The 576,716-nt window shown below is 38.8% G+C and overlaps 17 protein-coding genes and 5 pseudogenes across 40 annotated transcripts; 13 read left to right on the top strand and 9 right to left on the bottom strand.

The window, feature by feature from the left end:
* Positions 1 to 11,147: 11,147 nt before the first annotated feature.
* On the top strand, positions 11,148 to 31,856 carry LOC306871159 (active breakpoint cluster region-related protein). Its single transcript, XM_079418885.1, has 22 exons — positions 11,148 to 11,532; positions 11,722 to 11,834; positions 12,103 to 12,207; positions 12,974 to 13,231; positions 15,038 to 15,145; positions 15,237 to 15,291; positions 17,313 to 17,365; positions 17,458 to 17,595; positions 24,544 to 24,659; positions 25,764 to 25,920; positions 26,089 to 26,214; positions 26,870 to 26,945; positions 27,052 to 27,147; positions 27,253 to 27,324; positions 27,608 to 27,705; positions 27,823 to 27,927; positions 28,209 to 28,375; positions 28,921 to 29,060; positions 29,158 to 29,292; positions 29,440 to 29,545; positions 29,712 to 29,832; positions 31,375 to 31,856. Exons 1-22 carry the CDS (start codon positions 11,478 to 11,480, stop codon positions 31,462 to 31,464), a joined length of 2,490 nt encoding a protein of 829 aa, XP_079275011.1. The 5' UTR covers positions 11,148 to 11,477; the 3' UTR covers positions 31,465 to 31,856.
* Positions 31,857 to 40,906: 9,050 nt separating this feature from the next.
* ntn5 (netrin 5) lies at positions 40,907 to 52,012 on the bottom strand (the record flags this gene model as incomplete). The annotated part of the gene is made up of 6 exons (XM_079416677.1): positions 40,907 to 41,628; positions 43,497 to 43,577; positions 45,269 to 45,322; positions 48,931 to 49,080; positions 49,949 to 50,137; positions 50,671 to 52,012. The coding sequence occupies 6 exons, from the start codon at positions 52,010 to 52,012 to the stop codon at positions 40,907 to 40,909; spliced, it is 2,538 nt and encodes an 845-aa protein (XP_079272803.1).
* An 11,425-nt stretch (positions 52,013 to 63,437) lies between these two features.
* LOC306869783 (protein canopy 4-like) lies at positions 63,438 to 64,777 on the bottom strand (the record flags this gene model as incomplete). The annotated part of the gene is made up of 5 exons (XM_079416688.1): positions 63,438 to 63,541; positions 63,647 to 63,764; positions 64,027 to 64,149; positions 64,287 to 64,383; positions 64,521 to 64,777. 5 exons carry the CDS (start codon positions 64,775 to 64,777, stop codon positions 63,438 to 63,440), a joined length of 699 nt encoding a protein of 232 aa, XP_079272814.1.
* Positions 64,778 to 69,183: 4,406 nt separating this feature from the next.
* Positions 69,184 to 109,007, top strand: LOC306869791 (calpain-5-like; the record flags this gene model as incomplete). The annotated part of the gene is made up of 11 exons (XM_079416705.1): positions 69,184 to 69,357; positions 70,181 to 70,312; positions 70,741 to 70,952; positions 71,051 to 71,243; positions 71,424 to 71,617; positions 72,280 to 72,292; positions 72,630 to 72,878; positions 89,503 to 89,699; positions 89,934 to 90,052; positions 108,577 to 108,713; positions 108,843 to 109,007. Exons 1-11 carry the CDS (start codon positions 69,193 to 69,195, stop codon positions 109,005 to 109,007), a joined length of 1,776 nt encoding a protein of 591 aa, XP_079272831.1. The 5' UTR covers positions 69,184 to 69,192.
* A 30,823-nt stretch (positions 109,008 to 139,830) lies between these two features.
* Positions 139,831 to 145,909, top strand: LOC306882467 (transmembrane protein 272). Of its 5 annotated transcripts, none has more exons than XM_079437093.1 (6): positions 139,831 to 140,235; positions 140,809 to 140,986; positions 141,110 to 141,194; positions 141,348 to 141,398; positions 143,043 to 143,165; positions 143,979 to 145,900. In XM_079437093.1, exons 3-6 carry the CDS (start codon positions 141,152 to 141,154, stop codon positions 144,203 to 144,205), a joined length of 444 nt encoding a protein of 147 aa, XP_079293219.1. In that variant the 5' UTR covers positions 139,831 to 140,235; positions 140,809 to 140,986; positions 141,110 to 141,151; the 3' UTR covers positions 144,206 to 145,900. The 5 variants fall into 5 exon arrangements, 4 of the variants coding, with proteins under 4 accessions (XP_079293219.1, XP_079293220.1, XP_079293218.1 ...); XM_079437094.1 differs by having other exon boundaries at positions 140,809 to 140,972; positions 143,979 to 144,547; XM_079437092.1 differs by having other exon boundaries at positions 139,859 to 140,235; positions 142,953 to 143,165; positions 143,979 to 144,547.
* Positions 145,910 to 146,738: 829 nt separating this feature from the next.
* Positions 146,739 to 147,436, top strand: LOC306869799 (cytidine deaminase-like; annotated as a pseudogene). The gene is made up of 4 exons (XR_013785775.1): positions 146,739 to 146,812; positions 146,945 to 147,056; positions 147,146 to 147,203; positions 147,305 to 147,436. The product of XR_013785775.1 is annotated as a cytidine deaminase-like (transcript).
* A 474-nt stretch (positions 147,437 to 147,910) lies between these two features.
* LOC306869806 (amino acid transporter heavy chain SLC3A2-like) lies at positions 147,911 to 151,591 on the top strand (the record flags this gene model as incomplete). The annotated part of the gene is made up of 7 exons (XM_079416724.1): positions 147,911 to 147,947; positions 148,859 to 149,032; positions 149,649 to 149,737; positions 150,353 to 150,483; positions 150,654 to 150,966; positions 151,052 to 151,114; positions 151,214 to 151,591. 7 exons carry the CDS (start codon positions 147,911 to 147,913, stop codon positions 151,550 to 151,552), a joined length of 1,146 nt encoding a protein of 381 aa, XP_079272850.1. The 3' UTR covers positions 151,553 to 151,591.
* A 2,163-nt stretch (positions 151,592 to 153,754) lies between these two features.
* LOC306869816 (amino acid transporter heavy chain SLC3A2-like) lies at positions 153,755 to 158,835 on the top strand (the record flags this gene model as incomplete). Its single annotated transcript, XM_079416736.1, has 5 exons — positions 153,755 to 153,912; positions 153,993 to 154,155; positions 157,482 to 157,613; positions 158,314 to 158,376; positions 158,497 to 158,835. The coding sequence occupies 5 exons, from the start codon at positions 153,755 to 153,757 to the stop codon at positions 158,833 to 158,835; spliced, it is 855 nt and encodes a 284-aa protein (XP_079272862.1).
* A 3,937-nt stretch (positions 158,836 to 162,772) lies between these two features.
* LOC306862822 (uncharacterized protein) lies at positions 162,773 to 176,931 on the top strand. 2 transcript variants are annotated; one of them, XM_079405836.1, is made up of 12 exons: positions 162,773 to 163,002; positions 168,672 to 169,501; positions 169,609 to 169,727; positions 169,906 to 170,058; positions 171,542 to 171,765; positions 172,924 to 173,075; positions 173,154 to 173,257; positions 173,400 to 173,460; positions 173,541 to 173,629; positions 173,706 to 173,840; positions 175,815 to 175,915; positions 176,050 to 176,906. In XM_079405836.1, exons 2-12 carry the CDS (start codon positions 168,730 to 168,732, stop codon positions 176,525 to 176,527), a joined length of 2,388 nt encoding a protein of 795 aa, XP_079261962.1. In that variant the 5' UTR covers positions 162,773 to 163,002; positions 168,672 to 168,729; the 3' UTR covers positions 176,528 to 176,906. The 2 variants fall into 2 exon arrangements, with proteins under 2 accessions (XP_079261962.1, XP_079261961.1); XM_079405835.1 differs by lacking the exon at positions 162,773 to 163,002 and adding an exon at positions 168,078 to 168,369 and having other exon boundaries at positions 176,050 to 176,931.
* A 60-nt stretch (positions 176,932 to 176,991) lies between these two features.
* LOC306869825 lies at positions 176,992 to 181,720 on the bottom strand (annotated as a pseudogene). The gene is made up of 15 exons: positions 181,698 to 181,720; positions 181,544 to 181,626; positions 181,365 to 181,454; positions 181,174 to 181,301; positions 180,428 to 180,502; positions 180,281 to 180,343; positions 179,986 to 180,082; positions 179,673 to 179,893; positions 179,422 to 179,575; positions 179,133 to 179,342; positions 178,574 to 178,689; positions 178,222 to 178,427; positions 177,995 to 178,112; positions 177,526 to 177,665; positions 176,992 to 177,033 (listed from the first exon to the last, which is right to left on the bottom strand). The product of its transcript is annotated as an uncharacterized misc_RNA (transcript).
* Positions 181,721 to 185,401: 3,681 nt separating this feature from the next.
* Positions 185,402 to 189,535, top strand: LOC306869833 (uncharacterized protein; the record flags this gene model as incomplete). Its single annotated transcript, XM_079416759.1, has 7 exons — positions 185,402 to 185,413; positions 185,953 to 186,024; positions 186,241 to 186,416; positions 186,497 to 186,554; positions 187,014 to 187,185; positions 187,501 to 187,698; positions 188,017 to 189,535. The coding sequence occupies 7 exons, from the start codon at positions 185,402 to 185,404 to the stop codon at positions 188,121 to 188,123; spliced, it is 795 nt and encodes a 264-aa protein (XP_079272885.1). The 3' UTR covers positions 188,124 to 189,535.
* Positions 188,524 to 193,674, bottom strand: LOC306846755 (uncharacterized protein). The gene is made up of 3 exons (XM_079380347.1): positions 193,368 to 193,674; positions 190,565 to 191,257; positions 188,524 to 190,292 (listed from the first exon to the last, which is right to left on the bottom strand). The coding sequence occupies exons 1-3, from the start codon at positions 193,408 to 193,410 to the stop codon at positions 190,207 to 190,209; spliced, it is 822 nt and encodes a 273-aa protein (XP_079236473.1). The 5' UTR covers positions 193,411 to 193,674; the 3' UTR covers positions 188,524 to 190,206.
* A 59-nt stretch (positions 193,675 to 193,733) lies between these two features.
* Positions 193,734 to 205,622, top strand: LOC306869843 (thialysine N-epsilon-acetyltransferase-like; annotated as a pseudogene). The gene is made up of 4 exons: positions 193,734 to 193,794; positions 205,081 to 205,165; positions 205,260 to 205,300; positions 205,449 to 205,622. The product of its transcript is annotated as a thialysine N-epsilon-acetyltransferase-like (transcript).
* A 2,149-nt stretch (positions 205,623 to 207,771) lies between these two features.
* On the top strand, positions 207,772 to 217,018 carry tnfsf12 (TNF superfamily member 12). The gene is made up of 6 exons (XM_079406047.1): positions 207,772 to 208,781; positions 212,191 to 212,272; positions 213,812 to 213,859; positions 213,953 to 213,976; positions 214,069 to 214,196; positions 214,973 to 217,018. Exons 1-6 carry the CDS (start codon positions 208,566 to 208,568, stop codon positions 215,225 to 215,227), a joined length of 753 nt encoding a protein of 250 aa, XP_079262173.1. The 5' UTR covers positions 207,772 to 208,565; the 3' UTR covers positions 215,228 to 217,018.
* Positions 217,019 to 218,102: 1,084 nt separating this feature from the next.
* Positions 218,103 to 267,392, bottom strand: LOC306863022 (chromodomain-helicase-DNA-binding protein 3-like). 7 transcript variants are annotated; one of them, XM_079406167.1, is made up of 41 exons: positions 266,935 to 267,378; positions 264,948 to 265,090; positions 264,480 to 264,653; positions 262,529 to 262,577; positions 262,238 to 262,362; positions 261,921 to 262,159; positions 259,461 to 259,588; positions 259,248 to 259,377; positions 257,953 to 258,128; positions 257,473 to 257,730; positions 256,394 to 256,597; positions 256,092 to 256,309; positions 255,865 to 255,996; positions 255,650 to 255,740; positions 252,287 to 252,478; positions 251,952 to 252,152; positions 251,591 to 251,728; positions 250,647 to 250,768; positions 250,256 to 250,429; positions 249,944 to 250,085; positions 249,562 to 249,693; positions 248,871 to 248,988; positions 247,232 to 247,356; positions 246,817 to 247,048; positions 246,460 to 246,629; positions 245,343 to 245,520; positions 243,991 to 244,077; positions 241,448 to 241,533; positions 240,912 to 241,045; positions 240,642 to 240,786; positions 239,782 to 239,947; positions 239,546 to 239,691; positions 237,672 to 237,906; positions 237,443 to 237,577; positions 237,081 to 237,209; positions 234,707 to 234,815; positions 234,278 to 234,410; positions 232,999 to 233,194; positions 232,240 to 232,403; positions 229,662 to 229,788; positions 226,090 to 226,393 (listed from the first exon to the last, which is right to left on the bottom strand). In XM_079406167.1, exons 3-41 carry the CDS (start codon positions 264,584 to 264,586, stop codon positions 226,188 to 226,190), a joined length of 5,979 nt encoding a protein of 1,992 aa, XP_079262293.1. In that variant the 5' UTR covers positions 264,587 to 264,653; positions 264,948 to 265,090; positions 266,935 to 267,378; the 3' UTR covers positions 226,090 to 226,187. The 7 variants fall into 7 exon arrangements, with proteins under 7 accessions (XP_079262294.1, XP_079262292.1, XP_079262293.1 ...); XM_079406168.1 differs by lacking the exons at positions 226,090 to 226,393; positions 262,529 to 262,577 and adding an exon at positions 218,103 to 220,372 and having other exon boundaries at positions 246,460 to 246,626; positions 266,935 to 267,392; XM_079406166.1 differs by lacking the exons at positions 226,090 to 226,393; positions 262,529 to 262,577 and adding an exon at positions 218,103 to 220,372 and having other exon boundaries at positions 266,935 to 267,392.
* Positions 267,393 to 269,192: 1,800 nt separating this feature from the next.
* Positions 269,193 to 283,824, bottom strand: LOC306870609 (cytochrome b5 domain-containing protein 1-like; annotated as a pseudogene). Its single transcript has 4 exons — positions 283,707 to 283,824; positions 282,814 to 282,890; positions 270,006 to 270,222; positions 269,193 to 269,420 (listed from the first exon to the last, which is right to left on the bottom strand). The product of its transcript is annotated as a cytochrome b5 domain-containing protein 1-like (transcript).
* A 385-nt stretch (positions 283,825 to 284,209) lies between these two features.
* Positions 284,210 to 295,156, bottom strand: LOC306873642 (dnaJ homolog subfamily C member 3-like). Of its 3 annotated transcripts, none has more exons than XM_079423070.1 (12): positions 294,655 to 295,156; positions 293,526 to 293,636; positions 291,395 to 291,519; positions 291,232 to 291,306; positions 290,966 to 291,109; positions 288,567 to 288,748; positions 288,174 to 288,293; positions 287,283 to 287,388; positions 286,992 to 287,112; positions 286,784 to 286,916; positions 286,449 to 286,597; positions 284,210 to 285,652 (listed from the first exon to the last, which is right to left on the bottom strand). In XM_079423070.1, exons 1-12 carry the CDS (start codon positions 294,737 to 294,739, stop codon positions 285,507 to 285,509), a joined length of 1,497 nt encoding a protein of 498 aa, XP_079279196.1. In that variant the 5' UTR covers positions 294,740 to 295,156; the 3' UTR covers positions 284,210 to 285,506. The 3 variants fall into 3 exon arrangements, with proteins under 3 accessions (XP_079279196.1, XP_079279197.1, XP_079279198.1); XM_079423071.1 differs by having other exon boundaries at positions 293,530 to 293,636; positions 294,655 to 294,865; XM_079423072.1 differs by lacking the exons at positions 293,526 to 293,636; positions 294,655 to 295,156 and adding an exon at positions 292,097 to 292,727.
* Positions 295,157 to 297,404: 2,248 nt separating this feature from the next.
* Positions 297,405 to 299,582, bottom strand: LOC306869312 (claudin-15-like; the record flags this gene model as incomplete). Its single annotated transcript, XM_079416012.1, has 5 exons — positions 297,405 to 297,495; positions 298,036 to 298,143; positions 298,578 to 298,659; positions 298,791 to 298,955; positions 299,366 to 299,582. The coding sequence occupies 5 exons, from the start codon at positions 299,580 to 299,582 to the stop codon at positions 297,405 to 297,407; spliced, it is 663 nt and encodes a 220-aa protein (XP_079272138.1).
* Positions 299,583 to 306,203: 6,621 nt separating this feature from the next.
* On the bottom strand, positions 306,204 to 309,056 carry LOC306869319 (mitochondrial fission 1 protein-like). Its single transcript, XM_079416024.1, has 5 exons — positions 308,968 to 309,056; positions 308,438 to 308,570; positions 308,243 to 308,319; positions 307,623 to 307,728; positions 306,204 to 306,496 (listed from the first exon to the last, which is right to left on the bottom strand). Exons 1-5 carry the CDS (start codon positions 309,010 to 309,012, stop codon positions 306,396 to 306,398), a joined length of 462 nt encoding a protein of 153 aa, XP_079272150.1. The 5' UTR covers positions 309,013 to 309,056; the 3' UTR covers positions 306,204 to 306,395.
* A 1,974-nt stretch (positions 309,057 to 311,030) lies between these two features.
* LOC306870134 (GRB10-interacting GYF protein 1-like) lies at positions 311,031 to 354,093 on the top strand. Of its 6 annotated transcripts, none has more exons than XM_079417220.1 (27): positions 311,031 to 311,264; positions 319,134 to 319,626; positions 319,797 to 319,860; positions 327,738 to 327,867; positions 331,039 to 331,134; positions 331,365 to 331,479; positions 331,567 to 331,675; positions 331,916 to 332,103; positions 332,836 to 333,062; positions 333,147 to 333,264; positions 334,365 to 334,544; positions 337,748 to 337,893; positions 338,465 to 338,624; positions 338,728 to 338,942; positions 339,885 to 339,979; positions 340,089 to 340,189; positions 340,286 to 340,356; positions 340,434 to 340,559; positions 340,827 to 341,015; positions 341,097 to 341,269; positions 342,103 to 342,263; positions 342,441 to 342,604; positions 342,686 to 342,733; positions 342,847 to 342,991; positions 348,840 to 349,023; positions 352,272 to 352,370; positions 352,707 to 354,093. In XM_079417220.1, the coding sequence occupies exons 3-25, from the start codon at positions 319,826 to 319,828 to the stop codon at positions 348,905 to 348,907; spliced, it is 3,060 nt and encodes a 1,019-aa protein (XP_079273346.1). In that variant the 5' UTR covers positions 311,031 to 311,264; positions 319,134 to 319,626; positions 319,797 to 319,825; the 3' UTR covers positions 348,908 to 349,023; positions 352,272 to 352,370; positions 352,707 to 354,093. The 6 variants fall into 6 exon arrangements, with proteins under 6 accessions (XP_079273346.1, XP_079273347.1, XP_079273348.1 ...); XM_079417221.1 differs by having other exon boundaries at positions 340,830 to 341,015; XM_079417222.1 differs by having other exon boundaries at positions 338,728 to 338,936.
* A 13,281-nt stretch (positions 354,094 to 367,374) lies between these two features.
* On the top strand, positions 367,375 to 383,702 carry LOC306869854 (telomerase Cajal body protein 1-like; annotated as a pseudogene). Its single transcript has 8 exons — positions 367,375 to 367,412; positions 374,758 to 374,969; positions 376,301 to 376,512; positions 376,650 to 376,753; positions 376,846 to 376,979; positions 377,577 to 377,687; positions 383,093 to 383,237; positions 383,595 to 383,702. The product of its transcript is annotated as a telomerase Cajal body protein 1-like (transcript).
* An 18,208-nt stretch (positions 383,703 to 401,910) lies between these two features.
* On the top strand, positions 401,911 to 489,826 carry LOC306845255 (ephrin-B3-like). The gene is made up of 5 exons (XM_079377945.1): positions 401,911 to 403,005; positions 444,744 to 445,039; positions 475,755 to 475,847; positions 477,141 to 477,209; positions 488,037 to 489,826. The coding sequence occupies exons 1-5, from the start codon at positions 402,857 to 402,859 to the stop codon at positions 488,456 to 488,458; spliced, it is 1,029 nt and encodes a 342-aa protein (XP_079234071.1). The 5' UTR covers positions 401,911 to 402,856; the 3' UTR covers positions 488,459 to 489,826.
* Positions 489,827 to 576,716: the final 86,890 nt, after the last annotated feature.

Genomic DNA, 576,716 nt, shown 5'->3' on the forward strand with positions numbered 1-576,716 from the left:
TTCATTTTGTATGACTTATTACTTATATAGGCCTAATTAAAACAGGTACTTAAACTCAGACCAGTTAGACTGCACGACTAAAACTGCAAGGCCAATGGATTGAGGAAGTCTAGTATCTTAAGCATCACCATTCCTTGGCCAAAAAGCTCTATCTGATCCCAAAAAGCAAACAACAAATTGTGATAATATGCTCATTATGTGCTGTAGTACTGTTGAAAAAAAAAATCATGATCCTGACCTGATATAATAGTTGAATGGTGCATGGATGGTGTTTAAATCAGGCACTAGGCTGTGAGCCGGATGTGCTCATCACAGGTTTCAGAGGCCCAGCAGCAAAGCACACGTGGCTGAGGCTGTTGGTAATGGTGGAAGGGGTGGGTCTGTGGATTTGTGAGAAGAGGTGTGAGTGTGTGTGTGTGTGTTTTTGAGGTGTATGTGTGAGAGATTGCAACATTTGTCTTGTTGTTCGGATAGACAAGGCAGAATAAAAGCATTCTTAGGGTCTCCTTAGGGTACAGAAAGGGCAAAAATATAAAATAAGCACCAAAAGTATATGTGTTTGTTTTGCTGGTGAAAATGACAAATAAAACTCTTGACCAGTATGACTGATATAAAGCATGTTTTGGGTGCATTCATGCTAGTTTTGGATGTGTCCACAGCGTTGTACTAGTCTTTAAATAAATTTTAAAGTGCTCCACAGATCAAAATATAAAATAGAAAAATATTATAAACACGCACATACATAGCTAGCATTTTTCATACATGATATGCAGTTCATTTAAAAAGTGAAACATTTAAAAAGAAAAACAAAATGAGGAAATAAATGTACTTAACGTTTCCTCTTTCAAATCTCTTAATTTATTTCTCCATTATCATTCTCATCATTATGCCTTCATTCAAATCTCTGTATTGTCCTGCTGTATTACCCCCCCCCCCCCCATCTTAATTTTTAATTGTACGATAGAAATCGTTGCAAAGCAGCTCTACAGGAAATTAAGTTTCCAAAATATATTTATATATTGCAGAACCTTAATATATTTAACTTGTGGCAAAATTTGGTATTTCTGTATGTTGTCTGAGCTTTTGCATCCTCTGAGGTCCTCTGAGGGGTTGGCATTATCTTTTCTCAGGTGTTCGGTCATCTCAGATCATTTAAGGGTTGGATCCAGACTGAAGCTTCTATGTCCTAGTTACCACGGGATGTTAATCCTCTGGCAGAAACAGAGAAACAAATAGAGACATAAAAAGCGTAGCTACTGTTCCATCTAAGCAAAAATGATTTGTTCAACCCAAGCTAAAGAATAAAAATAATGTTCATTTGATCAGATATAACTGCAGTACAAGATTATAAAATGCATTATGTGAATGCTTGGCTAAAGAGATGTGTCTTTAATCTAGATTTAAACAGAGAAAGTGTATCTGAACACCGAACATTATCAGGAAGGCTATTCCAGAGTTTGGGAGCCAAATGTGAAAAAGCTCTACCTCCTTTAGTGGACTTTGCCATCCTAGGTACTACCAAAAGTCCAGAGTTTTGCGACCTTAGGGAGCGGGTTGGATTGTAGCGTGGTAGAAGACAAGTTAGGTACGCAGGAGCTAAACCATTTAGGGCCTTATAGGCAAGTAATAATATTTTGTAAATGATATGGAACTTAATAGGTAGCCAGTGCAGAGACTGTAAAATTGGGGTAATATGATCATATTTTCTTGACCTGGTAAGAACTCTAGCCGCTGCATTTTGGACTATCTGTAGCTTGTTTATTGAAGATGCAGGACAACCAGCTAGCAGTGCATTACAATAGTCCAGTCTAGAGGTCATGAATGCATGAACTAGCTTTTCTGCATCAGAAACAGGTAGCATGTTTCGAAGCTTGGCAATGTTTCTAAGATGTTTTTGTAACATGGGAAATATGATTTTCAAAGGACAAGTTGCTGTCTAATATAACACCCAGATTTTTTACTTTAGAGGACGTAACAGTGCATCTGTTGTAAAAAAGCCCATGTTCAGTTTATGTTCACTTATTATAAGGGCTGTGCAGCCATTATGTTGGTCATTGATTTGAATGTGTGGAGGCGTGGCTTACCTCAGCGCGCGCGCGAGAGCGGATGTTTTTTCGGTTTGGATCCTGAGGGAAAGTTGAAGTCCTGCAATCTTCCCTGAAAGGCAGTAAAATAAGACCGATTAAAATCTCTTTCTGCAGCGCCTTCACTTTGTGAACTGCAGGAAAGAAATTTTGTGGTCTTCATTGGCAACGGATGGTATTAAACTTTGTGCTGAAGTTTCCTTGGTGACGATTCTTGAATGTGAGTCATTGAAGATTGTGAGTTACATTTGAGTATTCATTATATTATTATTGTGTCACTTATTCACTGTTTAGCTTGATGTATGGCTGCTACATTATAATTTATGTTATATGAGAGTGTGGTTACCTGATTGTGTGTATGTTAATAATGGCATACCTAATCAACCATTATAGAGTTGTAACGTCTCAGCGGTTCTGCTGTGTTAATGGCATATCTATACAGTTTTCTGTTACTGATTACCTTATTTGTTTATTGTAGAACCACATTTGAGAGTCATACATCGAGTGATACACATCCTAGGTCTACTTGCATTTATTGTCACAGAGGATTCATCATTCATCGGAGGGTCTGAGACGACAGCTTCACATCACTGATAGGTTGCATTTCGAAGAGACTAACACGGACTTTTTAGAGCCTGTCTATAGCTGGACATACTGTTTTTCCACGCAATTCTAAAAACTTCCAAGTTAGTTTTTCTCCATTTGCGCTCAAGATTACGAGTTTCTTTCTTGAGAGAATGGCTATAACTGTTGTACCATGGCGCAGTACGTTTTTATTGAACTTTTTTCAATTTGTGGGGGGCAACAGCTTCTAATGTATTAGAGAAGATCGTGCCCATGTTGCTAGTCATTTAGTCTAGTTCATGTGTATTTATGGGTACACAGAGAAGTTGAGATAAATCAGGCAGGTTATTTGTGAATCTGTCTTTGGTGGCTGGAACAATAGTTCTGCCCGGATGATAACGCGGAGCCATATAATTAATATCAGTAATACGCAGCATGCACGATACAAGGAAATTATCAGTAACATCATCACTTTGAGGTACGATATCTATATCGGTAAGATCAATTCCATGCGATATAATTAAATCTAGCGTATGATTAAAACGATGAGTGGGCCCGGTGATGTTTTGCTTGACTCCAAAAGAGTTTATTAGGTCAGTAAACGCAAGTCCTAAACAGTAGCTTGGTGGAGTAGACTCATTTAGACCAAAATATTAATTTGGTTTAAGCCAAGTTTCAGTCAGGCAGAGTACATCAAAATTATTATCTGTGATAATTTCATTTACAATCACTGCTTTGGGTGCGAGTTATCTAATGTTTAGGAGCCCAAGCTTTAAAAATGGTTTTTGTTCATTTATTTTGCATTTTTCTGGTTTAATCACGATCCGATTTTTTTTAGATCCTGCATTAAATTTATATTTTGACCTTGCTATTCGGGGAACAGACACAGTCTGCATAGATTGGACAACGCAAGTACTTCTATCATTTAAGTGGGTAGAACAAAAGTCATCATAGTAGTTATTTGAGAATTGGCTTACTAGTCAGATGGAGTGTAGCGTCCTGGAGATGATGTCCGACAGGAGTTCTGCTCCGACTCTGCTGGGGTGCAGGCCATCAGCACGGAATAGCCTAGGACGCTCCCAGAAAAGATTCCAATTATTAACATAGAGCAGTTTCTGTTCTTTACACCATGACAATAACCATTCGTTTAAAGCAAACAGTCTACTGAACCTTTCGTGTCCTCGTCGATACGTGGGAAGCGGTCCTGACACGATGATCGTCAACGCGGGCGATGTGCTGTGTACCGTCCCGATCAGGCTCCTGAAGTCCCTCTTCAGTGTCTCCGTCTGCCGCAGCTTGGTGTCGTTAACCCCCGCATGCAGCACGACAGCACCGATGCTCTCGTCGCCCTTCAGGATCGCGGGTATCTGCGCAGAGACATCGAGAACACGAACACCGGGGAAACAGTGAGTGTGCACAGGGCCGGCGCTCCGCACACGCACATCACGCACTGCGCGTAGGGCACCAAGTGCTTGGGGGGGCACCAAAAAATCTGGGTCGTGAAAATATCATCACAATATAGGCTACTAGTATAAATAACAAATAAAATATTTCTAGCATGTTAATATACAAACGCAATACAAAAGTAATATAGGCCTAGACCAAATTAGTCGAGAAAAAGGTGAATCTCTGTGCCAGTCTCCCTCTGGTGCCCCCCCTTCCAGTGGTCTGTTCAATTATGCTTCAATCAATTTCAAATTTGGCCGACACCGACCTCAGACATGGCCTCGAAAAGGCACCAAGAGTCGGGGGCGGAAAAAAAAAAAAAGAAGAGACAGCGGGATGATGCTCGCGCGTCGCTTGCAGGTAAGACAATGTTTTAAATAAAAATGTTAGTTTTGTGCGTGTAGTATGCATGTCCAGGGGCGTCGGCGCGTCCGCGTCGCTAGTAGTGCAAAAGATCCGGGGCTTTAGCCCTGCATGTTGAGTCTTTTATTTTAACGGGGTCCGGGGGTTTCTCCCCCGGGAAATTTTGAAACTTGGGCTGTTAAAGATGCAGTTTGTTTGAGAAGGAAAGGAAGGCCAATCGTTGGGGTCCTCATCGTCATATTTGAATGACAAATAAAGCTAATTTTCCCCCTAGGTAGGCTATACGTTACAGATGTGTGTGCATATAGCTATTAGTGCAGAACGTTCCCTATTGTAATTTCTTCGCTTCAATATAATGCCTATCTGCCTCTTGGTAAGGTGAACTTTAGAAAAACCCTGCAACTGAACGTGATGTGATTTTGCCAAATTAGACCGCTTAGATAAAGTTTTTTCGTTGTTGTTCTATGCGGTCATTTTCAAGAGGTTCGGCCAAGGGCGACATCTGTTGGTGAAACTGAAATTAGAAAAAAAACCCCCACAATCTCAGTGTTTGTATATTTTCATATTCACAGAGTTGTCAAATTATTAGGGCTGGGAAAAGATTAATCTCGATTAATCGCATCCAAAATAAAAGTTTGTGTCTACATGATATATGTGCGTGTACTGTGTATAATTATTTTGTATATAGAAATTATATATACAAAATAATTATACAAAATTATATATACAAAATAATTATACAAATTATATAAATTATATATACAAAATAATTATACACAGTACACGTACATATATCATGTAGACACAAACTTTTATTTTGGATGCGATTAATCGCGATTAATCTTTTCCCAGCCCTACAAATTATGTACAGAATTATTATATTGTGCCTCATCAGACCTCTTTTAAAGGTAAAATAGAGTTTTGAATTTTAAATGTTTCAGTGACACATAGGCCTATATAAAAGACTAATGTGTGCAATATTTTTGTATGATGGTTGATGGTTCAATCAAAAATGCATTTCAGTAGAATCCCTGAATATTTTGTCTTGTATTTCTGAATGCAGGGTCAATGCTAAAATACATGCAAGGAGCAACTCAAGGCCAGGAGTATGTAGAAGTAAATTCTACTGTGCAGTTATGTATGGTTATTTGCAGTTTAAAATGTGCACTTTAAAATTCATACTTCATAAAATTCATACACTTATACTGTTATTTGCACTTTAAACTTTTTTTGCACTTTTAACTTTCTGTGTTTACATTGTTCTGTTCCAATTATTTATTTGCAGCAGTTATTTTGGAAGTAAAGAGAACCTAACTAAGAAATTCTGAATGGTAGTTATTTCTTTGGTGGTGGTGGGGGGGGCACCGCCAAGCGTTTGTGCTTAGGGCACCCAAATGGCTAGCGCCGGCCCTGAGTGTGCACTTTACCTTCAGCTAACGTAGCACGGACGTGCCGGACGATGGAGTCTCCGACGATCACAGCGTCGCGTTCCGTCTTGCGGAGGGGAGCGAAGCGGTTGCTCTCCCTCTCCATTCCTGCAAAAAATACTCATCAATCCCTTCCCTTACAATTCTCCATGCATTTTCCTTTGTCCTTTTTTCTTATCCCTATTAAATGCAATTTACAGAATATAATTGAATTTGGTGGTTTAAGTGGTACTTAGGAAGCTGCTCCACTATTAGAAATGGAAATGGGCATCCTCCATTTGAAATCGAAGCAGGAAAACCAGCCAGTCCCTGCGGTTATATGATGTTAGAAACACTGTTTTGAATTCGATCCTATCCCACATCATGTTGGAGAGTATGAAAATAAAATGAACATTCCACATACAAAGGCATTCAATTACTTTTGGTTCAAACTACAAACCACAGCTATTCATTCCCCAATGCCCTCTTTGAATTGCAAATAAATGGAGGTAACACTGCATAGTTTTGTGCACATCTTTATACAGTTGAAAACGTGTTTGGTTACAAACATTTTTTTAAATATCTTATTACACTGAACAAAATTATAAACGCAACACTTTTGCTTTTGCCCCCATTTTTCATGAGCTGAACTCAAAGATCTAAGACTTTTTCTATGTACACAAAAGGCCTATTTCTTTCAAATATTGTTCACAAATCTGTCTAAATCTGTGTTAGTGAGCATTTCTCCTTTGCCGAGATAATCCATCCACCTCACAGGTGTGGCATATCAAGATGCTGATTAGACAACATGATTATTGCCCAGGTGTGCCTTAGGCTGGCCACAATAAAAGGCCACTCTAAAATGTGCAGTTTTATCACACAGCACAATGCCACAGATGAATTGGCATGCTGACTGCAGGAATGTCCACCAGAGCTGTTACCCGTGAATTGAATGTACATTTCTCTACCATAAGCCGTCTCCAAAGTGGTTTCAGAGAATTTGGCAGTACATCCAACCGAACTCACAACCGCAGACTACATATAACCACACCAGCCTAGGACCTCCACATCCAGCATCTTCACCTCCAAGATCGTCTGAGACCAGCCACCCGGATAGCTGCTGCAGCAATCGGTTTGCATAACCAAAGAATTTAATGCACAAACTGTCAGAAACCGTCTCAGGGAAGCTCATCTGCATGCTCGTCCTCCTCATCGGGGTCTCGACCTGACTGCAGTTCGTCGTCGTAACCGACTTGAGTGGGCAAATGCTCACATTCGATGGCATCTGGTACTTTGGAGAGGTGTTCTCTTCACGGCTGAATCCCGGTTTTCACTGTACAGGGCAGATGGCAGACAGCGTGTATGGTGTTGTGTGGGTGAGTGGTTTGCTGATGTCAACGTTGTGGATCAAGTGGCCCATGGTGGCGGTGGGGTTATGTTGCAGCATGATAATGCACGGCCCCATGTTGCAAGGATCTGTACACAATTCCTGGAAGCTGAAAACATCCCAGTTCTTGCATGGCCAGCATACTGACCGGACATGTCACCCATTGAGCATGTTTGGGATGCTCTGGATTGGCGTATACGACAGCGTGTTCCAGTTCCTGCCAATATCCAGCAACTTCGCACAGCCATTGAAGAGGAGTGGACAACCTGATCAACTCTATGCGAAGGAGATGTGTTGCACTGCATGAGGAAAATGGTGGTCACACCAGATACTGACTGGTTTTCAGACCCCCCCCCCCCCCCCCCCCCCCCCCATACAGTAAAACTGCACATTTTTGAGTGGCCTTTTATTGTGGCCAGCCTAAGGCACACCTATGCAATTATCATGCTGTCTAATCAGCATCTTGATATGTCACACCTGTGATGTGGATGGATTATTTCGGCAAAGGAGATGTGCTCACTAACACAGATTTAGACAGATTTGTGAACAATTTCAGCTCATGAAAAATGGGGGCAAAAAAAAAGTTTTGCGTTTATAATTTTGTTCCGTGTATGTTCCACAGAAAACAGGAAGCCGCACAGATTTGGAACAACATGAGTGAATAAACTAAGTGAATTTTCATTTTGTATGACTTATTGCTTATATAGGCCTAATTAAAACAGGTACTTAAACTCAGACCAGTTAGACTGCAAGACTAAAACTGCAAGGCCAATGGATTGAGGAAGTCTAGTATCTTAAGCATCACCATTCCTTGGCCGAAAAGCTCTATCTGATCCCAAAAAGCAAACAACAAATTGTGATAATATGCTCACTGTGTGCTGTAGTACTGTTAAAAAAAAAAAAATCATGATCCTGACCTTCTATAAATCTTCTTGCTATAGTATTCTCAATTGAAACATATGCTTGTACCCAGAAACAATATTCGATACTTCACAAGTCAGGACTTTTTTTATGTGATGTTTTGTTGTATTCTGTATTTATCACTGTATGCTCATGTTTATCTTCTCTGTGCAGAAATATCATACTACCACACTAATCACGTTCTACTATTGCTGCAGGCCTACAGCTGTAAAAGCATTAGTGCTTTCTTAATACCTCTGTGCACTAGACTTTCAAACTAACCATGCAGCATGACAAGATCATCTGAAAAACGAAGTGAAGTCATGTGACAAAAACTACTGTTTAAAATGTTTAATAAGAATTATTATTTAAAAAAATCTTTGAAATGTTATTTATTTATTAGTACCTATTTTAATGCCAATGTGTGACAAACCAAACAATTAAAAAAATATATATATATTTTTTTTTAATCAGAGAAAGGACTGTGGATCATATTTTCCATTTCGAGAATGGGAGTCAGACCTGAATGGGATGTCAGCGCCCCCTCGTGGACTTTTCTTAGAAACACAGCTGAGTGTGCTGAGGGAAAACTGTTACAACAAACCCTTACAATGCTACAACGTTCAGCCAAGGAATTTCTTGTTACAACTGAGCACAGAAGCTTTACAGTGTGCAGATTTTGAAGAATTTCGGTAGCTGAGTTGACACACATGAACATTTCAGTATATAGGGCCTTCTGGTTTCTGATTTACTGATTTCTTAAATGGGCTTCAAACTGGCGTTTTGTGGGATGGTCCTTTCATATTTTTCGATCAGTAGGTGGCAATGTTAAACTGTGAGTGAACTCCACAGTATACAAACTTTTTTTGTGTACAAGAATTATGGACGTGTCCTGGGACCTGTTTCATAAAACAAGTTTATCAAATAAGCCAGGTTTATTTCAGTTAGTCTGATTTATTGAAATAAGCCTGGCTTATTTGGTAAACTTGTTTTATGAAACAGGCCCCTGCTAGTGAGATTGAAATATGAACCTTCCTCTCTTTGCTTTTTTTTTAATAATAATTAATATAATACCTTCGATTTACATAGTAGTTGTTGCTTTTGTCGTAAACTGACACTATATTTTCAGAAGTTTATTAAGATTTATTTATTTATTTAGAAATGAATACCTTTATTCAGCAAAATGCTGTTCTGTTCTTTTCTTCCTCCATCAAAAAACCCTGAAAAATCTAAAAATCTAAGTTTTTACAAATATATTAAGCATTATAAAAATATTGACATTAAATATTGTTTGTCAACATTGACAATAAAAAAACGTTTCTTGAGCACCAAATCAGCATATTAAAATATTTTCTGAAGGATCATGTGACACTGATTGCATGACCAAATTCCGGAAATGTTGGGGCGTTTTTTAAAATTTGAATAAAATGAAAACTAAAAGAATTTCAAATCACATGAGCCAATATTTTATTCACAATAGATCATAGAGAACATAACAAATGTATAAACTGAGAAATTTCATGCACAAAATGAGCTTATTTCAAATTTGGTTTCTGCTACAGGTCTCAAAATAGTTGGGACAGGGGCATGTTTACCATCGTGTAGCATCTCCTCTTCTTTTCAAAACAGTTTGAAGACGTCTGGGCATCGAGGTTATGAGTTTCTGGAGTTTAGGTGTTGTAATTTGGTTCCATTCTTGCCTGATATAGGTTTCCAGCTGCTGAAGAGTTTGTGGTCGTCTTTGACGTATTTTTCGTTTAATGATGTGCCAAATGTTCTCTATAGGTGATAGATCTGGACTGCAGGCAGGCCAATTCAATACCTGGACTCTTCTACTATGAAGCCAAGCTGTTGTAATAGCTGCAGTATGTGTTTTTGCATTGTCTTGCTGGAATAAATGTTGTCTGGAGGGGAGCATATGTTGCTCTAAAACCATTATATACCAATCAGCATTCATAGTGCCTTCCAAAACATGCAAGCTGCCCATACCGTATGCACTTATGCACCCCCATACCATCAGAAATGCTGGCTTTTGATCTATATGCTGATAACACGCTGGAAGGTCTCCCTCCTCTTTAGCCCAGAGGACACGGCGTCCGTGATTTCCAACAAGAATGTCAAATTTGGACTCATCTGACCATAGAACACTTTTCCACGTTGAAACAGTTAATTTTAAATGAGCCTTGGCCCACAGGACACGACGGCGCTTCTGGACCATGTTCACATATGGCTTCCTTTTTGCATGATAGAGCTTGAGTTGGTATCTGCAGATGGCACTGAGGATTGTGTTTACTGACAGTGGTTTCTGGATGTATTCTTGGGCCCATTTAGTAATGTCAATAACAGAATCAAGCCAATGAGTGATGCAGTGTCGTCTGAGGGTCCGAAGACCACGGGCGTCCAACAACGGTCTTCAGCCTTGTCCCTTACGCACAGAGATTTCTCCAGTTTCTCTGAATCTTTTGATGATGTTATGCACTGTAGATGATGAGATTTGCAAAGCCTTTGCAATTTGAGTTTAGGAACATTCTTTTCAGATTGAAGAGACTCTGCCTCCCTAAGACATCCCTTTTATAGCTAATCATGTTACAGACCTGATATCAATTAACTTAATTAGTTGCTAGATGTTCTCCCAGCTGAATCTTTTCCAAATTTCTTGCTTTTTCAGCCCTTTGTTGCCCCTGTGCCAACTTTTTTGAGACCTGTAGCAGGCATCAAATTTGAAATGAGCTCATTTAGTGAATAAAAATGTAAAATTTATCCATTTAAACATTTGTTATGTTATCTATGTTCTATTGTGAATAAAATATTGGCTCATGGGATTTGAAATGCTTTTAGTTGTCATTTTATAAAAAAAACAACAAAAAAAACGCCCCAACATTTCCGGAATTTGGGTTGTAACCCCAAACCTTTGAACTGTAGTGTAACCTATATATAAACTACCTCTTTGTCTAATAAATATATTTAAATATATTATGTTTGTATATGATATATTTAAATTCTGATTGCTGTCAAATGAATATATAACAGTTTCATCATTTGCCCAGGGTGCTTGGATATTAGATTACCATTTTTCCCTTTTTCAAAGCAGGTGAGCAGACATTACTTCTTCCTGTCTTAACTGTCATTGTGAATGTGACTATTGTTATTTTTTAATGAACATCTTACTTCCCCTGCCTATATCTTATTGCACTGTCTGAGAAGCAGGAAGAACATGAGCTTGGTAACCACAAACAACAGTCAGTGTGAGAGCGAGAGGATTCACTTCACAGACACTTCACAACTGTAGAGCTGCATGCCGTGACTCTGTACTGCTCTCGGCTGCTGATGGAGATCTACACAGAAGCAGTGGACTATCTGAAGGCCTATGACATCTCACCTGGTGAGACCATTCGACCCAAATTCACATTTCCTTAAAATATTTGTCTGGTTTGTTTACTTCTTCAAAGTTATTCATTTAAAAATGAATAACCATTTAAAAATGAATAACCAGTAATTAGTTTTGAACTGCTATTGGTCATCTAATACTCTCTTATGCAGTTCTATATATTATGTTATGTTTTTCTGGCAGTGACCGAAGATGAGACTATGGATTCTGACTTACTACAGGATGTGTTCACTGAGGATACAGAGTGGGTTTCTCACAGCTCTTTGCAAACTGAGCCACGTTTGCCATCTAATCCAGTAAGATTGCAGTGCACAGAATGTTTACAGAAAATGAATATTTAATACAAATCTGATCTGAATGATATGCAGTGAGTTCTTGCCTGTATGCTGTTATTGCTACTGTCACTGGGGTATGTCAGCATTATAAGATTAATAATGATTCACATGTTAACTTATAGTTAGTTGCTCAGATTTTATTCTCAGTGCTGGATTATTTGTGTAGTGTGAATCCTCAGCACGGTCACCATTCAGTTATATTCAGACAATGTTGTAATGTTTTTTACAGACGTCCGAGAGCCCAGATGACCTGCTTCAGAAGAGAACAGTGGTTCTGAAAGGGGTTCTGATCAGTGAGGAGATCTACCTGACAGAGCTTGAGACACTTCTTATGGTAATATGATTTTTAAACAGGACTTTCTCAGTGGACATTTATTAATAATATTTCCTGACCTAAGCACTTCCTCAGCATGGTATCAGAAGGCTCTTGCTTTACAGACTTTCTAAATTGCAAGTTAACAAGTAAAAATCGCTGTGGTTAAACAAAAGATATCAGAGAAAGATAAATGTTATGACTGAGCCTGCATATAAACTACTTCCTTTATAAAAAACAAAAGCCTCACTACGATGCCATTCATGGCGTTGGTTGCAATTTATTACTTTGTTTGCAAACAGCTGTTTTTCTGGTCCATACCTAATAAGAGTTTCTTCTCAAGCTCAAAACATCCTTCAGCACTTCTTTTTTTTTATAATTCTCGACCAATTTCCGATACGCGTTATTTAAATCAAACCTTCTTCGCATTTGCCACTTCCTGTAGGTCAACTTCTGTTTCTCTTAGTGAAGTATTGCTTCCCTTTCTAGTCAGAACATTAGTGCTTATCATTAAACTAGAGAGTTTCCAAAAAGTCCAGGATGACATGCAACATAATGTGGAAGTACAGAATGCATGAAAAGGATGAAAATGCATGAAAACTTCCTCACAGGAATTGTGTGCGGCATTTACCCATGAAGATGCTTTGTGTTCATTCTGTGATGTATTTATAAAGTGTCTTTCAGTTTCATTGGCTACTTTCAGCCTGAGTTTCATTTCAGTACCCAATCTTACTTTCATTCTTTGACATTTGTCCATTTTCTCTCTATAATGTCTCCTTCTCTGCAGCCTATGAAAGCTTTGAAGGCAGCAGCGGGAACCTCTCAACCTGTGTTGTCCACTGAGCAGGTTCAGACTGTGTTTTATCAAATCCCTGAGCTCAGAGATCTGCACAAGGACTTTTACACAAGCCTTCGGGCTAAACTGCAGCCTGATGAAGTGATGGACCCGGGGTCACAACAAGGCCTGGAGAGGGAGGAGGCCCCAGTGATGCAGCTTTGCCACAGGGAGCATCATTTATGTGTGGGAGACCTGTTTCATAAGTTTGTGAGTTGTTTTATATGCAGGCATGTGGCTGGTAATGCCATAAAACCGATCATCAGCAGACAGCATTGATAATAATTAAATATGGCTTATTCCTTCTTGACCTAATATTTGGTGTAATATGAAGCAACTGACACAATGTTGCATCAGTTCACTGAAATGTTCACATGTTCACACACACAAAAATACAATATAGCACATACACTATATTGCCAAAAGTATTGGGTCACCCCCTTCTAATGAACAATTTTGACTACTTTAGTAATTTCCATGAATACAAATCTTAATGTTTAAGCATATAATGATATTCTAGGGAATTGTGTGCTTCCAATTTTATTGCAACAGTTTGGACAGGGCCCTTTTCTATTCTAACATGACAGTGTCTCTGTGTATAAGGCAAGGTTCAAAAAAGATTCAGTCAGTGTGGAAGAACTTGACTGGTCTGCATAAAGCAAAGTCCTAATCTCAGCTGAACATCTCTGGTGTGACTTTAAATGCAGACCTTGAGCCGAAAACTCATCACTAAACACTAATGATTTGTACATGCACTTTATGGACAAAAGTGTTGGGACACCCCCTTCTTTAGAACAGAAGAAGGCACTTCCAAAACTGTGGCAAGAAAGATGGAAGCAAAATTCACGTATTTAAAAACTGTATTTCCATCTCTGTTGCAACAGTTTTGGTGAAGGAAACACGATGCATTAAGAGCCGGGGGGTGAAAACTTTTGAACAGGATGAAGATGTCCAAATTTTTCTTATTTTGTTGAAATATCATATTTTTCCATTTAGTACTGCCCTTCTGACGCGACAGAATATACTTGCATGTTTCCTGGAAGACAAATGAAGTACAATTTACCTTGATCTTCAAATTCAAAAAGTTTTCACCCCCGGCTCTTAATGCATCGTGTTTCCTTCATGAGCATCAGTGAATGTTTGAACCTTTTTTAATTGTTGTGTTTGAGTCCCTCAATCATCCTCAGTGTGAAAAGGTGGATCTCAAAATCATACAGTTACTGCTGGAAAGGGTTCAAATATGCAAAAGATGCTGGAAAACTGAAGATTCTGCAGGACCTGGAGGATTTTTCTGAAGAACAGTGCTCGGTTTAACTGTTCAGAACAAACAAGGGACTCATGAACAACCATCACAAAACAAAAAAACAGTCGTAGCTCATCCAGGTAACCACACACAGTATTAAGAACCAAGGGTTCCCAAACTTTTGAATGTGATTATTTTAATAATTTCAGCTATTTTTTTGTCTTGTGGACTATATGTAAACATCTTTTATGGAAAATATCTTACTCAGGACAGTACTAAATAAAAAATAACATGCATTTTGTATGATCTCTCTTATTTTGGTAAAATTATCCACATTTTCACAGATTCTGCAAGGGGTACCCAAACTTTCAATCCCCACTGTACAAGTCATTGGTGTTTGGTGATGAGTTTTCGGCTCAAGGTCTGCATTTAAAGTCACACCAGAGATGTTCAGCTGAGTTTAGCTTTATGCAGACCAGTCAAGTTCTTCCACACTGACTGAATCAATCATTTCTTTTTGAACCTTGCCTTATACACAGAGGCACTGTCATGTTAGAATAGGAAAGGGCCCTGTCCAAACTGTTGAAATAAAATTAGAAGCACACAATTCCCTAGAATATCATTATATGCGTAAACATTAAGATTTGTATTCATGGAAATTACTAAAGTAGTCAAACCTGATCATTAGAAGGGGGTGACCCAATACTTTTGGCAATATAGTGTATATATTAATTTGCTAGTATATTTTATAATTGCTTGATGTCATTTTGCAGGTCAACCAGTTAGGAGTGTATCGGGGCTTCATTGACAACTATGAGAATGCAGTGGTGATCGTGCAGAAGTGTATGCAGTCAGACCAGCGTTTCAGGACGCTTGCAGAGGTCTTAGTTATATATTTACCTTTTTGTTATCTTTATTATCTTTATTAAGGGGAAACTACACAAAAACCGTTGTCTCTTGTTATCTTTATAGAGTATGATGTCCTCCAAAGTGTCAGACAATGTCAAAACTAAGTACACCTTTGAAGGTAAACAGTTAATTTTTTGCTTCTCTGTATGGTTTTGAATGAATCTTTAAACATTGCTGTAAGGTCCACACGCTTGACGCAAGGAAGGTATCCAATGGTGCCTAAAGGTTCCTTTGCTTGTTTGGTCTTTTCGGTGCGCAAAGTTATTACATTTAAATTAAATTCTAATCTGAATCCTTTTTATGATCTAATCTGACTCCATTTATTATGACCCCAAATTTAGATTGAAATGCCAGTTGATTGTTTGTTCATCTCTAATTATTATTATTATGACATTTGATTATTCTAGTTAACTCTTTACTTTATATTTACTCGTTCATTACGAATCTATGTCGCTCAGGGTGCCTCACGTTGGCCGTTTTATGTGGGCCCCATGGTCACAAACCCTCCAGTCTGATCAGCAGTCAGAGGTTATGACTAACTATTTAATAGACCGCCCCATGCTTGTCATGTTTTAAATAGTGTTTCTGTTTAGCCCCTTACAGTCACCTATGTAACAACTTAGGTTATGCTAGTACTATTTGTCTAGCCCCCAATAGTTATATAACTACTTACAACTTAAATAAATCTGAGATAATAATCAACGGTTATGCTAGTACTATTAAATATTTCAATAGTATTTTTATCTAGCCCTGATAGTTAAAATAACTACTTACAACTTGAATAAAACTCAGATGATAATCAGAGGTTATGCTAGTATTATTTATCTAGCCTCCGATAATTAATATAACTACGTACAACTTGAATAAAGCTGAGACAATCAGAGGTTATGCCTTGTACTATGAAATATGCCCGAACCATGCTAGTACTTCAATAGTATTTTATCTAGCCCCCCATAGTTAATGCAACTGCTTAACAACTTAACTAAAGTCAAGGGTAACACTTTATTTCGATAGTCCACTTTAGACATTCTACTAACAGTAAGTAACTTTACAAATACAAGTCAACTAGCAGTCATTGGAGTATTAGTAGACTGTCTGCTTAATATCTTCTAACATTTTATTTTGATGGGTCCAGAACATACAACATACTGAATATGAGAAACTTTGCAAGTAAGTTATATGTCAACTTATTCTACTAACCCTAAACCTACCCTACTGAGAGTTAGTAGACATGTAGTTGCAAATTAATGAAAATTAGTTGACATGTAGTTACAAAGTTGCTTATCGTTAGAAGAATGTCTAAAGTGGACTATTGAAATAAAGTGTAACCAAGTCAAGCAGTTAGTCAGAAACTCACCTGATGTGCCCCATGCCACATCTAACCTGAGATCTAGTATGTACTTAACCCTGGACGCATAGTTGCGGTAACATACGCCTTCACTTAATCAACTTATTTCAGAATAAATCAGAATAAAATCAAATGTAACAATTTATTATCAGTCAGGTAAATATGTATTGTGCCAATTACAGCCAATTCAAAGATATCAAATCAATACAAGACATCAAAATCTCAAAGATGAATCTAAGAGTAAGATGCATACCTGACTTTAGAAAAATACATAGTATGAAGTGTGAGGCACTTCATGCCACAGGCTCATTCCGGCTACAGAAGGCCCTGATCTTCTTGCAAGATTTCCTTAAGTACTCAGCCTAAGACAAAACATCCCCCGAAATGGAGACAGGAACTAACAATTTGTATTTGTATTGATCAAGGTGAATTAACACCTTTTGGGACAGATGGTAATTTGCATAGTATGACACACCCTCTACAGTAATCAAAATATCTCTTAACTCTTAAGATCTGTATTATCTTTTAGTCTACTTTTGTAAAACTGGGACCATTGTACCACTGTACCAAGTGGAGGGAGGATGGGTGAGGGGCAGGAAGAGGATGAAAAGGAACTGATGCATATGTGAGCGAGGCATTTTCCCGCATTTTCTCTCAGAGGGATGTGGAAACAGATGTCTGTATGTTAATGCACTGTGTGTGTATTGTCCGTCTCAGAAGATAAAAGTCTCTTGAGGTTCTGTAAATCTTACACTGGGAACATTCAGTAATTCATACATTGGGCTCCACAGCTCTCCTGTATAAGCCATTAGACAGAGTGATGAAAACCACACTCGTGTTGCACGTGAGATTCTGTTTAAGATCACATCTTACATTTATTTATAAATATTCATTCATGCCTATGGATTTATTAACATTCTTCTCTGTCCTCCTCAGGACTTGTGGAAGCACACGCCCCCCGATCACCCCGACAGCATCACGCTGCAAGAAGCGCTTCGTCTCTCCAGCAGCTTCCTGGCTGGGGTCAATGAACGGTCGCAGTGCAAACGTTCTGTCAAGCTCAGCAGAGGAGAGGTACTCCCCACCTCACGTGTCATGGTTCCTCATGCAGATTTTTGTTCAAATTTATTATTAAACTTTAATATTCTTCATAAAAAAAAATTTCATTCATTAATTTCTTTATTTAACCAGGTTAAAAACTCATTGAGATTAAAATCTCTTTTGCAAGAGTGACCTGGCCAAGAAAGCAGCAACAAATAACGTAGCATATTGTAATGAGGACTGGAGCGTGACAACAGGGATAAGATCCAAACGCAAGCTTTATTATACAGATCGTGGTCAAGGCAGGCAGGGTCGATCACCAGCAAACAATAACATCCAGGGCAAGGCAAGAGAGTAAACAGAAACACAGGCAATGGTCAAGGCAGGCGGCAAACAATCAATAACCAAGAGAACAGTCCAGAGTCCAAAACACAGGCAAGGCAAAAACAAGATAATGACAATGCTCAGAAATGTCCAGATACAGCGGAACAAGACTTCGCAAAGGCCTGTTTGGCATGGCCCTCTTTATATGGCCGCCAAACAGGAAGTAACCATAGAAGCAGAGGGAGCAGTAACAGTCTGTACTAGGGCAAGAGCTCCCACTGCTGGTGTGGCGTTACAGAATCCCCCCCTCAAGGAGCGACTCCTGGTGCTCAAAAATAAACAGTCCAGGAGGGTGGTGGGAATGAAGTAGACCAGGGGGTGGGACGGAGGGCCAGGTCCATGCAGAGGGAGTGGACCTGGATCATGGAGCAATGGAGGACCTGGATCATGGAGCAAAGGCAAACTGTGGTACAGTGGAGCATGTGTCCATGGTGGAGTCGACAGGTTAAGCCATAGCAGAGCTGGTAGGGTAGGAAGCCATGGTGGAGACGATGGGACTGGAGCCCACCAGGGCGAAGCAGACGGGACCAAATCCCACCAGGGCGGATCAGACGGGGTCAAAGTCCACCAGGACGGAGCAGACGGGGTCAGAGCCCACCAGGGCTGAGCAGAAAACCACCATGGCGGAGCAGATGGCCTCTTTGGGGCGCACTGGAGGAGCGGGCTCTAGGGGGCGCTCTGGAGGAGCGGGCACTTGAGGGCACTCTTGCAGCGCGGACACTTGAGGGCGCTCTTGCAGCGCGGACACTTGAGGATCAGGAACGGCACTCCTGGCCGTGACTGGAGAACAGGATTCTCGGGAATCTGGATCGGCACTCCTGGCTGTGATTTGAGAACTTGATTCTCGGGATATGGGATCGGCACACCGGGCCATAGTTTGAGAACTGGATTCTCGGGATTCGGGATCAGCACTCCTGGCCGTGACATGAGAACTGGATTCTCGGGATTCGGGATCGGCACTCCTGGCCGTGACTTGAGAACTGGATTCTTGGGATACGGGTGTAGGTACCACCACTTCGGGAGGTTCTGCAGCCGAAGCCGCCACCTCTGGTGGCACTGGAACAGGCTCGTGGACCGGAGAGACCTCAGGAGCACAGTGTACAGCCCACACACTCAGAATGGCGACCGCCATAACGGGAAGCACTGAGGTCAGGGGAACAGTCTCGGTAACAGCCAGAGTTGAGACCTTGGGAATGCCTGCTTCTCGCACCGACATCAGTGGTGGGTCCATCACACTGGATATCAGAACTCGAAGGACTGACCTAGAATCTGTGGTAACAGCCTTTGTCAGTTCGGCGGAGGCGTGAAGAGACTCTGGCTGAGGAGCTGAGGCGTGAAGAGACTCTGGCTGAGGAGCTGAGGCGTGAAGAGACTCTGGCTGAGGAGCTGAGGCGTGAAGAGACTCTGGCTGAGGAGCTGAGGCGTGAAGTGACTCTGGCTGAGGAGCTGAGGCGTGAAGTGACTCTGGCTGAGGAGCTGAGGCGTGAAGTGACTCTGGCTGAGGAGCTGAGGCGTGAAGTGACTCTGGCTGAGGAGCTGAGGCGTGAAGTGACTCTGGCTGAGGAGCTGAGGCGTGAAGTGACTCTGGCTGAGGAGCTGAGGCGTGAAGTGACTCTGGCTGAGGAGCTGAGGCGTGAAGTGACTCTGGCTGAGGAGCTGAGGCGTGAAGTGACTCTGGCTGAGGAGCTGAGGCGTGAAGTGACTCTGGCTGAGGAGCTGAGGCGTGAAGTGACTCTGGCTGAGGAGCTGAGGCGTGAAGTGACTCTGGCTGAGGAGCTGAGGCGTGAAGTGACTCTGGCTGAGGAGCTGAGGCGTGAAGTGACTCTTGTATGGTGGCCATTTTGTACACAGTTTTTGCATTGACAGCCGTGACATGGCTGGGCACAGGCATGGTGGCCATCCTGGCAGAGGACTCAGGCATGGTGGCCATCTTGGCCAGGTATTCTGGCGTGATGGGAGTAGGCCCTGTAGACTCTGGCTGGGCAGGCATGCCGTGAGCAGGCATGACGCGAGCAGGCTCTGGCTGGGCAGGCATGACGGGAGCAGGCTCTGGCTGGGCAGGCATGACGGGAGCAGGCTCTGGCTGGGCAGGCATGACGGGAGCAGGCTCTGGCTGGGCAGGCATGACGGGAGCAGGCTCTGGCTGGGCAGGCATGACGGGAGCAGACTCTAAAACTGCGGCCATTTTCCCAGGAGACTCTTGTGTTGCAGCTATCTTAAGATGGAGCTCTTGAATAGCGGCCATGTTACGGATAATCTCCTGAGTAGCCAGCATAACGTGAGCAGGCCCTGGGGTAGCAGACATGACGTTATCAGACTCTGGGTTGGTAGATATGTAATCAGACGGTGACGTGTTAAACATGACAGGAGTAAACTGTGACTTAACTGGCATGACGTGAGTAGGTCCTGGTGTAGCAGACATGACATTAGCAAGCTGTGGCGTGGCAGGCGGGATGTTGGGAGGTTTCGGGTTAGCAGGCATGACGTTAGCAGGCTTTGGCATGGCAGGCATGACGTTAGCAGGCTTTGGCTTGACAGAGGTGACGTGAGTAAGTCCTGGCTTGGCAGGAATGACATGAGCAGGTTGTGTAGACTCTGACACAACGTGAATAATTCCAGACATGACATTCAAATACTCTGGTGCGGAGGATGCTGGAGGATAGCCGGGTTCCTCATCAGCAGTCCCCACAGTAAGTGCAGAGCCACTCAAACACAAAGCAAAGTCAATGTAACGAGTAAGAGTCCAGTGAGGGGTATTTCGTGGCATTAAGCGTGATATTTCCTTACTTAATCCAAACCGAAAAATGTCTTTCAAGAAGCTTTCCTTAAAGTCTGTCTGGTAGGAAAGTTCACAAAACTTAGCCACATAATCTTCAATGGGCAGCTCACCTTGACGGAGGCGCACGAGACAATCCTCAGGATTCATGGTTGATAGTAAAGCTGCTGGATCTGTGGTAGGCGAAGTCTTCTGTAATGAGGACTGGAGCATGACAACAGGGATAAGATCCAAACGCAAGCTTTATTATACAGATCGTGGTCAAGGCAGGCAGGGTCGATCACCAGCAAACAATAACATCCAGGGCAAGGCAAGAGAGTAAACAGAAACACAGGCAATGGTCAAGGCAGGCGGCAAACAATCAATAACCAAGAGAACAGTCCAGAGTCCAAAACACAGGCAAGGCAAAAACAAGATAATGACAATGCTCAGAAATGTCCAGATACAGCGGAACAAGACTTCGCAAAGGCCTGTTTGGCATGGCCCTCTTTATATGGCCGCCAAACAGGAAGTAACCATAGAAGCAGAGGGAGCAGTAACAGTCTGTACTAGGGCAAGAGCTCCCTCTGCTGGTGTGGCGTTACACATATACAAAATTTACATCATAACACAAAACACAAAGTCAAAGATCACAACAACAATTCACCAAAGGGTAAAACACACAACTTGTTAAAAGTATCTTAAATTCATGTAATGATGGAAGCACGGTCAGCTTTAGAATGCTTTGTAGATTATTCAAAGCCAGAGATGCATTATATCCAAAACCCTTTTTCCCTAGCTCTGTTCGAACCCGTGGGACTTTAAAATATAACTGATCATTAGAACGTAGATTGTAGCATATCTTTGATTTATAAAAGCTCAGCGACAAATAAGATGGAGTTAGCCCACAAATAGACTTATAAATAAAACAATACCAATTAAAACTTCTTTGAGTATACAACGATGATAATTCAGCCTTCTCATATAAAGTACAATGATGTGTTTGATAACTACAACCAATTATAAAACGTAAGGCGCTATGAAAAACAGAATCAAGTTTTTTTAGATAACATCCTGGGGCATTCATATACAGCAGATCACCATAATCCAAGAGTGGTAAGAAGAAAGATATTTCCTTGCTTTTAAAGAAAATACAGATCTATTTCTGTAGTAAAACCGCAATTTGAGCTTAAGTTTTGAAAGTAATTTATCAATATGTAACTTAAAATTTAACTGACTATCAAATAGGATGCCCAGGTACTTATAACTTACAAAATATTCTATTTTTGTTCCGTGGAAATATATAATGTCAGAGGCACAGCAGTAAATAGCAGTGTCATCTGCATACAGATGGTATTTAGCATTTGGAATGTTATCGCATAAATTATTTATATACAAGGAAAATAAAATAGGTCCCAGAACAGACCCCTGAGGGACACCTTTGGAGAGTGACAAAATAGATGAAGTACAATCTTTTAAACGCACGCACTGTGTTCTCTCTGAAAGATAGTTGGCAAATCATTTCATAGCATTTTCAGAGAGACCAACAACCGAGAGTCTATTTAAGAGTATGCCATGATCAACTGTGTCAAAAGCCTTTGATAAGTCAAGAAAAAGAGCTGAATTTTTTTTTTTTTACAATCTAAGGCATCAATAATGTCACTAAACACTTTCATAGCAGCAGTGACAGTACTATGCTGTTTTCTGAATCCTGATTGAAAAGGGGAAAGAATATTATTTATTTCCAGGAAAGTTTTTAATTGTTCATTTAATAATTTCGCCAAAAGCTTGGATAAAACACATAATTTAGATATTGGTCTATAATTGTTCAGCTGTAAAGGGTCCCCCCCTTTAAAAAGAGGAGAAACAAAAGCAGATTTCCAAATCTTAGGAATTTCACAATGGGATATAGAAAGATTAAATAAATAAGTTAATGGTTCAGCAATAAAATCTGCTGCTAACTTTAAATAAAATGGTTCCAGCTTGTCAGGCCCTGCAGTCTTATATGGGTCCGAAAAACTCAAAGCTTTATGGACCTCAGAGACAGAAAGCTGGTTAAAATCAATTTTTTGTGTAATTAATTTACATGAAATATCAGTTGAAGGTACAATAAGAGAATTTCAACCTAGAACTATTATGTGACTGAGCTTCAAATAGAGATCCAGAAGATATAAAATGTTAATTTAAACTATCGGATATAGCTGACTTCTCTGTAGTCAAATGATTATTTTTTGTAATAATTTTAGAAATCTCCATATTATCAACTCGAGACAACGACTTAACCATTTTCCAAAACTTAACTGGATTATTAATTTTTTTTGATGTTTCAGTTAAATAAAAATTTGATTTGGTATTTTTCATCTGTGAAGTACAAAGATTTATTAGCTTCCTAAAATGAAGCCAGTCCGATTTAGACTTAGTACTTCTAGCTTTGGCCCAAGCTAAGTCTCGGTCATGCAACAGCCTAGCTAACTCCGGTGTAAACCAAGGATTATTTTGGGCCTTAACTCTTATTTTACGCATCGGTGCATGCTTATTTACCAGGTGCATAAAACTACTATAAAAAAAGTTCCATACTAACTCAACATAATTTATTAAAGTAATACGACTCCAGTCAAATAAATACAAATCATGATGAAATGCTTGTTCTACGAAATGCTTTCTGTTTCTTAAAAACAGATTTTCAGTTAAAATCACCAACTAATAATTCGTTAAAATTAATATTAGATAATTACTGTTGTAATAAGACAAGAGAATCAGAAATTGCTGAGGGAGGCTTATAACAACCAGCCAAAGTCAGATAAAAATGTTTAGAAAGTTAAATTTTTAAAACTAAAAATTGAAACACTTTGCTAATTGATAATTATGTCAGCACCCTTGTTTGAAATTTATTTCTTACATATATTGCGATTCCACAACGTTTTTTACACGATCACATCTGAACAGCGAGAACCCACTAATATTTATTTCATTGTCTGGAATAGCTTTACTTAACCAAGTTTCAGAGAGTATAATAAAATCAGCATCTGTTGATTGAGGCCAGATTCTGACTGAGTAAATTTTTGGAAGCAAGCTGCGAATATTTAAATGAATAAAACCAATACCAGATCTAGATTTAAAATCCTCAGGTGTACTGAAATTGTCACACTTCACCTGGAAGCAAGGAACGAAGGAGCGAGGAGTAATTGAAAACACGATCTTTAATAGCGCGCGCACCACGGGAACACACATGGGAACACAGGGAATGACGTTTAGAACCGACAAACACTAACTGAAAGCACTGGGGCTTATAAACAAAGGATAATTGGGGAAGACGACAAGACACACCTGGAATCAAATTAACACAATCAACATGAGGGAGAAACTGGGTCACAGGAAACACTTGGGGAGCAAAACACACACAAGACAGTCCACAACGCTGACATAAATAGCCAGGACCGGGATTAGGGTGAACATTTCCCGATAGAAGTAATAGTAAATAAACAAAAATATGACGGTTACTTAAATTGCCTGAATTTGAACTAGGTAAATTTGCTTGGCGACATATATTATACATAAAAAAGGACACTTCTACGCCATCATGTATGTTAAGGAAGCATAATGAATGAGAAAAGTCTAAATTGAATGCTCTATTATTCCAATCATGATCACGATCGCACAACGTACTCCCAGCACACTGGAACGTCTGTACAAAATCAGTGTGACAATATCTATTACAGGCATCCTCAAAAAGAGTTAAGTCAATTAGTAAAAGAGTCAGAACTAAAAGATGCGCCATTGTCCTTTAACTTTCTTCTTTGCTGATGTGTAGACTAAAGCACTATGTGTGTGCATGTCCACAGAGACGTCAGCTGATGCGTGATGGGTTTGTGGTAGATGTGTGTGAGAACGGGCACAACCTGAGACACCTCTTCCTGTACACAGACATGCTGCTATGTGCCAGACTGACTAGTGCAGGGTGAGTCTCCACCAATCACAGGATACTTAAACATATGACATCATACTTTATATACCAGGGGTATTCAATTAAAGTTCCAAAAGGTCCGGTCTCTATATTTCCTTTCCAGCAGAGGTCCGGACAATACTTTTTTTGGGGATAGTTATACATTTCCATCTGGACAGCAGAAGTACTTTGTAAAAGAAAAAAATCCTAAACAAAGTAAAACAAAAAGTAAATGAAAATATTGAGCCAAAGCAGTAATGTTTGAGAATTTTACACCAAGAAATGAATCATGTTAAATGTAAATATTAAATATTAGCCAAAGTGGTGATGTCTGAGAATTTTTCTACTAAGAAATTAATGCAAAATGTAGATGGAAAAATGTTTTGTCACAAACCTTGTTTATTTGAACAGCTGGTGTGACAGTTTAAAAATAATTACATTTGCTGCATTCTTGTTTTCTGCAGTGTTTTAGAGAAAGTATCTGTTTTTCTGCTACTATTGTTAAAATAATGCTGTCATCTGCAGTTCTTAATGTGCCACTTTAGTGGAGGTGAGAAAGCAACACGCACAGGGCAGAAAGGGCTGGAATAAAGCGCATTTGGCTCTAGATAAAGTTATCAGAGGATATAGCGCTAAAAGATCATTACCATAAATGACCCTGAGCGCTTGTGGAGTTAACAGCATTGTTGTCTTGAAGCACTGGTAATTTTTAAACTGTAGAAATGTAAAATGGTGCTTCCATTGTTATTATGTCTTGCGGTCCAGTTGGAGGTCTGGTTTTGAGGTCCCCTGTTATATAGTTTATATACTTAAAAAAAAAAAAAAACGTAAAATCTGTCACTGATGCAAAAAAAGCTAAAAGGTACATCTTTGTATCTTATTTACGACTTAATGGTATATATTAATAACATAAAGGTGCATATTAGTAGTTTAAAAAGTACATATTAGTACCAAAAAATGTATATAGTAGTACCTTTTGAAGGGGCACCTTCATGTATATAGTAGTACCTTTTTTACTATACATTATAATTTGGATTTTATTTATTTATGTATTTATTTATTGAACATATTAGCATGACATGGATGCGTATGTAGGCTTATATGTGTTTTCATTTAAAGGAGGCAGGCACAGTACAGGTTTTGCTGGTACTTGCCGTTGGTTGGCCTGAAGCTGCACTGGGCAGCTGAACATCTGCCCTCATCAGAATACCAAGTGAAAATTAGTAAAACCAGAGCCAAAATGTACCAGCTCAAACAAGCACTCCAGCAACACACGGTAAGTCAGTTTACATGTGACTGAGTGAGATTTTCAGTCCTTAAACGATTTTTAAACGTATTTCTGACAGTTTTCAAGAGGAAAAATATTTCATAAAAATGTTTTTTAAAAAAAGTCAGTAGGAAGTCCCCTTTCAGATAGCAGCATGCTTGTTTGTGTTTTTTACAGAAAGGAGGCAAGGTGTCATTTTCTCGTGCTGTTGATCGCATGAGGCGCAAACTTGAAGAGTGTGAGATCTGGCTTCTAACAAACACGCCATCTTTTACTTTAGACCTACATAGCACCAGTGGAAAGGTAAAACCACAACAGTGTCACACGTGAACACACGAGCACATTCTTTCTATCCAACAAGCATTCAATTTTTTTTTTTTATTTGAATTGTGAAATTTTATATTAACATTTTTTAAAAGCAGTTTTCACAATATATATTGTTCCAATTCATACAGGTTAACAGAATAAGCTTTAATGCCCCAAATTAGTTGAATTGAACTTAAAGGTTACAGTAGCAAGTAAAAAAACCTCCCTAAGTTGTTTAGTTAGATGAGGAAGAAGCCTTGAGAGGAACCAATGTCTTATAGACCTACAGTAAGTATAACTAGATTAAAAGCCCTTTCACAACAAATGTGAATATTCAGAATACCTATTAAATTCTAATTCAAGTCAATTTCTGATTTGAAATTAGATAGCAAACATGACATAGTCAATTAAATTAATTAAATATTCATTAATTTAAAATAAAATATTATAAAATCATGTAACTGCCATTTTTAACCAGAAAATATTAACGTAGATAAAGCATTGTGTGAACGCTTTGAAAAAAAGTAAAATTTGTTGAGGTTTAAAGTTATAGGCTTGATAGATAGATGTAAATAAGATGTTTGCAGTTCATTTAGCCTTTACACTACACATCTGTCCAGTTATTGGTCAATAATGATTTTTCCTTCCACAGAACCACACCATCCGACTGTTTTCTTTGTATGACCTGACTGAGTGGAAAGAAGCCATTGAGAAACAGAGTGGAAACTGTGAGTGCATCTTCATCCAACTGTGTACTTTGTCCTGATGATTGATTGCCTAATTAAAACCCCATGCATTTGTGTGTGTGTGTGTGTGTGTGTGTGTGTTTCACAGGTATCGAGACAGTTCCTCCAGATCTGCTGTCTGTTACCGGTTCCTGTATCAAACTCAGAATGACTCAACAACCTCCCCTTCACTGCGTTCAGTCCAGTAAAGCTTCCTTTGTATCTTTCTTTCAGTAAATAGTGTTCTCACGATCATCTCAATCACACTTGTGCACAATGAACACTCTCGCTTCTATTGCATCTTTCACAGATGAAAGTGCACATATATGTGGGAGCTTATATGTGATGGTTCAGTCGGCGTGTGGTTTGCAAAACCCGAGCAGTAAGTGACAAAACACACGTCTGTACAAGAATGGAAGTTTCCGAGCCACACATCAAACCCACAAACTCATATATATTCTGCATTAAATATGAAGCACGTATTGCTTTCATCAAGCACTGTTGCTAAAGTAACACACCACAAAAATACAATGTGCCCAAATAAGCTTTAAAAAAATTAATAAACATGAAATACCATATATTTTTCAATTAAAATACTATAGTATGTATGCATTGAACAATATCTTCCAATAAGCTTCTTGTCTTTATTTCATTTGACCTTTAAGGTGCATATGTGTCTGTGGAGGTAGACGGCTTTGAGTTTTATGACAGACGAAAACAAACCTGCCTTTCAGCCTTCTGTGTTACACCACAATGGGATGAGGTGAGTGGGTAAAAGCCATTATGAATTTTTAGAAATTAGATCATGCATTTTGTGATTTGCCTTGTATATAATATACTGAATTGATTTGAATGTATCACTATGTGTTATTGTCTATAGGAGCTTGTGTTTCAACTGGAGGGAGCTCAGCAGCTGTTCCTGGTATTTGTGTCTCAGTATGAGAACGGCACACAGGATGACATTGTGGGCAGGGCGGTATTAAATGTGAGTTCATATACGTTTTGCTTCATTTTGTGTCCTTTTAAATTAGTTGTTTATCCAAACATAAACATCTTGTCATCATCTCTCCATCTTCATTTTAAACCGATATTATTTGTGTGAAAATAAACCTGATTTTTTAAATAACTGACTGGATTCATGTAAAACAGTCATAAGATTAAACCACATTTAGATTAAATTGCACAAATGTATACAGTTTTAGATCAGTCTGTACATTTAGTTATTAATGTGATGCATAAAAGAGCCATATATGTATGTGTTTGCAGCTGGACACTGACAACATGTTTAAGAAGTGGAAGAAAGTCACTTGTTCTTTGGGCCAAGTTGATGTGACCTTGTCAATCAAGTACATGCCCCACCCTCTCGAGCATCCTAGCACCACCCCTCTTGTACAGGAACCAGTGTTCTGTGTGCCGATTGAACAAGTGGCAATGTGAGTTCACAATCCAAAAAATAAATAAAAAAATCTTATCTTATCTAAATAAATGCATAAAAATGCCAAAAATAAATCTTAAAAAAAAAAAGTATGAATGCCATTTGAATACCAAGTATTTATTTATTTGAAAAAATCTTACTAACCCTAAGCTTTTGAATAGTATTGTGTGTGTGTGTGTGTGTGTGTGTTAATATATATATATATATATATATATATATATATATATATATAGTAGATTCTGGTTATCAAACATTAATAAAATGTCCATAATATGATGAACTCCATATGTGGTTATTCTGCTATACACCTGTGTGAAGTGTCTAAATAATCTTTAAATTAAGAGGAAAACTGTGTGTTACAATTCTAATAAGCTTTCCTTCATCATGAGGTTTTAATGTGCTGGTGTGCACGTTTGTGATTCTTGTGTTTTTAAGATGTGTAGAAATAGAGGTGTTTTGTCATAAAAAAGGAAGAGGAAAGTGAAAACGGAGTAAGAAGAAGTGTTTAAAGGCTTAATTGTGTCTATGTTTGTATGTTTACAGGCAAGAGAGTGTGCTGGTCCCTCACATTGTCCGTTCCTGTGTGGAGGAGATTGAGAGGAAGGGTCTGAAAGAAGAGGGGATCTACAGAATCTCAGGAGCCAGCACGGAGATACAAGCACTAAAGCATGCATTCAACACTAGTGAGTGTGTGAGTGTGTGTGTGTGTGAAACTGTCAACAGATTCTCACAGCACTTATCTCAAAAGTGTACTTCTCAAAAGTGTCTCTTTCTCTGTAGATTACCGTGAGGCTGTGAGTAAACTGAGGACTGTAGATGTGAATGCTATATCAGGCACTCTGAAACTGTACTTTAGAGAACTTCCTTTACCTCTTATTCCCTCTGAGCGATTCAAGGAGCTTGCAGATGCACTAGGTGAGGCCTTCACACACCTTAACACACAGTTGCACAGGTCTGTGCATAAACATGCAACGTGAGAACATTATACATGATGATGATGATGATGATGATGAAGCATTTAAAATGATAATACATATCTCTTTCTCTATCCGGTTATGGCAGACATTGCCGATCTGTATCTCAGGACTGACAGAATGCTGACTCTGCTGCAGGCTCTACCAGATGTAAACCGCAACACTCTCCTCTTCCTCTTACATCACCTGAGACGGTACACAACATCCTTTCAACTCGTAACTGTCAAAACACTGATTTAGTTTCACCCCCGACTGATCTGAATCACTTTCGGCATTGATGGATGTAAATAAGAAAAACGTTTCTCTGGTTTATTTTTTCCTCTCCTTCTCACACCTCTTTTTTCTTTTTGTGTTTCTCAGTGTTGCAGAGAGGAAGGAAGAGAATAAAATGTCTCTGAGTAATTTGGCCACAGTGTTTGGCCCCAGCCTCTTGCGCCCCCCAGTGGCTCGTGTCGACATTTCTCAAGAAGTGGAGGTTCAGGTGAGTTGATTCTTTTTTTTTACAAAATACATGTTTGATGTGTCCAGTGTGATACTGTGTTGTTATAAATAGTCCAGTGATAACATTTCCTTGAATCCTGGCCACTTACACATGCAGTTTTCTCTTCTGGGGTTTGTTTTAGAAGTGAAACAACAATTTTCTGCACTCAACGGATACTTGATTATCTTCTCTACAATGGTGTGGACTTATGAAATATGTGTTTGTTTAATCCAATGTATTTGGATTTGTAAAAATGTTACAATTCCATTTGTTATGGGATAATGGACTATTTAAATCTTAAATCAACAAGAAAATAAAATAATACATTATTTTTATATTCATATGAACACTTTATTAAAGCCAAGTTACAATAAAATAGCAGAAGGTTAATGCATTTTTTAATTTATGTTTTTCTTTTTCTTAAAAATAAACATTTCTTCGTAAGCTACATAATTTGGGGAAAATGTAAATGCTTGTTTATAGGGCTGCACAATTTGGCAAAAAATTGTGATTATATATATATATATATGCCAATTTAACTTGGCAATATTATTATAAAACAAAACAAAGAAATATTAAAGAAAATAAGAAATATTATTATTGTAATATTCCACTGGAAAATAAACTTTCAATATTTAAGAAAAGTTATATGTTAATAATTATTAATTATATAAATATATTAAGATATACATTTTTATTTCTTCAATTTCAGACGTTAAACCATCAAGCTTTAATTTTGCTTGTCTTTATAATCACTTCTCTTTACATTCACTCTGAAACACTTAGCGCATATATTTATTTTATTAAATCTACACTACATCTACATTAAATATATGCACTAAACTATATCCTGATTTCAGTTTTATTTAAGTTGATTATGCAGTCCTACTTAGAATTGTTGTTTGAATATTATTATTAATGGTCACCTTTTTGCAGTCTATTATTTACATTTTTGTCATGATGATCACAGGCAAGTAATTAATTTATACCAGTTTCATCAGTAGACCAGTTGTGAGTATCAGAGGAAAGGGGGGAAAGGAAAGTGGTGTGTGGCCAAGTATGGTGACCCATACTCAGAATTTGTGCTCTGCATTTAACCCATCCAAGTGTACACACAGTAGTGAACACACACACCGTGAACACACACCCGGAGCAGTGGGCAGCCAGTGCTGAGGCGCCCGGGGAGCAGTTGGGGGTTTGGTGTCTTGCTCAAGGGTCTCACCTCAGTCGTGGTATTGAGGGTGGAGAGAGTGTTGGTTATTCACTCCCCCCACCTACAATCCCTGCCGGACCTGAGACTCGAACTCATGACCTTCAGGTTACAAGTCCGACTCTCTATCCATTAGACCCATTAGGCCTCTATCCCCGACTGCCCTGAGCATTAAGAAATTGGCAGATTAATCAGCCAATCAAAGTGAAGAAAAGAATATGAAAGACGGGTCTTATTGCATTGACAGGGTAATGAGCCAGTCATAGCCTGAAAGGAGGCACTGTGTCCTCTCACATTATTTTTCACATGTGTGTTTTTTTTTCTCATCACAGGTTCAGGTGATTTTTCTCTATCTGCAGTGTCAGAACCTTCCAGAAGCTCTTCTCACAAAACATCTGGGCATTGATGATCTAGAGACATGAGCCGTCAATAACCAGACTCCTTTTCTGTCTTCGTATCCGTGGTCGTTTGTAAATTTGTAAAAAAAAAAAAAAAAGTTTAACTCACTGTATTGGCAAGATGTTTAATACTTTGAGATTTTTAATGTCATTAAAAAATGACATGACCACGGGTTGATTATGTTTTAGAGCTTCAGTTTTAAGGTCACATTTTTCTGCAAAATTTTGCACAGAGTTTTACCACATCTTTACACTTAAAAAGTATAACTGACTATTTACTATTAGTGAGAGAGAACTAGACAGATGTTATAAAAATAATAAAAAAAACTAATTGAACTAAATGAATTGAATTGAAAAAAAAACATACTTAACATTAAAATGAAAACTGAAAAAATAAAAACGAATCTAATATATTTATTAAACCTATAATAGTATTTTAATTATACTAAATTAACACTGGAGAAAACCTGTCACTCCTGTCCTTTGAGCCAGGACAGAAAAGTATTTTCTTGTACGTAAAGAGCTCTTCTGACTAGGACCTCATTGAGTCTCTGGGTGGGCCGAGAGGGCAATAGGGGGGAAAGGTGAAGTGAGACACTTGTAATATCCTACCACAGATGGCCAACTCTCTCACACACACACACACTTGTGGGGGTCACCAATAACTCTGCCGCTCTCCTGCCCCCTCACCCCACGTCCATGCAAATCAATCCGCTACGGTTCAGCTCCAACAAGACCAAGTTCTTCATGACATGCACCAGCACTTCAAAGAGATCCATGCTTCCTAACTTCACCCCCACCATCGCTGGGTGTTGCTTTTCACCTCAGCTTATGCCCCACCTGGCCGGGGTGGGATTCACTCTCGTTCCCCCTGCCTGATTTTGACTTTGATCCATAATCCAAACTTGGCGCTCCCATTCCCAGCGTTCCAGGCAGGAAAAGTGCAGCAATGTCAGATGTGTGCCATAATGCCATCCAGACATGCCCCGGTTACAACACAGCATCAAATGGGTTCTGAAAGAAGTCGGTGCTCCCTCACGAAAATGGCCACCAATAAAACAGGTTCCTGTGGTTAAGTGCTAACGCAGAAGGGATGATCAGAAAAGATCTTGCCATTAGAATAGAAGAACTGAATGATGGATTGAATGGGAAAAGCAGAATGAAAGACAGACATTATTAGTAACGGCTGTATCTCTGTAGCAGGTCAAACTGAAACTGAGATTTGAGGGCATAGTATGAAATGTACATCAGATGCTAACAGATGAAATATAGATCACTCTAGTAAGGGTTTTCAAACATTTTGATCCCATTATCCAAGCACCCCTAAATATGAGCCCCTTGCAAGGGAACACCTTCCTAAAATATAAATAGAGCTCTGTATTTTCACATATTATATAGATCAGCTCTATATATTTATGACCCGTTTATACTATGTTATAAATAGTAAAGACAAGTTGTTTTCAGCTTTGTATTGTCAGCTTTACATTATATTTATATATTAAAAATATAGAATACAAATTCTCTACTTCAGTAAGCAGTGAGCAAAAAAAGTTCTGTTAATGCAATTGATGTAAACACATTTTCAGTTCAATATAAAATATATTTCTAATATAATAATTCAGTATAAAAATATTTATAGCACTTTTAACAATAAATATTGCTGTGAAGCAGAGGTGCTTTTTAATAACAAAAAACTTTTTAATACGAAGGGCCAAAAATGTAATTAGATTGAGAGCTGTGAACAAATGTAAATGTTGCATTATATTCTACTATCCTATATTATATTAAAATGTTTTTTTTTACATTTAAAAAAATTACCAAATATTTAATGTTTAAATATGTTCAAATTATTTTTAAAATTCATTATTCAAATATTGTTTCTTACATTTTAGTAAGAGATATACACACAAAAACAAATGAAATTTTAATTGGTTAAAAGTTGTACAGTTTCTGGGGCTTAACCCATGTGTTCCTGCTTGCTAAAAAAAAAGCAAGATCTGCCTCTGGGAATAGCATCTCTGAAAGGCAGGTGTTTTCTTTCTTTTTTAGTTTAACCCCTCATTCAGCCGAATCAAGCTAAATCAGGAAGGTTGAAGTTCATTTTAATTTTAGCAACTAGAAGAGCATCATGATGACATACAGTCCACTATAAACCTAAAGGTGATTTGATAGATTGAGGTCACACCTGCCATTCTGTCATTGTTTGGATGTATATTTTACACATTACGTGTATGTATGTTGAGGTTTATCAGTGTGGTACAGTGAACCAGTATACTGCATGTATGTAACACAGATGGCACCAGTTTTATTAGAGCTAACAGGGAGCAGGAATCTTGTTGCCATGGACGCAATGTGTTCGTATGAGAGGCATGCATGCAAGGGACCAACTGGATTGACCTCTTCACTCTCGGGTTAACAGAAGCCGCGTGTGTATCTGGTTCCCTGTGCCTGTCTGTGTATGTGTGTGTGATCTCAACGAGAGCGTGTTAGCAACATGTTCGGGAAGGCTTATTAAACAGTGAGGTTCAATCAGCAGTATCATTACTCACACTGTGAGAAAGAACAGAAGAAAGTGAGTGAGTGTGGTAGAGCTTGTTGACCTCTGCCTCTGTAATGTACTATAGGCCTCGTGTCTCATAAAAATTCTTCTTGCCAGCCAGTAAACACACAGGGTCCAGAACTCAGCGTTTATCCCACATGTATTCAGTCTGTCTGTAGTCAGGTTAGACACCACAGTGAATTTTACGCGAAGGTAAAGGCTGTGAGGGATAGACTTACAGTCTTTACAAGGACATGCACTGTATAAAGGTGCCAGATCACAGTTTTAATAACTCACAACTTTAAAATATGTCTTGTGATGTTTTTGTTTACTGTTTTTTTTTTTTTTTTTTACCAAAAAGATGGTTTGTAAGCTCAACAATTGATATGTTGTTTTGATCCATTGAACTTCTATCCCTCACAGCCTCGTTTTCATTCCCGTCCAAAAGAGAGAAAAAAAGGCGTCACTCTGAAGATCTGTTCCGGTTGACCACATTTGTAGCATAATATTAATTTGCTCAAAATAAATAAATAAATTAATCAAAAATGAATAATAACAATAAATACATACAATCGAACTGACGCATTTACAATGGAAGTGAAGGGAGGCTTACATTTTTTAAGCTTATAATTAATTCTTCTATTAAAACCTGTGTATAATATGAGCTGCAAAGCTGTGTAATTTACACTATCAGTGGTAATTTATCATTTTACGCCGTTTCAGCGGTTTACGGCGCTGCGTTGTCATGGCGACGAAGCTGTTATAATTGTCACGGTCACAGACATGCTGCAAATTGGACAAACCTTTACACAGAGAAGGTTAGTAAATGATTTCTACAGTGGTGAATAACTTTGACAGAATAATAGAAAAGGTTAGTAAAAAATGTCTACAATGGGATGTAAGTTTACACGGAAAAGATTAGTGAGCGATTTCTTTTTATACTAAAACCGTGTTAACCACAGCTATGGTGTTAACATTGTTTACTTTCTAAACAGTAAGTTATTTGAACGTTTATGGTCTCCTTCACTCCCTTTCTTTTCTTAAGGAAAGAAGGGGTGAGAGGAAGTTTATTTTGTAATCAAGAATATTCCACAAGTGCTGTCGATTACTGAACCCAGAACTTCATGATTAAATGTACAGGTGAGCTTGGAACATTTTTAATGTGACCAAAATGTCACACATGCCATGTATTTAGGCACAACTGTGTGTCCACGGGGGTTCTGCTAGTGTTGGGAGTGTGTTATCTGATACACACACTTGGCTGCTAGACAAAATAGAGGACATGTGGATAGTAGGGCACGAGAGTTAGCGAGTAAGACTTCCTGCAATATTGTTCTCAAAACAAGGCAAGCGCGGGGCAGTTTGGCCATTCAAGCTGTGGGAGATTTTTTACACTAAATTAACTGTCGTCAGGCAGGAAGGCTGGGAACAGGTGTTTCCTGTGCAAACAAAGCAGGTGCATCATTGGCCGTCTCGCTCGCTTTTACGGTCTCTCTCCATTTGGCTTTCCCCTTTCAGTCTCATGTGCATGAACTTTCCTTCTTTATGACTTTTTTTTCAATAAATGAATCACATTTATATTATATTTTACTTCTTTTCGTACACTTTTTTTTTTACATTTTATTCTTTGAAATAGAAACATTAAATGTATTACAGTTTTTCTCAATTGTTTACACGCAATTTTGAAAATCGGGTTCATTTTTTCAAAATATAATCACAATTATCCAAACACCACACTCAATTTGCATAATTGCTAGATTGTTTGCAAAATGACACACTTCAGTCAAAACATATACACATTTGTGAAAATGCTATTAGTTTTCATTTAACCAACACAGTCCTCAATGATCAGACACTATTGCAGCCAGTTTCTCTCTGTAGACAAATAAAAATTACTGCATGCAGTACATACACTTTGACTCTGAAGAAAAACTACTGTAAAAGCAACAAGAATACTGTAACTATTCATCATCTCTCGGTCTGGCTGGATCAGGCCATAAGATTTCATCCACATCACAGGCTATGTCTTCATTGGCAAGGCACCGTTGGAAGAGTCGCCTCGTGTGACGAATCCAGCCCTGCACAGAAGCTGCTTCGATATGATCACAGGCCTGCTCCATGGCCTGAATGAGGGGCAAACGATCATAGGGCCGCAGGTCGTATACCTTCCACCGCCATGCTGAAAAAAACTCTTTTATTGGATTCAGGAAGGGGGAGTATGGGGGAAGGTATAAGACTTCAAATTCAGGATGCTCATGGAACCAATTCTGGACCAGAGCAGCCCGATGGAATGAGACATTGTCCCAAACGGCAATGTACCGCATCTGGTCCGCTTGGTTTAATGCTGTGACAATCTCGTGCAATCTGTCAAGAAATGCAGGTATTAGATTTGCATTATAGGGTCCCAGATTTGCATTTTGGTGGAGGACCCCATTTTGTGTAATAGCAGCGCAAAGGGTGATGTTACCCCCTCGCTGCCCTGGCACATTGGTGATTGCCCTGTGTCCAATTACATTTCTCCCTCTTCTTGATTTCGCAAGGTTAAATCCAGCCTCATCCACATATATAAATTCATGTTGAATTTCTGCAGCATCCATTAGCAAGACTCTCTGAAACACAGTAAAAGACAATAAGATGCTATTCAATATCTATTGCACAGTATTTCTTTGTGCCAGAACATTATGAGCAGTGCACAATACCACACCATAGTAAGATGAACAATACATTAGGGCTGCAACTAACGATTATTTTGATAATCGATTAGTTGGCCGATTATTCTTTCGATTAATCGATTAATCGGATTAAAAAAATATTGACCAAAAAAAACACTATTCCACATTCTGCCCAATGTCCTTCAAACAAACGTGACAACTGAATGCTATGAAAACATACAGTGCTTAATTTATTAGACCACTTAGCATAATAAAGAGAAAACATATTTTAGAAATTTGTCAAAAAAAAATTTAAATTTAAAAATGTTATTGTCATTTATTAGACATAATAATAAAAAATGGCCTCATAACAGCTTGCATTCTTGCTGGTATTGTTTATGTACTTTTTGACTGCAATTGGGTATCGCGAAAAAAAAATACTCAAATAAAAAATACAAGAAAAAATAAGTGCTCTGGTTTTCTTTCATAGATAACAGCAATAATGATATTATAGCATTAAAAATAGCCTACTACTGTTACTAAAGAGCTTACACATATTGGAGTACTAACCAGTACAGAAAGCCGAAAAATGATTTTGGTTATCACCAATACTGTTACTTTAGAGCAGCAGTGGCACAAACCTTACATAAACACATTGTTAAAAAACTTACATAAATTTGTTAAGCATTGTAAAAATTGAATATAGTTTAAACCTCTATTAAAAATGAAAATAATAAAGATAATAATAAAGACGAATAAAAACACAAACTCAGTGTTAACCAACAGGTCAGAGTAATGTTCTGCAGGAACTACTTTGATCACAGTCACCTCGTCATTTCTTTATCCTGTAAAAGGCCGTTATGGAGCGTCTCATGTTTATATTCAGACAGACAATTACACGCTGTTATCCCTTTAAAGTTCCTACTCTCATAAAATATTTTAATTTATTTTAAACCTTAAATTAACTTTCAACAACAGATAATTCAGCACAATGGATATGTTTGCGCTGAAAAGCCTATTAATTGTCTCCCTCTCTACTGTGTTCTGTTCGTCTGACGCGCGTGCGCGCTCCCGCCGCGCCGGCGCTCATTCGGTATTTTAAACTTAACACAGACTGTCAGGACGGACCTTTATGCAAAAATGGAAATGCTCGCGTGAATTTGTGGCATTTATAGATAAGGATATGACCGTAAACTGAACGTTTTTGCGCTGAGGACGCACACGCATCTGTCAAAGCGCCTGACAGGGCAAGCCATTACTCTTATGCATTAACTTAAAGCTTAAAATAAAGAATTATCTTGTTTTGGGCAGCTTGGATCACGTGCTTCTCCGGCAGAATCTCATTCTGTTTCCTCCACTATTTTTAGATGCATTTTGAGAAATGCATTATTCAGTGCCGTAATTTGACTAACCAGCTGAAGTTGGACGTGCACTGTGGGCAGACCCGATTAATCGATAATGAGAATCGTTGTCGATGATTTTCATAATCGATAATAATCGATTTTATCGATTAGTTGTTGCAGCCCTACAATACATACCTCCACATAGTCATTGCGCAGATGTTTCACTCTCTCTGAATTTCTGTCAAATGGTACCCGATACAGTTGCTTCATGAATATTTGATTTTTCTTGAGGATTCGACCTAATGTTGACAGAGAGACTCGTTGGATGTTATTGAAAATATGGTCATCATTGATGATATTGGCTTGGATTTCTCGCAGCCTGATACAATTATTGGTCAAAACCATGTTCACAATGGTGGCCTCTTGTGCACGAGTGAACATAGGGCCGCTTCCACCTTGGTGTCCTCGACCCTCAATCCTATGTAAAAAAAATACACATGCAGCCTACTGTCAAATGTCACAGTAAACAATATTGATAAGTACAGAAAGCTTCAGTTTAATTGTACTGTGTTGTTAGCTTACCTGTTTTCTCGATGAAATGTCAGAATTACTGACGCAACAGTATTTCTGCTGAGATTTGGTTGAACTCTTTGTCTAGCTTCCATCAGTGTCAGTCCATGGTTGATAACATGGTCAATAAGTGTTGCACGGATTTCTTGAGTCAAATTTGGTCCTCGTCTTCTTTGTTCAGGTTCTATCAACTCTTCAAGTCCTTCTCTACCTCTTCATCTACCTAGGCCTCTTCCTCTATCTCCTTCTTCTCTTCCTCTATCTAGGCCTCTTCCTCTATCTCCTTCTCCTCTTCCTCTATCTAGGCCTCTTCCTCTATCTCCTTCTCCTCTTCCTCTACCTCCTTCATCTCCTCTTTGAGCTCCCCCTCTCATTCTCACTCTTCTTCTTCTTCTTCTTCTAGCTCCTTACATTTTTGTTGAAGGTGTAGACAGGTGAACTCACCTGCTGCCTTTTATAGCACAGCTGAGTGCAGCGTTTTCAAATTAGCACATGTGTGCTTCCACACCTGGTGGATGTGATTTATCCAATTCGTTCATTAGTGTGGTCATTGGCAATCCGGGGCTTTGTAATGACAAGGAAGTAACCTCACAATCCTTATCTGTGTCTAAGGTGTGAAAATGTGTGTAGAGTTTTACAAATCACAGTGTGTAATGTTTTGCAAGAAGGGTGAAGCAGACAATGTGTGTAATGTTGTGCAAATCTGTGGAGGTGTTTTGCTCATTGGAGTAGAATTTTGCGAATTGTGTGGAAATTTTTATTTTAGTGTGTAAACAATCGTAAAAAACTGTAATAACTGAATAAACGACTTTACCAGGCTTGTTAACAATATTTATTATGAGGTAGAGCGTTAAGTTAAACAGAAAAAAGACGTGTCGTCACATTTTGATATGCAAATATTTATAACATTTACATATTATATGATAGCTTAAAATATTCACAAGTAATAAGACTTAAAAAGCACCATATTAAAGATCTGTTGTATACAGTCTGAATTCACTGTCAATGTGATTCATGATTCATATATATATATATATGTGTGTGTGTGTATGTGTATTTTTTTTCTAGCCACAAAAATGTATTAAAAACTATTTAAAAATGTATTACTGACTGATTTACTGTGGGCAGAAAATCTTTAGCCACACTTAACCTGTCTGTCGGTGATGGAGACCAGAATGGATAAGATTTGTCAGCTGCTGATCTGAAAACAATGTGCCTCTTACAATCCAGCAATAAGAGTCTTACATGTCTGACTGTCAGACTAAATACTGTGGACTGAACAGGATGCCATTCTTGTTGAGTAAAATATGGCAATTTTCAGTCTTTTAATATTTGGATTAGACTAATCCCTTCCTGGAGGGAAGGTGCAATTTTTTTTTCTCAGAGCATGTGACATGAAAAATACCTGCATGTTTCATCTGAATAGCAATAATAATAATAATACAAATGGCTCTGTAATCTGGTGATGAATATATAGCACATCATACAAAAATACTTAGATACTCACAGCAAAGTGTGTGAATATTCAGTGGATTGAGTGGCTCTGTATAGGAAACATACTAGATTAGAGTCATCCAAAATATCCCTTGCCATGCCATGTCTAAAGCCCACCGAAGGCATTTCTTAATGGAATCGTTCACAAAAATATATTCACCCCCAGGCCATCCAAGATGTAGATGAGTTTGTTTCTTCATCAGAACAGTTTGTAATAATTTAGCATTACATCTCCTGCTCACCAGTGAATGGGTGCCGTCAGAATGAGAGTCCAAACAGCTGATTAAAAACACCACAATAATCCACAAGTTGATCATTTAACATCTTGTGAAGTGAAGAGCTGTGTGTTTGTAAGAAATCCATTATTAAGGTGTTGTAACCAAATATGAATCCATAATCCATTTATGGCCAAAATCCATAATAATGCTTACTCCAGTGTATATTTCTCTCCTAGTTCAGACGAGACGACTCTTTCACTGTAGAAAGCAATATTATGAATAGAGGACTTTATTTTAGCCAAAAGCAATGGTTATAAACATCTTAATGATTAATTTTTTTATTACAAACATACATGTTTTCTCTTCACAAGACATTAATTGATGGACTGGAGTCGTGTGGATTGTATATGGATTATTGTGATGTTTTTATCAGCTGTTTGGATTCTCATTCTGATGGCACCCATTCACTGCAGAGGATGCATTGGTGAGCAAGCGATAATAATGCTACATTTCTCCAAATATGTTCTAATATAGAAACAAATTCATCCACATCTTGGATGATAGTGTGAGTATTTTTTAGCAAATTTTAATTTTTTGGTAAATTACTCCTTCAACTTTCTTTTGTATTGCTGCTCATAATAGCTCATTTTGTTAGACAGGTGGCCCAGGTGACCATGTTGGACATGCTGTTGGTTGGTACTGCTCATGCTCATTGGCTTGACTCATCTTTGAAGTTCCTGAGAGAGGATCCTGGGTGTGCTGCAACACATGATGTGTTTCCTGAGTGACGTTTTCAGCCTTACGTTCCTCCTCAAGGTGCGTTTCTGTGTCTTTTCCATGTACGCCCTGAGTTCCTCCTCTTTTGTATGTGTGCGTGAAGTCTGATCCTCCAGATTGTGTGGTTAAATGATGCTGCTTATGTGCCGTGTGTGTATGTTTATGTGGTCTGTGTGGCTCAGACTGCAGTTTCTTAAGATGTGGGGGGGTGTATTCTTCGTACAAGTTTGGGTGAGAGTGTTTCTGCATAGTGGTATTTCCCTGTTGGCACTTTCCCCGGGTGTCCTGCCCGCGGAAGCCTCTTAATTTGGGGCTCCAGTGTTCCCTCCATTGCAAAGCCATTGTGGTGCGGTCTGCGACTAATCGCCTCTCCTCGGGGACCCAACTCCGCCCGCTTTCCTCCGCTCCAATCAGGAGGAATGTCCGGCCCATCTGAAGCGCAGGGCAACCACAGCTCAGGTCCCGATCTGGAACCCAGAGGGCCTGAATGCCTCGCTTTACGTGTGAAGAGCCCATGCGAAAAACTGACTGCACCAATATGGAAAACTGCCACCAGGGACCAGAACGTTCCTTACTTTTGACCTGCACCTTCAGCACTGGGACAAAAGTATGACAGAAAACAGACAATAAGAATAAAGACTGGAATACATTACATGACTTTTGCATCACTTTGTAAGTCAACCATAGTTGCCAAAAGTCAAAGCATGTCTGCAGATTTTCAGCAGAGTTGACAGATTTCACAGAAAATTGCATACTGTAGTGTGTCATTGGCTAAGACTCTGACTTTTTTAGCTGCAGACTATGACTCTATCCAGTCAGAGGATAGCAAACATGTTTGATATGTTGAGCTGATTCTTAAACACATATTGTTTTAATTTGTCATGCAGCTTCCAGCAACAAGGCGCAGGTATCTGTGAAATTGTTGCGTTCAGAATGATTTGAAAGTCTGGCAATGTGTGATTATTAGTTGTTTTGTCTATGATGCCCAGTGTTTTGTGTGTGTGTGTGTGTCTGTGTGTGTGTGTCTGTGCTGTCTAACCATTTACAAAGTTGGCAGGTGCATGATGCATAGTTTTTTAAAATATGTTCCAATTTTAAGAGGGTAGTAGTGTGTTATTTTCTAGCCTTAAGGTTCTTCATCATGCTTCACATACTTCAGTGATTTTCAAAAGAAATGTAATTCTATGCATAGTACAGTACAGGTTTAAAATAATTAAGATTTTTTAATGTTCTTAAAATAAATATCTTATTCTCTTGAAGGCTGTATTTATATGATCAAAAATACAGAAAAACAGCAATATTGTGAAATATTATTACTATTTAAAATACTATAAAATTACTAAATAAATTTTGTTCACTGTATTTTCTATTCATCAAAGAATCCTGAAAAAAATGTATCATGGTTTCCACAACAATTTTAAGCAGCAAAAACTATTTTCAACGCTGATTACAATAAGAACCATTATTAATAAATTAGCAACAACAATAATTGAGCACCAGAACAGAACGATTGATTTCTGAAGGATCATGTGGCACTGAAGACTGGAGTAATAGCTGCTGGAAATTCAGCTTTACCATCACAGGAATAAATAACTTAAAAAAAATATATATATTAATCTATAAAATAGCCATATTAAAATGTAATAATATATCACAATATTACTGCTTCATTTTATTTTAGATTTAAAAAAAAAAAAAAGATGCTTTAGAGAGCAAAATAGACTTCTTTCACAAACTTCATTATTCCAAACTTTTGACTGGCAGTGTATTACTGTCATATTCCTATTTCTGTCAGAGCCACTGTTGTCAAGGATGATTGACAATTAGCATACAGTTTGGATTGGCGGCATGGTTCTGTTCTGGGCAAGAACTCCCTGCGCATCCATGCAGCCTAGCATAGATGAGAACAGGGAGAGCAGCGATAACCCCCCAGGGTAAACAGACAAGAACCAACATAAAGGTATTGCAGATATCATTTATGTTCAATAATTTAATTTACACATTTTAGAAATTAGTCTGAGTCAAAGGGAAATCAGAAGGTCGAATCCTGAATGGATGAGAGGAGGAGTTGGGGATGGAGGAGGGTAATTAGCTATTGAGCAACACAAAAGCTGCTGATAATACTGAAGGACTTTATTTATGGGTGCTGTGATAGGTGTCGTATCCCTATAGGGAGACGAGGATCAGCTGAGAGTCAGCTGACGCGAGCTTGACTAATGTGACCTACCAGAACTACACTCCGCTTGATTTTCACCTCCGCAAAAAAAAAAAAAAAAAGAGGGTAATTGTGACTTTTTATGTCTACATGTGATTTACATATCCCACAATTGCAACCTTGTTTCTCATAATTGTGACTTTATATCATTATATCACATGATGTGACTTTATTTCTTCATTTAACTTATAATTGCCTTTTTATGTTTTATTCTGAGGCATAAACAAAATTCGGTAGTTAAGGACTTACCATAGTCCTTGAGACAATATGTCTCTAAATTCATTTTGACTCTTGCTTGGGAAGGTGGACAGTAAGAAAGACATTCCTCGCCTGGAGTGAGAGAGAGAGAGAAACACTTACTGTAATTACACACGTTTAAAAAAAAAAACATTTCTATGTAAACTTTTTTTCCCATTACTAAAAAGCAACAATGGAAAGGTTAATCACACACATTCTGTAATCTATTTTAAATTATGCTTTGTACAAACTAGACCACCAGTATCAATCTCTCCAAGAAAGGAAAGCAAAGGGCTGTTCTATATCTCTATTCAAGTATTTAATAGAGCACGGGGGTCCAGGAATGTTTTTTCTATTAGTAAAAGGCAGTTCTTTAGTCTCCAGAGATCTAGCGTTGGCCTGTCTGCTCAGTGCAGATCACAGTAATGTGTGTGAAATCAATCAGCAGTAATGGACTGCACTACACTTTTTAGATATTATCGAAGCAGCTGCGGCAGGTATATATTACCATAATCATGGCAGACTGCACAATATGCTGTTGCTGTCAATGGAACAACATGTTTTATTCGGAAAGAAAATATCTGCTCTGGGTTTTTTACTGTCTGCTGGTCACCAGGCCAGATTTCAAGATAGTATCACCCTGGAAAATACTTAATTTAGTCAACCTGAGACTCATATGTGAGTCTCTTAAGAAAGGGTTATATATTTTTCGGTCTTATCTCTGTTTGGTATCAATACTTGGTTTAAGTAAGGAGTCAGCAGAGGCTTGTTGTCACAGTGGAATCAGAAGACAATAATACAGTTTTAAAATAAAACGTATAAGTCTGAGCCAGTGTCAATAAATGAACAGCAGGATGGAACTCTTTTGCAATTTCAAAACATGTGACTGGATATCATTAAAGCAACTTTTAAATAATTGCAGAGACAGTTCCAGGTTTTTTAAACAAGCCTGAAAGTGAACAAAGAGTAATTCTGATGTTGATTTGTGTAGAGAAAACATACATAGCAGTTACAAGGAATGATGCAGAAAATTTCTGTCTACATATAAATTCTGATTTATTTGTATTTAAAATAAAATAGGAAAGACATAAATTATTATAATTATACTCAAGTCAAATCACTTTATTTATATTGCAGTTTATACAATACAGATTTTTTCAAAGCAGCTTCACAGTAATAAACAGGAAAATAACAGAATCATTGATGCAAACTTCATCGAATCGATGATAAATTTAAATTCTGCTTCAAACATCTCTACAAAGACTAATAACAAATAATGATAAATTATACATAGGTTAATAATAAGTAAAATGTGGTGCATTACTTATCCCACACTATGAATTATAGGAACATGAATAATCCAATTGTGCAGCTTGTTAAAAGACATACTATTATCTTTCAACACTATATAATGCAGAACATTTTTAATGAGAGAAATTAATGTGACAAGAAAGCAATTGTGTTACACACCACAACAAAATGTTACAGCACAAAGTTGATCCACTAGGGGGCAGTAAATCACATTTAATTGCTTAATTATGTAGAATACGCGTCTTATTTTAATATTATTTCATTATTGTTGTTTCTTGTCATTGTTCTTTTTTGTGTGTATAAAGCTTTGGCAATGTTATACGTGAATAAAACATAACATTAACAAAATTAAATACTTTACATTGGAAAAAAAAGATGACAGTTCACAAATGAACAGTTCCCTAACCAGGAAGCTCAAAATAATATTATTGTGTGTGTGTGTGTGTGTTTATAAGGCAGAACCAATTGCTTACCAATGCTGTACTGAGGCTGGTAAACTGGGGTGGGTGGTGCAACCTCCTGAATACCTGAACGAACAACAGACATAGAGAAAGGGGGACGAGGGTCTCATTAAATTACAGCAAGCAGTGACAAGTTTATTTGTGTGCCTTTCATTTTGTCCTTCCTCTTTTTCACACCTCCGCTGTGGGTGACTCGTTCTAATCCCTGCGGTGGCTCATTAGGGCATACTTGCCATTTGTGAGCGTGTAAGGGGAAAAGGGGACGTGTGTGTTGTGACTGCAGTTTGCCCTGTTGTGTTTTAGTGCATGTGGAATGCTTGTGTTAAAAACAAGCGTACTTTTGTCACTGTGAGTGAGCCCAGACAATTTCGTGCATGTGTGTGGTCTTAAAGGTCAATAGGGACGCCTATCAGGACGCCCTCTGTCAAACACGCATACATACGGCCCATGATAGCTCTGCAACGCTGGGTCAACCATATATTACCCATGAGTTCTGTACTTCTGCCCACATCTCTGACACAACTGGGACACTGACACCTTATCCTCCTCCTCCAACCCCCCAAACTTGAAAGTCCCTCAGCAATAACTCATATCAAACGTCAAACAGCTTCAGATTCATTTTAGTGTTTTTAGCCCCAGAGGCATTTAGTAGGTCTCTGGGTGTAAGAGCTGGCAATGAAGAAATCCATTTGCTTTAAAGGATGTAGCATATAGTTAGTGTTTAACATGGATAACCTGAGACTTCCTGGTCCCTGTTATCCAAAATAAAAACCCCACAAATCTTCAAGTGCTAATAATATCTAATGTCTGGGTCACTTTCCCTGTGATAAACGACGGCTGCGTTTCCTGCTCCATGAGAGGTGGCAAACGGTTTGCTGGAGCCAGTCATGTTTTTAGCTGCGGCTCGCCTTTGGTGCAGAAAAGACGGGAGCTCACGCTATAAATATCCATGTTGAGACGATCCATGTAGAACAACAAACAAGCTCTTCTATCACTGAGCCGTAACCCGTGAAGAATTATGCGTCTGTCGTGCTGGGAGGGAAACGGGTCTGGTTGTGCACCACGACAGGTGCTGTTCGCCATACCATGTCATCCTTTTCCCTGAGGCTTGCGCTGTTATGTGAACTTTGAGAAATAAAAACGCAGCAATATTCATTGGATTATCACGTAATGAAAATGAAGCACCCAGAAATCCAGGAAAGCTGATTGTAATGTTGATGAAAGCCAAGTGGCACCACCTGAGAAGTTTCAGGACTTTGTATGGAACCATTTATTCACAGGAATGAGGGGAAGGCGTTAGAATTTCAGAGAGCGGCTTCTACTAAATCTTTCATAAACAAACAGTAGTTTGCCAAGGGACAATAATGCTGAGTTTGGAGTTTAAATAAATTAAGCCATTTAATTGGGTCAAGGGCAGTTGAGGTGAAAAATAAAACAGGAAAAAAAATAAAATAAATGACACTACCATTCAAATGTTTGATGTCGGTTAAGAGACTCACCAAGGCTTATTAAAAATACAGTTTAAACAATACTATTATGAAATGTTATAACTGTTTTCTATTTTAATATCTTCCATAAAGTAATTTATTCCATTATTATGATTATCAGTGCTGAACACAGTTGTGCTGCTTAATATTTGTGGAAATTGTGATGCATTTTTTTCTCAGATTTTTCTCAGGACTTTTTGTAGCATACAGGTGCATCTCAGAAATGGATGAAAAAGTTAATTTTTTCTTGTAACTTGTTTCAAAAAGTGAAATTTTCATATATTTTAGATTCATTACATGTCAAGTAAAACACTTCAAAAGTTTTTTTGTTCTAATTTTGATGATTAGAGCTTACAGCTTAGGAAAGTCAAAAATTAGTATCTCAAAATATTAGAATATTTCCTAAGATCCATCAAAAAAAGGATTTGCAAAACAGAAAAGTTCAAGTTCTTTAAAGTATGTTAATTTATGCACTCAATACTTGGTCGGGGCTCCTTTAGCACAAATTTCAGCATCAGTGAGGTGTGGCATGGAAGCGATCAGCCTGTGGCACTGCTGAGGCACTATTGAGCCTTCATCTCATCTGGATTGTTGGATTGACTGTTTCTCATCTTTCTCTTGAAAATATCCCATAGATTCTCTATGGGGTTCAGGTCAGGCATGTTGGCTGGCCAATCAAGCACAGTAATATCATGGTCAGCAAAGCACTTGGAAGTGGTTTTGGCAGTGTGTGCAGGTGCTAAAGTCCTGCTGGAAAAGGAAATCAGCATCTCCATAAAGCTTGTCAGCAGATGGAAGCATAAAGTGCTCTACAATCTCCTGGTAGATGGCTGCATTGACTTTGGACTTGATAAAACACAATGGACCAACACCAGCAGACGTCACGGCTTCCCAAATCATCACTGACTTCGGAAACTTCACACTGGACTTCAAGCAGCTTGGATTCTGTGCCTCTCCAGCCTTCCTCCAGACCTTGATTTCCAAATGAAAAGCAAAATGTACTTTCATCTGAAAAGAGGACTTTGGACCACTGAGCAACAGTCCAGTTCTTTTTCTCCACAGCCCAGGTAAGACGCATCTGACGTTGTCTCTGGTTCAGAAGTGGCTTGGTAGCCCTTTTCCTGAAGAGGTCTGAGCGTGGTGACTCTTGATGCACTGACTCCAGCTTCAGTCCACTCCTTGTGAAGCTCTCCCAAGGGTTTAAATCAGCTTTGCTTGACAGTATTCTTAAGCTTGTGGTCATCCCTGTTGCTTGTGCAACTTTTCCTACACAAATTCTTCCTTCCAGTCAACTTTGCATTTAATATGCTTTGATACAGCACAAAAAGTTTTGAAGTGTTTTACTTTACATGTAATGAATCTAAAATATTTGAAAGTTTCACTTTTTAAATAAGTTACAAGAAAAAATGAACTTTTTCACTATATTCTAATTTTCTGATATGCACCTGTAAATATCTTCACTGTCACTTTTGAAAAGTAGTGTATGGGTTGAAATGGCCGTTTCCCCAGACCACTGACTGTTATAGCCTATAATTTATACAGTTCAGTGATAGCAAGACACAAACTATGTTAAATGAATATAAGCTTGTTTTATAAATCATTTACTCAAATTCAGAATAATGAAAACAGAAATAGTTTACTATCAACTGAAAACTGCTAAGAGAATTTAAATTCACTGTAAGAATTCAAAAGTTGTACTAAAGCAGTAAATTATTATTATTTTTTTAAATCACTTACACACTTTATTCAGACACAAGCCGTACTAGTCTTATTTCGAAGTCAGACCTCAACATTGTCTGGTATGTATGTGTTTATTGGACTGTGTTGAGTGTATGATGCGAAAGAGAGTGTCCTTATTTGCAATATGTATTTTATCCATCAAATATTAAATTATGGATTGTGTCATGCACACTTGACAGACAAATTAGGCATGTAACATGTATATGCAAAAACACACTGTAGGTTAATTAAAGCTGCACATGTAATGACTAATTTGAAACTAGGTGGGGAGATGAAAATGTCTGTTCATCAAGAGAACATCATCAGTTGATGACCAGATATGGGCCAATTATTAATCCTGGCTAATATATCAGTATATCATTACTGTAAACAGAGCTTCTTATGGCCAGCAACTTTAGTTATCATACAGAATCCAATGAAATTAGTAATGCAAGGTGTGATACTTACGGATGCATGGCCGGATGGGGGAATGGCCTTGCTTGTACCCGGGAGCACAACGGTTACACCTCTGTCCTGTGACTCCTTCTCTACACAAACACTGCCCTGTGGACTGGTTACACCAACGGCCCACTGCACCCATGGGGTGGCACTGGCACGCTGAGGGAAACAAAATAACAAATGAAAGGATGAAAGTGAAGAAAAAAGATTAGGAACAAGAGCAATTTCGAAAGAAGAAGCAGGAAAAAATGGAAGGAAGAGAGAAGAGATTTCTCATGAGACTAAGGGTATTAGTGTGAGACTAGCAGGTTTAGACACATGAAGGGAAATGATGAGTAATACTACACAGAACAAGGCAGCTGTGGTTCATGTCTTCAGTTGTAATTCAAGTCTCATTGACCCCCTGAGCAAGATTTTCCCCATAAAACATATGTGTGATGGTTGGGAGACCACTGAGAGGAAAGATCTGCTTCTGCTCAACCTTTCTTCATCCAAACAAAACTCCAGCCATCCTACAAACATTTATATACGCTTAAAAAGTCAGGTCTGTTTTAACATGAACAAGTTCTAAATCTTTCAGTTTCCAAATTTATAAGATAATTCTATCATCTAATTCAAATATTTAGGTGTTAGCAGAGGTATTGGTATTGTCAAGACATAATTTAGATTTTGTATACATTTTACAAACTAAATTACAAATGAACATTAATGTATGAAATGCATGCACAAGCACGCAGTGTAAACTGATGTTATATTGGGACATTGACTAAAATGCTCTGTGAGCATGTCATAGATATGAGAGCAGTCAAAGGGCAAATGTCAGTGTGCATTCCTTCACTCATAGTGTAGCCATAACACAGACACAGACTATGCTGCCTTTCACACACCTCAGACCCCACAGATGGCAAAGCCAAAAAAACATGTTTTTCTTTTCACTTGTGGAACGGCAAGAATGATTCACTCACATATATACCAGCTTAAACGTGATTTCCACATAAAACACACAGACAAATCAATTGTTACTGACGCTGGCAGGCCTTGCGGTGGCTGAGCGGTTTGCTGTGGTCTCGTGTATATCCGTTCTGGCAGAACTGGCAGTGGCGTCCCGTTGTGTGGTGCCGGCACTTCAAACAAATACCTCCACTGACTCGACCAGACTGCTGATACACGGCCATACTGAACCTACACTTAGTAGAGTGACCATTACATTCACATGCTGGGAAAGAGAGAAACAGACAAAGATGAGCGCAGATAGTAGATTATAAAATAGCAGTGAAAGGAGTGAAAAACATTTTAGTATCAGTAAAGAAATGGAACTTCTTAATAAACAAAAAAATCTACTTAAATATGAAATAATGCTCAAATTTATTTGCAAAGCAACACTGCATAAGATTAAGATTACATTACATTTGTGGCTTTTGCCAAAAGAGAGTGGGTTTGATTTGTTTACTCGAATGAAATCATGAAATCAATTTAATCATCCAAAGGTGTTGGAGTCACAAAGTTTAATTGCTTATTGCATAAATTTAATTTGAGGTTTTTAGTGGTTTAAATTGGTAAATTAAACAAAAATACTCATTAAGAGTAAGTTTTTTTTACAGTGGATTGTAAATTTTATAATGATGTTTACATTTTATATGATATTATGTGAAAATACTATTTTTCTGCATGTAAGGAGCAGTGAATCCTATTTAAAAATAGACATTTGAGCACAGACAGACCACCAGACACACACAGGCTTAAACTCACGGACGCACGGGTGTGGTTGGCTGGGTGTGGCCCGTTGCCATGGTCGATCATAAAAAAATTGCTCACACACGTCACAATCCGGCCCAGATGTGTGATGCTCACACTGACACATGGCACGCCCCTGGTTGTCGCGACGACAGCGAGAGGCATGGCCATTGCACTTGCACCTGCCGCCGACCTGTAGGTCGGAAAGGGCGAGAGAGGGTTTTAGTGGGGCGTTAAGAGATGATGGGACGAGGTTGCGTGAGGAGTTTTTTCTCGATTTAGAATGGGACTTCCCCCTCCCTGCATTGTTTCTTCTTCTCCTCAGCTCTCGCCCTTTGGAGCCCTGCTGCGGGATATTTAGGGACCAATCACATGTGCCGTCCTGGCATGGCTTGTAGCTGTCTTTCTTACGGCCTCTTTCCACTCTACCTTGAGATCCCATCTCTTTTCGAGTGACATTGAGGCCACTTTGGTGCACAGTGCTTTTGTTTCTAGTTCTCTGTGTTGAAGTCTGTTTTTCTTGACTGTTTCTCCAAATTTCAATGCCAGTGTTTTTCTCGCCAAACCTCAGAACTTTGTCTCCCCTTTCCCTCCATCTAAATGTGCCTCCCACTTCGTTTAGTTTCTCTTCTTGCTTTTTCATTTTATCCAATGATTGATGAAATACTATCTTTATGTCTGTTGCAGTCACCCAATCTTGGAGCCCTGGACTGTAGTCAAAATCTGGTGAGGAAGGACGTCCATCCAAAGTCGAGAAGGCCAGCACGACGTTTCCACGATGCTTCTGCAGTGGTCTAGGATCTGAACACAGCGGCTCCGTCTCCTGGTGCTTTGTCAGAGCTATGGTCTGCGCAGGACGGCCAAATGTGCCCATGCAGTCGCTTGAATAAAACTGTAGGGGGCGCCAGCTCCGACCAAAGTCCATTGACTTCAAGATGGAGATGGGGTAGGAATCTACAGACTCCACCTGTTGACAGAACTGAAGACTAATGTAAGTGATTTCAAAGCGTCTGCCTAGAGGAACTGTTAAAGTCCAGTCCCCACCGCCTGAGCCTTCGGCAGCCGTCCAGCATGTCAGATTGTGAGGGTTATGAAGGTCTGTTAAATTGCTGATGTTTGTCTTGGGTCCTTGCTGGAGGTCCTCCATCATCACAGGCACTCCATAGGCCGTATTGATGAATTCAGATAGACAGTGGCGTGGACGCCCATCCAGATGGTAGCAGGGGTCATGAGGAGCGGTCCAGCTGAGAGGAGATTGAGAAAGGAGGGGAGAAAGAAGGGAGAGAGGGAAGAGGGTGAAGAGGAAAAGAGGGAGGAAGGAGAGTGTCTGGAAAGGAGGGGAGTGATATCTGGACATGATGTCATCAAGCCTGTAACAGTAGGGAAGAAGAAAAAGAAAGATTAAAAAATTTATAAGAGGTCATATAACAAAAAGTCAGGATACTGATGGATTTACATGACGGTTGAGTGAAGCTCAAAGAGGCGAGAGCATTGCAGTATGTTTTTTCTCAGACCACACCACCTGCGCCACAATTAAAAACATCCCAGCTCACAACTCACGACACTCATTCTAGCTTCTAAGTCGACCATTTAACACACATAATGCGGCCAATCAGAGGCCTATTTGTCAGTAGGAGGCCTCTCTTTATCTGGTCTGTGTCAAAGTGTCTGAAATAATACGGCTTTTAAATGTATATTCATTTTGACATTTTCAACTCTGTAAAGAAGGAACAGGGGCAATTGAGTGTAGAAACATGGAGAGATTGCAAGAGATAACATAGCATGTGGAGCAGCTGATCCAATATTCCAAGCCTTTTCTCATTTATCATATTTATGACTTTCCACTCTTTTAATCTAAACCTGTCTATTGCAGATGGGTAATTGTGAGTGGAGATGGGAAGAAGCAGTGTAGGAAGGAATAAGGTGACTTGATTATTGAGAGAAAAAGTGGGATGAAAAGATTCACATGACCCAAATAAACTAGAGAGCGAGAGAGAGAGAGAGACTTTAAACCATATGTAGCTTTAAATAAAGGGGGTCAAAAGGAACCGTATTAGATTTTGACATATTTGTTTATAACTATAAATTGTCCGTGAGAAATTTTAATTGCCGATAGATTTTGTAGATTATTTGGCCATGATTTTTTGCAGACAGGTCGAGCACATCACACAAACACATTTTCAGTTTTTTACACTGCTTCTTTTTGAGGGAATGAGACCAGTACTTATTTTAGAACATGAGAAACACGAATTCAAGTATGGCCAAACTTTGGCTGGTAGCACATGGATGAAATCAGATATTGATTAAAAAGGGACAATTCCTGTGGTGCATTGACCCCTTTACATACATTGAAATATAAAACTGTCATAAAACTAAAAATATGAAATTGACATCATTACAAACAAAAATGTTGGAAATAAATATTATTATTTACATCAATAATATATTGCTATTATATACTGAAAAATAATAATTTAATATAATATAATATAAAATTGATTTAAATATAAAAAATATAAAAAATATTATTTCTACAAAATAAAATACTATAGGAAATACATATATGACCACCTTTATAATAATTTGTAGTTGTAATCTTTTCTGTCTAAAAACAATAAATATGCAAATGGAATTTGTGAAGTTCATTTACAGAAGAGGTTCACATAAGCTATTTGAAGAATGCATGGATTATTATAAAATATTAAATGATTTATGGAATCTTTGTTAAAAAAAAAAAATTATGTCCTTTACGCATTCCAGGGTTAATAAGGTTCCAGGCTTTGTTCCAGGACCCAGTGCAACATTTGGTTGTACCCCATTCTGTACCCTTGAACCCTGATTCTAAGTTCCTTATTCCACATTTCTTAAGATTCTAAGAAATGTGGGGAACTAAGATTAGAAAATAAAATAGAGTGGCAGATTTATAGATTGAATGTGAGAAATGCATGTTCAAGCTGAGCCACTTCCTTTGGCAAGACCGCGTAAGCCTGTACCCGCCTGTCTGCAGGCCCTCAATAATGAATCTCTGTCTTCCACTTCTTGGCCTGATGGAGGAGTCTGTTTATTTATCTGTTGATAATCTACACCAGAGAAAGTTGCAAAATCTTGCCTGCAGACAAGAGAAACAATGCACTCACTCTTCCTTAGACAGAGTGATATAGAGCCCTGACAACTTGTGGGTTTAAAAAAGGCGGGCAGATGGGTTGCATTTGAGAGCTAACACTCTTCGCTTCTAGTAAAATCCTCGGTATTTGGTCTGTGCCTCAAATGATCAGTTGTTAACTGTTGGAAGTGCATCTAAACTAACAGATGAACACTTACGAACATTTGCTGTTCCCTGAGCTCTTCTCTCCCTCTCTTTTCTCAGTGTATCGCCTGCCTTCAAAGCTCTGATAATATTCTTAAGTGTTGATGATTGATGATGTCCTAACAAGCGTTTGACATTGACAGCAAAGTCAGCAGGGATGCATAAACGGCCCGGTAGGAGAGGGGAGCACTGAGAGATTCACTAGAGTCACTCTGCTCAATTATCTCGTAGGCTGAAATATGAGGACCCCTGAGGGACATGAAGGTCAAAGAAAGCTCACTGCGAGGTAAAACCACCCACTGTCTTACGTATTGTTCTTTGGGTTTCTATACATTTTAATATTTCTTTCAGATAATACGTGTTTGAAGCATTTTTCTCGATAACATCGCCAGGTGTCTGTCTCTACAACGGGAGGTGATGAGCGGCCAACTGCAGGACAGAGCAGCGTTCTTTCCCGCTGTGGCACATTCCCAGGGTCCGGTGTGCAGCTTGCAATCATTCCACACATGTTGCGACGTGCCCCAGGGGAAAACTGAGAACACTGAAAAACCCTTCCGTATTAATTGATCGCCTGATTAATTGAATCTCCGGTTTCGGAGAGGCGGCAGTGTATCTGAGGGCGATGTGTAAGACTGTAAGTTGGGAAAGTGATGAGAGCGTGTAGATATTCACGGCTGTCGTTGAGACAGAGAGGCGTGGGTCTTGAGCAGGGAGGGTTTGATCCACTCTCAGCATGATTTGCGATTGTCCCTGGCTTCATTGCAGTGCTAGCAAATTGAACATAGCTCATTACATACGCTTGATGGATTGAAGCTTAAGTAATATGTTGTTTATTGAGCTCTTAAGCCCCTTTCTAAAAGACGACCCTTACTTAAATTAACCATGGTTTTATTATAGTAAAAGTGTAACCATGGTTTTTGGGGCATTGATTACCATTTGTATAACCACAGTTTTACTACAATTACCATGGTTAAACTATGGTTAGTGTAGCAAGACCAATTGTAGACCAATTTGTGGTTACCATGGTTTAACTGTAGTAACCATGTTTTGTTTTTTTATTTTTGTAGTAAAACCAAGGTTAATTTCCATAAGGGAAATTCAAATTTGTTTAGTTGCTGGGCCTCAGTCTAGCAACACGTAGAACCTTGGATACAGTTTCAACAGTTTGTCTAGCTCTTTCCATAAATTCACACCCGTCGTAGTATGAAAGCTACAAAGCGTCCTTCCTGTTCACCAGAAGTTAGCTTTGAAAACGATCAGGGTTGCTTCTTCATTAGTTATCACAAAGTCAAAAGAAATGATCGGATGAGCGTTGTTTGTGCTGGAGCCAACAAGACGAGTCACGAGTCTTGACTAATAGCTATTGGGGGACAAGGACAAATAGACTATGCCTATGTTTTATATGTATTTTTTTTCTTATAGCTTATATATTTTAAAAAGTCTTAAGCTAGTTCACTTAATTACATATTACAACACATCTCGAATATTTTGCCAGCGTAGTATAGGCTGCTTCTACTGCATTCCAGTCTTAAATGGGAATTTGCTAATCCATTTGTTTTAGGAATACATTGGTTGAATACATGGTTGCGTTGAAGTAGCCTATGTAATATTTACGCGCGACCAAACAGCTTTTCGAAAAAGACAAACAAAACATCCAGTCAACCATTGAGCATAGGCTAAAGCCCCGGGCCTAATACGGGTCGTTCAAAACAAACAGGGGGATTTTTGTATCGCCACAGAAACAGAGAAACATTATTTTTTTCCTTTTTGAGAAAAGGATAAACTGTTTTAGTGTTTTATATGATATAAAATTAGAACAAAAATAGCATGCAAACTGTTGTTGTCTACGAGAGTTTCACAGGTCTCTGATAATAAACTGGGAAACTTGAAACCTTTCAAGTTTTTTTTTTTCAAGTTAAACAGAGATCAAAGCAAGTTGTCATAGCTAGAGGAATAAAATACACATAAAAAAATACATTTATTTTGTGGGGGGGAAAAAACAGCATTTTTATTTATTACAAATATATAAGCCTACAAACCACTATGATTGAAAAAAAAGGAAGTGATTTAGAATGTGATAGAACTTTTCCTCATTTCTCTCTGAAATATGTTTTTGCACACATTTGGCACATAACTCAGGTCTATTCTTAGGAGAGCTGGATACCTGTCAGTTTCCACGTACACAGTGCTGCTCTTCACGTCCTAAATCTTAACCCTGGGGTATGTTGTCGGACAGATGAGAAAGATTTGGCCTGCTTAACACATTTGAACATTCTTTGTCGTGGACGACAGCCAGCCAAGGTTGTACTGAATCTTTGACAAGTGATCCCAGTGATAGGCCTACACGTGGGATCCATGTTCTTGAAACGAATTGATTTAAAATTGAGTGATTTATTGCAGTTATGTCCCTGTCCATCATAAATTAATAAATCACTAACTGTCTGTTCGTTGTCCTCAGATGAATAGAACGTTGCGCTTTCAAAAACCTGTCGATTTCCCATATGTGTTGTACGTAAGACATGCACTGTTGCTCGCTGGCTCTCACTCACACACCTGTTTAACCATGTAGCAGCTGCCAATAACACCTCTCGTATCTTCCGGAGCCTAATTTCAAATAGTCTTAAAATTAAAGGCGAATATCTGCAAGGACATATTGGTCTTGAATTGACAGATTAGTTGTCATGCACGGCAGAGATTACTGTTTTCAGTGATAAATGTCGTAAACTGACATTCTTCAGCAGAAGCATAGCTATTAATAGCACTTTAGACACACATTTGTCAAACACACCTTTGTCAACCTGATGCACAACATTGGTACAAAACACGAAACGGAATGAAAGAAAATGAAGTGTTGAACATATTCCCCTTTGTTTAATATATTTGGCAGGCTGCAGTTCGTTCAGACAGTTGTGACATTGCAAACTAGACAATACTTTTTTTATGTTTTAGATTATTCTGACTTTGAATCATGCTCTATTCGCGTTTATGAAATCTTATTCAAGAAGCCAAGACAGATGTAACCTTCTGTGCTTTGAAGTTTATACAAGAATATTCATAGTGCGCCCGGTCGGCTTTAACATATGCCTATAAGTCCAAGCAAGGATACATGTTTGAATGGGAAAACACATGTAGTACAGTAGACAGCGGAACAGGGAGAGAAAGAAGGAAAAAAGAGAGGTCGATCACTCTTTCTCTCTCTCTCTCCCACGCTATGTGCCCTGGCAGTGAAATCATGAAATTTCCCTGCAGGTTTCGTCTCAATGTTGAAAAACAGATGCACATGAAATCGCCGTCCGTGATTCCGTGATTCCGTGCTCCAGTTATGCCAAGCACAACATTCCATGATGAACCTAGGGTGGAACAATTAGCAAGGGGGGTTTCATCCCATTTATCGTTAATTAAACGTTTAAAATGAAGGTTAACCATGTGTTTTAGAAGATACAACGAGAGAATGTATAATCCTGACAAGTATGCTGGCAGCTCGGCAATAGCTGGTCTTTCTATTCAAATACAGATCATCCTTTAAAAAATATATATATATATATATAACTGATCATTACAGGCCTGTCGAGATTCCTTCTCAATTCTATATTTCCACTGTAATCTGAGTTTGTATTGTGCAATGAGATTTAAATCACATGGGATGTGAACTAAGGCGAACCCTATAATGATCATTTAATGAAAAATTCTGTTTTATTGAGCTATAATTACAACCATTCGTGTTTATCAGTTGACCCGACATATGTCACAGAATAACGAGGCACGAAGTGCGCCCGCAGAACGGGGAACGGAAATTGCATTTTTTACTAAAATAATGGTTTCGCAGCTGGCCACCTACATGGCCTTATGCTGTTCTTTTCGGTCCTTTGTATACCCCGTTGTTGTATTGCATGGCCTTGATTGTGTCCCATTAATCCGATGGAAAGTATTTAAATAAATTATGGATTTTCTAAATTAGTTTTCATCATGACATTTGATAATTATGCACCTTATAAAACATTTAAAAAAAAAAACATAACTAAAAAAAACATGAATAGCATATCATCTTCACTGGCGTATTTACAAAATGCCATATTTGAAGCAGCTTCAACAGCGCGCGCTGTTCTGGAAAATATAAGTAAGTAATTTTATTTGTCACATACATAATCATACAGAGTATAACCAGCAGTGAAATTAAATATGTAATCTGCACTGCATCTTTATAATTAATCTATCGTGAAAATAGCATTATTCTTAAAATGCAGTGGAATGTGGACTATTATGTTCCTTAACCTATGTAATATTTCAGGATTGTTTGACAAGATTTGCGGTGTGTGCGTAGACTAATTATCTCATTATCCTTAAATTACGCATAGCCTTCCGGCAGAACAATTTTGTACAATTCACAGATCATCAGCCCATCCGCCACTGACAGGTACAGGTTCCTGATTATGACAATCATTCACGTATTATTCCTAGGGCTATGTTTAGGCTACTACAGTTTATTTATTTAAAAAAAAAAAAAATTCTAGTCATGGTTCGGATGCAAACCTGATAATATGCATTCATTTACAACTGCTTTATTAAATGTTGCTAGTTGCTTTATTAAATGTTAAAATATGTATTTCAATTAAGTGAAAGTTTTTTTTTATCTATTTGGCTTTTATTAATTTAGAAAAACCAAATGGATTATAGCGCTTATTTAAAATATTCTAGGTAAACAGCAAACTATTTTTTTTTTAATAAATCACGTTTTGTATTTGACAGTAAAAACAAATGAAAATATAAAATAAATTAATGATGTAAAATAGATTATCTAGTTGCAAAATATACTTTGATCTAAAACTAAAAACCCGATTCATGCAGAAATAAAAAGTGCTATACACATGCAAGAGCATGTATACAAAAATATATAGACTATAACAATAATGACTGTGTTACAATAATAGGCCTACAACAACAACAAAAAAAAAAAACACTTTGATCAAATCACATCTCCATGTGATTTGTTTAAAGAACATCTAGGGTTTCAGTGCGCGGGCTACTTTAGCACCATCACTAGTTAAGACTAATCAACAAGTTATTCTAAATTTAAATCTCTTGTCAGCAGTCCTGATCAAGCCTGTTCTGATCTAACGATAGAAGGTGGGACTGAAAAGGTGCGCAAGAGGAAAACTGAGTTTACATACCATGTGCGCTTCAATGCGTGTTGCCAGTGTAGCCGCGTCCTGGTTGATCAATAACAGCAAGACAAGTGGACAGATATTCTCAGGCTGAGCAGCGCAAGTTCCTGCTGCATTCAGTGCGCCGCGGCAGGGTTACGTATCACCCTGACGTCAACTCCTTCACTGGCATAGGACGTACACACACACACACACACACACACACACACACACACACACACAAATGCCTGTAAATGTATTAAGCACATTAGGATTTCATGTGCAGAGAAAGACAGGCATTTTTTTCGGTTTTCGGTCTCTTCAGCTGAGAAAATATCACCCAACGCAATTTTGGTTACGCACCGTGATCTTGAACTTGTACCCTCGCGGGCGTCAATTCAAAGTTCAATGTGCAATTGAAATAACACTTTGGGTAACCCCAGGAACGAGGCGCTCCCTCCTTGGAGAGGATCTAAAGCTGACACATATGGAAATAGTGAGTAAGGGTGAGGCAAGGGGAGCGAGTGAAAAAAGAACAACTGAACTGAAAGGGAAGCAAAATAAACTCTCCCAGAGCAGTCCCATGAAACTGATTGATGACTTCCCTGGAGGACTGTTTCCCAGGTGTATGCTTGTGTGTACCCATGCTATAGAGCATGTCGCTTTAAGGTTTGATGTTTTTGGCTGCTTGTCAAGTACAACAAACTTAATTGAGGGATGAACTGGTACAATTGAGCACATCACATATTCTTGGCATTCTTTCACTACACAGATCAGTTTGACTTGGGTGCTACAACACACGAAAGTGTCTGCTGGATCTATTACACCATGTGATATTGAAAGCAGGCTGGAGAAATTCCAGACATTGAACCAGACAAGGAGTGTGTTGGAGAGAAGTGAGCGGCAAGAGCGAATGCCACCAAATGGAGGTGAGAGCTAGAGTGGTCAGACTGCAAATAGTTTAGAAAATACACCTAAAGATTTTATAGTGGCACTTCATTTGTCAGCATTATCAAGTTATGAATTTAATTTATTGTTAAAAGAAAAAACCCACTACTGGAGTATTAGATTTTGACTGCAATTACATTCTGTAACCACTTAAATATTTTTCTCCTGCTTCTTTTGTTGTCTGAACTAGTCTCATTTCCACTCATTTCATCCTTAATTAGGTTTCAAGTATTTGATGATGCAAACAGTGCAAAACTGTTTGATTTTGAAACAGCTGCTAGTGAGAGCTTTGTTTTTCCTAGAGATGAAAGGAAGTCAGAATCTTGGCATAATTTCTGTTTTGATTTCAAATGAAACACATCATTATTAATTCCATGGATACACATTTCATAACTGTTTGGATCAATTATCACATAGAATAACATTCAGCATTTGAGGGGTAATCATGGCATACAAATACATAGTTTGATATGGCAGAAATTCAGGCTCAGGCAAGGACAAAGTTATCTTTATTTTTGTTTTTAAGATTTAAGATGTTACATATGAAACCACAGTCGCATTTGTATATGTTTCCTCTGTTATTTAGTCATATAACGAGAACATAAGAAGAGTAAATAATAAAAGAATGTTCAACTGACTGAAGATTTTTTTTCTACAAATATTTCTGCTATATCCTTTATTCTGTTTGAGAAGTAACATTTTGAGGCCTTAAGTTTCAGAGTCCTGTAGTGTAACTTGGTCTAGATCAATTCCCACTTTAAACTTCATGGTTCTTCTCAGTTTAAATGCATAACAGTGTCTGAAGGTCTTGTACAGGCACATGTTCACCAGATTATTAGATTCTAAATACTGTGGTCTGCAGAAATATTTTCTTTTCAAAAATATACTGTAGCATTGAGTGATACACTGGTTTGGTATTCAATGGATGCATTAAAAACAAATGTTCACACTGACAATTCTGTGATGTAGTTATAGAAATAAAAAAAAAAAAAACAAGGGAAAAGCATGATCTGTGCTATATAGAGCACAAATGACCCATACGGACAATAATTAATGACCAAGAACAAAAACACTGCACTGGTAGGAAGTCATACATGTGTGATTAATAATGTTTAAAAGAATGTGTAGTACAGTTAATGACTGTGATTGGTCATAGAAATCATAATCAGCTGGCCCTGCATTTTCTTTCATTTTAAATGTTTGTAAGTGGGAATTTAGGAAGTGTTTAAACAAACACTCATTAGGAAAAGAGAGAGTGAGAAATGAATGAAAAAGTGCACTATATGAAAGATTTAAATACACAATCAGTTTGCGTATCATTTTAGATGTAATAAAAACTTGACTCTATTAAAAAAAATATAAAACAAAGTTGCTGAAATGTAATATCACTTTCAAAGCATTCTTTGTCATTATATTCTAGAGGCCTGTATAATGAATTAGAGCACTTATCTATAAATGCAAGTCAGACATATTGAACAGGACATATTATTCATTAGTAGTCTATAGCCTACTGTGACAAGAAATCAGCATGACTAACGTTAGATCACTGAAATATAGTTTGTCTTGCTTGCGTGTCCCACAAGTACAACAATGAATCACTGCAAGTAACACACAATGCCTTTGTGTGATTTACCTTGATACAGAAAGGCCCTAAAACTGCTCCAGGTGAGGCTCGAACTCACAACCTCGGCATTGCTCTGCTTTGTACTGCTGTATAAGTACCGCGCGCTAACCGATTGCGCCACTGGAGCTTACGCTGTACGTCGGAACAATCACAATCTGTCCATCTAATAATTATCACAAGAGGATGAGATGAGATCCATGTTTCCTAAAGCTTGAAAAAGGAAACATAACGCGGATTTCTCGGTTCCTCACTGGTGACAATGTCACACATATATCTTTCAACTTAAGTTATCGGTTTATTATCCACAAGGACAGCTCGTCACCCTATCAGTGAACCAGTTTATGAATGGACATAGTTGTTTTTAGTTTATGTTTTAGGACTTTAGGACTATACTGCCCCCTAGTGGTATTCAAGTCCCCTTTTGGGCGCCATTGTGGCATTTTTTCTTAAAACCCCTGGTTAGTAATAAGTAGTCTGCTAATTATGGTTCTGTGCTACAATGAACGCTGTGGGCGTTATTATAAGTGTGTTATAAATACTGTTACTGACCTTTGACAGGCCTATAGGCATGAATTCACTTGTCATAACCACTAGGTGACAGTTCATGCACATCATATAGCTCCAGCCAACTGGGATCAACAAGAAGAGATCATCTTAAAAACTTTTTAAAAATTTGAATATTTTTTTGTTGGAATGTCAAGGTTACAACTTGCTACAACATCCGAAAATGCCCTTATGTAGGCCTACAATAAGCAAAAACAAAGACAAAAAAGGCGCCCTGCAAATTAATTGCTTACACAATTAAATATGTAGTTAGCATTATTATCTGTTCTGGTGACAGTGAGTTGCCACTTCAAAGTAACTGACACTTAATGCCACCATAAGTACTTAATATCTCTTAATTTAAGGATAGCTCATACTAATAATATCCCTAACTCATAAAGGTTTTTTATGTTTTAGAGATAAGCAATGTGTGGAGAATTTCACGTCGAGCTCCTGTTGACCAGAAGACATTAAATTTGCATGTTAAAATTGCTCCAGGTGAGGCTCGAACTCACAGCCTCGGCATCGCTTTGCTTTGTACTGCCTTATAAGTACCGCGCGCTAACCGATTGCGCCACTGGAGCCTTACATCGAGGCGCTATAGGCTCGTCAACGGACCTTAATAGTTAATTGGACAGGATCGTTCTTTTTGGAAAAGACTGGCGAATGACGAGCTACACCAAAAGAGCTCCTACTGGCACTTTGCCCCCCCACCCCCCCACACACAGACAAATTAAGACGCCTCACTTATGATTTATAGCAAGAATCCATTATTTAAAAACATTGCTGTACATGTTACATCAGAAGAAAATATATTTAAAGCACCTCGCAATACAAAATCCTAAAAGCATCTTTTTGGTTTGTGCATGGTTGTGCATTAATGATAAATATGTATACAATTCAGTAAAAAAAACTGTTTGTGAGATAATCCTTATACAATAATACACAATAAAAGGCACATTTCAGTGTCTTTCTTCATTATTGATAACACTGAGAAATTCAAGATATCAGGATGGAAAAAGAGACTGTTCACATACCATGATCTGTAAAAAGTAACAGACTTAGAACAAGTTGAAAACTGACAATTAGTGTTTGTTACTGTAAAGTCCTGTTCATGTAGATTTGAGGAAAAATACTTTGATGTTTCCTTGGTTCCTGTAGTTTTGTGCAAAGATGTCAAACAGGTCGTTTGCATTCATCAACCATTATGGCTCTGCTTTCACAGTTCTCCTGCGTCATGGGTCTGTCTTCTGCTCTCTCCCTCACCCTCCTCTTTGAATCCCTTTACACCCATGTCACCTTTCCATACCTCATTCAGGCACTCTGAAAGAGATCAAATAAGGCCTGAAAATAGTGGCTTATTTGTAAAGGAAGGATTATATTACGAGACTGTGTTCATGAATGCTAAGAGACCCAGTGTATTTCTACCTTGGTCTGAGTCACTGAGGACGTGGGTTGCACAGAAAAATCTGTCAAGTCTCTCCTCTTGATGATGAAAGTACCAGTTCTCCACAATCTCCTCAAACTCTTCCAACATGGTCTCACACTGTATTATAAACAAGAAAAAAAAATATATGTATGCATTTCAATATATAAATTTGACCATACTGTCCCAAAAGGTATATTTTTCATTTAGAAGACAGTATATTGATATTATTTTTTAACATTCTACAAACCGACAGTCCAGTTCATAAACACTATAAAATGGTATTAGTAATTTCAAACAATAACTACATATAATTTATGAAGATGAAAACATGCTACTACACCACCCCACGGCTCTTTCTTTGTTAGTGCATGAGTATTACCTGTCTCTTCAAGTCTGCAACCTCCACTGATGGTTCATCCCACAGTTCATAAGGGATACCCAGCTCTACCTTCACTCCCTTATCCACCAGGTGTTTCAGTGTGTTCATGGTTTGACTTGTGCCCTGAGAAACACAGCAGTATATAATTATTTATCATTTTGCAAACAAAATTCACACATTTAAAGTATCTTTTTAAATGAGAAATGACTGAATTTCTTGCAGCGGAGAGCTGGGAAAGAGTGCTAAGGTGAGCTCGATACCTTGGCATAGCGAAGGCTCCCTGGTCTCTCAGCATGGACTTTATACTGCAGAATTCTTTCACAGATGTTGTCCATGGCCTCAGTGAGTCGCGTCTCTCTGGAAACAAATAAATTGCAATAGCAAGAGGTGGGAGAACATTAGTACATTTAGGTTTTTTCCTAACCTTAAGGGTTTTGTTTTTAAGCTTTCTCATAGGGACAGAACTGACATATCAATATGTCATCAGTACTTATGAAGTGTTGTATTTGATTTTGCGCTTGCGCTTGCCAGTGTCCAAAACCTCTCCAAGCTCTAGAACCTCCTTCGAGAGGCCAGTTTTTTCCAGGGTGTCCTGCAACTCCACTGTCAGTAATTTACAAACTATTAAGGGGGGCGGGGGGGGGGGGGGGGGTGACCTCTGTTTACGAACTTGGAATCGATAGGAGTTTACATTAAAGCCACATCGACATTTTTGAGAGTGGTTCAGACTAGTGGAACGGAGCATGCGCATTGCCACAGCCGATGGTAAGAAATGGCAAACAGAAAACGCGTTATCGATTTAGGCATAGCTAATCGATAGTACACATCATTGAGTTTAGTACCAGAATCTCCGCAAAGATTAAAGCAGGCTACCATAAACGTTTACTGGTCAAAGTGAAAAAAGAGGTTCATTTATTAACATAAATTCTTAGGATAGACTGAAATTATGAAATAAGCGCTTCAGGCATCGCATTACAGACATAATGTAGCCTCATGTGGCAGGTTCAGTGTTTCTATGTTGACAAATCAACTGAGCAATATTAAAAATTAAATCTTTTACAAAATGTTGAACTGTGTGTGTGTGTGTGTACGATATTTCTCTTATAATTCTCTGAAAACATTAAGGCCAACCCACACCAATGCTCTAGCCAAAGGCCATTATTGATAACTATAGAGCATTAATCATATGACCTTTTGGCCGAAGACAGAAGCAGGATCTGTTTAATCTATTGTCCCACATGACTCTTTGTGTCCTTGAGTGAGTTGAACAGATTTAAAATTGAGTTGATGTGTACTTATAACAGAGACATGTAGATTGCATTAACTCAACTGGCTGGCACTCAGTTTACAAGTCATTCTGTCATCTGCAAAAGCCATTTGGAAAAGATACAAAACAGTGTTTCTTGGCAATAGTTTATTTGTATTCATATGTCTCAAGTAAGAGATTAGCTGTTGGTATTGAAGTTTGTGTGCCTTCAGAGGGGTGTCTGGGTGCATTACCCACCTCTGGGCCCTCTTGAGGATTCAGGTGTCAGTTCCACGTATTTATTGACAGCCGATATGGTATGATGAACCTTGTGGTGGGTGCCTGAGGGAGGGGGTTGAAAAGCGAAGGAGGGAGAATGATGAGAGGGATAACAAATCCAGACAGAGGACTGAGATAAGTACTACGTGAGAACCTTGGAATACCCAGAGTGAACAAGAAGGCCAGATCGTGAGTGAGACTGTGGGTGATTATGCACGTGTATGCGGGGGGAGCTGCATGCCTAATTAAGGGATTTGGAAAAGAGGGATAGCCCATGTGCTAATGTAAGAGTGAGAGACACAGGAAGACAGCGATGAGCGAGACAGGTGGCAGTGGGAAAAGAGTTTCGCTCACCATATTCATCTGAGGTTTCAGGGTCAGAGAGAGGGCATGACCAAATACACTTTTGGTCAAGAAAAAGAGGGAGAAAAGAGAAACCTTTAAAGAGGAAATATGCATAAAATTAGATGGAACAAAGCGAGATACCTGCACGTAATTGCCTTTGTTTTTATTGCACTGTTTACATGTTTTATTGTAAATATTTTATGCAAAAAAGTAGGCAAGTGTCCCTTCCTGGCTGTTGTGTGTCTTAATAGGAACCTTTTGTTTCATTGCAAGCTGATAGCTTGTTTTGGTGTGTGTGTGTGTGTGTGTGTGTGCGCATATACTCGTCTCAGTGTCAGTAATTGTTTGTTATGTCACTGTGTTTTCAGCTAGACTGGCTGCACGGATAGAGTTACATCCCCAAACAAACATCAGTCCTTGTGCAGGTAGACACGAACAGATGTAAAGGCACTTGACATACACAACATTACATGTTATGAGGATTAATTAAAGGTTATATTGAGAATGCAAATGAATGCTAGAGTATTTACCTATTTAGAAGACCCAAGGATACCCATACCTGGTCTACCGCACAAAACCTGGTTGTCACAGCGACGTCAAACAGAAAGAGAACACCTGCTACACTGATCCTGTTATATTAGACACATGGACACTACTACTGCAAAATGACTGATGACTGAAGTCTTATAAGTCTGTATAAAAACACTGCAAATAACAGCCTTACCTGAAAATACCTTAATCACTGGATACATTGCCACAAGGAACATTTTACTCCAAGGCAAAGCAAAAAAACAAAACAAAGGTGAGGTACGGGTAAGTGCTGCATCTATTTATTAGTGGGATTGAATTTAGTCTTCAATATAAATTTTTCATTGTTCATACAGTGGTTTGCTTTATTATATAGGCTTACTGGGATAATCAATGAGCATGGGTTGATTTTTTTTTTTTTGCCATATTAAAATGGTAATTTTTCTTAATTTTCTTAATTTTTAATATAAATTTTTATACAAATTTAAAAATAATTTAAAATGTTTTATGATCTTATTTTTAATTACTTTAACACTTATTATTTATTCCATCAAATTATATTACCATGTACAATTTAATTTCCAAGTGCTCAACTTATCAACTCAGACTGCACTTCGTGGAAATTTAAAATTATATTATGATTTTACATGCTAATATTATATGGAGGAAAGGCTTAGATGGTGTTGTGACTTTATATGGCTTCATGGCAACATTGTTTATATGGAGTATATGCACTAGAAAAGTATTCAGACCTTTAAGCGGTTTTCTTACAAATCCCACTGAAATTAGGTTCTTTGTGATATTTTAATATTTGAGAAAAATTCTAATTTTTTTAATAATATTTGAGAAAAATTGGTATTGTGAAAAAAGGTGTTTGCAAAAAGATTCAGTTCTGTTGTAGAAGTTCTGGAGTTACACAGATGAAAAACAATTGCTCTAACAAGGATACAATTGCCTTAAAATTGGTCTCCATATGTGAAACATTAAAATAACTACCATTTCCTGACAACTCCACTGTCAAGCACAATTATTCTGGTTCTGAGGTGAAAATGTGTCCAAAGAATTTTCTGGTCAAGTTGCTTTTTAGTCATAATTCAAAGACATATGTGTAAGTCAAGCCTTGCCCACTCTTCAAAAAGATAGAAAAACACCTATGGAAATGCAGGATAGATGCTGCTGCGGCTAATCACCAGAGACCAGGCATTTTGTTTAATAGAAGTGGGAATGAGTGGCGCAAATTTTACCAGGAGAATGATACCAAATGCAGACTCAAATTTACATCGAAATGGCTTGAGAACAAAAAGCTGAATGTTCAGCAAAGGGCCAGTCAAAACCCTGATCTCAGTCCAACTGATGATCTGTGACAAATTTCGAAAATTGCAGTGCATCAGTGTTATCTGACTAACCAGAACAACCTGTGGTGCAAATCTGCATAGACAAATAAGCCAAAATCAAGCCTGAACACTGTGTGCTGCAAGATGTTAATATTGTTAAATATTATAATTGTCAATATTGTTAATGATATAATTGTTTTTTATTTGCTATTAATGCAATTAATTTTAATATTTTCTAACAAAAAAGTGTTGCAATAGTAATAATAAGAAAAAGTGTCAGTATTTTATATTAATAGTTTCAGATTATCTCATTAAAATATCAAAGAGATATAAAACCGATTATGTTTATAATGTTCTGTGTTGGTGTGGTTTGTTTGCTAAACTGATTCATTCCCTCAGTGAGGTAAGTCAAGAGTGCAGTGCTAGTGTTGGCCTGTCCGGTATGTGCACACAACTTGGATCCAGACTACACACACATACACAAGCACTAACGCAAACTTACAAACACTCATAGGTGGCTATATGAGTAGTTGGCTATATGAGTAGTTGGCCTTAGTTGGCCCCTGGCCTCCCCGTGCCCCTTGCCAGAGCCCCAATAGCTAACATGTCCCCTAAATCATATCCCTTCCCACATACACACACTGTCTCTCATGGACACAAAAACTCATATAGTCTTGACTTTAATATGAGATATCCAATCACTCTTAAACCCTGATCCCAAAACCCCCTCAAAACACAACTTTCCCTCTAAACATATTTTATTTTGATGTTTTTACGTGCAAAGGGACTCCTGACACATTAACCTCTCCAGGGCATGTCTAACCCTTCTCCATTTCCAAGGGAAACTACACCGTCTGCAAATACACCGTTACCCAATCATCCCTGAAACTAAAGCTAAACTTGAGGTTACAGGATGACACTTAACATTGTGGTTTACAGATTCTGCCGGCTGTTATTGCTGTGGAACAAAGGCATCACTTTAACAGAAATAGGATATTAAAAATAACTTTTTTGTACTTAGGTATTTTTATTTTATTTTAATATTTTATTTATTATATACTGGAATAATCACTGAAAATGGTTTGATTTTAAATTAATCTCATGTAACTCAGATGTAGATTATTGTCTATTCTGTGAATTGTACAATGTCCAATGTCATTATCAGGCATCATTATTTTTATTTTATTATTCTTTATTATTTTAATATTTATTATGTGCATACATAAATTATATTATGTTCTCAACTCAGGTTGCACTATATGAAAAATCTATTTTATTCTCTCATATTTTACTGCGTTCTATTTAACTCTAAAACATTCATTTTCCTCAACTTTTCCCTTAGCATATTAATATTTCTCTTCCTTTGACCACAACTTTTCTTTCTTTTTTATTTTTCTTTTCTCTCATCTTCTTTCCGCTTCTCCCCTTTGCAGTATGCCAGAGAAAGTGTGCAAGTTTCAAGGTCAGTGTTATCATAAGCTGAAAAGATCATGTCTGAGGCGAGGGGCTCTGTTCCAAGACCCATTCTTTCCTCCTTCAGCTGAGTCACTGTTCTACAAAAGGACGCCCCCTCCAGGACTGACGTGGAAGAGACCTAGGGTAAGAGAAATTGACAGTGAACTGTCGCTTTCTATTTTAAATGTGTTTGTGTTAATAGTTAATTTTGTAAATTTTTAGGAGTATATCATCATGTAGATGGGCCTTAAAGATTTTGTTGCTGCTAAAAGTATAATCCACAGTAATGGAAAAATATATTAAAAGAAAGTATTTCCTTTCTTTAAAAGATTACAGTACAGTCTAATGTCACTGTACATATGGTCTGGTGGCAGGCCAGTAGTTTCTGACCCTCTCAGTGAGTGGATCTATCCTGGTGACTCTTGTGATTCTAAATGTGGCTGCACAGTCAGCAGAATAAGAGATATGTTTAATTAAAGGCCTTTCTGACGGCTGCAAGGCGTCGGTAACCTGATTCTTCAAAGAGCGTATGTGTTGTGTGTATGGCTTCAAATTAGGGAGATTACCAACATATTATGCTACATTTACATGTGATATGCTGACAAAACTAATAGACAGTTGAAGCAGCAATATTCTAAAATTTTAAGGAAAATACAAAAAGCCACATTTTGATTTGGAGTGCTACTTTCCTAGTTTGTGCAAAATCTTTTTAGTCAGGAAAATTGAATTAAAACGTTAATTAACATGTTAATTAACATTAGAGAAATTATGTCATTACAGCACTGTGTTTTGTATATGTTTGTTTGAATTGAAAATATTTATGTTTTTATTACTTATTCTGGTTTTTACTTATCTTGCAAAAAAAAAAAAAAAAGATTTATTATTCTGAAATGTTTATTTAATGAAATGGGTAGATGTAACCATATACATATACTAATTATTTAAGGGTCTTCTGTCTTACACCCAGGAACTGTGTAAAGATCCTCGACTATTTGTGGATGGAATCAGCACAAGGGATCTGCACCAGGGCAGTCTGGGTAACTGCTGGATGGTGGCAGCCACATCATGCTTGGCAGCAGAATCCTCACTCTGGAAGAAGGTCAGAAAATATTTGTATTTGTATGTGTGTGTGTGTGTGTGTGTGTATATGCATTATTATTATTTTTTTTAAAGAAGTACATTTTTTTATTCAGCAAGGATGCATTAAATTGATCAAAAGTGACATTAAAGACATGTAAAATGTTACAAAATGTTTCTTTTTCAAATAAATCCCATCACAGGAATAAATTACATTTTGAAATATATTAAAACGGTAGAAGAGCTCATTTAAATATAATAAGATCTATTCACAAATACTATTCTCAATATATCTGTTTTTTACTCTATTTTTGATCAAATAATTGCAGCAGCATTAAAAAATCTTACCAACCCCAAACATTTGAATGGTGGTATATATGGCTTGCTCTTTTATCAAGATTTCACTTCTCTTCACTCTTTCTCCTTACTTTTTCATTGTCTCTTATTCAGGTGATCCCAGGCCATGCTGAACAGGAGTGGCACCCAAAGCGCCCGGATCTGTATGCTGGAATTTTTCACTTCCGTTTCTGGCGACTGGGCCAGTGGACAGATGTTGTGGTCGATGACCGTTTACCAGTCAGTGAGGATGGAACGCTGCTCTTCTGCCGTTCTGCAACTCCACGGGAATTCTGGAGCGCTTTGTTGGAGAAAGCTTATGCCAAGTGAGATGCTTGTCACATAAGAGAGAATTGTTTCAATAAATTTAAATTCTTTTATTTAAAAAACAAATAATTGTGTCTCTGTCGCTTTGCCTTTTTAGGCTAAATGGGTGTTATGAGGCTTTAGAGGGAGGTAATACAGCCGAAGCCCTAGTTGATTTTACTGGTGGCGTCTCTGAACCATTGAGTTTGAACCAGGAGGAGCTGATCCAACATGCTGACCAGAGAAAAATGCTGTTCCAGACACTAGCACACGCACACAGCCATAAAGCTCTGATCACCTGTTCTATTCGGGTCAGAAAACATGAGAAAAAGCTTCTATTTTTTAGAAGTGTAAACTACCTGCAAATCAACTAACTAAAACAAATACCACATAACTGCTCTGTGTGTCCTGATTGTAATAATGACACATTCAAGTCACACATATCTGTTTACCTGTTTCTTTTGTACACAATTTGTCTTTTTGTTTTGCAGCCAGCAGAAGGAGAGCAGGTAGAATCAGTTCTGGACTGTGGACTGATAAAGGGTCATGCATACGGTGTGACTGCATTCAAAAAACTTCGTATGTCAGAGACTCTGAATGGCATGTGTAACGCAACTCGTTTGCACATGGTCCAGATGAGGAACCCTTGGGGCACAGCAGACTGGACAGGAGCGTGGAGTCTGGGGTGAGTTAATGGCTACCTATCTCTCTCAGAAGCACAAAATCAATTAATAATCATGGTTAGCAGACACCACAATTAGACAATTTAATTGAGTTCTTGGCACTTCCCATGGTGCTCTGTAAACAGTGCTGCAATCGATTGGTGCACGGTACAGTACAAAGAAGAGCAATGCCAAGGTTGTGCGTTTGAGCCTCACCTGGAACATGATTTTAGGAAGACATTCAAAAGGAAAATATATTGTTGAATACAGAAAATATATAGTTGGTCTAATATAGTTGGTCTTCTTTCATGTTAGACTCTATACTAGGATAGAGACATTTCAGTAAGTCAAGGGTTAACATAAAAATCAGGTCTAATATTGGCTGGCCATCTTCAAATGAGGTGGACACTCTGTAGGTGCTTATCTTCCAACAATGTGAAGTTGGAAGTTGAGACTTGTGTATTTAAGCTCAATATTCCATTTCTGTAATGGAACACCTTTAGATCACTTTTCCTATAGTGTTTGGTAATGAATCTTTGCCAATTGCCATCAAAGCTCCAATGGTGTAATTGGTTAGTGTGTGGTACTTATAAGGCAGTGCAAAGCAGAGCAATGCTGAGGTTGTGAGTTTGAGTCTCATGTGGAACATGGTTTTATGATTAGTAATACATCTTTGTCATTGCAGCTCCGATGGTGCAGTAAGTCAGCGTGTAGTACTTATAAGGCAGTATAAAGCTGAGTGATGCCAAGGTTGTGCGTTCGGAAATACGTGGAATGGCGGGAGTGGTGGAGAATCAGGAACATCTGAGGTAAGAAAAACACACAGGTAAGTACAATGGGTCTGGCTTGGTTCAGGTATGTGAACGGTAGACCGGACAAGGAGCATGTGTGAGGTGAGCACTGATATAGTGGAGCTTGATTGGCTGCAGCAGGTGCGGAGAATTAGAATGCAGGTGACTGATCTTGTGAACATCGGTGCTGATGACTGTGGTGACAGAAGTGACTGTGACTCTCTGACATTACCCCCTCCCCCAGGGGCGGCTCCTGACGCCCTACCACGACGATGGCCACGGCCTCTGCATGCAGGATGATTCAGGCAGTTGTGATGGAATTCCTCCAGGAGTAAGGGGTCTAGGATATTGTCCCGGGCCACCCAGGATCTTTCTTCTGGTCCACATCCCTCCCAGTCCACCAGGTACTCGAGCTGGCCGCCCCGTCGCCGGGAGTCCAGAATGTTATGGACCTGATAGACTGCTGCCTCTTCCAAAACCTCAGGGGAAGGAGGTGCGTCCAATTCAGTGCGTCCTGTAGTGGAAGGGGAGAAAGGCTTCAGGAGTGAGACGTGAAATGTAGGATGTATTCTGTACCTTGCCGGGAGTTGGAGCTGATACGTGACATCATGGATCTGCCTCTGTATCGGAAAGGGACCTATGAAGCGGGGACTCAGCTTCTTGCATGACAGGTGGAGGCGGAGGTCCCAGGTCAATAGCCAGCCCCGATCGCCTGGCTGGTATCGAGGGGGGTCTGATCGACGGATGTCTGCGAAGAATTTATGCCTCCGCACTGCACACTAGAGATGGATATGTGTTGAGTCCCATACCCTCTTGCTCTCTCTGAACCAGTAGTCCACAGCTGGAACCTCCTAGGGCTCTTCCGTACAGGGGAAGAGCGGGGGCTGGTAGCCTAGTATGCATTGAAATGGTGTGAGGCTGGTGGTGGATTGTCGGAGGGAGTTCTGGGCATACTCGGCCCAGGGGAGGAATCGGCTCCAGCTTTGCTGATCGTTCGAGCAGTATAACCGAAGGTAACGTCCGAGCTCTTGGACCTTATGCTCAGTCTGGCCGTTAGTCTGGGGATGGTATCCAGATGATAAGCTTACTGTTACCCCTAGGAGCCAAAAGAAGGCCTTCCATACACGCGAGATGAACTGGGGACCCCGGTCTGACACTCTGTCCTCAGGCAGACCGTAATTCCGGAACACATGGTGAAAGAGACTCTCTGACGTCTCGAGTGCCGTGGGTAGGCCTTTCAGGAGGATCAATTTGCACGCCTTGGAGAAACGGTCCATGACTACGAGCACACACGTGTGGCCCTTAGAGTTAGGAAGATCTGCGACAAAGTCTACTCCGATGTGCGACCAGGGTCTTTGGGGAACAGGCAGGGGTACCAGCTTGCCAGCTGGAAGATGGCGAGGGGATTGTGACATGGCACAGACTGAGCAGCTGCGGATGTACCTGATGACATCCTCGGCCATACTGGGCCACCAGTACTGAGCTTGAAGGAGCGAGAGGGTTCGCTGGCTGGCTGGGTGTCCAGAGCCCGGTACTTCGTAAACTGAGCCCAGGTCTTCCCTTCTGGGCCTCCCTGCGGAGCTGGCTCCGTGCGGGTAGGGTTGACAACGAGGGTTGGAGGGAGAATGGGTTCAGGTTCTGAGGGCTGATCGGGAGCCTGTAACCGGGAGAGTGCATCTGGCTTGGGGTTTTGGTTCCCGGGATGGTAGGTGATGGTAAAATGGAAACGTGTGAAGAACAGGTCCCAGCGGGCTTGACGGGGGTTGAGGCGTTTTGTGACGGTTGTGATGCAGTAGACTTTTGGCAGGGTCTACTGCGGGCGTGTTAAGGCCCAAAAAGGGGAAAAAAAGGATGGCTCAACTCACAAGTACTCTTTAGAGTATGGTGATGTTTATTTACAGTTGCACCAAAAGTCCAATAGTCCAACCGTGGAGAATCATTTACAAGTGAACAGTCCCAACAACAACAAAAAATTATCAAAGTACCAAAGCAACCCAAAAAATTTAAATAAATAAATAAACAAAATAAATCAAAGATATACAAGTATTCAAATATATACAAAAGTATCCACACTATACAAAATTGATTTTTCAGCTCACGGCACCACAGTAGCACGCTTGCTTTGACTTGGTGAACAAGCGACCAACTGGAGTCTCGGTAAGGCTTATAAAGGCCAGACTCTGCCCCCTTTTTGGGCACACCATAAAAAAGGTATGTTTTACCAGGTGCATTGTCTTCTACATTAAGCTAATTCACAATAATGTAACCTTGAAAAGAAACAAACATTATACAAACAAATTGCATTCAATATAACCATAATAAAACCAACCTCAATAACGCAATCTAACTCCTTTTGTAGGTTAGAATTCTGATACCTGCACATAAAGACAGGACATGGTTTCACCGGGTCCCTGTCCATTGCGCCTGCGCCGCGCAATTTGATGACGTCATAAGGGTTCGCCGCCATCCTCTCGTGTTTTCCGGCACAGCGCCCAGGAACCCGGTTTTACCAACAAATAACGCCGACAGCTCCACTCCTCTCTCGGCCACTGCCATGTTCGGGCCAGTCGCTCGAATCGTCGCAGATAGCTTTCAATGTCATTCCCCGGCTATAGGACAGGCATCGGCGTCTCTGTTCGATGAATGGGCGATCTTGGCTGCCTAGGCGAGCTGGTTGCTGCCGTGGATACTCTTTGAGGGGAGATCCATCTGTACGCTTCCGAGGTCACTCAGGGTCGTAACTGCTGATTGGACAGTCTGCTGGATGGATTCACGAATCCCCTGTAGCTCCCGCACATATCTTTCCTCCCTCGCTTGCTGTGCCTCGAGGAAGTCTCTCATCAGGTTCACTAGGCCCTTGCTGGCCACTGTGGAAGGGCCACTGGTCTGTGATGAGCTGGGTTTGCTTGACGCTCCAGGTTCAGTGTGCAGTGTGTATGTTTGGGCACAAAAAAGATCTACAAAGTTAGAAATCTCAAAGTCCACTCCAAAGCGAGATCTTTAGTTTTTAAAAATCCCTTTTCAAGAACTACAACGAATGGCTCGTTTGGACTACAGCATTGTTTTCCGGGTGTTGTAACATCACAAAGCGGTCCATTAGAATATCATTAAAATAAATCCTGCCTACGGAAATTCGAATGGTTGGGGAGTGGGGAGGGGCGAGGTCGTGGTTAGAACCAAAGAATGCATCAGGCAAGATGACGACAAGAAGAAGTGCTGCTGTAGCGTCAAGTTTTCTCAAGTTATTACACATGCACCTGAATAATTATGTATGTAAATGTGCGTTACAATTATAAAAACGTTTTTATAAATTGCTGACAGTACAATACTGGACAATGATGTAATCTGCAGAATTTACACTTCAATTATAAGACTACAGTGTTTCCTGTACATATATATATATATATATATATATATATATATATATTTGTGGTGCCCGCCACAATATCAAAACTGACTGCCACAACAAATACAGTAGATTTTCCAAAAGGCTTTGACTTCATTGAATAAACATGAGCACTGCACATTTCAAAATCGAAACCCGGTGCGGGTGTTTTTATATCACTGTATTTCTGAAGAAAATTTTGGATATCATTTTTATTTCATCTTGCATGTAATGTCTGATAAAGCAATTCATAACAATTCATGTTATAATCTTAGAATTAAAGAACAATAAACACAATACATATTACCATTGCACTTATCTGTACATAATAAATGCAGTTATTTTTAAGCGGTTGTTGACATCCCTTCTAAAATGTGATTTAGCCAAAACAAAAACAACAACAAGCATTTGCAGCGTTTCTTAATTTGCATGTGTTGTGAGCATTTGCAGCGTTTCTTAATTTGCATGTGTGGATTTACAGCGTTTCTTAATTTGCATGTGTTGTGAGCATTTGCAGCGTTTCTTAATTTGCATGTGTTGTGAGGATTTGCAGCGCATGTGCTGTCAAAATGATGATGTTTTCTTGATTTGCTGGTGTTTTTTCTATTTGCATGTGTTTTCTGAAGTTGCAGCGCGTTGAGGTCTCTCGGCCACCGTATTTAAATCCATTTAACACAAGCAAACTCAGAGATACTTTATTTTTGAAATCGCGATGTACAACAAATCGCATGTTTAGAAATATGTTGATGTATTCTGCTGTGTTGGCATAGGTTTGTAAATGATTTACATTACAAATCTACACACATAACACACACTGTTTTCCCAGATGAACGTTAAGCAACCCAAACTCCAGCATATACCGAGGAAGAGTTTGTGGACTGAGCTGCTGCGATGGAAACGCGATTCACGCTTGTAAAGGATAAAGGATAAAGCGCGCTAGACTTTATATGCGTTCCCAAATGAAACCCAAACGAACAGCACATGCAATAAAAGACCGAGCAATATAATTCAAGCACTATCAAAGATTTTACCATTAACTCAATTTAATACTGATATCGCAAGACCGCTTTTCACCTCAAGGTGAAATATCGCGTGATCTCGTGTGCTCCCAAAAGCCGGGAGAAATGGTAAGTAACACACGCAGCATTGTTAATTTTGCTTGAAAATATATCAAGTACTTTTCAAGTACCTTTTCATAAATATGGATTTTCTCAAGGGTTTTCCAGGACTTTCAAAAAGTCAAATTCAAGCACTTTAAGCACCTTGTACGAACCCTGTTATAATTACTTACATAATAAACTACTAAGTTGTTAAAAGGTTTTTCGCATTAGGTCATGTCTAATCTCAACCATGTTGCCAAGAGAGTTGGAACTGCCTCTGGGGCCACCTCAAAATAAATAGGTGCGTGCAGTGCTTAATTTGTAAATTTCGAGGTCCCGGAACAAAGCGGGTTGATGGATCCGGCATGTGATTAGAGGAGAGAGAGGTAACGGAGCATTCAGCTGATCACATTGGTGGACAAGTTTAATGATTAACAGCATGCATCATTTGGGTTTTATGGGTAGGCTACTAAAAAATAATGGAATTTTATTTCACAAATCTTGTGGGGAATAAAAAATTAATTTCGTGGGGGATTGTGTGTATATCACAGTTTTACTCATCCCCGCAGCTTTCAAGTTTATAATGAGGTAAATTCCTGCTAACATTTATTCAATATAGCAAGTATGGCAGGGCTCAAGTATGAAGCGCTTCAGGTGTAGAGCCTGCGAAGGTGCGCGCAGCGGACTGAGCGCAATGGGGAATTTGGTTTTCAAACTAAAGTAAAAGACCGCTTCTTAAACCAGAGAAGGTTAACATGTTGATATTCTTGTAGAAAAACCCCCCCCAAAAAAACATGCAAGTCCTGTCAGCGACAGCCAGTTTAGTTTTCCTTTTTTTTTTGCTTTCGTTTTGAAAAGCTTGTTATCTTTGCTGTTTACCTCACGTTATGCTATAGAGGCTTTCCTTATTTATTTTTTGTATTATTATTTATTTTGATTCCTCAGTGTTTGCTAAACATTCTGTAATTTAGGCTATTAGTCGGTAAATAATACACCATGTGATGTGTCCTATCGTCTTATTCCTTTTTGTTAATAAATGTTATGTAAGATAGTTTGTCATTGTAACCTAGTGTTTTATTGTTGTTCTGCTTTTTAATTAAGAATAACAATGAATCCATATTTGTTTTAGACTTAAAAAGTGTAAGGTGTATAGATAACTGAGAAAGTTAGTGGGGGCAGTCGTGGCCTAGTGGATAGAGAGTTGGACTTGTAACCCGAAGGTCATGAGTTCGAGTCTCAGGTCTGGCAGGGATTGTAGGTGGGGGTTGTGAATAACCAACGCTCTCTCCACCCTCACTGCCACAACTGAGGTGAGCAAGGCACCAAATCCCCAACTGCTCCCTGGGCGCTGCAGCAATGGCTGCCCACTGCTCTGGGTGTGTGTTCACTACTGTGTGTGCACACTTGGATGGGTTAAGTGCAGAGCACAAATTCTGAGTATGGGTCACCATGCTTGGCCACACACCACTTCCTTTTCCCCTTTCAAAAGTGGTAAGTCTAGAGCCCTGTATGGCTAAATAAATCCACACAAATTAGCAGATTAAATAAATCATTTGAAATCAGCATTCAGCATTCGTCTTCTCTCTTTCTCTCTCAAAGATTCAAGATTTTTATTCGTCACATACACAATTATACAGAGTATAACCAGCAGTGAAATGTAGGTCAGGTCCGCTCCAAGGACAGTGCAATTGTATAGAATGCAAATATTAAGAAAAAGAAAAGTAGAGAAAAAAACAAATAAATAAATAAAAAAAAGATTTAAATAAAATAAGAGATAAATATAAATATAAAAATATTTTCACATCAGCACATCTCGTCCGCAATACGAGCTGTTGCACGCTGTCACTGATCCAAGGCTTGTGCTCGCAATTTCAGGACAGATGTCAAAATTGTCACCTGCTTAATCGGGTCATTGTTGCATCGTCACAAAAATGTGTAATTTGCATGTCTTTTTAAGCCAATTGCGTTCCAGAGGCTGTTTCAAGGCTGAGCGCTCAGAGTCACATCCAAAGCCGCCTAGCGAGTATCATATTGAGTTTTTTCGTAGTTTGTTGTTGAGTTTAAGTGGCCAAATACATAGAATTGCGCAAAAATGGTCGTCCTGGCCAGTATCCAGGTGTTTTCTTAAGTAAATGTGAACAGCTGAGAAAGAAAACGCATGTGTATAGGCTATGGACCCGTGCATTATATCTTTTGCATGCTCAGGTTCTTTATTTCAAATGTAGATGTGCCGCAAGCGTGGCCATTATAGAGGATTTTTCATATTATGCACATTATAGGTCAGCACAAACGTCTTTCATTGGTACGTGAGGAGGGGGATCCTACAAAATGAGGTGCCGGATCGGATTTCGGAGGTGCCGGATCCGGATCCGGGTCCGGCTTGTTCCGGCAGAAATTAAGCCCAGGGTGCATGACACTTCAGCATACTTGTGTCCATAATCTGGACTCCTTGCGGTGGTGTGTGAGTGTGTGGATTGGGAGTTGGATAATACCCAGATAGCATGCGGATGTGGGCCACTTAATGCAATGATACGGCACCGCTGGCCTTCTTATGGCCCGTACAAAATGGATGTAAGCCTGAAGTGGCCCACATGTAAAATAGCAAATGGCCCAAATGTATCAAATCACATGTGGGCCTCTGTAGGCAAAGATGTGGTATTCACAGCTATGCGTAATCTGAATGTGACCCTAAAGTAGCCCATGTGCTAAATAGTAAATATGGCCCAAATAGTGCCAACAAAATGTTGTCCACCTTTGGCAAAAAATGTGGCACTATCGACAAAGTCTAATCAGGGTTTAAATCAAATGTGGTTATCCAAAAACCATATTTGGGCCAGTTTTGGCAAAGATATGGCATGGTAAGCACTGGCTAATGTGGCTGTGAGCTTAAAGTGGCCCTTATATGATACCACAAATGTGGCCCAGCTATCCTAAAACATATTTGGGCCGGTTTTGGCAAAGGTATGGCATAGGGAGCACTGGCTAATATGGCTGTGAGCCTAAAGGGGCCCGCATATGATGCCACAAATGTGGCCCAGTTATCCAAAACCATATCTGGGCCAGTTTTGGCAAAGATATGACATGGTAGGCACTGGCTAATGTGGCTGTGAGCTTAAAGAGGCCCTTAGATGATGCCACAAATGTGGCCCAGTTATCCTAAAACATATTTGGGCCAGTTTTGGCAAAGATATGGTACAAGGAGCACTGGCTAATATGGCTGTGAGTCTAAAGTGGCCCGCATATGATGGCACAAATGTGGCCCAGTTATCCTAAACCTTATCGGGGCCAGTTTTAGTAGGATGCAAGACAGTTAACTAATGTAGGATGATCTGGATATGAGTTTTAAGAAGGCTACATACCCACCCAGACAGCAACCAGTGTCGACTATTTGAATTTGAATTTATTTATTAGGATTAACCCCTTGAGATGTACCGTGTTGCTGGCAGTTTTTTTCTATGTGTACTGTGCAGCATAAAATCAGAAGTGCCGTATAATGATAGTTCTTACTGGCTACGTTTACATGCAACCAAATAATCCGTTTGTAATCGGATTGATGGCTCAGTCGGAATGAAAAGTCTTCATGTAAACACCTTAATACATCCAATTGAGCTCGATTGGATTGAGGAGGGTGGTTTATTCCGTTTCTAATCCGATTGAGCGTGCATGTAAACACTCGATCGGATTGAAAACCGGAATTGAAAGGACTGCACATGTGCAATGATGCAGAAATAGCGTAATGACGTATGACGCGCGGAATGAGCAATTTTTATTTGATGTCACGGCTGCCATGCGGCCTTCCTATGGCTTGCTTGCAGCCCAAATTTGACAAACAGGTGTGGAGGACCCAAATGCCATCATTCTACATAGTATGTTGGCCAGAGCAAGGTGTAAATGTGGCCCAGATTTGGGCCAGTTCTGGTTTATTTTAGTTATTTATTTTCATGGCTGACATGCGGCCTTCCTATGGCTTGCTTGTGGCCCAATTTTGCAAACAGGAACGGACCGCACAAGTGCCATCATTATTCACAGTATGTGGGCCAGAGCAAGGTGTTGGATCTGGGCCAGAATTAAAATCAATGTGTCCCAGATTTAAGCCTGCTTTATTTGGTTTATTCATGGCTGACATTGGGCCTTCCTTTGGCTTACTTGTGGCCCAAATCTGGCAAACAGGAGCGGACCGCCCAAGTGCCATCATTCCACACGGTATGTGGGCCAGTTGAAAGTGTCAGGTGTGGCCTGATCTGGGCCTCAGGAATTTTGCTGTCTGGGATTTAATCATAGTTCGTTACTGAGTACGCTGCCCACAATTTGAATTGATATTCAAACCTTTGATAGCACTTCAGTAGCCAATAAAAATATCTGATCGTAAACGAACCAATAAAAGCCCTGATATCTGAACCGCGAAAAACTGCCGCTGCAGCAGGGTTGAAGAGCTGATCGGACAGTGAGGGAGCTCAGTGTAATTTATTGACTCAAAGTCTGGAGAAACAAACTACATGGTAGTGTTATCATAAATATCTATATTTTTATACTGATACTGAAATATCTGGCATGGTTCCATTATTCATTTTCCACAGTATCTCCCGTATATACACCGATACACGCTGCGTCTCTCTCTCTCTACTCTCCGACAGCGAGTTTGACACGCATCCGCCTCCTGTCAATGACAGAGTCTGAATATCCGCACAGGATTGCAGGTATTCCACATAATTTTAATTATTCCTGGGCAAATGTGGCTAGCGCTTTATTGTAACATTAGAACACAGTCATGTAATTGAAGAAAACTGGATGCCAGCTCTCAAATAGGCCTAACTTATGCAAATGAACTGCCTGTCCTTTCACACCGATATTGCTTCTGTGCACTCAGACTGTGTGCAATCACGATCTCCCGTGCTAGAAATGATTTATCTTTGCTGCTGGATTAAATCACTGTCTGGCCATATGGCATTTCATTATGGAGATAAAGGTTATGGTTATAATTTTTCAGCATTACATGACATCGTGGGTGTATATTAGAACAGTTTGGTGTTTTCTTGGGGTGTCTGGTCTGGCAGAGCGTTAGGACCCAGAAGCGGTGAAGCGTGTTGTCAGATGTAGTAAACGGATATCCTTAACCACTCCTATCCAACCGTGAATCTGCTAAGAGCATGAGGTGGAGAGGAGAGGTGCACCACAATATCCCCCCGCCCTTTATTCAATATTCTGTTTCACTTGAAAATACATCACAACACTGAAGTTAGTTGCAACTTCCGGTTCACGGGTACTCTATTATTGATATTTTTCAAGGTATTGAAGTTAGAAATTCCTGTTTCATGACCACTAATTCACGTACTTTGTCAATAAGATAAAAGTGAGTTATGGATTAATATTTTTTGGTAATTCATTAAATATCGCCGGCTAAAAAGTAACTAGTACTCTGAGTAGTTTTTAAGAAGAGTACTTTGTACTTTTACTTAAGTACTGTTTTGCCACCAGTACTTTTACTTGTAATTGAGTATTATTTCAGCAATATAACATTACTTGTACTTAAGTACAAATTTTCAGTACTCTTTCCGCCACTGCTGTAAATGGTCTGTTGACTTCCTGGTTCCTGCCTCAGATATCCGCAATGGGCTCAGATTAGTTAGATTAGTGATTTGTAAACCGGCTAGTGCGCGTTGTCCACAAACATCATGCCCCTTTCCATTACGGATAGTTGCATGCGCTCCTGGTGTATTGTAAACAATGGCATCAATATTGCCTTATCAATTTGAGCCTGAGTCAGACCCAGAGAATATTATTGAAGAGAATCGAGCAGAACCTAATGCAAGCATGACTCTTTTAAAGGACATTTCAGAATGGTATGGTATGTTTTTTTTTGTCTCATATTTTTTAGATTAGCTGTTATTTGTAAATGCTACTGCTGTTTATGATATCTTTTGAAATACGTTTTTATCTGTACTAAAGCTTTATCCGTTCTACAACATTACTACTTTAACAAATTAATGATATAAACTATTAATGGAAAACACATTAACAAAGCATAAAACATACTTACCAGTTGTGGCCATAAACAATAGCTTCTGCTTTTAAAGTTTGAACTGCCCCATCTTTGAGGACAAGCTTTTGGGCGAATCTGGCATTGAACTCACGTATATTGAGAAGGCTGTCCTCCGTAAAATGTCCAGCAAAGAGAGCTATATTTGGATTATAATTCTCAGGATCTCCACCTCCTCTGTTGTGTGCTCTGGCGGGCAGGGTTTGTGTACATTTCAGGGTCTATGATGTCACTAACCCAGGAAGTAGCTCGTTGTAGTCCCTACCAACCATTTGTTGTAGGCTTTAAAAAGTGAAATCTGTAAAAAACAATCTTTGACCTTGGACCACAAAACCAGTCATAAGGGTCAAATTTGTAAAATTGAGATTTATACATAATCTGGAAGCTGAATAAATAAGCTTCCCATTGATATATGGTTTGTTTGGATAAGACAATATTTGGTTTATATACAACTATTTGAAAATCTGGAATCTGAGGGAGAAGAAAATTGCCTTTAAAATTTTCCAAATTAGGTTCTTAGCAATGCATATTACTAATCAAAAATTAAGTTTTGATACATTTACGGTAGGAAATTTACAAAATATCTTCATGGAATGTGATCTTTACTTAATATCTTAATGACTTTTGTCATAAAAAAAAAATCGATCATTTTGACCCAGACAATGTATTGTTGGCTATTGCTACAAATATACCTGTGCTAATTATGACTAGTTTTGTGGTCCAGGGTTACATTTCTCCCTTTGCATTGAACTTTGAGCATCGTAACTTTGCAGATGCTGTTCATGCTCAAAGCCACATTACACACTAAAGTTAAAAATATGAAATTGTAATCTATGACCCCTTTAAGATTCATAAGTCATTCAAGTTGGAAAACAAATTTAGGGCTAACGTAGCCTAATTGATCTTTTATGTGAGATTCTATACTTGAATAGAGGCATTACAGTTGGAAAAGAGGTTAGTGCACGGTAGGCCTACTTATAAGACAGTAGGCGAGAGCGGGGCACAAAGTAACACTTTTTGAATTTCTCAAATTGTGTAAATCCACATGGAGTATAATTTTTTTTTATCCACAGTAATTTCACGCTTGTCTAGTACAAATATGTCACTTTGTTTCATAATTACAGTGTATACGTTTTTCTTTATTTACCCTCAAAAATTGGAAGTGAAACGTCACAACATGCACCGCAGGTGGGGTACATTGTAAGGGGCACTGAGGGGCACGTTGTAACATGACCATAAGACAGCCTAAAATGTTATCTGATCTTATGAATAAAATATACAAGACAAATTTAAATATTTTGTCAATAAAATTAAATAATTATTTATTTTGAATAAAATAATGGCATTTTTTTAAGAATTAAAAGTAATTAGATTTTTGAGTTTGACAATTGACATATTGCAATATATGCCTGGGACGGCCCATATAAACGAGCCAAAATGCTTTACATGTCATGAAATAATCATTTCTGAACATTAAACATTGATTGTCAGTCTTTATTTACCTGTTTCTCGTCGTTTCTCATTAAAATGTATTAAAGTAAATAGTGTGAATTACATCGCTAATGTTATATAGCTCCGCAGGGCACATTGTAACGCAGTTTTACAACTTACCCCATCTGCGCAACTGAAATTTAAAACTGGTTAGTGTCTTTTGCTAGTTATCGAAGCATTAAAAAACTATATAAACTGATAAATAACAGATTGGAGATTAAAATAACAGCAGATTTGTCTCATTTTAAATTAGTAATAAAAACTGAGATGAAAAATTTACTTAAGCCAGCAATATAATTTTACTATGGTAAAATAAATATTCAGCGATATCTTAAAAAGACTTTTGAATTTTGGCACACTTTTTTTCTCTATATAATGTTGATATGGTAAGTAGTAAATACTGTAAATTTGGTCATGCTAGCATGTGTGGAAATATTTAAACCACGTGTGTTGCAACTAATCCTGCGTTACGCTCCCCTAATGCTGAGGTTGTGAGTTCGAGCTTCACCTGGAGCATGGTTTTAGGATCTAAGAAACGATTTTCAAAGTTGTCGAATCACCATTAGTCTTCACACTGCACAGCTATCTGGGGTAGCATTCAGTTGCTGCTGTGTTCACATTGCACGATGGATCAGCGACAGGTGTTTACACACTGCATGACTTTACAATAGGAAGAATCACAGACAACTATGTCTGTTCCACAAACTACGTTACATATAACTCCTCCCCGAACTTTCTGCTATCCTGTATCTTGGTCTCTCATTGGCTGTAGGTAATCACTGATGTATTTTTCAGTCAGACTCAGGATTCATTTCACAGAGCAGGGTTTTAAATTGATTCTCTTCAGATCTCGTCTTTGAAAATTCACACTGTGTGACTATCATTTCGGTGAACGAGCACAGATTTGCCTCCGATTTCGGGAGGTTTGTCGCCGATTTCGCCAAACCTGTCAGTAAGTGAAAATCAGAGCTAAAATCATGCAGTGTGAACAGAGGCGTCATGCCCATTGAAAGTGAGGGGGCACGTGCCCCCAAATGAGCCAAGTGGATTTTGAATGCAGCTTCCAAAAGACAAAAAATAGCCAAATAATATTTTCTATATTTGATACAATCAAACGATTTCACTGAAATCGTTCAGTGCGTCTATCATCAGCTGCTAAATTAAAATCTGTGTACCTGGCTGAGCCAGAGACAGACGCGTTTATACAGTGCTGCCTTATATAACCAATCGCACACCATGCTGTTGAGCTTATGAATGCAATGACCAATCAGAGGCGTTCAGATGAGTCATTGCTAAAATGTCCGTGTTCTCCTCACTAGCTCCACTGAAGACCTCTTTCGTTAGAAACAACAAAGTGCAGATGTGTGTATGAATCTGTAATGAAGATATTAATTTCACAGTGTAAACAGCTTCAGTGATTTTAATGAGATTTTTGAGAGTGCTTGAACTCTAGACTGTCAGTGAAAATGTTCTTTGGTAATGTAAATGTTGTTTGCTCTCTTTCTGTACAATGAAAGTGTTATGATAAGTCAAGTCAAGTCAAGTCTGCTTTATTGTCAATTCTTCCACATGTACGGCACATACATACAGAGAATTGAAATTGCGTTACTCTCAGACCCTTGGTGCATACAGTTAACATTTAAGACACTGAAAGTAGACGTTCAAATACGGATAAATACAGTTTAAACATATGTACATACAACTATACAGATATACAAATGAGGACATTGTAGAAAAATAAAGACATAGATAAAGTGGCATAAGGCACATGGCAGAAAAGATAGAGTGCAAACCAGTTAAATAAAACAAAACAGTGCAGATATACGTGTATATGTATAGAGTGTATATATATATTGCAAGAGGAGCTTATCAGTCTGAGGACATTGTAGAAAAATAAAAAAAGAGAATAAAGTGGCATAAGGCACATGGCAGAAAAGATAGAGTGCAAACCAGTTAAATAAAACAAAACTGTGCAGATATATGTGTAGTGCAAGAAGAGCTTATCAGTCTGTTAAAGTAACAAGAGAACAGTCTTTTTATCAGACTATCCGAAGAGGTAGTTTGCAGTCAATGCTGGATGCGGTGATCAGTCCAATGCTGCACAAGTGACAGGTGCTGGTCACAGTTTTTAAGTAGGTGGGGCGGGTGGAAGGGTCCTGGGGATGTGGGGAGCTGGGGGGGGGGGGGGGGGGGGACACGTACACTGAACACGTAGTATCAGTGTTCAGTGTTGCATTGGGTAAAAGAGGGGAGGGGGGGGGGGGCAAGGACGGGAGGGAGTTCAGCTTCCTGACAGCCTGATGTATGAAGCTGTCTTTCAGTCTGCTGGTCCTCGCCTGGAGACTCCGCAGTCTCCTCCCTGATGGCAGCAGACTGAAGAAGCTGTGTGTTGGGTGGGTGGGATCACCTGCAATGCGGAGGGCTTTGCGGGTGAGACGGGTGCTGTAGATGTCCTGGAGGGAGAAGATCTTCTTAGCTGCTCTCACTATGCGTTGAAGTGACTTGCAGCAGGATGCGTTGCAAGCGCCATACCACACAGTGATGCAGCTAGTCAGGATGATCTCGATGGTGCCTCTGTAGAAGGTGCACATGATGGGGGCCGGGGCTCTGGCTCTTCTAAGTTTGCGGAGGAAGTAGAGACGCTGCTGTGCTTTCTTGGCCAGTGCTACAGTGTTGTTAGTCCAGGAGAGGTCCTCTGTGATGTGCACACCCAGGAACTTGGTGCTGCTCACTCTCTCCACAGTCACACCGTTGATAGTCAGAGGGGCATGCTGAGTGTGTACTCTCCTGAAGTCAACAACAATCTCCTTCGTCTTCTCCACATTCAGAGAGAGATTGTTGTCACTGCACCACCCACCAGGCGGCTCACCTCACTCCTGTAGTTTGTCTCATCTCTGTTGCTAATGAGACCCACCACAGTCGTGTCATCCGCAAACTTAATGAAAAGGTTGGAGTTGTGTGACGGTGTGCAGTCGTGGGTCAGCAGAGTGAAGAGGAGGGGGCTCAGCACACATCCTTGGGGGCCCCCAGTGTTCAGTGTGATGGTGCTGGATGTATTAATGCCGACCCGTACTGCCTGAGGTCTCCCAGTCAGGAAGTCCAACAGCCGGTTGCACAGAGAGGTGTTGAGCCCCAGCTGGACCAGTTTGTGAGTGAGCTGTTGAGGTATGATTGTGTTGAATGCTGAACTGAAGTCTATGAACAGCATCCTGACATATGAGTCTTTTTTGTCCAGATGTGTGAGGGCTGGGTGGAGGGCAGTGGCGCTGGCATCATCGGTCGAGCGGTTGGACCTATATGCAAACTGGAAGGGGTCCAGGGAGGGGGGGAGGACAGACTAAATGTGGTGCATGACTAGCCGTTCAAAGCACTTCATGAGAATAGGAGTGAGTGCTATTGGACGGTACTCATTGAAGCAGGATGGAGATGACTTCTTCGGGACTGGAATGATGGTGGTAGCTTTGAAGCATGTGGGGACAACGGCCTGATTTAACGAGATGTTGAAAATGTCTGTAAAGACATCAGTGAGTTCCACTGCACAGTCTCTCAGTACACGCCCAGGAATGTTGTCAGGACCCGGAGCTGCTGAGGGATCTCCTCACACTGTCCAGGGACAGCATCATCACCTGGTCGCCAGGAGGAGGTGTAGTCTTCTGTGCAGTGGTGCTGTTTTGTGCCTCAAAGCGAGCAAAGAAGGCATTCAGCTCGTTCAGCAGGGGATAGTGCTGTCACAGGTCTGTGGTGGGGGTTTGTAGTCCGTAATGGTCTGTATCCTCTGCCACAGGCTCAGAGTGAAAGGCTTCAGTGTCGCTGAAACAATGGGCTAACCTCCTGGAGTACTGTCTCTTGGCCTCTCTGATGCCGCGGGAAAGGTTGGCCCTAGCTGTCTTCAGGCCCTCCTCATCTCCAGCTCTAAAGGCAGCGTTCCGAGCCTTCAGAAGTCTGTAGACCTCCCCTGTCATCCACGGCTTCTGGTTGGTCCTGACAGTGATGGACTTTGTGACCGTTACATCGTCAATGCACTTGGTGATGTAGGCAGTGACAGTCTCTGAGTACTCTTGGAGGTCTGTAGTGTTGTTGTATGTGGCAGCCTGTTTAAACATATTCCAGTCAGTGGTGTCAAAACAGTCTTGAAGTGCCTCTGACGACCCTTCCGGCCACACTTGTGTCTGTTTGTGTATTGGTTTGATGGCTTTAACGAGCGGTCTGTATGTAGGCATTAGCATGACAGTGATGTGGTCTGAGGCTCCGAGGTGGGGGAGGGGGAGGGCCTTGTAAGCTCCTCTCTGGGTTGTGTAAACAAAGTCCAGAGTATTTTTCCCCTTGTTGGAAAGTCTATGTGCTGATGTATTTTTTTTATTACTAATGATAACCGTTGAGACTGTGGTCCCAGCTCTCTTCAGGTCATTGACCAAGTCCTCCCGTGTAGTTCTAGGCTGATCCCTCACCTTTCTCAGGATCATTGATACTCCACAAGGCGAGATCTTGCATGGAGCCCCAGTCTGAGGGAGATTGACAGTCATCTTGAATTTCTTCCATTTTCTAATAATTGCGCCAACAGTTGTTGCCTTCTCACCAAGCTGTTTGCCTATTGTCCTGTAGCCCATCCCAGCCTTGTGCAGGTCTACAATTTTGTCCCTAGTGTCCTTAGACAGCTCTTTGGTCTTGCCCATAGTGGAGAGGTTGGAGTCTGATTGATTGAGTGTGTGAACAGGTGTCTTTTATACAGGTAACGAGTTCAAACAGGTGCAATTAATACAGGTAATGTGTGGAGGATAGGAGGGCTTCTTAAAGACAAACTAACAGGTCTGTGAGGGCCAGAATTCATACATCAAAATTCATAAATCATACAATGTGATTTTCTGGATTTTTTTTAATATCACAGTTGAGGTGTGCCTACGATGAAAATTACAGATCTCTACATTCTTTGTAAGTGGGAAAACTTGAAAAATCGGCAGTGTATCAAATACTTATATGCCCCACTGTAACTGTTATATAATTTAAAATAAATCATAGTAAATCATTAGATTCTAGCCTACATTTGCATTTATTTGGTCCTCATCAATGTTTCTTCTTTCTATCCCTCTATTTTTCCTTCCTTTAGGTGGAGGTGAATCGTGTTTGTCGTGTACAGTGTTTATGTGAGCAGGCTGCTAGCTCTGTGTATATGGACTCCCGTAGCGTTACTCTGCGAGTGACTCTTGGCCCTGGACGCTACGTCATCCTCCCCACTACTTTCCAGCCTGGTGCCACCGGTCGGTTCCTTCTGCGTTTTTTCTCACACTCGCATGTGCAACTCAGGTAGGCACAGAAGATTAGGCTACTCTACTCTGCTTTGCATTCAAATAAGCAGTAATTTAAACAGTAATCAAAATATAGATCTAGTTCTATATACTTACAGTTGAATGCAGTTATTTTTAATGTTGAATGTTTACTAAGGTGACTAAAGGAAGTGTCTTCAAAATTCATCCTGTTTTATTCTTTTCTTTTTTCTTTTGGTTTTCTCCTCTTCTTCAATTTATCTACCGTCTTCAGGGAGTTGAAGGAAGAGCTACCTACTCCTTCATTGTGGCAGTGTTGTTTTCCTGAGCTCAGCACTGTAACGACAGTCCATCTGCTCAAAGCCTCTGGCCTTACCCATCCCAAACAAACAGGTTAAAAATCACCACTAAACGTTATTGTAATACTTAAAGGGGTCCTATTATGCCCTTTTACAAAGTCTTGATTTTGTTTTGGGGGTGTGCTAGAACATGCTGTCCTGCTTGGTGGTTCGAAAATCCCATTATTTTTCATATATTTACATTATTACAATACCTTTCTCCCCAGCCTGGCACAAATGGCTTGATTAGTTTCCGGGTTTGATGAAGGCCCGCCTTTCCGAAAAACGAAATGTGTTGTGATTGGTTAGCTGTCCCAGTGCGTTGTGATTGCCGAACAGCTTAGATGGCATTTCTCAGTTGGCAGTTCTCAACTCCACAGGACCTCCAATCAACCACATCCACTGCTCTAACCCCCATCTTCTCCTTCTGTCCCCTCACCGAGGCAGAAGTATCCAAACTTCTCCTCTCCAGCCATCCTACAACATGTCCTCTCGACCCAGTCCCCTCACACCTTCTCCAAACAATCTCTCCCACACTCTTACCGGCACTCACACACATTATCAACACATCTCTCCTCACAGGCATCTTCGCCACAGCATTTAAGCAGGCTCGGGTAACCCCACTGCTCAAAAAACCTACATTAAACACTTCTCTTTTAGAAAACTACAGACCTGTCTCTCCTTCCATTCGTAGGGAAAACACTCGAACAAGTTGTCTTCAACCAGCTCTCACGGTTTCTTTCACAGTACAACAAACTGGATGCTAAACACTCAGGTTTCAGGAGTGGCCATTCAACAGAGACTGCGCTACTCTCAGTCACTGAAGCCCTGCGAATTGCAAAGGCCGATTCCAAATCATCAGTCCTCATTCTGCTGGATCTTTCTGCTGCTTTTGACACTGTCAATCATCAGATTCTCCTGCCTACCCTCTCATCACTGGGCATCACTGGGATGCCACTTCGCTGGTTTGAATCCTATCTCACCGGTAGATCTTTCAGGGTGGCCTGGGGAGGGGAGGTATCCAAACCACATCAACTGGTCACTGGAGTTCCTCAGGGATCGGTTCTTGGACCCCTCCTCTTCTCCACATACACTACATCACTGGGTCCCATCATACATGCACTTGGCTTCTCCTATCACTGCAACGCAGATGACACGCAGCTCTATCTCTCTTTTCAACCAGATGACACAACGGTAGCTGCACGGATCTCAGGCTGCCTGGCGGACATCTCGGCATGGATGAAAGAACATCACCTACAGCTCAACCTGGCAAAGACGGAACTTCTTGTCTTCCCTGCCACTCTGACTCTACAGCATGACTTCACGATTCAGTTAGGCTCATCAATGATTACCCCATCAACTTCGGTCAGAAATCTTGGTGTAATCTTTGATGACCAGCTGACCTTCAAAGAGCACATTGCAAAGACTGCTCGATCCTGCAGGTTTGCAGTACACAACATCAGAAAGATCAGGCCCTTTCTGACAAAGCATGCTGCACAACTTATTGTCCAGGCCCTTGTCATTTCTAGACTAGACTACTGCAATGCTCTTCTGGCTGGTCTGCCATCAAACACAATCAAACCTCTACAAATGATTCAGAATGCAGCGGCATGACTGATCTTCAACGAGCCCAAAAGAGCACATGTTACACCTCTCTTCTTCTCCTTGCACTGGCTACCAGTGGCAGCTCGCATCAAGTTCAAGACACTGATGCTTGCATACAGAACTACCACAGGCTCAGCACCCTCCTACTTCCACTCACTATTACGAACCTACATCCCCTCCAGAAGTCTGAGATCTGCTAGTGAGTGACGCCTTGTGGTACCATCACAGAGAGGCTCAAAATCACTCTCCAGAACATTCTCGTTCACCATTCCTGGCTGGTGGAATAATCTTCCCACCCCTATCCGGAATGCTGGATCCCTGTCAATCTTCAAGCAACAACTGAGAACTCATCTCTTTCGGCAGAACTTGACTTCATCCTAAACTCAAAAAAAAAAAAAAAAAAAAAAAAAAAAAAAACTCACTCTTTCCCTCTATCTTTCTCTCCCTCCCTTACTAGCTTGTACTTATTTGAACAATGACTGAGACTTGGTGTTACGAGCACTTCCTCTGTCTGATTGCCTCTTCAAGATGAATTGCTTTTTGTATTCCCCAATTGTAAGTCGCTTTGGATAAAAGCGTCTGCCAAATGACTAAATGTAAATGTAAATTTCAGTACTGCCCTTGCCAAAACAGCAAGTTTGTCAATATCACCATATCAATTCAGACCTCGAGAATATTGAACCAGAGGATCATGCAGAACCTTTGCATGCACGGATATTGCAAGATATATTGAAGTGGTAACGTTATTTATTTTATTTTTTTTTGTGCTTTTTTGGCTAAATCACGTTTTAGATAGGATGTCAACAACAGCTTAAAAATAACTTCATTTACTATGTACAGATTAGGGGTGTCCCCGGCTAAGGATTTTCATAGTCAAATTGGAATTTTCGAATCTTGCCAATAGTAGACTGTGTCACGTTCCCTCTCGGGACACAAGGAGCGAGGAGACGTAGGAGTACCAATAATCCTTTTATTTGGTGAGACGCACACAAGGAGACGAGGAGCTTGGGGAGAGACGAACATCAAATGACATTTAAGACCGGACACAGGGGCTAGGAAACACAGGGATTATAAACACAGGGAAATACGGAACAGGTGTGGACTAATCAGAACACAGGGCTAGGGACTAATTAAACTAATGGAGACAAACGAGGACAGGAACAGGAAGGCCAAATATGGGCACAGGAGGAGGGGAAACACAAGACAAGGACTGACATTACGCCCCCCTCCGGAAGGCGTGTCCTCACGCCTAACACCATCCAATGGGGAGGGGGGGTGGGCGCTCTGGAGGCCTCCAGGGCGGTGCCCGTTCCAGGGGCCATGGCGGGTCAGGGGACTCGGGAGGCCATGGCGGGTCAGGGGACTCGGGAGGCCATGGCGGGTCAGGGGACTCGGGAGGCCATGGCGGGTCAGGGGACTCGGGAGGCCAGGGCGGGTCAGGGGACTCGGGAGGCCAGGGCGGGTCAGGGGACTCGGGAAGCCACGGCCTATTTTTTTCGGGTCGTGTGGCCTTGGCCCTTGGCCCGGCCACACAGGCTGTGACCCTCTTACCCCCCCCCAAAATTTTCTTGGGGAAGCTCCCCCCTGGGAGCCACAGAGGAGCGGACTCTGTCGGGCGCTCTTGCAGCGCGGACTCTGTCGGGCGCTCTTGCAGCGCGGACTCTGTCGGGCGCTCTTGCAGCGCGGACTCTGTCGGGCGCTCTTGCAGCGCGGACTCTGTCGGGCGCTCTTGCAGCGCGGACTCTGTCGGGCGCTCTTGCAGCGCGGACTCTGTCGGGCGCTCTTGCAGCGCGGACTCTGTCGGGCGCTCTTGCAGCGCGGGGCTGGACAGAACCCGCGGGAACGTGCGTGGAGCCGGCACTGGAGGGCACGTGCGTGGAGCCGGCACTGGAGGGCACGTGCGTGGAGCCGGCACTGGAGGGCACGTGCGTGGAGCCGGCACTGGGGGGCGCTCTGGAAGCGCGGACACCCGGGGGCGCCCTGGAAGCGCGGACACCTGGGGGCGCTCTGGAAGCGCGGACACTTGGGGGCGCTCTGGAAGCGCGGACTCTGTCGGGCGCTCTTGCAGCGCGGGGCTGGACAGAACCCGCGGGAACGTGCGTGGAGCCGGCACTGGAGGGCACGTGCGTGGAGCCGGCACTGGAGGGCACGTGCGTGGAGCCGGCACTGGGGGGCACGTGCGTGGAGCCGGCACTGGGGGGCGCTCTGGAAGCGCGGACACTTGGGGGCGCTCTGGAAGCGCGGACACTTGGGGGCGCTCTGGAAGCGCGGACACTTGGGGGCGCTCTGGAAGCGCGGACACTTGGGGGCGCTCTGGAAGCGCGGACACTTGGGGGCGCTCTGGAAGCGCGGGGCTGGACGGAACCAGCGGGAACTCAGGAGGGCTGGACGGAACCAGCGGGAACTCAGGAGGGCTGGACGGAACCAGCGGGAACTCAGGAGGGCTGGACGGCACCAGCGGGAACTCAGGAGGGCTGGACGGCACCAGCGGGAACTCAGGAGGGCTGGACGGCACCAGCGGGAACTCAGGAGGGCTGGACGGAACCAGCGGGAACTCAGGAGGGCTGGACGGCACCAGCGGGAACTCAGGAGGGCTGGACGGCACCAGCGGGAACTCAGGAGGGCTGGACGGCACCAGCGGGAACTCAGGACGGCGCTCTTGAAGCGCGGGGTTGCGGGGGTGCTCTGGGCTGAGGACAGCAGCAGTGCTGGGAAGAGTTGGGTGGCCGGAACATTTGGCAGGGTATGTGGAGGGTCCTGGCGAGCGGTGAGCTGGTGAGGCCGGGTTGTTCTCGGGTTGGGTTGGACGAAGATCAGTTTGACATTCTTCGACTTCGAAATCAATGCCATGTACATTGAGGACATAATTTATCAGCCCGATAAGAGAAAAACTGGACGTGGGGATATCGCAGCTGATGACATCCTTGTCCAACCCAAACCGAAAACACACACCGAGTGAGGCGTCAATCCAGCTCACCTCGTTGGAAAGCTCAAGGAACTCCTCAACATACTCTACCAACTCCCGACCATCCTGCCGCAGACACCAAAGCCTGTCCTCAGCCATAGTGTTGTTGTGTGGTCCGGTCTTCTGTCACGTTCCCTCTCGGGACACAAGGAGCGAGGAGACGTAGGAGTACCAATAATCCTTTTATTTGGTGAGACGCACACAAGGAGACGAGGAGCTTGGGGAGAGACGAACATCAAATGACATTTAAGACCGGACACAGGGGCTAGGAAACACAGGGATTATAAACACAGGGAAATACGGAACAGGTGTGGACTAATCAGAACACAGGGCTAGGGACTAATTAAACTAATGGAGACAAACGAGGACAGGAACAGGAAGGCCAAATATGGGCACAGGAGGAGGGGAAACACAAGACAAGGACTGACAGACTGATAGTCGAATCATATGTTTGAGGGTGGGGCCAAAATACAATACCAAGATTCAAGTCAGACATTGGACAGTCATAATTACTGACGTTAAATCACAGGGACAAGGACCCCTTGCAGATACAAAAATAATGTTTTATGTTTTGATTAAAAGATAGTTAACATTAAACGTCAGCGAAACCCTAAGAATTCACAACATTTTTTCCATTAGGGCTCTCATGATAACGTTATGTATATGACAGTAGTTATTAATATTCTGCATTTGAGCTGCACTCGCTGAAGATGACCAGTAGAATGAAGCATTTGATAGCAGGTTTTTAATCAGTAGGATTTAACCAATTTATCTCATATAGAATACGATTCGTTATTTATACAACATAACGTCAATATTATGACTTGTAGGCAATCTGCTCAAAATGCCCCGAAAGCATGAATGTGTCTACATGGCTCTGAATTAACTCTGAATAAACTAACTTTTATGGACGCGTTCTTCATGCAACAACGTGCAGAAACATGGCAACTAAACTCTAAAAATTCACAATGTTTTATTATAATAGTGTTCTCATTATAATGTTATGTATATGACAGTCCCAGCCTTATTATTAATATTCTGCATTGTTATTTGTACTGCTCGCACTGCGAGCTGAAGAGATAATCACTGTTACTTCATAGTCCGACAGACTTACACTATTTGTGGTGGCATATACAGGTGCATCTCCAATTAGAATGACGTGGAAAAGTTCATTTATTTCAGTAATTCAACTCAAATTATGAAACTGGTGTATTAAATAAATTCAATGCACACAGACTGAAGTAGTTTAAGTCTTTGGTTCTTTTAATTGTGATGATTTAGGCTAACATTTAACAAAAAACCACCAATACACTATCTCAACAAATTAGAATACTTCATAAGACCAATAAAAAATATTTTTAGTGAATTGTTGGCCTTCTGGAAAGTATGTTCATTTACTGTATATTTACTCAATACTTGGTAGGGGCTCCTTTTGCTTTAATTACTGCCTCAATTCGGCGTGGCATAGATATGATCAGTTTGTGGCACTGCTCAGGTGTAATGGAAGCCCAGGTTGCTTTGATTGCAGCCTTCAGGTCATCTGCATTGTTGGGTCTGGTGTCTCTCATCTTCCTCTTGACAATACCCCATAGATTCTCTATGGGGTTCACGTCAGGCGAGTTTGCTGGCCAATCAAGCACAGTAACACCATGGTCATTGAACCAGCTTTTGGTACCTTTGGCAGTGTGGGCAGGTGCCAAGTCCTGCTGGAAAATGAAATCAGCATCTCCATAAAGCTTGTCAACAGAAGGAAGCATGAAGTGCTCTTAAAATTTCCTGGTAGATGGCTGCGTTGACTGTGGACCTCAGAAAACACAGTGGACCAACACCAGCAGATGACATGGCAGCCCAAATCATCACTGACTGTGGAAACTTCACACTGGACTTCAAGCAACATGGATTCTGTGCCTCTCCACTCTTCCTCCAGACTCTGGGACCTTGATTTCCAAATTAAATGCAAAATTTACTTTCATCTGAAAAGAGGACTTTGGACCACTGAGCAACAGTCCAGTTCTTTTTCTCCACAGCCCAGGTAAGATGCTTCTGACGTTGTCTCTGGTTCAGAAGTGGCTTGGTAGCCCTTTTCCTGAAGACGTCTGAGCGTGGTGACTCTTTATGCACTGACTCCAGCTTCAGTCCACTCCTTGTGAAGCTCTCCCAAGTCTTTGAATCAGCTTTGCTTGGCAGTATTCTCCAGCTTGCAGTCATCCCTGTTGCTTGTGCACCTTTTCCTACCCAAATTCTTCCTTCCAGTCAACTTTGCATTTAATATGCTTTGATACAGCACTCTGTAAACAGCCACACCTTTCAGTAATGACCCTCTGTGACTTACACTCTTTGTGGAGGGCGTCAATGATCGTCTTCTGGACCATTGCCATGTCAGCACTGTTCTCCATTATTGTGGTTTCAAAGAACAAGAGATACCTGGAATTTATACTGTAGGGATGGTAATTTATTGAAACTCAAATGTAAATATTCTAATATTTTGAGATACTGATTTTTGACTTTCATGAGCTGTAAGCTCTAATCATCAAAATTAAAACACAAACTTTTGAAATGTTTTACTTTACATGCAATGAATCTAAAATATATGAAAGTTTCACTTTTTGAAATAACTTACAAGAAAAAACCTTTTCACGACATTCTAATTTATTGAGATGCACCTGTATATGCAAATTTATTCTCTGCCAGTGGGAGGCACTGTTGGCATGGTAGGGATCGAGGTTTCCCAGGTGACGCTGTACACAAAGCAGTACTCCGCTCACAAAGGCTGCTTTATCAGACATTACATGCAAGCTGAAATTAAATTGACTTCCAAAATTTTCTGAAAACAGTCGGTTTCCATCATAAATACAGTGATATAAAAACACCCGCACCGGGTTTCGATTTTGAAACAGTGCTCAGCCAAGCGTTCTCCCCACCCCAAACATTTGAATTTCCGTAGGTGGGATTTATTTTTGTGATATCACAAATACAGGAAAACAACTTTGTATTCCAAATGAGCCGTTCCTTGTAGTTCTTGAAAATAGATTATTTTTTTTATTTTTTTTACGAAATATCTCCCTTTGGAGTGGACTTTGAGATTTGTAACTTTGTAGATGTTTTTATGCCCAAACATACACACTACACACGGACTAAAATTCAAAAAGTGAAAAAGCATAATAGGACCCCTTTAAATGACCAGAAAGCATGATTATGGTCTTATTAACCTTTACATTCAATTGGTTATATAAATTTAATTATATATATATATATATATATTGATTTGTGTTGGTCAACAAAGAATATATCATCCCTGATCTCCTCTTCCTAGCCTCTCTAATTGCACAGGTGATTGATATTCCCAGTCTTGCGAAACCCCATGACCCTCCACCATGATCATGTGGCATAAGCAAAACACTTTCATGTCTACATCATTTATAAGTACCACTGTGCTTAATATTCAAAGTTTCATTAATAGGAAAGTCACCCAAAAATTATAAATGCTGTCATTTATTCACCCTAAAGTTGTTCCAAACAGATATTTTGAATAAATTGACTTTCATAGAATAGAAAAAAAATACTACGGAATTCAATGGCTACCATCAAATGTTTGCTCACTCACTTTCTTCAAAACCTTCTTCTGTGCTCAACTGAACAAATAAATGTATACAGGTTTGGAACAACTTTAGGCCGAGTAAATGATGACATTATTTTCATTTTTGGGTGAACTATCCCTCTAAGCAGTGATGGGGGTAACGCATTGCAAGTAACATGAGTTACATAATCAGATTACTTTTTTCAAGTTACTAGTAAAGTAACACATTACTTTTTAATTTAAAAGAAAATATCTAGGTTAATTTTTCAAATAAGTAATGTCAGTTACTTTTTTCCCATTTATTGATTGATTGCAATAATTAATCTCACTTGCAAAAAAAAAAAACACATTCAGTATTCTTTAAAATAAATAAAAAACACAAAATGCAACTCAGAATATGACGCAAACCTGCAATAATTAAATGTTAACACAAATATCCTTTATGTATTGAATCCCATTTTATTAACCAATGTCTTTGCTACTGACCTTTGATTATCCAATTAAACCATACGAATAAGCAAAAATTACTCTAGATAAACATTTGAGCTTCTTTAGTTTTTTATTGCTGAAGTGTGCTGAACCGAGTGTCATTTTACTGACTCGGACCTTTGAGTCTCATTCAGCAAAATGAAATAATCTTTTTTTCTAGTCATTTTGTTAATTTTAGCAAAATATAATTAAAAATGTTATGTGCTACTTCCCAAACACATCTACTACTTATGCAAACGTTGATCACACTACAAACAATACAAAACTATAATAGTATAAGAAATTAATTAATTGTTTACCTGGTTGTTTAGTCTATGATTCGCTCACCTCACCTCTTATCTGACAAGTCGTTCGTTCATCACATGACAGCCTCATAAGCTAAACCTATGCAGTCAGAGCTGGAAAGAGAATTGATTAGTTCATCTCTCGAGTCTTTTGAGCCGTTCATTCTTTTGTCACGTGACGTGACAGAATTGGATAGAGAAAATAGTTCATTTACAACCTTCCTTACAAACGGCTGCATAGTTATTATTATTATTATTATTATTATTATTTACTCTTACAGTTACGTGATGCGTTTCTGGGGCCGTTTCAGAAAGGAGGTTAAGTGAAAACTCTGCAAAATGGGAGGTTTTTCAAACCCGAGAAAGCAGGGTAAGTCAAGCCCGTTTCTGAAAGCGAGGTAACTTATGTTCAGAGTCAGTTACCGTAGTAACTTACTCTGTGAACCTAACCTGGTCGGGAGCAGGTTTTCTTCTATATTGTCTATATTTAGTCTTTTTTCCTTGGGGATTTTCCTTTTAAGTGCCTTTTACATAAAACAAGTAAAATTGTCCACCATAGGGTAAGAAAAATAATCGTAATGCAAACGGAAACAAGAATAATTTTAATTTCTTACACCATTGGAAGATAATTTTCAAAATAAGAAAAATGCACTTTAAAACATCGGAGATGCAGAGCACATTATAAGTCCGCTGTATGCAGATTCTAAGGAAAGTGTGCATCCCTCTCACACTCATTCTGAGAATTCTTTTCCTGGGCACAAATCCGTCAAAGAGGAGTATCACAGGACTGTACGTCTGTGGTGTAAAAATCGGTTTAAATGAGGCTAATCTGATAAATGATGTTCACTTGATAACATCTTTCTGTGACCTGTGGAAGTAACCCAATAATCAGAATTTCCTTCAGGATTTCCACTGGTTGAATGCATTGTTGACAAGCATATCCCCACCATCGCCCCTTCTGAAAGTGAAACTGATTACTTTATGGAATGGAAGGATGCCAGATGGAAGGGTAGTACAGGCCGTAACCACCATTGTTAAATTATTATTGTTAAATAAACAAATTATTTAAAAAAATTTTTTGGTCATCTTTATTTCCTAAAGCAAAAGTTATTTTTTTTTTTTTTTACTTTTGGATTTTAGAAATATTCCAATACTTGACCATCTCCTTTTCATCTGTCAGTGGTGCTCGTGCAGGTTCTCCCTCTGCCTTCTTGCTGTCGACAAGTCAGTAGTTAATTTTATTACTCTAATTAAGAAATGTAACCGGTTGGATTAGAGAATATTTAATTATGTGAAAAGAGGGTTAGACTATGTGGAAAAAGCTGCAGCGCATTGAAATAAAGTCGTGACGTATTGTCAAGTATGGTGACCCATACTCGAAATTGGTGCTCTGCCTTTAACCCATCCAAGTGCACACACACACAGCAGTGAGTAGTGAACAAATCCACACACACACACACACACACACACACACACACACACACACACACACACACACACACACACACACACACACACACACACACACACACACACACACACACACACCGGAGCAGTGGGCAGCCATGCTGCGGCGCCCGGGGAGCAGTTGGGGGTTCGGTGCCTTGCTCAAGGGCACCTCAGTCGTGGTATTGAGGGTGGAGAGAGCGCTGGACGTTCCCTCCCCCCACCTACAATTCCTGCCGGCCGGGGGCTCGAACCCGCAACCTTTCGATTACGAGTCCGACTCTCTAACCATTAGGCCACGACTTCCCCCAAATATACATCGAATGATATTTAATGTCAAATGTTTGTAAAGTCATTTAGCCCACACCCATGAACCTTTCATGTTTAAAGCTTTACCTTGATTTAATTGTGCTTTTATACTTCATTTTTAGCTGCTGCCATGTTCTTGTTTCTCTTTTCTGTTTTTTTTTTTTTTTTTTTTTTTTGTGGCCATGGGATATCATTAAAATTAATATTAGTTCAATAATTTACAGTTTTCACCTGATATTATAAAAGTTATTAAGAATTAAAGTTACGCATTGACGGAAGTATGCGTGCTGACGTCGTTTTGGTGGGATCTGTTGCCATGGTGAATCATAATTTTGGCGCTCCGCTGATCATGACTTTTCATAGTCATGGTGCACGCGTTTAACTCAGAGTCAACCTACTTAGAGTTGAGTAAACTAACTCAGTTCAGCTGTTTTGTAACCGAAAACTGAGTTTCCCATCTCAGAGTAAGTCAACTCTGAGTTCAAGTTTAAACTCCGAGTTGGTTCAACCTCCTTATTGAAACGGGCCCCTGGTCTCAAATTGTAGCTTTTTATTTATTACAGTTTATAAATCTGTGAATTTCTGTCATGATGGTTCTTTTCCATAACACTGAATGTGGTAACAAAAGGTAATAAACTAAAGAGTTGGTTTATTAATAATAATAATAATAAGTCTTTTTCCCTCAGACTGCATAGCTTTAGCTTATGGGGCTGTCACATGATGAACGAATGACTCATACCCGAAGACTCGAAACAGGTGAACTAATTCAGTGCAGAACCTATAGGATGTTGCGCATTCGCGACTGAACGAATCACTCCCCGAGATGACTCGTTCTTCCCGAGTCACATTAAAGATTTGTTCAAAATGAATGAACCGTTCAAGAACGACCCATTACTAATATACAGACATGAATTTACTTTTTCTTCAGCCTGAGGCTAATTCATTTCACTTTTGGTGTGAACAGGCTTTTACGTTTGCCAAAAATATAACTTTTTTATTAAAACCAAACAAGCAAGTCCTGCCCAGATTTAAAAAGTATTTGGGTTTTGTTTCTTGTTCATTGTTTTAATTTATTTTATTTTGAAATTTTGCCTTTTCATATTCCTGTCATGTGATCCTATCATGTGGTACTCTTGTCTGTAGGTGCGTTCGACTTCATGCAGCACTTAGCAGACCGATCGGCGGCTGACTTGAAGCAGTGCATGCCGGTTAGAAATTTAGTCCGACTTGAACCGGCGCCGACCACACGTCACTGTCACGTGTGGCATCAAAGTACCGCGATAGCGTTTCGAGAGCAGCCGGCTGACACAGCCGGCGCAATTTCTCCAGAGCGACTGCGGGAGCGCTGATGACGACACAGCTGTTTCACGATTGGCCAAATTCACCACATGACAACAACGACCTGTATTTCGGGTTTATTCTGACAACTTCAGTCCCACTAATGCTCATATACGGACTTAATTAAATTAACTTTTCATGTCATCTTCATCGCATAAATCATGTTTATTAAAAGATTACAATTATTTTTACTGCAATCACTTTTTTGTTAATTCGTTTATATAGGTTTTGTGCATAGGTTTATTTTGGACCTTTTTCATACAGACCCTTTACAGTATTAAGCTGCATAACCTATTTAGATAATAATTTTGTTATGGAATAAATCAAATGTCAATCTTACAGACTTTTAATATAATGTGGTCATCATGGATTCTGATTGATACTAATTGTCTAGTTGCTGGGTTCATCCATCTTCACTTGCATGCGATTACTGCCAACAACTCTGGCTGGATGTCAACTTAATACAACATTCAGATCACTTTCATAAGATGGTATAAATCATAATAGAAAGGCAAATAAATTGGGCTTATCCGTAGGCCTGTTCATGGTGTTCACGTATGAATGTCTTACTAAAATGTGCTTACCTAACTGGAGAAATAGTAAAATAAGTAAACAAATATGTAACATCCCAATTCTTTTATCTGTAATGAAAACCACATTTAGTACATACAATCATTATCTTCATAGATTGTTTTTATTAAGTTGCAGTAGCAAAAACACACATAATGACTCATACTGCACAAGTCAAATTTTCAATATGTTCTGTTTATTTACTTAAAACTTGTTTCTGTCGTGATGACACCCTTTCAAAATATTACATACATCTTAAAGGTTTATTAAAACAATATTTATTACATTGAACCTTTACTCACTTTCGTTGCTCATTGTGCTCAATTTCATACAACAATAACGGCATTTCTATAGCTTCCAGTTCGTCTGCAATAAAGCAAGCAAACGCCACGTGATCTGCCATGACTGAGGTAGATGCAGCAAACTACGAGAGCCCCGAAGTGTCCGACTTGACGACTCCGTTTTCAACTCCGCCCCTGACTGCAAGCGGCTACTCTCGTTTACCACCGTCTGTAGCCGTGCTTCAAGTCGAACGCACCTTGTGTGTCATGTTCTGTTTGGTTGTCCTAGTCATGTGTCTTGGTTTTCATTGGTTAGTTTATAGGTGCGTTCGCCTTAACGCAGCGCTGCGCAGATCAATCAAATTCTGACTTGAAGCAGTGCATGTCGATTAGAAATTTTGTCCGACTTGAGACAGCGCCGACGCCACGTGACTGTCACATGTGGCATCAAAGTACCGTGATAGCGGGTCAAGAGCAGCTGGCTGACTCAGCCGCCACAGTTTCTCCAGAGCGAATGCAGGAGCGCTGATGACGACACAGCTGTTTCACGATTGGTCAGATTCACCGCATGACAACAATCACGTGTGTTTCTGGTTTATTCTAACCTTTTCAATTCCAATAATGGCCACAAATCTGTGTTTTTAGAACAGTAAAAGCTTTTTTACTGTAGTCGCAATGTTATATTGAGTCACATTTATCATAAAGCACTGATAAAAGCATATATACTCCCACTTCATTAGTATTTAAATCGTATATGATTATGTTGAACTTTATTCTTGAACAGATGGCACTGTATTAAGCAGTATATAAAAAGTGTTTCTGTTGCTCATGAAAACGTTTCTGAAATGTCAGTGTATTTGACAAATATTGCATTTTATTCACTTCATCTGTGATAGAGTATGCAAACACTGCACGACCGTCACTAACGGGAGCAGAAAGTGTCCGGCTTGACGGCTCTGTTTTCAACTCTGCCCCCGACTGCAAACGGCTACTCTCGTTGACCGCCGTCTGTAGCCATGGTTCAAGTCGAACTCACCTTATGTCAGAGTTTAGCCCCAACCCTAATCAAACACACCTGAAACAGCTAATCAAGGTCTTACTAGGTATACTTGAAACTTCCAGGCAGGTGTGCTTAGGCAAGTTGGAGTTAAACTCTGCAGGACACCGGCCCTCCTGGATCAAGTTTGATGGCTCTTGGTATGTCATGTGACACTTATTGTTTGATAGTCCTCATGTTGCCCTTGTTTTTTGTTGTGTATTGTCCCTGTAATCTGCTGCTGGTGAGTTCATGTTTCTGTCAGGTCAAGTCAAGTCAAGTCTGTTCAGGCCATGTCCAGTCTTGAAAATAAAGTATCGGGTAGGTGTAGGGAGAGCTTTATTGTACCAATAAGGTGGCATCAATTTGAATTAAAATTATAATTTACACTCAATACGTTCTTATTGCATACTGTTTTTGTTACTACAATACTGAGGTGCAGATAATTGCCACTATTTGCAACAAGTAGTATACATTGCACAAAATCCTGCTATTTTCACTTATGTAAATACGTTAGCTGCTATCGCTATTTGACAGAACTATGTCAAATTTACCGTCACTCCCATAGACACTGTATTAGAAACACCCTCGCATTAGCGGTAACAAGTTTTTTTTTGTATTCTGATTTTCAAAGGTAATAAAATACAGAGTACAGTGTTGTAAATGTACATGCATGTATACTTTTAGGCAGCAGCTATTTTCACTGTGTAAATAGAGGCTATTTAACTAAGTACAAAATAGCAATAGATGCTATTTACACTGTTAAAATAGCAGGATTTTGTGCTATTTATACTACTTGTTGCAAATAGTGGCAATTATCTGCACCTCAGTACTGAAGTAAAAAAAACAGTATGCAATAATAACGTACTGAGTGTAAATTATAATTTTAATTCAAATTATTAAATGGATGCCACCTTATTGGGACAATAAAGCCCTCCCTACTCCTACCCTAACCCTACCCGATACTTTATTTTCAACTTTTTGATTATTTCCTTAATTTTTATTGAAAATAAATGCCTCTCCGATGCGATACGAGATTTGAAAAGGGAGGGAAAAAAAGTTTGGCAAAAGGCAGGATCGAACCCGGATCGATCGCGTCAAAACAGACAATATCACGCGATTGACCATCTGCACCACTGGAGTTGATGCTTTAATTGACTCTGCTATTCTTCTTCTCGTTCTTCCTGTACACCTTGATTGACAAATGCCTCGTCCAGTCAGCGGTGAGTAATCTATTCCCAAACCAATGGCGCTGTCTCCAACTATACCTACCTCTTCCGGTTTGTCTGATTTGTAGTTGTGTTTTCTGAATTGTTATTTTGTTTTTTAGATTTGCATTTGCGTTTGTAATTTGTTATTTTGTTTTCAGAATCGTGATTTGTTTTGCACTTCTTGGCCACCGTAGTAGAGCCTGGTTTATACTCGCTGCGTCAGCACGAGCGCGAAGGTGCGTGCAGCGGATGGAGGATTGGTTTCAAACTAAAGTAAAAAGACCGCTTCTTAAAACAGAGAAGGTGAACATGTTGGTATTCTTGTAGAAAAAAAACACGCAAGTTCTGTCAGCTACAGCCAGTTTAGTTTTACTTTTGTTTTCGTTTTGAGAAGTTTGTTATCTTTGCTGTTTATCTCACGTTACGCTATGGAGGCTTTCCTTAATTTGTTTTTTTTATATTATTATTTATTTGATTCCTCAGTGTTTGCTAAACATTCTGTAATGTATTACTCGGTATATAAGACAGCATGTGAGGTGTCCTATGCCATGCCTCGTCTTATTAGTTTTTGTTAATAAAGGTTATGTAAGCTAGTTTGTCATTGTAAGGTACTGTTTTATTGTTGTTGTGCTTTTTAATTAAGAATAACAATGAATCCATCTTTTGTGTTAGTCTTAAAAAGTGAAAGGTGTATAGATATAAGCAAAACAGACAATTACCTTTTCTTGTAAAACGTGACACCAAAATCGCGAATTTGAAAGTGAAAGCGCACAAAAAAAGGAATTCCTGTTCACAAAATTTAAAATCACAAATAATACCGATGAAAAAGAATGGGTTGAATGTTGAATACTTCCGTTACCACATAACTATAAACTATGATAAAAGCTCATCAGCATGCATTGATTAATCAAATGTTGTAGCAAAAAAAAAACAAATTGCAACCAAATTATGAGAAAGTTAGTGCAAAAGTGGACCAGTGGGAAGAATGAGTCTAGAGCCCTGAATGAAAGACTGCTAATTCTCAAAGAAAAAGATGACTGAAAGGAGGAAAAACCAAAGTGAAGTATGGACTTACTCCACACAGTCATTCATGTACTTTATAACTAAATAAATATTGGTTATCAGGCACATAAACATGCAAATAATTGGTATCGGTATCGGTTATAAAAAAATCTATATCGGTCGATCACTATTATAGATCCCCTGAGGAACAATTCCACCCATTCTCTTCCATTGGAAATTAAGAATTGTATAAACTTGTGAAATCATCTAAACCAACAACCTGTATGTTAGACCCTGTTCCATTTAAGCTCCTAAAAGAGGTAATAGATCCTCCTCTGATTATTATTAACTCATCATTGTCATTAGGATATGTCCCAAAAACCTTCAAACTGGCTGTTATTAAGCCTCATTAAAAAACCACAACTTGACCCCAAATAATTAATTAATTACAGCCCGATCTCGAATCTCCCTTTTCTGTCAAAGATATTAGAAAAGGTAGTATCATCACAACTATGTTCCTTCTTAGAGAAAAATGATATATGTGAGGATTTCCAGTCAGGTTTTAGACCATATCATAGTACTGAGACTGCTCTCATTAGAGTTACAAATGACCTGCTTTTATCATCTGATCGTGGTTGTATCTCTGTATTAGTGCTACTGGATTTTAGCGCTGCGTTTGACACTATCGACAACCACAACATTCTTTTAAATAGACAAGAAAATTATGTTGGCATTAGAGGAAGTGCACTGGCATGGTTCAAATCGTACTTATCTGACCGCCATCAATTCGTGGCAGTAAATTAAGAGTTATCATACCAATCACAAGTGCAGTATGGAGTACCTCAAGGCTCAGTACTTGACCCCTTACTTTTCATGCTTTACATGTTACCCTTGGGAGATATCATTTGGAAACATGGTGTTATCTTTCACTGTTATGCTGATGATACTCAGCTCTATATTTCTTCGCGACCCGATGAAACTTACCAATTTGCAAAACTAACAAAATTTATAGTTGATATCAAAAACTGGATGACTAGCAATTTCTTACTGCTAAATTCTGAAAAAACAGAGGTGTTAATTATTGGACCAAAACCTTTTGCATGTAATAACCTAGATCACTGTCTAATACTTGATGGCCGCTCTGTAAATTCTTCGTTATCAGCTAGGAACCTAGGCGTACTTTTTGATAGCAATTTTTCCTTCGAAAAACATGTTTCTAGCATTTGTAAAACTGCATTTTTCCATCTTAAAAATATATCTAAATTACAACCTATGCTCTCAATGTCAAATGCAGAAATATTAATTCATGCGTTCATGACCGAGAGGCTAGATTATTGTAATGCTTTATTGGGTGGTTGCTCTGCACGTTTAATAAACAAACTCCAGCTGGTTCAAAATGCAGCAGCTAGAGTTCTTACTAGAACCAGGAAGTATGACCATATTAGCCCAGTTCTGTCAACACTGCACTGGCTCTCTATTTAACATTGTATACACTTTAAGATCTTGCTAATTACCTATAAGGCCCTGAATGGTTTGGCACCTCAGTATTTGAGTGAGCTCTTATCACACTATAGTCCTTCACGTCCGCTGCGATCTCCAAACTCTGGCCATTTGATAATACCTAGAATATCAAAATCAACTGCGGGCGGGAGATTGTTTTCCTATTTAGCGCCCAAACTCTGGAACAATCTGCCTAATGCTGTTCGGGAAGCAGACACACTCTGCCAGTTTAAATCTAGATTAAAGACCTATCTCTTTAACCTGGCTTACACATAATACACAATAGCATTTCTATAATTCAAATCCGTTAAAGTATTGTTAGGCTGCATTAATTACGTCAACCAGAACCGGGAACACCTCCCAAAACACCCGATGTACTTGTTACATCATTTAAAAGAATGGCATCTACGCTAATATTAGTCTCTTTCTTTCTTATTCCGAAGTTACCGTAGCGACCAGATCCAGTCTGTATCCAGATCAGATGGTCACTGCAGTCACCCAGATCCAGTCCGTATCCAGATCAGATGGTGGATCAGCACCTAGAGATGACCTCTACAGCCCTGAACGTCAGTGGAGACCAGGACAACTAGATGAGCCCCAGAGACTTATCCCCAGTGAAGACCCTGTCACGACCATCGGGACAAGACCACAGGAACCAGATGAGTCCTTTGCACAATCTGACTCTGCTTTAGCCTAGATTTAAACTGCTGATTTTGTCTGGCCAGAGGAAAATGACACTATTTCGACACACTATTTCCCTGTCTAAATACTGTAAAGCTGATATAAAGCCACCCAGCTTTATATCAAGCTGATGTAAAGCTGCTTTGACACAATTTGCATTGTTAAAAGCGCTATACAAATAATAGTGACTTGACTTGACTTCACTGTTAGCAGACAAGCATTTTATTTTTTTCAGCTGATTATGCCTTTAATTTTCTTCTTTCTTTCTGTATGTGTATATATCAGCTCCTGATGTATATGCTGTCATCCGTTGCGAGGAAGATTCTGTGAGGACAAACATTTTCAAAAAAGATACAAGTCCTGAATTCAACACCAAGGCCATCTTTTATAGCAGGACCCCAAAGTCCAAAATATCTATTGAGGTTAGAGGCTACTGCACTGTATTTTGTGAAGGCTGACTTTTGACTTTTGGTTTCTTTTTTATAAGTGAATTAATGAAAAAAAATTGTGCTGATGTTTTTTTATTATTATTTTTATTTGTGTTTATGCAGCTGTGGAAAAGAGGTTTGCTGTTGGACACGTTCCTGGGAGGAGCACAAATTCAGACAGGAGGACATGAACGCTGTCAAAACAGAGTGATTGACTTACAGGGTGGTAAATCGCGAGGCTGTGTTTTTATAGAGACTTCCTCCAGCCAGTGCCTGACAGACCTGTGACTGACTCAAGGTAATGACTGATGACTGAACATCAGAAACAGCAACATTTCTGCCATACTTCAGTATAGTATGACAAACTTCTGGAACAACTTGGGGTTATGTGCTTTGCTCAAGGCAACAATAGTGATGGATGAATTAATTACATCAGCTATTCATTTTGATGCTTTGACTCAGTGTTAATGGTTGGTACTGACACCTTGGGAAGCCTTTAAAGGGGTCATTGTATGCCCATTTTCCACAAGTTGATATGATTCTTTAGGGTCTTAATGAAAAGTCTATAACATACTTTGGTTAAAATTTCTAAATGGTAGTGTAAAACACCCTTTTTACTCTGTCAAAATCAGCTCTGTTTTCAGCAAGCCATGTTTTCAGCTAGTCCATGTTGCTTAGTTGCATAGTCCAATGCTAATGAGCTCTGCTCACCCTGCCCCTCTCTGCCGTGGGGTGACGAGAAGTCTGTAAACTTCAGCCATAAAACTAGCTAACTAGGATATATTAGGAAAGGTGATTTAGAAAGATTCATAAAAACTCTTATACTCACTTCTTCTGTAGATGAAGCTGGATCACGAATGATTCGCATGAACATAAACGCATTTAGGCAGATCGGGATCAGTGCATTCCCTTCAAAAATGAAAGTAATATTAATCCACTGTGTCTTCAGCGGCTCAGATGTCGTGAGAAAATTAAGACTGTCATGTTCATTATTACATCCAACAACAAAACACCTCAAATCGCTTAATCAGAGACATCTTGTCTTCCCCTGCACCGGAGACACAATGGCGGACAGCTCTCAGCTCACTCAGGTGCGGGTATAAGGTAAGACGGCCTTGTCAATCAACTATCATGGGAGCGGCCTGTACAGAACTACCTCATTCTGACAGGAATCTCAGAACTAAGACGGCCTTGTCAATCAACTATCATGGGAGCGGCCTGTACAGAACTACCTCATTCTGACAGGAATCTCAGAACAGCCTGATTTGAGAAAGGGGTTTTTAAAATACGGATTAAAAAAAAAAAACACTGGGTGGATTTTTATCATTATAGGGTGAATGTGTACAAACACTTCCAACACACATTTATGTTCAAACAACATGTAAAGTGAATTTTGCATCCGATTACCCCTTTAAGGGCTATGCTAAATTTTTAACTTAAATTCTACAAAACATATCTATTTAAAATAAACACACAAACTGTCAAAAAAAATATTAGGCTGATGATACACGGGGCAACTTTTTAGGGAATGTTGCTGTTAACAGGTAACCAGGTGAGACAAAGCTCACAACCGATCTAAACTATTTAGATTATTTAGCAAATTGCTCAATAAAAGTTCCCAGGCAACATTGCTCAAAAAGTTGCCCCATGTATCATCAGGCTGATGATGCAATGGACGAGTTTTTAAGCAATGTTGCTGGGCAAATTTGGGAAATGTTTCCATCAACGGGCAACCAGGTGAGACAAAGCCCACAACTGATCTAAAATATCCAAATAGAAATGTGTTACCCCTTCTCAATGGGAAAGTGCCCAAGCAACGTTACTCAAAAAAAAGTTGCCTGGCAAAATTGTTCAAAAAGTTGCCCCGTGTATCATCAGCCTTAAGGTCTCTGCACACTGAGTCCGAAATTTTCGCATGCGTTTTTTCGCATTCGCAATCTTAAAAATTCGTCACGCACAGAGACCTTGCACAATGAGTCCGATGCGTTTTAATTAATCCGTTGCGAAAAAAATCGCAAAACTATACAAAATGTCTTCAAGCAGTGAGGATGATTTTGTTGTCCTCTCTCTTTTTAAAAAAAGAAAAAGGAAATATTGGGTCCATCCATTCCTTAGATTGCGCAGAGAGGAAGGAGAGTTCCACCTCCTTATCAAAGAGCTGCGGGATTATCCCGAGAGATTCAAAGTTTATTTCAGGATGTCAGTGCCTCAGTTTGATACTTTGCTAGCGATACTGAATCTACATATTAAAAAGACGACCACCAATTTCCGTGAACCAATTTATCCTGAACAGAGACTGTCTGGATACACCCACAGACACACACACACACACCGAACTGCGGCATCGGAAAGGTGCGCGCCAGGCATAAAAAAAATAGGCTACAGCAGTTCTTTATATTCTGCATCTTTGTATTCCGCAATTTGTTTGTCATAAAGTGCTCTGTGCTGCAAGACGAAGTGTATTAATTTGTCTGACACTATTTTGGATTTTGGCTTTCGCTTGTACGGTGGCTCTGAATTGTCAAAACGCCTTCTCAAAGCATCTCAAAATGCTTTATACGGATGCGAAAAACGCAAAAAATCTAACCCGATCCAAATTCTTTTTTTGACGGACGAAAATTTCGGAGGCAGTGTGCAAACGTGATTGACAAAACGTGAGGTCGTATTTAGTTTTCAACGTGCGAAAATTTCGGACGAGAAATTCGGACTGTGTGCAATGGCCTTTAGAGTTTAATATTGATCAGAAGAGTAATAAATGTTCCAGTCTTTTTATATCTGTAGTGTTCTTAAACACACATACAAAAATGAAAACAAGAAGCAACAAATGTGCACAGCAAAAAAATCATGATTTTTATAATCTATATTTTATTAATTAAATTAAAAACGATTTACTTAAAGAATGAAAAGAGAGACAGGGGCCTGTTTCAATAAGGAGGTTCAACCAACTCTGAATTTAAACTTAAACTCTGAATTGACTTACCATGAGATGGGAAACCCAGAGTTTTCGGTTTCAGAACAGCTGAATTGTGTTAGCTCATTCAACTCCTAGTAGGCTGACTTTAAGTTTAGCTCCATCCATTTACAACCCTAGGATTTATATATTTCAATACTTTCTCTCGCAGTTATACCATTGAATAATTTTAACATGTAAATAAAATGTGGGCATCAGGGAGCCGCTATTAAAATGCGGGGCATATTGCTTTCAAATGCACGATCGCTTTTTAGTTTCACTTTTACTTTCGAGATTCACGATCGCATGTACTCTGTTTATACTATGGAGCGGCAGCATTTACCACACATTTTACAATATCACATGCTTGTCAGTGGTGCTCAGGATCTGTAAATCATTCGCCATCATCTCTCCTTACTCTGTTTATGTGGTAAGTGAAATCTTAGCTACCGCTAGCAAGGAGGTAACCATGTCCCTTTAGTAGCTCGCGTTATTAGTATATTAGAACGTGTTATTTGCTTTCCGTGCCTTTCTGAATACAGACACCAACCCATCCCTGCACATCACATTCCCTGCACAGCCTGGAACATAACATTTATTTCCGTGATCTGCCATTTTCGCTGTTGTCCTCGCTTGTTTCTTCACAATACCTGCAGAACTTCTGATGGTTCAGCAGGCATAGAACATGGGCGGGTACATACAAATGTTGGGGGCGTAACTATTAGTGATCCCGACTGTAACGTCACAGTCGGTGTTATGTTCTGACTCAACTGTTTTTCAGTGGTCTTTTGCATTCACGAGATTTACATAAGAAGAAGGAAACAATGGTGTTTGAGGCCCAAGGTATGTCATTCCCATGTACAGAACTCGTATTATTCAACTATGCCAAGGTTAATACAGTTTTCCATTCTATGGCACTTTTAAGATTTTACATTTACATGGCAATAGTATAAAACTGTAACATCTATCTGCAAAATATTTTTAATTTAATTTAAAATTTATTTTTTATTAATTCGCTAATGGGATACGCTCGTAGGCATACCCTGTACCAACTCACGAACCCCCTGCAATTCCCTCACAAACCGCGAACCCCACTTTGGGAAACGCTGCCATACAGTAATCAGTTTCATTTTCAAAAGGTGCACTGGTGGGGATATGCTTGTAATCACTGCATTCAACCACACTGGAAATCCTGAAGGAACTTCTGATTACTTCCAGAGATCACAGAAAGATGTTATCAAGTGAACGCCATTTATCAGATTAGCCTCATTTAAACCGATTGCTACACCACTGACCTACAGTCTGTGAAGCTCCTGTAAGAAAAAGTGAAGAGGACTTTGAAGATCTTGATGAAGAAGTTTATTGCAGCATAGTAGTGACAAAGTACATGTAGTACCTTGGGTTCAACGGAGTCGGAATGAACCCAGAACATCATAAGTTCAAACCTTTTATACATTTCCAGTTTACTACCCTTCATGTAAATGAAGTTGCTCATGTTGTAACAGCTGTAGTCTGTATGTTATTTAAGTTCTGACACCCCTATGTCTGAGGTGGTTCTCAGTGTCTCACACCCACTCCCATTCTACAATTGGTGGCCATTTCCTCAGGATGTGATCATCCCAAATGGTCTACAAGCAACACAACTACCGACCTCCCTATTCTCTATAATAATTAAGCCATTTTGGGAAATGAGCATGATCAAACATATTGCGGAGTGGAAGCTGGGTTGAGGCAGACTATAGATTCTTACACTCAGGGTGCGAACTACGGGGGAGCTAGGGGGAGCTCGGCTCCCCTTAATAAGACATGGGCTCCCCTGAAAACGTGATTTGTGAAATTTTGGGGGGTCTCAAAAAATACTGACAATGTGTTATTTTGATGTGCAATTTCAGTTTTGTGTAATGTGATCATCTTGGATTATTATGTGTAAAATTGCAAAAATATCATTCATTCTTGCATGACGGCGATTTGAAACTAATTAACTTCAATAAAGATAACTATACATGCTATTCTTGTCATGAGCATAAAGGTGTGGCCCTGCAGAGCAAATTCATTCCACTCATGTTTAGTGCATGTTAACTCAAAGATTCGTAGGAAAAATATAAACATTGGATTCAACATTGGCCGTAGATCTGTGCGCGCAGTCCTTGAAATCCATTCTGCAGTTAGCATCATATAACATCATATAGCCACCATGGCAAAAAGAACACAAGGCAGTTTAATGGCACGACCGAATCACCTGCTGCAAGCCCTGTTAGCACATCTCCCACCGGGATGACAACGCAAGAAGTCATTGTAGAGCCCTGCATTTCAGCACGGGCCCGACGGACCCTGACTTTTTTTATGCCTCTAGGGCCGGGCTTCGGGCCAATTTTCACGTCATAGTTCAGATGCGGGCCGGGCCACAGGCCTGTTTTGGGTTTCTCCTTATTTTTATATTGTAGACATCCATCGATTAGTGATGAAAAAAAATGCCGCGCTGGTGGAAACAACAGGAGAGCAGCTTGATGGTGTTTAGTGTCCCGCAGCAGCAGGTGCGCAAGTGACTTCAGTGCAGCTGAGTAGTTCTGCGTTCAAATGCACGCAATAGGCTAAAGCTTGCTGCAAAACCCCAGCAAACATAACCATGAATGTGTCTGCGGGAAATAGTAAGGAAATATTTTAATTATTTACTAATAAACTAATATTTTCTGAGTCTGTGTCGCAAGGATGAAGTTGCTGATCCTGACTCGCCGTCTCCTCATTAGACGCGCCTTTAGAGAGAAATGCATCTTTATTGATTATGATTAAGATTATAATAAGAGTTTTGTTTTCAAATTTTTTTTATTTAGTTAAGTGATAATTTAAAGCTTTCTATAGATATATGTATCATGTCTGTGAGGCATGATACATATATACACGAATGTTTGCTCAGCTTCGGTTCATTTTTGTGAAGTGCTCCTGTTAAAGACGGCAGAAAGCGTATCATGTTTGTTTTCTTTGTTTTATAAAAGAACTACCTTTTGTTGGTATTGTGAGTGCACACAAATAAAAGTACACCCTTTATAGGTCCGAATGATGTATTACTCTTACCTTTGATCAGGCTATGATCAGCTCATGCAAGATTCAAGATTCAAGAGTTTTATTTGTCACATACACAATTATACAGAGTATAACCAGCAGTGAAATATAGGTCAGGTCCGCTCCAAGGACAATGCAATTATAAAGTATACAAATATTAAGAGAAGAAAAGTAGAAAAAATAAAATAAAATAAAAGAATAAAATAAAAAGATAAGATAAAAAATATAAATATAAATGTGCAGGTCAGTATGTTGTTGACTTAAATAGTACTAAGAGGAATGTGCAAACTAATGTGCAAAAAAGTTGTACAGGGTATATAATAGCAGCAATATGAGGTAGAGAAAAATTATGAATAGCTTATTGATATGGTGATATTTACATGGAGTCAAGTGATGTTATGACACAGAGTTAGAGTTTAGGAGCCTGATGGCCTGGGGGAAGAAGCTCCTCCTAAGTCTCTCAGTTTTTGCCATCAGGCTACGGAAGCGCTTACCAGATGGAAGCAAAGTGAATAGACGGTTACCAGGGTGATTTGAGTCCTTGATTATTTTGACAGCTCTATTTTTGCAGCGTTTGAGGTAGATGTCCTGCAGAGAGGGGAGAGCAGACCCTGAGATGCGCTCAGCTAAGCGCACAACTCTCTGTAGTGCTTTGCAGTCCTGATTGGAGCTGTTTCCATACCACACTGAGATGCACTGAGTCAATACACTTTCTATGGTCCCTGAATAGAAAGTTTTCAGGATTGCTGGTGAGACCCTGAATTTCCTCAGCTGTCGCAGATGGTACAGTCTTTGCCTGGCTTTCTTAACCTGTGTTTGGATGTGTGTAGTCCAAGTCAGGTTCTCGGAGATGTTTACACCGAGGTACTTGAAGCTGCTCACCCTCTCCACAGGGGTCCCACTGATCATAAGAGGAGTGTAGGGCTGCTGCTGTCTCTTCCTAAAGTCCATGATCAGCTCTTTAGTTTTGCTCACATTCAGAGAGAGACAGTTGTCCTGGCACCATGATGTGAGTCTCTCTACCTCATCCAAGTATGCGGTCTCATCGTTGTTGGAGATGAGGCCCAGAACCACAGTATCATCAGCGAATTTGACAATAGATGTGGAGCTGTGAGAGGACACGCAGTCATGCGTGTAGAGAGAGTAAAGCAGGGGACTCAGGACACAGCCCTGTGGGGCTCCTATGTTCAGAGTGATGGAGTTTGAGGTGAACTGGCCAACTTTCACCACTTGAGGTCTGCCGGTGAGGAAGTCTTGAATCCAGTCACAGAGTGAGGAGTTTAGGCCGAGGTCTGTGAGTTTAGATGCCAGCTTGATGGGGACTATAGTGTTGAAAGCTGAGCTATAGTCAATGAATAGCAGCCTTACATAATTTCCATTGTTGCTATCCAAGTGTGTGAGGGAAGAGTGGAGAACGTGAGAAATGGCATCGTCCGTGGATCTGTTTGGGCGATAGGCAAACTGAAGAGGGTCCAGAGTATCAGGGATGGAGGAGCAAATGTGGCTCTTTACAAGTCTCTCAAAAACCTTCATGACTATAGATGTCATGCAGCTGGCCGCTTGGTCATTACTTTAAAAAAACAAAAACTTATAGGCTATTTAACAAACAAAAACGTTTTTCTAAATTAACTTGTTAAAAAAACGAAATGAAATATAATAATTTTGCCATTACACACAACTGAATTATTTTAATAGCCGAAACAGTAGTATAAACTGCTTTAGGAGAGGGGGGGTGTAACACTGCTTTCACTCCTCTTTGACGGATTTGTGCCCAGGAAAAAATTCTCAATGAATGTGAGAGTGACGCACACTTTCCTTATCGGTCTGCATACAGTGGCCTTACGACTGTGTTCTGCATCTCAGATTTTTTAAAGAAAACTACCATTTAAAATGGTACTCAAATAAATATTCATGTGAATATGGCAAAAACTAAATTATAAATAAATAAAATAAAAATAACATATTTAGTCTTTTTAGGGAAAAAAGAATTTAGTGCATTTTTCTTATTTTGCAAATTCTCTGCCAATGGGGTAAGAAATTAAAAATATTCTGGTTTCCGTTTGCATTAAGAATATTTTTCTTATGGCGGACAATTTTACATGTTTGCACTTAAAGGTGGGGTAAGCGATTTCTGGTAGCCAATGCTGACATTTGAAATCACTAAAACAAACACGCCCCTATCCCAAAAGGGTCTCACCCCTATTTTGATAGCTCCACCCCACACATACGTACAGCAACAATTAGTTATGTGAAACAAAGCAAAACTCATTATAATCAGGGATGCTGTCTACACTGGAAGCCGTGCCGTGCTGTGCCGTGACACGACAAATCCCCGACAGTAAACTGCTGCCGCGTTCAATTTATGACATATTGACATAAATTTCAAATGATTTTCAACGGTCGCTTTGTCGCGTCCAGTGTAGAAAGACCGCAACAGGACAACTGTCACGTCAGGTGTAGACACGGTGTGAGCCTTCTGTTGTTCTGTAGACGTTTTCCTCTTTTGTTTTTTATCCTCCATCTCTATCTTTCTGTCATTGCTCGGCTAATGTCCGTCATGTGCACTGAGCTCTTTCTCCTCTGCACTCGGTCCAGACTCGTTTTCTGAAGCGTTTTAGAAAAAATGCATACCACACTTTTAAAAGGAAAATCCCCCAGGAAACAAGACTAAATATCTTAGACTTATATATAAATACTGAATATCTTAAACACTAAATACAAAATATCTTAATATCTTTTCATATTGAAACATCGCTTGCGCTTTAAAACGGGGGAGGAGACCGAAAGAAACTCTGGGTTATCAAAGAATCCTGTTCTCGACCAGGTTAGGTTCAGAGAGGAAGTTACAACAGTAACTGACTCTGAGTATAAGTTACCTCTGTGTAAGAACCGGGCTTCAATTACCCTGCTTTCTCAGGTTTGACAAACCTCCCATTTTGAAATGGAAAACCCAGAGTTTCCCTCATTTCAGGGTTAACATACTCAGAGTTTTCACTTAACCTCCTTTCTTAAACGGGCCCCAGGAATATAAAATGTAAACACGTTTTTTTTTTCCCTTCTGATTTTCATCTCCGGGACAATACCTTCAGCCTACTGAATTCATTACAGCATAATGCATTTTTGTGATGTTGTTTGCACACAGCAAGGACTGGTTTATCTTGAAATGTTACTGTTTTGAAACCTTCTGAAACCAAGTGCACAATACTTTTCATGGGTGTTTTTGGTCCAGGAATGTGTCAGGTAAATACTTTCCATAACCGGACCTTAACACACAGGTGAAGATGATTTTACTATATCTCAGTTAGTGTATTCTAATACACTGATTTGAATATGGCACTTTTCCACTGCGTGGTACGACTCGGCTCGGCTCAGTACGGCACGGCTCGGCTCAGTTTGCGTCTCCACTGCAGTTTAGTATACAGCTTTAGAGTGGTTCACGTCATTATAGTTGTGCTGCCTCTACTGCCGTGACTCCTGAAAAACTTTTTCATTTCACGTTGCTCTATTAAGCTGTTGCTGGATCCGCTCCTCGGCTATCAACGAGAGGAACGTCTGTACTTCCTCAGACAATGAAAATGCCATTTTTTGGTTTTTAAAAAAGGTGCGCTCATTCAAAACAGTTGCATTCGATCCTTCACGGGCTTTGCTGATTTAAATCTAGCAGGTCTGTTGTGTCTCATTTTGCAAGTTCAGTGACGCAGGCAGTGACTATTTTCTCTGGCCAATCAGTGATCAGCAGAGTTTAAACGTCATGTTTTGGTAACGGTACGGTTCGCTTGGAACCTCAACCAAGGTGGTACTGAAAAAAGTACCAGGTACTGTACCCAGTGGAAAACCCCCCAAAAGTGAACCATAGCGCACCGTACCGCGCCGTACCATGCAGTGGAAAAGTGCCATTAGTCAACAGAATGCAAAAATCTGCATTTCAGTACTGTGACCTTTAATAAATGCGCAATAAATGCTTCTTTTGGAAACCGGTCATGTGTTTCCCGGAGTTGTAATATTGTTTGCTTTGTGTAGGCATCATGGATCTAAAGCAAATGTGGAATTATGTGAGATTTCCTCCAGTATCTAAAGCATCTTGCTCTAGTATTTATTGTGTAAACCATGGATTTTTACACTTTAATTTTGCACTTAGTGAACTTAACTGTATATTTTCTCAAAAGTAACCTTTTGGCTTTTTCTGTTTCAGTGATGGTTATTCCTATTGCTCACGTTACAATTGGTGTGTTGCAGTGAATCTGAAAGTGACTGTAACGAGTCTGAAGGCAAATTGAGATGAGCCCATGTGCAGTTTATTTAAAAGTAATCCCAAAATACAAACAAACAAAGACTTGACTTGAAACAGACTTGACATGGCATGGCATGAACAGACACAACTCACCGACAGCAGGTTACACAGCTTAAAGCTAGACAAAGAACAAAGGCAACACGAGGACTATTTATATCAAACTGTAACGAGGAGTCCACTGAACGGCGAGCGTAGGGAGAGTCCAAGTGTAGTTTATTTACAGACGTGATCCAAAATACAAACATAACCCGACTTGACTTGAACAGACTAGACTTAACTTGAACAGACTTGACTTGGCATGAACAGACTTGACATGAACAGACTAGACTCACCAACAGCAGGTTACAACATCAGTACACGACGAGAGACAATGGCAACATGGTGGCTAGTTAAAGCAAACAATACAGGTCACATGACAAGAACCAACCAATGAGGAACAAGACACATGACTAAGACAACCAATGAGAACATGACACATGAACCAAAGAACCAATAGCAGGAATACAAGATGGCATGGGAAGAATGACACTAACAGCATGAAACAATTGCAAAAAAAAAAAGACATGAAAACAAGAACATGAAACAGAACCCAAAACAGACCTTACACAAACAATGAGGGTCACATGACAAGAACCAACCAATGAGAAACAAGACACATGACAAGGACAACCAATCAGAACATGACACAATGAACAAGAGGACCGCATAGCATGATCACGTGACAGGGTAGGGAAGCACATTACAGGGACATGAAACAAGGTAAAATATCAAAATAAAAGACATGAAACCAAACCCCACATTACAGTGACAATAACTATTCCTCTGCTTTCATCTTCCATTATTTGAACTGCTCTTATGTTGCCTGCCAGTGGCAGACTGGCCATCTGGAGCACCGGGAGTTTTCCTGGTGGGCCGCTGTACAATGTGGGCCAGCCCTTTGCGCAATATATATAAAAAATGGATTGTAGTAAATATACGTATATCCTTCCATCAGCCCAGAGGAATGGCCTGGGCCGCGCGGCCCACTTCATTCAAAAATTCTAATTAATTTAGCGTGCTCTGGCTTAGTGCGCTCGTCAATGTCAAAATGTTTGAAATAGTCAAAGTGTAGAAGGCGGGATTTACGGTTCACAGATGCTGAGTTGCACGCGACTTGAATGCGAGCTGAGGTAAGATGTAATGTTGCGTTCCAGGCAGGTTTTTGAGCCCGTAAGTCACGACTTCAAACCACGACGCATGACTTAGCGTTCCAGGAGGAGGAGGAGGAGGAGGAGGAGGAGGAGGAAAAACTGGGCATAAGGCAAGAGAAGCTGTTATATCTTTTATTATGTTATATTGTTCTAAAGTCTATTTCTCACGGTGTACCACTTGCATAAACACTGCATCCGTAGGGGCTGCCATTGTTGTTTCACGTGCTATGTGACGTCAGAGCGCTGAACTGGGAGTACATCGATCTAGTAAGAGTTCACGGGTGGGAAGTCACGGGTTTGACTGCCGTTCCAGTGCACTTTCATGGGTAGAAGGTTGGAAAAACACGGGTTACGGGTTGCCTGGAATGGTCATAAGCAGCTGACCGTGACGAGAAAATTCAGCAATATTTGCCAACCGTTTACTTAAACTGCAGACATTAATTTTCAGGAATGCAAACTACTACTGTCCTTTTCAAATTTATCAGATTTTAATCAATGTAGGCTACATAATACGGTTTTCAGTAGACATGAGATAAGAGTTAATGTAAATCGGCTTTCTTCCGTGATTTCACGTGTCTAAGAAAATGTTTAAAAATCTATAAAAACATTCTTAATCTTACTCTAGAACATTGTAAATCTGAAGAATTTTGCTTTTGAGTGCTGTGCATAGGAAAGTGATTTATATTATAGGCCTAATAAAAATATAATGTGCTTATTAATTCACATACATTGGCCTATTTAATATACACACTGATGGTTAAACGTTTGAAATAATTAAGGCTTTTTATTTATTTATTTATTTATTTATTTATTTCAAAGAAGAATTAATTTATTTGATCAAAAATGCAGTAAAACAATAGCCTAATATTATAAAATATTACACTTAAAATAGTGGTTTTCTATTTAGGATGTTTTAAAATGTAATTTATTTCTGTGATCAAAGCTGAATTTTCAGCATCATTACTCCAGTCTTTAGTGTCCCTTCAGAAATCATTCTAATGCTGCCTAATTGGCTGCTTAATTATCAGTTATTATTTGTGATCAATTATTAATAATGGTTTTTATTATTGGTATAATGGTTCCCAGTTAAAGAACAGTGTTTATTTGAAATATACTTTGTAGTAAGTGTAAATATCTTTACTGTCACTTAAATCAATTTAATCAAAGTCCCTTTTTGTATTCTATAATCTTTGATTTAATGCAACATTGTTGAAGAAAAATATACATTTATATTTTTTAATCTTACCCAAGACTGAATGGTATCACATTTTCCACAAAAATATGAAGCAGCACAACAGTTTTCAACATTCATAATAATCAGAAATGTTTCTTGAGCAGCAAATCAGCATATTAGAATGATTTCTGAAGGATCATGTGACACTGAAGACTGAAGTAATGATGCTGAAAATTCAGCTTTGATCACAGCAATCAATTAGATTTTACTATATAGTCATATAGAAGACAGCTGTTAGTATCAAACGTAGGTGTTTTTGTTAATCCTGTCGTCATTTAGTTGTGAATGGGGCCTCCCACACTGCTTGATCCACACCCGGCATTTCTCGCATTCGGCATTACTGTGCCCCATCACTTTCCATCCTCCCTCCTCCTTATTGAACGCGATCGATTTTGAAAGCGAAAGTACTGATAAAGCAGCGCACATAACATTGTGCCGCCCCGCTCCCCCCTCCCCCCGGTTGGGACATTGAGACACAGGTCGTCCGTGGTTTTTTTCTCTCTCTCTCTTAATTGTATGTTGTTGTTTTTTTTGGATCAGTTCTGGTTTGATCATGTGATCTCCTAAATCATCATGTGATTTCTTAAATCAAGATGGCTCCCAGTTCCAACATTGTTAGCTTGGCATTAAAAATGGTCAACATGTGACCGAAACGTTTGTCTCGTTTTTTTTTTTTTTTCGGTAAATTGCTTTCACTGCTTTTATCTCGCTTGTGACTTTTTGATTTTTGAGAGTGTGCGGGATTTTTTCAAGTATTTTACTCTTTGGGAACCTTTTTTTGGTCTACACACGTCAATTGGATTTTCAAAAAAAAAAAGAACTAACAAGCAACCTTGTTATGATCACCAGTGAATGTCCAGCGCTCTCTCCACCCTCAATACCACAACTGAGGTGCCCTTGAGCAAGGCACCAAACCCCCAACTGCTCCCCGGGCGCCGCAGCATAAATGGCTGCCCACTGCTCCGGGTGTATGTTCACGGTGTGTGTGTGTGTTCATTGCTGTGTGTGTGCACTTTGGATGGGATAAATGCAGAGCATGAATTCCGAGTATGGGTCACCATACCTGACAGTATGTCACTTTCACTTTCACTTTCACTTTCAGAATGAGACAAAACAAGCTTACAGTAATAATGACTCCAGCCTATTACATTCATTGCAGCATAATGCGTGTTTGTACAGAGCCCCTTAGAGCTCATGGTGGTGGAAAGATTTCAGGGTGGGTGAAAACAATTTGGGGTGGGAGGAAAAAATATTTTTCAAATCTTTTGCGTTCTCACGCAAAACTTTTGCGTTCCCTCGAGAAACTTTGCGTTCTCTCGCAAAGATGTTTGCGTTCCCTCACAAAACTTTGCGAGAGAACGCAAAAGATTTGAAAAATATTTTTTCCTCCCACCCCGAATTTTTTTCACCACCATGAGCTCTAAGGGGCTCCATAGTTTGTGATATTGTTCACAGCAAGAACTGGTTTATCTTGAAATGCTATGGTCATGAGGGGAGTGACGCAGCCTTCTATAAAAGTGAGCGCACAACCCATGAAGAACCATTTCAGGTTGTTTCTGATCCCGTGGTGTGTAAAGACGTTCCAGGACTAGAACTACAGGTAAGCATGTTTGTGCAGATTAACGTATGGGAAGGCAATTTTACTCTGATATATCTGTAAGAGTATTATTATTCACAGATTTACATAGTAGAAGTTTTTGATTAAATTACATTTTCCTGGGTTGTGATGTTGCATGCTTTGCATAGGCACCATGGATCCAAAGAAAATGTGGAATTACGTGAAATCTCCTCCAATAACTAGAATATCTGACCTTGGTATGAGAGTTTTACACCTTAAAGGCGTAGTTCACCCAAAAATGAAAATTCTGTCATTAATTACTCACATGAATGACATGAGGGTGAGAAAATAATGACAGAATTTTCATTTTAGGATGAAATATCCCTATAACCATTGTTACTTTTGTACTTAATGAACAATATTGACTAAAGTAATTTTTTTTTTTTTGACTGATTTGTATTTCAGTTTTTACAAAACTGCTATTCCTGGCTCTTCCCGTTGCTCAGATTGCAATAGGTGCGTTAAAGTGAATGTATGTACTGTAGTTCTTCTTCTGCTTTTATATTCCATTATTTAAGTGCTCTTATGTTGCTTACATCACAGGTGCAGTATATATGCAAGACTGTCCCCAGCAGCACTATATACCAGTGTATGTGCTGGTGTGTGGAGTGTTTATTGTATTTCTGGACTTGCTGTCTTGTCTGCCCTGCGCCAGGGAGGCAAAGGAGGGAGGTCACACCTCGCTCTACCATACCTGCAATGTGTGGAATTTTCTACTTTCTACCTTCTTGTTCTGTTGGATGATCTGTGGTAAGATACCATGGTGTATGTGGGAGAAAGAGGTTATTTAATATGTTCATAGGTCTCTGACAGCTTCTGTGCATTGTTTGGTTAATCCATTACAGCAGTGGTTCTCAAACCTGTCCTGGAGTACCCCCAGCCCTGCACATTTTGTATGTCTCTCATCTATCACACCTTATTCAACTCATCAGCTCATTAGTGGAGACTGCAAGACCTGAGGTGGGTGTATAGGGAGACATACAAAATGTGCAGTGCTGGGGGTACTTCATGGAGAGGTTTGAAAACCACTGCATTACAAAATCACTTGCCAAACAAACATTTTCATTTTGGAATGCTTAGAATTCTAAGTTGTGAATGGAAAGCACTGTCGACATGTTTTTGTGTGTGGGTCGGCCTGACATTTGGGTGTGAATAAGCTTTTATGTGTGTTTAATATGGAACTAGAAAAACTACATTTCACAGTTTTCATTTAGAACTTTAATTTGGGGGGGGGGGGGGGGGTGTAGTTTTGTTTATTTGAAACATTTAAAAATATGCTATTTACTTCATGCTATTTAGTTCTTAAATTTTTTTATTTTTTAACAGCAGACTTTTAACAATTAATAAAAAATTAACTTCTTTTAATTAAACGAAGTAAATACAAATTAAATGTGAATGCATTTTCTTTTTAAATAATCAAGTCAAGACACTTATTAATTTAACACTTTATGTATTAGAGATATTTCAAAGCAGCTTTAGTGTAAAAGGGATAGTTCACCCAAAAATTAAAATTCTGTCATTAATTACTCACCCTCATGCCATTCCAAACCCTTAAGACCTTCGTTTATCTTCTGAACACAAATTAAGATATTTTGATAATCCGAGAGATTTCTGGCCCTCCCATAGACTGCAACACAACTGACACATTTAAGGCCAAGAAAGGTAGTAAGGACATTGTTAAAATAGTCTGTGACATTAGTGGTTCAACCATAATTTTATGAAGCTATGAGAATACTTTTTGTGTGCAAAGAAAACAAAAATAACGAGTTCAACTCTCTTTATTTGTTCTCTTCAATGTCAGTCTTTGACGCGTGTTCATGATAGTACCACAACACATTCTTGTGGTGCTGCTGACACACAGGAACTAGCGTTCAGTTGCGTTGCTGTCTATGCAGGGTCAGAAAACTTAACTTTCTTCAAAAATGTCTTAATTTGTGTTCCGGAGTTGAACGAAGGTCTTGCAGGTTTGGAACGACATGAGGGTGAGTAATTAATGACAGAATTTTCATTTCTGGGTGAACTGTCTCTTTAAACGGAAGTAACAAAATCACACTCTAAAAAATGCTGGGTTAAATACAGCCCAGCGCTGGGTTAAATATAGACAAACGCAGCAATTGGGTTGTTTTCAACCAACAGTTGAGTTAAATGTTTAACCAAACCTTCAGGGCAGTAACCCAAAAGCTGGGTCAAAACAACCCAATAGCTGGGTTTGTCCATACTATACCCAGCGCTGGGTTGTATTTAACCCAGCATTTTTTAGAGTGATGCCAACTTCATCAAATAACAATCTGAGTTAAATTCTATTTCTGAAATAAATTGTTTCATTTATTTATAGGCAGTGTGTGGATTTACTCTATTTATCCTCCTAACTACAACCAAACTGTGGCTGGAGATCCTTACTGCAATAAGACCCTCTACCTGTTTGCATTCTGGACCACCACACTGGGATACATTATAATAGGTCTAGTGCTGTTGGTTGTGTTTTTTTTAATCTGTGGTTTTTTCGTTTTTTGCGCCGTGACTAGGGAGGAGCCGCACCATGAAAGAGTACAAGTAGACGAAGTAGCTGTGGATAACAAATGAACAGGTTTAATGAGAACAATGGTTTAAACACTACAGTTAGGAGTATTTTAGCTTCAGGAACCGACAAGGCCAAAATAAACAAAAATTCAACAAATATTTATACCTCTAAATATAATATAATCAATAATAAAATTAAATTAAATACAAATTACTTCCCTAACTCCCTGTTCAAAAACAATCAATGAACAAGGTTCCAACAAAAATGGCGTTGGTCTCCTTACCTCCCCAGAATACTATTATCTACAATTATTTACAACAGAAAGCAAACAGGGGCCCGTCCTTCGTATGTCGCTAACTCAGTTAGCTGGTTTTGATTATTGACGATCTCTCTTGATCTTGGATTGTTTGATTCTTCGAAGCTCATCCTGGACTTGCTGTTATAGCAACAGGTCCGTAAGATTAAACCTGCTCGGGAGCAAGCTTATTTCATGTAAACAGGATTAGATTGCATATTTTTAAGCAGAATTGATACTTAAAATCTGTTCCAGCCACCGCTACTTAATTACAAGAGTACCCTACTGGTCCAGGGACAATCATTTAAAATAATAATAATTGTAAAAATAATTAGCAAATAATATAATAATGTTGTGTAGTCTATAATAATATAGACACAGCCAGTTTTACACATTGAAAGATTTATTAGTGATGAAATTGTATTATTTATTGTACTTTATAATCTTACACACATCATACAGTTAATCTGAGCCGTGCATTAATTTGAGTGGTGACAGCCATTGTGGGAGTGCCTTGATGGAGCACAGAAGATTTAGATAACATGATCTTGACCCTTAAGAAACTTCAATTAATACTGTCACATAACATATCTGCTTCAAAGATAAAAAATTTAATGAATGGCTTATTACAGCATTGAAAAAAAAAATGTAAAGCCTGTACAAATACTAGAAATCGTGAATATAAATAATTTGGAATAATGTAAAAAAAAAAAAATAATAATAATAATAATTAAAAACAGTGCACATTTCATACATTGATTATAACATTTATGTAGTTTTGTTCGCTTGGCTGTTTCCTTATAAAGGTCTAGAAATTTGTCAGTTTTTTTCCTCAGGTGTATTTTTATTTATTTATTTATATGTCATTACGTTGCTGTCTTGCCACCAGCCAATCGGTGCATTGCTGATCATGGTTTCGAGTATCAATACATCTGCCCTTTTCATGGAATACGAGAATGCCAGTAATCTTAGACAACTTAATCCAGATATTTTAATTAAATAGGCCTACTCAAAATTGTTTGAAGAACCAAATTAGCCAGATATTAGTTATCAGGATTAGAAGATCTGGCATCTTTCAAATCATCTCAGATGTAATAAGCGACATACGAAGAACGCGCCCCAAGTCCAAACAGGGGCAATCCAGAATCAAAGTAAAACTAACAAACCACAATCCATCTCTCACAGGAGAACACTCAACTAAACACACAAAAAGATACTCACTTTCTTATAAGGCAGCTGGTAACTAACTGGCAAAGCAGTGTTGCCAGATTGGAAATGTCCAAGTATGGTACCAGAAGCTCAAAATTATCATATTTGAAAGAAACTTATCATACACTAGTTAAATCTACAGAATACAGCTATTTATCTATTCTAGACCAACAGCTTTTTGACACAACCTTCAAATTACCACAGTAGATATAGGGCCCTATGAAATCAGTTTTATTTTTTCCCATATTCCGGATAAATTTTTTTCCAAATTCCATTTAAATTTTTCTGGACTCCTTTTTAAATGGTTAAATTAAATGTTATTACTCAAAAGCATGTCTAATTAATTTGATACATGAAACGTTTACAATTCAACATCAATCTATTAAAAAGGTTTTTTTTTTTTTAAATGACATGTTTAGGGTCTTATGAAGTGTTCTCTTATTTTTTTCTCACTTTGTTTTACTGTTATCAAATTCTGTTTTAGCATGTCTAATTATTTGAATGCATGAAAACTGTTCGATTCCAGCATCGATGTCCTTTGCTGATCCCACTCCCCTCTCTCTTCCCAATGCTTTCCTGTCATCTCTCTACTGTCCTGTCCATTAAAGGCATAAAAGCCGAAAATATAACTTTAAGAAAAAAAAAGAATGCATAAAAACTACTTTTATTTATAGCCTTATGAATTTTTTTTTTTTTTTTTTTTTTTCTGTGTTGTGTATTTTAATTTTTCGGGTTATCGAATGAAATCATAACACATTGATTTATTTGATCTTTCATTTAATGAAAATTAAACAAATTTTATTTTTGGGCAAGCAAAGGGGATTTACAATTAAAATTAAAACGTGAAGAAATATTGTGTGATTATTCCTTAAAAATAAAGTTTCAATAATTTTAGTAGTAGTAGTTGTATGTACATTCTACTGAACAGTAGTAACATATTTCTGCCAGAAACAGGGACAGATTAATGCACGGGCCTACCGGGCACGTGCCCAGGGCCCTGGACCAAAGGGGGGCCCAGCCGAAATACTGAGTTGTTCACTCAACTTCGCTGGCTGGCACGGAGCCAGAGACAGCTGCGTTTTTCTACAGCATTATGCATTATAACCAATCACACATGATTCTGTTGAGTTTATGAGTACAATGGCCAATAAGAGGCATCCAGATGAGTCATCGCTGAAACCACTGTTTTGTTCAGTGCGCGAGCTCCCTGAATGAATTCTCCTCTCTGCCGATTTCGCTCATCAGAAACAACAAAGTGCAGAAGTGTGTACGATGTAAGTAAGATATTCATTTCACAATGTAAGCAACTTCAGTGATTAATGGGAGTTTTTGAGATTGCTTTAATTCTGCCAATGATAATGTTCTTTGATAATGTAAATGGGGTGTCTATTTACACTTCGTGCAAATAGCCCACCTTCTGGCAGAGGCTATATACAATAACTCCACCCACCAACGTGTGATAGGGACTGTCAAGATTATTTAAAAAAAACCGACTTGGAATCGTGAGTTCCATTGGTGCAGATGGTAAAGCGAATGCTTTTTGACGCGATTGACAAGGTTTCGAACCCGCTTTTTGCTGAACTTTTTTTTTCTCCCTTTTCAAATCTCAAATCACATTGTAAAAGCATTTATTGTCAATAAAAATTAAATAACCAAAAAGTTGAAAATAAAGTATCGGGTAGGTGTTGGGAGGGCTTTATTGTCCCAATAAGGTGGCATCCATTTAATAATTTGAATTAAAATGATTAAAAATTTACACTCAATACGTTATTGCATACTGTTTTATAATGTAATACAATACTGAAGTGCAGACAATTGCCACTATTTTGCAAGTAGTATAAAGTATAAAGTAGTATAAATAGCAGAAAATCTTGCTAGTTTAACAGTGTAAATGTAATCTATAGCTATTTGCACTTAGTGTAAATAGCACATCACTAAAAATACTGCTATTTTCACTTAGTGTAGATCAAATCCATTACTATTTGAATTTAAGAAAACATTTGTGCAATTTCAACTGAGGGGGGCCTTTAATCAGTCCATGCCCAGGGCACCGGTGCGTCATAATCCAACCCTGGCCAGAAACTATATATTTCTGGCTCTCAGAGCAGTTCTGGGGATGCTGCTCATGTCCTGCTTAGTGAGAAGGCATTATTCTGGTCAATTGCAAACAAACAAACAAATAAATAAGACAGCCCGCTTGGAGAATAAAAGATTTAACACATGCACGTACGTTGTACTGTCTTCCTTTGTGTTTATTGTCCTTATAGACTGCACAACACTGTAAGAGCTAGAACAACAGATGAATAAACAATATTGTAATGAATTCACATTCATAAAAATAAAAGTTTACTGTTTAAAAAAAAGTTTAAAAGTTTACTCGTTCTGTATCGCGTATCTTGTCAGTGTCTGCACTTGCTTGGCCATTTGTTGTGAAAAAAATAAGGAAAGTGTGTCCAGCTAAATTCAATTAGTATTTTGTTAGACTGGCAGCCATCACGTGAAGGCCTCCTCATGTGAAGACCCGAAGAGTGTAAAGACCATCGACCACACCGGCAAAGGTTATAAGTATCACTTTTTATTTCTCCTCTTTTCTACTACTTGTTTCACTTCTGTTTCAGTTTTTATAACCATTTCTTACTATGTGTAAGTAAGTTGTGGTTTTTTATCATGTGAGTTTGGCAATGTTATTTTTAAGGATTACTGATAAACTACTGTCATTTGTGTAACAAATTAGCTCAAAGTGAGATGAACATAATTAATCATAACGGGTTGTTGTCAATTATATATTCATCTTCAGGAATTAACTGTAGCATTAATAGTACAATAAAATTATTTGTTTGTCCGCAGTACGGACAGTTTTAATCGTCTATTGACTCTAAGGAAAGTTATGTCCTTACTAAGACATCGCTCATTAGCATGTAACAAAACCGGAACGTTAAAGTGACCTCGTTTTTGTGAGCTGCAGACACAGACAACCAAGTGTGAATACATATGGATGTTTATTAAACTACACTATAGGGGAACATGTCACATTGAACTAAACAAACATACACACATTAAACATAGATGCCAACGCACGGAAGGCATGGAGAGAGAGAGAGAGAGCATAATGGCAGGATTTGCACATCAGCTAAACACAACCTGTTAGAACCATCAAAGAATTACATCACCTTAATTAAAAGGGGTCGAAGCCTAGAAGCGCATCTAAATAGTTAACAAGCGGTTACTTGCACTGGTTTGTTGATGCTGAGTAAAGAGTCCTGCTGCATGTATAATGCGTAGATTCTTGATGAATTCCTTTAGGAGTGAAAGCTTCATCATTCCAGCCACGGGTTGATTGGTCCGAAGTAAAATCGCCAAAGTTACTGAACTCAAAACTGCCAGAAGCTCGGACTCCCCCCGAAAGGGGAGTCGCGAGGTTTCCATGGTGCACCGAAGGTAAAGAGAAGAACTCGCCTTTTGGGTGTGGGAGCAGTTTTATCTGACCCTGTAACACCCATTTTTGGTCAGTTTGACCAATAACAAGGCACATAGTTTCAGCGGGAAAGTGTTTCTTTGTCTCACTTGACACCTCATTTGCATGTTTTATGACTGTTCTGCTCAATCGGTCTAATTCTTCCCACAGTACCTTAAGAATAGTATGATGCATTTCACGAGGTCACAGTGTACATCATTGTTTGAGAAATAAAGAGCAGATCATTTTGATATCAAGAAAGATACATCTAGAAGATATTAAACCAGAGATACATTCATACACCTGAATATGAGTGTTTAGAGCTTACTAATACAAATAACGAGTGGTCACTAGGCTAATATAATAAGGAAACATACAAACAACACATGCCTATACCAGATACCTTTGTAACTGATTATTTATGGTCTAAATAAAGGAAATGTCTCTATGCGTGTGTGTTATGTGTGTTGTACTCGTGGAGGTAGTCCACTGGTCAGCCAGGCTACTGGTGTCTGGTATCGAGGGTCATTTAGTTCTCTGGAATGTGTTTGAAGTCCCATGGAGAGAACACATCTGTCTAACGTCTTTTTGACAGTGGGGGCAACCATTGGCAATTTAGCACCCATATAAAGGTTGAATGTGGGGCCAGTCTGTGAATTATATGCAAATGTCAAAAGGCTAAAAGGGGTCTCTTAAGACAAAGTCCCAATGACCATCAAGGATCATAAGCAGATGTTACAGAATCCCCCCTTTTGGCTGAAGATGTTCACCTGGAGACATCTTCAGACAACAGTGGATCATGATGGTCGAATGGCAGGTGGATCATGAAGGTCAGATGGCAGGTAGATCAGACAGGACGGATGACAGGTGGTTTCTAATTTTCCTCAGCCTTTGGATCCCCAGCTTGGGTGTCAACCTTGGTCAGGTTCACCATTGTCGCTGCCTGGGTCTCTCTTCTCCGGAGGTTACATTTGAAGGTCCATGGAAGTGCAGCCATGCACCTGTTCATGGACCTTTGCACCACATTGACTCTCAGGACTGGATGTGGGTCTGAGGAGGTGTAACCTGTTTCTGTCAGGCGCGTGACCTTCCACTTCTGGATATCTTGGCCTTTTTTCACGTTCGGTCAAACTGGGTGATGTTTTAGCCAGTTTGTCAAGGTCTTTAAGAGTCGTCTCATGTGCAGTTTCGGGGTCTGCATGGAGGGCTTTCTTCTTTTGTTAGAAGGGAAGAGTTCTGTGGTGACGGCTGGCGATGCTTTGGTTTGCGGCCATGCACTTCTTCCATTGTGTGGCAATTCTTGGACGGGGGACTCCGTGATGGTGATGCTGATGAGCGCTCCGCTTTTCTTGGCTTTAATTCCTTTTCAGGTGGTCTTCTAGAGTATTTATTTTAGAGTCTTTGTTTTAAAGTCAGTTTTGACTTTCTCTAGTAGCTGTTGTGCAGATTGTAGAGGTCTTCTCATGTCTTTATGGGAAGACTTTACTTCTTGTCTGTCATGTTTAGCAACTGCAAGGGCTTCTTGGAGCTGTTCAATTTTTCCTTCGTTTCCTGCTTCACTCCGTCTAGTACCTCAAATTTATCCTGGGTTTTCACTTCGAGCTTGTCTGTGCAGCGTGAGATGTGCAATAGCTCTCTCAGGAACTCAGTGGTCTGATGCCTGAAATCATCCTGGACTTTCACTGCCAGCTTTCCTATGCGGCTTTGGGCATGTGTCAGCTCCTTCTGACGATGGGTGCCTTGCTCGTCGCTTTGTGTCAGCTGGGCTGTGAAGGCGTAGCTTAGGGAACTGATGGCCTTGTTTAGCTCCCCGTGGTGGTGATTCTGGCTTGAGTCATGTGTCAGGAGTCTCTTCCGAATCGTGACTATTACTCAGAATATTAAAAGTTCAATGGTCTTGTGAGTGAGACTATCTGTAATGCCTCTTAGCCAGGTGTTCATATCTCCCCCTTGGGCAATGGGGTTTGCTGTCTGTGATATGCTGGCAGACTGGAAAGTGAGGACTGACACAGATCTGTATGGTGTTACAGGCCCCTATGTGGTGAAACAGCCAAGTGTCATTTCAGTGATTGCAAACCCAAAGTGGAGTGTGTTGTAGTGGGGATTTGTGGTTCCAATGTGCTGTTCGGAATTGACAGCAACCTGACATGCTCTGACATATTCCACCACATCTTGCTGTATGCCAGTCCTGTATGCCACTTGTTTTAGGGTCTCAAAAGTGTCTCTGGTACTGTGGTGTCCAACACATGGTGTGTTGTGGGCATACATTAACCTGCCCCCCTTTGTCACCGTGGCACCACAAGCTTTGGCGCAGTGTGGTCATCGGGGACATATTATAGAATGTTGTTTAGCACACGCAGCATGGTTTGATGTCATGCAGCAGTTTGAGAGCTGGAGCAGCAGCCAGGTTAGCCAATGTGATAGGGTGTTAGAAGGGATCAGGGAGGTGGCAAAGAATAAGTGTCATTGATCAGTCAGAGGTGTGCATTTAGGAAATGCCACCCATGGATATTTATTAGTTTAATGCCAGGGCTGCGAGGTGGATACCATGGAAGTAAAAGTCAGTCTACTCTTGGTTACTGCTGCCATGTCATGGGTGGGTGGGTGGGTCTTGGTTAAGACCATAGCTCACCATGCAATGCACTTGTGATGTTGTTGCACGCCTGGGACAGGTGTTGGTGCTTGACTGGCTTCTTGTTCATTGTGGCAAACTCATCTTTTTCCTAGCCAAGGAGTTGGCGTGTGAAGCTGAGCTTGGCATAATTTGAGTCTGTGTAACTGAGGAGTTCTCTGATGCAGTTTTGTGAGCCGATGCGATTTAAAGGGTGATCAGGATGGCTGTCACTTGTACTGTGATGACTGGGAGTCCAGCTTGAAGTGTTGCTGTGGGAGGGGTTTGCGGTTAACCCACAAAACACCCGCTCTGGGCACACTGTACCTCAACATTGCATCCTTAAAAGGCCATTGACCATGTGGCTTTGGGTGTGTTGGTCTTCTGTACGGCTGCTTTGGCTGTTGAGGACAGTTACAGGTTGGCGGCACGTCTTTGTGATCACTTTCCATGTTCCATTGAACTGGAGAATCGCTGGGTGGTTCATGAAGTGCAGAGCAGGGCTCTCTTGTCATCTGAGTACTTGTTCTGCTGAAGTGGGCAACCCCCCCTTTAGCTCTGGCCATTTGTTGGTGTAGACCAGGACTAAGGCAGTAGTTGGTGAATCCAGCAGTCAGATGAAACTCCTTGGAATGAGAGTAAATCAGGCATGGTGTAGAGTGCAGATGCCATTTGAGTTTGATGTAATGTGGTCTTGAGTGAGTCCACATGGTTGACATTAGCTCTGCATCATTGCCTCTTGTGAGGAGCAGCTTAGGCACTAGCAGTTGTCGGCAGGTACAGGACGTCTCTTAGGAAAGGGGGTGTGGCTCAGAGTGGGGACAGGTTCCCTCCCTTCCTTTGAAGGTGTGTGGTTGAGGGTTTGGCCACGCTGTCTGTGTGTCACACTGTCGCTGTCTGTTCCCCTTTTGTGTATGCTGGTACTCATATTTTTACCAGAGTAAACGTCTGGCCGGAAGTTCGTGCACTTTACAGGGCTTCCCCAGGGGGTTGCAAAGTCTGCAAGAACCAAGGAGTAGAAGGTTGAGCATTGGTTATTTTACTTCAAGTTAAGATGCAGGTGTCTTTGGCAGTCACTATGGTTGACATCAGGACCTCATAGGAAACTTGTGCACTTGCTTGCGAAGGCCGGTCTGGTGTGTGCTCAGTGAGTGCCTTGAAGCGTGTGAGGCTTCAAGCCATGTCCTCATGGCTGGCTGTGAGATTTTCCCGTGACTTCGGTGACCTGACAGTCTCTCTAGGTGACCTGTCTGGCTGGAGTGGCAGGGGTTCTCTCACTTCAGTCCTGGGTTTCGGCTGTCTCAATTTTAGCAAAGGGTCAATGTGTGTCACAGAACGGCCAGGCTCTCCCGCCAGTCAATTACCACGATCCACGTCACCTGAGTTCTGATCACACGCACCTGCACCCCATCACCATCAGCACCCAGAACCAGATAAAAGCACTCACCTCCAGTCACTCAGTGTCCGATCTTGTTGCTACAACGTGGACTCTCCCCGACGATCTCCAAGACGTTGAGTATTACCTCTGCAATCCTTACCTGTTGAAACTTACCTCCTGTTCTCTTCCTCGTTGTCTTCCCCGTCTCCAGACCGTCCTGTGTGTCCTCGGATTCCCCGCTCTCCAGTGTGTCACATCACCGCTTCGACCAGCACCTGAAGACATGTTAAGACACTTTAAGAAGCACGAATCATCACCTGCAAAACTTCTCAAGTTCCGACTCGCCCTCACTATTCACAGAACCACTCATCCTGTTATAATAAACACGACTTGTTTTACACCTACCTCCGTGTTGCAAAGTGTTTGTTACAATGTGACCCAGCAGCTCTTTATCACTGAGAAGGTGGTATGCATGTATTGCTGCATGTTTAGTGCACACCTTTGGGCCTTAAATTCAGTTCTGTTTCTGAGCATCAGCTTGGGGTCTGCCAAAAAGTTGAAAGTGACATAAAAGTTGGATTTACTCCAGTGTCACCAGAGCTCTAAGTCTCGCCTTGTTTTCCAACATGCTGTTTCCTGGTTTCCCTTCTTTTTAATTGGGTTCCTCAGGAGACCTAGTACTGGGTTTGTGCGGTGACCAGTTTTGTTTCTGAGCATCAGCTTGGGGTCTGCCAAAAAGTTGAAAGTGACATAAAAGTTGGATTTACTCCAGTGTCACCAGAGCTCTAAGTCTCGCCTTGTTTTCCAACATGCTGTTTCCTGGTTTCCCTTCTTTTTAATTGGGTTCCTCAGGAGACCTAGTACCGGGTTTGTGCGGTGACCGGTATGCTGACAGGTATTGGATCATCCTGGATGTGCAGCCATCAGCTGAAGTCTGATATATCCCGTTTGCCCTGCTGGGGAGGCCACTCTCAGGATCAGTTTTTTTTATGTCCTCAAGATCTCTGTTGCTGGCCCGTGTGCTCTCCAGTGTCAGTTCTGGGTACTGTGTAGATATAGGCAGGATTTTAACAGTCTCTATGGAGGCAGCGCTGTGTCCTCTGTAGGCCATATGGGCTGCGTTCCGCAGATGTCAGGTGGTCACTGTGCAGGGGAAGGCCATGGCACTTGGGTGGTGACCCACAATGTGATGCGGATTTCGGGAGGAGGTAAGGTTCTGGAGTTGAAGCCCTCCTCCCTTGTGGCCTGTTCTGTCGTCTGCCGTAGACTCAGAGCTGGCTGTAGCAGGCTTCTTGTAGTCTTTGTTCTCCGCTTTGACAGTTTCAGACTGCTTGTGCAGCATGTTGTGTGCCTTAAGGCTAGAGGTGTTCCTTAGTTTCATATCGGATAGTTTCATGTGGTCACATTGGGCAGAGTTCAAGCATAACAGTTCATGATTTGCAGGCAGGCAAGTGTGGTGGCCTTCTGCAGTATTTAGATTGACAGTCGTATTGTGTCTGGCCAGCTTGTTGGGGTCTGTGGGGCCACGCGGTGTGTGTGCCTGCAGTGATCCTCTGGAAGGGTCCCTGCCCCCCCCCTGTGATTGCTGGCTGGTGAAGTGTGAACAGTGTGCTCTCGCCCCCCTTCGCAGGTTTGGACTCTTGGCTGGTGATAACCCAAAAACTGAGTGAGCACCTGAAAACTGAGTAACACTGTTGATGGGTGATAACCTAGGAGGTCATTTAATGACTTAGGCTATTCGGTTTATCAACGTTATTACCAAGTATTTTCTGATGGTTCAAACAGGTTAGGTCTCCAGGCCCACAAAAACATCCAAAACAAACAGAACCTGAAATTAATAAAACAAGTCAAAGTTCAAACCTAGAAAGGGATAGTTGGAAATCAAGGGTTTACTACCACCTCTAGGGGCTGTGACAAGGACTGCAGAGCGGGACTCTCCGGGGTTGTACTGCCTAGGGAGGTGATGAGCGAGATAGCTGGACAGAACAAGCACGCTAAAGCAGAGAGGCTCTCTAGTCCTCTTCAAGTTTCAAATTGAGTGAATGGCTATATCTTCGGTGTTGTTAGGCTTTGTGATGAGCTGAGGTCACCCGGGTGAATCCCAATGGTTGGGCCATCCCCCTTGACTCTCCCGAGCACGCAACTGCAGGGGCTCCTGATCACCCACACCCATGGCACCCGGTGGCAACCACTCAAACGGCAAATTACTTTTGGCACAATGTTGCGTCACTCAAGTGAGGGAGGGCCAACAACTAGCTGTCACAGCCAAAATTGGGTTTCGCCTGTGGGTCCCAAGTTACATGGACCCCCCTTTTGGGCCTTGAGCTATGGATGAGTTCACTCCTCTCAAGAGGGTGGACCATCGTGTAACTTCAAAGGGTAATTAACCAAAATTGCCATTATGTGTCAGTCAGTATGGTCGATACAACACTTGTGGTACCCCATTGCTGATGTCGTGCTGCGTGTTGCCTCCCGGAGTACAAGGTCTGAGGTATCTGAGGCGCCCCACCCCCCAGTACATGTCGGTGTAGGTCAGGCAGAGGAGTCCAGTCACAGAGAGCTCCCATGGATGATTCGTCAGCTCACTGCCCAAGCCCCAGGGGGCATGCTACCTAACAGGGAACATTGAGAGGGGACACCAGAAAGGTTAAGCATCTAGGATACATTAAGCAGCTTGATGCCGGTGGCGGTGGGCCACTAATAGATTTGAGGGCTCGTTGTGCACCACGGTGGCTAGTATTGCCTATGCTTATGCCTATGCCTATAGGGGAAGGAGAGGAAAAGGGTAACTAAGTAGAATTGAAAATTAGAAACCAAGTTAAAATGTCCTAATTGCTTAGGAAAGTAAATGGAAAATTGTTTTAAATAGATTTCAAATCCAAGTAAATTCAATTTTTCTCAATAGGTGTAGCTAGACTTAACTACAGACTGGAGTAGATTAAATAAAATAAGACCAAATAAAATAAATAAATAATTGCTGTAATTAACACAGTAAAACTAAAATACACAAATAAACAAAAGCATGTGGGGGAGACCAAAGTAACTGATAGCCCAACAGAAGATGGAACAGAAAGAAAGTGTAGAGGGAGGAAGGGAACTGTTACACTTTACACACACTGTCTCTCTAAGTGTTAGTCAGACGCTAACAGCTAACAGCTGAGGTAAGGTCTTTAGCTTCTATCCATGTAGGGTTGTTAGCGCGGTAGCTTCGGCTACATGCAGTGGTCTGTTTACATTAGTCTGTGACGTGTGCGCTATCTTGAGTTTGAACCGGAAAGGCCTCGCTATCGCCTTCCGGGGTCAGACATTGCTAAGAAACCGATGCACGCTTAACAGCTCGGAGCACGTGAGCCGGATGTAAACATGTATGGGAATCTCGCGCTCAGTCTGTCGTTCACACTTCATTCATAGCTTACATAGCGCGTTCACTTCACAGACAATGGCAAAGCATTACACCATTAAATCGACCATCAATTGCATCACATCAGTGGATTAATATGAATGCAATGATACGCGACAATAAACAGACAACGTACCAATAACTGTAGTGAGATTTTTTCTTCTCATCACACAGCTAAACTGAAGCCGCTATCCTGAAGAGATTTTATCTGTTCAGGAGAGACTTAAAACAAAACCCCAAAAGTGGGGATTTTCTTCGCCCAATATTAAATTGATTTAATCTAAAACTCTGTGTGCTGCCGATCTGAGAGGTACTAGTCAGATATGGGGCTTATGCTGTTCAAGACTGAAAGTGGGGATTTTTCGCCCAACATCAGTTAAACTTAATATAAAACTATTTATACGCTCTGTCGATCTGGGTTTTCTTCGCCAGATATATGGGACTTATGCTGTTCAAGTCTGAAAGTGGGGATTTTTCGCTCCAAGATCAGTTAAACTTAATATAAAACTATACGCGCTGCCGATCTGGGGTTTCTTCGCCAGATATATGGGACTTATGCGATTGTTGCAACAATTACTTGATCAAGATTTTGACTCCCAGTTATCATTAATCTGATACTGACCTGCAGTATTCTAAGATTAATTTTGCTCCGTGATTGGCGAGGGGGCATGCATTAGTTAGCTACGCTAATGATTAAACCCACGGGAGTAATAGTCTAGTTGTATGGCATTGGAACAATGGCATCAATCTAGCTATACATAATAAGGCCTTAATTTTAAGATAAGCGAGGAACATCGCTCGCTATCTTCTTCGCGCTAAAAGAGGTTTCTTCGCTCAGTTTAGGGTGGATAAAATAGCATTAAAACATGCTATAAAAGGTTTGGTTGTTTTATAGGGTCAAATTTATAAACTGCAGTTAACTTAAGTCATTAACAGTGACTGGTTTCTCAGTGAGAAACTCGAGAACTGTTAAGGCACGGAAAGTGGGCGTATAGCCTACACATTCATTCACAAAAAGACGCAGTTGGATAGTTTGAATAAACAAACATAAGAAACACATCATTGTTACTGAGTCTGCTCACAGAACCAGGTTTAAAACGTTGCCCGCGCGTTCTCCACCAAAACTGTAACAAATTAGCTCAAAAGGAGATGAACATAATTAATCATAACGGGTTGTTATCAATTATATATTCATCTTCAGGAATTAACTGTAGCATTAATAGTACAATAAAATGATTTGTTCGTCCGCAGTATGGACAGTTTTAATCGTCTATTGACTCTTAAGGAAAATTATTTCCTTACTAATACATCGCTCATTAGCATGTAACAAAACTGGAACGTTAAAGTGACCTCGTTTTTGTGACTATTGTAATGCATGGATATAATATAATGTTACACATCAGATTTTTCCCCAACCATTAACTAAATGTTCATGTCAGACAAAACATATAGTTTGCAATAATGTAGGGAGATCGCGCGCTTGCGGAAAGGTGCGTCTTATGCACGCTTTGCAGTCAGCGTGATCGTTTTGTATTCATCAGCATGGGTTTGAAAATCATATTTCACTGGTTTGGACTCATGTCATCGAGAATTCGATTATTCACAAAGCTGGAATGCTGCACTTTGCAACAACAGACCTACAACTTGCGGTAAGAAGTAGTAGACGTCCAGAAGTGAACAGAGAAAAGGTACTCCTCTCAGAAAACGTACAAATAAAGTAGACTGTAGACAGCTGTGAGTCACTATTGCATTAATAGAAAGCCAAATAATATAAAGATTTGTAATACAAAGTATTTTTCCAAAACTAAGTTTTATTAGTATTTTTGTGTCGTGACGGTCAGGGCGGGAACATATGTGACGTAGCCACATGCACTTACTAGACCGTCTTATTCTAGCATTTATATTGCTGAGGAGGACTCTGAAGGACTGAACTAGGAAGGACGAAGCCTCGATAGGATGCAGCCTTCCGTTTGAGAACCACCCGTTATTAAAATTGGAATTTCTCTGGATTTACAAATCCTTGGGAACTTTTGCAATAACATAAATGCACAACTACTTCAAATATATCAAGTAGTTTTTGGATATTTTATTACAAAAATCTTACATATTGTGCCTTTCCGAAGATGTTGAGTAAGGGTCATATAAGACAATATTGTGCAAGATGTAGACGTGCTTCCAGGCTGTAATGTCATTTCTGAGACAAACTGAGGAGAAAGCAGAAGAATAGACTTGCAAAAATTTTTTGCACAAGCTGGAAAAGCAGAACAAGGCCTACACTTCTGTTCAAAAGTTTGGTGTCATTAAGGTTTGTAATGTTTTTTTAAAGAAGTCTTTAATGCAAACCATTACAATAAAAGCAATATATTGTAAAATACTATTACAATTTACACAAACGTTTATTTTTATTATTATTATGAATTTCTTTTAAAATTGTATTCACGTAATGGCAAGTCTTATTTTTCAGCAGCCATTACTCAAGTCTCCTGTATCACATGATTCCTCAGAAATCATTAATCAAAGCCATTGAAAAAAAAAAAGTTTTTTGTGTTTTTAACGGTTCTGATTGTAATATAGGCTATATATTTTTTGTTGTTGTTGTTTCGTTCTTTTTTTTATTAAATAGGTCTAGAAAGTTCAAAAGAACCGCATTTATTTGAAAAATAAATCTTTTATTATCACTTTTGAGCATTTTAATATGTCCTCGTTTAATCATTTGATATTATTAAAAAAATAAATGCAAATTGTAAGCTGTGTAAATTGTAGAGATTCTCTTGAGGTCCTGTTACAATAAGACAATGATCTCATTTAAGTTTTGGTTAAGGTTAATCAGTAGCCTAATGAAATGTTTCTTTTCTCTTTAATATGACCGCTTCGAAAGGTGTGGCTCACCACGGAAGATGTTGCGCTGCTGTAACATAACGCTGGTTTGACTCAGAATTGTATCAGTTAGGAAATACTGGAAATTCTAACTACTGTCAATAAGACAGATAAGAGAAGAATTTTGTTATTTGCTTCATAAAGTTATGAGGTGAGGAATATGAGGTGAGATACATGAGGTGAGATACATTTAAGATCAATTAAATAAAACGTACTGGTCCTTAGATCCATGTTTTCCATTTTATGTAGCCTACTTGGTTAATGTCTAATGATATCTTATTTTTTCTCATTTTTGAATTTAGAAAATAACCGCACACATATTCAGCAACTATGATAACCTGAGAATGGACGATTCAAAGCCATCAGCATATTTGACATCACTGTTTGGTGAGAACTGTAGCCTATTAACAATCATGTTAAGAATACGTTGCTTTTGTAACCTGTTAAACTAAAAATTATTTCCAAATGTCCTAGTTTTAGCGAATACTTGCAATCTACGAATGTGACAGTATTCTTGTCTGAGCAATGTTTATTTTGTAGTGATACTGGCTGTTGTTGTACTGGGGGTTATAATTGCTGCCATTGGAATTGGTAAGCAATTGGAAATTTTTACCTCATTATTCACTATTCACAAATAATGTGGACTTAAAGGAACACTCACTTTTTTTGGAAATAGGCTCATTTTCCAACATCCCTAGAGTAATACAGATGTGTATTACCGTTTTTGAATCCATTCAGCCGATCGCGGGGTCTGGCGGTCCCAAAATTAGCATAGCTTAGCATAAATCATTGAATCCGATTAGACCATTTGCATCTCATTATAAAATGACTAAAGAGTTTCGATATTTTTCCTATTTAAAACTTGACTCTTCTGTAGTTGCATCGTGTACTAAGACTGGCGGAAAATGAAAAGTTGTGATTTTCTAGGCTGATATGGCTAGGAACTATGCTCTCATTCCGGCGTAATAATCAAGGAATTTTGCTGCCGTACCATGGGTGCAGCAGGCGCAATGATATTACGCAGCGCCTGAAAGAAGTCCCCATCTAGGTAACTTTCAAAGTCACCGGCACTATGTTTGTGTAGTAGAAATAGCACATCATGAATATAAGTTTGAAAATGCATACTGACAGTACGCATTCTATATCTTGCAGTCATGCATTGTAATGATTGCAGAAATCACTTACTCTAGCGACAGCTGTCCGTCAGGTCCACTCGGCATGGGACGTTTTTTCCAGTTTATTTTGTCAAACCGGAAAAAAAATTCGACCACTGCAGGATGCAGCATTACTAAGAGGTCCTCGGATGTTGCGATACATGCCACTTCCTCATCAGGTAGATCAACCCTTGCCATCGATGGCAACACCTGGTCCCACTCGCTACAGCACAGGCACTCACTTTCGGTCGGCATGGGCTGGCAAGCCCCACACTTGCACCACCAGTTCGAATCAGCTCTCCGCCTCTCTTCTGCCATAGACTGTTCAGCTACACTTTCCAAACTTTCCTGTCTTTCATGCTGTAAAATTCGTCTTCTGTGTATTCAGGTTCAAACAGATATGGTTCAGGTTCTGTACCAAAGGAAATGTTTTCTAAATCGTCTCTTACTAATGTCTCCATGGTTGCAAGGCACGCTCCCTGTGCAAACAGGTGGTCACGTTATACTATTAGCAGGCGCTGCGTAATATCATTGCGCCTGCTGCACCCATGGTACGGCAGCAAAATTCCTTGATTATTACGCCGGAATGACAGTATAGTTCCTAGACATATCAGCCTAGAAAATCACAACTTTGCATTTTCTGCCAGTCTTAGTACACGATGCAACTACAGAAGAGTCGAGTTTTAAATAGAAAAAATATCGAAACTCTTTAGTCATTTTATAATGAGATGCTAATGGTCTAATCGGATTCAATGATTTATGCTAAGCTATGCTAATTTTGGGACCGCCAGACCCCGCGATCGGCTGAATGGATTCAAAAACGGTAAAACACATCTGTATTACTCTAGGGATGTTGGAAAATGAGCCTATTTCCAAAAAAAGTGGAGTGTTCCTTTAATAACATATTCCAAACATTCACATTCTTTGTACATTGAGCCAACACACTCCTCTTTTCCAAAGACCGCTGAATTTTATTGTTTGATTTTTTTAGGGACCTACTTTCTGAGAGACTGCCCTGTCCAGCCCTACATCCCAGTCTACCTTTTAGTATTTGGTGTATTTGTTTTCCTTGTTCTGATAGTGAGCCTGGGCTTATTGTGTGGTACACGTGCAAAAGACACCTATGAATTGCTGCTGCTCTCTATGCTGATCATCTCCGTCAGTGCCATCCTCTACCTGTTTGTTGTCTGCTGGTTCATCACAGGTGAGTGAATTTGTCAAACAGGAGTTACAGGTGAAGATATTTTATAGAAAGAATAGTGGAGAAATACGCAAAAGAACGTTAAACATTCTCTGCAGATAAAAAATTAAAGGTGAAGTATAATGTTGTGACAGGCTGAAGAATGTGGGGCTGTAAAATCCTAATTCACCACTGTCAAGATGGTGCTTTAATAAAAGTTGTCTGTCTATGCAGTAGAAACACTTAAAAAAAATTGGTGTTACATTAGAGTAAAGGGCTGTAGTGAAAATAGGTACACTGAAAAAAATAAATCCGTAAAATAACAGAAAATGTACTGGCAGCTACACATGTACACATGTACTTACACATGACATTATTCCTTTTACGGTCATTTCTGTTAACACTAAAACACAATGAAGTGTAAAATTCAAAATACAGGTAAAACACCTGTTAAAATAAATACGGAAAAAATTCCTAAAAATAATACAGGATATTGTGCCCTATTTTTACATTTTTTTTAGAGCGTAGGAAAACTTCAGCATCCATAATGCACTGGGCTCGATCACGTGAGCAGGGAATGCAAAAATGCAGAAGTACGACCTGTAGTTTTGACAATCTCGGTGCAGACATCAGTAAAATAATGCACTTTGTCCATTTACTTATACTACATTGTAACAATACAAAGCTGGTTGAAATTTGATGAACTCACCTTTTAAAGCAAATGTGAAAATATTTGCAAAAAAAAAAATTAAGTTGAAAATTTCTAGTGTTGTTTAAATTTCATAGATATGAAAGGAATATTTAACTCATCTAAAATGTTTTCTCTGTGTATTGCAGGGAGTGTCTGGATATATTCTGTACATCCTCCCAGTTATGACCCAACAAATGAAGAGAACTACTGCAACAAAACTCTGTATCTCTTTGCATTCTGGTTGAATACAGTCTGTTATGGCTGTCTGGCTGTCTTGCTGCTTTGTAGTGGATTTTTAGTGCGTTATATATGTGTTCAAAATACTTGGCAAAGACCACAGCCATTGGCTTCAAACTCTCAGCAACAAGCATAGGATGTTTCACAATGTATCATGTTTTATGTTTAGCAGATGCTTTTATTCAAATCACAATGTAATCATATATTTTATCATATATGTTATGTTATGTTACATTATATATGTTCCCTAAGAATCAAATCCATGACCTTGACATTATATATCCTATTTTTTTACCAGTATAAGGTTACAGAAAAGCACCTTTTTAGGGTGAACTGATCTGATATGATCTGTATAGTGATATATTACATTCAGTTCAAAACCAAGGCCTGGACTTGAAGCTAATGTACAGATTAATTTGAAAAATATCAATATAAATAAAATATATATACTGTCACCACAGTGTATGAAAGTCATACTATTCAGATTTTGTTTACTGAAAAAGTTTATATAGAGGCAAAAAGCTGGTTGTTATTTTTCTGTTTGGGTTTGCAATAACAGTTTCTCAACATTTCACCAAAGGAAGTGTTTTAATGCTACTGGCTGAGTCTGATGGCCACAGAACTGTGAAAACATACTGGTTGACTCAGAGCAGCTCTATCCGGTTTAACTTGAATACCATATTCAAAATGAAGCTAATTTTGGGGGTCCTCCTCATATTTGAAAGTCTGTGAGGCAAATTAATAATAAATTAACTTTTTAAGAAATCGTTGAAGATGGAGACTACTGAGATGGCCTCCAGAAAATCTTTCATTGGTAAGAATATTAAGAAATCTTTTTTTTCCACAAATAACTATTAAACTACATTAAAAAGAACAGGCAAACTGTCGTCTTGTTTCTTTTTTTTCCAGTGATGATTAACATGATTGCATGGATGATTTTAATAACAGCTACTGGATTAGGTAAGGAGCCGTTTTTGTTTACAGTATAAAATATTGTTGAGATGCTTAGTGTTATCACAATCTGGAGCACTGTAAATGCTTTTAACTAAGAGTTGTATGTCAGGTAAAAACAACAAGAAGATGAGAAGCTTTATCACGCCACTGAAAGCCTGCTTTTTACTCTATGGCTGTTTGGCAAATGTTTCTGGGAATGATCCATTTTCATGAGTGCCCTGTCCAGCCAAACCTCCCCATCTATGTGACTGTGATTGGAGTGACTAGTCTGCTTTCACTGTTGGTCATGTACCTGAGGGACACTTTGGACGACTGTCTGCTGGCTTGGTTCTGCAGTGTTTTCAGCTATACACTCTACCTATTCATTGTGTGCTGGTTCATTGCTGGTGAGAGAAAGAGATGTCACATTACTGATAGTGAAGGACAAAGTTATTGTCAGTCCAGTGTCAGCACAACATCTTTTTATTAATATTTATTTACGTATAAATAATAGTGAAACTAAAATCAATGGTGGTCTCATGCTGTTCTTTCAGGTACCTATTGGATTTATATCCTCCCAACTATGTTCCCACCAGTACTGGAGACCACTGTCACAGAACCCTGTATCTGTTTGCATTTTGGATTAACAATCTAGGCTTTCTTTGTGTTCATACTGTCTCTTTTTGCTTTGTATATCACTTTGGCACGTAGGCCTATTGTTCACCAATAGAACCCCATATGTAAAAAATTTAGCTGCAGACCTAAATTTCCAGTAATGCTCTGAAAATGTGCTGTATTATTTATACTTGTATGAGTGATCTTATTATACATGTTTGTTATAAGAGGTGTTCTCAAAGTTTTCAGTGGTTGTTTCATCAATAAACGTCTTGATGTTTTTTAACTACTGAAGATAAATGTGCAATAATATACCTTCATTTATTCATCAGAACATATTCATTTATTAATGAAAGATTTGTGAGCGATAAAGCAATCAAAACAAAGATTAACAGCACCTTATTTTATTTTATTATTTATTTATTTAGTATTTTTTCAGTATATTGCTTAAATTGTTAAAAGTTGTAAATATCAAAATACATCAATTAAAAAAACGTGCTAAATTATTCAAAAGAAAAAAATGTGTTTTGAATTATTTATGGCAGGGTTTTTAGCATGGAGGTCTATAATAGGTTGTTAGGGTAGTTTGCCCCGCCCACAATACTTGAGCTAGGTCAGTTCAAAGCCCTTGTCCTGTCACAGCACTCGTCCCAGAAATGTCATTATTCCTGGCGAGGCAACAACGACTATTCACAAAACTGCGTTATATTTTGAAAATACGCCATCAGAAGGACTATATCTAGTCCAGCGTAACAAAACGACTAGTTGTTATGGCTGGCAGGTACACATTTAATCCAATACATGTAAAACAAACACTTTTATTTAATGCACGTTAGCTAGTTGATATGTTTGGCGCGTTCAGGTTACATGAGCTTGACCTAGAGCAGCCTACTTTTACGACTTTGCTATCTGAACTCCTTATACTTAATGCATAAACATAACCTCACAGTTTTGCAGTAAGAGATGCAATTCTGTAAATACAACAGCTTGCCTGTGGTATCATAATTGTGTATTGATGCGCTTTTTGTTTTGTCCTCTTTTTGACACCTTTTTTTTGCTTTGTCCTCAACTGTTGTGGTTAAGTTGCGGAACTAGTGACAAAAGGCCTGCAGGCAGGAGAAATGGCTTACTCGTCCATACAGTGGGTTTCCAGTCGGGGCTGCAATTTTGACAACAGGGGGCGCCATAATCACTGGTAGGAGGATGCAGTTGTTTATTCCATTTTGTTTGACTGAGGCAGCATGATTCCACAGCATTTTATCTGCCATATAGTCAGCTGTTTATCATCTTATGCTGTTAAAGTGTTCTTAACCATTATATGTTGTAGGCTGCAATGTTGAGAATGCCTCCTATGGCCTTACTGTGTGTGCGGAGAGAACTGCGATACAGAGAGCGGTCGCAGAAGGATACAGAAGATTTACAGCAATAGCTGTCACATGGTATATCATATATATTCCGAATGCAAACTGACTTACTGAACAGAAAACATATTCAGTATGTTAATCCTTCCTTTTCATTTCACCAACAGTGATATAAAAGATATTTCTGTGGAACCCTGTGGCGCTTGTCGACAGGTATTAATGGAGGTATGACTACACTCATATTTGATCACATATGTAAATTAGTATCTTTTCCTTTATCTCAGTTTTTTATATCCCTTTCTGTCACTTGCTCTTTTTTGTTTTAGTTTGGCACAGAATGGGACGTTTACCTCACTAAACCAGATGGAACCTATAGGAAGACCAGTCTCAGAGACCTCTTGCTCACCTGCAAAAGAACTGAATGCACTACTCTAAATTTTCTTTCTTTCTTTTTTTAAAATCTAAATATAGGATTGATACCACCGTGAACTGTGCTGTACATGAGGCCATTCCAGTCACAATATCCTCTCTATACACCCTGCAGTCTACAAAAATCCTTTTTCAAATGCCGTACATAAAAATGGTCAGAAATGTTTGAACAGGTTTAATTGAATATCAACTTTTTAATGCATTAAATACAGAATTATAAACAGATTGTTTGGCTTTTATTTAAAATTTAAAACAAAGATAATTTTTTAAGATATTTTTTCTTAAGTCTAAACCTTTTGTCCCTTGTTTATTTAGAATATATAGAGACAGAAAGAATGGTTTCTTGGAATCCACTTGATTGGCTCTATCTCTCTCTCCTCTGCACCTGTAGCTGGTGTGTGGTGAGCGCACTGGTGCCGTTGTCCTATGGCTGCTGTTGCGCTGCGCACTGGTGGTGGTTGAGGAGAGTCAACTATGAAAAAACTGTATTTTCAATTACTAGAATGGTGTCTGGAGGATCTTGTGACACTGAAGACTGGAGTAATAATTGCTGTAAATTGAGCTTTACTATAAGAATAAATTACATTTTAATTTGATAATTTTATTGTTTTTATATTTTTGTTCAAATAAATGCATCCTTAGTGGTTATAAGAGGCTTCTTTAAAAAACATCTTTGGATAGAACAAGCAGGATGCCTTAAAGCAGGGCTTGATGAAGACAGTTTCCCAGTAGCGAGAATTATTGGTAATCCCTGTGACCCTATTGAAAACATTAATGGGACTGTTTGAAATTCTCCTCACTATGAGGCAGAGGGGGCCAACATACTGTTCTGTCACATGGGAAAAACACTCACAAATTGTTCTCTTGGTAGGCTGAGAGAGAAAGTGAATATTAGTTGGTGGGAGAGAGCCACAACAGATCTTTGTCAGAAGTACTTTTGAGTATTTCATTTTTTCTTTTAACTTTTAACATCTCTCAACTTTTTACATACTTGATAGAATTTTCATACATTCACAACAATCTTAGGAAAACCCTAGGGAAAATATCAGACTGATGAGGAAGCTAAGCCAAAACTGACTGGATGTCCTGTGACTTGTTCATGTGAGGAAGCATGTGCTGATCTATGCAAGATTCTTCCCTCTCATCACATTTCTGCTCTTACCACAACTTTTGGCTGAGTTTGTAGAAGTACGATATTGCACAAGTGTTCGCACTCTCACACAAATACTGTAGACAATCAACATTATAGATTAAGATTATCAAGTACAGTGACCTTAAACCCGATATCTTCAGGTGTGCACGCACGCACAGTACTGTGGTTAAACAATCAAATCAGATTAATAATTAAAAGAAACTAACCCAGCTGGAGAAAAAGGAAGCACCTTAACTGATGGTGAGCTCTCATTCACTTCCTGTTCTTCTCAACCCTTTGTCTTTTATTCTGTTTGCAGGAGTGGAGGAAAAGCTGGACTATCTGAACCAGATGAAGGTGAAGGGGCTTGTTTTGGGCCCGATACACACTGTGCAAGCAGACCAGTCCAGCACACTTGAACTAACTTCTATTAACCCTGAATTTGGCTCTGAGAGTCAGCTGATTTCTCTGTTGGACCGAGCACATAGAAAAGGTGACCTTGCTTGGTTGTTTTTAAGGTTTTCAAAAGAAAACATCAACCCTGTCACTTATCCAGTAACCTCTTTTGAAATTACAGAATAGGTCACTGGATAGACCTTATAATTTAAGCTCCAGTTGCTCTGTTTTAGGGGAAGGCTGTCTGAAATTGCAGTGAGCTGTCAGTTTATCCTCTTGACCTCCTGCCTTTTCTCTTATAGTGAATACATGGCATTAATCGTTTTTAACTCTTTGTAACTATTTCTTTACATATAATTTAAAGTATATCAAAACAAACTAAAATATCCTAGAAAATAGTCACCCTCACAAACTATGTAATGGCACATATTGTATTCATTATACCATTTTAGCAACAATATATACGACTGGCTTGGAACTGATTCACTTGGAACTTAAACACAGTTGTGTTGGTGTAGCAGGAACATCCCTGTGATTTCTAGTAAATAAAGCCATATGCCTTCAAATAAAGGCTTCATACAAGGTTAACATTAGGCTTTTGGTTTTTTTCAGGAAAGATAAACTCTGGAAAGTTCATTTAACAGCCTTCTGGTTTGTTGACTCTACCCTCTGCCTTTTCCCCCTTTCTATATGTTTTCCTCTCTCCCTCTCAGGAATCTCCATAGTGCTGGATCTAACACCCAATTATGAGGGAGTTTCAGCCTGGTTCAACAATGCTGCGTCTGTTGTTGAGCGTCTCAATGTAAGTGCTGATATATTGACAGTCAGTTAGTGAGAGAAAAGACAAACAGATTTAGAGATGTACAGTATAAAGGGGCCAAAGTAAGAAAGAACTTATCTCCTGATATTAGAGTGAAAAACATACTTCTAATATTACCAATATCATTCTAAAGAATTTTTGAATGTAAGATTTTTTTTAGAGAATCGTATTCAGCATAGAAAACATGAAATTGATCAAAAGTGTCTGTAAAGACTTTTAAATTGTTTAAAAAATTATATTTCAAATAAAGGCTGTTCTTTTGACTTTGAACTTTATTCACAGTTTCCACAACAATATTAATCATCACAGGAATAAATTGCATTTTAAAATATTTTCAAATAGAAAACAGTTAACTTAAATTGTAATATTTTTCACAATATAATTGTTTTTACTCTATTTTTTACCAAATATACGTAGCCTTTTGAACAGTGATTCTTTTAAATAATTCTTAACAACCGCAAACTTTTGAATGATAGTGTAATAGGACATTTAAAGTATGTTTTACTATTATGAGTGATGTAATTATAACATTATTTTATTAATCAATGCTCAGCCATATAAACAGATTTATTTTTCCATTCTATGGTTTTATTGTAGGAAGCTTGTGTATACTGGCTCAATAAGGGGGTGGATGGCATCTTCTTAACTCATCTGAACGACATTGCAACTACAGAAGCCTGGCCGTCTGTTCAAGGCATATTCAACAAAACTGATGGGACCAAAAAAAGGTATGGTCTGGTAAATAGTGGAATTTGTTGGTAGGACATTTGTTTAGTAGAACAGAGACACCTGGTGGCCAGATTGGTGTACTGATCACAGCTAGTCAAAACATATGTTGGACAGAATTTGATTTCAGAACACTCAGATGTCTCAATCTCTTTCTCCTCATGGCTTTCAGAGCTCTGATGGGATCAGTCACCGATCTGCCCGCAGACCACGTCTCTCATCTGCTGAACCGCTCCAGCGTTGACCTGCTCCTGACTGGACTGCCTGATCCTGCTGAGCAAGGCGCAAGACAGGCCCAGGAGATACAGATACTCTACACTGATCACCTGCAGATGAGTCTGGGCTGGAGTCTGAGCGGACGGACTCGGGGTTCTCTGGCTTCCAGAACTCCAGCAGTGCCCGTAAGACTCTATCAAATGCTGCTGTTCACCCTGCCGGGCACACCAGTGTTCAGCGCAGGAGATGAGGTCGGACTGAAGGCTGGGGTGAGTACAGCATACTGTCTTGTAAATTAAAATGAAAATTAGGATGTCGATAAATTGGTAAGCTGACATAATTTCACCTATACAGGAGAAACTTGAAGCAATGTGGGACTTGGAAAGTCAAGCAGATGATGACAATGCAACAGCAAAGGTACATTTTCATTCTCATATATACATATGCACTCTAGTAATTGCACATTTTAAAAACAAACACACTCTGTTTCTTTCTTTCGTTCTTTTGACTGTACAGGAAGAACGTACAGCTGTGCGTGACTTCTTTAAAGCACTGAGTGATCTGAAAGGAAAAGAGCGATCGCTTCTGCATGGAGAATATATCAGCCTTCACAGTTCAGCCACTTCATTAGCATTTCTCCGCCTCTGGGACCAGAGCGAACGCTTCCTGGTGGCCTTAAACTGGGGAAATGACCCTGTTGCCATGACACTGACCAATAGCGACCTGCCGGCTGAGGCTCGGGTCTGTGCTTCCACAGATACAAAGAACCTAGATGTGGATAGTAAGGTGTCAGTAGAGAAGTTAGAACTTGGGCCCAAACAAGCTGTTCTGTTGTCGTACGCTTTCCCTGGCTAGACACATGGACACAGACAGTCCTTAATTTCTCTGATGATTTTCAACACTGTGCACAGGTTTGGAAATACTCTTCTTTGAGTTGAAGAGTTTATAGTTTTAATTATATTCTCTAATAGGGATACTTTTAGAAGCACTCACTTTAAAGCTATATGAAAGAGTTGTCATGGTTGGTGTAGGACAGAAGTTGATCTCCATATAAAGACATGTCGATCTAAAGCCCTTGATATAATAATAAATAAAATTGCTACTGAAGATGTTTTGTGTTTTTTGTGAAATTGTATCCACTTTATTGCACTGGCGTGGTTAATGCTTATAATATATCAGAAGAAAAATGTTTCATCTATCTATTTACTATTATTTAGAAAGTATTAAAATCAATGTGTTAAATCAATCAAAATTGATAGTAAAGACTTATATTGTTACAAAAAAAAATACAGTTTCTATTTTAAATAAATGTTCTTTTATAAGTTGTATTCATCAAACTATCACACAAATGGTCAGATCATTCACAAACTGCCACTAGAGGGCACTTAATGTCCTCAACAAGCTCAGCAAGCCCATAATTATATTTTGCACATTAATCAGCCAAATAAAAAAAGTCTATAAACGTTAATCCTGTTTTTTACAAATCAGCTCATTTTTTTAACAATGCAAAAATATTAATGGAATTTTGTATGCCTAAAACCCCCATAATTATTATACAACCATATTATATAAACCCAAATGCTTTTTTTTTTGTTTCAATAATTTACTGTACAGTACTTTCTAAGTAGCCTACATGTGTCTTTTGGGTGCAATATCTACATGGAAAACTTTATATCATACCGTATTTTTTCTGTCACTTAGCCTACATTATTTGTGTTTTTACACAGAGACTTGTTTTTGTTTTTTAGCCAATAAATGTATTAGATAAAATGGTTAAAAACAGATTTTCACTATGATATTGCATCACGATTCATACAACACTCATAAAAATAAAGGTTCTTTATTTTCATTGATGGTTCCATGAAGATCCCTTAACATCCATGGAACCTTTCCAATTCACAAAAGGCTCAGTTTTAAAGGACATTTCCAAATTTAAATGTTCTTCACACAATGAAAATGGTTATTTTTAAAAACTTGTTATTCAAGCACACACACCCACACTCACACACACAGTTCTTACAGCAGGCTACTTTACAAAAAACAACAGTAACAATAAACGCTTGGGGAAAAATAGATAAAGACCAGTTTAATCTGGTTGAGGATTATGAGGAAGGTCCACCCAGACCCCTGCAAAGCATTTGTGAACCCCAGGACCTCATGCAGAGCGCCGAAAAAACAAACCACTCTCCTCAGACTCTTCCTCTTCCCCTCATCTGGTATTGTTCATCTTAAACTGAGGGAAAGAGATCTTTGAGAAGATGTGTCTTTGAGATCGTTTTGAGAGCTTTACAGTTGTGTATAGGTTACACCTTCCTGTAATGAAAAAAAAACAGCTCTGTGTCTGGTTCTATCTTGGGTGTTGAGCGCATTGAAAGCAAGTGTTTGTGGGAAAAGGTTTGACTTTTGAAGTTATTCTGCAGTCATTGTTTTTGTTACAAAAGTGCCTTTCAAGGGTCATTTTGATTAAACATAGTCTACATACTCTATAAAGTATACACTGTATACAGTGTATACTTTATAAAGGACTATGTGCTGATTTATAAAAATATGAAATTTTCCTTCTGACCAAGGAAAATACTTTTTCTACACATGCATGAAAAGGTAACATTATAATTAAGCATGATGATTTATTTTATTTGGTTGCAGAAATCTATGACTTTCTCTACTGTTACACTTCCAGTACTGTTTTTACAGTATGTTGGCTGTTAGGGGCGGGAACAGATGAAGTCCTTTTCATAAAAGTGAACTGACCACCAAACTGTACTCTGTTTTCTGCTCGACAGCACAGAGGACGCCTCACCTCAACTCTGGACAACTGTGCGTTCTTTAGATATTTTTGTTTTTGAATTATTGATTTATTGGTCATTGAAGTTTTATTCTATACATGTTCTATGTTGCTTGTGGTCTCTTTATAACTAAAATTTTATGGCAATCTATACTGTAATCTTTTTAACCATAAACCATATTTTTCCAGATGTAATTAATCTGTTCACTATTTTTGCTGTTTTAATCTGTTTTAATCGAGTATTTTAAAAGGCCGTCTGTACATAAAGAGAAATGAAGGACGTAGAACTGAATGAGGTGGATCAGGAAAAACAGCTAATGACCCGAGAAACTCAAAAAAATGGCTGTGTGAATGTCACCGTCCCAGAGAACGCTGGAAGGAAGTATACTGGCCTCTACAAAGACGAGTTAATGACAATCAGTACTGCTGGGTAGGCAATCTACACGAGGATTATGAAATTAAAATGAAACATTTGACAGACTGTCTCATAGATTTGCATATTTTCTGCAGGTGGGTTCGGACTCGTTGGGCTTTGCTGGTTTTGTTCTGGCTCGGCTGGGTTGGCATGTTAGCTGGAGCAATAGTAATCATAGTACAGGCCCCACGCTGTAAACCCATTCCTGAGATGAACTGGTGGAACGAAGGTCCTCTGTATCAGATATCTATAAAGACAGCCTTCATATTTTCAATGTGGAACTAGCCACAGCTAGACAGACCTTCTTTTCAAACCTTATAAACAGTAACTTAAACAACACTCGCACTCTTTTTGCGACTGTTGAGAGACAACCCCCCCCCCAAGTCAGATTCCCAGTGAAATGCTCTCTGACAGCAAATGCAATGAGTTTGCTTCCTTCTTTTCTGAGAAGATCAATAATATCAGAAAGGAGATTGGCACATACTCAAGTTGTGCAGAGGTCACACAGATTCGACTGCAATTTCAAAAAGAAGTGACTGTGTGTTTTTAAAAAAATTGATAACAAAATTTTGGAAGAAATAGTACAGCACCTTAAACCTTCAACCTAATATCTTGACACACTTCCAACATCCTTTTTCAAAAATGTGCTTAACTGTTTGGAAGCTGATCTCTTAGAAGTGGTGAACGCCTCACTTCTTTCTGGGACTTTTCCAAACTCCCTTAAAACTGCAGTTGTTAAGCCCTTTCTGAAAAAGCGCAATCTTGATAACACCATGTTGAGCAACTATAGACCCATATCAAATCTTCCTTTCATAGGTAAGATTATTGAAAAGGTAGTTTTTAATCAGCTGAACAACTACTTAAACTCAAATGGATACCTGGACAATTTTCAGTCTGGTTTCCGAGCACATCACAGCACAGAGACAGCACTCATTAAGATAATAAATAATATTCGCTTCAATTCTGATTCTGGCAAAATATCAGTGCTGGTACTACTAGATCTTAGTGCTGCGTTTGACACTGTCGATCATAACATACTTCTAGAGAGACTGGAAAACTGGGTCGGGCTTTCTGGGATGGCACTCAAATGGTTCAGGTCATACTTAGAAGGGAGAGGTTATTATGTGAGTATAGGAGAGCATAAGTCTAAGTGGACGGCCATGACATGTGGAGTCCCACAAGGCTCAATTCTTGCACCGCTCTTGTTTAGCCTGTATATGCTCCCATTAAGTCAGATAATGAGGAAGAACCAAATTGCCTATCACAGCTATGCTGATGATACCAGATTTACCTAGCCTTATCTCCAAATGACTACAGCCCCATTGACTCCCTCTGCCAATGCATTGATGAAATTAACAGTTGGATGTGCCATAACTTTCTTCAGTTAAACAAGGAGAAAACTGAAGTCATTGCATTTGGAAACAAAGATGAAGTTCTCAAGGTGAATGCATACCTTGACTCTAGGGGTCAAACAACTAAAAATCAAGTCAGAAATCTTGGGGTGATTCTGGAGACAGACCTTAGTTTCAGTAGTCATGTCAAAGCAGTAACTAAATCAGCATACTATCATCTGAAAAACATTGCAAGAATTAGATGTTTTGTTTCCAGTCAAGACTTGGAGAAACTTGTTCATGCCTTTATCACCAGCAGGGTGGATTACTGTAATGGTCTCCTCACCGGCCTTCCCAAGAAGACCATTAGACAGCTGCAGCTCATCCAGAATGCTGCTGCCAGGATTCTGACTAGAACCAGAAAATCTGAGCATATCACACCAGTCCTCAGGTCCTTAGACTGGCTTCCAGTTACATTTAGGATTGATTTTAAAGTACTTTTACTTGTTTATAAGTCACTCAATGGCCCAGGACCTAAATATATTGCTGACATGCTCACTGAATATAAACCGAACAGACCACTCAGATCATTAGGATCGAGTCAGTTAGAAATACCAAGGGTTCACACAAAACAAGGGGAGTCTGCTTTTAGCTATTATGCGGCCCGCAGTTGGAACCAGCTTCCAGAAGAGATCAGATGTGCTAAAACATTAGCCACATTTAAATCAAGACTCAAAACTCATCTGTTTAACTGTGCATTTGTTGAATGAGCACTGTGCTATATGTCCGAACTGACTGCAATGAATTTTTATGTATAATCATTGTCTTTAAATTTATTTTAAATAATTTTCTATATCATTTTAAAATTCCTTGTTTTTATTATTTTTATTTCCATGTTTTTATTGATTTTTAATGTCTATTTCACTTTCTTTTATGTAAAGCACTTTGAATTACCACTGTGTATGAAATGTGCTATATAAATAAACTTGCCTTGCCTTGCCTTGCCTAGTTATTTATCTGTAACAGCTAATGAACCGGAAGTCTCACCCATAGGCTTACTTCGGCGTTGAAGAAAAAGGTGGATATAAAGGTACGAAAGAGGTGGTTTTTTAAAGAACCTTTGACTGAATGGTTCTTAGTGGAACCAAAAATGTTTTTTCTATGGCATCACTGGGAAGAAATTTAAGAGTGTACCTTATGAAATCTGGCTGCTAATGAAGACGTGCTAATATGTAAAAGGACTGAGTCATTAGTTTATTTGAAAGCTTTAGCGTAGTTGTTGCTGTGGGGTTTTTTTTAAAAGGGATTTCTTAAATGGAATTGAAATGAGGTTACAATACAAATATTAAGCATGTGCAAACTTAATTATAAAACATCTTTTTTTATTTCTCCAACCCTTCTTTTTCCATGCTCTCTCCTTCTGTCTTGGTATTTGTTGCTCTCCCTTTTGCAGGTATCTCAATAGTGCTGAATTTAACACCCAACAATGATGGGGCTTCAGTCTGGTTCAACAATGTTACCGCTGTTGCTGAGAAAATAAAAGCAAGTGCTGATAAAAAAAAGAGGACGTTGTAAAGGGAGGCCTGTTTTTGTGGAGAATGAATAGGCCTGTGGGTAGATGAAAAGATAGTAGACATACAGTATATATGAGAAATTAAGTATTAAAGAGCCAAACAAGATCATATCTCTTATCTTAGAAAACAGCAGATTTAAGATATTAGAATTACAACATGTATACAAATGGTATACCAATTGATATTTTTATTTATTAATTGATTGATTTTAGGACGCATGTACACACTGGTTGAAAAAAGGATTTGGTGGTATTTTCTTGCCTGACCTGAGAGACATCATGACAACAAATTCCTGGCAATCTATACAAGCTATATTCAACAAAACTGAGGAGACCAAAGAAGTGTCTGTGTCTGTAAATGTGTGCTACGACCTAGTGATTTATTTTTCTGCTGAATTGTTTAATGAAATAGTGACACCTACTGGCCAGATGGGGTAATGAGCACTGCTGCTTGCTCCCTCTAGTTAGGCCAAGTGTCTTTCTACGTTATCTGTTTGTTTTCTTTTGCTTTCAAGAGCCTCTGTATTTCTCCTCATGACTTTCAGAGCTCTGATGGGATCAGTCACAGGTCTCTCCGTGGATGAGGTCTCTCTCGTGCTGAACCGCTCAGGTGTTGACCTGCTCCTGACTGGACTGACTGATCCGGCTGAGACTGGGGTAATAAAGAAGCTCTGCTCCAGTCACCCGCAGACGAGTCTGGGCTGGAGTCTGGCTTCCAGAAGTTCAGCATTACCCTGTATCAAATGCTGCTGTTCACCCTGCCGGGCACACCTGTGTTCAGCGCTGGAGATGAGGTCGGACTGAAGGCTCGGGTGAGTACAGCATTAAATAAACGGGCAGCTAAATCAATGTTTGGATGCAAAATTCAGAATTGGCAACTGCACCCTATTTTTCTAACATGCATTTAGAAAAATAGGGTGAATTCTCATTTAATGCCAACTTAAAATATTTTTTAACATTCATTCTAGGCAAGTAAATATTCAGTTTTTTATTTTAATGCTTTCTTGTAAATTCACATTTTAAATTCATGAACTGAATTATAATTTAAAATCCATTTTTAATTAAACTCCAAATGGCACACAGCCTTGGTGAATAAAAGATATAAGGTTGCTTTCATTAGTATTTCTGTCATGCAAGTTTAATTATAATGTGTATTTAAGGATCTTAGACCAGGTCTTAGCACTTAAATACCTTCAAATGTCCCTGTCATTAAGCCAAATGTGATTATTATTCAGGTAGCTAACTATTAAAATAAATCTACAAAAAGTCATCAAACTATTGCTCTACCATCGCAGTAGTAATAAACTTCTTTTAGAAGACAGTTTATGCTAATATGCTATAGAGCCCCTTGAGTTGTGCTATGAATTGCCATCTGACACGTTTCTTAATGCATAAAATCGAGCTAAAAGCGTTAGAAGCGAGTACTTCTGAGATCTTAGTCTAATGTTTATGCTGAGCCAAGTTACTAGCGTATTGTTATAACACTGATGACTTAAAATTCCTCCTTTACAGGAAAAACCTCAAATAATGTGGGACTTGGAAATCCCAGTAGAAGAAAAGATTGCAACAGCAAAGGTACATTTTGATTATTCACATGACTATTCATAACAAGTAGATATGATCTCATCACTGTACTAATTACAAATTTAAAACCAGCACACTGCATCTTGCTCTTTCCGTCTTCCACTCATTCAGACTCTGCAGGAGGAGCGTATCGAAGTTTGCAACTTCTTCAAAACACTGAGGGGAAAAGAGCGATCGCTTCTGCATGGAGAATATATCAGCTTTTACAGTTCAGCTACTTCATTAGCATTTCTCCGCCTCTGGGATCAGAGCAGTCGTTTCCTTACTGCTATGAACTGGGGAAATGACCTTGTAACCATGATCCTCTCTAATAGCGGCCTACCAGCTCAAGCTCAGGTCCGCCTCAACACCGATGCTGCAAATCTAGCCATGGATAGCATGGTCTCCTTAGAGAAGCTACAGCTTGAGTCCACACAGGCTGTTCTGTTGTCTTATCCTTATGCTGGTTAGACACACATATGCATATCCTCACATATCGTCTCACAGCTGTTTGACTTTCTCTGAAGTCTAATAAAATAGGCCTAATGTCTTTCTGCTTCTTGAAGTTTAAGTGGACAAAGTCTAAATGATTTTGAATTTTAAAGTGATTTTTGATGAGTGACTTTTGTCAATCATTGTGTGAATTAAATTTGACCTCTTTTATCTACTAATAAAGTTGAATAAAAAGGTTTTTCAAGTCTACTTTCAGTGCACAGACGTGTTTGTACAAAACCACAAATAAATCAACTTAACTACAAAGCTGATAAATGTTTACTGCTGTATGTCTGTCCTTTTTTCTGTGTATTTTATAATGAAAAAAACTTTTTTTGTGTGTACGAAAATGTACCTTTGACATTATTTTTACCTTGTGATTTTCTGCACACAACACGATTGTTGTGCGCTTGTGTCTTGGCTCTATGCCATGTGTCGTTAATTCTCAGGGCAGGAAAAGGAAGAGTCTAAAGTCAACAGGTGTGTGTATGTGTGTCATGTGCGATTTTGATGTGTACTATATAAAACTCTATTACTTCCTGCACACTTTAGCTTCTTAAAAAGAAGTAACATTTCTTCCAGCACCTACATGCTGAATGGGTCAGCGTGACATGTCATAAATCCAGCTCTTTAGTTAAGAAATATATAACACGATGGCTCAGTATCACAATGTTTGATTTATACACAGTAATTCAATTTTGTTGTTGTTGTTGTTGTTGTTCTCAGGATGTGCTACTAGGAAAGTGCCTTTTTCTTAAGTTAAAACAACATGATTTGGTAATTTTGTATTTTACCTGATGCCCCATTTGTTATTTTTTTTTAAATGGCAGTCTAGGTTTGATTAACGCAAGGTCATAGGTCAAATCTGAAATTTCAATGGTGTATAATTCTCAGTTACTTACCTTTAGTTTCTGTGGGTCCCATATCATATTCTCTTGAGCAATAAGCTTATGCTGGCCTTGAATCTCTGTGTTAATGTGTATGAGACAGAAAGAGATCGATCTTGTAAGAAATCTAATTCTTATTGTGAACTTTCCCAGATATAAGTGGTGGTGAGGGCTGTTCGTTTGCATGTCCTCCCACAAACAGAATTTTTTTTTGTTGTTGTTGTACAGAAAAGTAAAAAATCTAGACAATCTACAATGGTAGAAAAAATTACATTATTGTATTAAGTTGTATAGTGATAAATCATCAGAATCTTTGAAATTAGAAATGTATTGTATTTTAGTAATATTTAGTATTTTAAGTAAAGTATCAATAAACATTAATAAAAACAACTATATTAATAAGAACAATTCATATTCATAAAATCTAAATCAAGTTGAGTGAAGTTTACAACATACATGGTAAAGAACTAGAAATAGATCACAAAAATGTTTGGTGAGAACTAAAAGGTGTTTGGTAAAAACTAAAATCAGAAGGGAAAAAACATCCAGGTCAGATGTTCAGATAAAGATTAAACAAAACAACGCAGTTTCTACATTGAACATATTTTACCTTCAGTGTTTTGTTGTTTAAACATTTAAACTAGATTAATGTGCACTGACTGAATCAAGTAAGCTTGTGCTTTCCAGTTTTATTACACTTAATCTAAACCTTAATCAAAAGAAACTCATTTTGGTGACATTTTTGTTGTAAATATTAAAGCTGTGGTTAAGTAACTGCAATGTATGTACAATATTAGGTATGAAACACTTATCTGTACAACTGTTTCAAACTATTATTTATTATTTTACTTCTCTATGACAATGTAAATATTTTATGCATTTTTGTATTATTTTACAAAATTGGTGCTGGATAACACTAATGATCCAAAGTTTTGTTGTTAGAAATGACATATTCTTAGCATTAGAACTGAAGGACTGAATTCTAAAATTATAAATCGAAATACAGCAAATTGTGTTCGGTCATTATATGTTTTGAAAAAAAAGTTTGAAGCAATATCTGTGCACATACTGTAAATAGTTGTGATACTTTGATTATGTCTCAGACAACGTTATAGCATCAGCTGTTTGTGCATGTGTGTTGATTTGAATGTCAGCGGGGGTACAGTGATATTTCAAAATCGACGGAGACAGCGACGTGTTTCTGGTAAAACACGACGTCGCACTCTTGAGATGACAGAGTGTGGCCACAAACCCGTGTGTGTGTTACATGTATTTGTCAGACGTGTCTTTGTGTGTGTGTGTGTGTACCTGTGTGATCGTGTGTTTCTTTTCTGTGGGGATGGGGGTTTCATTTTGACTCTGGGCAGCTTTTGACGGCAGTGAATCTGTTTTTTTGAAACTTTGAAAATGGAGCCAGATCACACAGCAGCTTATCTTATTCAACTTGTTAATCACTTGAAATGCCTTTAAAATCAGGAAACATATCTGGTAACTTTGAACCACACTTGTCTTCTTATGTGATTTGGGTTTTGTACAGGCTTGATCATCTGATTCTCTGTCTCCTTTTCCTCCCTCCTTCTCAATAAGAGAGACGAGAGAGAAAGACACAACGCCCCCTCTCGCCCTGTTGATGTGAAACTCTTCAGCGAACAATGCCCAGTCATGCCTGACTCTCGGTTTTACTGCTACAGCCTACTCACATCACTAAACTTCATTAAACCTTCTTATCTTGAACCCCCATCTTCATCGCAAACATTTCTTCATAAGCATCACCATCTCCATTATTACTATCATCATCATCATCACCAAACTCTATATTATTCTCAGCAAAAGTGTGACTTTCGATATCAAATATAGCGTTGTTTATCAAACTCTTCAAAACCTCTGCATGAAATAGTGATTCTCCCGAAAAGGAATGAGGGTGGCTGCGTTGCAATTTCAACAATCATTTTCATACCTCATCATTAATAATGGCCTACCAAAATATGTCACCTACACGTAGAGATGGTAGCCTGCAATTGCTGCAATCTTTAAAAATACAAATGCTGTCACTAATGACTTATTCTCATGTGCGTTCCAAACTGTACGACTTCTTATGTGGAACACAAAAGAAGATCATTTGAAAGAACCCCTTTAACTTTCATTGTATAAACATAAAAAGCCAAAACATGCTTTAAAATATCTTTGTGTTCAGCAGAAGAAAGAATGTTGATAGCTTTGGAACAACACGAAGATGAAGAAATGATTACTTTTTATTAAGGAATAGTTTGCCCCAAACTTTACATTTGGTCATCATTTACTCACCCTCATGTCCTTCCAAACATGTATGTTTCTTTCTTATGTGTAAGATATTTTGAAGAATGATGGTAATCGAACAGTTGTTGTGTTCAACATAAGAATCTCACACAGATATGGAACGACATGAGGGTGAGTAAAATATGACAAAATTTTAATTTTAGGGTGAACTATTCCTTTAAGGGCCATTTCTACCCAGTCATACTCTTCAAACTAGTTTTGTTGTAGTATCATAATGTATTTTGGTTGGTTAAGTGATGTTAAATAATATTTTGACTTCAATAAATCAGATATTTAGATTTTTTTGTGAACTTCTCTTAGCATGTTATATCCACAATCAATAGCTATTTCAATGAAAAACATTTCTGCTATTCTAACACTGTGTATTAATTTTACTATGCTTTTTTTATTATGATTATCAGCATGTTCTCCTTACTCAGTAAAGTACCTTCATGGACCCCTGTTTGAAGCCCCTGGAGGTGATAAAGGAGACCATGGAAATATAATAAAATTCAACATGGAACAAATAGGTTGTAGAATGGTTTTTCAGCATTTAATAGCAGTAAATAACAATCAAATACTAGATGGATAAGAAAGAGAGAGTGAAAAAAAGTAGAGGCAAGGACAGGCGCTTTGTCAAACTGAGAGCTACCTCTGAGGTCTGAGTCGGAGCAATACAGGTTTCTCTCTCTCTCTCTCTCTCTCTCTCTCTACGGTGTATGATGTTTTTTCTCACTCGTTTCCAGGATCACAATGATAAAGGCTTCAAAAGATCAGAGGAACCAAGAGAAGACTGCCGTACCGAAAGTTAACCATCACTAACGCCTCCACAGAGCCTGCATATCTTTCTCTCTGTCTATCTTACCTTAACAGTGCATCCCTCCTTCATTCACTCGTGTATACAGACGTTCATGTAACTCGCATAGTTCAACTGTCCTGCAGGCCTTGACTTCAAAACTGAGAGGTAAGTGACATCTTACTCTGTTTATGAACAAGACAACAAAAAACAGATAGTGAAGTGAGTTAGCGAGTGCTAAAACTGACTAATAGGCAGTGTTTTACATGTATGTTCATGTGTATTTCAGTTCTGCAAACAAAGTTATATAAGACACAGACATGGCTGTGCTGACACTCATCTTGTTTGTTTTTACATCTTGAATGTAAAGCAATACAGGTGCATTTTGCTTGTTTTTGGAAGATTGTGTATTGCACCAGACATTTGAAAAACAGTTTCATCTAAGCAACATGGATCTGCTTGTAGCATGAAAGATTTCATTGATGTTGAGGCCTAGTTTCGGAAAACGACTGGAGTACAGAGGACTTATTCGAAACTCAGTGTGGATTGAATGGGGTATCTTTTTGACTGTGATGTACTTATTTTTACATTTAACTGATTAACATCTTCTTTTATGAGATGAGTTTATGAGATGCGTAATTTGATCATACTTACCAGCATTTTCAACACTAATAATAGTTCGCTCCATTAGTATTTTGCAGTGGCTTCTATGACATTCTTTGCATTGCGAATGACAAAGTAGAATATTGATCATTTTCTGATAATCTGTGTCTACACGCGTCCCTGTGAATCATGAGAAACAGAATTGGATTGCGTGCAATCCTGTGAGAAAAAGCAGTTTGCAAACCTGTTCTTGGTTCTACACTCTGAATACAAAAACTCTATAATAAAACAAAGCTTCTATTTCTGGGAGTCATATTCAGAAAATATTTTGTAAGGGGTAAGGTTTTTTCTTTTTTCTTGTAGCTTCAAGGATCATTTCTGTTTTAACTTTTATGTGCAATTGTAGTTCCTTGAAGACCTGCGTCAATGATTATGGGACTGATGTTCCTAAACAACTTAGTGTGTGCAAGGTTCTTCCCTTTAACACAAACAGCAGTCAGTATTGACCTATTTTTGTTGATGGTGGACCCTGCAAATTATGAATAACTCAGGCTCTTAATCTTGTAGTGTCTGATTCTTCTGTCTTTTCCGTACATTTCATCTTTACACAACAGGGTCTAATAAGCGGACCTTTTCTGATGTTTTTTGATATTATTGCAAAGTATAATGTCATGTAGAGAAAAATTACTCCTAATTGTCATTTATGAAATTAAACTCACCTGACAGATAACGTCCTACAACCGCCTTCAGGTGCTGCAGACTAGTCCAAACGATGATGATGATTCCTGAAAATGTATATAATAAAAAATTATTCAATTATTCATTATACTTTATACTTGAAAAAAAAAGACTATTAGGATTTAACAAGAATCCTTCTACTAACAGAACTGCAATAGTTTCTGCATTGTACCTTTAACCTTTTGGGATATTTAAATGATGTCTATGCAAGAGTTCTGCATTTATTCTGTGAGGATGTTGGCATCCACCAAGGGCATATTTCCTGTATACTGATCATTGCAGCCACATTTAGCTTTAATATGCATCAGCAATACTTAAACAGTACAGTGTTAGGTCTTCTGTTATTCAGGTATTGAATGAGTGTTGGGCTTTTTGTAAGGCGCTAAGTTGATTTTAAAACTCAGATCTCCATTATTATGTACTGGGTCAAATTGAACATGAAGATGGTCACCAACAACAAATTAGCAATTTATTTGAATTTTTCTTTTTCTTTTTTTTTAATAATGGAATACGAAAAAGAAAAGGTAGAACTGGCTTTATGCAAACTGACTGATATTTTAGGTAAAACACATGAATCGCATCAGACAAATTAGTTTAAAAAATGTGTTAGCTGATTTAATCTATAGTAATTCTAACAATGTTTATATAAAAATAGTAGTCTATGGTATATCTTCATTTAGAAATAAATTGTGTTATTGTATGTAGGTTTGGATGCGAGGCTCTGGAAATCCTTAGAAGTTCATCTCTCAACAGTCGTTGCAGTTATTTAATTATGAAGATGTTTTACTATTTGACTATGAAAGGCAAGATAATCAGTCACTTGTTCATTATGAACAAAATATTTTAAAAACAACAGCAAGTCTGTATTTCATCAGATAATAACATATGATAATTTTTGCAAATTTTCTTATACATATATACACACAATTTAGAACATATTAAAAAACAGTAAGACACTCAGTTGAGAATTTGTTAAATTTGCTAATATTTCGTCGAGAGCACCGATATGAAAAAAAAACTAACTAATAAACAAACAAAACAATAATCATTATATGGATGAGACTGCTGTGACTCAGTGAGATACATACAGATGTTGTGCTGTCATTTTATATTTTATCATTCTCTCATTTGAAAACCTTTTGAACAAAACCACTCCAAAATATATTCATGTAATCATACAGAAGCATACATTCAAAAAGTTGTTTATTTAGTATCTCTTTTGTGCAACTTCTAGATTGATCTAATTTGCATATATAATATTCACTTACTGTTTTTTTTCCATTTTTACAGGTCTATCACTGATGAAATTGAATCAAAGATCGTCTCATAGACTTAATTTAAATAAGGTTCAATGGGATAATGCGTAACATTTGACTACTCATGAAAACAAATATTGGCAAAAAATCTATTTTCACGTAAATACAAAAATATAATAAATCTAAATTGCAGATTTTGCCTCTTTCAACGGACTTCAGGTCAGTTATCCACTAGCCAGTATGCGAACACTTTTATGTTTATATTTGATTTGGGTTAATATATTTTAGCATTACATTAAAGCTATTATAAAATGCCACCAGCAAAAAGTAAACAATTCCAAAACTAAAAATCTTTATTAATATTATTTAAAAGTTTTTATAATAGTATATGCTTTCAAAACTTAAAAAGATCACCGTCACAGAGCTGGGAAGACATGGACGGCCAGACATAAGTAGGCTATAAAGTCTGATACTTAACAATAAATGATTTAACAGACTATTTTATACAGTTTAACTGAAGAAGCTCACAATGCTAGCAATTCATGCTACAAGACCCAACAATAATGTGCACAAGATTAAAAGGGATTTTCATATCGCCATGTATTTCCAGCTATTCTCTTCTTTTCTATGATATGAAATTATGGCCACATGTTGTCAGTTGAAATTTTGACTACATAAATTTAGTGGAAGCTTGCTTAACACATTAGCCGTTTCTGAATTCACTGATGTTTTAAAAATGAATGAATTCTTACTCCTAAAATGCAACATCAGCACATTTCACTCATTAGAAACTACAGGTTTTGGGGGACGTAGCTCGCACCTGTAAAAAGCACATTAATTTATTTGCGTAACCTAAACTTCAGGGTTCATTCAACAAGAGTTTTAGGTTCAGCTTTCATTAGTCTCTCACTTCTTTCATTTTTCAACGCATTCGTCTGTGAACTCTCTACATGCACTTATGAACGTTGTCTCAAAGATAAGATAAATGGTTTGATAGAATGATAGGCAAAAAAAAGTCCAAACCACTCTGCTGCTTTCCCCCTCCTCTGTTCAGTCTTTCACACATATGACAGAAAACTAGAAAACAGCCTCCACACTCCTCTTTCCATCAATTATATCCTATGTTGTTTTTGTCCCTCCTTAACCCGCTCGCCCCGTTCTCCAGTATTATGTGATCACATATAGCTTTTAGGTATTCAATATTGATTTAAGAATGAACATTTCATGCAACAAAGCTTGTATTTTAAGTCCTAAATTCCCCCACTCTCTGTTCTTGATTATAAAAACTTGTACAAAGTAGATTTTTAAAGGCAAAAGCTAAAAAAGTAGGGCAGAGAGAGTGAAAAATCTACATTTCTCTGATCCAGGAATCCGTCTTCTCTCAGCGTATTGTCTTACACCTTTATTCTTTCACCCACATTATGCTAATGGTGAGGTTTGTGTAGGTGATTTCTGCAGGTACATTCATACTGTACTCACCACTGAATTAACATCAGCCTCATCAGCCAAACTGCCAAACCTACAACCTATGCGGGGGCCGTCCAGATTCACGGTTTCTCAAAGTTTAATGCTTCTGACCGAGATATGACGCACTGAAACAGAGTGGGTGGACCTGTAGTATAGACCTATCATTCAAAATAAAAATGCATGATTATGCCAAACTGCTGTCATTTAAGAATTATTTGTTAAAATGATGCAAATATGTTAGCACGAGAGAGAGAAAAGAGAGGGAAACACTATGTGTGGGTGGAAAAAGGGGTGCAGAGACAATGTATGTGGTATGGATTTTATATTGTGGGTATAAGAGGGATACACTTGCAGAAAGAGAGTGAGAGAGCGGAGGCGGGGTGTACGGAGGTTTCCCTTGTCCACTTCCTGTTCTGTCGTTGTTTCATGGTCAACTTCCCGTCACGTGACTTTGAGCAACCACAGATTCTCACTGGCGTAAACACAGTTTGTCTTTTCGCCCACACAAACACATGCACAGAAAAACACGCACATATATGCATGCACAAAATCTCAATAAAGCAATCAAGTTAATCATTTAACACACCACATAGCATTACCAAAAACACAACTGTTCACACACATACAAATACAAAAAAACACACAAACTTGTTCTTATGACCGACACACACAGACACACTGTTAACAGGAAGCTTTGCCTCTCACTCATGTCGTATGCACTTACACACACACCCACGCCTTACCTGCCAGTTTGACAACTCTTACGTTCTTTACACTCAAGTCACTTACCACAACAGATGCGAATCTCAAGATAACACTCTGAGCCGCAAGCACAATAAGCCCAAAAGGTCTCATAACGTGCCAGCATTATTGAAGACAACACACTTTCATCCTGCAGCTTTTGTTAGTTTAAAAAAAAAGTATTCTAAAGTAAGGTTAGCTTGGAATCAGCCCTTTTTGATCTACCGTCTGTCTGTTCACCATGAGTGAGACCCCCATTGGACCGAGAGAAGATGGTGATCTATGGGAGACTGTGAGTATGTGATGTGATGTAGGAGAATGGATAAAAATAGACTGAGAAGGAAAAGAGGTTAAGGAGGAGAGCAAGACAGAAGAGGGAGAGAGATATAGAAAAACAGAGCTAGAGGGAGATCCGTGACTGCTTCCTCAGGATGTGGTATTCGGTTCAGGGTTTTAAGGGAGGGGGTGACTCTATGACAACCGAAGACTTAGCTTTTGATCGGTGGCACCTGTGAAAGAAATATGTGTGAGAAAGAGTTTTCACATTTAAGTATGATAATGTGCACAAGCGAGGAAGAGATAGAGAGCGCGCCTGCTTTCACACGTGGCTGTATTTTAATTGTGTTAGCTGGAGAGAAGGGTCGCACACGGCAAACAACTCACAGGTCGACATGAACAGATAGCACACCAACAAAATCAACAGGTTATGGATAAAGAAAGCAAAGCACTGGTGAGTACTAGATAGACATTGTGAGAAAGAAGGATGAGAGAGAAAATAAAAAGTTGAACAAAGGCCGTTTGTTTTCTTTCGGTAGCTGTAGACGTTTCTCCCTTTTGTCTTTGCTGTAACTTTTCCACATTTCTGTATGAATATTTGTCTTTAAAACCAACTGTTACAGAGGAAGACAAAGACAAACCATTCAGCGGTTGGAAAAATGTCTCATTGCGTTTATTTGTGTGGTTTGGCTCACTAACGTTTGTGAGGTTGAAAGAGTTTTGATGACTTCTGATTGTCTTTGTGTGTCTTTTCAGTTTTCAGATGCGATGAGCGTCCTTTAACTTGAGGGTGCAGCCATTTGTAACAAGCCACATGGCTGACCATACATCTCCCGAGTCGCTCTCCTTCGCTCCCATGTTTCGACACCAAACAGAAGGTCAAAGGTCAAGCCACGACCTTTACCAGCAAGGTTCTATAAGTGGGCTCAGCCCGTTTGAGGTCCCGTGTGAAGCCACGGATGGCACCAGGAGTGCTCTGAATGGAATAGATCAAACGGAGAACGCTTCTTACTGGGGTAATACGTCCCCCGTGTCCTCTATGGGACTGAACAGGAACAAGGCACAAGCTGGAGCTTATGAGGCCGACTGGAGTTCTCACTGCCACCAACAAGAGGCATCAGAGAGTTATGAAATAACTGGGCGTCAGCAACAAAAACTGGATTCATTCACCGAGGCATTTTGCAGTCGTAGCGCCACCCGAATGCCGGGCGGAGAAGAGCAGAGCGGCTTTAACAGCTCTACTCCTCAGTCACATGCCCTCACTTTCCCTCTGGTTCTTAGCCCACCGCCAACGCCCCTGCCTGCTCCATCCTTTTCTCCTCCTAAACGACCTCAACACTTCTTTCCCAGCCAGATCTTGAGCCAATCACAGATACAAACTCAGACGGATGGATCGCTGCAGTTATTTCCCTCTTTACCTTCACCTTCCACTGGCAGGTTCAATCACCCCATTTGGCTCCAGCTGCAAGCTGACGACAGCGACGGCCTGGACTTAACGCAACACCTTCCACAAGATTTAAACTCCTCTCTGGTATATTCAGATCATGGAGGGGCTCATCTGAAACATATTAACTCCCTGCAGAAAGGTACGGGTAACATAACGCCATGTTTTGTGTATTAATCTGTCTTGGCATTCCGTTACCTTTAAACCTGAAGTGTGACTTTTAATAAAACAAGTGTTTTTCTTGCTTAGACTGTTCACTGCAAATGTCCCTCAACACTCCACTGCAACATCACCATCACCAGGACTGCGTGCAACAAGATCAGGGTCACGAGCCCGGGACATCCGAAGATCACATGACATGGCTTCAGGTTTGTCATTGCACATTCAGACAGATTGTTAGCCTGGTCAAGCATAATGGACTGATGTATCAATAGCTATAACGTCATAGCAGCCCATTTAATTTTAATGTTCTGTATTTTAAGCTGGTTATGCTAGCATGCAACATTCATTACACTGTATACAACCTTTTTGTTTGTTTTTTGACAGATGGGGCAATCATCTCATTCATTTGGACCTTCTCTACACCAGTCTAGTCTCCATGTGCAGGGGTCAGGGCCAGGAGAAGGCACACGATTTGGTTATGGACTAAACTTCGGTCCTGGGTCCTCAGACAAATCTCTGGGGTCCTTCACCACACAGGCAAGAGACCATTAATTTACTATATCATTTTGTACCATTGAAACGTTTGGGGTCAGTAAGATCTTCAAGACATTTTAGACAAATTAATACTTTTTTGATAAATTTAATGGATCCTTGCTGAATAAGTGACAGTAAAGATGTTTATAATGCTACAAAAAAAAAAAAATCTTTATTTTTCTTTTTAAACTTTCTATTCATCAAAGAATTCTGAACAATATTATTATGGCTTCCATGAAAAAAAATATGCAACATGCAAAGCGTGCAACATTGATAATAACAGGAACTGTTTCCTGAGAACCAAATAAGCACATTAGAATAATTTCTGAAGAAAAAAAATACATTTAAAGTATATTTAAATAGAAAACTGTTATAAATAAAACTGTAATAATATTTTACAATATTACCGTTTTTACAGTATTTCCTGATTAAATAAATACAGTGTTGGTGAGCATAAGACACGTCTTTCTAAAACATAAAAAAAAAAATACCAACCCCAAGCTTTTGAATGGTAGTAATATACAACATGTGAAATATATAGCAATTTATCAGACTACCCTGGCTGCTTTTTCTTCCAAAAGCGCCTGGCAACAAATTTAGCTATTTAAAAAAATTATTTGGCATCATTTAGCAACTTTTGATAAGTGACTCTTACTATAAAAAAAATAGCATTTTCCATCTAAATAACACAAAAAGAGGAAACCAAAGATGCCTAGTACACACATCATGTAAATTAAGTTAGCTGCTATTTGCAATTGTTCAATTTAATAATAATAATAATTTAATAGCTGAATAATTGTTCATTTACGAAACACCTTGTGAGTAGCTTGTACCTGCAACTGTTGATCAGTTAGTACACTGTAAGAAAAATATCTAGAACAATTGAAAATTTTCCAGTATTTCAATTCAAGTTTATTTGTATAGCACTTTTCACGATACAAATCATTGCAAAGCAGATTTTAATTTTCCAAGGCATTATCTGTTATCCATTTTCCATTATCCATTGTAACCCTGTAACCCCAAAACACAAAATACAATGTGTAATTTAAAATGCATGTTAAAAAAAACCTGTGAAAAATAATTACAGAAAAGTCCTTCATATTAACATAGTAGATTGTGCCTTAAATTATAATCATTCAAAAAGGTGTAAGTGTTAAATAATTCATTGTTGTGTTTAAAATTAGTTGTTTATATTTTAATATTGCATTATTCATTTATATTATTTTACGAACAAATCTAAATTAACATACAGTATATAAAATATATTTTTTGTTGAGAGTTGATGCAGTGAAACAATTTTGCATTGTGATTGCGTGATGTCATCGTGAAATGACATCACAATATCATTTAGCAACTTTTAGCAACAAATCAACCTTCCTTTAGCAACTTCCCCTGAAAATTAGTTGGCAACACTGAAGCTGTGGTTGGCTCGGGAGCATCATTTTAAGCAGAATCACTCACACGCAGCTTTATTTGCCTCATGTAGAATGTTCCCAGTTCCGTATATACTGGAGTCCCTTTCAACAGTGTGATCCAGATAAGTAGAGAGCTCATGGAGAACTGGGAAGAAACTACACCTCACTATATTCCACCTCCAATGCTGAACCCAACACGTAGTGGAACGGGACTCTTTTGCAACCTACTGTCTTCCCTAGCTGTAGAAAACAGAGCACTGTGGACAGACGAGAGGAAAGATGATGACTCACAAAGGTCAGCATTCAAATGTTTCTTTGTTTTTCTCAGTTTTGGTTGCTCATTTGTGTCATACACAAAGCATTTGTATTATTTCAGCTAATACAAATGTTTTTTTGTTTGGTTTTTTTATGAAGAGCATGTCTGAACAGCTAAAATAAATTGCTACTTATTTGACAACAATCATGTCAGGAGATAAATAATGCACAGTTTGGTGCCAAGTTTTTTCTTTTTTGATTTGGTGAGCATCTGCTTGCTTGTGTTGAATCTTCCTTATTTTAACCCTCTGGAGTTGTTCACATGGCGGTCAAAACTTCTTGTTGTTTTTTCAATTAAATGAATGTTCTATAATGTAGCTTGATAATTTTTTATTTAATATTTAATTTTTTAGAAAATGTTTGGTTCTAAATTATATTTATGGAATAGTTACGATCCACTTAATACCTGCAAACCACTTTGAGTATAGACCTGAAAATTTTATTTCCAACTTAAACTATCGTAAATCTCGAACTGGGACCTGTTTCATAAAAACAAGTTTACAAAATAAGCCAGGTTTATTTTAGTTAGTCTGACGCATTGTCAGTTGATTTGGTGAAAAAAATAAGTCAGACTAATTTAAATAAGCCTGGCTTATTTTGTAAACTTGTTTTATGAAACAGGCCCCTGGAGGACAGACTTAAGTTTGGTATCTTCTTAAAAAAGACACATGGCAGATTATTGATGAAGTTTAAGTGAAACAAAAGTTATTGAACTTTGTTATGAAAAGTGCACAAAATACCATTTTTTAAATGAAATATATATTTTCAAAACATCCTAATTTGAGGTTAATATCACAGTTAAACGAGGTCTCAGTAAGATTTTGTTTGGGTACAGTACCAAACATTTCTACCACAATTTGCTTCCCATTCATTTTCAATGACAGTGATCAATAAAAGTGTGACTATTAAACCTTTTCAGATCATGCCCATGATTTATTTTTGTGTGTGCGTGTGCATGTTCACATAGCAAGTGCCAAAATCTTTACCAAGTTTCGTACAATTCCAATAAAGTAAAAACATTTAACAATTAAAAAAAATAAACGAAATGTGAAATTTACCAAGAGGGTTAAGAAACTTGTGTCAATCTTTTCTGAGACAGATGATTTCATTAAATTTTAAAATCACATTCACACCCAAGGTGCATAAATATAGGCCCAGAGTTCCAAGCTGAGCTGCCAGATCTGATAATAGGAAGAGAGCATGAGGTGTGTCCAGAGGAACCAGTCAGGGAGGAGTTGCTATGGAAACCTTGGGCAGAGTTAGAGCAAAATGACACACTTTTACAGCACGGTAATCAAAATTAAATATTTTAAATATCATTGAACCACTCATTTGTTCTTCATTAATGAGTGTGATCTCGAACCTCAGTGGAGAATCTTCTTGATCTGAGTGCCTCCAGTGTTCTACCAGGAGGTGGCGCCAATCTGGAGCTTGCTCTTCATAGCCTGTCTCACTGCCAGGGAAACATTTTAGTAAGTGCGATATTGATTATGAATTCATGTTTGTAGATTTATGATATTTTGTGATTGCTTTTACAGTTACCTCTTCATAATGTCCTTGGTAATCATGACTTCTGATGACACAAAATAATAATTTCCTTTTCCCTGGTAACAGGCAGCGCTGGAGATGCTGTTGTTTAAAAAGTCCCCTCCATCGGAAAAATATCACTATTCTGGTAAATACTCATTTGTTGATTGTCAAAAACCTTTACAGTCAGCAGCATATAAGACTAATCCCGTTTCATTTTCCATTTAGGCATGGATATATGGAGTTTGAGTGAACAAAGACTGTTCCATAAAGCATTTGCAATTTATGGAAAAGATTTCTCCTTTATACACAAAATGGTAATGTATTGAAAATCTGCAACTCCAAACCACCAAATATCAGAGAGCCGAGTATTTACAGTTCTCATACTTTCAGGTGAGAACAAAGCAGGTGTCACAGTGTATTGAATTCTACTACAACTCCAAGAGGCTTTCAGAGAAACAAAAGAAGCAGAGGGAAAGAGAAAAAGAAAGTCTGGAGGAAGAGAGAATTGCAGCAGCCATCAGTCAAGTAAGTGACTGACTTCGATTACTGCACAAGTGTCAGTCTATACAAGCATGAGAGCTGAGACCCATGAATGGGTGTGTAATGGTTTTTATAATATAGGCTGATTTTTAATTAACTTAATACAAATGTGAATGATATTCAATTGCTTTTAACGGATATAGTTTGCTCAACCTAATAACACACACAAAAAAGCACTGCACATTGAACACAATTTTTAAATTAACCTTTATATTTAATGATATTTAATTTTTAAATTGATTTAATAGATTACACTTGGTTCGTAAAATGTCATACATGTTTTTGAGTTTTACTTGGATCAGCAGGTGACTCCAGCCTGTGGATTTCGAGCTCTTAGAAGAAAAACAATAATTGTGAAATCGGTTCAATTGATATTTTTGAAAAGTTTTGTTTCTCCCCTAACCAGATGTGTAAAGTATTGGAGTAAATGGAACTAATTACTGTACTTGAGTATCTTTTCGGATACTTTGTAGTTTTACTGAGTATCAAAGATATTAGCAACGTTTACGCTCTACTTCAATACATTTGAGTGAGTATCTGTACTCTTTACTCTACACTTGAAATGAGTGTTGCCGTTACACATTACATTTTGCATGGCACTTAGCTTTTCTGCAGCAATTTATTTCTGCTATAAAAGATGTTATATCGTCAACTACAAGGCACTGACAGTACTATATCTTGTGTGTTTTGCCCTTACTCACTCAAACTTGTCAACAAGGCTACTTCACGTGAATGTGAGCTCCTTAGCAAGTAGTTGTGAATCACAGGTGTTTTATATGACTGCAGCTGGCAATGAGGCTGAAACCAGCACATGAAGACTGACTTTTTAATTTCATTTTTATTTATTGCAGTTGAGGTGTTCGGTTTTAGAAAATAAATGTGATTGCTCTCCTCACAAATCAATTCCTTCTTGTTTGTTACATGTTCTCTGTGCCTTATGTCGCTTCCTGTAGTGTTTGTAGTCAGTTTGTATCTTATCTTGTTCAGCTTGTTAGCCTCCTGTACACACACCTGGTGTTTCTTTAGTTCTTTGAGAGTTGTTGAATGTAATGGTTGTCTGTTTGCCTGCCATTCTGTTCTTTGTTCCCTGTGGTTTTTGGCTTATTGTTTGTTCTAGTTTTTCCATGAAATGCCTGTACATAGATTCTTGCCTCTGCCCGTTTCCCCGGCTTCTCCACAACGTTACAGTTTTTGACTGGCATGTCTCTTTGGCTAGTGCATCTTTGAGCCTATATTTAGTAAATACTTAAAGTATCTGATTTTAACAGTACTTAAAGACTTTTACTCAAGTCGTTTTGGAATCGGTGACTTGTAACTCGTAGTGGAGTAATTTTCACTGTAAGGTATCTGTACTTTTACTCAAGTATGGTTTTCCAGTATTCTTTAAATCTCTGCCCCTAACTAAGGTTTACAGAAAAATGCATTATGTACAACGCATACAAATAGCCAAGGTCATGTAGTGGGCTACTTAGTAATATTGTACTCCCCAAGCAGTCCAAAACTTGAGAATGTTTTATATGCGTCAAAAACGCAAGAGCATATTTTTTAGCATGGCCTGCCCTGTCAGGTGCGTCGACAGGTGTTTGCCGTTTGAGAAATATTTTCACAGTGCAGGACTTACATTTTACAGTCATATCCTCTTCTGTAATTGTGAGAAATTCATGCAAGTAACTCATTTTAAAACACGGAGAAAAGGCTCACACCAGCAGTACGCAAGCCTACGGTAACGCTGCATGAACGCACATACGCGTCAAACAGGAGTACTCTATTAGAAACATGCTATTATGGTCAGCGGAGAAAACGCTTGTTTTAGCAGAACATTCTTACCAGTTACAAAAGTATAATGGCCTACAGCCTATGATTTGCATATTTCCCACGGGACAGCGTAATCATTTTTCAATACTTAGTTGCAGCCCTTTTTAGCAATTGTTACGAAACGTGGCATTTTCTCATCCACAGGTTCCTCCAGCCCCAAAGGTGTTGATTGACCAAGCCAGTATTGACCGACTGATTCATACCCCACCACTTCCCACAAGCTTTCCCTGTAAACAGTGTGGAAAGTAAGTATAGGCAAATTTTGCCTGTGTTAGTGCTTACGTTTGAAAGCCATGGTCTTTGTTTTTATAGCAAACAAATGCTTGTTTTGGACATTGGCATCTAGCCTTCCCTTTGACCTTACAAATTGTCCTTTCAGGATGTTCTATAAAATCAAAAGTAGAAATGCTCACATGAAGATCCATCGGCAGCAGCAAGAGGACTGGAGGGAAAAGCTACAGCTACACCCAAACCAGCACCACAACCTTAACCTGAACAGAGCACTGACTCATCCAAACCAGCAAATCCTAACCCAGACCCACCATCAGAATCACATCCTGACCCAAAGCCTGATTCAGAACTTGGTCCAGTCACAGACCCAGTTGGCTTTTCTTCAAAGCACAAAGACTCAGAGTATATGCCCAACCAGCAGTACAAGCTGTATGGCTCCCACCCAGAATCCACAGATTGTGCCCAAAGCACCTCCCTTGACACTCCACACTGTACCTCAGCAGACATGGGGCTCCCTGCACAGTGTAGACACAGGAGGCTTGTTCTATAACAGAGGCTCCATGGTAAATGGGCTCCATTTGAGCATACAGGACAGCATCAGTAAATCATGGCCTGATACCCAGTAACGGACTTGTACAGTTTAAAACATTACCATTTAAGTGTTTTAAGAGATTTCTCATTCAAGAACCCAGTGTGGAGAAAAGCAGTGCTTGAAAAAGTATTTAAATTTTACACAGCACAAGACAAACGCTTAAGATTAGAGTTTAATAAAAAGCAATCTAAAAGCCATTAGGACCTGGGGAAAAACAAATAGTATAAAATTATCCATTTCAGCTTAAACTTCAGTTGCTGGTTGCAAATAAAGATTAACTTGGTTATACAAGTTTATACTTCATTTAAAAATCACTCAGCTTATTCTGAGGATATAAAGTACTGTAAAAACAAATTGCCATGACTTGTAAACAGATGAAAAAGATAAATAAAGTACCACCTAATGACCACTGGGCATATTTGTCTAGGGGCTCGCTCCACTGGCCAACTCGTGCATAGTCAGCTGGTTTCCTTGCAACAGATCCCAGAAAAGAGGGCTTCATAACGGTTCGTTGCGTGGGCTTAAGCATTTGGGGAGGAACTGAAAAAATGCATGATCAAGATAAGATCTTACAAACACACCAAATGGTTCCAAATCAGATAATTACGCAGATTAACTTGCCCTTCACAAGGTCCTTGATCTGTCCAATTCCAGGTGTCTCCGCTCTAAACTTTCGGTCCACAAAAAGGCTTTCAAGGCCACGTACTGGGTAAATGCACCTTATGGTAAGTCTGATTAAGTCAGAAGATCTTGTAAACCATTTTGAAACGAGCCGAGTCACAGTTCCACAGCTTTAGCACCTGTGTTTTAGAACTCCATATTAAAAGTAGTGCTTACTGGGTGCTCAGACCCTCAATACCTGTATGCAGCATCTCTTGTGACGACTGGCCTGCTGTCCGTGGAATACAACATGAAATGTGACCTCATTTTCATAGGATCACAAACTGCCGATCAATCTGAAGAGAGTTGTATAGGCTAGATTTCACAATTTATAAAAAAAAAAAAAAAAAAAAAGCAGCCCAACAACCTTACCTGAAATCTAGTCCCACAAGTGTTCAGTCCAAAAGAGAAGAAAACTCTCGTCTCATCAGTTTCTTGGGGCCTGCAGCTTCGGTCCAACAGTGTGGTTCTGGCAGGATCGGCAGAAGGTACCACTTTAGTGATGTCAGCCACTACAGTCATCACACCCTCAACAGAACACACTGCAAAGATAAGTGCTCAGTTGCAAAAGGGAAAAAAAAAAAAAAAAAAAAAAAAGCTGCTATGCTTTGTGTGGGCTTTGCCTGGCTTGATCTAATACAGGTCTAGGGATGACGTGGTGTAAAGTGACGCATATAAAAAAATAAAATAAAATCCCTTTACACGCCACTTCATCCCTAGACCTGTATTAGATCAAGCCAGGCAAAGCAGCTTTTTTTTTTTTTTTTTTTTTTAAAAACAGTGCGCTTTCTGATGCCAACATCACAGATTAGGGGCAAGTCAATAACAGCCATTGCATTACCCAAAAGCTCAGTGGTTTGGAAGAGGCAGCGTTTGGCTGAGGACTGCTCAATCTCCAGCGTTTTAGCACTTCTGGTGAGAAGTTCAAAAGTGCCATAGAGCTGCTTCAGAGTAGTACCCTATAACACAGGGAGACGTCAGGTTAAATTTCAGCCACACCGTCACAACTCAAGGGGCAATTGAGATTAAAGCGGCTTCTGCAACTGGGTCCTTGTGGTTAAGTTTAACCTCATAAACGTATCCAATGGTAAATAGAGGCACAGCCAATATTAATGTGGTGCTGTCATTGGTCAGGATGTAGCCACGCTCAGATGTCAGTTGTGGGGTCAGGGTATAAGACCCAATGGCAATGTCCCACAAGTAGTCGTACTGCTGATGGTCCCTCATGAAGCTTATGCCATTGTCAGTACACATCCCGTCAAACACTGGAGGTACTGTGGAGACAAGATTAAAAACATCCCCTCAATGTATGGAAGACATTGAGTACTAAGTGTCAAGGTTTAGATGCATCGGGAAATAGTCTCATATCAGAGACCTAGAAACAAAACCTTAACTTAATGCTGACGTTAATGGTTCTTACAGGCATCAATGATTAAAGCAGACACAGAAGAAAAGTGGTTATAGGCCTCCATCTGTGGCCTGATGTTCAAAGTCCATTTAATTTCCAGGGAGTACTCAAAAGCCCGCCGAGATGTACTGCAAGAGAGACAAAACGCTGAAACCAAAGACAAACTATTGAACACATGGGTCTGAAGTTAGGGCTGCTTGGTCTTACAAGCATGCAGCAAATCCATAGAGCAGGGTTTTGTATTGCAAGATTCTCAAATATGGATATACACGCACAATTCACATTAAGCTGTACACCATAGCAAAATCTCAACTGCCTGCTAAAGTGGTTACAAAAGCATCTTAGCCAGCTCTTTTATTTAAATTTGGATACAAGGGTCTAATGTCATCAGTATACTACCTAAAGTGTATACCACCTATGCATCTCAATTGCTTAAGTGGTCACAAAGCCAGTGTTAAAAGATCACTGTACTTCAACCTGCTAACACATGAATGCATGAAACATCAACTGCTTTGACCGTTTTCCAGGTCAGGACTTTTTGTAATGCACTGTGAACACAAGTAAACCTCACCTGCTTCACAACAAATTGGTCCTCAAATGGCACCCTAATGATGTACGCAAAAGGTACGTTTGCCTTCTGAGACTCTGGTGATGGAGTACCCCATCTGTGCGGCAGCCAATACAGAGATCTCCTGCCCATTCAGCTCCACGGACACCAGTTCCACATCAAAAGGAATATTACCCAGGTAGACCTGGAAGACTTGCTCCTCAAGGGTTGTTTCTGGATGAGTCCATACAGTAGAAGTAAACCACCACCCAAAGAGAAGCAGTGATATGCCCAAACATTAGTTCCAACTCACGGTTAACTGAAACGGGAAGACGAGGACCTGGTGGAGTAGCCATCTGCCGGATTGCATTATGCTTTGTGACCACACCATGCTGGTCAACAAGTGTTTGCTGGTAGGTCAGCTGGACCATGTACATCTCATTATACACATTTCCCACCACAAAGCTCTGTAGACAAACGCAAACATGCGATTCATAATCTCCTAATCCACTTTAGGATGCTTTAAACATTCCAGGATCAGACATGATTAAAATGCCATCATACCTTTCGTATTCCTCCCTCAGCAGCAAAGGGGATGCTACTCTCTACAGCATCGTCACTGACTGTTAAAGAATAGCCTCGGTCTGTAGCAACCGGTTCATCTACAACCTCACCAACTCCCATGCCCATGTTCTTGCTCCTCAACTCAGAGGGTCCAACAACCAGAGTCGTCAATACTGCAGGGGCCCTCAGGTGAAGTCTGTAGCCATCAAAAGAACCTTCATCTGAAAGTAGTGTAAATACAGAACCTGAAGGCGACTCTTGCAAACCTGCAGTGTTAGTAAGAGATGGGGGATGGGGAGGAGAAGGTTCTTACCCAGTGAACAAGCAGCAACCAAGTCTACCATGACCACCATCCAGTTCTGTCTGAAAAACACTGTGGCTTGGATCACTTCAACCGCAACCCCATTGACCTGAAACAAGTTTGACGTGGCAATTGATTACAGGGAAATCTAACATGTGCAAGATGTCTCAGGTCACATGTCCCTATTCAAAATCAGTTAACCACCATACCATTTTTACAGAATCATGATGTTGTCCAAAGGTTGTTCGAAACACAAGTCTGCCAGGTGTGACCATTATGAAGTAGCAGCATCTTCAGCAGACATGACCTCAGACTGCTGGCCCTCTTGTTGTAGCATCACCTGCCAGGTCTCAACAGCTGAACTTTGGGCCTGGTGGCAAAAAAAAAAAAAAAAAAAAAAAAAGTACCAAAGACCACAATTTAAGTGAAACCTTAACAAGAACTAGCTGCTTACCACAACTAAAGCTGCAGAGAAGTCCTCTTTAATACTGCCAGCTGTAAGACAAGGTAGATCAGTTCTCACAGACACCTAGAGGGGAAAAACAAAAACAGTTACAAATAAAGCAGGGCAAACGGCATATGAATGTTACTCATACCTCCATGTAGTTCTCCTCACAAGTAACCACCCTCGGAGAGAAAGGAGGAACAAAGCAAGTCTTGGAGATGCTGAAAAATGATTATTTGCCACCCTCATCCATAATAAACACCAAACAAGGTGAAGACCTCATCATTCTGGAAAAAAAATAAAAAGTTTGGGGTAATAAGAACATTTATGAAAAACATTGCATACTAACAAAGGCTACATTTGATTAAAACATTTTGAAGGGTACAACACTACAGATACACTATTTTCTGAACTAGTTTAGAACAGTTGCGTTTGTGACAAAACTGAAGAGGTCAAACACTACCTCTCATCACAATCCCCCAAGAAAGCATTTATACATGCTGATTTGGTGCACAAATAATTTCTCAATGCTGAAAACAGTCATGATGCTTAAGTTGTGTAAACTGACACATTGCGGGATTCTTTGAACAACTTTTAAAGACCACTTCTATAAGAGAAGTGCTACATCTTCACTAAAAGCAGACTTTTCGAAACGGTTATGGAAATGTAATACTTAAATATGCATTAATTTGATCAAGTAACAAGAGACTTGGGCATAAATGGTTCTTTTGAACGGTCTATTTTGGATTCTATACCTGATTTCCAGTGTGGCAGGAGAAGTATGAAGCTCTGAGATAAGCAAGACCCAGCAAAGGCTGGACAGAGTAAGTGTAACCACACTTAGCCCCATAGCTCTCTGTGACAGGATATGCACCTGTGGCATCTAAGAGAATAGTTTAACACAAACTACAGAAGTAAACTGAAAAAAAATAAAATTCAAACGCACCAATGGCCTCAAAACGAGGCACACTGCCAGAAGATGGCATGTCAACCGAAATGAGCAGGGAAAAGGCCTTGCAGTCAACCACAATGGGAACTAGGAGCAAAACAAGACAAAAATGCAGTTTGAAACAAGAAAACACAGATCAAACTTATAATGAAGGCCATCTTTCTGCAAGCCCTTACCTTGTGGTAGTCTGGAGGACTGCTGCAATGTGTTTTTACAGTCACGCAGAGCACAAGTTACCACACACAGGAGAAGCAGCACTCTAATGAGAAACAAACAAAGTTGCAAGTGGATTCATGTTACATACAAAAAAAGGTCTTCGAAAACAATTACCCAGAAACAAATCCAAAGGCCATAGCCACTGATTAACTAAAGCGTCTGTAGTTTGGTAACCTAAAACCCTACCAAACCTACATTACCACTAAAACACAAGATCCTGAGCTAAACGCCTAAGAATGATAACGTGTGACTGATGGCTATATTTTAAATGTGCAATGTTGATTGACTTGTTAGTGCTTGGATGTGTTGATTGGCTACTTCAACAGCAACTGCTTATTAGGTCTAACATAAGTCATAATTAAGTAATTGATTGCAATCACTGGTCTTTTCCAGACTTACCTAGTTTGGCCAGCCCATTATCCAGAGCTGAAATAAAGGCCAATTATTGATCATTTAAAATACAATATTAATTAGCTTTATGATGATGATGATAATAATAATAATAATAATAATATAGGAATACTGAATTAGCATGTTGTGAGTTTGGCAATTGAACTTCATCTGTTCAGAGACAACAAAACAACCAATGAGAGAAGAAGAAAAAAGTCAAAGGCAGTATATATGGTTGTCATTGCTGTTGTCATAAACTGTTAAGGAGGAAAAGAAGAACACAGTTTAAATATATATTTGCAGGCTGATATGTGTTGGCTTATATAAAATACACAGTAGAAAGCAGGAATAAAATCACTGTGAAACAAGTAAAGGAGCAGCAATGTTAAGGTGTCATTTTAGTGTAGCCAACTAACCAAGCCATTCTGTCAGGATCAAATTGTTGCACTTTAAACAGATTCATACATACATAGGCTAATACTTCTTTTCTTCTAATCATTCATTTCTTTCAGCCTTTAAGTTATTCACTCATTTTAACCATTAATTTGTATTTGGTAGTTTGAAATAGAGCCTTTTTAGCTGTACAACAAATCATTCATTCTAAATTAATTTAATAAATTATTGAACCAATGTAGTGGTGTATCCACAAGGTGGGAGCAAAGATACATAAAACTGTGCCATACATTTTCGTAAGCGTCAACTGCTGAAATTACAGAATTTGACAATCCTAAAGGAAATATAGAGTGCCAAATAAAAGATATACTAAGCATATAACATATGGAGGCATGATACCAATAAATAAAGCTAAATAGAGGCTTTGCCTGTACTTCTTGTCATAATTACTTGCAATATATTTAATTAACTGTAAAATGTCACAGAAATACTATAACATTTTTATTTCTTGCCACTGACTCAATAATAATGAAGACATAATAAAATATCACAGTAACAAAGTTGAACCATATAAAAATGAAAATGTAATTGAATTTGCATTACATGAGAATGTGTGACTGTCACATCTACAGTGTCATCATGACATGCTTGCAGGAAATGCACCCAGCATTACAGGCCAGCTCTGTGTCACATCAGTCATAGTTATTTCTCTATTTTTTCCCTTCCATAAAGGGGAATAACAGAAATCACTAAGACTAGTCTAACATGATAAAACAATAAAAGTGAGTTTCAATTTTAGATTTATAAAAACAATGAAAGAGAGCTTGAGAATCGTACTGGCAGATTTCTATATGACCGATTCTATCCTAAAGTTCAAATGGGCTGCAAACCAGTCTTTTCCAAAAGGGGTGCTGAGGTCTGTTAATTCTTTTCCTCCCATTTGAATCTTATTCTGCACTCAGCATGGCCTTCGGCACACATCCACATATCAACATTCAAAATATGAGAGGTGGAAAGGAAACAGAATAAAGAGAGAAAGAGAAATAAAATAAAATGGACCAAAAAATTCACTCAAGGACTGAACATAAAGCACAAAGACAGCAGTGTTCAATGGAATCAAACGAATGAACTGACACAACCCGCACCACAGTCTCCAGCTTTTATGAATCAGGGCTAAAACAAAAAGAATATTCTGTGTAAGGCTAATGAATGTATATATTTCAGTGGACATTTGAAGGTTTGTGGAAAGAGCAAAATGAGTGAATGAAAAAAGCTTTTCAGTGTAATGCAATAGTGTAGACACATTGTACTTCTCTGTTATAAAGATTCTCACATTGAAGGTCCAGAAGTGAATTATTTGCATTGATTAATTAAATAAATAGTGGCTGAATATTGCACTCTTTTCAGGCTACGTAATCTTTACAGCTTTATACAGGAAGAGAACAAAATGCTGTCAGCTAAACTGTCAGACAGGAAGTGAGGTCAGTTTTTAAATGTAAACCATCCTATAGCATACCACTTAAATGAACAGATGTAACACTATAAAACTGAGTCATTTCATTTTTGAATTTCATATTTGAAATAGTTTTTAAAACTAAAATGTCAGAACCAAAGCTTTTGGCATACAATTTAAAAATGCAATTTTTATTTGAAAATAGAAGTAGCATTTAGGAATGATGGTCCCCTTGTAAAGAGGAATAAACTATCACAAACTAAAATGAGAAACAGTGATCTCATATCATACTTCTTTATTATATTCTGAGAAGTGACTAAAAGTGAAACAGTGACATCAGTACATTGGTACAGCATTTGGTTTTAAAGCAAAACGATTAATAAGATGACTGATTAAAACAGAAAGTTCATAATGTGTTCTGGCCCAGAGTGTTTTTGCAGCTAGTAGACAGCACACATTCCACTGAATCTCTTGGCAGTATTGTACGACTGCTATTGTGTTCACTTCCTGCTGTGGGCAAGAGGGTGGCTTGACATAATTTTGCTTGATATATGCAGTGAGTCATTTCTCTGTCTGCTGCTGATTTCTAGTCAATACAGAATTCACCAGCTACAGATTGTGTCCTTTTTGTGAACCTGAATTATATAAGAAGTAGGCCTATGTGTGATTGACTCATGTGCTGAAATTAAATACAAAGAAACTTTTGACCTTTTATGGTAATCAGATGAAAATCTTAAAGAACATGAAACAGAAATGTAGCCTACTGATGTGCAAGTCACCTGTTTATTGGCACAGGCGGTATTAGAAGTGGGAGACAGATGATTATTTGAAATGAGAAAACTTTGAAGTCTGGTTTCAGAGTGGTTTCGGGGCACTTGGCCGGGAGACCACCTTCTAAGACATCCAAACCACAGTTTCATAAGCATTAATACTACATAATTTCTTCATTTAATCAGTTAATTTTGGTTATTACGCAATAAGTGATGATCTGGCACTGTGGCTAAATGCAAATAATAACCTTGTTGCTAAATTACAGTGCCTGACGACATCACTATTATATTTAGCGACATAAACACTGAATAATTCTTAGCTGAATACAAAATTGCACTGTCATTTGGCTATAAAATCATATGACTATAAGTTCCAGATTTTATATAGCTCATAATTGATTAGACTTGATTCCTCAAATTTATCCTGTGATGTTGTTAAATGTTACTCTCCAAAAATGCATCAAAGTATTATACACACAGGTGATATTATTTCGTTTTTCTTTAAGAGCACAACACGCAGATGATCCCTTGTGAGCGACAGTCAGACGCATCTGCACAATGATCAGCCCGAGAAATACCAAATAAGACCTCAAATCCGAAACACCTAAAACCGTGGAGGAATCACATTTGGATAAGAGACTATTGCATGTATTATTAATTTAACAAAAAAAAGTGATACAATGCATTGCAGAGGGAAGACAAAGAAATGGATGTGGAAATAGGCGTGACAGTGTGCTTGCATTAATTTGCTCAATGTAAATGCATCTCATTTACAGCAAATTGGCTTGAGTGTCCATCCGTGCACGTGAAACATGAGTTCTGGTGTAAGTATATGAAAATGTATTTTGATTGCATATGCTTATTTATGCGCTTTATGCTCAAATTTCCAGTTATTTCGGTAACCAATTAGATTTTGGTTGGCAGCCATAAACGGTAGGCCCTATTGCAGAGGTCATTTCATGATGATGTGTTTGGTGAAAATATTAATTGTAATTTCGCATATTAAATGCAAAGGGTTTTATTTAGCTTGGTTGCCGTTGCCTAGTAACGAAGCGACCAGCTCTTAAAGATGTGTGCTTCATCAAATCTTGTTCATTCAACATTAAAAGCAATTTGTTGTTATATGAGTGTGTATTGTGTACGTTATAAGAACAACTAATTATATAAACCTTGTTGCTTTTGTGATAGATGCAGGAACATGAACAAGTGGCGAAACTTCAGCATTTCCTGTAGGAGCGTGCGATACTGGGTTCTTTACAGGTGGGCTTTTCCTGAAGCAATACTATTTACAGTTCCATATTTAATTAAAACTGCACGACTTTCTGAGGTAATTAGAGCTCATGTCTTTTATGTCTGTCTGTAGGGCTTCCATTATTTTCAGCCCTGGCTAAGAGGGAGAGAGGAACTTCTGCTGACTGTGGTCAATGATGACTTGGTGGGGTCTTTGTTTCTCTGTTCAGTCCTTCTTATTTTCTCTCTCAGACTTTTTTTTATATAAAAATGTGTTTGAGAATATGTTTGGAGATGTTAAGTCACAGAGGGGAGCTTCAAACATCTTTAAACATACAAGTTTATCTCTGGAAACATTAAACATAGTTCATCTCAAGCTCAAGTGCTAGTTTCTTATGGCAACGTGACTCTTTGCTCACAGAGATGGCGATCTCCTGGGTTTGCCTTGTCTGTGGCCTCCACCTTTACCAGCTCAACCTGCAGTAGCAGTTACAGTCTGGACAGCGACTACGCCAGCTCGCCTTTAGCAGGAGAAGGGCCACTTCCACAGTACAAACCAGAGACACCAGACGCCACACAGCAACAAACTCCCAGCAGGTGGAGGAAAAAATACCCTTGAACTGTAATAATTATAAACTAAGTACTGTATATCAATTATATTCATTACTCACTCACAGGAATGTTGATTCTCATCTTCTCCCAGCCTCACCCAGTGACAGAGAGATTGCTGTTCCTGTGAGTATCATTGCCAATGTCAAATTCGCATATTAAAAACATTACTAATCTTAAAATTGGCAATTAGTTTGGCGATAATAGGTTTGAAAAAATAATTTTAAAATTTAGGGTCTGCAAGATTTTATGTTTTTAAAAGAAATCTCTTATGCTAAACAACGCTGCATTTATTTGATCAGAAAAACAGTAATATCATGAAATATTATAACAATTTAAAATAACTGTAATTTAATATATTTAAATTTTTTTTTTAGTTAACCTAATGTTTGAACAGTAATGCATCAATTAAAGATATTAAAGATTACATACAATAGAAGTTGCATAATGCACTCTTGCTATATAATAGAATGTCGTATTTACAACTGTTTTCCTTTAATTTTTAGGTTTTCTGTAAGTTATCAAGATGAAATTTCTGATTGTATTGCAATGGTCAAGGTTCTTAAAATATTTTTTTCATTGCAGGAAATGAACTGCACCCTGTTCCTGTTAGCCGGCTATGCCAAGTATGGGCAACCTTATGCCTGGATTCGATCCAATCATGAGCGCTTAGTAAACGTCGGAGGAACTGATACGCTAGTCAAAGATACACCAATGAAGCTGAAGTCCATCACAGACTGGGTTTCAACATCCCAAGGTTTTAAGATCTTTAAACTTCTTTATTTCACCATCTTCAACTTTTATTTTCACAATTTTATTATATACAATATTTCTTTATGTTCCTGGATCAAAGTTTGGAAACGTTTACAATTTTTTTAATCAAGGTTAAAGCTTATGAATAAATATACATACAACTTACTTTAGTGGCTCTTGGTGGTTGTATATCCATATATTGCTGTGTTACCATAAAGCAAATCAACATCCAAGTGCACCAGAAGGATAGTAATCAAACATCTGTACTTTTCATTTTGCAAAGGACTTACATAACACAAATCTTTCATCTGCCCTGTAGGAAGTCATGTATGGGATGTAGTGAGTGAGTTGGTGGGACTGTGCACCATGCCGCCTCCCGACAACCCCTTCTCTTTGGACATGTGCTACCTCCAAACCCTGTCTCTCCCAGAATGCTTCCTGGTCACTGGGGCCCTCCTGAATTTCCTGGAGATGATTGTGGTTCAGGGAAGCCGAGAGGAACAGTTCTATGATCTGGGTGAGCACAGAGCTTGAGTTACTTTGAAAGATAGGAGTCCGGGAAATGTAGGATCCAAATATTTGGAACGTTCTTTTGTCATTGTGCTCATACGATAAGGGGTGTGAGCAAGAAAAACAATACAAAAATCTAAAAATAGCAAAGTCTTAGGCCTGCTTCATACATCCTATGTCTGTTGCATATATTCATTTTGCTGTGGCACAAAAGCACTTATTTTTCTGCATAGAGCCACAGCGGTTAGCGGTTTGTGTGAAACAGGCCTTTGGCTAGATTTTACCATCTTCCTCTAATACACGTTACCTCTACCTTATTTCTTAGTTGTGGAACAGTTGAAGCCACTGAGACGACTTCATTTCCAAAGCCTCTCTGAGCTCCAAAGGTTTCAAGGCGGAGACAGGACTCCAAGTCCTTTACCCGCCAAATGAAGATGGATACTTCAAAAAACACAACATCCAAGGGTATTAAACTCCAAAGGATCAACATTTTTACTATTTGGCCTAAAACTCCTAGAATCTAAAGTTGTAACAATCTGAACCATGAACTAACATGTTATGTTACTTATTTTTGATATCAAGGACCATTAATTTATGTACATAGAGGTTAAATAATGACAGCTTTAGCCCTGTGACTGTAAGCTTCTAAATGTCAGCCATGGCATGTTTTTGTGAACCACGTACGTCTTTGAAAAGTTACTAAATCAGACGAGAGAATTGGCTTACACAGGAACTGCTCCTTCTTAAAAGACCTAATCTGTCCTGAAATTCAAGCAACAACTGGCTTTTTAAAAGTTCTTGGTCTCTTTTGCGTTTAATAAATCGATAGAATACAAAACAAATGTAAAAAGTTTAATATTCCATAAAATACATTTAATATTTAAATATGTCCACAAAAATAGGTTAAAAATAAGGTACAAGAACATTCACAGAACATTAAACACCTCACAAAGCAGACAGAACAGATACAACAAGATCTCGAAGTCGTTGTAATGTGAGATACGGTTTAATACGACTTTAAAATCCATAAGGATAATTTGAAAAAATAAATTCTTTGATGTAATTGGCCTAACACATGAGGCAGAATTTCTAATACCGTGAGGCACCGACTGTATACTACTGTGATATATGATGCGATTCTTAATGAGCGTTTGTAACAGTGTTAGGGAAATAGCTACTTATGGTGCTGGACAATCTTTTGTACTAGGAAATGTTGATTGTTCCAGTCAATCGAAGCAGGGTGTCCTCCTTTAAAATATTTGGTTTATGCAATCAGGCCACTTAAAAATGCTTCCTTGCGATTTACAACTACATATAACTGCAGTGCAAAGATGCTGCTTTTTCAAGGACATTACTCTCTATGCAAGCATACTTTTAAATCAGTCAGTATTTTGATGTCATAAGCTTTTGCCTGGAGACAGTGATTTATTGGGCTTTTTTCTTCTCAAAGAAAAAGGGACTGATGTAGTAAAACAACGTGCATTTACATAAAAAATGGGGGGGGGGGTACATGGCCTCAAAAACTGCTGGAATGCAGGTGCGCAAAGAATATTCTAATTTTAGAACAGCAATACTGCATCAATACTGCTAACCATTCTTCGTTACTGTTTAAAATTAGAAAACTGAGGTAGGACCAGGCAAAGCAGGATATGGCTATGATAGACAACTAGAAACAAGAATCTCAGTACCAAAATGCCAAATTACAACCAGCCCTAATTGTCAAACCAGTACACAATTATGCAGTACATAATACACCATGAATGATGGTGTAATAATAATTCACACTGATGGTGTAATAATAATTCAATCATTGGTAATACTGAATGGAGGTTTTGGCCACATTTAAAAAAAAAAACATTAAAAAATTAAAAAAAAAGAGCATGCGAAAGCATACAGTAGTTTAGAATAAAACATCCATTTACAGCATAAAAAGCATTGCTTCCTTTGTGCATTTGGGATAGAAACACTTTTCCAAAGCGCTTGCTTTTATGTCCTGGTCCAGCTACTGTTTACCATCATGCATCCACCCAGTTCCCACACAGATCCTCACCTGCCACCTCTAATACAAACAAAGCCTGTCTGACTGCTCATCAGTCACATTAACAAACTACCCAGACATGTAGTGTACACACAGGAGGAGACTGACTAGAAAAACTCAATTCTGTTATACATATGTGGCTTTAAAATTAGATACCAGTTCAGCTCAGGTTAGCAGTTTTGGTTGTCTCTCATAGTCCTTAAGCAAACTAAGATTAAATTTAAACCAGCATGACTGAACCCATCAATCTCCTAAACCAAAAAAAGTGATCTCTGGAAACCTACATTTGATCACTTTGGTAAATCCGTAAACTGAAATGGAGTGGCTGTTTAGAATACAGACTCTGAACTTGAGTTTCAAGCTATCAAAGCTCAAAAGTTCCACCAGTTATAGGTGTGGTTGTCCTTTTCCTCACATTCCGTGCTGGAAAATCCAAAGCATCACAAAATTAATGTGATCAGGGTGGGACGGGGACCATCAATGCCAGTTGTCACTGGCAGAACCTCTTCTGGAAATGGCATGGAGAGGACTGCGGGACACCGACCCCCTCTTCTTCCAACGGACTGTTACCCAAAATCCAAAACAAAACAGCAACAACTTTGAAAAATAGAACACTGAGCAAATGCAATTTTTTTGGTTGCATTCATCATACTCTTCACATTAAGCATTTGGCAGATACTCCAAAGTTACTTTCATTACATTCAAGGTATACAGTTTTATCAGTTCATGCATTCCTTGGGAATCAAACCCATGACCTTGGCATTGCTAGCATCTTTTTGTTAAGCTACAAGAGTACAGCACTCATCTGTCTCCACTTTGTCCTGCTTTAACTCACCTTTTCCCAAACTAGCTGGCAATGTTGACCCTTTGGGTGCAGTGGGCGTACCAGAAATCTCTGGCTCTTTAGTGATCCCTTCGCCTTGCGGCAACGTGGCACATCCACCCTGCCAGTCATTTAGCGCTCTCTGAAACGACATTGCCAAGCAGGCTGTCATGTCCTTCGCCCTTTCTGCGCGACTGCACCAGAACACTCTGCATTGCAACTGCTGACCGGGCTGCCTGCAGATGTACAGAAACACATTGGGTCTGGCCGTGTGCGAGGCACAGTATGCGATATCCTGTAAGTAGGTCTTGGTGAGCTGCCTTCCAGTGCTCAGTTCTTTAACTTCGACGTATCGGGGTCGCACTACTAGCGCATGATCTTTAGAAAGCTTCCCAGGGGCTCCATCCAGGAGTCGATCGATGGCATCCTCCGCCTGCTCCAAGTCCAGGGAGAAGATCTTCTTGGTGCCGAGGTAGTGCACCTTGAAGAGGGGATCGCCGTGAGACAGGCTCTCTGTTCGGTCACGACGGAATCTTCGACGCAGAGCCGCCGGAGAGTTCTTTAGAGTTTGCATCAGATGGAAGGAGGCCAGAGCCATCGTGGGAGAAGATAGAAGCGGAGACACTTTTTCGGAGTCACAGGGATGCTTCTCCTGCTTATCCAGTAAGCCTCCCAGTGTGGCGCAACTCAGTATAGCCTTGAGATCTGAAATAAAGAGAAAGATGTTTTCATGCTCATAAGGTGAAAATCTCAACACAACACACTTTTTACACCAAAGAGATATTTACGCGTGTGGTCCAAGTGTTACTTTTCTTAACCATGTTTTTCACCTCTGATAATCGGCCACACACACTACCTTAATGTTTAAGCATAAAATTACCCAGAACATTATGTTCTTATGTGGCAATCCGATTGCAACGGTCTGTCAGCTCTTCATGGAAAAATGGCTACAAATAAACCCACACCAAAGATCTCAGGATAGGATTGGTTTCAATCAAGCATTAAGAGTCACTTATGCATTGTCTCCTCCTGCGTGCAGCACAGGAGCTTCAAATATTAAACGGGCCACATTTGCGTCTAGCAAGAGTGGAAGAACGTCTGTCGTCTGCGAGTCATCTGAGACACTGCTGGAAAAAGGACGATAACAAACGTGTGTGTGTGTGTGTGTGGACACTGAGAAGTAATTTTTTCACTTCAAATTAGCAATGTTTAACTTTACACCATTTTGAAGGAGCTTATTCATAAGATTTTGTTCATGTTTAAAAAAGGGATGGACTGACAATAATTCTATCAAAAATGAGCAAGCACATAAGTAAATATTCAATACTGATACTGAAAAATAAATATCTAATATCGGCTGATAGTCAGTATGGTACTAATATATCATGCATCCCGAGTTTCAAGCAACTGACCAAGAAACTGATGATCCTCATCTATGGCATATGACCTTGCCAAAAGTTCCTTTCTTACCCTGCTTCTCACAGCCCAGTTCAAGCATTCCCCTTAATTATATACTTAGTGTGTTGAAACATGCACATCACCATTTCAAACATATATTTGAACCCACCCGTGTTAACATGCCCTTGAGGGCCTCATTAGGTCAAGACTAAATGCACAGAGGGGTGTTGTAGTTCTGCCTTGCAGAAGTTACGTAACACTGGCAGCCGTTTTTTTTCTTGTCTCGTGTTCCCATAAACATCTCACTTTTATTCCCACATTGTGCTGGCCATGTGGCCGATACCATTGGGCTGCATTTAATTTTTTCCGCTATCTTTTTTTCTGGCCCATTATTTCAGCATCCTCAGATGCTTCTGATGTTGGTCACGACTCAGACTTCCAACTGCTTTTAGCCCCGATGCCTATTGTTGAGGAGAAACTTTCTACAGGAAACAGCTTTAGACGACATTCCACCACCTTCAAAATATTTCTTGTCCCAAAGACAATGGTGTGTAATACTGCGTGTAATGTGAGAAATGCAAACATGAAACAACATTGACTGATTTGATCTACTGGCAACAAGTAGACACACATACACAAGCACATCTGTAAGGAAATGACCATTCATTTAGAATTCCTTTGTGAACATCTGAACCACAATGCTAATCTCAGAAGTGGCAGATTTTTTTTTTTTTAACAGTTAGATAAAGCCAAAATTTGTCCAATTGCCTCATTTGCTGTAGAAAAAGACACTTAGATATAGTCACGATAAGAACATTGACATTCATAGTCAAAAACAGCTGCGTAAATGTAAAGTAGGCTAATCCTGATGGTTATCTCATGGTTGCAGACTAATAATAAATACAAGCTTTCAGTTAAAGCTGTGCAAAAAACATAGCTTTAACTGAAAGCTGACATCTTTAACTTTACTCAGAGGTCCTTACATGGTCATCCACAACTCTTCAAGAGTTAATTATTACAAACCAGTGCAATGACTTAATAGTGCTTGACTGATATTGCTTTTTTTAGTAACTGATGCAAATATTGATACTGCGTACTTAAATCAGTCTAAAATAGTATATGACATTATGAAATAAACACTTATTTTACACAATATTTCTTCAATTGACTAATGAACCTGGCAGACATCCATCACTAGTTCACAGTCCATTAAGGAAGTCTTATATACTGTACACATTTATAAAATATTCCAGCAAAAAAATTTAATCTGCTGAGACCAGTAGCCACTTTTCAGTTAGTCAGGCTGAAAGACAATCTTAAACTTGTAAAGCTTAATTCATTGGGGCGTCAGAACAAATAAATATTCTCGCGACTACTTCCTTTCCAAATCCAAAATTTGTCAGTTAAAGTCTCTCACCTTTCATGCAATCTTCGCTTTTGGTCGGGCACAGGTAAATCATGCGTCCTCCACAAACAGCTGAATGGAGAGTAGACGTCCAAACCGTCGTAGCTTTTGTCACCTCCTAAAACTTTTCTCACCTAAATCGGCAAAGGCGCTTCACGATACACTGGGACAAACGCGCTGTTTCTCAATGTCGGGAGTGGATATGGCTCGGGACAATCGCATGTTCCCCTCGGCGTGGGCAGCGCGGCTCTGCTTACTTCACTGTACGCTCTGACAAACCCAATGAGTCAGGCGCGAGTCTGCAGCGCTGTATTTGAACGGCGTGGGCACGCCTCCGCGGGGAGATGTGAGACAACCATGAGGACACGGCGTTAACGAATGCTGGAAGTGTATGAGGAGGGTGTGGGCAAAGTTCAGCCCTCAAAAAAGCGTCAGCGATGTACCCAAAAAAAGATTCACCAGGCACAAATACAGTGTATCTTTACGCACGGTCGGTGGAGAGAGAAAGTAAATGCCACTGGTAGTCAAGTGGATATGTAAATGCACATGTGCAGATAGCATCGAATGATGACGAGCTTGATGTAGGTACAGACTGATAAGGAAACAAAGCACCTGCGTGTGTTTGTTACTATATTTAGTCATTTTTTGCACGTTCACTGTGACTGGTGTTTGCTTCAAAAGCATCAAAGTATAATTTACCATTTGATCATTTCATCATGTTACATGAATTGGTATCATCAGTAGGTTCTGTTGTTAATTAAATGTTTAACATTAACACAAGCTTTTCATTCCATATGTTCAAAAAAAAAAATCTAGATGTATCACGTGTGTTTGACAGGCCATTCGGTTGTAACACTAATGCACTTCTACTGGACCTACAAAGATCACTCAATATGTGACGGTATAGACAAATGACACAACTGTGAGTGTGACTTGTTGGTGAGTGTGACTAACGGGTTTAGCAAATTAATTTAGCAAATTAACACCAATGCATAGCAAACAACCTTCAAAGAGTTAGTGGAGTGAGCAATCTAATGGTTAATAATCTGGGCTATTAATGCCAAAGTTGCTTGTTGACTCCCATTTGGAGGTGATGCATCACTTGGAGAATTGAATAAGGCATCCTATCCATTGCCATTGTGACAGAGCAAAGCACTTAACCTCAGTAAGGGCTGAAGAGACCAACTGTTTTTTAGTGAACTGTACAGTATGTCCCGCATCTTTCCCAATTGCTGATGCCCCCTCAAACTGCTACTCACTATTTTGCAAACTGACTGTATATTTATAATATTTTAAAAATATACTTTCTTATATTTTTGATGATTTTAACACTTTGATGTTATAATTAGTTTTCCTGGTTTTTCAGTAGAGGTAAAAGTGAATTGAGTTAATTCATACCATGTGTATGGACTGAGGAAGGAACACTGAGCCCCTGTGTAATCAGAAAATGGGAGACACACCCACCAAAGTAGCTCTGGTAGCACAGCAGTGCTATTATACAACTGCCAGTGACGCCACCAACCAAACCCCCCCAACAAAACATATACACTCACACACTATAAATACATAATGAGTCCAATATATTCAGTACAAACACACTGTCTTTCACGTAAACCCAACATGTGCCAGGTTCATTGCACAGTGCCAACGCAGGAATAACTGAACAATTGTCACGGGCAAAGCATTTGACGTAACCACGTCATGTTTTTGCCAGTAGGATAGCAATGAGCAAGTAAGGCATCATGTGTGCAAAAATTATTAATTTAACACCAACTGCTGTATAAAAATAAATACAACCATTTCTGGATAAAACGTTGTCATATCTGTGATCTTTTTGGTGATAACTCTGATCTTAATCTAGTGACCATTAAGGCGTGTTGTTTTTTTAGGGGTGGGGTTGCTTTCCAACAAAAACAAGAAAATCTCAAAAAGCAGACAGTGCCAACTCTAAATATAAGAAGTTTTTAATGGACCAAAATGTGATTGACGTAACTGCATGGACATTTTCTTTTCATCTCTCTAGTATGCAAGTAGCCATTTAAGTAGATGTTTGATCCAAAGTGCCACATATTATAAAGACAATAGTCTTGGAGCAACGTGATCGATGTTGCTTAAGGGTGTTATGATACTTCAGTTTACTCTGCTTGTGTTAAAGTGGTTTAACTTGTTTACATGAGCGTCTGTGTGGAACTTCGAGTTTCACAGTGAATATTCATTAACATGCACAAATACATTCTTCTAGTGCTAAGTCATCATGCTTAATCATAACGAAGCCAACAAATGTGATTCAAATGTAAGAGTGAAAGGTGTACAGTATGTCATTCACAAGTATATCACATGTTTTTCACTTGTGGTATTCAACTTGGAGAAGCTCCAAATTCTAACAGTTAATGTACATAATTTTAAAGTGATAATACACAATAACTGCTGTCTGTTTAATGAACTTTACTTCTTCAAAGGGCAAAATATACAAGGCTGAGAGCCATTAAGAAGAGATGTTGTGATATAAATATATTTCTGTTTTAATTTGGAACAATAAGACATTTATTAGTACTGGACTTTGTCTGCTGCAGCAGATTCAAAGACAGCTGTGCGCTGGAATATTTATGTGTGACCTCTGACAAAGCACTGCTGCTATTTAATATTAGATTACATGTGAAATTTCAGGATTCCCCCATTCATTAAGATTAAGAAGGCGTTGCAAATATGGCCGCCGAGTGAAGGGACTTTCCTCAAAAGGGAGTTTGTTTTAAAATTATTATTATTTTTTTTTTATGATTTAATTAATTGTCAGCTTTTCATTAAACACACTTCCCCCCTGCAGTTCATTTACGAACCCTAGTTTGGGAAACCTTGATGTAATATAATGTTTCATGCACTTCATGTTGTAAATTACAATGAATGGAACAAGTTTTCTTACTCTTTGCATTGTTTTACATCATTATGGTACAAGATAATGCTATTTAAATCAATGTGATTAATGAGTTAAATAAAAAGTAATCTAAAAGTAATCTGATTATATTACCTAAAATGTGTAATGTAATGGATTACGTTACTGACTACACTTTTTGTCATGTAATCTGGAATCAGTAACGGATTACAATTTGTAAGTAATCTACCCTGCTCTGATCCCACGTAATGTGCTTGGAGTTCACAACCTTACAGTAACCTGCAGGCATGGAGTTTTATGATTAGGATAACTTCAGTCTAATTGCCTAATATAGACCTACTGCTTAATTAGATGGGCTTCTATTAACTGGGTTGAAGTATGAGGTAGTAATCATCTAATGTTTTAGAACAGATACAGCACTCACATTATCTAAAATAAATCCCTCAATGTTCTTTCTTGTTGGCATGAGTAAGTGTGTGCACACTATGTCCATGAGTGCCTCTACTCATGTTTGTCTGGATGCGTAAATAACACATGTACTAGAAATGTACTTGTTTGTTTTGGCTGCAAACACACCCTGAAGGTCAGTGTTCATTTCTGGAGGTCACAATGTGGACAAGAGTTGTCCAAGACAGAATAAGTTTTTACCTATATGTACTAAATACAAATAGCAGATGTAGTTTAGGTGAGGAAAACTGAATTTCTGAATGGCTCACTCACTGACTGAAACAGTTAATGTCTAACAAAATATTAAGTCTCGTATTGGAAAGCCACAGCTTGACCAGCTCAACGCACTGTTAATGTCATATGACTAATGCTAACTTTGTCTGGACGCTGACAGGCAACATTTGCTCAGTCTATTTCCCCACTCAGATACGGCAGTGATGACAAACAGTTATTCTTCTCCTAATATGGGAAAGGGGGACGTTAGTACTGTACTGAATAAGAGATTTTTTTTCTTTTCCTCACTCTTGAATTTCTTGCGGCTCAGTTGCATCAGCTAGATTATGAGCTCATTTCTTTTTTTTATCTGATCTATATATACAGTAAATATATGTAAAGCCAACAACAAGCTGTCAGATAAGTTAATTAATTGAGCTTATTTGACAAAAAAAAGTGATTCAACTGTAATACTGTCCAGATAATAGTGATTTTACACAAATGTCCTTATCCAAATCAGACTTTCTAAAAATAATTTTTATGCTTTTTTCATTCTTTTTTTTTGTTGTTGTTAAGGGATATCTACATTAAAACCGTTATTCGGTTGCCTGAAGTTTCTTCATGTCAAATTTAAACTGATGAAAGCACCCCAAAAAAGATACTATAGTAGCAAAAAAAGAATGTCACCATATCATAGACTAAACAGGAAAGGAAGACTGTTTCCTGCCCTGCACAAGATCTAGAGGAGAATGCATTATATAGGCTACGAGTGGACCTTCAGCTGATGTTATTTTGGGTGTAGACTGTTGTTATTTGTGCACTGTTTACATTTACAATTAGCGTACATTTATGTTGTTTAACATTGACTGTTAAATACATGCTAAGATGCTTATTTTTCACTAATTTTTGGATGAATGAAATTCTGCATAAAGGTTCTCACATCCCATGTGCTGAGTGACTGTGCCTCTGTTCTTCCATCTGTTCTTTATGAGGTGTGTATAAAAGGGTCTTAGGCTACTGGTTGTGACGTCAGGGCCGCTATTTTTCCATAAATGCGTGAGTTTTCTAGGGGCTGTAGTTAGTGTTAATGTCAGTTATATAATGGTTCTTGGCGCTGTCCTGGTACTAATGAGCCTATACCGGGGCACCATGTTACGTAAAGAAAAAACTCCATTCTCTCCTTTCATTTTTATAAAACTGTTGTTCACTCTTAGGTCCTCTTTTGCGTCAGTGATGTTCTTGACATTTCAGGCACAAATACAGCTGTTTAGTTTGTAGTCCTAGAACCCAGAAGAGTATTTCCAGTCATGGGTTTGATCCTAAACCTAACTGTCTGAAATGTCAGTTTTGGAATTATGAGTAAATTAAACTCTGTGGTTAACATTACTTTAAGAGAGTTTTATCTTTTGTTCATTAAGTTCATACACTACACTTATCCAAATTTTGAAGCTGTTGTTTTTTTCACATTGGCCTACTTTTTTTTTAGGTTTTTTCGCACTAGTTCCCAAATAAGTTCAACAAGTACCACAAGAATGTGAGTTGACCAATCAGACAACAATTGTAGTCCTTACAAAGCAAATAGCAAAGAAAAAATACCATGCCAGCATCTACAGGTGCATCTCAATAAATTAGAATGTCGTGGAAAAGTTCATTTATTTCAGTAATTCAACTCAAATTGTGAAAATCGTGCATTAAATAAATCCAATGCACACAGACTGGAGTAGTTTAAGTCTTTGATTCTTTTAATTGTGATGATATAGGCTCACATTTAACAAAAACCCACCAATACACTATCTTAACAAATTAGAATACTTCATAAGACCAATAAAAAAAACATTTTTAGTTCATTGTTGGCCTTCTGGAAAGTATGTTCATTTACTGTATATGTACTCAATACTTGGTAGGGGCTCCTTTTGCTTTAATTACTGCCTCAATTCGGCGTGGCATAGATATGATCAGTTTGTGGCACTGCTCAGGTGTAATGGAAGCCCAGGTGGCTTTGGTAGCGGCCTTCAGGTCATCTGCATTGTTGGGTCTGGCGTCTCTCATCTTCCTCTTTGCAGTACCCCATAGATTCTCTATGGGGTTCAGGTCAGGCGAGTTTGCTGGCCAATCAAGCACAGTAACACCATGGTTATTGAACCAGCTTTTGGTACCTTTGGCAGTGTGGGCAGGTGCCAAGTCCTGCTGGAAAATGAAATCAGCATCTCCATAAAGCTTGTCAGTAGAAGGAAGCATGAAGTGCTCTAAAATTTCCTGGTAGATGGCTGCGTTGACTGTGGACTTCAGAAAACACAGTGGACCAACACCAGCAGATGACATGGCAGCCCAAATCATCACTGACTGTGGAAACTTCACACTGGACTTCAAGCAACATGGATTCTGTGCCTCTCCACTCTTCCTCCAGACTCTGGGACCTTGATTTCCAAATTAAATGCAAAATTTACTTTCATCTGAAAAGAGGACTTTGGAGCACTGAGCAACAATCCAGTTCTTTTTCTCCACAGCCCAGGTAAGACGCTTCTGACGTTGTCTCTGGTTCAGAAGTGGCTTGGTAGCCCTTTTCCTGAAGACAAAAATGGCAGATTCGGCATTATGATTGCTCAGATCGCCTGTCAATCAAACTCCCTGTGAAGGGTCAATTGATCCGCTCAGCTAGTGTTGTTAAACTCATCGCGGCGTTCAGCCCTTCGGAATGAAGGATTTCGAAGGGTGCAACTGATGGAAACTTCGGGCCCCCATGATTCATTGTGCTGTTTCTTTTCATGATGACAGCGCCTCCATATGGGCACGGGATGATGACGACGCAGAAGGCCACTTCAAGTCCCCTACACCTTTCAGCCCTTCAAGGCTCTAACTCCAGAGGGCAAACCCTTTGAAGGGTTTAGGGCATAGGGATGAGCCCTTCCGAATGGAACGGGGGGACTCTTTCATGAGATTTGAATTCTCCACTGTAATACAACCTCATGCGTAATACAGCACAGTGATTGGATTATAGGACTTCATTCTCATGAATAATACTGAGAAAAGCTCAGAAAACTGATGACGTAGACGCGTACTCTCCAGCCTCTCCAACCAATCACCACTCCAAATTAAAGCATATACGTCACTTTTCATGATGTTGGTTCAACTTTGCAAAAGTTGCAAGTCCAAAAAATGAAAAAAAATTACTGCTATTGTTGTTTTCACTGATGTGCAACCTGTACATATGTTAACGTCTCCAAAAATGTGTTTTAGGGTTTCATGACCTTATTAAGATGTATTTAGAAGTTGCTATTGTATGGTCTTTCTAGATTTTCTCGCACTCGTGTCTTTATTCAGCCTACTCAAGGATAAGAACACAATTAGCTATTTCTGTCTGAAAGCAACCTGCGCTCATCCCGCTGAATGGAAAGAAGCGCGCTTGCTCACAGGCACTGTTTCAGCACTTGCGGTTGGACCTTTTACACAGGGCCTGCATCATCTGAAGTTCATGCGTAGTTGATGGAAAACGGCAGCATTTTCCCCCTTGCTTGTGTTAGTCAGTCTCAGACAACGGGTCAGTCAGCAGCGTCCATTACTTCAACACTGGACCTGTTTTGAGTGGCTCAAGGCCAATTTCTGAGAGTGAAATCTGAATATAACTGTTCAAATGAAAGCATCCCCACCCTGTCTGTCTAACTAGTGCCTTAGCCCACGAATCTATATTTAGAAACATACAAAATCTGAAAATATAGTTTACACCCCTGAGTTGAACAGCGACTTTGTGGTGTGGAATGTGTGGCCTATTTATTGTAGGCCTTAAATTTAATGAACTAATGTCATACTGACAAGGGAAGCTATAGGATCATATTATCCGGTTACATCTGCAGTCTAAACACTGAATTTAGATAAAAAAGGATAGGCACTGTACAATGATTAGATGTATAAATACTTTTGGATTTGTTTTGGATATATCTAAACATGTTTATATCGTTACATAAAAACACCTCTTCTTTAACAACCTGAGAATAAAAGGCCTTAGAGTTTACTGTATCATTCAGTTTTAAAGGAACAGTATCATAAGCTACCAAATGGTAGCTTTATAAAAAGATATTGTGCTTAATAAAAAGAAACTCATACAAGTTTGGAACAACTTGAAGTTGAATAAATGATGACATCATTTTTGGGTGAACAACTTCTTAAAGTTAATGTAAACTTCAAAATTATCAACTTCAGTCTGTTATCTTAATATGTGTTTGGCCAGCTGACTTACATTTTTAAGACTTGAACTCTATAAAAACGTTTTGTGTGTTGAAGGTTATTCAGGTTTTATATTAATAATAGTCGAATAGGCCTACGTCATTTTTGAATGATTCAGGGAAGTAGCCACGGAATGTGAGAGGGAGAAATAGTTTAGTCACTTCATCGGCAAGTTAATATTAAACACCATAATGAACGTCATGTTACAACAAGTAATAATGAAAGTAACTGTTAAACCAGCTGTCATGAGTCAACCTTTGAATATATGTTTATGCAAATAATAATTCAAACGATGACGTGCGTATACCTAGATATGGATATGCAGGCTATAATAACAAGCGTCTAACATTAAACACATTTTAATCTACTATTTTAAAATGAATAAATCCATGCACAAAATATAAGAGCAATCTTAAACTGTAGAACAGTGTTTAAGAGGAGAAAAATAAATAAATCAAATAAAGTTCAAGTTCAAGTTCAAGTTGAGCTTTATTGTCATTTGACATGCAGTGGAACGAAATGTCGTGTCTCGCAGGACCACGGTGCTACATAAATACAGACATTGCAACAATGAAGTAAAAAAAACACTATAAACCTATACACAACTAACAGATTTAACTATAAGTATACTATATATAAGTATTTACCCTATACAAACTAAAAAGGATAAAAAATACAACTATACGAATGCTTCACATAAATATTACCCTATACAAACTAAAAAATAGAAGATAAAAAATACAAACTATACGAATGCTTCACAAATACTGTACATGTGCAAAGAGAGACATTTGAGTTAGCAGCTGGTTGGGGAACAGTGCAGGATGATTTGTAGTGCATGAGCATGTAAACATACATATATTGCTGAGTTTTTTGTGAGATTGTGCACACGCAGCAGTGTGTGTAAGTGTCCATAGTGCACATAGTGTAAAGTGTAAGTGTCCATAGTGCACATAGTGTAAAGTGTAAGTGTCCATAGTGCACATAGTGTAGAGTGTGAGTGTCCATAGTGAAAAAAACAAATAAATAAACAAAATAAACAAAAAAACCACATAGGAAAAAAACATAGAAACAACTAAACAATAGTTCAAGTGTTCTTTCTTTTTCCTTAGGACAATATTCAAAGATTGTAGTGGGGGAGCAATACCAGAAAAAAAAATTCTCCGTGAAATCTAACAATATCACATTCTTTTTGTTATTAATTTGCATTAGAGACTTTTTCAAAGCTTCCATTTCTGATAAAAATAGATTACACCTTGGTATGCATTTCGGAAATTTCTACAAATAACATTTTTTAAAGATAGCATATAATTAACATTTCTTTGCAGAAATAGAAAGGTACTAACATCAGACCAAAATCTAAGAGACAAATAAACATCAGGAACTTCGTTACGAGTCACGTAGCAATTATTAACTTGGCATTCGGGGTTGTTTTCAGCATGTTACATAGTATGACAGAAATATTAGCAAAAAAAGAACTGTTCACAGCATGAGAGTTAAATCCATAAATATTGCAAATTATAAATATGGCATTTTCTGATTTAACCTAACCGTTAGTGTAACCCATCTACCATCAGAGGAAGACTTGGAATGAACAATATCTCCTTTAAACTTATGAATCAGAACAAGAACATCAGTTGAATTATTTGACCCATGACTAAAATAAATCAACTTTCAAATGGGACTGACTTCTACGGTCAGATGAAACTAAAAAATGAGCTTTTTAGCAGCAAACAGTCAAGATGGGTTTGGTGAACACAGGGATAAAAAGTACCCCATGTGTACAATGAAATATACTGCTGTATTTCTGCTGGAGGTCCTGGACATCTTGTTTAGACACATGGCATCATGGATTCTATCAAATACCAGCAGATAAAAAAATCAATAAGTGACTGACTCTGTTAGAAATCTTATAATAGGCCATGCTTGGATCTTCCAACTGGAAAATAATCCAAACACAAACCTCAAAAACAACACAAAAATTGGTCACTGAGCACAAAACCAAGCTTCTGCTATGGTCATTCCAGTCCTCTGACCTGAACCCTGTAGAAAATGCGTGAGGTGAACTGAAGAGAAGAAGCACTAACATGGAGCTGTAAATCTGAAGGATCTGGAGTGATTCTGGGTGAAGGAATGGTCTCTGATCTCTTGTCAGGTGTTCTCTAACCTCATCAGGCATTATAGGAGAACATTTAGAGCTGTTAAACTGGCAAATGTTTCAAAAAGTATTGAATAAAAGGGTGTTGTTAATTGTGGCCAATGTGTATTAGAGAAAAACATTTATATCATAATGATATTTCCCCCCATTTTAAATTCTTATTATCCAATGAAAGGTTATATTTTTGTGAATTTTTTAAATAAAAGATCAAAAGGATTAACAATGCAGATTAATTTTCACAGCCTTCTTTGATCATATTTACCAAGGGTGCAGATATTTTTGGCCATGACTGTAAATTGTTGTGGCATTTATCCATAAATGACTAGTTTACCCAAAAAAAGGAAAATTTGACAATTTACTCACCCTGCAGGCCATCTAAGGTGTAGATGAGTTTATTTCGTCATCAGAGGAGATTTGGAGAAATTTAGCATTACATCACTTGCTCACCAATGGATCCTCTCCAGTGAATGAATGGGTGCTATCAGAATGAGAGTCCAAACAGCTGATAAAACATCACAATAATTCACACCACTCCAATCCATCAATTAAAGAATTATGATGTGAAAAGCTGCATGTTTGTAAGAAACAAATCCATTAAGACTTTTTCCAGTGAAAAAGTCCATCCCCTGTCCTCTTACAGTAAAATCCACCGACATATCTATTTAGAACTGTTTTGGGCTGGTTTTGCTTGTAAACAGTGCTTGATCTGTGCATATTTCTCTCCTGATTCAGATTCAGAGATTACTTTTTCACAGCAGAAAGCAAAATTATGGATAGAGGACATTAAAGCGAGACACTGCTGGTGAATAGGGTAAAAAAGAAAAGAAAACTAAGTTATCGCCTTACTTACCCAGCTGATTGATTACATTGATAATTGCAAAAAAATTTTGTATTACAAGTTTTTTTTAAATGTTAGGTTTAGATATGCAAATGAGTCATTATTTAATGAAATATGCGCTAATTTGAATACATTTTTAGTACAAAAATCTAAACACTGGATGATGTCAGTTTCAATATTCTTGTTTATATTTTTTGACATATTAGAGTCAACAGTTTTTACAGAGGGAGTTTTGGGTGTCTCATTTTTGTCACTCCATAATTCAGAAAATGCTTAGAACGGACAGAAAACACTATTTTCACAGTTTTATGGGGATTAAAATGATGTATATAATCAAGCAAATTATATATGAACAAATCCCTCTGTAAAAACTTTCAGGATATAGACAGGAAAAATATGTATTGTAATTGAAATCTATTGACACAAATAGAAAAAAGTGCTATAAAAGAAACAGTGTCTTTTGGATGTTTCCTTTCCACTAGTCTGAAAAAACACTTTATGAAAAACCAAAAAGCCCAAAATCTCAAACTTGACCGGTGCATGAAAAAATGCCTGCATTGTCTCCCCTTCATTGATGGAATGGAGTCTTGTGGATTACTTGTTTATTGTTGTGGTGTTTTTATCAGCTGTTTGGACTCTCACGGCACCCATTCACTGCAGAGAATCTATTAATCCAAGTGAGGCAATGCTACATTTCTCCAAATATGTTCCGATGAAGAAATAAACTCATCTCAATCTTTGATGGCCTGATTGTAAAATGTAATTTTTTTAGTGAACTATTCTTTTAAGTGCCTGGCTAAATGTGCTAACTGTGGTAACTGTATGTTTTACAACTTGATATTGTTTGCCTGGAGTATGTTTGAGTTTTGTGTTTACCTTGGTGTTAACATTAGTGTTATTTTTTTATTATAGCCATCAAGCTGCCAGAGATGATTCGTGTATGTATATCTCTTTACAGGTCATACCAAGGTTGGTTACTCTCTGTACTTCGAAAGGTTGGGCGGTGTACATGGAGGATCTGTATGTGATGCCAGAGTTCAGAGGTAAGGAAAACACACTGTGTGCTTTTGTTTATTTAAATTGAAAATAAATTGTAAGCCCTTTGACTGATTAATGATTTTCTGTGAGTATTTCCAGGGAAAGGCATTGGCAAGGCTCTGATGTCCAAAGTTTCCCAGGTGAGGGGTGTTTATTTATACTAGATAATAGCAGCATATGACACATGATCATAATACATTAGCAAGGAATCTGTTGTTAACAAATTGAAAATTAGATTATTGTTGATTGTGTATGATTTTACATGTTTGTGATTATGATCACCCTCAGCTTGGTCTGGCTGCTTGTTGCACCCAGCTGAATTTCACTGTGCTGGACTGGAACAAATCATCTCTTGACTTCTGCCTAAAGCAGGGCTGCTGGGATGTGACCTCCGACCTCGGCTATCACTGCATGCGCTGTGAGGGCGATGCCCTTGAACACTTGGCCCAGGGGGACCTTTAAATTTTGAAGCACATAGATTGACCACCCCTGACCCCTGACCAGAGCCACAAGTAACAAGTTGTTTGATAAGCACAGGAAGACAGCAAACTGCCAGTTAAAATGGGAAAAATGGACCATGCTCATATCCTATATACATTTTCTGCAACTTTATGAGGCGATATAGACAAGCATTATTGGAGAGAACAGACAGAAGATGCTGCTTATGTTGTCTCAAAAAGTGCATTACATATTGATTCATTCTACACATTTAAATTGTGAAGTCTGGCCTAACTAAAGATTCAGAAGTGCACTGTTGTGTTATTAGGACTCACATCTATATTGGGCATATTATGACATAATCGTGTTTCTACTAGTGGAAAGAGTGGAAGTGAAATTGTAACAGTTTGCATTTAGAACCGTTGTTCTTAGATGTTCTATTTAAACAGCCATTTTAGTATTTAGCCATATATTACATGTCATTTTACCTAGACGGTCTCAATAACAAAACCACTTGATCCAAAACTATACACAAGTACTGTTCCAAAACTATGTTGCAATATATGAAGAACTGCTTGGTACACAAGAGTCACAGCCACCTAGAAGATGAAGATGTGTCTGTTTATGCTGTACATGCACAGATATGAGCCACATACTTTTCTCAACTAACTTTTACTAATTGTTACCAGTCATAACGGAGAATAATCTCACTAAAAGTAGAAAAATGCACTACAATTGTAAATTAGCTAAATTATATGAGTTATTGGTTAGTGAAACCATGCTTGGATTGTGTACTTTGCCTTGTAGATTACTTGTGTGCAATTTTTAGTAACCAGATATTTTGTTTATTGCCAAAAGGTCTTTGGCAAGAAAATATTGTGCTGTTACTGAATACATCATAAACATGAACAACATACAACCCGTAAGTACCTCAGTCTCTAAATGTAGTTAGTAATTAGTAACATTTTATGACCTGTTAGGATGGAACTGTTATTTTGTAGCACTTTAGAGAAGATCTGTGTAGCCTCATTGTAAAGATGATGGCAAAAAAAGGTTACATTGTTACAAGCTGCTGTATCCAATGTACTGGGGAGTCTGTTGGTCTATCGGCCATTGATAAAAGTGCATTTGTCCATGGTTTCGCTACATGTGTTTTTACTTGACTAAAAGCTTTTTAAACATTGTGATCTAGATTATTGTTTAACAAAACTACGCACAAGTAATCATAAACTAAACACCATCAAAGCTCACTTCTGAATCAATGACCATAAGATTAATCGTAACTGGAAGCAGGATTCACATTTGGCCTGTAGATCACCACATTGTTGATACGCCAACATGTTGCACTTACCAAACCTTAGGCAACAGCGACATCAAGTGGTCACCCGGAGAAGACATGAACGATATACCTCATTTGGGACTTTTTCCAGCGCACTTCACTGAGCAATTTAAGTAGTAGTTCAATGTTACAAACAACAGTTGTGACGTGCATATGTTATTTCATTTAATCTTTAAATACTAAACCGATTAACAGGCCAACGTTTCGTAAAAAAAAAATTAATAAGCCAAAACGCTGTGATTCAGACCCAGGCTCATTTTCTGACTCATCAAACTCACTGCCAGGAAACCATCCAGTTGTTTGGGATTTTTGGAAGGGAAAAGGGAGAGCAAAATTAGACACATCTTCACAATATTGACATTTATGTTAGGAAATGATTAAGCAATGATTAGACTGCGCTGTTTGTCATTTTAGAAACCATAGAGGAGATTTTAAAAAAGACCAGGAAAAAGCCTATGCAAAATATTACATTAGGATTCAAAGATAAAAGCAAACAATTTACATGTCATTTGAAGGTAGTACAGGTTCATATTTGAATAATCCCTGCTAATAGCACGCACATAAAGTGTATTTATAGGCCTACTATATAAAATAAGCACATGGCTTTATGAGCTGATTCATGTTACAAAAAGAAAAATGTGTATTGCTGGAGTTTTTTGTTGTTGTTGTTGTTATGAAATAGTGCATGTGGTTGATTGCATAAATGCTTAGACTAGTGTTAGAAGTTAGTCCTCTTAGTTTTTTCAAGACTGGTAACAAGTCTTTTGTTGTGTTGTTGTTATGAAATAGTGCATGTGGTTGATTGCATAAATGCTTAGACTAGTGTTAGAAGTTAGTCCTCTTAGTTTTTTCAAGACTGGTAACAAGTCTTTATAACCGGTTACATAAAAACGTAGATTGGTCTAATTTGAATCGGAAAAGAGACGAATGGCTTTATGCAACAATTTTCTTTCTTTCTTTCTTTCAGCATTTCTGTGCGGTGATAATTTAATCAGCACTCTTTACTCTATTAATCCATGGTCAAACTTTGTAAAACCTTAAAGAACAACCAGTTGAACCAGCCTTCTAGAAGAAGACACGCGGACAAGCGCACTTGGTGATTTGAGGCAGGACAGAGCTGAATAGTATTTCGCTACAGAATAAGAACGCTTGGCACCGCACGAGGGGGGGGGAGGAAATCTGTTTTCCACTGCTGTGCAGGACTCACTTCCCTGCAGTGCATACTTTAGCACATGGACGCAGAAGTGCTTTGAAATGACACCTCTTATGGACTAGACCATGACCTATTTGTCTAAGAGAACACGAGGAAGTCATGCCAAAGAATTAGGTCTCCGTAAGATGCGAGTAAAATCCAAACCCCACAGTGTTGCTGCGCTACTGTCAACTCTGCACAGGAATGAGAGGAATATTGCTATTCCATTCGGGCCAGTTCATGCAATAAACGCAGACAGTTCTCCATATACCAAAGCATTGCCAGCGGCGACTGATTTGCTGGGTCAATCTCGCAACGATTTGCGTTGACCGCGCTGCAACAGCTGCATTTGCGCTCTGAGTTGGAGAAGCTTTCGCGCATGGGACCTACCAGAGAGACTCAGAGATGTTCTCGTGGAATATGGACCGAATGATTGATGCGGAAGCTCCAGAACGGTAAACGACCCGTGTGCGCAACAATGCAGCGAATTCTTCAGAGGAGACGGATCCGCACACAGCGCTTGGTTTGGTCGCTCATGGCCGTGCTCGCGCTGTCCCTGGCTGTGTGCAGTGCCATATTTACAGTGTGGACAATGCGACAAACACGGGACCTGTCGAGGTCTTTCCAAACTCTGCAGGAGCGCTTAGAGCAGGTAAACGCGATGTCTTTTGAGTGCACGTCAGATGCATGCATGCATTCTCATGCACATTTGTCAAAACAGTTCTCACTAATCACGCAGTGATTTCTTTCTTTTAATCACGAGGTAGGTCATTGTGGTCCTGAGCTTGAAAGCCCGTTGCAAGTCCTTTTTGGGGAGGTATAGGCTATCATGAAGAATGTAATAGTATAATTTCGAAGCACTTGATTATACAAACATACAGCTGCGGCACCGCTGGGGGTCTGCGGGACGCGTTTTTATGACCCTTCCAGACTTTGCGCGCAGGGTGCTGTGAGTTATGGCCTATTTCGTTTCTAAAGTCGCTGCCAAGTGTGATGGTTCTGTTGCCAATTTTGCTCCATGTTTAGGGCAATTTACTGGAAATCTTAGACTACTTGGCACCAGGGCGTTTCGAAGCCAATTGACATTGCCTTTTAAGCATCGTGTCTCGTAAAAGCGTTTGTGTAATTATGATTAAATGATTTGCAACTCGTAAGCTACCATTTAGAGTCTTAGCTTGCCCTCATTTACAGATGGGTAACTGTCATCATGAGTATTTTGTTGTCATTATGAGCATTGTTTTAATTACTGGAACAGGATTATTATTATTTCATAAGGTTCGGTTCTGTTGTGGACAGAACAAACACCGTATTAAAGTGTTCTGAGAGGGTTCCTGCACAGCTGTTCTCCGCTACTGAATACTGAATACTTCTGTCTGCGAATCCAGAACGAATGATTCTTATGATTCGGTTCTTTTTAGGGAATCAAACTATTCAGCGTGATCAGTGTAGACCGGTTCCCGAACTAATGACTCGTAAAATCCGGTTCTTTTTAGGGAATCAAATTATACAGCGTGATCAGTGTAGACCGGTTCCCGAACTAATGACTCGTAAGATCCGGTTCTTTTTAGGGAATCAAACTATTCAGCGTGATCAGTGTAGACCGGTTCCCGAACTAATGACTCGTAAGATCCGGTTCTTTTTAGGGAATCAAATTATACAGCGTGACTCTTGTGAGTCGGTTATCTTTAGCTTGGTTGCACTGCACTGAGGGTCCTGTAAAAAGACTATTTAAAAAAATTATAAAATGACTATAAAAGGTCATATATTCAATAAAAATTCATATTCCCGAAGTTTTGATACAGTATATCTATATATATATTACTGTGAATGTATTTGCAGCAAATTAGTATTTTTGATCGATTTATTTAGATTAAATATAGATTATACTCTGTATAATTATGTATGTGACAAATAAATAAAATTACTACTTAAAAATGACTTAATGTAATAATCACTCCACTGTTTACCTTCGATTTCAGCATGAGAAATGTTCAAAAAGTAAAAAAATAAATAAAGTTTTCAAGTCCACCAGCTCCATGCACAAGGGCTGCACATCACGCTTCAAAAGATGTGCCAAATGCATTTCAAGCTGTCAGTTAAGAAAATAATGATATTTATTCTTAATCAAGCTAACAACAAATTAATATTACACCATAAATTTACATAAATCCTAATTAAACATACTAATCATTGATGTAAATGTGATGTCAATATGACATCAATTGGATGTTTAAAACGTGACGTTGATTTGACATAAACTGAACATCAAACATATTGGCCTACATATATATTAAAACAATTTCTACGGTGGCCGAGAGAGCTCAACGCGCTGCAACTTCAGAAAACACATGCAAATAGACAAAACACCAGCAAATCAAGAAAACATCTTCATCATTTTGACAACACATGCGCTGCAAATGCTCACAACACATGCAAATTAATAAACGCTGCAAATGCTCACAACACATGCAAATTGAGAAACGCTGCAAATGCTCACAACACATGCAAATTGAGAAACGCTGCAAATCCTCACAACACATGCCAATTAAGAAACACTGCAAATCCTCACAACACATGCAGATGTCCTTTCTTTCATTAGCCTACTAAAAGAGCCTGAATAAATTTTTAAATATTATTCTTACTGACATTTTTATTTTGACCTGGTTTTAACAATTAATGAAGCATTGCAAATTTATTTTCATTAACCTTGAAATTATATTTAGTTGAGGATAAGTTAGCCATCTTACATAATAACGTTAATCGTGTTATTTGTCATTATTAATCTAATAATATCCAAAAGACAAAGAAATCATGCAATCAGGGTGTTAAAATAAACAACAACAACAAAAAAACACTCACCTTTCAGTTCACCAACAACTCAACCAATAGCCACTGCACAATAAGCAAATCCCAGCTGGTCCGTCACTTTTTTTGGGTCCCCTTGAAACATTTCCATTGTGGTCCATGCAGCACGTTTTTGTGAGGATTTGCAGCGTTTCTTAATTTGCCTGTGTTGTGAGGATTTGCAGCGTTTCTTAATTTGCCTGTGTTGTGAGGATTTGCAGTGTTTCTCAATTTGCATGTGTTGTGAGGATTTGCAGCATTTCTCAATTTGCATGTGTTGTGAGGATTTGCAGCGTTTCTCAATTTGCATGTTTTGTGAGCATTTGCAGCGTTTCTCAATTTGCATGTGTTGTGAGGATTTGCAGCGTTTCTCATTTGCAGCGCATGTGTTGTCAAAATGATGAAGATGTTTTCTTGATTTGCTGGTGTTTTGTCTATTTGCATGTGTTTTCTGAAGTTGCAGTGCGTTGAGCTCTCACGGCCACCGTAAATTTCAGTGTGGGATAGCTTCCTATTTTTACCTAATTAACCACAAAAAAGTGGTTACAACTCTGCATATGACTTTGTTTCTTTGCAGCATAGTACAGTTTTTGCACACACCATAACTGTATATGGTGAGTGTAGATCCAAATGCACTTTGCATGGAGTAGATTGAAAGTCCAGATGGACAAGGTACTCACTTCACTTATAGGCACAACCACGGCTTCTGTTGCCAGACATATGTTAAACTGCTGACAAAGCATTCACATGCTTGTCACATTGTTTGTCAGCATTAAACTTAAAGTTTCCTTTTAACAGAGAAGCATTCCCGGAATGTATTGCATTAAAGAAAAAAAAGAAAAAGAAAAATGTACAAGGTGTTGTTACCGGTTTTCATTTAGGGGAAGTGGTTGACCTATTAAAATCTGAGTGTCAGTGTTTGCCAGTCTTCTGGTGACTGTTTGTGTCTCACTTAGGAACGCCTCCAGCTTGGGTTTGATTATTTCAAAAGCTATGACTACTGCATGGGTTACCCGCAAAACGCCAGTTAATAGAAGCCAGCAGTATTTCTCCCCAGTGGTCTGCTCGTACTAACTTGACACACATATTTAGGTTCCATTCCTGGCCCAGTCACGCTGGTCACGTCTGTCTCCCATATCTGTCTGCAAAAGCTGTTGAGTGCGATGAAAAATGTTATTCTCTTTTCTTCTCTCGCTCGTTATTTCTCTCTCTTGCAGGTGAACATGCAGCGCAAGGCCATCTTCCAGCTCATCCTGGAAAAACGCGAACTGCTGGAGAGTCAGAGGTTCCGCAGAGATGGTACTGAAGGACATCATATGTCATAATGTCAGGCATGAAGCCAGTTATTGAAATCCATTCAAAGCACTTGACTAGTAAACACTGCACAAATGATTTGTGATTGTAACAGCTTCAAATGCAGACTATCCATTATAGCAATCACACGTTACTCTTTCAAGGAAATTGAATAAAACCATAGAGATTACAAAAATGCAGGAGATGTATAAAAACACTATTAAACACATAGCTGTAAAACTGACACACGCCAGCTGTTAGAAAGCCTTGGATCACCTGCAGTCTTTGCAGCTGCAGAAGGATGATCTTTGGTCATCGCATGCAATATTTACAGAGACCAAACCGTTTTGGACACCACGGCACCTTGGGTAAACCATTGGGCATATGTTTCCAAAAGCTGCAACAGGAAACAGTAGGCAGCAGGCTGAATGACAGCAGAAATTACAGGTTTGAGCTGGATGGACACGCACCCGGCAAAAACCAACTGGCATAAGGACCGCAAGGGCATAGTGGTTTTAGCAACCTTCTAAAACAAGTGACCCCTTGCACCGAAGCCTGAAATAGCTTTAATTAGCAATAGACTTCAGTTCTGCCTTGAATTCTCTTGCAATAAGGTATCTCGAGGTTGGTTGGTCTCTTGAGAACACGGAGGAAAAAAAAGTACCAACAGGGTAAAATCAACAAAAGGTAAGGAACTACGGCCAAACAGATCAACAAAATAAACATTAGTGTAGAAACAGATGGACCTTCAGAAGTCTAATGAGCAGCCGCAAGTCTTCAGCTGACACCTGACAGCTGTCTGATTTCAGAGCCAAAATGCTTATCCACAATAATTCCTCAAAATATACTGTTTTCCTAGCCCAGAATAGTGCCCCTTTGGGACAGTCACAGCTTCAAGTTGAAACGGTCAGCCAGAAATAACAGTTGTTTTAACCATTTCTATGAAGTTCCTTTTGAAGTCTGAGACTTAGGTGATCATTCAATGCACATTTTGACAGACTAGCGGGAGTTCAGGCAGCTCCCCTGAGGTGAGATTCGAGAGCCTCTGGAGAGGGGCAAAAAAAAATAAAAAATTTCTCAAGGTGGTTTGTTTGAGTTATTGCATTAAGTTGAACGGTAGCCATAGCTGTTAATCTATCTCATTTCATAGGATGATTATTTTCTGCATGAGAAAGGTTAAGAAAGAGCCACAAATTCATTTTTCTTGCTGTCTCTAATTTTTTTCTCCTAAATTTTGCCTCTTTGTTGACTGGAACCAGCTGGTGGGGTGAAAGTAGAAAATACTGTGCATAGTGCCTGTTAATGAAAACAAAGGCTAGGAGAAGTGTAGAACAGAGCTGAAAGGAAATATTTCACCATCTGCTTTGACAATCAAGACTTCAGCTGGTGTATAAATTATTCTAGATTAATCCATGATGTTTGCATCTGCACAGCTGTTTAATGCTGGAAGTTGCAGGAGCTCCACATGGATGACTCTTATCAGCATCCCAGAGAGTTTTGTCTCTTTTTCCAAAACATGCCTTTCTTTTGTCTTTATCTTGCAAGCGGGAGGTAGGAAAGGAAATGGACGAAAAGTGGCCTCTCATTTTGAGAGTAAGTGGACAGTATTGCAAATAATTTTTTTAATAATGAAAAACCCAACTGCGGTTTTCTCCCCCAGACTAATATATATCTAATTTTTAACAGTAACCAACGATTCCTTCCAAAAAGGTGAGTTATTTGGGAATATATATATGTAGAATATTCTCTAACTGTATGTGTCTTATGGAATATTCTCTAATAATGTTATGTGTCCATCCTAGTGGGGGATAAGGGAGTCATTAAAGGATGGACTGAAGAGCAGCTGAATATGAGCAGGGCAGTGCATTATAATCCAGAGACTGGCACCTTCAAAGTGGAGCGCAACGGTGTCTACTTCCTGTACTGTCAAGTGAGTTAAACCAGTTTTCTGCAAACTTTCCAGGCACATGAAGTGAAGTGAAGTGAAGTGACATACTGCCAAGTATGGTGACCCATACTCGGAATTCGTGCTCTGCATTTAACCCATCCAACATGCACACACACAGCAGTGAACACACACACACACACACACACACCGTGAACACACACCCGGAGCAGTGGGCAGCCATTTATGCTGCAGCGCCCGGGGAGCAGTTGGGGGTTCGGTGCCTTGCTCAAGGGCACCTCAGTCGTGGTATTGAGGGTGGAGAGAGCGCTGGACATTCACTCCCCCCACCTACAATTCCTGCCGGCCGGAGACTCGAACCCGCAACCTTTGGATTACGAGTCCGACTCTCTAACCATTAGGCCATATATATATATATAGTGTGTGTGTAATATATATATATTAATCTAAAGTTAAATTACTGTACTTAAACAGAATTTCAATTGAGGTAGCAAACCGGAAGCAGAATTACAATTTGAGTTTGAATATAAATATATAAAACAAACAGACAGACAGATAGACAGATAGATAGATAGATGGATGAAAACTTTCAAATCAAATTAAATTCCATTTAAACTTTCTGTGGTTCTTGTTAAATCTAATCAAAAGGCTTCTGGTTTAGTCATAACTTATTTCTTTTGTTCCCTGCTGAAAGCCTTTTACTACGTCCCCTGCTCTGAACTGGTCTCTCATAACATTCCTGATTCACTTGTTCTCTTTCTCCTGCCGTTTGGCACATCTGCATTTCCACCCCCCTCCAGGTACACTTCAACGAGAACCAGAGTCAGTACGTGAAGCTCGAGGTGTCCGTTCCTAAGGGCCCTTTGCTCCAGTGCATCGAGGGGTACGGAACCACACCAGCGTCTGGCTCTCACAGGTTTCACTTCCTAAAGCCTTGCCAGGTCTCCGGCCTCCTACGCCTTAACAAGGGAGCCGAGCTGAAGGCCGTCACCGGAGGTTCCTTCAGTCTGCAGATGTCGGGCAAACACTACTTTGGCCTCTTCAAAGTCAACTAGAGGCACAGACGATTTTCCAGACACCTCGGCTGTATGGACAAAATAGTTTTATAGTTTTCCACAGATCACTGGCCCAAAAGTACCTAACCTAAACCTGACTCTTTGAACCATGGCGTTGCCTTAAAAGAGAAAATTTTGACTCAGCGAGGAACGTTTCTATAACCAGCTGACTGTGGTCACAGATGACCCCTTTATGAACGCAACTGCCCTTCCATGGAGATGTCATCAGGATGTTAATGACAGCACATCTTGCCTTGCTGGACCAATTTATGGAGAATCATTTGGTACTCTTGTCGGTTTGGCTGCAAATGCCTTATTAAACGCAAACCAGCACAATTTCTACTATATAAATATAGCATTTAATTACAGCATACCAGAGACATTGCTCGCTGACAGCAGCGTGGTTGGCTTATATACTGGCATAACCAGTTTGACCAGAAGGACGATGAATTTTCAGCAGCGTTGCAGGCCACTACAAGCATGAGAGGTTTCACCACTGGTTACTTGGCTGGACCAAAACAGAGTTGCCCTAGTTCCTGAACTGCCTTACCACTGGATGGGTTCAGCGCAGAAAAATTAAGGTTTTGGTTGGTCGTTATGAAAACGCAGAGTGACTAAATATGCATCAGATAATACAAGAAACATTACTTTTGTTGTTGCATCGATTTGAAACAACACGCCACATGTTCCTTTCCAAATACACTGTCACTGTGACATATGAAACATATATTAATATTTATCGATGAAAAGGCCGTGACTTCAAAGCAGATGATGTATCTTGTGTACTGTACTGTCACTGAAAGTGGACTGTGTGTACATATGGCATGAAGGTTGATGGCATGGACGGCACAGACCTTTAAAAAAAAGAGTCTCAGTATGCCTTTAGTTTTTATATATTGTGCAATTTCATGTAATTTTTTTGAAAAGGTAGTTACAGATTTTTACACCATCGTAATTTCATTTAATCTCACTAATTAGAAATGTATGAAACCACTGGTGACTCGAATCTGTCAATGTCTACCTGACCTAACGCTCCTGAAGCCTTTCGTAAATCTTGTCAATACTGTCAATTAAATCTGAAATGGAAATTACAACCATGCACTTTGCCCCAAATGGGTTTCCTAATAATGCAGCTGGCTTCCTCTTTGTATTTCCTGAACCCTCATGTGGACCCCTGCAAACCTTCTCATTTCCACTTGCTTCTGGATTCTCACTTCCTGTATCTCAGTCTGCAACAAATAGTTGAAAACCTTTGAGGAAAAACATGTGCTTATTCCCCCCTGATCTCTAGCCCCATTCCTTCCCCCTTGTCTAATCAGTATTTTTTTTTTTTTCATGTGTTCATGGGTTCACTCCTCGCATAAAATCCACATTTGGCTAGCGGCACGGTTTCTCCTTTTAAAACATCCAAGATAAACCTGACTGGGTCGAGATGAAGTACTGTCAGTTTCTGTGAGAGTTTAATTCAGTGAATTTAAGGTGATGGAATCAGTTTCAATTTGAAAATATGCACAGGTGTTTCTTTTTCATGGGCATATTGTTTTTAGATCTTCTGAAAAATGTATTTTACCTGTAAATTGGGTTGACGATATGAGGTTCCTGCATTTATGGGTATTGAGAAGGTATCAAGACATGTAATCTCAGGTTTTCAAAGCCAAAAGACCTGTAAAACTGATAAAGAATTTACATTACAAGTCTGCAAAATGCAATTCAGCTGCCATAAATTATGTTGTAATATTAAATAATCAAAGTCAACTAGGACAAAATATTAAGACTTGATTTGAACATTTGAACATTGCTTGGCATGTTTTATTTAAACAAGCCTAAACGTTTTCCCTTTGGTGTGTCGAAATGCACTTTTTTGTGTAGTTTTGACTCGAGACAAAAACATGAACCTCAAGTAATCATCACAGTCACGGTTCCTGGACTCGTGGATCTGTGAGGGATTCAGTTGTGATTCTGAATTTATTAACGGTCCTAAATGATTCACTGACTGAATGATTCAAACCTCTAGCGAGTTTGAGCAAAGAAGATGAGAAGATGGCGGAATAGTCCCATCTTCTCAATTAAGCCAATTGGCAAATTCATCGCGTTACTGCAGCTGCCGTTAGAAGCTCCAGTTTGCAGCAAAGACAATAGAAATACATTCCTTCAAAAGGGACTTTGGTTGCAGTCAACGTACTACGCATGCGCGTTGGCTGCTCTAGCCTGAAAAATATTACAAAACTAAAATGTTCTCTCTATTTCAGCATAAGAAAGAACATTTATTAGACAGTTGTTATTCTATAGCAGGGGTTTTCAACCCTGGTCCTGGAGGGAGACTGTCCTGCAGAGTTTTGCTCCAACCTCCAAACTCACCTGCCTGTAGCTTACTAGTAATCCTGAACAGCTTAATTAGCTGGTTCAGGTGTGTTTGATTAAGGTTGGAGATAAAATTTACAAGACAGTGGCCCTCGAGGACCAGGGTTGAGAAAGCCTGTTCTATAGTCTTTGGTAGAAGACACTTTAACACAGGGCTGTCCAAACTCGGTCCTGGAGGGCCGGTGTCCTGCAGAGTTTAGCTCCAACTTGCCTCAACACAAGAGCTTGATTAGCTGCTTCAGTTGTGTTTAATTGGGGTTGGAGCTAAACTCTGCAGGACACCGGCCCTCCAGGACTGAGTTTGGACAGCCCTGCTTTAACAAGATGATTTCTGACGAAACCAAAATAGACAAAATAACATTCAATAGTGAGTAGATTTTAAATGACTGTTGCAAATGTATTTAATTTTTTTGTTTAGTAACAGTCTGGAGCCCTGCAATATACATTCCAATAAACCGATTAATTCTCCCAACCCTTTTTACTTCATAACAAGAACAACAAAACAGAAATTGTTCATTTGAATTTGTATTTTATTACAAACAAAACCAAACAAAACAAAAGAGAACGATGCATTATTAACATGTTCCGTTCGGTGAGCCGAATGTCGATCACAACAATGTCACTGACTGTCTGGAATCACAACGTACACAGTGACGCTTAGCAGGAAACAAACGAAAAGACAACAAAAAAAATATTAAAAGACAGAATGAAAAATGGACAGTAAGTGCTTGATTTGACAACTCTCCCGAATAATACCAAGCACTGAAACTAAAGATATTTCAGTTTCAACAAAGGATCTATACTGGGGACCAGGGCAAATAACTTAACATTTCAACTCTGATCTGTCGGAGTTAAGGCCTAGCTAGGAATAGTACAACTTCAGCCATATACAAGAGTTCGCATCTGTTGATTAACCCTTTACAGTTGTATTACCAGTTAAGGCAATTACATTACAAGGCTTGTGTTTGCAGGAGCCAAAGATCATAAAGAAACACTGCGGAAGGAATTTCATTTGCTGATTTGAATATATGCATTCATATGTTTTCAATTTCATGGTTAGACGTGATCCACTGCATACAAGTTATTCGTTTGCAAGGCCCAAATCTAGATATAAGTGATGTCCGTTAGATAGCAAGGATATCAATCCTTCCTTTTGACCTCTTTGGATAATATTATTACAAGAGGTCCGGTATAGAGAAATGTCATGGACCAAACATACAATGCATCAATGTTTCGACTGTTTTTTTTATTATTATTATTATTTTCATTTGGTAGAAGCTTCACAATCGTAACATCAAGGACAACATCAAAAGCAACAACAATAATCTTAGTTGTAATAAGTTTTAAAAACTGTAGAACACAATGAAACCGAGTTTAAATATGCAAACAATATCAAAGAGCTCGTAAAAACAAATAGAAATGTGAAGAAAGGATAGGACTGGGATGTGAGCGATGTGTTTGAATGAAAGAAGGTGAGGGTGAAGTGATGGGGGGGGGGGGGGGGGGGGGTGACAGAGAAAGAAGAGTTTGGGAAGTGTAGGACTGCCAAACGTGCTTCAGTAACAATCTTGAACTCTATTAGGGAGGTTTGAAGATGCTTTTGAACCCTCTACACCTCACCGTAACACAAGATTAAGGGTCAATACTTAAAAAGGCAGGAAACTCTACATATTAATGCTTGATGTCCCAATTTAAGGCTAAATAAACTTCATAACAAATTTGCCTTTTTATCCCAAGACAATACTGCAGCCAATACTGATTTAATCCAACATAATACATTACTTCCTTACTGTCGTGGTAGGATATAAACTTTACCTCGTGTTTTTTGGTTTTTTTTCTGAAAGATGAAGAAAATTGACCAGGGTACTGTTAATTATTTCCCTCTTTTTATGTAAAAATATGTGTATATGCTCCCAAACCAACCAAATCATCTTAAATGGATAGTTCACTCCCAAATGAAATATCTGCCATCATTTACTCTCCCAAACCTGTTTGACCTTCTTTCTTCTAAGAACAGAAGATATTCGGAAAAATGTGTTTTCTGACCATCCAATGAAACTCAAAGGGGTCCAGTGTTGTTTTGGACCCCATTGAGTTTTATTGTATGGAAAAAAAAAAAACAAAGTTCAAAATACCTTGTGTTTCACTGAAGAAAGTCATACAGGTTAGGAACGTAAATGACAGGATTTTCAATCCCTTTAAAGCATTAAGATTGAAGCTTGTTGATGGTACATGGCTGCTCCAAAACAGTCACGCTAGCTTACGATGAGGGTTTGCTTGAGAGATTGCACTAAGCTTGAAGCTATTCCACATACAAGCAGCTTCATGTCTGCGTCGAGGGGTGCTAGCGAGAGGATGAATGTGAGCGTGTGGATTGGTCTGAAATGCGAGGCTGATTTGGGACAGATAGTTATGAGAGGAAAGGAAATAAAATATTTGTGTGTGTGTGTATGTGTACATACAGTATGTGTACGGGAGGAAATGACCAAAGGCGAGCCTAAGCTCTGCTGAATTCTGAGTAGCTGTAACTCGAGGTGTCGTGAAAGTGCTGCCGTGATATAGAGGGTAGTCTGTTCATTCGTCAACTGCAGGTGCATGTGTGTGTTGAGGAATAGTTGTGTTTACGTTTGCATGCAGATGTCCTTCGACTGAGTCAGCGTGTTTGTGTGTGGGGCTGAATTCAGTCGTCGATGCAGATCACCTCCCCGCTGCGCTGTTCCCTCCGTGCCATAAGAAACTCTGCCTCCCTCTCTTTCTTTACCGACTTGGGGGGTCCGTTCAACACTGTAGGAAATCGTAAAGAAAGGGAAGTTAATGATCTGTACACTAATTATAATTAACTTTTTTTTTTATATCAAAACAGTTTAAAGTTGAATCTGACCTTCTAATCTTTATTGTATCACATTTTCCATTTCTCACTGGCTGACTTCTCCTTCCTCTTTTCCCTTTCTGTCTCATTAGGTTTCATTCGCTAACCGTGAATATACACATATTTGTGCGGGGGAAAAAAAAGTGTGTGTGAAATTTTTCACACAGAAAACATGATTCATCCATAAGCTTGTATTTTTTCTTCTAATTTTAGGATGTAGTTGTTCCTCAATTTTAAATTTGTTAAAAAAAATAAAAAAAAGTCATCATGATGATCAATGCTGTCATTGCAGGGTATCCTTCCCCATCATGTCTATTATACCATGCACACACTATTTAGGGACAAATATGTGTGTCTATTATGTACTTGAAGACTAACATTGTTTAGAAAGCAGGCATTTAGCTTCAATCCAAAGCGCTATGATCAAGAGCACAATGGAGATGGCTCACTGATTACCAGACAGGATTGGAATAAGAAAAGTTCTGGATTTCAGTCATTTAAAATGTTGCGAGTTTAAGGATCAACATTATAAAAGACAGATAATCGTTTTGTGATATTTAGAGATAAATTTCATTTCAATTTGGCATGAAATCAATTTTGTATATGCATGTTAGTGATCTTATTGTGAACCATTCATTTATCAACAACTAATAGAACCAAGTCACATCCTACCTTTTCTTTTTTCGCTCTCTTTTTTTTTCTCCCTTCGATACAAGTAACAATATGGAAGAAAAGATCTGTTGCTACTTACATTTCATAACTTTTAAGACAAATCTTAAGTGTTTTTAAAGATTAACTTGTAGTTGCCAGCATACTGTAGATGCATAGTTCACCCAAAATTAAAATTCTGTTATTAATTACTCACCCTCATGTCGTTCCAAGCCACAAAGACCTTCGTTCATCTTTGAAACACAAAGATATTTTTGATTGAATCCCGACAGCTTTCTGACCCTGCATAGACAGCAACGCAACAGACACATTCAAGGCCCAGAAACGTAGTAAGGACATTGTTAAAATAGTCCGTGTGACATCAGTGCTTCAACCATAATGTTATGAAGCTGTGAGAATACTTTTTGTGTGCAAAGAAAACAAAAATAACGAGACTTCAGTCTCCGCTGTGCATTCACAAGAGTACCATGACGTATGCGTGTGGTGCTGCTGACGCAGTAGCTGGCATTCTGACATAGAACCAGGGTGCGCTGTGCCTTGTTTACAAGCAGAGGAACGCACACATATGCATCATGGTACTATTGTGAATGTGCGTCAAAGACTGACATGAAAGAGAAGAAATTGTTGAATTAAGTTATTTTTGTTTTCAAAAGGTATTCTTGTAGCTTCATAAAATTATGGTTGAACAACTAATGTCACATGGATTATTTTAACGATGCCTTGAACGTGTCAGTTGTGTTACAGTCTATGGAGGGTCAGAAAGCTCTTGGATTTCATCAGAAATATCTTAATTTGTGTTCTGAAGATGAACAAAGGTGTTACGGGTTTGGAACAACATGAGGGTGAGTAATTAATGACAACGTTTTTGGGTGAAATATCCCTTTAAATGTAAAAATAGGGGAAATGAACGAGCACAATTCAATATCTAAATTAACCAATAAACATTAATTACTGCTATTAACTGATACAGTACCAATATATTGTGCATCCCTACCTAGCAACAGACAAAAAAAAAAATATATACAAAACCACATTGTGCTCCATTATGGACATCCTTTAATGGGTAAACTTGCATACAGTCAAGAGTATACTATATACCATACACAGTAATAATAATAATACAAAACCTTGTCTTCTATAAAGAAATGTATTCGAGGACAACAGTACTGAGCATTTTAGTTCACCACTCACAAGCACATTGTGAGTGTATAGTGTTTGAAATGCTTTAGCTTAATTTGCTGTACTTGTAGTTTTTTGTTTTTTTTTAGCAAACTCACAGTATGACTCAGACAGACGTGATAGCTGCCATCATTTGAGTCACATATAAACTTCTGAGTCACGTCTAACTGTCCTGCCGGGAACATCCTACAGTACCTTACGTGTTCTCGTGAACACGTGAAATGACTATAAATGGCCTACAATATAAAGTTACGGTTATATTTAACCTACCACTGCTCAGCAAAATTACATGGGCGAAATCCAGTCATTTCGACTGGAATCTGCATAACTGGGAGTTTTGCGCGAGATTTGCAAATTCACATTTGCAAAAGATGGTCACGCGAATATGTTGCGTTGACCAAAAGAAAGTTGCTTGGTTTGAAAGTGGCTTCTATTTGAGCAGTGCTACATGCATCGCTAAACTATTGACAATGGACCATTTTTGTCCATGAAATTTTTCCAAAATGTAGCTAATGTGACCTATTCTATTTTATTCTATAAATGGGGTTATAGCACTTAATTCCTTTGGTTTGAAGAACTGCATCTTTATTTCAAGCCATTTTTAAAAGTCCAAATTTAATTTATTGGTTGCACAATATCCTGAACAGGTGATTGACAGCCACCTTGACTGTGCACTCGGGGTACCTGTTTTGTCTCAGGCCTAAACATGCAGGGAACTGAGGAACAGTTGCAAGATCTTCGAAGGAACAATCCCTCTTGGCATGTGTTCCTCAATTACACAACCAAAGTTTTTCCAAGGACAAAAACGCTAGTCGTTTGTTGTGCTACAGGTTTTGGCTGAGATTAATGTTCTGGAGTATGCAAAAAAAGAAATGTGTGCACTGGAACAGGCTAATGATAACGCTTGAGTTCAATTATCTGATTAAGACTGGCACTGTTTCGTAAACATGCAATAAGAGAAGAAGAATGCATGGCCTTCAGATGGGAACGCGTCTGGAGAGAGCTTGGAATGCATTGGGGCTCCTTTACAAGGGGGAAATGCTGAGCTAGAAACCCACCAGGTGACTTTCAAATTTCTGAACGTTGTACTGCATACTCCTGCAATGCGAGCCAAGGAAAATAATTCATTACTCAGATTCAGATCTCGGAGTGCTTCTACAACCAACAATCTTGGAACTAACTGGCTTTCTCACTCAGACTGTCTCTCTCCCAGACTGTCTCACTGTCTTTCAGGCTTCTTTTTCCCAGACTGTCTCTCTCAGATTACCACTTTTAGTCAGACTTTCTCTCTATTCCAAAATGTCTCTCTCAGACCATGCATTTCTGTCAGACTTCCTTTCTGTCCCTCTCTGACTGATTCACCCTCAGACTGATTCTTTCTTTTAGATTCGTCTCTCTTCCCAGGCTGTCTGTCTCTCGTAATTAGAGCTGCAACGATTAATTGATAAAATCAATAATAATGAATAATGATAATAATCAACACAAATTAAACAACAACTGTCATTATCTATTAATTGGGCCTTGTTTTACCTAAAATACTTCACTTAGCGAGAAATTAACAGAGAAATGACGATCAATAATTCATTTTGATAAAATTAGTTGGATGTTAAATTTAGATTTTAAATGTCCCATTTAATTATTTAATTTAAATATATGCAACACCAGTAAAAATATATTTAACAGCAGTAACTGTAATTAGATATAAATATAAGAAGTCCTTTACAGGAAAACTTATTCAGGAAAAATGATATTAACACGTTACTACAGTACCGTTCAAAAGTTAGGGGTCAGTAAGAATTTTTTAAAGAATTGAATACCGTTGTTACTCAGCAAAAAATAAAAAAATTCAATAACAGCTTTTCTTTTCAACTTTCTGTTCAAAGAATCCTGAAAAATGTATCATGGTTTACACAAGAATATTAAGTGGCATAACTGTTGATACTGTTCAACATTGATAATAATAAGAACTGTTTCTTGAGCACCAAATCAGTATATTAGAATGATATATCAAATGAATGCAGTCTTGGTGAATATCAGAGACGTCTTGGGGTTGGTAGGAATTATAAACAATTCCTACCGACCCCAAACTCTATGTCTGGGAATGTTTGTGTTCCTGTAAACAACATTTCTAATTTATTGTATTTCATCTTTATTGGCCAGTGTTTAGTCAAGCCCACATTTATACCTCTATATTTGTTTTTACAGCCTTCAATTTGCACAGTGTTTGGAAGAGAACACTGGGCAACATGTTAATTAACTTGCTTTTATATAAAATACAGAAAATAAATTTGGATTTTTCATCCTAATTCATTAAAGAAATAATAAAAACATTAAATCACTTATCAAAATATCTGCTAGTCACCCATAAAACTGTTATTCCGATGTCTTTCTCAGACTGTCTCCCCTTTCCACCTTCTTTCTCTGTATGCCCCTTTCTCTGACCAAACATTATCTGAGGGCACCAAGTCTTGCTTCTGCACACCAGTCTGCCTCTACGTCTCGGTAAACCAGACAAACATGCAGAGATGGCAGCTGGCCTCGATGACCCAGCCTATTCAAACAACTAGCACACTCACACAATTAATCATTCACACAGAAGAACCCACACACCAGCAGCCCTGAATCTTCACTTGTACAGTATCAACCCCAACCGAACACAAACATACGCACAATTAGCTTCAGTTCATTGATACTGCATGCACACACACGCACAATCAGCCACTACAATAAAAGACACCATGTGGTGGAAAATACAGAGCTACTTATGTGGCTCTCAAGCGTGCGTGAGTGTGCACGCGTGGGTGTGTTTGTGCATTTTTGTAGAATGCAGGGAGTTCTCATACAACAGTCTTGTACTGTATAAACGTCCTGCTGGGGATTGAATCTAGCTCTTGCACAGCGCAGGAATTTGGTCGGACAGGTTGAATCGTGTGCATGCTCAGCATGAATGTCTTCTGACCCAGGATCAGCGCATTCCTTCAGTAAGTAAGCTCTGGAAAATCATACAACTGATCTCAGATCTGCATCAGCCCACTGGACAGGTTGCTGTGATGAAAAGTCAAGTCTTCATATATATGGAGCGATTTCATGCCATTTGGTTTAGGAACGCAGAGAGTCCGTGGCTGGAGAGTTTTTCAAAAGGTCCGCAGTTTCCAGGAAAAAAAGATAGTTCCACTCCACTGTGCCTCAGTTCCAAAACAGTTTTGATTGGGTAAGGGGTTTTAATGACAGAAAACAAACTTGTGGTATTTTGAAAAAACTGCAGTCTTTGGAATCCTTCACTTCTGACACTGTGAAGCTGCATGTGCGTATGAAAGAGAACGACAGAAGGAGAGGGATAGATGATAAAAGAAAGAGAGATACTGTAAAAAGGGATGCAGAGAAATAGTGATTTGAAATGGAATTAGGGAGGGAAGGTTTCGGGCACTTAAATGAGCGCCCTCGCTCCTTCGGCCAAATGAAAAATTAATCTGCTGGGACTTCTCTCGGACCGACAGATGAAAGAAAGGGAACAGAGGGGGCAAGGGGAGAGAGTGAGAGTGGAAGAGAGATAGAGAGAGAAAAAAGTCCTGGAAAGGGCAGAAGTGGAAGAGGTCTGTGTTTTCATCGTCCAAACAGCTCTCGTTTCAGCTCCCTTTCTCCTACTTAATTGTTCTTTTGCATTTGCTCGTTTTGTCTATCTGTTAATAACTATTTCGCCTGAAGAGTATCTTTTCTCAAAAAGTCCAGCAGCCTGCTACAATATTCGCTTGGCAACAGTATTTTCAGACATTCCCACCTCCAATCCTATCTAATTTATTAATCGTTTTTTCCTAGCCTTTCTGCCCCTCACATTATACAGTCACGTCATCCCTCCTGTCCTCCATCCATTGCTCTTTCAGGTCATGGTTTTTTGGGCCGTCCGTTGCGTGGCAGGTTTTCCACCGTGTTGCTGAGGCGGTACTTGACAATGATGCTGTGCACGGTGGATTTAGGCATGCGAAGCTCCTGCCCAATTGACCCTTCCGACTTGCCGTCCTTCCACAGGTCCACCACCCTCTGGCGCTGCAGCACGTCATGTTCCTTAGTCTTCAGGCAGGACGGAGCTTCTGTGGAGGCAGAAAGGGGGCAGACTGTAGACACTGGGGGGGTAGGGAGCGGTCAATCAGTGGCATAGCATCAGTCCTCAATATTAATAAAATCTCGCAGTTTGTGTCTCCCGCTCTTACAAATAATCTCGAGAGCCAGACTCAGGACATCCACTGGCTGCGAGAGCAGTGACGCACCGAACTTAAAAAAAATGTAGGTAAAAAAAATTTAGACGTTCGGGCATTTTTTGCCAAAGAAATCTGTGTTGACATAATGTGTCTAAAACCTATTGCTCCATAAAGTTCATGACATGTAAAACGCTAAGAGTTTAAATGGCAATGACTTAAAAAAGAAAACAATACATGCTCGCCAAGGTCTTTATTTCTGACAACTTTAAGAATGATTGAGAGAGATGTTACGGGGTCCACTAGGATTTTTACAGAGGCAAAGCAGAGCTCACACTCCATTTTGTCTCTCTCCTCCCTCTCACTTCTTCCTCTGTCTTTTAGAGAAATGTCTGACCGGGTCCAAAAAATTTCCTATTATGGAGTACGTTAAACAGATCAACAGTCTGGCCTTCATTTTTCTCTTTTCTTTTATATCTCTTTCTCTCTCTCGTTTTTTTTGTTTAGTCTGGCATGCTGTTTTCATCTCGTTCCCTGGCTTGGTTTAAACTGGGGTCACCGCAGTTGTCTTAATCTGGGACCAGTGGGTTCAAACGGGCCCCAATGGGGCATATTTTTAGCCAGACGAGGGTTCAGCGTGTACAGCCTCAACAAACCCAATCAGCCTCTATACCCACCAGGATCTGAAGTCTGGGGCTATTTCAGTGACAGACAGAGAATGAAAGAGAGAGACAGACAAAGAGAGAGCGAGCGAGAGTCTAGTTCTGCCTCCAGGGGGTTTTAAAAAACTGGCGTAAAAGGCACAAGCACATTTGTGTTTCTTTATGCTTTTTTCTCTCTCTTAAAAATATGAGTAGAAAAGCAAAAAAAATGTTCCCTCGGCTGAGCGATTCCTGGCACGGCTAAGGTTCTGGATAACTTTAATGACATTTTCAGAAAAAGCACCATGGCAAGAAAATATGCCTCCCTTAGACGCTGTAGAAAGATTGGTATCAGGACACTCAATCCACTCTGTATGGGTAAAAACAGTCAGGACGATGGACGGAGTTTGGCCTCTGATAGAATAAACAGAAAATGGCAAACAAAAACAACTACATTTGTTCTTCTCCGTGCTTCCTGCACACATATGCTGTTACAGAGCTAATAATGAAACAATAAACTTACTGGCAGGGCTAATCTTTTCTCTTGGACCAAAGATGGAGAACGTGAAATAATTTTGCCAAAATTCCACGGGGGCCCCCTTGAGTTAAAATGTAATTAAGTGTGCTAACCAGAATCATATTTTTGCAGAAATATGAATACATCAAGTGTGACTTGTGTCAGTGTAGTTTTTTTTTTTCACTTAGGACAGAACATGTGCTTGCATTTCTGAACAGTGACATATTAAGCAAGGATTAAATCTGTAACCGTTCTACAATCTAAGTATTAAATACTAAACTACTAAATACTGAAATCTGTGGAACACAAATAATTTCAGGTCCATCAAAAGTTTGATAACTGATTAAACCTTTTTCAAGAATCAGTGCTTTATAGAGAAACTACATACCAAAATTCAAATCCAGCCTCATACACTGACCTCACAAATTATTGTGAAAGAGCATTCGTACACAATAACAGAGAAAGAAAGAGAAAGAAAAAACAGGGAGAAAAACAGAGAAAAGTTGAATCGTATGGATTTTGCCACGTTAGTCATGAGACGGTAAAGTTATGGCCTAAAGCGCTGTCCATTTCTCATCTATTAAATCACTGCTTGCAAAAAACTAAAACTATTAAAAACACATTTGTTAATTCAAATGAAGCTGAAATAAAGTAAAATATCAATATTAGATTAAAAACAAACTGAAAAGTTATAAATATTAGAAATGCTGCCTTGGCAATTCACTGAAATAGGATGAATCACTAAGATTAGTAACTGGAAATCATTTAAAACTGAAATAAAAATAAATGAAACCTAAATTGTAATATTTAAAAACACTAATAAAATGACAAAAACATAAAATAACTAAATTATTCTAAAGTTAAAATGAAAATAAAAACTGAAAATATAAAAATAAAAACCATTTCAAAATATCTATAATAGTATATAAATAATACTAAATTAACTCTGATTTCTCAAATGACTCTTTTGAACTGATTCTTTTAATTAATCAATTAAAAGGACTCAAAGTATTGGTTTAAATCAGCTGAAGGACCAATTCAATTTGTGAAATAATTGCTATATGAACATTTCATTTGCTTACTGACTGGATGTTTGTAGGACAATGCTCAATGTGTAGGTAAAGATAGAGAGTGGTGTTGACTCACTGGTGTTTTACGTGTATGGCGCATTTATTTACAAATCTGCTTATATTTTACTAAATGCTACCAAGAATTCCTCAGCCCTTAAAGGTAAAGTGCATTCTACTCCACCGGTCACCAAAAGGAACTGAAAAAATAATTGTTTGCAAACAGGTTTTCAGAACACTCCCCTCTCCATCTGTCATTGGCCAGCCAAACAGGTGGCTCATGCTATTGGATCCTCAAACTTGTAGAGCAATGTTTTGATAGCACCACAGAGCCACAGTGTTTACATTTTTAGGCAGAATCAACCTATGAATGGCTTACTCATAGCTGTCTCTGCATATTAAGATGCGACAGGAGAATGTAACATCCAAAAAAAATAACTTAATTTCACCATCTAGCAGATGCTCTAATCCAGAGCTGCTTACAAGCACTTTGTTTTCACATTTTGAGACTGCCATGATCAACAGATGGCAAGCAAATCTGCCTTTCAAATTGAAACCAACCAAACAAACACATTACCTCCAGCTGGTCAAAACAGATTTCAATTAAACTTGTCATTTAAGAACTTTGTTTAGAAATCCACATCACTTCCAGCATTTTCCTTTCTATTTCATACATCATATATACACATAGACAGCACAACAATCACACACACCGTTTCTAAAAATCACAAAAATTCTAAATCAACAGGTTTACTACCTTGATGTGCTTTTGTGTACAAATATCCCTCGTTTAATATGAGCAGTTAACCAACGCTGATCTGCTTTTTCATCAGTGTAAATGAAATGCCTTTAAAATGGTTCAGAGTAACAAGAGTATGAGATCACTCAAGGCTGATTTGGGGTGCCTTCTTTCTGGGGGCGGATCGGCAAAAACTGACCTGATATGAAAGCGCCAGGGGGCATCTGGTTGTAGTTGGCCCCTGCCAGAGTGAGAGCCGCTGAAGCTGCAGGTGTGAAGGGAGGACCGAAGTTCTGTGGGGTGGCATACGGTCCTGGAGGAATAGGCTAGATAAAGAGAGAAAGAGATAGAGTGTGTCTTATAAACCTTAGAATGCAAAGGGAGAAAAAAAAATTCAAACTTAACTCAAAAGAGTCGTATAAGATTCATTCTGAAACGCTGCACATTTTATTGATGCCAAATGGCTGCAACAAATAAGAGCATATTACTGTCAGTCTGTGCCTCGTGTTTCCCCGCCTCTCGTGTCCATATTTGGCCTTCCTGTTCCTGTCCTCGTTCCCTGTTCATTAGTTTATTTGTCCCCAGCCCTGTGTTTAATTGCTCCACACCTGTTTCCGTTTTTCCCTGTTGAATTCCCCGTGTTCATAAGCCCTGTGTTTTCCTGCTTCTGTGTCCAGTCTGATCGTCATCTATATACGTCAACCTGTGTGTGGCTTTGCAAAAATAAAAGTCTAAGTATTCAAGACGTTCCTCGACTCCCTGTTCCTACGTGTGACGTGACAGAAGACTGGACCTAAAACATGACTAAGGCTGAAGACAGGCTTTGGTGTCTGCGGCAGGATGGTCGGAAATTGGTAAGATATGTGGAGGAATTCCTTGAGCTTTCCAACGAGGTGAGCTGGATTGATGCCTTGTTCTGTGTCTGTTTTCGGCTTGGGTTGGATGCTGACGTCATCAGCTGCGATCTCCCCACAGCTGGTTAATTATGTCCTCTGTGCTAATGGCATCGATCTCGAAGTAGAAGTTTGCCAGAACGATCGACGTCCAACCCCAGCCGAAAATCACCTGGCCCCCCCAGCTCACCCCTCGCCAGGACCCTCCACATACCCAACCAAATGTTCCGGCCACCCAACTCTTCCCAGCACCGCCTCTGTCCTCAGCCCAGAGCGCCCCCAAGAATCCGCGCTTCAAGAGCGCCCTCCTGTGCCTGCTCCTCGCAGGTGCTCTCCTACGTCTCCGCTGGTCCCGTCCAGCTCTCCTGCGTCTCCGCTGGTCCCGTCCAGCTCAGCTCCTCAAGAGCGCCCCCAAGTGTCTGCGCTTCAAGAGCGCCCCCCTAGTGTCTGCGCTTCAGGAGCGCCCCCCAGTGCCGGCTCCTTGCACGTGCCCTCCTGCGTCTCCGCTGGTTCCGTCCAGCTCTGCGCTGCAAGAGCGCCCCACAGAGTCCGCGTTGCAAAAGCGCCCCACAGAGTCCGAGCTGCAAGAGCGCCCCACAAGGTCCGCTCCTCAGTGGCTCCCAGGGGGAACTTCCCCAAGAAATTTTTTTTTGGGTTGGGTAATAGGGTCACAGCCTGTGTGGCCGGGCCAAGGGCCAAGGCCACAGAACCCCTCTGGCGGCCCGAAAAAATAAGGCCGTGGCCTCCCGAGTCCCCTGTCCCGCCATGGCCTCCTGATCCGCCATGGCCTCCCGTGTCTCCTGATCCCCCATGGCCTCCCGTGTCTCCCGTCCCGCCATGGCTCCCGGAACGGGGCCCCGCTCTGGAGGCCGGTAGCCCTGCCCCCTGAAGGCCTCCAGAGTGCCCACCCCCCCTCCCCAGTAGATGGAATAGGGCGTGAGGACACACCTTCCGGAGGGGGGCATCATGTCAGTCTGTGTCTAGTGTTTCCCCGCCTCTCGTGTCCATATTTGGCCTTCCTGTCCTTGTTCCCCGTTCATTAGTTGATTTGATCTGTGTTTAATTGCTCCACACCTGTTTCCGTTCTTCCCTGTTGATTTCCCCGAGTTCATAAGCCCTGTGTTTCCCTGCCTCTGTGTCCAGTCTGATCATCATCTATATACGTCAACCTGTGTGTGGCTTTGCAAAAATAAAAGTCTAAGTATTCAAGACGTTCCTCGTTTCCCTGTTCGTACGTGTGACGTGACAATTACTCTTTTATATTTATGAATTCCTTTCCGTGTCAGTCATTATAAATATATTTCAATGGCATGGAATATGTTTAGAAATTAAATATACAGATACAAATATATTAATAGTTAAATATTTACAAGCCTGAGCATTTACGACTTGTGAAGAGTGTATGTACACCATTGTTGGTCTGTGAGATTTTAAATGTTTTTTTGTTTTGTTTCATATGCTCACCAAGGCCACATTTATTGTTATGATCAAAAATACAGTAAAATTTTTTAAATATTATTAATTTCAAATGACCATTTTCTATTTTAGTAAAATTTCAAATGTAATTTATTCCTGTGATGGCAACGCTGAATTTACTGCAGTATTCAGTGTTGAATGATCCTTCAGAAATCATTCTAATATGCTGATTAGCCGCTCAAGAAACATTTCTTATTAACAATGCTGAAAACAGTAATACTTTTATGAAAACCAGGATATTTATTTTAGAATTCTTTGCTGACTAAAAAGTTCAAAAGCATTTATTTGATACATTTAATGCACCCTTACTGAAAAAATTCCTGCCCCCAACCTTTTGAGCAGTACTGTACTTTGTAATAATTTAATATCTGTATGAATATGTACACTCATATGTGCTTGTGTTTTTACCGGCGATGTGTGTGTCTCGTTGCCTTTGTTGGCCAGTCTGCTGAGGATGCTTCTCTCTGACATCTGCAGGCGGGCCGTTATCGGCGGGACTCTACAGAGTGTGGCTGGGAGCCGCATTACGTCTGCCTTCATGTCACTCAGAAGCTCCTCCAGTTGGTTAAGAACTACAAAAATGTCCATCATTACAACATGCCAGGTTGTAGAAACTAACAGAAGCAGTGGGATTTGGTTGTAGAGTTAAATATGTAATTGTTAATAGAATCTTTACTTGAAGATGAAGACTTCAGGAGCAGGAACATGTATTCAGAATGTCGACTTTAAAAACTAAAAGACCTTGAAGCATTATTATATATAATATACTAAATATTAAAAAGTGTATAAATAATACTAAATTAGCACTTGTTTTGAAGTATATCAAAGGATATTAAAGTTCAGAAGGCTAACTAAATGTGACAGTGAATTCTGATTGTCAAAAGTTACATTTATTGGCAGTTCTCTCAGCAATTTCAGACAATAATAAGAGTGACAAGCCAAGTGAACTGGTATCCAATAAATGGTTTATCGGCACAGATTAAACAACACGCTTGAGAAAACTGCAGGACGTTTAAAGTGCCTTGTGTTCTTGAACTGTTCCCATATCAGAGCTGGCAGGAGCACCGGTCCCACTGGATCTATCCAGACCCTCAAGATGCCAGCAAACTTTGTCTGAGTTACACAAACATATTCCCTCTCATTTTTCATTTAAAGATATTTCCTCACCCTTATGCAAGACGGCATTTGCAGGTTTGTTTCCTGCGAGTGACTCCTTGCTGAGATGTTGATGGGACTCGGCTAGACATTCAACCTCAGCGAAGCGAGCGTTCAGGGCCATGGCTGGGTGAGTCGGGTCCTGGGTCATGTTGAGGTACGCAGCCCGACGCAGCTGCTCCTCTATCACCAGGGCCTGCTCTAGCAACTGAGAGAGAGAGAGAGAGAGAGATCTTAGATCTAGAGATGCGTAAAACTAAATTAGTCCGCTAGTTGTTCAGGCAACCCACTAACTACTTGACGTGGCTCTCCAGCTAAAAATTGCCATCTAAATTTGTATGACTAAAACTATGGTGATTCAAAAGACATTCAATTCAAAAAGCTACCAGCATGCTAAATAAAGCACTATATATTCAAACTACAAGATTATTATCCTTATGATATTGTATATGTATTTTATGTTACTATTTTATTCCATTATAGATTAGTGAGATAAATGTAACGTAATGTAATTTATTCCTGTGTTGCAGCCATTACTCCAGTCTTCAGTTTCGCATGATCCTTCGGAAATCACTTCTTTGATTTTTTTCAATCAAAAGAACAGCAGAAACCCGCGACTGAGAACACAGAGCTGGATTGAGGGAGAGTGAAACAGGGAGAAAGATAGGCTGCAAAATAATAGGGAATTAAGAAATTTATTGAACAGAATTGACTGGAACGATAAACCGTTCCAGTGATTTATGAGCATGAGAAAGCACCAGCTTCTAATTAAAAGAAGTTTCACTGGAATAACGGCGGTTCTCAAGTTGCTCAACGCATTTGGAATTATGTAAGAGAAGAAGAGAAAGACAGAGAGAAAGAAAGAGAGCGAGGGAGGCTGAGAAAAGAAAAAGAGGATGTAGAGAAAAGGATATGAAACATGTGATGAAAAAAAAACAGGAAAAACAATGAGACAAGGCTGTTTCACAAGAACGCATGTCAGCATATTGAGGTTTGGGTTTGCGATTGTGACGTGTCAACATGTAGAGATAAAATCTCCAGGTGGGAGTGACACAAACAGCAGAACAAAAGGTAGAGTAAAAAGCATGCCAAAACAAGACACACAAGTATATAATTATGATACAAATGACAGAACAAAAGAAGCAGCTTTCAAACAATGACCTACGGCAACGCAAGACAAAAAGTGTAACATAACTACAAAAGCCACAATGAAACTCCACCACGCATATCACAACAAACAAAAAGAAAAGACTAAACGGAAAACGATTTATATTGTTTATTTACAACATACCTTAAACCGCCTGGCCAGGAACTTGTTTTTCATCTCTAAGAAGTTTCCCTTGTTGGCTTGAGTTTTGAAAGGTTCGTTAATGATGGTGAACTGCGGGTCGTTCTGAATGTCCTGCCACCGTGCGTAGCCATGGCTTCAACGGGTCAAGGATCAAAAGTTCAAACCTGTCAACCTACGCTAGACCATGATACGCGTTCAAATCTAAAGATCTTTATTTTCAATAAAAGAATAACAATTTTGCTGTCTGTAGTATTCGCTAAAGAAAACTGATGTATTTGTGGGAACTCAGTTTTTTCCATCTCATTTTATTTCCTTGTTCTTCTTGGCTTTGAGCTCCAAACAAACTGTTCATTTAGCAAACGCAGTATAAATATACATTAATGGAACTGGATTGTTTCTACAGCGACAGCAGCCTATCTCCAAGGATACCACACGATACCTGCCAGCAGCCAGAAGTCATGTCGCCGGTGCCAGATCTCATTGATCTTGCCTGATGAAACTGCCGCCCGTTCCTCGTTCTGCCAAAGAGTGTGGAGCTCTGTGCATAAAAGAAACAGATATCACTTACAATAAATTTATACCTGCTGACGAATAAATAAAAGGTAACAATCCTCCGACAACAAAACTAGCGAGCGTGTAAATCGAGTTATCGGGCTATAAACTACTTTAGAGTGTGGGCTGTATGCTTAGTGTTTGCTTGAAATTTTTTCTCAACGCTGGTGAAATGTTTATGAACGATAAGCATAAACCCCTTGATGTTTAGCTGTTCTCTTTTAAAGTTGTTAATTCAACTTATATACAGTGATTGGCTTCTGGAAACTGAAACTATTTATAGTGACTGGGGCTGGAAACTAAAAATCAAAGAAATAATAGACCGGACAAATGACCACCAGACTGCTAACAGAGGGCTGGTAAATATTAAGGGGTGAAAATGTTCAATCAGGGATGCACAGATAATAAAATTATGGCTGATACTTGTTTTGATAAGCCAATAAATTTTGTGTTAAGGCTAAAACTAATAAATTAATTAGAATATCACATTTTGATGCTGCTTTGACTATATTAATAATAATAATAATAAAATAATAAATTTTTTAAATGTAAAAAAAAAAATATTTTTATGAATTGGAAATTATAATGGACAGCATTTGATAAAGATTACATTAAAGAATGCCAATATTTAAATAAAAATGTCTTTAAATTATTTAATTATTATTATTGTGTTTTTAAGTGAGCATTAGATGATGGCAAATGTAAAAATGAGAAATGAGCATGCACACTTAAATATGCAATATTGACCTTGAAATCTTGTAATATCTGCTCGATAACCAATGCAACATGCATCGTTAATTAAAATATTTACTAATGAATTTTATGATTTAGCTAACCAATTGTGGCATATCTGAGTAGTTAACAGTTTGAAATGGAAGAAAAACAACTCAAATAATATTTTTTTTCAAGTGACCTGCACCTTGATGATATTTGTCAGGTGATGATTCCTAATAGATGAAAAATAATTTGGTGTTGGTCTACAATCATCTTCAAATAATTTTGCTGAATTTGTGATGAGAAAAATGGCACCCCTACTCTTGAACTCTCCTTTTATATTCCCAATACTCCCATTACAGTATCCACCCTTACCACATACCTATTATTCATAGTATTAGTCTCGCAGAGAAATATTGATGTATGCACTTATCCAGTATCTGCACACAAAACATAAACACACAAGTGTGCGTTTGCATACTGATTGCCCATGAATATAAGCAGAATGAATGAAATCATAGGTTTACGTATTTCAGCATTTTAGGAAATAATCAGTGGTGAACGATGGAAACTAATCAAAGGGAAGCCTTTGCAAACCACTGACAGATGAAATCACCGCTTGCCGTTCCTGGTAAAACCGCTCAACAGAAGCTGAACTTCTCTTCAGAATGTGACCACACTGTCATGTTACCTCGACAACACACTGTTCCATTGCGTTTTATCATAACAGTACATACTTCATTTTACATGAGCTAGCACCTTTACGTAATGTTGCAGAGTAGGTTGGCCAGCCACTTTTAAGCGACACAATTGTTACTTTAAGTTAATTGTCTATTGTCTAATCTATTGAACTAGCAATACAATTATTGACACCGCATCCTTAAAGCTGCAGGGTCTCATTTCTGTGCTATTAGCACCAAACAAAATTAAAAAATAATGTTTCTAAACATGGTTCAGTTAGCCCCTACTGGCAGATGCCATAATTACACCATTACTCCATTGACTGCCTTTCAAAAATTAGATGTGTGTGATGTGCATTTTGCCTAAAGCTCATGAAAGTGCTAAAGAAAGTCTTGCCAAACAGCAAAAAATATATATTTTCATATATATCTATATATATATATGAATATATATACTTAAATATATTTCAGAATAGACAAAGTAATGGTAATGGATATTGACAATGTAGGAAATATATGAAATATTTGGTAATTTTTTTTCCAATGTGGTGCATATATATATTAGGGATGTAACGATATCAAAATCTCACGATATGATAATATCTAGAAATGAAGTCCAATATATATATATTTGCTGCTTGGTAGAGCTGTTCAAGTTCTTGCGGTGTTAACAGCCATTAACAGCCATTCAGAACTGTCTTGATGTGATTGGTCAAATCTCAGCAGCTCAGGTGATTGACACTGAGCACCTCCCTGAGCAGATAAATGGGAACGCTTACAGACACCTTCAACATATTAAGTATTTCAACACAGACAAAACGGCACACAGCAGCTTTAAACATTTTAATTGCATTTACCTGTGAATCCTCCGTCTGCGATGTTGAACATAAACCGTGGGCGCTCTGTGGGTTTGCTGTTACCTTTGGGCACCTCCTCCCTCTGCACTCTGACCTCCTTTACAGCATCCTTTTCACCCTTCACTTCCTCTGTGACCCGATAGAAAAAAGAGAAACATATTTACATCATGTTTAGTTTCGTTATTTATTCCCTATATACAGTGATACTGAAGATTGCACCATCGACTTTAGGTGCTGTTTTTGTGAATGTATGTGATAGATTGCATAAAAAACTTTGGTCCAATAGTCTTTCATTCTTCACTATGCAACTATTTATAATATACAAAATGCGAAGAAAGAAAGAGTAGCATTGTAACATTCACCTTTTTTGACATCTGAGGGTTGATCTAATTTCTCTTTCTTTTCTGTTGTTTCTGTGAGAGGAAACGTCAGTTCGCTTTTCTCTTTTTCTTCTCCAGCCTTTTCTCTTTTCTCTCCCTTGTCCCCTTTCAAAGCCTCTGTAATGACAGACAACAATTAACCACAAATCACAATAAAATTACTGACTGGCACTACAGCCAATCAGATTTCCCCATGTGCTACCGCAGTTACCTCTGCTCTCATCTTTAACAGATGGAGAATCTGACGTTTTCTCTGGGGAGGCCTCTTTTTCAGTGCTCTCCTCTTCTTGTTTTTCTTTCTCACTCTTTTCTTTTGGAGAAGACTGAGAGATGGCAGGGCTTTCTTTTGTTTTTGAGTCATCAGAAGCTTTTGTTGGACTTTCGGATGTCTGAGCTTTTTCACTGGTTACAGGGTCTTTTTCACCCTCTTTCACTGTGGTGGAAGACTGGAAGAAGAGAAAGAAACACATTCTTTATTTGAGCGTCATATAGATGAAGTTACTGTTTACAAACAAATGCTTGCAGAGGCATTTCTAGCGTCTTCAGGCACTCCGGAATGGCCATTTAAGTTGTATCCAGACAAAATCATTTTGTATCAAGCAACAAATAAATCAAATAAAAATTATTTTATAACAGATGTTCATTATATTACATTTTAGCAGATGTTTAGCTAAGTAAAGTTGCTAATGAAGGGCTTGGGACTGTTTGCTTCCTGCTTTTCCAGGCATCCTGGAAGAGAGCTGGTTTGCATTACATGACCAAAAGAAGAAAAGGAAAAAAGAAAATGTCCAAAAAGTGCTTTGTATGGGGTTGAAAAACCCAGTTTGTTGAAGATTTGGGACTTTAGATTTCCATCGGGATATGCTGATTGAACGAAAGAATGCCTTTTATTCACATGTATTATTATATCATACACATGTACAATGAAATTATAAATATGGCTTATGACAATTTATTGTTTCATGCAATAAATTGAAGCGATATTTCACAAAAGGTCAATTCTGTTATAATGTACTCATCCTCATGTCATTACAAACTTGTATGAGTTTCTTTCTTCCGTGGAACACAAAAGATACTTTGAAGAATGTTGATGACCAAACCGTTTTGGTACCCATTAATGTCCACTGTATTGACAAAAACAACACATTTTTCAAATTATCTTCTTTTATGTTCCACAAGAGGGTGAGCTGATGAAGACCGAAGACAAAATTATTTTTGGGTCATCTATCGCTTTTAAGTACAATCAAAAGAAGTTGTTATTTTATGATGAATACCAAATGGCATTACTTAAGTCGTGTATATTTGAGAAACAAAAGGTTGCAATTGTTTTCAGTTTTATTTCAAATAAATGCTGTTCTTAACTGTTATTCAAAAAAACCATCACAGGAATACATTTTAAAAATTTTTAATTACATTTTAAAATACATTTAAAAAAGGTTATTTGAAATTGTAAGAATATGTCATATTACTGTATTTCCGATCAAATAAATGCAGCCTTGGGGGGCACAAGAGATAACAAATACATAAATACATATTTTACCAACCCCAAACCTCTGAACAGTAGTCTATGCCACACTCCAAATGTATTATAACTTAGTTATATATTACATTATATAATGTTTAACAGATCATTAGAGCCATCACTAAAAGCAGCTTGTCAGAAAAACCTAGACGCATGATTACTATGTGGTTTCAGAAATTTTATCTCCATGAAACACGCAAACAGACACACATGTTGCTCCACACTTTCTGAAACAACAGATTTAAACAGAAAGGTTCACATAGCGTTTTGCTACACCTACATAATAAAATAATCCCTGCCACACCCTGACACACACACACACACACACACACACACACACGTTTGTTTATTATGCTGGTTATGTTTTTCTATTGCTCTTACTTCTATTGTTGTTATATTAGGCATGATGCTCTTTTATAACCCCTAAGCCTAACCACTGCACAAACCTTTCATTTATTTTCATTAAGACATAATTTATTAAGCGGTTTTCCTTGTTGGATGTTCTCCACAATGCAGGTGATTTCAGGTTTTGCATTTGGTCCTCACAACACGCACACACTTACCTCTCCATGTTCTGTGCTTTCCACGCTCTCCCCCTCCTTTCCTTCTTTTGCTTTTTCCTTCTCTCTCTCTCTTTCTGGTTCTGTCAGGGATTCACACTCGTCTTTCTCCGCCTCTTTCAAGCTCTTTTCGGATGGAGAGGGAGTGGCTGTGGGAACAGGTTACGGCAGGTAAGGTCTCTTGTGTGTGAGAGATTCTCTCTTTGAGCGGAATATGAGGGTTTTGGGTGGGTTTGTACCTGGTTTGGAGGTACATGGTGTGTTGTTGCAGCTCATTTCTGGTGTGGGAGTGTCTGTCTTAATGGCAGGTGAAGAAGCTCTTGAAGATTTCTTGGAGTCCACAGTAATCTCTGGCTTCAGTTCAGGCATGCTCCATTTCCCATTAATGTGCTCAAACTCTTGCACCTGCACACAATGTAAAGCACACCTGCCTCTTCAATACAGTAACTCAAGTGTTTGTGTGCATCAATCTGTCAATCTGTCAATCAATCAATCTATTACAGCTAGGTAGAGCACAAAAAAAAGAATGCAGGGAGTTCAACACACATTATACAATTGAACTATTTTAACACTTAAAACCGGACAGGACTCTTAAAAAATGGCATGAGACATGATGCAATGGTCCGTGATGTCTGTCTGAATGTGCATGGCTGTAGCAGTAGTGCTTAAAACGTAGCCAAGATGATTTTATCAGGTGTATAAAAGATAAGGCGTAGCATGGTAAAGCATCATTAAAAGATTAATATTAAGAACTTATACTACCAGTTAAAAATTTGGGGTCAGTCAAATGTCAAAAATACAGTAAAAACTGTAAAATTGTGAAAAATATTTTCTATTTTAATGTATTTTAAAATGTAATTTATTCCTGAATTTTTTTTTAGCAGCCATTACTCCAAACTGGAATAACAGTTATGCTGCTCTATATTTTTGTGGAAACCATGACACATTTTTTTTCAGCATTTGTTGATGAATAGAAGCGAACACTTTTGAAATTGATTTTTTGTAAACTTTTGAATGGTAGTCTATATAATTATATATTTGATTTGATTTCGTCCCAAAACCCTGTTATCACTCTGAAATGTGGCAGATCCGCACTGACCTTCTTCTTTACCAGAGACATGACCCCGATCCGCGTGAGAACCGGCTGCCTGCAGAGCCCCTCACGTGGGACACCGTCAGCAAACGTCTCTGAACCGTCAGCCACCGGTTCACAGAGGTGCCTCATGAAGAGCGACACGTACGCCCTGCCAGAGAAACAAAGTCAATGGAAAAGAGAAAAGTTTCCTTAGCAGTGCCCAAGTCTGAAGTTTACACACTTCTGTATCAAATTACATTTTCCAAACACATTTACTGGTAAAGAAAGTCATACTTGAACTCTTTTTCACTCTTGCCGCGGAGGTCTCGCACGAGCCACTGGGAGGAAAAGGCGTCCTGAGCTGGCATCCCCCATCTCATGATGGCATTCAGGAAGGCTTTTCTCTGGCGCGTATTAAAGCCCAATACCTGACCAACACACACAGGCACACGATTAAGCAGAAGATGACAGATTGCATTTTTATGTAAATTGTTTTTTTCTAATCAGGCCTTATACAACAAACAGACATGCTTTTATTGACATTATGAAATGTTACTGGGCAATTCTCAAAACTGGAAAAATGCAGCCCTGTTATCTCCAGCTGTAAGTCAGTCAATTTAATAATAAGAGGCACACATCCAGAGACGCTGTATATACTGGACACGCAGGCAACCTCCAGATAAGCAAACACTTGGAAAATACACTATAAATCACATTAAACTGTGACCAATAGGCATGTGTTGATTTTACACTAAGCATGCATCTTTTAATAGCCATTTACAATAGTTGTGCCAACACAAACGAACAAGTAAAGAATAGCTGCACGATACCTCAATGCTGCCGCCCACTCTGGCCAACAGGGGTGGCAGTGGTTTATCCTTCTCGTTTCGGAGCTGCCTGCGTGACTGTCTGCGACCTGGACGAGGGGAGAGGAGAGTCAGCCAAGAGATCAGTTCAACATGTCCATCTCACAGCACAGGAAGTATACATTGTCCTGAACAGCTGCAATACATAAACTGTGAATGTGCCTCCAGAAGAATAGCAAAACCTGACAAAACCTCAAGATGTCCCAACAAGGTGCCAAAAGGAGCAAATAAATGTCTTACTTAAAGTCTAAAAGGGGCAAAAAGATGTGGGGCTTAGCAGTTATATTTGTACATTTGTGAGTGAAGCTTGCATGTGCAACACTTACTGTAAGTACAGTAATAGCATCTCTCCTCAATGAACTACATAATTTAAGTTGCAATGTCCATAGCACAAACGGTTTTTAATGTAATTTTAAATCATTTTAAATACTTAAACAATAGTATATTGATAATAGTATATAGTATATGCAGAAATTGTTTTAATAGTTTAATACTTTAGGGGGTTTATATATTTACACACACACACACACACATATACACTCACCGGCCACTTTATTAGGTACACCTGTTCAATTGCTTGGTAACATAAATTGCTAATCAGTCAATCACATGGCAGCAACTCAAGGCATTTAGGCATCTAGATGTGGTGAAGACGACTTGCTGAAGTTCAATGAATGGGGAAGAAAGGGGATTTAAGTGACTTTGAACGTGGAATGGTTGTTGGTGCCAGACGGGCTGGTCTGAGTATTTCAAAAACTGCTGATCTACTAGGATTTTCACGCACAACCATCTCTACGGTTTACAGAGAATGGTCCAAAAAAGAGAAAATATCCAGTGAGCAGCAGTTGTGTGACGAAAATGCCTTGTTGATGTCAGAGGTCAGATGAGAATGGGCAGACTGGTTAGAGATGATAGAAAGGCAACAGTAACTCAAATAACCACTCGTTACAACCAAGGTATGCAGAATACCATCTCTGAACGCACAACATGTCGAACGCTGAAGCAGATGGGCTACAGCAGCAGAAGACCACACCGGGTGCCGCTCCTGTCAGCTAAGAACAGGAAACGGTGACTACAGTTCACACAGGCTCACCAAAATTGTACAATAGAAGATTGGAAAAACGTTGCCTGGTCTGACGAGTCTCGATTTCTGCTGCGACATTCAGATGGTGGGGTCAGAATTTGGCGTAAAGAACATGAAAGCATGGATCCATCCTGCCTTGTCTCAACGGTTCAGGCTGGTGGTGGTGGTGTAATGGTGTGGGGGATATTTTCTTGGCACACTTGGGGCCCCTTAGTACCTATTGAGCATCCTTTAAACGCCACAGCCTACCTGAATATTGTTGCTGACCATGTCCATCCCTTTATGACGACAGTGTACCCATCTTCTGATGGCTACTTCCAGCAGGATATGAACCATGTCACAAAGCTCAAATCATCTCAGACTGGTTTCTTGACCATGACAATGAGTTCACTTTACTCAAATGGCCTCCACAGTCACCATATCTCAATCCAATAGAGCACCTTTGGGATGTGGTGGAATGAGGGATGTGGTGGAATTCTCATTATGGATGGGCAGCCGACAAATCTGCAGCAACTGCATGATATCATGTCAATATGGACCAAAATCTCTGAGGAATGTTTCTAACACCTTGTTGAATCTATGCCACGAAGAATTAAGGCAGTTCTGAAGGCAAAAGGGGGTCCAACCCGGTACTAGCAAGGTGTACCTAATAAAGTGGCCGGTGAGTGTGTGTGTGTGTGCATGTTTATGTGGTTTATGAGGACACAAATTTGTATAATGACATGGGTATGACAGAGGTATTACAATATGAAGGTGGTTTATGAGGACACTGCCTATGTCCCCGTAATTCAAAAGGCTTAAAAAAAAACATACTAAATGGTGTTTTTTTGAAAATCTAAAAATGCACAAAGTCTCCTGTGAGGGCTAAGTTTAGGTGTAGGGTTGGTGTAGGGCAATAGCACACACAGTTTGTTCAGTATAAAAACCATTACGCCTATGGAGAATCTCCATAAACCACAAAAACCAACGTGTGTGTGTGTGTGTATATATATATTTATATATATATTCCATTCCAACACAACAATGTTTTACAGCATAAATTAACATTAATATTAATTTAAGTGTAATAGTGTATAAATATATATATATATATAATGTATATATATATGTGTATAAAAATATAAAAATAATATTGTTCTTTTTCATTCATAATACATTAACTAATGTCAATTTATACAGCTTAAAAGGTTAAAATTGTATCATGTGTAGAAATAACAATAACCAAAACTAATTAACGCTGTAAACATATTGTTTATTTTTAGTTCAGTTGAACATTATTCCAACCTAATTATAAATAACTTAGAATAAGTTTGGTTGATTTATAATAATAATAATAATATTTAATTATAACATTGTATTATGTTTATTTTTATTAAGAACAATATGTGAATATTTATTGAGAGTGAGTCTGTTTGCTCCTCACCCTCAGGTCTCTCATCAAAGTCCTCATCTTCCTCCTCTGAGCCCACAGAGTATTCTGATTGGTTATCTGAAATGTCAGCATGCCACTCTGTAACAGCATATAGAAAAGAGCACTGACAGTAATAAACCACAGTACAGAATATGTTTAGCAGTGGTCAAACAATTTTCATTCACCAGAAACTTCAAATAAAGGCCAACCAAAATCTTATATATCAGTTTGGCAACCCTCTCCACCAGTGGAAAAAAGACAGATGTGATCGTTTCAAATTTGGCTCTTTTGTGACAAAATGTTCTGTATCTCCACGTATCTAACCCTGCATAAGCATTCTGTTCAAATTCAGCTGTCAGAGAGGGCTGTTTAAACCAAAATAAAAACCCACAAATGTCAATTATTGAAGCACAGGCTGCTGTCAAACGTTTAAAAAGGCCAGCAGACTGTTTTCTGTGCATATGTAATATATTATGCAGGAGATGCTGCAACATTATGACCCTGTAAGTCAGGCTGCTTGGATACACAAAGAAAAGTATGTGTACCTAGAGTTTATCTCAGTTATTACTGTAATTATGCAGCCGTAAGCGCCATCAGAAAACCAAAAATTCTATATTGTTCCTTTCTGGAGAAAACCTCCTTTTTCATTTCTGTTATATGTCTTTTCCTGACCATTTTGTTTTTCTCTTTTTTGACACATAAATGAAAAGCTGCCACACTTTGGCATCCCCTGGGTGTTGTGGATGTAGCCATTTTTGAGTCATTTTTGGTTCTAACCTGACCAAAACAGCAGTGTGTGGGATATAGTCTTTCTGTCCCACTCAATCAAAAGTAACGTAGTAAACCACATGCCAAAAATGAAGCTGCTACAAGATGTCATTTAGGAGATTCAACTGAGATCATATGCTGCATTTATATGACAAGCATAAATATGGTTTATTGTAATAAAAGGCGAGAAAAATGGGCTAATTAAAATACAGTGGGGTGCAAAAATCTGAGACCACACTGAAAATCTAGGATTCAAAATTCTTGACAAACTTAAAACAAAGAAGCATTTTGACAAAGTGGAGAAATACCCCAGATGACTCATTAATCAAATGATCGAATTTGTTACATAGATCATCCTTTGTACACAGTCAGATGATCTTCCGTTTAAGCATAAGATGCTCTTTGGACTGTTCTCAAATTATGCTGGACAACATAATCATCAGGTTTTACAAAAAAGTTCAGTTACCACAAAAAAAAACCTTGCAAAATTCATGGAGTTCAAGTGCTGTTGTTACTGAAATAAATAGCAACAAAGAAAGTACTCATATTCATTTGTTTAACCTTTCACTCAAATTCTTATGCTGAAAAAACTGTACCTTGGTCCTCCTGAGCCGCGTCATTGTAGTTAACCTGTTTGCGGACTCGCTTTCCTTTGCCGAGATTGCGGGCCAGATCTTCCTGCTGCTGTTCATAGTGATGCCTCAAGAGTTTCTCCCAGTAATCAGGATCCACATTCTCTTCCTGCTTAATGATTTCTCTCTCAATCTCCTCTATCTGGACACACAACAACAAATGAGATCTCCTTAATATCTCATTTGTTTCTCAAAGACACCAATAATATTCTATGGAGAGAAAATGGAGACCAAGTCTCTTGCTTTTAAGATGTTTCTCCTGAAAAACAACCCCGGTAATCTTCAGTATCCTCTAGAGTTTCAGAAAAGATCTATATGCAAATATAAATATAACTCAAATATTTGTAATTACATTCTTGCAAGACTAAATTATCGGAGACATGCTATACACGTTACATTTATAGCTCTATACTATTACTGTGCGTCAAAAATCTTTGTGTCTCTTTTTGCACTACTGTTCAAAGGTTTGCGGTCAGTATGCCTTTTTATGTCTCTAATGCTCACCAAGGCTAAATATATTTGATCAAAGATACAGTAAAACTAGTAATATTGTGAAATATTATTACTATTTAAATCTTTTCTATTTTAATGTATTTTATAATATTTTATAACTGTAATTTATTCCTGTTATGGCAAAACTGTATTTTCTGCAGCAATTACTGCAGTCTTCAGCGTCACATGATCCTTTAGACATTTACAAATTTTGCACTAATTTGGTACGCAAGAAACTTTTCTTATTATTATCAGTGCTAAAACCAGTTGTGCTGCTGAATAATTTTGTCTAAAGTTCAAAAGAACAGCATTTATTTGAATTATAAATATTTTGCAACATTATAAATGTATCTACTGTCACTTTTGATTTTAAAGCATCCTTGCAAATTATTTTAGGTTAAAGTTTTATTAATTATATCGGAGGCCTCCATTAAGTCTTAAAATAAAAAATAAAAAACGTGTTCCGATAGATGTTAAATCACAACATCCTTTATGGCTCATTTTTCAGAATTATTGTTGAGGCGATTAAATGTTGGACAGATTTCAAATTCCTTAAAAGCCTCACTCTTGGATATTCCACATCTCCCACCTTGTCATCTTCTCTGACAGTGTATTGGGCCACCTTGAAGGAGCTCAGATACTCGTTCATGTTCTGCATGTCAGAGTCGTCTGTGGCGTCCTGGCTGCGGTCTAGCAAACGCTCGATGGCAGCATTGTCGTAGTGAATTACGCTGCCGTCATCATCCTTATTGTCCCCTGCTGAAAACAAGAAACAAACTGGTGAACCTTCAGTATAATAAAGCATTGCAGAGACTTTGGGCACAATCATGCATTACAGAGCAAGTTTTTTTTTTTATTACATTTAAACAAAGACTCATTAGCTGACTAAATTATTTTCTGGTTTGTTTACTTTTATACATCAATCAATTTAATTTATCAATCCAACCCTCAATCTCATCCTTGAAAAGCTCCTCCGTGCCAAACTTGAGGATGTCGTCCAGCTCTTGTTTAGACATGGATCCAGCTTTTGAGCCCAGACCGGGCCGAACCACCAGGTGTGTGAGCATCATCTTTCTTTTGGCCACCTGAGTGATTCGTTCCTCCACCGAGGCCCGAGTCACAAAACGATATATCATCACTTTATTGGCCTGACCAATACGGTGAGCTCGGCTGAAGGCCTGAGAGAAAGACATAAGATTCAAAATCTCTTTAGCTTTGAAACCTCACAGATTCAGGAGTCTGTACTCAAACTGTCCACTAGGTGGCACATGACAAAGAAAATACCAGAACAAACCAAGCAGAGTGAATGTCTGTGAGCACTGGCGTGGACTGTATGAGACACTCCTCTTTTTTATATTTACCTGAATGTCATTGTGAGGATTCCAGTCAGAGTCAAAGATGACGACTGTGTCCGCAGTGGCCAAGTTGATTCCCAGACCGCCCGCTCGTGTAGAGAGAAGAAAACAAAACTGACACGCACCAGGAGCTGTGCGACCGACAGAGAGAGAAATTTGATTTAGATTTTTAATGAAAATATAATCTGGAAACAATGGGCTGTCCACCAGTAGAGATTTTGCTAAGCCGTTAATATGGTTTATCATAAATTGCAAATACCATTATGTAAATATATCTATGTGGCTATCAGTGAGCAAGATGACTCTATATATATGACAGCGATGAATAAGCATGCGGGATGTGTCCCAAACAAGTCAAGATGAGGAAAAACTTGGTGTTAAAATGGGTTCGACCATTGTCGTTTGGATTTTAAAAAATCCTTAAAGTTATATGAATATTGCTCACTGTGTGATTTAAGATTTGCTCATGCATTTTGGCCACCCAAAAAGTCATCAAGTCATTATAACAAATAACACAATGATTCAAATTATGAAAAAACTAAAAAAAAACAATCAATCAACCTCAACACCACAAAACAGCAAAATAAACTCTCCCACCAAAGCACAATGCAAAATATATATTTATAACACCACTGTTGTTCAAATGTTTATATATCTTTCAAAACTTTGTAACATTCAAATTCAACAATGATTCCAGACTTTTATAAATGCTTTAAACAGAAATATGACGTCCCAACCATGCCTGTTCTCAAGTAATTTTGCCCTTGTAACTGCAAGTTTTGCTTACCAAAACAATAAAATGAATCAAGATAAGATATTCGGCATTTGGCGTAGACCTTCCTCCACATCTGAAAACAACTGACTCAATAGCTCCAAGAATGGATTAAGTCTTACAAACAAAGAAAGATAGTCTCTCTAAATTCACATTTATCATCAACATTTAGACTGGGAAGAGAGAGGAGAGAGCAAATATGACACTGTGATGACATCTGAATAGCTATTAAAACCTAATCTCTATATGAGTGATTCTCAAACATTTTAGACCACCTTTTTTCAAATCAGACCATCTAAGTACCACCTAATGCTTAATGTAATAATATACTTTTTCACATATCATATGTGACCCTGGACCACAAAACCATAAGGGTCAATTTTTCGAAATTGAGATTTATACATCATCTGAAAGCTGAATAAATAATCTTTCCATTAATGTATGGTTTGTTAGGATAGGACAATATTTGGCCGAGATGCAACTATTTGAAAATATGGAATCTGATAAAAATCGAAATATTGAGAAAATCGCCTTTAAAGTTGTCCAAAATGAAGTTCTTAGCAATGCATATTACTAATCAAAAATTAAGTTTTGATATATTTACAATAAGAAATTTACAAAATATCTTCATGGAACAAGATCTTTACTTAATGTCCTAATGATTTTTGGCATAAAAGAAATATGAATAATTTTGACCCATATTGTTGGCTATTGCTTCAAATATATTTTGTGGTCCAGGGTCACAAATATCACCTGGAAGCACCACAGGATCACAACTCTAGCTAATTCTCTAGCTGTTTCCAAAACACACTACAGTAATATTACTTAGATAATTTATGTACAAAATATGTAGATCTGGTGCACTGCTCTTACCGTTGAATCTGTCGATGGCTTCCTGTCGGAGAGCTCCAGTGACGCCTCCATCAATTCGCTCATATTTATAACCCTCATAATCCAGGAAATCCTCCAGCAAATCCAACATCTTGGTCATCTGAGGGGGAAACAGAGCAAGTTTAAATAAGATATAGTAAGACGTGATGAAATCAAAATGAATGCAAAGTACCACATCTGATCAAATCAGACCATCCAAGTAACACCTAGCTTGCCATGAGCTCCAAATTAGATTGTAATGATACGAAACACAAAGCTATTCAAATTGAAAACAGAGCTGAAAATATGGTAAACTATTTTAAACCCTATGCTATATATTTTGGGTTACACTTTATTTTAAGGTGTCCTTGTTACAGTGCAATTATACATTTAAGAACTGAGCAATATTAATTAACTACATGTACTTACTATATGGTTAGGGTTTGGCTTAGGGTTACTTGCATGTAATTATGCGTAATTTATTGTTATTATAATAGTAAGTGCATGTAACTTTTGTAGCAAGGACACCTTAAAATAAAGTCTTACCATATTTTGCAATATTTTCGCATTTCCAAAGATGTGCTCTGCACCATCTGGGGGCACTAAACAACCACAATTTGGGAATCTGTGTGCAGTACAGCTTCTTATGTGTAAAACACAAGCCAAGTAAAAGTATTTACATGTGTGCTTGTACCTGAGAGAACACTAGCACTCGGTGGCCTTGCTCTTTCAGTTTTCTGAGCATTTTCTGCAGCAGCATTAGTTTCCCAGAAGCCTTAGTGAGACCTGCACCTTCATACGCTCCACTTGGTGTTTTAGGAGCTTCCTGTAACACAATAAGACAGCCTATGATACCCATGTGCACAATGAAAAAACCTTGTCAAACACTAAACACGACTATTAACTATTATCTTAAACATATGAACTATTATATTAAACATTTTGACAGCATTCGAATCAAATTTTCTGACAGCAGGTGGCAGTATTTCACACTACATAAGTTAGTTTAGCACCAATCTAAGAAAGCACCATAAAGAGTTTTTTGTTGCTGTCAAAAATACAGTGTGTGTTCTTACGGCAGAAGCGACGGGGAAGAGGTAGGGGTGGTTGCAGCACTTTTTTAGGTCCATCATAATGTTGAGCAGAGACACCTGGTTCCCTCCTCCCTTAGAATTCAGCGCCTCAAAATTACGCGTCAGAATGAACTTGTAGTATTTTCTGTTTATACACAGTGTGCACACAAAAGCATATGAAAAAGGCTAGCACGCATAGTAAGAAATTTATTTCAACAAATCAAATATTCGTATTACTTCCTACAGCTGATTATCTTGAGATAATAATAAATACGTCAACATATTTTGTTTGTGAAATCAATGTTGAGGACTTACTTCTGCATGGGGCTGAGCTCCACTCGGACAATCAGCTCAGTTTTGGCCGGCATGTTCTTAAACACATCAGCTTTGAGTCTCCGGAGCATGTGTGGGCCGAGCAGGTCGTGCAGTTTCTTAATCTGGTCCTCTTTTGAGATGTCCGCAAACTCCTCTAGAAAACCCTCTAGATTACTGAGGGACAGAATTAAAGCAATGTAGTAAAATTATTTTGATTATTAAAACGTGTATGTGTTGATGTGTACATACAGTGGCCTCAAAAATTATCTGGACACTTCAGCCACACAAAAAATTGATATCATTGCATTATATAATATTATACATCTAAATACTTCTTGGGACACTTTTATAGTCTAAGCATATAAATGTGCTTTTATGCGTATGGTCGTACTTGAAGCGGTTGGGCGTCAGGAAGTTCAGAAGGTGGAAAAGTTCTTCCAGATTGTTCTGAAGTGGAGTTCCTGTTAGCAGCAGCTTATGGTCTATCTTGTAGTCATTGAGTCTCCTGAAGAACTAACACACCACAACAACCATCTTCAGTTTTAATAAAACACACACAAAATCTGAATTTCACTTCATTGGAAATATACAAGGTGCTTACTATTGATTTATTATGAAACCATGATGAGCAGGACTTGCCAATCACAAACTATTTTATATCTTTTTGCATTTAGGAGTAAAATCAGTTGTGAATTTATTATTTTGAAATGGAATTTCTGAATGTGTAGATTACTCTTAATATAGATCATCCTACCACTTCAAAAGTTCGGGGTCAGTACGTTTTTTTTTCAAGTAATTAATATTGATTTTATGCAAGGGCTCTTGTATCACGGTTTTTACAATTTTATTAGACAACTGTTTTCAGTATTGATATTAATAAAAAAAATTATACTTGAGCAACAAATAAGCTTATTAGAATGACTTTTAACAGATCATGTGACACAGAAAGCTGGAGTAATGGCTGTTGAAAATTCAGCTTTTTAATCAAAATATATTAAAGTACAAAACAGATCATTCAAATAATTGTTATTGTATTACTGCATTTGATCAAATAAATGCAAGTAAATGTGTGCATAAGAGGTTTCTTCTTTTTATCAAATAACCCCAAACTCTTTCTTAGATAATGACTCACTGAATGAAAACATGTAGCCGCTTTATTACGATGGTTTATAAAATTGCTGGTTTATTTCTGTCTTCCTCAATCTACTGTGTTACAAAGAACCCAAGAAGTTATTTCCTGTCCTGTATTAAATTTGGATGAATCACCCAAACACACACACACACACACACTCTCTCAAACCAAACGAAACTTGGACAAAAAAAAAAGTTGTGTACCTTGGACTGGTTGTTTTTGAGGCGGTGGGCTTCATCCACTACAAGACAGGCCCAGTCAATGGACTTGAGAACGTTCTGGTCTATGGTCACAAGCTCATAGGACGTCAACAACACGTGGAACTTAATGGGCGCTTCTCTCTGGAGGGATGACAGGTAGAAAATGAAAATAATGGTTAGAGTAAAATCACTTCTTCCTATAGCACCAAAACGACATCCTTTCCCTCTTCTCTCATACTATGGCTCCTCTCTTTCTGCCACACTTCTCTTCATTTTCCTTCTCACATTGTCCATCTTTGCATTACACCTCTCCAATCAGCAGTCATTCCTTCCCCTTCCAGTGCTCATCTCCTCTCCTTCTCACCCGTAATTTGAAGGCTTTCTTTCCTCCCTTCACCGCCGTGTCGTCAAAGGTGAATTCGTTCTCACGGATGATGGCTCGGCTGTCCTTGTCTCCGGTGTACGTGACAACGTAGAAGTCAGGAGCCCACATCTCAAACTCCCTCTCCCAGTTAATGATTGTGGACAACGGTGCGCTCACCAGGAATGGCCCTTTAGTGTGTCCCTGGAGAGAGAAATGAACAGAGAGACATGGAAGGATACACAGAGAGGAACAGGGGGGGAGAGAGAAATTTAACATGAGGTTTAAAAGTTTACATGTCAATTAAAATACACTTTTGTAACCTGACCGTCACAGACCTCATTACATAACGAGTAGAGGAAAACAATAGTCTGGATGGTCTTGCCCAAGCCCATTTCATCAGCCAGGATGGTGTCTGTTCCCTGTGCCCAGGAGAACCGCAGCCAGTTCAGCCCCTCCAGTTGATAGAGATGCAGCGTCCCTCCTGTCTCGGTCACAAAGTCTGGCTGCTCCTCATACTTGATTGTGGGCTGAGAGAAGAGAGTTGGGTAGAGAACTTTTTTTAAACTAAAAGGGTGGTCCTACATGCCCTAAAAGCTTGAATGAACTGAGGACTTTGTGCTAGAAAGCAGAAGTGAAAAAAGTAACATAAGAGGTATTTAAAATACATTGCAAGACAAAAAGTTGGGAGGACCCAATTTTGTGGGCTATTGACAGGTAGATAGTATGAGAAAAAAAAATAGATAAAGAATAAAAATGAATCAACAGCATAAAACAGCGGCTCTCAAACTATGGTATGCTATACAAAACAATAGTTTTAAAATAGGGATGCACGATATTATCGGACTGATATCGGAATCGGCCGATAAAGGCTTTAAATGTAAATATCGGCATCGGCCTGATATGAAATATTACGCCGATATGTCTTGCCGATAAGAGGAATAGATTAACTCACATGTGCTCAGGGTGTGCTAGTGATTAGATCACGTCAGCAGTGTGGCTCATTCTTGAAGCAAAGTTTTGTCTGAATGATGATTAGATTCACTCTTTTGGATCGCTGCATTTAATCAGTGAAAGCACCTACAGAATGATGCGTTTGGTGCAACAGTAACAGCAGGTGCAGCGGCAGCCTCCCCCGGGTCTTAAAGCCCGTTCTCAAAGAGTTTTAATCTGTAGGGGCGCTGTTGGCCTACTTCTAATTAAATTAAAAGTAAAATAGCCTACACAAATAACATTTAGACTGTTTCTGATTAAATAAAGCAGTAATTTATGTCATAAAATAATTTGTATGTTTTGATTTAAAGGTCTGAAGCTAGCTTAGTTACATTAAAAAAAATTACAAACGTCACTTGTACATTAAATAATTTTATATATACTGAGTTATTCATTAATGTGTAATGTGTTTTCATTTTTAAACAAATCATGAGCTCTAAAAGATTTTCAGAATTTTTACAACTCTTGTTTTAGATCATCTACAAATGTTAAATCTTAAAATAAAATGTTAGGGTTAACACTGCAACATTCTGGGGGGAAAATGCAGCGATTTGATATAGTTTATGATAAAAAATTCATTTTTTATTTAATTCTAATAAATAAATTCTTGTTAAAAACTAACCAAAATTTTTAAATATTTTGCTTACAACTTCTGCACAGGACAGACTTGGTGTTTCCAAACAAAAGGAAATATATCTGTATCTGTATCAAAATATCGGCATATCGGATATCGACAAAAATCCAATATCGTGCATCCCTATTTTAAAATGATAAAACACAACTGAACCAGCTAATCAAAATCAATGGAAACATCCAGGCAGGTGTGTTGGACGATAGCCGTCCAGTAGCAGGATTGGCCACCCCGTCTTAAAATGCAGACATCAGATTAGCATACAAAATAATATTAACAATGAATTCCATTTGGAATTTTATATTTATTTTTTACAATCTATTTATGATTTTAATATAGATTTGTGTCTAAGGCTGTAATGAATAGCCTGCAATACAGGACATGAATATTTGAGATGCTGAGCACTGTCTGTATGCAGGCATAGCACCGCATGCCACAATTTATTATACAATTAATACTGAAAAGAAAGCAGCAGACAGCTGAAGCGATCACCAACCGGTGAGTTATTGTTATGTCAGGCCTCAAATTATGTAAGCAACTAGATGTTTGTTTTCATGAGGGCAGGTTTGAACTGAACTGCAGAATTTGCATATTAATGTGCTACATTGTGACAGTGTAATTCTATCTAAATATGATCATTCCGTTGTATGTTTCTTTTTAGATGCTTCTTTTTTTCCTGACAAACTGCCAGGAACCTTCATTCACAGGCCTCCCATTCCCCATACTGTATAAGATATTTATGGTGACATTATGAAAATTATTATTTTTTTTTTTTATTTTATTTTTTTTTTATTAACAGAAAATCTGAGTAATGATATATTAAATGAATTAGCCACAATTCATTTTGTGATTACATAAGTTTTGAAAACTTTGTTCTTCAATAAAATCAATAGTTATGGGGGGGGGGGTTATTAATGTTAAAAAAATTCCGTTTTTTAACATTAATAAACCATTAATTAATATTAATTTTATTTACTAAAATATGATATATTAAAATATTAATAATAATTAAATGAAACACTTCATCATATCCTCATACCCTGGCTGAGAAGCACTGGTTGAACAGCAGCATGATTTATCTTAACTACAGGGTATTACCAATATTATTTTAAAAATAACATTAACATTATACATTTAAATTGATGACCAGCTGCTGAAAAATTAGGGGAACACTATTCTGACTAGGCTGTACTTGTTTGACTTAACCACACATTTTAGTAAAAATGTTATTGGCCTTAAAGGAGTCATCGGATGCAAAATTCACTTTTACATGTTGTTTGAACATAAATGTGTGTTGGTAGCGTTTGAACACATCCACCCTATAATGATACAAATCTACCCAGTGTTTTTTTTAATCCCTAAATAATATCCCCTTTCTCAAATCAAGCCGTTCTCAGCTTCTTGGCTGCGTGACGTCACACAGACCCAGGCCCCTCCCACGACTGTTGATTGACACTGGTGTTTTACCTTAGACCTGCCCTGAGAGAGCTGTCAACAGTACACCATTGTTTCGATTGAGGTGTTTTGTTGTTGGATGTAATAATGAATATTGCAGTTGTCATTTACTCCAAACATCTTGCTGAATACGCAGTGGATTACGTTTGTTTTTGAAGGGAATGCACCCCCCGATCTACCTAAATGCGTCTATGTTCAAGCGAATCATTCGTGATCCAGCCTTACCTACAGAAGAAGTGAGTATAAGGTTCTTTTATGAATCTTTGCAAATCGTCTTTCCTATTAACGTGCTAGTTAGTAAGTTCCGCTGTTAAATGCAGCTAAAGTAAACAATATTATGAGAACGGCTTATCACCCCACAGAAGAGAGGGGCGGGGTGAGCAGAGCTCATTAGCATTTAAAGAGGCATGCAACAAAACGGGTTGCTGTGTGCAGAGCTGTTTTTGGAAAGGTGAAAAGGGTGTTATTTTACACTACCATTGAGAAATTTTAACCAAAGTACAGTATGTTATAGACTTTTCATTAAGACCCTAAATAAACATATCAACTTGTAAAAAATGGGCATCCGATGACTCCATGATATTCTTGAACCACTGGGATAAAAGAAAAGGGTGACACCAACATCATTAACAGGCGTGCTTGGAACGTCATCATTCTCCTCTCTCCTCCTCATCTTCCTTGGCTTCTCTGGGTCCTCCTTCATCACTTCTTCCCTGTGAGAAAAAAGAACAAAACACTGCTTATTCCATCCTTCAAAATGCATAGCTAGAAAACAAAGATTCTGTGAGAAATCAAACTCTTGTGACAGTTTTCTGAAACATCTCTGCATAACTGCACCTGTGTCTCCAGTACGCCGTTTTGAGCGCACCGAACTCAGGGATGTCCAGCTCATCTCTCTCCCAGGTGCACTGGTCATAGGTCAGATCTCTCCATTTAACCAGGTAGAGGTAGTTGCCCTTCTTATCCACGCTGTGCACACACATATAAATATATAAAATGTAATATTCTGACAGTACAAATTATTATTATATACAGTATGTAGTAGATTAACACAAAAAACACACCTGTGATTGATTATCCTGTGCACCATCATCCACTCAGGCTTGATGCCATATTGGTAGTACTTCTCCTCCAGAATGGCGTATTGAGGGTCTTTGGCCCTCCGCTTCTCACTCTTCCCAGAATCCTCTTCTCCCCCAGAGCCATAGTCCAGACTGGGCGGCTCGTCCATGTCCGTTTTCCTCTGATAGTTCCGGAACATCACAGAGTGAAAGATCTCGAGCTGAGGAAGGACAGATGTGGGTAAGGGAAAAGTCTGTACATCTTTTAACAGCTATGTCTGTCTCACACTGTCTTACACCCACACCTGTAGCTCTGTGATCCAGGTGCAGTGCCAGTAGGACTGTCCCGTGAGCTTCACAAAGAACTCTCTCTCTGGGCGACCCTTCATAGGTGGAGGGGGTAGTGCATCAGGGGGTGCGTCTGGGGGTGGTGGGACAGGAACAGGGGGTGGGGGATCACCCCATCGCCAGTGCAGAATTTTTTGCACTCGCCCTTTGATTGGTGGGCACTGAAAAACAAACAACAGAAGTTGCAGGTTATATGAAATATTTCCACAACACTGATCATTGATGGATTTGTAATGCATTAATTACGAATTAAAATTCGCAAGTCTATTTTCCTTAAGTAACCTAATAAATTACTTAGTCCGCTCAAAACAATCTCTAAAGCCAAAGGCAACCGCAATAATTTTGCATCAAACCAAAATCAGCACAAGTAAACTCAACTCACTTACCTCAACTGAGCTCATCTCAAATCAACACTTCTATTTATATACTTTATATATTGTTTTATTGTGTGTATTAAGATACATACATATATATATATATATATATATATATATATACACGTATATACACAGATATAATTTATTCCTACCATTTTATGTATTCTAAATACCCACAATAAAATAATATTTTCACACATTTTTGCATAATTTAACAAAATTCCAGCTTGAATAAAATAACATTACAAACATTTGTGATATACAAGTGATATTTACCTTGAATGTCTTTCTTTTCTTCACACATCACATATTTCTCATCTCATATTTCATCTCAAGCATGCTCTTCACTGACAGTGTTGTCTCCATGGTAACCAAGTACACTAACTTTTGGAAAAACTTTATTAGGGCCAAAACTGTTCGTTGTGGTGACTCCACAACTATGGGTCATTAAGTCATTTATTTCACAATAAATATTGATATGGTTTATGTTTTAATTAGCATAGTTTTAATTTTTAGTTCAAAATGTTTGGGTCTAAAATATGGGAAAAACAATAAACGCATAAAAGACACTTGAAAACTGCTGAATGCATTGTTTTTAAGAGACTTGCAATACAACAAAAAGAAATAAACATTAAGCCCTTTGACATTAAATGACTTACAGTGCAGCGTGGACAGAGCCACTCTCCGTTGGGGATCTCGGGCAGTGGGGGGTTCAGGCAGTGAATGTGATAGGATGACGGGCAGGAGTCACAGCACAGCAGCTCTCCTCCATCTTTACACACGCGACAGAACTCCATGTGATCATCTTCTTCTTCCTCTCCTCCCAGCCCTGCCTCCACATCCCGGACATCGTCACACTCTTCTTCAAAGTCCTCAAAGTCTTCTTCCTTTGCTTCCCACTGGATCCCTTCTTTCTCCTGAAAAAAAACATGCACTTTCATTACAATGCAGACCCTATGAAGAAATACAGGAACAACAAACTGAGACGTTCTGTTTCATGTCATATTATATCCAAGACAACAATTTATTATGTTTTTAATGACCTTCCCATCTAAACATTTGGAAAAAGTATCAGATGGTGTCTGGTTTCAGTTTAAAATCAGTCTGTAGTTCTGTAGGTTTGGGTGGATGTGACTCACACAGTGAGGGCAGCTCCACTTGCCCTCAGGGGCTTTCTCAAGCTCAGGCTCAAGGCACACCAGGTGGTACGCTCGAGGACAGGTATCGCACAGAATGATCTCTCCTCCCTGCTGACACACCTCGCAGTAGTCCTGATGGTCAGTCTCATAGCCATCACCATCTTCATCACCCAGCACTGAGAGAGAAACAGAGAGTGATTTAACAAAATTAATTTTAACCCTGTGATACATAATATCCACTACATTCAAAAGCGTTTTTTAACCATTAAAGACAGTAAAATACTTCAAACAAAATCTAAGAATGAACTGTCATTTTGAACAAAATCAGTCAAATCTGGTTTCTGGAGTTTGAAACAACTTGCCAAAGCAAACTTTCCAGAAAAATTTGCTCTGGCTGGGAAACACCTTCACTCTACCATTGGTTAGTGGGAATTACATAACAGGTAGGTGTGCATTGGGGCTCCGTCTTCTTTGACATGGACATCCATGAATTCTCACATCCATGAATAAAAACACATGGGAGAGAAGTTTTATAGAAGAAATTGAAATAGTAATTCTTACTGAAAGTGGCACTGACACGGTTTTTTATGTTTCAAAACTGTAAAGCTGCTTGTTTAAAGCAATCTATTGTATGAAGTGCTATATAAATAAACGTAATTTGACTTGACTAGAGCGCTGAATTACAGAACTGGTGCAAACATATCACATTGCTTTCTTAACTGCTGTTTTCTCACAACTGTCATTTTTGTTGTGCGTTTATTTTGTTTTTGAGAGGAAAGTGTGCAGCACATATTTACATATTCATATAAACATCACTCTCAGCAACATGGGCAGCATCGGTTTTCGGCTGCAAAGGTATTCAAACAACTTCTTGCCCCTAAGCAAAGAAAAAAAGAACTTCGCCATGAGTAGGGGCGTCGCTGGGAATTCTGAGCCCTGTGCACTGACTTTGCTAGGGGGCGAAGTTTTATCACGTTTAGTGGGGGGGGGGGGGGTCCCCTGTTACTCTGTTCCACTATTACACCCTGCCCAACGCCCCTGTGTGCATCCAAACCACTATAGGAAATTATCTTTTGTACTTACTCATAATTCTAATGGTGATGAACCAAGAAACTTTAACTGCAATGAACAATTTTGAATAATTATGAATAAATATTTCAGGAGAAAAGATCGGGTAAGATTACACTCTTGTTTTCATGTCAAAAGGAGTTTTGTTTTTTAATTCATACATCAGATGGTTAAAAATACATTTTTAAAGACAGATCCAATAAAATAAGGAAAAGTAAACGTCTTACCCTTTTTCTTCTTCTTTGCTGGGCGACCCCTTTTGTTCTTCTTGACCCGTCCCGAGCTGTCAGAGCGGACTGAAGAACTGTGAACGCTGGAATTCTCCTGCTCAGAATCGTCCTCATCCACCTCCTCACTCTGCATTACAACCACACACAAGATCAAACACAACTGCACCCAACACACATTTATGTGCACACGTATTACACACAAACTCTCACCGAACTGCTCTTCTTCCTCTTGTTAGCAAGCGCTCCCAGTTTAATGCGCAGAGGAGCCATTTTCTTGGGCTTTGGCTTCTTCTTATCTGAGACACGAGGACTCTTACTGCGTTTCTTGAAGCCAGGACCTGAGGAAAACCAATACATAGGCAATATTCAAATGAAACAGTATTTTGTCTAGACACTAAAAACTCAAATCAGTAGTTTAAATTGCTTTTAGGTGATTTTAGGTATTATGAATATACATTTTGAGATTTATATAAAATTACATAAAAAAAATCATTATTCAGTGTCAAATATTAACTTTAAATGAGTGCAAAGGCAACCTTAATGTAAAAATATGGGATATGAGCATGCAGGGCACTACTCTGCAGGTCTCTCTCTGATTTTTGTTTACTGGCCCGGTTCAAATTTGAACTTAACCTGACAAAATATTCACTTGCCCTTCCACAAATAAACAAATTAAATAATATTTATATATTATATATAATATGCAAATTAAAGTTATTGTTTTTTTGTTTCTAACCCATATAATTTTGTGTTACACCCAAATTTTAGGTACAATTTTCAGGATTTTTTTTTTTTTTGAAGAAGAAAACAAGAATTCTGAATGTGGCTTTATAAGATTTCATTAAGTTTAGATTTCAGTTTTTGAACTGTATGCAAATATGTGCATATTTAAAAAAGGGAGTTGCATATTTAAACATAGTATTTCAATAAACCTGCCCAATCCCATTTCTACCCCTTAGCCCTTTCCCCTCGATTTTCGAATCTCTTTTGGTTGGAGGCACAGGGGTAAGGGGCAACATGGCTGCCCGAGTAAACAAAAAGACACAAAAATGTAAGCATTATAAGTTTGCTGACGTCATATCATTACTGACTGCACGATAGTGCCACAACATATTTCCATGTCTGATCAGGGCGATAACCACCATAGACATTGAGGGAGGCTAGTCCCCCCAATAATTAAAAATCGGTAAACTTTTTTTCTCAAATATTGTCAATTCGAGAGAGAGAGAGAGAGAGAGAGAGAGAGAGAGAGAGAGAGAGAGAGAGAGAGAGAGAGAGAAGAAAGTTGTGTGTATGTGCATCTGTGCGTCTCTCTTTACAATGAGTGCGTTTACTTCAAAAATAGCGATTTTATCCTCTCGTTGCTGGGAAATATAATGTAGTGATTCAGTATTTAAACTGTTATTAATAAAAGTCGCGGGACAGCGTTCACAAGTTTCTTTGCTCCTGGATGTGAGCATTTTAAAATGTAATTTTTGGCTAAATTACATTTTAAAATATCCTAAATAGAACACCACTATTATAAGTGTAATATTTCATAATATTATTGTTTTTACTGTTTTTTGATCAAATAAATTCAATCTTCTTTCAAATAAATAAATAAATAAAAAGCCTTTATTATTTTACATTTTTAACCAGCAGTGTGTATATAAAATAATGCATGTGAATTAATAAACAAATTATATTTTTATTAGGCCTAAAATATAAATCACTTTCCTATGCAAAGCAATCGAAAGCAAAATTCTTCAGATTCAATGTTCTTGAGTAAGATTGAGAATGATTTTTATGGATTTTTAAACATTTTCTTAGACACGTGAAATCACGGAAGAAAGCCTATATAGAGATCTCATGTCTGCTGAAAACTGCTGTTATGTTCATTGTGACGAATAACGTAAATGGCATTAAAATCTGAGAAATTTGAAAAGGCCAGTAGTAGTTTGCATTCCTGAAAATTAATGTCTGTCGTTATAGTAAACGGTTGGCAAATATTGCTGAATTGTCTCCTCATGTTTAGCTGCTTACATCTTACCTCAGCTCGCATTCAAGTCGTGTGGCGCAGATCAGCGTCTGTGAACAATAAATCCCGCCTTCTACACTTTGATTGGCTATTTCAAACATTTTGACATTGACGAGCACTTTTGAGCCGCTGCACTAGGCCGCAGCATGCGTAAATTAATTATTCAATTTTTTAATTAAGTGGGAAAACTCCCGGTGCTCCAGATGGCCAGTCCACCACTGTGTGTGTGTGTCAGTAAGCGGCGCATTAATATAGAATGGTAACTAAAGACTCTAATGCACACTAGCACACCAGTATGGGTGTTTATTGTAGTAGCTAGATGACATATGATGACATGTAACGGTATAGTAGTGTCCAAATTCATAGAGGAATATTTTCACCCCTACCCCTTGACACTCTGTTTCAAGGGACAAAGGGAAGGGGTAGGCGTAGGGGAAGGTGAAGGGCTATAAAATAGAATTGGGATTGGGCCTTAATGTACTGTGATTAATAAACTAATATCATATAAATATAAATCACCATTAAATCTACCATCAGCTGTCATCAGTCCTATAAAAACACTAATTTTTGATGCTGTGTGTTTATACAACAAAGTGAATTAACAAGTCCTGTACTGAAACCCATACAGCTGCCCATGCTCTCTGACCTCTCACCTTTGCCCTCTTTGGTCTTGGCCTTGCGAAGTGGTGGTGGCTGAGGTGGAGGTTCAGGGGAGGCTGTTGCTACGGAGACCTGCTCAGCAACGGCTGCTGCGGCGGCGGCTGCAGCAGCAGCGACGGCAGCTGCCGAGCCTTTAAATGGATTATTGGAGCTGAACTCCCTCCATTTGGCCCCCAGAATAGTCATCATCTTGGACATGGGGATTTTAGGGTTCTTCTTAGCAATCATGGGTCTGCAGAGGATCATATGTTTACAGAAATGTTTCTGCAAAGGAACTGCAATGTATGAATCCTCTGGTGCAGGTAAGTACCTCATGAACTGGCTGAAGGCTTTGTAGTTAGTTAGTGTGCGGTAATCTTCTTCTGTGAATGTGTGATCAACATCCTCCAGTCCCCACTCCCTAGCCAGCTGGGCTGACGTTTTCATCTCTACCGGCTGGAAGAAAGGCTTCATCATATGGCTGCCACAGTGTGGATGACTGGAAACATCTGTGCCCTACTACATGTTAACTGGATCAGTAATTATGTGTGTTGTACATTATCGTGGACATGCAACAGCTAGAAACACCATGTCAATTTCTGGGTGCAAGTGCGAGAAGAACCTCTGATGATGTGCTTGAATATGTGTTGGGGAATGTGTGAAGTTTTTGTCTGCAAACACATTATATCGAGGGTAATTTCTTGCATATACAGTACTAACACCAGCTCAGCAAATAAAAGCGATTCATCTTTTGATACACTGTAAATACTAACAGCAATTTTTAATGTATTAAAGGGATAGTTCACCCGAAAAATAAATTTCTGTCATCATTTAATTTCTCTCAAGTTGCTCCAAACCTGTATGGTTTCTCTCTTCTATTGAATATATAAGAAGCTATTTTGAAGAATGTAAGTGACCAAACAATTATTGATCCCCACTGACTTTCACAGTATGAAAAACATAATGTGGAAGTCAATGAGGACCAGAAACTGTTTGGTTACATTCTTTAAAATATCTTCTTTTATGTTCAGCAGAAGAGAGAAATCATACAGGCTTGAAACAACTTAAGGGTGAGAAAATGATGACAGAAATTTCATTTTTGGGTGAATTATCCCTAATATTCTGCTATTCTTACTAGTTGTAATCATGATATTGTTTCCATGTAAATCCTAAAGTTGCCATTAACACACACACACACAAAAAAAATGGTTTAAAATCTATTAAATCCTAAGTATAAATAATTCAAAATGACTAAAACTGAGGCAGTGGGGAACACCCACTGGCCCTTGTACTTGAATAATTTAATTATGTATGCTTGGTCAAATCAAGGAAATTTATCATGGGTTTGAACTCTTTTGAACTCTGTTGTTATGCTGTAGCTGGTATTCGTGTTTTGTAATAAGTCAGTGTTAAAGTGATTAGTTTTCCTCTGGTGAACTTGGACCCTGTTGAATTTAAGCAAGTTCTTTCCATACAAATATATATATATATATATCTTAAATAATTCCATAACGAACTGATACTTTAATCCTAGATCTGGGTTAATGTGAATTAGCTCATTAAAGGAATCGTTCACCCAAAAATGAAAACTTACTGGACATGTTCTAACCCTCAGTTCGTCCAAGATGTAGATGAATTTGTTTCTTCTATTTTGATTCAACTTTTTCACTGGACAAAAGCAATATTAAGGCTAAAGGACTCCTATTTTATCAATGTTAAAAAAGAAATGATGAATTTATTACAAACAGATTTTCACTTCACAAGATGTTAACTGATGGACTGGAGTCGTGTGTATTATTTGCGGATTATTGTGATGTTTGCTTGTTTTTTTTTTTAATGGCACACCAATTTCTGTGGCTATTTTCATTGTAAGAAAATTTTAGATTAAAACTATATCAGTCTTTTACAATGTATTTTCACTAAAAACTATTTGCTAAAAGCTTTTCAGTAAAACTAAATTTTGTTTAATTTAAATTTCTTCAAAAGTGTTAACTGAGTAATAAATGTTTTCGCAGAGCACAATCTAATAAAACATGCTTCATGGGTAAGTGGTTATGAATATTGTGATGTTTTTCTCAGCTGTTTGGACTCTCATTCTGACGGCACCCATTCACTGCAGAGCATCCATTGCTGAGCAAGTGATGTAAAGCCAAATTTCAAGCCAATTTTCAGCACGTTTGGGTAAACTATTTCTTTAATGAATACACTTAATAAAATTACCTTGTACACATTAACTTATATTTAAGATTAACGTATCATTTTTATGTAGTTATTTAAAATACTGATTTGCACGGGAGAACTTGCTGAATTTTAACAGGGTGCAAGTTCACCAAAAGCTAAACCCCCTCTTACAAAGCACGAATACCAACTACTGCAAAAAAAACTACAGTTTTACCGCTCTAAGTTAGGTAAACTAATTCAGCTTTACACTTTATAATGAGCTGATCGTCTTTGATTTGGATACAGAGGAGAATAAGGAGAAGCACACAACCTGTATCAGCAAAGTGGATGGGAAATAGCGTTCAACTCTGCAGGCAGAGCAAGAAAAGGCATAGAAAGTGCAAAAGAATAACCTTTGTGGTCTCTTCGAGTGTGCTGTCTTCATCTTCTTTCTTCTTTTTCTTGGTTTTCTTCTCTTTTTTGTCCTTGTGTTTCTTCTTCTTTTTCTTCTCTCCTCCATAATCGCTGGCAGCACTGTCAGAGTTCATGGCATAGTCCGGCTCTGAGTCTCTTTCTACATCACTGTCCTGCAAGAGACAGAGAAATAAAACCGAACCCTCGGAACAAATAATTAGAACTGTCACTATAATGCATTCATTAAAAAAACTAACTATAAAAGTAATTGAATTAATTTAAATAAGTGCAATTATCTCCATTCACGAGGTTCTTTTCAGAAAATATAAACATATATGACTAATTGAAATTAAATTTGTAGCTTGATTAATAATCATTTGACAGTTTGCAAATTGCTGTTAAATAAAGGTTTAATTTAAAAAATGCACTTCAACATTAAGAGAGGAAAAAAAGCATCAACAACATACTATTTTTTTGCGTTTGCTTGCTTTGGCCATCTTCCCCTCTTTGTCCTTGTCTTTCTTTTTCGTCTCTTTCTTTTTTTTAGGGCCTCGTTTCTTTTTCCCCAGGTTGTCCCTGTCCGATGTCTCACCAATATCACCTCCATCATCTAAGTGAGAGAGATGCAGGGAAATGAGGGAACATGGGAGGACAGACGAAATGAAAGTGACCATAATTCTTTCCAAACCCTCTGAGGTATCCTTCAAATCATTTCCCACTTCAATTATTGAACAACACGAGCGTTCATTCCACTTCTCACTTGAACTAAGCTGTAGGACTAATCTCACAAACATGATTATCTACATGACCTAATTATGACTCTCCGAAAGCTATTTACGAAGTGAATTTTAAGACGATGATAAATATAGTATGCAGAATTTCAGATCACTGCGTGAGTTGAAGAAATTACTTTAAGTAAAAATATTTAAGGAATAATTAAATGAAGCAGCAACCCACTTTTCTTCTTTCACAAAATGTTCAAACAGACATCATCTTTCAGAGGGGCAAAGTGGAGTTAAACAGCTCCAGTCATGTGACTATTTACAGCAGCCATGTAAAATCGTTCAGATGAAACCAAACCAGTCTGTTCTTTCATTTAAAGCAAACAGCTTTGTGTAGAACACGTGAACAGCTCTTTGTAGCCTGTTTAAATTCAAAAGTACATTTTGGTCATAATATTACCCAGTTCCATATATAATTTAATATGACTAAATCAACTTGACTACATTAGTTGACACCAAATAAGTTATATTATAAGATAAAAATACTTAGTAGACCTTCTCACTTTTTACATTGTCCCATTCACCCTGATACAGCTTGTTTGTATAAATGCAGATATCAGCATGTCAATGCGCTGCGATAAACGCGTTAGATGTGATTGCGTCTTTGTTGCTGAGGCGCGCTCCACTGGCAGAGCCCTTTCCCCGCTCGCTGCAGCCAGGGGCGGCAGTAGCACGCACTCGGTGCTCGGTGATCGAGAGGCCGCGAGCCGAGCTGATGCTCCCCTCGTCGTGAACTCCTGCACCTGGGGAGCAGACCACCAGATGAACCGCAGCTGAAGGTCACGGCGGCGAGACTGGACGCGCGTGCTAATTGATTCACGCGCACTGTGGGAATGCGCGAGACAGCGGTTACGCACCAAACGAGGCCCCAAATATGACCACAAACATCAGCACAGTTGCTGTGTGTGACATAAAAAGTTAAATTAATAAGTTGTTTTAAAAGTAAAATCGTACAAAACAATGCAGCTGCATAATGACTAACTAATATGACAGAGCAACATGTTATTAACTCATCTTTAAGGCATTTCATGCTGTGTGGCGCATTAATCGACTAAATAGTGGAACTTTTGGCTCAATCTGTTGATGTTATGCCATATATGTACATAATAACGTAGCGCTTTATTGACATATTCCCACACTCAAAACAGCCAACAGCGTGCAAACTGGCGTTTTGCAAAGTGAAAGCATCGCGGCACACAGAGCTGTCTCTGTCCTGAATCAGGCGGCAGTGGGCCGGGTCAAGTTTATTTACATTGTCACAATCAAAGCGGTAGTCCTGACGCTCACGCCTCTTTAGATCAATGCATTGTCAAATTATTCTTTATCTTCTGCTCGAGTGCCAAATATGTAACCTTCAGGGCAAACAAAAACGACATAGTGGCGGCTTAATGATCCTTTGTCGGATCACAGCTGGAGATGAGAAAGCACCATCGTATGACAGACCTGATGAATGACACAGACGGGACAGAGAGAGGGGGGATCGGCCAACTTTAGCCAAACTCTGTTTAACTCTCTGCCGAAATGCACGCGGATAAATAAAGCAAACACCAATTTGGAGAAGCCAGACTTAAGTGTACATTAGCGCAGATGTCGCTGTGGCAGTTTTAAGAGTATTCGCGTTTGTTTCGATGTGTTTTTGCGCCCCACGCGCGCTCCGCGGACTGTACGGTACCTGGCGCGGCTCTTGCTGCAGTTTCTCTAGGCGCCGCCGGCGAGTTTATGTCGCTTGCGTTCTCGTCCAGGTCTCCGTCGTCTTCTTCTTCTTCATCAAAATCTCCTCCCTCGGAATTAACCGCCGTGCCCTCATCTTCCTCACAAGAACGGAGAAGAGAGGACATTATAATCCCGTCGGTGACCCCGTTCCGCGAGATCTAAAAGTGTATTCCTTCCGAATTATGATATTTATTTAATATTCAAATCGACACACAAAAAGTGGGGGGCGTTTTGGAATATATTACACTAGAAGGCAGGGAAACAAAGATGGCCGCCCTTATATTTATTTTTTAACAACCCCCCCTCTCCACCCCCCCCACAAGAAAAATCCCCTTACATAAAAATGGCTGGCTATATTATTTCATAACGCCCCCCCTCCTCCTCCTCCTCCTTTTTCTCTTTCTCTCTCTCTCTCTCTCTCTCTCTCTCTCTCCAGACTCCCCTCCCTCCTTAAAAATAATCAGATTGTTTCTGGAGGGGGGCGTATAGCTGATTGCAACTTGTATTTCAACTCGTCTTATTATGAGCTTTCGCTCTCTCTCTCGGTTTCAGACTTGCCTGGTAACTGTCTTGTTTTTCCCGAAAGTGCTCGTATAGTGCGCACTGTACGCAGCGAAACACGAATCTAACAAACATGGCCACCTTAATATTCTTTTAAGGCCCCCACCTTTGTAAAAACAAATAAAAAAACTGAGGAGCGAAGGGGCTGATGTGAGGTTGGCTAGAGGGGGGAGCGCTGCCGCAGCCATGCCCACACTTACATCATGTTGCATTGCTTAAAAATTAACTATTTGAGCTCAGGACAAAACAAAGCAAGTTATCTTAGCAGCCCAAAATATAATTAATTATTAGGAAAATTAAATGGAATGGATAATTTTATATTTTTAGCTGCAGAATTACAATAATATTTAGCAAATGCACATATTGGATTGTGAAGTCCGGTGTGCCCACAAGCAAACCATTAAGTGGTACTGATGCAAAAAGCCTTTTCTTATCCATTTCTTCCTGCTTTAAATACAGTTTTTCATATTTAGTTTTTCTTGTTTAGTCTAATTTAGGTTTTTAATGTTTGGCTAGTATAATCTAAATCAGCGGTCCTCAACCTGTGACTCTAAAGCCCCCAATTGTCAAAAACAATATTTGAAGTCACCTCAAGATATTTCTGGTACTCCCGCTGTGGAAAAAAGCTGCTCATTTCAAACTAAATTATATTTATAATAGTAACATTTCCTTAAAAATATTTAAATAATATATTATAAATAATTAATATAATAAAATTAAAGATGCAATAACTGAATGATCAATAGCTGAACGTTTATCAGGATTTGCATTACTAATGAATATACATGATTTTTGTAGTAATTTGTGATTTGTACATTTTTTTCTTATTATTATTTTTTACACACAAATAGTAATTTCTCAGCAGTTTCTACCCAATAAAATAGTTTTTGAGCTTGACAACTAGAAAAATATGTTTTGTTATAGAAATGTCCATGACTTTTCCAAGTCTTGAAATCACACTTTTAAAATTCCACATAAATCCAGGTTTCTCAACGTCATAGAAACAGGTGTTGAGGGAATGAATTAAAATGAGAAATATGATATCAGCTTACATCTTGTGTTTTAGCTGTTTGGTGCATATTTTGTCTTATTTTAAGCAATCTCAAGACCGCTGTTCTAGATGTTCTTTCCTGTGTACACAGAACAAAAAATCAAATCGATCCCAAAAAATTCATCAGACCAAGTACACGGTGCACAAGCAATTGACACTGCTTACCAAAAAGGTAAGTTAAGGTAAAAGCACGTTTGCAGATGTTAACGGCATGGTCTCATATAGCAGTGATTCAATTGAAATGTTGGCTGCATGAAATCATTTCTGTGTACATGCACACATATATAATGCTACTTAATTAGGGTTGAGAGCCCGCTGTGGCCTACAATACAGTAGCTGTTGCATTTCCTCTGAGCAATTACCATGGCAACCACCAGACTTTATGGTTCAGGGGTTTATTATATAGGCTGGCATTCATCTTTTTTATTCTGTTGCTCAGCATTTGATTGGATGAAGCACAGAGAACTGCAATAAGATAACCAAAGAGAGGAATCAATGAAACACTGAACACATGAATAGTTGATGTGGCGTTCATGCCTCTCGCTCAAATTGGCTCGCAGTGGTTGTGACATTCTAATGAATTATATGCCATTGTGCATGCGTTTTTAGAGTTCAGTGAGGTCGTCGTTGAGATACAGACATATGGATGGAGAGAAGAGGTCACAGTCTGGGCTTCCACAGTAAAACTCGTCCTCTTCAGGGATGCTGTTTTCACTCAGGGTCTTGCTCATGTCCAAATTTATGCCATTGTGCTTCCAGGTGTAGCTTGCTGCATGGGAGTTGTAGCGCAGGTATCGCTGAAGAATCTCATCCAGAGTCTCCTCAGAGAAAGCCTGCTTAGAAAATAGCAGCTTAGAACTATTTGGCTGCTCCAAATACATGTTTATTTTACGAATGCACATAAACATTCCTATAGAAAGACACAGGGCAGGAATTTGTCTACGATAGGGAAAGAAGCATGCAGGGGCTGCATCTTAAACTCTGGGCTGAATAACCATCTGGCAGTTTTCATTCAGCCCAGAGTTTAAGATGCAGCCTGGTGGCCAAGCTGAAGCAAGTGAATCAGCACGGTCAGTCTGAAAACGTTTGTAATGTCAGAGGCTTAACATTAGGTCCATTTCCTTCAAGCTGGAAAAGGATCAGATGCAAAGAGCGGGAGGGAGGACTAAATAAAAAGATGGAGAGAAGCTACAAAGGGATGAAGCAGTGCAAACCTGCCCTCTTCAGTATGCAACAGTGCAGTGCAAACGTGCAATTTGACACAAGCAATGTGCTCTGTGCAGGCATTTTATCTCAAGAATGCTTAAATAATTAATATGCACTTTTTGGGGCACAATCCTGAAATCATTTTGCAGATGAGTCAGCATCAACATTTTCTGCTCTCTACAAATCTATATGCCAGGTTAATATTGGCCTACCTCCAGCCTCTGCTCTTGGGAGGTTAGTGTTGATAACACGGATCCAACATGTTTTGGCAGACAGCAGCCCAACCTCATAGCGGTTATCCTTCCACCACGGTTTTCCGAAGTCATTGGCCCAGTCAGTGCGAGGACAGGGAGGGGGTATGTGTAAAAATCACCCCCTAGGGGTGTAGTATTTAATGCAGCCAGTCAATGGGTCAACATGGGTAAGAATCTAAAAAGGGAAAACACAACACTGTGAATTGACAAAAACCTTCAGCTCCATAATCATGTGAAAAATGTTTGATCGTTCAGAAGATTGTGCCCTTAAAGTCAGCATGAGATGAAAATGGTGATTTTCTTATCTTCCATTACTGTGAAGTATATCTGAGTACAACACCTCTTCGGATGAGAAAATAATTTAGAGCTAGACTGTTTTGTTTTGGGGAACTGACTGGAATGTTGTCATTTGCTAATTGCTGCATTTCTGCTTTATTAACATCTTATGCGAGTGACCGGTTGCTGGTCCACACCTTATCAGAGAAGAGATCATTGCAACTTGAGGGGAAATTAATGGGGTTTTTTTTATTAAAGGTTCTGTATGTAGGATTGACACTAGGTATTGCAGTCCAAATTCAAAATATTGGAGAGGGTTTTTCAGTAGCCCCTCACTGCAGAACAAAGATCCAGGGGGCGTGGTTGGATCCACATCTAGGGGGTGGAGATGGTAGGTTTAGGGGTGGAGATGGGTGGGTTTAGGGATCAGGGGGTGGAGACGGGTAGGTTTAGGGGTGGAGATCAGGGGGTGGAGACGGGTAGGTTTAGGGGTGGGTTTAGGGATCAGGGGGTGGAGACGGGTAGGTTTAGGTCTATGTAAGGTTGGAGGAGTTGGATCTAGATCCAACCACGCCCCCTGGATCTTGTGTTCTGCAGTGAGGACCATCTCAGGGTTTTTTCACCTGGCCCCTCCTCCTCAGACTAGACACGCAAGCAGGTTGCCAGATTAACGACACCAACAGGAACGAGCGCACATGACGATGAATGAAATCATATGCGCTGTGTTTTCCGTCAACTGGCAACCCGGCGTGCCGAAATACAATTGGGTAAACTGGTAGTGGGCGGGTTTCACAAACCAAAACAGAGACCGACATTGCGGGCCGGAACGCACATTTTCAAAGGAGAATAACTGACTGTAGCATTGTTTTTCAAATAAAAAAGTATGTTAACTTAGCATGTTTCTTAAATATCTGCAAATATGGTATTTTTATGCTTTAGTAGAGTCAAAAACTTACATACAGCACCTTTATTGTTTTCTTTTTTCTCGCTCCGTTTTCATTTCTCTCTCGCTCCGTTTTTCACAAGTTCATCAAACAGCAGTGGTAAGTGCTAAGTTAAGTTGGTATCATTCATCAGTCACGGTGAGTAATGGCTTCTTCTCCTGCTATTGTTGTTTGCACTTCATGTCACATGTATAGTTTATCTCTCTCTGTCGGCGATGAGGGATTCACATGTGATAAATGCAGGGAAATAGTTAGGCTGACAGAGAAGGTTTCAGAATTAGAGACACGCATCCAAACTTTAGTTGAGGATAGTAAGAATGTGAGGGCTGTAGATACTGCTTTGGATGCGACTAGCTCAGGGAGTCCTGTACATTGTTCGGTTCCGGTAGAGCCCGTGCAGCAGGGCAGCTGGGTGACTGTAAGGCGGAATAGTCACGGGTCAAAACACCGCTCTTCCGTTCTGATCAGAACATCAAACAGGTTCTCCCCACTCAGTGACGCACCCACTGAGAAACCTGATGAAAGTGCTCTAGTTATTGGCAATTCTATTGTACGGAACGTGAAAATAGAGACACCAGCCACCATAGTCCATTGTTTACCGGGAGCCAGAGCGCCTGACATCTTGGCAAATTTAAAAGTGCTGGCTAATGCTAAACGTAAATTCGGTAAGATTGTTATCTACGTCGGCGCTAATGATGTTCGACTTCGCCAGTCGGAGATAACTAAAAATAATGTTAAAGAGGTGTGTGAACTTGCAAGTACGATGTCAGACACTGTAATATGCTCTGGTCCGCTCCCTGCTTACCGTGGCGATGAGATTCATAGCAGACTGTCATCACTCAATGGCTGGATGTCTAAGTGCCCGCAGAATAACATAGGTTTCATAGACAATTGGATGAGTTTTTGGGACAGACCTGACCTGTTGAAAAGAGATGGTCTTTATCCTTCCTGGGGTGGTGCCGCACTTCTCTCTAGACATATGGCACATAGTCTTAGAGTTCATACTTGACTAACTGGGGCCCAGGTCAGGAAGCAGACAGACTGGCTAAACCGACTGTCTGTTTGCTGCCTTACATCACAGAAGTCAGTTAATTCTCAGCACATAGAGACTCCTTCACTCAGATATCACACTATAGAGACTATGTCTGTTCCCCGAACTAGAAAATACAGAAAACGTCCAAACCAAATTAAGAGTAACAATTTAATTGATGTTCAACAAATAAAAAATGTTTACAACACAGAGAAACGATAAAGCTTGGCTTACTGAATATCAGGTCCCTTTCTACAAAATCACTTTTTGTAAATGATTTGTTCAATGATAATAATCTAGATTTGCTCTGTTTGACAGAAACATGGCTAAAACCAGATGAATACATTACTTTAAACGAGTCCACCCCAAAAGATTACTGCTATAAAAATGAGCCACGTCCGAAAGGTAAAGGGGGAGGTGTTGGTACAATTTATAACATTATGTAGAGAAACACGTGTTAGTGATAAATCCCCTGTGATGTTTGTACTGGCTACTGTATACAGGCCACCAGGGCACCACACAGACTTTATTAAAAAATGTGCTGATTTTCTATCTGAGTTAGTACTGGCTGCAGATAAAGTCTTAATGAATGAATGAATGAATGAATGATGCATTTATATAGCGCTTTATTGTGTATTGCTGTACACCCAAAGCGCTTTACAATCATGTGGGGGGGGTCTCTCCTCAACCACCACCAGTGTGCAGCATCCACTTGGATGATGCGACGGCAGCCACAGGACAACGGCGCCAGTGCGCTCACCACACACCAGCTACAGGTGGAGAGGAGAGAGAGTCATTGAGCCAATCAAGTGTATAAATTAATTGTTGGCGATTTTAATATCCATGTTGATAATGAAAAAGATGCATTAGGATCAGCATTCATAGACATTCTGAACTCTATTGGGGTTAGACAACACATTTCCGGACCTACTCATTGTCGAAATCATACTCTAGATTTAATACTGTCACATGGAATTGATGTTAGTGGTGTTGAAATTCTGCAGCAAAGCGATGATATCTCAGATCATTATCTAGTCTTGTGTAAACTCCATATAGCTAAAACTGTAAATTCTACTCCTTGTTCTCAACTCCACAGGACCTCCAATCAACCACATCCACTGCTCTAACTCCCATCTTCTCCTTCTGTCCCCTCACCTAGGCAGAAGTATCCAAACTTCTCCTCTCCAGCCATCCTACAACATGTCCTCTCGACCCGATCCCCTCACACCTCCAAACAATCTCTCCCACACTCTTACCGGCACTCACACACATTATCAACACATCTCTCCTCACAGGCATCTTCCCCACAGCATTCAAGCAGGCTCAGGCAACCCCACTGATCAAAAAACCTACATTAAACGCTTCTCTTTTAGATAACTACAGACCTGTCTCTCTCCTTCCATTCGTAGGGAAAACACTCGAACGAGTTGTCTTCAACCAGCTCTCGCGGTTTCTTTCACAGTACAACAAACTGGATGCTAAACAGTCAGGCTTCAGGAGTGGCCATTCAACAGAGACTGCGCTACTCTCAGTCACTGAAGCCCTGCGAACTGCAAAGGCTGATTCCAAATCGTCAGTCCTCATTCTGCTGGATCTTTCTGCTGCTTTTGACACTGTCAATCATCAGATTCTCCTGTCTACACTCTCATCACTGGGCATCACTGGGATTCCTCTTCGCTGGTTTGAATCCTATCTCACCGGTAGATCCTTCAGGGTGGCCTAGGGAGGGGAGGTATCGAAACCACATCAACTGGTCACTGGAGTTCCTCAGGGATTGGTTCTTGGACCCCTCCTCTTCTCCACATACACTACATCGCTGGGTCCCATCATACATGCACATGGCTTCTCCTATCACTGCTATGCCGATGACACACAGCTCTATCTCTCTTTTCAACCAGATGACCCAACGGTAGCTGCACAGATCTCAGGCTGCCTGGCGGACATCTCGGCGTGGATGAAAGAACATCACCTACAGCTCAACCTGGCAAAGACGGAACTTCTGGTCTTCCCTGCCACTCCGACTCTACAGCATGATTTCACGATTTAGTTAGGCTCATCAATGATTCTGATTCGGTCAGAAATCTTGGTGTAATCTTTGATGACCAGCTGACCTTCAAAGAGCACATTGCAAAGACTGCTCGATCCTGCAGGTTTGCACTACACAACATCAGAAAGATCAGGCCCTTTCTGACAGAACATGCTGCGCAACTTCTTGTCCAGGCCCTTGTTGTTTCTAGACTGGACTACTGCAATGCTCTTCTGGCTGGTCTGCCATCAAACACAATCAAACCTCTACAAATGACTCAGAATGCAGCGGCACGACTGATCTTCAACGAGCCCAAAAGAGCGCATGTTACACCTCTCTTCATCTCCTTGCACTGGCTACCAGTGGCAGCTCGCATCCAGTTCAAGACACTGATGCTTGCGTACAGAACTACCACAGGCTCAGCACCCTCCTACTTCCACTCACTATTACGAACCTACATCCCCTCCAGAAGTTTGAGATCTGCTAGTGAGCGACGCCTTGTGGTACCATCACAGAGAGGCTCAAAATCACTCTCCAGAACATTCTCGTTCACCATTCCTGGCTGGTGGAATAATCTTCCCACCCCTATCCGTAACGCTGGATCCCTGGCAATCTTCAAGCAACAACTGAAAACTCATCTCTTTCGGCAGTACTTGACTTCATCCTAAACTCAAAAAAAAAAAAAAAAGACTCTTTCCCTCTATCTTTCTCTCCGCTTACTAGCTTGTACTTATTTGAACAATGACTGAGACTTGGTGTTACGAGCACTTCCTCTGTCTGATTGCCTCTTCAAGATTAATCGCTTTGTGTATTCCCCAATTGTAAGTTGCTTTGGATAAAAGCGTCTGCCAAATGACTAAATGTAAATGTAAGTATGGTAGAACCATCACCTCTACCACAAAAGACCGCTTTGTAAATAATATTCCTGATTTATCTCAATTCCTCAGCATATCCAACAGCGCAGAAAAACTTGATGATGTAACAGAAACTATGGACTCTCTCTTTTCTAGCACTTTAGATACAGTTGCTCCTTTACGCTTAAGGAAGATCAAAGAAAACAGTCCGACTCCGTGGTATAATGAGCACACTCGCACCTTAAAGAGAGCAGCCCGGAAAATAGAGCGCAGATGGAGGAAAACAAAACTAGAGGTCTTTCGTCGCCTTGCGGGAAAATACCCTATCCTACAGAAAAGCATTAAAAACTGCTAGATCTGATTACTTTTCATCTCTTCTAGAAGAAAACAAACATAACCAAACATGCTTTAAACGAATGGTTATTGTCATGGTGTAAAGAACAGAAACTGCTCTTTGTAAATAATTCGGAATCTTTTCTGGGAGCGTCCTAGGCTTTTCCGTGCTGATGGCCTGCACCCCAGCAGAGTCGGAGCGGAACTCCTGTCAGACAACATCTCCAGAACGCTACGCTCCATTTGACTAGTAAGACAATTCTCAAATGACTTTTGTTCTACCCACTTAAATGATAGAAGTACCCGCGTTGTCCAATCTATACAGACTGTGTCTGTTCCCCGAATAGCGAGGTCAAAATATAAATTTAATGCAGGATCTAGAAAAAATCTGATCGTGATTAAACCAGAAAAACACAAAATAAATGAACAAAAACAATTTTTGAAGCTTGGGCTCCTAAATATTAGATCACTCGCACCCAAAGCAGTTATTGTAAATTAAATGATCACAGATAATAATTTTGATGTACTCTGCCTGACTGAAACCTGGCTTAAACCAAATGAATATTTTGGTCTAAATGAGTCTACTCCACCAAGCTACTGTTATAAACATGAGCCCCGTCAGATTGGTCATGGCGGCGGTGTGGCAACAATATATAGTGATATTCTCAATGTTACTCAGAAAACAGGATACAGGAGGTTTAACTCATTCGAAATACTTCTGCTTAATGTCACACTGTTAGATATGCAAAATAAATCTCTCCCATCTCTTGCTTTGGCTACTGTGTATAGACCGCCAGGGCCATATACAGATTTCCTAAAAGAATTTGCAGATTTCCTCTCAGATCTATTGGTTAGTGTTGATAAACTGCTAATTGTTGGAGATTTTAACATTCCCGTTGATAATACAAATGATGTGCTAGGACTTGTGTTTACTGACCTAATAAACTCTTTTGGAGTCAAGCAAAACGTCACAGGGCCCACTCATCGTTTTAATCATACGCTAGATTTAATTATATCGCATGGAATTGATCTTACCGATATAGATATCGTACCTCAAAGTGATAATGTTACTGATCCTTTCCTTGTATCGTGCATGCTGCGTATTACTGATATTAATTATATGGCTCCGCGTTATCGTCCGGGCAGAACTATTGTTCCAGCCACCAAAGACAGATTCACAAATAACCTGCCTGATTTATCTCAACTGCTCTGTGTACCCATAAATACACATGAACTAGAAGAAATAACTAGCAACATGGGCACTATCTTCTCTAATACATTAGAAGCTGTTGCCCCCCTAAAATTGAAAAAGGTTAGAGAAAAACGTACTGCGCCATGGTACAACAGTTATACCCATTCTCTCAAGAAAGAAACTCGTAATCTTGAGCGCAAATGGAGAAAAACTAAATTGGAAGTTTTTAGAATTGCGTGGAAAAACAGTATGTCCAGCTATAGACAGGCTCTAAAAGCTGCCAGGGCAGAGCATATCCGCAAACTCATAGATAATAACCAAAACAATCCAAGGTTCTTATTTAGCACAGTGGCTAGATTAACAAATAAACAGACACCGCCCGATCTAAATATTCCCTCACAGTTTAATAGTAATGACTTTATGAATTTCTTTACTGATAAAATAGATAACATCAGAAATACAATAACAAATGTAAATTCTACTGCATCTAGTATTTCAGCTTCATTCATCGCACCCAAAGAAAAACTGCAGTGCTTTACAACTATAGGACAGGAAGAGCTAAATAAACTTATTAGTGCATCTAAACCAACAACATGTTTATTAGATCCTGTACCCACTAAACTACTGAAAGAGTTGTTACCTGTAGCAGAAGAACCGCTTCTCAATATTATTAACTCATCGTTAACTTTAGGTCACGTCCCAAAACCATTCAAGCTGGTGGTTATTAAGCCTCTTATTAAGAAACCACAACTAGATTTTAATGAACTGGCACATTACAGACCCATTTCAAATCTTCCGTTTATGTCAAAAATTTTAGAAAAAGTTGTGTCTGCTCAATTGTGCTCCTTCTTGCAAAAAAATGATCTCTATGAAGAATTTCAGTCAGGTTTCAGGCCTCACCATAGTACAGAAACTGCACTTGTTAAAATTACAAATGACTTACTTCTTGCTTCAGACCAAGGCTCCATCTCATTGCTAGTCTTACTTGACCTTAGTGCTGCGTTCGACACTATAGACCATGATATACTCATAGATCGACTACAAAACCATATTTGTATTCAAGGGCAGGCGTTAAGGTGGTTTAAATCATACCTGTCCGATCGCTACCACTTTGTTCATTTAAATGGGGAGTCATCTCAATTATCACCAGTAAAGTATGGAGTACCACAAGGATCAGTCCTAGGTCCTCTTCTGTTTTCAATATACATGCTGCCTCTTGGTAATATTATTAGAAAATACGGGATTAGTTTTCATTGTTATGCTGATGATACTCAACTATATATCTCAACAAAACCAGATGAAACTTCTAAACTATCTAAGGTAATAGGTTGTGTAAAAAATGTAAAAGATTGGATGACCAATAATTTCCTCCTATTAAATTCAGATAAGACAGAGATATTACTTATTGGACCAAAAAACAATACACAGAATCTCTTGGATTACAATTTGCAACTAGACGGATGCGCCGTCACATCCTCTAAAGTCAAAAATCTGGGTGTTATATTAGACAGCAACTTGTCCTTTAAAAATCATATTTCCCATGTTACAAAAACAGCATTCTTCCATCTTAGAAACATTGCCAAGCTTCGAAACATGCTACCTGTTTCTGATGCAGAAAAGCTAGTTCATGCATTCATGACCTCTAGACTGGACTATTGTAATGCACTGCTAGCTGGTTGTCCTGCATCTTCAATAAACAAGCTACAGATAGTCCAAAATGCAGCGGCTAGAGTTCTTACCAGGTCAAGAAAATATGATCATATTACCCCAATTTTACAGTCTCTGCACTGGCTACCTATTCAGTTCCGTAACATTTACAAAATATTATTACTTGCCTATAAGGCCCTAAATGGTTTAGCTCCTGCGTACCTAACTTGTCTTCTACCACGCTACAATCCAACCCGCTCCCTAAGGTCACAAAACTCTGGACTTTTGGTAGTACCTAGGATAGCAAAGTCCACTAAAGGAGGTAGAGCTTTTTCACATTTGGCTCCTAAACTTTGGAATAGCCTTCCTGATAACATTCGGGGTTCAGACACACTCTCTATGTTTAAATCTAGATTAAAGACACATCTCTTTAGCCAAGCATTCACATAATGCATCTTATAATCTTGTACTGTAGTATATCTGATCAAATGCACATTATTATTATTCTTTAGCTTGGGTTGAACAAATCATTTTTTGCTTAGATGGAACAGCAGCTACGCTAATTATGTCTCTATTTGTCTCTGTTTCTGCCACGGGATTAACATCCCGTGGTAACTAGGAATGACAGAAGCTTCAGTCTGGATCCAACCCCTAAATTATCTGAGATGACGAACACCTGAGAAAAGATAATGCTAACCCCTCAGAGGATTTCGGAGGATGCCAACGCTCAGACAACATACAGAATTACCAAATGACCACTGGAACCAGTTGAGACCTTACAATCTGACTTTGCTGCAGTTGGAATTGAACTGCTGGTTCGTTTGGCCAGAGGAGAACTGGCCCCCGACTGAGCCTGGTTTCTCCCAAGGTTTTTTTCTCCATTCTGTCTCTGATGGAGTTTTGGTTCCTTGCCTCTGTCGCCTCTGGCTTGCTTAGTTGGGGACAATTCATTTCCAGTGATATCGTCGACCTGATTGCAAGATCGATTACATCAGAGATAAAATTGTAACCATGCAGCCGTCAGCTACAATATCGCATCAGATAGTGCACTATAGATCCCCTGAGGAACAATTTCACTCATTCTCTAATATAGGAGAGGAAGAATTGTATAAATTTGTTAAATCATCTAAACCAACAACATGTATGTTAGACCCTATTTCATCTAAACTACTGCTTCCAGAAGTCATAGATCCTCTTTTGGTTATTATTAATTCATCACTGTCATTAGGATATGTCCCCAAAACCTTCAAATTGGCTGTTATTAAGCCTCTCATTAAAAAACCACAACTTGACCCCAAAGATTTAGTTAATTACAGACCGATCTCAAATCTCCCTTTTCTGTCAAAGATACTAGAAAAGGTAGTATCCTCACAATTATATTCCTTCTTAGAGAAAAATAGTATTTGTGAATTCCAGTCAGGATTTAGACCGTATCATAGTACTGAGACTGCTCTCATTAGAGTTACAAATGTCCTGCTTCTATCATCTGATCGTGGTTGTATCTCTTTATTAGTTCTACTGGATCTTAGCGCTGCGTTTCGACACTATCGACCACAACATTCTTTTAAATAGACTAGAACACTTTGTTGGCATTAGTGGAAGTGCATTAGCATGGTTCAAATCGTACTTATCTGAACGCCATCAGTTCGTAGCAGTGAATGAAGAGGTATCATATCGATCACAAGTGCAGTACAGAGTACCTTAAGGCTCAGTACTAGGGCCGTTACTTTTCATGCTTTACATGTTACCCTTGGGAGATATTATCAGGAGACATGGTGTTAGCTTTCACTGTTATGCTGATGATACTCAGCTCTATATTTCTTCGCGGGCCAGTAAACACACCAAATTGAGAAACTAACGGAATGCATAGTCGATATAAAAAGCTGGATGACGAGTAACTTCTTACTGCTAAATTCTGGAAAAACAGAGGAGTTAATTATCAGACCTAAAAACCCCACATGTAATAACCTAGAACGCTATCTAACACTTGATGGCTGCTCTGTCAATTCTTCTTCATCAGTTAGGAACCTAGGTGTGCTGTTTGATAGCAATCTTTCATTTGAAAGCCATGTTTCTAGCATCTGTAAAACTGTGTTTTTCCATCTCAAAAACATATCTAAATTGCAACCTATGCTCTCAATGTCAAATGCAGAAATACTAATTCACGCGTTTATGACCTCAAGGTTAGACTATTGTAATGCTTTACTGGGTGGTTGTTCTGCACGCTTGATCAACAAATTACAGTTGGTCCAAAATGCAGCAGCTAGAGTCCTTACTAGAACCAGGAAGTACGACCATATTAGCCCGGTTCTGTCAACACTGCATTGGCTCCCCATCAAACATCGTATAGATTTTAAAATCTTGTTAATTACTTATAAAGCCCTGAATGGCTTCGCTCCTCAGTACTTGAGCGAGCTCTTATCACATTATAGTCCTCCACGTCTGCTGCGTTCTCAAAACTCTGGCCATTTGATAATACCTAGAATATCAAAATCGACTGCGGGCGGCAGATCCTTTTGCTATTTAGCACTCAAACTCTGGAACAATCTACCTAATACTGTTCGGAAGGCAGACACACTCTGTCAGTTTAAATCTAGATTACAGACACATTTCTTTAACCTGGCTTACACATAACACACTAATACACTTCTATTATTCAAATCCGTTAAAAGGATTGTTATGCTGCATTAATTAGATCAACCGGAACCGGGAACACTCCCCATAACACATGATGTACTCGTTACATCATAAGAATGGCATCTACGCTAATATTTGTCTGTTTCTATTCTGTTTCTCAGTCATCAGATGGTGGATCGGCACCGGGAGATGATGTATGTGGCCCTGATCGTCGGCAGAGGCCGGACACCTGGATGAGCCCCGGGAACATATCCCCAGTCACCGTAGCCACCCGATCCGGTCCGTATCCAGCCCAGATGGTTACTGCAGTCACCAGATCCAGTCCGTATCCAGATCAGATGGTGGATCAGCACCCAAAGACGACCTCTACAGCCCTGAACGTCAGCGGAGACCAGGACACTGAGATGAGCGCCAGAGACAGATTCCCAGTGAGGACCCCGCCACTTAGACAGCTATCGGGGAAGACCACTGGAACCAGTTGAGCCCTTACAATCTGACTTTGCTGCAGTTGGAATTGAACTGCTGGTTCGTTTGGCCAGAGGAGAACTGGCCCCCCGACTGAGCCTAGTTTCTCCCAAGGTTTTTTTCTCCATTCTGTCACCGATGGAGTTTTGGTTCCTTGCCGCTGTCGCCTCTGGCTTGCTTAGTTGGGGACACTTCATTTCCAGCGATATCGTCGACCTGATTGCAAAGACACTATTTAAACTGAACTGAACTGGATGATGACATCACTGAATTCAATAATGAAATGCCATTAACTGAAAATCTTTTTTTTTATCTTTTCATTTTACATTATTGACACACTATTTTCCTTTTTTGATATTGTGCAGTTGCTTTGACACAATTTACATTGTTAAAAGCGCTATATAAATAAAGGTGACTTGAATGAATGAATGAATGAATGATGCATTTATATAGCGCTTTATTGTGTATTGCTGTACACCCAAAGCGCTTTACAATCATGGGGGGGGGTCTCTCCTCAACCACCACCAGTGTGCAGCATCCACTTGGATGATGCGACGGCAGCCACAGTACAACGGCACCAGTGCGCTCACCACACACCAGCTACAGGTGGAGAGGAGAGAGAGTCATTGAGCCATTCAAGTGTATGGGGATTATTAGAAGGCCATGATAGACAAGGGCCAGTAGAGAGAATTTGTCTAGGACACCGGCGTTACACCCCTACTCTTTACGAGAAGTGCCATGGGATTTTTAATGACCACAGAGAGTCAGGACTTGACTTTAAAGATTACAAGGGCACATAAAAAAATTAAATAAAGTGAAGTGAAGTGACATTCAGCCAAGTATGGTGACCCATACTCGGAATTCGTGCTCTGCATTTAACCCATCCAACGTGCACACACACAGCAGTGAACACACACACACCGTGAACACACACCCGGAGCAGTGCATAAGACATTGTAAATAAATACTGCAATGTTCCATAAAGTATTGTCGATTTTAATTTCATGCTGACTATAAAAAAACAAACAGATAGCAATGCAGTAGCCTAGTTTGGTTTTGGTTATATTCTCTGGGTGGGAGAAACATACTTTTTTGAAACTAAGAAATGTTTTCAAAAAGATGTAGATTTTACTGTGCGTTCTTATCTTTGAAATGATAATAAAAATATGAAAACAGACTATATAAAACAAAAATAAATAAAAGCAAATATTTTATTTTTAAAAATGACAAAAAAAAAAGCTAAATTACTTTTGTGTGTGTGTGTGTGTGTGTGTGTGTGTGTCCTATAGGAGTCCTTGGTTTTGCCAAATTACAGGAAAATATTAAAATATATATTTTCATAACGTTTTGTACATGGCTTACATCCTTTGTCTTTGGGTCAAACCAGTGATTGATGTCCTTTCCTGCACACTCTGTGACAGGTTTCAATAACACATCACCTAACGTTATAAGAAAAAATTAGTTTTTGTTATACAGGTCCTTCTCAAAAAATTTGCATATTGTGATAAAGTTCATTATTTTCTGTAATGTACTGATAAACATTAGACTTTCATATATTTTAGATTCATTACACACAACTGAAGTAGTTCAAGCCTTTTATTGTTTTAATATTGATGATTTTGGCATACAGCTCATGAAAACCCAAAATTCCTATCTCAAAAAATTAGCATATCATGAAAAGGTTCTCTAAACAAGCTATTAACCTAATCATCTGAATCAACTAATTAACTCTAAACACCTGCAAAAGATATTGTGAAGAGAAAGTTGAGAGATGCAAGACCCAACACTCTGGATGAGCTTAAGGCCGCTATCGAAGCATCCTGGGCCTCCATAACACCTCAGCAGTGCCACAGGCTGATTGCCTCCATGCCACGCCGCATTGAAGCAGTCATTTCTGCAAAAGGTTTTTCCGACCAAGTATTGAGTGCATAACTGAACATAATTATTTGAAGGTTGACTTTTTTTTTTTTGTATTAAAAACACTTTTCTTTTATTGGTCGGATGAAATATGCTAATTTTTTGAGATAGGAATTTTGGGTTTTCATGAGCTGTATGCCAAAATCATCAATATTAAAACAATAAAAGGCTTGAACTTACTTCAGTTGTGTGTAATGAATCTAAAATATATGAAAGTCTAATGTTTATCAGTACATTACAGAAAATGAACTTTATCACAATATGCAAATTTTTTGAGAAGGACCTGTAGTGCTCTTAAGTTTCTTCCTTTTCAGTGTTTTAATTATGTGGTTACTTGCCTTTATATTCCTCCAGCAGCGGTGCCAGCTCGTACACTTTGCCCAGGTACGACACCCATATATCTTCGAGGGTGTTGTGAACGGACACCTTCGGCGTGAAATACTTTGGGCGCCGCATTTGAACAATCTTCCTGTTTTAGAGAAATCAAACTGTTTATTCGCTTTATGATTATTCAGTCCCAGTACAACACGATTGTTGTTACGTCGGCCGCGGAAGCGCGCACAAGCTCACTGGTTGCTGTGGTAACCGAAGCTGAGGGGAGCGCGCAATTTACGGAAGCAAAAAGTGACGCTAGCTTTTTTTCATAATTAGTTTGGTAAAATTTCATAATGAGGCCAAGTTTGTTAATGTATTAGTAAGCTCAGGCCCATTAAATTATATTAATAGATACAATTTTAATTTGATTAATCTTCTAGTAAATGTTGAAATTAACATGAAGTATATAATTTAATTAAATACTTAAAAGTAATTTCATTTTCATGATAATAGATCCATATTAAGGCCAAAAAGATTTCCTCTTAAAAATATACTATTGTGCAATTGTGATATTTTTTCACCCTTTGGGTAAAAATACAAAATAAAAAAAAGAGAACCTCTAACCCTTAAATAAAAGTAATTGTGATGCTTGCCTTTACCTTTAAGTCCACACATTAATCCTAGAAAAAAGACACTTAACAAACAAGTCTTCAATACTCTCTTAAATACAGTATATCTTGGAGATTTTCATAAATTTGTTCAACTTAAAACAAATGAAAAACAAGCATAAAACATTAGGAAGACCCATGTCCTTAACATCAGTTAGGTCAAAGGAGATATTGCATTGGCATGTAAGCACAAACTAACAAGTATATACCCAAAAACCTGCAAACCTTTTAAATTACATTTGCCACACTTCATAAATCTTCAAATATAACTTTTTTCCCCATTTATTTTCCAATAGCTAGTGATCTCTTAAGTTGGTTGACCTTCAACTCGAAATTAAAATTCAAAAGTGCAAGGGTAGTTCACATAATAGTTTCAAAGCTTTGTTGTGGGACATTGACCTGTTTATATATTAGAAAAAAAAACCTTCAACCAAATAAAGACTGCTTCGTAGCCTGTCATCTGATTTATCATCTGCAACAGCTGTCGAATGATCGTAAACATTTTGTCATGTAAACTTTTAGCAAAGATTTCAGTTAAAAAACTATTGTGCAAACTGGTATCAAATCAAAGGTGTCAGGCTATGAAGCAGTTATAAAGCATGTTCATTTCTGGTGGTTTTATGCAGTTGGGTTAAAAAAAAAAATCAAAATGAGACAAAAATGAGAAAAAAAGCATGCAATACTGTTTTATCTACTTCAAGACTGCCAGCATGTCAGAGTTGAAGCTTTAAAAACGCAAATATGGCAAACTGGTGTCAGAAGTACATGGCACAGTCTAAAAGAAACCACGACCCTAAATTCTGGAGTGTTATCCTAAGAAAACAAACATAAGTAGCAGAAAAAAAAAAAAAGAAAAAAAAAAAGACAGTATGAGAAAGACAAAGTAATGTTAGAGATGGCACATGTGTCAAAGTGTCTAGACTTCATTTTTACGTATTGAAGGACAGGAAATAAAACACCAAACTAGTAGCGTTTGCCCGATGAAGTAATTTGCTCCTTGAGAAGTCCAAAACAGCCTGTGCACTCAAGTCTCAACAACAAAAAACTCCTGTTTGATAAGTTTCCTCCAAAGTTCAGTTTGGATAAAGCAGGTTCTCTAGCCAGGTTTCTTAGTCATAATCATTGTCCGTTTATGCTGCATCAGCCTCTCTGTTATCAGTTGTAGTGGAACTTGAAGTGAAAGTTTCCGCCCTCAAAGGGGTTGAAGCCAAAGGGCCATTCTCTACCTCCTCCACCTCCTCCACCCTGCTGATTCTCAGGGTCCAGAGGGTCCTCGCCGGAATCAAATTTCTGACGCATTTCTGTTCAGAAAAAGACAAAGAATGCATGAATCTGAAGTTAATGCATCAAATTAAAGACACTTAATAATTAGGATGTTCAATGTTTTTGAGAGAAGCCTCTTATTCTTACCAAAGCTGAATGTATTTGATCAAAATACACTAACAATATAAACATTGTGAAATATTACAATTTAAAATAACTGTTTGTTGCTCAGTTAATAATAATGATTCTTATTGTTATCAATTTTGAAGACCATGATGAATTTAAAAATAAAAAAAACAGCATTTATTTAAAATAAAAATCCTTTGCAATATTATAAATGTCTTTCCATTCGGTTTTGATCAATTTAATGCATCTTTAATGAATAGAAGTATTAATTAATGTCTCTTTTTTTTCCTAATCATAATTACTCCAAACTTTTGAACGGTACTCTATCACAGTTTGCACAAACATGTTAAGCAGCCCAACTGGTTTTAGTATTGATAATATAACAAATATCATATAAAAATGTTCTTTTAAATTATAATAATAATAATATTTCACATCATTACTGTATTTTTATTAAATAAATCCAGCCTTGGTAAGCATAAGACACTTCAGACAAAAAAAAAAAAAAAAAACATTAAAAATAAAAAATGTACAATTTTTTTCCAAACTTTTGACCATTAGTGTAAATTCAGCGATAAAACAAGCTGTAAAACAAGCTTCACCTGTTTGTAAAAAAAAAAAAAAATTCAATAACAGACTGATAAGGACTGAAAATCATTTGTATTCATGTTTAAATTTAGTTTTTGCTGTCATCTGACATTTTCCTACCTGGATCTGTGAGCACTTCCTTTGCTGATGCGATATCAATAAACTTTTTCTCTGCCTCTTTCTTGTCTGCTTCAGACTGGAAATTATCAGGATGCCACTGCTGAGCCAGCTTTCTATATGCTTTTATGATTTCCTGTTTGTTGGCACTCCTTAAAAACAAGTGAAAAGAGACAAGCATTTCAGTCAAACAATCTCCTTTCATTGTTACTACTGCAGGTGCCCCAGAGACAACCTTTAACCATATTTTCTGCATTATTATCATAAAACAGGACAGAAGGAAGTAACACTGTCTGCAACATTTTAAGGCAGATTTTGATCATCAGTCATTGCCTTACCTGCTGACCCCCAGGATCTTGTAATAGTCTCTCTTGCGAGACTGCTTGAGGAGCTTCTGTGCTCGGTCGAGACCCTCACGAATCTCCTGGTTTTCCTGATCAAACTCCCGTGCCTCCTGATAGTCTTCCACAGCTGAAAAGAGGAACAGAGGAAGAAACGTGAGTTTATGCAAACCAATTGAAAAGGTTTTATAGAGTGTTGAACTACCTTTCTCATATTCCTGCAGTAAGATGTAGGCCTCCGCTCGGTCCCGGAGGATGTGGATATTCTGAGGTTCTCTCTGGTGGGCTTCTGAACAAATGTCTACGGCCTCCTCAGCACTCTTCATCTGGAGGGAGGGTAAGAAAAACATAACCAGTGAGGCTAGACACCAGAACCAGATTCTTGATGTTCTTATTCTTATTAACCTCTAACTATATGGTGATTACGAGGACAGCTAGACTAGAAGGGTTTTCATCCCCTTAAAACAACTAAATTACATTTTGTAAAGGAGCATACTTTGATTAAGCAGAAGCAGATCCTCTCCTTTGCTTTATTAGTGTAGAATGCCACGTTCGGCTCTGTTCGCATCACAGATTCATACTTCTCAATGGCCTCCTGATACCTGTCATTCAAGAGCGGAAGTAAAAATAAAACAAAATTATCAACAAATCATTAGATGTTGAAAAAATGATGAACAATTTGACATACACTGGTGGAGATATAAAACCATTCAAAACCAAATTAAGATTTTTAAAATACATACATGATCATACACAAGCGCTCAAACGATTGGGGTCGGTAAGATTTTCTTTTTTCTTTTTTATATAAATACTTTTATTCAGCAAGTATGCATACAATTGACCAAATGTGACAGCAAAGACATTTCTATTTCAAATAAATGCTGTTCTTTTTTTAACTTTATATTCATCTTAAATCTTAAAAAAAAACGTTTGACAGTTTCCACTAAAATATTAAGCAGCACAACTGGTTATAAAAATTTATATTACTAATAAATGTTGCTAAAGCAGCAAATCAGCATATTCAAATGATTTCTGAAGGATCATGTGACACTGAATACTGGAGTAAAGATGCTGGAAATTCAGCTTTACCATCACAGATATTAATTACATTTTCATAAATGTAAAAAAAAGAAAAAAACGTAATAATACTTTAAAACATTACTGTTTTGTCTGATATTTTGATAAATCCTAAACCTTTCAACGGTAGTGTATATGATAAAATATATGATACAATAAATAATACAATAACATAAGATATAGCTAAAAATAAAATAAATTTTAATATAGCAAATCTCAAAGGCCAAAAATGAATTTGAGTGAGGTAAGCTAAGCCTAAACCTGAATTAAAAAGCAATTTTTCTAGAAGTGACAGGGATGTTTTCATCACCTTTGTTCTGAGATCAGCTCTTCTGCAGAGTCCAGCTGCTTGCTGAGCTTCTTCACCTGTTTGTAGTGAGAGAAACACTCCTTATCATCCTGATCCAGCTTTAGACACTCACGGACCTGACTGAGAACATAAACAAAGAGGGAAATACACAGTGAACAGCAGCAAAAAAGAGAGACAACTTTCCTTTTTAACATCACACGAGATTGGTGTATTATCATTACTACTCTATAACTACTGTACATGCACACGTCAGTGTGTGTGGGATTGAAAACTATTTACTAAAAGGTATGACTCTAGAATTGTCCTTGAAGCAGCTTAGAGGAGATGCTTAAATGCTGTCTGTATGATTTAACAACCAAAGAATGTGGCTGTCATTCATACTGAATGACATACTTAAGCGAGTCGTGATGATCGCCTAAACTGTAATGGAGTTGGCTGAGTTTGAGGAAGGCTGCTCGGTTGTCCGCACGGAGACGTGTTGCTGGTGTCAGGTCCATAATGGCCTTCCGTGGATCCCCGAGTCTGATGTAGCACTTGGCTCTTAGTTCTCGAGACTCTGGATCCCAAGGAGAGAGCTGAAAAACAAAGCAAAGATGACTACAGGAAAAATTTGGATGACAAAGCATACACACTGAGTTTTTGAATCCCCAGAGACATGCTAAGAATAAACTGCAACATTTGATTTTCTATTTCTTTTTGTATTTTATTTGTAGGGCCACTCATTTCAACAGCTCAAATTAGAGAAAGTGCAATAAAGAAAGTCATAATACAAGATAAAAGGTTAAATTCATAAAGAATACTTCACCTAAACACAATCCAAAACTTTCATATTGTCCGTGAATAATGACTTTATAACATTAAAATACTTTTATTCATAAAGAATGCATTAAATTGTTCAAAAGTTACAGAAAAGACATGTATAAAGTCACACTCCTGTTTTTAAATAAATGCAGTTCTTCTGAACTGTCTATTTATCAAAGAATCCTACCGAAAATATAAGTTTCCACAGAAAATATTACGTAGCACATCTGCATCCAACAGAATATGAGAAATGTTTCTTGAGCACCAAATCAGATTTCTAAAGGATAACATGACACTGAAGACTGGAGTAATGGCTGCTGAAAATGTTGATTTACCACAACAGAGATAAATTACATTAATAAAATATATATTAAATTAGAAAACAGTTTTAAATTGTAATATAATTTCACATATTACTGTTTTTACTAGGGTGTAAGAAAATATCGATACACGTGAGTATCGCGATATTTTGTTTGGCGATACTGTATCGATTCTCCAAAACGGAATATCGATTTAAAAAAAATATATAAAAATCATACAAGATTCATGGCAGTTGTTTCGTTTTGAGTTCATATCCCGACCGCTAGACATCAGTCTTCATCTCTGAACTTAAACAGTGACAGGAAATACTAACATCAGGGCACTCCACTAATGTTAGCGTTAAAGGATTAGTTCACTTTTAAAAAAACTTTTGCTGATAATTTACTCACCCCCATGTCATCCAAGATGTCCATGTCTTTCTTTCTTCAGTCGAAAAGAAATTAAGGTTTTTGATGAAAACATTTCTCCATATAATGGACTTCATTGGGACCCAAACGGTTCAAGGTTTCAGTGCAGCTTCAAAGGGCTTTAAACGACACCAGACGATGAATAAGGGTGTTATCTAGCGAAACGATCGGTCATTTCAAAAATAAATAAAAAAGTTTAAGTTTTATAAGCACAAATGCTCGCCATGCTCTGTTCTGTGATGCGTGTTCGTGACGTCACGTAATACGCAATTACGTGAAAAAGGTCACGGTTGAGGTAGGCGGAAGTACCGAGTCAGTAGGCTTTTTAATATTAAAACACCCAGGATACGCACAAATGGGCATTTTAAACGATAAACTGACACAAAGATATTTGAATATGTGTATATGGTCCTCCTTCCGCACATTTGTAAACACTGACTCGGTACTTCCGCCTAAGTCAACCGTGACCTTCTCCACGTAATTGCGTATTACGTGACGTCACGAACGCGCATCACAGAACAGAGCAAGGCGAGCATTTGTGCTTATAAAACTTAAACTTTTTTATTTATTTTTTAAATGACCGATCGTTTCGCTAGATAAGACCCTTATTCATCGTCTGGTATCGTTTAAAGCCCTTTGAAGCTGCTCTGAAACTGTCATTTGGACCTTGAAACCGTGTGGGTCCCAATGAAGTCCATTATATGGAGAAATGTTTTCATCAAAAACCTTAATTTCTTTTCGCCGGGACACGGCATCACAATATGGTAAGGGGCGTAACATTTCTGTCTCACGCTTGAGGTATTCGGCCAATCACAACGCACTGGATAGCTGGGCAATCAGAGCAGGCCTTGCTTCTCAGAACGATGAGCTTTGTAAAAATTGACGTGTTTCACAAAGGCGGAGCAACAATAATGTACAGTTTGTGGAAAATAATGTGTTTTTTTTACCTTAAACCTCAAACATTGCATTTCACCAAATACACAAAATAATGTTCTTTTTAGCAACGTCATATGACCCCTTTAACAGTATTCATTACATAACACTTCTGTTTTATGAAAAAGATTCTGGAATCTGAAAATAATCACATTTTGTGTTGGAAGGAAGGAAAAAAGCCAAATGGTTCTGGAAAAACATGAGGATGAATAAATAACAGCTTTTTAATTTTTTGGGTGAACAATCCCTTTAATATTACTATTAACACATGTAGCAATATATAAACAACACCTGTTGCTGCATGTGCATTTGATCTCCAGACTAACTCACCTCTATGACCTTCTCCAGCACCTGGACAGTAGTGACGTAGTCTCCACGGTGATGGGCCTTGTGTGCCTCTTCCTGGAATAACTCCAGATCCTCGGCCTTGCGGAGCTGATCATGTGCTTCCTCATGATTTGGGGAACGCTTAAGCTGCAAAGGAGAGGCGTTAACAGAGCAGGAGGCAGGAAATAGAAAAAAATGGAGCAAAATGTGATCTGGTTTGAGAAGGAAGTTGGCAGGTTTTAAAGGAATAAGGGATTTTTTTCACTCACTACTGCTTGGAAGTCTTCTCTAGCCTCTTGAGTACTTCCCTGTTTCAGTAGAATATTACCCCTCTGCAGTCTGGCCTGTAAACACATACAAACCATTAACATCTATACACGGTATTGTCACCTATAACTTAGCTTGATATCTCAACCACAAAAATAAACTCACAGCAAGGAAGTCTGGCTTGAGCTGTATGGCCTGGGTCAGGTCAGGCAGAGCTGATTTGGACTTTCCCATAGCCAGGAAAACGGCGGCCCGTTTGTAGTATGTCAGGTAGTTCTTAGAGTCACCCTCTGTTTAAAACATTTGTATTGGTTAATGAACTGCATCTTTTCTTTATTTTAAATTACCTACATAAACTGAATATAATTGCATTTTAATATTAATTAGCATCAAATAACAAAATGAAACTATTGTTTAACTGCCTGGTCTGTAAATGTTTTTTTTTTTTTAAAGTCTCTTACGCTGACCAAAGCTTTGAACAAAAATACAGCAAAAACTGTAATATGAAATATTATTACTATTTAAAAAAGTTTTATTTTAATACATTTAAACATTTAATTTATTCCTGAGATGGCAAAGTTGAATTTTCAGTATCATTTCTCCAGTCTTCAGTGTCATATGATTCTTCAGAAACCATTCTAACCATTCTGCTGATTTAGTGCTTAAAGTATTCTTATCACCAATAATTTTGTGCTGCTAAATATTTTTGAGAATTCTTTGAAATGTTTGAAAGATTCATCTTTGATTAATAATGTTCAAAAGAACAGCATTTGCTTGCAAAATAAATCTTGTGTAACAGTATAAATATCTCTAAACATCAATGTTATGCATCTTAAGTAAAGTATTCATGCGTTTAAAAATTCTTACTGACAGCAATCTATTGAACGGTACTGTAGCCTCCATATGTCACTGTGTTTGTGTATACAGTCAGGTCAATAAATATTGGGACATCGACACAATTCTAACATTTTTGGCTCTATACACCACCACAATGGATTTCAAAACGAACAAGATGTGCTTTAACTGCAGACTGTCAGCTTTAATTTGAGGGTATTTACATCCAAATCAGGTGAACGGTGTAGGAATTACAACAGTTTGCATATGTGCCTCCCACTTGTTAAGGGACCAAAAGTAATGGGACAATTGGCTTCTCAGCTGTTCCATGGCCAAAACAACTGTTTGGAACATTCTTAAAAAGAAGGAACGCACCGGTGAGCTCAGCAACACCAAAAGACCCGAAAGACCACGGAAAACACTGTGGTGGATGACCGAAGAATTCTTTCCCTGGTGAAGAAAACACCCTTCACAACAGTTGGCCAGATCAAGAACACTCTCCAGGAGGTAGGTGTATGTGTGTCAAAGTCAACAATCAAGAGAAGACTTCACCAGAGTGAATACAGAGGGTTCACCACAAGATGTAAACCATTGGTGAGCCTCAAAAACAGGAAGGCCAGATTAGAGTTTGCCAAACGACATCTAAAAAAGCCTTCACAGTTCTGGAACAACATCCTATGGACAGATGAGACCAAGATCAACTTGTACCAGAGTGATGGGAAGAGAAGAGTATGGAGAAGGAAAGGAACTGCTCATGATCCTAAGCATACCACCTCATCAGTGAAGCATGGTGGTGGTAGTGTCATGGCGTGGGCATGTATGGCTGCCAGTGGAACTGGTTCTCTTGTATTTATTGATGATGGGACTGCTGACAAAAGCAGCAGGATGAATTCTGAAGTGTTTCGGGCAATATTATCTGCTCATATTCAGCCAAATGCTTCAGAACTCACTGGACGGTGCTTCACAGTGCAGATGGACAATGACCCAAAGCATACTGCAAAAGCAACCAAAGAGTTTTTGAAGGGAAAGAAGTGGACTGTTATGCAATGGCCAAGTCAATCACCTGACCTGAATCCTATTGAGCATGCATTTCACTTGCTGAAAACAAAACTGAACGGAAAATGCCCCAAGAACAAGCAGGAACTGAAGACGGTTGCAGTAGAGGCCTGGCAGAGCATCACCAGGGATGAAACCCAGCGTCTGGTGATGTCTATGCGTTCCAGACTTCAGGCTGTAATTGACTGCAAAGGATTTGCAACCAAGTATTAAAAAGTGAAAGTTTGATTTATGATTATTATTCTGTCCCTCAAATTAAAGCTGACAGTCTGCAGTTAAAGCACATCTTGTTCGTTTCATTTGAAATCAATTGTGGTGGTGTATAGAGCCATTGAATGGCTCTATACACTATATTAGAATTGTGTCGATGTCCCAATATTTATGGACCTGACTGTATATGTCTTACCCACAGCTGAATGATAGTGAGACAGGGCCTCAGCCAGCTGTCCGGCTGCCAGCAGCTTACGGCCCATTTCCAGATGATGCTCAATCTCAACAGGTGTTGCTCCTAACACACCTGAAATAAAGAGACGGGTGACTAACACATGACAACTGCTGAATTTTATAATGATTCTGCTTTTTGAGGCAGCTTTGAAAACCCTCAATCTGCCTGATGGGATCGAGTTTACATACCTTAAACTTGCATACACAAAATAACAAGCATTTCTATAACGTCATAATAACAAAACTCCCTGAAAGGGAATTCAACATGGCATTCCACTGCATTTATGTTTCGATTAACACTGACAGCACAAAAACTGAAACCATGCAAATAGCACCCTGCCCTGTAGTTGTAATAGAAAACAAAACAAAATAAAACTAAAATGACTACCACCTCTACTTACCCTAGTATGGCTTCTGTTTCAACATGTATGATATTAACAACTCCAATGTCAAAGTAGATGGCCAGTATATGTTCACAATAACGCATACATAAAATTAAAAAAACTATCACCTCTAGATCTCATTAAGTACATCAAATATGTTCAAAACATGGTGTTACCATATTAAATGTCCAAATAATAACATGGTAGTGCTATGGTGCTTTTCTGTTTGACCAAAATCAGATTCTAAAGCGTGAGAAACTGGCAAAAAAACAAAATAAAACTCAATTCTACTGAGCTGTCACCCTAGACAGTATACTTTGGTATCAAAGGGCATCAAAATGCTGTCTATATAGGCATCTTACTAAGTTTTAAAAGTCAATATGATTTTATACTACTATGGTATTTGAAAGCCTTCTTCCTTGACACTTGCTGTTGAGCACCTGTGGAGGTCCCATGGTAGAATTACAGTGCCAGATGATGGAATCATGATATAGATAATATTCTGATATAGATTTCATTATTACCATATCCCTGTACCATGATTTTAAGTGATACTTCAAAGAATACCATATTATTAGCATGGTCCTTGTCCAAAAACATGGTAATACTACGGCTCTCCCCAGACAACTGAAAAAAAAAACTCGGAAAAAATGATTTCCTTTCAAAAATAAGTAAGATGTCATGTGTGAATGAAAAGTGAAATCTCACCGTCCAGCTGTAGGTCCAGGACCACGCAGAGCAGAGACAGGGAGGACAGGACACTGCTCAAACCTCTCCGCCGTCCCGACTCCATGATGACATTTATCACACCCCCGATATACAACCGTGTGTCTTTCCACTGGGATTCACAACGCGCAACAGGACAGAGAGAGTATTTACACTCAGATCATCCTAACAGCGACATACTTGACAGGAATGCGATGTCTCTGTTGTGCGGATTATAAATATGTCCGAGTGAAATAAAGGAATGCGAAACTCTAGTTCCGTGTGTCTCTCAATAATCAACACTCTGCCGACTGCTGCGGAGAAACATGTTGTAATTTATAGGGAGGTGTTTCTTAGCCCAGTGTTACAGTGACCGTGCACAACAGCTGTCGGACACGTACTTCTGGAAGTCTCCTCTTGGTGAACCACCTGGGTGTACAATTCAAATCGCCTTATATTTCAGCGCGGTGACTGGCTGCTCGCATCAGTGTTTGCCGACAAACGTGGTCCCGTCCCATTGGCCGAATTATTTTAGCGCACTGGACGAACACGCCCACATCCTGATAGCTGATGTCACCCATCATTAATTGGGAGGAAAAGTCTATTCTCGCCTGGCCTTTAGTAAAGGAACCCGTCGTTACCATGGTACATATTCTATTCTATTCTATTCTATTCTATTCTATTCTATTCTTACAGCATTATAAAACACAACAGAAAAGAATAGGACTTTATAAAATGTCCCATGTTAACCCTAAATACAACATACTTCAACAAACTAAATGGAAATGAAATTATATATATATTGAATTTATAAATGTGTGTATATATATATATATATATATATATATATATATATATGTGTATGCATGTGTGTGTGGTTGTATACGTGTATACATATACGTATATAGTTGTTGTTGTTTTTTTTTGGTGTTTGCCTTAGTGTTGTGTTAGAATCATTATTATACTCCTCTACATTTTGTTCTTTAATATTTTTTATTGTTTTTAGCTTTATTTTTTGTTTTTCATTTAACTGTTATGTTTTTAAATTTTGTTGTATGCATTTGTCATTTTTATTTAATTTCTTTATTTTTAAAATGTGTATAGTAATTAATAAAGTTTTAACTGTTAGTTTTGGATCTGTTGTTAGTTGTTTTAATACTAATTTTTAAAATTGAGATTTATACAGCATGTGAAAGCTGAATAAATAAGATTTCCATTGATGTATGGTTTGTTAGGATAGGACGATATTTGACTGAGATACAACTATTTGAAAATCTGGAATCTGAGGGTGCCAAAAAAAATCTAAATATTGAGAAAATCACCTTTAAAGTTGTCCAAATGAAGTTCTTAGCAATGCATATCACTAATCAAAAATGAAGTTTTGATATATTTACGGTAAGGAATTTACAAAATTCTTCATGAAACACGATCTTTACTTAATATCCTAATGATTTTTTGGCATAAAAGAAAAATCAATAATTTTGACCCATATAATGTATTTTTGGCTATTGCTACCCCAGCGACTTAAGACTGGTTTTGTGCTCCAGGGTCACATATTAATAATAAATATTTACTATGTTAAACATGGTTATTATTTGAGTTGTGGCTTTTTATGGTTTGTTTAATGTATTTGGTTTATTATACTGTTCTGTTATGAATATATGCTGATTTAAAGCATTATGGAAGAAGAATGCAGCTTAAAAGAACAGAACAGAATAGAAATGTAACAATGGTTTCAACCAAAATGCCATACTACTCTTTAAGTTATCATTATTACTGAAAAAAATAAAAAAAATAAAAATAATGTGACCTACTTCAAACTGAAAATGAAATAGAATTTAATAGAATAGACCTTTCCAAATATTTACCGTGGTTACTATTACTAAAATTAATTACTATTGTTAATATGTATAATTGGAATAAATTAATATAGGATTTGTTTTATTTTATTTGTTTTGTAAGAATAGAGAATAACATGAAATGTGATATATTGTATTGTTGTTATTGTATAAACTGTGTTGATAAAACATCCCCAAATACATAATGGCATTTTTTAATGTCATGTTCTTACTTTGTTTGTAATTAATACTTCAGTATAATTATACTAAAGTGTAAGAGTAAGAAGCTTTAAAATAGAATAGAGTAGAATAGACCCTTTCAAATATTTACCACGGTAACCAGGGCCTCCATGCTATTATTACTGATATGCAAAACCAGAATAAAATACTTTAGGTTTTTATTTAATAGTGTAAATTATAAAGTTTTGTAAGAATACAATAAAATATGAAATGTTGTATTATTGTAGTGTGAGTCGGGACAAACAATAAAATATCCCCAATAAATAATGCCCTTTCTAATGTCATATTTGTTTATTGTTTGTATAAAACATCATATAAAACAGGGTCATTTGTACAAATAAATGGAGACGAGATAATTAAAATATTATAAATCTTTTTTTTCAAATCTTGATTCATGTAACGGCAACAAAATTCTAAATTCTAAACAAAATTGATGTAATTTCAACTCTTTCATTCTGTATAATGTTCTCTGAGGTGTTTTTGCACAGCAAAACTGACATGGTAACATTTTACTTGATTAATGACTTATCCTTAGGTGGCCACAAAACCACCTGTGCATTTGGTACTGTATAAATATTTACATACTTGCACTGATAAAACATCACTAGACAGAATATTAGCAGTCAGTGTTATGTAATGTAATGCTGTCTGGCCATGAAATTGACCAGAATTGCTTCAGACATAGGCATTTCTTCCATAAGTGCTCTGAGCGTCTCTCCTGGATGCGGACGCTGAGTAAACTGTTTCACGTGTGGGCTGGTAGTAACTGCAAGAGAAGATGCAGAATGTAAGAAACATGCCCCCAAACACATGCACAAATTCATAAAATAGCAAGAAAGGGCAAAATGTTTTATATGAAAAAATGAGAAGTGAGAAAATATGTGAAAGAGAAGTTTAAGTAGCAAAGTGACCCATGGTGACCCATACTCGGAATTTGTGCTCTGCATTTAACCCATCCAACGTGCACACACACAGCAGTGAACACACACACACTGTGAACACACACACACACACACACAGCAGTGAACACACACACACACACACACACACCGTGAACATACACCCGGAGCAGTGGGCAGCCATTTATGCTGCGGCGCCCGGGGAGCAGTTGGGGGTTCGGTGCCTTGCTCAAGGGCACCTCAGTCGTGGCATTGAGGGTGGAGAGAGCGCTGGACATTCACTCCCCCCACCTACAATCCCTGCCGGCCCGAGACTCGAACCCGCAACCTTTGGATTACGAGTCCGACTCTCTAACCATTAGGCCACGACTTCCCACAGGAGAAGAGATTGTGACAAAGAAACTTACGTCTTCTCCTTTGTGCCAAATTTGCAGGAGAACATGAGACAAGCTCCACCACAGATGGCAAGGACACCAGAGGCCCAGCCGATGTATAAAGCCTCTCCAATCTCATACCTATAACACACCACAAAAATAACACGTTCAGTCTAACGTGTATAGGTTTCACTCAAACTACATTTAGTCAAACTTTACACAAAGTTTCTGTCATTCACTCTCAGAAAAAAAGGTACAAAAGCTGTCACCGGAATGGTACCCTTCCAAAAGGTACACATTTGTACCTTTATTTCCGCCTAAATCATGCATATTAGTAACTTAATGGTAAATATTCGTACCACCCTTGTGACAGCTTTTGTTGTTGTTTTTTCTGTGAGTGTTCAAGGCCCATAGTAAAGCACAGCTGAGGTAATTCCGTCATAGTACTTCAATACTTCATAAAACTGTGCGTGAGCACCACCAACAGGTGTTCGATGAGAGCAGTAGTCGATGAGCCTATTAAATGAAACAGTAGGAGGCAGCATTTCCCTTTTAACTTCCAGTAGAGCGCTTACTTTTGTCCAGGGTAAAGCGGGTTGAAGAACTCTTGAGTGATGTTGGCCGCGTACCAGGACACTGATATCATCGTGCACAAACCTTTGGATGGGATTAAAAAACATATTAACTGGTAATAGCAATGTGAATCTGATAAGAACTCTTTTAAAGATAGCACATTCACCAAGAGGAGATTTCAGCCATCGTTGAGTTTAATTAGTAATGTCCCTTACCCTGCAGCAGGAAAAATACGCCTCCAGTTCCGGCGATTCTGCCTTTCAGTACGTCGTTGTCACCGGCGGCCTTCGAGCACTGCATGCCGATGAGAGTGGCCACCACACCGAACGTGCCAGCCACCACTGCCGCGATCACTAGAGCGCGGGACGCCTGGATATAACCTGCGGAGAACAGAAAGATTTCATATCATATTACCATATTAACAAACCTACTATAAGATCTGAATGCAGTATTGAAAAAAAAAATTATATCAAATATATAGGATTATATATAAATCAATAACCACGCAAAATAAACAGCATAAAGTCAAATAGATATAAAAAAAATAATTATTTAGTAAATAAGTAAATAAAAGAATGACATGAATAATAAATAGCAGTAAACAAATAAATTAATAAAAATAAAATATTGAAAGAAAGAAAGATTTTAAATTATTTCAAAACACATAAGTTGTGAGGGAAAAAAAATAATAACCACATTTCCGCCCAAATGAAATGTATTTATAGTGGTGGCTGATATCACATTGCTACTACTGTGATAATCACACTATTAGTGGTGATTTTTGTCTTACCGGACAGGGCCAGCAGAGAGGGAAATTCGCGACAGTTGTGCACTCCCGTCGAGTCCGTGGCGCAGGACATCCACAGATTCTCGTAAAGGGTTGAGGTGGTGATCACTGTCCCGTCTAACGAGGACACTTTCCAGTAACGGTTCGGGATTGTGACGCCAACCATTATCCAACTCAAAAAGCCCAGAATTAAAGCAACGGCTTCAATAACCGGTTCCATGGCTGCTTTAGATTATACAGGTGCCAAAATTATCCACAATTTCTTACGAGTTTCTCTGCTTTGTGTAGTTGTTTTCAGAAATATCCAGGTTTTATTAATTTCTCGAGCTGTTTCGTGAGCTGAGCCAGTTTTTCCATGGAGAGCGAGATTGCAGTGTGATATAAAATGTGTTGTTAAAGGGAACATGGGTCATTTATAGGCTCTGTTTGCCCTCCCCTCTCGTGTGCATGTCTCGCTTTTGGATTTTACATCCCGAAACTCAACAGGTGGTTATCACTAAAGTCCAATGGTCGTTCCCTGACCTTCACTGGCAGTGCATCCGTTATGTTTCATGCACTCAAACACATTGCACACTGTAAAATGTGATTAGTTGACTTCACCTAAACAAAGTGAGAATATCCGGTGCCACAGAAAAAGTAGAGCTTCTCTCCAAATTCAAATTTGTGTTGGTTATCTCAAATAACTATCCATAGACTCTTCTAAAGTTTGGGGTTGTAAAAAGTTTATTCCTGTGATGGCAAAACTGAATTTTCAGCACCTTTTTCACCTTTCTGTCACACGATCCTTCAGAAATTATTCAAATTTGGTGCTCAAGAAACATTTATTATTATCACTGTTGAAAAAATGCTTATCATTTTGTGGAAACTTCATACGTTTCAGGATTTGTGGTGAATAAAAAACAGCATTTATTTGCTATACATTTTTGTGACAATTAAATGTTTTTACAGTCCTTCTGATGCATCCTTGTTGAATAAAAGTACCGTTAAAAAAAAAAAATTATAAGATTTCTTTAAAGTTAAAAAAATTACTGACCTCACACTTCTTAATGGTAACCATAAATTAATATAGAGACCAAAACAACTGGTATTGGGACAAATACGAACCAGATATAAAACCGAGAGCTTTAAACAAGCATTGACTAAACCAAATTTTTAAAAACCCTTTCAAACATTAATCTGGCCTATCAGACAGTTTTAGTGGATTTTAATATATAGGCTACTACTCAAGTTTAGCTAAATGTTTTGGAATTGTCTTCAGAGGACACTATCAGAAGGGAAAGGGGGAACTGCTGGGTGCAGTGATTAAATGAACAACTGAAGAAGCTGTTGACAGTGTTTATATATACTGCCTTTATACATTGTCTCACTATCTGTCTCACATTCTCATATATTCATCAGGTGGACTCTAGATCACTTTTACAGTCATCTAATGAAACCTCAAATTTGTTCAAATCATTTATTTGTCATTTACACCGTTTATTCAAGGTTCACTGAGCTAGTGAGAAGACTTAAACACTGTACAGACACATATAATAAAACATTTTGCATGTAAAGGTAAATTAAAATAAAGTGAAGATAAACTCTGACATGTAAATTGTGAACAAATTGTTCACTGCTCTGGTTTAAAAAAATTAAAATTGTGTTCAACTTAACGCACATGATAGGCCTATATTAAAACAATTTATTACAAAAAGATTACTATAACCGCAGACAATATTTTCAAACAAGTATTGCATTATATTCCTGCCACACACTTAGCCAATGTCTCAGTGTCAACATTAACAAGAAATAGAATTTAGTCACTGATGATATCACAGAAATGCCTACAAAGATCAAATATCTTTGACGAGTTTAAATAAAACGTCACATGACATGCAAATCTTTCATTAATGTTTAACGGCTTAATGAAAAATAGCCGTCTGTGAAGAAAAGATGTTGTTAACAAAATATGACAGACCAGAGGCTGGAGTTCATGTGGCAATAACTAAAACTTTCAGATTTGACAATAAGTATCCAGATAATTGTGAAATCCCTCTAAACAGCACAGAGCCTATTGATTTTAAGCATTAACACCATTAATAACCAGATAACTATCACTTATCCTGTATAAAGAGCTATAAGTGATTAACTTATTTTATTGACGTGAGACTAAGATATTTCAAGTGAATAGTACTAGAAATAGGTAAAATGGCAAACCGTATCTTGTAAGGTTAACATGCTGATTCTCAAATCGATTCCCAGTAAAAGGAAGTATGTTGCAATACGTGGCTTTTTAAAATTAGAATGAAAGGATCAAATGCAGTAAATTGATCTATATGCGTAGAGGCCACTGCCATTAGGAAACACCTGGTCTGCAATAATCTTTATGTAGGTGGTACATATCAAAGTAACATCCACATAAATGCTAGGATCCACGCTTACACAGGAGAATATTAGCCCCAGAGCAATCCACTGCATCCACCAATCTGCTTTCTTCTCATCCTGCTGCCATCTCCACCCCAGGTAAACGAAACATGATTCATCAGACCAGGCTACCTGCTTCCATTGCTTCAGATGCTGGTTTACCAGTGTTCTTCCTTGCACCTGTTTAGTAGGTACTAACTACAAACCCGATTCCAAAAAAGTTGGGACACTGTACAAATTGTGAATAAAAACAGAATGCAATGATGTGGAAGTTTCAGATTTCAATATTTTATTCAGAATATAACATAGATGGCATATCAAATGTTTAAACTGAGAAAATGTATAATTTTAAGGGAAAAATAAGTTTATTTTAAATTTTATGGCATCAACACATCTCAAAAAAGTTGGGACAAGGCCATGTTTACCACTGTGTGGCATCCCCTCTTCTTTTTATAACAGTCTGCAAACGTCTGGGGACTGAGGAGACAAGTTGCTCAAGTTTAGGAATAGGAATGTTGTCCCATTCTTGTCTAATACAGACTTCTAGTTGCTCAACTGTCTTAGGTCTTCTTTGTCGCATCTTCCTCTTTATGATGCGCCAAATGTTTTCTATGGGTGAAAGATCTGGACTGCAGGCTGGCCATTTCAGTACCCGGATCCTCCTTCTACGCAGCCATGATGTTGTAATTGATGCAGTATGTGGTCTGGCATTGTCATGTTGGAAAATGCAAGGTCTTCCCTGAAAGAGACGACGTCTGGATGGGAGCATATGTTGTTCTAGAACTTGGATATACCTTTCAGCATTGATGGTGCCTTTCCAGATGTGTAAGCTGCCCATGCCACACGCACTCATGCAACCCCATACCATCAGAGATGCAGGCTTCTGAACGGAGCGCTGATAACAACTTGGGTTGTCCTTGTCCTCTTTAGTCCGGATGACATGGCGTCCCAATTGTCCAAAAAGGACTTCAAATTTTGATTCGTCTGACCACAGAACAGTTTTCCACTTTGCCACAGTCCATTTTAAATAAGCCTTGGCCCAGAGAAAACACCTGCGCTTCTGGATCATGTTTAGATATGGCTTCTTTTTTGACCTATAGAGTTTTAGCCGGCAACGGCGAATGGCACGGTGGATTGTGTTCACCGACAATGTTTTCTGGAAGTATTCCTGAGCCCATGTTGTGATTTCCATTACAGTAGCATTCCTGTATGTGATGCAGTGCCGTCTAAGGGCCCGAAGATCACGGGCATCCAGTATGGTTTTCCGGCCTTGACCCTTACGCACAGAGAAATGTGTAGCTCTCATGAAATCCAAAATGAGCCAATATTTGGCATGACATTTCAAAATGTCTCACTTTCAATATTTGATATGTTATCTATATTCTATTGTGAATAAAATATAAGTTTATGAGATTTGTAAATTATTGCATTCCTTTTTATTTGTAATTTGTACAGTGTCCCAACTTTTTTGGAATCGGGTTTGTAACTAACTCACACCGACCGACCAGACCAGAAAAGCCTGAGCATTGGTATCGTTTGACTGATTGTAAAATGTTCAAAAATTTACACTATTGGATTATTTGGATTTGCTGTAATAAACAAATGCATCAATATAACTTTTTCTTCTCCATTTACAATATAAAACTCAATATGAAAAACACATGAAATACAAGAATTGACAGTTCACTTGCTGCCTAATATATCCCACCCCTTGACAGATGCCATTGTAAATCTATCTGTCTATCTACAAATACATACAAATGTTGATAACAATGAATGTTTAACTCTTTCACATGTAATGAGAGGACAAAAGTTAGACTAGGTGCTGCCGCTGTGTTGAATGTTTTGCGTGTGATAAGCAGATGATTGTTCTCGGTTTTAAAGGTCAGGTTTATGACTAGCTTGCTATAAGTCAACTTTAATTGTTCTTTAACGAACACAATAGTTTTCCCACATGGTTATGCATCTACTAAAACCGATCATGACACTTTCAATGATCTGATGTTAATGGGGACCATAAAAAGAGCTCATAAAATAGTTCTGTTAGAAAGCTGACTTTTTGCAGTGATGTTGAATTCTGCACGTGGAGATCTATCCTCAGTTCAAACCCTGCTCTAACACAAACAGCAAACTCAGCAGGGTTCATTCAGCTCTCACTCTCAGGAAAAAAAAGAAGTAAAAAAGCTGTCACTGGGGCAGTACCTTTTCAAAACGTACACCTTTGTACCTAGATGGTCCATGTTGGTAACTTAAAGGTAGATATTAGTACCTAAACGGAACAAAAGTATACCTTTTGAAAAGGTTCCGCCCCAATGACAGCTTTTGTAGCTTTTTTCTGAGTAGGATCCTTGTAGTTTGCTGAGTTTAAATAAGATTTCGTAATTTAGTGTCATTTAAATGACTCTTATATGTTTTGTAAAATCGAACACCTGATAAATATATGACGGGTGTCTCTGCAGGAAGGCCGATTTTCAGGAGCAGGATTGGGTGCAATTTGGGTAGGAACATGGTAGTGGACAAGACAAATATAATAGATGTGTGTAAACAAGAATAAACTGTGGGGATATTTAATTGCCTATTGTACACATAGTGTGTTGTGCAATTGCTTTAAGCAACTTTATGTGCAAACAAGGAAGACAATTATGATTGAGCTCTGAGCCCAGACTGTTGTAAACCTTTTTTATGATCTCTTTAACATCAAGAGGTGAGCCGAATTTAAAATTATTATAAAATAACAAGAAAAACCTGTGCATTGATATTGTTTGACTGATTCTAAAATGACCCTACACTTGCACTGCTGAATTGGGCTACTTGGATTTGCTGTAATAAACAAATGCATCAATAGAATTTTTATTCTATTCTCTATTTACTATATTAAAATCAACATGAGAAATGACAACCAATCAGATGTAATCTCACAACACAAATGCACTCTAAGAAAAAAAGGTACAAAGCTGTAACTGAGGCAGTATCCTAAGGTACAAAAGCTAAAACCTCCTTATTAACCCCGCCCAAAATGCTGAATATGCATACCTTAAAAGTACATATTAGCATCTAAAAGTGTACACATTATAACTTTTAAAAGAGTACCGTCTCAGTGACAGTTTTGCACATTTTTTTCTGAGTTTGGGAGCTTGACTTGAATCTTCTTTTTGACTTGAGCTAATCACAATCTGTCTCACAAACTTCAATAAAGTTTGGAAACATCCAATAGAACATAGCACCAGCAAAGTCAGACATAGGAGTCAGACAAAGAGGAGAGAGAATAGCTTGTGCATCAGACTTCATTTGCTTTACCGGTTAATTAATAACCTCAATACTGCGTTATAAAATGATGTTAGTAATGGCAACCATAAAGCCAGCATTGTAAAGCTGAGATGTCTTAACATGTGTGCAAGTCCTTTAGTTGAATAATGTGGGAAGTACGAATTGTACCCAACATTAAATTGAATGCCATTATCAGCTATTATCTTAAATAAACATGTTTTACAATGAATTTGTTACTTTCAAGGCCTGATAGTTGTTGACTTAAATCAATGTTGGAGATACTCCCACATCTGAGAGCGTCTGAGCTAACGAGGCACGGAGGACAACGACTTTGCGAGTGACTATTTAACCAGCAGCTTCAGACTGCATTCAAAATTAATGTTTTTCTCACCACGATTCCCAGATATTTTCACTAAAGAATTTTAAGGCTTTTTAATCATTTTATAGAATCACACTCATTAAGAGCAAACTCTACGCAATTATATTTATATTTAATCATTTATGCAAGATGACTTACATTATTAGGATTAAATATTATTATATATATTATTCTTATTAATATCCAAGCATGTGTTTCTCATAAACATGGGAACTTCAGACTTAAATACATTGTTTTGTTGAATGATGGACTTGACTCCAGGTTCTTGTTCATCTTAACAATGTGTGGAGGACAACGAGAACACTGAAAAAAGTGCTTTTTCTTTGTAGATGTTTCAGTATAAAATGAGCATACAAAAAGTCACAGAGAAACACACAAGGAAGGGAGATGAAACACTTGACAGCACACGTTAACCAATAGGTAATAAACATGGTGCTGACAACGATGACTTGTAAGAAAATGCATTACAAGGCTGGTCATGCATGACACTTCCAAAGCCAGCGTGCAACGCATGTAAACACACCTTGTAAGTTCAGTAAGCACAAATTTTAATTTATTAACAGATGTGAGATATTAATGTATTTTATCAAAAATGTTCCATAGTGATTATCAATAGTGTTAAGTACATTGATATATTTAATATATATATATATATATATATATATATAAAAAAAGAGAAAACCCCAAAAAAGTGCATGCTATTACAATAAATCATATTCTGTACTGCAAATCCTTGGCAAACCTCTGTAGTTGAATTTCCTTTGAAAAATTAAAAGTTTCAGAGGAAAAACATACAATTTATTACTTTATTCCAACCCCACATCTCTATACATACCAGAAAGAGCTGGAGAATCATAAAGCAAAAGAAATGTGGCAAAATAAAAAAGGACAGGCTTCCTCATGGTTTTATGTGATTATAAGAAATCATCAAGTCTCTCTTCTGGAGAGGAACGGAATCAAAGTACGCTCATTGGGAACTCCATATTAGGACTTTGCACCTTTGGCCACGGCCAAACCAATAAGACCAGCCAATCCGGCCACACCTAAACCGATACCGCCGACGATCGCCATGCCAACTAAGCCATCTGAAAAGGAACATGTAAAATGAATGTAAGATGAATCCACTACATGCACATCAAATTCCGTTTAAGGCCTATATTTATGTTTATACACATACAGACATTGTAATATTTCTACAAACGTGGTTGTTGCAGGTATGACAATATAACCAGGTCTATAATTTACTAAGAACTCCTCCACTTCTAGCCTTTAGAAAAGCCAGACAACACCATTATAAAATGGTAATAATCAGGCAATTGCCAAAGGCAGGTGCAGTCATGTGGTGGTAACTCAGCAAAAGAAGAAGAGAGGGTGAATGCAAGTTTGCAGCAAGTACTGGTGGACGAAAGCTGTGATGGCTTACAGATGTAGAATGGCGAGGCAATTTTAGAATGTTGAAACGCTCGTACCACAAACTATCTGCAATCACTAAGAATGTGATGAAATCAGCTGTAATTCATGTTGCCATCAAACTGGGAAGTTCTGAGGAGAATGCACATTTATTTCCTTGCAGTGGATTTTCTGCATACGTTACATGCATCAAGTTTCTGATTAAACTGGTTTATTCCTGGGGTGGGAATTGGAATTTGCGGAATCCAGAAATTGTCTCAGAATAGAAAAAGAGCAATATGATTGTGGCATTTACATGAGTGAATACTAATCACTAAATTCTGATTAATATCAGAATATTGATATACATGTAAAAGCAATCATCATCTCAAGCTTTCTTATTCTAAATGAATCTTGAACAATTATTCTTTGAGACAACTGAAAAGCGGTGAATATTTTAATATAATTAAAACAGAAATTATTCCTGTGATGGTAAATATTGAATATTCAGAAGCCATTACTTCAGTCTTTAGTGCCACGTGATCTTTCAAAAATCATTCTAATATGCAGATTATTTTATTATTTTTTTTGCTCCAGAAACATTTCTGAATATTATCAATGTTGAAAACAGTTGTGTTTATATATAAATTTCTTTTTAAACATCAATTAAACAATTAAATGAGTCCTTGCTAAATAAAAGTATTAATTTCTTTCAAAACAAAACCGCAGTGACCCAAACTTTTGAACAGTAGCGTGTCATAAAATCCTAATTAAAAAGACCATTGAATGTTTGTTTGTTTTTGAAAGGCTGTTGTGTCTCACCTTTTTTTAGTGCATTGTTGATGAGTTTCTCCAGTTCCAGGGCCTGTTTATTATCTGGTTCATTCTTCAGCAGAGTACGAATGTACTTCAGCGCTCTCTCGTACTCCTGAGAGGACGACGGTAGGGTGGTAAAGGGAGAGAGAATAAATGGAAACTAATGAAAAATTATCCAAGCATATCTAAGCCCAGTTTATACTATAATCTTGATCAAACAAATGCAACATTGGTGAGAATAAGAGAATTCTTTCAAAAACACTTTAAAAATGTTACTGACCAAAACTTTTGAAAGGTAATATATTTCAAATATGATTTAGGGGTAAAATATGACTTGGACATGTACATGTTTTGACAGATTCACCTCTGTACATTTACTTTATCTGGTATTCGTATCGGACCATTTACACATTACGCTTGTTTATATGGTGACGTGACTAAAGTTATTTAATTGATCTGATCAGATTTTGAAATGATGCAGTAAACTCCGATGTACCAGGGCTTCCAGGAAGAGAGTTGAGAAACACTCTTTAAACTAGATGCCACTGATGGCTTCATGAAATAAAGAATGTTTATTAGCAGTGACAAAATCATCACATATCAAAATAAGAAAACTGTAAAGCCACCTTAAGTCTGTAGTTTGCAACAGCAAGGTAAAAGAGGAAATCTCTCTGATCATCTTCTTTGCTTTTCTGAACCAGTACTGTTAAAAGAAATCGTTATCACTTTCAGAATTGTAAACCAAGAACAGGTCAAATAACAGCTGAAGCTCAGGAAGATTGTACCTGACCAAAAACTAAAAGACATGCTGAAAAACCGACCTTCTAATAGATGACTGCCTTTTACAATGTCATTTGAGTGCTTGCTTCTGATCAAACACCAGGCGTATTCAAAAGTCGTTTCTTTGGAAACGGGTCCTTTCACCAGCTCAGCGTTGTACTTCTTCTCAAACCTCTGAAAGACAAAAATTGATGTCAATGGATTGATGACAATCAGATTGATGTCAGGATCACGTGCTCCCCCTGGCCGACAACCACTGACTAACTTTAACAGCAGGAATCAAAGCACACAAACGTCTGAAAATAGTAGGATAACAAAAGGCTCATAAAGCAAATGCATTTTATCCAAAAAGCAGGTCTATGATAGCAGGTCTACTCTATAAGCCTATGAGTTACAACGATACGTCATAATCAATGTTGTTGTTGTTTTGATTAAGTAAGGTACAGTAGAAATACGTCCGTCTAAAATCCCGATTAAAACCCCATATGGGTCATTTCACCACATACATCAATACAACATCGATGTCATTTCGGATTTACAGTCATGAAAGTAAAGGATAAAAAAGCCTTACCTTTAGATCTTCTGGTGCCACAATATCTGACACAACCGCCTCCATGTTCGCGAAAAACCCCACGGCGGCGCGTTCTTCTTCTTCCTCGATTTTATGGCGGGTAGCACCAACATTGAGGTGCATTATCGCCACCTACTGTATTGGAGTGTGAACCAGAGTTTACCCTTTTTATGTAATTAAAAAAAAAAAACTAAATTCTCTTAATCAACTCTGTTCTCTTGAGATAAAGAAATAAACGTTCTAAATCATAAGTAACTATATTTTTAAGCTTTAATTAATCTATTCCCATCTTTCTAAGTTCATTTTCCATTACTTCTCGTTCATTAGTATACTTTTGACAAACACAAATAACATGTTCTACTGATTCTACAGTGCTCACATAATCCTGTTGGATGTTTATTTATTATTTTTAAGGTTTTATTCAGCATAGTATGTCCAACCCTTAATCTTGTTAGAATATTTTCCTCTTTGGTGCTTCTTTTAGTTATCCTCACTACTCCTACTTCTCGTTGTATTTCATAAAGATGACGTCCTGTATTTCCTGTGTCCCATTTATGTTGCCACTCCTTCGTGATATATGCTTTAATTACTGCTTTTGCTTAATATTTACTAAGTGAAATATTCATGACCTCCTCATTTTCCAAAGCCTGTTTTGCTAAACTATCAACCTTTTCATTACCTTTTATCCCCCTATGAGCTGGTATCCACATAAATATTATCATGATGTTCATATTCTTAAATCTGTAGAGATTTTCATATATCTCATTTACTATATCCTGTCGACTGTGAGATGTGAATGATTTCAATGATTTTAACGCCGAACATGAATCTGTACAAAGTATAACCTTTTTGATTTGAGTGTCTTCTATCCACTGTAGTGCTGTTGCTATTGCCATCATCTCTACTGTGTATAATGATTAATGATCTGTTGTTCTCCTATTAACAGAAATGTTTAAGGATGGAACACTGAAAGCAAAACCTGTTCTCCCTGTATTAGGATCTTTAGAGCCATCAGTATGTACTGGGACAAATCACAGCGGCGCGTTCACGAAGCTGTCAAAATAAAAGTCCCTGATTGTTACTTACTCAGTTCCAGTATTGTAATCGCAGCTGTTGCTCCCAAGGGCAAAGCAGCGGGTTTTCGTGTGTTTTTACTAAACAATACTGTGATGGAACCATGTTAAAATGATGGAGTCAAATACCATGGTATTTTGATATAGGCTACCAAGTAACTAAATAATAATCATGCTATATTTGGATTATTTTTATACGTTTGAATGGTTATATTTTTGTTTTTATAAATGAAGACCACATTTTAAAAAATTTAACTTTTAGCAATTTTCAAATACCATCTATACATTTATTGTTGTTGTTGTTATTTGAAACGCATAGGCCTGCATTTAAATGTTTACTGTGTGAACAACATTGATGTTTTTTTACACAAAATCTGAACCTAATTGTGATGTTTTTTCAATCATAATCAGTGTTGAGTTTCCATAATTGTACGTTTTACTGTTTATCTGCTTTGTCACAATTTGTCTACAATCTGTAAGATGTGAAATGCATAGAAACAATCTGTATAAATCTGTACAATCCATAGAAATAAAAGTTTTGACTTTTTTTTAAAGAAGTGTACCTGTTTACGTGTGCGTGAAGAGCTGATATGAACTGAAAAAAGAGTGTGAACATGTTAATTAACTATGTATTCAGGGTAAGCACAATGCAATAAGCCAGATAAAGGAATCAGCTATTTATTTAAAAAAATGTTTAAAATATTTAAATGTGACGCAATTTTGACATTTTGTAAAAATAAATAAATAACAGAATTGCCCACCGATGAACACTGTTAATTAAATAAAACAGCGAGATTTGTGAAAAGTGTCTAAAGGCTGATCCATAGTTGAACATTAATGTTCAGTGTGTTTTATTAATATAATTGTTTATGTATTTATTTATTTTTAATTATTCTTCGGTTCACACACACTTTAGTCATTGTGGCTTTTATTTTGGACAAATACGTTTCCAGCATATTTCGTTAGTGGGCGCTATCTTCACGCGCCTCTACTGTGGTCACGTGGTATGACGAAGTAGGACGGCCATCTTCCCTAAAACACAAACAACAAGAGCGTACTAGACATCAACACGCAACGACCGTTGGAGAGGGAGAGAGGGCAAAAAACTGAACGCGATTCTCGAGGAGGAGCACAGAACACAAACAACTACACATGCATCCAAAGATCGTCGAGTTTGACGGGGCGACTGGACAGTGAAATCGCATCGACGGCTCCAGAAATACGGTCAGCAACTGTGTGCCTCTCTCCTTGAATGTCTGAAGCGTGATGGGTGTTGCATTAAGTTTTATGCAAACTTGGAATGGGAAGGGCAGCGTGTGTGCGAACAGCGAGTGAATATTAGTGCATAAGGAGCTTTAAGTGGCCAGCGCTTGCGCGTGTGGGAATAAATCGTCCTGTTTTAAGTAGTGAGGCTTTTTGTATGTTTGCTAAGGCAGCTGTGGCCGTGAGTTGAAGGCCAAGGGAAGCAGCGGAGTGGAGTTTGGAGGGCGCCGCGTGCGCTGGGAGGGGGAGTGTGCAGGTAACGCAAGCACGCGCACACTGCCCCTGTGCACGCGACGCCCCTCAAGACTCCTCCAGTCAATATTAAAACGACACCGAGCTGCTTCAATGCTCATTTTCGTTCCACGCGATAAATATTAAACGCCAATATTTTGCGTCTGCTACAAAAATGTATGTTTTGAAGGCAATAGATTTAATCAGTGACTAACAGACTTGCTATTTGGCGTCTTCTCCACGACCTGCTACCTTTGGTGTTTTTACACAGGAAAAAAAGGTGAAAAAAAAATACTGTTTTCTCTCAGAACGATGATATGAGTTTCTATTGCAATTCTCGATGCAGCATGAATGACATACACTGGTGACATTTTTCACAATCACGACAAAAAAAATCAAATACTGCCCTAAACTCAATAACGGAAAGGCAGCGCTATCCTGTAAGTATGGCGGATAAACAAAACAGTCTCCCAGAGCTCAACGTGGCGTTACGTGACATTCTCATTCTCTATAAGCTTTCCATTGATGTATGGTTTAGGGATGCATCGATCCGATACTCAGTATCATTATCGGCTCCGATACGGTCATTTTCTGCTGGATCGGTTATCGGTCAGACAAGACTAATCCAAATCTGATACTATTCTGTGTTAAGTGTTCTGAAGCTGTTCCATAGATTAATCTGAGGTACAGATGAATATTTAAGTCGATAAATTCAAGTTCAAGTCAACTCTTCTCTCCACTGCGTCTGTCTGACATCCTCCATTCAGTATTCAAGCTGCGTGTCGCGTTCGGTTACTACAGTCAAACTCTCTTCAAGAGCGCACAGGAACTGCGGTTTAAAACTGTTAAAAGAAAAGGCTCAATAAACTAATGCACAGATTTAATACAATATGCATCAATATCCCTTCCCTTTGTACTTTTAACTTTTCTATGCGGACTCGGAGGGCTGCGCAGCGTGCACGCTGTGACTCCGTGTCCCTTCAAGCGCATCATTCTGCGCACGGGATGCGCATACGTGCTTTGTGCTGCTCTGTGTTAGAGCCTTTCGTATTATAATACTTTTGCGCAATGAAAGATTAATAGTTTTCCTTGTTCTGTCCTATCTATCATATGTTGCTGCCTTCGTTACTGTGCTATACATTTAAAAGAAATGTCTTTTTAATTTTATAGTATGTTTATATAAATTAATTTGCTTGTTTTGTCATGAATTAATTTTACAACAATACAAAGAGCAATGTGCAACATTTTACCAGATTTAGTCCTACACTTATTCACTTTTATTTGTTAATTAAATTGTTTCACTAGATTTTCTAAAATTATTGTCCACTAGGGTTGGGTACCGAACTTGGTACTTTTAAGGGTACGGACCTAATTGTGTCGGTACTACTGATTGCCGATTCACATTAAATCATTCGGTACCAAATTTAGGTACTTGAGAACGCATTTGGGCGCATGAGAGAGAGAGACAGAGATCTTATTTTATTTTTTATTTCTAGTTTATATACTTGCATACATTAGTAATTAATTTTGCACTACATGCTAAATACTTTTATACATTATTATTATTACAATTATTATTATTCTTTTTCTTTCTGCTAATACATATGTGCGCTATTTGTATGCAGCCCAGCTGCAATTGCTTTGGCAATACAAATGTATAGTTTTTGTCATGCCAATAAAGCACACTTGAATTGAATTGAGATGTCACCCCTGCAACTCTTTAAAACACAACACACAGGGCAAACCGAAATGTTCTGAAGTGTGCTTACATTTCTAGGGTTATATGGTTTCCATGAAAACGTGGACAGGATGGCGGAGTCCATTCATAAAAACGGAATTTACTCTATAGCGTGGAATGCAATGGAATTTGTAAATTTTTGGAAGAATAAAACCAAGGTCTGTCACTTAATTCGAATCGTGATATGAACTAGTGTATGTGAATATTAAAATGCAAAAAAGGTTTAAATATGAATCCTGCATGTTCCGCTAGCCTCGGTATGAATGGCGGAGACGCAGTGATTTTCGGTCTCTGGACTACATGAACTTACAGGCTGTGAGAGTCACTTCATGAGAATTTTACCGTTTCATTTTAGAAAACTAGCATCATATCATATACTGTATACACACAGAAACTTCACGGCAACCTGTCAAAATAAAAGTGCGGTTTAACATGTAACAGAAATATATTACTCTTGTATTACTTGTGTACAGTATAATGTATGTCTTTATATATTCCATTTACTGACAAATTTAAACAATTAAGCAATTAAATAATAAAAATAATTATTACAACCACATTAACCACTTAATTGTAGAAAAAATACAATTATTATTAACTTTTTTTAAAGGAATATTCACAAGTTTTCTACCATATATTAATTTCAACAGTAAACCTCTGTTTGTTTGCCAGAAGATAAAAGGGTTTCATTTTCATTTGATTAAAAATAATTAAAACACAGAATTTCTGGAAGGTAATTGTAATAATTGTAGGGCCCTATTGTTCAAAATGTTGAAATTGAGAGTTTTGGACTTATTTTTTCACTGAAATAAATGTTTTTGTTGTTGCACAGAGTAAAGTACTGAAAAAAATGTACCGTAACCGTACCGGTTGAACGGTACCCAAGCCTATTGTCCACTCATAATTTTTCTAGAGTAGCCTATCTTTTGCTGCTGAATTATCCACTAACCTAGTGTATAATAGTATTTTTGTCATAGATTGATTATATATCTTTTTTTCATTTGTTATTTTTCATTAAGATGAAGTTATCTATATGTAATAGATTGTGTTTAACCTGTTAACGTTTACCAGAGCGACGTCGCACTGAACGCTCTTTGTTTGCATGTTGCATTGTTTTCTAATAGAATAAATGAAACGGGACAAAGTTAATCTTGACAAACTATATATCATTCTGAGGGTCTAAGCCTCAAGCGTCGACGACAGATCGCTGTTTTTCGATGGAAAGCTTATAAGGAATGTATTTGCTACATTTGTGTAAGCAGTACACATCCAAACACGCAGAGTAAAAAAGCCGTACGTACCTTTATCATTGTAATAACGAGCCACAAACGCGTCCACTGCTGAAATCCCAGTTTAGTTAGAGAGGTAAGGGTCCACAGAACAACATCCAGCGAGCACTTTTAGTCCAGCGAAACAATAACGTTGTAATAAGGATGAATATTCCTTTGTTTACGTTTCATTTCTTCAGAGAGTTATTGTTCGTGTCCGTTATGGAATAAATTACGCTCAAAAACAGCGTCTTGGTGGTAAAAAAACAACACGGTGTTGCAGCATACAGTTTTACAAACAGAATGAGACCGTCCACGGAAAAAAAAAGTCTCAGAAAAGCGGAATATAGATTATTTGAATTTGGCGCTCCCTCCTGCCAGCCATGACGCGGGCTATGACGCTGTCATCTGAGCGGGGCGTAACTTAGCGATCTGCTTTAGCCATAAAAAACTGTTTTTTTTTTTTTTTTTCTTCTACATTTTTTATATATGTGTGTGTGTATTGTGTGGGGAATGTGGCCGTATCTGCATGATTATAATCTGTATGGACGGATATCAGCGTGTTTATTACCGACTCTATGATGGCTATCATTGTGATTCATTGATCAGCTATTATTGATTATATGGCCCATCTGTATGATTATCATCTGAATGGAAGCACATCAGCGTGTGATTACTGACTCTATGACCATGTCTGGCAATATCACTTCATGTCTGACAATCAGAATACTTCAGTATACATACTATATACAAAGCATTTTTTTTTCTATTTTTTTTTCCTTTTTTATTACTCTATTTTTGTATTTTTTAGTGCTCAAATAAATCTGTCTATTATTTTATAATTGAAAAACTATGCAGGAACATGTATAATGACTAAAATAGCTTGTATAATTCTGCAATCCATTTGGTGGTTATTTTTCCTCAAACGGGGGGGTGGGGGGACTATAAATAGTTTCAGAAAAAATATTGCAGGAATCTTATTTTTCATGGTATCTTCAAATTTGAAATATGAACTCATGAGACACATGGCGTTCAATCCATTACTTTTCTGGATTGCTCCAGGACTTATTTCATGTATTTGTATATGAAATAAAAAAACATTCAGTGTGGAAAAATATTTTTCAAGGCACGTCAGTGCCTATAACTTTTTATCTTTTTGAGCATTATCAACTCTGGATGATAGATAGTAAAGCCCAGAGTCTCTTCTTTCCAAAGATACCTAATTTGTTTGTGTAAGCACACTTTGTCACAAACTGTTACCATTTTAATTTAGGTAGGTTATTTTCACCTGCGAGGCCCCAAATGGGGGTGAAGGTTAACAGGTTAACAAATCGTCGTGGCCTAATGGTTAGAGAGTCAGACTCGTAATCCAAAGGTTGCGGGTTTGAGTCTCGGGCCGGCAGGGATTGTAGGTGGGGGGAGTGAATGTCCAGCGCTCTCTCCACCCTCAATACCACGACTGAGGTGCCCTTGAGCAAGGCACCGAACCACCAACTGCTCCCCGGGCGCTGCAGCATAAATGGCTGCCCACTGCTCCGGGTGTGTGTTCACGGTGTGTGTGCGCACTTTGGATGGGTTAAATGCAGAGCACGAATTCCGAGTATGGGTCACTATACTTGGCAGTATGTCACTTCACTCTCTTCACTCTTAACACAAAAATGAGTGATGATCAGGTCAACACAGAGAAGTATAGAAATTCTATATTGGTTAAAAAAAAACTGTGCTGGTATCGGATTGGATCGGTATCGGCAGATACTCTGAATTTTCGGTATTGGATCGGTTCTGAAAAAATGGTATCGTTGCATCCCTAGTATGGGTGTTAGAATAGGACAATATTTGGCAGAGATACAACTATTTGAATATCTGGAGTCTGAGGGTGCAGAAAAAATTCAAATGTTGAGAAAATCGCCTTTAAAGTTGTCCAAATTAAGTTCTTAGCAATGCATATCATTAATCGAAAATTAAGTTGAAATTTACTAAATATCTTAATGGAACATGATGTTTACTTAATATCCTAATGATTTTTTGCCTAAAAGAAAAAATGATCATTTTGACCCATACATTGTATTGTTGGCTATTGCTATAAATATACCCGTGCTACTTATGACTGGTTTTGTGGCCCAGGGTCACCTATATGCACTAGTCAAACCCTAATTAGTGGAACTTGCATATTAGTATCACTATTACTGAAGTAAATGTGCATTTGTGATCGTGTATGACAAAACAAATTGCTGAATAATTTTTTTAACCAGTTATTTGAACCATTTCATCTCTTCATACTTGAGCAGTTTGCTGTTATTTGGCAGCTGTTCACATGATGGCCATTGCAAATAGGGCTGGGTATCGTTCAAAAATGTTCGATACCGATACCTTGAGTTCGATACCGGTTCCTGAACGATACCAATTTTATGAAAACAGTTTTAACAAGATTACATTATCTCAAAAAACTTTGGTTTTATTTTTTTCAGCTTTGTTGACATGTATACAGACTCAAAGACTCATCTCCTGAGCCACTGCACAAAGGAACAAAATATAGCCAACACAATAAATCAGTACAAATAATTTTAATAAAGCTCAAATAGTTTTCAGTTTACACTAGTGCGTGCTCGTTTTAAAACGCATAGCTCAGACAGAATCATCATTTCTATTCATTTATTCTAGGTTGTTAAAGACTTCAAGAAATTTAAAATCTTTATCCACTTTCATAAGTGGATGTTTTATTTTCTTTCACAATATGTTTTATTGTTATTAAATTCTATGTTGTAGTATGTCTAATTATTTGAATGCATAAAAACTACTTAGTTTATTCAAATTTATTCTTAAAACAGCCTTATGAAATGTTTTCTTTTTCCTCAGAAATTCTGTGTTCTGTATCTGGTTTTCAAATGAAGGCATAAAACATTCATTTCATTTTTCTTTTAAATTATTGAAAATAAAACTTTTTTATTTATTTTGGCAAACACAATTTTACTATTAAAATTAAAACATGGAAGAAATGTTGTGTGATCATTAATTAAAAAATTTTAATAAGAGTTTTAATAATTTTAATAGTAGCCTAGTAGTAGCAGTATGTACACTCTGCTGAACAATATTAATATATTTCTGCCGCAATGTCTTCCAAGTTAATCCGAACTTTTATTTTGACGGGTTTCCGGGAATACCTTTACAGTTCTGTGTGTATATGATATGACGCAAGTTTTACTGAAATCAAACGGTAAAATGCTCATGAAGTGACTCTCAGAGCAGTTCTAGAGCTGTTGTTCATGTGTTTATGTCCTCATTTAGTGAGACGGCAGACGCTGAAATGTCACGCGAGCTTCAGTCTGTGTCAAGTAAGCGAAACTGCGCGATATAGAGAGCAGACTGCTCCGTACGCTTTCGAATTGCTCTCGCGGATGTCAAACACTGATCAATCAGCACCGCGTCACTTCTAGTCAAACACACCTAGTGCTGCAGGCTTATTGGTTCACTGACGTTAATGAGATTAACCCCTTAGATATCGAAATTTGGTACCGAACGACAAGACGTTTTTCGATACTCGGTGGTATCGAGGCAATTCGGTCGGTGCCTAAAAAGTATCGAACTCGATACCCAGCCCTAATTGCAAATGCTTAAGTCCCGTGATGAATTATGAGCTCTCTCAGTTATACTGATGCATCTCTAAGTGCTTTCGAAGCTACAGGTGTCTTTAATTGTTATTGAGATGACTTGAGATTCTAATGTAGTAATTTTTGTCAAAGAGTCAGGCTCCCCCAGTGAATACTATTTATTCTCAACGGTTTGTTCTGTTGCTTAGATATTTCTGTTGCTGTGACATCTGTGGGTGCTGTTGATTAAACCCCTGGGATGTTTTTTTTCCATCTCCATGCTATCCTGATTGCAATAACTCTTCTATTTGTGTAGTGCAGATGCCAATCTAGAAAGATTTTTGCTTAAATAGAACTTATCTGCAAAACACACGTTATGCAACTTGCCCTTTCCAAAATATAGTGTTCTGGTAAACTTTGCCACAAATGAACATTTTTTACTATGTGTTTCCAAAGGCACAGTTTGTTTGTGGTTTCGTTTCTTAAAGAAAATATCTTTCTGAATATTTTAAAAAGGAGAGAGGTTATTTTCATGTATGCTTGGCCTTTAAATTGTTAGGATACTATTACAGGAGCATGTCGGGCAATGTGCACTGCAGGGTTGTTATAGTTAACTAAAGCTAGAATTAAAACTTCATTGAAATAAAGCTAAAATCAAATAATCTTAAACTCATTCTGTTTAGTTGCCAAGGCAGCATTTCTAATTTTCATTTAAATTTGAAGCACTACAATTACTAATTGGCAGTAAAAAATATAAAATTAAACATGGTGATATTAAACAAAAAAAATTGAATCTAACTAAAGCACATAAAATTACTAAAAATGTAACTAAAATTAAATTGAAAACTGAAAGTATAAAAATAAAAGGTAATTCAGAATATTAATAAAATCTATTAAGGGCTATATATAATACTATTGCCCCCTTTTCTTGGTTTTGATGGTTTTAGTTATAGCACTTATAAATATTTTATGGTTTTATGTGGTCATTTCTTGTTTTCTCCTGCAGATAAAGGAGGGAGAGGGATTGTCAGCGTGAGGAGGGGGTCACCATCTGGGACCTGGTCCACACAGCGTTGCCAGTACAACAGAAAGAGTTAGAAAGACACAAAAAAATTGTGAAAGAGAGCAGCTTATTTGGGTCATAACTGCTTCTGGCAGCTGTATTATCAACATTTTTGTTTCCTGTAGTCGAGTGACTTTAGACGTCAGTATCAAAGCTCTGCAGTTTTTGCAGTTCAACAGGTATTACTCATTTTAGGGGGTTTTGATTTCTTTTTTGTTTTTATTTGTTTCTTTTCATCGGCTGTGAACAAGAGAGCTCTTACCGTGTCTGACCTTTTGTATTTCTGCTCTCCTGCACACAAGCCCTGAATAAGGCATCTATAACCCTATTCTGTCTTAAGTTGGCTACTTTGAAACACACACACACACACACCTTTCAGCCCTCTCACCCAGACCTTGTCCAGCCTAGTCTTGCCTGCGCCACTCCCCCGGACAGGGTAAGAATAACACATGAACTGCTGTATTTACATATATAGATATGTCTGTCAGTTTTGTGTGCATTACACTGCAATGTAATAAAAGAATCTGTATGTGCTAATGAACAGAAGTTTGCTTACAGCATGTTTCAGTATGTTGCATACTCTTATTCAACTATTTCTGTTTGTAGACTTTCACCTCTGTGAAGGAAGGAAGAATATGACTGCTGAAACACTTAACTTTGGCCCAGAATGGTAAAATCATTTCCTTTCAATTTCTGTGTATCCTTCTCTTGTCAGATCTCCCTTTTTTTTTCTTCTCTTTTCCTTGTATTTTTTTTTATTACTGTCCTTTGACTGATTTTCTCTGTTCCATTCTATGTCACTGTCAGAGAAATTAAATGCAAGACATAATGTTACTATCTCACTACCTTTTCCTGTAATAAGATACTTTAGGCAAAGGGGATAAGTGCTGTTATTTTTTGCCTTGTTGTTTTGCATGTGTAGCTCTGAGGCGATAGTCAAGCTCTCTTATAGAATGTCTTTTCGCTCAAAAGAGTGGGGTCAGTAAGATGTTTTTTTTTATTTGAAATAAATTAATACTTTTATTCAGCAAGGTAGCATTAAATTGATCAAAAGTGACCATTAAGACATTTGTAATGTTCTTTTTTTTTTTACTTTTTCAAAAAATCCTGAAAGAAAAATGAGTTTCCTCAAGTATTTAGCAGCACAGATGTTTTCAACACTAATAATATTAAATGTTTTCTTTAGCACCAGATCAGCATATTAGAATGATTTCTGAAAGATCATGTGACCCTGAAGACTGGAGTAATGGCTGCTGAAAATTACGGGAATAAATTACATTTTAAAATATATCAAAACAGAAAATAGTTACTTTAAATTGCAATAACATTTAACAATATTACAGTTTTTACTAGGGATGCTCCGATCGGGATTTTTGCAGCCGATACCGAGTACCGATTTCTTGTCATGGTGATCGCCCGATACCGATGCTGATTCTGATGCTTCAAGCTTTATATAACATACGTAATAATATTATATAAGTAATCACAAAAATTATTCCTTATACAGTGAACATTTTAATATACCTTTAAAATTGTTTATGCATAACATTATGTATATCAGGGATACTTAATATAAGACAAAAATAAATGCAAACAAAATGTGTCTGATGCAACCCAAGGCAGAGATGGGCTCGGACTCGAGTCGCATTTTTATAGCCTTCAGACTTGACTTGACCTGAAATGACTCCAGACTTTATTCGATTTGAGGAAAAGGACTTGTGAATATTTTAAAAGCAACTCGAGTCTTTTATCCTTAAATACTTCTATAAGTGCATCCGCACCCCGGCATCCATCCGGACTGCGAGCCGTAACAGCAGCACCATTTTAAGTGAGCGGCGCATCAAAACAGCGGAGCGGATCACATTACAAGCGCTCGTTTGTGGCAAACATTTTTCAGTGCTATATCCTCGTATTTTTATCTAAAGCTAAACACGCTTTATTCAAGCCCTTTCAGCTCCGTGGGCTTTCTCTCTCCCGATGCGCGCCGGTGCCAAGTTCAAGAGCTGCCGCGGTTATTTTATTTTTATTTTAACAACAACAGAAACACGGTGAGAGGCAAAATTATAGATTACCTTCACTAAAATACAGCAGGAAAAAACAATGCTGCAAATACAGTTATTTATCTTACTATCTATTTATCTATCTATAACTTATGACTCAAACCAGATGTAACAAGACGTTTCTGATCTACATTTAGCAATATTAATCTGTATGCTTATATATATATATATATACTGTAATTGTTGTTAGATAGCTAGGTTGGAATTTAAACTTTGAAACTGTTATTCTTTTCTGCTCAAGATGAGAACGTTTTGATTATCCAATGTTAGAGAGAGGACAAAACAAATAGAAACATTTAAACTTCAATATGGCGAAGTCTGATGTAACTCATAAGGTTTAATGCTGTCCAATATAAGACTGAAGAGGAAAAAAATGAAACATTTAAACTACTGAAAGAACAAAACGGAGTAGTTTCACGGTTATCCACGGGTGCTGCGGATAATCCGCGGGTCAGGTAATAAAAAAATGCATTGTGATTATTTGCGGTTGGGTCGCCGGTGGATAAAATAAATGATGCAATATTAACTAAATTTTTTCATTAGGCAGACGATTTAATTTGTGTGTGTGTGTTCGCCTGATCGGGAAGTTGCAGTGACAGAAACGGTGACATTCCAGATAAAGTTTAAAAGGAGTAAAGCCTCTGTTAATGCTATTGAGTAGGCTAATATGGCCAAAGAAGATATTTTGTTTTATTAATAAAGGGTCATAGAGCGGCCGCGATCAGCTCCGGTGCCCGTGCCGTAAAGCCTGCGCTCCGCAGACGCGTGCAGTGATGCGCAGATCAGCTCTAACGTCACTGAATCTGCTGTTAAAAATTAACCATACATTCATAGTATCATAATGCAAAACATAGGTGACATATAGCAAATTTTTCATTGTTTCTTGAAATGTCATAGGATTTCCACACTGGCGATGACTGCAGCATATGTCCCCATGCATCTCATACGTCGCCACGCATTGACGTCATCAAATTGCGATCGGTACATGAGATCGGCCAAATGTATGAGTCATAAAATGTGAATATCGGCCGATACCGATCGATCGGAGCATCCCTAGTTTTTACTGCGTTTTTGATCAAATAAATGCAGGTTTGGTAAGCATAAGAGACGTCTTTCAAATGTCAAAAACATAAAAAATATATATATCTTACTGAACCCAAACTTTAGGTCAGTAGTATGTGTTGTATTGGAAATCCTAGATATATATATTTTTAAAGAGTAAAATATTTTGTTTATTACTGCTACAAAATCCTAAAAAAAAAAAAAAAACAATATTATTTTTTGTCACATTGCCCAAAGCTCTGTTTTTGAAAATATATGAAGAGTTAATTTGCAAAAACAGATAACTCTGTTTTTAATAATTATCAGGAATCATTGTGCATTCCAATTAATCTGAATTCAACTGCACTTGGGTTATTTTGACTAGGTTAAAAAAATAACTTTAAAAAAACAGCTAACTAACACAATAAAAACATAACATAAAAAACATGATTTTTGAAAATTAAAAAAAGGGAGTTGTTTTTGCAAATAAACTATTCATATTTCTTAAATCCCTTCAATAATGTGAGCTTCAAAACAGCACCTTACCATTCAGTTTATTCAATTTAAAAGATTTTTTGCTCTGTACTGCTCTTTAATTTTACTGTTTCTGTAAGGTTCTCTCTCTCATCCTTCCCTTCTTCCCAACCCCTTCTCTCTCTGTATCTGCTCTTGGCACCCACTATGATTATGCAGAAATTAAACCGTTAGGTGTGGTCCTCTGCTGAATTAAGGCTCTTCTGTGCATAGTTGGTCCTCGGCCAACAAAAGTGAATTACTGAGTTTGACATGTACAATGCAGGGGTGGTATGTTTCCTCAAAGACTTCTTCATCAGGTTATCTTAGGCGGGGTAATATTTACATCTGCTCCGGGTGTGTGTTCACGGTGTGTGTGTGTTCACTGCTGTGTGTGTGCACGTTGGATGGGTTAAATGCAGAGCACGAATTCCGAGTATGGGTCACCATACTTGGCAGTATGTCACTTAAAAAAAAAATCAAAAAATATATATTTATGTAAAGTTTACAACACAGCTCTGAAACCCCTTTTCCACCAACAAGGTGCCTCAGCCAGTGCCGTTTCACATGTTTCCGCTGCTGAAAAGGAGTTTCAGTCAAGAAAAACAACTTTGCACTGGCTGCTGGGCTCGAACCAGGAACCACTAATGTCAGATGCCAGGGGCGAGACAATGTCAGCTCCAAGTAAAGTTGTCAAAACCACAAATAACTCTGGTGATTGTGACACCCTACAAAACCAGATCATTCCCAGTATAATCAGCAGAGTTATTTACACTAAGCAAATCAAATCACTTTTATTGTCACATCACCACAGCACATGTGCCTTCGTGAGTGAAATTCTTGAGAGCGTGCTCCAGACAGTGCAGAAACAATTTACATATAGACATTACCATACATACGTACAGACTTATACAGATGACAATGTGTAATATACACATACATATACTCAGTACACACAGTGTACTATTAGACAGACATACAGTTACCGATACACATTATACACAGTATGTAGTACACATTCTACGTTATATACACAGTAATATGCGAAGATGCAGCAGATTATATATAAACCGGATGTGCAAATGTCATGGATGTGCATTGGATGGTATCCAGTGCTGGCAAAAAGATTGTTGTATTTGTGCAGTAGTGTACTGGTAGTCCAGTTTGAACTGTATGGAATTAAAGTTCAGCGCGTGGTATATTGTAAAGTGGGAGTGTGCTGTAGGTTGTATTAGTTTTGACTGTTCATTAGCCTGATAGCCTGAGGAAAAAAGCTATCCCTCAGTCGGCTAGTGCGGGATCGGATGCTGCGGAGACGTTTTCCTGAGGGCAGCAGAGAGAGCAGTCTGTGGGACGGGTGGCTGGAGTCATTGATGATCCTCCGGGCTTTCTTTATACACCGCCTGGTGTAGATGTCCTGGAGGGAGGGAAGCTCACCTCCAACAATGTGACGGGCAGTTCGCACGACCCTTTGCAGAGCTTTGCGGTTGCCAGCAGTGCTGTTTCCAAACCAGGCGGTGATGCAGCCTGTCAGGATGCTCTCCACAGTGCAGGTGTAGAATGATCTGAGGATGCTGGGGCTCGTTCCAAACTTCCTCAGCCGTCTCAGGAAGAAGAGGCGTTGGTGTGTCTTCTTCAGCACTGCATCTGTGTGAGCGGACCATGTGAGATCCTCAGTGATGTGAACACCGAGGAATTTGAAGCTGTTTACTCGCTCCACAGGTGTCATGTCGATGGTGATGGGTGTGTGTTCTCTGCTCTGTCTCCTGAAATCCACCACCAGCTCCTTGGTCTTGTCGATGTTGAGTGAGAGGTGGTTCTCTTGACACCATTTAGTCAGGATTCTCACCTCCTCTCTGTAGGCCGTCTCATCGTTGTCAGTGATCAGGCCTATCACCGTTGTGTCGTCAGCAAATTTGATGATGACGTTGGAGCTGTGTGTTGCTGTACAGTCATGTGTGTACAGGGAGTACAGGAGTGGGCTGAGGACGCAGCCCTGAGGAGCACCAGTGTTGAGGGTCAGCGGGGATGAAGTGTTGTTGCCCATCTGCCTGTCAGGAAGTCCAGGATCCAGCTGCACAGAGATCCGTTTAGTCCCAGAGTCTGGAGCTTCTCAACCAGTGTGGCAGGCACTATGGTATTGAATGCTGAGCTGTAGTCCACAAACAGCATTCTCACATAGGTGTTCTTATTTTCCAGGTGGGAGAGAGCAGTGTGCAGGGTGAAGGCAATAGCATCGTCTGTGGAACGGTTTCTGCGATATGCAAATTGTAGGGGATCCAGTGAGTCAGGCAGCACAGAGCAGATGTAGTATCTGATGAGTTTCTCAAAGCACTTGCTGAAGATGGGTGTCAGAGCAATGGGCCTCCAGTCATTCAAGCATGTGATTTTATTTTTCTTTGGTATGGGCACAATGGTGGATTTTTTGAAGCATGCGGGAACCACAGACAGAGAGAGGGAAAGGTTAAAAATGTCTGAAAACCCCGGCCAGTTGGAATGCGCATGCTCGGAGCACACGGCCTGGGATGCCATCGGGACCCACAGCCTTGCGGATGTTCACCCGTCGGAAGGATCGGGTTACATCTGCGACAGAAAAGGAAAGTGCGCTCGCCTCTTCTGCTACAGCCACGGGAGCGCGCTCTGTGTGGGCGGTGTTGTGAGCCTCGAAACGAGCATAAAAGTGATTAAGTTCGTCCGGTACAGAGGCGGCAATGTTCACAGTAGCTGGTTTATTCCCTCTGAAATCTGTGATGTTATTGATACCCTGCCACATGCTTCTTGCGTTGTTGGTTTTGAATTGTTCTTCAACTTTGTTTTTATATTGTCGTTTGGCAGCTTTGATTGATTTCCTGAGATCGTAACTGGCTTGTTTGTGATCGTCAGAGTTTCCGGATTTAAAGGCAGATGTCCACGCTGACAAGGCTGCTCGAACATCGCTGTTAATCCACGGTTTTTGGTTGGGGTAGATGCGGATTGTTTTTGTTGGTACTACATCCTCTACACACTTCCTGATGAAACACGTTACAGTATCTGAGTACGCCTCTATGTCGTCATCAGACGCTGCCCGGAACATGTCCCAGTCCACGTGATCAAAACAGTCCTGTAGTATAGCGTCTGATTGGTCCGACCAGCATTGAATTGTCCTGAGGGCGGGTGCTTCTCGTTTCAGTTTCTGCCTATAGGCAGGCAGGAGCAGAACGGAAGAATGATCTGATTTGCCAAAAGGTGGGCGGGGGAGCGATTTGTAGGCGTCCCGGAATGGAGAGTAGCAGTGGTCAAGTACACGATCACCACGCGTGTTGATGGTGATGTGTTGAAAGTATTTTGGAGCTATTGTTCTGAAGTTGGCTTTGTTGAAGTCCCCCGTAACAATAAACGCCGCGTCTGGGTACGCGGTTTCCTGCTCGCTTATATTCCCATACAGTTCCTTGAGTGCCTGGTCTGTGTTGGCTTGAGGGGGAATGTAAACAGCTGTGATTATGATCGCTGTAAATTCCCTCGGTAGCCAGAATGGTCGACACAGAAGCATATGAAATTCCAGATCAGGGGAGCAGGTGGATTTAATAGAGTGTAGGTTCCTTTCATCACACCACGAGTTGTTGATAAAGAAACAGACGCCCCCACCTCTGCTTTTCCCTGTGAGCTCTTTCGTTCTGTCCGAGCGGTGCACGGAGAACCCCGTAAGCTCGATGGCTGAGTCTGGAACCACTGCAGACATCCAGGTTTCTGTGAGGCAAATAATGCAGCAGTCCCTTGTTTCCCGTTGGTATGAGATGCGTGCCCGCAGTTCACAGAGTTTGTTGTCCAGTGACTGAACGTTAGCCAGCAAAATAGTTGGGAGAGGAGGTCGGAGGGGACGGCGTCTGAGTCTGACAAGGACGCCGGCTCTCTTCCCCCTTTTCCGGCGGCGTTTCCTCGGTCGCGATCGTGCAGCCCAGACAAAGGGGTCTGATGCGGTGTCTGTAAACAAGGCGCCGGCGTTCAGGAACTCAAAGTCCGGTTTGCGTTGCGTGACGAAGGAACCAATGTTTAAAAGCGTGTGTCTATCGTAGACAGTTATACTGACAACATCTAACACGTGAAACAACAAAATAACAAATAAAACATAAGAAACATAAGAAAAACTGCAGAGTTTTCTTGGAGCTCGCATCACGGCTGCCATGCTCGGCGCCATCTTGTTGCCAAGATGGACAGATTCTATATACAGTATCTGACAGCAACACCAGCCCCTTGATTTTCCTGTTTACCTTTATACAAATTAAATATTGTATAAGTATATACACCACTGTTCCAAAGTTTGGAATCAGTAAGATTTGTTTTTGTTTTTTGATGAACTGTTCTTTTTTTTTTTTTTTTAGTAAAAGTAATTTCAAATGTATTCCTGTGATGGCATTACTCTAGTCTTCGGTGTCACATGATTCTTCAGAAATCATTCTAATATGCTGATGTGCTGCTTGAAAACATTTTGTAATATTATCAGTGTTAACAGTTTTGTGCTGCTAAATATTTTTGTGGAAAAGGACTTTTTTCAGGATTCTTTGATGAATAGAATGTTTAAAAGAACATTTATTTGAAATATTTTGTAACGTCCCAAAGGTCTTTGTTATTATTTTTGATCAATTTAATTCATCCTTGCTGAATAAAATTAATTTCTTTAAAACAAATTACTGTCCCAGCATTTTTTGAACAGTAGCGTGTATGTAAATTGATTGATATGGATTTATTGGGCATAACTTCTAGCTTTTTTAGTTCTTAAGAGTGTTTCCCCTACCCAAGTATAATTTCCTTGGAAAAGAGGAGTGAGAGATCCTAAATAAAGGAGGATGTAGAGTCGACATTGACAGGGCTGTTCTTGAATGGTAGCATTTCTCAATGAAGCTTTCACATTGTTGCTGCTGTATCTCTTTTGATCTGATTTTTTTGTCTCTCTCAGGCTCCGTGCACTTTCCAGTGGAGGCAGTGTGTCTTCCCCTCCTGCCTCTCCTGCTATGCCAAAGTACAAGTTGGCCGAGTACCGTTATGGCCGAGAGGAGATGCTAGCACTTTATATCAAAGACAACAAGGTGGGAAAATGCCTAAAAACAATTCTGGGCTGTGTTGGTCTATTTTTAAGTCTAGCTGAAATCTAAGCATTCAGTTTGCAATGATTGCACCTACACCTTTACTACTTGACAATAATATTAGAGGGATTGATTAGACAAAGTGCTTTATTTATTTTTTTTGTCTAAATGGTCTGCCTTTAATTGGGCATTTTTAGATTATTTGCATCAGTTGTTCATGTCTGCGTGGTCTATTTCAATCTACTGACAGCTGTTTTAGTTAATAAAAAGCTGTGTTAGTTAAGTTTTCATTAGAGGAATTTTGTCTTCATCTTAATTGCTGGTGGTAAATAATGTTATACATTGGCTGTCGGTTGCTCTGGTCTGTAGTATCTACATCAGCCTTTGGAAAAACCCATATTGGTCAGTCTTTTTTTATTATTTTTTGTTTTTGTTATAAGTCTATGTAAAACCTTATGTTGCTCAAAACAAGTTTTTGTTCTGTGGAACTCCCTACTGATTTATCATTTGTCTTTGTGCATACAGTGGAAGTGGTAACGATACATACAAGTATAGAATTAAAGATGTTCAATGACTTAAATTTAAGGTCAGTTTTTGACACAAAGCTTTGAAATGTAACTCACAAATAGTATGGGCTATTTCTCTGTTTATATCCACTAAAAGGAAAAGAGCAGCCTGGACATTTTGCAAAATAACTATTTTTGGCTGATTCCAAAGTACAAACATGAGTATTTTGAGTGATGATCACAGAATTTTAATTTTTGTTTAAATTTTTTTATTTTAATTATTAGATGTTTAGACAGGTAATCTATCTGTGATCCTTGTAGAATACAAACATTGTGTTTGTAAATGTCACTCTATATAAGTGTTTCATGTGCTCAGCGAGTGCTGAGGGACCTTTAGCAGGTCCCTTAATGGACGTCTTTTTTGGTGTTCACATGGCCTGAGGTTTAACACACCTATGTGTGTCTAGTACGTTTCCACTGGTTGACTTTAAAATGCAAATAAATTCTTACCAGTACTGGCACAAGTCATAAAGTTTTCCAAGGGCAGCGGCGGCAGAGCTCTGTTGCAACAAAAATAGACTATAGAAAATGTGCCTTAAGATAATGATTTACCGTGTTTTTTTATTGCAGAAGAAATATTCAGGGTGCCCTAATCAAGCATGAATATTTGTTGTAATTACAATTTCAGTGTGCAACCCTCTAAATTGTGAGTAAATCACTTGCATATGTGACTAAATCTTCACTCTGGGCAACTAAATGTCTAATATTAGCCACTAATAAATTCTCAGATTTTACTCGTCCAGTATGTGAGTTGGAGGCTAAGTATAAGTTTAGCACAGATATATTTTTACTCGCCGAAAACACTGAGCGCTTCAGAGTTTCATCTGTCAAGCGATCTGTGCTATTTTTCAGTTCATCTGAATGGATGCGCAGTGCACCTTTATTTGACTTCCTGTAAACTCCAGTGTAAAGCTGTACGACTCGCCGTCGCTTTGTCTCACACACGCGCAAAGAGAGCGAGAGAGTCTAACATACCATGCAGAATTGACGCGCTACATGTAAACAATATTCTTTGTTGTATTTTCCTGTCAAAACGGAGATCCTTTTGAAATTCTTCAGCTTTTAAGAACTGTCGGGTTCTCTGGTAGTAAGCGGAACTAATGCGCAAACGGCAATCTCATTGGCTGGCCCTCAATTATTATTGTCCCGGTTTTGATTTCAGCAAATCAGTTAGAGCGAATGCATACAACCTGATTAATATTCATGAATTCAGCAGCTCCTTAATCCTTAGTGTTTTATATTGTTCTTAGAATTCGTAGTATTATTATTATCTTATAAATATTAAGTCGCTCCCCATTTTTTTTACAGAAACACTGAATGACCAAAAAAAGCACCATGCATACATATGCATTCATACAAGTTTAAATTCTAATTACTAAAGTTCTATCATGAAATAATACTCGATAATCATAATATCGTGTTATAATTCTTGACTGACTGATGTTAAGAGTGTACTTTCAGATATTTTAAATATTAGGGCTGTCGCGATTCATCTATTTTAGTCGACTAACCGATTTTTAAAAATCATCGACTTCATTTTGCTCGCGTCGTTTATTATAACGTTAATCTGGGAACGCAACGTGTGCCATTTCATCAGATTTACTAGCCAATGGCGATTTAATTGCCAAAGTGTCCATAGAGGCTTGATGGGTGTTCAAGAAATCCAGGCACTAAAAGTCCCAATGTAGCACCAGTATTGTGGAAAAATACAAATCTAACACTGCTTTCAAAAGGGAAGCTGAGATGTTTAGATTTTTTCTGTGTAGGAAAGGTGATTTGATTGTTACTTCTAAAAAGTTGACCAGTTAATGTCTGTTGTAGGAAGCCACATCAGCACTGCGCAAACTTAACCCTTGAATAGTCAGTTCCTTAGGGCACTCGAAGGGTGATTTCCATTTGAAAGTGAGCATTACTTTTGAACATTTGACCATTTTATGTATACTTTTTTGTTTTTGTTGCAAAAAAATATTTAAAATATTGTTGTTCTTTTGAACTTTCTATTTATCAAAGAATCCTTTTCGGTTTTCACAAAAATATTAAGCAGCAACTGTTTTTAATATTGGTACTAATAAAAATGTTTCTTGAGCAGCAAATCAGCATATTAGAATGATTTCTGATAGATTGTGTGACACTGAAGACTATGGTAATGGCTGCTGAAAATTCCGCTTTGTCATCATAGGATAGAATAAATGAAATACAATAATATATTCAAATAGAAAAGTTCCTTTATAATGTTTCACAATATTACTGATTTTACTGTATTTTTGATCAGATTCAACCTGAGTGCGCAGACCTGAGAGTCTTCTTCAGAAACATAAAAAAAAAAAAGGATGGGACATTGGTAAAGGGATTAATTTGCTCAATTTGTGTAGCATCCCCTTTGATGCAGTGCCCTTATAAGGGTGCAAAAATGCCTTTTGGAATTTACCCAAAATGTGCTGTACAAAATATTTGAGAAGAATGTTGATTCGTTACACCTAACTCAGATCAGCACAGTCCAGACTTTTTGTATATTTAAAATGTTTCTCTGTCCAGATGTAAATTTCCTGATTTTGAGTCCCATCATTTGTAACAGTAGAGTGAGTCACAGTCTTGTGTGTGTTTTCAGGTCCCTGAAGAAATGCAGGATAAAGAGTTTGCTGCTATTCTGCAGGATGAGCCTCAACAGCCACTGGCACTGTTGCCTCTCACTGAAGAGGAGCAGGTGAGAGGCGCACACTTACATGTCTGGCATTCTCAGCCTGTGGCTGATTAGACATGCATCACACACACTATCCTGTGAAAGTAATCTGAGGTGGGGCAAGCACATTTTTCAGAAACCATAAACACTCTCTTACATAAAACGCCTTTGGCAGTACAACGATTTTTATCTCCACCGATATTGCGGTTTTTGGTGTGGTACTGGTTTTTCTCATGCGTTTTTTCTTTTTGCAGCGGAACTTCTCCATGTCTGTCAACAGTGTGGCTGTGCTGAGGCTTATGGGTAAGGGGGGCGGGGCTGCCCCTGCTGGGGTGAACCGAGGCAGAGGCAGTGTGAGAGGCGGTCGAGGCAAGTTGATCTATTTATGTGTACACGCGTGTAAATTATTAATGTATTGGCGGGGATGCTGAGGTTTATGTCACGCTGTGTGTTTAGGTCGAGGTAGAGGAGAGGGGGGTTTCTACCAAAGAAGCAGTGAGGAAGGAGAGGGCGGTTTTGGTCGAAGCGTTGGAGAGATCCATCGCAGTCAGAGCTGGGATGACAGGTATTCTCAATTTATAATTTTTTTTATTGTAAATTATTATGTAGTTTTGTAAGTCATTTAAAAAAATCATTTAATTTTATTTTTTTGTGGTATTTTCCCTATTGTGGTCTCAGTTTGTTGCTTTAACTCTCGTCTCAATAAATATAAAATCCTTTTATCAGCATACAGTCTAGATTTGGATGGCTGTTGAGGCAAATCAAAAGCTGTCTAAATAAGCCTTTGTCTCTTTTCATTCTGCAGAAGTGAGAGACGTTTTGAGAAACCTCTGCGGAGGGAAGGTGTGCGTCTGGGTTTCGAGGAGGGGGTTCCGGGTGCCAGAAAGGAGTTCATTCGCTCTGATAGCGACAACTGGCGCACGCTGAGAGAGGAGCAGGAGGAGACAGGAGAGCTTGGTGGCAGCTGGAGACTCACCGGCTCACGGAGAGATGGTAACACAGTACACATTTACATTTGGCACATAAAAGGAATAGTTCACCCTGTATGTATGTATGTATGTATGTATGTATGTATGTATGTATGTATGTATGTATGTATGTATGTATGTATGTATGTATGTATGTATGTATGTATGTATGTATGTATGTATGTATGTATGTATGTATGTATGTATGTATGTATGTATGTATGTATGTATGTATGTATGTAATTTTAATCTCTTTTTGGCTGAACACTTTTTTTAGTGGATTACTTGAGGTGTACCATGAGTAAATGGAGCTTGAGGTTTGTTAAATATACATTCAAAAGTTTGTGGTCAGTAAGAGAAAAACATATTCATCAAGGATGCATTACATTCATAAAAAGACATTATGATAGAGAAAAAAAATAAATATATATATTTAATTAATTAAATTAAATGCTGTTCTTTTAAATGTTCTATTCATCAAAGAATCCTGAACAAATTGTTTAGTTTCCTCAAAAATATTTAGCAGCTCAGCTGTTTTCAACACTGAGATGTTTTTTGAGCAGCAAATCAGCATATTAGTATGATTTCTGAAGGATCATGTGACACTGAAGACTGGCGTAATGACTGCAGAAAATAAAACTATATTAAAATAATTTAAACAAGAAAGGTTATAGTAAATAATATTTCTGATTTACTGTATTTTACCACCCTCAAACTTTTGAACATTAGTGTATAAACTTGTGCTGCTTTTTGCTAGATGGTGTTCCTCGCTCGGCCGGTTGGCGTGAACACTCTGGTCCGGGTGAAGTTCGCCGCAGAAAGTTTGACTTCGACTTCCGGGATGGAGGGAATGAGGGAGGCAGACAGAGAGTAGGCAGCGAAGGAGCAGAAGAGGAGAGAGATGGTCTGCCAGAGTGGTGCACAGATGAGGAAGATGGAGAAATGGGAACCTTTGATTCTTCTGGAGCGTTTATGTCTATTAAGGTGAGACCATAAGATCTAGTCTCTATTGATTTATAATCTAGAGTTTTCTTTTCTTAAAATTTTTCAACTCTTCTATTGTCTTAGAAGGGCCCGAAAGACCCCATTCCAGAAGAGGAGTTTGAGTTCCAGGGGTTGGAGGATGAGGAAGAGGACTATGCTAATCAAGAGAAGAATGGTGCTGGTGCTGAAAAAAGCGAGAAAGGTGGGATCAAAAATGGAAAATAGACACTTAAAGGAACACTCCACTTTTTTTGGAAATAGGCTCATTTTCCAACTCCCCAAGAGTTAAACAGTTGAGTTCTACCGTTTTCGAATCCATTCAGCCGATCTCTGGGTCTGGCAGTAGCACTTTTAGCTTAGTTTAGCATAGGTCATTGAATCGGATTAGACCATTAGCATCTCGCTCAAAAATTACCAAAGAGTTTTAATATTTTTCCTATTTAAAACTTCACTCTTCTGTAGTTACATTGTGTACTAAGAGTGATGGAAAACGAAAAGTTGTGATTTTCTTGGCCGAACTGGCTAGGAACTATACTCTCATTCCGGTGTAATAATCAAGGAACTTTGCGCAATGATATTACGCAGCGCCTCAAAGTATTCCCCAGCTAGGTATGGGGACTACTTTCAGGCGCTGCAAGGCAAGGCTAGTTTATTTATATAGCACATTTCATACACGGTGGTAATTCAAAGTGCTTTACATAAAAGAAAGTGAATAGTCATTAAAAATAATAATCACAGCAATAAAAACAGGGAATTAAAAAAATAATAATTAAAAACAAGGAATTTTAAAATGATGTAGATCTATGATCTATGCTGCGTAATATCATTGCTATGTATGGGGACTACTTTCAGGCATCTTAGTACAGGATGTAAGTTTTAAATAGGAAAAATATCGAAAATCTTGGGTCATTTTTGAGCGAGATGCTAATGGTCTAATCAGATTCAATGATCTATGCTAAGCTAAGCTAAAAGTGCTACCGCCAGACCCAGAGATCGGCTGAATGGATTCGAAAATGGTAAAACTCAACTGTTTAACTCCTTGGAGAGTTGGAAAATGAGCCAAAAAAAATTCCAAAAAAAGTGGAGTGTTCCTTTAAAGCACAGTTCTTGCAAAAATGTATATGAGTGCTTTGTGTGAGGAAAAATTAAATTATTTTGTACACAAATACAATTTAAACACTGCTGTGAAGTTGTCTGAGTTTTACAAAAATCTTTGAAGTGTTTAATTAAAATATGATATATTAAGGAAATCAAACTTGCTTCCTTTGATCTCATCACACTCTCGTTTTTCTCTTTCTATAGATGTCATTGACTCTGCTCCTGTGTCTGAAACTGAAGTGAAACCAGTTTCTCCTTCCCCTCCTTCTCCTCTCCCTCAATCTCTTCCTGCTCCGGTCCCTGAGGCTGTGCCCTCTGCTACCCCCTCTGGCTTGGAGGAGCCTCAGCCTGCCCCCTCCATTCCCAACAAACTACCAAGTGAAGGTACTTTTTTTTTCTTAATTGATTTTTCTATATATGAGAATGAGAATGAGCTTTATTGGCCAAGTATGTTTACACATACAAGGAATTTGTTGTAGTGACAGAAGCTCCACAGTGCAACAGAAAGACAGCAATAGGACAGCACACAGATAATAAAAACAAAATAACAACAAATAGCCAATAACCAATGTACAAAGCAGCAAAAAAAACAAAAAAAACTATATATAATATAGACAACTATGTATGTACAGGTCAAGTATGTACAAATTAGAAATTAGAAAAATATAATACGTGAGTGTGGTGAATGGATAATGTATTAGTTGTGTGTTCCACGTTTATTATTGAGTGTTCATGAGATGTATTGACTGAGGGAAGAAACTGTTTCTGTGTCTGGTTGTTCTGGTGCACAGAGCTCTGTAGCGTCGACCAGATGGTAACCGTTCAAAGAGGGAGTGTGCTGGGTGTGAGGGGTCCAGAGTGATTTTACCAGCCCTTTTGCTCACTCTGGATAAGTACAGTTCTTGGAGAGTGGGGAGGGTTGTACCAATGATTCGCTCAGCAGTCCGGACTACCCTCCGTAGTCTTCTGAGGTCAGATTTGGTAGCTGAGCTGAACCAGACAGTTATTGAGGTGCAGAGGATGGATTCAATGATGGCGGAGTAGAACTGTTTCAGCAGCTCCTGTGGCAGGTTGAACTTCCTCAGCTGGAGAAGAAAGCACAACCTCTGCTGGGCCTTCCTGACAATGGAGTCAATGTGAATGTCCCACTTCAGGTCCTGAGAGATGGCAAACAGGATCCTCGCATAAGTCCCTGGTCTGTCCAGATGCTGCAGGATGAAGTGCAGTCCCATGTTGACTGCATCATCCACAGACCTGTTTGCTCTGTAGGCAAACTGCAGGGGGTCCAGTAAGGGTCCGGTGATGTCCTTCAGATAAGCCAAAACCAGTCTTTCAAATGATTTCATGGCTACAGACGTTAGGGCCACAGGTCTATAGTCATTAAGTCCAGTAATTTTGGGTTTCTTTGGGATGGGGGATGATGGTGGAGCGTTTGAAGCATGAGGGGACTTCACACAGCTCCAGTGATCTATTGAAGATCTGTGTGAAGATGGGGGCCAGCTGATCAGCACAGATTTTTAGGCAGGCTGGTGACACACCGTCTGGACCAGGTGCTTTCCTCCTTTTGTTCTTCCTGAAGACCTGGCACACATCATCTTTGCTGATTTGAATTGTAGGTGTCCTGGGGTCGACAATATAAATGGCCCGGTGGCCCGGACGTACTTTTAAAACCGTCAGGGCCACCAGATCGCTCCAACCACTAGCCCGGTGGGGCCAGTAAAAATAATGCCTCGATTAAAAAAAGTCTCATTTCACATTAATTACCTGTGGTTCTGTGTTTTGATTTCTGTTAAATCGTCTCGGTAACCACCGCTAACACGTTACGTGATCCCGACAGCCTTACGCTCCGTCTGCACCACCTTGCTCGCTCCCGCGGTTACGCGCGCAAACTGCACACTGCTGCTCAGCACCTACCTATAGCTACTATTAAGCTAGGCTACATGTTTCTGAAACCCCCATCACCCGGCCAAACGCCGGGTAAAAAAAGAGAAGGCAAGGAAGAGAAAATCACCATAGGAATTGAGGGAAAGCGAAAGGGAATACGAAAAGAAAAGGCAGAGAAAGTTTCAGCCCCAGTGGCGAGACCGCTGGAATTGGCTGGGCTTAGGGGTGTGCGATATGACGATTTTTGATCGTGGACGATAAAAATGTCTCCACGATCTGCTTTTGAAGAAATATCGTAGTATCGTGCTACAGCACACATTGTCAAATACAGTTCTGGTGCCTCCGTCTCTATATACTGTACAACACGACATACAGCAGTAGAGTTACTCTGACAGGACACTGCACTTATTCGCGATCGCAAAAGTACATTATTTGCACACAAGCCTTGCTGGTTAAATGTTTAATTCACGCGCTGGTCTGTCGTGTGCTTTTTATGAGCGCATACACCTGAAGCACGCGCACTAAAACGCCTGTCTAACAGCGCCTGATTACTCAACTAACTTATTTTTTGCGCTAATACTGTCAAAACACACAAGGTTTACATACAGACTCAGTTGGTTATCTCTAAAATGAAAGTAAATAGTTAAGAGAGAAACGGATGCGTGCCTGTATATTAGATGCGTGCAGCTCTTAAAGGGACAGGACACTAAACATGCTGTCGACTGTCATTAAAGGGATAGTTCACCCTAAAATTTAATTTCTGGCATTATTTACTCACATGTTGTCCCAAACCTCTATTAATTTCTTGTGCTGAACACAAAATAAGATATTTTGAAGAATGAGGGTAACCAAACAGTTGCTGGTCCACATTGACTTTGATAGTAGGAAAGAAAATAGCATTTATGTTCAGCAGAAGAAAGAAACTCATTCAGGTTTAAAACAACTTTTGAGTAAATGATGGTATAAAAATAAAACATTATGACAGAATTGACAAACAGATGACAGAATATTTATTTTTGGGGGAACTATTAATTTAACGTTAACAAAACAACAAAACACAAAGAGAAAAATCACTCACTATTCTTGACTGAAAATCTTTAACACAGTTGCTTTAGGAATCAGTCTATCTAGTGTTTTATTTTTATATTTGTTCATTCAATTCATTGAATGCTCTGCTAAATACACCTATTGTACCTGAAAATAAAGCACTGTTTGTTTTATTTGTATATTATGTGTATTTGTAATGTGTATCTTTGTTCTTATTTTTTAATAAGAAAGATAGAATGAACAAAGATTTTTATCTTCGCCCACTTTGGCCTAAATATCTGCCATGTCTTTTTTTTGTAAGGGCCAGTGGCAAATTTCCCTTATTGTCTACCCCTGGGGAGAGAGGGGTTGCTGGAGGTGTTAATGGTTGTGTGAAGAGGTGTTCTGGGCGGGAGTGGGGTGATCGTTCAAAGCGACAAAAGAACTCGTTTAAGTCGTCTGCCAGGTGTTGATTCTCCAGAGTGCTGGGGGATGGTGTCTTGTAACTGGTGATATCCTTCATTCCTATCCACACTGAAGCAGGATCACAGGAAGAGAATTAGGAATTAGAAATATATATATGTATATGTGTGTATATATATATATGTGTGTGTATGTGTATATATGTATATATATGTATATGGATGATGCTTCACTGTTTATTGTCTTTTCTGTAGTGTTATCAGAGGCCATGTTAGATTTGAGCCCCAGTGCCTCCTCCAGTCTGCCTTCATCGCCTCCCTCTTCGTCCTCTGCTGCTACTGACCTCCCACCACCGGGGGGTGATATTGAGGATGATGAGGGCATGAAGCACCTGCAACAGGTACCACAGAAAATGAGTTCTGAGAGTAACAGATAAAATAACATTTGACTGAATATAAAAGATGAAAGGTTCAGCTGCTAAAAAAAATGGTCATTTTGAATGTGTTTTAGTTATCATCTGCATATATTGATTGTATTAGCAGTATCCACCAACGTAGTGATGTCATTGTTAACTCTTTTATATGTGCAAGGGTTAGTCAATCACAACAAGGTTATTTATATGTACAGTGTAGAATTGTAAAAACATTGCTTAATTCCTAGCCAGAAAGAAGGTGGGAAAATTCTAGTCCATTTATATTTTTTATTATAATTTATTTATAATTATTTGTTGTACTAGACACCTGGGTTAACAGTACATAGACTAAATTATTGTTGATCTTTTTTATTGTAATAGCTCATTTATAATACATTGTTATTGTTCTAGAAACTTGGATCTACAAGTATACTTTCCATTAAAAAAAATGCTATTAAAAGTGTAGAATATGTCTCCTCTTTAGATAAATTACATTGCTTATACCACACTTTAATTCTTTTAGTGGAAAATAGTTTTTGATGGTGATTTATGTGTGTAGGAGGCAGAGAAGATGGTGGCAGCGCTCCAGGACACATCTTTAGAGGAAGACTGTTTCACCCAGACTCTTCAGGAGAGCAGAAACACAGCCTCTGCTCTTCCTCTCTCCCATGACTCTGCCATGAAATGGTTTTACAAAGACCCGCAAGGAGAGATTCAGGGTACGCAAGCATTCTCTCATAGGAGGTCAACTCATGCATATGGAGCAGTGCTTTGAGTATAGTTCGTTAATACCGTCTCTTTTGTCTGTTCCGTCTCTCTCAGGTCCTTTCAGTACAGTGGAGATGTGTGAATGGTTTCAGGCAGGGTATTTCGCCATGAACCTGCTTGTTAAACGTGGTTGTGATGAAGGATTTCAGCCGCTGGGAGAAGTCATTAAGATGTGGGGGCGTGTGCCTTTCGCCCCTGGCCCCTCCCCTCCGCCCCTCCTGGTGAGGAAGCAAGCTGACCTTCGCCCTCACCCACCCCGAGGGGTAATTGTGAGTCTCTGGGTGGAAGGGTGAATGTTTGGGCATTAGTTACACAAGGGGTTATTTGCATTCTGGGGAGTTTGTCTCATCCATTAGTTTTTATATTCATTCAAAAGGGAATAAGCTGGTTTGTAAAGTTGTCTCTGTTTATCTCTGTGTGTATTTGTCTAAATTTGCATGTGCGTTCAACTGGAGTGTGTGCAGGGTGTCTTAAAGTACTAACATATTCAAATCTCCCTTTTCAAAATGTAAAACTATGAGCATTTTGTAATTGGTAAAACAAAAGTCTTTAATGTTTGTGTAGGTCCTAAATTTATTTACTGAAATGCTTTTATTATACTTTTACTCTGTTCTAACATTTGAAATCAAAGAAATTAGGATAGCCATGAAGATTAGTAATTTGTTTCTGTTAAAATAAAAATCTTTTTATTATTATGAAATATTTTATTTTATTATTTTACAGTACAATAATATTGCTACTTTGGAGCATTAACAAATGTAAAAGCTTCGAAATCATTCTGCATTGTTGTATATAACGTGAAATTTTGCAGTGTAAATCTTTGCTATAGACTGCATTTATACTGATTTATAAGTGAATACCATTAAGCTAAAAAATATTCTTTTAAGCCATCTTAGAGAACATTATTAAAAAAAAACCTGGTTCTTTTTGATGTTAGAATACCAGTATTCACTAAATATGAAAAATATAAGAAATATTTAGTTTAATTTGTTTAATTATATTGCTGTTTTTTACAGTTTGCGTAAACGTCTTGATACATATAAGTTCAAATAATTATAATGTATAATTACATATATTTCCTTAAACGTGGATATCATGTGTTTGTAAATGTGCTTATGTGTGTCTCTTATGAGTCTCTCTCATGAATAAATGCATGAGATAAATCAGTCTGTCATGGGTTAATGCGTGATATTGACCTCTCTGTTTTTCAGGGTAATATAGATCAGGAGCGGCTGAAGAAGCAGCAGGAATTAGCTGCTGCCACGGCTCTTTACCAGCAACAGCAGCTGTTCCAACTCATGAACAGGTGAGTTTGTGTGTCTTTTTGCAGTGTCGCGGAGTACACTTAATGTATTTAAGACTGTATTACAACCCTCTATGTGTGTTTTTTTTTTTTTTTTTTTTTTTTCTTGTAGGTGTGGAGAGCAGGGTATGATGCCGTCTTTGAACAGGTCGATGTCAGTGCCAGATACAGGGTCCATGTGGGACATGCATACCTCAGCCTCACAGCCAGCAGGTGCACACACAAAACGCTTAAAGTCATCCTTTCTTTACTCACACACTTGCTTCTGAAAATAAACTTTCTTTCACGCTCTCTCTTTTCTTTGAGCAGGCGGTGAGGCCAGTCTATGGGACTTAATGAATTCTTCAACTCAGGGTCCAATTCTAGAACAGCTTCAGAAGGTGAGAGTTGTCGCTGATGGCCTCTGCACTGGACTCAAACTCCTGTTCTTATTGCATTGCATTGTATTGTGTTCCAGCTACATGAGAGAAGAGAAGCTGAACTCAGGGCCAAGCGTGAGGAAGAGGAAAGAAAACGGAGGGATGAAAAAAGGCGAGAAGAGCAGAAAAGGAGAGCGGAGGAGGAGCTTTACAGGCGCAAACAGGTATTATAGCCATGTGTTAAAATGATATAAATTTTATATAATATAAATTCAAATACAAATTATTTAAAATTATATTAATATCAATATTCGTTAATCAAATAAATGCAGTTGCATTAGAGACGATTTTCAAAAACATACAAATCTTATCAACTCCAAACTTTTGAATGGTAGTGTAAAATTAATTTTGTTTTAGTAGTTATTTATTTGTGTACTTTTCTCTGTCACACTCCATCTCTTTCTTCATATCTTGGTTTTTCTTTTTCCCAGCAGCAGGATTTGCTGATGAAGTTGCTCCAGCAGGCTCCACGCCAGGGTTCCTCTGGCTCCGGGTCGAGCTGGAGCGGAGGACCCATCCCTGGGCTGGGAAAGCAGACCAAGCCCCTCAACCTCCTGGATGTCCAGCAGGAGGCTGAAAGAATGCACAAACAACAACACAGAGTCCAGCAGCAGCAGAGGGTAAGACACACACACACAAACATCACTGGTGTGCAGTCCTGAAAATCAAAATAAATACATTATGGGTGTCTCTCTCTACAGTGGGGTGATGCCTCTTCGTTGTGGGGAGCGGCTGGATCTTTGGATGGAAAGGTGGGTGGTGGTGGCAGCCCCTCTGGTGGAGGGATGGGCGTCTGGGACGAGGCCCTCAAGAACCAGAGCACACTTCGCAACAACATGGGGCTGAAGAACAGCAGCAGCAGTCCCTCACTGAGGTAAACACAAACCACTAACAGCTTTTCAGTGGCACATACTAATATCTAGAGCAATAGCTTGTTTGCAATCACATGATTCTGATGAGATGCGAAATTCAGATGGAGGGCAGGAAGTGAAAAGCTGAAGGGATGAAATGCAGGAAAGTCCATATTGTACTGGTTTAGACACTATTACAAGAGAAAATTATAAACAGAAAATCGCAACATGTTATAAAGAGCTAAATACTTGCCTGCCATCCAGATATAGGCTAAGCAACTAACCCTGATTGCAAACAAGCTATTTCGAAAGTGAATCCCACATTTATGAGGGATGCGGTATGTACAGGGTATGTGGCCATTGGTCCTGTCCTGTTAGCAGCACAAAAACCAAAACATTTATTCAAATTCTGAATTGATTATAGCCTAGAAAGCGAGCAAATAGCATTTCTATATAATCACTAAAAAGCTGTCACCCACTTTTAATTCCATTATAATCAATGAATTTCTCTAATCTGCAAATATAATGTCTTCTTTACATTGTGTCTACGAGTGGCATTTAGCATTGAGTGAATTCTGACTCTCACGCTGAATCCCTGTATCTATTTGTTTCTTTATTAATATCTTAATATATTATATCGTATATTAACCATTTGCACACATGAGCATTATTCGGCTCCCCCTGGCCACTATACATGCCACTATATCATAATCATTAATGACCAGAAAGATCTTGTTTATATATTAAAAAGTATATCAAACTGGTAATCAAACCCTTGACCTTGGCATTACTAGCACTACGCTCAAACAATCCAAAGTGTTAGTTCTAGCTTAACTGTTTGTATGTGTTTCTACAGTGAGCAGTACATGATGAGAGGCCGTAAACACACTGAGGAGGAGGAGCGGCTGTTGAAGCTCCTGCAGGGGATGAAGTCCCAGGACGGCTTCACCACCTGGTGTGAACAGATGCTGCATGCGCTCAACACCTCCGCCAATAACTCCTCCTCTTCCCAGGATGGTAAGACATCTCTCTTTTAGGATTTGCACACATATTGCAATAATCTGAAATACAAATTCTCTTTTGACAACATCTGTAAAAACAAACAGAAGATGTGTACAGTAAACACACACTTGTTAGCCTAGCAGGCCCGAGAGTTTCTAAAGCAAAAATGTGAGCGTGTGTTTGTGTTCACAGTGCCTACCATTGTGGCGTACCTGAAGGAGGTGGAGTCCCCGTATGAGGTGTTGAACTTTATCTGCTCCTACCTGGGCGACACTGTCGAAGCCAAAGAGTTCGCCAGACAGTTCCTGGAGCGCCGTGCCAAACAGAAAGCTAACCACCAGAGACAGCAGCAGCAGGTGTGTGTGACCGGAAGATATAGAGTCATTGTGCGGGGCTGTTTGCCTACTCCTAATAAAAATCTTGGTCCTCTCTTATAGCTCTCTAAAGAGATGGCTGGACTTAGCATGAACAACTTCCCTCTGCAGGTATGAGTAAAATTCTAAATTGACAGTGATTTATTTGACACAGAGGGCAGAACCAAGTCTTAGTTGTCGTTTATCAGATTTTGCCTCATTCTCACATTCTTTTTGTCTGTTAGGATACGGTTCGAGGAATGAATCCCAGTGCCCTGCAGTCAATGTTCCAGGCAGTGCATTCTGGGAAGGGGGGTTTGATCTATGATCAGGCAGCAAAGCTGAAGAAGAAACAGCCCATGATGCTACACTCTGACCCAAGCATCTTAGGTAACCTGTTTTCCTCTTATACAGCATGAGCAGAGTAGTCTGATTCCTGAACAAACGACTCCTGTCAGCTAGTTATTTTTATTGAATCAAAACAACCGTGTAGAACAATGGTTGTTTTTAGAAAACCTTTAAATTTTTAGTGAACTTTTGAAAAACAATTACATACTTTTTAGCGAATTAAACGCATACAATTTAGAACTTACTGTGTTATGTTGTGGGTAAGTCTTGTGGCACTTAAAGGGGTCCTATGACATTGCTAAAAATAACATTAGTGATAAAATAACAATATAACAATTGGTGAAATGCAGAAATGTTTATGCGGTTTAAAGGTGCCATAGAATGCTTTTGATACAGTATTTTAAATTGTTCTCTGATATCTACACAGAAGGTATGTGGCTTAGGTAAGGGCAAAAAATCTCCAGAAACGATTTTACATGTCCATTTACAACCCTAGGATTTCTGCCTAGAATGAAACGGTCTGTTATTGGTTTATTTGGCAGGGTCATGAATAATAATGAGCTCTGCTCTGATTGGCTGTTTCACAGTACGGCTCATCAGCAAGAAGGAAGCACAGGGAGGAAAATATATATTTAAATACTTTCTCTCGCAGTTATATCGTCGGGTAATTATACTGTATATAAAACGCGGGCATCAGGGAGCCGTTATTAATATGCGAGGCATTGAAACTGCTTTTGAACGATCCATCGATCGCGTTATAGTTCACTTTCAAGAGACGCGATCACACAAACTATGTTTACATTATGGAGCAACAGTACTTACCACACATTTCACAAGATCAGATGCTTGTCAGTGGTGCTCAGGATCTGTAAGTCATTCGCCATCATCCTCATCTCTCCTTACTGAGAGTGAAATCTTATGTACTGTAACAGGCTACCGCTAGCAAGGAGCTAACCATGTCCCTTTAGTGGCTCGCGTTATTTGCTTTCTGTGCCTTTCTGAATACAGACACCAACCCATCCCTGCACTTCACACCCCCTGCACGGCCTGGAACATAACATTTATTGTGTTATTTTCGCTGTTGTCCGCGCTTCTTTATTTACAATACCTGCAGAGCTTCTGATGGTTCGGCCGGCTTAGAACAAGGACGGGTTTATGCAAATGTTGGGGGCGTAGTGATCCTGACTGTTGCGTCACAGTCGGTGTTATGTTCTGATTCGCCTCAGTGGTCTTTTTTAATCACGAGATTTACATATGAAGGAGAAAACTATGGTGTTTGAGGCTCACTGTATGTCATTTCCATGTACAGAACTGTTATTATTTAAATATGCCAGGGTAAAGACAGTTTTTCATTCTATGGCACCTTTAAGGTTAAAAAAACACATTATTTTCCACATACTGTACATTATTGTTACTCCTCTGTGCCCCGCATTTCTGAAACGCGTCAATTTTTACAAGCGCTCATCGTTCTGAGAAGCGAGGCCTGCTCTGATTGGCCAGCTATCCAGTGTGTTGTGATTGGCCGAATACCTCAAGCGTGAGACGGAAATGTTACGCCCCCCCCCCCCCCCCCCCCCCTTACCGAATTGTGATGCCGTGTCCCGGCGAGGCGACACAAAAACAATAAAACCAGACCTGCCAACCTGTACGCATTTTGCGTAGCGGGCACGTATTTTGACCTCAAAGTACGCAGGTACAATTTGTCACTTTAAACTACGCAAAAACGCCTTTGTGCAGCACAAACCAATCAAGCAACAGCAAAGAAAGAGCACTTCGACCAATCAGAGCGCGGGGTTCATTCCCCATCTAGCAAGTGGGATAATTGAAAAATGCGTAGACCTATCAATAAAAAGAGACTACAAATAGACAGCAAAACAAAATCCCGCTCGGTCTCGTATCTCTTTTACTCCCGCCGTCTGATTTCTTAAAAGAGGACAGTACACACGGTACTTACAACTAAGGTAAACGGGTTGGGGTGGATGTGGAAAGTTAAAATATTGAGTTGAGTTAACTTAATCCTCTGGAGTCGATGTGATTGCATTGATATTCTAGACAAACTGAATAGAATAAAAGCACACATTCATATTCAGTCAGATCTGCTGCGGTTTATTTGTGTTCATATAGCTGCACTCACTGAACAGCGTCCTAATAATTAGGGCTTTTAGTCCAAAAAAGTGCACGCACTTGGATAAATACTGATATATTTGCACTAGAGCTTCGCCCGTGTCTAATAAACCTTTAAAAAAGTCTTACCGGACTATTCACATCTGCGTTCAGCTACTGACAGAGCAGACAGTTACCGTGTTTGAGTAACCGCTTCACAAACAGTCTTTTCAACTACACAGTATTATTTCTGTATTACAGTCATTCATAAGTTAATAGTTCAGATATAAACATTGATGTTTATGGTAGCGATCAAAATAGATCTTTTGAAAGTTAACTTGCTTCAAATAACGTTTGTGTCGATTTCATTGTTTCACCACTAGGTGCAGACAAGTGACTTAAAAATGTATTTGTGATTGAATCAAGAGATTCGTTTAAAAACGCTGATTCATCCGGTAAAGAAACAAGTGAAGTATTTGAGAGACATTAAATCATTCATTCAAACCACTTTTTCATCATTTTAATATGAACTAAATATATTATAAATACATATTAATTTAAATGCTTAATAATTCGTTCAAATTAAACACTTTTAAATAGACTGCAGCAATAATATTTTGTCACACATTATTTTGTTTCGTGGGAGAATCGTGAGCTCTGTTTGAGACAAAAAAAATCGTGATTCTCAATTTATCCAGAATCATGCAGCTGTCGTATGTGACTGAGTGCATACCTTTGGGAAATATCTAACATGAATAACGTTATCCTAACACTGCATCATTTTCAAGCTAGTTTGCCTATTCACCTGGCATTTAAGTTGGCAAAGTAGTGTAAAGTTATGTGCTCGGTGACAGAAAAGTGTGTGTGTGTTCATGACTTACAGCTAAAAAAACAAACAAAAAAAAAACATGACATCAGATGAGGCCACTGACAGGGAGAGAGGGAGCAGCAAACCTAAAAAGAAACCAAAAAGAGTCCATGCCCCACAGCAGTTCCTCACAAAATGAGGATATATCATATACCCCCCTGTTGCCATCACACAAGTGGTACTCAAAAAAAATTTCAAAGGTTGGCAGGTCTGTAAAACCCATTATAAACGAGGTATTTGTTGCATCCAGTGGGGACATAATTACTGATTTATAGTGACTTGTACTGTCTTTTTACATGTCGCGTTGCCTCGCGCTGCGTAAGCATTACCATGTCTCCATTTGTGAAACGTACTGAAAGGTTGCGAGTAAGAAGCGTCAGACTGTCCTTGCAAAGTTGGAATTGCCCCACTTTATAGAAATGGCCTTTGTGCAAGCCAGCATTGTAGGCTAATGTTACTCTTCCAGGTTCAGGAAATAATCCTCCGTAAAATGCGCTGCACAGTGCGCACACTATCATATTTGGGTTGAGCTGTTCTGGAACAGTGTTGTAAATGCAACTTAACTACTGATTTCTAGTTGTGTCCTCTTTTGGAAGCCCAAACAAAGTACTTTCACAACGAGAAACGGCGTCTCCAGGACATGGCGCCGACGGCAGCAACAATACTACAGCGAGAATAATAGTTCCGCCTTCTTTCATTGCGTATACATTTGGGCAGTGTTTTGCAAATCTTCCCAAACAGTGACATAGACGTGGGGGTGTTTGAATGAGCCGTTTTAGGAGGGCGTGGCAGGAATCTTAACTTTAATATAGAATATCTCTTTGGTTTTGAGACTTTAGTCTTTGCAACTTTAGGGATCTTATCTATGCATGAACAGCTTGTAACACTCCAAAGAGAAAGGAAAACTTGAAATCGCATCATACAACCCCTTTAAATGGCATCATTTAAAAGTGGAATTGCATTTTTCCAAATATTTCTTCCTAAAATGCTCTAAAAGAACATAAAGACGATTCAACTTTTTTTATGCTTTGTGCGCAAGGGTTGGAATTTTTCTGAAATGAAATTTTGCTCTGGAATGAAATGTTCTGTTTAACTGCGAGAAGCTATTCAATAGTTTGGGGTTAGTAAGGTTTTTTTTTTTTTTTTTTTTATAAAAATACTTTTATTTGGCAGATGCATTTAATTCAAAAGTGACAGTGAACACTTCAAATATGAAAGAAAAGATTTCAATTTCAATTAAATGCTGTTCTTTACTCTTCAAATCAACAAAGAATTCTGAAAGGCTGACACAAAATATTAAGCATCTCAACTGTTTTCAACTTTGATTATAAGAAATGTTTCTTGAGCACCAAATCAGCATATGATAATGATTTCTGAAGGCTCTTGTGACACTGAAGACTGGGGTAATTATGCTGAAAATTCAGCTTTGCCATCACAGGAATAAATTATATTTAGGGGCCAAGCACCGAAGATGCGATGGCACCTATTGTATCCGTTGGTGTTCTTTTCCGCCTCCTCCTGTTTCTTCCGCTTTTGAGTCTATAGCAGCCCATAGAACCGATTGCGGGAAAGTTGTAAAATTTGGCACACTGATAGAGGAGTCTAAATACTAACCACAGCAAGTTTGGAGTCTTTAACTCTCTAGCGCCACCTCTTGTCCAAAGTTTCACTCATGTTTATGCTAATAACTTTTGAACCATAAGGCACAAAATGAATTTTTTTTTTAGCTTTTTCCTCTGAATCCTTTGCTCAAGCCGAGTTGAATGAAGTCCAAAATTTAAAAATCGTAAGGTTTAGTTTTTCCGCTATTTTTAATTGTTCGTAAAACCTACTTTTTCGAACTCATCCTAGCCGGATTGTCCATTTTACCCCAAAATTGGCTCAGATCATCTTCAGACCATGCTGGCAAAAAGTTATGGAATTCAAGTTGATTCGTCCAACCGTTCTCGAATAACACCCTAACGAATCTGGCAAAATTAACGAAAAAATGGATCTGAGGTTACATAACCTCAACGGTTTGGCGTATTGAGACCAAACTTGGTGTGTGTTATAACAAGCATGACCTGAGGCTACCTGCTGTGTTTTGGTGCTGTGCCACGTAGTGGTCTGGAGATATGAAAAATGCATATTTTTGCTTGTAACTTTTGCTTATAACACTGGTTTGGCCAAAAATCACAAAACTGGTCTCTTTAGATTCGGTGCATCATGCCGAGTCATATCATCTCATCTCACATCATATCATATATCATCTTCAGACCATGCTGACAAAAAATTATGGATTCTGTGTTGATAAACCAAACTGTTTTCGCGTACCACAGCAAGGAATTTGAGGCATGATGCCAAAATGATACTTGAGGCTGTATCTCTGCAATGCTGTGGCATATTGACACCAAACTTTGTGTGTGTCATTGTCAACTCGCACAGAACACCACATCGTTTTGATAACAGAGCCACTTATTGGTCAAACGTTATGAGCCAATAAATCATATTACTAGAAGTTTATTTATGATTTTCTTAGCCATTTTGATTAAAATCATCATAAAATGGCTTCAATTACTTATTTCTGCAGTTGATCTGATGCTTGCTTCTGTAGTGCTTGGCCCCGTAATTGCTGCTTGCAGCTATATTTTAAAATGTATTTAAATAGAAAAGTTATTTTAAATTGTAGTAATATTTCACAATGTTACTTTTTTCCCCCTTGTGTTTTTGACCAAATAATTTCAGCCTTGGTGATCATAAGAAACTTCTTTCAAAAACAAATTCTTACCAACCCCAATCTTTTGAACGGTAGTGTAATTTTAATTCACTGTTGGCTGTTTTGTTTGATCATTTGGTATGCATCCGCTAAAGAACCTCTACAAAAATGTTACTACCTTTGAAATTGATTTTGTTTTCCTTTCTCTGTCTGTATCTCTTTAGGGTACTCATTCCATGGTGGCCCTGATCGGTATGGTCTAAATGAGATGGAGATGGTGGAAGAGTACTGAATCCACAGCAATAGCTACAAGAGGCCTTTAAACCCGCGGGTCCACCTAATCAGACTCCGCAAGTCGAATGTGCACTGCTTTGAGGGAGAGGGGTCTGGGGATAAGCCAGGAGTAAGGTATCAGTTTAGGGGTGGGTGGGTTTTGCGCTGGGAATAGAAGAATGTAATTCAACAGGGAAGGGAACAGGTGTGAATTTATTTTTGTGTGTTTTCGGGGGTTGGGGAGCGATAAAGTTCTGGCACTTACAGCACTAAGCACCTTACACTCAGACTAATGCACTTTATTAAGAGTTTTTTTCCCTTTTTTTCCGAGAAGATTTACTTGTATATTTATGTGGTATGCTTCAGAAATGTTACCATATATATATATATATATATATATATATATATATATATATATATATATATATATATATATATATATATATATATATATATATATATATACTGTGTGTGGAATCAGAACTGGAGTTTTTTGCTGGGAGGAAATGGTGGCGATTGGGGGACCATTGCGTGTTTCAGTTCAGACATTATCAGAAATACAAATCCTCTCTTTAAAGACAAACACTGTTGTTTTTATATACATATATATAAGTTTCTATTAAAAAAACGTAAAGCTATTATAAAAAAATTTTGATTATAAAACTTGAAGATTTGCACTCACATAAAATGCAAGTTAAAAAGAAAAAAAAAATGCGTTAGATTTAATAGAGATGAATATTTTTGTGATTGTGTGCCTGTGTTTGTATGTCTATACACGCATGTTTGATCGAGACGAATGAGTGCGTGTGCGCATGAGCGTTTAAAACATACCACTCTGCACAATGTATTTTTTTTTTAATCGCTTACTTAGACATACGATCAAAAGAGGCCATTTCATCGTTCAGAGTGATTTCTTTTTTATGAACCGAATGTGTGAATGTGAATGCTTTTGTACAAGAGGAACTGTGTGTATTACTCCTCTTGTAAATGTGCAGTATGTGAGCGAACGAATGAATTAATGAATGAAAGACAGACAGAGACAGAGAGAGGGGGGCAACGGCACAACACATCCTGTTTCACCAGCCCTTCAGTTCCCTGACAAAGACCTCTAGATTCAAACACAAAAGCTTTAGCCCATTTTACGCCAAACAGCATTCTTAGTTTTCATGGTGGGGAGTGCAAGAGACGTCTTTTCCTGCCTCCGCTGCCTCATCTTTGCCTCTGTGAGGTTTAAGAACATGTCATTAGCATCATTTTGTTTGTGTGTTGTTGAAGAGCTCAATCTTGTATACCTTTAGGAAATGGTTAATTGTGGTACGGATGTTGCATCGCGTGTGTGGTTTTTTTTCTGTCCCCACATGTGTGCCTAAGAACTAAAGGGCGAATGATTAGACTTCATTGCTGCCATTGAGACATTATTTTTTAGCAAAGGGGTGTGGTTTCCTTTGGAAGGCTCCGCCCCCACATGCCTCCCATGCTTATGAACCAAGAGCCTATCTCTGTACAGTTCTATTGTAGCCTGGGGATGCTTGGATGAAAAATGTTTGATATTTGGAGGATGTGACCTAACATTGCCTTTCTGTCCACTCTCTTGCTCTCAAGTGACTGAGGTTTTGACTATTTCTGGCTGGAAAAAAAAAAAAAAGATCGCAACAAACTGTGCAAGTGCACTCAGCGGTGCACAAAATGTCTGTATATTTTGTTACTTGTTCATTGTTGTTGTCGACGACAATGATGGTGATTTTATTTTTTTTTCTTTTAATGTTATATATGATTATATATATGAATCTATGAATATAAAACAAAGTATTGGACTACAAAGGAAGAGCACTTGGGGCTGCTACTTTTGTTTGTTTTGAAAATTTTCCTTGGATTTTTTTTAGTTGCCACCATGTGAAGTGCATTTGTGTACTTTTTTCTTTCCTTCTTAAAAAAAAAAAAAAAAAAAAAAAAAAAGTTGAATGTATTCCAAAAATGTAACTGTGTAGATGGAGTTGCTCAACACAGGATATCAAAGCGTAATTAGCAGGACGTCATCAGGAACGTAATCGAAAAGGCTACCACAAAAACACACTGCCTCTACAATCCTGTTCATACAGACTGACTACGAAAATGAGAACTTAAAAGATATTCTATTCCATACTGGAGTTTTGGTTGTTTACAAACCGCACAGACATTTGTGGGTGCTTTTCCCCCCTTTATTTTTGTGGTGATTGACGTTCTGCATTTGAGAATCATTTTGTCGGGAGGACTAATGGCATGATGTCAGACCCTCCCTTTGCATGTGGATATGAGCGCTGCCTATATAACTTGCTGACTGAAACAAACTTGGATCGCTGGAACACAATTTATGGAATTACATCAAAGATTTCTTCATGAACCTTTATCTTAAAGATAAAGGGTGTGCTTAGAAGAATCATAAAGGGAGACCATATTTGTTTACTGATCTTCTGTCCGTTTGTGTACCTTTGACTAATCTTTCTTTGTAATGGAGTCAAATTGATCATCAAGACGGAAGAAATGCTTTCTGTACCTGGACTGAAGGCAAAAATCAAGACTGCACAGATGACCTCTTGGTACTGTAAGATGCATATTGAATGCTTTAACATTTTTCCCTTTTACCCAGTAACTTTTTGGCTTGTGGATTATTTTGGATGGACATGTCTGATGGAATTGATGAGAACAACAACAAAAGAACACATGTATGACTTCAGATTTGCCAGATAATTCCTTGGACAGTGTGGTCATGTTTTATTATTTTTTGTTGTAAATTTTTAATTTTTCTCCTCTCTAAGGTGGGACGGGGTGTCATGGTCATCATCTTCATAAAGATAATAAAGGGACTAGCACTGCCCTGATACCCTCACTTTTCCTTTGCTTGAAAACTGAGGAACTTTCATTTGGGCTTGGAGAGCGCAGACAGAACGCCTGCTTTCTGTCAGCAGATGGACACTTCGAGAGATTTTGACGCCCTTGCATGAGACTCATTGTCCTTATGATGGTTGTTTCTCAGTCTGCTTCAGAACGCCATCACGCAAGCTTTACCGTAAATGGATAAGGGAAGTTTCAGACACATTGGGAGTTGTGGAAAAGTCCTTGGAATTTTCCCATGGATGATTTCTATTGAACAATGTTGATATAAAAGACTATACGTACAGTCTCCAAACTTGGTTACAATGTGGAGATTCAGAACAAATTCACGTTGTTCTCCGTTATGTAAAAAAGGATTAAAACTGCTCGGTCCAGGGTGCTAGCCAACGCAAAATTAATTTTTATTTTTTGGACTGGAATTGATTTTGTTGATGACTGAGAAATACTTTAAAAAAACAAAAAAAAAAAACTGTCTGACTTTTTTTTTTTTTTTTTTTGTATTGGCGATAAAGAACCAATAAGCTTCAACAGCTCTATCGCCACCTGCTGACTGCATGGCTGAAGTTCACCTTTGGCTTGAAGTTGTTACTGTGCTACAAGACGTCTGTTTGGTAATGAACGGTATTCATGTATTCATTCATTTGATTGGTTATATATGTTCATTCATTTAATGTTTCATCCATTTATTGATTTTCCTTCCCCTATTCCTTTCAAAAGTAATAACTGTTGAGCCATTTTAGGTTATGGTTTGTTCCGCTAACAAGGAAATACTTGGCAACCCCCAGAACATCCTATCCAAAAATAGTATTTTTTGAAGTTTTTACATAAAAAAAACACTTAAATCTACTCCTGATTTTAATTTTTTTTAAATGATGTGATGTTCTTCATATTGTTTATTTTAATTCTTCCTCCTTTTCTCTGTTTTGATTCGATCTTTGCTGTTCCAGATCTTCAGATGAAGACAGAGGCTCTCCAGTGCTTCGTGTTGCATCTCCACCTCCCCTTAATTCCTGTCCTCATCCTTCAGAGAAAGATCCCAAGGTCTGGAAGTTCAAACGGCACGTGAAATGATGACTGCATGACAAGAACTAAAACCCTGGAAGAAGTGGAGGCCTGCAGTTTCATTGCACCATATTCAGACTACTCAGAGGAACATGCTTCCTTGCTAGGAGGAGGGAGTGAACTGTGAATGCTGGAACAGTGAACTATGAGATCTCGAATCTGCACAGAATAGTTCTGCTCGGGTGCAGCCAGGGTCAAACACATTAATAACTGAAATACACCTGCATACACACACAAACCAAAAAACTGAATTGTTGATCACACACACACACACACACACTCACTGATATGGCTTAACACAGTTCCACTACACTTCATCTCTGGCTGCCATGTAAATAATGTATATAACCCTAACCCTTTTCCCTTTCTCTGTTGGGTTTTTGTTTGATTTTAGTTTCTTTTCTTTTTCTTCTCTTTTATGACATGCCTTAACAGTTCAGTTTTGCCTATTAAGGCACACTTAAGATGAGTGAAACAAAAAAAAAAAGTGTTAACAGTCAGCTCTGTGACACAATAGCGTGTGATTTTTTTTTTTTATTTAAGAAACCCTTGCAACATTATGAACCTCCGAAAGGATTTATATAACATTACAAATGATCCCCACAAAAGATGTGTAATTAATTCTTGGTTATAACTGGGCAAGTATGATACACCCTAATTTTAAAACAGTTTTTGCTTTGCGTTTTCAATACTTGAGGCAAAAACTTTTCCAGGTCAGAATTGTGTGTCAAATGTCATTTCTAAGCTCAAAATAGACGTGGCTGTGTAGAATTACTTTAACACATGCTTGAGTGTCAGCGTCAGCTGTTACTGAGCTAAAGATCAGAAAGGATGTGATTTGTTGGAGGAGGTGCTGCACGTGTCACTCTCTTTAAGATGATTAATTGTGTAATGTTGCAGGTCAGAGTAAACTAGAGATGCCTAATATCTTTACTGGTATGCAAAAATTAATGTTTTAAAATGTTAATGATGAAAAAATACACGTTTCTTATATTTCTTGATTCAGTGTGTGAAGCAACAATACTTTGATTGTCACAGAGCTGTGTTCATGTTAAAGGGATCAACTGAATAAGCGTGGCATTGGCTGATCCTAAATAAGATCTTCTACTAGTTATCCTTGCTATCACACGCATCTGAGGTGGATGGCTTTTGAAATTTCCAGAGATAAAATTCAAGAGAGGTCATAAGAAACCATTTTGACAATGTTTGAACATTATGTAAATAGTTTTTGGGGTTTCTGGTTTGTTTGAAGAAAAACAATAAATACTTCAGAATAAAAAACTTGTGTGGACTTTTCTCTCTATTTAGCATTTGACATTAAAATATAGGGGGTCAGTTGTGATGTTTATTTCACCTCCATAAAATATAAGAGTTTATAAAACAATTGATGGCATGTCTGCATCTCATGTAAGTGTAAACATTTTGCAAAGTACAATTTACAAAACATTTGAAATACTGATAAAAAAAAAATTGCAATATTGCGTTGCAATATATAAATGTACCCTTTGTTACAAAACATTGTCTTAGCTTATGTGGTTCCTGGGAGAGAGAGAAAAAAAAACAATCAATGCGTGAATTTTAAAAGTCAGTAGTAAAATACTGATTGTAAAACTTAAAATACTGATAGATTTTAAAATATTTGTGTTGAATGGTTTAGGCTACAGGGTTTGAAAAATGTACATGAAGAGTTCCAAACGCATCATTTCCAAGACAAGCATAGTGCAATATAGAGTTAAATATTCAGGGCAATTGCATAATATTCAAAATTAGCTTTATTTTTAAATATTGTAAAGGCAATAAAATGCTATGTAAATCAACAGTAAAAACAAAAAAGCACTGTAATACACACACACACACATATACATATAATATGAATATTTATTGTAAGGAATATTATTTAGAGAATCAAAAATCCAGTGAACTTCATAGTCTGCTGTGTTTACAAAGATAGGAAAAAGATTTTGCTGACAAGGTGTTATAGTGCAGGAAAACGAAATAGGTACCAACACATTGTAAATGAAATTAAATAAAACAATAAAACCAAAGTATGGAAGTTATTTAAAGTAGACAATGGGCATAATTACAATAATATGGATTTTGCAAAATTCCGTAGTTTTTACAAAATAATTCTGACAGCTGTGGTTGTCAGAATTATTTTGTAAAAAATACAGAAAAACTGTAAACACATTTACAGAACAAAACTGTACAATTTACAGTATTAAAGTGTAATTTACAAACAGGGACGGACATTTGAATGTAAACCACTAAATTCTCAAATGTAAATATTACTAATACAACCCAACAAAATCTCGAACCTTTTGTAAATGGTCTCTCAAACATTTGGATCCAATCCTCCATGTACGTCAACATTACTCGATCTCATTTCATGCCTTGGCATAGCATTTGGATATTACCATATCAATATGTTTTGCTAATAAAGTCAAATAAGTACTTTACTAAATTATTCACATATGTTATCCAGTAAATGCAGCTGTTATATTCATAGAGTTTGTGATAAAAGTACCTTTTGCAACGTATTACTTGAAGATATTGAACATTTATTTTTCTTTTGCCCATTTCCTATTTCATTTTGTGTTTACTTTAAAATACACATAACACATATAAACATTAAACATAAAGAAAGCCCTTAATTTAGAACATCATGATATTCTATTTTGTTTTCAAAACCATATTTCTCAGATTTTCTTATTAATGTAATGTTATTTTTTCTAGAAACGTTAGGGTTAGTTATGTCAAAATATATATATATTATACTATATATTACCTTTTGTAACACTGAATTCAAAATATATTTTTAATCTCTTTCTAATATGAAATCAGAAATTAAGAAGCTTATAAAAACTAAAATTGTAAAGCTTTTTTTATAATCTGATAAATTGGGTGTATAATAAGGAATAATAATTAGCATAATTTACAGATGTGCTGATACCTTTATCTCCATTAAGTGGGTACAGAATATAAAACATGAAAAATAAAGTTTCAGTACTGTATATAAAAATAATAATTACTTTGAAAAAAGAAAAATCCTTATGCATTATTTTTACAGTTGGTTTGATATCTTTATGTCAAATGGTGTCAGAGTTTAATGAATTTAAGATGGTACAGATGTATAAAACATATGAAAAACATGGATCCAGTACCATATATAAAAACAATAAAGCCATAATCTGAAAAACCAAGCCTTGTGCATTGTGGGAGATAATATTCTGAATATTTTACAGTTGTTTTGATATCTTTATCTCCAACGGTGTCAGAGTTTAATTCATTTGAGTAGGTACAGTACATAAAACATGAGAAATATGGATTCTATACTGTATATAAAAACAATAAAGACATAATCATAAAAAAAATAAGCCTTGTGCATTATAGGGAATAATATTTAGATATTTTTAACAGTTCGTAAGATACCTTCAAATCAGATGGTATTGTTGTTTAATGTATTTGTATTATTGCATACATTAAAAGTTGTAAAATTATTATAAAATGCATAACATGCTAATTCCAAAAACAGAGCCTTGTGCATAACAGGGATGTTTTTCAGAACATTTTAGTATTGGTTTTACGGTATAATGTAATGTAGTTAAATTGTTTAATGAATTTATATGGTTAATTTTTCATAATTATTTTTCTAAAAATTAAGCCTTGTGCAACGTAAAGGACAAATATTTATGTCTATCTGAGTTAGTTACGGCTCGAAACATAACAGGCGTTAAGAGTTTAATTGAAATGAAACCGAATGTCTAATGAATGTCAAACGTAAAACTAACTTTACCGCCGTCGAGGAATGTAGTTTCCGGAGGTGCTTCGACAGATTGGAGTCCCAGCTAACCAGTTACGTAACCGTTACGTAACGTATTGGTAATTTTTGGTAATTTCATGATTTACCAATAGGCAACGTAACCACGACGTCGTATGCATGTAATTACATTACCATCCCATTACCAACTCACAACGTCGTCAGTACGTCCTCCTAACGTAACAAGATAACCAAGAACGTCCCAGATTGGTACTCTAATCGTAATATGTTGGTAATTTAATGATTTACTGACAACGTAACTGCAACGTCGTATGCACGTAATGTATCTGTGTACATTCTTTATATGATTACCATAATCCTATTTAATTAAACTTCAGACACAAGATTAAACGTTCCTTAAAGATAAAATGTGTTTCTTTTCACAAAGTCAAATATGGACGACTGCTTTTAATATAGGAAATGAAGAAATAGATGTAGAAATAGTGTTATGTGCCACCGCACAACCTGCATATCCCATAGATTATTTGTTATTAATATTCGCAAACTATATGTAAATATACTGTATAGCCTATTTGGCATGGCAGAATCTGCCCCCTTTGGGTTATCTCGTTGAAAACGCTTGTGCTGTGTAGTACACCTGTTAACAATCATTTATATAATATGCCTATAATGCATCCTTAAAAACATATTAAACATCTCAGTAGTTCAAAAACCATAATAAACTACCTTTATATAGCCCTATTAATAAATTCACATTAATTACACCCATAGGAATGTAGAACTGTTAAATATATTGAAATATATTTTGAAAATATATTTAAAAAATACATAAAACAAAGTTTAAAAATTGTTCATGATGCATGTATTAATGTGTAATATATTCCTATTCATACGCCTTAGTTTTTAATCAATGTTTTTTCATTGTTATTTCTACACCACGTTTACCATTTCTAAAGCTATTATATTATATTATTATTATATTTACGTAAATTCTGCGTGACTTCTACGTGCTTTAACCCTCTGGTTGTGTTCGGGTCAAATTGCCCTGAATTTTTTTTTCTTTTTCCTGAAAATACTAGTTAACGTTATCGCATTGGACTCAAACTTACTGACTTTGCGCACATAGGGTACAAGTACTTCTCATAAATTTTTTTAGAATTTTCGTAATTTTTTGTGGGTTTTATTTCACCTAGTCACACTCGTTGTGTTCCCGGTCAAAAATGACCGGACTCCAAACAACTGCTTATAAATCTGTCATTATGCTATATTATCACTAAATATTGGATTCAATCTTTTTGTCAACTTGTTTTCTTTCATTTAGGACTGGTTTTGTGTTTCTATTTGCTTCTGATTAATCGTAAGCCTCATTTATCTGAGAGTAGGTACCTCATTTTTTGAGTGAAATTTTTTTTTTTTATGAATAATTTTCACAATATTAAACAAAAAATTAAAAAAAATTGCACTGTTTCTCACACTAGTGTACTTTAATGTTTAATCAGGAAGTTTGCTTTTAAATGCTTTTATTTTGTACAAAATTGCAAAAAGTCACACTCGTGGTGTTCCCGGTCAAAAATGACCGGACTCCAAACAACTGCTTATAAATCTGTCATTATGCTATATTATCACTAAATATTGGATTCAATCTTTTTGTCAACTTGTTTTCTTTCATTTAGGACTAGTTTTGTGTTTCTATTTGCTTCTGATTAATCGTAAGCCTCATTTATCTGAGAGTAGGTACCTCATTTTTTGAGTGAAATTTTTTTTTTTTATGAATAATTTTCACAATATTAAACAAAAAATAAAAAAAAATTGCACTGTTTCTCACACTAGTGTACTTTAATGTTTAATCAGGAAGTTTGCTTTTAAATGCTTTTATTTTGTACAAAATTGCAAAAAGTCACACTCGTGGTGTTCCCGGTCAAAAATGACCGGACTCCAAACAACTGCTTATAAATCTGTCAATATGCTATATTATCACTAAATATTGGATTCAATCTTTTTGTCAACTTGTTTTCTTTCATTTAGGACTGGTTTTGTGTTTCTATTTGCATCCGATTAATCGTAGGCCTCATTTATCTGAAAGTAGGCACCTCATTTTTTGAGTGAAAAAAGCATTTTTTATGAATAATTTTCACAATATGAGAGAAAAAATTATGAAAATTTGCACTGTTTCTCACACTAGTGTACTTTAATGTTTAATCAAGAAGTTTGCTTTTAAATGCTTTTATTTTGTACAAAATTGCACAAAGTAACACTTGTCAAAAATTGCCGGCCATTGAAAGTGAATGGGGAAGAATGAAAGAAACAACTAGTGTTCAGGAGCATGTTGTGCTTGCAAACAAAGACCTTGGACCATTGCATGTGTGGATGCATTTATACTCAAGCTATCACACACACACATGCGCACACACGCACGCGCACACACACACACACACACCCATCCATCCATGCATACAAACTATTTTATTACACCTATTTCATCCTACCCTGAACTGCATGCAATATCCTTTTATGAATAAAAAAGGATCTCTCTCTCTCTCTCACACACACACACACACACACACATGCTCAGACTGCCTTGTCTTTAGCCTGCATTGACTTCAAAAATAATCTTTTCTTTCACCACATATTCTAGACTACGGAGCCCCTTAGAGCTCATGGTGGTGGAAAGATTTCGGGGTGGGTGAAAAAAATTTGGGGTGGGAGGAAAAAATATTTTTCAAATCTTTTGCGTTCTCTCGCAAAGATGTTTGCGTTCTCTCGCAAAACTTTGTGTTCTCTCGCAAAGATGTTTGCGTTCTCTCGCGAAACTTTGTGTTCTCTCGCAAAGATGTTTGCTTTCTCTCGCAAAGATGTTTGCGTTCTCTCGCAAAGATGTTTGCGTTCTCTCGCAAAGATGTTTGCGTTCTCTCGCAAAACTTTGTGTTCTCTCGCAAAGATGTTTGCGTTCTCTCGCAAAACTTTGTGTTCTCTCGCAAAGATGTTTGCGTTCTCTCGCAAAACTTTGTGTTCTCTCGCAAAGATGTTTGCGTTCTCTCGCAAAACTTTGCGTTCTCTCGCAAAACTTTGTGTTCTCTCGCAAAGATGTTTGCGTTCTCTCGCAAAACTTTGTGTTCTCTCGCAAAGATGTTTGCGTTCTCTCGCAAAGATGTTTGCGTTCTCTCGCAAAGATGTTTGCGTTCTCTCGCAAAGATGTTTGTGTTCTCTCGCAAAGATGTTTGCGTTCTCTCGCAAAACTTTGTGTTCTCTCGCAAAGATGTTTGCGTTCTCTCGCAAAACTTTGTGTTCTCTCGCAAAGATGTTTGCGTTCTCTCGCAAAACTTTGTGTTCTCTCGCAAAGATGTTTGCGTTCTCTCGCAAAACTTTGTGTTCTCTCGCAAAGATGTTTGCGTTCTCTCGCAAAGATGTTTGCGTTCTCTCGCAAAGATGTTTGCGTTCTCTCGCAAAGATGTTTGTGTTCTCTCGCAAAGATGTTTGCGTTCTCTCGCAAAACTTTATGTTCTCTCGCAAAGATGTTTGCGTTCTCTCGCAAAACTTTGTGTTCTCTCGCAAAGATGTTTGCGTTCTCTCGCAAAACTTTGTGTTCTCTCGCAAAGATGTTTGCGTTCTCTCGCAAAACTTTGTGTTCTCTCGCAAAGATGTTTGCGTTCTCTCGCAAAGATGTTTGCGTTCTCTCGCAAAGATGTTTGCGTTCTCTCGCAAAGATGTTTGCGTTCTCTCGCAAAGATGTTTGCGTTCTCTCGCAAAACTTTATGTTCTCTCGCAAAGATGTTTGCGTTCTCTCGCAAAGATGTTTGCTTTCTCTCGCAAAGATGTTTGCGTTCTCTCGCAAAGAAGTTTGCTTTCTCTCGCAAAACTTTGTTCTCTCGCAAAACTTTGTGTTCTCTCGCAAAGATGTTTGCGTTCTCTCGCAAAAGTGTTTGCGTTCTCTCGCAAAGATGTTTGCGTTCTCTCGCAAAGATGTTTGCGTTCTCTCGCAAAACTTTGCGTTCTCTTGCAAATATGTACGCAAAGACATCTTTGCGAGAGAATGCAAAGTTTTGCGAGGGAACGCAAAAGATTTGAAAAATATTTTTTCCTCCCACCCCGATTTTTTTTCACCCACCCCGAAATCTTTCCACCACCATGAGCTCTAAGCGGCTCCGTACTAGACAAAACATTATGACAATATGTTTAGAGGCTTTCGTGTTCTCTCAGAGTAAACGAAAGTTTACAATTAAATGCTAGGGCATACAAATGCCTCACAGTGCCTTGCTTGTCATTTACACGAGGAAGAGACAACTGAAGAAGAATTTTACAGTGACGATGCATTGCAAGATATATTGGAAGATAAAAATATCACTGGACAAGCTGAAAACCTTGCAACAACTGAAAAGAAGCAATCTTCTGATCTTGAGGACCCAGCTGAAGTTGATGTAACGTTCTGGTCGAAGGATGAAAAAAAAAAAGATTATTTTGAAGTCAATGCAGGCCAAAGACAAGGCAGTTTGAGCATTTGTGTGCATTGTGTGTGTGTGTGTGAGAGAGAGAGTTATAATATGAGATTCATAAAAGCATATTGCATACAGTTCAGGGTAGGATGAAATAGGTGTAATACAATAGTTTGTATGCATAGATGTGTGTGTGTGTGATAGCGTGAGTATACATGCACGCACTGGTCCAAGGCATTTATGTTTGCAAGCACAACATGCTCCTGAACACTAGTTGTTTCTTTCATTCTTCCCCATTCACTTTCAATGGCTGGCCCTTTTTGACAAGTGTTACTTTGTGCAATTTTGTACAAAATAAAAGCATTTAAAAGCAAACTTCTTGATTAAACATTAAAGCACACTAGTGTGAGAAACAGTGCAAATTTTCATAATTTTTTCTCCCATATTGTGAAAATTATTCATAAAAAATAATTTTTTCACTCAAAAAATGAGGTGCCTACTTTCAGATAAATGAGGCCTACGATTAATCGGATGCAAATAGAAACACAAAACCAGTCCTAAATGAAAGAAAACAAGTTGACAAAAAGATTGAATCCAATATTTAGTGATAATATAGCATATTGACAGATTTATAAGCAGTTGTTCGGAGTCCGGTCATTTTTGACCGGGAACACCACGAGTGTGACTTTTTGCAATTTTGTACAAAATAAAAGCATTTAAAAGCAAACTTCCTGATTAAACATTAAAGTACACTAGTGTGAGAAACAGTGCAAATTTTTATAATTTTTTGTTTAATATTGTGAAAATTATTCCTAAAAAATGTTTTTTTCACTCAAAAAATGAGGTACCTACTCTCGGATAAATGAGGCTTACGATTAAACCGAAGCAAATAGAAACACAAAACCAGTCCTAAATGAAAGAAAACAAGTTGACAAAAAGATTGAATCCAATATTTGGTGATAATATAGCATAATGACAGATTTATAAGCAGTTGTTTGGAGTCCGGTCATTTTTGACCGGGAACACCACGAGTGTGACTTTTTGCAATTTTGTACAAAATAAAAGCATTTAAAAGCAAACTTCCTGATTAAACATTAAAGCACACTAGTGTGAGAAACAGTGCAAATTTTCATAATTTTTTCTCTCATATTGTGAAAATTATTCATAAAAAATAATTTTCTCACTCAAAAAATGTGGTGCCTACTTTCAGATAAATGAGGCCTACGATTAATCGGATGCAAATAGAAACACAAAACCAGTCCTAAATGAAAGAAAACAAGTTGACAAAAAGATTGAATCCAATATTTGGTGATAATATAGCATAATGGCAGATTTATAAGCAGTTGTTTGGAGTCCGGTCATTTTTGACCGGGAACACCACGAGTGTGACTTTTTGCAATTTTGTACAAAATAAAAGCATTTAAAAGCAAACTTCCTGATTAAACATTAAAGTACACTAGTGTGAGAAACAGTGCAAAATTTTATAATTTTTTGTTTAATATTGTGAAAATTATTCATAAAAAATGCTTTTTTCACTCAAAAAATTAGGTACCTACTCTCGGATAAATGAGGCCTACGATTAAACCGAAGCAAATAGAAACACAAAACCAGTCCTAAATGAAAGAAAACAAGTTGACAAAAAGATTGAATCCAATATTTGGTGATAATATAGCATAATGACAGATTTATAAGCAGTTGTTTGGAGTCCGGTCATTTTTGACCGGTAACACAAAAGGCGTGACCGGAGTCCGAACACTATGTGCGCGCGCGCTGAGCTGGAGCGGAGGAAGTCTCCATGGAAACGGGGGGGCAGCTCAACTGTCAAACAGCTAAACGCCGTCTCTCACTGCTGTTTTCACTCATTTCAGTTAGGTTTAGTCTCTAAAATTACACAAATAGTACATACAAATGTTCCTGACACTTTTTTTTCATGTAAATGGCACGCTTGTGTTGAATATTTACTTTATAGAAATGGTTTAGTGTCTTCGGAAAAAGTCCGTTAGCATCTCAACCGTGAGGCTATCCCAGGTGAAAAACAAGCACTTCCATAATGTAACTTAAAGTGCTCTATTTTCGCGCACTAATTTTGTACTTAATACACTAAAAATGATCCTTTAGTACTCCTTAAGATAAACTTAAGATCATCTAAGTGTACTCAACTGTGCTATTTTGAGACACCATGAATATGAATTAAAATGCACTTTTAGCATGCTACTATCTTTGTATTTAAAAAATGTATTTAGCTACCACTTGTAGTAACGTTACACTTGAACCCATCTGTCATACACTAGTACACTCAAGTGTACTACAAGTAGGGATGCAGCGATTAACCGGTTCCGCGATTAACTGCGCTTTAAAACGTCACGGTTAATTAATCGTAAAGGTTTCGCAAAACCGAGTGTTTCTGTTGCACGGAGCTGAACTGTTGCAGCCTGTGCAAAATGAAAACAAAGCCACGCTAGTGGTGCACCAGCTTCAAATGACGCGCTGCTTATCAGAGACACGGAGGCTACTACACTAATTACATTAGTGACAGAGGGACTAAACAGCAAAGCTTTTTTCCACCAGAGAAATGCCTGTCGATAGTAGTGTGCAGGGCTCCACAGTGCGAGCATTTCACTCGCATTTGCGACTAAAAATAGATGTGTGCGAACTGGAAAATGTATTTAGGAGCACAAGTGCGAATACAAAAAAATAAAAATACAAAACAGCCTAACTTATACAGTAGCCTATAACAAACATATTAATTTATTCTTCTTTATTTATGGAAAAATTGCGATGCAGCCTCATATGATTACTTTAGAACTTTAAAAAGGCAACGGTTTAATTTAAATGAGCACAGATGAGAAGAAAAGCGGAGCGAGTTAAAGTGAAGACGCGCTGAATGACGCACATTCGCCACTAGAGGGCGCTGCCGCTGCCGTTACCCCGGTAACCCAGCAAACAAATCAGCTGCGCTACTTTCCTAAAACTGTGTTAATAATGTTTCACACTCACAGTCATTTAGATATTTATATTCGCTTTAGTCTTCACAATAGCATCAAATAATTCTTACTTAAAGACTTAATGAGCTATTTATTTTCCAACATTGTTTCTAACCTAAAACATGGCCCATCCACTGATCTATAATAGAGAACAGTGGGCCTATCTATATATCAACGACTGATTCGTTATTATTGTTCAGTAACACAAGTTACATTAGTTAACATGAAAAAACAATGACTGCATTTATTAATAATGCTATCTTAATTTCAACTTTTAATAATACATTATAAAATCAAAAGTTGTCTTAATATAATTCAATGGAGCTAACATTAACTAACATAGTTGTATTTTTTATTAATCAACATTAACAAAGAATATTAACTACAATTAGCTATTGCACATTTTTAGTTAATGTTAACCTGCTTTAACTAATGTTAACAAATGGGACCTACCTATTGTTCTTTCGTTCATTATTTTCAAAAGAGAAATACTGTCATGGATGTTTACAGAGCAGCGGTCACCTTTTTTAATTCTAATGGGAGAGATGGACTTTTGTTTGTTGTTTGTTTATTATTATTTTGTGCTGTATTGTTGGTTACTGTGTTATTTCTATTTCAAAAGCCAGCAATAAATAACACTTTAACATCTAAAGAGTGTTCATGTGATTTTATACATTATTAATGTTGGGAAATGAATAAATGCCTAATAATCGTCATAATCGTAAAACCGTGATTATTCATCAGACAATAATCGTACCAGCAAAATCTATAATCGTTGCATCCCTAACTACAAGTGGTAGCTAAATACATTTTTTTAATACAAAGATGCTTCCTGGTTTTCACAGCTTTACTATCTATGCTCACTTTGTTCTCTTATAGGAAGTTCTGAAGCTCAAAACGTAAGAGATAATTCGCTACAAAATGACACGTGATAGATTTTAAAACACAAACCAATATTATATTTCAGCATAAACATACATCACTAGACAGGTAAGATATTTATATTTATAACAGCAAATATTTATTTATGACTGAAATCTTACACATGTAACAAAGTATTTATCGTAATGTGCTGAAAATAGCATTAAAGAAAATATATCAGTTTTACTGTTGTGCATAAATGTCAGTAATGATGTTGTACAATGAGGACGAAAATAGTCACCAGTGTGTAGTGAGCCACTGTCCTTACCAGTGCCTGAATTTGTGTACACAATATATTAATTTACAACCTAGCGAACTATGAAGCTGATTGAGATGCAACTTCTGTATGACAGTGGACCTTGAGGGCCAGAGTTGAGAACCCCTGACATACTGATTAGTTAATAATCACTCATTAAGAATGAGTACACTTTAATTTGTACAGAGATATGCAATATTTGCTATTATCTTTTTTCCCCTTTTGTTTGTGTGTCAATCACAGCTACATAAAAAAAAAGGCCATTTAGCCACAGGTCACTGCATCGTTTGCTGTGTAAGTTCTTTTTTTTTTTTTTTGAATGTCAAACACATTCTCAGTATTTATATTTGGTTTGGTTTTTATAACCATTTTAGAGTCACTGTTTTGGTGCGGTTCTTATGTACTATCCTTGTAACATTTCAGCAGCTGACTTTTTTTTTTTTTAGTACTTGCATAGTAATTTTAATTGTACCACATTTGCAATGCATATATAGCAGGGCTCCAGACTAACTTTTGAGAGCAGTGGCATATCTTCATTTGTGTTCTGCACAAAAGGTTCTTATGGGTTTGGAGCGACATGAGGGTAAGTAACAGAATTAAAATTTTTGTGTGAAATATGTTCACATGTGGTTATAATTGGTCATTGTTCTGTTTTACAAACATTTTCAATATTTTAAATATTTATTATTTCGAAAAATTATGTTTATACAGTCTACTTTAAGTTGTCACAGAATGGCCTGTCTCCAGCGTCATCACAATCACTTTAACCTGCACCTGCTTACTAATCACCCGCACCAGCACCTCATCACCACCATCATCAGTTCAACCACATAAAAGCACTCACCTCCATTCACCCAGTGTCTGATCTCGTTCCAGCAATGTGGACCCTCTCCCTACGCGTTATCGCAACGTGGACTCTTGCCCGGCAATCTCCAAGACGTTGATTATTACCTCTGCAATCCTTACCTGTTGAAACTTACCTCCTGTTCTCTTCCTCGTTGTCTTCCCCGTCTCCAGACCGTCCTGTGTGTCCTCGGATTACCCTGCTCTCCTGTGTTCCACATCACCGCCTCGGCCAGCACCTGAAGACACGATAAGACACTTTAGAAGCACGAATCATCACCTGCAAGACATCTCAAATTCACGACTCACCTCACCATTCACACTCCCCACTCATCCTGTAAAAATAAACATCACCTCTGTTACACCTACCTTCGTGTTGGGCGTTTAATGTTACATAAGTACTTTTGTTAATTTATACATCTGTGATTATGGTTTCTTTCCTTAATTATCTGAAATGTCTGCTAGCAAATATTATGCTATAGCATATCTGTTTATAATGATGCTGAGCACGGAACCTCCTGAATGCTTTCATTCATATTTCGCTGTATATCCTATGTTTTTATTAATAATTTGGGTGTATTTTACTGTTCATATGTGTGTGCTTTTCAAAATAAATGAATTAAATTCATTTCGAGTCTGTATTCATCATTCACAGCTGTTGAAACAGCCTTTTAATTTGGGCATATGAGGACATAAATTAGGTTAAACTACTGCATGTCCGCCCACAGAAAATAAATAATTATAAAAAATTACCAACTGATTACCAGCACACAACTATTGATCCGCAACGTTGCCACGACTTCGCATTTACGAACTGGCAACGTCACGAAGTTACGTTGTAGCAACGTATCCGGGAATTTCACTTTTCCGGTTGTCACAACGTAACTAGTTCGTAACTAGTTACAACGTAACAACGAAAGTTCGGTCGTCATATATAATTATAAGATATATCACTGTTTTTACTGATTCTAATATAAATGATATGGTTTACAACAAAGTAGAAAATACTGTATATCTTATTGCATATTGTTGTCAGAGACACTCATTGCTACTGAATGTGAAATCCATGACTGAAATGATATAAATTGTGCATGTTCTACAGGCCACTGAACACAGACATACCTCTGAAAACGGGATGTCTGGTGCAGCTCAGAGCAGTGATGGTGGTGCAGGACTGGATGCAGAAGCTGCCGGAGAACCTCTTCATGAGGCTTTTCATCAGGAAGAGGTGGAAGGAGAAGAGGAAGCACCACCAGCAGCAAAGCAGCCTCGACTGGAGCAGGAAGATATAGGTCTTGATTTACAAATGATATATACGCCTGTGGTTCCTTCAGCGGACACATGTGGGAGCCAAGGTGCAGCTGGGACTTTAGAGGAAGGTGAGGCCGTTGTCTTTTTTTTTTTTAAAAGCACTTTATAACGTCTGATTTACAGCGTCCTGTTGGCACACTTTCAATATGCCCCTCTGATGTCTTAATATGTGACATAAACTCCATATGTGGTACTCCTACTGCCATATTTAAAGAATTACATGGCTCTTGTCCTTTAGTATTTCATATGCATCCAATTTTATAGTTAGGCAGCTCTCTTAAAGTGAATTGCTGGTTCCTTCCAAAAATTTGGATGATGTTATTTTTCTTGGGATCTGAAATAAATTGAAATTGAGCAGTTCAGGATTCTTTATTTTTTTCATAGTTTGTCATGTGAATGCCATTGAATTTTGTTCATGTTTTCAGTATAACTGCCTTTAATCACAGATAGTCAGGTAACATTAAAGTAGAGAATAGTGCCTCAATTCCCTCCAGGGAACAAGCCATGGTCGATTGTAGCATAAATGTTTAAATATATGTATATAATTGGATTTGGTTGTGTAACTTTTAACCCCCAGAGGAAATCATTTTATTCAACTGGGTTTTTAGTAAAGATGGATCTTAAGTATCCTTCTTTTTTTTTTACAATGTACAATACGAGGTGACCTGCTTTATGTAAAACATAACAGATTTTATAAATCTACTAATATCACTGAGGTCTACATCATGTGAGTGGACATAATTTAATTTTTAAAGCAATTTCTGTTTTCAAAACAATAAAATTTAGGACATTACTTATACATTACATTAAAAATACTGGAAAAACGAATGTATCCATTCTTACAAAAAAGGGTATGTTTATTTCCTGGGATTCACTCAAAAAACTGACCCTATTACAAACATGCAAGTTCATATTTGGCTTATGTTTAATTAAATTAAACGAGTTGCATGTTAAGAAAAAAAAAAAAAAAAAAAAAAAAAATATATATATATATATCCTCCTGAGACCTTTCTTTTATTTTGAGAAAAATAAAATTTTATGAACATTTTATTCATATTTTCTTCTATGTCCTCTGTAGAGGACACTAGGACTAAGTTTTTCTAAAAATAAAATGGCATGAATAGACATCGAAAAGGCAAAAACAATGGGATTTTTTTTTTAAATCACCAATACATTTTTAGGTTTCAGGATTTTTTTTATACTCAACTATGTTATAAAATATATAACAAAATGATTTGAGATACCATTTTGTTTTATGCAGTATGTGTGTAAAAAATTCCATAAACTGGTTTTCCCATTAAACACAGTGTATCTATACTGTATCTAATTTGCATATTAATGTGTTGCTGTTGGGACAGCATGTTGAAAAAAGAATTGTCATAATGGGAGTAATAAATGACCAGATTTTCATAATAATATCTAATATTTCATAAGACAATTAATAAATAATTAATTTTCCTATTCAATTGTTATGTCTTCCAGAATGCACAATAAATATGCTTTTAGTCCTGGTGTCCATCAGTTAATCATCAAAAACTCCATAGCTGGGTCTCAGGAGGATATATATATATATATATATATACATACATACATATATACATTTTTTGGACAACAGATACTTGACACAAAAATGTGTTTTGTCACAATAAAATAAAAAAATTACAGCATTAAGTTCTGTATGTTCATACTACATTATGCACATTCAAGTTTTTTTTTAAGGAATAGTTCATGCAAAAACAAATGTCATTAAAAAAGTTATGAAATTTCAAACCTGTACTGAAATGTATTGGTCTCTCTTTTCCATGCCATCTCAATCAGTAGAGCTTTGCAGCTTCATAGAATTTTGTTGTAAAACTTCAAAAGAATTCACAAGTCATATTTTGTGATGCTTTTGAAGTTCAAAAAGCCTCATTCCTCATTTAGAATCAGAATCAGAATGAGCTTTATTGGCCAAGTAAGTTTACACATACAAGGCATTTGTTGTAGGGACAGAAGCTCCACAGTGAAACCGAAAGACAGCAACAGGACAGGACACAGGTAATAAAATAATAATTTACAAATATCCAAATAGGCAATGTACAAAGCAGCAAAAACACAATATATAATATAGACAACTATGTATGTACAGGTCAAGTATGTATGTGCAAATTTGAAATGAGAAAATAAAAATAAAATAAGTGAGGGTGGTGAATGGATAATTTATTATAGTTGTGTGTTCTACGTTTATTGTTGAGTGCTCATGAGATGGATATATATATATATATATATATGTATGTATGCAAGTGCATCTCAAAAAATTTGAATATCGTAAAAAAATAATTTAATAAACTTTCATATATTATAGATTCATTACATGTAAAGTAAAACATTTCAACAGTTGTTTTTTTGTTTTAATTTTGATGATTAGAGCTTACAGCTCATGAAAGTCAAAAATCCAGTATCACAAAATATTAGAATATTTACATTTGAGTTTCAATTAATGACCATCCCTACAGTATAAATTCCTTGTTCTTTGAAACCACAATAATGGAGAAGACTGCTGACTTGGCAATGATCCAGAAGACGAACACTGATGCCCTCCACAAAGAGTGTAAGTCACAGAGGGTCATTACTGAAAGGTGTGGCTGTTTACAGAGTGCTGTATCAAAGCATATTAAATGCAAAGTTGACTGGAAGGAAGAAATTGGGTAGGAAAAGGTGCACAAGCAACGGGGATGACCCCAAGCTTGAGAATACTGTCAAGCAAAGCTGATTCAAACACTTGGGAGAGTTTCACAAGGAGTGGACTGAAGCTGGAGTCAGTGCATCAAGAGTCACCACGCTCAGACATCTTCAGGAAAAGGGCTACCAAGCCACTTCTGAACCAGAGACAACGTCAGAAGCATCTTACCTGGGCTGTGGAGAAAAAGAACTGGACTGTTGCTCAGTGCTCCAAAGTCCTCGTTTCAGATGAAAGTAAATTTTGCTTTTCATTTGGAAATCAAGGTCCCAGAGTCTGGAGGAAGAGTGGAGAGGCACAGAATCCATGTTGCTTGAAGTCCAGTGTGAAGTTTCCGAAGTCAGTGATGATTTGGGAAGCCGTGACGTCTGCTGGTGTTGGTCCATTGTGTTTTATCAAGTCCAAAGTCAATGCAGCCATCTACCAGGAGATTGTAGAGCACTTTATGCTTCCATCTGCTGACAAGCTTTATGGAGATGCAGATTTCCTTTTCCAGCAGGACTTTAGCACCTGCACACACTGCCAAAACCACTTCCAAGTGCTTTGCTGACCATGATATTACTGTGCTTGATTGGCCAGCCAACATGCCTGACCTGAACCCCATAGAGAATCTATGGGATATTTTCAAGAGAAAGATGAGAAACAGTCAATCCAACAATCCAGATGAGATGAAGGCTCAATAGTGCCTCAGCAGTGCCACAGGCTGATCGCTTCCATGCCACACCTCACTGATGCTGGAGTTTGTGCTAAAGGAGCCCCGACCAAGTATTGAGTGCATAAATTAACATACTTTAAAGAACTTGAACTTTTCTGTTTTGCTAATCCTTTTTTTTAATTTTTTTTTTTTTTATTGATGTTAGGAAATATTCTAATATTTTGAGATACTGGATTTTTGACTTTCATGAGCTGTAAGCTCTAATCATCAAATTATAACAAAAAAACTTTTGAAATAATTTACTTTACATGTGATAAATCTAGAATATATGAAAGTTTCACTTTTTTTAAAGAATAAATTACAAAAAAAACTTTTTCACATACGTGTGTCTATATATATATATACACACACACACACCATTCAAAAGTGTGGGGTTGATTTTTTTTTTCTTTTGTATTTATCTCAATAGTTGTCTTAACTATTTATCTCAATAGTTGTTTTGAAAGCTAGCAGGCAAGGAAAAAAGCAAAACAAACTGCAGGCTATTATCTTTTCGGCAGTACTGCTAACAAAGTTGGACCTGTGTAACTGTGTCCAAATTGATATGCAACGTGTGAATGCTTTATTGTGTTTGTGCTGCAGAGAATAATTGTGTTTGGCTTCTCATTCAGCTCATAACAAAATAAAACAGGCTCTACATGCCAATGTTTGTGACCCCTGATCTAGAGGAAGATCAGAAGAAGCTCTTTCCAATATTTCTGGCGCTTTTCAATTTACAAAATGACACTTGATACTTTGTGAAGACTAATGCGATATTCATGGCTATCAGGAAAGGTTAGACAAAGGTTTTAAAGGAATAGTTCACCCAAAAGATTGACATTCTCTGATTAACCATGGTCAAGTTTCAATCACTGCTGATGTCCACACTCACATTTTTCACAATCTCCATTGCCTGGTTTACAAAGTGGCCCAGTTAATTCTTTCCAGAGACATGGCACGTCTTTAAAGAGATTGTGTTTTGTTTCATTAAGCTGCTATTGTTCTGGATCAGCATTGCTGTGTTTCCCTTCTGTTATGATCAGTGCTGATGAGCCTTGTCTCCTCCTCTTGCGGAGATTGTTGGATTCAACCCAGAATGTAAATTTCAAGGCTTGTATTTATTGAGGCTGCTCACATTTCCTGTACTTTCTGCGAAACCCTCTGGAGCGACTGAGTGGTTTTGATTGCATCTATTAATAAAACTGTTAGTTCTGGCTCTGAAATATGACTGATCTTTGCACTGTGCCTAACAACATCCATTTTGTGTGTATGCATATATATATATATATATATATATATATATAGTTGTTATAGTTAATATAAGTTAAAACATTTATTGTGAATTAACAGCACAACTGTAATTAAAAATCAAGCCTAAATGGCAAATTATCATGTTTTATTATTTATTAACATTTGCAGAAAATAAAACATTCATAACTTTTAAGTGATCTTAAAACAATATGGACATGAACCCATTATTATAAATGTTAACCTGGACCACAAAACCAGTAATAAGTGGTAGCACAGGTATATTTGTAGCAGTAGCCAAAAATACAATGTATGGGTCAAAATTAGCAATTTTTCTTTTATGCTAAAATCATTAGGAAATTAATTAAAGATCATGTTCCATGAAGATATTTTGTAAATTTCCTACAGTAAATATATCTAAACTTAATTTTTGATTAGTGATATGCATTGGTAAGAACTTCATTTGTACAACTTTAAAGACGTTTTCTCAAATATATATATTTTTTTGCACCCTCAGATTCCATATTTTCAAATAGTTGTATCTCCGCCAAATATTGTCCAATCATAGCAAACCATACATCAATGGAAAGTGTATTTGAAAAAAACCTGACACTTACGTCTCGTTTTGTGGTCCAGGGTCACAAATGCGCTGCCTCTGTCAGTGTTCGGTCAGCTCTCTGTCAGTAAATTTTTTTCCGTTCACTTATTTTGTGCATTTGTTTTTGCAATTAATACAATAAGTGTGATCATATACTGTTACTCTGGTGAAAGGTTATGAAAGGAAAAAGCATAGCTACTTCAGGTGGTGAAAATTGATTCAGTGCTAATAATTTCACTGAAATTAACGTTATTTTTCCCAGCTCTCTCTCTGTATATAACTCTGTGTGTGTTAGGGTTTACTAAATGTGGTGCTGGAATTCTTTAGGGAGGAAGTAAGTGGTCTCTTTCTTCCTCTCCAGTCCTCTGTCGCTTCAGTTCTCGTTTAATGTCCTCTTTGATGGCGATGTTTCTTGTGGGACAAAAGGCAAAGGAACCGAAATCAGTCCAAATCAATGCAAGTCGTCACTGCGGCAGGTTACTAACGAGGGCTCGTTATCTGTAGCATGTGCTGTTTCACCCACACGCAGCGTCAGTTCTGATCAAACGTTGTTTGGGATTACAGAATCCGCCCTGCAGCGACCGAAAATGACAAAGAAAAAACAGACAAAGTCGTGGGTCAAGGACAGAACTGTAAACTTCATAAAGAACTCATAAAGATGAAGAGGATGAGGTTAAAAAAGTCAGACGAGACCTGCTCAGTAATAATCTGTCATCTTGTGTCTGGTTGTAGTGATATTGTTTACAGGTATTTCTGAAGCATTATGAAACGCAGCAATTTCCAAGCAAAGCTCTTCCAGGCATTCGTAGCGTAATATTCTGACTGCTGCCATTGGCTGAAGAGCAGCTTGAATGTCCACAGGGGTTGATCATTATCTCTGACTTATGATTGGCCGTTCCCTCCAGGGGAGGTGCTTAGTATTCATGTCATTTACTTCCTCCATCTCGACTCAAGTCATTTTGGTGTAGTTTCTCATTATACACTTTTAAACTGTTGCCCTCCTGTTGAGACAGAACGACGGATCTGTACTTAAGGAAATGGTTCACCCAAAAATAGAAGTTCTTTCTTCATTTTTTCACCCTCGTGTCATTCCGAACCCTTTTGACATTATTCTGTGAAACACAAGTGGAGATAATTTAATAAATATCCGGTTGAGTAGACTGAATTCAATGGCACTATATGGTGACTGTAACGCTTAATAAAGTACCTAAAGGTGTAGTGACATTTACCAAGAATTTTCACACACAAAATCTAGTCATTTCAATAGGAATCCCTACGATTGGGAATACGAATGGACTTATTTTGCCTTTAAATGTGTGGCCACATTAACAAAATGTAGACATAAAAGGTTTGTCGTCTGTAACGTAGTGATGTATAAAGTGCAGCACACAGAAGTTACTTTCAAAACAAACAGCTTTCTGTTGATCGGCTTGGTCAATTTGCATGACAGACTTGAACATGAACAAAATCTGCACAAGGAACTTTCACCCTTATGCAAACCTATTGGAATATTTTTTTTCTGCAAAATTTCACAGAGCATTAATTAATGTGACCACACTGTAAGAATGTTAGCAAAAAAATTATTGTGACTTGCTGATAATTTTCTAAGTGTTTTGATAATTTGGAAAAAATCATTCCGATAATTTATCAGTTTTACAGTAAAATCGTAGCATCTACGTTTTCACATGAGAACTTGCAATGCTTTATTCTATCCCAAAGCACAGAGATGGTTTATAAACATAGGATTTTTGTAGTATTTTTCAATGTTCTGAAAACTTGAATTTAGGTAAAAACTGTTTTAATACATTGTATTGTCCCTTATCAATGCAAAGTCATCGCAAAATAATAAAGATTCATGCTGATATACCAAAACCTCTTGTATAGGGATTATCCAAACTTTTGAATGGCATGTACTCATATGCTTCCTTTTTTATCTATCAGTAGACGTTGTTTTTCACTTCAAATTTTTTAGCTCTTCATTTTAGATTATCTATTGTGAATGGGTCTTTTGTGTTTTGAGTTTGAAAGAAAGCCAGTCAGACTGTCAAGTCTGATGTTGCAATCTCTTGTTTTTCCCAAAACAATAGATTTCGTTGGGGAAAGTTGTAAGATTTTGCAACATATTCCAGTTTCCTTCTTTTCTTTTCCCTTCAGCATTGCCAGCAGTAGCCGAGACAACCCTGTCCACATATGGGATGCATTTTACGGGGACCTCCGGGCATCTTTTCGACCCTACAACCACTGACATCAGTGGTTCATCTGTTTCTCTCCTGACGGCTCTCAGCTCTACTGCGGCTTTGACAAAATTGTCAGGGTCTTCCACACCGACCGTCCTGGGAGAGACTGCGAGCAGAGGCCCACCATGGGCGAGGGTCCCTCTTGTAGAGGAATAACCGCTACATCAATCACTCTCACTCTTCAAACGCTTCTTAATCGGGGTCATTAAGACGGATGGCTGGCTGGCATGGGTGTGGAATGCCTGTAATCCCATTTCATTTCTTTTTGTTTGTTTGGGTGGATTCTTTCCAAACACATTGATGCGGGAAACATATTTGGCTTGATTAAGCTAACACAGCATGCATGCCTCTGATCTAGACAGTGGCTGTGGATGTAATTATCTTCGCATGTTTGTAGTGACTGACTCATTTATGGAGCTTCAACACTGCTATTGTAATTACTGGTCTGGATGTGACACAAAAGATCTTTGTTCAGACTGATAAAGGGTTGAAGGATGCCGCCTATTATACTATATTATATTATAGTTTTCAGTTAAAATTGGATGCAAATGAAAAGAGACTTTTTTCTTCAAATATCTGGCTTGATTATATAAAAACCTTTAAATTATGTAACATTTTATTTACAGAAAAAAAAGACTCAAAAATGATTTTGTAAAATTGATAATGTAGTTCCATGTTTATGTTCTGATTGGATGAGCCACATACCAAGTTGTTATGGAGCATCTGATATACATAATCTACCGGTCAAAAGTGTGGGGTCAGATGTTTTTTTTTTTTTTTTATAAATTAATACTGTACTTTATTCAATAAGGATGCTCTCGATTGATAAAAAGACATTTATAATGTTACAAATCATTTCCATTTCTAATAAATGCTGTTCTTTTGAACTTTCTATTCATCAAAAAATCTCAATCAAAAATTTTCCCAAAATATATAAGTAGCACAACTTTTTTTCATCAATGTTAGGATCATGTGACACTAAAGACTAGTTATAGCTTCTGAAAATTTAGCTTTGCCATAACTGGAATACACTACATTAAAATATATTCAAATAGAAAAAAGTGATTTAAATTGTAATAATATTTTACAGTATTCATGTTTTTACTGTTGTTTTTGTATCAAATAAATATAGGCTTGGTGAACACAAAAGGCTTCTTAAAACAACAACTCCAAACTTTTGAACAGTAGTGTGCACCTGTGATTGCACATCAGATGAATTCTATTTGAATTGTTCTATATTAATTATATATCCTATATTAATTATTTAATTAATAATTAATGAATTAGACTAAGTAAAGTCAGCTTTTTCCTTTTCTGGAAAAATTTCTTCCTCGTCTGGACACTTCGTTTTGTAGTTTCTCATTTTTCAATGATTTTTCTTGGTTTTCTAATATGAAACCAAACTAATTACAAGTAACTGTTCCTATTTTTCTTCCCGCTCATTTTATACCTTTTTTAAGTCAAGAAACAGAGTCAGACTGGCATTATCTCCTGTACTGCCTTCAGTTCGTGCCAGTCCATGTACGCCTGTGGGTCGTACTCTCGTTCGGCCGGGCCCTATTCCTGTGCGGACGGTTCTCTGCTGGCTCTGCTGCCTGCTCGACACCACGGAGGCCTTACACACCTGCTGTTCTCACCCAACGGCTATCACCTGTACACAGGCGGCCGCATGGTCAGTGCTGTACTTCTGTCTCTCACAGGTTTATATGACCAAATTCAGTATGACAGATACATCCTCCAATTAGAAACACTGTTATTTGTTTACATGTTTTAAACTCTCCAGCTAATGTTATGTGTCACTGCTTCCAGGATTCAGAGATCCTGTGCTGGGACCTCAGAGATCCAGGACAAGTTCTGTTCTCCATGCACAGAAACGTCAATACAAACCAGTGTATCTACTTTGACCTGGACCAGTAAGATAAAGATATACTAGTTTACTAAAAATGACAGCATAGTAATTAGATCCATTTATGTTTTGCTGTTGATATTTGTGTGTCTGAAATAGATCTGGCCGATATCTACTGAGTGGGGCCACAGATGGTGTGGTGTCAGTGTGGGACACCCTCACAGCGCCACCTGATGGGAACTACAACCTCTGCTGCAGTTTCAGGCGCACACTGATTGTACTAATGGCATCAGGTATAATTAACTGTATTTAAATAACATTTATAAAATGTATGAAATTAAAAACTTAGTGATATATAAAATGTTCAAACTCTTTAAAAATCATAGCTTTCATGGATAATCACTTCACCTTTTTTATTGTGGCTCTGTAATTCATTTTCAAGTTTGCCGCAGAATTTCCCTATTTTGGGTTTGTCCCCTACCCAACCTTTAGTCTCCTCTGAAATACATTTATTAAAATGAGAGAAATTATAATTTGTACTTTTTACTAAGAACTTAAAAAGCTTATTATCAATTCATGTGGTATTCATGCACTACTTTTAAAAAAAAGGGGTCAGTAAGGTTTTTGTAACATTTTTGAAAGAAAAATTATCATATGATCACAGAGGCTGCATTCATTTTGTGAAATATTATTTCAGTTTAAAAATAAGTGTTTTCCATTACTTCAAGATCCTTTAGAAATTACAATATGCTTATCTGATGCTCAAAAAATTCTTATTACTGTTGAAAACAGTAGTGCTGCTTAATATTTTGTGAAGAATAGAAAGTTAAAAAAAGAAGAGTTGCTAATTTTACGTACCCCCTTTTTTTCTTACTTTCTCATTTCTACAGCGTGCACCCTTTCATGCCATTGGTGGCTTCGTCCAGTGGTCAGCGTAAGTTCTGCTGGCCGTCTGACAGCGAGGACTCATCATGTCATCAAATGGCGTCCGACTTGTTTAGGTGAAAAGTGGTAAGATTGTAATTGTGCATCAATTTTAATTGTAGAATTGTCCCTTTTTAAAATCCTCCAGGCTTTTTGTTCTTTGCACGTTGAAGGGTTTGTAAACCTCAATCAATGAATGAGTAAAAGACAAGACTGAAATCCTCCAAAATCCATTGAATTTAAACCGGTTCTGACAGCGAATTATGATCACCCGGAACACTGATCTGAAATATGAATAATTCATTCATAGATTTCATTTTGTTTGGACGGGTACCTAAATTGATGTTTACGTTGTTTACCAGCAATGCTTTCAGGATGCCCTGTCGTCGCTGGAGTGCCTCTCAGGTTTCTGATGCAGCAGTGCAGCCTTTCCGATTTGCATTGGGTTTGTTTTCCTTTCACCATGTAAAGCCGGTTTTCAGGAAACACGTTGAGCCTTGTCTAGGACTTACTTTAAGGACTGTCAATGAATGCAGAGGAGTTATTTCAGGAGCAGGTTTAATCCCTGTATGTTATGATTTTGACTATGAGAAGGCTGTGTGTGATGGAGTGAGACAGTTATCTTATGTTAAATGTGCCATAGAGCTAGAGTGGGCAGCTGTGAATATATTTTTGTAAGCCAGTAATCTGCTTCATTGTGTGTGAAGGTGGTTGTTTTCCTGCCTCTCAGTGGGCCTCGTTGCTTTAGCTGAGGCTGCGCATTCCCTTTTATAATAACCTGTGTTTATGTTTGTTTGTGTATGTGTCAGAGAGAGAGCCTGTGCATATTCTAATGTTAGCTGTCATCTTGACACAATGGTGTGCATTTTTACAAATGTACACTTTTTACAGCTTTATCTTGTGTGTGTTTTGTGCCTGTAATTTACTCTTTAAAGCAGTGGGTTTTAATGTTTCAGCCTTGCCAAACATGCTCTAGTCAGAGTGCTGAATATCATATTACATTCACTGTTTGTACAAATGCATAATGCAAACCTTTTTTGTACAGTTTCTCTGGTTTGTAAGCCACATCATTCAGGTCTGCTTGTGGTTTCTTCTGCTCAGAGGAACCATTTGCAACAGGTAGATCACTGTGGCTGAAAAGATTATTAAACCTGTTTATATCAAAAATGTCACAGTTTTTCTGTAATTAATGGTTTTTAAAGACAGTAGTAATAACTATTACTATTGCTCATGCTTAGGTGGGTAATGTCCTGTATTTGTGCTGTTTACATTAGATATCATGTGGATTTTCAAAGCAATTATGGGCCTAATTCACAGAAGTCTTAAGAAAATTTTTTTTAATTCTAAGCAATTTGCAAGTATTTTCTTAAGAGCAACATGTTTTTTTACAGTATTGTATTACAACAAATTCAGAACAAATCTTAATGTTCATTTTCTTAATTTTTTTTATTATATTTTTTCAACTTTTGTGTGAAGAACATTTTTAAAAATCGAAAGATTAAAAAAGTTTTTAAATCTAAAAGTCTTGGTAAAATGGAAGTAACTAGATGTTTTCTTCTGTATTATGTACAATCTGATTGCAAGTAGATTATAGGAAAATAAAAAATATGTAGGGCAGGGACTTTGTGGTTTATTGGATTATATGGGGATTTCCTTCAATTTGGATAATCCCAATACAAGAGGTTTTGGTATATCAGCATGAATCTTTATCATTTTGTGATGACTTTGCATTGATAAGGGACAATACAATGTATTAAAACAGTTTTTACCTAAATTCAAGTTTTCAGAACATTTAAAAATACCAGAAAAATCATATGCTTATAAACCATCTCTGCTTTGGGATGGAATAAAGCATTGCAAGTTCTCATGTGAAAACTTAGATGCTCCGATTTTACTGTAAAACTGACATATGTATGCAAACTTGCAGTCGATTGTGAAGGAGCAGTGTTTAAGTGGACTTGGGGGGGGGGGGGGGGTACTTTTTATATATACATATATATAGATATATATAGATAATATGTTGACAATAAAATATTAATTTGCATGTCTAAGAAAAAGTCTGACTTGGTGGATGGATGTTCTGCTGGACAAATCTGATATTTCTGGTATGGCCATTGATCTTTACATAGGTCTTCACAGCTGAATTGAATTTGTTTAATAATGGATGGATTTTGCAGCATTGACAGTTTTTGAACTGAACTGAACTGAATCAACACTAAACTGACTTGCGCTCAATAATGACACAGTTTGTTTTAGAGCTGTTTTACAGCAGAATTTCTTTAATTCTTAAGTTTGTCATTGTTGTTTTGCTGTTTATTACTGTGAAGCTGCTTTGAAACTATTGTATAAAGCATAAATGTGACTTCACTTGTATGTGGGTGCAAATGACAGGCAGTTGTTTAGTGTAATAAGGTTCTTTGCTTTTTATGTGGGTGAAAAGAGACAATGATGAGGTCTTGGCAAAGCTTGTTCTTCACAGGGATGAACAGCATTTTTTGATAAATTCAGCTTCACATGATGGGCATTCATTCAGGCATTAATACTAACCAGAAATGCAGTGATTCATGAGGATACCTGGTTTTTAGAGGTGAGGATAAGTGATTTGATGTAAAGGGAGAAGGAAAGTGGGCTAAGTACCGAGCCCTGTGGCACTCCAGTGGGCATTTGCCATAGGGACAGCTAGCATCATGGCAGCAACTTTTGCATGGGCACGCAACAGTTATACGGTTAGAAAATTTAAAACTCATTTAATTCTATTTTAAATTATTATGATTATTATTAAAAATAATGTTTCTTTAATTGTACATTTTAGCTTTTCGGTTTATTTTTTAATTTGTTTCAGAATATTTCTGCTACATCTTCTCATATGTTTTGGATTCAAAATATCTGTGAGCTTCCATTTTGGGCATTATATTCCATTTTGGTCTCTTCATATTGCACAAAATGTGACTCACAAATGAGCATGAACCCTGAAGCAAAACCTCTCAAATGACTAGTGCAGTGGGAAGCTGCTCATAAAACATTTCCACACACACGCTGGCAGGCATCTTGTCTCAAATCTCTTGGATCAAATCATTCTTGAATGCTAAGCAGCACAGTCTGATGTTTTGTTGTCCATGTTGCTAAGCGACCATCAGCAAGTCAAAGGCTGAAAGAAAAGACAAATCCAAAAGAGAACAAGACGTGGTGGAGGGCAGGAAATTGTGAGTTTTTAAGAGCCAATCTCTGGTGCTGCTGTGTGGACCAAGGGTGCAGTGTTTGGGAAGACGACATGTGGGACAGGAGGTCTCTTGAGAAGATGGTGAACAGGACAAGTCTAAGCACACAGAGAGTGCTGCACACACACATTCTGGGTGAGTGTAGCCTTAATACTACACAAACATATGATCTCTTCATGCCTTCATTAGTACGTACCAGGTCACATCTAGGTTCTCCTCCAGTAGTGTAATCTGAATTTTCTGAAGGGCAGCACAGAACATTCTCTGCCTTGGACAACCATAGCAAAACACCGAGCAATCAGTGCCATCAACCTCCCCACGTTCCAGCCTAATGACTGGCATTTACAACCGCAGTGTCTTTTACTGGACTTCTGTCTAACAAAGACAGAAATGTAGAAAGAGAGGTCAAATTTATACTTGAGTTCATGCACAAGAAGAAAAATTATGTATTTTAGAGAAACAAAAACATATATATCACCCTAAGGAAAGTCTACTTGCTTAGAACTTGCTCTATCAGAACTCAAAAAGACATTTTACTCAAAGTCTTAAAGGAATATTTCACCCAAAATGAAAATTATATTCACCCTCAACTTGCATGACTTTGCTGTTCAAAAGCAAAACAACACTGGTCCCCACTGACTTTGTGTGGATGAAAAAAAAAGTTTTCAGAAATATTTATAATTTATGGAATACTTTAATATTCCACAGAAGAAATAAAATCATGCAGGTTTGGTACAACATGACATTATTTTTATTCCTGGGTGAACTAAATGTTTTGGTTATGTTTCATTTACAGTATGTATTAATCGTGTCTAATGCTTCTCCTGAAATTTCTTAAAATAAATAAAAAGTTGACAAATATGATAGTCGTTGGCATTACTTGTATAGAACTGTAAATGAATGTGGACAAAAAATTCTTACATACTTTAGTCTTGGAAGAATTTGATGAAAAATATTTCTAAAAATCTTGTTACATTGCTGACTTTGGTATCTTGGCAAATCTGAGAACAGTTTGAAACTTTTTTTTTTCTGAAACTCTAGGAGGAGACATGTGGGTCTTTTTCCACAGGAGAAACATGTGGAAAGACTTAAACCAAAGTTTTCATTTGTGCTCCATTAAATCTTGTCTTATTGATAAACGAGTGAGATATTAGACATAACATTTATGTTTTTTCTTTCCTATGTGCTTCTGAGACATTTCCTCATGAGGCATGCATAAGATCTTTCATTTATAACATATATTATTTAACAGCCATATGTATTTTTTAAGATTACGATCAGTTGCCACCTGTTTCAACCACTGATTTTCATGCTTAAAGGATTAGTTCACTTTTAAAAAAACTTTTGCTGATAATTTACTCACCCCATGTCATCCAAGATGTCCATGTCTTTCTTTCTTCAGTCGAAAAGAAATTAAGGTTTTTGATGAAAACATTTCTCAATACAATGGACTTCATTGGGACCCAAACGGTTCAAGGTCCAAATGACAGTTTCAGTGCAGCTTCAAAGGGCTTTAAACGATACCAGACGATGAATAAGGGTCTTATCTAGCGAAACGATCGGTCATTTCAAAAATAAATAAAAAAGTTTAAGTTTTATAAGCACAAATGCTCGCCTTGCTCTGTTCTGTGATGCGCGTTCGTGACGTCACGTAATACGCAATTACGTGGAAAAGGTCACGGTTGAGGTAGGCGGAAGTACCGAGTCAGTAGGCTTTTTAATATTAAAACACCCAGGATACGCACAAATGGGCATTTTAAACGATAAACTGACACAAAGACATTTGAATATGTGTATATGGTCCTCCTTCCGCACATTTGTAAACACTGACTCGGTACTTCCGCCTAAGTCATCCGTGACCTTTTCCACGTAATTGCGTATTACGTGACGTCACGAACGTGCATCACAGAACAGAGCAAGGCAAGCAATTGTGCTTATAAAACTTAAACTTTTTTATTTATTTTTGAAATGTCCGATCGTTTCGCTAGATAAGACCCTTATTCATCGTCTGGTATCGTTTAAAGCCCTTTGAAGCTGCTCTGAAACTGTCATTTGGACCTTGAACCGTTTGGGTCCCAATGAAGTCCATTATATTGAGAAATGTTTTCATCAAAAACCTTAATTTCTTTTCGACTGAAGAAAGAAAGACATGGACATCTTGACAACTCAGCAAAAGTTTTTTTAAAAGTGAACTACTCCTTTAAGCCACATCTTCTTTCAGAACTAGGAGAACAGTTATGTCCATGGTCATCTCCCAATGCTAGAACAGATGACCACCTAAAGTTGGCCTCAAACTTGGTCAATTTACGGCCTGCGATTGGACGGGAGCAGCCTGACGCCCCCGCCATGGAGGAATTTAAGCAGTTGGTTGAGAAGGAAAAACGCGCTGCCCTTAGACTCCAAGAAGAGGTGAATATTTGTAATCCTTAAGTGAACCATGTCAAAAAAGTAATTAATACAGACATATTAAACTGTAACACTCTGTCTCCTGGAATTTAAAAAGCCATATTTCAGTCTCCAGGGGAGCAGTCCGGAGAGATTTTATTAGGACTTGATTAAAACTTTCTGATAAAAAGAGTCAGCTTCTAATTCAACTTCTTTTTCCCTGTCCAGCAGCAGCAGCATAATCCTCAACTTCTTTCCTTGTTGCAGTGTCAGATTTAACGAATCTCCAACGCCAGTAGCAGTCAAAGCTTTGCCATTGTGTCAGAGAAATGAGAAGAGCTTTTGTAATAGGGTGTAATTGCTTGTGTAATTGCTCTCCAGGGAAAGCAAGCAGCAGCCAAACTCAGAGATGACTCTCCTTTTCAAAAGCCCAGTACAGTTGCCCTGCCAACACTGATCATCCATCCTTTTCATTCTCTCCCTCCCTAACGCCCGCTGTCTCCTTGTGTTCTCTCTACCTCTCCATCTCCCACTTTCCAGTTTCATCCCAATATCTTCATCATCTGTTCATCTATCCCTTTTTTTTAAAACATATTTTTATTGAACTTTTTCTGTTACAAAGCTTAAACCAGTATGTTTAATAACAAACAAATTATCCACTTCGCTCCAAAATGAAAAAATAGTAATAATTAAATAAATAAATAAATAAAAAAGAGAGAAATATATTACAAATAACAAATATTGGCAAGAACAATTACAAAGTATAAAATTAGGACAATTCCTTAGCCCATGCAAGGTCTAGCAGGCCCACTCTCAGTCTATCAGATTTGGGAGTCCCCAGATACTCAAAGAAAGGGTTCCATATCCTGTATAAAAGAAAAGGTTTGTCCTTCATGGCTGTCAAGAAGGCCTCAAGATAATAATATCCAATACTGTAAGCAGCCATTGATTTAACGTGGGAGGGTCCTCCTCAATCTGCCTGCACAGAATGCATTTCCGAGCCAAATATAGTAAAATGTGGAGGAGGTCTGCGGATCTAAGGGGATCCCATCGCTGAGGCTAAGGATACACATCTTTGCTCCCAACTGCAATGACTGTTTGAAAATTGAGTGTATCTGTGTAACAAGATCCCAAAAACGCTGTATATGTGGGCAGCTCCATAGGCAATGGTACAATGTCCCAACCTCGGATTTACATTTGCCACACAAATCAAAAAGCCTTGGGTTCATTTTATGTCTGACCTCCGGTGAGATATACAATCTATGCTAAATCTTAAATTGTCTTTCCCAAGCAGAGTTGGAGGCTAGAACCGGAATGGATTTGCCACAGATCTCCTTCCATGACTCCACATCAATTATGCTGCCCAAATCAGTTTCCCACTTTTTTTTAAGAGTATTCAACAAATCAGACTTAGGTTGACAGAGTATATTGTTTACACGTTTCGCAACAAATTTTGTCTGTTTGTCAATTGCTAATAAGGATTCAATAGGTGAGGTTCCAAAGCCACATGGGTATTCTCTTAATTTAGCCAAAATAAAATTCCGGGCATGCAAGTACTTAAAAAAGGCAGAATCAGATAACTCATATTTACTCTTCACCTGTTGGAACGGGAGAATAGAGTCATTCTGTATAATATCTCCCACTACTAAAATACCCTTATTCTTCCAGCCAGCAAGGCCGGAATGAAGGCCGGGGGGGGGAGTCAAGATTATCATGGAGAGGGGTTAACAATGAAAATCTGTTTACATATCCCTCACGCTTTCTAATCTGTCTCATTACATTCACCATGTTCCTTAGAATAACGTTGCCTCTAATTAGGCCTCTAATTTTAGCAGGTGGCATATATAACAAGTTAGATCCAATCCAAATAGAATCTGGATCGTTTATGAACCATTCCAAAAGAAATCTAGTCTAAGCAGCCAGCAGATACGTTGAAAAGCACGGAGCTGCTAGGCCACCTGCTTTGACAGGGTAACACAACACACTGTATCGTAGTCTGGGTCTTTTCTTTGCCCATATGAATGAAATTATTGAGCTATTTAAATCGGCTTAAAATTTTATAAAAAAATACTTACAATTTTTTCCCAACTCTGATAGGAAGCATTTGAAATACATAGAGAAGGCGTGGAAGAATATTCATTTTAATTAAATGAATACGATCTACCAACGATAAAGGTAGGCCGCACCATGTCTGCAGGTTATGTTTTACTGATTGTAAAAGGGGAACAAAGTTTAAACTATATAGCTCTGATAATCGAGGAGAGATCATTAAACCTAAATAAGAGAATCCTGTCGGGGACCAATGGAACGGTTGCGATATGTTGGGATCTGCTCTATACACACTATTAAGGGGCATAGCTTCACTTTTCAAAAAGTTTATCTTATATCCGGAGAACAAACAATACTCATTAATCAGGCTTATCAGCTTGGGAATGGATTGCTTAGTGGATTCCAAATATAACAATATATCATAATTTTATGATGATGGTCTTTTAGCATAACCCTTTTAATATTTACATTTTGCCTTATATCAATTGCAAGAGGCTCCATCGCAAGAACAAATATGGGGGACAGCCTCGCCTGACAGCCTTCCATTTAACGAAATCCTCGCTGCTTCCAAATTTCTTAAGTCTGAGAAATAGGAAGGTCCACTCCAAGCGATCAAATGCTTTTTCAGCGTTTAGAGAAACAACCAGAGCTTTAGAGTTATTCACAGACGAGAAATGTACGATGTTAAGAAGCCTTCTTACATTGTGCGAGGAGAACCTTCCCCCGAATAAAAGCCGTTTGGTCGTTGCTAACAATAGAGGGGAGAAGGGCCTCCAATCATGAGGCAAGGACCTTGGCGAGGAGCTTAAAATCTGCATTTAGGACCGATAAAGTCCGGTATGAGGAGCATTCCTCTGGAGGCTTCCCCTTTTTAAGAACTAAAGTTATATTCGCCTCCCTCTGCCTCAAATGAATGTAAGATCATTTCATACAATGGGACAGATAGAACGTGCTCAAACTTCTTTAAAAATTCTGCACTGAGGCCATCAGGACCCGGAGCGTTATTATTGGGAAGAGACTGAATGCTGTTCTTAATCTCAGTAAGTGTTATTGGATTGCCTAAGGCTGCTCTCTGCAACTCTGAAATTTGAGGTAGGGATAACCTTGCAAAGAACGCATTCATGTTGGGTTCCAAATCTGTACAAAATTGTGAAGAATATAACTTATAAAAGAATTTGAATCTGTTGTTTATTACTTTATCATCAAAATGTAAAGAACCACCTGAATCTCTTATACATGATATATTCTGCGACAGACTCCTACCTCGAATCAGATTGGCTAGATAACGGTTAGGCTTATTCGCGAACTCATACGTTCTTTGTTTCATAAAAAAAAAAAAATCCGCCTTTTTAGTTAGAATGGCTTCTAATGCTGTTTTGTTTGTCTGTATATCCTCCCTAAAATCGTCCGAAGGGGAAACATTATATCTGGTCTGCAGATTATGACGCTCTAGCTCCAATCTCCTCTGTTCTCTCATTCTGTCCTTCTTGAGCCTCGCCGTATACAATATAATTATATCGTAAATAATAAAATAAAATAAATAAATGTATAAAAAATATAATAAACATAATTGTAGGGAGAGCTTTGCACATTTTTGAACAAGAACCATGAACACAAATCCACCAAATAAAACCATACACAAAACAACATAAAGGGGTCAGACCTTGGTCTGTTACGCCCATAAGGGGCGTCAGCTAGCTTCCCTCAGAAAAAAGGGAAGATGCATGTCGTGGTCCTACTCCACCCGCTCCGAGCAGGATTCGAACCACGGTCTCCGGCATGGGAGGCGGGCGCTCTAACGAGGAGGCTAAAGGTCACGGCCTCTAGCGTCAGTCGCTAGAGCGCCTCTTGAGATCGGGGAGTGAGGTTTAACCTGCACAGCACTTACCCGCTGGCCTCTGCTACACTCACCCCCCTAAACCTCACTCCCATCCGGGTCACGGCACCAATCTGACTAGTCTTCATTTAGCTCTGCGTTGTGTGTAGATGAATGGAATCAGGCGATATGAATTACTCAGGACACATTTTATTCTGCATGAATAAAAGAACAGATCGTAACAAGCTTGAATCTGTGGCCTTCTTTCACATTTGTATCGTCAACCCATATGATACTTTTTAGACGGAGCTTCAGAGCAACCCACCTCTCCTCAATCGCGCTTGCCGCAAACTGAGGGAGAGCAGGCGGAACCGGAAAACAACACTTAAAGGAACCTTGTACCATAATCTCAATACACCAGCCACTTAAAACAAATGTAACTATGAAAACATGATATCTCAAATAAAATCAATTAAATTCAAAAGAATAACTTAGAGAATATAAAAATTAAATAAATATAAAACAATTGATAATTACAAGGAGAGAAATTTTGAGTGAAATTAATGTCACCCGTTACATGCAGGACCAATTATAATCCTGATCACCAACTACTATTGTTACCCAGTAACCAATGAATGACCACTTCCAATGGTCTGCAGCACTAAACAAAAATAACGACACAATTCAGCAGGCAGCATTCCGTTTAACCTGGCAACAAAGAGGAAAAAATTTAATAAAATAATAAATAAAATAATATAATATACAAATAAATAAAATAATATACATACATACATATACTGTATATGTGTATATATTATATATACACACTTCCCCTCCCTTATATACCTACATTCACTTACAAGCAGCCTTCTACAAAAATATCTATATTGAAAGGAGACTAGTCTCAGAAATCTTAGCTTGTAAACACACTAAAACTTGGAACTGAAGTATTTATATAGAGATACCAGGATCCACGCAGAGTCACTCAATTAGTAGAAGTATGTGACAGGGAGCGGTCTCGAGAATCCAAGAAGGCCACCACCTCCTTTGGGTCTTTTAAAGGACCTTTCTTGTCCGTCCACTTTAATCCTTAGAATGGCCGGGTAGAACATGGAAAAGGCGATTCCTTTCTCCCTGAGCTTTTGTTTAACTTGAAAAAACTCTTGCCTCTTTCTCACCACTACTGCGGAGAAATCCTCGAACAGCATGATGTGGGCTCCGTTGTACTCCAGGTAGCGCGCTTTCCTCGCAGCCTGCATAACCCGGACCATATCCTGATAATTATGGAATTTCACAATAACAGCACGAGGGTGTTGATCCATCGAGAAGTGGCGCAAGGGGACACCATGACATCGGTCGATTTGAACTAATCCCCCCTTGAAACTGAGTTGCAAGATCTCAGGCAACCAGGACTGGAAAAAACGTAGTCAGGTTGCTACTCTCGGAGCCCTCTGGGAGACCGATGATCCGCACGTTGCACCACCGATTCCTGTTCTCAAGATCGTCAATCTTCTCCAAAGCGGATTCTAGCTTGTTCTCCAGCTCAGTTATCCTCGCACCGTGCGCAGTCATATCGTCTTCAGCACTCGAAACTCGGCCCTCCATTTAAAAAAATCGCGTGTCCAGTCGCTCCAGTTTTGAAGAACAGGAGTCGAGCATCTGCACAACTCGATCTATTTTCTTGTCAAGGGAAGTTTCGGCCCCTCTAAGGACTTCCGTAATAATCCTTTCGACCAGATTGTCGATCTCAGTCTTCCCTAACAACATGGGAGGCTGGTCCGCTGGTTAGTTCGATCGCTCTGAGAGGAGCCCAACTCGACCAGTTTGGGAGCTTTCGCCGAGAGGGTGAACTTTTTCTGCGTACTAGGCATGCTCTAGAGCAGGGGTCGGCAAGTAAGTTTGGCATCGGGCAAAAAAGAAATTGCCACTAGATGGCGGGCCAGAACATAGTCAAAGGATAATTTAAGAAATTAACTGATGAAAAATGCAACTAGAATTGCCTGTGACAGACTGTTACAGTGTCTTTTGTAACTGGTAGTGAGCTGTTACATGTTAAATCCTGTAGGAGGACAGTCATAAACAAAAAGCCACATCTGTGTGGCGGTGTCCGGCAGAGTATATGAGCGGAGTGGAGCATCAACAATTTCTCCTCCACGATCCGCGCATTTAATAATCACTCCGCTCCGGGTTCACCATTTTCCACTCTGCACTCACTGATATCAGAAACACCGCTCCGCATCTAAAGTATTTCAGTATCTTTGAAATATCACAGTTCTGTTCATCACGTATATTAAAAAATGAATATAGGAGCGTTTCAAAGTGACTTATTGAAACACTAGTGTGCAAACATTTTTCCTACCACGTCCACATGACTAATAACATGGTTGTCAGCATTATAATAGCTGCTTTTTGTGGTGCAAATTTTGTTTATGATGAAAATAACTATGCTTTCGTCAGTTATTTTACCTACGGATTGATGCATTTCTTACAGATTTCTGCCGCCATTCGAAATCGGATACAGATGAAGTAACACTGTAAGATTGCATTTGTTTGAATATTGAGAGAGCGACTGCGTGTGAACAAGTGTTGTAGTACTTGTTTAAATCATGCTTTCAGCTGAAAATATTCAGTATCTAGACTGGATAAAAATAATGTTAAAGAGGTGTGTGAACTTGCAAGTACGATGTCAGACACTGTAATATGCTCTGGTCCGCTCCCTGCTTACCGTGGCGATGAGATTCATAGCAGACTGTCGTCACTCAATGGCTGGATGTCTAAGTGGTGCCCGCAGAATAACATAGGTTTGATAGACAATTGGAAGAATTTTTGGGGTAGACCTGGCCTGTTGAAAAGAGATGGTCTTCATCCCTGCTAGGGTGGTGCCGCTCTTCTCTCTAGAAATATGGCACATAGTCTTAGAGTTCGTACTTGACTAACTGGGGCCCAGGTCAGGAGGCAGACAGAATGGCTAAACCGACCGTCTGTTTGCCGCCTTACATCACAGAAGTCAGTTAATTCTCAGCATAAAGAGACTCCTTCACCTAGATGTCACACTATAGAGACTGTGTCTGTTCCCCGAACTAGAAAATACAGAAAACATCCAAATCAAAGCAAGAGTAACAATATAATTGATGTTCAACAAATAAAAAACAGATATAATACAGATAAACAAATGATAAAGCTTGGCTTATTGAATATTAGATCCCTTTCTACAAAAGCACTTTTTGCAAATGATATGATCACTGACCATAAACTAGATGTGCTTTGTTTGAAGAAACCTGGCTAAAACCAGGTGACTACATTACTTTAAACGAGTCTACCCCCCGAGATTACTGTTACAAACATGAACCGCGTCCAAAAGGTAAAGGGGGAGGTTTTGCTACAATTAATAGCAATATTTTCAGTATTTCTCAGAGGTCGGGTTTCAAGTATAATTCGTCCGAAGTAATGGTGCTTCATATAACGTTATCCAAAGAAACAAGTGTTAATGATAAATCCCCTGCGATGTTTGTACTGGCTATTGTATACAGACCACCAGGGCACCATACAGAAGAATTTAAGAATTTGCTGATTTTCTATCTGAGGTAGTGCTGGCAGCAGATAAAGTCTTAATTGCTGGTGATTTTAATATCATTGTTGATAATGAAAGAGATTCGTTGGGATCATAGACATTCTAAACTCCACTCATTGACGAAATCATACTCCAGATTTAATACTGTCATATGGAATTGATGTCAGTGGCGTTGAAATATTGCAGCAGAGCGATGATATCTCAGATTATTATCTAGTTTTATGTATATTCCATATAGCTAAAGCTGTAAAGCCAACTCCTTGTTACAAATATGGTAGAACCATCACTTCAATCATAAAAGACTACTTTATAAATAATCTTCCTGACTTATCTCAATTCCTCAGCATATCCAATAGCTCAGAACAACTTGATGATGTAACAGAAACTATTGACTCTCACTTTTGTAGCACTTTAGATACGGTTGCTCCTTTACGCTTAAGGAAGATTAAGGAAAAGAGTCCAACACCATGGTATAATGAGCACACTCGGGGCCTAAAGAGAGCAGCCTGAAAAAATGGAGCGCAGCTAGAGAAAAACAAAATTAGAGGTATTTCGTATTGCTTGGTGGGAAAGTACCCTATCCTAAAGAAAAGCATTAAAAACTGCAAGATCTGCTTACTTTACGTCTCTTTTAGAAGAAAACAAACACAACCCCAAGTATTTATTTAATACAGTGGCTAAATTAACAAAAAAAATAACATCAGCAGGTGCAGACATTACCCAGCAGCACAGTAGTAATGACTTTATGAACTACTTTACTTCCAAGATCGAAACTATTAGAGATAAAATTGTAACCATGCAGCTGTCAGCCACAGTATCGCATCAGATCTATACTATACACTATAGATCACCAGAAGAACAATTCCACTCATTCTCTTCTATAGGAAATGAATAATTGTATAAACTTGTTAAATCATCTAAAGCAGAAGTAATAGATCCTCTTCTGAATATTAACTCATCATTGTCATTAGGATATGTCCCAAAAACCTTCAAACTGGCTGTTATTAAGAGTCTCATAAAAAAAAAAAAAAAAACACAACTTGACCCCAAAGAATTAATTAATTACAGACCGATCTCAAATCTCCCTTTTCTGTCAAGATCATCACAACTATGTTCCTTCTTAGAGAAAAATTATATATGTGAGGATTTCCAGTCAGGTTTTAGACCATATCATAGTACTGACACTGCTCTCATTAGAGTTACAAATGACCTGCTTTTATCATCTGATCGTGGTTGTATCTCTCTATTAGTGCTACTGGATCTTAGCGCCACATTTGATACTATCCACCACAACATTCTTTTAAATAGACTAGAAAATTATGTTGGCATTAGAGGAAGTGCACTGGCATGGTTCAAATCGTACTTATCTGACCGTCATCAATTTGTGGCAGTAAATGAAGATGTATCATACCAATCACAAGTGCAGTGTGGAGTACCTCAAGGCTCAGTACTTGGCCCCTTACTTTTCACGCTTTACATGTTATCCTTGGGAGATATCATTAGGAAACATGGTATTAGCTTTCACTGTTATGCTGATGATACCCAGCTCTATATTTCTTCGCGACCTGATGAAACTTACCAATTTGCGGAACTAATTCCAACTAACGGAATGTATAGTTGATATCAAAAACTGGATGACTAGCAATTTCTTACTGCTAAATTCTGAAAAAACAGAGGTGTTAATTATTGGACAAAAACTTTTGCATGTAATAACCTAGATCACTGTCAATTACTTGATGGCTGCTCTGTAAATTCTTCGTCATCAGTTAGGAACCTAGGCGTACTTTTTGATAGCAATCTTTCCTTCGAAAAACATGTTTCTAGCATTTGTAAAACTGCATTTTTCCATCTTAAAAATCTAAATTACAACCTATGCTCTCAATGTCAAATGCAGAAATATTAATTAATGCGTTCATGACCGAGAGGCTAGATTATTGTAATGCTTTATTGGGTGGTTGCTCTGCACGTTTAATAAACAAACTCCAGCTGGTTCAAAATGCAGCAGCTAGAGTTCTTACTAGAACCAGGAAGTATGACCACATTAGCCTGGCTCCCTATTAAACATCATATACATTTTAAGATCATGCAAATCACCTATAAGGTCCTGAATGGTTTGGCACCTCAGTATTTGAGGGAGCTCTTATCGCATTATAGTCCTTCATGTCTGCTGCGATCTCAAAACTCTAAATCAAAATATCAAAGAATATCAAAATCAACTGCGGGCGGGAGATCGTTTTCCTATTTAGCGCCCAGACTCTGGAACAATCTACCTAACACTGTTCGGGAAGCAGACACACTCTGTCAGTTTAAATCTAGATTACAGACCCATCTCTTTAACTTGGCTTACACATAATACACAATCGCATTTCTATAATTCAAATCCATTAAAGGATTGTTAGGCTGCATTAATTAGGTCAACCAGAACCGGGAACACTTCCCAAAACACCCGATGTACTTGTTACATCGTTAGAAGAATGGCATCTACGCTAATATTAGTCTGTTTCTTTCTTATTCTGAGGTCACCGTAGCCACTCAGATCCAGACTGTATCCAGATCAGATGGTGGATCAGCACCTAGAGACGACCTCTACAGCCAGGACACCTAGATGAGCCCTAGAGACTGATCCCCAGTGAAGACCCTGTCTCCAAGACGGCCATCGGGGCAAGACCACAGGAACCAGATGAGTCCTTTGCACAATCTGACTGTGCTTTAGCCTAGATTTAAACTACTGATTTTGTCTGCCCAGAGGAGAATGACACTATTTCGATAAACTATTTCCCCGTCTAAATACTGTAAAGCTGATATAAAGCCACCCAGCTTTATATCAAGCTGATGTAAAGCTGCTTTGACACAATTTGCATTGTTAAAAGCGCTATACAATAATATTGACTAGAAGGAACGAACAAATTCCTTGAGAACTATAACTTACCGCTCATGTCCATTGCCGTCATCATATAGTCACATTCTTTCTGATTTGAGTGATCCTTCCCTATCAAGCTAGCTAAATATTAACATGTGAATTCTTGCTAAATATGCAGTTATATTACGGGTCGTTGGCATGAATTGTACTTGTGATGGTGGAGGAGCTCTTGGAGTGAGTGAAAACCATGATGCGATGAGTTTTAAAAAATCCGCTCCTCTGTCCATTCAAAATCACACCGTTCCACGCTCCGTTCACATACTCTGATTGTGAGTAACTGTTGCTGTCATGACAGATTTATTTCAGAACCAGCCACTATCAAAATAATCTGGCTGCGGGCGCGGGCCAGATATAATTGCTAGTGACCACTGCTCTAGAGACTCTTCCGTCTAATTTATAAAATAAAGTTGAAGTTCGTCGCAATTACAGTACTAAAATATCAACATGCTGCGGGAGATCGATCGACGTACTGTTACTCCGCCATTAGCGTCACACAAGGGTGTAGGTTTACTTTTGACATTGGTGGGGACACAACCCCCCCCGGGTTGTAATTCATATAGTTTACAGGTTTTTTTGTTTTTGCTTCTAATAATACGTTTAACAGACAATAATTACACAAATTTGATTTTGTGAACCAACAACATCAGCATCAGAGTGCTGGGTGTCTTAATCACACATTTTAATATTAATCGAATTGGACCCAGGATGATTCTGAAAGAATACTCTGCTGTTGCTGTAGTAACGAAACTCGTGTGCATCTGATTGACAGATGAACTGCACGCTCTTATATCAGGGTTGTTTTTTATTTTGTGGATATTTCAGCTAATAGTTTGATTTGTACATTCAGTTGAAAATCATTAATTTAAAGTAAAAGACTGTCCACAGCGACTCAGGACTCATGTTCCAAATCCTGCTGCACCACAGAGTGCCACTTCCATAGTTTACTACAAAAAAGAAAAAAAAAAGAATTCGCATTATATTTGTCCCGAATTATTGTTGATGTTCATGACTTTATCCTAGGCTGAAAGATTGTGTATCTTTACGCACAACATTTGTCTTTCTGTCTGTATGCTTTATATAGGGAGCTAATTGTTTGCTCTGTTTTGTCAAACAAACACCATACTTCAAACTCATCGATGCAACTTTGTTCATTCCTGAAATGGGCTTTTATATTAACTGTTTTGGACTGCTTTCTTGAATTGGGTGCAAAACCTGTGAGTTGCTCTAAACGCTGCTGCGCTTCTCGTCCGGTGTGTGACTACATTCTGCACATGGATTAAATGCACGTCCTTGAAAGCGTGCAATTTTCTAATGTATTTACTTTAACTTGCTAGGTAATATCAATGATATGACGTTTCAGATGCATCTGAAATGACAAAAACATATACATATATTTAATTGTTTGATCAAAATTATTGCTAGGGACAGTTTGGTAGTGGCTGGATATTGGTAGGGACACGTCCCTAGCGTCACCCCAAAATTCTACGCCCCTGGCGTCACGTGACCCCCCATCTCTCCCTTTTTTTAATCCATCCTTCTCAGTCCTCCCCATTCGCTTTTAATTCTCTTCCTTTTTGCTGTTCCGCTCTCTCTTTATTTCGTCTCCATCACTTCTTCCCCAGAGTCTGCAGGCCAGTTTTCAAGAGGCCCTGCGAGCAAGGGACAGGCTGGAGGATGAAATGAGGCTAGAGATCCAGGTCGAGCTGCAGGCCCAGTTCAGAGCTGATTGTGAAGGCCTGAGGACTCAGATGGAGGAAGAGAAGGTCCAGGCCGTTGGGGAGGCCTGCAGGAAGCTGCAAGAACAGCTGCACAAAGAAGCAGAGGAGACTAGAGAGAAAATAATACACACTGTACGAGAAGAGACACAGGTGTGTGCGTCTGTGGTCTTGTTTGTCTGTCATTATTATTGGACATTTGCTTCCCATAATAGTTAAATCAGATAAACCTACATTGGGATGGCCTACCTTAAGGTTAGCTTCATAAAGGCTGTGACACACTATAGCGGCAAAGAAAGCCGACTGTATTGTCGCTTCACATCTTCTGTGTCTGGGACAAATAGTTGTCTTTGAACACAATGCAAAGACTACTGCCAACAACGAACTGGCACTTACGCTCTGTGTCTTTATGAGAGGAAATAACAACCTATAGCAGCGGATGGCAGTAGTCTATATTCGTCATTCAAAAAGGGAATGGAAAACTTGGACTGCGGATATACAAACTATAAACAAAGAAGTGCTTGCTTACCAATTTGAATATGAATGATGCTGATAAGTTTTCACTGTTCATTCCACACAGCCACGTCGTTATGTAAATATTCATGTATTGGAAAGCGTAGATGTAAAATTAGTAGAGCCATGGGTGTACTCTTTTGACTTTATTGTTTGCTTGCGTTCAATTTAGTTTTACTTCTTGTGCAGTGATTCTCTAATGCCGGGTATCACTACAAAATTTTAGGCCTGATTTTCACTCGCCGACCGATTTCTGGAGATCACAGACAAAAGCCTGAAATCTCAGGCCAACTGGTGGCCATTCAAGTGAATGATGATCACATAGTCTCCATCACTGTATAATGTGTGACCCCCAGTTGCTGATCAGATGTGTGATGTGCATACAGCAGCTGATAACCAAAACTTTTGTGTCCTGTGCTGTGACATGTAGTACTTTGAAAATCGTGTAGTGTGAAAGGAGCAGCTATCTGACGACTTTGAAAATTGTGTAGTGTACTCTATGGTATAGACCTTATGTCCCAAAGAATGCCATCTTTGGAATTCTGTCTTTGCGGTAACTCTGTAGCACCACTGCTGAAGAGTAATTAGCTGATGAAGTGGATTTAAATATTGTAAAGTTAACGAAAGTTATCATGAGTATTGTAATGTTCAAGGCGGATGTCATAAATGTCAGCAGATCAGGACGTTTTTAAAAGAAGAGGTTCATTCATAAATTTGAAAAGGGAAAAGGGACAGAGCTACAAATTCACCTTTTTCTTATACCCCATGACACTTTGCGCAAATTATGGGAGTAACTTCCATTTACACTGTAAACAATCAGCAAAAGGTTAACTCTATGAACACAATAATAAGCATTTTCAAAACTGGGTACAATGAGGTGACATTATTTTACTCAACCTTAACCATTGATCATTAAAAGGAAATTTAAAAGTGTAAAAGCATTAACAAATTACTTTCGACATACCATGAATAATTCCTAAAGATCCTCCTTCTATCCACAGCAATATTACGGATGTGTTAAATATCTTTATAGTAATTTTATGTCTATTTTTCGTAACAATTACATTTTACAGCATCCGTGTGAAAACAAACCTGGAAAGAGATGAGGATTTGGGGAGAAAAATGAAAGATTCTTACTGCATTCCAGGGAATTATTCATATATCATAAATTAAATCGGGAGAGCAAGCCACAAATACCACAAAGTATAGTGTATGTTGTCTTTTTTCATTTACTTACACCGTGTCCTAACTACACGCGACGGCGACACACGATAAAAGGTATCTTTTCCATGTTAATCAGAGGTTTTGTCCTAACTAGCCGCGACGCGACACGCGATAAAAGGTATCTTTTCCATATTAATCAGAGGTTTTGTCCTAACTAGCCACAACGCGACACGCGATAAAAGGTATCTTTTCCATGTTAATCAGAGGTTTTGTCCTAACTAGCCGCGACGCGACACGCGATAAAAGGCATATTTTCCATGTTAATCAGAGGTTTTGTCCTAACTAGCCACGACGTGACACGCGATAAAAGGCATCTTTTCCATGTTAATCAGAGGTTTTGTCCTAACTAGCCGCGACGCGACACGCGATAAAAGGCATATTTTCCATGTTAATCAGAGGTTTTGTCCTAACTAGCCGCGACGTGACACGCGATAAAAGGTATCTTTTCCATGTTAATCAAAGGTTTTGTCCTAATTAGCCGCGACGCGACACACGATAAAAGGTATCTTTTCCATGTTAATCAGAGGTTTTGTCCTAATTAGCCACGATGCGACACGCGATAAGAGGTATCTTTTCCATGTTAATCACGCGACACGATAAAATTTATCTTTTCCATGTTAATCAGAGGTTTTGTCCTAACTAGCCGCGATGCGATAAAAGGTATCTTTTCCATGTTAATCAGAGGTTTTGTCCTAACTAGCCGCGATGGCGACACACAAAATTTCTAATTTAGAACTGGTTTCTATTTCCGCGACGTCACAGCTGCAACAACAACATACAAACTATATGACAGTAGATAATCTCAGATGATTGTGTGCTTTATTCAAAGTTAAAAGTGTCAAATCTGAGTTTATATATCATATTGCGTGACCTTATAGCCATACTGAAACCAACAACAGATAGTTTACCTCAGATCTTGAAAATAGTTTAAAGCAAAGATGACCATTAAAACTGTGGACTCACTGCGAACCAACGAGTGTATTCCATGACCAAGATGTTATCAGTCACTCAGTATGTACATTTAATGATAAAAGGTTTAATATTAGATTATAAACGTAACGTTATCCATTTCGTTGCGAGCGCAGAGCGCTTCCGAGAGCCCGCCCACACACGCCTCTGATTGGCTATGATATTTGATTGATTCTGTCGCGTAATACGCGGTAATAAGCTGAACAGCCAATCAGAGTGATTTCTCTCACCAGATGCCCAACTTTGATTCACCATGTTCTAAAAACACTAGCAACCACTCGAACCCTGGCAAAATTGAGTTGCGCATTGGCCACTATTCTAGACAATGTAAAAATGTAGGATGAAAGGCCCAATGTAGTTATAGAATACAGAATTTTTTTTGGATATGGTACCAGACGATTTATTTAGCAAAAATTACTGGCTGCTGACATTATATGGTAATGTGGCTACCATACAAATAAATAAATACGTGGATGTTCTTCAAAACAATCTGTTTCACAACACAATGAACACTGTAGCAATAATGTATGAATATTAAAATTTAATTTGGCTGCGGTAAGATGGTGGCACTTGCATTTAAATGAAACGAGAGAGCATTTTTCAGTGGAATAATGGCAGAAAGCGACAAAAACAGAAGCGCTGCTCATGAACTGATCATTAATCAAAGACTATTTCACTGAGTTAATATCGTAGGGCTGAAAATTGAGGAAACAATCCTTTTTCATTTCATTGGGTTTTTAGAATTGTATGCCCCCTTAAAAATCACATACAGACATTTCTGCAAAATCAGACCATGCATGACTTGGCTTGCCAGGTAAAACCAAGTGCAATATAGGCTATAGTTAACTAAATTATGTATGACATGGTAAACTATACTAGTCATACACCATACACAATAAAGACGCATATTTAATTTAATTCCCATGAAATTGTAAATAATGAATAGCATTGCATGGGTCATGATGTGCATAGTAAAAATCTGCATCAGGTTCTGTTGTATGCAAATCAGACAGACACAAATCAATAACAATCAAAAGTTACTACTGATTTGATTTACTTCATGTAAATAGTTTGCAAAGTTTAATCAGAATCAAGTAGAGTTGTGAGTCATTCACCTTGCTCATTGCTTTCCTCTGTTTCTCAGGAGTGTGTGAGGAGGTGTGTGCAGGATGCTGAGAGAAGTATTCGTGAGGAGTGTGACATGAAGGCAGAAAGAGAGAAACAGGCCCTACAGGACAGACATGAAGAGGAGATATCTGAGCTTCAAAACAGGTAAAAATACACATGAAACACTCCTCCTGCTCACCCCAGCTTCCTGTTGTGATGCATCTCAGCTATTTTCTTTCTTCTTCCCACCTTTTGTAAATTTCATCAGTTTCTCTCTTTGTATCTCCCTGCCCTCTCCCTTTTAGAATCCTAGAATATATAGATTTTGTAGTCTTCATCAACACGGCTTCTCCACCACTTTCTTTTTTTTATTTTTAATAATGTTCTGAAATGCATGTGTGTTCCAGGATACAGCAGCTGCAGGACAGTCTGGAGCAGGCCTGCAGGGAGCGCATTCAGTATGAAGCAGAGTTTAAGGTCAGTCCTTGTAATGAGGTCATCATGAATAAATGAACAGCTCTAAAAAGGGACCTGCTCAAATCCAGCGTTTGCAACACCCTGCAACAAAATGACGGAATAACAGAACTTTCTCTTTTCCCGTGCCAGCACGTCGTCTGACGTTTGGTTCTTATTAAGCTTAGTTTGTTTTCCCCCCATGAGTCTGCGTTCCTTAATAGACAACAGCATTGACATTTGACCTTTTGCTTGAAGACGTTTCCATCTTTGGTCAGTACGATGATCCACCTGTCTAACTAACTGCACCTGTCTAACTAAAATTCAATCAGCATGCTTGTGTGCTTCCATCGCTCTTCCTGTCTTTCAGAAGGTGCAGGCCAGCTACAGGCGGTTTGTGGACTTGACTGATTCCTCCCTCCACTCTGATTACCTCTTGAAGCTGCGCAGACTGGGGAGAGAGCCAGGTCTCATGGACACTGCGACACAGACTGATGAGATCACCTCCTAACCGTGATCTTGTGATGGCAGTGTTCTCACATCACAGCGTCTGGGTATTTGACATGATATGTCATAGCAGTCACAGCAGTGTCCTGCTTTACTTTGTCTAAAATAATTTGAAGCATTTGTCTAACATGTTCTAGAAACTATAGGAATGTGTGTCCTTTGAAAATATATTTGATGCACTGCAGAATTATTTAAGTGAACTGCAAAAGCTTGAAAGTGGTTAGAAATGATGAAAAACAGAGAAAATATACTTTCCTTCATACGTTTATCTTCCTCAGTCCCAAGAATGAAAACTTTACAACCTATTTTTTAGTTATGAAATATGTTGACAGTTACATAATAAATAGGGGAAAAATGCAACAATTAACGTATTTCCAGTATATAAAAAGTGTCCTTTATAATGAGATATCAAAATGCTAATTTTTGCAGTTCTGTAAGATAAAAGTGAGTGCAGCATATTTTCTCTGTCTGCATGTAAAACTATGTTGAACAAATATTTTTATCAGACAAAATTGTATTAAATAATTCTAAATATTTAATACCCTATTATTGTAGCGTAGTGATTGACACTACTGATGAACAACATATTAAATATGTCATAATGTCCTGGAGCAGCTTACAGATTGTTATTGTTAGGCCTATTTTAATTACATTAACATGCATTGTGTTTATTGTTACTCATTGATCCAAATGTACAGTATACTAGACATTTTCACTTGAAGTTGTTGTATGAAAAAATATATATTTGCCCTTTCACAGCACGACTCCTTAATGACAAATAGGCACACATAGTACAGGTAAAAAACCTAAACAATATATATATATTTTTAAAAAACATATATTAGTGCTGTTGCTAATTTGCTGCACGCCAAAATAATTTTCAAACAAAATTACCTAGTTTACTAGACGTTTGCTAGCCTAGCTATTTATCAGCTACCCTGCTTTAAATACCATTTTTAAAATGCCATTTAAAATCTTGATGAATTGGAACAGCAGTAGAATATAAAATAAATGTGTCTTGAATCGATGGATGGATGAAATTGATGGATTAATCGTTTATAATTGTTATATTAATATTACATCAAATTATATTAATATTAGATCAAATTGATATGGCTGTCTAAAAGGGCGTCCAAATTTGCAGTAGCGTTAGTGGGCTGTAGTAGCATTACTTCACCGCCGGGTGTCAGTGTAGGCAAGGTTTTACTCCTCCGCCTTAACGCCTTGGGTCCCATCAGCAGCGCTTAGTCCATTATACACTTTCTAATTGTAGTTTTCAGATGTAATAGACAGGCATACAAACACAATTAATTACAGCTTTTTCACATACGCAGAACGCTGAAAATCATTGCAGTTTCAATTGGACGGTAGAGATATTTATTAAACAAGCTCCTTATCTGCTGCATATATTTCTAAGCTTGTCATTAGTGTCGTTACCACCAGCATGAAATGTTATTACATGCACCGTTACCAGCGAATGCACTGGGGGCGCTGTAGCTCCGTAAGCCGTCGCTTCTGAATGCACAGCGTTGATCGGTGTGATCAGGTGCCAGGGATCACGATCATCATCATATCAAACGAAAAAAAGAAGCAGTCACAAAAAATTACGTGCTCTGAGACTGTTATTATTTATTTATGGATACAGAGAATCCTTTACATGCGTGTTGGGAAATATGTTTGCATGGTATATGGATGTGTTTGTGACTGACGTGATTTAATAGCACCTCTACATGCGGAAAAAACAAATCCCCCAAGGAAAAATCCGCTCCGTTAGTGCGCACTCCAGCCGGAAGATGGGATATTTCTTATTCGAGCGCGCACACCTCCCCTTTCCCCCTCTCTCCTGCTCTCTCTCTCTCAAGCAACTCAGTCTTGTCAGTGTGCGCAGAGCGTTAGGAACAAGTCTCACAAGTCGAATTTGCAGCCAGTGAGAGAGACACATCGAGAGAATCCAAGCAGGACAGACGAGAAATGATCTAATGACTTGCCACATCCGAGCACATTCTCAAATACCCTGCAACCGAGACCCATGATTAAGGATTGCAATATTTTTTCCACCCTGGAAAATCTGGCTATAATTTTGTCAGTCTCGGCACATTTGTAAATTTGTGTCCATTTGATATGCTTGTTTATAATTTGCATTGATTAGTTTTGTTTTGCGATCTTTGCGTAAATTATCCGGATTGCTTGCTGCCCAACATTTCAAGTGCATGCGGAATTATAGGAATCTCGCGGGCAAGCAGGAAAATCCAATTGGAGAACTAGAAGAGAGAAAGAGAAGCAGCGAGATCTGTCCAGCATCAACATGTTCTTCTGAAGAGGCGAGGAAAAAGCTCATTCCCAAACCATCATCCATCTACCATCACATTCCCGTTCTAATTCGTCGGGAAAACAGAATGAAGTGGGAGTGAAAAGGGAATGGGAAAGATAGGTTCAGTCTGAAAGCCGCGGAAAAAACAATAAGCATCACGAAATACTGGAAAAGTAAACTCTTGCAAGGAAAATTGCAACAAAACGGCTGTGGGAATTGAAATTGAAATTGCGGCGGAGTTTTGTCCACGAGCCACTTTTCCCTAAAGACGATTTTTGTGGAATTCTCTCCTTAAAATCTACACAGACTGCACCTTTGTTTAATCTGTCCTCCCGCGCGCGTGTGTGTGTGTTTTAGTAGCTAGATATCCATGCAGTCTCCCAAAACACGTTGTTCCTGATCACACTGACGGATTCACCTGAAGCACACACGCTTTGTTCCGAGTCCAGAGATCTCCAACCTCTGGGAGAGTATCCCACACAGCTTTGATGGGAGTAAATAGACGGAATTCAGGATTTCAAATGGCGAGTCGGGGCTGTGAAAATGGATTGGGAATTCTCCTGATATTCTTAGTGGATTTACTCGGGATCACGGCGTCTAACATGGAGCCCATCTACTGGAATTCCTTGAACAAAAGGTGAGAGCCGCAACTAAAGGCATTGGGCACGGCGTTTATTCCCCGTTTATTTAAGAAGAGCTTTGCGTTGGCGATAGTCAAACTCCTCGTGTTTTCGCACAAATCGTTGAAGGACAGCTTTGACTCTCGCAGGGGGGATAGAAAGCTGTTAAGCGCTATTACGCAGACAAGCCCCTTAGTGGATAATCACGAGTCTGCAGAAGTTACGAGCATCAAGGTCGCCAGACTAATAAATGCCACATTTCATTGACTGTGAGTTGAGGAATTTTACAACAGCAGCCTCCACAGTTACCGCTGTTTATTGACGCCGCCTGCACTGTTTCACTGCCTCTCCTTCAGATATGCTCCAGTTAGATTGGCATGAATTTTAGTTGCTCAACGCCAAGTATTTTTCCGTCTTAATGCCATTTAAACAATGTAACCATTGTAAAACGTTCTTGCTTAACTTGTGAGAACCTGTAGAAGCCCTCGGAGCTGCTTCAGTCACCAGCTTAACTTCTGTCATGACAGCAGTTAAACAAAAGAGATTGTCTGCCAAGGTGTAAACTTGAACATTTCGTTGACACCTATTTATACTAGTCATGCAAAAATTTTCACATGAATTCAAAACCATTTGCACTTTTATTTTATAGTGACAACGCTGTAAAATGCAACTCGAACTTTAAACGAAACTGAAAATGTAAACTTGTAGAACCGTTCTTAGGGACTACTATCAGTTAGCAACTTGCATGCATCTGCTGTCATGACAGTAGTTAAAACAAAAGAAGGTGTAAGCTTTCACTCTTAGTGGACACCTTCTACTGGACTAGTTAACGTGGAAACACCTAAAGTGAGAAGTTTTACACGCAGGTGTTAACTTTAGATGGTCAGTCAGTCCCATTTCACGCTGCAAAATGTATTACTGCAGTCACAGAGGTGACACGACTTTCCCTGCCGCAGGAAGGAATAATTTACAGCTAGATTTCTCATAGTATATATCTGTAAATAAGGGGGAGGTTTCTGCAACCCAGCAACTGTGAATTCATATAGTGGGGAGCGAAAGAAACCCATGCAAACGGCATGTCCGGCACATAAACAATGATTTATGGCCGAGCGGACCCCTTTCTTTCTTTCGCCCTTCTGTCATTACTGGGCTTGTTTAAATGGACACCCGGCATCGTGGGAGCACTTGTGTGCCCGGTCTAAATCGGTATGTGGGTTATGAGGGGCTATTAGTGGTGCCACGAGCTCTTGAAAGACGAATAGGTTTTTAATGTGTCCATGTGGTGCATATACCGGGCGCTCCGCTACAACAGATGCTGCTGGGGGGATGGAAGGGGTTTATTCTGTCCCAGTGGCCGCTGGCAGACGCTCTTAATGAGGGTTCTTGTCGGTATTGCTTGTGTTAATCTAGCTGGGGTTTGTAGGACCTAATCTGAAACGGGAGCGCGGGTGGGGGGCATGTCCGTGACCACACGTTTTCTGTTTGACCTTTACCTGAGAAGGAGAGGAGCACCGATGACGATGGTTTTTAACTGATTCAATCACTTGTTATCGATGTAAGTCGATCAGCAGTGGGCCCTGGTTTTCTCACGGATTCTTTGCACTTTAAATGATCCGACTTCGCTTCACTTCACAGTGGAAACGCTCAAAATGAAGGAAAACCCGCACTTTGCAAAACCATATATGTCACCAGGGCTTGACATTAACACCTACCAACCTGCCAAATGAGGGTAGATTTCAGCGTGGAGGGTAACAAGGTCACTCCCACTAGCCACTCTGGCAGGCTGAATTTTATATAGAGTAACAGAGCTCGACATTTATGCTTGTGTGGGACAAGTAGAGTTTTTGAAGGAGCAAGTGAAAGATAATTTTTCTTGCCTTACTGGACAACAAATGTGATTAAAACCTTTAATTAAGGAAGCATGGAAAGTTCAGCGAGAATGATTCTGATTTTATTACTTTTGGTGTAAACGGCAATTGATAATGGATAATATAGACACTAACAAGGACACGCCAGTTGAGGCTCACACAGCCTGTCTCTATTGAAACAATCTCGTGGAGAAATCAACTGCACAGCACAAGAAACATATTGCGGTAAAAAGGTAGTTTATATATTTATAATGTGTCCAGTGACCAAGAGCGTGCAGTTTTCCTTGAAAACCATGTAAATTTGACATTGATTTTATAAAGTTTATACGTTTGAACAGGCAGTTAAAGGGTTAGTTCACTCAAAAAGGAAAATTATGTCATTAATTACTCACCCTGATGTCGTTCCAAACCCGTAAAACCTCCGTTCATCGTCAGAACACAAATTAAGATAATTTTGTTTGAATCTGAGAGCTCTCAGACCCTCCATAGACAGCAACACAACTGAAATGTTCCCATGTCCAGAAACTTAGCAAGGAGATTGGCAAAATAATCCATGTAACATCAGGGGTTCAACTGTAATTTTACGAAGCCACAAGAATAGTTTTTGCGCAAAGAAAACAAAAATAAGGATTGTAGATGATGCAAGCGTGCGGTTGCATCATGTACTGTCATGAACGCACATCCACAAGAGCAACAGTAGGGACGAAAATGTGGAATACAATCGTTATTTTTGTTTTCTTTGCACAAAAACTATCCTTGTGGCTTCGTAAAATTACATTTCAGTTGTGTTGCTGTCATAATTTTAATTTTTGGGTGAACTAACCCTTTAATATAGGCCTACAGATACAATAATGTCAATGTTGACTGTTTTTTGCTCGATTTGGTTGACGAAAATAGTTCCAAACAAAGCAGAACAGTTGCGCATCTCTGAGCAACACTGCGGTGTTTCGTTACTGAACGATTCATCGTTTTTTAACTACTCATTTAAATCTGATTCAGTGGTCCAATCACAAAGACAGGCACTTGCTTTATTCTTGAATGAATCAGCCACAAATCGTTTGCCTCAATGACTAACTCATTAAGATAGTCACTCCCTGCCACCTACTGGCGGTACTCCCTGCCACCTACTGGCGGTACCTACTTCACTTATTATATTAAGTGAAATTATCAATAAAATGTAAGAATTTGATATGAAAGATGATGCATGCATTTAATAAGGTTTGAGAAAAATGCACTTTAAATAGACAAAAACAAACAAACAAAAAAAGACCCGGAAATCAATTTCAATTAATTTGAGTAACTTTAGTCATATAAAACGTAATTTCCCAACAACAAAATTATGGCCGGTGAAAATTCTGAGTGGCTAGTATTTTGGAAAACAACTAGCCACAGTGGCTGGTGAGCAAAAAAGTTCATGTCAAGCCCTGTATGTCACTCAACCAGTCATAAGGGTAATTTTTTAAAATTGAGATTTATACATAATCTGAAAGCTGAATAAATAAGCTTTCCATTGATGTGTATAGTTTGTTACATTTGGCTCAGATACAACTATTTGAAAATCTGGAATCTGAGGGTGCAAAAAAATCTAAATATTGCAAAAATCTCTTATAAAGCTGTCCAAATTAAGTTCTTAGCAATGCATATTACTAATAAAAAATTTAAGTTGTGATATATTTACAGTAGGAAATTTACAAAATATCTTAAAATATCGATAATTTTGACCCTTACAATGTATTGTTGGCTATTGCTAAATATATCCATGCTACTTATGACTGGTTTCGTGGTCCAGGGTCACATATTGCGGTCAGTGTTAATTTTACATATTTACATACTCACTTAGTAATACTTGAAAGTAACAAAAAAATGGAAACAAAAATGTGTTGTTTTTAATTGGCAGTCCTTTGAATTGGCAAATGAAGCATGCATGGTTAATGGCTCACAATATCAAAATGGCAAAATATCAGCAGATTAATTTGCCTGGACAATCTGCCTTACATGTTAAGCACCATAAATCGCATATTAATTCATGTTTGGTTGTATTAATCACTTATTATTGTCACATGGTAGCTTGAACACTGTAATGTAAAGTCTGGTTTCTTTACACAAACACAGCATCGCCATATTCGTATTTGATTTGAAAATATACTGTCCCGTGTAAATTTGGCTGCTCATGCAGACACGCACTTACAAGACATCTGCACCGTGTGGTTTTGCTCCAGGCAACAGGAGTCTGCACCGTTCTCTCTAAAAGCAGCTGTTGGCAGTGCTGTATATTTAATGGGGATCAGTGAACCTCTACTCCTCAGTGCTTTGAAGATGAGGTCCTGCACCTGTAGAATGTTTTATTCACCCGCTCTATCCCATCACTCTCTCCGTCACTACTACTACTCCATCTCACTCTCTCATGATGGCGCTGCCATTCTCCTCCTCGTGCGAAATTAGAAACATGTGTAGCCTTCAGAGGAGCAAAGAAACAGTTGAGAAGTGATGGGAGGAAAGAGGGATCGAGAGAAGAGGGAGGAACAGCGGGGCGCATCCTTAAATGTACAGAAATCAATATCTTCTAAGCCATGAATGTCAGTTTGAGTTAGGCTTAAGAAAATGCAAGTCCAGCACAAAGATCACTTTGAAATTGTCTGCTTAGGGTAAAGAATCTATAAAGCAAAAATTGTGTTTGTTCTTAGACACTGCTGTTTAATGTAATTCCGGAATGTATATTTAATTAAGGGGGCGTAGATGAAAAATGGTTTTTTGAGACTGAAAAGGCACGAAGCAGGACTTTGGGGGCTTTTTTTAGTAAACAGTAATGGTGTTTCTCAGTGAGCCAGCTTGTCTGGGAAGTGTCCTTCACCTTCTGACTTTCGCACCCCTTGATACATTGTTTACACAAAAGAAAGACAAAGTGTGCTTGTGTGTCCTTGGTACCCGGCCCTCTCTGGATGAGCAAACACATCTCTTGACTGATGATCTAAGGGGTCAGTTAGGGCTGTGTAATTCTTCCAATTGACTATGTTGAGATGCTGATTGGGTAATTTGATCCCAAACGGTTACTAACGGTTTAGAAGGTTTCCGTGTTCTTCTGTCTAAATCACTGTGTGTTTCGGTAATTGCGGTTCAGAGATTCAGATCCAGCTCAAACCTGTGGGAGGTTTTCCGATAATGAATTCAGACGAGCGATTGTGGGTAACTGTAAGGATTTGTGTGTTATCATAAATTTCACAGGGTCTGTGTGTGTAAGCGTGCTTGGCCTTTTGAATCAGCGCTCGCTCTCAAAGAAATATGTTGCCCCCACTGGATTTTTAATAATTAATTTATCGCAGGCTAATTGGGCTCGGATAAAAGCGCTAGTTAACCGATCTCAGGCAAAGTACGAGGGAAATTAGGGAGGGAGGTCGTTGGGAGAAGGGATTAGAATAAGACACGGTCTCTATAGGTCACTGACATACATGGTTGTGTTCAGAAAGTCCTAATGTGTAAGTCGCCTTGCATACACATCTGCTAAGTGAATGTAAATGTAGAAATAAACCTAGAAAGTTTTTTTTTATATGCGCACGAATGGATTAGAGGATTGAATCCGTGTTGATTTGCTAAACTGGGTAGATCCATTTAAGCTTCCTGACTGGATTCACCTCCTTTGGGCAAGGGAAATTTGGTTTTATTCAGAGAGTTTAAATGCTCGCCTGTGTGTGCAGCATCACTGTAGTCTAAAAAAGAAAGGAAGAGAGAGTGTGTGTGTGTGTGTTTGTGTGCCAGAAGTCTCTTATGCTCAACAAGGATGCATTTATTTGACCAAAATACAGTAATATTATGTAATATTATTACAGTTTTCAACAGTTTACAATCAGTGTTGCATGGTCCTTCAGAAATCATTTTAATATGTAGATTTGTGGATTCTTTGATTAGAAAGTAAAAGAGCTTAAAGTAGATTAATTTATTTCCTTATGTAAAAAGTTTTCTTTTAGGAGTTTTAGGGTTGAGTATTTGGTTAGTCAAAAAATATGAATATTCCTATCTCCTCTTTTAGTGTATATTAGATGAAGGGTTGTACTGCATGAATGTGTGTGAAACAGCAGTTGAGCTCTTATATAGCATCTTCTCAGTACCCTGGAGTGAGAAATAGTGAAAATTGTGAGTGTTTGTGTGTGTGGTGCAGGGTCTGCTGGAGGCTTTACGAGCTCTCAGCAACAGGAGCTGTGAAAATGGCTCTCAGCTGATGTGGCAGAATAACTGCAGCCTGCCTGCAGACCAGACACACACACAGAGGGCTATATAATGGGGAAACAAAGGCACCTTCCCTACAGAGACAGCCAGAAGTGTGTTCAGGGGCTGTGTGATGCAAATATAAGGAACACATGTTTACACAAACACACTTTTGTGTGCCGAAATACATTCAGACATTTGTGGGGTGTTAATTTAAACTATTTAGAAATAATTGAAAGGACGTTGATCGTCTCACACATGGTTTGATTATTAAACTCGTGCTGACGTGCGGGTAACGGTGTGTTCCTGAGAGCGGGCCCCCAGGGGGTCCGGGCCTCCTAAACCCCTGCAGCATGGTACGAGAGTGTGTGTGTGTGTGTGGTCTCGCTCTGAACATCTCTCATCACTCTGTGTTTGTTTGAATCTGTGTATTTGTGTGTGCAGGTATGTGATGACAGTTCTGGGAAACTGGGCCTCTTCACTTAAGCCATAATATTCGAACGCAGACCGAATATGAAACAGAGAATCAGTCTTCCATGTGTTTTTTTTTCTTTTCTTTTTTCTTTTAAGAGTAATAAAGCTGATCAGGGTCTGTGCCCACCTGCTGCTACAAATGTTAAGACCTTCACTTCTGTTTTCACTCTCTTTCTTTCTTGGCTAATTCCATTCACAGATTTAAAGGGTCACACGAGCGTTGGGCAGGAGGCTTTCCATCTGTGTGTTTGTGTGTGATTTGGTTAGTTCTCACATAGACCTCCTTTACTAATCAGGATCATCCTCTCCTGCTGCCGTAAGGTCCAGCATAGGTCAAAGACACACACGTACACATACCATCAGGTCTGGATTTGGCTAATGAGACTGGGAAGTTTTCTTTCTTTCTTTCTTTCTTGTTTAGTTTTGGTATGAATGACTGTTTTAATATTTTTTAAAGAAATTAATACTTTTATTCAGCCAGGATGCATTACATTTATTAAAAGAGTCTGTAAAGACAATTATAATGTTACAAATAACACCCATTTAAATAATTGCAGTTCTTTTGAACTTTCTATTCATAAAATAATCCTAAAAACATATCACAGTTTACACAAAAATATTAAGCAGCACTTTTTTTTTATAATAAGAAATGTTTCATGAATGCCAATTTAGCATATTAGAATGATTTCTGAAGGATCATATGAAACTGATGACTGGAGTGATGGTTGCTGAAAATTCAGCTTTGCCATCACAGAAAAAAATTGCATTTTAAAATATATTAAAATAGATAAACATTTGTTTTATGGATGGAATGGAATAACAGTTTACAGTATTACTTTTACTGTATTTCTGATCAAATAAATGCAGCCCTGGTGACCCCAAAATTACCAAACCCAATTTTTGAATAGTATAGCATACAAGCCGTATTTACAGACCAAAATGGGCATTTTTGACACTTTTTGGCCTGTAAGCAACACTCTGGCAACTACCGACAATGCCATTGCACGATTAGAGGAATTTTCTTGTTGTTCTCTTCAGGCTTCCTCTTTCCCCAGAGTTGATTAGATGAATCGTAAACGTAATTAGCCTGAGGAAAACTTCCATACTACTATAGATTAACCCATGTCACCTAGGCCTGCTTTTATTGACTTCCCCTACCTCTCTGTCTGCCTTCTGATCTGGGATCAGCTCTGATATGGGAAACAAAGGAAAGGCAAGTTTTACATTCCAGATCTAAAGGTCTGGGGGCTAAAATCTGTGTGAGATAGCACCGTTTGCTCTATACTTCAGCTTTGAAATGTTTCTCTAGTGGTCAAAATCATAGGCGGTCAATATTAATCAGAGGATACAGATGGTTGGAAGTCAGTTTGGCTATCAGTACACTGTGGTTAAGATCAGATATCTCTGTCTGTTCTCGGGTGGGTCTGTAATGGGGTCAGTGTTGCTGCTCGGGCCGAAGGTGACTGATCTTGGAGCTGTAAACGGAAGCTGCAGACAGACGCACGGAGCCAGACTTCATTTGCATCGTCGTCTCTACAGTTAAGAGAACACAGTGTCAGAACACAGGAGAGGAACAGCAGTTATCAACGGAAACTGGGACATCTGCGGTTGTATTCAAAGTGCACACAATGTGCAAACCTTTCCTGTCCTCCATGGCGTCTGACTGTGCTGTTGTAGTGATAAGTGTTGTCTGATTTTGACTGAGGCCCTATGATTTGTGTTAAGGCCTGTGCTAGAAATACAGCATGTGTGTGTGTGGGATAGGACATCTAAAGCCTTAATCTTTATGAAATCCTCCTGACCAGCTAAAATGAAATATATCAGGAACAAATACGAGTTTGTATGTTAGGAAAGGTCAGCATATTACTGTTCTAAAGTTTGATGTCAGTTCTTTTTTAAAAGAAATTAAATACTTTTATTTAGCAAGGATGAATTCAGTTGTTCAAAAGGGACAGTAGAGACATTTATAATGTTCAAAATATTTCTGTTATTTAAAATAAATGCTGTTCTTTTGAATTTGTTTTCATCAAAGAATCTTGAAAAATATATCACAGTTTTCACAAAAACAATATACAGCACAACTGTTTTCAGTACTGATAATAATAAGAAATGCTTCTTGAGCAGCATATTAAAGTAAAGTAAAAGTAAAGTAAAGTAAAGTCGTGACGTATTGTCAAGTATGGTGACCCATACTCGAAATTGGTGCTCTGCGTTTAACCCATCCAAGTGCACACACACACAGCAGTGAGTAGTGAACAAATGCGCGCACACACACACACACACACACACACACACACACACACACACACACACACACACACACACACACACACACACACACACACACACACACACACACACACACACACACACACACACACACACACACACACACACACACACACACACACGGAGCAGTGGGCAGCCATGCTGCAGCGCCCGGGGAGCAATTGGGGGTTCGGTGCCTTGCTCAAGGGCACCTCAGTCGTGGTATTGAGGGTGGAGAGAGCGCTGGACATTCCCTCCCCCCACCTACAATCCCTGCCGGCCGGGGGCTCGAACTCGCAACCTTTCGATTACGAGTCCGACTCTCTAACCATTAGGCCACGACTTTCCCCACAACTTCCGACATTAGAATGATTTCTGAAGGATCATGTGACACTTAAGACTGCTGAAAATTCAGCTTTGCCATCACAAGAATAAATTACTTTATACAATATATCAAAATACAAAACAGTTATTTTAAATTGTAATTTTTTTTCAAAATATAGTTTTTACTGTATTTATGGTCAAATAAATGCAGCTATGTTGATAAATGCAGAGATGATTTTCAATAACACAAAAATGTAACCTCAAATTTTGAACTATGTATAATTGTATTGTATTTTTATTGTACTAATATATTATTTCTTTTATAAATCGGGCACATGTAAATGGAACAAAATTTACAAAAATAGCGCAGATGTGCAACCCCCCCCGTCCACTCCTCTCGAGTAATCAGTTTATTTATCAGTGGAGTGCTTGAGTAGACAAAATGACTAGAATGTCCTAGCGTCCTAGCGTGTGTATATGTGTGACAGTTTGTAATTGTCAGTTAGGGGGCCTGGGGTTTGACGTGACCTACTTACAGAGTGTGAGAGATGGTCAATGGATCACGACCCTGAAGGCTTCCTGCCTCACACATACTCACACACACAGTCTTCCCTTATAGAAAGCAGAACGCAGTACTCACAGTTGGTGACAGCGCTAGGGCCGTGTTCCAGCCTAACGAGAACGCATGACCCTCCCACAACTCTGCACACTTCAGCTTGAAGAATCCGTCATGTTAGGAAACATAAACCAGTCCCACAAGCAGCGCTGTTTCCTGCTATTGTCATTGATTGCTTTTTACATGGACAAAACAAATGACGGAGACTACAATTACTACCATCAACAGTTGTAATCAGTGCTGAATCAGTTCCCTTAAAGAAATTGTTCATCCAAAAATGAACATTCTGTCATCAATTACTCACCCTCACGCCACTCAAAACACATGCGATTTTAGTTCTTCATGGAACACCCAAGAAGATTCAGTATATTACAGAATTTTGAGAGTGCGCTTTTTAAAGGGATGCATAATCAGTACTATGCAAGTTGTAACTTCGAAGTTTATCGGTATTGATCAATGTTGGATATATTCACTAGCTTTTAATACATTTTATTTTATTTTTTTTCTGTTTGTTTTTGCTAATTATATATAATAATTGTATTATTTGTTATTGTATTTTTAATATTTTTAATATTTAATTTTCAGCTTCTCATGGGTCAGAAGTTTAAAATTGGTGCATTCTTACTCTTTTCCATAATGAACTGTGAGGCTGTTGTATGGCATATTATGTATATATTGATATTATAAATATTCACTATACCTTTTAAAATGTTTCATTTCAGTTTTTAGTGTTTTATTTGTAATATTTTGTGTTTTTATGTTTCTTTTAAAATTGTTATATTTATTAATTTTATTATTTTAATATATTAATGCTATTCTTTTTTTTATATAAATGAATTGCTATGCTATGTTTTATTATTCAACTTTCTTATTATCAGCCAAAATTTTAATATACAACACAATTTCAACTTATTTCTTCTCTTTAACTCCAATTGTCATGACAAGTTTTAAAAAATTCAACTTAAAATAATCTTTTTTTTTACATATATTTGTGAGTGAAAATAAAAGATATCTTCAAGTTGAGTTAACTTAGGTTAAGTTGAGTTTACTCACATTTTTAAGGCAGTAGGTGAACTTTCATTTCTATATTTAACCAGCTGAAAATATTTTACAGGGTTCTTAATAACAGGCTTTTGTTTGGCAAAACCCCAAACAATGAGTCCACACAACTTGTGCCCTATATATTTTTTTAAAAAAGTTAAACAATATCTTTGAACTTACAAAAATGTAAGTCCTAATTTGCTGAAAATGTTCTGTTTCAGCTTTCAAATTCGATTCACTAACCATCTCAATATGGCACTAAAAAACGTATTACACCATGGGTTTACGTCATTAATGAGAACAAATGACATTTAATATCACTTACGTCAAACCTGATGCGATGTCTTGACACGCCAGATTTAAACTGAACGAGCGAGCGACTGAGATGGAAAGATTTTCAGCTGATTACAGTTGGATTTTAACACAAAATAATAGTGCACAACCGCTATGGTGCTTTTTGTCGTGTTTAAAGTTTGACAGCCCTTAATTGAATGGAAAAGTACGTTTTCAGCATTTTTCTTAACTTCTTTTGTGTTTCAAGGCAGAAAGAAAGTCACACGGGTTTTAAGTGACATTAGAGTGAGTACATTCATTTCATTTTTGAGTGAACTTCCTTTAAAGTTCAAATGTATGCATCCCTTAAGCATTCATTACATGAATATAATATCAGCTGACACCGCCATTGTTTTTGAGTTTCTAGGCATAGTTCAGAGCAGTGTTTTCCTCGACCGTGTGTTTGTTTGCGTGTGTTTGTAGAGACTGGCAGCACTGTAGGCAGGGTGGTGGGGCGGCAGGGTGAACCCTGTATTCATGAGCTGGATGGCAGCTCCAGTTTAGCCCCCCGGTGCTGATGCCATGCTTTAATATCGCTTCAGTATTTCAGCTGTGTTTCCTATAATTCAGCCCAGCCTTGAGATGCACTTCTGAGTGCAGTCAGCTTTGAGTTTCACCCCTTTTTTTCTCTCTCTTTTTTCTGTTTCTCTTTTTCTTTCCTTTCTGCAGAAAAGCTTTAACGCGTACGTCTGTTTAAAAAATGTTATAGCTCAGAGCGCTGGATCAAATCCAGCTTCGGGGTTAAATTTCCTAGGAGGCCGGACTCCCTCTCTCCCTCCTTCAGTAGCGTATCGCTCGCTTTTCTGGAGTCTCTCCTCCTCTGCCCCCTCTCCCTCTCCTCCCCTCAGAACAAAAGAGGTCTCCACTGCGCTTCGCTGAAAGACCTCAAAAACACACACACACACACACACACACACACACACACAAATGTCTTAACACATCTACTCCTGCTTAAACACTGAATCATTTGCCAAAAATTATGCCTTGCTCGATGAATCCCCCCTCTTTCCACCTTCCCCCTCATTCTTTTACTCTTTCTTTCTATTAGTTTTCCTGTCTCTTAATTCAGTCGCTCTCTCATATTACACATGTTTGGCCAGACTCGGTGTGTGTGTGCTGGGTTTAAATAGTTGCTTGTGTTTCTCCACTCTGTTGCCTGACCTTTCGAAGTGGGTGGTTTGACGGGTTTGTGCCAGTCCGAACATCTCAAATGCACTCTCATAAACACAGTTATTCTTTTGAATAATCTTGGTTTTTAAAGCCACAGGCCCATGTCAGAAAGTTTTATGTCTCATGCTCTTTGCATGTTTCACTGGTAAACAATTTGGCAAATTTGATTACGCTTTCAGTCAAAGTCCTTTAAAAGCAAGTTGGTTAACTTAGCAGATTTCAAGATTGTAAAATACAATATATCAGAACCATATTGATGATCAGCTAATATTAGACGCTCATTTAAAATTAATCTTTAAAAACATTATATGACTATAAACACTGACACTTTTTAGTTTAATTTAATTCATTTTTTATTTATTTTATTTTACCAAAATCAGAAGGGAAAAAACTGGAAAACTCCACAGATTGTGTCTGACCTGCCTCTCTGAGAGTATTCGAGTAAATTAGCTGAATTTGTGAGTGACCATGTGACTCACACCTTCTCAGTGGCGGTTCTCAGTTCTGGACCACTGGGCGACAAGAAAATCAATCCTCCTTTACCTTTCCTTTACCCCGTCCTTATGCACTTTTCTTTCTTTCTCTTTCTCTCTGCCTTTTTCCTCTTCTTTTTCAGTAGTGCGTTTCTCTCTCTCTCTCTGTTGGAGTCCGGCTGTAGTATAACTCCAAAGCCACGGGAGGGAGAACAGATGGAGAGGTTTTCTTTCTGTCCGTCCACTTAAAGAAAGGGGGGTTAAAAATGCCAGGCGGAAGGGTGTGGGGGTTTGTCGGGTGGCAGAAACAAAGACTCTCCAAGCTTTTTGCTGCACAGAAGTGATGGAGCTTTGTGTGAATGTGTGTAGAGTTGTGTATAGATTTTCTGAGTGTGTCTGAGCTGAATCCATGGTGAATAGTTGGACTTTTTTTTTAGCTGGATATATTTATAAGGTGAATGAAGGTAATTTTTGACAAATTCATATGTGTTTTCTGTCCATTTTTGTCTGTCTGAACAGCAACCACACTGAAATGTACTATTTAGTGTACTATATTGTCACAGGTATCCAAATGCTTGAATACTAAGAAGTGGCAACAATTTTCAATCATAAAAATGAAGAAATTGCGTTTTTTAAGCTGAAACGGTTTAGTTTTTAATTCTGTGATTGGTTACGCTAGGTTTTTGAGAGGTTCCATGTGTCTGATTTGTTAGTCAGGACAGCAACTGTAAACAAAGTATGTATATATATATATATATTGCGATTTAATGCACACAAACATTCAGTGATTTTTCAATTTTGTTTTTGCATTGTCTGGAAATTTGAGTATGGGTGGCCTCATCCTACATGACGCCACACACACACACACACACACACACACACACACATACAGAGACATACATGCTTTCAAACACACGATTAGCATGAGTGGGACAGTGTGTCTTGTTTCATATAGTGCAACACACACTATCAATTACTTTTTTGCCTGGCGTTCCAGAGTTTTCATTTGTGCATATATTCCTACCCACCTGGTTCATGTTAGTCTCTCTCTAAGTGCCCAGATCTGGGCTGAATGGAGTTTGATAGGCATCGTCAGGCAACAGCGTTCCCTGTATCTGTCTCTCGCACTCAGTAGGAGCCAGGATATTGAGTTTCGCTTGGGTTCGGAAGTGAAATGGGGTGCAGATGAAACTGGTCTGTCCTCACCCTGCGCACTCCCCTTCTCTTTCTCCCTCCCTCACATCTCAGGCCGCAGGGTGCTGCCGTCTCTCTTCTGAGGGAAATATCACATCATGAAGGAAAACATAACTGCGCTCTCCCCCAGTCCCTGCAGTGCAGATAATTTATTTATTCTTCACACTGGAATTGGAGCGCAGACAGGAACAGACAAGATCAGATTCATAAAGTCCTGTAAGATCTTGAAATGTGATCGTTTCTGTAACTATTTTTTGAAGTGTTTAATGTGATTTTATTTATTTTTTTGTCATTTTGGTGTCTTGAATTTTAAAACTAAATCCATTTAGATTTTGTGGCAATATCGGAAGATGGAATATTTATTTAATACAAATAAAAATGAGGCTGTGAGAGATATATTGCTGTTACTGTAATGTAATGTCTGAAAGGAACAGTTCACCCCAAAATTTGAACTTTTAAAAAATATTTTTCTTGTCAAGTTCCATGTTTCCATTCAGTGTAAGTGAAAGGTTACCAAAAAAGACAAAAACACAAACACACACAAAAAGTATCTTTCATAATTTCATTGTTTTGGACTTTTTGTTATTATATGCAAAAGCACGACATGCTGGATTCTTGTTCCTATCAAGTAGGCTAAATATTTGTCAACTTAAGCCCAAAGTATACATAAGTTTTGATGCAAATGCTAGCATGTACATATAGCTGAACACATATACATCCTCGTTCACTTGACTGCACTATAAAATGCGATAAATTGTCTTTGTACTTTATTTAAATGAGAGTTGCAGATTTTTAGACACCTACGCTGACATCGGTCAATAAATTAACATAAAAGTTTCGATATATATCGCTGTTATGTTGAAGTCATGTTGACACAGTTTCACAGCCGGCTAGACTGAGTGAATCTGTTTTTAAAAGCAAACATAATTATGTCAGCACACTGAAAGGACAGGGGTGGGAAGAGAGGGGGTGTTTTGATTTATCTGTCCATATTAAGGCGACATTTGCAAACCAAAACCATAAAACTATGGACGTGTGAAAGTGAGTGGGAAAACAAGAGCCAACGGCCTGTACCACTTGACCCTGTTTTAGGGGTGTATGAGCGATGGGTGGATAATCCCCCTATGCTCACACCCCTCTGAGACCCCCTCCAGGGCCGCCCCAGTGTAGCGCACTCAGCTGTCAATCACGCCACAAAGCTGTCTGTTAGGGGATTAGGACCTTCTCTTTCTTCCTCTAGACTTCTCTCTCTCTCTATTTCTTCTCTTGTGTGTCTCTATCTCATTCACTTATTCCCTTCGTTGGCAGCTGTCTTTAAATCCGGTTCATTTTCTGCTTTTCTGCTTCCACACGTCCTCTCGTTCTTTAACTCTCGCTCTCTTTTTCTCATTCATTTGCTCACCTCTTGGCTGTAATCTTCTCGCCGTACCTGCTTTTCCTCTCAAGCCTCTTTCTCGAACGATTCTTCGCGTCTGTCCACTGTATCTCTCTGTCCCATTCGTCCCTCTTCCCTCGTTTCTGCGGGAGAGATGGAGGGGTGTCTGGCAAGGATGCTGCTGCTCAGTTGTGCCAGGAGCCGCAGTGACAGACACACACACAGACTGCAAAAAGGGATGCCAAGCATCAACCTGAACTCGTCCGGACCAACAGCACCCACAGGAAAGAGAAATCACGAATGCGATCTCTTTAATAACTTCAATTGTGTCTCCCAGATCAGTGGTTCTCAAACTTTTGAACTCGAAGGCCCCCTGTTGTCCAGCATAATATTTGAAGGCTTTCCAAAATTAGCTATTTCCAGTATTTCTTCTGTAATTATGACAAAGCTGCTTGTTTTTAAACTTTTTAACTGGGAGTATTGATATTAAATTAATTAGCCAGATTCATTTTGTGATTTTAGAAGTTTCAAGAACTGCATGTTCTTTAATTAAAAACAGCAGTTTTTGACAAGGTTTTCATTGTTATTATTTTATTATATTATAGTATTATGTAAAAAATTAATTTCAGTTTACATCTTGATTTTGTGTTATTTTAGGCATCTTCATTTATAGTTAATTATTTTTAAACATTAATAATTATTTATTCATTTGAATCCACAAAATGGGAATACTGATATTAAAATAATTAACCTTCATTTTGTGACTGTAGAAGTTTCAATAATTATTCAATGTAAAACAACAGTTACTGACGTGAATTGTTTTTTTTACATTTTTTGCAATATAAGTTATAATGCTTTAGAAGAGATTTAAACTTCTTTTCCTCCTGTCCTTCACCTTTCTGTCTTTCTAATATCAGTAATGTGAACGAGGTTAACAAGATAATTAGCTAAAATACCAGGAATAATCACAGGCTTTAATCCCTCATGATTAAAGCTCAGAGAGAGAGAACATTTTCCTGTTATTGCAAAAACAGGGGTAGTGTGAGAGAGAGGAAGTGCAGGGTGATTTAACATGGTTGTCTGTAACGTTATCTCTGTCTTTAATTCATCTTCTGAATGATCTGGTGTAATTAGATTTGTTTTATATTCTCTTCCCCTCTGCTAGAGATTGATGCTCTGATTAAACCCACAGTCATAAGTGAGAGTTAGGCATGCTTGTTCGCTCTCTCTTTCTCTCTTTTCTAAATAAGCAAGGCTGTAAGTTCAACAGTGTCAAGAAACACACTGCAAGACAATTATGTTACCTTACTCATTAACCTAACGTTAAATTGATCCAGACTCAGAAGTATCTAACTGAATCTTCTCTGCCCATCTCTTCTCACATTTCAGTGGGCAGCTGAGGTGAATGTTATACTAATCTGAAAGTATTTTACAGTTCATTTAATTTGTATTTGTTTAATATACATGAAGATCTTATGAATTTATATTGTTTGAGACATATGGAATACATTCATGGAATATGACATACATAATTAACTGTTTTATAATTGTACTGTATAGAATTCTTTTTTGCATTTATGCATATCAGGGTTATCATAAACTAAAACTAAAACTTAAAACATTTTTATTACTTGACATAGAATAGACATTAACCGATAAAACGTTCAGCTATTTGCCAACCTCTCATTAATAAAAAAAATAGGTATGCTATATACTTAAATGTTGAAGTAATTTAAAGGGGTCATCTGATGCAAAATTCACTTTACAAGTTGTTTGAACATAAATGTGTGTTGGAAGTGTGTGTACACATCCATCCTATAATGATAAAAATACACCCAGTGTTTTTTTTTTTAAATCCCTATTTTAAAATCCCAGGCTGTTCTGAGAGTCTCCCCGCCTCCACGATAGTTGATTGACAAGGCCGTCTTACCTTAGACCCGCCCTGAGTGAACTAAGAGCTGTCCGGTGCAGGGGAAGACAAGATGTCTCCGATTAAGCGATTGAAGTGTTTAGTTGTTGGATGTAATAATGAATATAGCAGTCGTCATTTACTCCCGACATCTGAGCCGCTGAAGATGCAGAGGATTAACGTTACTTTCATTTTGAAGGGATTGCACCAATCCCCGATCTACATAAATGCGTCTATGTTCGCCCGAATCATTCGTGATCCAGCTTTATCTACAGAAGAAGTGAGTATAACAGTTTTTATGAATCTTTGCAAATTGCCTTTCCTAATAATGTGCTAGTTAGCCAGTTTCGCGTCTGAAGTTTAGTATGCTCCATAGATATATATACCTAGATGCCTCATTATCGACTGTTTCTATGGGCCGCAAAGCCATCCGCCATTTTTGGAACGGTCTGCGAATCTTTTGAGCGCATCGTCTACAACAGCAAGTTATACGCTTGTATATCTTTGAATATTCATTGATTATTATGGTGAATGCGAGATGGCTGATGCGTCAACGTATCTGGAGCGGTCGAATAGGGAATCTACACATATCTATGGTCTGCTCATCACTCCACGGAAGAGAGGGGCGGAGTCAGCAGAGCTCTCAAGCATTTATGGACTAGAACATTTTGATTTTGACAGGGTAAAGAAGGTGTTTTTTACACTACCATTGAGATATTTTAACCAAAGTATGTTATAGACTTTTCATTAAGACCCTAAAGAAACATATCAACTTGTGGAAAATGGGCATCCGATGACGGCTTTAAGGATGAGCTGAGATGATCACATGGCTTCTTCCCTCTCTTTCTAAAGCAAATATTCCATATGCATTCATGCACACACCCAGACAAAAGAGTGAGATGCCACATACATAATACACTCATAGTGGAATGTTTAAGCAAAAGAAGGAGAGATGGAGAGAAAGAAAAGGTAACATATAGGAGTCTAGAGCAGATGGATAAGCTTGCTTTATTAATTATGGTGAATGGCAGCTTCCTTTAAGCTCAGCTCCCTGCTGTTCCATAATGTAGCACAATCAGACAGAAGCCAATAAAGGAACGGGGGAGAGAGGAGGAGAGAGATAATCCATCCTGCCGTAAGCTGCGTCATTAAACATTTCATAGTGCCATGTCATGGCGAGCTTCTGGCTGCGTCTTTGTGTCAAATCATCACTCTTTTTCTCCTTCTCAAGGCTGGATTGTGGCGTGGCTTTTCTTTGGCGGCAGTGAAAACGTTGTGTGTGACTCTGGGAATGTCATTGTCATGTGTATCATAATTTCTTGGTGACTTGAGGGAACTTTTTCCTCAGGGGTTAACAGGTAAATAAATGCACATATTTTAAAAAGTAATATATGCGACAAATATATAATCTAGTTATCAGCAGACTAGAAAATGCTGTTTTATTCATAATAAGGGGCCCCACATTTGTCACATGACCAGCTGAATGCTATTTGCATATTCACTTTATCTTGGTTAACCATGTTATTCACCACTTTCATTTTGTGGAATAAATTAATCATTTGTGACAAATATGGCTGCCAAAAAATGAGCTCTGCATTTGCCTTAGCAAATAGTTTTGTGATTAGGTGTCCAAGACTGTTGTATATCTGCTATCAAAACTTGACACTGTAAAAATACATTTTCAAAGTTGTATATATATATATATATATATATATATATTACAAAGTTTCTTGGGATTTGTTTTTACAAGAAAATACTATTCAAAATAAAAATTTTATGTTTAATTCAATGTGCTACTTGCCGTTTCTTTTTGTAAAATTTACTAGCAAATAAATTTCGCCATCGGTTTTTTTTTTCTTTTTCAATTTAGCCCCGAAACATACTCTACACCAGGGCCGTGCAGAGACCTTTGGAGGGGCAGGTGCTCAAAGTATAAAAGGGGCACATGGAACACAGCTTTTAATAGAGTTGTGCTCCTTGCTGATATGTGCATCGAAATGGATGCTTCTGTATTGATACAGCAGCAAATGCCATGACGCAGGTTTGAAAAAGAAACACAGAACAGAAAAGACCATTTTAAGTTTAAATGTTAAAGACATTTTTTGCACCTCTTAATTACTCTGGAATTATGATTTTTGCTGTTGTAAACACTACTGTTGTTGTTGTAGAAAAAAAAATCCTGTCTTATTTAAAATAGAATTCTGTTCTAATCCTGCTCTGAATTTAATCATTTTTTGAATGATAATGATTATAAAAACAGAATTGATAAGGACGAGAAAATCAGTATAAGCCTGTTTTACCAGTGTTGTGATAATTATTTTTAAGGCACTCTACGTTTTTTAAATAAATACTGTAATAATAATAGTTCAAAGTATGAATAGTTTTTAGTCAGATAACATATTAAAAGACAAGACACCTCAACGTGCTTTAAACTTTTCCCAATTAAACAGGAAGAATGAAAGAGAATACTTTATTTTTATTGCTGTGTGTAGAACTACGCTAGCTTCATCAATATTTAATATTCATTTTAATAAAATGTAAATTCGTCCCCTGCACTTTATTCGAGCTCGAGCAGGTGTTTTCACGTAGAGGTTTCTAGATTTAAATCTAGATTTAAATTAAAAGAGACATGACCTGACGTTTTATTCGTATCCAAAATGAGGAGATGTGAATATCAGGAGAGCTGAACTCTCTCGTGCAGTGCATGTTTCATTCATACTCGAAGCCAGAGGGCGATCTCGCGCAGAAACTTTTGACATGCAGGAAATCCCTAATATGGACAAACGCACACTGCTATCGCTGTAGCAGAAATGCTTTTACTGATGAAACATGAAGACAATAGATGCGAAATGATGCGAAAATATATGGTTTATGTGTGTTTTTCAAGTTATCTTCAGGTAATAAATAAACTATATGAAAAATGTAGTACTAATTAACAGATCATTTAGTATAGAAACTATCAAATTTATTTCCTGAATTATTCTGTGATAAAAAATGGGGAAAGGGTCTTCGTAGTAGCCTTTATAAACCAATCATAAAATTGTCATTAGGAAAACATTGAACAAAAATATTGTATCCCCTTGCTGCAGCTAACCAGCTGTGCATGATCTCTTCACGCCGTTCTCGTAAAATAATAATAATAATTTAATAATATAAGTTTACAAGCACACCGCTTCGCTGAGAGCTCCACTTACCGGCAGCCGTGGACGTTATTGAAGCCATCCTAAAGGTGCCTGAACGGCTGAACTACTATTAATTAATTTTACTAATAGTTAGATTGGTGTAATAGTTAGATTGGCCTTCACAAAAGGGCGTTTAATTACAAAGAAAAAAAAATTGCTTTGACAAAAGGGCACTTTGGGCATCAAGGGGAAAATGGCCAACCCACCGCACCCCCCTCTGCACGTGCCTGTTCTACAGAACTACGCAAGCTTAATTTCATGCATTGCTTTTTGTTAGTGGTTATGAGTGTAGGCCTAATTGTCTTAATTTATGTTCAGTTTCCCCTTCACGTCAACTACTGAATTGTTCACATTAAGACCAAAAACGTGTTAACAATGTACGTCACATCTACGCTACAAATGAGTGACGTAACGCGACGAAACTGGACTGCTCTCATTATAATCTTCACACGTATGCGGTTTGGCTTCGTTGATTATAAAGGAAGTGATCTGCTTTTGTCACTCCGCTTGCTTGTGGCATAGACACGATGCAGGGATATTTCAGGATAATGTGTGAGTGTTAGTGCATGTGTGCTTGGATCCTGTTGGCAGGATGTTGCTGTGTCTGGCACAGCGAGAAGAGGATAAGGAGACCATCAGAGATGGGATTATGAAGAATTATTCACAAACACACACACATAAATTGAGACTGCCACACACAAACCTCCTAAAATGTACAATCACAGGCTCAGTTCTGATTGATTTTTATACAATCAAATACTACTTAAAACAGGACTAGCACATAAGAAGTTTCATAATTAGGACTATAAGGATATTAGGCTTTTTCAGATGTTTAATTTGTTTCGATTCCGATAAATTTGGGTATATTTTGGTTCATTACAATGTACATTTTTTTATATATGAATGAAATTCTCTTGACGTTTTAGACTTAATTTAGAATAGTAGGTCCGTTCGCACCATAACAATAACAAAAAATATAACGTTTTAATAGTGACTTCCACACAACCATCAAGACTAAAGACCACAACTAAAACGATAAAGAAATTATGATTGATATATATATTTTTTTTTCAGCAGAGGAACGATAAAAAGATGATAGCCAATCAAAATCCACCAGATTTTAGCGAGTTGGAGCAGTTAAAGCTACTTCATTACTAGGCTACTTCATTAAAAGAACTAATTCATGAGAGTTTTTCATTTATTTCGGGAATCGGACACTGGTTGCGCGGCATGTCACTGAAAAGAGTTGTTTATTCAAGAATAGTTCTACACTGGTTGTGTTGTATTTTTTTTCCTCTGTGAAATGCTGAGTGTAGTGCAAGAAGTACATTTATATGCTAACTGTAAAACCACTTATTGGAAGGAAGTTGAAGACATGAAAACAGCATTTTCCTTTATTTGCTATGTTTTCGTGGTATTAATAACCTGCAAACATGCGGCACCGACAGTAAGCAGCTTTTTACATGCCATTTCATTATTTACACCTTTTAACCCAGGTATGCTGTACCACTTTCTCTTACCCCCTTTTCATAATTCCGTGTATACAGTGGCAAATTTGACATGTTTGAACATGCTTCCCTCCAATAATAGACGCATGTGTATAAATGTGACTAGAGCCTGATGGAGTATTTCTGACTGAAAGCTGTGTGTGTGTGTGTGTGTGTGTCTGTGTGTGTGTGTGACCTGTCAAGCCTGTCATTCTTTCTGCAAACGCGCACGCACACACACACACACACACACATATATACACACACAGCGTGCTGCAGATGGAAAACCTAATTCTGTCTTTTCTGTCTTTCCTTTTCAAAAAGCCACCAATTACATCCACTTCTCTCTCTCTCTCCACCTCCCTCTCACATGCTCATTCTCTCTTTCTCTCGTTCATGTCCCCTTGCTTAAATGTTAAATCTTGTTAACGTCAGAGCCTCTCTTACTCTCGGTCTTTCTTCTTCTTTCGTTTTCTTACCCTCTGCTCTCTCCATCTTCCACTCTTTCTTTCTGTTTTTATTTCTCTCTTGTAGATAGAGGTGTACAACGAAAAGCTTTTGGCCCTGATGAGAGATAAAAAACGAGGGAAAGAGAGGAAAGTGCTCTTGCTTTCAGAATAGAGGGATGCGGTGAAAGAAATGGAAAGGGAGAGGTGAGGCTGAAGGGAAAAAAATGGATGGAAAGAGACTTGGAAAAGCAATAATAGGTGGACCAGTGACAGAGATTAGAGCCCTGCTAGACAGGGGAAGTAATTGCGTGGTGCACATGTTATGGGAGGGTGATATTTTACAACGCGCCCGCTTCTAAGGGATGCTTGTTGCCGTGGGGATTCTGGTCCTCATACAAAGAGATGGAAAATGTCATTTACAAAAATAATTTTGAAGATTTCTTTTAGTATAATGAATGAATCTTGTCTAGAATACGTTTCAGATCTCAAATGTTTCTTCTAGAAAGAGGGAGTCAATGTAGAGCAAATTATTTCTTTACTGATTTTCCCATGAGAAAAGACACCTTACATGTGTCTTCAGAAGAGGACAAACCGTTCTACTCCAAAGTCTGCAATCAAATAAAAGATTTCAAAGCAGATTCCAATTCGATTCAGTTCCAATTTACAAGCATTTGATTCAGTTCCAACTGTGATTCAATTTCAGTTCATTTGTGTATCTCTTTGTAATGTCCATTGTGTCTGCATTTAAAAGAAATTCACTCTCAGTTAATACTGTAAATCATAATTTTTTTTTATACATATACATAGGTTTTATACTGATTCAAACTAGTAACGTGTTTTTGAATTGTTCAGAAAAAGAATCAGCTCTTAAGAATCACTTGGTTTGGGTCACACACTCACCCTAGAGGTGCATGATTTGGGTTGAGATTGAGATTTTTTTTTAAAGGGATAGTTCACCCAAAAAATGAAAATTTCATGTTTGACTGGAACGGTTTGAGTTAAAAATATTTGTTTGTGTTCTACTGAAGAAACAAAGTCACCTACATCTTGGATGCCCTGGGGGAAAGCAGATAAACATCACATTTTCATTTTTGGGTGAACTATCCCTTTAAGTTCCAAGTTTACTGTGCTTGTTTGTCTGGTTGCACAATTCGGCCAAAATGGTTATTTTTATTAAAGAAATATATTACACAAAATAAGACGTATTACTGTTGTTCAAGTTCGGAAACACACAGTGCATATACAGTATTTATTTAATTAAAGTGCAGCCTTTGCGATTCACAAAGCCACATTACACTGTTTTTGATTCACTAAAAAGAATCAGCTTGTCAATTGTTCGTGAATCATCTACACTTTCTCTTGGCGAATGTCACATTGCATAGTTAATATTAATGAACAAAGCTGATAAATTTTGCATTATGTCCTCTCTTACATATGGAGACTGTGCTCCTGGCTATCCACATTAATTTTACAGCTCTGCGCTCTTTACTTAGTCAACCATTGTCTAATGTGCTTCTATTTTTATTTCTCTCAAGGAATTTCAGGAGAAACATTTGAGGCCAAGCTGATACTGAAAAGAAACCTATAACACTCAGATTCTTATTTGGAGTGTTTCCTTAGGAAAAAAACCTCCCTGCATCAGTAAAGACACATAAATAGAGAGGGCTGGAGAGAGAAAACATCACTTGACTTTCGAGACCAGTGAAAGATGTAAGTTGGGAGGTAGTGCGGAGGAAGGGGGCGTGCAGAGCTCCCACAAGTGGCGTTAGCTATGCCTGAATTGATGCGGTAATGAATGACCTCGCGCATAGATAATTAATAAGAACTCTTAATTAATTACACTGCGATGAGCTGCTATAGATGCAGGCGCAGAGGAGAGAGAAAGAAGGAGTGATATGAATGTGAAAGATTGTTTAGTTCTGACTGTTTACCAAGTGTGTGTGTGTGTTTGTGTGTTAGCGGGTGTATGACCTTCACAGAGAAGTTTAATGTTGTTTGGAGTTTATAGAAATGTAGAACTCCAGCTCTACTGACTGCATTTGTGGCTTTACCTCAGACAATTATTTCAACCCAGTGAGTTTGTGGTAATGGACATTATGCCACAAATGCCATTAAACCTGAAACGGTCCTTTTAAAGGTGTCTGAATGGAAGGGGAAGTTCGTGTGTATGTGTGCCAGCTGTGGTGCCCGTGCTTCATGAAACGGTCCCTTTAATACCAGTCCAGAGGCATCAGACCACAACCTCTGCAAAAACAAGACAAGACCTTTGGCTCCGGACCAAACACGCACACATGCTAGATCTGAGGATCAAATGACAAACTATTAAATGAAACCCGCGGGGACCTGTAGGTGAAGATGGAGGAGCTTCATGAAGTTACGTTTTCTAGAGTGAATGCCGCCGTTTATTTAGAGGCTGGAGGGGAAAAAAATCAGTCCTGAATATAAATGTGCACTTTTGTGCTTCAGAGGAAATGAAATTTTCAACAACAAAAAAAAAAATTATCGCTGATTCTAGTGTTGGGGAGTAACAGCTAAAACCCATGGACCAGGTATGATGAACAAAGACCAGGAATCAGATTGCGATTAATTAAAGAAATTTACTGAAGAAATAGTTGGCAGTTTCATCCGTAGAAGTCAGCTCGCAATGGAGTTCATAGGCCGACCTGCTTTACAATTAAAAAAACCCAGCAATTATACCATAACAAAGGTTGGTCATCAATGCACAAGTCGTCAAAATTCTGATTGGTTCTAAAACCTAGATAAACTTAGACAATTTCCACATATGGACGCAAGCTTGAAGCATATCTTCTGACGACTACTTTACTGACAAGTGATCAGAGGTCCGACGCAATACGTCTCTCGAAAGACGTATATCTGATACGCTGGACATCGGTAGCTGAGTGTTTGTCCTGGGACTGTCTGAGCTTCTCCCTGTACAGACAGATACTAACACACATACGCAGAGAAACACTTATCTTACTTCAAGGTTACCTCGGCCCTAAACCTTATCAAGCATAGTTACACACACAATGAGAGCAGCTTCTTAGAGAGTAGAAAAGCAGACTAAAGCCATATTCAACTTATTCTCTAACATGCATAAATGTAACTTTGATTAATAATTATTCAAGAAATATTATAATTAATATTATTATGAAGGCCATTGCAGATCTGCGATCCACTCCTTCACTAGTCATCTGTGATGACAGTGACCTTGAGGATTCTTTACGGCCATGTTCTTTAGAAACAGAATAAGCTGTAATTTTCGCATTACTTTTGTCGCTGTAAACATTTCTTTGTCTGTTAACTTAAAAATGTACTTCATGTTAAAATTTTGATTAGCTGGTTTTATTCAATCAAAGAAAGTATTTAATATAATTGAACAAACCTAATGAAAGCATTTTGTAAGGCTCACATGAAACAAATGGTTTTATCAGATAACCTTAATATAAAGTAGCACCTAAATGAACTAAGTCAAATATATTGTAATAGAATAAACCTGAGTACATTTGGATCAACTACTAAGAGGAATTGTAATGGTCAGACTATGTATGGTAGAAATTGAATTAGTCAGAAATGAGAACGAGATTGATGTTTTTGTTCAGACTGAGTTCATGTCTAATTTCAGCCATCCATAGTTTTAATTTGTTTCAAGTTAAAGATGAAGTGGGCATTTTTGATGTCGCCGTATTGCAAAAACGATGACTGGTGTGTTCAAACCGTTTTCTCTGGCAAACCGATAATGCTGACCCCAAACTCACACTATCGGTTGAACAAATTGCTATTTGGCTGTTGAGGATTCTCTAACAAATCTTAGAGCCATGGTATTTTCACTTTTCAGGAGACTTAAATGGGTGTTTCATTCAAAAATGAAAATTCTGCTATTATTTACTATCATTACCTGTATAACTTCTTCCTCTGCAGGAAGCAAAATATGCATCAAAATATTTTGAAGAATGCAGGCATTGACTACCCATTGATTTTAACGGTAAAAAACAGGCATTTTTCAGAATAGCTGCTTTTGTTGTTCCACAGAAGAAGTCAGACAGCTTTGGAACATGAGGGTGAGTAAATTATGACAGAATTTTCATTTTTGGGTGAACAGCCACCCAAAACCTTAGAATGATGTACTGTAGCCATCTCTTCATATAAAACTGAGATTGGAAGAAGTATTTTTTATTTTAACACCCCCCCCCTTGGCTTCTACCCTGTTTTAGGTCTTGATTCAACTTTTTAAGGTAACACCTTTTCTTTTTTTTTTACTTTGTACAGTGTAGAAATAGCTCAAGCACAGTATTTTACTAATCAGTGTACATATGCATTGAGTTCAGGCAGGCTTTCTGAAGGCAGATGCTGACAGGAAGTTCCATCATGTCACAATGAATCTCTGCGGTGTGTTTAGGTCACCAAAAACACCACTGAGCTGAACTGATGGATAGACAAATGCTCATTGTTGTCCAGAAGGGGCCAGGGTCATGCATTTATAGTGATTTCTCTCCCTCTCTGTCTCCTTTTGTCATCCATTCTTTTGTAAAATGATGACAAAGGGCATTTTTCAAGCTCTTTATCTTTCCCTAGCCCCTCCCTCATCTCCTCATTTCTCTTCTTTCATTCTTTCTTCTTTCCACCACTCACACTTTCAGACTCTCTGTCCATCCATAGTTGTCTCGCTTTTAGTCTCTTACCTCACCATTCTCTCCCTCTCTTTCTTTAACTTTCAGTCTCCTCGGCTGGAGGTCTGACTAATTATGCTCCTCTCTTTCTCTTCCCCTCTCTCCTCTCGTGACACTCTGCTGAAGACACCTGGCTTAACCCAGCAGGACATCTCTGCGTCCATTTTTTCTCCCTGTCTTTCCGTCCCTCGCTCCGCTCTGCCCCTGCTCTCCTGCTTTTGTTGTCTGATTTTACCAATGGAGGAGATCTATTTATTCTTTTCAGTCATTTCTTCCTTTTCCATTCTTTTTTTTTATCTCAGTCATCCATCTTTTTACAACACAACATTCTATACAGTATATACATTTTTAAATAATTTTATTAATCAAGGATGCATTTTGATCAAAAGTGACAGTAAAGACATTTATAATGTAACAAAAGATATCTGTTTGAAATAAATGTTGTTTTTTGAATTTTCTTTTCATCAAATAATCCTAAACTAAAGTATCATGGTTTCCATAAAAACAGTTACCAGAACAACAGTTTTCAGCATTGATAATAATAAATGTTTTTGATTTAGTAGAATGATTTCTGAATGATGAAGTGACGCTGAAAATTCAGCTTTGCCTTTACAGGAATGGATAAAATAATAAAATAACCCTGTTATTTTAATTGTTGAAAATGTTTCACACTATTCCCAAAAACGACTTGTTTTTCCTGTATTTTTGATCACATAAATGCAGGCTTAGTGAGCATAAGAGCCTTCTTTATATATATATGGTATCCATTAAGAAAAGAAAAAGGAAATCATAAATTTCCATTTATCCAAAAAGTTTGTATTTGATCTTTAAGGGATTCTTATTTGATCCCATTAGGATTTTTTAGTATTGGCTCTAAATTACGATAGTAATCCTGTAAAGGGTTTTTTTGACAAGTGAATTTTAACATCTTATCCATTTTCTTGATCGTCGCACGCACCCTTTCTTTTCTCTCTCTGTCACTCATCCTGTAGTCAGCAAGTTGGTGTAAACTTTCTTTCTCAGAGACTTTGAAAGGAATAATGATCAACCATTTTTTTCTCCCTCTCTCTTTCTCTAGAGAGACAGAGGGGCGCGAAGGGCTGAGAGAGAGAAAGAGAGTCAAGAAAGAGTCAATAGGGAATTTCTGCTTTTGTTTTTTTCCCAGCATTTTCATGTTCACTGTTTTTGTGAGTGGTCTCCTCAGAATTCCACGATACTAAGGAGAGAAATGTGGTATTTTTAAACCCTTTCATATTTAATTATCGTAATCATCAGGGATTTGCTGCATCTTTTCAGAATGAGTGTGCATATGGATCACATTCTGTTTGTAACAGTGTAGTTGTAGCGGATTGGAGTTGTTGTTTTTTCTCTGTGTGTGTGTGTGTGTGTGTGTGTGTGAACAGAGCGGTTGTTGTGGTATTCCTCTCACGGGACTCTAAATGTCGCCGCGTTCTCGAAAACGTGCCTCTACCCCGCTGGGATGCTCCTACTTCACTTCCAAAATTCATTCGCTCTCTTTATTTATCCAGCATCCCTCGTTCATGCAAATTAAAGGGATTGCCGGCAGAAAACTTTCCTGCGGACCACTGCGCAGCTCCAAAGCCTGCGAGTCTTCTCTCGCCAGAGGCCTGTCAATCATCTCCTCAGCTGTCAATCAACCCCCCCTCCCCCGACAGGAAGTGCTCTTGAGAACGCCGTTTGAGAGGCTGTTTCTAATTGGGTAGGGGGAGAGAAGAGTGTCATAAAGACCCCGTGACCCTGTATGAGTTTGAGATGAAAGTTTTGTGTCCTAAAAAACATGCCCTTCGGCACTCTGGAGGAGATGACATTCTTGTGGTACAGCGCACACACACACAATCGCAGCAGAGACTGGCATGACACACATCTTGACAGGATTGGAAGCAGAGGTGTTTGAAGCAGTAGTCAGCCTCAGCCGTCTTTCTCTTGCATCTGTAGCTGTTGATTTTACCACAGGGCTCCTTAACCTCGGGTCCTGCCGGGACCCCGGCCTGACCGCACTAGACCCACCAAGAAAGATAGAAATAGTGTGGAAGGAAGAGAGTGAAATGATTTTCAGATGCTGGGATGGTCGGTAAAGTTGATTTGTGAAGGCGTTGGACTGTTTTCGGTGTGGAGCGGAGCGCTAGGCCTCAGGGTGTGGAATAGCAGCCTGTCATCACGCCGCACTGGCCCTGATTCGCCCCACACACCACGCTGCCCCGTTAGGCCACAATTCAGAGACCTCCACACATTCGGCGCCCTACAGAAACAGGCTTGTGTTTGGTGAGGCACTCTGAAGAAAACTTTGAGGTAGATTGTACAGCTCACAAATTTGATAAAAGGATGAAAAAGGATGCCACATAATAGCAGGTACTTTATCAGCATAGTTAAATAGTCAAGCAGGTGTTTAATTACTATTATATATGGATATTATATTTGGCATAACAATGCTCTGAGATGTTTTAAGGCCTGTTCGCTCTTACAAATAACAGCTCTTAGCTGTTCCTTTGTTTTTTAAAGGTTTTTAAGTATAGATCTTTAAGGATGAATTGTTATTACATTGCTTTATAGTGTCTTGGAGTACCTTGAAAAGTACTCTATAAATTAAATTATTAAAATATTACTATTTTAAATTATTTATTTATTTTACTGTTATTAAAAAGCTGTTGATATTTCATTTTAGGTTTTCCGATCAGCATATTGATTTCATGTTGTTTGTGAAAATGGTCTCATGAAATTCCATATTTAAATAAACGATAAATAAATAAATTATCAATGTAGTCATTAAAAAATGTAATATTTTGATAAATTAATTTGATAAATAAATCACATTTAAAAGTCTTATTTAATTCACATTTAAAATTTACATTTTTATCAGCCTTTTGTCTTGTTTGCTGTAAAGATTTTTAAAACAACATTAATTTAATTGAGCAACACTGAATTAAACATTAAGACTTGTTTTTGTTAGTGTATATTGAACATGTTTTTACGAATTGTTTTAGTAGATTATACTTCAGTTATCTGCTTGTATTAAACAATTAGTAATATCTTATGCAGCTTTGCTTCTCAAGTATATTTATCTTGGTTATCTTGGATTTTTAGATATTTGAACTCAAATTATTCACAAATGTGAGGAGGGTTGATTTCAGTACTTTTAAATGCAAAAAAAAAAATAAAGTATTTTTAAAGCAATTTACAAATTGCTTTCAACTTTTTTACATCCACTTAAGTAAATGCTATTAATCAAAAAAGGATTTCAGTCAGAGTAAATGGGGATTTTCATACCAGAATGGATGTGAAACTTGAGTTTGCTAAACCAATAATTATTTGGCAATGGTGAATACTTTTTGTTTCTATCTGAAACCTTTAATTTTAAGCGCTTAGACGTTGAAAGCCGATAGCCCATTGTTTTATGTGTTCTGTGTCTTTTAAGAACCCTCAGGACTTTAAATCTGTTTCTCGTATTCATCGCTCCAGTTTATTCCTGTCAGGAATTGTGCGCAGTAGCTCATAATCTCTGCATGCACAGAGTCAGGTGAACCTTTGAGTAACAGTTTCTTGGGGCCCCAAAGACATCTGAGACACATGTTGGGTGTTTATAGGCCTTGCGGATATTCTAGACTCTGTGAGGTGGACAGTGGGGCAGTGCCGGGTCTGACACTGGTCTGCATGGGGCCCCTCAGTATGTGGCCCCTCTGTCTACCTCTGACCCCAGGTGACACGGTCTAATCAGACCGTTAAGTTTGAGAGGGTGAGTTTAACCTGGAGTCATCTCCCTCGAGGAAGGAGTCCGCACACTAATACACACACAGACCGCATTCATATGCACACATTTAAAAAAGGAACACACACTAATTTCACACAGAATAACACAGGCATTGACACAGAGACCCGTGGTCACACACCAGCTGGGCTGAAAGAATCATTTTACTCTTTGAAAACCCTTCACTCATCCACACCTACACTCTGCGTGTGTTCCTCTGATCCGGCATGAACGCTCACCTCTTTATACAGCATTATGATTCATTATGCCGTGAATCATATTCATGTGCACATACAGACTCACACATATGTTAATCTCTCTGAACAGGGGGGGCTTTGAGAACATAACGGCTGCATAAATATACAGGCCTGATCTGAGGATATGAAATACAGACAGTGAGAAAAGGAAAGCATATGTTCTCTCTTTTCTTTCTCTCTGTCAGTCGTGACGGATTTTGATTTTGTTTTTTTGGCCAGAAGGAGGGGGTTGGCCGTTCATTAGCATTTATTTCACATGTGATTAATGCTAAACTTTCCAGACTGCTTTCCCAGGGTGTGGAAAGATCATGCCGTTGAAAACAAGGGATTTTTGAATAAGAAACACAAGGAAAGCCAGTCTCTCTGCTGTCTGGTTTGAAAGCGCATGGCAGGGAGGGATATGACACTGGTGCTGTAGCGATGTAGACCGCCTCCTGTCAGGAAAGGGCATGACAGTAATGGTGACAAGGACAGACTTACCTTCACACACACAGATTTCCTGTTCACCTGCTTTGTGCCTGCAGAAACCCCAGGGATTTTGTTTTGCTTTCCAGTAAAACATCTTTACAAGATAAAACCATTTTTCCCTGCCAACTAAAAATTGTATAAACATAGTTTTTTGATAGTGGCACCAAATATAATTGAAAAAACTCAATATTTTTACTGGTTATTCTCGACACGCAAATAAACCGATTGCAATTTTGTTTGGTGCCACTAGTGGTGCAAATCTCACCCAATTTCACTGATATACAATTATAGTTTTTGTTAATCTTTTGATTTTCTATTTTAATTATTTAACTTAATTTTTATTTATTTAATTAATTAATTTTTTATTAGTTTTATTCATTTTAGTACTTCAAATTAAACTAAAAATGAGACTCTTGGCATCTTAGCTGGAATAAAATAAGTTGAAGCTTTATATACTATATATATATATATATATATATATATATACACACACACGCACACACACACACATATATTAGTGCTGTCAAATGATATCTCGATTAATTGCATTCAAAATAATATAAGTTTTTTATGTAATATGTGTGTGTTCTGTGTATATTTATTAAGTATATATAAATCCTCACACATACAGTGTATATTTTGAAAATATTTACATGTATATATTTATATAATTTCTATTATATATGAATATTTTTAATATACAAATAGTAAATATTTTTCTTAAATATATATATATATATATATATATATATGCATGTGTGTGTATTTATATATACATAATAAACATACACAGTACACACACATACTGTATATTATAACAAAAAAAAAAGCTTTTGTATAAACAAAAAGCTTTATTTTGGATGTAATTAATCGTGATTAATCGTTTGAAAGCACTAATATATATATATATATATATACACTCACCTAAAGGATTATTAGGAACACCTGTTCAATTTCTCATTAATGCAATTATCTAATCAACCAATCACATGGCAGTTGCTTCAATGCATTTAGGGGTGTGGTCCTGGTCAAGACAATCTCCTGAACTCCAAACTGAATGTCAGAATGGGAAAGAAAGGTGATTTAAGCAATTTTGAGCGTGGCATGGTTGTTGGTGCCAGACGGGCCGGTCTGAGTATTTCACAATCTGCTCAGTTACTGGGATTTTCACGCACAACCATTTCTAGGGTTTACAAAGAATGGTGTGAAAAGGGAAAAACATACAGTATGCGGCAGTCCTGTGGGCGAAAATGCCTTGTTGATGCTAGAGGTCAGAGGAGAATGGGCCGACTGATTCAAGCTGATAGAAGAGCAACTTTGACTGAAATAACCACTCGTTACAACCGAGGTATGCAGCAAAGCATTTGTGAAGCCACAACACGCACAACCTTGAGGCGGAAGGGCTACAACAGCAGAAGACCCCACCGGGTACCACTCATCTCCACTACAAATAGGAAAAAGAGGCTACAATTTGCACGAGCTCACCAAAATTGGACGGTTGAAGACTTGAAAAATGTTGCCTGGTCTGATGAGTCTCGATTTCTGTTGAGACATTCAGATGGTAGAGTCAGAATTTGGCGTAAACAGAATGAGAACATGGATCCATCATGCCTTGTTACCACTGTGCAGGCTGGTGGTGGTGGTGTAATGGTGTGGGGGATGTTTTCTTGGCACACTTTAGGCCCCTTAGTGCCAATTGGGCATTGTTTAAATGCCACGGCCTACCTGAGCATTGTTTCTGACCATGTCCATCCCTTTATGACCACCATGTACCCATCCTTTGATGGCTACTTCCAGCAGGATAATGCACCATGTCACAAAGCTTGAATCATTTCAAATTGGTTTCTTGAACATGACAATGAGTTCACTGTACTAAAATGGCCCCCACAGTCACCAGATCTCAACCCAATAGAGCATCTTTGGGATGTGTTGGAACGGGAGCTTCGTGCCCTGGATGTGCATCCCACAAATCTCCATCAACTGCAAGATGCTATCCTATCAATATGGGCCAACATTTCTAAAGAATGCTTTCAGCACCTTGTTGAATCAATGCCACGTAGAATTAAGGCAGTTCTGAAGGCGAAAGGGGGTCAAACACAGTATTAGTATGGTGTTCCTAATAATCCTTTAGGTGAGTGTATATATATATATATATATATATGTGTATATATATATATATATATATATATATATATATATATATGTGTATGTGGTTTCAGTTTAAGTTAACTATAATAATCCTACTTGAGTTGGCATGAAATGGAAATTCACCCCGTATGTATATTTAATTATCTTATTTTGAACGATTCATCTATGCATGTTTCATTTTTTACATTTAAAAATCTGAACACGCATCTTAAATAATATCTTATGTGTTGTGTCTCATGCTTCTGATGTACATTTATCTTGTTTTGAGTTTATTTGGATGTTTCTAGTGGAAAACAAGTCAAAAGTAAACTTAATATGTGACCCTGGACCACAAAACCAGTCTTAAGTGTCAATTTTTTCGAAATTGAGATTTATATATAATCTGAAAGCTGAATAAATAAGCTTTTCATTGTTGTATGGTTTGTTATGATAGGAAAATATTTGGCTGAGATACAACTATTTGAAAATCTGGAATCTGAGGGTGCAAACAAATCTAAATATTGAGAAAATCGCCTTTAAAGTTGTCCAAATGAAGTTTGAATTACTAATCAAAAATGAAGTTTGGATATATTTACGATAAGAAATTTACAAAATTCTTCATGGAACATGATCTTTACTTTATATCCTAAAGATTTTTGGCTTAAAAGAAAAATCTATAATTTTGACCCATACAATGTATTTTTGGCTATTGCTACAAATATACCCCAGCGACTTAAGACTGGTTTTGTGCTCCAGGGTCACATATGATTTTTTTGCAGTACAAGTCCTGTGTTCCATTTGCATCTTTTTCCAGTTTTCCCTTGCATCAAGCCTCTTTTTTCCTTAATGATAACTTAATTTTCGATCCTTTTCTTTTGTTTCTTTCTGTAATTCTCCTCGCTTTCACTCTCGCTTTCTCTCTCCCGCCAGGAGTGGCCATATGGAAGCCATTACGCCCGCTGTTCCTCTCACCACAAACATTCCAGCAGTGCCTCCAGCTCTCTCTTTCTTCACAGCAGCCTCTCGCTCCCTCCTTCTCTTTCCTTCTCCCCTTTTATCTTTCACCTGTTTTCGTTGTCCTCATTTCCATCTTTTCAGAGTTTGTCTGCAGAGGTCATGTGATAATTGGCCACATGTGATCTGCTCATTGTCAGACAATTCAGTTAGGTTGTACCAACATTTCAAAGTACTGTGCCGTATTTACATACTACCCTTTAGCTGTCATTAAATATCTGTAAACAATCACATATCATTTTCAAGACGTAATTGTTAGATGATAATCGGCTTAATATGACCTCATTACTCTACACATAGTCTCTACACATAGTTCTGTACTCCTTTTTTATTTTGTGTGTGGTGTTTGCACAAAGTTCATTTGAATAGAAAGGAAGATAGTTAAATGTTTGTGTGTTCTGATGGGACTGCGAATGCGACAGTCGCTCTGAATAAACACATCGTCGCAAAGGTTCTGTTTAGGTCTGAAATGTTTAGGCAAACTTGGACTACCGAATACTTGGGGGGGTCTGGGAGCAGATTTAGTGTGGCTCACTGTATAATTGATCAGAAAATGCGGGTGAAGACTGTGCAAACAAAAGAGCTGCATGTCATTGTATATCATTTTAGGCTCTTTTGTTGGTACACACACACTTAGTTATCTATCTATCTATCTATCTATCTATCTATCTATCTATCTATCTATCTATCTATCTATCTATCTATCTATCTGTCTATCTATCTGTCTATCTGTCTGTCTGTCTGTCTGTCTGTCTGTCTGTCTGTCTGTCTGTCTGTCTGTTTCTGTCTAGTCCAAGTTTTACATTTTCTAATACGTTGTTATTTTTAATAGCTAGATTCTCTCTCATTCTCACTTTTTCCTTCTCTGTTTTTGCTGGTCTCTTGGCAGTGTGATAAGAGCTCGGATGTCTAACTGGTAGGTGTTGTTTAGTCTGGTCACTCGAGACCCTGAACAGGGTTTAATCGGGCCCTGGAAGCTGACGATATAGCTGTGAAGAGAAAAGAGAGATGTAAGATTTACTCATCCTCTGAGAGGGCTGCTATCTCCGGCCCACTGCTGGTCTGCTGGACGACAGCCGTGATTCCAGCCCCTCCATGGCACTGCTCCTGATGAGATCAATGCATGCTTGGAGGTAAAATCAGCTTAGTGAGGTGGAATAGAAGCTGAAAATGAAGTGGAAATTGCAGAAGTCAAAAGTCATTCTCACGGTATATCAAAGTGATTTGAACTGAAGGATTTCAGCTGGTGTTAGCTTGATAGCTTGTTATCACATGTAATCACCGACTTAGATCTAATTCTTAAATCTGGAAAGCTTTTTTTGGCTGGTGGGATTGAAGTTGTTGAGCCTGCAGGAGAACATTTTAGTGGTGTTTGCTAAAGAAGGCATGGCTGTTGCTCATACTTAGAGATTGTAGCAAAGCATTACATGTCAAACATTCTGTGCCGTTTGGCCTCAAATTATGCAGCTTGGTGAGGAGAATATTTATTTTTTATTTTATTTTATTCTCATGCCTGGTGGAAGATAAAATAGGCAAAAAAAACATCCTTACACTGTGCGATAAAAATGAATGGGACCTCAAAATTATGCTGCACTTGTTTATTTATATATAGTTTTTTTTTAGATTTAGAGATTTTCAAAACATCCCAAAGGCTTACATCATGTAACAAACATGAATGAGACCTAAAATATGCTGCTTTTTTATGTTTTTATGTATTCTTTGTAAGCTTTTCACCTGGTGGATGGAAAAACAGGCAACAAATCCCATAGACTTATTATAGGACGTCATAGAGACTTATTAAGTGTTGGCCTCATTTGGCTTGTGCTAATAAGGAGCCACCTAGAATCTCCTAACAACTGCATATCAAAATGATAAAAACCACCCAAAACACTTTAGCAACTGTATAGCAACACCTTGGCTACCACCACTCATTTTCCTATGTGTAAACATCTAGTTTCCAGATTTATTTTGCAATATCTGATATTAATGTACTTGTAGACACACATATTCATGCCAGATCTGTGGCTGATGCCTCATCTAGGGTGTGTTGAAACCTCTGCATTTATAATGTGAAGGATTCTCGGCCATCTCAGGCATTCCATTTTTTATGCACACACACACACACACACACACAAAGGTCCACCTCACTGCACCTGTGCCCCGAGCTTGTTTTTGGACACAGCTCGAGTTTCTTGTGTGGAATCTTTGTAATGCAAGACTGAGGAACAAGAGGACGATGGAGGGTTTATGGACAAGAGAAGGTGGGTTCGGGTGGAGAGGTTGGGGGTTGAGGTTCAGTGCTGTTGGGGGGGTGAATCTAACACTTGGCTCTTTTCAAGAGCTGTCAGGTTCAGGGAAGGGCGTCGGCGGAGTTTGACAAAATGATGTTTCTGCCCTCATAAACGAGCCCGGCGCACACACCCCTGTCACCTATGCCCCCCTCCATCCCCCCACTCCTTGTTTCAATGTGTGACCATGAATGCCACCTTTGTTCCAGAGTGGGAGGGAAAGGGAGAGAAACCGAGGGAGGGTGGGAAAGAAAGAAAGAGCAAAACAGGAATGATGAGTGTTTGGGATGAGAAGCAATGGTTGGAGGAGTGTATTATCATGTTTATATTTAGATTAAACAGAGATGTCGATATAATTTCACTTTCATCTGTGCTTTGAAGGCCTGCCCGTGTTTGCGGTTAGCTTTTTCGAACTTGCAAACACAAACATTTCCATGAAAGCATTTCGGTGCATAGAACTCTGTTTTTTCCATCCTGTTTCAATTCCACACTCTCAAACTTGACTTTGTGGCCACATTTTTATACGTATCCCTTTTCCTTCAAGTTTTTTTTTTCTTCGAGCTTGACACACGGGTCAGAAATTCTTTGGCGAGGTTCTGCAAACGTTCTCTAATTATCTGCCGAGTGCTTGCTTAACCCTGAGTTTGCTCATTAGACATTTCTGCCTGACAGTTGTTCAATCACGAAGGCTAATGCGGTCCAGTGCTGAAACATATGTAATTACACAAGCTGTGCGAAAGGGTCTGGCGCACACACATGCTTTAAAAGGAGCGTTGATGGATCACAGCATTTGTTGTGTTGGACTGGTTTTTCAGTTTCGCTTTTTTACACTGTAAGCACACAAATCTAGAATGCTTTTATAATAAACAAAGCCATGTATGTGCATCTAAACAGTAGCACTAGGCTAGACACGTACCTTGTGCTAGTATGCAAACAAAGGTGTGAATACTTTGTCAATGCATTGCAAAATTGCAGGTTGCTAGCTATAGACATGTTGACTTTAAAATCTGCATGAAATAGAAATTCATCCTATCTATTTTCAAAATGCAGCTTATCGATCTTATTATAAACAATTCATCCATGTATGTATTTCTTTTTTGAGCTTATTTAGTTTGACATACCAGATTCTACTGTTGCTACTTCCATTACACAAACCATTATGATAGTTGCTGAAACTAGCTATTTAGGGAACTTTCAGGCAATTTACCTTGAATTATCCCTTGTAACAGCCCTCAACGAGGTAAAAGCACCTAACACATGGCCTCTCTTGGTATTGTCTTTAATAGGCCGCTTATAACGTGAGCAATCTAGCTTTTGCAGTGTGTACTTGCATGTTTGCTAGCAGCGAGTGTGAGTTTGACTAAATGCTGTTCTGTCACGCTGACACGAGGGCGTGAGAGGGAGGGAAAGAGAGAGAAAGTGTGAATGTGGTGATAAAGGACAGTATTCTTCTACTTGTGTGTCTGGGTCTCAGCAGAGAGTTCAGTGGGTTAGAGCAGACCAGCGTGACCATGTCATCAACATGGCCAGTACTGAGTGAGCGGCTCCCTTATCTCCTGCATCCTCTGCTTTCTTGCTTCTTTCTCTGTGTCCACCTGTTTTTGACCTCCCTCATTGTTTGCCTCTGTTTACTTTTTTCCTCTCGGTTTCGTAAGCTATTTTATCTCTCATTCAACCCTTTCATTCTCTCCTCTGATCCGCAACACCTCTCTCGCTCTCTCTCTCGCTCTCTCTCTCTCGCTCTTTCTCTCTGTCTCTCTCTTTCTGTCTGTTCTTTCTATTCTTCAAGCCAAGTCTACTGTGACGGTGTCTGCGATAACCCAACAGACAAAAATCTACCTAACAGAATGTATATGCAAAAAATGCCTTTTGCATCTGCAGGATGTTTTGATATGTGTATATATTGTCTACCTGAAAGAAAGAAAAAACACTTAGCAACGACATGTCTGTGTTTTGGTTTGGTTTGAAGGACATGTTAAAGAAAAGTCGTTACTGACAGCACAGAATTACCACAGAAAATTTTGTATTTTTTTTTTTTTTATCCTAAATTGCAGTTGCAGTAAAAAAAGCATATAATAAACATTAAAATACACATGGTTTTAAAAGTAACCACAAGACTTTTTATAAGTGTTGGCGTGCATTGGTTATAAGGAACGTGATGTAATGCTGCATTCAGGTCTTCCTGGGAAGTTCCTACTTATGAGTTTGGAAATGATAATTGCAGAACCACATGATGTACGTTCAAGTAATTTTAGTCGTAACAAAATGGACTAACAGGACAATTATCGTATTTTTCTCTCTCTTTTTCACTTTTTGACAACATAATGAAGAGCAAAGGATGCACATTACGTGTGTAATTGATGCTTTATCTGTGTGTTTTATCATTCTAGTTCGGCTGTAGAGAATGATGGGAAATGTAGTATGATGTGACAAGCATGTCTCCTAATAAACAAGCTAAATGAATATTTCCTGACTGCATTTAGCACACAAAATGAATACATATACACAGATTTTACTGCCAGCATTCACAATTATTGTGATCAGTGGCAATTTGCTTCCACCGTTATTCTTGAAATTAAACGTCATGATAACTCTAAAAGTATGAGCTTAAAGAAAGTCTTGAGTTTCCTACTAGTAATTTTGACTTGATGATTACGTCAAGGCTCACAGACTCAAAAAACCCACAGGAATTACATTGCTAATGTAAAACCAGGAGTTCATCCGCTTAGAAAATGAGTCCCACTTTAAAAGGGACATTTAGTCAACTTTACAGCTCAAATAACATATTTTATTGAATAATCATGTAAGTGCTTTAATAAAAATACAGCCCTTTCTGTTTTAAAACCCCCTGGAACCCTCTGGCCTGATTTACTTTCATTCACCATTCAAAAGTTTGGGGTCAGTTAGATTTCTTTTTGAAAGAAATTAATACTTGTATTCAGTAAGGATGTGTTGAACTATTTAAATATGACAGTAAAGACATTTATAATGTTACAAAAGATTTTGATTTCAAATAAATGCTGCTCTTTTGAACTTTCTGTTCATCAAATAGGCTATATTAGAATGCTATTAATAATAAGAAGAAATGTTTCTTTAGCAGAAAATCAGCATATTAGAATGATTTCTGAAGGATCATGTGACACTGAGGACTTTGAGCTTTGCTATCACAGAAATAAATTACATTTTAAATTATATTAAAATAGAAAGCAGCTTAAAAAAGTCTCACAAACCCCTAACTTGACTGGTAGTGTACTGTATGTTACTGTAAATACAAATATTGCCTGGGTGATAAGTCGGATGTTTTCTATGCCACAAATAATGAAGCTGTGTTGAACTCAAAAACATTCCTTTAAAGTCACGTGTGTGCGGGTATCGGTCAGTCTAATTGTAGTACGTGAAGTGTGTGTCAAGAGTCTGTTCTCTCCACTGTAAGAGCTACTGATAACCTTCCTAACCTGTGTGACATGGACAGGAAGCTCTTCTCCCATAGGAATGCCACACACACAGAAGCCTTTTTTCCTCACACACGATTCTGCTTTTGTTTCTCAAGAGCAAGAGCGACTAGCTTTAATAAAAATGCCCTAGGTTAGCATGCTATGGTAATTTATGCGATTTGTGAATGGATCCACCCATCATTACATGAATGTATTTCCGCATTTCTTTTCACATGGAAACATGAAGCCCGTAAAAAAAACTAAAGCCCAACTGCCTTTATTTGTTTACATGTAAATAGCCGTTGGTGTTGCTGGCTGTTTAGAGATGATGATAAAATGGTAATTAGCGTCTGTGAGTTGTTTAGCCATTTGTTTACATAGAAAAAATTCAAAGGAAACTCCCTGAGATTTCGCAACAGCCAAATTCTCCTGGAACTTGGAAGCTCTAGACACGTCCTCTGCTGTGCTTTGATCTGACAAGCTTTCCTTTGGAAACAAGCATTTCGGGGTGGGATTTGGATCCAGACTGGCCTATTCATTCTCATTAGAGACACTTGTTGAAGATAGAAGAACAAAATATCATATTTCTAGAAATTCAGTCATCAAAAACCTTGAAGTCTCAGCATCTTCAGATGATTTACACAGCGGAAGAGAGCACTTTCATTAGGGCGATGAATAAACAGGAAGAGAGACGAGCAGAGTAGATGAATGAAGTGTAAAAGAAGAGGATGAGTTTCTACTTGTAGAAGGTCATTTATTGAATAAAGAATCACAGTGAGAGTACAGAGTGTGGTTGGATCCACACCTGCGCCAGTAAATGCCGGCCTGCTCCCGAGGCAGCCAGCATACCCACAGAAATTTTCATGAGAAGTGTGGTTTTGTCAGTGAATGTCCTCAAGCGAGAGGTTATAGTGGCAGATTAAGCCAGTCATTCATATCCCATGATGCATCCGTGCCCCCTTTGCTGATCCGTATAATTGACAGATTTTTGCTGGTTTGCTCAGCCACATGGAAAGTTAAGAATATGAACATTTTTATTGTATAACATGTTTTTAACACCGGATGTGCATTTTGCTGATTAAATGGAAAATAAACTGATTAAAGTCAGTGCGACAAGCCATTTGCAACCTATTTTGTTTGTAGTGTGAAATATTTATGAATGAGACAGGATATTTAGTGAAAAAAATGAAGGAACTGATTTTGCATTGAATTTGTATTCAGCTGAATGATGAAGAGTTACAAACCAGAATGGAGCTAAATGGATTCTGGTTTTAAAATACTTATTGGTTTTTAGCTGTACCATTTTTTTAACTTATGTTTCTAATGCCATGACATTAAATTATCTTTCTTTCCCTCTCTGTTGTTCTCCAGGTTTAGCGATGATAAGGGTTATGTCCTGTACCCTCAAATTGGGGATCGCCTGGACCTCATTTGCCCAGCGTCTGAGCCGCCTGGTCCCCGTGCCCCCGCCGAATATGAGTACTATAAACTGTACCTGGTGTCGTCACGGGATCAGGCAGACAGGTGTGAAGTGACTGGAGCCCCCAACCTGCTTCTCACCTGCGATAAGCCCAACAGTGATATGCGTTTCACCATCAAGTTTCAGGAGTACTCGCCCAACCTGTGGGGTCACGAATTTAAAACCAATCAGGACTACTTCATCATCGGTGAGTGCGATTTCAATCGAAGCATGTCTGTTAACACACATCAAAACTTTCGATTATTTTGCCAAGCAACTTTTAATTGTGAAAAGGTTATCTGTATATAATAGACTTACTGTACACTTCATTCAGTCCATTCAGCATCTGCCCTTGTTTATTGTTTTAATCAGTGTTAGAAGGAATGGCATGATGGTGTTTCATCTCTGCGTTTATATTGGGTTTGTTTTTAGTTCAGGCTAGTCGGTTCTCAGCGAAGTCGCAATCTTCTGCTGGGATTTGGCTGGTTGTGACTTTATCAACTGAAACCATCTTGTGTTGGGTTGTGTTACTGGGGGTTGTTTTTAAAACAGTGCACAGTAGCATGGAGGGAATGAGGCCAATGTAAACGGAAGCCCGTCAATATCAACATTTCAGAAAGTAGATTTGACACAGGAAAGTGATGTCCTAATACGCTTAGACCCAAAACACGCAATGGGTGTGTTTTTAGCATCTATTGGCAGAATTCCTCCAGTCATAGAATACCTGGAAAAGTAAGTGAATTCTTAAAGATTTTCAGATCTGGCAAAGTCATGGAGGTGTAATAAAAAGTTAGGGAAAAGTCATAGAACTTTATAGTGATTATATGTTCGTTCACTCTAGTTTGGTGTCCCTAAATCCTCAGTTGAAGCACACTCATTTTTTTTTTGGTCATTTTTGACATTTGTATATGAAAAAGTATACTACTTGTCACAAAACCTGAAACTGCATTTGCAACCAACATTTTAATTCCATAATGTAATATGGTTCCAAAAAGGATATTCAGCTGGAAAAAATGTAAGTCTGGGCTCAATTTTATCCATCAGGAAATTATTTGCTCATGAAATTGGACATTAGTTCAACCCTGGTGTGTACAGATGAATTATGCAGAATAAAACCATGTGTATTAAGAAAGTAAACAGAGTAATTTTTTGAATGTACACTACTGTTCAAGAGTTTGAGGTCAGTGAGATTTTTGTTGTCGAAAGAAGTCTGCTATGCTCGCCAAGAGTTTATTTATTTTATCATAAATACAATAAAAACGGTAATATTGGCAAATATGATTACAATTTAAAACAACTCTTTTGTATTCTTTAAATATTTTGAAATGTAATTTATTCCTGTCATGGCAAAGCTGAATTTTTTCAGCAGGATTCCTCCAGTCTTCAGTGCCAAATGATTCGTGATCCAAAACATGATACATTTGAATTTTAAATAGAAAACTTTTGTAACAGTATATACACACATATATATATATATATATATATATATATATATATATGATCGGAGATGCTCAATTGATACTAAGGGGCCCAAAATGTGCCAAGAAAATATCCCCCACACCATTACACCACCACCACCAGCCTGAACCATTGAGACAAGGTGTCAGTCCTCTGTCGTGTGTGTCATGTGTTCCTGCCTTTTGTGTCCATATCTGGTTTGTTTCCGGTCCTTGTCTGATGTGATTATTAGTTCATTCTTGTCTAGCCGTGTTTGACTGATTATCCTGTGTATATTAGTCCTGTCTGTTCTGTTAGATTTTGTCTGGTCTACTCGTTACCCCCGGTGTTTCCTGTTTGTAAGCCTTGCCTTGTCCTGCCATGTCTTGTCTTTAGTCTTCAGTAAAGACTATTATTTGAGGTTATGTCCTCGTCTGCGTGTTCCTGTGTCCTCCTCTTGTGTGCACCGTGACAGAAGACCAGACCCAACAGTAAGCGGCGCCCCTTCACCTCGTTTTGTTTGTTAGTTTTTTCTAGTTTTTATTTTATTCCTGTGTCTGTCTGTCCCGCAGCTATTCCAAGCTAGCCGCTCACTCCAGTCTGCCGTTCGCGGGAGATCACGCCGCCGTCCGTGGGGAAAGCCAACCCACCATCGGCGGCTCCCCCAAGTCACGCTGCCGTTCGCGGGAGTCAAGCCCGCCGGATCGCCGCTGACTCAATGCCCGCCGGATCGCCGCTGACTCAGTGCCCGCCGTTTGCGGGAGGTGAGGGCGCCGTTTGCGGATCATCGAGCCCGGCGTTCGCGGGAGATGAGGCTGCCATTTGCGGATCATCGAGCCCGCCGCTCGCGGGAGATGAGGCCGCCGTTCGCAGATCACCAAGCCCGCCGTTTCGCGGGAGTCAAGCCCGCCGGATCGCCGCTGGGTCTAGACCCGGAGGGCTCCTGATACCCCCTAATTTCCCCAGGGAAATTTTGTGGGGGTAAAAGGGATCCGGCTGTAGGGGCTGGGCCGAGGGGTCCGAGGCCAAGGCCTCGAAGACCATCCACCTTGGCCTCCGATCTGTCTGTTCCGCTCTGGAGTTTCCCGTGCTGTGTTCCGGTCCGTGTCTGTCCTGAGGGGCCTCCAGAGCGCCCACCCTCCCTCCCCGATGGAACTGTTAAGGCTCGGGACGAGCCTTTTGGGAGGGGGGAGTTATGTCAGACTTCTGTCGTGTGTGTCATGTGTTCCTGCCTCGTGTCCATATTTTGTTTGTTTCCGGTCCTTGTCTGATGTGATTATTAGTTCATTCTTGTCTAGCCGTGTTTGTCTGATTATCCTGTGTATATTAGTCCTGTCTGTTCTGTTAGATTTTGTGTGTCTACTCGTTACCCCCGGTGTTTCCTGTTTGTAAGCCTTGCCTTGTCCTGCCATGTCTTGTCTTTAGTCTTCAGTAAAGACTATTGTTTGAGGTTACGTCCTCGTCTGCATGTTCCTGTGTCCTCCTCTTGTGTGCACCGTGACACAAGGCAGGATGGATCCATGCTTTCATGTTCTTTGTGCCAAATTCTGACCCTACCATCTGAATGTCTCAGCAGAAATCGAGACTCATCAGACCAGGCAACATTTTTCCAATCTTCTATTGTCCAATTTTGGTGAGCCCGCGTGAATTGTAGTCACCGTTTCCTGTTCTTAGCTGACTGGGGTGGCACCCGGTGTGGACTTCTGCTGCTGTAGCCCATCTGCTTCAGGGTTCGACATGTTGTGCGTTCAGAGATGGTATTCTGCATACCTTGGTTGTAACGAGTGGTTATTTGAGTTACTGTTGCTTTTCTATTATCTCTAACCAGTCTGCCCATTCTCCTCTGACCTCTGACATCAACAAGGCATTTTTGTCCACACAACTGCTGCTCGCTGGATATTTTCTCTTTTTCGGACCATTCTCTGTAAACCCTAAAGATGGTTGTGCGTGAAAATGTCAGTAGACCAGCAATTTTTGAAATACTCAGACCAGCCTGTCTGTCACCAACAACCATTCCACGTTCAAAGTCACTTAAATCCCCTTTCTTCTCCATTCTGATGCTCGGTTTGAACTTCAGCAAGTCGTCTTCACCATGTCTAGATGCCTAAATGCATTGAGTTGCTGCCATGTGATTGGCCGATTAGCAATTTGTATTACCAAGCAATTGAACAGGTGTACCTAATAAAGTGGCTGATGAGTGTATATAATCTGTGAAAATGTGAATCATTTGAACAAAATAAGAGAGATCATACAAAATGCATGTTATTTTTTATTTAGTACTGTCCTGACTCCTGAGTAAGATATTTTATATAAAAAATGTTTACATATAGTCCACAAGACAAAATAATTACGCAAATTATTAAAATAACCCCCTTCAAAAGTTTGGGAACCCTTGGTTCTTAATACTGTGTGTGTGCTTACCTGGATGATCTACGACTGTTTTTTTTTTTTGTGATGGTTGTTCACGAGCCACTTGTTTGTTCTGAACCGATAAACTGAGCACTGTTCTTCAGAAAAATCCTCAAAAATCAAACATTCACTGATGGTCCAGAAGGAAACACAATGCATTAAGAGCCAAGGGGTGAAAACTTTTGAACAGGATGAAGATGTCCAAATTTTTCTTATTTTGTTGAAATATCCCAGAAGACAAATTAAGTACAATTTATCTTGTGCTTCAAATTCCAAAAGTTTTCACCCCCTGGCTCTTAATAGTTGTGTTTGAGTCCCGCAATTGTCCTCAGTGTGAAATGATGGATCTCAAAATCATACAGTCACTGCTGGAAAGGGTTCAAATATGCAAAAGATGCTGGAAAACTGAAGAATCTGCAGGACATGGAGGATTTTTCTGAAGAACAGCAGGCAGTTTAACGGTTCAGAGCAAACAAGTGACTCGTGAACAACCATCACAAAATAAAAAAACAGTCGTAGATCATCCAGGTAACCACACACAGCACAGTATTAAGAACCAAGGGTTCCCAAACTTTTGAAGGGGGTTATTTTAATCATTTCCGCTATTTTTTTGTCTTGTGGACTATATGTAAACATCTTTTATGTAAAATATCTTACTCAGGAGTCAGGACAGTACTAAATAAAAAATAGCATGCATTTTGTATGATCTCTCTTATTTTGTTAAAATTATTCACATTTTCACAGATTCTGCAAGGGGTTCCCAAACGTTCGTATGCCACCAAATATATATACCACAAACTTTTGAACAGTATATATTTTTTAAATATATTACTTCCAGTGATTTGTACCTTTTTTATGGAAATCTCTCCTAGAAATTTATTTTAGAAAAATCATGGACTAGTCAAGTAATTTGATTGGCTAAAAGGTGTTTGAGCCCTTATTCATGAAACAGTGAAACAGAAAGGTTGGAAAAGAAAGAATGGATGACACCAAAAAGAGAGATGATGGCTGCATAGATGTGCCATATTTCCTTTCACCAGGGTTAGTTATCAGTCAAAATTTTATTCATACTTTTCAAAACCAGATAATGATCTGACCCGCATTTCAAAAAGAGGAGATAATAGCCGTTGGTGCATAGGAGCCTTAGGTTATATTTTGTGTTTGTTTTTATGACGTGCAAAGTGTGTGAAGGTGTGGTGGGTGTCTTGTGTCTAACGTTAGCAGTTCAGGTCTCACAGACACTGTGTCTCTGTGATAAGAATCAAACTCCTTCCACTAGCTTCTTAATGGGCAAACAAGTGTGAGTTTTCTGGTATGTGGGCGTCAGGAAGAATCCAGGGCTCTTCCGTGTTCTTTTAAGCCTTAACATAGGTGTCAGTGACACACACGCACACTCACACACACACACACACACACACACATGCTGCAGGCTTTATCGTTGCTCCAACAGGCCCAACGAATCGATCGACAGGCTGTGCTTCAAATGCAAGGTCAGAGGCACACACACACACACGCTGCGAGATGAAAAAAGATAGCGAGAGAAACCATCAAACAAGCGTCCACACGGAAAAAAGGAGAAAAGTGATTTTAAGGGTCATTGAACATTTAATTTAGTGTTTATGTGTGTGCATACGTTTTAAAAATAGTTGTGTGTGCGATTCGGGTGCATTTATACAGCATCTGTCATGACCGGTTGATGTTCTATTTTCCAAAAGAGTGCACATTTGATGGCTTCTGACATCTTCATGCCCATGTGTTGGCGCATATGTGTGTGTGTAAGGGTATGTGTACATTAGAGATTTAGACCTTAGGGAGAATGGTATTAATTAACCTACCTTAACATGCGCTAATTTATTCAGCCTAGCTCAAATGAGCTGGAACAGGAATGATTCATGAAATAGAGAGAGAAAGAGAGAGTGTGTGTGTGTGTGTTTATGTGGAAGAGAGCATTGACAGGTCATTATGGCTGCTCCAATCTCGTTGTCTAATTATCACATGGGTCATGAAGACACCCTTAGGTCACTAATAACAGTGTTTACACATTCTCAAACACGTGCATTTAAAGGGGGGGGGGGGGGGGGTACAATGCCCTTTCATGCATTCAGAGTTGTTTACACTGTTAAAGAGTTGGATTCTCATGCTAAGCATGGCCTAAGTTTAAAAACAACTATTTGGAACTATAACAGAGTATTTCTGTGCCAAAAATCTTAATTCTGGGTTCGTACAAGTTTCAGAGAGTTTTTTTCGATCGTGGCTCTTGCTGACGCAAACGACGGTGGAACTCCTTATATGGGCATTTCTCCCGGAAGAGCGCGCCCATGCACACATCGACCAGCGCGAGAGCACACCCATCAACGAGCTTCAGCACAGCTAGGGTGACCACCTTTTGCGGGACAGTCACGAAATTGGGAGCTTTGTCCTGCATCCTGCAAGACGTAAGCTGCGTCCCGCATTTCAATTATGTATTCTGTTTTTAATTTTTTTTATCCCAGAAATTGAAATACCAAAATAAGAAATACATTAAACACTGTGACTGGCATTTAAAAATTCATTTGCACAGCCGTCATGTTCTAGCTGTGAAAATAACCAACTGACGCAGTCGCAGAGAGGGATTTTTCCGGTGATGACGACTGCATGGACAGCGCAAAGGATGTGCAGACCTCAGTCATCATGTGCTCGAGCACCACAGATGGAAATGGTCGAGCAAACACGGAAAAACACGATATTCTCCTTTCATTAAAAAAAACAACAACAAAAAACGATTGCAGCTTTCAGACATGACTTCTCATTTTAATAGTTTGTTTGAGGTGGTTTCTATGGTGTTATTTTATTGACAAGTGTCCAGAGCGCATTATTGTAATGCGAGAGCGCAACAAATGTATCCGTTCGCAGGATTCTCTTCGCTCTCACACAAGACAGATGCGCTCTCTCTCTCTCGATCAGACATTAGGCCTACGTGTGTGCGCTCAAACCTTATTCTCTCCCCTGGATTTAATGTTGCCAGAAGCGCAACCTGGAGTGTGGGCAATGGGCATCCATCGGCAGAAACATAAATCGGCGCATAAGACAACGGATGTAATGTAAATCAGTATTTAAATCGCATAACAGTAGTAAATGTATCTGTCTCACATGTGTCCCACATTGCCCTGCAAAATCACATCTACTGTCCCGCAACAGATCTATTGGCAGGTGGTCACGGGACTCGCTCGGGAAGAATGTCTCTAAAGAAGTGTGTTTTTGGTTGTGAAGGAAAGATAACCCGTTCAGCTTCCCAAAAGAACCCAGCGTTACGTAAACAGTGGATGCAGTTTGTTTTTCGGGGCAGCAACGGAGTTTCTCAACTGTGTTTGTTGACGAACGTTTTATAAACAAGGCTCAGTTTGACGCTGGATTTGCACATAGTTTGATACTGAAATATGGAGCAGTCTCAGCTATAAAAGATCCTGATCATGATTCAGAACTGCAGACGGAAGTGAAACGGCATCAAATGTCTCTTTCTGCGTCCCAATGTGCCTACTTATACTACGCCCTTAAAGTATGTACTCTTTTGGTGAAGAAAAAGTACACACTTTTGAGTGTGTAGTAGAAGAGTAGGCAAGCTTTGGGAGATACTATCACGTCACACAACTGCGTCTTTAACGGACCGCTCTGTCGCACCTATTACATGCACCATGTCACTGTAAACTGGCCTGTCAATCATCTCGTCACAGTTAACATCCTCCACATTTAATTTCATTTAACTCCCTACCGTATTAGAGAGAAAAGAAGTAGCTGGATGATCTGCCAGTCGCGGGTCTTTCATGCGTAGAGCTCTGCTCATATTTTCTGCGTAATGATGCATTTAAAAGTTAACGACCAAATGGATGTTTATAAAAGTTTTTCTAACGCGTTTTATACGTGTTTGTAGTTCTGGACCGAATCTTTAGCCAAAGCGCAATGGATTGTGCGCAATTTTAGCCATTAGTGTGCACGGATCAACACTTCAAAAATGGCCATCCGGGGACTTTTGGCATACTACTACGATTGGCAACATACTATGATTTGGGACACACTTATTGTAATCTCACATACTATTTAAGATGGATAGTATGAACACTGGGACGCAGGGTCTGTTTTGTTGGCGATCGGCGCTCAAGTGCTCGTCACTCTTTAGCTCCGCCCACGGCGCGCCTCCAGGAGCTCGGCTTTTTTCGGAGACAATCGTAAAGCTGTATCTTTCTCTTACAAATATGATAAAACTAAAAACTTTTTGAAGATATGAAGGATGCAGTACTACTCTATAGGTACTCAAGATTAACATGAGTATGGGTGAAACTATGTGTTATGTTCCCTTTAAAGCAATAGTTCACCCCACAGCTTTAATTTATTTTGATTTCAGGTTTAGTTTGACTATTTTTAGTGCTTAAACATTTTATTTTATTTTATTTTTGTTTTTATTTCTAATTTCTAAGATTTTCATCTGGTATTTATATTTTATTTTATTTCAATTAATGAAAATTTGTAAAAATTTGAACTTTATTATCAGTTTTTAGTTTTAGTTACATAACAATAACAATAACACTGCATATCAGTTACCACTCAATATTTTAGTTTATTTTAGTTTAGTTTAATCTGTATTGGGCAGCATTGAATATTTTTAAAAGCTAATTTTAATAAATGCCTAAATTCACTTTTAAAACTGCTTATTTTATTTTTAGTGGGGTTTATTTTGTATTTTTATTTTATTATTTTATTATATATTTTTAAACTACAGAATTTTATTATCAGTCATTTACTGGCCATATTTTAATATCTATGCATAACTAATTATTTACAATTGACAAAGCTATCAGTAAAATTTGGAGAATTTAGAATTTACTATGAAAATTTGACCATTTGACAGCCCTATAGGTCACCGTGTGCTTTTGTTGTAAAGCATCTTCTTTTGTGTTCCATTAAAGAAAGTAAGTTTGGAATGACATGAGGAGGAGTACGATGACACAATTTTCCTGTTTGGCTTAGCTATTCCATTAAAGCATGATTTTCCTTGCTTTGCAGCCATTTCTGTATCTATCTTACAGCAGAGTTGCTCGTAAACACACGCACACACACACACACACACACACACATGTTGCTGTCGGTCAGCGTGAGGGATTTGAGGTACCTGACTGCGGAGCTGCTCTGGGCTTCTTATCACCGTGGCATTGCTGTGGCAGCAGACACAGACAGATGGCTAACTGTCACTCAAACTGAGAGAAGAGAACTCGAGAGGAAAAGAGGATGAGAGAGGAAGAAGAACAAGACGGACAGACGGGTCTTACCAGGGTTTGCCGTGTTTCTCCAAAGAACAGCAGCTCAGACACTCACGCAGATGCCAAAAATCTCTGTACGGTTCTTTTACGACTCTGTAAATCATCATCTTTGTGCATGTACGTGTGATGTCTTGAGTGTTTCATGAGTGTGCCATATTGTTTTGATCCGTATTAATTGCTTCTTTTATAGTGACTGTTTTAAGAAATGAGTGAACAGAACAACAACAGAGGGACAGAAATAGAAGGAGGGAAGGAGAAGAAAACACAAAGAAGAGGCGGTCGAAGAGCAAAGGGAGCGAGGGATTAAGAGAGATCTATATTTGATGAATATTTGAACGTTTTAAAGCCCCCAGACCGAAGTTTTCCCTTCTTACTGAGACAAAAGCTAACCACAAACACCAGGGAGAAGAGGAAGGTAAATGAGAGAAAGAGAGCGAGAGAGATTTTTTCACACTTAAATTCCCAGCAGCCTCTATCTTCTGCCAGCGTTTTTTGGCTGAGTTGTTTTTATCAGTGCACATCTGGCTCTTGCGATCCGATTGGATCAGAAGAAATTTATTTCGCGCCTTTAGCCAATCAGAACATTTTGGTGCAGACCGATGAGCACAACCATTCCCTGAGTGATGACAGTGATCAGAATAACAATGGCAGTAAGGATTCGAGGAACATCAAGGAAACATGCAAACACATATACAGATGAATATGTGAGCCATGCTGACCGACTGTGACGGAATGACTGATCAAATCATGCTGAACATAAGTAACATGACACACTGAAATGGATGGTGCTTAAAAATGTGTTTGTGGGTCAGGTTAGGCCTTAACTGTGATGACCCAATGTCACAAGGCATTTAAAACCCAAAGTCATGTACTAGAGATTTGATTCTGAATGTGAATCCATTCCAATTTCAATTTGGTTCAGTTTGATTCTGATTCATTTGGGCATACAGGGCACAGTTTTTGCTTACATGTGAAAGCACACCTTTTCCAAAAAATTAGAAGCAGTGCTGAAATCAGCACAACCAAAAGATGCTCTGTTTTATTTCTTTTGTACATTTGTTCTTTTTTCATAGCTATGTTTAAAACTATTATACAATCATTAATGTAATTTATAATTTCACTTATAAACTCCCATTGTAGAGTATAGGATGTTTGTGAGTCTTTTAGGGGTCATTTGCTTGAGATTGGGACTATGCTGGTTGTAGTGTTTTTGATTCACTAAAATAACTTGTTCATAAGAGTCAATTGTTTGTGAATTCAACCCTTGTTACTTTGACTGCTTTTGATTCACTAAAAGAATCGGTTCTTAAGAGTCATTTATTTGTGTAGCTGATTACTACTGCACCCTTTAACATAAAGATTTTTAAGCCATTACTTAATGAGACACGGCTTTCTATCTTTTCACATATAATTCAGACTGAAAAATCAGGTAAATTTTGCAGGTAAAAGCTTATTTTACTGATGGGCTGTAGAGGCAGCAGCAGGTACATCGGCATTGAAAAGCAGTGCAGAAAACACTGACAGAGTAATCTTGGGACTTCAAGAATGTTTGTCAGCGTCGCTCAAATAAAGATCGTGACCAGTGTTGGGTGTAACGCGTTACTAAGTAACGCGTTTCTGTAATTAAATTACTTATCCACTGAAAAAGTAAAGTAAGGGATTACTGTTCATTTTTAGGTAATTTAATTACAGTTACTTATAAAGTACTTGCGTTACATACAGTAAATAATTTCAACAGTTCTAAAAGCAATATTGAATTTGAAATGTAAATTTACCGTCTAAAGATATTGAATGCAGCGGCTTTAACCCTCCGCGTGCGGGTGCGTTCACTTTCAGATTTTCCTGATTCACAGAGAAACCTTAAATACTCAAATCAGGGCCGGCACCAAGAGGGGGCATTCGCGGGCAGAGTTACGGTGCCCCCCACTTTCCATCCTCTCCCCTTCTTGCTGAACGTGATCGTTTCGAAAGCGAAAGTGAAACCGGTAAAACAGCGCACATAAGAAAGCGAATGCACGCTTTAGCGAGCGTCAGAAACTGCACGCAATCACAGATGGAGGTGCCCTGGCGCCGGCTCTGACTCAGATACATATAAGGCTAAAATCAATAGAATCTAAAAATCTTGAAGTGTCTACTTGACACTTGAACGAATTCAAATTAAAAACTAATGTTTCTGATTATGCAATCCATATGAAACTAAAGCAAGGTACAGTCTTTCCCGTGTCTGAGCTCATTATATGCAGTCACCTGCGCGCATATGCCCTCACCTAGATACAAAAAAAAAGTAAAATATTAAGAAAAAAAAACATCTAATATTCATCATTTTTGAAAGAAGACCTGCTATGATAAATTTACCTCATAAGAACAGCGCGATCTGACATTATTCAGCAGAGAAGATCATTTCTGTAATTTATTCTTTCAGTTAACGTGTTATTTTGACATAAACCTGTACAGATTTTACTAGTTGGGCTTTTCCTGAACATCTTGCCAAACTGAAATGTATTGTTTAACTTTTAAGCCTTTTTGTTATTCAGATATTTTGCAGAGTATTTCTATTTGTTAACCAAAGGTGGTTACATTTTTTTCATAAAAATGTTTAAGTATTACAGTTGTTTTAAAGCTAAAAGGCTAAACTATTCTATGTTTGACTCGAATTGAAAGAATATAGAGTTTAATTTCTATTAAGGTTTATAGGGATTTTAAGATGTAGCCTAATTAGCGATTTGAATAATTAAGTTACTTATTGAGTAACTAAGTTACTTTTCAGATAGAGTAATTAGTAAAGTAATTTAAATACAATATTGATGAAGTAATTAGTAACTGTAATTAATTACTTTTTGAAAGTAACTTACCCAACACTGATCGTGACTAATCAGAAAATCGAAGTTTTTGCCCAGCTCTAGCACATTCTGTGGAACAGAAGGAAAAGGTTTGGGTTTAAAGAGTCTGTTTGTGGAAAGTGAGTAAGTGAATGTGTCGGGTCGCCTCACCAATTTAGGTCAAGAATCAGAGCAGAACTGCTTATGTGTCTGTGTGTACAGGTTTGGCTATACTTGTCAGGTGCAAATTTTTTGAAAAGATCCTAACAAATATAGTACAACATGATCAAAACCAACTTGTGAGGACATTTGAAGTCAACTTTTTAGGGGATAGTTTAACTAAAAATGCAAAATCAGTCATAATTTACTCACCCTCGTGTCCTCCCAAACCTGATTTACATTCTTCTGTGGAACAAAAACGAAGAATAGGATTCCATTTGTTAACGTTAGATAACTACGTTAGTTAAAAGTGAAAAAAACCCCCTAATGCATTTATTAACTTAGGTTAAGGTTAATTTAAAAAATAACGAATGTGTTATTTAAATAAGAAATTGTATCTGTTAATGTAATGGAACTGAGCTAACATGAACTAACAACAAAGAGTTGTATTTTTATTAAATAATGTTTACGTATTTACTTAAAGTTAGTCAAGGCATTAACTAAAGTTAACTAATTGGACCGTATTGTAAAGAATTACCATCTTCAACAGTGCAACAGTTTTTACAAATACAATGGCATTCAGCGGTCATCATGTTTGAAAATGTTTCTGTTTTGCGTGTTTTCTGCAGAAGAAAGTCAAAGTTTTGCAAAGACATGAGAGTGAGGGGAAAAAAAAAATTAAAATGTACTTTTTGTATAAACTACCCCTTTAATTTTTGAAAAAGGCTTGCTGATTTGTTTCTTCAAATTTACTAATATTGACAGATTTGTGTGAGGGCTAAGTTTAAAGCCAGGCTCACACTACAGGAGTTTTAAAATCCTAACCGATAATGAAATCTGGCTGCAGCACACACATAAGGAGAATCTTCGCAGATTTTCTTCCCTCAAATCTTAAAGATGCACACACTACAAGATATTATTAAGATTATCTTGTCAGACGGAGCGCCTCACGTGATCTCACGCAGCAGCTTGTCAGCAATATTTACCTATGTTAGCTAGCGTTCTAGCAGCTTTCTGCACTCACCCGGTACGTTCAAAACTGAGGCGATTTCACCCCAGCTCTTCTCTTTCTCCTCACGGTTGTGATATCTTTTTGACACATTATACAGACAGTGTTACTACAAAACTTCAAGAAGCCGTTTCCTCCGTCTCCACTATCAAACGGAGCCGTACAGCAGCTGTTTTGCAGTCGTGCATTGGCTATTGTGAAAGTACTGACATAATCATATAGCCGTCATCATCCTGATTTAAATCCGAAATATCAAACATGTTTGATATGATCGGGGTGGCCCCAATTTGTGTGCGAGCAGATCGGGAGGTGCAAGGTTCGATCTGTGAATGCCTCACATTACCAGATAATCCACGCCGAACATCGGGACCGATCGAGGTGCTCAACAAGATTTTTCCTCCGATTCTCGGGGAGAGGAAATCGGGGCTAAAAATCCTGTAGTGTGAGCCAGGCTTTAGGTTGCAGTTTAGCTAATTTCATCACTTCTGTTTAAATCCTTTGAGATATATTGAAACAAGTGTGTGTGTGTGTTTGTGTGTGTTTGGATAGATGGATTGGACAGATACTCCCCAAAGGTCAGACAGAAAAAAACCCCACACTAATTGGATTCCGACTAGTTAACATTGTGTGATTCATTTAACCTCAAATGCACACACACACACACACACACATAGCCTCCACTTTCTCTCTCTCTCTATGCAGTAGTAGACAAAGCCGGCATTGTGCCTGATTCTGCTGAGGAACCACTTGTGGAGGGATGTGTTTCCCGGGAACAGGGGGGGCACTTATCCAGCGATCACCATGCCATTGACCCTTGACATCGCCTCACTAGCCCGAATGCAGAAACACGACGACATGGCCGCAATTTAGTGTGCGAGATCACGCAAACATGACCCGTTAATAGCAATAATGAACAGAGAGCACACACATATGCAGACAGTGGCTTGTGTGTGTGTGTGAATGCACAGTGGAAAACAAATTATCACTTTGATATTAATTCACACGTGAAACACATAATAACCACACATACAAAATCACACACAAGCTCATGTTGTAAATCTCTTTAGATCATCTATTCATCAACCACACACTCGCATGACAAACACACTTTTTGGGTAAACAGACTTTAGGCAGAGAGGATGTTTACTGTGTGTGGAGGGAGATTAGAGTTGGTGTGGGATTGGGGGTTGACCAGCTGTCCACGGAAGAGACAGATATAGAGAGAAATAGTGAAATGTTTGCTGTGTGTGCTACTGAAAAAGCAAGAAAGTAATGAAAAATTCTGGTTCAGATTCTGATTCTACTTTTTAATTCTGGTTGAATAGTCAATGTGAAATCAAAGCTGACTCTATTTACTTTCTTAATGCGCGTTGACATGTTATTCCAAAGAAAGAAATGTTTGTCCTTGTAATATTTCATCAAAATGTGTTGACTTTCTCTGCTTCTGAAATGATTTGCCTTTTCAGTTGATGTCACTAGTCATTTTGTTTTCATATGTACACTACCATTCAATGTTTCATTAAAAAATATTACTTTGAATTTTTAAGTATGCAAACATTCATGCATTAAACTGAAGAAAAAAATCTCAAATAATAATTTCAAATAAATGCTGTTCTTCAGAAATTTCTGTTGATGAAATGATGAGAATTACACACAAATATTAAGCAGCACAACTGTTTTCAGCATTGATAATAATAAGAAATTTTCTTGAGAATCAGGTCAGCATATTAGAATGTTTGCTGAAGGATCATATGACACTGAAGACTGGAGTAATGATGCTGAAAATTCTGCTTTGACAAAAAATATAATTTAAAATATATTGAAAAAGAAAAGAGGTATTTTAAATTGAAAAAATATTTCTCAATGTTACTGTTTTTAGTGTATTTTTGATCAAACAATTGTTGCCTTGCACAAGATTACACATTTAAAAAAACAACAAAAAAACAATGTGGATCAAATAATCTACAGTTGTTTTTTTTGTTAAATATTCTGTTTTGCATGGAAATCTGACACATTATGGAAGTAAAATGGGTTGTAAATGCTTTCTGTTAATGATTACATATGATTCTGTTAATGAATTGGACTAGACTGATTGTGCTGCATTTTTGTCTATTTTCTGGTTGAATAAGAGTTCTTATTCCCAAGTTTATTTTCTTCATTCCCAATCCTAACTCCTCTGTGGATGCATTAATCTCACCGTTCATTTGGCTCTTTCCTCTCTGCTCTCATTTGTTGTTCCATCTCTTTCCAGATCTTCATCCACTCATCTGTCCCTTAGATAAATCTTTTAATCTTAGTTTACTTATTTTCTTTTAAGCTAGTGTATCTTACCAGCACAAAGTAGTTTCTTCCCCTTATCTGACCTCTTCTGTCGTCTTTCCTTCTTCCTACCCTGTTTTGGCCCCCATTTTTCTTTTTGGCAGATTTCTCATTCTGCCGTTCTTAATGCCAAAGCCATAATTCACCAAGCGCACTGGCTGGTGTGCCAAGATTTTAATAATCGTTAAAAATGCAAAGCCACACTGGCATTTTTGAGTGTGTGTGTGTTCAACTCGCCTCACAGTGCATATGAGCATTTCAGCAAAGCTCAAAACTCACTGATAGTAGAGTTCACTCACAGAGTTCTCTAGTAGCATTACACTGAGAGCGAGTGATGCGACACAACTATAACTTGTTATGATCATCAGAGATGTCTACCCTGAAAGTACATGAAGTTGCTTCTTTTTTTGCATTGTCTGATCCACTTTTATCTTATTTAGCGATGAACCAACCACAGTTGACTTTTTAGATGATTTTTAGTTGTGGGTTTATCTGAAATTGGGTATAACCAAACAAAAGTCTGTATCTTTGAAAGATTCAGTGTCATGAACCTTACCAGCTTTGGCAAATCTGGCCACGAGTTCTTTCTCACTTGTGCTCATTATGTTTTGTTTCACAGCAAACCTGTGCATGGCAACTCCCTGAAATTGCGTTAAGCCAGCTAATCAGATTTTAGGTTGCTAATTGAAGAAAACTCTGCCTACTTTTTTATGCAACATAGAGATTTGGTGTCTACACTTTAAAGGCTTAGTTTATCTAAAAATGTAATTCTGTCATTATTCTGTCACCCTCTTGTTCCAAACCTGTATGACTTTCTGTAAAATCAAATTTTGAAAAATGCCTTGTGTTTTTTGCTATAGACAGTAGTGTTGTTGTTTTTTTGTGTTTTTTTTTACAGTAATGTAGTTTTGGACCCCATTGACTTCTGTTGTATGGACAAAAACAGTACAAAAAAAACCTCTTCAAAATATCATCTTTTGTTGTCTGCAGAATGAAGTCATACAGGTTTTGAATGAAATAAACACGACAGAATGATGACAGAATTTTTGGATGATCTATTCATACTGCTCTTTGAATATCAGCATTAAGTCATCCATTTTGCTTTGCTTTTTTTGTTGTTGGCTACAAACCGACCACTTAGACAGGAAGAGACTTGTAAGTTTTGTAAACATGATGTTCCTGTGGGACAGATAAAACCTGAGTACCCTGACTTCCTAAAAATGCAGCTTGCCAGTTTGAGAAACTCTTGGCAATATGCATCCATCCGTGAATCCGGTCGGACCGTCTGAGGCTGGGATTATTCCTGTTATAATCAACGAATCTGTGAAGCTTGAAGCCGAATGCTGAAAATAGAATAGGACAGAACCCTAACATCACCACAGCCAAGGCAGATGAAATCAGGCGTCGTTTAAAAACAAGACATTACGTTCTGTGCTATGGGTTAATATGCTCTTCTGCTGACTAATGAGCTCTTTTGAGTGCTAATATTCCATCCATATATTTACAGCTGTGCGAACGAGTTTATTAATATGGAGTAGAAGATGCATGTCTCAGCTGGGTTTGTGCCACCGCACCTTCTGCTCAGTGTGTGGAGCCTGTTCCTCCCCTCTGAAACCAGAATTATAATGCATGCAATTAAGGAGTCTAATTAGGGTAATTAATTCTGTGGGAGAGAGGAACCCAACACTCCTCCATTCACGGTTATAGATCTGACTTAATCCCTGTGCCCTACACTCCAAACACAAAGCTGTCTCAGATAATGGGGGCCAGGGACTCTCTGTGTGTGTGTGTGTCTTCTCTCAAGCTAACAGACTGCTCTCAAACTCAAAGGCTCTGGAAACTCCTCAGGCATAGAAAATGAAGGAAATGGGGAAAGGTATGATATAGAAAATTGTGAACGACTCTTTTTGATGATTCATTTGAATCGATTCACAAAGCAAATGTAACAGAGAATTTTGAGTAGAACTGTGAGGTAATGAGGATCCAATACTACACTTTATTGGAGCATGTTGGTAATTTTATCGACCAAATGACTTAACCAAAGAAATAGATTGAACAGCAAACTAGATTAAATACCTTAATCAAAGTAGATTATAAAACGTTATCAAAAAACATTGTGATAAAAGCAATATTTAACCAAATAGACTTCTTAGAACTCTTTTGATTGATGCCTGCATTTTGTACATTTATTCTCTGAAAGATTAATTTATTTGAACAGATTTTGTTCAAATGAATCAGAATCTGCAATATTAAGTTGGTGTGAGAGAGATGTGTGTGAGAGAGATTTTAGATGATACCTCAGTGGGTCCTCAGTGAAATAAAACAAACTGGCGAATACATTTTTTGAACCAGTTTGTCAAAAGGATTTTTAAGTTAAGAATCTAGCTGCATCAGTTAGAACTGTTTGTGTGTTTGCTTAGATGTTGTATGTGTCTATATCTGTTTGTGACGTACACATACATAAGTACATTTTGAAATGTACGTGTGTGTTTGTACTGTATGCCCACAGTGGGAATTGTATTTTTCAAACGGTTCACTAAAATGAACTGTCCAAATTATTGATTCATTCAAATGAATTGGACAGATGGTTACATTTACGTCTTTTTTGTTTTTCTGTGTGTGAGGAATTGTAGCTTTTGTACATCTGTTTATGTCTGTCCTCAGTGGAAAATGAACAAATCTGTTTATGTGTCTAAATGAACTGAATCATTCAAATTAATTAGACGTCCCATATAACTTGTGTTTGTGTGTCTGGTTTTTCAAAAAGAAAAATATGTTTCAGAAAACTGTTCAGTCACAGACAGAAGAAAAGGCTGTGTTTGTGTCAGAAACTATAAACTATATTAATCTCTTTTTTAAATGCTGTCTATCTCTTGTTATATTTTTCTCTCTCTTGCACACACACACACACACACACACACACACACACACACACATACATTAAGATCCAAACCCCTTAAATATACTTACTCATCCTGTCATTTTAGCAAAACCAGCACGCTCTTGTTCACACAATGTGACTTTGGATAAGCTTTAATAACTCATTTAGTTCCTTTACATAAACACAGACCAACACTGCCTTTTTTCTTTCTGTCATTCTTTCTATCGCGCACTCAAACACATCCAAAAAATCTTCCTCCCAGCTGTCCAAGCCCTCATTCTTCTATTCCTGCTCCAGTCTGTGAATCCACAGAGGACAAACAGACAACAGAAAGTATGTCACATTCAGCAAATCAAACCACACAAACAAGCCTTAATCAAACATATTTCCTGTCACAGTAGAAACACACACACACACACACACACACACACAGATTTGCACACAAATAGTTATCCCTTTCATTCTCTTTCCCACAATCCATCATCTCTATTTCGACTTATTCTTTCTGTCTATCTCCCCCTTTTTCATTCGCTCTCTCTCTCTTTCCCTCGAGCCCTATGCAGGCACAGATGTCAGGATACATTATTCCAACTGGCTACCTCCCATGTTTCTCCTATTCCCTTATCTGTTACATTGGCTCTCTTTTCCCCTCTATCCTTTGCTCTCCTGGTGATGGTGATGTTTGGGTTTTTGTTTGTTTCGGATATACAAATGATAAAAGAAGAGCTAAAAACTCGATAGGCTCTCTCACAGAAGGCGAACATTTTGTCCCTAGTTGGTCTCTCAATCTGTCTGTCTCTCTCCACACACACACACACACACATGCATGGCCAGTGAATTATGGTTGGCTCTAGAATCTGTCAAGCCTTAAAGTACTCCAGATGTTGGACTGTGTGTGTGTGCGGTTCTGGCTGTTCTGTCAAAAAGAAGGGCCAAAGTGGCTTCAGGTTTTTTTTTTAACCTGTGTGTGTGTTTAGAGACTTTATTTCGTGTTTGGCTTCTAGGCACGCTCACACATACGAACACAGCTATAATCCCTGCTTTGCTCGTTTGGCAGTGTTCTGCGTGCTTTCATTAGAACCTGTAATTAAAACGACAGTGAAATGTGATTACAGTCTTTAAGATGTTCGACTGTGTTCTGCACACACTGAAATAGGGTTGGGGCGGCACGATTGTACATACTGTGCAATGGTAGAAATGTGTCAGGCGGTAGAGAACCTGCAGTACTGATTTGTGAGGTCGAATACTGTTTTTTGTATACATACAGTATGTAAATATGTACGTTCAAAAGTTTAAGGAATGAACACTTCTGTTCAACAAGGACACACTCAATTGATAAAAAGTGACAGTAAAGACATAATGGTACAAAAAAAAATCTGTTTCAAATAAATGCTGTCCTTTTGAACTTTCATCAAAGAATCCTGAAAAAAATGTATCGTGGTTTCCAAAAACTTTTATACGGCACAACTGTTCTCAACATTGATAATGGTTAGGAATGTTTCTTGAGCAGCAAGTCAGCATTTTTGAATGATTCAGAAGGATCATGTGACACTGAAGACTAGATGACGGCTGAAAATTCAGCTTTGCATCACAGGAATAAATTCCATTTTAAAATCTTTTAAAAACATTAAAATATCTTACCAGTCCCAGGATATGTATGCCTTTTTACAATGGCTCTCGTGATTCATCCAGTCATGTTTGTTTATTATTTATTGTTAATCTTTTGTTTTAAACTTTTTTATGATCATTTTTGCACTATTATAAATTATCTTATTAATTTGCGTCCATGAAGTTCTTATAAATAAATAAATAATCTGAAGTGTCTTATCCTATTAAACATTTTTGTGTGGTTTTCAGCAATTATTTTGCAATATATACCATAACAGTTATACAAAATGATTCATGATCCACCCACCTCTTCACTGAAACCACTTTAGCTGTCCCCCCGTTTGCCCGTGTGTTTGCCGTTTGGCTTTGATATGACCCAGAAACAAACAGTCCACCAGAATTTTCCGCCACACTCTCTGCTCTGTTACTCCTCTCCTGTTTTTTCAGTCTCATACTTGCCAGCATCTTTCTTAATATAGCAACCCCCTCCTTCTCTCTTTCTCTATCTCTTTATCTCTCTTTCTTTCTCCCTCTTGCTTTCTTTCACTGAATGCCATTTCCTTCCTCCCTTCAGACCATTGACCCACTTCCCTCTTTTCTTGCTCCTTTTCTTCCTCCACATTTTTGTCCTTCACCTCAACAACTTCTTCGTCTCCGCTCTTGAAGTGAAAGTTGTCCGGAGGGCAAACAAATGTTTTGCCTGTGTTGCGTCAGCGACGTGTTTCATGTGGCAAGGCTAATTTAACAAGTTGTTGAGTGTGAGGTGCAGCAGGTCAAGGTGGAGTCTAAGAATGGATAGATAGATAGATAGATAGATAGATAGATAGATAGATAGATAGATAGATAGATAGATAGATAGATAGATAGATAGATAGATAGATAGATAGATAGGTCATTAGAATGATAGATAGTACAGACAAACAAAATGATAGATAGATAGATACGCAAGTACGTACATACACACACAGGCAGACAAGCTTATGGACGGATGGATGGATGATATTACAGATATCTAGGTACCCATAAACAAATGTTAAGTGTCAAATGCATTGATCTCCCCCAGTCCTCTCTCACTCTTTCTTTCTCTTGTCTTTCTTTAATTAAAATGAATTGGATGTTTAGGCTCATGCAGACACAACTCATCCGGTTTGAATTGAACCCACACAGTGTAAGCAGATATATCCAGATTCCTGTTGCAGTACACAAGCACAATAGAGCCACACGCACGCTCTCCGCTGAGGTCTGCACTCAAGCGCTGTTGCCCACAGACATGACCCAGTTAGGTTGGATGTCCTTCCTCCTTTCTGACCCACATCCTCACTGTCAACCCGCCACTCTTCCAAGATTACGAAAGATCCGTGCCTGAACGCCGATGACGTTCGTTCTGTAACCCCACATAACCTAGGAGTCCTGCGGAGATATCCCATCATTCCTTGCCAGCATCTTTCTCTTGTGTTCTAAGATGAAGTGTTGCTTTCTAAAATGCTGCAGTCTGGAGAGACCTGTTGCTAGAACTTAGGCTAGTGTATGTTTGTATAATGCATTATGATATTCTTTATTCATTAAAGAAGAATGCATTATTTTATATGCAAGTCTTGCAAATAATGCACATTGTAATGCAGTACATATTTTGATAAAAATCTGAAACTACAGTTTACTAATTTACAATTGTTATATTTTGTTTAGTTATATTAACAGTTGCACAATTTGGTTCATCATCGTTAAGTTGGTGTAATATTTCTATATTATGTATATGTATATAAAAAATGTAAATATAATATAAATGTAGGGGGCAGTCGTGGCCTAATGGATAGAGAGTTTGACTTGTAACCCGAAGGTTGTGGGTTCGAGTCTCAGGTCTGGCAGGGATTGTAGGTGGGGGGAGTGAATAACCAACACTCTCTCCACCCTCAATACCACGACTGAGGTGAGACCCTTGAGCAAGGCACCGAACCCCCAACTGCTCCCCGGGCGCCGCAGCGTTGGCTGCCCACTGCTCCGGGTGTATGTTCACTACTGAGTGTACACTTGGATGGGTTAAATGCAGAGCACACATTTCACTGCTGGTTATACTCTGTATAATTGTGTATGTGACAAATAAAAACAAATTATTATTATTATAATTATTATAATTATAAATTATTATAATTATTATAAATGTGTATATATAATTACAAATTTTATATACATGTATATATATATATGTATATTTTTTAATTTTCTCTTTATTTAAAAGATAAAAAGGGAATAGGATGATGGCTCAATGTGTGTGCCATTGCATCATGGCTCTGTTGCACCAAGCATGTTCCATCAGCTTATTTAATTTGTTTTGTATTATGTATTATTATGTAATATATTTAGAGGCTTTATATGCCTTGATAGTGTTGATATTAATACAGTAGATTCCACAGCTGATTTACAGTCCAGCAGATTTTACAGTCTGAACAGGATTAGAGCTGTCTGATCTCATTACATGAGCCACCAAATGCTTTATTTGTTTACACGCTTATTTATAGACTCATTTAAACCTTATTTGGAGGAAAGGATAAGGGATTTTTCAGATCTGTCTCTGTCTCTCTTTCTCTGTGACCTCTGCCCTCGTAAGCTGCTTTGTTCTCTCGGACACTTGCTCTGCTGCAGTTTTTATTTGTGTTGTGTGTTTACTCATACAGGCTGATGGGCTGGCAGCTGGAGATAGAATGGTTAAGAGATCAGACGGGTTAAACTTAGTAGTGGTTCACGAGTCTGCCTGGCAGGCCTCCAGTACCAGCCTTCTCTTAGTACTGGACCACTGGAGCCTTTAACCTCATACTCGCTCTAACACACTACAACATCCATTTACAGCATGGAAATGCATGCGCTGGCAGTGCTTGTGGTGTCATGCTTGCTTTGGATTCAGCTTTGTGACTGTAAGAGTGTGTTTTCGTGTGTATATAAGAGGAATTATATGTGCTCCTTGCGTGTCTGTAGTTCGGTCCCCCTGAAGAAGCACATTATCAATGAAGGGCGCTGTGCTGCCCCGGGGGCCAATCGAGACAGGAATGACCATAATCTGTCTGGATGGGTACAAACGTGAATAACTGGTCACAAATGAAAATGTCATTAAGCATATAGGAAAGATTATGCAGGGTTGTAACCAATAGGGTCAAAGGTGGGAATGACTCTAGGGGTCCACAGGTGCAGAGGGGCCCACAACAGTGTATTTAATGCATTTTATGTCAGAATATGGGAAATATTGCAGGTTCAACTCAAGTTAGCCTCAACTGAGTTTTTCTGTGGCATAATGTTACCACATTATTACCTCTCTGTCCATTGGAGGGTGTGGCCTAATGGATAGAGAGTCGGACTTGTAACCTGATGGTCATGGGTTCGAGTCTCAGGTCCGGCAGGGATTGTAGGTGGTGGGAGTGAATAACCAACACTCTCTCCACCCTCAATACCACGACTGAGGTGAGACCCTTGAGCAAGACACCTAACCCCCAACTGCCCCCCGGGCGCCTCAGCATTGGCTGCCCACTGCTCCGGGTGTATGTTCACTACTGTGTGTACGCTTTGATGGGTTAAATGCAGAGCACAAATTCTGAGTATGGGTCACCATACTTGGCCACACACCACTTCCCTTTCCTTTTCCACAAAAATTAATAAAAAAAATTAAAAAATATAAAATCTTGATTACAAATGAAGCATTTACAATGCAAGTGACTAGGGCCAATCTCTAACTGCTAAAAATAAATTTCAATTTTTTTAATACTTTCAATAGAATAGCTACATAACAAACCCTAAAATAAAAATAAGAAAACGCTATAACTTAAATAATAAAGTATAGTTATAACAGAAGAAAGTAAGTGTTTTTTTTTTTAGAGCTACAGAATTATAAAATAATGCACTACCATTCAAATGTTTGGAGTTGGTAAGATTCATTTTAGTTTAATTTTGAAGGAAGTCTCTTATCTCACCATGGCTGCATTTATTTGATCAAAAGCGCAATTTAAACAGTAAGATTGTGGAATTGAACAAATTTTACATTTCTATTCAGTTTTCTCCAGTTTTACTCCAGTCTTTATTGTTACTTCAGATTTTATTCTAATGTGCTGTCTTTGTTGAATAGAAAATGGAAAAAAAGAAAAAAAGATATTTTTTTAAACAATAAAAGTCTTTACTGTTGCATTTGATAAATTTAATGTGGCCTTGTTGAATAAAAGTATTGATTTCTTTCATTCAAAAACATTATTACTGGCCCCAAACTTGTTAACAGTAGTGCACAATGCTTTAAAAACCCTCTAAATTCAAAAATAAACAACTGACAAGTCAATTTATTTTTTTGTTGTAATTATGCCACAAATGCTGTCGATTGAGCTTATCTTGTATTGAACCAGCAATATTCCCTAAAAATATTTAATTCACAAATTAATTAATATTTCAGTCTATGGTCTCCTGAGAGAAGTATTGAGAAATGTTCAGTTTTGTAGTACTTCAGTATAAGTGGGTATCAGAAAATGTATTGTCCTTACATTTTGTTAAAAAAGGCCAGCTCAATATACAGTCAGGAGGCCCAGAATTCCTAGCTTTGTGTGCGGGGAGGTGATTATATATACACTCTCGTATGTCATTTATGTTTTAAACATGTTTGCTTTTGACATCTGTATTCTAGTGTTACTGTGTGCGTATGATCATCTGGGAAATTATGAGCTGCAATTATGCACTATTGCCAAAACTGTCAGTGTGATATACTCGTGCCTACCTCAAGAGGCTCCTTAATCTGTCCTGCTCACACATACACACACACCATCTGATGCTAGCCTGTGCTGCTTTATCATTGACTCACACAGGGCCATTTATAATGACATTGCGGTCTTGTCAGACACGTCAGGGTGAAAGTCGTCTACAGCACATGTTGTCTCCGTCCTCTTGTGCCTCTTCTGTGGATGTCATAAACTGACCAATCAGAGCGTAGAACACTCCGCTCAGAAACATTAAGAGAAGTGGCATCAAAATCTGCATCCGTTTCGACATCAGCAGCCATTTTCCCTCATGAATTGCTATTGTTTTGTTAGATAACGGCATAAATTGTGCCTCGCAAGAACTTTGTGGCGTTTCTCCTACTTTTAAAGTTACTGGAAAACATTTTGATTTCGCGCCGGCGGTGAGCCTTACGTGGCACCTTTTTTTTTGGTGAATTTCTCCTATCCTTTCCTCTTTTTAGCTGTCAGCACTCTCTTAATTGCTTATGAAGCCTTCGTTAATGGCTTAAATCAACCATATGAATGTGTTGCTTCTGATTTATTGAGTCTTATTTAGTTTCAGGAAATATAAAGTGTGAGCCAAAGGTTGAAATAGTTGGCTGAAGACAGCAGTGCAAATCTCTCCTGGAACACATCATATTTCACACTCTCACGCTAACTTCATGTTTTGCTGCTCAATAATGAATATGTTTTGAGATTTGGGCATTTTTAATGGAATGTTGTGAGTTCTTTACAGCTCGTTGTCTATGAAGAGCATCTGTGGAATGTTGCAGATTATATAGAACATGAATTTTGACCTGTTCCTCAGTCTGTAACAAAGAGAAAACGCTTTTAGTGTTTACATATGCCGTTTGAATGAAAGCATAGCAGGAAAATGGGGCAGAGTGTTTGAAAACAGAAATGTGAGGCTTCTATATTATTAAAAGGTAATTTTCGTCAAAAATAAAAATTGAGAATGAATTACTCTCACGCATGTTGTTCTAAATGCTGTGGTTTTCTTTCTTCTGTAGACAAGAAAAGCAGATGTTCATGCTGCTCTTTTCCAAATGTGAATGTGGATTGTCTAGAAAGTAACAGAAGCTAAAGAAAAGTAGTCCCTGTAATAGTCTTCAGAAGCCTTGTGTGAAGAAAAGATCCTAATTTATGTGTTCACTAAAAACCCTACCCTCTGCCACTAGTCTCAAATTATTGTGATTTGAACATTCTCATATTCAAAATAATTCTAATCAATCGCTGATTTGAAGTGTTATTTTAGTATTATTTATACACTGATTTATACACTAATATTTTGAATTAGCTTTTATTTCTAATCATTTTAATTAAATTAAACTATATAAATATACATTTTTAAATTTTTTTTTAGATTTCTGTTTAGTTGTATTGAATTTTTTTATTTCAGATTTAGTTTTAGTAATTTAGTACATCAATTAGTTGGCAAGACAAAATTTGTAATTAAAAGTTTTTATTTTATTTAAACTGAAAACTATTTTTAATGGTTTTAGTTAATGATAATATCACTGGATTTGCTGCAATTAACAAATAAAATGTTTATATATTCAATGTTTATGTACTTCACACACACAAAACTATAAATTCAGAAGACATTTACAGTGTGATGCTGATATTGTACTTTTTGTCATTTTTAGAGTTTTTTACTCATTTATATATTTAGATATTTATGCATTCATGTAATGGCATATGGGTGATTAAATGATTACAAAATTTTCATACATTTGTGTCTATATGCTGTAAGGCAGGGGTGCCCAACCCTGTTCCTGGAGATCTACCTTCCTGCAGAGTTCAGCTCCAACCAGGAACAGGGTTGGGCACCCCTGCTTTAAGGGTTAAAATAGTTGTATATGGTAATCAATAGGTTACAAATATTCCACAATATTCCTTAAAGGGGTCATTGGATGCAAAATTCACTTTACAAGTTGTATGAACATAAATGTGTGTTGGAAGTGTGTGTACACATCCATCCTATAGACCTTTTTCCTGAGTAACCGATGAGCAGCGCCATGACGGATTCTAACTTCCGTTTGGGTGCTCTCGTGTTCCGGTCTCCATAGAAATCTGTTAAGACGGGGTAAAAAAAAGATTGAATTTAAAACTTTTTCAATATAACTTAATATAAAAATGTGCGGAGGGTTAAGCTGTACTGTTTTTGGCTGCCATAGTAACAGCAACAAGCTAATCAATTCCTTTAAAGTACTTGTTTTGCGTACCAGAAAATCTGTCATCTGTCATTTTTTTTTAAATCCCTATTTTAAAATCCCCTTTCTCAAATGAGGCTGTTCTGAGATTCCTGTCAGAATGACGTAGCTCTGTACAGGCTGCTCCCACGGAAGTTGATTGACAAGGCCATCTTACCTTAGACCCGTCCTGAGTGAGCTGTCATCAGTCCATCATTGTGTCAACTCCGGTGCAGGGGAAGACAAGATGTCTCCGATTAAGCGATTGAAGTGTTTAGTTGTTGGATGTAATAATGAATATAGCAGTCGTCATTTACTCCCGACATCTGAGCCGCTGAAGATGCAGAGGATTAACGTTACTTTCATTTTGAAGGGATTGCACCGATCCCCGATCTACATAAATGCGTCTATGTTCGCCCGAATCATTCGTGATCCAGCTTTATCTACAGAAGAAGTTAGTATAACAGTTTTTATGAATCTTTGCAAATCGCCTTTCCTAATAATGTGCTAGTTAGCCAGTTTCGCGGCTGAAGTTTAGTATGCTCCATATATATATATATATACCTAGATGCATCATTATCGACTGTTTCTATGGGCCGAGATAAGTAAGCCATCCGCCATTTTTGGAACTGTCTGTGAATCTTTGAGCGCATTGACTGTGTGCGTCTACAACAGCAAGTTATACGCTTGTATATCTTTGAATATTCATTGATTATTATGGTGAATGCGAGATGGCTGATGCGTCAACGTATCTGGAGCGGTCGAATAGGGAATCTACACATATCTATGGTCTGCTCGTCACTCCACGGAAGAGAGGGGCGGAGTCAGCAGAGCTCACTAGCATTTAAAGCAACATGGACTAGATCAGCGTGCTGAAAACAGAGCTGATTTTGACAGGGTAAAGAAGGTGTTTTTTACACTACCATTGAAAAATTTTAACCAAAGTATGCTATATACTTTTCATTAAGACCCTAAAGAATCTTATCAACTTGTGGAAAATGGGCATCCGATAACGGCTTTAAACAGACAGAATTTGAATATTTATGATGCCTTGATGGTCTGCCATTAAAATGTATCTAACATATATGCTACATAAATACATCAAATATGCACACATACAGTCTCAAACAGTTTGTAACTCTCATAAACACACTCGCACACAAATGTGCTTCCACAATAATAGCCATGGGATAACGCCCACGCACAACACACACGTCTGACTGACTTGCGCTTTATCACCATCATTAGTGCTACAAGAGGCATCCCAGAACCCCTTTACATAAACACATGCGTGGGAGATGCACACACTCTCTCTCACACTCACACACAGAGCCTGCTTGGCTTCATTTGTTTGTTGTTTTGTTCACTAAAACGCTCTTCTGGCCTTTACACTTCATTCTTTTTATCAGTTCTTCTGTCTTGAATCTTTGTGACACACAGCTGCTCCTGTCTTTACGCAAGTTTTTATTCTTATCCCGGAGAGAAATACACACACTGAGGTGAATAAAATACACATAGTGATTAGGAACGAATGACTGCAATGTGTCTTCATGACTTCTGCACTTTGTTTCTTTCTGTTTTTGTTATATGGGACTTGGAGACTTGGACTTGGATCACTGCTGATCATTGTCTCAATTACTCATCCTGTCCTATTCTTTCTCTCTCCCTCTCTATTCTTTGTGTTTTCATCTGTCTCTCATCCCATTTTTATCTCTTTATTTCTCTCTGCCGCTTTGTTTCTCTCTCTACTTCCCATGCATCTTTAAAGGAGAGCTGAAGCTACAGCTTTGCTACTTACAATAAACAGTATTGTTCTTGCTTGTCTTTTGTTTCTCCCTTTTTCTTTTTTTTCTGCACTAAGACCTTTCAGTACTTCAGCTTATAGGGAAGAGCCACATTCATACGTGTCATCAGACTCCCTCCCTCTCGCTCTTTCCACTCTTCCTTACACTCTTTTCTGTTGTCTGCTCACACATTTGATCTTTCCATCACCTCCCATCGGCTCGCTTCTCAATCACATATCTATCTATCTATCTATCTATCTATCTATCTATCTATCTATCTATCTATCTATCTATCTATCTATCTATCTATCTATCTATCTATCTATCTATCTATCTATCTATCTATCTATCTATCTATCTATCTATCTATCTATCTGTCTGTCTGTCTGTCTGTCTGTCTGTCTTTCTATCATCTGTCCGTCTTTTTATGCCCCTGTCCAAGCACGCTGTGCAGTCCTTCAGTGAGGCTGAGAGCATGAGTGAGGGAGAGATGAAGGTGTGAAGGTCTCTTTTTTTCACACCCTACATGGGTCATTGGTGAGAATGTTATTCAACTGCCCTGGGGTATTTTTTTCTGAAACAAACCAAAACGTTTAGAATGTCCACGTGAGACTGACAGAGAGTGATATATTTAAAAATAAATGAAGGAATCAGAATCAAGAGGCATAACATATTACACAGAGTCTGTCCTCCATTATTCTCTCTCTCACTCCATCCCTCAGTAAATAAGATCTGGCACTCTTACTTACATCAGATCATTATTTCTCTCTCATTCTTTCTGTCTCTCTCTCTCTCTCTCTCATTTAAGACGGCCATACCTTTTTACCAAGGACAAGCTGTCCTGTCCTGTCTTTGGCCTGTGTGTCTGGCCCACATGTAACCAGCCGTCGGCCGCTCTTAGCTCACCTCAACCCACATGCATTTCACATGACATCCACCTGTAGCCCACTTCACATTTGGAGCGGCCATCGCTGGCACACTTTGGTCCATGAAGCTCACCAATATAATTCCTCAAGAACCTGTCAGCATTAAGGAGGAGTCCTGGATTAAGCGAGTTTGTGTGTGTATGAGTGATGGATGCAGTTTGAGGCGTTTTAGAATGTTAAATTACCTCCTCTGGGACCGTAAATTAGGCCTCATTAGAGCTGCACCATGATGGAGTGACATTTGTGTGTGTTAATCTACATTAGATCAAATATCTGTGCAGAATGACTGTGTCTCAGTGGGAACTATTATTGGAAAAGTATCAGGTCTGTGTCTGTTTGTGACACCATATTACACATTTTTTCGTAGCATGCAGAATGTATGCTGTTCACATTGAGTACATTTTCTGTAAAAACTAGTTGACAATTTGCCAAGCAGAACCCATGTGAGATACTGTATCCCACAATGCAGCGCTCTTAACTCAAACTTTAATGTTGATAGTGACAAATCTCTATTGTTAACATCTGTCTTGACTCATGATTTGATAAGGCTGCCAGAAGTATAGACATTTCTACACAAACTTGGATTAACAATAACATTTTAAATGAAAAATAAAAGTAAAAAATATAACCCATTCATTCGCAAAATATTAACAGGATTGCTAAATTAAGTTTTTTTTTTATTTTTCAGGTTAAATCACTGAATGCACTGAAGATTTTGAATACAGTTTTTCATATTGTTTCACATACTTTTTTTTTCAATAGTAGGCAGGATTAATCTGTTTCAGTCTTTCTGTATTCTTCTGCTTTTGTCACATTTTCTTGATTTGCACATTTAGTGCATGCGCTAATTACTAGGATCTGATGCTGAATTATTTTATATATTAGGCTATATATGCAATATCTCTGGATATATTTGTGAAATTATAATTTTGAACTGAAAAAAACCCTATTCTGAAGAATTTTTGTCCTTGTCCATGACAAAAATGTACTTGAGAAGCAGCACTGCATAAGATATTAAGACTTGTGTTCAAAACAAGTGTATTTTGGCTGCACTGCCTGATTTTTTCACATGTAAAAGAATTTTAAACGAGTGAAAAATCTGCCAGTGAAATAAGACAAAATACCCTTGTATTAAGAATACCAGAATTCACTTACATTCAAAATATAATGTATGAAAAAAAACAAAGCTTAATGTTTTATGCAGTGTTGCTTTTCAAGTATAATTATCTTTTTTATATTTTTACATGTGAAAACAAGTCATAAAAGACAAAGTGATTGCGGTTGATTGTTTGCTGTGTGTGTGATACATGTATACTAATGTCATAAATCTCTTCTTTTCTTTCACAGCTACATCAGATGGGACGCGTCAGGGGCTGGAGAGCATGAGAGGAGGAGTTTGCGCTACACAGGGCATGAAGGTGGTGCTGAAAGTGGGACAGAGTGAGTAACACACACGCACGCACGCACACACACTCTTGGGAGCATATCGGTAGACAAAGCCAGAGGGTTGGTCACCTGAAACAGTTACGGATGCTGGATTTGCAGAAACTTAGGCTCAGTAAAGCATTTCTCTCAGTGGCACACATGACCACGCTCGTGACCAATAGCTTTTGTTTACACGCAAACACAAACTCTGTTGGCCCCTTGTTAGGTTTGATTATTAAACTCAGGAAAACAGCGGTAAGTGAATCCCAACAGACTGTGGACACAAGTCTCTGAGCCGTAACAGTACACCACAAACACTCGTGTCTGTTGTGTGTTTAGAGTTCTTTATCAGTCATGCCTATCACACTACACTGTTGAATAAGAGAGAATTAACACAGCTCAAAGACTATGAAACGTTTTTTTTTTTTTTTTTGGCCTCCATCTTTGGCTATGATTTTGTTTTAGTTTTTTTCAGAACATTTATTGACTTTACTTAAAAATCCATTTCGGTCTCTCTTTTACACTCTCGCTCTCACTGTAGTTGTTATCTGCTTCGTGGTTGAAAGGTCACGTCTGTTTTGTTTGTCATCTAAATAAAAGCCGTTTCGGTTGGAGATATCTGATGAGATGTGCCTGCACACACACAGACACACAGACTGTCATGGCATTTTGACAAGTGTGACAGCTCGCCATAAGCTCAGAGATGACTCTGTGTGTGTGTGTGCGCATGTATCAAATGTCTGTCTGCTGTCTAAAGTGTTTGTAACCTCAGCGGTAGCCCCTCAACAACAACATTATGGTGCGAAACATCTTAAAGGAAGCCTATTCTGCACTTTTGCATTTTATACTAATACATATCAGTTGTAATTGACCTTTTGTATCTGCTTGTAACAATTGCATACTGATTAGTATTGACTTGCTGATTACAGAATAGTTGATATTTATGTATGATATATAATATCGTATTTATATATAATATTTATATTTATAACGGTCAAAATGTTTGAGTGATTAAGATTTGAATAATGCTTTTGAAAATAGTCTTGTCTGCTCATCAAGGCTGCAATTGTTTGATAATATAGCAAAAACAGCAATATAATGAAATATTTGTAAAACTTTGTTTTCTCTTTTAATAAATTATCAAATGTAATTTATTCATGTGAAAATGCACAAAGTTGGATTTAAATCACAGTATCGTGCTTACAAGTTTTTGATATGGTAGCATATTTGTTTTTGTTACTGTATGTTGTGTGCAGGTTGACTGAACCATTATTATTACTAAACGGTTTCTCAATCATGTGTCCATAGGTCCATATGGTCTGCCTGCCAAATCTCCCAAACCTGACGCCGCGGACCGTATCAACAGCCTGAATCCAGGTAAACACAGCTGCCTTCAGGATCATCATGAGGACATGGCTCATCCCAAACAAACACAATATTAATAAAAGAACAGAACTAACTAAAGGAACAAGGGAAGGAAGCGACAGATGGATGGAGAGAAACAGGCGTCATGGCGCTCGGGTTCTTTTTGATATATTCCACCCTTCTGTTTGTTCTCTCCTCCTCACGTTCCCTCATTTTTTCCCCTCTTTTCCACCATTCGCCGTCTTCTACGGAGGCCCTGGAGCCACAAACTGGAGGCAGAATGCGGTGAGGGTAATTGCCACACGGGGAAAGATAAAGGATGAGAGGAGGAGTGAGCCGTCGTTTCGGAGACATATTAATGTCATTAGTTTATCGGCTTGGGTTTAGTTGGTCCTGGGAGGAAGAAAGACACAGAAAATGGGAGGGAGAGGAGGATGATTAGTGTAGGATGATAGAAAGAGAAAATTACTCACACTCTTTGTTTGCACAGGTTTGACATTTGGGAGCAAGAGACTGGTGCTTTGTGTCCTACTCTGTTTTTTCTTTGACACAGGTACATCTAAAAAAATTAGAATATCGTGAAAAAAGTCAATATTTCTTGTCACTCATTTCAGAAAGTGAAACCCATATATTATATAGATTCATTACACATAGAGTGAAATATTTCAAGCCTTTATTTGTTGAAATTTTGATGATTATAACTTACAGATAATGAAAACCCAAAATTCAGTGTCTCAGAAAATTAGAATATTACATAAGATCAATAAAAAAAGGATATTTTAAACAGAAATGTCAGACTTCTGAGAAGTATGTTCATTTCTATGCACTCAATACTTGGTTGGGCCTCCTTTTGCATGAATTACTGCATCAGTGCGGTGTGGCATGGAGGCAATCAGTTTGCTGCACTGCTCAGGTGGTATGGAAGCCCAGATTGCTTTGATAGCAGCCTTCAGCTCATCTGCATTGTTGGGTCTGGTGTCTCTCATCTTCCTCTTCAGGTCAGGCAAGTTTGCTGGCCAATCAAAGTGAAGTGACGTGACATACAGCCAAGTATAGTGACCCATACTCGGAATTTGTGCTCTGCATTTAACCCATCCAAAGTGAACACACACACCGTGAACACACACCCGGAGCAGTGGGCAGCCATTTATACTGCGGCGCCCAAGGAGCAGTTGGGGGTTCGGTGCCTTGCTCAAGGGCACCTCAGTCGTGGTATTGAGGGTGGAGAGAGCGCTGTACATACACTCCCCCCCCTACAATCCCTGCCGGCCCGAGACTCGAACCCGCAACCTTTGGGTTACGAATCCGACTCTTCAACCATTAGGGCACGACTTCAAGCACAGTAACACCATGGTCATTGAACCAGCTTTTGGTACCTTTGGCAGTGTGGGCAGGTGCCAAATCCTGCTGGAAAATGAAATCAGCATCTCCATAAAGCTTGTCTGCAGAAGGAAGCATGAAGTGCTCTAAAATTTCCTGGTAGATGGCTGTGTTGACTCTGGACTTCAGAAAACACAGTGGACCAACACCAGCAGATGACATGGCAGCCCAAATCATCACTGACTGTGGAAACTTCACACTGGACTTCAAGCAACATGGATTCTGTGCCTCTCCACTCTTCCTCCAGACTCTGGGACCTTGATTTCCAAATGAAATGCATAATTTACTTTCATCTGAAAAGAGGACTTTGGAGCACTGAGCAACAGTCCAGTTCTTTTTCTCCACAGCCCAGGTAAGACGCTTCTGACGTTGTCTCTGGTTCAGAAGTAGCTTGGTAGCTCTTTTCCTGAAGACGTCTGAGCATGGTGACTCTTGATGCACTGACTCCAGCTTCAGTCCACTCCTTGTGAAGCTCTCCCAAGTGTTTGAATCAGCTTTGCTTGACAGTATTCTCAAGCTTGCGGTCCCATGCAGCAGCCATATCACCCTGCAGCCCAAGACCGGTTGCCCACTGAAGCTAAGCAGGGTTGAGCCTGGTCAGTACCTGGATGGGAGACCTCCGGTGAAAAACTAGGTTGCTGTTGGAGGAGGTGTTAGTGAGGCCAGCAGGGGGTGCTCACCCTGTGGTCTGTGTGGGTCCTAACGCCCTGGTATAGTGACGGGGACACTATACTGTCAAAAAGCACCGTCTTTCAGATGAGACATTAAACCGAGGTCCTGACTCTCTGTGGTCATTAAAAATCCCATGGCACTTCTCGTAAAGAGTTGGGGTGTAACCCCGGTGTCCTGGCCAAATTCCCTCTACTGGCCCTTGTCTATCATGGCCTCCTAATAATCCCCATACACTTGAATGGCTCAATGACTCTCTCTCCTCTCCACCTGTAGCTGGTGTGTGGTGAGAGCACTGGCGCCGTTGTGCTGTGGCTGCCGTCGCATCATCCAGGTGGATGCTGCACACTGGTGGTGGTTGAGGAGAGACCTCCCCACATGATTGTGAAGCGCTTTGGGTGTACAGCAATACACAATAAAGCGCTATATAAATGCATTATTCATTCATTCATTCATTCATCCCTGTTGCTTGTGCACCTTTTCCTACCCAAATTCTTCCTTCCAGTCAACTTTGTATTTAATATGCTTTGATACAGCACTCTGTAAACAGCCACATCTTTCAGTAATGACCCTCTGTGACTTACCCTCTTTGTGGAGGGCGTCAATGTTCGTCTTCTGGATCATTTCCAAGTCAGCAGTCTTCTCCATTATTGTGGTTTCAAAGAACAAGGAATACCTGGAATTTATACTGTAGGGATGGTCATTAATTGAAACTCAAATGTAAATATTCTAATATTTTGAGATACTGATTTTTGACTTTCATGAGCTATAAGCTCTAATCATCAAAATTAAAACAAAAAAACTTTTGAAATGTTTTATTTTACATGTAATGAATCTAAAATATATGAAAGTTTCACTTTTTGAAATAATCTATCTATCTATCTATCTATCTGTCATGACTTGGAGTGGTGGAGGATGTAGGTGGGTTTGGGGGGCTGCAGGTAATTATGAGCACAATAGCACGGACAGTCATAGAGACACGGCGCGAAGGAGGAGGTGGAGGTAAGGAGTGAGGGATGGAGAGAGAAAACGTGAGGAATTGTGTCAAGAATAATGATGGGCCAATTGAGAGCGCCTGCAGTCAGATCCCTGTATTTCTGACTGCTCCCATGCTCGGCAGGGGCTCTCATTGTCTCCCGTAGAGATCACATCTGCACACTCACATATATACGTGCTGAAACATCAGCTATGTCCGGCTAAGTAAGCACAATGGTCATTTGTTCCATGTCTTGTATTTAATGTGTGTGTGTAATCAAACCTGTTGTACCTTTCCAATCTGTGTTTCCCATTGTCAGTGAGCTATAGCTTCCCTTCTTAAAGGAATAGTTCATTCAAAATCAACAATGTTTTATTCTGTCGAACACAAAATGAGAATATTTTGTTACTGCCAGTTTGCGAACTATAAAGTAGTCCATAAAACTCATATATTTCAGGTCTTCTGAAGGCTTGTGTGAACACCAAAATTTAAGTTTGATTCAGTTCAATTCAAATTTATATGTAAAGCACTTCCCTCAATACAGCTTTAAAGAAAATGTTTCATATGTTACAATCAACAAGCCAGAAGTGACTGTGTCAAGTTGTTTTTCTATGAAAATTCATTTCAGTTGGCATTTCAAGCAAATTTGATGTCACCAAACACCATTGGTTATTACATGTTGGAAGCAAAACATGCTCTAGCAACAGAGGGCAAGATTTACATTGTAAAAATCACTTAAATAGCAGTCCGTTGCTCACTCAAAGCTATCATATTGCTTTAGAAGACTCTAAATATATCACTCAAGTCATATAGACTATTTTATGTATCTTTGTCAAAACAGCAGCTTGGACATTGTGCATTGTGTTTTCCACACAAGAAAGAAAGTCCTACAAGTTAGATTTTCATTTTAGTTTGAAGTGCCCCTTTAATAACCTATAAAGTCTTTTATAGTAAGGCAGTCCACCTTTGAGAATGACCATGTGGTTGTTATCTAGCACATCTCCATTGTGTGGTTTTGTACTTCCTCAGGTTCCTCGTCTTAAAGAGCCCAATCAAGCCACAGCGTTTAGATTGGCTTTCATTTCCCCTGCAAAATGCCTCCCACACGCCATAATCCTGTTATGTAAAGATAAATGACTAATATAGCCTCATAGATCCCACATCTATTAACATGCTCTCTCAGCTGTTGTTCATAGAAGAGGCTAAATACACCATTCCAGTGTTTAAACCTGCAGCACATAAACCACAGCTCATTTTTGATGTGTAAAAAAATGTATTTATGATGTTTTTTTATTATAGAGGAGAACATTTAGAGCTGCTGCTCCCTGGTGTGTCTTCTGAGTGTTTAACAGCTTTTAGGGCAAAAAAGAAAGAATGATAAACAACTTCCAGCAGCAAAAAAGGATATGCTATATTAAGAATAATTCATGGCGTAGCCTCGTCTGCAAGTACTGTAAAGGCCAGTTCACACAGAGAGGAAAAATTCAGCACAGATATTCACTCAAAAGAGACTTTGAGTTAAAAAACAGAGCACTTCTATGAAACTATTCATACTGGAGATTACACTTTGACTGATTATGGAAGGATTTTCCAATTTACTCTCATTGTGAATAGACCTTTTGTCTGAGATTTGTCACTTTTACATTTCGTTCTTGTTGTGAACAGGTCTTAATGCTGAGTCCAAATACTCATCTCCTCATCTTTATTTTTCAACTCAACGGTCTGATGATCGCGGTTCACATCTCCATTGCCAGACCGCAGTGGCTGACCGCAGGTTTACACTGCATGTTTTACGCCCGTGCCAAGATATGCATGTTTGCGGAAACCCAATCCACCTTGACTCATTGTGATGTGAGTCACTGGTCAGTGAGTTCAGAGAAAAGTCTAGTACTTTACAACATCCTCCAAACTTTATTCAGATTTCTGACAGTTTGAGTGAACACAGAGGACTCTAATTGGTTCGGTTTGATCTGTTAAGGACATGAACAAGCCAATCAAAGGGTTAGATGACTGGCCATATTGAATTTGTTCCATTTGATTGGTTAAAGTCATTAACTAGCCCATCAAATGACGAGGTAGACGGAGGAAGGCGATGCTAGAGGGCAGGATGTGGCAGCGCTAATGAATCCGCTACATCAGACTAATACTCGTGTAAGTGTCAGAGGGCACTTCTCTGAGTCCGCGCTCCAATATGGTAACAAGTTAGAGGTGGTCATCTCACTAATGGGTGTCATCACCACATGCAATCCAGAAAGACTCGGAAAAGTTTCCCTGACAAAAACACTGAACTTTAGAAAACTACATGTTTAGCCAAGGGACGTCAATTTAGGGGACTTATGTGAACTAATCTAATGTCCAAGTTTGTTCCAAGAAGAAATATGTGAGACACTATATAATTTTAGCGGATATCACAGTAAGCTGTTTGTAGAAAAATGTGATTATAAGCAAGAAAAACTTGAATTTTGATGGATTTGTAGCTTTCATATTGCCCAGTGCCCAAACTTCAAACCATAAATTTTGTTTTGTCACTCTTTAATGAGGTGTGACAGATTGCTGCATTGCTAAAAGTCATTCAGTGTTCACAGGAATGTCCACAGTCACATATATGTGCGTATACATTATAGATAGATATTAGGGCTGCACGATTATGACAAAAATCATAATTGTTGATTATTCCTTTGAAATTGTAATTGCAATTAATTATCATTATCACAATTTACTTTGAATTATGTTTTCCATAGTTTTATACCATTGTTTGAAGCTACTGCATGTCATATTTTTAAATGAAAATAAACACGCTGAAAACACTCTTCCTGAAAAACAGTGATAAGATAACATGTAGAAAGAATAAACACATCTTAAGCATGGAGAATAATGTAAGTGGACCCTTTTTTGTAGTTACATCTTTGAACGATTACATAATTGTGGTATCCGTAACTTTAATCATGATTAGAAATTCAATTAATTGTGCAGCACTATATTGTCAAAAAATCAGTGACCCCAAACATTTGAATGGTAGTGTATATTAGGGATGCAACGGTACCACTTTTTCAGATCCGATCCGATACCAGCGCAGTTTTTTTTTTTTTTTAAATCAATGTAGAATTTCTATACTTCTCTGTCACTCTTTTGTGTGTTAAACACAATCTATTAGACAATTTCATTTTAATGAAAAATAACATGAAAAAATATATAGGGGCTGTTTACACCTGGTCACTTCATGTGTTTTGTAATATAAATCTGATCGCTCAAACCACTTCAGGAGGTGGTCTGGGCCGCATTCCAAACGAAACTGGACATGTGTAAACGCATCTGGTTGTTGAAACCACATATGTAAATTTTACTTGTCCCAAAATTAAAAAAATTAAAATAAACGTGTGAGACCGTGTTATAGGCTATATGACATTATAATCAGATATGACTGCGCTAATGCAACACGCATCGCAGCGGACGAGTAGCTGAGTATCTCTTCAGCAAGCAGACACGCAAACCGCCGCGAATGAAACTGAAAGTAAGACGCAGACGATCAACACAATACTCTTCATTAAAAGTACAAGACAAACTTATCTTTCCAGTGCTGATGCCACGTGCTCTCCTATTGCGATCTTTGATCTTGAAATGAGCTGATAATTAATAAAATGCAGCGCTTATCTTTTGATTTTGTTGACGTGAATTTCGTTACATTTAAATATAGCGCAGGAATTGAAGATCGGATTTGTATCTGTTTTGCGACTTTGTGGCCATGTGTAAATTGAAACGTTTTAACAAATCAGATAGATATCCGATCAGCGAAAACGCATGAAATGACCAGGTGTAAACAGGCCCATTCATAATCTATGACAAAAATATTATTATAAATTAGGATAGTGGATAATTTAGCAGCAAAATTTATTCTAGAAAAATCATGAGTGCACAATTTTATCAAATCTAAACATTTAGTGATAACATTATTTAGTGGGGAACAAATAAAAGTAAATATGCGAAGGACTATATCTGGTAAAATGTTACACATTGCTCTTTATATTGTTGTAAAATACATTAATGAAAACAAGTAAATGTATTTATTTATAAATATAAACTACAAAATTAAAAGACATTTCTTTTAAATGTATAGCACAATGAAGGCTGCGACATATGATAGATAATAATTTTAATAATTGGAAAATTTCTAATAATTAGACATTTACTCCTTTACCATCTCTGAGTATCAACAGCTCTTTTGAATCACATTCGGTTACTATTACCTACCCTCTAAAATCCATTTTGTAGTTGTTTATCGTCCTCCAGGATTACTAGGTAACTTTGTGGAAGAATTAGATTTATTGCTCTCAACCTTTCCTGAGGATGGTACTCCCTTTGTCTTACTTGGAGACTTCAACATCCACCTAGATAAACCTCAGGCTGCAGACTTCCACACTCTGCTTGCGTCTTTTGATCTCAAGAGAGTGCTAACTACGGCTACTCACAAATCAGGCAACCAACTGGACCTCATTTACACACGACACTGCTCCACTGATCATGTACTGGTTACTCCACTACACACCTCAGATCACTTCCTCCTCACTCTTAACCTCAACATGATTCCTGACTAATCAAATACCCCTCCACATGTCACTTTTCTACATAACTTACGTTCACTCTCACCCTCCAGGCTATCTGCTATGGTTTCTTCTTTACTTCCTCCCCATAAACAGTTATCCTCTCTTGATGCTAACAGTGCTACTGATACTTTCTGTTCCATTCTGACGTCTTGTTTAAATACTTTCTGCCCCTTATCTTCCAAGCCAGCCCGTACCACCCCTTCTGCCCCTTGGCTATCTGATGTTCTCCAAAAGCATTGTTCTAAACTCAGGGCTGCGGAAAGGATATGGTGCAAATCACGAAATCCTTCTGACCTTAATTTATATCGATCACTCCTCTCTGACTTCTCTGCTAATGTTTCCACTGCTAAAAGGACATACTATCATGACAAAATTAACAATTCGCCTAACTCTCGCATGCTCTTTAAAACATTTTCCTCCCTCCTTTGTCCTCCTCCTCCCCCTCCTTCATCATCTCTAACAGCTGACGACTTTGCCACATTCTTCATTAATAAAATTACAAACCTCACTGCACAATTTTCCACACCACAATCTATCAAACATATCTTACCAGCAAACATACACTCATTTACATCCTTCTCTCCACTCTCTGAGGCAGAGGTCTCTAAACTCATCCTTTCCAGTCATCCTACTACCTGTCCGCTTGATCCTATTCCATCTCATCTCCTTCAAGCCATTTCTCCTGCAGTTGTACCTGCACTCACTAACATCGTTAATGCATCCCTTCACACTGGAATTTTTCCCTCAGCATTTAAACAGGATCGTATAACTCCACTTCTTAAAAAACCCACTCTTAACCCAACTCTTTAAGGGAACTATAGACCGGTTTCCCTTCTTCCTTTCATTGCAAAAACACTTGAATGAGTTGTCTTCAACCAAGTCTCTGTCTTTCTCACACAGAACAACCTCCTGGAGAGTAACCAATCTGGCTTCAGAAGTGGACATTCGACCGAAACTGCCTTGCTTTCTGTTGTTGAAGCCCTAAGATTTGCAAGAGCGGCTTCCAAATCTTCATTACTTATCTTGCTGGATCTGTCTGCTGCTTTTGATACAGTCAACCATCAGATCCTCTTGTTAACCCTATTGAGAAAGGGCATCTCAGGAACCGCACTCCAGTGGTTTGAGTCTTACCTCTCTGATAGGTCCTTCAAAGTATCTTGGAGAGGTGAGGTATCCAAGTCGCAACATCTAGCTACTTTTCTGTCTACATGGCATCACTAGGTTCTGTCATTCAGAAACATGGCTTTTCATATCACTGCTATGCTGATGACACTCAACTCTACCTCTCATTCCATCCTGATGATCCGACGATAGCTGCTCGCATCTCAGCGTGTCTAACAGACATTTCTTGCTGGACCTTCAACTCAACCTAGCTAAGACAGAACTGCTTGTAGTTTCAGCTAACCCATCACTTCATCACAATCTCAACTTCCAGTTAGGCTCATCTACCATAACTCCTTCAAAAACAGCCAGAAACCTTGGAGTTGTGATTGATGATAAGCTGAATTTCTCAGACCACATTGCTAAACCTGCCCGGTCCTGCAGATTTGCATTATACAATATTAAGAAGATCAGGCCCTTTCTCTCGGAACATGCAGCACAACTCCTTGTTCAGGCACTTGTTCTGTCCAGACTTGACTATTGCAATGCTCTCTTGGCAGGTCTTCCAGCCAATTCTATTAAACCTCTACAATTAATCCAAAATGTCGCTGCAAGATTAATCTTTAATGAGCCGAAAAGAACGCACGTCACGCCTCTGTTCATCAATTTGCACTGGCTACCAATAGTTGCTCGCATTAAATTCAAGGCATTAATGTTTTCCTACAGAACCGCCACTGGCTCTGCATCCCTTTTCCTAAATTCATTACTTCAGACTTATATGCCCTCTAGAAGCTTGCGTTCTTCAAGTGAACGACGCATTATTGTACCATCCCAAAGACACACAAAAACACTTTCACTGACTTTTTCATTAACTGTTCCCATCTGGTGGAATGACCTGCCCAACTCAATCCGAGTTGCCGAATCCTTACCCATCTTCAAGAAACGGCTAAAAACTCATCTGTTCCATCTTTATTTGACCCTCTAACTCTAGCACTCTCTATTCTAATTTTATTTTATCTATATGTCTTTTTATTTAAAAAAAATAAATTAATTAATAATAATTATAATTATCTGTACTGCGTTAGGCTAACCAAGACTTGTAATAGCACTTGCACGTTGTTGCTCTTTTGTTGGTTTTGATTGCTTCTTATGTCCTCATTTGTAAGTCGCTTTGGATAAAAGCGTTTGCTAAATGACTAAATAAATGATAGAGGAGTCCCATCTATCATATATATAATAAATATATATGATAGATGTCTCCATTACTGTGCTATACATTAGATTATTAATAGCCTTGATAGGACAGAACAAGAAACGCTATAAATAATCTTTCATTGCGCAAAAGCATTATAATACGAAAAGCTCCAATAGAGAGTGGCACAAAGCTCTTATGGCTTCCGGTGCGCAGAATGATGCGCTTGAATCAGCACGGAGTCACAGCGCGCAGCTCCGCATAGAGAAATTCAAAGCACAAAGGAAAGCGATATTGGTGTGTAGCTTATTAAATCTGTGCATAGTTTATTGATCCTTTTCGTTTAACAGTTTTAACTCTTGATCGCTCTTGGAGAGAGTTTCATCGTCTTGACTGTCTTAACCGAATGTGACACAGTTTGAATGCTGAACGGAGGATGACAGACAGAAGCAGCGGAGAGAAGAATTTACGTGAACTTGAATTTAACGACTTAAATATTCATCTGTACCTCACATTAAACTATGGAAGGGCTTCAGAACACTTGGACTTTGACTTTATGGTGCTTTCTAATGTTTTTGTGCTTTCGTGGGCCTTAACAATAACACAGAATAGTATACGCACAATATCGGTAGAAATTCCAGTATCGGAGCCGATACCAATCCTGAGTATCGGATCGATGCATCCCTAGTGTATATTAGAATAAATCTCCTAAACTCCTAAAAAAAAGCCATATTCTCAAAAATTATTATTAATGATACTGAATTATGTATTGAATTACTACATATATAATTATATTATTTTCTTGAAATCTTGAAATAAAAATATTTAGGTCAAAAAGACTCAAAATGATGGAGAAGATCACATATATAGAGTGTCTTTATGTATCTGTTGAATTGATCAAATTCTTCTCTGTTTTGCAGGTGCTGGAAACAACACACATCCCAGAATTCCCCCTAGAGGTCCTGGTGGAGAAAATGGCCCCCTCCCCCCCTCCAACATTGCCGTTATCGCAGGTGCAGCCGGCGGTTCGGCTTTCCTACTGCTTGTAACAGCTGTGATCTGCGTGGTGTGCTACCGACGACGACATGCCAAGCATTCCGAATCGCACCACCCTCCGCTCTCCCTCTCCTCCCTGACCTCACCCAAACGGGGCTGTGGCGGTGGCGTAGGAGGTGGCAACAACAACGGCTCGGAGCCTAGCGACATCATCATCCCGCTGCGGACTTCTGACTCCGCCTACTGCCCGCACTACGAGAAAGTGAGCGGGGATTACGGCCATCCGGTCTACATCGTACAGGAGATGCCCCCTCAGAGTCCCGCCAACATCTACTATAAAGTATGAGAACCGGAGATGACCTTACGACAACATCTGCTAAGACCACACCCACCTTAAACAGCTACCTAAACCCTGCCCCAAGCCCCACAATCTGCATCCCCATAGATCAGATCCTTTTACCTTCACACGCATTTCTCCAACATGCTGACCACTCGAGGTCGAGTGTGTCTGTGTGTATGTGTGTGTGTGTGTGTGTTACCATTCCTCGCAACTCACCCAACTTCGGCCTTTTGTTAGAGAGAGACTGTCCTGATGTGAGGGCCCCCCTCTCTTTGACGTCCCACATGGGGAAAAGTTCTTAAAGCTAGAGAAGACCTCATGGAGTGATTCAGCCAACTGAAAAAACATTAACTCCTTTTTGGGGGGCCATTCTCGAGCACAAGCATCAAAACTTTTTCTGATGTGCTTGCAAAAAGACTATAAACACACAAAAAAGAAAACTCAACGTCCAAGCCTACAAAGACAACATGTTAACTTTGACTTTGAATGCTACATTTACTCGCAAATAGCAGTCTAGTTTGTGTTAAACTCCTTCCAAAGGGGGAGGGGCCATCGATTCAGCCAATCGTCACACAGTCACGTTATCTAGGACCCATGTGTTTGATTGGTGGAGTTGTAGTGGCGTGGAGAATCTTGTATATTTTAATAACGTGTGTATTTTGTGAGTTTGTAGGATAAATATTCCGACACTGCTGTCGCACGTTGCGACCGGCGTGCTTCAGTAAAACTCGCGAGTGTTTTTGCGTGCGGATGAGTGCGTGTTTGAGTACAGTGTTAGCGTGAGCATGGGAGCGTGTGTTTGTTAGACTGTTTCAAAACCAAAACACAAAAATATGAGCGAACATCAAAAAAAAATTTTTTATCGCTTTCAACACATAGATTATAATTATATATGAATACTCAGTAAAATAATTTTTAGATTTTTTTTCATGTAAAGTTACAGTTTGCTAGGCCTAATTTTTGTTTTCCTATTTTTTATGAAATGCTGACCTTGTTTCTTCCCTTTTTTGAGTTGTAAATTAATTTAATGCTTTCATTCCGTTGCAGAAACCGAGTTTGGTTCCCCTTCATTTTCCTCTTTCCCTGGAGTCTCCTCCGCTCTACACATATATTTTTATAGCTCCTTGTACTCTGATGTAGTTTTGAAGCTAGACCTCGTTTGTGAGTATGTTGAGGTAGAACAATCCGAGAAAGTTTTTTTATTATTATTTTTAAAGACGCTTGGAAAAAAAGGGGAAAAATCCAGAAAGGAGGGAAGAATTGTATGGGGGTGAAATAAAAAGAAAATAATGTGAACACCGCCTGTTGGAAAAGCAAACGCACGAGCGAGGAAACTTCTAGAAAGACTGTGAAACTATGGAAGAACCACACATTAAAAGAAAAAAAAAATAGGGGAGGGGGAGGTGGGGGGAGAGAAGGAAAGTTGAAAGATGATTGAAGGAGAAGAGAGCGAGAGTGGGAGAGAGAGGGATGGAAAGGTTTTTAATAAACTCATCTGAAGCGGTGGAAGAGGCAGATTTGGGCCTGATGGTCTTCTGAGGTACAAAGAGACAGATGAGGGGAAGAAAGAAACTCATTCTCTCATATGGACAACAGGATAGATGGACACACAGAATTACTCTTTTACAGACACACAGTGCTCTTTTTTGTTCACATGAAGTGAAGTGGAAATATTTCTAGACTCGTTTCAAATTCTTGAGTATCGGACACGTCTCAATTTAGTAGACATGTTTACACACACTCACACACACATACGGAGAAAGACTCGATGGCCATGGCACACAGAAAAGCTCTTGTAGAGATTTTCATCATACACACACACACACACACACACACATACACAGCTCCTAAACACAATCAAAAGCCATTCTGATTGGGCATATATATGCTGATTACCTCAACAAATGTCGTGATTAGCATTGTTCTTTCATATTCTCTTTCTCTCCTCTCTCTCTCTCTCTCTCTCACACACATACACACACACACGCACACAATCGTGCAGCTTTGTAACTAGCTGTGTGTATATCTCTGTTAGTGCCAATGAAAATCTCTCTTTTAGGTCTGAAATACACTCTACGCAAGTATGTGAACGCAAACGCTTCCAACTACACGACGTTGCTTTCTGAAATGTGTCAGAACTGAGTTGCATTCTCAGAACCATATTAGCATAAACTATGGTCAGCTTTCTCTGACATGGCAGATCAGCAGTTCGGCAAAGAATCTGACAAAACTAGTTAGCTTCTGTTAGTCAGTGGCTGAATTTGGAATATAATACTATTCTTATTTGTCATACAGTATGCTATTTTGAAATGTTAGCTAAGGTGATTCAAAGGCTGAATTCAAAATGGCATGCTTTGACTTTAGCTAATTAGCAGAGAAAAATGAGCTATATGGCAGTAATAGTAACTACAGAGCCCCATACATGCTGTGGGGGGAAAACAAAGTATTGTTGCCACAAATTAAGAATTCAATGACTATTAATTTACTTAATTTAATTTACAGGCCATGTTTCATTAATTAGCTCTGTTGTTTTAGAAAATAAAGTGAGGGAACATAGTAGTACAACATGGCCGCCAATATACTAAAACGAGGGAACTAATTAATAAATTATGAGAACAAATTCCTACTTTTTGGTCATTTTATCTTTTATTCCTGCATGTCATGTGCGAGGCTCCATTTTTATTAATTTGTTTCCTCTTTTTAACTTAAATTGTAACCAATTTGTACATTTTGTATTTCGAAAACGGCTGATATTCACATTCGTTCTTGCCCTTGCAATGTGTTAACCAAGCATCCGCATACTTGCGTAGAATGTTTCTGGCCTTAGGAGTACAAATTGTGTTCTGTTTCACTGCCATTGTCACAGTGTGTTTTGTATGCGTGTAAAAGAATGTTATTGCTAAGAAATACACCGCATACATGCACATAATAACAAGCCATTCATACCCAAATATGTTGGTGGTCTTATTTTGCCGATGTGATTTGTAACTGACGCTGAGACTCAAACAATCTGTTACTGTTTTCAATCTGCCTAGAAAGCTTCAATATTTGTCTCTCTAAAGCATTTAGTTTTGTATCACTCTGGTGCATCAAGACTGTGAGAAAAAAGAAACAACATGACATTGTTTTCCTGTCACATTGATGTTTTCTTCTTACACGACAATTTGGATTTTGTTACTTCAATATCAAGTTGCCTAAAATGTGGAGGTGTTACGTTTGTTCGGCGCTGTTGTATTCGTGGGCTGTTTCATACATATTTAAGCGTTCGATTTCTGTTCAAATTCTGTTGCATTTTCTAAAACAATCAGCGTAAGCCATGTCTCTGACCTTGTGCACATGGACTTGCATACGTGTGTGTGTGTGCAGGTGTGCGTATGTCCGAAACACACGTGGACATCGTTCGAAGACGGACCGACGTGTTGCGTTCAGATCACAGAGGACACACGAGGAGACACAAACTCTCTCTGCTCACCATCCTCCCTTTTTTTGGTCTCGTTTATCGAACACCTGGCCTCAGAAAGGTCCATCTTCTGTCTTTCACATCGAGTGGTTCTTTGTGCACTTGCTTTCGCCACGAACACTGGGACCAGTATTCTGTACGCAGACACAAGCGGGGACGAACCACAAAGTGTGTATTTTTTTAGAGAACGCTTCAGTTGTGTATACGTGTTTCTCTGTGCCAATAGCCAGCGGGTGGCGGCCACTTTAAAGACCTCCATTCCTCTTCAGTGATGTGTTCAGACGTTTGTAAAACACCATGTTTGTGTGTGCTGTTTTCTTTTCCGTGTCCATCCCTCCATCTTGCCCACTCACGATCCCTCTCTTGTTTTCCCTCCTGCATACATGCCTTTAAAAGGGTTAAACAACTAATACATTCCTTTGAAGAAATGTTGATTAAAAAACACACAAAAAAACTTTAGAATGCATTCTTGGGCTCTCTTTAGTGTGTGTGTGTGTGTATTTGTTTTCGAATGCATTGAGTTTTGTGGATTTCCACTGAACGTGCAACTGAATGAGATATAGAGAAACCATTTAATTTTCCTTATTTTTTCTTTCTACTCTACCATCAATCTCTTCTTCCTGGTATTTCATCTTCTCTAAAGTAAACAGTGGCTTTTACAGTCACCATCCGTAGCCAGTAGCGAAATGAATGTGTTCTTTAAGTGCACAGAAATACCTTTTCTTGCGTTAGTTATTTCGGACCGTATCTCTTTCTCTTTTATTCCTTTCCTTTAGATCCCTCTGTTTTCCGTAATGCCATTCAGTTGCCAAAGCAACCATTGCCTTCTGGCAAAAATTTTATTTTTTATGGAAAATCGCAAAATCTGGTACTGATTGCCCCCGTGAGGTTTCCACAAAGTTACAGGTGATATGCAGAGGCGAAGGCTGCATTATTGGCCTGGGAACGCTTATGTCGTGCTACAATCCTCTCATTGGTGTAATGTGATTTAGGTGTGAAGGGGAAGGTTCTGGAACACAAGGGAGATAAACAAAAACACATAAAAAATGGCCTCATAGGCTTCTGCGGTCACCTTTATTGCGTAATCATTTTTCTAAAATGTGCTTGTATGCCTTTAATGACCCAGAGGAGCATTTTTATCGCCCATGGTTTGCTCTTAGAATTTCTCAACTGCGTTTCAGCTTTTCTCCTACAGTTTCCTTGGCTAAAAATAAAAATGTCAGCAAATTAGACAATTGTTGATGTACAGTCAATAGAGTGATAAAATGAATGTGGATGGCATAGATAATTAGGTTTTGCAAGAATTTTGTGATAAATAGAATTAGTGATAAAATGAATGTGGATTGCACAGATAATTAGGTTTTGTAAGAATTTAATAAGAAATTTTTGAGCTCTCAAAATCTAAAGCAAAAGTCTCCTTTTAATCTCCATTTAAAATCATTGCTGTCTCAGAGTGGTTACCATTTCCCCCAGTTGAACTCATAGGACCTAAATTAATTATATGATTAACTTCAAAAAGAGCTAAAAATACATCCAATCTGCACTGAAAAATAATTTTACCCCAGAATTTTACATAACGCTAAACTTTAATTAAAAGGTAATAATGAACATCTTCACATTATTTGGAAAAAAAAACAATTGTTGATTATAAAATAGACATTTTATCCATTTTATTAAGTTAATGCACTGACATTTTATCATGAACCTGCGGCCTGCAGCTTGCCATCCACTTGGGGGAAAAAATGGTTTGAAATCTCACTAATTGAAATGTTTAACCTTGTATATCATATGTAATACATTTATAATTTATATTCCATTTATTTCATCAACTTTGCACATAGGCCAACTTTGTTGAATTTCCTTTCAAATTCCAATTCATTATTTGCGGGCACTGCCATTAGTCTAAATAAAAATGTCAACTCAATGAATTGAAAGGGAGGCAGAGGCAGCCCTTAAATTATACATTTTCCCAATTCTGGTTGAGCAGCTATAAGAAAGGCATTGCTATAAATGCATATCATACAGCCATTCAATATTCCTGTGTGGAAAAAAGCCCTTGGCTGAATGTCTGCTCCACCACTCACGTTAAAACAAGTCTATATTTCGCATCACGCATAGTCACAAAAATATGATAAACAACCGATCACATAATTTCACATTAAAAGCGAAAGCGCTCTTAGCATTCATTCGCATACACTCATATGCGAATGCATTTTCTCTGCAGCGTCACGGTTTAACTTCTGGCGCGTCTCACAGACTCGTGCAGTCTCACATTCATTAAACTGACACGCACTTTGAGGCGAGGTACAAGGATTTGATCTCGCAACAACATCATTGCCCCATTAATATGAGTAGGTTATTGCGGTGTGAGATAAATGTTATGTTAAGTGAAAGTGAAGTGACATACGGCCAAGTATGGTGACCCATACTCGGAATTCGTGCTCTGCATTTAACCCATCCAAAGTGCACACACACAGCAGTGAACACACACACACCGTGAACACACACACACACACACACACCGTGAACACACACACACCAGTGAACACACACACAGCAGTGAACACACACAGCGTGAACACACACCCGGAGCAGTGGGCAGCCATTTATGCTGCGGCGCCCGGGGAGCAGTTGGGGGTTCGGTGCCTTGCTCAAGGGCACCTCAGTTGTGGTATTGAGGGTGGAGAGAGCGCTGGACATTCACTCCCCCCACCTACAATCCCTGCCGGCCCGAGACTCGAACCCGCAACCTTTGGATTACGAGTCCGAATCTCTAACCATTAGGCCACGACATCCCATGTTAACCAAATAATAAAAGCCAATGTTTCAGATATGAATACTAATGTTGATACATAAGTCTTTTAACATTCTTTTTATATGGTCTGTGTGTGGGGGTGATTGTGTGATAATATTTACATATATTTACCACAATATATGCTTTAAGTATTTTTAATATACCATGAATACACACGTACTGCTTTCATCCTGACAACAGCTGTGCTTTTCTGTGAAGTAGAGCACAGTTTCTGTTGTGTTATTAAAAAAGAAAGAAAAAAACTCAAACTTGGCCTGGAGTGAAATCAATTAGGAGATAATCCTCTATAATCAGATTTGAACAGGTTTTGGCGGCAAGGCTAAAAATCCCAAAGACCGGTGCACTTGACTTGAATGTCGCCACAGGAGCCTTAAGACTGCGTTGCTATGGGAACCCTCCTGAAGGTCAGAGAGAGCGAGATATCGTTTCCTAGCCGCCTGCAATTTGGCCATTTGAAAAGCCGGTCAGTCATCTGCATATCAAATGTGCGAAATGAACGAGGGAGAGGAGAATGAAGTCCACCTCAGGCCACCTCCCTTGCATTTTCTTTTTAAAGGCCGAGGTGAGGAAAGGTGAGGGCTGAAAGTCAAGTGTCTCTCTCTCCGTCTCTGATTGCACCTGTAGGCAGCGTCGTCTGGAAGCAACTGATGAAAAGATGGGTCTTTAAGTCATCACCAGGAACCCCCTCTGCTTAATCTCTCATTCTTCTAGCAGCCACCACAGCTCTGAACTCTGACAGGGGCATTCTCCCTCACTCTTTCTTCTCCCTTTTTCAACATGTTCTCCTGCCTCGCCTTGCATTCTTTATGTTGTAGGAGAAAACAAACTGCTACAGTTAATAATGGGGCCGATGGCAAGTAGCTACAGCTGGGCTGGTAAAAATGAAGCTGATAAAGCAACAGAACTGGAGAGAGAGAGAGAGAGAGTCATTAGAGGGTGTTCATTTCAGATGATTCATTTATTAACATGACACCATACCAACCGAATATCCGATACAATACAGTTCATACACCCACACGGTCTCATGTTCTCTCTTCCACTTTATTCACAAACCACACGCTCTCACAAACCCTTAGAACTATATGATAGCATCCGAAAACATCGCCGTGAGTTATGGGTAATCGTTTGCCCTCGGATATTCACACAGAAAATTGCATGGTGGTCCCATGATCTCATCCATCATTCACATTATATCTAGAGAGCTTCTTTCATCTTTGATACTTCGGTTGCTTATGTTATTCGAGTCGAGGAGAAATCAAAATTGGCTTATTGCTTTCTTACCGCAAGTTTCTGGTGTTATTTTGAGGGATTCTGCACGTTGTGCCAAAGAAGTAAACGTTTGTTCTTCATAATCAAACTTTCTTCAAAAAACCTCCGCCTCTAAAGCAACTTTTCTTTTTGTCTGTCACCAAGGCCGCTATTTAGTCTGATAGCTGCTAGTTAGACATTGTTTGATGCTGCTGTTGTATATAATTCAGCCTTTTTGCTGCAATTTAAAACTAGTTACAACCTGAAGCTTTTCTGGAACTCAAACAGTAGAGCATGGTGCCAGCAAAACCAAAGTCATGAGTTTGAGTCCCAGAGAACACATGAACTGATAAAATGTGTACCTTCCAGTTGCTTAAATTTATGTAAATGTAAAGGTTACAGCAATAATAGCAAGTAAAGTGACATCAAGAAGCTCTCGAGGGTGAGCTTGACCTTCATTCTCCACTATCTTGGTTCCCAGTTGATATAATGGCTCAAATAAACATGGCCTGATGCCTGGGACAAAAATGTAATCCTCACAAAAATCTACTGCAAATTTGTACTTAACATTCTGCTATTAAACACCCACTTTTCAAGGTCCAATCAATTCTTGATGAACAGGATACATTTTTTCCTGTTGTACACTACTGTTCCAACACTTATGGTTAGCAGATTGTTTTTCTTTGAAAGAAATTGATACTTTTATTCAGCAGGGACACATTCAATTGATCAAATGTGACAGTAAAGTTATTTATAATGTTATAAAAGATTTATATTTCCAATAAATGTTGCTCTTTTTTAACTTCCTGTTCATCAAAGAGTTGTAAAATAAATGTATCACATTTTCCACAAAAAGTAGTTTTCAACTTTTTCAACAGTGATAACATTGTAAGGCAGTTCTTGAGCGTCATCTCACCTTTATTTGTATAGCACTTTTTACGATACAGATTGTGTCAAAGAAGCATATTAGGAACATGTGACACTGACGACTGAAGTATATTTTAGCTTTGTCATCACAGGAATAAATTATATTTTAAAATGTTTAAAAATAAAGCAGTGATTTTAAGTTTTAATACAATATTAATGATTTTTTTTTTGTATTTTTGATCTAATAAATGCAGCCTTAATGAGCATGAGAGACATCTTACCATCTCCAAACTTTTAAATAGAAGTGTACCGTATGTTTTGTTTTTGTTAGTTTTTTTCCAAAAATGCATCACATTATGGAAGTAAAATAGGTTGCAAATGCTGTTCCAAGTTGATTTTCACTTTTTTTCTCTCCTCACAAAGGATGTATCTGTAGTTTAGTGATGATAGGAAGTTAACAGGGGGTTGTGAAGCTAACAAAACAGCATCTGTCAGTCTGTATGTTCACAACTTTGAAAGTTGTCTGTGTCTAAACCCTTATTATTATATATCTTTCAGGTTGGATAGACAGGCTGTCTCTAGAGCGTCCACTCAGCATGTTGTTTCTGAACCAACCGTCCATCTCTCAGCTTCACAACCTGTTTTGATGCCCAGTGACCTGAGATCAGTCTCACCCTGCTTTAACACTTCAACACCCTGAGATAGCACAACAACAACAAAAACCAATACGGCCTTCGTCTGAAGGGATTTCTTCTTCTTTTTTTTCAAGTCCCAAAGGAAAAAAGTGTTCCGTTCTATGGTGTTCCATTAACACTGAAAAAGATGTCTCAAGAAAACTAGACAAAATTTTTAGCCTCGTGGACATGCGCAAAACACACATGGTCTCCCAAACAATGAGACAATAATGGACCCCCACAAAGCCTCAAAATTCAATTTGAAATGTTTTCTCAAAAATTCCCCAATTGACAAGAGTCCTTCAGCAGCAGAATAGCTGCTCTGCGTCTCCTTGTCTCCCCATCCTCTCTCACTCTTTCAGTCCAGAAAAGAGGAAAAAAGTAAAAATGAATCCGCCACCTCCCTCACTCCCCCCACTTACTCTCTTTTTAAGACTCGCACACACACTCCCGTTGCTTTATTGAGGTAGCTGCACCCTTTGACCTTTGTGCTTGTGGAATGTGTGTGTATGTGTGGGTGTGAGTGAGTGTGTGTGAGAGAGAGACAGAACGACGGGGGTCTTTTTTCTCCATACAACAAAGGCTGTCGGATCGACAATAGAGTGGCAGAATAGAGTGTGTCCAGAGGGGCAATGAGTCGTGCTAGCTTGCTAAACCGGCGAGGGGGATGGAGAGACAGTGAGAAAAGAGAGAAAAAGAGTTGAATTTAAAAGAAGAGGAGAAAAGAGATGAGGGATATTTGTTTTGTCTTGGCATACTCATAAATATATGACTTCCGATGCCAAGAGAAGCAAAAAGATGGGCCCATGATTGGTTCTAGACGTGTGTGTGTGTGTGTGTGTGAGGGGCCCAGTACACACAGCAGGAGTGTGGGCCCAATGACTCATTGCTGCAAATGACATCAGCAGTGTCAGCCTCAAATACTGCCAAATGCTGCATTCAGAGAAGGAATGTGTGTGTGTGTGTGTCCAGGTTGTGCAGCTGGGCTACAGACAGACAAAGGTGTTCCATCACGCTTTGCCTCAAAATGTGTGTTTTCGGAGATATGGGGGCAGTTTGGGGATTTTCTTTTCAGTCCTCTCACACACTTGGTTTTATCGATCTCTCTGGCGGAAGGCGGATGTATGTGTGTAGTCTAGGAGTGTTTGAAGTGATTTACTTTTTTAAGGTCCTGTGTTGGGCAAACCCTTAATCTCTTCAGCCTAGTTTAACTGAACCTAGCATTTCCTCCATATATGCTGCCGGCGGCCTTAAGGTCTCTGACCTCAACAGAATACATATGGATCTCAATTCTCACACATTTACACACAAAAACACTGACTAACAGAAAGCGCTGTCCAAAAGTTTGGAAACGCCTTAGTTCAAGTGGGGTTTTGGACAATAAAATAAATCCTGATCAGTTCTTGGCGTAGATCTAAAGTACAGTTCAAAAGTTTGGGCTCGACATTTATGTTATAAATTTCAAATAGCTGCTGTTTTTTTTATTTAAAAATTTGTTCATCAAAGAATGATGAAAAATAATGGATCACAGGTTTCACAAAAGTATTAAAGGGATAGTACACCCAACAATTTAAATTCTGTCAAGACCTTCGTTCATCTTGGGAACACAAATTAAGATATTTCCAATGAAATCTGAGAGTTTTCTGATCCTGCACAGATTGCAGCGCAACGGACACGTTCAAGGCCCAGAAAGATAGTAAGGACATTGTTAAAATAGACATTGTTAAAATCATTAATCATGAGTTTTCATTTTTGGGTTTTCATTTTCAATTTGTTTTCATTTTCAACATTGATGACAATAAGAAATGTTTCTTGAGCACCAAATCAGCATTTTAGAATAATTTCTGAAGGGTCATGTGTCACTGAAGACTGGACTCTCTCAACTTTGCTATCACAGGAATAAATTACATTTAAAAATATGTTTTGAACACTGATACTGCAACCCCCCCCCCCCCCCCCCCAGGGCCCCCCCACCCCCACCCACTTAAAAACTGTGACCAGCACCTGTCACTTGTGCAGCATTGGACTGATCACTACCTCACCCAGCATTGACTGCAAACTACCTCTTCGGATAGTCTGATAAAAAGACTGTTCTCTTGTCACTTTAACAGACTGATAAGCTCTTCTTGCACTACACATATATCTGCACAGTTTTGTTTTATTTAACTGGTTTGCACTCTATCTGCCATGTGCCTTATGCCACTTTATCTATCTCTTTCTTTATTTTTCTACAATGTCCTCATTTGTATATCTGTATAGTTGTATGTACATATGTTTAAACTGTATTTATCCGTATTTGAACGTCTACTGTCAGTGCTTAATGTTAACTGTATGCACCAAGGGTCTGAGAGTAACGCAATTTCAATTCTCTGTATGTATGTGCCGTACATGTGGAAGAATTGACAATAAAGCAGACTTGACTTGATGTTAAAAAAGAAAACAGTTCTTTTAAAATGTAGTAATATTTTCCTGTCTGTTACTGTATTTTTGGTCAGATACATGCAGCATGTAGTTTAAGTAAGTTCATGCAACCAGCCACTGGTGGTTTACTAGGGTATTCTGGGTGGTTGCCAGTACGTTGCTGCGTGGTTGTTAGGACATTTCTAGGTGATCGATTATGGTCAACAGAGCCCCCCCCCAAGGCCTTATTGCCAAATGCAAAGGTGGCACAGACGGTTTAATGCTGCTCAGGGTTGGCTTACAGTAAATGCATTTTACACAGCAATTTGTGCACTGTATACAGTTATACTAGAAGCTGAGGTGGGTCAGAGCAGGCATAAATGACCTTGTGTGTTCTAGCCTGTAAATATGATTCACATCCTTCTTGTGGTGTAAGTCTATGCGTTTGCTTGTTCCAAGTGAAAATCGTTAGTCAGATTGCTTATAAAAGTACTAGCATACCTCTCCTCAACACGCTGCATGTTTTGAGATATCACTCATGTCTGTAGCACAAATGGTACGGAATGAATTACACGCTAGAGTTTAATGCTTATACTCATAGATTTGTTCAAATCCCCAAGCATCACTAATAATAAATGATTTTTGGGAAATGTTTTTATATCATTCATCAGTTCAAAGCATGTTTTTGTTTGTTTCTCTAACAAAACAGGTGGTCTCTGTGTAACACCCCCTCCTTCCCTTTTCATTTGTGATTTCAGTCACTCCATCCCCTCCTCTGCTCTCTCCAAACAATGCTTGAAGGATGGTCTCTCTCGTCCAGCAGCACAAACTCACCCAAACTCTGCTTGGCTCCTCCCCCGACCCCCATCTACCCCAGCACCCCCTTCCTGCTCATGCAGCAGCTGCCAGGCTCCCTTGCAGGAAAAATGATGCGTGTCCAAAAACAACTGATCACCCCCCCCTTACACCTCCATCCACTCCTAATTTGTTAATTTTCAGCATTCCAGTCCACGAGGGTCTGGGGCTGTGCAGGGTCCCTGAACAGTATAATGTGTCTCTGTCTCCATCCTATATAGCTCTAATACTAAACTGGGCTTCAGTCCTGTGTGCTGACAGACGGAGAGATTTCAGAAGGGAGGCTGAGCATTTAAGCATACTGTTTATTGAATGTCCATTGAATTTAAAAGGGAGAGTTCACCCAAATATTCTGTCATCATTTACTCACCGTCATGTCATTCTAAACCTGTATGGCCTTATTTTTCTGTAGAACACAAAATTATTTTTTTTCCCCAAATGTCTCTGTGTTTGTTTGTCCATAAAATGAAAATCAATGGGGTCGATTTTTTTTTTCTTGTTTATGGAGCTGCAACATTTGCCCAAACATTTTGTGATTATTCATCAATAATCAATATGACTAAAAATAATAAAAAATAATAGCAACAACAAAAATAATAGTTGTTTATGTTATTATTATTATTATTAATAAACTAATAAAATATATAAATAATAAATATAATTGAATAATATTTCACTGTAAAATTAAATATCAAGAAAAAAATATATGTACACACACACATCACAGTACTAATACTAAAATACAATACTAATATTAAGGCTATCTTAATTATTTCTCAAAGGTTAACTTAAAAGCTTTTTTGGACAACAAATGGTTTATAAGCATTTGTCATTGCAATTTTGGCTTGATGGTTGAGGCGCATAAAAGAATGCATTGCTGCACATCACTAAAACACGCAGTGCATGTATTTATTTAAATTGTATACATTGCATAATTGGTATCTCTTTTATATCTATTACATAGCCATTGGCTTTCATTGTATAGACAAAAACAGAAGAGTAAAAAAACAATGACAGAATTTTCATTTTTGGGTGATCTATCACTTTCCATTCTTGTTTTGGTGCTGGTTGATTAGTACAGCCAAAGAAGCTCATTGACCTAAGCAGAATTGCTAGTTAAGCAGCCATATAGAAAAACTTGGTCGTTTCAGCAGTGAACAGACAGATGGAGATGGAGAGAGAGAGTTTGGATAGCTACTAAACACTCCAAGATGTTTGAATGCACTTCTGGAGACATAATATTCAGGGGTAAATACTTTCATAGTGTGTAGCTACACACACACTCACTCACACACACACACACACTGAGATTTGCCGCCACACAAGGGAATCCCCTTTGAGACCTCAGCTTCATTATGATCTGGCTTACCTCAGCATAGACTGTAGTGTGAGCTCTTTGTTGGCTCTGTCAGGGAGCAAGAAAAGGAGAGAGAGAGTGATAGAGAAAGCTCACAACCGTGTCAGTATTGAACACTCAGGCCTGTCTGTGAAACCTATCCCTCCCATTTTTCCCTGCACCCCTTTTCGAACCCCTCTTCTGCACTACTGGAGCTAAACTCTTTTTGTTTTTATTAATGAATGCCGTGCTGTCACCCGTCTGCTGACACATGTAATGCTCACATTCATCCATGCACTGGACTGGCAGGGAACACACACGTGCGCACACTCACTCACCCCCCCTCCCCCTCCCGTGTGGTTGTGACCTCACAACCTTGTTGTCATGCAGTATCCATCTGCCATCAGGACACAACAGGACAGAGGAAGAGTGTAAGACAGAGAGGAGACTGTCAAATGTCAGGCCGTCCCTCCATTCTTACTTGTGAAAAACACTAATGACTTTTCCTTTCTCTTCCCCAGCCAAAACTTTTCATTAGGACGGCCATTACTGACTCAAACTCAGTCATTACATGCGCGCTGCTTTCACGTTATTGGCATATTTATGTTTTGTTAAAGAGTGGATAAAAGTGTTTTTCAAATTCTACAAGAGCTGTCAGAGTAATTAGTTGGTTGCTGAAATGTGTTGTGGGATAACCCAGAAGAGCATGTAAAGGAATAGTTAACCCAGAAAACTATTTCTTAACTATTACTTAACCGCATTTTGGCCAAGTGTTCATTCAGTTTAAGTTTTGGTAATTTTATTATGAGGTTTTGTCGTTTTTATTATTTAAAAAAAATATTTATATTCTTTTATTTCATTTTTAGTCATTTTACTACTTCAACTTATTTCATTTAGTTAATTTATTTATAAAGCATTCTAACACTACAGAATAGCCTGAAAGTGGCTATATAAAATTAAAATAGTATAATATTAAAAGCATAAAAAGCACTAGACTTTAAATGACCTGTACACATATTAAGCAATATTTATTTAGTATAAATTTAAATTTATTTATTGAGTTTACATTTTCATATAGTATTTGTTTTATTTCAGCTTTTCTTCAGTAAATGTATTTTTTAAATTGTTTTAATTTTAGTTAAAGGTACACTATTTAACCTTTTTTGTACCAAATGTACAAAATTTAATGATTTAATGAGCAAGTACATCATGAATCCTACTGTACGCCTATAATAATTATTTATATTCTATTTTAGTCAGTTTTTTTCTATTTTAACCACTACGGAGTGGCTGAGAACTGTGTGACTCATAAATATATTCATAAAAAGAGAGAAGCAGCTACGGCTACCGTGTTGTTCCACAAGATGTATGCTCTTTTGTTTATTAACTTCTAGAGTGGCAAAAGTTACATGCATTTTGGTATAATTTTTCTTTGGTGACATTTCTCTTTTTAATATATCAAAAACAAACAATGCCACCATCAGCTGTATGAACTACTTTTATAGTGTTTTTGGCCCTTTTTAAAGCTTCCCAGTTCATGGTCACAATATGCTTTCATTGTATGGAAAAAAAAACATTGTTTAAAACAACTCCTTGTGTGTTCCACTGCAGAAAGAAAGTCATACAGATTTGGAAAAACATGTGCAAGGCTGGATTATGGATAGAGCCAGTAGGCCCAACGCCCCGGGACCTCGGATTGCCAGGGGCCTCCAAAGCCTCAGGCTGCGCACCCCAAGATTGCCAAAGTAAGCTGAACACCAGGGTCCTCTGTGCAAGGCCTGCAGACATTTCCTCATTTCAGTAGAATATGAAATGAGCTGGTGAGTAGCATGTGCCAAACACATCTCAGCTTGTTCTCACTTATGTCTGCAGCATAGTTTTCCCCTTAATTTAGTGTACATATTTATGTAGGCCTGCATCTTATATTTTACATCTTTTCAAAATGGTCCTAACTTAGGGTGGGAAAGCTATATTCAGCGCCTGATTAGAAAACCTAGAAAATAGACATTCTTGAAAATATCTTCTTTTATGTTTAACAGAAGAAAGAAACTCAAACAGGTTTGGAACAACTAGAGGGAGAGTAAATTACAGAATTTTAATTTTGGGATAAACAATTACCAATGCAAATTAAATGTTTTTATACACATTTTGTGTTTTTGTTTGGTCAGGTATTACACATATCTACTATGGGATCCAAGGTGGATTTCATTTACGACACCAGCACTGAACAGGAGGGTAAGTAAATTTAGTATGATCTGTTCCTTCAAAAGTGGATTTAAAACATGTTCTGAATTCCACAAGATTTGGGTTGAGCATCTGAGTAGCAGAGATAGTGAGCGTAAGACCTCAAATGTATTCTGCTAACCCAGAAGATCATTTAACTGCAAGGGCAGATGTGTCAGATAGTCTGACAGTTGTAGTACTAACCTAGAATCTCACAACATCGGATTTGGAGTTCCTCTGCGCAGTGTGCCAGTATTAGAGTTCATAAATATCTGCGCGTCCTTCCCGTGACACATTTATTTGTTGAAATTTGTATGATTCATAATGTGGAAACAGAGTGTTTGTAATGAACTGCCTTTTTGATAAATTTTAATTAAATCCCATTAAACCCGGCGCTTTGTCGCATGTAGAAAAGGCGGCTGACAGTAGTTAATTAGCCTGTTTAAGCACAGCTCGCTTTTATAATTCATTTTGCTTTGTCATCATCCTGCTTTTCCCTGTAATTAGATGTGACAGCACGAGAGCCGCAACGTGAGGGCCGGGAAGCGCAAGTGCTAGATGGAGACAGGTACGTGTGAGGAGAGCATGTGGGAACCAGAGGGTTTTTTTATATGGGCGCCAGGCGATTGCCTTACTGACTACATACTCGCATACCATGCATTATATTTCCTCCTCCAAGCATAACCCCCACCGCCTACCTAATCCTCCTGAACTCTGCTCCCCTCCTCTCTCTCCTTGCTCATCCCTCCCTCCTTTTCCCATCTTCCCTGCGCCTAGCAAAAAAAAAACTAATTTCCTCCCGCGCCCTCGAGCAATGTGTGCCGCGCTAATTGTGCAAAGGTGGAGTGACGCTTTGGTCTGTATTTGTGTGCAAAATGTATTATATTCGCTGCGTTGTTAAATGTGTGTATTTGCATGTGTCCGCTAGTCTAGGCATAGTTCCAGGGCTTCCTGTGCCACCTGGGCATCTTAAAGTCTGCCAGTCTGTCGGTACGGGAGACCCAGCTGGACCGAGAGCTGTGATGGTGTGTTGGTGGAATCAGTAATGAAGATTTAGTGCCAAGAACATTAGCCGTCTTGAGCCTCAAACCCACCCATGAACCCCCAGGGTGCTCAACCTTGAGCTTGTTGCCCTCTATGTGTTCATGTCTCCAATTGTTCATGGCAAGATACATTCGTGCTCATGTGGAGACTTGTTTTGTTATAGCAAATGTTTATGTAGGTCCTTGAAGTAAATGTGAGAGAGATTTGAATTGCCACGTCCTTTTTTAATTTTCTCTGAGCTGCAATTATCATCTAACACCTTCACGTTCATTAGTGACACATGTGTGCTTAATAAAGGTATGCGATGTGGTTACTGTGAAAGGTGTGAAGGAGCTCTGCAAACAAACTAAACCATTCCAGACTCACCGCCAGTGAAACTGTAGTGCCTGGCATGAAATGCAGTTTTCGGAACAGAATGTTGGTTTACTGCATAACATGCACTTTATTTTGTGTACTGCTTACCATTAAAAAATAGCATGCAAAACTCTGTATTATGTAACTACACTCACCTAAAGGATTATTAGGAACACCTGTTCAATTTCTCATTAATGCAATTATCTAATCAACCAATCACATGGCAGTTGCTTCAATGCATTTAGGGGTGTGGTCCTGGTCAAGACAATCTCCTGAACTCCAAACTGAATGTCAGAATGGGAAAGAAAGGTGATTTAAGCAATTTTGAGCGTGGCATGGTTGTTGGTGCCAGACGGGCCGGTCTGAGTATTTCACAATCTGCTCAGTTACTGGGATTTTCACGCACAACCATTTCTAGGGTTTACAAAGAATGGTGTGAAAAGGGAAAAGCATCCAGTATGCGGCAGTCCTGTGGGCGAAAATGCCTTGTTGATGCTAGAGGTCAGAGGAGAATGGGCCGACTGATTCAAGCTGATAGAAGAGCAACTTTGACTGAAATAACCACTCGTTACAACCGAGGTATGTAGCAAAGCATTTGTGAAGCCACAACACGCACAACCTTGAGGCGGATGGGCTACAACAGCAGAAGACCCCACCGGGTACCACTCATCTCCACTACAAATAGGAAAAAGAGGGTACAATTTGCACGAGCTCACCAAAATTGGACGGTTGAAGACTGGAAAAATGTTGCCTGGTCTGATGAGTCTCGATTTCTGTTGAGACATTCAGATGGTAGAGTCAGAATTTGGTGTAAACAGAATGAGAACATGGATCCATCATGCCTTGTTACCACTGTGCAGGCTGGTGGTGGTGGTGTAATGGTGTGGGGGATGTTTTCTTGGCACACTTTAGGCCCCTTAGTGCCAATTGGGCATCGTTTAAATGCCACGGCCTACCTGAGCATTGTTTATGCCATTGCTGGCTACTTCCAGCAGGATAATGCACCATGTCACAAAGCTCGAATCATTTCAAATTGGTTTCTTGAACATGACAATGAGTTCACTGTACTAAAATGGCCCCCACAGTCACCAGATCTCAACCCAATAGAGCATCTTTGGGATGTGGTGGAACGGGAGCTTCGTGCCCTGGATGTGCATCCCACAAATCTCCATCAACTGCAAGATGCTATCCTATCAATATGGGCCAACATTTCTAAAGAATGATTTCAGCACCTTGTTGAATCAATGCCACGTAGAATTAAGGCAGTTCTGAAGGCGAAAGGGGGTCAAACACAGTATTAGTATGGTGTTCCTAATAATCCTTTAGGTGAGTGTATAAATAGTGTGTGTCGCATTATTGTCACTTGACCTCATCATCTTGTTTCATTCAGCAAGTGGCATTCAGCTATCATCTTGCTAATTTGGTTGTTTTGCATTTTTAATTCAAGTCTGTGTATAAATACAGTGCAAACATACAGTGTATAAATACCATTTAGCATTCCGGTCATAATATAAGTCAAGAAAAAGATGTTGAAAATCACTGCTGATCAGATTAAGCAGCATAGGATATGGAAGGGCTTTGCATTGTGGTTTTCAGAACCCAGCATGGCTGTGCACTATTAGGAAATAATTTGAGAATGCCTTGTAAATGGTAATTCCACTTCTGAGTTTGAATTTGAATTGAAGCAGCAAAAATGTGTTGAATTGTAAAGGTTTTTTTTTTTAATAGTTCTGTTAGATCAGTGGTTTTTCAAACAGTTGTTCATGATTTTTGGATAAAGTAATAGTTACAATCCAGTAATACTGGACACAGTTTTTAAAGATTTAGATTTTTACTCTCTTTCTTTTTTGATAAAATATTTTAGAGCTCGGCACGACTATGAAAATATACTACATTTATTATAAAAATGTCCAAGATTTAATTTTTAAATTATAAGTGTTAAGTGTTGAGAACTGCTATGATCGATGGAGGTAAAAGAACTTTTAATTTCCCAGAATGCACAGCACATTTTGGATTTCCTTGTATTTCAATTCAATAGTTTTATCTTCCGTTCATTCCAATTCAAATTCCAGTTAAAATCAAAGTTCATGTGGAGTGTGGCCAATTCAGTTCGTATTTAGGGTAAACGTACCTATTAAGCTCACCAAAATCCACATTGAAACATTTTTAGTGCACAAGATATTGGTTTCAGTACAAAAAGTTATGTTAAAATAAAATATTAATCTCTCACACAAATATATTTAATTTTATTTTAAATGACAAAAGCATTTCAATTAAGATATACATTAAATTCAAAAAGTCTGGCTGTGCTTAATGGGTACATTTTTGTACCCTTTAAGCACACCCCTGTTCCCATTAAGCTCACATCATATTTTATAAAAAAATTCTTGCTTATTTTAAGGAAAATCTTTAAAGAATAATTGTAAAAATATATTTTTGAAGGTACTAAGTCAATCACAAAAAAAAGCAGAACACTAAAATCAAGCAACAAGGCATTCAAGTTGATCAGTTATATATTCATAATGAAGTGTCATCTAAGCACATATCAACATCTAGACTAGTCCACGTTCAGCTAAGTAACACATACTCAAAAATCAAATAAAACAAACCAATAAAACATTTCATTCATGGGGATGAACACAGAGATTAGCCTCATTATGAAACCTCTTTTTAAATGGATATCAATTTATCTAGAGTCTCTTAAGGATTAATGATTTTTGCCCTGATTTTCCACAGATTTACAAAAGATCAGATTTGCCAAAGATCAGAGCCAGTCTGCAGATTTGAGTCGACAGAATACATAGAAAATTGATTAACTTAACTTAAAGTGACAACCATCAGTTAATATGTAAAATCTGTTTATGAAGTATTTACATAGACGTTTAATGTGGAAGAGCTTAAAGAGAGCACACTGAGCTTAATTGTAGCAGCAACAATTTTTTTATAAATTTCATGTAATATTTATTAAAATGACAGGATTTTTGCTAAATAAATAGTCTAGGTCATGAATAAAGTTCATACATATTTTAATATGAACAACTATCATTAACAATATCTATGAAATTATACTTTTTCTTATTGATGTCACACTGAAGCTGTGTGATTTTCATAGTAGTGAACCCTTTAAGCTCACCTTAAAATAATATGAATTATTTCAAAATTACAGCACTGTAAAACGACAGACCAGCAATAAACTGTCAATTTATAATATTATGGATGTAAAAGTATAAGCCAGTAATGCCTGTGAAGTAATATGTTAGCGTAGCACACAATCTTATACAGCAGCTAGCGTGTCGGTTACATAGGTAACCCTCGTTCCCAGAAGGAGGGAACGGAGACGTACGTCGGACTGACCGACGAATAGGTATCTCGCTAGAGAGGCCAATCTGCTTCGAATGTAACTAAAACGAACCAATGCACATTGGCATGCAATCATATGCAGCAGCTGCTCACCTCGCAGCGCGGGTATATAATGAGCAGCAGGTGCATTGCATCTTCAGGTTTTTGCTGAGGAGCCGAACAGGTAAGGCGGCAGCATCAGCGGGGTCCAGCGCCTGTGGCGACGGGATGTACGTCTCCATTCCCTCCTTCAGGCAACGAGGGTTACCTATGTAACCGAGACGTTCCCATTCAGTCGGTCAAGTTCGAGGTACGTCGGACTGACCGACGAATAGGAATCCCTACCAAAGCACCACAGGAGCTGCCCCCTTCCAGTGCTCTGTAGCAAGCCTCCTGTACCCCCTTGCTTAAGGACGGTGGGACAGGGCAAACACAGAGAGTGTCGATCACTGCTGTTCACCAAAACCCATTCAGTGAGACTATTGGATAACACTGGGAAAGCGTACCCTTTCATTGGAAAGGACTGCTGCAGAAGCCACATCCTTCCCCGAAGGAGTTATGTGCAGAAGTACATATGGACTAACCCCATAGGGCTGTACTTCATATGGAAGTACTGGGGTGACTCCAACCTGACGAGAGGTGGGTTCTTCCAGAGGGAAAGACACAGGCTTTGTTTAGGAGTAACCCGTGGAATAACACATATGGGATCCCCGTAGGGTCATACATATGGAACCCAGCCTAAATCCAGTTCTCAAGGATACAATGGATTAAAGGCCTAGCGCCAAACGTGGCTGCCGAAAGGTGATCGGAGGACTCAACAGGGTCTGCCTTGTAGGGACTCTCTGGAGCAATAAGCACATGTAACGCAGCAAGCCGACACTAAGCCAGGACCTCTCCGTGCCTCTGACCTGAGGTGAGAACACGGGAGGAGACTGGCTCGACACGAAGGCTATAGAATTTAGCGAACGCGTTAGGTGTCGCCCAGCCCGCAGCTCTACAAATATCTGTCAGCGAGGCGCCACGAGCCAGCGCCCAGGAGGATGCCACGCCTCTCGTAGAGTGGGCATGCAACATGAGCGGGCAGGGCATTGGTAAGCTTGGTAAGCCAAGGCGATGGCGTCTACTATCCAGTGGGCCATCCTCTGCTTGGAGACAGCCTTTCCCTTCTGCTGGCCTTCGTAACAGACAAGGAGCTGGTCTGAGGTCCTGAGGCTTTGAGTTCTGTCTATGTACAGTCGCAAAGCACGAACTGGACAGAGCAAAGCCAGGGCTGGGTCTGCCTCCTCCGGGGGCAGCACTTGCAGGCTCACTACCCGGTCCCTGAAGGGAGTGGTAGGAACCTTGGGCACATAGCCAGGCCGGGGTCTTAGTACCACATTGCCGTCACCCGGCCCGAACTCTAGGCACGATTAGTCAACCGAAAATGCCTGCAGGTCCCCTACCCTCATGATGGAGGCCAATGCAACCAGCAACAAAGTCTTCATAGACAGAATCTTTAAGTCTGCTGACTGCAAAGGCTCAAAGGGAGCAATCTGGAGTGCTCGAATCACCAGAGCAAGGTCCCAAGAGGGTAAAGAGGGGGGTTGAGGAGGATTTAACCGTCTCACCCCCCTAAGGAACCTGATGACCAAGTTGTGCTTACCAACAGACTTACCATCGATGTGGTCGTGGCATGCGGAAATAACGGCAGCATGAACTTTGAGGGTGGAGGGAGACAGCCTACGCTCCAACCCTTGCTGCAAAAAAGAAAGCACGACACCGATCGAACATCTTTGGGGGTCTTCTCGGCGAGAAGAACACCACTTGACAAACAGGTTCCACTTCAAGGCGTAAGCACGTCTCGTAGACAGTGCATGTGCCGAAGCAATGGCGTTAAGTACCTCAGGGGGTAAGTCACCTAGAACCTCCGCGTCCCGTCCAGGGACCAGACATGGAGTTTCCAGAGGTCTGGACGCGGGTGCCAAAGGGTGCCCCGTCTCTGAGAAAGAAGATCCTTCCTCAGAGGAATTCGCCAGGGAGGGGCTGTCGAGAGGAGCGTAAGTTCCGGGAACCATGTCCGGCTGGGCCAATAGGGCGCAACTAGCAGGACCTGCTCCTCGTCCTCCCTGACTTTGCACATGGTCTGTGCAAGTAGACTCACTGGGGGAAATGCATATTTGTGAAGGCCCCGGGGCCAACTGTGCACCAGTGCATCTGTACCGAGTGTTCCCCCGGACAGGGAGTAGAACACCTGGCAGTGAGAGGTTTCTGGTGAGGCAAACAGGTCTACCTGAGCTTTGCCGAACTCTCCCCAAATCAGCTGGACCACCTGGGGGTGGAGTCGCCACTCTCCTGGTAGCGCAGCTCGTGAGAGCTCGTCGGCCACACGGTTGAGCACACCAGGGACATGAATGGCGCGAAGCGACCTCAGATGCTTCTGACTCCAAAGGAGGAGATGGTGGGCGAGTTGCGACATGCGACGGCAGCGCAGACCCCCTTGACGGTTGTACACCATGGTCGCAGTATTGTCTGTACGGACCAGCACATGCTTGCCCCGTAACGGCCCTTTCAGACGGCCCAGGTCAAGGTGTACTGCTAGCAACTCGAGGCAGTTGACGTGCCAATGCATTTGGGGGCCCGTACACACCCCTGACACTGCATGCCCGTTGTACGTGGCACCCCAGCCGGTGGCAGAGGCATCCGTGAAGACCACCGCATGCCGGGACACCTGCTCTAGGGGCACTCCTGCCCGAAGAAACAAGGGGTCTAACCACGGGCTGAAGGTTTGGCGGCATTCTGGAGTGATTGCCACTCGGTACGTGCCGCGTAGCCACACCCATCTCGGGACTCGGCTGTGAAGCCAGTGCTGAAGCGGTCTCATATGAAGCAAACCGAGCAGGGTCGCTGCGACTGCCATATGCCCTAGGAGCCTCTGAAAAAGTTTCAGTGGGACCACTGTCCTGCCCCTGAATGTATTCAGGCAGTTCAGTACCGATTGAACACGTTCCTCTGTGAGGTGTGCTGACTGTTCGACCAAATTTAACTCCATACCGAGAAAAGAGATCCTCTGCACTGGGGCGAGTTTGCTCTTTTCCCAGTTGACCTGAAGGGCCAACTGGCTGAGGTGACTGAGCACCAAATCCCTGTATTCGAATAAATGCTCCCGAGACTGAGCAAGAATGAGCCAGTCGTCGAGATAGTTGAGGATGCGAATGCCCTGTTCTCTCATGGGAACAAGGGCTCCCTCCACGACTTTCGTGAAGACGTGGGGAGACAGGGCCAGCCCGAAGGCTCTACCGCGTCCTTCGCAAGTAGGACTACGATCTCCGCACGGAAGACATGGGCATCGACAGCTTTCACTGAAGTGAAGTGGACACCTCTGAACTTGGGGAGACACCGGGCGAACTGAATCGCATAGCCAAGCCTGATGGTCTGAATGAGCCAGCGAGACAGACTGGGGAGCGCTAACCAGGCTCGCAGAGACCGCACAAGCGGGACCAAGGGGACCGTAGGCGTACCCGCAGTGGGGCAGCGAGGTGGAACCCTCTCTTTTGGAGGTGGCCCGTAGCCGGGTCTGTGTGTGCTGTGCAACACTTACCTGGTTCCACGGCCGGACAGGGGGTGCAGGAGAGGCTTGGGTGCCCATCTCGAACTGCACGCTGCTGTCCGCTGGCGATAGAAGAGGTGGACGAGAGTGGAGAGGTTTTGCTCCTCCCACTACTCTCCGAGCCCTCTTCGGACCCGGATTTGATAGAAACTGCTCTTTTATTGAAAATTTGGGTACCGCTGGGTGTTGGGCCTGCGGTGGAACAGAAAGAAAAGGGAACAATGGATTTACCACCCGGCCCTCCTCTGGGGGAAGGAGCGGTGCAGTCACCGTCTCCTGAAGAGCAGTCCCAACCATCTCCGGGTCGCCCGTCCTAGGGCCTCTTGCTCTTGGCTTTGCCGCCCCTCTTGGCAGGGGCCTGGATGGGCTGGGGACCCCGCTTACGACTGGCTCCACGGCGCCGCTTGGGTGGAGGCTGCTGCTGCGGCGCAGGAGCGGGGGCAGCCGCAGCAGCAGGGAGTCACCCTCGGCGATGAGCTGGCTGAGGTGCTGCCGGCGGTGGAGTGGATGCAACAGGGGACCGCCGTGGCAGGATGTGACTGATCGCCTCAGACTGCTTCTGTACAGCCGAGAACTGCTGGGTGAAGTTCTCGACCGCGTCGCCGAAGAGGCCGGTCTGGAACATGGGGGATTTAAGGAACCTGACTTTGTCGGTATCCCTCATGTCGCCAGACACAGCCAGAGATGGCGTTCCTGGACCACCAAAGTGGACATTGCGCAACCCACTGACCTCACTGTAACCTTTGTCGCCCGAAGCGTGAGGTCCATGACCACCCTTGTGCAGGCCCCTCAGTGCCTTGGCCTGATGGACCTGCAACAACGCCATAGCATGTACGGCGGAAGCGGCCTTCCCACAGGCCTGGCAAGCCCAGCCGGTAAGGTCCGATGAGTGCTTACAGGCCCGGGAAGGGAGAGACGGCTCCCCCCGCCAGGTGGAGTTAGGGCACAGCTGCATAGCAACAGCCCGCTCCACAGGGGGGATGCGCGTGTAACCCTTAGCCTCACCACCATCAAGGGTGGTGAGGGAGGAGGACCCACCGGCACGGTTTTGGGCAGTAAAAGGTGCCTTCCACGTACCGGTGAGCTCTTCATGCACCGCCGACGCATCATCTCTAGAAAAGTCTGACTCACCCTCCGATGCAGCTATCGACATCTGGTCATCGGGAGGAGCGCCGAAGGATACAGATGGTGCACACATTTGAGATGGCCCACCGCGCTCCCCCGGCAGCTCTACTGGCTGCGGAGTGCAGGAGGAATGAGGGTTCCTAGGGGGTTGGTTCCCCAAAGGAAGCTCAGATCACCAGTGCCACCACTTGGTGCAACCATCTGAGGAGGATTGGAACGAGGCAGCGGCACTGGGACTCCGCCCCTTTGCAGGAACTGGAGTCTCGACCGCAACTCCGAGATGGTCATCTTCCCACAATGGGTACATGACTCATCCACAAACGCTGCCTCAGCGTGCGCTAAGCCCAGACACGTGATGCAGCGCTCTTGACCATCCCCCGGTGCCAGGTAACGACCGCATCCAGAAACACACAAGTAGAATGTCATCTTTAAAAAGACGCAAGCTCTACTTGTGTAAGCTCTTTTAATCAGTGCTGAAGCACGCAGGGGAACGGCCACGGCAACACAGACCGAGATTGTGCAGCCTGTCGTGTGCTCTGTCTCGCAAAGATGCGCGCTCTCTTACCAGCTGTAAAAACAGCTTTTACGCGCTCTTTAAGTGCACCGTTTACCAGCCATGAGAACGGCTTTTCAGCTCATTTTGCTCAAAAAAGGCAAAAACAAAGAGAAGAAAGGGAAAAAGAGAGAACGCGACCCCACTGCTGTGCTGTACACCCACACAAGAGATCGTCCTGCAGAGACTCTTTTAGTTTTAACCACTTCCCGCAGAGAACAACTGTTCGGCTCGGAAGCGAAAAGCTGAAGATGCAACGCACCTGCTGCTCATTATATACCTGCGCTGCGAGGTGAGCAGCTGCTGCATATGATTGCATGCCAATCTGCATTGGCTCGTTTTAGTTACACTCTAAGCAGATTGGCCTCTCTAGCGAGATTCCTATTCGTCGGTCAGTCTGATGTACGTCGAACGTGAACGACTGAATGGGAACTGTGTTCTGTAGCATCTGCGCGATGTTGCTAAAACTATCTTTAGGATCTAATGTTATTATTTCCCACATCCATGTTCCAGGTTATAATATGCAAAAGTTTGAACATTAATCTCTTAATTTTACAATAAGTAGTGAAACTTACCCAAAATAAAGGCTTAAACATCTAAAAAAATCCACATTTAAGGGGCTCCTCTTTTGGTGAAAGTTTTTAGACAGCTTTCAAAACAGCCACCAGGCAGTGTGAACACATGGAGACCCATATCTCAGTGTGCAATGATCTGATTGACTTGAAATGATAGGAAGTACATAGTAACAAACACATCAATTGGTTAAGATAATAAATAGGATAATAAATAATTTTTTATTTATATAATCTGATCACAAAAATGGAAGTGTGCTTAATGGGTATGTGATCTTAATAGGTACGTTTACGCTACACTCTTCAATTGAAAGGGAGCGAATTCTTCAATTTTGAGATTTGAAAAACCCTGTGCTATAGTGCATATTGCACATTTTGCTAAATGTGCATCTGTTTTTTAGAATTCCTCACTTAATTCCAGAATTCAGCTGAAAGCAGCCTGAAACTCCACGGGAGAGTTTTAATGCTTCAGCTGGTCTGATGCAAGATTCTGGATGTTGTTGATGGCATGATTTGTACCCATTCTGCATGAATGTAGTGTTATCTATCCTGTTTACAGGGCCGTGTGTGTGTGTGTGTGTGTGTGTGCAGATACTAGAGACTGATTAGTAAACCCACCAAATGCCATTAGGGCAAAATGAATCTGACCACAATCCCTGTAATGTGTAATAAAGTGAATGGAGTGTAATGTTATTACAGTACAGACCAGACCGTGATATTAGTGGTCTTGGACTAATATCAGGACATACGCACACATGCACATGTCAGAGCATAATAGGCTCTCTATTCAAACACACTCTCTTTTAATAAGGACAATATAAAAGTAGTGACTAATGGTAATATTTCTGAGTTATAGTATTGGACACTGTGGGCTGGGTGAGGTGATGTTATGTCATATATGTGTAGTGAAGAATAAAATAAAACATTAAACCACAAAAAGAGGCCCATGAGACCTTTTGTCTGGCTTTAAAAGACCACAATTTTTCCATAATATTAGCAATCAAGACTGGAATAGCTTGGCTTATTCTGCAAAGATATGAAACTTTGTAGTCATAAATATTCTGCGCTATTGAATGAGAATACAATTCTGAACAATGGTAATTCAGATTTCCCTTCCTGCGTGGAGCTGACTGTTGGATGTGATTGCAGGAAACAAAGATTTATTTCTTTAACGTCACATATCAACGTTACGTCCCTGCGACGTACTGTCACTGCATCCCTCACACATGCATTTAATTAACAACTAAATTAATAATTCATAGTTGAGCCTCAGGGCAGTAGATAATTATAATGATGAGGGTTATTCTGTTTATTTTGCTTTTTATTGTGTTAAGATGTCAATTCCTCTCACTGCATCTCATGTATTTGAGAAGGAAAGTCATGCTCTGTTTTTAACCAAAGAAAAAAAAAAAAAGACTGTAAGAGGATGATTTGCCTCTCACACCTTATTTTCTGAATATAACTGATGTAAATAGGTTGATGAAGTGCGATCATGAAAAGAAGTAGAGAATCTATGTGCAGGTTCTTAATTAGTTCCCTTTAACACTGAGAAAAAAAAAAAAAAATGGCGCCGCTGTGTTCGGACGCCGTTCAGGCCGCTCCGCTGAGATTTTGCTTTAACTTACTTTTTAACTTACTTTTACTTTCTCTTTTTACACATTTCACGTCGGCACTGATCACCTACAACATAGAAACACTTTTGGACATTGGAAACCGCTACACCAACCTGTTTCAGGACACTTTATCCAGGAATCCTTCATGGCCTCTGGAGATTCTTCGGAACGCGGAGATGAACAATATCCCCCCGAGGCGACGGATCAAGAAACACCGCAAGAAACGCGCTGGAATTCGAGATAGACTCAGGAAAAGGGCTCACAGTCCTCCTCTCCCGAGCATTCTGCTCGCAAATGTCCAATCCTTGGAAAATAAGATGGACGATCTTAGAGCCAGGATTAGTTTCCAACGGGACATATGGGACTGCAACATCCTTTGTTTGTCAGAAACGTGGCTTTCGCCCATGATCCCAGACACTGCTGTAATGCCCAGTGATAACTTCTCTGTTTTTCGGACGGACAGAACAGCAGAGGCCGGTAAATCCAGGGGTGGAGTAGTGTGTTTCATGATTAACAAGAAATGGTGTGACCCCAGGAATATATCCATTCTGTCGCGTTCTTGCTCGCCTCATCTGGAACATCTTTCCATTATTTGCCGTCCATTTTATCTGCCCCGGGAGATTTCATCGATCATTGTCACTGCTGTGTACATTCCACCACAGGCAGACACCGGCTTGGCTTTGTCTAAACTTCACAATGTGCTCAGCGGCTACATCAACAAACATCCTGACGCTGCCTTCATCATCGCTGGGGACTTTAACAAAGCCAACCTCAAACAGGTCATGCCGAACTTTTATCAACACGTATCCTGTCCAACTAGAGGACCAAACACACTGGATCATTGCTACACTCAGTTCAAGAATGCCTACAAAGCCCGCTCACTACCGGCTTTTGGCAAATCGGACCATGCCGCCATTTTCCTAACACCGGAATACACACAAAGGCTCGTTCAGGTACCTCCGGTGCAGAGAGTAGTGACGTCAAATGAACGTTGAATGAACGTTAAATGAACGCTGGTCCTCCCACTCAGAGGCTATGCTGCAGGCGGCTCTTGATGACGTCGACTGGGACATGTTCCGGGCGAGTTCATTTGTCGTCAGCGAGTTCATGGATGTAGCATTAAGCTTTGTAAACACGCTAACCGAGCAAGCTACAGATACAATAACTATAAGGACATTCTCCAATCAGAAACCGTGGGTGGACAGATCAATCCGTGCTGCGGTTAACACACGCACTGCAGCTTATAATGAGGCTCATCTGACCGGGAATATGACCGAGTACAAAGCATCGTGCTATGCTCTCCGACGCGCAGTAAGAGCCGCTAAACACAGACACAGAGAGAGAATTGAGTCTCATTTCCAGCTCAATGACTCTCGGCGGATGTGGAAGGGACTGAGGACCATCTGTGCCTTCGGAAACAAATCCTCCGCGGAGGTGAGAGCAGATCCGCTGCTGGCCGATGAGTTAAACATCTTCTACGGCCGCTTCGATTGCAACGGCGGCAGCGCGCCTCAGCCATCCAGCGCATCAGGAAGCAGCAGGCAGAGCAGCGATGATCCTGTAATCACCGTGTCGGAGGATGAGGTTCGGAGGGCGCTAAAGAAAGTGAACGTCAGGAAAGCAGCCAGACCTGATGGGATAACCTGCCATGTTCTGAGGTCCTGCGCTGATCAGCTCGCTGGTTTGTTCACTTCCATCTTTAATGAATCCCTTGCTACCTCCGTGGTTCCCACCTCATTCAAAAAATCTGTCATTATCTCTGTGCCAAAGAATAATAAACCCTCTTGCCTGAATGACTATCGCCCAGTTGCCTTCACATCTATAGTCATGAAGGTTTTTGAGAGACTTGTAAAAAGCCACATCTGCTCCTCCATACCTGATACTTTGGACCCTCTTCAGTTTGCCTAAACTCCTCACTCTGTGACTGGATTCAAGACTTCCTCACCGGCAGACCTCAAGTGGTGAAAGTTGGCCAGTTCACCTCAAACCCCATCACACTGAACGTAGGAGCCCCACAGGGCTGTGTCCTGAGTCCCCTGCTTTACTCTCTCTACACGCATGACTGCGTGTCCTCTCACAGCTCCACATCTATTGTCAAATTCGCTGATGATACTGTGGTTCTGGGCCTCATCTCCAACAACGATGAGACCGCTTACTTGGACGAGGTAGAGAGACTCACATCATGGTGCCAGGACAACTGTCTCTCGCTGAATGTGAGCAAAACTAAAGAGCTGATCATGGACTTTAGGAAGAGACAGCAGCAGCCCTACACTCCTCTTATGATCAGTGGGACACCTGTGGAGAGGGTGAGTAACTTCAAGTACCTCGGTGTAAACATCTCCGAGAACCTGACTTGGACTACACACATCCAAACACAGGTTAAGAAAGCCAGGCAAAGACTGTACCATCTGCGACAGCTGAGGAAATTCAGGGTCTCACCAGCAATCCTGAAAACTTTCTATTCAGGGACCATAGAAAGTGTATTGACTCAGTGCATCTCAGTGTGGTATGGAAACAGCTCAAATCAGGACTGCAAAGCACTACAGAGAGTTGTACGCTTATTAGCTGAGCGCATCTCAGGGTCTGCTCTCCCCTCTCTGCAGGACATCTACCTCAAACGCTGCAAAAATAGAGCTGTCAAAATAATCAAGGACTCAAATCACCCTGGTAACCGTCTATTCACTTTGCTTCCATCTGGTAAGCGCTTCCGTAGCCTGATGGCAAAAACTGAGAGACTTAGGAGGAGCTTCTTCCCTCAGGCCATCAGGCTCCTAAACTCTAACTCCGTGTCATAACATCACATGACTCCATGTAAATATCACCATATCAATAGCTATTCATAATTTTCTCTACCTCATATTGCTGCTATTTAAATACTCTGTACAACTTTTTGCACATTCTTTTTATTACTATTTAAGTTAATAACATACTGACCTGCACATTTATATTTATATTTATATTTTTTATCTTTTATTTTATTTTATTCTCTTATTTTTTCTACTTTTCTTTTTCTTAATATCTGTATACTTTATAATTGCACTGTCCTTGGAGCGGACCTGACCTACATTTCACTGCTGGTTATACCCTGTATAATTGTGCATGTGTATTGGATATATTCATGTCTCGTATGCAGAGCTACAATATTCAGCTGCAGATATTCAATACCATTGAATATATGTTTATACAATTGATTTGGACCATTCACATGAGGATAAATGATGGTCATACACCAGTTTCCTGCACTGCTTTGAGCGCCGCTGCTGATGAATCGACAGCTCCACACCAAAATCACAGATGTGTTTGCAGTCTGCAATTGAATGTTGTGACATGAAAAGATGGTGTACTGAAAATAATGGCAAGAAAGCATCTTTCTACAATTCTCTTTGTGTGATGCATGCAAAAACACATCATGATTAGAGTAGTCTGATTTACAAGCAAATGATTCTCTTCTTGAGCTGGTTATTTTAATGAATTGTTAGGTGACTTGCAAACTCAGGAGTTGCAAACTGACTCGTTTAAGTGTCAAGTTATTATTCCTTTTTTTGTGTTCATTGTAATGTATTATTCATATAACAACTTGAAGATACACTCGCTCTTGCATTTTTTTTGTAATCCTATATTTTTTTATTTTAAAACATTACTTTTTTTTACATACAGATATTTATATGAATATAAATTTACATTTACATTTAGTAATTTTACAGACGCTTTTATCCAATTGGGGAATACATAAAGCGATTCATCTTGAAGAGGCAATCAGAGGAAGTGCTCATAACACCAAGTCTCAGGCATTGTTCAAATAAGTACAAGCTAGCAAGGGAAGGAATAAAGAAAGAGAAAGTTTTTTTTTTTTAAACTTAAGGATGAAGTCAAGTAATGTCGAAAGAGATGAGTTTTCAGTTGTTGCTTGAAGATTGACAAGGATCCAGTATTCCAGATAGGGGTGGGAAGATCATTCCACCAGCCAGGAATTATATGAAGAAGTTAGTAACAATCTATTGCATTAGTAATATAATCTGACTACATTAGTTTACTTTTGACCTAAGGAGGGGCTTCATAAATTCATAAAAAATTTAATTATGAATTAAATCTTCAAAATGTTAAACTAAAAAAAAAAATTAAATAAAAACGAATTAATGAATTAAATAATTAATTAATTTAATATAGCCACTCCACTAGTGACCAGTCTGACCATGCACACATATGCATATTACATCAGTATGACATCTTATGCATAACTACACAGTAATGGCTTGATAAATAATTTTGGTTGGCTTGCATAAAGCATAGACTGATCACTGATTGGCTGATAAATCTGTTTGTGACTGACATATATCGTGTGTATATGTCCATTAGACAATTCCAGCTGGGATCAGGGCAGAGAAAGACGATGGCTGATGTTGGCTCTGGGCTTTTTAACAGGCGATCAATATATGATTGATGGCTTAAGTAGTTGTTATGACTCCATGAGTGACCTTAGAGACCTTAGAGGAACTGGTAAAGCTGGGTAGAATACCCCTCATCGTCCTCTTCACCACGACTAGCTATTGATTAGTGGTTTTTACATCTGCTGATCAATGGTGCGAGACTGCTCTATAACTCATTTAAACAAGATGTCAATCAGTCTTGATCTATCTGCTGACAGGGGTGCAGAAGGGGATTTTTCCTGTCTGTGTGGCCTTGTGGCCGGAGTGAGAGCGGAGAGTGACAGGCATGGATGTTGTGGGCGTTAGGCTTGTCCAATCTAAACAGGAGTACCATGTCGGACATGGAGCCGTCCACCTACACACATATATACTGCCACTTAACGACAACATTCCACCAATCAGCGTGTCAACGAGCTCTATTGCTGCCCAGCGGTCTTTAACATGTCTGGGCCTGACCGCAACCTACACAGCTGTCTGTCAAAAACCGAGGCCCCGCCTCCATTTGCCCACTGTTTATAGAGTGGCGAAATGCAGACAGAAGTGTAACGCTATGCAGGGGGCGTATGTTTGCACAGAGTCACCCACTGCAACAGGGCCTGATGCATGCTGGGAGAACGTGGGCGTGGGAATGCCAGACGGACACGTGTCTGGCAGGATAGACTGAATGCAAGATGGTTTGAAGGAAAGGCAGGAATGCGCGATAGAACTGTGCAAAGTACAGTATGTCATGGCTTGAAGTGTATTCAGAGACGCAAGATGTTTATCTAAAGCAAGAGCTGAGATGTGAAGAGATGTACAGAACAGCTTTGTTTAGTACTGGCACTTCATGCTTCTCTGGGACTAGTCTCACAAAGCCGGATTTGTATTGGTTGTTGTAAAGTTTGGTCCAATTTTCAGTTTATTCTGGCCAACTAGCACCCACACTGTGTTTTTATCCATGTTATTCAACGTTCCATAAATTAATTATCAAAGTGCTGTGGTTTTTAAACTTTTTGATAATAAGAAACTTTAAAATGATAATCATTTTGTGAATTGTCCCCCTTAAAAACAAATGCAGCTATAATAAATAAAATAAATAAATAAATTTGTGTATTAATATATTTGAATTTTTGAACTACAATTTGATGTATATAAAATTCTAAATTAATGAATAAATAAACTGAACTGAACTTTGTGTTACAATTAAAAGACTTATCTTAAATCTTTAAGTCTTAAATGTTTAAATCTAAAGAGAAAGAATTTAATTCAATCAAAATTTATTTCTATAGAAGCATAAACTGTAATTACCGGTATAGGAGCAATATTGGTTATATAAATAAAATTATTTTTTTTTCAAATAATTACTTTTTCTAAGTGTTTCAAATAAAGCTGTAAATATCTTTAAAAGATTTAACATGAATAGTTAAACCGTCATACCTTTCAACAACAATGTACGGTAGTTTCTTGGTAGACTGATAAACATCTTTGTACCTTACTGTCCAGAGTGTGTAGCAATTAGGCAGTCTGATTGGAGCTGTGATTTTCCAGTGTGCAGTAGACGGGCAGTGAGGGGATTGTGGGTGAGACCACTCTAGGACCAGCTTTTGCTTTTCAAATCCCTCTCATCCACTCAGCCAAACCTCAGAAGGGTTAATAGTGGGCACATTCTGTCCCTTCTTAATTGTTTGGTCTGAGGGTGATAGTGCTGGTGAGATTCTGTCAGTTTACGTCCAGTAGGCACATGCTGTGAAAACTGGCTGTACACGAGAGCAACAGGTCTGCTGTGGCATGCGCACAACCCATATTTAAATCCCACCGCTGTCTCGAAAAGAGACAAACACACACAAGCATCACATTGAAAGATTTCCATCAATATGCCTCAGGTCCCTATACCAAGTGAAGTGCTCATAATGTTTAAAGACATTGAACTCACGCAAGTAAAATTGCACTGTGGCTGTTACCAGGGTTACAATGCCTTATGGAGTGAAACGAGAGCAGAACGCATTCACAAGTGCACGAGATCAACTTCTTTCCAGGGATACTTGCATATGTACATTTGAGTGTGTATGTGGTTGTTGAAGGGGAGGGGGCAAAGGAAGATGTGCAGCGAGACGGTTGTAATCTGCTGAGACAACGGGGTAACATTTTGTGCACCGCTACCAGACAAGATTGCTGAAAAAGGGTAACTGAGCCACTTAATACACACTTAGGCTCTGCTTCAAAACCTAGCAGCACTCTTGGCATCATAGAGCGTTTGGTTCAAATACTTTTTTTGATCATCATAGATGCATTTGAATCTTCAGTTCAACCTGCGGTTTTGGACATTGTAGTTCTTACATTCGATTGAAATAGAAGTTTTGGATATAATTGACAACAATTTTGTTATTTAACTTTTTTGGTACCTTAGGTATCTTAATTTTAATTTTTTTTGGACGTCCTTGTTTATATATACATTTATACATATATACATCTATATTTTAAATTCAGTTAGAGATGCGCAATATATCAGCTGTCATATTGGTGTTGGTAAGACAAGTAAAATAAGCCTATATCATATGATCAAGCCAATGAAGTCAAGCCAAATATGACCTCAGTTTTGTTCTCACCTATTGTTAATCACAAATGAATTCAAATGGTGACTCAGGACCTTTAACTTTTTTAAACCATGGCACATGGTATTTTTGTTAAGTGTTCATTCTAAGTGATAAGAATTGTGAGATAAGAAATATGTGCCTTTTCTTTAATTAAACAGTTTTCTGTTTTAACTTGATATCAATTAAAACATATAATGTAGATTGGGGCTTTTATGTTGTTACTTTTTTAATTACTCAAAATATTAATCAGTATCTAAAATTGGGCAATATGTCATTAATGTACGACTTCAAATTATAACTAATTATCATGCTTTCCATATAGTTGCATCGCAAATTAAAACCCAGCGTAATTTAATTATTTTAGTAAATATTTATAATTTTTGTTCAGATTTTAATTTAGCTTTTGTTTTTAGAATTTCAGATGTCATTTGAATTTTAGCTATTTTTTATTACTCTTTCTTTTTCAATATTTCTAATTAGCTTTAATCTATATTTATTTGAGTTATAGTTTTAGTCATTTTAATACTTGTTTTATTTCAGTTAGTTGCCAAGCTAATATTTTGTAATTTAATATAGGGTTTTTATTTGAAGTTTTTCAACAAATATTTATATTTAATTTGATTTCAGCTATATTTTAACTAACACGATTATAATTGTATTAGTTTTATTTGTAGTTAACAATAACAACACTAATTCAAAAAAAGTTCTGGTAGTTTCTATTTTCTTTTTCTTTCTTTTTTTTAGGTAAGTTTGACATGTATTTCTAATTCAAGTAGAATTCTAGACACATTAAGTCTATTTGAAAGATTGATTCAAACATAATTTTTGGGCATTTGGGCACATTCAAATGTTGCATTTTTGATCATTTTATGCATTTGGACATCATGGTTTGAATACACCTATATAGTTACCTGTTTCCAGACTGTCCTGTATCTTAAAGGTTAACACGCTTGCTACTAACTCAAGCGACCATTGCAAATATCTGTGACATAGTCCACACGGCTGTGTGGCTTTCGTTTTTCTGTGCCAGGGAAAAAACGTTTGATAAACAAGTGAATAAATTAAAAGGGGGGAGGAGGGGAAGGGATGACAAGTTTTTCATCAGAAAAATTTAATTTCTCACTTGATCACACACAACAGAGAGTGAGTGGTGTGTTTGTGGACGTACGTCTTTTCTCATTCTTTCTGTGTGTGTGTGTGTGCGAGCACCTGTGAGGGTGTGTGTGAGGGATTATTATCTGTGTTGTCTTTGAAGCATTCATCCTTGAATATGCGTGCATTAAAAAATATTTCTCTCCTCCATTTTCTTGTCTTTGTCTCTGCTTTACCATATTTTACTTTCTCTTTTTCTTCACTCTTCTTTTCTGCATCTCTTTCAAATACCCACACACACTGTTCTGTCTGTTTGAGCCTCCATAGTACTGTATGTACAGCTCTTATTGACTCTTCATTGGAGGAAAAACTATATAAGGAAGAACTAAAGTAAAGATTTTTGCTCCTCCTCAGTGTGACAATTGCTCTCTCTCTCTCTCGCTCTCTCTCTCGCCCTCTGGGAGCGATGCCCCTGGATCTCGTTTTAAAGGGCTTTAATTTTTAATTGAGCTCTATTCTCACCCCCCGTCTTCCCAGACACCCCCCATCATTCCTCTCTCCTCTCGTCTTCGCTCCAGGCTGGCTCTGAGGGCTACCAGATTTCACTCAGTCATAATAAATAATTCTAATATCTACACACACACACACACACGCATCGACAAACACACCCAGTTTCGACTTTTTTTCCCCTGGAAAAGCCCAGCTGTCAGTGTGGTGTGAGTGCAGTAGTTCAGATGGAGCTGCTCTTTCTCCTCTCAATAATAAAATATGCCAGTAAAATGTCATTCCCTCCCCTAAGAGCATGACAGAGGAAACTGATCGATTCACATTAGTTGTTCAATTGACTTTGGCTTTAACTTCCCTGCCCGTTTGCTCTCTTTCCTTCACTCTCTCCTCGGTCTCTCTCTTCTTACATTTTCGTTTATTTTAAGGAATGGTTCACCTGAAAAGAAATACTCTGTCTTCATTTACTCGCCCTCGTCCCAGACCTGTATGACTTTCTATACTGAAAATGTTTCTCTCTGCTGCACCTCTCAAATTGCAATCGCATGTCTCTATACAATACGTCACATGTGAGAACCAAAGTTGTTTGGCATGTCATATTTGGGAGGACACGTCATGTTTTGGTGTACATTATACAAAGGTATGAGTTTCAGCTAAAAAAAATAATTCTCTTGTGTGCAGATATTCAAGTGGTTTAGTTTTTAATTTGATTATTAATGAACAATTGTCCACTAATAACTCTTTTGATCATTTACAGAAGCATTATGTACTGTTTATTTTAGCAGGCTTTGTTGTTTTTGCCTTTTGATGGAAATATCTTTGAAATGTACTCATTTTTATTTTATACGTATTTATTAATTTTAGTCAATTTTACAAAATATACAGTAGTAAAAATACTATTATATACTTTACAAAATACCAAATATTGAAACATTATTTATTTTTAATACTTGTGTAAATAATACTGGTATTTGTTATGCTTATTTTTATTTTCATATTTATGTATATGTTGAGTATATTGACATTGTACATTTTTTTTATATTTATGTATAGGGTGAGGATATTGGCATTTATTTAGTCAACCAATGTTGGGAAAAAATGATCATTCCTTTTCCACAGGAAAAGAATGGCTAGATATTGATTTTGTGTTTAAAGTGAATGATCTGTGAAAGATGCAAATCAACCAACATTTATTTACCATCATCGGTTAATAAATAATTTTTAACAGCGGTTTTAAAAAAGACACATGATTCACTTCCTTTCAAACATTAATTTAGCACATTTTCATTTTTGGGTGAACTCTTCCTATAAAGGTGTTACAGATTTTTATTTTTTTCGCTTTCAAAGTCTGTTTGTTTCTCATGATTCATTCACTGTGGTTTCCTGTCTTTTCTTTTCTCTTTGTTCTCTGCCCTCCTGTCCCTTTCTTAAGAACAGTATAGCTCTGTCTTTCTCTCTCTCTCACTCTTTCTTTCTTTCTTTCTTTCTTTCTCTCATTTCTTCTCTCCTGTAGCGTTTTGATTTGATCTGGCTGCCAGTTCCAATTCTCACCTTCTTTACAGTGATTGCCGTCATTAAGTCCCTTTTTCGCTTTTTTCTTCCCTTTTTGCACACGCACACACAAACTCGCACACACTTGATCACTGTGCCACGCTGATGCGTTCGCCCGCTTTTTAAAGCACCCCACTTTTCCAGCTTAGCTTCTTTTTATCTGGTTAAAAACGTTTAGACCAGCAAGATTCTAGCTTGATGCCTTACATTTAAGCAAACGTTTGTCCGGTCTGCAATTGTTACCTTATCTCTACTAACGCTGCAGGCACCTGGCTATCTACAGTGTTGTATCGACGCTAAATCAATGCTGAATCAACGTAACTGCATCATTCAGGACCGATGCGCTTATCTGAGTAGCCTGTTTTTTCAGATGGAATCCCAATTTGGACTTTTGTTGTGGAGAAGAGAGAAACAGACGGATGGGGATGTGTGCGTGCACAGGGGGAAGGTGGAGAGCGAGGTCAGAGGTCATTGTAAGAGAAACTGACGGCATAAATTCATGGGGGGAGGTTTGCTGAGGTTAAAGGGGGGTTTGGTTAGTTGGGGTTTAGGGGTTAAGCCTCTATAGGATTGAGTCTAAAGTTAATATCCAGGCGGCCCACCAGCCCTAGGACACACAAAAACCACTCTCGCCCCAGTCTATGAATCAACAACAGGTCCTTTGACTCCGATCCCACCGCTAAAGCATATGTGAGTGTGTGTGTCTTCAGATTAAAACCTTAGCTGGGAGTTTCCCACTTCATTTTATATCCCTTTAAAAAAGTCTGTTGTTCCTTTTCTGTAAGGAGACATGCTGCAGCTTGATCCTGTCACCAATGTGAGTGGCATTCTGTGGGTATTTCTGTCCGGATGGCGGCATTTACCAGCCTTTGCGGTCGTACCCTTGATGTCACACCTCCTTGTTAGACGCACACACGCCTCATATGCAGCTCTTTAGAGCACATGGAAACATTTATCTTAAACCTTCATTTCTGTCTAATTAACAAAAACGAGATTTACAACTGGCTTAATTTAAACCACCGTTACACATGCTACACACATGTGTGCATTTATCTGCCGTCGCATGTGTGCATTTGTGTGTGCTGCTATGAAGACAGACATAAATTCTCACCGGTGTCACTGCAATCACGTTAATTAAAGCTCAGTGTTGAGTGCGAGTGTGTGTTTACGTGACTTTTGGGTCATCGTTAGCTTCATGTCAGTCTTCTTGTTCTTTTATGGGTGCTTTTGTTGTGTGTTGTTTTTTTTTATAAGTGTCACGGTGCACACAGCAGGGAGGAACAAGGACACGCAGACGAGGATGTAACTCAAAACAAAAGACTTTACTTAAGACATCACGGCAAGACAGGGCAGGACAAGGCAAGGCAGACATCAAACACAGGGGAGTAACGAGTAGACCAGACGAAATGGCACTACACAGACAGGACTTGAATACTAGGCTAATTAACTCAAACACACCTGGAAACGAATAAATGACATAATGACATAACGAGGACAGGAAACAAACCAAATATGGGCATGAAAACACAGGGAGCACACGGAAACACAAGACACACACAACAGAGATCTGACAATAAGGAGGCACCATTGGTAGTCCTGCACCACTTGTTGCAGTTCAGACGTAACCTAAAAAAATAGCATTTTAGGGACTTAGTAATTCATTCCATATCACCACGTACTAACCAACTGCGACGCAATGACATTTTAAACAAGTAATTTGTCTGTCCACCTCGAACATGAAAATTGTGCGTGACAAGACACAATCAGTCATAAAATGCACTCTACCAGTCAAAAAAGTGTGTAGATGGGTTGTTTGCATTCTGTTTGCACAGTCCTTGTATTTTCATGGCTTTTGTCTTGCTTCTCTAGATGGCATAATTTTCATGGTTTTTCTAATGAAACTTGAGGGATTTACCATTTATATGTATGTATACAGAGTTTCTTAACTGCCGTATTTTCTCCCTGTCCATTTTTCTTGCCCTTTGGTCCAGTGATATTTCAATACTTGTTTAGGATGACACAGTTGCAAAACTCTGCATTTATGTATTTGTTTAAAAAAAAAAAAGTTATTACTTTTATTTTTTTATATTTATGTTTGGGCTGATTATTTATTTGTTTGTTTGTTTATATGTTTAATATTCATGTATAGGTTTAGTATATTGGCATTTACATTTTAGTTAGTTGATTAATATATTTATTTAGGTTATAGGTTGAGTATATTGACATTTATGTTTGGATTAGTTAATTTATATTAATTTTGTTGTTTTTTAAAGTTTTTTATTTTTAGTATCTGTTTGGTACTGTATACTGAGTACTGTATATTGAGTATATTTTATATTAAGCTATTTCTATATATTTTTTTTTTTGTTATTTGCTTATTTTAGTTATTGATTTATATTATTCACCTATATTTGGGTTATTTTTTAATGTTTATAAGTTAATTGTTTATTTATGTATTTAGTCAAATAAATGACTCCTATTTTCTATCACAAGAAAAAAAATCTTAGTAGTTTTGAACGCCATTAGTGTGGCTAGATATTGATTTTGTGTTTAAAATAAATAATCTGCAGGAGGTTCAAATCAACCAGCTAAATTCTGTGAATGGTAAAAAATACTCCAAGAAGTATGTGTGTGATGCTTCAGCATGTAGATGTGTGTGTGAATTCTATATATAATTCTCTTGAAGCTTGTCGGGCCTCATTATGGCAGGAGGAAAAAGCAACAACTGACATGAGCTCTAATCTCCCATAAGACCTTATCGGCCATATACCACCACACAATCTGTGGCCTTTAAAAATACTCACCTCTATAAAATGAAGGGATGAGGAGTTTGACTGACTGAGAGAGCTAGCGATAGAGAGAGAGATTGTGTGTTATGGATTGAAAATCCAGGAAAGGAGGGAAAGAAAGATGGAGTGATAGAGTGAGACAGGAAAAGAGAGGAGAGGCGTGTGTGTGCTGACAGCTCCTGCAGTCTCTGTGGGGTTGGTATGTCATCCCTGACATTTGGAACAATATTGCGCTAGTATGAGTCTACAACACACACATACATATGCACATCCCCATCTCTCTTTGTCCTGCGGATGTGTATAAGGAGAGGTAGATTTCTCTCTGTAAACTATGGTTTGTTCTTCTTTACAGAGAAAGAATGGTATAAGGCTGTTTTTGTGCATTTGAGCAGGTATAATGTCTTTTTCTCTCTAGGTAAACTCTGTTCTGCTGTGTAGTTTTATTGAGTGTTATGTCCATATGGATACAATATATATGATGTGAAAATCACATGAGCTGGAAAAAGCATTGACACGCAGACTCTTACACAGTGTGTGTGGGTGTGTGTGTTTTACTCGTACAGTATTAAACTGGAAATATTTGATTGTTATTGCAGCTAAACACACAAGTGCGTTACTGTAAAAACAATGTCTGTTATGTAATAATGCAATAATTAGGGTAAACGTACCTATTAAGCTCACCAAAATCTACATTGAGACATTTTTAGTGCACAAGATATTGGTTTCAGTACAAAAAGTTATGTTAAAATAAAATATTAATCTCTCACACAAAAATATTACATTTTATTTTAAAGGACAAAAGCATTTAAATTAAGATTAAATTAAAAAAGACATCATTAAATTCAAAAAGTCTGGCTGTGCTTTAAGCACACTCCTGTTCCCATTAAGCTCACATCATGTTTTATTAAAAACTATTGTTTATTTTAAGGAAAATTTTTAAAGAATAATTGTACAATTTTTTTTTTGTTTTTTTTTGAAGGTACAAAGTCAATCACAAAAAACAGAACACTAGAATCAAGTCGATTAGTTATATATTCATAATGAAGTGTCATCTAAGCACATATCAACATCTAGACTAGTCCACGTTCAGCTAAATAACATACTCAAAAATCAAATAAAACAAACCTATAAAACATTTCATTCATGGGGATGAACACAGAGACTAGCCTCATTATGAAACCTCTTTTTAAATGGATGTCAATTTATCTAGAGTCTCTAAAGACTGGAATACACACATGATTCTTCCCCAGAATTTCCACAGATTTACAGTCTGGAGAAGTTGATGATAGTTGCCAAAGATCAGAGCCAGTCTGCAGATTGAGTCGACAGAATCCATAGAAAATTGATTAACTTACTTAAAGTGACAACCATCAGTTAATATTTAAAGTCTGTTTATGAAGTATTTACATAGACGCTTAATGTGGAAGAGCTTATCACCGTTGCACTCGCATCTCGCAAAAGAGAGTTGGATATTTAGAAAGCCATTTAAAATTATTCTAAATTCAACTTTGAAAAAACATGTCTCAACTTTTTGGCGGGACGGGTCTCTCCTCATTCCACTGCATCTCATGTTTTTAAATTAAAAATGTAATGTTACTCTTTGCGATTGGTTTTCCGTGCTTTGTATTAAATTAAATTGTATATACATGATGCTTTTCTGTTTCTAATTGTTTAAGCAGCTTAATTAATAATTATATATGGTTAAACATTACTTTAAACATTCTACACATTTTTCAAAGATAGTCGTGTTATTTTATGCTTTGAAGAACCGTGCATTAGTAATATTTTGCTCGATGCGTCCTCTTGTGTCCTCAGGAGAGAAGCCAAAAGCTTTTTTTCCACTCACTGAAATTATGCCTTTTAAATTCAAATATAATTCAAATTTTGATAATATTTCTGTACAAAATTCGAATTTAGTTTTTCAGACATTTGACAGCCCTAGTGTGCTTAATGGGTACGTTTACCCTATTTTATTGTCTGATGTTTTTATGCTTAAAGGAAATGTTAAAATATGTTCTCCTAGAACAGCTTAAATGATATAGTAGTCATTCCAAACCTGTAAGACAGAAATCAAGACATTTTTAATGAAACCTGAGAGGTTTTTGTCCTTTCTAACCAAAACTTAGAAAATCCAAAAATCATAAAGGCATTGTAAAACTGAGTCTTGTGAAGAGATCTGACTGCTTTATATGATGAACAGATTTGTTATTTATATCTAAACAATGATCAAAATGCATAGAGCACATAACATATGCAAATACAGAAGTCAGTGAGGTTTGTTATATCTTATGACACACATGAGCATCCGTGTTTACCATGATAATCTCTTTGTATGTGTAATATGAATAAAAGTCCATATTTCTGGTTGAACTACTCCTTCAATATGTGAAAATAACTAAGTAAGCATTTATTCAGTGTAAACAGTAAATTGGGGGTGTTCGGGAAACTTTTTAAAAAGTACGTAATTTGCAATTGTGTTTGGACCCTGTCCAAAATCACACCCTGGATGTGGATTTGTGACAATTTTGGGACTATTAGTGGTACAAAAATTAATTACACATCACTGGTGAAGAATAGGGTTGTTATAGTTAACTAAAACGAAAACTGAAATTAAAATTAAAACCATAAAAACATATTAAGTGTAAATGTTTGTACAAAACATGTAAAACAAATACAGTGGCATGCGAAAGTTTGGGAACCTCTTGCAGAATCTGTGAAAATGTGAATAATTAAAAAAGAAAAAGAGCTCATAAAAAATGCGTTATTTTTTTATTTAGTACTGTCCTATTTTACATAAAAGATGTTTACATATAGTCCATATAGGTCATACTTAGAAGGGAGAGGTTATTATGTGAGTATAGAGAGCATAAGTAAAAAGTAAAGTAAAGTAAAGTCGTGACGTATTGTCAAGTATGGTGACCCATACTCGAAATTGGTGCTCTGCGTTTAACCCATCCAAGTGCGCACGCACGCACGCACACGCACACACACGGAGCAGTGGGCAGCCATGCTGCGGCGCCCGGGGAGCAATTGGGGGTTCGGTGCCTTGCTCAAGGGCACCTCAGTCGTGGTATTGAGGGTGGAGAGAGCGCTGTACATTCACTCCCACCACCTACAATCCCTGCCGGCCGGGGACTCGAACCCGCAACCTTTCGATTACGAGTCCGACTCTCTAACCATTAGGCCACGACTTCCCCACTAAGTGGACGTCCATGACATGTGGAGTCCCACAAGGCTCAATTCTTGCACCGCTCTTGTTTAGCCTGTATATGCTCCCACTAAGTCAGATAATGAGGAAGAACCAAATTGCAAATCACAGCTATGTTGATGATACCCAGATTTACCTAGCCTTATCTCCAAATGACTACAGCCCCATTGACTCCCTCTGCCAATGCATTGATGAAATTAACAGTTGGATGTGCCAGAACTTTCTTCAGTTAAACAAGGAGAAAACTGAAATCATTGCATTTGGAAACAAAGATGAAGTTCTCAAGGTGAATGCATACCTTGACTCTAGGGGTCAAACAACTAAAAATCAAGTCAGAAATCTTGGTGTGATTCTGGACTCAGACCTTAGTTTCAGTAGTCATGTCAAAGCAGTAACTAAATCAGCATACTATCATCTCAAAAACATTGCAAGAATTAGATGTTTTGTTTCCAGTCAAGACTTGGAGAAACTTGTTCATGCCTTTATCACCAGCAGGGTGGATTACTGTAATGGTCTCCTCACTGGCCTTCCCAAGAAGACCATTAGACAGCTGCAGCTCATCCAGAATGCTGCTGCCAGGATTCTGACTAGAACCAGAAAATCTGAGCATATCACACCAGTCCTCAGGTCCTTACACTGGCTTCCAGTTACATTTAGGATTGATTTTAAAGTACTTTTACTTGTTTATAAGTCACTCAATGGCCCAGGACCTAAATATATTGCTGATATGCTCACTGAATATAAACCGAACAGACCACTCAGATCATTAGGATCGAGTCAGTTAGAAATACCAAGGGTTCACACAAAACAAGGGGAGTCTGCTTTTAGCTATTATGCGGCCCGCAGTTGGAACCAGCTTCCAGAAGAGATCAGATGTGCTAAAACATTAGCCACATTTAAATCAAGACTCAAAACTCATCTGTTTAACTGTGCATTTGTTGAATGAGCACTGTGCTATATGTCCGAACTGACTGCAATGAATTTTAAGTATAATCATTTTCTTTAAATTTATTTTAAATCAATTTCTATATCATTTTAAAATTCCTTGTTTTTATTATTTTTATTTCCATGTTTTTATTGATTTTTAATGTCTATTTCACTTTCTTTTATGTAAAGCACTTTGAATTACCACTGTGTATGAAATGTGCTATATAAATAAACTTGCCTTGCCTTGCCTTGCCATATGACAAAAAAATAGCTGAAATTATTAAAATAACCCCATTCAAAAGTTTGGGAACCCTTGGTTCTTAATATTGTGTGTGGTTACCTGGATAATCCACAACAGTTATTTTTGCTTTGTGATGATTCTTCAGGAGTCCCTTGTTTGTTCTGAACAGTTAATCAAACAGAATCAAGGCAGATTCTTCAGTTTTCCAGCATCTTTTGCATATTTGAACCCTTTCCAGCAGTGACTGTATGATTTTGAAACCCATCTTTTCACACTGAGGACAATTGAGGGACTCAAACACAATTATTAAAAAAGGTTCAAACATTCACTGAAGCTCCAGAAGAAAGAGAAAGAGCCGGGGGGTGAAAACTTTTGGAATTTAAAGTTCAAGGTAAATTGTACTTAATTTGCCTTCCAGGAAACATGCAAGTATCTTCTGCTGCTTCCAAAGGGCAGTACCAAATGAAAAACAAATATTTCAACAAAATAAGAAAAATTTGGACAAGTTTTCTTAATGCATCGTGGTGGTGATGGCGCAGTGGATAAGACACATGCCTTTGGTGTGAGAGACCCGGGTTCGAATCCACTGTGAGACACCAATGTGTCCCTGAGCAAGACACTTAACCCCTAGTTGCTCCAGAGGCGTGCGACCTCTGACATATATAGCAATTGTAAGTCGCTTTGGATAAAAGCGTCAGCTAAATGAATAAATGTAAATGCATCGTGTTTCCTTCTGGAGCATCAGTAAAATGTTTGAACCTTTTTTAATAATTGTGTTTAACTGTGTTTTATTGTGTTAGTTAGCTGGGGATTTTTTTAGTTTTTTTTTTTAAACCAGTCAAAATAACCCAGCTGCAGTTTGATTGAGATTAATTGGAATGCACAAGGAAAAAACCATGATTTCTGAGAATTGTAATTACAAATGAACTCTTCATATGCACTGGGCAACAAGACAAAGACAGTGATTTTTGCAGTGTGCAGATTGTGAAAAAATTGTGAAAACACATGCACACAAACTGTTCGCTGTAGTGGAAAGAGAAAGAGATTTTCTTCTTTGTTCTTAAAGTACTCTGTCGTTGATTTTGTCCACCACCCAACACTTAAACCAGCGTAGCGTTAACAGAACATGTGTCTGTGTGTGTAACACATTATTTAAGGGAAATATGAGATATTTTGTACAATGACAAATGTGGTGTTTTTCACTGCTGTATTCATGATTTGGCTCTTTGTTTATGTGTAAGTATGCATGTTTATAGTTAAGGACAAATGTGCTGAAAAATGTTTCCAGAAGCTACAAAACCTGCTTTTAGTGATGTTCTCAAAAATAGTATTATATATAAGAAAAATACTGTTTCATTATTCAAAAAGTAATACTGTTTTAGTATTCAAAATGTATTTAGATATAGATAGTGAAGTAAACGTACACTGTAAAATAAATAAATAAATAAATAGAATAATGTTTTAGATGTTTTAGAAGGCATGCTTATTAGCATGCATATTACTAGCATATTGGCTGTTCATTAGTACTTATAAAGCACATATTTTGCATCCCTAATTCTACCCAATACCTAAACAACTACCTTACTATTAATAAGCAGCGAATTAGGAATTTATAGAGGTAAAAGTCGTAGTTAATGGTTTGTTATTAGCGAGAATTGGACCTTAAAATAAAGTGTGACCGGAAGTCCTATTTTAGTCTTTCTACTTAAAAATGTCATGTTTAATTCAATGTGTTACCTGTCTTTTTTAATAATTTGTCATATTTTAGTTTCTGAATGAAATTGTTTTATTTAGTGTATGTGGATGAGCAGGACAGGTTTTTGCCTACATTGGGGACTAAATGTCAAAAGGTTATTAAAGTCTGAAATTGCCTACAATAAGCAAAAAATAACAATAACAATAAATAGTGACTAGATGTAAAATGCACAATGGCTTTTGTTATAGAAATGTCTAGGTTTGTTCGCTCAATATAAAAACAGATGTAAAGTCTCCGCCATCATAAAAAACCTGTGTGTGAGTGTTTTAGCACTGGGTAAAATACAGTTTGCTGCAAACGACTGACCAGTTTATCCAGGAATAGCTTCATCATGCTTTAAAAAGCGCAATTTCTAAATGTCACTTTTTACGTTTTAGGCAGAACTAATTAAGGTGTCCTGTCAAATCTTATTCCAGGCCTTAAATTGAATGCATTTGTAATGGGTTTAATTATGCAGATATGTACCTGGACATAGCGTTCTTCTAGTTTCACCACATTGTGGATGGAGAGAGCGAGTGAGTTTGTTCAGTTAGCTGAGTGTACTCAACTAATTACAGCTGTGAGCGTCACAGCACTAGAGTGCTAATATTATTCCACACGACTCCGTGAGTGTGTGTGTGTGTGTGTGTGTGTGTGTGTAGACATTAATTCATACAGACCCACTAAATGAGTCTGTGTAATTAACAGAATATGGAAGTACATGTTCAACAGAATGCAAAAGCCATCTATCACATACTAATGCACACGGAAAACACATTCGCTTTCTCTGGCAATATGGTTTCCATTAGGATTGAATCTCAGAGCTTTCGGTTTCAGGACTGAATACTACAGTATGTGTGTGTTTGTATTTTAGTGCATGTGCCCTCCAGCCAGTAAGTGTGTGTGCATGGACCGTGCGCATCCTTCTCGGTGTGCTTTAGCTTCATAAAAACGCCACTCAACTTTCTCATACTCCACAATGAAAAGCAGCTGCGAAGACTTTGATTCATGCACACACACACGTCTATTTCACCTACGTCTTTCTTACACACACAACCGTGCCCTCTGCCAGCTGTTGTGTGCCCACTCATGAAAGCTTGAAAGCAGCAATAATAGTGTGAATGTTTGCTTTTGTGTTACGAACATGTGTTTGATATGTAGTAATGGTTTCTTTTGTTGTGTTTTGCAGTGGGCAGTTCTTGTTCTCCCTCTGCTGTCGGAGTGCAGTGCTGCAGCCACCACTTGTTGCCTCAGTGGCTGATCCCGGGTCAGTTTTTAGTGATTATTTATATATTTCAGTATCGACCCGTCTCTCAGCCTGATGCCTCTCTAATCCTGCGCTGATGAATGTGGCGATGTCTGCCGGGGGACACCAGATACATGTGTGTGGCGATGCACGTACACACACTGATGTACAGCAGAGAGCTTGTCATAATTATGTTGCATCAATGGCAAAACCTGCTGGGTGAATGTGAGGCTACACACATGCATTTCATACAGGCAAAAGAAGATTAACGCAATCCATCTATGTATCTTTTCATCTCATTCTCCCTCTTTCAGTGGTGGCAAATGTATTCAGCCACTGTCCCATTTCCATTCATTGTTTCTGGGTTTGTCTCTGGAGATCCACCACCACCTTCTGTTGGAGAGCAAAGGAAACAGGGTCACTACAGATGGAGGGAGAGTTGGAGTTGAGGAGGGGAAGGAAAACGAAAACAGGAAATATGAAGACAGACGATGAATAAAGTCAGAGAGAGATGATGGTTAAAGAGGGAGTTCATCCAGAAATTAAAATTTACTCACCCTCAGGTCATCTAAGATGCAGATGACTTTGAAACAGATACTTCTCTAGTGTAATACTAGAGAAATTTAGTATTACATCATGACTCCAGTTCATCAATTAACATCTTGTGAAGTGAAAATGCCATATTTGTACAAAACAAACCCATCATTAAGGCGTTTTAACTGTAAACCATCACTTCTGGCCAAAATACCAGTCAATAATAACGCTTCCTTCAATGAAAAAGGCTATCTCCGCCGTATTTGTTTGGAACTACTTTGGACTGTTTTTTGTCTTGTAAACAGTGCTTGATCTGTGCATATTTCTCTCCTGATTCAGTCGACTTTTTCATTGAAGAAGGCAATATAATAGATGGACGTCTCCTATTTAAACCGAAAGCAAATCTCGATGCATTTGTTTCTTACAAGCACTCAGTTTTTCACTTCACAAGACTCGATGAACTCTTGTGGATTATAAATCAGATGTTTGGACTCTCATTCTGACGGCACCCATTCACTGCAGAGGTGCAAGTGATGTAATGCTTAATTTTTCTAAATCTGTTCTGATGAAGAAACAAACTCATCTACATCTTGGATAGCTTGAGGGTGAGTACATTTTCAGCAAATTTTCATTTTGGGGTGAACTATTCCTTTAACAAAAGAAGAAAAGCCTTATTCAAAATGCTGGTGTATCAGAGACAGACAACTTATGGTGTGAGTGAGTGATTTTTACAGGCGCTTCAGTTTTATGAGACCTATCTAACGTAATGTTTCCTACTCTGCCAACACTTTGCTCTGTTGACTGTCAAGGTAACTCCCGTAAGACCACAAGCCTGAGGTTGAGCAAATGCATACATGATGCATTCACACACACAAAGTTCTCAGAACACTCGCCATTTGCTCTCAATTCAAACTCATAGCTGTCTAGGAGACACAATTGAGACACTGACAAGATCTCCTTTGTGATTTTTCTTTCTTTTGACCGGAGACAAGTTGGATCCCTCACTGATTCACTCAATGTAATGAGTCATAACACTTGAATGTTTCTGTTTCAGGAGCAGAAAAAGCCTGAATGGAAATGTCACAATATAGCAGATAATGAAACTATTGTGCACGGAAGGTGCCATAGTACGCTTTCTACCCATAATTCTTTCCCTCCTTCTCTTCAGGTTAGTCATTTGAAGAGGCGCAGGTGCTGTGCTGAGGGTCAAGACGCTGATTCAATCTCAGCCCTCGAGAGAGTGTGAGAGAGAGAGAAGATGAGTGTGAGGAAACAGACAGGGAGAGCAAACGCTGCAGATGAAAAAGAGGTGGGAGGCTCACATCTCGCAGGTGGAAGACAGACAGACAGACAGGAAGACAGGCACCATAAGGGGTTTATTTGGTTGCTAGAAGATGGTCGATATTCTCTTAGGACTCAAACTTTGTAAATAGCCCACTCCAGGGAAAGAAAGAAGAAAGATATGGAATCCATAGGGAACCCGTGTATTTCAGCATACAGCACCCCGTCTCACACATGCAACACATTTGTAATGAAGCTAAGATTGGATTTACGGAAGTCCATACTTCAGCTCACACATATAGTATATACAGTGGGTACGGAAAGTATTCAGACCCTCTTACATTTTTCACTCTTTGTTATATTGCAGCCATTTGCTAAAATCATTTAAGTTCATTTTTTTTCCTCATTAATGTACACACAGCACCCCATATTGACAGAAAAACACAGAATTGTTGACATTTTTGCAGATTTATTAAAAAATAAAAACACCCATCCAGACATCCATTCACACATACATTCAGTGTGGACATTACTGACCTGCGGCCCACTCTCATTGCCACACACTTTAATGGCGACTGATCTCTGTCTCGTTTTCCCTCACTCTCTTTCTGATGGTTTCAGAAGGCAGAACCCGCTGCGTGAACAGACGGTATTACCATACAAATCAGCGAAGCATTTTCTCAATGTCTGCGCCACACGCACACAGACACGCGCTCTATCACACACTGATTTCAGATTCAAACATCAGATGCAAACTCTATTCTGTTCTCCTGTAACTACGGAGGCCAGTTTGGATCACAATTATCATCACACATAGACAGGAGATCCCTGATACACACATAATACACAACACCGGAGACTGACAGATAGATAGATAGAGAGAGCAATCATGTCTGCAGTAATACGGGGTTTGTTGGCAGTGTATTATGAGAACGAATAAAATGAGATGGCAAGTATGTATCTGCAACTGTTACCAAAACTAGATTTTTACACTTTCTGAGGTTTGAAGAAAATATGATTGGTGCTTGTCCCTGTAAACTTACTGGCATTATGCAAGAGCATCTGCATATGACATCACCCACACTGATACTGTATGTGATGTACTGTGGCCCAGTAGTGCACAACACAACGAAATTTCCACAACACAACGTATAGGACTAATTTTGTTGTGGTGTGCTAATTTCGCTGTGTTGCACATTGTTTCCATTGTGTTGTGCTAATTTTGTTGTGTTGAGACTTGTTTCCATTGTGTTGTGCAAATTTTTTTGTGTTGAGACTTGTTTCTGTTGTGTTGCGGCTTGTTTCCGTTGTGTTGTGCGAATTTTGTTGTGCTGCGGCTTGTTTCTGTTGTGTTGCACCTTGTTTCCGTTGTGTTGTGCTAATTTTTTCATTGTGCTAAGGCTTGTTTCCGTTGTGTGGCGACGTGTTTCTCTTGTTTTGCGGCTTGTTTCTATTGTGTTGCACCTTGTTTCCGTTGTGTTATGCTAATTTTTTTATGTTGCGACTTGTTTCCGACCATTGTGTTGCACCTGGTTTCCATTGTGTTGTACTAATTTCGTTGTGTTGCGACTTGTTTCCGTTGTGTTGTGGCTTATTTCCGACCATTGTGTTGGGGCTTGTTTCTGTTGTGTTCTGGAGATTTCATTGTGTTGTGCTCTATTGGGTCACTGTACTGATGGGATAACATACATTATTCAAATACTATATCACATATTTGCATTTTCCAGGATACACCTCTGGATTAATAGAGTGTTTTCCATTCTCAAATAGATTGTGTTCATGCGCTTGTTTTAATCCATGCATTATACAGAGAGTGAGAGATTTACACGTCTAATGTAATATACATTATTTCATATATATATATATATATATATATATAGGTGTGTGCATTTTTTGTTTTCTATTTCATTTTGAGCCAAGGAATTTAATTTGGTACACCACTAGCCAAAATTTGGAAGTCTTTGAAAAAGTAAAATAACACATTTCTTCAACTAATTACAAGATTTAAGTACATATCTCAGCTATGTGCCAAAGTTAACTACTTCTTGAACATTAAGGGTTGTTTAAATCAAAAGTTTGAGACATATTTTGAGACAATGTTCTGAAAACGTCTTTTTCTTTCCAACACCACTGCTAATAACAGAAAGAACCAAGTGACCTAGCTGACACACAAAAAAAAATGGGAAAGAGCGACAGAAGAAATTAACGACAAAATCGAAACATTCATTAAAGGCTGGGGAAGATGGAGAGAATGGGGAAAAGAAAACAAACAAGACATCTGTCCGTCGCTCTCATTGTTTGCCGTGTCCAGTTTCTCACAGGTTGCTCTGCCCCTTTATGCAGCAGATGGGAAACACACAGAGAGAGAGAGGAAGGACGAAAAACAAGAAATGAAAACAGGAGGGAAGATTTATATCAGAACCCTACTGTTAGGATTCTCCATCATTGCCACAGCGACTGGTTACCTGGCAACGGGATACACAATGGTGCGGTAACCCTGACAACAGTGAAGTGGTCTGTCTGGCCAAAGACAAGGTTTTTAGATGGACAGAAGAGAATCAGATGGCAGAGAAGAGGTGAAGTGTGTGGGTGTGTGTGAGAGAATTAGTCTACTAACTTTATTAAAATCTCAATATATCCATTCATGAGACTGATATTATTATTGACACACACACACACACACACTGACACAATGTTGTTTCAGTTCAATAGCGCTTTATTGGCATAACTGTCAAAATGCAAAATGCCATAGAAAGGCAGAGTATAATTAATGAACGTGCACACAAACACACAGTGTGTTTAATGTACGCTGACAGGTGGATCTATTGCTGTTGTCAGTGAAGTTCTCTGTAGACATACAGGCTTGATTAAAGGGCTTGTGTTTTATGTGAGAGTCAGTGTTGTAGTACAAAACAAACTGAGAACAAACACAGCTATATACACACGGACATCTGTGTTCTATATATGTAATATGAGCCAAATATGCGGTTGTGTGTGTGTGTGTGTGTGTGTGTGTGTCAGTGAACGCTCACATAATGGTTTTTATGCAGGGATATACCAGGCAGAACTAAAAGCCAATGTCACAAGTTCTTACAATCACACAATCACAATCACACACAATCAGCATCTCCTCCTGCACATCCTTCATTCGCTTTATACTACTGTATGCATCATGGCATTTGAACTTTTGAAAATTGTCCAAGCAGACACTGGAAAGAAAAATCACAAATGAGATCTATTTAATATCGCTATTGTTTCTCCTGAACACTAAAGCAATGAATGAAAGCAAATTGAGACTGTTATGTCTCAAGTTGTTTTGTAAGAAAAAAGACCCAGGGAATTTCACATGTGGCTTCTCTAGTTTCAAAAGAAATCTCAACAATGTCTCGGACTGTGCTCAGATTTGCCAAGACGCAAATATACAGCATATGCTACTCAGGAAAATGCTGACTGCCTAAAAGCACTTCTTCTAAGTGGCATTACACATTCCTCTCTAGTAGTGGCTCTAGTAGATGAGTTAAAATGTTGTCTTGTTCCCCCATTCTTTGGTGGAATTTTAGGAAAAAAATCTGAGATGAAGTTGATACTCAAATCTGAGCAAAATCTAAGCAGTCAGATTTTCTATTCCTCAACCCTGCCGAGTAACTCTACTTAAATCAGGTTTATTATATTGAACTAAAATTAAAACTAAAACTATAGTGGGGCAAATAAGTATTTGATACACTGCCGGTTTTTCAAGTTTTCCCGCTTACAAAGAATGGAGAGATGTGTAATTTTCATCGTAGGTACACCTCAACTGTGAGAGACAGAATATTTTTTAAAAATACAGAAAATCACATTGTATGATTTTTGAATAATTAAAGGTGCCATAGAATGAAAAACTGTCTTTACCCTGGCATATTTAAATAATAACAGTTCTGTACATGGAAATGACATACAGTGAGCCTCAAACACCATAGTTTCCTCCTTCATATGTAAATCTCGTGATTAAAAAAGACCACTGAAAAACAGGCGAATCAGAACATAACACCGACTGTGACGCAACAGTCGGGATCACTACGCCCCCAACATTTGCATAAACCCGCCCTTGTTCTAAGCCGGCCGAACCATCAGAAGCTCTGCAGGTATTGTAAATAAACAAGCGCGGACAACAGCGAAAATAACAAAATAAATTTTATGTTCCAGGCCGTGCAGGGGTTGTGAAGTGCAGGGATGGGTTGGTGTCTGTATTCAGAAAGGCACAGAAAGCAAATAATGCGAGCCACTAAAGGGACATGGTTAGCTCCTTGCTAGCGGTAGCCTGTTACAGTACATACGATTTCACTCTCAGTAAGGAGAGATGAGGATGATGGCGAATGACTTACAGATCCTGAGCACCACTGACAAGCATCTGATCTTGTGAAATGTGTGGTAAGTACTGTTGCTCCATAATGTAAACATAGTTTGTGTGATCGCGTCTCTTGAAAGTGAAACTATAACGCGATCGATGGATCGTTCAAAAGCAGTTTCAATGCCTCGCATATTAATAACGGCTCCCTGATGCCCGCGTTTTATATACAGTATAATTACCCGACGATATAACTGCGAGAGAAAGTATTTAAATATATATTTTCCTCCCTGTGCTTCCTTCTTGCTGATGAGCCGTACTGTGAAACAGCCAATCAGAGCAGAGCTCAACATTGAGCAGCACTGTGAAACAGCCAATCAGAGCAGAGCTCATTATTATTCATGACCCTGCCAAATAAGCCAATAACAGACCGTTTCATTCTAGGGAGAAATCCTAGGGTTGTAAATGGACATGTAAAATCGTTTCTGGAGATTTTTTGCCCTTACCTAAGCCACATACCTTCTGTGTAGATATCAGAGAACAATTTAAAATACTGTATCAATGCATTCTATGGCACCTTTAATTTCCATTTTATTGCATGAAATAAGTATTTGATCACCTACCAAGCAGCAAGAATTCTGGCTCTCACAGACCTGTTAGTTTGTCTTTAAGAAGCCCTCCTATCCTCCACTCATTACCTGTATTAATTGCACCTGTTTGAACTCGTTACCTGTATAAAAGACACCTTTTCACACACTCAATCAATCAGACTCCAACCTCTCCACTATGGGCAAGACCAAAGAGCTGTCTAAGGACACTAGGGACAAAATTGTAGACCTGCACAAGGCTGGGATGGGCTACAGGACAATAGGCAAACAGCTTGGTGAGAAGGCAACAACTGTTGGCGCAATTAGAAAATGGAAGAAATTCAAGATGACTGTCAATCTACCTCGGACTGTGGCTCCATGCAAGATCTCGCCTCATGGAGTATCAACTATCCTGATAAAGGTGAGGGATCAGCCTAGAACTACACGGGAGGACCTGGTCAATGACCTGAAGAGAGCTGGGACCACAGTCTCAACGGTTACCATTAGTAACACACTATACCATCATGGATTAAAATCCTGCAGTGCGCACAAGGTCCTCCTGCTCAAGCCAGCACATGTCCAGACCCGTCTGAAGTTTGCCAAAGACCATCTGGATGATCCAGAGGAGGCATGGGAGAAGGTCATGTGGTCAGATGAGACCAAAATAGAACTTTTTGGTATAAACTCCACTCGCCGTGTTTGGAGGAAGAAGGATGAGTACAATCCCAAGAACACCATCCCAACCGTGAAGCATGGGGGTGGAAACATCATGCTTTGGGGGTGCTTTTTTGGAAAGGGGACAGGACGACTGCACCGTATTGAGGGGAGGATGGATGGGGCCATGTATCGCGAGATTTTGGGCAACAACCTCCTTCCCTCAGTAAGAGCATTTAAGATGGGTCATGGCTGGGTCTTCCAGCATGACAATGACCACAAACACACAGCAAGGGCAACTAAGGAGTGGCTCCGTAAGAAGCATTTCAAGGTCCTGGAGTGGCCTAGCCAGTCTCCAGACCTGAACCCAATAGAAAATCTATGGAGGGAGCTGAAACTCTTTGTTGCCCAGCTATAGCCCCATAACCTGAAAGATCTGGAGAAGACCTGTATGGAGGAGTGGGCCAAAATCCCTGCTGCAGTGTGTGCAAACATGGTCAAGAACTCCAGGAAACGTCTGACCTCTGTAATTGTAAACAAAGATTTCTGTACCAAATATTAAGTTCTATTTTTCTATTGTATCAAATACTTATTTCATGCAATAAAATGGAAATTAATTTATTCAAAAATCATACAATGTGATTTTCTGGATTTTTTTTTAATATTCTGTCTCTCACAGTTGAGGTGTACCTACGATGAAAATTACAGATCTCGCCATTCTTTGTAAGCGGGAAAACTTGAAAAATTAGCAGTGTATAAAATACTTATTTGCCCCACTGTTTGAAATAAACATAGTAAAAAATATATTTTTTTATTTATTTAGTCATTTAGCAGACGCTTTTATCCAAAGTGACTTACAAATGAGGACAACAGAAGCAATCAATTGTAGTATTAAAACAACTAAAAATAGATCTAAAAGCTAAAACTTTATAAATACTACCTATTCACATTTTAAAAATAAAGTTAAATAAAAATGACAAATGCATACAACAAAATTTCAAAACTTAACATTAAAATGAAAAACAAAAAATTAAGCTAAAAACAAATCAAAATACTAAAGAACAAAAGGTTCTTTACATCTATTTATAAATTCAATATATATATTTCATTTCCATTTAGTTGAAGTGTTAAAATAACTCAAATTAACTAAAACTTAAGAAAAGACCTATACAGACATAATAAATTCCGACATAATTTAACTAAAATTAAAATAAATAACAAATACAAATCACGACAGTAGTTTCAGCTCTGTGTTTTTTACATCGCCAACCTGAGCGAGCAGTGTAAGGCACGCCTACCAGCGAACGGTCCCAAGGAGAATTTCGCAGCTTGTGTGGAGTGGGTGCTGGAGAATAATGGACTGTTCCCTTCCAGGAACTTCGAGCTGCGTCGAAACGCATATGGGAACGCCTTCAGCGTGACCAGGCTCTGAATATGATGTGTAATCAGTCAAACAAGGGCGAGGCGTCACGGGCGGGGTGACGTCACGACCAGGAAGCATATAAGCACCGAGGAGGTTGATGTGACGAGCGTTGACGAGGTTTCGCCGCCTCTTTCGCCCCAGTTTAAGAGAGATGAGCTTTGTAAGCTGCAGTGTTTGGACAAGCATAAAATGAATAAAGCCGGTCCCGCTTCTGCCGTAAAAAAAAGAGAAAAAAAGGCAGAGCGGCGGCTGCGCTCGCGGGGCTTGCAGAGAGAAAAAAATGAGAAAAAGGCTGATCTGGCTGGCGAGAGTCAGACGGGCATGTCCTTATCTCCTCCCGCGCCTGATCTGGCGCCCCGTCTCTCGGTTCGGAAGCGGTCTCTTCCCCCCGAGACGAGGGCTCAACGCTTCGTCTCTCTTCCTCCGAGGAGGTTGATGTGACGAGCGTTGACGAGGTTTCGCCGCCTCTCTCGCGCCAGTGTGAGGAACTACTTCTATACAGGAGCCTTCCGTTTTCCGTGAAATCTTTTCGTCCCGGCCATTCGTTCCCGCGGGAACTGAATGAGCGCGGGTATGCGGCGATGCAGCCTTTGAAGGCTCCTGCTCTGCTTACAACATCTTTGGTGGGCAGAGGGAATGCGCACTCTCTAAACTCAGGTGGCTGCTGGGCGGGCGCAGCCTCCTCCGCATACCAGCTCCTCGCGCAAAAGGTCCTGACGGGCGAGCCCCAGGACCGCGGAGGGCGACCCCTACTGGGGTGAAGCGGCTTGCACCGCGGCACACGGTGACCGTCTCCCCTCGGTGCCCTCCGGGGATTTGTCTGTCAACCCTGCAGTTCCAGGGCACAGCAGGTCCCAGCGAGTGTTACTCTCAGGTTCTTCCGCCTGTGATTTCAGCGGGCCTGAGAAACTCGCCTCAGCCGCCAGATTACGCGTCTCATTCCGGTGCGCCGCATCGAGACAGCGGTCTGGCGCTTCTCTGAACCCAGAGGTCAGTCTCGAGAGACTGATTCCCTTAGAAGATCATTGGGCAGCGAGCTGCCGAATGGGTCTCTTTGGGTCCTGCCTTGCAGGGTCTGGTTCGTTCAGAGGTCCTGACGGGTGAGCCCCAGGACTACGGAGGACGACCCCTACTGGGGTGGAGCGGCTTACACCGCGGCACACGGTGACCGTCTCCCCTGGGTGTCCTCCGGGGATTTGTCTGTCAACCCTGCAGTTCCAGGGCACAGCAGGTCCCAGCGAGTATTACTCTCAGGTTCTTCCGCCTGTGATTTCAGCGGACCTGAGAAACTCGCCTCGGCCGCCAGATTACGCGTCTCCTGCCGGTGCGCCGCAGCGAGGCAGCGGTCTGGCCGCTTCTCTAACACCAGAGGTCAGTCTCGAGAGACTGATTCCCTTAGTAGATCGTTTGGCAGCCTGGCAGCGACTGCCGAACGTGTCTCTTTGGGTCCTGTGGACGGTAGAGGCTGGCTATTCCATACACTTCGATGGGCCACCTCCGCTGTTGAACGGGGTCTGTGTGACTACGGTCCGCCCCGAGCAGGCTCTGGTCTTGGAACAGGAAGTCGATACTTTGCTGAGGAAGGAAGCCATCGAGTTGGTTCCTCCTCACGAAGTCCACGCCGGCTGCTACAGCCTGTACTTCATTGTTCCAAAGAACGATGGGGGGCTGAGGCCCATACTGGATTTGAGTCTTCTGAACCGCTCAGCCAGAAAGCTGAAGTTCAAGATGCTCACTGTCAGGCAGATCGTGTCTCAAATCAGGTCCGAGGACTGATTTGTCACGACAGACCTCAAAGATGTCTATTTCCATGTACCCATCCTTCCCTCTCACAGGGAGTTCCTGAGGTTCGCTTTCGGGGGCAAAGCGTATCAGTATCGGGTTCTTCCCCTCGGTCTAGCACGCTCACCCCGCACTTTCACCAAGTGTGTGGATGCGGCACTGGTCCCGTTGCGACTGCAGGGCATCCGCATACTCAATTATATCGACGATTGGTCGATCCTCGCTCAATTAGAGCGGGCGGCGATTCGGCATCGAGGTGTCGTTCTCGCCCACATGAAAGATTCGGGGGGTTAAGACTAAACGCCAAGGAAAGTGTGCTTTCTCCAGCTCAGAGAACCACTTATCCAGGTGTAGTGTGGGATTCGACCACGATGCAGGCTCGTTTGACCCCTGCTCGGATCGAGTCGATCCTCACGGCAGTCGAGAGAGTGTGAGAAGGCCAGCCATTCACTGTCAAGCAGTTTCAGAGACTGCTTGGGCTCATGGCAGCTGTGTCCAGCGTGATTCCTTCTGGCCTGCTGTACATGAGGCCCCTACAGTGGTGGCTCAAGACCAAGGGGGTCTCCCTGTGGGGAAACTCGCTCCGCGCTGTCAAAGTGTCACGCCGTTGTCCGGGCCTTAGACATGTGGAGGAATCCTTGGTTCTTGTCCCGGGGGCCCGGTGCTGGGAGCTCCTTGTCGCCGTGTCTCGCTAGCGACGGACGCTTCCCTCACCGGTTGGGGTGCGGTCATGAGTGGCCACCCTGCCCGCGGTCTGTGGAGTGGTCGCCACCTGACGTGGCATATCAACCAGCTAGAGATCCTAGCTGTGTTCCGTGCGCTCAAGCACTTCCTCCCAGACCTAAGAGATCACCACGTGCTGGTGCGCACCGACAGCACGGCAGTGGTCTCTTACAGCAACCACCAAGGAGGTCTGCGGTCGCGCCCCTTGTATAAGCTGGCACACCAGATCCTTGTGTGGTCCCAGGGCAAGCTCCTATCACTGAGAGCTGTGCACATTCCTGGGCATCTTTATGTGGGAGCAGGCGTCCTGTCGAGACAGGGGCCGAGGCCCGGGGTATGGATGCTTCACCCCGAGGGGTGAAGCAGATGTGGAAGGTTTTGGCCATGCACAGGTTGACCTCTTCGCCACTCGAGAGTCAGCGCAATGTCCCCTCTGGTTCCTCCAGCTCCTCCGGGACTGGAGGCTATGGTACAGACGTGGCCGAGGCTCCGTCTGTACGCCTTCCCCCCGATCGCTCTGCTCCCGGGAGTTTTGGCGAGAGTGCGCCGGGACGAGGTCAGTCTACCGTTGGTAGCGCCGTTCTGGCCGGGCCGAGTATGGTTCTCGGACCTGATATCTCTCCTCGACGGCACTCCGTGGGAAGTGCCCGTCAGGAGGGACCTCCTCTCACAGGCCGGGGGCACCGAGGTGCACCCTCACCCGGAGTTATGGAAGCTGTGGGTGTGGCCCCTGAGGGGGCACAACTCATAGCTTCCGGTCTGTCAACCGAGGTTGTCAAGACCATCCTCCAATCCAGAGCTCCCTCAACGAGGAAACTGTACGCCTTGAAGTGGAGGCTCTTCACTTCTTGGTGCGGGGACCGCCATGCTCGACCCAGTCAACTGCCCCGTTGGTGCAGTACTGGAGTTCCTGCAGGCCCGTTTCTCCGCAGGGGTAACCCATTCCACTGTTAAGGTCTACGTGGCAGCTATTTCGTCATACCACGCCCTTATTGGTGGCCAGTCAGTGGGTAGACACCCCCTAGTTACACGTTTCCTCCGCGGTGCGCTGAGGCTGAGGCCTCCGGTTCGATCTCGCGTCCCTACGTGGGATCTGGCTGTGGTTCTGGAGGCTCTGTGCAATGCACCTTTCGAGCCCATTCAGGAGATAACTGAGAGACTCCTCACTATCAAGACCGTCTTCCTATTGGCTATCACCTCTCTGAGGAGGGTGGGTGACCTTCAGGCCCTGACAACGGCCTCTATTCACTTTGCGCCCGGTTCGGCGAAGGTATTCCTCTACCCCCGCGTGGGGTATGTTCCGAAGGTCCCGTCGGTCGTTCCACAGCCGGTCGTACTGCAGGCCTTCTGTCCTCCTCCCTTCGGGGAGCCAGACCAGGAGAAGCACAACTGTATGTGTCCAGTGCGAGCACTGGACGCATACATCCACAGGTCCTCCCTGTGGAGAAAGTCGGACCAGCTGCCCGTGTGCTATGGTCCGCCTAGGAGGGGTCTTCCTGCTACGAAGCCCTCTCTTAGTAGGTGGATTGTGGGTGCCATGGCTTTTGCATACGAGGCCTCTGAGCCCCCCCACGCCGGTGGGAGTCAGAGCGCACTCAACCCGAGGTGTGGCGGGTGTTCCATGCGCACTCAACACCTTCTGGGCAGGTGTTCCATGCAGGACATCTGCAACGCAGCTGGGTGGTCCACGCCCCTGACTTTCGTTAGGTTCTATGACCTCGACATCCGAGCCACTCCAGGCTCCTCTGTCCTTTCGTCCTGACACCAGGCAGGGACTTGTCAGTCTGGCGGCGTTGGTATCTCGTTCCCATATGCGTTTCGACGCAGCTCGAAGTTCCTGGAAGGGAATGTCTCAGGTTACGTATGTAACCATGGTTCCCTGAAGGGAACGAGACGCTGCGTCGCGTTGCCACACTTCCGGCATCCCTGCCAGCGCTTGCTTCATGACTTGAAGCTGAAGCCAGCTCCGCCGCACGTGCTTATATGCTTCCTGGTCGTAACGTCACCCCGCCCGTGACGCCTCGCCCTTGTTTGACTGATTACATATCATATTCAGAGCCTGGTCACGCTGAAGGCGTTCCCATATGCGTTTCGACGCAGCGTCTCGTTCCCTTCAGGGAACCATGGTTACATACGTAACCTGAGACGTTTTTCTCCGTCGGCCCTGCTGAGGACAGCTCCAGCCCCACTCCCGATCCAAAGCCCAGTCAGCCCTCACCATCTCGCTGCACGGAGTGTTTGCCAGAGCCCACTGCAGAGCCCGAGCCGGCCGCGAGTATAGAGCCGTCACCGCTTAAAGTGACAGAGCCACTCATCGCCCCGGAAACTGAACTCAACGCGACTGACCAGGTGTGTGAGCCAGCAACATCGTGCATCGTGGGAGTCTTAGTGGAGATCGAGGGAATGGATGAATTCCCAGCCCATACTTTCACCACTGAGGGTGAGCTGCAACTGGTTTCTGGGAACCATTTTGAGGAACTTTTGGACATCTTCGAAAGGGATCTTATTGACTGGTTTGGGGAGGTATTACCCAGCCCTGAATCTCCTGTGTCTCCGCTGGTTCCGTCCAGCCCTGAATCTCCTGTGTCTTCGCTGGTTCCGTCCTGTACCCCTTCCTCAGCCAGCTCCTCGAAGAATGTCTTGAAGGTCCCTCCCAATCTCCCTCTCCCTGCTCCTCTGTACCTGCCAGCCAGTCCATCAGTTCCCCCTCAGCTGCCTCAGCACGCCATGTCCGGTGGGTCAGTTGTGCTTCGGGACTCCCTGCGACCAGCTACCTCGGGGTTGGAGGATCCCCAGTCTTCGCCTCCAGCCTGCGAGACCCAGACTCCACCTCGGCCCTCCGATCCATCGGCTCCACCTTGGCTCTTGGCTCCCTCGTCTCCACCGTGGCCCCTCATTCCACCAGCTCCGCCGGGCTCCCTCGTCCCTCCGGCTCCGCCTTGGTCAGTCGTCCCCCTGACTACTCCACAGAACTCCACTCCTCCAGCTTCGCTTCATCCCTCCGTTCCTCTGGCTCCGTCGGGTTCCTCCCTCCCTCCACCTTCATCCTTGGTCACTCCGGCTCCACCGCGTCATTCGGGATCCCCGCCTCCGCCTCACTCACCTGAGCCGCCAGCTCCACCTTGGCCCTCCGGTCCCTCGGTGTCACCCTGGCTCTGCGGCTGCTCAGCTCCATCCTGGGCTCCTACTCCACCGGTGTCATCTCCGTCAGTCAGCCCCCTGGTGTCAGTGGTCCCATCCCCACCATGGCTCCCCCCGCCGTCGACGCCGCCGTGGGCTGCCATCCTGGCTGGCCTCTGGACTGCCATCTGGCTCCTCCTGCTCCGGGCTCCTCCCTGGCTCCTCCCACCCTCCACTCCCCCTTGGACTCATGTTTTGGACCATTTTGGTTTGTTTCTTTCTCTTGTCCATTGCCCGGCTCCCTCCTACTCCATGCCCGCCTCCTGAACCCCCACCCTCCCTCCTCTGTTGGACTTTTGTCGGTGCGAGGACGCACCGTTCCGGGAGGGGGCGTAATGTTACATGTTCTGTTTTAGTTGTGTTTTGCCATGTCTTCTGTTGACCCAGTTTTCCTGATTAGTTCATTAGCTTCACACCTGTTTCTGTTCTTCCTTGATTACGTTCAGCCTTTAAAGCCTGTGTTCTCCCCAGTTTAGTTGGTCTGCTATTGTATGTGTTACACCATTCCTTGTCGTCTTGAGTAAAGCTTATTGTTTTTGGATATCCCTGCCTGCTGTGTCTTGCCTACCTTCCTGGGGTACAAGTGTGTGTGTGTGTGTATATATATATATATTAGGGCCGGGACTCGATTAAAAAAAATAATCTAATTAATTAGAGGCTTTGTAATTAATTAATCGAAATTAATCGCATTTTAATCGCATATAAATATTTGACCTGAGAACAGTGAGAAGTAAGTTTTTTCATATGGATTTTTAAATTTCCCATCCACAGGGCCAACCAAAGCGGTCTCATCAGCTTCTTTGTCCATGTTCACTGTGGTTTGTTTTTGTCTGAACGCTAGTTGGTGCTCCAGTATAATCGGTCAGCCGAAACTCATCCAGTGAGAAACGTTCCGCGGTGCAAAAAGTAGTGCGATTAAAATGCGTAAAAAAATTTTAACACCTTATTTTTATGTAATTAATTAATCTAAATTAACGCGTTAAAGTCCCGGCCCTAATGTATATATATATATATATATATATATATATATATATATATATATATATATATATATATATATATATATATATATATATATATAATTAAGTTTAAATCAAAATGTTAACTAATAGTATCTCAATAGCCAGGTTTCCTTTACAGATTTGTGCAAAACGTTTGCGATTATTTTATAAATGTCGTTAAAAAACTGTTCTGAAATGACGGTGTTTCCATTAACCAATGTTATGCGACTAATACGTAATTTATTTCCTCTTGCAATTAGTCATACCAATGGATGTTGATATTGCAGCCATTGCACTAGCCATTAATTTTAATCTAAGAAGACGTAGGCATGTATTTTTTAGCAAAGCAGCATGGAGAGACGCTTCTGAAATGTGCCGTGGAGCAGATGGTATAAACATGAGCATTGACTAGATCAGCTCTGGTGACTGTCAAAGCCGTAATGCGCCGCAGACGTGTGCAGTGTAAATAAGGGGTTATCCAAGCTTTAATGACAAGGAAACCCCCCTTATACAAGCATTGTGTAGTCAAAGCTTGTATAAGCGCCCACATATGAATGTTTTTTAAGTTATAGTACATTAAAGAATGATCATGTGATCACGTACAACAGGTGACCTGTAAATGCGAAAAAGCCATTGCAGTTTTGGGAAATATACCTTTTTCCGAATTGCCAGAAAAACTACCTCATGCAAGCGGGAAAAACTTTTTTGCACGAGTTTTTGTGAAATTGTGTTTCCATTGGGCGTATTTTCAATTCGCAATTTCAGTTTGTGTATTTTGAAGGGTAATGGAAACGCGGCTATAGATACTAATATAACACTAACCAAACTAATATGGTTTTCTGATCTCAGCTGTTTTAAACTGGTCTTAGCTGGCTTAGGATGGTCTCCCAGCCGACCAAGCTGGTGTTTAGCTGGGCAGCCAGCGGCTCTTCCAGCTGAAAAACATCTGAAGCTCCTCTAAAACCATCCAACAGACCAGCAAACGAGCATAGACTGGTTTATGTGGGGGGGGGGGGTTCAGCAGTGCCACTAAATGTGAGGCTGTAATTGTTTAAACTTTGTGTAAATGTGCTTATATTTCCTTGCCGAATGTGTTTAATCTAGTAGTTGGAGTGTGTTCTCTCACATGTCTTTGAGTGTATGAGACTTTTTCACCTTCATCCTGGTGCTTATTATCAAAGTGCGAGAGACTGAAGTGGGTTATGACCTGAGACAAAAAGGAAATTAAAACACTGAGGTACATATGAAGAGAGATGAAAGGGAGAACATGGAGAAAGATGATTAATTTCCATTTCTTTCACTCTCACGTGCTCTTTATTCGACTGGCTTTATTCTGTTTCAAAAGGCGGGAAGCAAAAGAGAGAGACTGAACGAAGCCTCTCCGCCTCTTATAAACACTCAGCGCTGCAAGCTGTTTCCACGACAACATGTCTCACACATGTGGAGTGATGGAGGTGAAGGGAGGGAGAGATGAAGAAGGGGAAATGGAGGGGTGAAGGAAACAGCGAGTTCTCTTCTGTGCTTGTTTGCGTGCGCGTCTCTCTGAGATGTGTGTTTGTATAGTGTCCTCACTCTGTTTGTCTCAGTGTCAATCCACACATGACATTTAGTTTCTCAAATTTTCATCAGAACTCTCTCCGTCTGTAAACACCCAGGGCTGCTCTCATTTCTTTCCAACCACAACAGTCTCCATGCATTGTTTCTTTATAAACACCTGTATGAATGTAAATGGGTCTTGTGTTAATTTTCCAAACAAAGACAGCTCAGGCATTTTTCTTAAATTTGCTTTAATATTAATATTGTTTTATTTAATTGAAAGTGCCACAGGCTATAAGGAATGTGTGTGTGTGTGTGTGTGTGTATACTTTTACATACACACACACACACACACACACATAATTATATGTTCAGGATTTATCAATATATATTTTCATTTACAATTATATTTTCAGAATTATAACTACTATTATTCATTATTTACATTTATATAAACAATTTACATTCATCATATATTCAGACTTACAACTACATATTATAAGTCACATTTATATATTCAGAATTATAACTACATATTCATGATTTACATTTATACATTCAGACTTATAACTATATATTCAGATCTATATATTCATAATTTAATAAGTATGTGGGTTTTTATTTTACATTCCAAATTTGCACCTAACATACCTGTGTATACTAAATTGTCTATTTTGTATATTGTGTTTGTGTTATTTTGCACATTGCCCATTTTGTATATTTGTACATTATTTTTTTATTATTATCTGTGTCCTGTCCTGTTGCTGTCATTCTGTCACACTGTGGAGCTTCTGTCACCAAAACAAATTCCTTGTATGTGCAAACATACCTGGCAATAAAGCGAATTCTGATTCTGATTCTGAATTTACACTTATATATTCAGATTTTTAAATATATGTTCTGATTTACTTACATATATTCAGACTTATAACTAAATGAATGTTTTGAATTACATTTATATATTCAGATTTGTATCTATATATTCAGGCTAACAACTATATATTCTGAATTATGTTTATATATTCAGATTTATAAATATATATTCTGAATTGCTTCTATATATGAAGATTTATAACTACAGTATATATTCAGATTTACTTCTATTTGATTGTTTATATTCTTTGATATAATTTTTTCCTCTTTGCTTCATAAACACACACATACATATCAGATTTTCATATAAGTTTTGAAAATAGATAAAGAGAACCGAATCAAACAAATGAGAGAAAAATATTTTCTTTTCATTTATTTATTGAGAAAAATGATCCAGTGTTACATATCTGTGTGTTGCAAAAGTATGTGAATCTTTGCTTTCAGTATCTGGTGTGACCCCCTTTTGCTGCCGTAACTGAAGGCAAAGTTTCTTGTAAATGCTGATCAGTCCTGCACAATAACATGTTGGAGTTTTAGCCCATTCCTTAGTGCAGAGCCACTTAAACTGTGTGATGTTGGTGGGTTTCCTCCTATGAACTGCTTGCTTAGGTCCTTCCACAGCATCTTAATTAGATTAAGGTCTGGACTTTGATTCCTTTGATTCAGTCATTCCAAAACATTAACTTTTGTTCTTCTTTAACCATTCTTTGGCAGAATGACTTGTGTGCTTGGGGTTGTTGTCTTGCTGCATGACCCACGGTCTCTTGAGACTCTGTTCGTAAACAGATGTCCTGACGTTTTGCTTTAGAATTTGCTGGTATAATTCAGAATTCATTGTTCCATCAATAAGATGCAGCAAAACAGGCCCAAGCCATGATACTACCACCACCGTGTTTCAAAGATGGGATAAGGTTCTTAAGCTGGAATGCAGTGTGTTCTTTTCTCCAAACATAATAGCTTCTCATTTAAACCAGTAAGTTCTATTTTGGTTTCATCCATTAAACCTTTCTCCAATAGTCCTCTGGCTTGTCCACATGATCTTCAGCAAGCAGTTTTCTTTCTTCTTGCAACTCTGCCATGCTCACCATGGTTGCTCAGTGTTCTCCTGATGGTGGGCTCATGAACATTAACATTAGCCAATGTGAGAAAGGCCTTTAGTTGCTTAGAAGTTACCCTGGGAACTTTCGCAACCCTGCAGACTATTACATACTATGGTCTTGAATTTCCTCCATTTGTACACAATCTGTCTGACTGTGGATTTGTGGAGTCTTTTAAACTTTTTAGAGATGGTTTTGTAACCTTCTCTAGCCTGGTAAGCAACATCAACTCTTTTTCCGAGGTCCACAGTAATCTCCTTCGTTCGTGTCATGATTCACTTCCACAAACATGATCAGACTTTGATAGATCCCTGTTCTTTGAATAAAACAGGTCACGTACTGACATTTGATAGTCATTGCACTGACGGAAAACACCTCTGCACAGATGGACTCTAATTTTACCTTTAAATTAACTGCTAATCCAAGAGATTCACATTCTCTTGCCACTCACAGATATGCAATATTGGATAATTTCCTTATATTTTTGTCTCATTTGTTTGATTTGGTTCTATTTGTCTATTTTCAGGACTTGTGTGAAAATCTGATTTTGTTTTGGGTCATATTTATGCAGAAATAGAAAATTCTAAAGGGTTCACAAACTTTCAAGCAGCACTGTATATATATATATATATATATATATATATATATATATATATATATATATATATATATAGTCAAGAGCCGGGGCCTGTTTCATAAAACAAGTTTACCAAATAAGCCAGGCTTATTTCAGTTAGTCTGACTTATTTTGAACCAAATCAACAGACAATAAGTCAGACTAACTGAAATAAGCCTGGCTTATTTGGTAAACCTTTTTTATGAAACAGGCCCCTGGTAAATAATTAAAACCGATGAGATTCAAACATTCAACAGCTCCGTAGTATAAATTATATATAAATATTTATATTAAGTTATTTCATCCAGTTTTAACAACTTAAATGAACTGAAACTTAAAAATGATATAGACCTTTAAAAAAATTTATAAAAATAAACACATAACAGAATTAGTAAAAATTTTAAATATTAAAATAAAATCTAATTCAAACTATTAACAAACACTACATTAGTATCTCAATGATACTAAAATAACACTGACATAATTCAAAGTAAGATGTTTTTTATCTAAACTGGTTTAAAGTATCTTAGCTGATGTAGGATGATCTGTCAAATCATATATGCTGTGCATGTGCGCGTGTGTGTGTGTGTGTGTGTCTGTGTGTACATGCACGTTATTAAATAGAAGCGACACAGACTATTATTGTTGGTGGAAAATAATGTATTTCAAAAACGTTTCCCCTGATAAATAACATCTCCAGTTGTGACTGTTATGTGGTTATTGTGCTAATATTTTACAGTTTCTTTCCTCTTATTATGCCTCATTAAACCTTAAAAAAATGATACAGTTTAATTTGTTAGTACATGACCAAGAAACACACAGTAAATTTAGACGTACACCTTTGGCCTCCATCTTGATGTTTTCCTGATCATTTTATACGAGTCCTCTCTCGTAATTTGACAGAGTGATGGGCATCTTGATTGATGCCATTTATCTTTCATTTCCTGCTGTATTGATTTTGCCATGGTGTGTCGCTCTATGTCATTTCCTTTTTATGAATCATGATTCATAAAGCTACAGGTAGCCATTATTGGTAATCATTACACACTTAGGTTGTCAAGGGAACTGAGTCCATTTGAATGGATACCTGGGGGAAGGAGGGGGGTCAGGTAGATGGAAAAATCCTGACGGAGAGAGGGAAGCGTGAAGGGGTTGGGATATATTAAGCTTTTGTGTCACAGGCAGGTAAATCCACACATAACGCTTCCACAAACACAGTGGTGGTCATTCTGCAGGGCCTGTAAACACACTGCAGCAGTCTAAAAACGCCACAGTGCTCTGATTCACATTCATCAAAGATTGCTGTCCACATAAAAGAGAACAGACTAAAACCTGTGGCTGTGTAAATGTTATATGAACAAATGTTCTTAAGGATAACAGTTTAGTTCTTTCATCATTACCTTCATTTGTGTTTCACAACTGATGTTCTGTCTTCTGTCAAACAAAAGAGTTTTTAGCAATATTGCCGCAGATCTCTTTTAATGTAAAAGAGTCTTTGCTGTCTCCTTTGATCAGTTTTCCTTGCTGAATAAAAGTTTTAATTTATTTATTTCAGGAAAAAAAAAAAAACCTTTAGACTGTAGTTTATACTTTATAATAACCTTTTTTTTTTTTTCCTTAGAAGCTAATGTGAAATTGTATTTTACATGCTTAGACTATTAGGATGCTACATTATACCATTTACTTGTGTCATTGTCTGTGAAAATGTAACCTTATGTTGTGGATATAGCTGATTAACTATTTTTTTTGTCCTGTTTGGAGGTTAAAAATCCCTCAGATGTTTTTGTAATGGAAAAAACTTTTCATTTTTAGATGGAATAGTCATTTTAAGTTGATATAATATCTGTGTGATGTTATTGGAATCTGTAAACATTTTTGTAATCTTAATGCAACATAGTTTGAGCATTCTTTAAAAATGTGATCGTTTTAGCTCATAGTGATGTTCCCAGAATTTTCTGAGCACGGCTTTTAAAGAGCATCCTTTAAACACATCGCAATAATGTTTTCAATAATGTTATGCTAACCTTTAGATAATATTGTACTCGCGTTTAGAAAGCGTTTGTTTAATGCTTGTGTGGTGTGTGCGATGCCTCGCTGTGCGTTTTGTGAACATTTGGGCCTTCACGTTGAGATTGCTTGCGGCATGAGCGTGAGTTTGCGTGGCGGTGTTGTGATGGAGAGATGGCTCCGCAGTGCCATCTGTCTGAGGGAGAGGCCTGCCTCTGATGGGTCCCCTGAGAAATGAGCTGCTTTTAATGAAGTGGCATTATTAGCAAAGAGGGACGGATAGCTCTCTTCTGGGAGACACACGGCTAATGCTGCAACATACATGGAGCGAGAGAGACAGAGAGAATAGAACGGAGGATGAGAGAATGATGGAAAGACTAGAGCTGATATGATAGAGAGACTTTGGGAGAGAATGAACGAGAGTGAGAAATTTAGAGGGCAGCGCTTTCAAGGGAGATGCGATTTGTTTGAGAGACACTGAGCTAGAGCGTGTGTGTGTGTGTGTGTCTCATTTAGAATGGAGTGGTCTGAATTAGGCCAGTGTCCATTAATAATGAATATCCAAAATAGCACCATCACAAATCAAACTCCCCGGACACACTGCAATTTAGGAGCAGTACTGCCCACAGCTACATGCTGTACAGCACAGATACACACACACAGACACACACACAAACATCAATGTACTGAAATGTGTTCGCTCTGATGCAATATATGAATGCTTGAACACACAACTCACTCCAGCACATTACACACACACATTTACGACTGGATGGAGATTATGACAAACAGGCAGTATAATGCACTCTACCAAATCTACCACAAATGCCACTGATTGCTAATCAGTACTTTGGCATTGCACACACATGCTTACACTTGTTTTTCTACCATGGTGTTTTTCTGTATTTTTTCCCTATTGACTTTTATCATTTTTATACAGAGCTGATGATATTTTTCATCCACTGTTTCTAATTCTAACATTCACAGAAATGTTTTACATTTTTATATTTTCATTAAATTACATATTTTAATTACAAACAATATTTTCATTTGTTATATTATTTATTATGCTTTACCTATTTTAGATTGTAAAACTTTAATTATTATATGTTTTTTAGATCTTCATTATAGATTTTCCTTATATTTTTCCTGATATTTAGTCAATTTTATATATTATATTATATGTTTTTAAAGCCATTTTCTTTGTGAACAGTTGGCTGCTCACTACAATATACTGTAAGCAATTTTTCAGGTTTTAATCAGATTTTAATGTAGTGAAAAACTTGACCCACACATGCACAAATTTGCTAAATCCAGTATGTCGTGACACATCGGCTCATTTGTGGTCAGATAATGAAGATACTTTGTTTGGACCAGAGATAATTACTGTCTCAGTCACGATAATAAAGATGCATGAATAGCAATAGATCTTGCAGTTGGAGTGTTTACACAGCACCTTCAAGGTCAAAGTTTGAGTTGAGAGCTGCAGGAGCAGTATTGGAGACAGTGAGTAGATGTTTGATCTCGCTGCGTGTGATCTGAACAGTGTTACGACACCACAGCAGTAATGAGTCAGTCGGGTTAATCCAGACCTGCTCGCTCACTCCAGCGTGCCTTTTCTCTTTTCACTGTCTCCATCGGTTTCTTTTTCATGTTTACACTTGTTCTTTTCTTGTCTTGTAAATTTCACCACATTTGCACACACCAACTACAGGTATAAGCGTGGCATGTTTTAATTTGATTAATATACACTACTGCTCAAAGGTCTTTTTTTATGTTTTTGAAAGAGGTCTCTTACACTTACAATGGATGCAGTTGTTTAATCAAAAATACAGTAAAATTTATATTGTTAAATATTTTTATAATAAAAAAGTTTTCTACTTTTATATATTTTAAAATATGATTTATTCCTGATGGCAAAGCGTTCAGCAGTCATTAGTCCAGTCTTCAGAAAACATTCATAAATCATTCTAATACTTCCGATTTGCTACACAAGAAAAAAAAGTGTATTATTATCAATGTTGATAACAATTGTGCTGCTTAAAGGGTTAGTTCACCCAAAAATGACAATTCTGTCATTAATTACTCACTCTCATGTCGTTCCAAACCCATAAAACCTTCGTTCATCTTTGGAACACAAATAAAGATATTCTTGATCAAATCTGAGAGCTGTCTGACCCTCCGTAGACAGCAATGCAACTGCAATGTTCCCAGGTCCAGAAACGTATTAAGGACATCTGTAAAATAGTCCATGTGACATCAGGGGTTCAACCAATAATAACGATTTATTCAACAATTCTTCTCTGCGAGTTACCGTCTTCTGACATTTTGGAGAGTACCCCAGAACGTAATCAAAGTAATCAGCGTTTTTAACTTTCAGCATGCGCACTCTGTTACGGGGCGAACGAGACGTGAGACATGTGGATCCATTTGCAAGCTTTATTCGAAGGCGTGGTTACAAAGCAAGCAAGATTCATTCAGTGGCAAACAGGAACAACACAGACAAGACAAAGAGTAATCCTAGGGCAAGCATGGGTCGACGATCGGCAAACAATTTCCAACAGGGCAAGGCAGAGAGATAATCCAGGTACATGAGCAATAATCCAAACGAGGTGCAAACAGAGTCAGAACGGCAAAGCAAAGGGTTAATCCAGGAAACACGGGCAGATAACAAAACACGAGAAAACAGGTAAGGCAAGGAAAGGAAAGGCAAGGCAAGACTATAACAACTGAGTGGGCTCTGTAGAGTAGCTATCACTAGGATACACGCTATACAATACTCAGCAGAGTGGAAGAGGAAGTCCATGGTTTATGTAGGGTGTGTGATCAGTGCAATCAGCTGTGTGTGTCGTCAGTGCAATGGATGATGGGAATTGTACTCTGAGGTGGCGTGCAACAGTTAGTGTGGTGCAAGAGTCCATGTGGTGAGCGAGTAACCTCTGGTGGTGAGTTAATGGAAGTTCATAGACCAGATTCATGACACACGCTTTCTACTGAACGTAAACAGCACTGATTACGTTGATTTAAAAAAAAAGTATTCTCGTAGCTTCGTAAAATGATGTTTGAACCCCTGATGTCACATGGACTATTTTACTGTTGTCCTTGCTACGTTTCTGGACTTAGGAACATTGCAGTTGCATTGCTGTCTACGGAGGGAAAGCTCTCAGATTCCATCAAAAATATCTTAATTTGTGTTCCGAAGATGAACGAAGGTCTTGGAACAACATGAGGGTGAGTAATTAATGACAGAATTTTCATTTTTGGGTGAACTAATCCTTTAATATTTTAGTGGAAACCATGGTACCTTTTTTAGGACTCTTTGATGAATAGAAATGAACAGTAATTATTTGAAATAGAAATCTTTTGTAACATTCTAAGTTTTTACTGTCACTTTTCATCAATTTAATGTGTCCTTGTTGAATATAATATTAATTTTTTTCAAATATTTTTTTTTTAAGAAATGTATACTTTTAGCATGATATGAGAGAGTAAATGATGGCAGAATTTTTATTTCAGATAAGCTATTTTCTTTCAGTACCTACTGTGAACAAAAATACTTAAAACAAGGAAGAAACCTTGGAAGAAACCAAGAAGGTACAAATGTGTACATAATATTCTAGTTACTCAACATTTATAAAAATGACTATTTGTTATTTAATTAAATGCTGAAATATTGTCCATCGAGGTAATGAGAGGAATACAGTCTGTGGTAAGGATACTTCCTTCATTGTTTGGCAGACATCAAGACTCTGAAACACAGTTGAGGTTGAACTGTGGGGTTGATGGTGGGGTCAGGACTGGATCTCCTTTTCTTCATTTATTTTCCATAACACTCTCTCCCTCTTTTGGTTGTCTTTTTTTATGCTAATAGCTGGTATATATAGTCGGTGGGCTAAACTCTCATTGTGACCATAGAGCTGTGAAGTATAACAGCATAATGGAGCTGAGCTTGTATTGAGCCTCAGGCTACCTGTGTGCTTATGATGGGATTAAACTGGGCCAGAGCCAGCAAGAGCCAAACCACCAGCGCAGACAAGCATTAACATCACAGAATCACTGATCTCACTGATTACTAATCAAGCTGAATGAGCCGTTGCCAATCAAATATGCATATACATTTCTAATTCCGAGTGTATTGTTTGGCTCGTGTTCTGCTTCTACACAGCATTTGATCAAATTGTGGGTTATTTTGTATTTATAGTTGTACACTGTAAACCCTAATAAGTTGAGAGTACTCAAATGATTTGAGGAAAGTGATTCCCTCAGTTCATTTGAGTAATGGAAAATTGACAACTCGATTTATTGAGTTAACCAAATGTGGTCTCTTCATTGAATTAACTTAAATGTTTAAGTACAGATAACTTAAAAGGGCTAATAGACAAGACTTTCCAAATTTTCAGCTTATATATATTCTTTACTTGTATTAAATAATTTATAAATCATTAAAACAAGTTGTTTTTTTTCCCCAAATCAACCACTTTATTAGGCTTATACTGCATTTACATTTCATTTCTTATAACAGTAAGCCCACATTTTTAAAAGACATGAACAAAATCATGAGCTCATTTTAACAGCAAACTCCTATTTTCATCTGTAAGATCACATTCAGTCATTTTTAAGACATGAACAAAATCATAAGCTCACATTTTTAGAAGACCTGAACTCAATTTTAACAGAAAATGTATTTTTAACTGCAAGCTCACATTTTTAAAAGATGCACAAACAACGAAATAGCTAATTTTTAAACAGTAAGCTCACATTTTTAAAAGACATGAACATAAGCTATTTTTTTGAACGGTAAACTGTTTTTAGATGTAAACCTATTATCACATTTTAAAAGACACATTAACAACCAAATGGTAAGCTTATTTTTATCTAGACATTTTGTCACATTTTCAGAAGAGACAAAACTGTAAACTCATTTTTGGTTTGAGATTTTCCAGTTCCTTGTGCGTTATAAATACCATGGTATTAATCTGGACCTACCACAGTGTTTTGTACGGTAGGTTTGTCGTCATTCCACAGAACCGTGCAACAAATTTGAGTGTCCTGTCATTGAATGTGAACAAACTACATTCTCTGCAAGTAAAAGGTTAGAGAACAAGGAAAAAAGACAAGTTTCCACTTTGCTGGTAAAAGTCTTACTGACTGTTAACATTAAAATGTTTTTAATTTCCAATGTAAAAGGTCTTTTTTTTTTTTTTTTTATCTCAGCTGACAAGAAAAAGCACAAAACAGAAAGGGACCCCTCCATGCTGTATCTTAAGTGTTTTTTTTGTTTTTAAGAAAATGCATGTGCTGATCTTGTTTATCCATTTTAATGGAACAGCTGGTTAGCCAAGGATTGTATCTTAGGCTGCAGGTCTTTCTGCCCCATGGAAAGGAGAATGCGTTGAATAAATTCAAATGTGTACTTCAGTGACTTTGGGTAATTTAAGTGCAACTTGACTTTTTTCCTTGTTCTCTAACCTTTTACTTGCAGAGAATGTAGTTTGTTCACATTCAATGACAGGACACTCAAATTTGTTGCACGATTCTGTGGAATGACGACAAACCTACCGTACAAAACACTGTGGTAGGTCCAGATTAATACCATGGTATTTATAACGCACAAGGAACTGGAAAATCTCAAACCAAAAATAAATTAGTCCAAACAGAAGGCACATTGATTCAGGAAGGTCACGTAGATTGTCCATCACCACTTTTCCCTCAATTACTATCCCAAATGAGGAGAGGCTGAAGAGTAGTCCCATCTTCAACTATTACAATCCCCACTGGAACGTCAAGATTCGAGCTGCGATCATCGAACATCTAGTGAAGATGAATAAACATTATCAAATTAAAGTTAATTCACATGGTTGCAAGCTCATGTTCATATTAACCTAAACGCATTTAACGTTATACCTTGTCCATCCGTATAAAATAAAACATTTTACAGACAATAAACCAAAACGTGCAGACGTGTTAAACGTTAATTTACCAGTGTAATCCATGGGCCTTCATAACTAAGTTACTCCATCCCTGTCACGCCTGCTTCACGACCGCCTGCCTGCAAGTGCCGCTGGGGGAGGAAAACGGTTAGGCGGGAAATTCAAATGTTCTTACAGAAAATTAGAAACTCAGGCGTGTTTATAACTACAAAATAAAACCTTTTACAGACAATAAACCAAAATGTACAGGCGTGTTAAACATTAACTTACCAGCGTAATCCATGGGCCTTTATCACGACTCCATGCGTGTCCCCGCCTGCTTCATAATCGCCTGCAGCAAGTGCAGCTGGGGGAAGAAACCAAAAAAATTAAACGGGAAATTAAAATGTTCTTACAGAAAGTTAGTAACTCATGCGTGTTTATAACTACAAAATTCTCCAAAAATAAAACGGCAACCAAGCGAATTTTACACTTAAATATTTATCATTAACCTACCTGTGTAACGTCACTCTAATGAATCTTTCAGGACGACTCTCTTCCCACCTGCTTTACCGCCAGCGTACTTGTGCTGCTACTGGAGTGAAACGAAAAACGTAACATTAGAATAAGGTGTAAATCAATTAAGAAAAATGTATATGAGCGTTTAAATCTCTACTTACTAATTTAACTTTTGTCTTTCTTCTGTCAGATGGTTTCTGCTAGTGCCTCTGTCCTGCTGCTGCTTCAACAAAATTCAGCACGACAAAAAAAAAATTCCCGCCTTGTGTCATATGACTTATATCGACCAATCAGCGCGGTTGTCAAAGCAGAATTTCAAGCGCGACCAATCATTTTAAACAGAGACATGGTGAAACATTTAAATGAATTAAAATGTTGAGTTCAGAGAACTTAAAATATTAATTAAAACGTTTTTGCTGCCAAATGAGTAAGTTAAATACACCTGTTTAAGTTTTGATGCCAAAACTTAGTACTTTAAGTAATGTCAAGTTATATTAACTTAATTTCTTTATTAATGACAACAGTGGGGTTTACAGTGTAGTAGAAAGAGAGAGACAACAGGAAATGATGAGGAAATAAAGGGGAATTAGACTGGGAAATGTTCCATGGCAGATGAAAACTTATTGATCCTGTTAGGCCGTGACTTCATGCAGTAAAACTAAGTTAGAGAAACCAAGTTTTATGCACCTTTTGGGATGTTTCCTTTTCCCAGTGAACATGAAATTTGTTTACGTCCCCAAAATAATAGCAAAACCTTGAGGGGGACGTAATTAATGTCTTAATTCAGATGTAAACATGCCAAATAGTTTGGGTTGTTTGATTAGCATTAGCCTAGTATAGTATGACTGTCGATTTCATTCAAATTTAGTGTTAAAGTAAGGCACACACACACACACACACACACACTATTTTTAGTTTGTTGCAGCATCTTAAAAATTATGTTATGAAATTAAATATATATTGATTTCCAAAGTTATTTTTTTTGTAAAGACAATTGAATGCAATGATTTACTCAGTCGCCACAGTAATGTTGGTAAATTATCTTCATTTGAGGGCGTAGCTAGGCAAATATTGATATATGTAATTAATTATAAGTAATTTGATTAATTTATCGGTATATCGTGTAATTAACATTTGACATTCCTAGTCTATAATTATAATGATCTTATATTATGCAGTGATATGGAAGTGAAAGGGAGATCCCTACATGCTGGTGTGCTTGGAGAGAGAGAGAGTGAGAGTTACTGAATGGGATATACAGTATGAGTGGACGTTTGACGCCACTTGTGTTGCAGCACTCAATCGTGTGTGTGTGCGAGAGTGATAACAGCATTGAGATCAGTCTGCTTCTCTTGACTCCGTGCTGCTAGGGCTCCTCACTGAGATTGGTGTGAATTATTCTAGCGCACCATTTCCATATCCAATACAAGACCAGACACACAACACACACCCCAGGGACTGAAGGTTTAAATCCATGCTGTACGTTTAAGTGTGTGTGTGTGTGCGTTGTTGAATATTTAATGAGACAAAACCATAGTATGAATATTTGATGAGGACATGTGTCCCATATGGAGGGTTCAAAGAGCACCACGCCCACAGCTCAAGACGAGTGAGGGAGGGGGTAAACGTGGGAGATCACAGGAGTGTGTGTCTGTGTGTTAGAGATTAACGTGGATGTGTGTGTACGTGTGTGTGTCTCAAATCTTTTCCCAGATTCTCATATCTGTCTATATCTTTATTCTTCCCCGCGTCCCTCATTCTTATCGGTCCTTTTGTTTATCAGTCTCAGCTCCTGAGACTCCATCTCCATATCTGTCCATCTCTGACAGACCTCTCTTTTAATTTGCACTCTCCTTCTGTCCATCACTTTTGTCCTCTACTTGAATTTTTTTAATGCCGCTTTGTCCATTAGTGCATAAAGCGGCGAGTATCGCATTTAAACTCTTATTCTTTGGCTTTAATCAGCTTTAGTGTTCATTAGCTGCTATGTACAATGTGTATCTGTTAGTAGTTGACTGATATATTACCAAGGCTGATATATCGGCTGATGTCTGTCTGTCTGTCTGTCTGTCTGTCTGTCTGTCTATCTATCTATCTATCTATCTATCTATCTATCTATCTATCTATCTATCTATCTATCTATCTATCTATCTATCTATCTATCTATCTATCTATCTATCTATCATTGATTACTGCGTAACGTTGTAATTGCCACATTTAAACTTTTTTTGTTTTGTTTTGCTTTAATCAACTTTAGTGTTCATTAGCTGCTAAATACATTGTCTCTCTCTCTCTAGAATGCCAGTCTGTTTCTAGTTCTACCTAATCTGACATGCTCTCTTGATTGTATATCAAATTGAGTCTGTGTGTTTCTCCCTGTGGACTTCAATGCAATTACTCACATCTGAAGCAGAACACACATGCACAGGCGCCTATGAACACACAGGTTATTCCCACCACCCAGAGAGAAAATATCAGCATCTGCTGTGAGAAACAGAGACATTAATTAACCCCCGCCCCTCTGCTTCTGACGTGCCCCTCTTCAACCTCCTGCTCCACACCTGAGCCGCACACACACACACACACACACACACACACACACACACTCATTCACAGAGCTCACTTTTTTTCTCTCCAAGAAGTTGTGGTCGTAATGTAAATGTCAACTCTGTGTAAGTGTGACTGGCAGCTACAATATCATTGTGATGAGCCGGGGCCTGCAGTGCGGGAGCGGAGCGTTCACTCATACAATGTAGTGCAGAACTCTGGCCTCTTTCCTCAATAGATGATCAAAAATGTAACATGTTATTATTTTATAATATCTTGCAGATAATTAAAAGAGCTTTTCTTAACCAGTTAATGCTTTAAGCTAGTATTCTAAGTTGTTAGCATGTTCTATTGTTCTATCTATCTTTCTGTCATTTTATCTATCTATCAGTCTTTCTATCCATGATTATATTGTTGTATTGATTTTTCTTATTGTTCTATCTGTCTGTCTGTCTGTTACAGAAGAGGGACAGTGTGACGTATCGTTAACAGGTATTTATTGACAGACGTTGAGCATATGGAGTGAAACAGGTAAATGGAGATTCTTGGATTCTTCGGTGGTCAGGAGGAATGTTGGATTTTCTTTCTCGACAGAAGACACGGAACAGGAGTTGATCACACACCTCACCAATACTGTGGACAAGGACAAGACTCGGGAGCTGACAGACTTGGGATCGCTGGAAGACACACTTGGGATGAAACACAGCAGGCAAGTAGACGAGACGGTAAGTATCTGGCATAGAGATAGACAGCAATGGTAGTCCTCTTCGTAGGACTACTATCTATCTATCTATCTATCTGTCGTTCTATCTAAAGTTCAATCTATCGTTCTGTCATTCTGTCCCTAGACTCCCTACCTATAATGTGACATTTAGTGTTGCTCAGCTAAAAATACATACATAAATTATGGGTAGAATAGTAATTTTTCTTTTAGATTTTACTTTTTTGTTTTGAATAAAGCCTAAGTATACTGAAATTATAATCAGCATTTCTCTGAACTCATCTGAAATTTTGGATTTTTGTTTTTTATAACTGAGCTTGTCTTAGTGCATTCTATTATTGCCTTCTCTGCAACTGATGTTATGTTGAGGTGCCATATCTTTCATGTTGTGAGCATACTTATGACGCTTTCAAATGTATTTAGGTAGGCAGCTCACTAGGTTTTGGAACAGAGCTTGAATTCTCCAACCTTTGAATGGCGACTCGGCCTCACCCCAATCTCTCTCTAACTCTAATTGTTACCATCTCGGTCCTTTGTTCTGTTCCCTTTCTACTTCTGTCTCTTCAAATCACGTATCCATCCAAAAACCCAAATGCCATTTGTGTGTGTGTGTGTGTGTGACTGCAATTACAATCCCAGAGATTTGGAGAGCAACCAATAAAACCAGTGAGAGAGAGGGGGTCCTTTGTGACTTCTTTGATTTTATTATTGCTCCTTTATGAGATTTTTCTTACTAATGGCACGTTGAGCCTCTCGTTCCCGGTGTGTGTGTGTGTGTGTGTGTGTAATCCTGGCAGCATCGAGCATTAAAATACAGCCTGTGAGAATGTGGAAAAATGTCCGAATCCCACCGGTACTTCATGGCGAGGGGGAGGTCATCGCATTTCATATTCAGATGTTGGGCAGTTCTGGAGAACATGAAGAATTCGAATGACCTTGGACAGTTACACGGGCTCACGGATGGGAAGATGGAAAGAGTGAAGAGAGATGTGTGTGTGGGTACCGAGATCAAACCTCTCTTTGTTTCTCCCCTCTGCTTTGACTGACAGTTCAAGTAAATAGTCACACCTATGATTATTAAACGTGCACTTCCTGAGCCCTGCAGGCCATTAACTAGCAATTCAAATGTTTTCAAATAGTGCACGTCAAATAGTGTTTTCAAATGTGTGTGTGTGTGTGTTTGCCCCCCTCGTATGCAGATTAGCTTACGTGCACGTTTTAATTATGCTAATTTCCTGATTTCGCACAGTTGTGTGTGTGTGTGATTCGATTCTGCTGCTCAGTGCTTTTTATATAAACAGAGGAAATGTCTTCTGACATCTTATGCAAACAAAACCATTGTGTGTGTGCATGTGTGTTTTATTTAAAAGATGTATCATCTTTTTTGCGGCGTTAAACCTGTTTTTGACAGATGACATCTCAATCCTGCGGTTGCAGGTGTTGTGTGTGTGTGTGTGTGTTTCAGGGTCATACCTTGCCTCTGGCTCTTGGTACAGTAGTCGGAATAGGGCGAGTGGTAGAATATTGAACGGATAGTGGGCGGCGCACAGGAAGAGATTCACACCTCTGGAATGTCTTTACTACTGTTTGCCACTGGGAATATCTTCTGCATTCCGTTTTCTTTCCTCTTCGTTCCTCTCCCTCGCTCCTGCACTCTTTCAGACAGTGAGGAACAGATGGGGCTAGACAGGGTGTGAAGGCACACCTGGTTTTCATGCACTGAGAGAGTGAGAGACAGCATGAGCAAAAAGAGAACAGACATGAAAAGACAGAGAGGGTAAAAAAAAGTGGAAATGTTTCGTGATCTCTGTCGATTGTAGTTTACATGAGTTGGGATCTAAACAGACTTTGCTTAGAAACGTTAGCCATGCTTACAGTTTACAAGGGCATTGTGGAGCATGGAAAATATTTATATGCTTATATGAATAGCAGCATAGCTGTATCTTCTACGGTCTGTGATATCCCACAATCGCGTGTGAGTGAAGTAAAAATGGCTGATGGAGTGTTGTAGTCACTGAACATTCTAACGCTCTTGAATGTTTTCTATGTGTTTTAGTCTTGACATGGCATGCTGGTTTAAAACCAGTTCTTAGAAGGTGCTTTCATGCTAATACGCTGTCTGCGTTCGGTTTAGGACACAGTCAAAGTGTTGAACCTTAATCCCTAAATTTGGTTGCTATAGTGATTTCCCAGCAGGCTTTGTGATAAGGAGAGATATTGACTGAACCTTGAGCAGAAAAGCATGTTGTATTATATCTTAACCTTTAGATTATTTCTGTTCATGGCTTAAAGTAGGCACGTATCCTACTGTTTAACCTGTCAGTAAGAGTTTGTGCAGGGGAAATGTTGAGGTCAGTCGTGCAGAGATGTACGCCCTGCTGTAATGTGAGATCATTGGTTGAGTTAACTGATCTAAGGCACATCTTACAAATGGCCAAAATTGAAAAAAAACAGTTGTATTTATAAAAATGTATTTTAAAAAATTATTTATTTATATATAAAATGTTTAACTATACACACTATTGGGTATGAATTTAAAAGTGCATTTTGTTTTCCTTTGCCATTATCTAGCGCTAATCATTAAAAACACTAATAATTTAGTAACGCTGATTATTGTAATCTTTGGAAAATTACTTTTTAGCTTTTAGTGTTTCATTTTAAATTCATTTAGAATTTTAATTTTATTTTAAAAAGTTCCTTTAACTGCTAGGCCGTGGTTCCAACAATTCACAGCTTGAGTGACTTAGCAGACATGGTGTTTGCTTTGAGCTCAACCATCTTTTGCAGCTCTCTTGAGTTCCAATCTCCAGTACCATTAAATATTTAATTATCATCTAATGTTTATAACATGCACGACATGGTGGGGAATATATCTTTATTTGGTTTTTAAGTGTTCATATTTCAGAATCTGTTTCATATCATATCAAGCAACTGTGCTTGTTTTTCAGACTGTGGCAGTCTAAATAAGATGAACAAAGCCAATAAATAAATACTGAAAGTCATGTCTGGTCTTGTATCTGAGGCTGTTCACTATACCATTTATTTTGGAGCATTTCTGCATGAGCATCTGCTTATATCTTGTGATGAAGACTTGAGATTCATCTCCTGCTGTCTGTAATTTCTAAACAAGTCATATTATGCATGAGTGAAAACTGCACGTATACACATGCCCCATTTGTGTATGTGAATTTTAATGTGGCAAGACAAATGCATATGTATTCTCTGTGTTTGGATCTTAATCTGCTAATGCATATTTATGTAATTAGTTGTGTGATAATCTACTCCTGTGTGTGTGGATTTGTGCTTGTGGTGGAAATTTCAGTATTTTTATTCATATGCGAAAGTTGCATGCAGAATAAATCAGTGTGTGTGTGTTTTCCAAATTGCAATTGTGCAGCGGCATAAGTGTGTTGTTGTGTGAAGGCCAGATCTTTAATAGTCGGTGCAGTCGCACTCCTCTTGATGGGTCAATGAAGCCACCGCAGGATCCACAATGAAGCCTCTACTTGAATTGTGATGGAGCAGGAAGTTAGTTTAACTACATTAAATTGAATATATCTTGTAGCTTGGAAAGCTACAGTGCAATTCAAAGTAGCTTTACCAACACTAGTTAGCTATAACTATTAACAAAATGTAGCTAACTACATTGAAGCTATTCAAAGAGACAGTGCCTTAAAATATGTAACTACCGTATCTGATGATATAGGTGATTTAAGTGACTGTGAATATGGCATGGTTGTTGGTGCCAGAAGGGGCTGGTCTGAGTATTTCAGAAACTTCTGATCTACTGGGATTTTCATGCACAACCATCTCTAAGGTTTACAGAGAATGGACCGAAAAAGAGAAAATATCCAGTGAGCAGCAGTTCTGTGGGAGAAAATGCCTTGTCGATGCCAGAGGTCAGAGGAGAATGGCCAGACTGGCTTGAGCTGATAGAAAGGCAACAGTAGTGAAGTGATATACTGCCAAGTATGGTGACCCATACTCAGAATTCGTGCTCTGCATTTAACCCATCCAACGTGCACACACACAGCAGTGAACACACACACACACCGTGAACACACACCCGGAGCAGTGGGCAGCCATTTATGCTGCGGCGCCCTAGGAGCAGTTGGGGGTTCGGTGCCAATGAGTCCAACTCTCTAACCATTAGGCCACGACTTCCCAGTAACTCAAACAACCACTTGTTACAACCAAGGTATGCAGAAGAGCATCTCTAATTGCACAACACGTCGAACCTTGAAGCAGATGGGCTAGAGCAGCAGAAGACCACACCGGGTGCCAGTCTTGTCAGCTAAGAACAGGAAACTGAAGCTACAATTCGCACAGGCTCACCAAAATTGGACAATTAAAGATGGGAAAAAGGTTGCCTGGTCTGATGAGTCTCAGTTTCTGTTGCGGCATTAGAATAGTGGGGTTTGGAATAGCCTTCCTCCCCCATCTATTAGTATTTTTAAATCCTATTTAAAGACATATTTTTTCACCCTGGCTTATAACATTCCTTAGTATGTTTCCTGGGTTTTTTACTGTACTCTGTTGATTTTATTTGTCTGTTGATGTCCATGTTTATCTTATTTTATTTGTGATCTATTCTTTGTAAAGCACTTTGGTCAACCTCAGTTGTGTTTAAATGTGCTCTATAAATAAACATTGTTTTGTTGTTGTTGAAGGCATGGATCCATCCTGTCTTGTATCAATGGTCCAGAATTACATTGGCATTTGACATGCATAGAGTCCTTTAAAATTATAGAATTTGAAAAGAGGCTAATTTTTCTCTGGCACGAAACAATAGCTGTATCTCATTTAGAAGACTGCATCCTCCGGAGGTCGAATCCTCTGTAGGTCGCATCCTTTGTAGGATGCGTAACTTATACGAAGTGTCCTCAACCTAGAATTAAACGAGACGGCCTTCGTAGGACGGGCGGAAAAGGTAACCGGAAGTATCGCGTTGATTTGCTAACACATTTAGAGCATCGTTGTGCTCTCACACTACTTAAATGAAGGAAATTTATTTCTAAATTTGGTAATTTGAAAAAAAAATGCTTTTACTTGTTTTATTTTGCTCAATGTTTGAGGAGCTGCAGCGTACATACAACAGACATCTGTTAGAGAAAAAAAGGAGGAGGATATTAAGAACAAAGTTTATCTGTTTTTACTGGAGGCACTTTAAGTTAAGTTGAAAAGACCACATCTGCGCTTGTGTGTACATCTGCCGGCGCTGGCATTTTTCAAATTAACGACGGTTGTGGTGACGCAAAGAATTGTGCGTTATCTGTAGCAGCGAAGGATACACCTGATGCATCCTTCGAATTCCTGTGAAAGAAGGTCGCATTCGGAGTGTCCTACTTGCTTTTCTGAAATGAGATCAGCCTTGCACCCTTCGAATGAGACCTCCGGAGGAAGCATCCTTCTAAATGAGACACAGCTAATTAATTCAGTTAGGCTGAGAACATTAAACTTGAACAGATTTTTAAAAAACAATAGAGTGGTGGAACTATGATGTCACTTTGTAGGCGGATCAGCTGTAAGCATGAAACTGGTTCCCTCGACAAAAGCCCATAGGATTTTTCCATAGACTTTTGAATTATCGCAAAAAATAAGCTCTGTGTTCAACCATAGTTCATGAAACTTACATGTTTTGTCCATCAAGATAATCTTCACAAAATAATATAACTTTGAATTTTGAAGCTTAAATATAAGGCTATAAGCGAACTACACCACCACGGTCGCTCGCCTTCAACGTCACCACCACTGCGCTCCCGACAACTTTTTAAAACTTATTTTTAGAAGAATTTCAATGTTCAGTGTTTCTGAAGGATTTACTCTGTGAATGAATTTTAATCCACGTTACATCAACCTTTTCATATAAACTGGAATAAATGCAAAATTTAAGGCCAAACCAAAGCCTGGCTCACACTACAGGATTTTTAGCCCAATTTAGCTACCGATTTCCTCCTCTCAAGAATCGGAGGAAAAATCTTGTCGAGCACCTCGATCGGTCCTGATGTTTGGAGCGGATTATCTGGTAATGTAAGGCATTCACAGATCGAACCTTGCACCTCCCGATCTGCTCGCACACAAATTTGGGCCACCCCAATCATATCAAACATGTTTGATATTTAGGATTTAAATCGGGATGATGACGGCTGATTACATCATGTACTTTCACAATAGCCAATGCACGACTGCAAAACAGCTGCTGCACAGGTCTGTTGGATAGTGGAGATGGAGGAAACAGCTTCTTGAAGTTTTGTAGTATCACAACCGTAGGAGAAAGAGAAGCGCTGAGGTGATATCGCCTCATTTTTGAAAGTACCGGTGAGTGCAGAAAGCTGCTAGCACACTAGCTAACATAGGTAAATATTGCTGACAAGCTGCTGCGTGAGATCACATGAGGCGCTCCGTCTGACAAGATAATCTTAATAATATCTTGTAGTGTGTGATTCTAGGTTGAGGACCATACACTACATATTCAAATCTTGTAGTGTGTGTATGTTTAAAGCGAGAACACACTACACGGTTGTGAGGCCGATTATGAATGGAATTTATTACTGGCAGCTGGTCTGTTCCCGTTGGGCTCAGTCGCTGTTTGCAGTCGGCATAAAAATCACATAGTGTGTGGTGTCTAAAGATTAAAATCTTAGAATTCAAGAACCAGTCGTTGCCAGTCGTTTTCACATGTTTCATATTTGCGACTGACACCCACGATTGTATGTGTTTATACAGTGGAGATGTATTCACTGTCAAACATCATTCAGCAATCATTTTGTAATTTAGTTATTTATTTTTTCTTGATTACAAGAAAAAAATTTGATTGTTCTTGTTGTGATTTATTTTTTGTCTTTTTTTTAATTCATAAGTTAACACCGCAAATTAAATGTTTTTAGTTTTTTTTGCAGTCGATGAAAGTAGCCTAAATTATGTCAGCGATTTCTCTCATTTTAAAGAATATCAACAATTCATTTATTTCGATCTGCAGTCCAATAAAAGTTTTTGTTCTTAACTTTGAACTTCTTAAATTTTGTAACAAAGATTTTTAAATCAACTTAACAAATATGCTAGGCTAATGAATTTTCTTCATAACAAATATAGGAACAACAAATAGCCTATTTCTTCTATTCTTCAAAACAAAGTTTTCATAAAAAAAATCATTAAAAATCCATATGACGAAATTAAATTATTATATATTAATTATATATAATAGTTTTGTGTCAAATGGATGAGGAAATTACATTGCCATGAATTTATTAGCCTAAGTAGCCCAATGTTTTATTTCATTCTAACCTACTTAGAACCAATTAATTTTTAATCCCTGATTTTAGACTTACATTAAATAATTAACATATTGTTGCTTGATTAAATGTTTAAAAAATAGCACTAGAGATGTTATAATTAAGGGAACTGAAAAGACAAATGCGTCTCCTCAAGCAATAATTCCAAAAAGAAAGAGGCATCGGATTTATAATGCAGAACATATTCAAGACACATTGCTATGGCGTTTATTTGGAAAACCAACATAGCAGGAAAGCTAATGTTTTCTGTTATATTAAGCACAAACTTAGAAAAGTCAAACAAACCTTAACGTCTCAATAGGTAAAAGCACAGGTGGTTTCCGCAGTGTTGTCTGAGGCGGGGTGGGAGCGGCTGCGGGAAAGCGTGTAGACGCTGTGGTTTTTGTGAGTGCTTATTTTTATTATTAAAAATAATAAATTATTATTATTTATTATTATTACACGGGGAAGTCGTGGCCTAATGGTTAGAGAGTCGGACTCGTAATCCAAAGGTTGCGGGTTCGAGTCTCGGGCCGGCAGGAATTGTAGGTGGGGGGAGTGAATGTCCAGCGCTCTCTCCACCCTCAATACCACGACTGAGGTGCCCTTGAGCAAGGCACCGAACCCCCAACTGCTCCCCGGGCGCCGCAGCATAAATGGCTGCCCACTGCTCCGGGTGTGTGTTCACGGTGTGTGTGTGTTCACTGCTGTGTGTGTGCACTATGGATGGGTTAAATGCAGAGCACGAATTCCGAGTATGGGTCACCATACTTGGCAGTATGTCACTTCACTATTATTTTTGGTTCGGCAGAATTTGTCCAATCGTAACCTACAGTCGTTAAGTGTGTTGTGTAGTGGAGTGACTCAGTCATTAGGTTTGTGCTCCTTTCCGATCGTCAAAGACTAAAATCTGCTCCAGTCGATGGAAACAGTCGTTAAGTGTGTTGAGGTCAGTCTTAGAAGGTTTCAGCTGGTCGTGTAGTGTGTCCCCAGCTTAAGATTTGAAGGAAGAAAATCTGCGAAGATTCTCCTTATGTGTGTGCAGTAGCCAGATTTCATAATCGGTTAGGATTTTAAAACTCCTGTAGTGTGAGCCTGGCTTAAAACTGAAACGAGACATTAATAATAAATAGTAAGTAGTTAATATATGAAATAAGATATAATATATAATAAAGCGCATATGAAACCACGTATTTCTGTACATTTCGAAATAAGGTCCATTTAAAGTCCTTGATTTATATGAATATTTTGATTAAAAGCATGTCTCCACGTAGAATTCAATAAAATTGTAGCGCATTTAATCTATTAAATAATAGCAG

The sequence above is a fragment of the Barbus barbus genome, assembly GCF_936440315.1.
Source record: "Barbus barbus genome assembly, chromosome: 1".
In the NCBI taxonomy this organism is placed as follows: Eukaryota; Metazoa; Chordata; class Actinopteri; order Cypriniformes; family Cyprinidae; genus Barbus; species Barbus barbus.

Coding starts and splice junctions, on each gene's coding strand:
- LOC306870134 (XM_079417220.1), top strand. CDS start 319,826: ATGACTGCTGAAACACTTAACTTTGGCCCAGAATG. Junction 327,868..331,038: donor TTTATATCAAAGACAACAAG/GTGGGAAAATGC, acceptor GTGTGTTTTCAG/GTCCCTGAAGAAATGCAGGA. Junction 341,270..342,102: donor AGCAGCAGTCCCTCACTGAG/GTAAACACAAAC, acceptor GTGTTTCTACAG/TGAGCAGTACATGATGAGAG.
- LOC306863022 (XM_079406162.1), bottom strand. CDS start 267,100: ATGTCCTCTCTTCTCCGTTCTTGTGAGGAAGATGAGGGCACGGCGGTT. Junction 250,086..250,255: donor GAGCTCAGCCCCATGCAGAA/GTAAGTCCTCAA, acceptor GTGTATAAACAG/AAAATACTACAAGTTCATTC. Junction 234,816..237,080: donor CGCAGACGGAGGATTCACAG/GTAAATGCAATT, acceptor TTTTATGCACAG/AGCTCCACACTCTTTGGCAG.
- LOC306882467 (XM_079437092.1), top strand. CDS start 141,152: ATGGACGATTCAAAGCCATCAGCATATTTGACATCACTGTTTG. Junction 141,195..141,347: donor ATATTTGACATCACTGTTTG/GTGAGAACTGTA, acceptor TTTATTTTGTAG/TGATACTGGCTGTTGTTGTA. Junction 143,166..143,978: donor TGTCTGCTGGTTCATCACAG/GTGAGTGAATTT, acceptor TGTGTATTGCAG/GGAGTGTCTGGATATATTCT.
- LOC306845255 (XM_079377945.1), top strand. CDS start 402,857: ATGGGAGTAAATAGACGGAATTCAGGATTTCAAATGGCGAGTCGGGGC. Junction 403,006..444,743: donor TGGAATTCCTTGAACAAAAG/GTGAGAGCCGCA, acceptor GTTGTTCTCCAG/GTTTAGCGATGATAAGGGTT. Junction 477,210..488,036: donor TATCAACAGCCTGAATCCAG/GTAAACACAGCT, acceptor TCTGTTTTGCAG/GTGCTGGAAACAACACACAT.
- LOC306871159 (XM_079418885.1), top strand. CDS start 11,478: ATGGAGATCTACACAGAAGCAGTGGACTATCTGAAGGCCTATGACATC. Junction 24,660..25,763: donor GCCAGACTGACTAGTGCAGG/GTGAGTCTCCAC, acceptor TTTCATTTAAAG/GAGGCAGGCACAGTACAGGT. Junction 26,215..26,869: donor TACATAGCACCAGTGGAAAG/GTAAAACCACAA, acceptor TTCCTTCCACAG/AACCACACCATCCGACTGTT.
- LOC306846755 (XM_079380347.1), bottom strand. CDS start 193,410: ATGATTTACCTGTGCCCGACCAAAAGCGAAGATTGCATGAAAG. Junction 191,258..193,367: donor AAGCGAAGATTGCATGAAAG/GTGAGAGACTTT, acceptor TCTTTATTTCAG/ATCTCAAGGCTATACTGAGT. Junction 190,293..190,564: donor GCCAGCTAGTTTGGGAAAAG/GTGAGTTAAAGC, acceptor TTTGGGTAACAG/TCCGTTGGAAGAAGAGGGGG.
- tnfsf12 (XM_079406047.1), top strand. CDS start 208,566: ATGCGGAAGCTCCAGAACGGTAAACGACCCGTGTGCGCAACAATGCAG. Junction 213,977..214,068: donor CAACGATTCCTTCCAAAAAG/GTGAGTTATTTG, acceptor TGTCCATCCTAG/TGGGGGATAAGGGAGTCATT. Junction 214,197..214,972: donor TCTACTTCCTGTACTGTCAA/GTGAGTTAAACC, acceptor ACCCCCCTCCAG/GTACACTTCAACGAGAACCA.
- LOC306869319 (XM_079416024.1), bottom strand. CDS start 309,012: ATGGAGGCGGTTGTGTCAGATATTGTGGCACCAGAAGATCTAAAG. Junction 308,320..308,437: donor AGGCAGTCATCTATTAGAAG/GTCGGTTTTTCA, acceptor TTCTTTTAACAG/TACTGGTTCAGAAAAGCAAA. Junction 307,729..308,242: donor TTGCAAACTACAGACTTAAG/GTGGCTTTACAG, acceptor TCGTCCTCTCAG/GAGTACGAGAGAGCGCTGAA.
- LOC306862822 (XM_079405836.1), top strand. CDS start 168,730: ATGGCTGACCATACATCTCCCGAGTCGCTCTCCTTCGCTCCCATGTTT. Junction 169,502..169,608: donor TATTAACTCCCTGCAGAAAG/GTACGGGTAACA, acceptor TTTCTTGCTTAG/ACTGTTCACTGCAAATGTCC. Junction 173,841..175,814: donor TTGCAGCAGCCATCAGTCAA/GTAAGTGACTGA, acceptor TCTCATCCACAG/GTTCCTCCAGCCCCAAAGGT.
- LOC306873642 (XM_079423070.1), bottom strand. CDS start 294,739: ATGGAGTCGGGACGGCGGAGAGGTTTGAGCAGTGTCCTGTCCTCCCTG. Junction 291,520..293,525: donor TCACTATCATTCAGCTGTGG/GTAAGACATATA, acceptor TGTTTTAAACAG/AGGGTGACTCTAAGAACTAC. Junction 285,653..286,448: donor GGAAGTGCTCACAGATCCAG/GTAGGAAAATGT, acceptor TTTTCTGAACAG/AAATGCGTCAGAAATTTGAT.